Genomic DNA, 503,837 nt, shown 5'->3' on the forward strand with positions numbered 1-503,837 from the left:
AAAATATTAGTTCACTGTTATGCAGATCTTGCCAATGTTAACACAATTCATTATACAATATTAAACAATCAAAATCATTAATAGTACCACTGATTTCATCAAAAATGTACCAGGAAACTGTCAAGCTTATAGTGATCTATACAAGTATTCCAAAATTCTAATTTTCACTTAAAAAATAGAATTTTATCATTAGCGACAAATACAGTCAGTTTTCCTTGAAGTGTCAGGCTCACTTCATTATTTTTGAGATAATGTTGGATAAATACCCAAGTCTAAATAACCATAGTTTGTCAGCATTTCTTGTCATGTAAGCTATGGAGTTCCATAGAAAAAGCAGCTAGTTCAGCTTGCAACTCAAACAATTGCCTTTTCCCTGAGGCAATAATCATAACTTCGGTTTGAGACAGAAGTTCTTCAGGCGAATGTCCCATTTCATCATACAGAATATTAAAAAGATGGGTACTCAAGAGTTGAGATTTAATAAAATTACTAATTTTATTGCGTCAACAAGGACATTCTTAAATGAAACTAGCACTAGTTTTGTGTGGTTTTAGTTTGTTTGTTTGTTTCTTTGTTTTTTAATGCAAGTGCCTGACCATGAAGCAATGAAGGATGACTCTTAATCCAGTTTGGGGTCACTGACCCAATTTGTGCTAAGTCACCAGCAGTTTTACCCACCCCTACTTTTGTACCATCAGTGTAAATGTCAATACAGTGAAAAAGTCAAGTCTTAGTGTTACTAGTAAAAGAATTTTGACCTCACCTGCCCCTGAAATAGTCTAGGAGACTCTTCGGGGTCTGTGGATCTCCTTTGAGAACTGCTGCACTGGGTTTCTCTGCCTCATTCTGTTTCAGTGGTGACGGGTCAGGTCTTACAAATTTCACTGAGTAGGACATTGAGGCCCAGTGGAACCCTACATCTGTCCTCATGTCTCATTCTGGCACCAAGGGGAGAATTTTTTCCTGGGAGGGACTGGGGAGGCTTCTCAGAGGAAGTGCTGGGATTTTGATGGGTGGGCAGGATGCCAAACATGGGGGAGAGGGGCTGAGAGTGCCTTCTTGATGGAGAAAGAGCACAGGTAACAGGATGGGGTCAGAGAGCTGAGGGCCTCGAGTGCCAGTCCCAGGGCAGTGGGTGCCACGGAGCAGTGCCGGCAGATGGGAAGTGACCAGTGCGATGTGCCCAGAGAGAAGGGCCTCTCATGAGCCACCTCGGGCTGCGTCCTCAGGGTAGGGTTGACATGTGGCCCCTCAGATGGACCCATCCTTCATGACCATGACTGGCCTGTGTATGGTCTGCTGCCCAGAACCCTCTGCTGAAAATGTTTCCAGAGGTTTCCACACTGACCATCAGCTTCTCTTTTCCTTTGTCTTGGCTTCTAAGGTGACAGAGACTAGCTTGCACCTTGTTTCTTGTGCCGTTCTCACATGTGGGTGTGGGGGCGAGTGCGGGTTGAGAGGGGGTGTGGTGGCCTGTCTGTGCGTGATGAGGGATCAGCCGGGTTCCCGCCTGCCTTAGCACAGGAGAACTGCTTGTTCCAAGCATGGATGCCTGGGTCCAAGGCCTGTGGCCATGGGGGTTGCAGGTCTGATCCTAGTCAGGGCCCCCACCCCAGGCCTGGCCTGCCCTCCTTCTCCAACAGCCCCCTGTCCCTGTCCCAACCTGTCCCCCGTACTGCTGGGGCTCAGCTCCTGGCCAGGTCCTGTATGAGGAGGCAGGCCTCCAACCTCCAGTCGTGTGCACTTGTGTTCCCATGCAGTGGGTACCTGGGCCTGTGTGGGTTACGCCGCACTTGTGTTCATGGCCAGACTCTGTGACTGTGTGACTGTGTGCTTATATCCTGTGCCACGTGTGTTTCTGACTGTGTCACCCGATGTGCTCTGCAAAATATACATATGTGCGCTTGCATACCCTGCTATGCACATTGAGGGGTGTGCATGTGTGTGTGTGTGTGTGTGCACCTTTAGTTGAGTGGTATATATTTGCATATATATTTTGTGTATGTCTTTTTGGGGTATTAGTGTCACCGTGGGGGGTGCCTGTGTTTGTGTGACAGTTTGTCAGTGTGTATCCTGGCCCAGCCCCAGAAATTGTTCAGCTCAGACCTGGGGGTGTGAGGGCTGGGCTGGAGTTGGGGGCCCACAGCCAGGAGGTCTGACGGGAAATAGACATGTTCTCACCTGCCCAGAAGGCATCCCAAGCCCTCAAAGGGCCCCTGTACAGCTTTACCACCCCTGGCCAGTCAGAGTGGGGGGCTGGAGGAGGGGCACAAGGGAACGGAAACCATCTCAGCCCGCCTCCCACACCTTGCTGGCACCTGAACCTGTGGTGTTGGCCAGGTGCCCCGAGCCCACCCCCTCAGGGCTCCAAGCACCCTGTATTGTGGGAGTTGGGAAGAGGCCCAGGGACGCTGCTCAGTTTGGCTCTTGTGGGCAACTTCAGCTCTTTGTGGGCCACCAAGGCAGAGTTGGCTCAGGCCTTGAAGGTGCTGGGACCACAGGGAGAACCAGCCCCCCAGGCCAGTTCTGATGCTAAGCTCATTACGGGCGTCATCCATTTGACAAATATTTACTGAGCATGTGCTGTGTTCCAGGCCCTGCTTTAGGTGCTGGGAATATAGCAGATACCTCATGGAATTAGGGATGGGGGAAGGGGTTACTGCTTTTGTGCATTTTACAGAAGAAACTGATGCTGAGGAGTTAAGTAATTTGCCTAAAGTCACAGCAAAGCTGAGATTTGAAACCAGGCCTGTCTCATGCCAGAGTCCCAAGACCCCAGCACTTCTGCCCCCTGCCCCTGATGCTCACAGTTACAGCCTCCATGCCCACAGAGGAGGACCAGTGGGGAGGGGGGACAGGCAAACATCGCATGGCTAGCCTTGAACCCCAAGCTGTTGGCTGATGCAAGTGAGTGGGTACAGCAACTAAATAGCATGCTCCTAGGAGCTCTGCAGGGAAGGTGAGTTGCCTGGGGTGGTCCTCAAAGGCTGTGCAAAGAGGTGGAAAGGCTGAGATGGAGGTGTACGGAGGGAGTGGAGAGGGCGCCTGTGTCTCCAGGGGCCACGTGGGGTGGGCCCCTGCTTCACTCTGAGCCTCGGCTCCCTCGTCTGTGAAGTGGGCACAATAATTGCCCCCTGCCAGTGCTGCAGTGCTCGTGGCATGGTGCCTGGCACACAGGAGGGCAGGTGGGGGGTAGGGCAGGGCTGGAGGTGAGCAGGGCCTCCCTAGGGCTCCATTTGGCCCCAGGAAATGGGTAGGGGGCGGGGAGGAGGAGGCGCAGATGTGCCCGCGTCTCACACGAGAAGCCGCATTTAGCCACTGAGTGGGGACTGAAATATTCCTGAGGGAGAAGAACCCTGAGGCTTCAGGGCGGCAACGGCTCGTCAGTGGGGAGCGGCGACGGGATGTTGTCACCATCTGCCTCGTGTCTGTCTGCGACTAAAATAATACTGGGGTGAGACTCGCCGCAGGCATGGGCCCAGCCGCAAGGTTCCCCGGAAGAGGGAGGGGCCAGGGGGTGCTGGAAGGCTTGGGGGAGCAGAGGCAGAGTGGGGGTTCTGCTGGGGGCAGCTCCTGGCCAAGGCTGGGCCCTGATCCTGCGCCCTACCTCCCACCCCCAAGAGGCCGCAGGAACCCATGGGAGGTGCATGGACACCTTCCTGGGGGATCACCTTCATGAGAGCAGAGCTGGGAGACCCCAGACCCAGTCGGGTACTGCTTCCTGGATTCCCCAGAAGGCAGACCAGGCAGGTGGTGAGACCCCAGTAAAGCAGGGGCAACAACAGAAAAAAACAGGAGAGGCAAATTGCCTGATTCAGCTTCCATGAGCTTACCCAGAATATTGAAACCAGAAAACAAAGCAAGAAGCTATTTTAATTTCAGCCGATGTATAAGGTTTGGGTCTCTGGTTTTCTGTGGATTTTATTTTGAATTGAATGTGGAGAATGTTCCATAATCTCCTCAGGGCTCAGGGCTCTGGGGAGCGTGCCTGCCTCTCCCCACTGGGCACTGTAGTCATGCGCCACCTGCCTCTAAGTGTCGGCACCCCCGGGCCCAGGCAGGTGCCCCTTCAGATCAGGGGCGTGGCCGGGAGCCTGACACTTGGTCTCAGGCTGAAGCAGCCGCCTCTGGTCTTTTGCTGTGGGTCTCGCCGGACACGACCGGTGGGTATTTTTGTTTTTGCAGAGAGAACAGACCCACAACCTCAGCAGTTTATTTTACCTGCACATGTGCCCTGACTGCTGGTTGCTGTGTACTGACACAGTACAGATTGTCAGGTCAGCAGGCAGCACTGGAGCACCTACTGTGCTGGGGCAGGCTGTCCCACCCTCCGAGTGCAAGGTAGGGAAGGTGGCAAGGCCCCCAGGAGACCAGCCAGCTGGGTGTGGGGTGGCTGGCGGGGAGGTCAACGAGGGGTGTTGGGTGTGGAGGAGAACAGGTAGTCCTCCTGGAGGAGGTGTCAGATGTGTTCTGCCTTGAAGAGGAGACACTTGGCAACGGTGAAGGAGAGAGGGAACCGTGTGTGCACAGGCCAACACTTTGTGGCATCTCTCAGCAAAGCTGTCTACATTGGGATCTTAGTTGCATTATGGAGCCCTTCCTGCAGGCCAGAACCCAAGCTTACTGCTTTACATGTGTTTTCCCAGTCAGTCCTCACCAGCACCCTATGAGTACACTGAGGAAACTGAGGCTCAGAGCAGTCTAGTCACTTGTGTAGGTGGTGGAGGCATGGCTTCGGGTTGCTGGGTGCTGCCCCTGCACAGTGGCCTCATTCAGCCAGCAGCAACAAACATTTACCATGTGCAGGCCCCAAGCCAGGGCGTGCCCTGGATTTGGACCCCAGTGTCTATAGTTGGCCGATGTCTCTCATCATCATCTGGGCACAATGATCAAAGGAACATCTCTCCAGAGTGTGTGAGTGTGTGCACATGGGAGGGGAGGCGATGCAGGAGACCCCTGCTCTACAACCTTGAGCAAGTCTTTTCCTCCTCTGAGCCTTAGTTTCCTCATCTATAAAGTGGGACTACAATTCCTGCTGTGCAGGCTCGTGGTGAGGATTAAAATGAAGGCATGTGTGAGAAGTGCCCTGTGAGCTCGATGAGTCCCCAGCAGGGCTGACTCTCCTCAAAGCACTGGGAGTGATCTTCCCGACAGTCCAGCCACCAGGCTTTCCCTGCAGCTGACTGGCTGCCACTGCCACCACAGCTGCCACCACCCTGAATAATTCAGGACCTTGCAGGCCTCTGTGGCAGCCCCTCCCCTCTCCCTGCCCACCAGGCTGTAAACATCGGCCTCTGAGCCTCTGCTGACCTTGGAGCCCCAGAACCTCAGCCTGTTCATGCAGGGCCGTGAGTGTGATGGGGTGAGAGTGTGTGAGTGTGACTGTGAGAGTGACGGTAAGTGTGTGAGCATTAGAGTGTGACAGTGTGACTGTGTGAGAGTGTGACTGTATAAGAAAGTGTGTATATGCATGCAACAGTGTTGCAGTGTGAGTGTGTGCAAGAGTGAATGTGTGAGTATAAAAGCATGTGAGTGTGTGACAGCATGAATGTGATAATGTGGGTGTATGCAAGAGTGTAAATGTGTGTGTATGTGAGAATGTGAATGTGTGATTGTGTGACAGTGTTGTGTGTGTGACTGAGAATGTTTGCAAGTGTGTGTGAATGTGTGAGTATATGTGAGGATGAGAGTGTGAGTGTATGTGTAAGTGTGATGTAGTGTGTGTGTGAGTATGAGAATGTATCAGAAGCCTGGTTCCTCTTTAGATGTGGGGAAGCCAGGCTCAAGGGGTGGGGAGGGTCTGTCTAAAGAGCACACAGTGAACTGGGGGCCACAGTCCAGCCTAGAGAGGGAGGCTGTCAACTTGCCTTCACTTCCAGGGTCCCTTAAGGGCTGGGTGGAGGGGACAAGGCAGGGGGAGGCAGAGGTTTGGGAAGAAGGATGTATAGTGGTTGGATCATGGACAGAACTTGGTGTCCATGGCCTGAGGGGGCTCAGAACACAGTCAGTCAGATTATTCCTGGGCTGTGTCACTTCCTGATGAGTTATGAAGAGGAGCGGCAGTTCCTTCCAATCGGTCCCTTTTCCCCTTCTGGACCTGGGAGAGCTGAGGACCCCTGTGGGTGAGAGGTGGGGACTCTTCTAGGATCTGTGGCCAGGTGGCAGCCTCTCAGGTCCTGGGGTGGGGCTGGGGGCTGGAGAGGGGTTAACCAATTCTCTTTCCGGAGGGGCCTCACCCACAGGCAGGAAGGACCGAGCAAACCTGTGTCTACTTGACGGCAACTCCCCCATTCCCACATACACCTAGGCCCTGCCAGGAGGGTTACTGTACCAGTGTGTGTGAAATGGAGTTCCAGGGGGGTGTGGGTGGGATGGGGTTTAGGAACCGGGAGCCTGCTGTGTGTGAAGGTTGGGGGGTGGACTGTGTGAGCGTTTGTTTGAGTGTTGAGGTGTATATCGGTGTGAGGATGCAGGAGGCTGAGTTTGTATTTGTATCTGGAAGTTTGTGTACAAGCACTCTTTGTGTGACTTTGTGTGTTTACCTGAATGTTTGTGTGTGAGTACATTTGTGTGGCCGTGTGAGCATGTGTGATAATGTATTTGATGGTGCCTGTATTTGGAAGCACAGTGTTTGTGCCAGAGGGGTGAGATGACTGACAGGGAGAGGGGTGGGTGCTTGGGTCCACACTCAGCCACATGGCTTCCTTCCTCCTTAGATCCTGCTTGGGCTGACCTGACATCCTCTCTGGCTATCAAGACCACGCTGCTGGGGTAGAACCTCAGAGCCCCATGCAGGGAGGGCTATAGGTAGGGGAGGCGAGAGAGACAAGGGCTTCTGGAACCTGATACCTGGCTTTAAGTCCCAGCTGCCTGGGTTCAAGTCCCAGCTGCCTGGGTTCAAGTCCCAGCTCCTCCACTCACTGGGTGAGCTAGGACCAATCATTTTCCACCCTAAGCCTCAGTTTCCTCATCAGACAATGGGGATGATGGTGGTCATGAGGTACTGGGGTGCAGGGACTAAGCATTACTGTGAGCCTGCCTTTTCCTCCTGGCTCTGGGGAGTTGGCTGGTTGGAGGTCTGGACATTGGCCTGCCAGAGGCAAGAGAAAGGTGAGATGACTCCATCCCCCATGCCCTCCCCAGAAGCCCGGACTTGTCCTGACCCCACTCTGGCCTCACTTTCTGCCTTTGTAGAGCCAGGCAGGCAGGAGCGCTCTGTGGCAAGAGAATCGAGTCTCTGCTGCCTGGTCCTGAGGGCTGCCTAGTTCTCCCAGTGCCCCTTACTCCCCCGTACCCGCCCGCCCGCAGAGCCTGTGGCCCGGGCAGCTGTCCGGCTGAGCGGGTTAGCAACACAAGACAGATGGCGGGGGGATTATCTCAGCTTCTCAGAGTGAGATGGTGGCAGTGGTGGGGTGGGGGGAGTCACAAACACACACGCATGCACACGCAGCTCCTAACGCCTGTTCCAGAAACTTGCCCAGCCTCCTGCTCTTATGAGGTGGGCAGGGAGGAAGGTGGAGAGATGAGATTCTGGGAATTGGTGAGAACCATGGGACTTGGCAGTCTCATCCCTGCCACACTTGGCTCCCAGGACCACAGGTTGAACCAGCTGGGTCTCTGAGAAGGCCCTCCCAATCCCCTCTTGGACCTGCCCCTGCCTCTAGGATTTCTCTGCAGCTGCCTCCATGGTAATGGTGTGTCCAGGAGAGCATGGCTTTACAGAGAAGGCTGAGATGCAGAGAGGTGCAGGCTGTGCCCAAAGTCACACAGCAAGTTTGGCTCATCAGCAGGCTGAGCTCTGGGGATTGGCAGGTGGAAGATGTCTGGGCAGTGGCTGTGGAGTCGTTGCCCCTTCTGCAAACAAGATGTATTTGCCCCAGCTCTTGATGCTAGCTTTCCATCAGGTCCCACAGGGGTGAGTGCACAGTCCATCACGGGCAGCTGCACCCACACAAGGACACATAGGCACAACCTCTCCTTCACACAGTCAGACTCTAGGTGAACCCTGTTTGGAGCTGGATGACAGGGCGGGGTCTCCAGGCTATGTCACTGGGAAAGAGTTGGGGCAGGGTTAGAACCCCACTAAAGTGAATTTTCCCACCTGTTTCCCAATTTGCCACAGGCAGATGGTGGAGTCTTCAGCTTCAGTCAGAGATTCAGTACCCACCCTCCTTCCACCCCTAGACACTCTCCCCCCACCCCAGGCCTGAGTCATCTGTGCTGGGCCCCAGGAGGGGTGTGGGCCGGGAAGCTGGGCCGGATTTTCAGAGTTTCGAATGGAAACCCCAGGGGACCCCTTTCCCAGCATGGGTGGGAGGCGCCAGCTCAGCGGGGCAGGGCAGGGCGGAGGCCTCATGACAGAAACTGGTTCTCTGCTCCTAGCTGCCAATATCCAGACCCCTCCCCCACCCCCAAGAGTGACTCAGGCCCTGCTGGACCCAGGATTGTGGATGAGGGGCAGTGTGAGGCTGCTGGGGTGGCCTGGCCCCCACTGGCTGCACAGAGCAAATGCACCCTTCTATGCCCCTGAGACCTCCGCCTGATACTGGGGCTCCATACATACGTTCATGTGTGCCAGCCGGTTGTCAAGGGAAACTAATCTCAAGGTCAGGTTGGCATGGGGTCAGCCGGGTAACCAGTTGGACCCACCTCTGAAGCCTCATTATTTGCAGGCTTGCAGAACTTGGGGTGCAGAACCAGCCCCACTTTTCCTGCCACAGACAAGACTCTGAGACCTCCCCTAGGGTAGACCGGCCCCTCTCTTGGCATTGGATGTCTCTTTGCAGTCTGCCTAGACTAAGTACCGTCTCCCTAGTCTGAAATGACCCCTGACCATAGCATCTGGGCATTGGGAGGTGAGCACATTAGGTCACTGGGCCGAACCTGGCGCCTGGGTTCAGGCCAAACTCCATCTCTGTCTCGCAGGCCTCAGGTTGGTCATCTGTATCAGGAGGATTGGGAGACACCAAGTCTTAAGCTCCCCATCTCCCTTCAGATCTTAGTTTGGGGAGCCCTACAGGAACCTTTAGTCTGAGCCTCCCTGCTCCCTCTCTGGTGGGATTTTTCTCTCGGTTTTCTTAATGTTTCAAAGTAACATTCTAAAGAGCCACCGCGAGAGCCAATCAGAGTGCCCATGTAAATGTGGGCCCGCCGATTGGCTGTCTTCTTCACTCCCTTTATGAAACTTCAACTTCATCAACTAAGGGAAGATTTTCCCTCTGGCCTCGCGCGCCCTGCAGGAGGCGGGGCCGGGGGGGTCACCCGGGCGATCCCCCGGCTGCAGGCGGCCTGGCTTGCCAAGTAGGGGCCGCACAAGGACAGGCGGGGGCGAGTACGCAGCTCCGGCCCCAGGCCTCGGGGGGTTGTTTTGGCACAGAATCTCCGCCGGGGCGGCCCGGGGAGTCTTCTCTCCTCCCCCTTTCCGGACCGCTGCAGAGCTGGCTGCAGGCCGCGGGTATCGAGCTTGGCTGGGTCGGATCGATATCTGCCCGCTGGACTGATACGCGGGGGAGGCTGCTCGACAGGGCCTGCTCTGCGGCAGAGTGATGGACATGCAGCCCCCCCACCCCGCCAACCCCTCCACACTCCTCACATCGGGGGAAACAGAGGCAGGGAAGTGGCGTAGGGGTCAAGCTCTCAGCCAGGAGCAACGACCCTCCCTCGGTCTGGGCCGCAGCCCTCACCGTGGAGGAGGGAGTCTTCCAGGGCCGCTCCCTGGCCTCCAACCTCCTCTTTGTCCCCAGCTCCCCCAGTCGCTCGCAGCCGATTATCTCGGCTGTATCTCTGTTGGTAGCTGGTCCCCTTGCCCTATGCTTCGCCTTCCTCCCACTCTCATTGTGTGTCTCCTCTCTGCAGTCGCCTCCCCGCTTCTCCTCTCTCTGTGGGTATCTCTGTCTCTATCTCTACATCTTCGTCTCCATTTCTTTCTCTGCCTGTCTCTGACCTCGGTCTCTGCTTAGGTCTCTCCTCGCCTCTTGCTCATTTTCGTTCTCTCTCTTTGTCTATCTGTCTCTCTCTTCTCTCCCTCCTTGCAACCCCCTCCCCCCCTTCTCTCCACACCTCACAGCCCTGTTTACGACATCCCCAGGGCTGGCAGGTGGGCGGGGCTGCAGCAGAGACCGGGTGAGGGAGGGAGACGCAGCCTCCCCCCAGCTGTTAACCTTCACGCTTCAGGCCTCTGCGGATGGCAGAGGAGGGGGAAAGCCCAGCTGCCAGCTTGGCGGAGGTGACCAGGCGGGGCCTGGGGCCTACTCCTCCCTCTGAGCTCATCTCCGGGGAGATATGGGGCCTGAAGGAGCTGATGAAGGGCGCCTTCGGAAGCGGGAGGCTACTGGCGGATGGGTGGCCTCCCAAAGGCTTTCGCTGGCCAGACAGGTGCCAAAGGGGGCTCTGAATGGCGCCGGCCCTGCCCACGGCCGGGCCGGACGTGGGGGCCGGCGTGAGAATCCCTCCCATCTGTGCGTCGGCCTCACGCCGTCAGACCCAATTTATCTCGCCGCCAAAGTTTCACAGCCATCTGCTCGAGTGGAACGGCTTCCAGCGCTGGCCCCACCGGGCCCCCCAGCCAGCGCGGGGATGTTTTCCAATACGACAGCATCGCGTCCTCCCCCACCCCGGGCAAAGAGGGGGTGGGGGAAGGCGGCGGAGCGCGGTGCGCGGGGCTGGCAGGCAGCCCTCTCCGGCAAGCGAGCCGACCCTGAATTTTAAGCGATTGATCAGGAAGCGCAGGCCGTTCCCATCACTTAGAGCAGCCAAACGCGACGGCTCAGGGATTTCAAGGGGCCTTTGCCGAGGCTGTAATGAGGTCACCGTCACCGCGGCAGTCCGTGGGTAGGAGGGGGACGAAGGCCTGCGGGCACACTTATGTACACACGCCTGTGAACACAACCACACCTGTATCCTCGTGATCTCTGGAGTCCCAGCACTGACTCAGGAGGACTTGGCATTGGGTATAGGCTGATCACCCCTCTCCACCCCACTCCCACCCCCACGGCCAGAGAGACCAAGCTAGTGCAAAACCGTGATCACCGTGGTCACCCCAGACAGCTTTCAGCACAGGAGCCCCAACCTTCCTCCCCACTAGATGCCTAAAATACACTATTTGGCACTATTTGGGCACCTGGCCATTGCACTTGCGAACAAGCCTGCCGAGACAGATGTTCCTCCGGTAATCACATAGGTTCCCACATTCTGATTACACCCCTGACCGCAATGCTCATGCGTTGGTACACGCCACCCCTACCCCTCACGCACACAAGTACACTACCACTCTAAGCCCGGCACCCAGGAGCACCCAAAACGCTAAACCCCCTTCTCCGACGCACGCGTGTGCTCACTCTCTCCCTAGACCCGGAGCTTGCTGCTGTGTCCACGCGGGCGGACGCCCCCACTGCCCGGCCGGCAGCGCGGGTGCAGACCTCCAAGAGAACAAAGGCCGGGCGGGTTGGAGGGAGGGGGGCTGAGCCCCCGGCCTCGTCCTCTTTGGCGATGCTCGTCTGTCTCAGCTCCGCGGCCACAGCATCGAGCGGCTCTGATTGCGGAGTAAATCACCGCGATGATCTGAATAATTATCGTCTCTAGAAAAGGGAATGGGGGGAAAAAACAGGGAAATAAATAAAGAGAGGAGAGAGCGGTCACCTGATTTCTTGGAGCCCTGGGTAGAGGGAACAGATCTGGGTGGGCGCCAGTGGTCTGCTGCAGAGACACTCATGCAGTGCAGTAAGGCCTCAGGGCAGAGCCCTTCCAGAGAGGTGGCTGTTAGGAACTGGGGTCTCCCCTTCATTCCCCTCCCCATGGTCGGTCAGGCCAGCTCACCCACCCACCTTACCCCAGCCTGCCGCTCTCTGCTCTTCATACAGGTGCTTCTGACCTGTAGAAAGGTCTTTCTCCTGCTTCTGCGCTTTGCTCAACCTCCTCTGTGCAACCTCCTCTGTGCAACCTCCCCATCTCCCCCCTTCCTCTACCACTCTGCCTTGCCCAACTCTTCCATCTCTAAAGTTCGTCCTCAGGCTACTTTCTCTGGGAAGTTCTTCTTCACTGCCCATCCCTCTGGGATCTTCCCCTCCCAATGTTCTGTGGCCAATTCCACACTCCCTGACTGTTTTGAGTGTGTTCACCTGTCTCAGGTGGATGGTAAGCTGTGGTGGAAAACAGATGTTTTAAATGAAATAATGCTATAATAACAACAGAAGCAGCAGCCTCTGCCTGTCCTGAGCATTGTTGATTTGCTAGCCCTGTGCTAACACTTTCTGTCACCTTGAATCCTCCCCAGAATCCCGTGTGGGAAACAGCGTCCTCATTTCATCAATGGGGAAACTGAGGCTTAGTAAGAGTGAAGCTTTGGCCTGCTCTTTCCTGCAGAACTAAAATACTGTTCATCCTCCAGTACTGAGATCCTTTCTAGAGTCCTCCCATCCCACAGGTTGGAGCAGCTGCTCCTCCTCGGGGTCCTTGCGCCATGAAACAAGTACCTCAATGCCATCCTGACCCTATCAGCCCCACCCTTCCTGCTCTTCCCTCCTCCCATTTTTCTAGCCTCAGGAGGATTGTCATCCATGCATTGTGACCCCTGACCTCCCAAAGGGCACGACCCTTCCCCAGCATCAAAGGAGGGGCAGCTTAGTCCTGTTTCTCCTGCCTGAAATGGTTCCAGATGCGGGGCCTACAGAGGCCTGCACATGTGGCAGGGTGAAGGTTTGGCATATGGCTAGGTTTCCTCCTGGGGGCTGCCCTGGGGAAGGCCAAGCCCCCTGTTACCCCTGGCACCTGGGCAGTGGTGGTAGCAGAATATGGTCACTAATGAGATGGTGGCTCAGGGAGGGGATCCCACAGGGGGCTGAGGAAGCTGGACCCCTGCAGGGTTGAGGTATCAAGGTCAGGAGAGGAGCTGAAACCCATTCTGGATTTGCATTCCATCCTCCATGGGGGGGCAGTCTGCTGGATACAGGGCCTGGGGACCATATTAGTGCCTGGGTTCTGTAGGCTGTACAAGGGGAACCTGGTACTGAGGGATTTACATCTCCCATACCACTCAGTGAAGTTTTAGTGTAGATAGGGGAAACTGAGTCAGGGGCTCCAAACTTGTTCCTGATGGTGCCTTCAGGCCTCTCCCCATGGGGCTCCTGATTCAGGTTTCCAAGTATGTTTGGAGGAATGAGATGATCTGGAAGACTTTGTCTGTGGGCTTATGTAGAAGAGGGACAGGTGGGTCACTGGTGCTGGTCTAGAGACACATCCAGGCAGCTCCCCCCACCCCCGCCACTGGGTGTGGGTGAAGGCTTGAGGTAGGGCCCAGCTTGGCTCTCAGAAACCCTAAGCCTCCATCCTCGGCTCTCCCTAAGGGTCCAGGGCAGCACTTCCTACCTGGAAGGGAGGTAGAGGTGGGCAGTAACCATGGAGGGGCCCACAGGCACACCCCACCCCCACCCCCCACCCCACTCCATGCTTCTCCTTCTCCCAGCTTCTCTTAGCCTAAGGGCAGGACAGGGTGACTTGGCTCCCCTTACTCCATACAACCAACAGGTATTTCTTTGGCATCTCCTATGTGCTGGACATTGGGAGCACAGCAGGCTGAAGTTAGAGAGCATTCTGGTAGGTGGAGAGGCATACCCACACACACACAGATCCACTGCCCTCCACCTCCACCTGCTGGGAACCCAGGGGAGGTAGCAATGAGTGTGGTAAGACCTTTGGAATTAGACAAATCAGGTTCAGACTCAGGCTCTACTGCTTGTTAGATGTGGACAAGTCAGTGAGCCTCAGTTTCCATATCTGCAAAGTGGGAACTAAACTAGTAGATATTTCATAGTGTGCCTCTGAGCTATCAGTGAGATAATCCAGCTGTAGGATATAGCCCAGAGCCAAGCTTGTAACGGATCATCACCATTATAAATTACATTATAAATTACTAGTGAGGAAGGAATGAACTCCAGGTTTGCTCCAGGGTCACCCTAGGGCAGCCATGACTGGTGCCTAGCCTCTCCCAGAGGTGAAGGTAGTGAGTCTTGGCAGGCCTCTGAACTTGGTTCCCCTACTTGTCACAGCCTCTCCCTGCTGGCCAGTACTGGCTCTCACTTTCTCTCTGCCTGTCCTTAATTCCATCCATCTGTATCTGTTTTTGCCTTCCCCTAAGTACATGGCGCTCTCCCCACATACAAGAACACATTGCCCTACCCCCACATTCAGCTCAACCCATCACCAGGCAGAGGCAGACCTGGGCCCATGCACACAACAGTTACAAACATGCACTCTTACACCCAGGTGCACACAGGCAAGGAGACATACCCAGAGACAAAGCAGGGCAGAGATATAATCACACACATTCACACTCAAGTGCATGCAGGTATGAGGCCACTCACACCAACACACATGCACACACAGCACATATACAAACAGGTACATAGAGACACACCCAGGGACAAACACACAAGGATAGGTAAGCATACACAAGAATACACAGGTGGAAACACTCTTCCCAACCCTAACAAGCACACAGAACAGAGAGACACAAACAGGTACATACAGACACACAGAGACCCACAAAAGCACATTTTCACAGTAAGGCACACAGACACAAACATGCATATGTACACACACACACATAGATGCACACCAGCTCTCTAGCCCCTACCCCCCACAGGGAGCTGGCCGCCCGCCAAGCACAGCGCTTTCTGCTGGGTGTGCACAACCTTTCACAGGCTCTAATTGAGTCGAGGGTGATTTATAACGCGGCAGCGCCCCTGCCTGCGCGGGCTGCCCCCTCCTGCTGCAGCCCTGGCCAGAGCCCTTGGCTGCCCTCCCCTCCCCGCCCTGACATAAGGTCACACACATAGGCCCCTTTGAGGGAGATGGAGGCCTTTCCCTCCTTGCCACCAGCTCTTTTCTTTATTCTTGCTTTTCTCCCGGACCAGATGCTGGGCTCTGAGAGGTTTATGCCTCAATCCACTCATCCTACTGGCAAACCCAGTGTAACATAGCCCAGCAGGGGAGGCCAATCACAGCCTCACTACCTGCCGGGCTAGGGATGGCCAGAATTCTGACTGCAGAGCTCCTGAACTGCAGCAGGAGAAACTTGATTTACAGGAGAAGGGACTTCCCCAGTGAGCTCTGGTCAGCTGGGGCTGGGAGAGCCTCAGGTTCAGTGCTATGGGAGAGGGGGAAACCACTGAGAATATTATTTCCTGCCTCTCTATCCTTTTGAGTAACTGAACTGACTGTGACTCTCCTTCCCAGATGTCCTCATGGTCAGTGTGGCTGGGCCCATGATTAGTTGCATTAATTAGGTCCTCAGGTTTGGTTCATAAAGTCCTCTTGTCCACCTAAAAAGGAGCTGCAGGGAGGGCGTTTGGCTTGGTGGTGGTGGTGGTGGTGGGATATGAACCCTGAGCTCAGCTTGAGCGCAATTTCATCTTCCCAGCAGTCGCTGGTGGTGACTGTGATGCTGTTAACCTATCTGACAGTGAAGGCAACCAAGGCCCAGAGAGGCCAAGTCCTCTCCCAAGGACATACAGCTGGTTCAAGGTGGAGCCGGGCATGAACCCAGACAGCAGGGCAAGGCATACCTAACCTGACCCCAGACAGAGCCTCACCCAGCCCCCAGGACTCCTGGTGTTCTGGGGGCTGCCTGCTGGAGTGGAAGATGCTCCCTGGGTGGGCTAGCCCACCCCATTCCCAGATTTGGGTTTAGATTACAGCAAGAGGGACTCAGATTAGAATCAAGAGACCTTCCTGGCAGTAAAGAGTTGAGAGCCAAGAGAGGTGGCCAGGAGGAAGTGCATGTGGATTGGGTGCATGAGGACTGCCCCCAAGGGAGTGCACATGATAATGTCAGTCAACATTTAGTACTTGTCTATTGAGCCTCAGACAATCCCATGGAGGGGGGGGGGTGTTGAATCCTATTTTAGACATGAATAAAACCGAGATTCTGACAACTTGAAGCCATCTGCCCAGCCAAGTGGATTCAAGACAGCTACATGCCACCTCCCTCTACCCTCACTACCATATCCTCTCCTCTATGCCCTGTAGCCCAGTGACCCCACCTCATCTCTGCCGTGGGTCAACCCAGCCCTTTGCCCCCCTGAACTCACTGAATGAGGGTGTGAAAGGGGTGGCCTTGGGGGTATAGGGCTTGTCCCAGAGACTCTGTTGGGGTGGGGATTTATGCTTGGATGTGTGTGTCACTGTGTGCTTCTATGACCCAGGCCTGGGTGTCGGTCTTTGGGATGGTGTGTGAGTTTGTGTTTGTCTCTGTGTATCTCTGCATGTTTATGTGTGACTGTCTGTAGATCTCATGGTTTATCACACTGTGTACCCCTCTCTGCATGGCCTGGGTCTGTCTCTGTGAGGTTCCTTCCCCTTTGGCTCACTGTATGTATCTCTGTCCTTGCTCCTGGGTGTGTCTCTGTGTGAGCATCTCTGCAGGCTCTTCCGGGTGTGTGTGTATCCGTGTGGCTCCGTATCCATCTCTGCAAGTGCTTGTAGGTGAGGCAGTGTTTGTGTGTGTGTGTGTGTGTGTGTGTGAGACTGAATGATGCTGTCCTGATGACTGTGTGTCAGGGCCAGGAGTAGGGTGGGCACAAAATTTAAGGGGGCTCCAAACTACAACAAGAAAACACCAAACTCAGTAAATCAAGAGAAATATTTTTAAAACTGACAACTAATGTAAAAAGAAATCCACGATGAAAAAAAATCAAAATATTAAATAAAGACAGGCTCAATATGTGCACACCTGGGTGATGTCTGTGTGACTGTGTGTCCGCGTTTCCGAGGGTCTCTGTGATTGCGCGCGCTCCCTCCCGCGCCCCGCCAGGTGAGCCTCCCCCTTTTCCAGTCACGCTGCGCTGGGCTGAGCCGCGGTAATTTCCGAGTCGGCGGCGGCTTTGTGTGCACCGGTCGCTGTCTTGGGGGCGGGGATGGAAGGGGGGGTCTTTCTCCCCCCTCTTCCTTTTTATTGGGTCATTAACAACGGCCCGGACTGCCGCTGCCCCCCCCCCCCCCCCCCCGCCTTTCATGTCTGCCGCGCCTCCCGCCATTATCTCCCTCCGCCGCGCGGCGTAATTCGATGCCAATCAGGTTTGGGGCGCTGAGGCAGCCGGATCAAAGACTGGGCCGCGGCGCTGGCGGGAGTGGGGTGGGAGAGCCGACTGCGCTCCCCCAGGGTAGGGGACCCTCCGCGTGGCCCAGGGTCAGACCGGAGAGGCCGCGCCCAGGCCGTGAGCGGGGTCGGAGAGCACCTGGGGGGACCGGACTGCGTTGTTAGGCGGACCCGGGCCCCGTGTGGGCTGAAGCTGGGGGAGGCTTCCTGGAGGGCGTGGCCTTTCAGCGGAGCCTGTAAAGATTTAGGTACAAACCTGAGGCTAGACGAGAACTGGCATTCTAGGCGGAGGGAATAGCTTGGGCAAGGCTGGGAGGCAGGAGCCAGCAGTGTTTTAGGAATAGGAAAGAATCTGGCCTGGCAGTGTTCCTCCGGCTAGGCGTTTGGGCAGTGGACGACGCAGGGTTCTTGGGAGGGGAGTGACAGAGTCTCGGTTGGTCTTCGGGATGATTTATCTGGTGATGTTTCTGCTTGCTACAAGGCGCCTTCTGACTCAGTTTCCTCCTCTGGGAAATGGGGAAGCCATCAGTGCCTCCCCTCTCCCCAAGAGGTGAGTGAGATGGCGAACACGAGAAAATGCAAAAACAGGCGTAGCTCACACCTACTGGACACTTAACCGTTTGCCAGGCCCCTGCCTCATTTTAGCCTCACAACAGGCCCCCAAGGTTGGAACTCATTTTACAGATGAGGAAACAGAGGCACAGAGCGGTAAAATGACCTGCCCAAGTTTCCATGGCTAGTGGGGGCATGGCTGGAATTTGAACCAGGCCTGAAGTCCCAGAGCCCACAGGAAGTAGGCCCTTCCCTGGAGGGTCTCTGCCAGAGCCATCTGCCTTCTTCATCCCACCCCAGCACCCTCCCCCCGCCCCGGGCTCTGGGGTGAAGGCTCCTTCTGGAGTTTCACAGATTCCACTGGGTGGGGAGGGGGATCAGAGTCTTCCTCCCCAGACTCACAGCCACCTCCACTGCCTATAGCAGGTGGCCTTGGGCAAGTCACCAACGCCACCCACCCACCCACCTGTTCTGCTTCTTCATCTGTAAAATGGGGTTAACAATAGTCTTGCCTCGGCTTGTCTTGGAAGAGTGGGTGAGTGAATGCAGCGAGGGGCGTTTAGAATGTAAGATGCGGTATAAATGGGAGTTTTTATTATCACTCTCAGCCAAAGACTAGAGGGATGGTGGTGGTGGTGTCTGCTGAGCAGTTCCAGCAGAGGATAGACGCCCCCTCCCTCCCCAGAAAATGCCAGTGTTTAGTCCCAAGGATTTGGGAGCAAGTTGTTCCCCCACCCCCAACTCCTACGAGGGAGAGAAATACATTTTCTCTCCCAAATAGTGCTGGGTCTTCACAACTCTAAATATCTCAGACCCAAGACTGTTCTGAATAAACCACGGTATACATAATACATGCTTCTGTTCCCATCTAAAAACAGCCAAGCAAGGGGCCCCTCCTCTGTCCGCTAGCCCCCCTCCCTCCCACCGGGTCTGGACTCTAGCAAGCAGGGGTTGGGGGAATGGGGGGAGTGGAGAGTGGAGCGTCCGTCCAAGCCCTTGGCATCTTGCAAATGGTTTCCTGAGTACCTACTCCCTACTGGGGCTGGGGCTGCACTGGCACCTGGGAAACAGATGTAGGAGGCCCACAAAGAGTGCCCAGTCGGGTAGGGGAGGCCAAGGAGAGCACAGTTCCCGCACAGGGTGATCATGCTTGCATGGGTGGGGCTCCCAGTGGACCTGGGAGCACCTCTTCTTGGAGGAACAAATGAGCTGGATTGAGAAGAATGAATAGAAGTTCACGGGATGGGGGTGGGGGGCAGGAAGTACATTTCAGGAATGTGTGAAGCCTGGAGGCCTGAAAGAACAGTGCACAGTGAGTGTGTCTGTGGGACTGGAGGTGGGGGCCGGGGTGGGGGGAGGGAGAGCACAAGGACTGGGCTGGAAAGGGCTGCTGGACCCCAAAAGGGCAGAGGCTTGAAGGAACTCTGAGGCAATCTTGAGGGTGTTGGGGAGGCAGGGGCAACATCACCACCCAGCCTCAGCTTCCTTTGTACTATGGCCACAAGATATCTCCCCTGCAGGGCTGGAGGGAGGGTAAATAAGATAGTGAGAGGAGGCACTTATTCCTTTACCCTCTTTCCCCTCACTCAGGAAACAAGGGATGGGCAGAGTCTGGGGTGAGGAGGCAGGGTTGGGGGACTCTGAACCCACTGTTTTCCATGCACAGGAATAGGATCCCAAACCCCCCTCCCAGACCTGGTCTGGGCTGCTAGACAGAGGTGGCTGTGATTAGCAGCCCCAGGTGACGTGGGCATGTGGCATTGGCAGTGTCTCCTGCTGCGGAAATGGGATCTTGGTTCTGGCTCTCAGGTCAAGAAAGCTGTTCTTGCCAGGGGCCCCTTCTTGCCACTGGGGGGCTCTGCAGTGCCAGCCTCAGGTCTGAGCAGATTCTTTTTGCCCAACTGATGGGGACCGCCTTGGTCATGTCTCCCCCTGACTCCATGCTCAAGATGGTACTGAAGGGGAGAGTTAGGGATCCGAACTCCGCCCCGCCCCCCTGCCCCAGGTCTGGTTCCACAGCCCCCATCAGCCCATTGTGCCCCAATCCTCCACTGTTTCCTGGGGAGTCCCTGCCTGGCTGGAACTGGGTGCTTGTGTGGGTTGGGGGAAGGGGGAAGTGGTTGCACCGCACACGGCAGATCCCAGCAGCCTTTGACGCTGAAAAATCCAATTTCCTTTCTAATTGCCACTGCCAGTGTGCTCGCTCTCCCCTCACAGCCTACTTCTGCTTGGCGGCGGTGCCGTGGTCCCCGCTCCACGCTTCCTCTGCTCCTGCCCCCCGCTGCCCACCCCATGGTGAATGCTCACCCCCCTCGCGGTCACCCGTGTCGGGATGCACCATACATCATGTCCACAGCCGGGAGGGGCTGGGGGAGTGGGCCGGCCCCCGCCCTGGGCTCCCTGACGAAATCGTCCTTTCTGCGGCGGATGACAGGTTGTGGGAACAACAGCTTGAATTACGGAAAGAAGTTTCCCCACTGAGTTAATCTGCAGTGGCTGGAGGTGACCTTCTGGAGACGGCGATTAATCACGGGCCGTGGCGGGCGCCGCGCCACGCCGGGCCCTTTGGGGGAATACTAATTCCACTACAAGATAAATCATAATTTGACAATAATCATCTGCCCTAATCACTCCAATTCTTCCGTTTAATTATTTGTATACACCGGGTTTCTTCAACGACGACCCTGTGTGCCCATGGTTGGGGAGGGGGCTGCCGCTTGGGTGCAGACCCCTCTCTGGCCCCTCAGTTGCTTGGCCCTGCTGGGATGCATAGGGAGGCCTGGCTCAGAGGTAATAGGGAGAACATGGAAGCTCAGAGTTGTGATAGCATGACTGGGGAAACTGAGGCCCAAAGGGAGGCTGGGATTTGCCCAAGGACACACAGGTGGGCTCTGATGGTCAGTCCCAGGCTGTGTCCCATCGCTCCACCTTGCTGAAGAATTTGACTAGAATGCATCACTTCCACTGCCCTGCTCCCTGACCTTCTGTCCCCAACCTCCTGCAAGGCCTGGCCCCACCCTCCATCTGCCAGCATAGACACCGTTTGCTGACTGCTTCGATGCCCTCTACCCAAGCCCTGGGCCTGGCTGCACACTTGGTCATGAGGGTCAGGAATTGTGGACATCAGAGCAGGCATTGGTTGGCCTTTGGCAGTTGAGGGACCTCTCTGAGTCTGTACCTGTAAATTGGGTGGGGCTCCCTCCCTCCCAGGATGGTGGAGATGCACAGGGGTGCTCACAGGTGTACCTACAGAGGCCTTCACAGCTGCCTCCTACCACCCCTTCCTATTCTGCGAGGGTCCAGCCCCAGCTGCTCCATGTTGTTCACTCCCTCCCAAACCCACCCCCTAATCTGGCTCCTGGGGCCACCATGCTCAGTCCCTGAGTTGAGCTGCCAGGAAAGTCTGAGGTCCTGGCACTATCTCTGACATCCCCCTCAAATGAGATAGCTGGGCTGCTGCTGCCCTGGCTCCCTGAAGCAGGAGTAAAAATGACTGTCTTTCTTCTTCCAGGCTGTCTCCTGGCACCCCATGGTGGAGGGTAGTGGACAGGGGGTACAATGGGGGACTGTTGGACCCAGGTTGTCTCCCCCAATGTGGCTTTTGGGGGACATGTGGTTCACCTTTGTGGCAGTATGGAGGGGGATGGCCCCCCAAACAAGAACCCAAATCCCGGGTGTGTGATGGGGCGGCAGCCAAGAAGGTGATAACTGAAGATAAGGTAGATGATAACAGCAGCTGCCCCCCGGGATCTGGTCCCAAGGACGGCTGATGTGAGGCTGATGGTGGAAACACCGTCTCAGGGAAGAGATGTGGCCCCTTTGCTCGGATTGGAGCAAAAAGAAAGAAGCAGGGGAAATAAACAAACCACAGGCTTAACTGCCAACGTTTACGAAGCACCTGCCACAGGCCAGGCCTGGTGCTCAGGACCCTGCCTGCTTCCCGTCACGGTCCTCAGGGCCACCTGCGAGTTCGGTGTGACGTCAGCCCAGCTCTACAGAGGGGGAATCGAATCTCAGAGAGGTGAAGTCGTTCTCTCAAGGTCACCAAGCTTGTGAGGACAAGGACAGCCGCCTCCTGTCTCCAAGACTGTGCCGAAGCCACTGCCCCCAGTATTGTAGAATTGCTGGGCAGAGGGTCTGGGCAATGCTGAGCCAGTTTCTTCTCCTCTCAGGGTCTCAGTCTTCCCAGTGTAGAAAGGACCCTCAGACAGTTGTGAGACTGGATGTGAAAGGGCAGCTGGTCCCTGCCCCCAGCTGTTCAAGCCTATAAGTCCTTCATGGTGTCCTATTTTCCACCCTTCTGCTGCAGTTTCTCTTCACTCATTCTTGGTGAAGACAGGGCTCTCCCCTTCTTCTCTGTCCTCCGCCAGAGGTGCACTTCCACCCCCCTCTCCATGCACCAGTCCTCAGTAACCCTTGCCTGAAGGAGGAGAGATGTGTGTGACCCAGTGGCCTCCACTCAATGCCATTCCTTGCCAACTCCTTGATAGATCAGCCATGGCTTGTGGCTGGTAGGGACACTGCTGACTTTTTGAGATGTGCTTTGGTCAGACATCCTCTGGCTACCCCACAGCCCTCAGCACCCCCAGGCCTGACTGTCTGGCCCATGTTGCCACACATCAGGGCAGGGCTCCAGAGGTGGCTGTGCAGGAGACCCCACCCCAGCTATGAAGACCTAGGTCATTTGGCCTTTCTGAGCCTCAGTTTCCTTATCTGCAAACCAAGGGGTAATAAAAATACCTGGTTCATGGAAAGCCTGGTTACCTATTGTTAGCATAGGCATCAGCCTGCGTGGTGTGGTCACAGAAGGGTCAGCCAATTGGGGTGCCCAAGAGGGGAGGGGGCATTCTCCTTGCAGACAACACTCCACTCCGAAGGCCACTGCGTCAGCTCCTGCCCAGCCAGAGCCAGCCCCCCTTCCTGAGAGGGGAAGGAAATTGCGTGGCAGGGGTTGTGGGTGGGGTGGGGGGCTGCAGGAGTGGGGGAGTGGGGAGGGCTGTGGCAGCATAAAAGGGAGGCAAAGGTTGGCCAAATGGGGGAGAGAAATGGCCTGGGGGGAGAGCAGCTGAGCCGAGTCGCTGGGGAGGGAGGCTGTGGTGCTATAAATACTTCCCAGGTAACAGGACCCACAAATGAAGGGAGGGAATTAGTCACATTCCGCGGCGCCTTGGAGAGAGGACAGGGAGCAATGACCTGAATCTGTGCAAGGGAAAAAATTAGGCTAACCTTGGTGGGGGGTGGTTAGGGGCTGGATGCCGAGCCTCCTCGGAGGGGTGCCCTGGACAGGCTTTGCAGGGCAGTGGCCAGCGAGGAATAACCCTGGCAGGAGGGGTCTGGAAGGGACATCTTGTTTACACCCCTGCCCAGATGTGTGAGCTATGTGAGGGGCTCTTTTCTTCTCCAGGATTCCCTGGCCTCTCTCAGTACCTCAAGCCCATTTGTCTCGAAAGTCCTTCCAGGAGTCTAGCCTGGTCTTTCCTCATGTCACTCTGAAGCATGTCCCTCCTTAGGCCCTAGCCCTCCCTGGGGCCTCCACCTTGTCATGCATCTGGCTTCCTGAGTCTCCTGATTCAGGCAGGGAGGCTCTTTGCTTGGGAAGGTGAGAAGGTTGAGTCCTGCTCTCTCTGGACCCCAGTGCCAGGGCTGGGCTCACTTGTTCCTCACTGGGACAATGACTAGAGCCCCTTCTCCAGTCCTTCAGCCTGAGCTTCACCCCCTCCAGGCTGGCCCACTCACACTTGGTGCCAAAACAGTTCACAACCTCCCTTGCTTTGTGAATGGTGTCCAGTCCCCTTGGCCTGGCATACTGGGCCCTCCAAGGCTGGCCTACAAGCAGCTTTCCAAGCGCATCTTCTGCCTCCCTCTGCCTCACACCTTGCCTGCCACTTGAAATTCTCTAGGCCTTTGCACAGTCTGTTTTTTCAGCGGAGGATGCCTGCTCCTTCCTCTGCCTGACAGAGTTGCATCTCTCCCAAGACACAGCTCTAGTCTGAAATCCTGCCTGCTGCTGCCTCACCTGCTGAGTTGGGACCTGCCTGATCTATGCTCTTGGAGAATTCCCCCCAAGGATAGAGCAGAGAAGAGGTTAAGATCCGAGTTAGAAGGCTAGCTCTGACTTATACTATGTGGCCACAAGTGAATAACTGCTCTCTTGTGCCCCAGTTTTCTCATCTATAAAATGGGGTTTTCACAGCACCTGCCCTTGCTTTTGTACAGTTTAGTTGAGACCCTGCTTGAGAAGGGCTTAGCATGCAGTCAGTGGATGGCTGTTGTTGGGGCCACAGTACTGATCTCAGTTTCTGTGTCTGCCTCTGCCGCTGGCTGTGAGATTGGGGATGGAGGGGAGGCGGTGGTGCTGCGTCCCCGTGTGACTCCATGCCGCAGCCGCAGTGGCCAGCTCGCGCCTGGCACTGAGACCGTCGGCAAATGTTTGCTGAATTAATGAGTGGGGGCTGCAGGGCGAGATCGGGCTGCAGTTCAGCCCGGGCTGCTGCAGCTGGGGTGCGTGGGTACCTGTGTGTGCTCATGGGAGTGTGAGTGAGTGGTGTCAGTGGGTGGGGGAGCCGTGTCCGTATCCCGGGGGTCTAGCGGCGCCGTGGGCAGCCTGGCGCGCCCGCTCCCTGGGGTCCCCGCCGAGCGCCTGCCTGGCTGCGGGACCCCGTTGCCAGGAGCAGTCAGGATGCGGCAGCGTCTCCATGGCAACGCGGCATCTCGAGCCGCGCGCCGCCCTCCCCCGGCGCCCCGCAGTGGGCAGGAGGCCGAGCCTGGCAGCCCCTCCCGGCCCAGCAGCCAGCAAGCTGGGCCAGGAGGCAGAGGCCTGGAGGGAGGAACTGAGGAGGGGGCTCCTTAGGCCTGGGGTCCGGGGATGGGGTGGGAAAAACTCCAGCCTTCTTACCCAGGGTCGAGCGGCTGAACTGTCTTTACTTGCCTCCCCATCTGCAGGAGGTAGACAATATGAGGGTGCTGTCCTTTGCCTATGTGCACCCCCCTCCTCCCCTCCTTGCCCTCTAGCCAGGAAATTGAGCCCTGGTTAGGGCAGGAGACCCTGACTGGCCAAAGGACATCTGTGATCTAAGTCCTGGCTGTGAAAATGGCACAGTGATTCAGCCTGGAGGAGCTGTGGTGAGGAGCCCTGAGGTGCTGCCTGGGAAGTGCCACACTGATCCAGGGTGTGAATGCAAGCCCAGTGCCTTCCAGTGCTCACCCAATCTCCACCCAGTGTCTCCCACTTCTCATCAGTCCTGCTGAGGTCTCCAGTACCTGCCATGAATCCTCTGAATAGCTCTCTACTTTCTCAGTCATGCCATATCTCCAAAACCCACCCAGTGCTTCTTCCTCCCCCAGTCCCACCCGGTGCCCCTGGTGCTCACCCACTGTCTTCCCAGTGCCTGTCAGTACTTCCCTATACTCACTTGGTATTGCCAGTTGTTATCCCGTATCCCTCTAGTACCTACTCATTACTTTCAAGTACCCATTCAGGGCCTCCCAGTAATCACCCAGAAAACACCGGTGCTCTCCCCCTAGTTTAGGCCGGGTGCCCCTTAATATCCCCCAGGGACCACCCACTGCCCTCAGTGCCTGCCCAGTGACTCCCAGAACCCTCCTATTATCTGCTCGGTGTCCTGCTCGTTTCCCCAGTACATCCAATGTGGTTCCCAGTACTCCTGTGCTAACCATTCCAGTGTTAACCACTGCAAGCCCTTTCTGCCCACCACACTTTCTGTCTACCTCGCCACCCTCACTTCCTCCTACTCCCGGTAAATCTCCGCCCCTCTGCCCCGCTCCGCCCCACCCCACCTGAGCTCAGCCAGGCCGCAAGGCGTGCGGCGGCCAGGAGGGGGCGCACGAGCTGTGAGCCCCAGGCCGAAGCGGGGGCTGCGGCCGGGGCGGGAGTGGGGGTCGAGGGGTTGCATCGGAGGCTAGCGTCTTCCCAAGCCTGATTCCACGCCAAGGGTGGGACTGCGTTCCTGAGGAGACCCGCCTGGAGTAACAGCAGTTCTACCCCGCATCCTTCCCAAGCCCCGCCGGGCCAGAATCCTGCCGCCACCGCCGTGGTGGCTTTGGCTCTGGGAAGGGGCGCGCGCCCTCTGGTGGCCGCGGAGTAGCGCAGCAACCTGGGTGCTGGGGTAGGGGCGCCGCGCGGGACGCGGGCCGGTGCGTTCCTTACCTCTCTCCTCCCACCCCCCAGTGCATTTTTATTGGGTCCGTCCTCGAGCTGGCGGGGGGAGGGATGATGGGCGATCCAGAAAGAAGGAAACCCGGCTAGGCAGAGGAACTGGGGTGGGTGGGGGGCTAAGCAACTGAGGTCTGGGATGAAGGGAGAGCATTGGCTAGGGAGCTTGGGACCTAAAGCTCAGGGGAAGGGTTGTGGGAGCAGAAGCGAGGGCGGGGCGCGGTGCTGTAGCGCTGAGTCTGCCAAGAAATGAACTCACAAATGAATCTCTACTCAAGGACCCACCAATTTGGGCTTTCATCTGGGTGTACTATGGGCAGAAGGTGAGGGTAGGGTACGGTAATGCATTTCTGTCCCAGGCAGCTTCTGCCTGACCCTAAACTCTTAGGAATGGGCTCCCCATCAATTGACCCCTTAAAAATTTCCTTACTGCCTCTTCTCACCTGCTAGCTTCCAGTCCTCTTTTCCCAGCATCTTCTTGGGCCTGTTCTCCAATCATTATCAGTCTTAGAGAATGGGGGCACCCTATCCCCCTCCCACTCTGGGGGGTTTCCTTTCCTCTGTGTATAGGGGAAATGGATGGAGCTACAGCAAGAGGGATCTAGGTTAGACTCTGGTAGCCTATCCTTGGCCAGGGTGGGATCTGTGATCTTGTGTGCAGCTGTGGCCTGACGTCAGGCAGCACTCAGTAAGCCTCCACTCAATGGATTAGCAAGTGAGTCTCCTTAGACGTATAGGCCCTTATGTCCCCTCTACCCCCCATGTCATGACTGGGGAAACTGAGACACCTAACATGGAAAGAATTTTTCTGGGATCACCAAGAGTAGATGAATGGCAGCAGAAGAGTGCAGCGATGGGGAGCACTGGTCTGATCTGGGATTGAGCCCCAGTTCTGACACTCACTGAAGGAGCTTGGGCAAGTCACTTCCTTCTCTCTATAAAATGGGGATAAAACACTGGACCCAGTCCCCAGGGTAGTTGTGAGGATTCAGTCGGAGGATAATGATCTTGGGAAGAATAATAACAATAATCGCCACTGTTAACTGAGTGCTCACTTTGTGCCAGGTGCTGTGCAAACAACACATGAGCCTCGAGAGGCTGGCTGCTATTCTGGGTTGACAGAGGTAAAGGTCCTGGCTCAGGGCCTGCCCTGAAGAAGCCCTCACTAAAGGTGGGCTCACAAGCAGAGTGACAAAGGTCCTACCAGGCCTGGTCCCCGGGACCGCAACTCCAGGCCTCCAGGATAAGCTCCAGAGTGTCTCTGCCTATGCTAAGGCCAGTGGCCGAGGAAAGGACAAGATGACCTTGGGCTGCCCCCTGTGCAGGGCCCCCATGTGCCCTGGACTGGATCTGATTTCTGGCCCCGGGGAGGGCAGAGGGGGCTGGTTGATGGAGGAAGCATGTGTCCTGGCCTGGACAGTGGGACCAGAAGGGGCCTTGCCCCGGAACCTGGGGCCTTTCCTGCAAAGAAAATATCCAAGAGCAGGGAGGAAGGAAGTGGGGAGGGAGCGGAAGAGGGAGGGAGAAGAGACGGGAAAGGCCCCAGCTGGAACTGTGTTCTCTCAGGGATTGGCCAAGAGAAGAGGACATCTGCTCAGGCCTGGTGGAGAGGCTGCTGGGCCGGTCACCCTGGCTGGCCTTGGATGTGTGTGTGTGTGTGGGAGTGGAGGGCAAGTAAAGAGGACATGAGTCCCACCTTTTGTCTGCTCATCTGTGTTATGGGGACAAGAATCCTTCCTTCCTGGGTTGGATGGGAGTAGAAAGTGAGGTCAGGAATGGCAAACGCCATGCCTGTTAGTCCCTCGTCCCTGGGCTGAGTGCCTGACCTGTGAGAGAGTAGCTCATGCAGAATCCAGGGCTCCCACTGCCCGTGAACTCATCTAGTCACTCAACGACTGTGATTAAGGGCTCAGTAGGTGTTGGGGGCTGGGGCTGGGGCTGGGGCCAGTCCCTGCCCTCACACAGGCCCTCTGCAGAGATGGGGGAAGATGAGTTATCAGACAGTGATAGAGGAAGCAGCACAGGGCCTGTGAGGGTCCAGAGGAGATGCCTGACCCAGCCTGGGAGTCAGAAGGAGGGCTTCTTGGAGGAGGTGATATTCATGTCAGGACTCAAAGAACGAGTACATTAGCCAGAAGAAGGGGTGGGGTGGGGAAGAGGTTCTAGGTAGAGGTAAGGGCAGGTCCAAGGTCTAGGGTCCAGGGAGAGCAGGGCTGTGGCTGGAGCAGGTGGGTGGCAATGAGCAGGCATGACATGATTAGAATGGGATAAAGCCCAATGGAGGGTAGTCAAGGCCTCTGTGCTGTGACTGTCACCTCCCAGTCCTCCTCTGTGGGGAGCAGCCAGACTGGAGTACTCACAGCCCGAGCTAACCCCTCAGGTTTTCCCACTCCTTTTTCTTTGTAAAGCCCATTTTCCTGCCTGGACTGACCTCCCGGCTTTGAACCTTTCCCATGGACAGAAGACTGTGGTGGCTTAAGTCCTCATCTGTCCAGCACTAATCAGTCCCCTGGTGGGGCTGTCAGTCACCAATGCCCTACCCTGTGGCTCAGTCAGTGCACTTCGATTGGAGACACCAGCTGGGTTGGGGAAATCGTGGGACCCGAGTTGGGCCAATCAAAATCCTCCCTGGGAGTTTTCTGTCTGACCTGGGTGGGGATGGCAGCAGGGCAGGCTTTGTGGGCATTCAACCTGGGTGGCACAGGGCGCCAGGCTCTGAGTTTCATGCTCTGCCATCTGTCAAAATTTTAAATAATTCTATCTTTGAACTTGTGTTCTGTTGAGTGAAGTCTGGTGGTACAGTGGAGCAGACGTGTGAGCAGAGGAGATACGCATGCAGGGGTGTCCCGGGGGCAGTGGTTCTTGCTGCCCCAAGTGCACACAGCATTTGTGAAGCCCCATGAGTGCAGAATTCTAGGTGGACCCACGATGGGTGGGAGTGCAGCAAGACCCAAAGAGAGTTCAGGCGTACCTCGGGAATATGGCAGGCTCGGTTCCAGACCACCGCAAATATTGCAATAAAGCGAGTCATACAAGTTTTTTTGGTTTCCCGGTGCCTATGAAAGCTGTATTTATACTGTAGTCTCTTCAGTGTGCAATAGCATGTCTCAAAAAGCCAGGGACATACCTTAATTAGAATGTGACACACAGACATGAAGTGAGCACGTGCTGTGGGAAAATGGCACTACTAGACTTGCTCGTCGCAGAGTAGCCACAAACCTTCAAGTTGTAAAAAACGTAATATCTGCGAAGCACAATAAAGTGAAGTACATAATACGGGATATGCCTGTGTAAGGTGAGTATGTTAGGTCTATAGCTAAGTAAACAGGCACACTCTCAGCCCCAGGAGGCCAGGCTTTCCATTCCAACCAGAACTTGCTTCAGATGCACAAAGAAGCAATGGCCTTCGAAGAAACAGATGACCAAGGAGCCCCATCACAGCCTTTCTTACTTGTATCACTTCCCTGTACTAGCCAAATACTTATGCTGACACAGAAAGACAAGGAAAGATAGGGCAACCTGTAGTTTCTTTCCTTCCAGGAAGGGAAAGGGTGTTGGTAGAATGTGCATGTATCGAAAAGTAAAATAAAAACAGTTAAGATGGTTTTGTGCAGTTTTCCCACTGTTCTGGTAAGAATGAAATACATATGCATGTACAAGCTACGAGATACGAGTTGTATAATTTCAGTGATTCTGCATATGAGTTAAATGCCCTTTTATTTGCATTTAAAACTGGCATTGCACAATGTAAAGATGAATGGTAAAACCCATGCTAATAATTTAAATTTTTAGTTTTTCTTTACTTAGAATGACATTCAATACCAAATTAGGAAACATCATGATAAGTTGAGAGAGACCACAGAAGAATGGAAAGAACTTTATATACCTACATATTTTACAGTTTTATATTTTAGTGCCTTTAATGGCAATTTTCCCCTGCTTTTCTTTTTTATTAGAGAAGTTGTGGGTTTTTAGGAGAAACATGCATAAAATACAGGGTTCCCCTATAACACCCTATTATTTTCTCTGTTTTTTGAACAAAGGGCCCCCCATTTACATTTTGTGCTGGACTCTGCAAATTATGTAGCCTGTCCTGGGTGGAAGATTCTCCCATCTCTCTTTTAGGGTGGGGAGATGTGAGGGTGGGGTCCTGGGGCTGCCCCAACCCTGGACGTTCCCTTTGTGGTGTGGCCATGGCGGTGGGTGAGGCCCTCAATTCCCTGAGCTCCGGAGTGCAGACAGGAGACAGAAGTGCCTCCTTTTCTACAGCACACCTCCCAGCTGGTGGAAGGTGGGTCCTCAGCTCTTCCTGGGGTCCGCTCTCTCCCAGGTGTGCCATAGTCCACGGCATCTGGGGGAAGCCAGCCCCTTCAGGTCTGAAGATGTGGCTGCCTCTGTCCTGGTGGGGGGCACTGTTCTGGTTTGCTAATGCTGCCGGAATGCAAGACACCAGAAATGGATTGGCTTTTATAAAAGGGGTTTACTTAGTAACAAAGTTATAGTCTTAAGGCCATAAAATGTCCAAGGTAAGTCATCAGCAATCAGATACCTTCACTGGAGGATGGCCAATGGAGTCCGGAAAACTTCTGTTAGCTGGGAAGGCACGTGGCTGGCGTCTGCTCCAGAGTTCTGGTTTCAAAATGACTTTCTCCCAGGATGTTCCTCTTTAGGCTGCATTTCCTCAAAAATGTCACTCTTAGTTGCTCTTGGGGGTGTTTGTCCCCTCTTAGCTTCTCCAGAGCAAGAGTCTTCTTTCAATGGCCATCTTCAAATGTCTCTCATCTGCAGCTCCTCTCTCAGCTCCTGTGCATTCTTCAAAGTGTCCTTCTTGGCTGTAACAAGCTTGCTCCTTCTGTCTGCACTTATATAGTGCTCCAGTAATTTAATTCAGACCCATCCTGAATGGGTGGGGCAACACCTCCATGGAAATTATCCAACCAAAGGTCTTGTCCACAGTTGATTGAGTCACATCTCCATGGAAACACCCAAAGGATTCCAAAATCTAATCAACACTAATGTCCGCCCACATGGACATTAGAGACATTAGAGAAGTTGTGGGTTTTTAGGAGAAACATGCATAAAATACAGGGTTCCCCTATACCACCCTATTATTTTCTCTGTTTTTTGAACAAAGGACCCCTTTTGATTGCATCAAAGATAATGGCGTTTTGGGGGACATAATACATCAAACTGGCATGGGCACCTTTACTGATGACGAGGCTGTCATCTTGCCTGGCAAGGCCCGTGGGTTTCCTCCCCCTAAGACTAGGGTCTCCTGAAGGACAGGGCCAGTGGATGGGCTTCAAAAACTGGCTGTTGTCAAGCCAGAGTCAGGCTTCTGCCTCCTCTATCCCAGTGCCCATCCCTGTCTGGGTAAGGGAGCAATGTGTTTTCTCCTTGTCTTGCTTTTGGGGGGCAGTGAAAGGAGAAATGGAACCCCTCGGTAGTGGTCAGCCAGCAACTAGGCTGCCTGCAGGAGACCCTCCAGCTCAAGGCAGAGGGAGTGGGAGTGGCAGGGCAGCCAGGGGGAGGACAGCACCTCCTCAGATTGGATCTCTGAGGGGGGATGGAGGGTGACAAGGGAAAAGCAGGCAGCAAGGGGGCTTAAGGCTAGCCCCCCTCACCCAATCCTGCCGTCAGACCTGGGGCTCTAGTCTCAGCCCCAAGCTCTCGGAGTCTTCCTTTCTTCCTTTATTCCATAGGATGACTGTACCTGCCCCAAGGACTGTAGTGAGCATTCACTGAGTTAATCCACAAAATGCATTTAGTGCAGACCTGGGGACCTGGAGGCCTGCCATGCAAGAAGCGCATCCCGTGTGAAAGAAGAGGTCGGTGGCCTGATGGGGCATTCCTCCTCTGTCACCAGGAATGCCTTCCATCCCCCCTCCCTCTTAGGTCCTCCTTCCTCCTTTCCTTTCTGTGGGGCTTCCCCCTTCCTTTCTCTGTTTTTCTTCCAGCCTACCAGGCCCATCCCCCCTCAGGGCCTTTGCACTTGTTTTCCATCTGCAACTCTGGCCTTCCAGATGCTTGGTGACTCTCATTCCTTGCATTTCGACGTAAATGTCACCTCCTCCGGGATGGTGTCCTTGACTGCTCCAGCTGACATCCCCCCTTGTTCAGCCACTCTCATATTTCACTCTTCTAGTTTTCTGCACAGCACAAAACAGGTTTCTTGTTTACGTGTTTGTTCAGTGTCTTTCTCCCCCTTCCCCCCAGGCCGTGAGCCCCAGGTGGGTGGCCCCTTGTCTGTGCGCCCTGTGTCCTCAGCGACTGGCAGCACATAGCGGATGCACAGGGCAGACATGACCCCAGCGGACACAGTTTAGTGAGTGATGCAGGGCTGAACGATCAAACAAATGTTTTTATTTGAATTTCGAGACAATGAAGGGTGGGGGGAGCCTCTTAGCTCTGGTGGTTTGGGAAGGTCTCTCTGAGGAAGTGGCATTTAAGCTGAGGCAGCCAGTGGGAGATCGGAAGGAAGGATGTTGCACGTTGTTTTGAGAAGTGGCAAATAACGGGCAAGGCGATGGTGATGGGAGAGGTGGTCTGAGAGGTGGTCAGAGCTGGGTGATGCAGGGCTTTAGGCCACGGAAGGTATTTGCATTTGAATTTTATGGTAAGCACTGGTTTCCTGGTCAGTGATGGGGAGGAGGGAGATGCAGGGGACAGAAGGATGGATTGACAGACAGGGATTGACTGGGTGGTGATGTGGCTGTGTGTGTGCGTGTGTGCATGGGGGAGTGTGTGCACGGCATGTGGTGCTGGTGGGTGTGGGCCCATGTGTGCCTGGGAGCGTGGTGGTGCATGTGGGTGCACACGTGTGTGTTGTGGACACTCCTGACAGCCACAGCTCCATGCGTGATCTCCCCTCTCAAGCACGTGGAGTGCCCACCTCCCTGCTGTCCACGCTGGCTTCCCCCTCTGCCCCAGCCAGGAGGGTGCAGTCTTGTTTCCCTTTCTCCTTACCGCTGCCCTGGGACCAGCAAGAAGGATCCCAGCCCATACCTAGGGGTCGAGCCTAGACCCCTGCAAGGACGACCAGACTTTGAAGTTTGGAGACATGGGCTTGCCCGCCTGAGCCCAGAAAATGACTCCACGCCTCCAGTTTGCAAGGCAGCGGGGGACGCGGGGGCCACTGGCTGTGTGAGCTGAGGCGGCTGCAGCAATACCGAGAAGGGCCGCACGGGGGCAGCCGGGGACTCCGAGCCGCGGAGAGAAGGAGGGAGGGAGGAGTGGGAAGGCGAGGGCGGGGCGGTCAGAGGGGCGAGGCGGTCTGGGGGCGCGTATCTGCGGGGCTCTGAGGTCTGGCTGGGTTTCTGCCTCCAAGGGGTTGTATGTGTAAGAGTAAAAGGAGGTCATGAGCTCATGCCCATCCCGGTGACATCTCATTTCATCCCCATGCGACATCCTCACAGGCCCAGAGAGGTGAAGCCACTTGCCTAAGGTCACTCAGCTGGGAGATTTAGACTAGGCCTGCCTGACCTCACACTGACTACTGCCCCACCCTGAATGAGTCCATCTCCAGGGGAATGCCACTTTGTCCATCTGTCTTCTGGCCTCATCTCACTCCCACCACTCCACACTCCACTTCCTACCCCCCCATCAGAAGCTGGGCTAGAGCCCCCTCCCCTTCCTTGGGCAGGACTAGGATATCTGGGCAGGAAAGCTGGGACTTGAGACCCCTCCCTGAGACCCCTGGAGAGGAGGGGTTCAGGGGCCCTGGGATTAGCTTCCATATATGCCTCCATTACTATGGTAACAGCACCCCACAGAAATGCCTTTGGGGATGTCTGGCTCCTGCTTCCTTTTTGACCTCCCCCAAAGCCCCTGTGGACAGCTAAGAGCTGGGGAGGGGGATCTCTGGAGCTGATGAATACACGCTGAGTTTCAGGCCTGTAAGCTGGTATACAACCAGGACACCACCTCCCTCAGACCCCTGCAAACAAACACAAAAAAACAAACACACACACACAAAACACACAACAAAACCCCAAAGCCAACTCCCTCTTGGGCAGACTTGGAGGCAAAAGTAAGGATGATTTCAGCTGAGACCATTGAACAGAGGGGTAGACTGAGTCCCAGAGAAGAACATGGAGTCATCCAGGGTTAGGCAGATAGTAGGGGCTGATGCCCTGTTTGTTTTACTCCAGAAACGGCTGGAGGACACCAGACAAGGGAGTCAGTAAGATCTGTACTCACCAGTTAAGTATTGGGGGTGGGGTGGGGTGGGGTGGGGATGAAGGACAGTCATCTGGTCTCCAGAGAGTCCACTCTGACCATCTCCTCCCCTACCAATGTCAGAAATGGTTCTTGCCTTAGAACTCCCTTGACACTTTCTCTCTGGTCAAGGAACCAAAAAAATCACTCTGAGTTGCTTTAAGAGGCCTCAGAACCTCCAGTCTACCCTTCTGGTCAGCCCAGAAATCCTTTCTCTACCTCTCTTAACAGTGAAGTGTCCCTCTTGCTTGCACACCTCCTGTGACGGGGAGCTCACTGTCCTATAAGACAGCCTGTTCCATTGTAGGGCAGATCTGTCTGTTAGAAAGAACTTCCTTCTAGTGAGACCAAACTGGCCTTCTTGTGATGCCCAATTGTTGGAACTACTTCCCCCAGTGAAGCACAGAACAAGTGGCTCTGTCATTTCCTCCCCTGCCTCGCCCCCAAAGCCAGCCTTTTCTCCAGCTTAAATGGTCCCAGTTAACCATAAACAACCTCTCCAGCCCTTCATCTCCTGGGCAGCTCTCCACTGAGTGCCCTTGGGGTGGGAATAGCTCCTTCTCTGGTGACTATTATTTTTCCTCAATACACAAGCAAATGTGTTCACTATCGGGAAATTAGAAAATAAACACAAGAGAAAAATATCCACAATCCCACCACCTAAAGACAAACTCTTTTATCCCCTCAGGGCCTTTCCTCCCAGTCTGTTGCCAATGTGTTAATAAAGTGGATGGCAAAAGCAAAGTTATTTCAAAGCTGGCAGTAGGAGGCCTCTTACCAGAGAAAGGCAATTTTTGTTTAACTTAACATCTTGAAGGGTCATTTGGTTGTGACAAGACAGGCCTGCTCTGGAAGACCGAGGAATGGGACAAAAAGAACTAAAGGACTTTGATAAGAAAGGAGGAAGAATTTGAGTTTCTGCAGGCGCTGCGCTAGAGATGTAGGAGAAATTTTTCCAGAGCACTGCCTTCTCCATTGGCTCTCCACAAACTGTAGCTGTCACCCACCACTACGTTCCTCCTTCTAGAGCCCGGGGCAGGTGGTGTGGGAGCAAGGTGAGTCCGGGTTCCATGTGGCAGGGGCCTCCTTCGGAACTGGGGGAGAGAAGGCTGCACTCCTGAGTCCCCTGGGAAAGCTCAGGCCACATCCCATTATGTTGTGAATGCCCGCCTCAGCCCTGCCTTGCCCCATCAGTCAAGTCATGTGCACAGGCAGAGCTCCAACTGGTGGCACTTGGGGTGTGAAGGAATAAGTATGGCCCCCAGGGGATAATGCAGGGGAAATGGGACAGTGCATACAGGAGGCGAGAGGCCAAGGGGAAATGGAGAATTTCATGGAAATAGGAAAAAGAGTCATCATGATAAGGAGAAATTCAGGCCTCCAAGAACCCCAGGGATTGGGGTGAGGGTGGGGGTGCGTTGTGTATTCTACGTAGTGAGATTGGGGTCTCTAGTCAAGGGAAGGGGGACCCCAGAGACCTGCAATTTACTCCCGTGTATATTTACTTTCCATGTAAGTAAATATTTGTATTGCACCGTTTTCACAGCTACATAATACTCCAGTGCATAGAGACCACAATTTCTTTAACCAGTATCCTATTTAGGACATTTAGGTTGTTTACAACTTTTGCCATTACAATCAGTGTGACAATGGGCAGCCTTGTAGCTGTATCTTTGCACTCATCCATCTTTATTTCTTTAGGATAAATCCCTAGCAATGGGACTGCTGGGTTGAGGGGCAGGCACATTTCTAAGGCTTTTGAAACATGGTGACAAATTGCTTCCCAAGAAGTAGCACGTCTTTTTGCTGCCACCAGTCATGTGAACATGCCATTTCATTACACCTTAACCATCAGTCGTCTTCTTTTCCCAACACTTTATTATTAAAGGTTCAAACATACAAAAAGGTTGAATAAATTTTACAACGAGCGCCCATACAGTCACCACCTGGATATCTACAATTTACATTATACTACATTTGCTTTAATACTATCTATGCATCCCTCCACCCATCAATTCATCTTTTTTTGAAGTATTTCAAAGTAAATTGTAAACCTCAGACATCAGTACACTTTTCCTCCCTCCCCTAAACACTTCAGCCTGCAGATCATTGTCAATAACTGGCATTCAATATTTTTTTATGGTTCATTGTATTTGAAGCACATTTTATATAAAATGAAATGCACAAATCTCAAGTATACTATTTGTTGAATTTTGAAAAATGCATATTCTTGTATAACCCAAACCCTTGTCAAGATATAGAATATTTCCATCACTCCAGAAAGTTTCCTAGTTACTCCTCTCAACCATTGTTCTGACTTCTTTCCACCATCGCTTAGTTTTGCCTGTTCCAGAACTTGATAAAAAATGGAAGCATGCCATATGTACTCCTTTGTAGCTGTTTTCTGTCCTTCAGCTTAATGTTTTGGAGATTCATCCATTGTCACTGGGTGGATCAGTAGTTTGTTCCTTTTTATTGCTGAATAGAATTCCATTGTCTGGATGGACCACAGTTTGTTAATCCATTCACCTCTTGATGGACACCTGGACAGTTTCCAATTTGGCGCCATTATAAATAAAGCTGTTACGAACATTCTTGTACAAGTCTTTGTGTGAGCATGTTTTCATTTCCGTTGGGTAAAATCTAGGTGTGGAATTGCCGTCACAGGGTAGGTGTATGTTTAATTTTATGGGAAATTGCTTGACCTTTTTACAAACTGGTTGTACAGTTTTACACCCCACCCACAAGGTATGATCCCTGCCCCTGAATCTGGAAACACCATGGGGTTTTCTCTCCTTGGTTTCAGATGCTGCACCCTGGTGAATACCACTGAATGTCCTACTAACAGCCTTCGCTGCACTTGTCCGGGAAGTCAACTGGATGCCTCAGGCTGTTTCTCATGGACAGGTGGCTGGCTGGATGTCCGGCCAGATCTCCCTCACCCTGAGCTTGTATAGTTGCTTTGTTGGAACCTGAATGGTGGCCTTTCCATTTGCCTTCATTGAATTTCATCTTGTTAGTTTGAGTTTTGACTTAACCCTGCAGCAGGCTCTGATGATGATGACAGTAGCAAACTCACATTCATGTGCCATGCACCAGGCTCTGAGCTAACTCATTCAGACTTCAGGACAGCCCTGTGAGGAAGCTGCTGCTATCGCCATGGTAGAGATGAATTTGAAGCACAGAGAGATGATGTAATTTGTCCAAGCTGACTCAGTTATCAATGGCAGAGCTTGGATTTGAACCCAGGTAGTTTGAATTTGGACAGCATGGTCTTAATCACCTATCCTGTTGCCTCTTTCTGGCTTTTGATGTTCTCTCCCTCTATTTTCCAGCCATCTACAAATACAAAGAGCATGCCTCTAGGTCTTCATCCAAATTAATGGTTACAAAAATAAAAATAAAAACAAAACCCATGAACCAGACAAGTCCAGGGCCAAGCAAAGAGCCCAGTGGCATGTGTCTAAAGATCTCCTTTTAGATGAGCCTTATTCTATCTGTTGATGATCTTTGATGTGATTACTTGATCAGCTACAAAGCCATGGAACTGGGATCCAGCAATGGCTCTCCACTGTGTTCTCAGGATATTTATCAAATATCTCCCTGAAATCTCCACCCTACCAGCATTTCATGTCCATCCTCAGCTCTACCAGCCCAGAAGCCTGAGAAACAAAGGGAACAGAAGAGGGGGCTAGGAGAGCATGTAGTCTAGTATGTGGTAGGTGTTCAAGAAATGCTTGTTGATTATTATTTCGTAATCTGTCTCCAATTGTGTTCTACCCCCTTTCCACAAAAATGACTCTCTTGTCAAAGTCTGTGGTGATCTCCATGTTTCCAGATCCAATGGCCAGTTCTTGGCCCTCATCTTACTTGATCCATCAGCAGCATTTCATGGTCAATCTCCCCCCTCCTTGCTATGGTTTCTTTATTTGGCATCTTGGGACCCCACATTCTCCTGCCTTTCCTCCACCTCTCTGGATGCTCCTTCTCAGTCCCTCTTCCTGTGGCTCCCCACCCCCCTTCCCCACCTCTTGAGGCGGGGGGGTGGGGGTGGCCCTCGGGGCCCTGTCCTTGGCTCTCCCCACTCCTGTGACCACCCCACCCACTCGTGCTGATGACTCCTGAATGTATATGCCCACCCCAGACTTTCCCCACCTGCTGCCTGTCTGACATCTCCACTTGGCGGCCAATTGACATCTCAAACTTGACCTGTCTAAAACTGGGCACGGATCTTCCTCCTCAAACCCCACCCCACTGCCCACCTCAGTTCTTGGCTACTCTATCCTTTCTGTTGTTCAGGCCCCAAACTTTACCTTTATCCTTGACTCCTCTCTCTCTCACAGCCCACTCCCAATCCCTCAAAGTATCCTATTGGCCTTACATTTAAAGTACATCCCTGGATAACTGCAGTAGCCTCCTAACTGCTCTCCCGGCTTCAGCTCTGCCTCCTCCAATTTATTCCTTTAAAAATATGTCAGATCAGGTCAGTTTTCAGTCCCAAACCCTTTGCTGGCTCTTCATGTCACTCAGAGTCAAAACTAAACTCTTTATAACAGCCGCTGAGGCCCCACATGATCTGGCCCTGCTGCCTCTCTGCCCTTGTCTCCTATGCTCTGCCTTGGTCCCTTGGCTCCAGCCACACGGGCCTTCTTGCTGTTTCCCCAATATACCAGCAGGTGTGCGTCCACCTTAGGGTCTCTGCCCCGGCTGGGCTTCCTCCCTGCAACGCTCTTCCCACAGATATCTACATGACAAATTCCCTCACCTCTTTCTTGTCTTCATCCAAATTTGCCTTTTCCAAATGTCTGCTAGTAACCCTCTACTTAAAGTTGCAATGCTCCTTACCCTCCCTGTCTGCCCCGCTGATCCCCTTAAGCTGCCCTATTTCTTTCCCTGCAGTCCTATAATATTATAAGCTTTACTTATTTATTATGCATATTGTTTCTTCTCTCCTCCCACCCCCACTGGAAGGCATGATTCAAGGAGTTTTGTTTCTTATTCACTGATATGGGTCACCTAGAATAGATGGTACGTGTAGGGTCTCAATAAATATTTGTGGAAGGAGGGAGAGAGGGAGGGAGGGAGGAAAGAAGGAAGCAAAAATAATAATTTGAGAAGGGGCCTCCAATTTAAAATGGGTTGGAGCCAAGCAAAGGTGGGTTGTGGCATGGCCAGGTGTGTGGGCATTAGTGCTGTTTGCTGTGCACCAGCCACCCTCCTCTTGGTAATTCTCCTCCATTTTCCTTTGGGATGCAAACCCTCCTACCGTTAGTCAATGTGGCTCGCCTGGGACTGACTCCACTCCCCACTCCAGGAGGGCAGTGACTGTGGTTTGGCCAAGTGGTGGACTGCATTCTTCAGGCCACTGCAATTGGGTCAGGGCTGGGCACATCTTACTGGCACATCTCACCAGGAGACTGAATCCTGAGACTTAGGCTTGTGCTGCTGGGATGGGGCAGGCTGGAAGTAACCTCAGAGCTGCCTTGGCCATCTTGCCACTTTGTTGAAAGAACCTGCCTGGGAATGAAGCCAAAACTGAGGACTACTGGGCTACAGATATGGAGGAGGACCCCACCAGAGAGCCTAGATCCAGCCTGGCCTGCAGCTGGACTTCTGGACCTGGCATTCACATGAGCCCCTTTTCACTGAAGCCAGTATGAGTCAGATTTCTGTCACTTGCAGCAATTTCCACTGTATCTCCTTGAGCTCCTGCATTGGAGAGTGAGGAGGGGATGGAGAGGGCCCACGGAGGTGTATGGGGTGGGCAGCCCCAGGGACAGTCCCATGTGAGAGGAGCTGAGCACTCAGTTATCAGTGCCGAATGGAGGGGCATGGAAACAGATTTGCCTTGGCCCTGTCCTAGAGGAGCTCTCGAGTTGTCAGGGGAGAAGGACATGGGCGCTAACAGGGTCAAGACAGACTGAAGGGTCTGCTACACCACAGCTGCAAGCTAAGCTGAGATGGATTCCACTCAGACGTCAGGAGGGAACTCACGTTTGCAGACAGGAGGGCCCAGCAGTTAACACACCAGGAGGTGGAGTGTGGGCTCCCCACTTACCAGAACCAGAGGTGTGTTCTGGGGTAAGTCACTTAACCATCTAAGCCTCAGTGTTTTCATAGGTAAAATGCGGTGAATAATGTCCACCTTGTAGGACTGATGTGAGGATGAAATGGGATACTGTGTGCCAAACTTAGTGTGAGCCTAGCCCCCAGAAAGTTCTTACTAAAAGTCAGCGGCACGGATTGTATGGTGTGTGAATATATCTCAATAAAATTACATTTAAAAAAAAGCGGCTACTGTTACAGTTACTGCCTTCTGTGGCAGCCAGGAGTTCTACATAGTGGTCCAGGTGCAGTTCCTATTGAAGCCAGCAGATGGAGCCCTGACTCCAAAAGAGCCCTAGTCCTGGAATTCTTTCGGAAGGGCGCCGGGAGCGGTTGGGAGGGGCTGCCTTTCCGACCTCGGCCAGTTACACCCCTACCTTCCCCTCTGTGGTGGGAGAGGGACCCGCACTCCCCTCAATTCTGTGGTCAGTCTCTGGCTCAGGGAAGAGGAGGCTTGGGTCAATAGAGTTTCAGTGGAGGCTCACTTTTCCATCCGTTTTGCAGACGAGTGTGGGCTTCGGAGACAGTGTGGGCAAAAGTTGAGGAAATACTCAGGTTGGACCACACAAAAGACTTCCAGGACGAGCAAGCGTCCCGATATGGAGGTTGGTTACAGAGGGCATGCCGCTGGACCTCGGGGCGCAGCTGGGCCCGGTGCTGAGGCAGGGGAATAACCCGTATGATCTCGATTTGCTTCCTCCTGGATGTGAGCCGGCGGGAGTGCCCATCGCGGAGAACCCAGGTCGCTCTGGTAATTCTGAGTCTGACCAGCAGAGGGAGGCAGAGAGCCTCCCGGCCTGACACCCGCGCACCTTCCAGCCTCAAACTGGCGCTGGCAAGAACCTTCACGGCTTGGCCACGCCTCTTTAGGCAGGACCTGTCCCGTGTCCCTTCGCTTTTGAAAAAGTCTTGCTCCCCTTTCCCCCACTGGGCTTCTCGGGGAGGCTCCATCTCAACCCTTTCTCTGGATTTCAATTTCCTGGTCTTAAATGAGAGGGGACCTGCTGACTAAGCCAATCCTAGCAGCTCACCCCAGACTTCTGGGGTGGGGAGGCTTTATCTCCCCAGGAGTGAGGAACTGGGGAATAGAAGGGGATACTTCCCCCCACCCCATCAACCCAGACCTGTATGTCTGGCTGGACCTTCTGGAGCAAGGGAATGCCCTCCCCATTCCACCCTGGCCAGTTCCCGTCATTCTCCTGGACAGGCTCCCAGAGGTCCACAAAGGCCTGCAGACAAACTTCTGAGCCAGGCTTTGCCTGTGCTTTGGGCCTGTGGCCACCTGGCTCTGGGCACTGAGAGTCCCTGGCACTTCCTATGGGACTTTGGTCACTAGCCCTGAACCAGTGTTGGCAGGGGCTATCTTTGCTGGGGGAGGGGAGGCAGAGGCAGCTCTCAGTGCTGGAGTAGTCTCCCTCCCTCCTGTCTGTGGCCTTGCTCTTCTCTGGGTGACCCCTCCACTCCATGCTCAGGCCGTGCCCGCTCCCCTCTTGCCCTTCCCCTCTTGTCTGCATGTCCAAATCCTCACCATCTTCAGGGTCCTGCTCATTTATTCATTCATGCGTTCAACAAAGGTTTATTGAGCCCTACTATGTACTAGGCCCTGTGCTAGATGCTTGGCATCTACAGCAATAACAAGATACACAGTTTTTCTGCTCTTTTTGGAGTTCACAGTCCAGGGAGGTAGTAGGCAGAAGAACAGTAAAAATCCATGCATAAAATTTCATTTCATCTTGTGATAAATGGGGTGGAGCTGATAAGATGCTTGGTCCAGGAAGCTTTACCCACAGGGATATTTCCCCTGGGAAATCATCACCCACTTTGTTCAGGCCCTGTCACCCCCCAGCCCCCACACAGGGGCTGGGACTTAGTAGGTGCTTGGTAAATGTTTGTTGAATGAATGAATGAATCACCCTACTCATGGCCAGGGACCATCCAATAATAATCTGTTTTCCTCCTCCCACTCCCCTCCCATTTAACACAGGATAGTTGGTAACATCCCCATTGTCCAGACAAGATCTGGAGGCTCCAAGGATTCCACCTCAGGCCCGCCTGGCTCCCTGCCTGGGCTCCTGACTGCACAGCTTCATACACCAGGCCCCTTCAGAGCTGCATGACCTGTGCACAGATCTATCCAAGGTCTCTCCATCTGTCATTTGGCTCATCACCTCTTGGTGCCTACTGCGTGCTGGCCCTGGGAACAGGAGGAGCTGGGGACCCAGAGAAGAGTGAGAAAGGTCCTTGTTCTTATGGCACACCCTGTCCAGACAGTCACGACACAGTGGGATATGTGCTGTGATGGGGGAAGTCCCTGGCACTGTGTGAGCCAAAAGGGTGTGTGCCCAGCCCGGGGGGCACCTCCTTGGGAGGCCTTCCCTTCCTACCTTGCTTGAGTTGCCCCCACCCCTGCAGCCAGGTGCCATCATACCTCATTTTATTTGTTTCAAAGCACTTTTTTAGCATTTGCAGTTATTCTTTTTTTTTAATCTGTTGATATGTTCATAATCTGAGTGTCTTGCTGAGAGCTCACTGTGTGCCAGGCACTGTCCTAGGCCCTGGATATACAGAAGTGAAAGTTCAAAATTCTCTGCCCTCATGGAGCTCATGGTCCAGTGATGGTAATGGTGGTGAAGAGATCGACAATAAACAGAATAAGCAAGTAAACATATAGTATAGAAATAAGTGCTATGGAGGAAAAGTAGAGGAAAAGGGAAGATGTGGGGGAGGGAGGGGTAAGATTCTGGATAGGGTGGTCAGGGAGGGTGATGCTTGAGCAGAGAGCTGAAGGAGGGGAGGGGTGAGCCATGCAGACACCTGGGGGAGGAGCAGTTCAGGCAGAGGAAACTGCAAGTGCAAAGGCCCTGAGGTGGGAGCGTGTCCCGCGTGTTTGACGAACAGCGAGGAGGTCAGTGCAGTTGGAGGGAAGTGAGGTCAGAGAGGTGGTGGGGGCCAGATCACATGGGACTTTGTAGCCATTGTAAAGACTTGGTTTGACTCTGAGTGACAAGGGAGCCATTAGGGGGTTTTGAGCAGAGGAGTGACATGATCTGATTTACATTTAACAGGATTGGTGGTAGTGGGTGGGGGTGGAAGCTGGAAGGCCCCTTAGGGAGGCTTTGGTGGTGGTGCCAGTGGAGCCGATGATGAGTGGTCAATTTTGGAGACAATTTGAAAGTAAATCCAACCAGATTTGTTCAGGGGTTGGATGTGGAGTGTAAGAAAAAGAGGGGAGTCAAAGATGACTTCCAGGTTTTCGGCCTGAGCTGCTAGAAGGATGGTGGTGACATTTACTGCCACAAGGCAGATCAGGAGGTCCATGTTGGTCGGGTCAAGTTTGAGCGGCCTTTGATGTCCCGGTGGAGACTTTGAGGCCAGGAGCTGGATATCTGGGTCTGACCTCAGGGAACAGACAAGTCTGGGCTGGAGAACTGAGAGTCATCAGTGTTTCGATGGGTTCTGAAGCCCAGGTGGGGTCACGGTGGGAGCGAGTGAGATGGAGAAGAGGGCCAAGGACTGAGCCCCGGGCACTTCAGCATTGAGAGGTCAGGGAGAGGAAGAAGCAGCAAAGGAGGATGAAAAGGCACAGCCAGGGAGGGAGGGGGAGACCAGGTCAGTGAGGAGTCCTGGAAGAAGAGAGTGTTTCCAGAAGGAGGGAGTGATCAACTGTGTCAAATGCTGCCAGAGAGTTAAGATGAGGCCTGCGAATTGACTTTGAGATTCGACATCATGGCAGTCACTGGGGACCAGTCCACAGTCATTCTACTAGCACCTTGCTACAGATATTAGAAAGAGGCTGCCCTCCCAGGTCAACCGGGCTGTGTAGGCATAAAGGTGAGCAGCAGGCGGGCACCTCTGTGTAAAGGAAAAGGTATCTTTCCCTCTGGCAGATGCAGCCCTGCTCCAGGGCATACAGCACAGCAGGAGTGCAGGCTGGATTTCAGTTCCCTCTCCACCCCTTGTGCACCCCAGGCACCCTTGTGCAGTGCACAACCTGCACATCTGTGCTCAGCAGCTGTGTTGGTGACCTTGATGAGTGGTGTGAGTAGAGTGTATATGGGTTGGGGGAGGGGATGCATGACAGGTAGAGTGGGCTCCAGAGAGAATGGGAGAGGAATTGGAGACAGTGAGCACACTTGAAAAAGACACCACTTTTTCAAGGAGCTTTGCTGTAATGGAAAAAGAGAAGTGGAACAGTAGCTGGAGAGGGCTTTAGAGTGGAGAGGAATTAGCCAAGTGAGGGTGGGTCAAGGGGAAGGCATCCTAGGCAGGGAACCAGCATAAGCAAAGGTGACGCAATGAGAAATGGCTGAGGATGTTTAAGAGTGGGAGGGGTCCTAGAACACTGAATTTGAGGTGGGACATACACTGGACAGGTAGGCTGGGGGACTTTATCCTGCGGGTGCTGGGGGTAAGGGCTGTGTTGGAGCAAGGCTGGGCACACAGCAGGTCCTACTCGAATTTTTTGGGATTGGCCTAGGAAATCCCTTCCTAGCCTCCCCACCCCGGGCCTCTGTCTTCCAGCCAAGATATGGGAGAATTGAGTGTTTTAGGTGCTCTGAATCAAACCTCCCCTGGGCCAAGGGTTGGACCCAAATGACTTGCTCCAGTTGGTGGGTTCAGGTTCCGGCCTCTTCTCTTCCCTGGGATACCCCTGCCCTGCTCAGGCTGAGGAAGAGCAGGAGGGCCTTCCCAGGCTTGGGGAGGTAGGAGATCAGGTGGAGGCCTCACTGTGGCAGAGTGGACCAAGAGCTGCATCCCCTGCCTGAGGGTGTGAGCCTCCCCAATGCTGCTGGGCCCTCTCCTACCTGGTCTTGGGTGGCAAATCTTGGGGATTTGTAGGTGGGGCCGTTGATCCAGTCTCCAGCACCTGTCTTCCTGAGACCCACCCTCAGATGAGGAGGCAGGGCTGAGGGGAAAGGAAAAGGAAGGGAGAAGCACATCCCTCTCTGCCAGGATGCTGGGGGAACAAAGAAATTTTGGCTGCTGGGTGGGAGATGTTGACCCATTCTCTTTCAAGAGGCAAAAGTAGCGATGAGGAAGTAATAGCTACTCTCCCTCCCATCTCTGTAGCCCCCAAAGTACTTTCACACAAAGAACCCACCTGGGGCCTTGCAACAGCCCTTGGAGTCAGTTCCACTTGACAAATGGGAAAAGTTGAGGTTCAGGGAGGGGCTACAGCTGCCCCGGGCCACACAGCCAGGTGGCTGCAGAGGTGACCCAGGTGTCGGGCTCCTGCCAGCTCAGGCCCCCTGCACCAGGCTCCCACAGCTACCAAGGATGGGGAGAGACCCACGGCAGAGACCAGATCCTGTCCATCAGCCCAGCCTAGAATTAGCAGAGAGAGGATTCTACCTTTCTCCCTCCCTCGCCCCCTTCTTTCCTTCCACATACTGGTTAAGCTATTGATTAAGCCATATCGCCTGTCAGGTGCCAAGGAAACAGCGGGAACAGGGCAGACGGGCCTTGCCTTCAGGGGGCTCACAGTCCATCGGGGTGGACAGAGATGAAATAATCCACTCCAGAAGTCAGAACAATTGGAATAGTGCTCCTACCACGCAGGAGCGCCCACTGTCGAGTGGTCTGGGAGCCGCGAGGGGAGGGGCGACCTACGAACAGACCGCGGGCGGAGGGCAAGGACCCGGCGCCCCTGTTCTTTCCCTCATCTAGAGGAGGGCCGAGGGGGACGTGAGGGCGCAGGGGCTGAGGCCGGAGGGACCTGCCCAGGGGCCGGTGGTTGGGTCAGGCCCCGGGTTCGAGGACGGCGGGACCCGGCCGGGCTCACAGGGGGGCGGAACCTCCCGGCGCTCCCCTCCCCCTCTTTCTTAAAGGGCCCGACGCGGGGCAGGAGGCGCGGGGGTTGGCCGCACCTTCGCGGGCGGGGTCAGGGCGCACCGTCCCGCGCTGGGTGCGGAGCTCAGCGGGCCGGCCCCGCGGTGTGGCCGCTGTCGCCTCCCGGCTCTGCTCCCGCCTCCCGCCCGCCCGCAGTCCCCCCGCCCTTCCCCGCCCTTCCCGCTCCTCCCTCCCTCCTTCTCTCCTCCTTTCCCTCCCTCCTGCCGTTCGTCCCCCCATCCCTGCTCAGCTTCTCTCCAGCCGCGGCTCCGACACCTGAAGGCACCGGAGCCGGCGCAGGGAGCCCCGACAGGCGGCGGCGGAGCGGGACGGGCAGTCCGGCGGCGGCCCCCGCATGGCCCCGCCGTGAGAGGCTGGACCCAGCAACTGGGACCAGGAGAGGTGAGTGGGGCCGCGGGGCCACATTGTCCCGAGGGCCGGCGTGCTCCGGGACCCCGCCCCTCCCGGAACCGGGCTCGGGGCGAGGGCAGAGGGTGTGCTGGGTGGGGTGGGGGGCTCATGCCGGGTGGCGGGCGCCGCCCTCCGCCATCCGCGCCCGCCCCGGGTCTGCTAACAAAGCTACATTTCGAGATCAATTCCGCGGCGGCTGGAGCATCCTAAGGATACGGTTGTCATGGAGATGTGGCCGAGTGAGGAAGCCCGGGGATGGCCCGGTCTGGGCTGCGGAGTGGGGGCGCCGCTAGAGCCCCAGCCCGGCCTGCAGGGAGGGTCAGGGCCGGTGGGTTCAGCATTCCCCTGGGCTCTGCCTCCCGATCCCCCCTTTTGTATAATCTGAGTGTACATGTGTGCATTGATGGGGAGCCAGCGTTGTATATGCGTGCATGTGTGCATTGGCCGGGGACCCCGGGTGTCGGGTGCCAGGGCCTGCCGGCAGCCACCTTCTCGATGGAGCAGCTTTGAGGATTTATTTCTGTTTCCAGTTTCCCAACTTTGACAGCCTGGCTTGGCGGCCAGGCCTCCCCGGCTCTGCCAGCAGAGCAGGGTCTTGCATGGGGGCGTGGCAGGCAGCAGGCAAGGCTGAGCAGGCACATAATGGCCGTGGCAGCAGGAGGTGGGGTAGAAGGGGTCCTTGGAGCTGACTGCTGGGGCTGGGGCTGGGGTGGGGTAGGGAGTCCAGATGTGGGGACCACCCCACCCAGCTAGAAGGTCTTCCAACTCCTGCTGTCCTCAGAGCGTCTGGAGGCTTCCCAAATCAGAGCTGGGGGCATTGTCTCTGTACAGGCCCAGGGGGCCCCTGTCCCATGCCCACCCCTTTGTCTTGGGGCCACCTTCGTGGAGGGGGGTGGGGCTTTGGTAGGGAACTTGGGGCAGAAGCACTGGCCACAATGGAATGGGGTCTGAGATCCCTGATGGGCTCAGGATAAGCTAAGCTGAGCTTGATGGGTGGGTAGCTAGGAGGCAGGGAGAGGCTCAGGGTTTGACCAGCTTGGACAGGTTATCTGGGTCTGAGGGGAGCATTTGGACTTTTCTGGGTTCTCCAGCCCCTTCTTCCAGATCCTGGGAACAGGATATGCTTGATGGGAATACCCAGGCAGTCTGAGGGATCATAGGTGAGGAACACTGGGCCAGCTCCAAGCCCTACCTCTGGCCCTGGGCAGCTGTGGTCACTCTTCCCTCGCCTTCCCTGGGAAATGAGGCACCTGGCCTCCCAGGGAAGCTCCAAGTTCTGTGACTTGGGATTCCTGAATCAATAAAATGGGTCAGCTGCTCTCCCCTGCCCACCTCACATCTCTGGACAAGGGACTTACTTACCCTCCCAGGACAGGGTGAGAGGGAGTGGCTTTGGAGTGAGGCTATTGCAAAGTTTGGTCCTGGTGGAAACACAGCAAGCCACCAGGGTGTGACCTGGACCCTGAGAGGGTTCTCACATATTGGGGTGAGTAGGTGGGTGGTGGCCCAACTAAAGGTAGAGGCATAGCTGGGATGTCCTTGGAAGGCCTTTCCCTTCTTGAGGAGGCTGAAGTCTCAATGCGTGAGTGATTTGCACCCCGCCACCCCAAAGGCCTTGTGCCAGACTAGAGGTCTCTCTTTCTCCTGCCACTTGCTCTGGTCTGACAGCTGTGGGTTATGCACTTCCCAAGCAGACCAGACCTGCAGTGCTCCCTGGAGCCTTTCCTGAAGGCAGGGAGCAAAGCTAGCTGGAAAGTATGTCCTGCTCTTGACAGAACTGAGAGAGCTGCTAGGGGATGTTCCTTGGCCCAGCTCCAGCACCACTGTGCTAAACACTCTCATATGCACAACAGCCTTAAGAGGGAGGCACTGCCATATTCCTATTTTGTAGAGGAGGATACTGAGGCTCAGGGAGGAGAAGGTGATGGTTCAAAATCACCTGGTCAGTAAGTGGCAAAATCAGGATGTGCACTGGGGCAGAACTGTCTGATGCCTGGACTATGTGTCCAACCTCCTCCACTCCTTCCCTGGAGATGCAAGTTAGCAAGGAGGTGGGATTGACTGCTTCTCCATCTGGGACGACGGGGTATCTTAGGGGAAACTGAGGCACTAAATTGAGGTCTCCTAGAAGGGTGATATTTGAGGCATTCCCATTCCAGACTTGGGCTTGCAGGAGAGCCACACTGCCTCTTGTGGCAGACAATGCTGTAGACCTCCTTTGCCAGATGGTCTTTTCCAGGAAAATCTGTTTTGAGCGGCATCTTATGTCTGGGGCTCATATTTAGCCTGGCTCCTCACATAGAAGGATTACACTCAGGCTGTCACCCCTTGAGAGTGTTTGGGGGAATGGGCCTGGGGCCAGACACTGGCTCCTTGCCACAGCCCAGGCAGAGGTGGGGCATGACTCACCTTCCTGCCAGCTTGGCCCGGGCTGAGGGCTACCTGTGGTCTCCCGTGGTCTGGACATTGCCTTCCAAGCCCTTATCCCCCTGAGCAGCTCTGCTCATGGGTAAGTCTGCTTTGGAGTTCTGGCCCTCTTTAGGTGGTGAGCTGCTCCAGGGCCTGGCCCTTGGGGTGACTCCAGCATCCAGCCCAGGGCAGGCCCCCAGTCCAGCCTGCTGCGTGTTTGTGGACTGCACTAGTGGGAGTATCCTGTCCCCTGACTCCTGCCTGGCAAGCCCACCCTAGGCCTTTTTTGCAGAGTCTTGCTCCTCTTCAGTCCTCCCCCCATAATTAACTTTTTATCTTCTCAAATCTAATAGTACAACAAACACCCACCTATATACCCTCACCTCAGATGCCTAGATTTGCCAATTATGAAATTTTGCCACATTTGTTTCTCTCTCTCTCTCTCTGAATCTTTTGAAACTAAGTTGAAGACATTGCAACACTTCATCCCCCAAATACTTCAGCATGAATTTTCTGAGACAAGGACATTTTTCTACATAATGCCAATACCATTATCATACCCCAGAGATTTAACATAGATGCAATTTAACTTAATATGTAGTCCATATTCAAATTTCTCTGGTTGTAACCAGTAATGTCCTTTATAGAATTAAAAAAATTTGTTTAAAGTTTACATGTTGCATTTAGTTATTATGTTTATTTAGTCTCCTTTAGTCTGGAACAATCCCTTGCCTTTTTTTTTTTTAAACATATTTTATGGGATTGTTGATTTTGAAGAGCCCAGGTCATTCCTCTTGCAGAATGTCTCACATCTGGAATTTGTCTCTTTGCTTCCTCACATTAGATTCAGGTTGAACTTTTGTTTTGCAAGAATATCACATAGGTGACATATTAGATCACTTGGCCAAGGAGTCCCCTTGTTTCCATCCCATTTCTTCCCCTTCCCTACCTCCAGAAGCTCCATCTATCTGGTTGTCCACACATTGGGTCAGCAAGTCTGACTGAACCCTGACTTCAGATCAAATGTGGAGAATGGAGATCGAGGGGACACGGGTGGGCCTGCAAAGAGCTCAGGACCTCAGGGATGGGGTGGGGGTGAGCCCCAACTCAGGGCAGGTGCTGTCAGAGGGGTGTGAGAGGCCAGAGAGAGGGGCACAGCAAGGGGTGGAGGGGATGTGCAGGTGGGCGGTGAGACTGAAAGGTGGGCCCAGGCCACAGCCGGCCTGGGAGGTGGGCTGAGGAGTTGGCCTTTTCCCCAGGGGTGCTGGGAGCCACTGAAGGTTTTTAAAGAGAGGAGTGAAGGGCAGGTTTGAGTGCTGGAAAAGGTGCTTTGAGGAGGGTGGAGTGAGATTGGCAGGGCCAGCATGGCTGAAAAGAAACCAGTCAGGAGGCCGTGACATCGTCCAGGCCCGAGGTGCAGGGCAACTGGACTCAGGGCTGCTGTGTATGGCTTCTGGGGCGGCAGTGGGAATGGAGGCCCTGGGAGTTGGGCACTTTGGTGGCCCTGCTAGGACTGGGTGTGGCCACTGGGGAGAGGAGAGGAAGAAATGGAGTAAAGAGAGATTTAGGAGGCAGAATGGGAGGCGCCCCAGTGTCCGACCAGGGTGGGGAGCTGCAATGAAATGGTTTGGAAGGATGACGGAGGATGCAGTTTTGGATGTGTGAGGTCTGAGCTACTTTCCAGGTGAGAGGAATGGGTGTATGGGAAGCTCATTTCCCCAGAGGTTGGTGGCCACAGGTGGCCATCCTCTCAGAAGCTCATTTTGAGATGATGACCCAGGCCAGGAGTGGATGGTGGGCTTTCAGGTACCACCAGGGGAGGGGATTTTGAGCAGAGGCTGGGGCCAGCTTGGAGTCAGCTGCCCCCATTCAAGTCAGGCTAATCCCTTCCTTGCAGACCCCAAACTCTCTTACCTTATTTTGCTTCTTCTACTTGCTTGGCAAGACCTCAACTCTGATGAAATCTAACTGCCAGGCTACTCCATACCTGCACAGCTGAATGGAATTGGGAAAAATCACCACCCAACTGGTTTCACTTTAAGCTCCCCAGTATTGCCCAGCAGTGACACCACACGTCCTGAGTCCATTCCCTGTCCCCCATACTAGATGAGTATTTCACACGTTCTCTTCTAACCTCAACCCCTGATCCCTTCTCCCCCATCTCGCCTGTCAGCTGATGACCTTGCTGCATACTTTGAGAAAATAGAAGCAACCTGAAAAGAACTTCCTTCGGGTCCCAGCACTACATGCACCCACCTACCAGATCTGCACCCGCTGCCCTGCCTTCCCCCTGTCCCTGTGGGCAGTGCCCCTGCTCCTGGGAGGAACACCCCTCTGCTTGTGCATGAATCCCATCCCCTCTTGCCGGCTCGAGGACCTTGCTCCAGCAAGTGCCCCCTCTTGCACGATCAGTTCTTGCCTCTACTGGATCATCCCGTCAGTGGATATCTTGCTGCTATTTCTCCTATCTTAAAAGATCCTTCCCTCCCTTGACCCCACTTCTCCCACCAGCTCCTAGTGCATTTTCCTCCTCCCCTTTACAGGGAAACTCCCCAGAAGGCTGGTCTACAGTCCTTGTCTTCACCTCATATCCTCTCACTCTTTCTTAATCCACTCTGGGCTTCCACCCTCTCGACTCCACTGAAACCTCTCAAGGCCACCAATGACTTCCATGTGGCTACTCCCAATGACCAGTTCTCAGTCCTCATCAGTGGCAACCTAGACATTCAGGTTCAAAGTCTTCCTCGAAGTACTTTCTCTTCTTGGCTTTCAGGACACCCTCTCTCCATAAAGAGCTTGGAAAGAAGGATGAGGAGGAAAGACAGGGGAGGAGGCAGAGGGAAGGGATTTTCTGGGGGGCTGGATAAAGAATTTGAGTCTCTGGAGAGTATGGGGTATGTGAAAATTGGGGCAGGGAGAAGGTTCATCTCTCTTGGCTGTTGACTATTGGGGGAGACTGCTCCTCATTTGAACCCCTCACACTGCCTCCCTCGGGTCCATCCCCATCCAGATGTTCTAGCCGAGGCAGGGCTGGTTGGGAGGACTTCAGCTTAGTCAGTTCATTGTTGTTCTCTGGATTCCACTTGCAACCTACCAGGTCAAATGAGGGTTCGAATGTGGGCTCAAAAAAGAGGGTGAACTCCAGATGTGATCCCAAGCCACTGGAGGGTAGAGCTGTGGTCAGTCCTTAACCAGAACAGCCTTGACCTTAGTGTGGTTCCAGACAACTGAGGGGTGGCCCTGTAGGGAAGTCAGTTGGGCGTACTCACCAGCTGCAAAAATGATTTGGGGTTTGATAGCAGACCTGGTGGATTTCATTAGTGTTAAGGGCTCTCCAAACCAGTATGTAGATATATGCAAATGTTAAGCAAATAAGGGTGCTGTGAATTGACTAGGGGATGCAGAGAGAAGTAAGCTGTGAGATGTCAAAGAATGACCTTTGCAGAGCTGGGCCCAGGGGGCCCTGAGAGTCCCAGCAGGCTGCAGGGCATATGCAGATTTCATGCAAATGTGCGTTCTGCCCTGGGGACCTCTGGCTGCCTGACCGGGAGGAGCAGGAGGCCTTCCAGAACCCCACAATCCAAAGCAAAGGCTGATTTCCCATGGGCCTAAATGAGAGGAGGAAAGCAGGTAGGCACTGGGCTCATTAATACCCCTAAACTGGCCCCACCTGATGGGGATGGAAGCCTTTTAGGAGCGTCCCAGGCCCCCGCCCCTTGCCCCATACCTGGCCTGGGCTGGGAGTGTAGGATTTTCACCTGCCCCAGGAAAGGGTGGGGCACCCTCTCTCCTGGCTACACGGTTTTCCTCCCGCCACCACCCTCAGCTGGCCCCCTGAAGTCCCGGCCTCACAACCCACACCCGCAGGCTGCCAAGGACCTCTCCTGAAGGCCCTGTGCTGCTCTCCCGTGCACTGTACCCCTGCGTGGGCAGCCAGCAGGCTCCCCTGTGGACCGAGGGAAGGGTTCTGGGAAGCAGGAGCAGCTGCTCTTCCCCGAGCAGGTACTGTGTGCCCAGCCCCGGGGGAGCGAGGCACACACACCATCCCCTCTGTCCTCACAGCAGCCCTGTGGGGCAGGCGATGTTAGCAGCCCCATTTCACGGAGGAGGACACCGAAGCTCAGCGAGGTGGGACAGTTTTCCCGAGGTCACACAGGTTGTGGGTAGCAGAGCTGGGATTTGAAGCCAGGTCCTTCTGACTGTGCAGTTAGGGCACTGACCCTCTGTCGTGAACTGCCCCCGTCTGAGGCACTTGTTGCTGTACCAGGTGGTCCAAGCCAGGAAGACCAAGCAGATTAGGAGAGTTTAGGGTCACTTTGGGGGAGTGGCAGGGAATTTCCTGAGGCAGTCTGGGTGGACTTCCCTCATGTTATCCTGGGCACTCCCTTGCCCTGGGCACTGGGACACGGAGGAGGTGCATGGCCAGGCTGACCTGGGCCCAGGGAGGGTGTCTGGAGCTCCGGGGCGATAGGCTTGTCCTGACCTCCAGGCCCCTTGGCTGGCAGAGGCGGGGGTGGAGGGCGGTGAGTGTGACGAGCTGTGTGCTCTGAGAACCCAACGAAGGGTCTTCCCATCCACTCCCTGCTGCCCAGCAGTTTCCTGTGGAGCCCTGGGCACCGTGAGTGGAGTGGGGGGTTCAGGGTCTGGTCTGGGCGCTTACAACACACTGGGCCATTTTCACTGATACCTTTTTCACCTGTCCATGGGTGTGTACTTGTGTGGGTGTGATGATCCCAGGCCTATGTGCTAAAATCTGGGTGAGCTGGGCAGCTAGTTAGTGCAGGAGAAATTTTGGGGAAGGGCAGTAGGGCCAATGGGGGTGTTCAGGGTGGGTCCCCAAAGGGTAGAGAATAGGCCTGAGAGCGAAAGGTTTCCGGCTTTCTTTTCCAAGTAGTCCCTTGATCATCACTCTAAAGGGCACGGACACAGACAGGTGGAGGGAGGGAGGCGCTGGGGCTGTGGGGTCAGCATCTTGGGGAGCTGTGGTTTGAACAGAAGTCAAGTGTGTTTCCTTCTAGGGTCCCTTTTGGGTCAGATTCTGAATTCCTTCCTGGGAGGGGTTTGGTGAGTGCTGTGGGTGGGTGGGGGCAGGCTCTTCGGTGTCTGGGTTCCAGGCAGCCCTGACCAGGGGCCTGTGGCTGGGTGTGTCCCATGTCCCCCAAACACACAGATTATGGGGAGACATGTGCCCCCCTTGGACTTCGTAGCCTTCCTTTTGGTGTCTCATTCAGACGATGTTGATATACATCTACTAAGCACCTACTGGGTGCAGGCCCTGTGGGGTCTGGTCCCTCACAGCGCTCTCTCTGTGTCTGCTGTCAGAGGTGGAAGGTCCTTGAGGATTGTCCAACTTGGGGCTCATGCCCAGGGCCTAAGGATGAGCTTTAGGGGTCCATGAACCTCTGAAATTATACTCAAAATGTTGTGAGCATCTGTGAGTGGTGGGGTCCCCAGCTCCATGACATTCTCAAAGAGGTTGAAGGCCTGGCAATGGTTAGAAACCTCTGAAGCACCTGGAGAAAATGAGGACAAAGGGGCTTCATTTCCCCAAGGCCCCCTAGCACACTGCAGGAAAACCGAGTGTTCTGATTCTCAGCCATGGCCTCAACCTTGTTCCTCGCTGACATTCCAGAACAGTTTCCTCTGATCCCAGCCCCCTCCATATACCCTGCCTGGGCTCCAAACACCCTGAAACCTCACAGTTCCCTAGTGTCTGCCTGCCCTGGAGAGTGCTCGGCACCTTGGACCCCCACCCCAGCCCTGCCTTTTGTGCTCCTGTTTCGACCAGGTGGGCCTGTGCTCCCCCGTCTCTACCCACACCCACCCAGCCCCCTGAGGTTACTGTGTATGTGGCTGTGGTCAGTGTGGGTGCCTGTCTTCCTCACTGCCCCCCCAGCCTGAAGCACTGGGTTGTTTTTTTCTCTGCCCCCAGCTTCTCCAAAGCAGGATGGTTTTGAGCCCCGCTGCCCTGTGATGGAGTTCTGGCTGCCCTGAACCTTTCCCTCACAGCCTGCATGCTCCTTTCCCCCACCTCGCCACTCAGGTGTGGCTGCCCAGCTTGCTCGATGTGTGTTTGTGTCTGAGTGTGTGAATATGTGTGTGAGTCCACAAATGCCCGCCTCGCATGCTTGCTCCCAGATGTGCACTCTGGTGCCTGCACCCATGCACCTTGCCCTCTGTCTTACAGAGCGTGCTGAGCCCTGAAGCCCTCCCTGCTGGCCCCCCAGGCCCAGCCCTTTCCTTAGGCTTCCCACAGTCCCTAGCTTGGATCCCAGCATGGAAGGGACCCTAAGACAGTCTAGCATCGCTCCAAGCATAATCCCAGCCTTGCCATTTACCAGCTGTGTGACACTGAGCATATTCAACTCCTCCAAGCTTCTGCTCCTAATTGGTAAAATGGGGATGATTAAAGAACCTACTCTGTGCCAGGCACTGCACTAGGTGCTGGGAAGGCAGCAGTGAACACGGCGGACATGGTCCCAACCTCACTGAACTTATGTCCTAGTGGTGAAGGGGGCAGTAAGTAAGTAAACAAATAGAAAAGGGAGTTTTGGTCCATGTGGGGAATGTGATGGAGAGAGTGCCTCTCTGAGGAGGCAGCATGGGAGCTGAGCCCTGAGTGACAGAGGAGGCAGTCATTTAAAGAGAAGAGTGTTCTAGGCCAAGGGTACAGCTGGTGCAAAGGCCCTGAGGTGGGAATGAGCTCAGGGAGCAGAAAGAAGGCCAGTGTGGCTGCTGGGGGTGGGGATGGGAGAGGTCAGCAGAACCAGCTCAGGCAAGGCGTTTTGAGGACACACTGGGGAGATGGGATTCTATTCTAAGGGCAATGGGAGAGATGTGATGTAATTTGTGTATTCACAGCTCGCTCCAGCTGCCGTGGGGATGTGGGGAGAGTGGGGAGGGGGACAGGGGCTGTCTCAGGAGCAGCTGAGACCAGAAAGGGCCTGACTCGGGGCTTAGCCCTGACTGAATCAGGGTTCTGCTATCACTATGATCCCCATCTTGGCTGGGGCTGACAAAGAGGCTGCTGAGCCCAAGGTCATGCCAAGGGCAATGGGTAGTGGGAGCCCTTGTCTGGAGAGGAGAGTGGCTCAGGCCACGAGCGGCCATGGGGCATCTTGGCCACCATGAGCCTGTCATTTGCTGGTGTTTCCTTGGGGTGGGTGCTCCTGCTCTTGCCTCCTGGGCTGGAGGTGGGCAGGCCACTGCTTTGGGCAGACTCTCCTGGTTGAGGACTTGAGGCATCAACCTCATGAGAGGGTGTGGCATGGGGCCTGGGAGTCTGGGGCTTGTCCTGTATCTCCAGCCTATCCAGCTGCAGAGGGAGGCCACTCCTGGGTTCCAGAGGCAGTTACTCACTAGGTGACCTCGGGCAAAGCCTTTCCTGCTTCTGAGCCTCAGTCTTCCCATTTGTGAAATGTGAGGTAGAAAGAGTGGACCATAGCTGCCCTTCATCCTTGACATCTGTGCTGAATTTGTTCTTTGGATCTGAGGTCTCCAAGCATCCACAGCTTTCAGTTCTCCAACAGCCTGGGGGTGGACAGCAGAGGTGACGACCTCATTCTGCAGATGGGTTCACAAAGGCCAGAGGGTAGTGATGAGTCTCAGGGCACATAGTGATTCAGAGGGAGCACTTGGGGTGTGTATTACCCCAAGGCAGAGGCTCTCCCTGCTGGGCTCAGAAAGAGGGGGGTGGTTCCTGGCTTGGCTCTTTCTGGGCTCAGTTGGCCCTCAGCCGGGGCAGGGACTCTGGGCCCCCTGCCCAGAGCAAAGCTCAATACTACCCCTTGTCTGGCCACCCCAGGCCCTGGCTGTCTTGGCCTGCCCCCGGACACTGAGGACACGGCCCAGTGCCCAGTGTTGGCAGCACCTCCATCCTGCTCCCAGCTCCAAGAGGACATGGTAGGGAAGGTAGGGCTGGAGCCAGCCCAAGGCAGCTGTTGGAAGTTGAGGGGTATGCAGGGGTCCCCTGAGAGGTTCTTGTTTGTCCAAGGCCCTGACTTTGGGGCCGGTGTAGACTGAGCATTGGGTGAAGCCATGTAGGCTCCCAAATCTCAGGCCTCAAGCAGAGTCCCCCATCCTCCTAAGGGGGAGGCCCTGCACCCTGCCAGGCTTAGCCTCTGTGCGTGGGTGTGGGAACTTGAGGCATTCCTGTAGAGTTGGGTTGAAACCCTGTACCCCAGATCTAGTGGTCAGCCAGGCTCCTGGGCTAGAAAGCAGGCCAGAGGACTAGAACTCAGGCAGCGGGCCCAAAGGCCCCACTCTCCTTCCTTTTTCTTTTCTAAATGCTCCCCCCACCCCCAAGGAGTCTCAGTTGAGGAGGTGACCTCCTGTTCTCCCTCCTCCGAGTACACAACTGGAGGGAACAGATTGAAATAGCAACTACAGCAGCAGGGATTTAGGGCAGACCAGAAAGAATCTCTCAGTGCTGAACCCCATGGGGGTCCCCAGTGTCCTAGGTTCAGGGCCCAGATAGTCTGGAGCCTAGTTCTTCAGGTTCTTTTTTTTGATCTGTGGAATTTTTGCTTTCTTTTACGTAAAATCTTACTCTCAGTATTCAAAACTCTAGAAGGTGATGCTCAGGGTAGGGGGGCTGGGCCCAGAGCCCAGGCTGTCCTGCCCTCTTCTCAGGCAGGTAGAGCTCCCTTCAAGGGCCCAAAGGTCCCCAGAGAAAGAGACCCCTGTTCCTCTCCAGGCTCATCTGCCTTAAGTGGGAAGTGTTGTCCAAACTTGCCGTGCTATAAGAATGACAGATTTCCATATCCCTTCCCTGTAGATTCTAGTCCAGGAGGTCTGGGATGAAGCCTAGTAATGTGCATTTTGACAAACCCCTTAAGTAATACCTGTGACCAAGCAAGTATAGGAAGTACGGGGCTCACTTAAATCCTTGTAGCTTATTCTGCTGAGGTGGCCCAGGAAGGCTGACCAGTCCCCCCTCCTCCAGTCTCTCCTGAGCACCCAGGACCTCCCTTATTCCTCAGAGAGAGGCAGAGGAGGGAGGGGGTGCTGGGGGCATCCAAAGAGGGGAGAAAGTAAGAGGCCCAGCCAGAACCAGGAGAAATGCCCCAGATTTGTGCTTCTCTGCAGCTCTCCAGTGTGTTTGGGGAGCTGGTCTGTGTCTCTGCTGGCAGAGGTCACTTGAGGGGGGAGGGCAACTTAGACTGGGTTGGCCTGGGGCAGAGGAGGATGAGGGAAGAGCTCATTACATCTACCCTCCCATCTGGGATTGGGTTGGGCAGAAAGCCTCTGAGAAATGTGGGCTGGTTCTGCTCCATTTTAAATGGGAGCAGGGGTGGAGATGGCCGATAAAATAGGTCTCCTCATTTCACAGAGAAACAGGTCCAGAGTGGGACAGAGGGGAGAGGGGCTGGCCTGGGCTGGGCAATGAGTAGGCTTGACTAGACCCACCTGAGGTCACGCCGTGAGCTGGTCAGAGCAGAGCCTGACTCCCTTCCAGTGCTCTCCCCAGAGTGTCCTGCATAGCCTTCTCATGAGTCTGAAGTGTGGCACTCGCTTGGGTGGGAGTCTGGGCTTGTGGGGGAAACCCAAGCCCCTCCTCCTTCCTCTTCACAGCCAGGGTTGTGGACCCTGGATGGGCGGAGGCAGCCTCTCCCCTCCGTAAGGCTCCCGCCCGTCTCCGCACCCTCCCAGCACCCTGGACAGCGCCTCACGCTGGGTCGCCTGGTGGCTGCCGCCTCCTTGCTTTGGCTAGGGGGTGGGGGGCTCCTGTGATAAAGCTGAACCTCTGTTGACTTTCTTGCCTCCTCTCTAAAGTCCCCCCCACTAAAGGCAGCGTCCATCCAGTTCCCTCCAGTAACCACAAAGATTCGCTCCTTTCCTGCTCCGGGAGCCAGGCTGGGAGAACCAGGGACGGCCAGCGGGTGGGTTGCTCTCTGCCTGGGATTCATCTCCATTGCTCACAGTGGAAAAGGTCTGGGAGGGGGGACACCGGACCCTTCCCCAGCTCTTCCCAACCTGGATCTTCCTCAGAGGGCTTTGGTGAATTCTGGAGGGTGCAACAGAGACACCCAAGAGGTAACAGGGAAGGTAGGGTCTGGGGCACTTGGGGGTGGCCAGGGTTCAGGGGAGAGGGGAGTGGGGCTGTCTGGGTGGGGCAGTGAGAAGGCCCCAACCTGGACTCAGACTCCAGCCGGAGAGTCCTGAGGAGAGCACCTCAGCCATTCTCTGCTCCCAGTTACCTGCCCTGGTGCTGGTTCCACTGGGCTTCAGCACCTCCAGCCCCTGCCCTGGGTGATCAACCCCTTCATCTCTCCACCTGCCACCAGGTCTAGTGGAGTTCCAGAGCAGCTGGGACGAAGTGAAGCAGCAGCCGCCATGGATGAGCAGACGCTCCTATCTGCACTGCCTGGGGAAGGTGGTGCTGCCTGGGACCCCAGCCTGGGACCTGAGGCCACAGCGTCTTCTGAGGAGGAGCCTGGAGTCCAGAATGGAACAGCTGTCAGTGAGGGCCCCAGCAGCAGCCACAGCAGCCCAGGACCTGAGACAAGGGGCACCCCAGCGGGCACTGAGGAGCCCAGAAAGGGCCTGGACATGGCCCTCCACGGCCTCAACCTTGGCCTGTCCCTTGCCAAAGGCCTAGCCCTGGGGCGAGACTCGAACATTCTGGAAGACTCAGCAGAGGCCGGACCCTGGAGGGCTGGCGGGCTGGCAGAGGGGGATGATGCCCCCAGGAGCCTCTGTGCAGACACTGAGGACCCTCAGCTAGGGTAAGTGGGTGTCTTGGGATGGGGCTTGCCACATTCAGCTGCTCCACTCCTGTGTGGCCTGGGCCTGATCACTTAGCCTCCCTCTTCCTTGATTTTCTCATATGTGAAACGGGGACTGCATGCCCCTGCTGTGTCCAGCCTGTGAGGATAGAGCTTTCAGAGGCCAGTAGGCCTGTCATGCCCTCCTGCCCCCAAATAGTTACCATCAAGGGTTTGTCTCTATGTGGGGTGGAAGGGCTGCCTGCACCGCCTCCATCCCAGGCTGGACATTTAGGGTTCCAAGTCCCTTTAAAATGCCTTGATGTGAAAGGTCATTTGGTCTTTCCCTCTGCCTCCTGGAGATCAGAATCTCCCACATCCTGCAGCTGACCCCACACAGGCTTTCTAAGGTAATCTCTCTCCTATCCCTCACCTGAGGTTCTACCAGGTGAAGTTCTGCCATCAAGAAGTTCTACCAGGAATCTCACCTTAGTCTTTCTTGCTGGAGTTACAGCCTCATTTCTGTTATCTTCAGCAGGAGATGGAGATGCCTGGGTTCTTCGGGGTACCAGAAGAACAGTAAGGGCAGTAGAGCTGGGACAGGGGGATGTGTAAAAGACCCCAGGGTGGGCTGAGGAAAGAAAGTGTACTGAGGTCTCATATACAGATGATCAGGCAAGTGTGTGGGAGGACATGTGTGAGTGTGTGTGTGCCTAGCAGGGTCTGGGGGTGCTGAAGCCCGATGGAACCATTTCCTGGTTGTACAGTTGTGGGTGCACATCTGGGTTCGTACGTGGGTGTGTAGGGATACATTTTGCCTAGGTCTCTAGGTAAGAATGTGAGTACATGGGCTGTGCATACTGTGTGTGCCAGGTGTGCTGTGGTCCTAAGAGAGTTTCCATCCAGGCCTAGGGCAGTCATCTGGCTGGCAGGGGTGGGGGGCCAAGGGCCTGGGGCTTCTTGGAGCACACTCTGTTTAGACAGTGTATTTATTTGGGATGGCCGAAGGTGGAGGCAGATGGAGGTTTGGGGATTGGGCTGATGCCAGGGCCCCCCAGTGTCAGAACAGTCCCAGCAGTGACCCTTCTCTCCTTCCCTTCCCCCAGGAAGTCAGCAGCAGAAGCAGCTGCCACCCCAGCCCCCTGTCAGGGGGGCTCCTTTTAATTTTCTGCCCTCCTCCCCACTTCCCATCCCCAGCAGGAGAGGGCCTCAGGGGGACACATCTCCCCTCCTGCTGGGGGTGGGTGGGAAGTGGGTGCGGCTTCAGCCTTTTCTCTTAGAGGCCAGTGAGTTTCTCCTGGAAGGACCCCCCTGCCCCTTTCTTTCCATGTCTTTTCCTGCTGCCTCTACGTTTCTGTCTCTCTTGCTCTGTCTGTCTCTGTTCCTCTCTGTTTCTTGTGCTCTCTGTGTCTCTTTTTTCTCTCTGTCTTGTATTTCTTTCATTGCTCTGCTCTCTCCCTCCTCTTTCTTGTCTCTATTTCTGTCTTTCTCTCATCTCTGTCTTGGTCTCTCAATCTCTCTCTCCCTTTCCTCCACTGCCTTTCCTGCATCGTTCCTGTACATAAGAGTCCTCCCAGGACACCTCGGGCCACCCACATGTGGCACACACTCTAGATGGTAGGGATCCATCGGTGGACAAAGCAGACAAACATTCCTGCTCTCATGGAGCTTATGGTCTTGTGGGGAGACAGAAATAAACAATAAAAATAATGAATGAATTATATTGTATGCTGGAAGGGGATAAGTGCTTTGGAAAAAATAAAGCAGGAGAAAGGGGATCAAGTGGTTGGGGGCATAAATAGGGCAGTCAGGAAAGACCTCACGGAGAAGGTGACGAGGACAGAGGGCCTTGGCCATATAGGTGTCTGAGGAAGAGCACCCTGGCCGAGGGAACAGCCAGTGTTAAGGCCTCTTTGGGGGGCAGCATGGCCCCCCTGTTCATCCAGCCAGTGAATAGCAAGAACTACTGAGCACTGCTGGGTGCTGGGTGCTCCCTGGCCTTGAGGAGATTTTGTTCTGTGAGGTGGGGGGGTCGGGAGTTGGGAACATTTGTCAAACAGGTGAACAAACATTCTGATAAGGGTTGGGGAGGAAACAGAGAGAGCTGGAGGACAGAGAATAACGAGGAGTGCGACCCCACCTCTCTGTCTCTCTGAGGACACGAAGGCAAACCCGAGAGCTGGGACGTGGTGGGCTGAGCTCAGAACCTCAGGCTGTGGGGAGAGTGACATTATGACCCAGCGTGACACTAGTTGTGACAGGGAGATGCTCACACTGCCGTGGGGGCCCAGAGGCTGGGCTGGAGGTAGGGGCCCCATGTTCATTCATTTAGACAAATGCCCGCTGTGGGCCAGGCCCAGGCTGGCACTGAGGGGCAGGGACCATAGCTGTCTTTTCCACTGCTATATCCCTAGCACCCAGCCCAGTATCTGGCACTCAGCTCAGTAAGTACTGGCTGAAAGAACAGATAAACAGGACTCAACCCATGCCTGCTTCTCACCCCCGGGACACAGAGGTGCTCCCAGACATGGATTGGTGCAACCACCAGTACATATAATGGGGGACACCTGGCAGGGTGGTGATGGGGTGCCCCTGCATCCCACAGGCCGGACGGCCCTGAGGAGCCAGATGTTCGGGATGGCTTCAGCGCCACATTCGAGAAGATCGTGGAGTCGGAGCTGCTGCGGGGCACCCAGTACAGCAGCCTCGACTCCCTGGACGTGCTGAGCCTCACGGATGAGAGCGACAGCTGCGTCAGCTTCGAGGCCCCCCTCACGCCCCTCATCCAGCAGCGGGCCCGGGATAGCCCCGAGCCAGGGGCTGGGTTGGGCACTGGGGACATGGGGTCTGAGGGGGACATGGGGATGGCTTGTGGTGATGGGGAGCTGGGCAGCCCCCTGCGGTGCTCCATCTCCTGCAGCCGCTCAGAGAATGTCCTGAGCTGCCTGTCTCTCACGGCTGTGCCCAATGGCTTCCACGAGGATGGGCCCCAGGGCCCAGGTGGGGACGAGGATGATGATGAGGAAGATACGGACAAGTTGCTGAACTCAGTCAGGTAAGGTGGGGCCCAGGCTGGGAGCTGGGAGGACCACCGAGCAGATGGGGAAACGGAGGCCCAGAGGAGGCAGAGCAGGTTAGGGCAGCGTTAACAATCTCTCTCCCAGGTCATTTTGCCCATCCCTCTGTTCCCAGACCCTCCATCCCCAGTCCTGAGGTTCCTTCCACCTTGCCCCTCCAGGTCTCCGCAGCCCAGATTGGGTCAGGGAGCTGGGTTATGGGCATGTGCAGCCTGGAATGAGCTCACTTAAAAGGCTCTTCTAGAAGCATGCCTTGATTTCCTCTTACTGCAGTGGAGCTTCTTTCCCTGCGCTGACCCCCTTGTAGGTTTTCAGAGGCCTGGGGGAGATCTTCTAGCCCCCACTCAGGGCTTCTGACCCTGTGCCTTTGATTCCCCTCCTCTCCATTCCCCTGTCCCTCTGTAGTGACCCCAGCCTGAAGGATGGCCTGTCGGACTCGGACTCGGAGCTGAGCAGTTCAGAGGGGCTGGAGTCGGGCAGCATGGACCCCCTGGCCAACGGGTGCCAGGGGGTCAGCGAAGCTGCTCGCCGGCTGGCACGCCGCCTCTACCACCTTGAGGGCTTCCAGCGCTGTGACGTGGCCCGGCAGCTGGGCAAGAAGTGAGAGCTGCCTCCTGCCTGCCCTCCTCCCCCAGGCCACCTGAAGGGGGTGTGGGTGACTTCTGTCAGGGGTATCTGGTGCTGGGTGGGTGGCAGGGCTCCTAACAGTCCCAAAGATGCCCCCTCCTGCCTCTGTCCTCATTCCTGGCCTCGCCCTAAATCTGTTTCCTTTCTGGGCTGCTTGGGTGAGGGCTGACACCCTCAGGAAGGAGACGGAGGTGGGGCTGGGGATGGTGGTGGTAGATGTGGGATGTGGTTATGGGGCCACAGTGGGCCAGGGAGAGGGGAGAACTGGGGCCTGTGGTGGGAACTGCTGGGACCCAGGAGCTTGGGAAGGGGTTCCTGGCTCTCACTAAGCCTTACTGTCTATTGGGACCAGCTGAAGGGGCTGAAGTTCCCAAAGAACAAACCCTGGCCTTTGGAAGGGGGATTATCCAGATGAGAGTCCTGAAGGGGAGTTGAGGACAGGCAGGGATTGTGAGACTGAGGACGATTGCCAGCTTCTCCTGAGCACGTCTGACCACCTGCGCGTCCACCCACCTTTGGACCCTTCCACCCAGAGTGCCTCCCGACTCCCATGTTGAGGTTTCGAGATTTGCAGCAGGCCTGGCTGCCGGAGAGCTGCTCACAGCGCGGAGGGAAGCGGCGCGGACCCTTGGCCACAAGGGGGCGCTGACCCGGGGCTTCAGTGTGCACGGAGGCGCCGGGAGCCCCTCGGCGCCGCTCAGCCCCGGGATCCCGGCCTCCCCTTCTCCCTCCCACCTCTTCCACCCCGGCAGCCGGCCCCCCAGAATTGCTCCAGCCTGGAAATCACCACTCAGCCATCCCCCGTTCCCGCTGGGGCTGTAACGCACGAACCTGACACCCTCTGGGGAGCCCTCACTGGGGCTTATCCCTCCCTCTCCCCCAGGAGCCTTCCCATCACCATTTAACTGTGCTGAAGTCGGCTTCAGCTTAAAAACAAAAATCCTTCCTCAATTCCACTTCCTCCTCCAGCCTCCGGCCAAAATCCTTGCGTTTTCTGCGGGGGTAGAGGGCGTCTCCCTTAGCCGCTGGGTCAGGCTTGCTTCCACCCTCCCAGCCCCTTCAAACCTGTCTTGCCAAGGTCGCTATGGCCGGTGTGTTCGAATCCAGGCCTCACCTTACCCGCTTCCGCCACTCCTTACTTTTCCTTTAATTGAAGGTCTAATTGTAAGAATTTCAAACACACACCAAAAGCAGAGAAAATAATATATTAACCTTCTACGTGCCCATTACCCAGCTTCAACATTATCAAAATTTTTCCATTCTTGTTTAATATATTACATCTATAGCTTTTAGAACATTTTTTTCTGGAATATTTTAAAGCATATTTCAGGCACTCTATCATTTGATCCATAAATAATTCAGAATGTATCTCAGACTTTTTTTATATAATCATAATTCCATTATAATTTTTGACAAAGTTAACAAAAATTACTTAATATCTTCAATATTCCATCTGTGCTTAGTTTTCTCTCAAAAGTGTCTTTCTGCTGTCAGTTTGCTCAAATCAGGATCCAGACAAGTTCTACATGTTGCATTTGGCTGATGTTTCTTAAATCTCTTTTAATTAGCAAGTCCCCCTCTGTTTTTTCATGCTATATATTTGTTGAAGAAACAGCCATTTGTCTTTAAGAACTTCCCACGTTTTGGGTTTGGCCACTGTAGCCCATGGTGTTATTTAACACATTCTTCTATTTTCCCGTGCCTCCTGTTAACGGGAGGGAGAGTTCCAGATTTGATCAAATTCAGGTGGAAATTTGTTTTCTTTTGTGGCAAGAATTCTTCACTCGTTTTCTTGAAATACTTTCTTTGTTGGCCTCCAGGACACCACACCCCTACCTCTTGTCCTGCTATTTCTGTCTCCTTCACTGGCTCCCTCTCCTCAGTCCCCCCTCTGTCCTGTGAGCCCTCCCCACGTGGGCGCTCCCCGCCTCCAGCAGGTTGTTAGTAACCATCTAGTTGCTGACAATTCTCACGTGTGTGCATCTGCCCCATCCACTGTCTTGAACGCTGGAAGATTTTCCCAGGGGGCTCCCTGCTTGGACATGCCTGACCCCTCCCTGGGGATTCTGCCTTTCTGCCTCCTAAATATCTCTCCTTCGCATCTCCCAGACAATGACTCCAGCCTCCCAGTGGGTCTCCACTCAGCAGTTAGAGAGAATGTACCGGTATACAGTTCTGACCATTTCACTCATCCTCGTCAGTGCTTCAACCCCCTCAGAATCAAGCCCAGATCATCCCTCTGGTGCATAGGCTCTGTTTCCTGCCTCGTCTCTTGCCATCCCATTCCTGCTCCCCAGGCCCTGACCACACTGACCCTACAGGAAGCTTCTTGGACATGTCAAGCAGTTTCCTCTGCTGGCGATTATCTGTGTCTCCCCACCCCCTACCCCTTCATCAGGCTGGTTCTTACTCTCCTGCAGGTGTGGGCTGAGACATCACCTCCTCCAGGAAGACTTCCTGACCCCCCAGGTCCAGGTGGAACTGTCAGATGCTGACTGGCCAGCAGGGGTTGGGCAGGTCTGGGTGGATGGGTCAGTGTGCCTTGGGCCCATTGTTCTTTCATCCTTGGGTTGTGCTTCTGATGGGTCACTCCATGCTCTCTTGACAGCAATGAGTTCAGCAGGCTGGTGGCCGGGGAGTACCTCAGTTTCTTCGACTTCTCGGGCCTGTCTCTGGACCGGGCGCTCAGGTGAGTGGGGCTGGGACGGGGCAGTGCCTGCAGGTGGTACTGGCAGCCCATCTGGATTCTCCTGCCAGCTCTATCATAAACTTGCTGGGCAACCTTGGGCAGGGCCCTTGACCCTTCTGGTAAGGCTTTGGGAAAGGGGTCATGAGAGCAGCAGCTGTCCATCAGTGAGTGCCAGCTGTGTGGCAGGCACCAAGGATATAAAGATGCAAACGGAGTCTTGACTGTCCTGTGTAGAGCACATCCTGTGTGCCGGACGCTGTGGGTCTTTGCTCATCTGCTTACTTCCTGCTCAGGACACCTGTAAAGCAGGCATTGTCATTCCCGTTTTTCACAGGGAGAGACTGTGGGCCAGAGAGGTAAGAGACTTCCCTGCAGTTATTGAGTTAGGAGGTGGTAAGAGAGGGATTTGATCTCAGATCATATTGGCATTTGGACCGAGGGAGTAGACAGTCACCTTGCCCCTTAGGAGGGCCAGGTGTAGACCCCAGGAAGCAGGGGGGCATGGAATGGGTGGATGTAGCCCAGTGTCTGGCAGCAGGGTCACCGGGGAGACTCAAAGGCAGGGGCCTGGATGGGGCAGGCCGGCGGTGTCTGAGCTAGGGGGTGGGTGGTCCATGTATGTCAGACCTTTTTACTGTATCCCATGTGTCTCTTTTATGTATTTTCCATCCATTTTTCTCTGCTCCCAGTTGGGATATTTTCTGTTGACTTGCTTTCATTTCTCTCACCCTGTTTTCTGTCTAATATACTGTTAAACCCATTTATTGACTTTTTTTTTCAGGTCTAGAATTTCCGTTTTATTTTTTAAAAGATTCTAATTCTCTAGGGATTTCTCCAGGTTTTTCACTTATTTTGTCCATTTTTCCCTATATTTTCTTGAAGGTACTAATCATAGTTATTTTTAAATCCTTGTTTGCTAACTCTGCTATCTGAACCGTCTGTATCTGTTTTTGTTGTCTTTCTTTCCTCTTGGTTTTCCATCATGCATCCTGTCCCTTTGCACGCTTAGTAAATTTCTAATTAAAGGCTATGCCTTTTGGATAGAGTTGTAGCGGCTCTGGAGATGTTCCTGCGACAGGGTTTACCCTGCCCTTGGCAGCTAAAAGGGGCACAGCCACCCTGATCCAATCAGGGCTGCACTGAAGGTTTTGTAAGGCTCAGGGTTCACCCCTCACAGGGTGAAGGTCCTCAGGGCTTTCCACTGGGAACCCGGTGAGTGCACTGGGGCCTCTCCCCTTGGTGGGTTAGAACGTCAATCTTTGTCTCCTCTGTACAGTAAGACTGTCAAAAAAAAATCCCTCTACTCAAAGGATTTTTGCTTAGCTCTTTAGCCTCCTGCCCCTCATAGCTTCAAAATTGGGCAAGTATCCCAAGGGGTAAACTGACGAAGTGTTTATAGCCTCTTCATTCTCCAGATTTGTCTCTCCAGACCATGAGACCATCAAAAGCACTGCTCGCTTCTCTGACCCTCACCCACTTCTCAGGCAGCCTCTTACCTTGCCTGTGGTCAGCAATGGCCCGAGGGAAAAAGTGGCTGCAGAGGTCAGTGCACCTGCCTTCGGTTCTCTCCTCTCCAGGACCTCGGCTGTCTGGTCCTTGCTGAGTCAGCTTTAGAGAGATGTACTTTGTCTGGCTTTTCTAGTTGTTCTCCGTGGAAGTGTTGGCCTGCCGTAAGCTGCTCTGTGCTGAGCTAAGTCTTGAAGTTTGCACTGGAATGAGGTGTTAGAAGGGGCATGGGTGCTGTCCTGGAGGACCTTGTGGGACAGCCCAATAGTCTGAGGTGCAAATGTGTGGGTCCTGGAGCGCCCCAGAAGGTGCTGGATGTAAAGCAGTGTTTGGGGAGGCAGCGCTGGCAGCAGGGTGCTGGTGACCTTTGAGTTGGAAGCTCAAGGGTCAGGTGGAAGAGGACAAGGCTGAGGCCAGGCAGTGGGGTGAGAGGGGAAAGATCACGTGTGAAAGGCTGCACAGAGGATGGAGTTGAGTAGAAGGGCTTGTGGCACTGGGATGCAAAGAAGAGGGCAGGAGGTGGTAGGAGTGTCTCTGGGAAGCTAGAGAGATAGGTGGTGGCTGTGCTGGGTGTGGGGCTCAGTGAAGACCCTGGGAAGGGGAGTTTGGTTTGGGGAGTAGGTGCAAGGTTAGCTCATAGGACAGGCTGAGGCTGGGATGGGGGATGGATCTTTGAAAGTCCTAGTGGACTGTGAGAAGAGGGAGGGTCCAGAGCTGGGGGGCAGATGGGGAGAGGAGGAAAATCAGGTGTCAGATAGGAGAATTTGTTTTTATTCAGCAGTTGAATGATTGGGGTTGAATTGCAAGAGGTAGTCTGCAATGTGGATGCCTTGGGAAGTTGTAGAGGGTAAGGGCTGGCCAGGATGTGGCTTGTAGGTTCCAGGGTGCCTTGGGCCAGAAATAGAATGAACCACAGCAAAATTAGGAAGAGACCAGCCTTGTATTTGCTGAACCCAGAAAAACAGGGCCTCAGAGTGACTTCTCAAGGGAAGAGGTGCCTCCAGGTTGCAGGTGAAGGACTCGGCCGGCCCCCTCTCCCAGCCCTGTCTGATTTGGGGATCAGCGGTCAGGGGCCCTGGAGAGGCAGTGGCCTTTGAATTGGGCCTTGAGGGGGAGGCAGAGCCATCCAGCAGAGGAGGGAAGGGCCTTTGAGGTGGGGGCCCAGACTATGCAGAGGCCCTGAGGCGTGAGGGTGTTTTTCCTGTGGAGGGTGTGAAGACTGGGATGGGAGCGATGGTGCATGTTTAGGGGGCAGGAGGGCAGGAAGCAGGAACCATGAGGTGAGGGGCTTGGATGCTATTCTGAAGGTTCTGGGAGCCAGGGACAGTTTTTAGCAGGGGTGAGTCTCGACCTCATGAATGTTTGGAGGGACCCCTGGGTGTCTGTGAGGTGCAGGGCAGGGGCCTGTGAGGAGGCAGTTGCAGCCCCCTGGGCATGTGATGAGGGCAGAGGAGGAGGAGGAGAGATCGAGACGGAGGGCACAGAACGAACCTTTGGGGCTTGGTGGCTGCTCAGATGTGGGGGTGGGGGAAGGGCTCGGGGCCAGGCAGGGGCACGCCGAGGAGGGGGGACCACTGAGGAAGAGCAGTTTGAGGGGCAGCAGTGCGGGTCCAGCCGGAGAGAAAGGAGTGAGGAGAGGGCGTGCACCCTGAGAAGAGGCAAGGCGGTCTCTGAGGCGCCCATCTGTTTGCTTGCCACAGTCTGCCCCCTGCCTACTTCCAGAAGGCCCTGAGGGGAGAGGAGGGCTGAAGCTCTGAAGCTGCCCAGGGACCCCTGGCCTCTGCACTTGAGATGCCACCCTGGGGGCCCGGGTGTCCCCCTGGGCCCGGAGAGGGTGTCCAGGTCCCCAGGTGCTGGAGCTTCTGCCCCCTGGGGTGGGTGTGTTGGGAGAAGGGGGCTGGGTGAGGACCTAGGCTGAGTCAGGGCTCTGGGAGGCCCTCAGCAGCCTCACACTGCCTTCCAGGACCTTCCTGAAGGCCTTCCCGCTGATGGGGGAGACGCAGGAGCGCGAGCGGGTCCTCACGCACTTCTCCCGCCGGTACTGCCAGTGCAACCCGGATGACAGCACCTCAGAAGGTATGGCCACCCACCCCCTCTGCCGACCCACCTAGCCACCCCCCAGGTAGGCCCTGTGCCTGCCCACCCCTTCCTGCTGCCACCTTGGTCTGCTGCCGATAGGCTGTCCTCTCTGGCATACAGCAGGTGCTAAATAAATGTTAAAAGATTAAGCGATGGCATGTGGAATGGGACTGCCTCTGGGGCAGGACACCTCCCAGTGTCTCACCCATGGTCCTTCCCAGTGCCTGGAGTTCTTCATCCTCGAGATTCTGTCCTTGGGTTTCCATCCCCCTGCCCCCTGTTACCAGGCTGATCTGGTGTGGAGGTTGGGTTCAGAACCCTCGTGGGGACGGGCTGGCCCTACAGACAGATCTCAGGCCCAGAAACTGGGGGCCCAGCCCGTTATTGGAGGAGACACAGGCCATGGCAGGAACTGGTGTGTCCCAGGACCCAGAGCCGTTCCTGGGTCTGAGGCTAAAGCAGGGTTTGACCACGGGAGGCCAGAGTCTGTGCTGGAGCAGGCCCCGGGGTCAGTCCCTCTGAGGGAGGGCTTGGCCCGCAGCCGGGGCAGGTGAGTGACTCCAATGCTGCAGTGGTGAGTTTGGCAGGTGGCCAGCCTCTTCCTGCCTCCAAGGCCTCCAGGGGTGACAGGGGTGTGGCTGGGGTGGGGCGAGCTGGGGCCTCACACTGAGGGCACTGCCGTCTCTGGTTTAGATGGGATCCACACGCTCACCTGTGCCCTGATGCTGCTCAACACAGACCTGCACGGACACGTGAGTGGGGGTGGGAGGGTGCGGGCAGGACCCTCCCGGAGCTGTCCCTGAGGTCCACCCTTTGCAGCCCCCTTCCTGAACCCACACCCAGTGGCCACGTTCCTTTCAGCAGACCCAGGAATTGGCAACTTGGCTTCTAGACGTGGCCCTGCCCACAGTTTTATCCATCTGAGACCCACCCGTGTCCCTGCCCTCGAGCGGGGCAGTGAGAAGGGTTGAGGTGCATGGGAAGTGCTGGACACTGCTAAAGGATCATCTGCTCTTCCAGCCCTCATCTCGCAAACCCAAAGGCAGCCCCCTTTCAATACCGGGTCCCAGACACCCCCAGGCAAACGAGAGGTGACCAGGTGACCGGCCTGGGGTGCCCTGGGCTGTGGGGGCGGAGACTGGGGTAGGCCCTTGGCACGGCTCAATCACTCCTTCTTCTTTCCTCTCTCTGCTCCGGGGACCCCCACTCTGGGCTCTCTTGCCCCCTCAGGTGGTAAGTGCAGCTGGTGGTGTGCACGCTCCTGTGTGCCTGGACCCTCCATCTCCATGCTTCCCTTCTGTGTCCCCCCATCATGCCATCGGGCCCCACCCAATCCCTGCCCTGCCATTGCTCACCCAGTGTGGCCACAGCCCCCTGTTGGGTTGGGGATATTTCAGTGACTCATGGGGACAACAGGCCAGCATGTCTGGTTTTGGGGTTAGCCAGGAAAGCCCAGGGGATATAGGGTGGAAGGGAGATCTGGGACAGACCTGACCTCAGATCCTGCTCCTACCTCCACGTGGCAGCTGTGTGACCCTGGGCAAGTCACTCCGAGTCTCAGGTGCCACATCTGTGCAAGGAGAATAATGGTTTTCCCCACAGTGTCATGGGAGGAGTGAGAGAGGTGATAGACAAGACCTGAGTGTCAGGGTCTGGCGCCCAGAAAGGATTTTATTATGAGTAATAGTATTCATTAATAAAATTAAAATTAAAATTAAAATGATAGAGAGCTGAAGGTCCAGCATGAGGGCCCTGGGAGGGTCTGGAATGGGAGGGCTGAGGTCTGGTGGCTGCCTCAGTGAGCGTCGGACGGGGAGGAGCAGCCCGTGAGCCGGAGACTCGGCTGGGCTTGTGGGCACACCGGGGCACCTGGGCTGGGAAGGGCAGGAGCCTTGGCACCCTCGTCATTGGGAAAAGCAAACGTGTGACAATGCTGTGAGTGTTGGGGTGAGGGAGGGAGAGCCGTCAAGGATGAGGCAATTAGAGATGGGAGGGGGCGGGTGGGAGAAGTCGTTGCAGGAGAGGTCCAACCTGAAGCAAAGATGAGCTGTTTTTCAGGAGCAGCTTAATTTCTCCCATATCTTCTGTTGCTTGAAGAGCAGCAGCGGGAGCCGCTGGTGAGAGGGTTGGGGCTGGACAGTGTTGGGCGTGAGGACCAAGGCAAGGGCAGGGGCCAGGCAGAAGGAGGGGTCTGTCCGTTCTCAGGTGACGACAGTGCCTCTTACGAGAAGCTTAAGAAAGTACCAAGTATAACTAAGGTTTAATCTCAGCTTGCAAATAGTGGCAAAGGTTTGCCTGCCCACAGGGCTTTTGATCTGCCCCTCCCCTTGCCCTGAAGTTTGACTCTGCTTTCTTTCTGCTTGGCCTGCCCCATCCAGCTTTTAGGGCGAGCCCCAAAGACAGGCTGGGGTTGTTTTGGCTTCAGGGCTGCACAGGGAGGTCCTGCCAGTCCTGTGGCAAAAGGCGGAGTCAGAGGCAGCGAGGAGGGTTCCCCACCTGGACAAATCCTTGGGCAGCCCCCGCACCCCATCCAGCCTCCACTCTGGGAAGGACAGAGGCTTGGGGAGATGGTCACCTTGTCCTCAGAGAGCCGGGATGGGCTGCGGTCAGGTCGGCCGTGACTTGTTTCTGCTGGGAGCAGAGGCTTTGGGAACAGGTCTGAGTGCCAAGGGTCAGCTGTCCATCCAGATGGGGACGGGAGGGAGAGGTGGAGCTGGGAGCTTGGACGTCCTAAATCACCCATGTCTCTTGGACTTTGGAATGATCTGGGTATGTATCTATTTTTGTTTTTCCCCGCTCTGGGTTCCTGTCTTTTTGTCTTATTATTATATTTAAAATTAGATAACTTACCAAGTATGCTTTGACATCTTTGCAATTTGTTGAGTCTTGCTTTTCGGCCCAGTGTAAGATCAATTAATAAATGTTTCATGCAGACCTGAAAAGAATGTGTATTCTGAGGTTGCTGGATATAATGTTCCTTATGTGTCAGTAAAGTCAAACCTTTTAATTGTGCTGTAAAAATCTTGTATACTCTTACCAATTTTAAAAATTTAAAATACATGAACATAATTTACCATTTTAACCATTTTAAAGTGTACAATTCAGTGGCATTCACAATATTGTGCATCATCATTATCTTGTGCATCATCACTATCTTATTCCAGAACTTTTTAATGACCCCAGAAAGAAACCCTGCACCTTTTAAGCAGTCACTCCCTCTTCCTCCCAGCCCTGGTAACCTCTAATCTGTTTTCTGTCTTTATGGATTCATCTGTTCTAGGTATTGATACAAATGGAATCAAACAATGTGTGGCCTTTTGTGCCTGGCTTCTTTCACTTAGCACCATGTTTTCAAAGCTCACTCGTGTTGTGGCGTGTATCACAATGTCATTGCTTTTTCATGGCTGTGTAATATTCCACCAGATGTATATACCACATTTAGTTTATTCATTCATAGGCTGATGGACACTTGGGTTGTTTCCACCTTTTGGATATCGTGAATAGTGCTGCTATGAACATTCATGTACAAGTTTTTGTTTAATACCTATTTTAAATATTCTTTTATATATACCTAGAAGTGGAATTTCTGGGTCATATGGTAATTCTATGTTTAACTTTTTGAGGAACTGCCAAACTGTTTTCCGCAGTGGCTGCACCATTTTACATTCCCACAAGCAATGCATGAGAGTTCCAATTTCTCCAGGTCCTCACCAACACTTTTTTTTTTTTTAGTTATAGGCATCCGATGGGTGTAAAGTGGTATATCATTGTAGTTTGGATTTGCGTTTCCCTAACGACTAATGATGTTGAGCATCTTTTCATGTGCTTATTGGCCACTTGTATACCTTCTTTGGAGATACATCTAATCAAGTCCTTGGACCATTTTTAAATTGGGTTATTTGTCTTTTTGTGGTTGAGTTGTAAGAGTTCTTTATATATTCTGGATATTAAACCCTTATCAGATACATGGTTTGTAAATATTTTCTCCCATTCTGTGCATTGCCTTTTCACTCTCTTGATAATGTCCTTTAGTTACAAAAGTTTTAAATTTTGGTGAAGTTCAAATTATCTATTTTCTTCTTTTGTTGCTTGGGCCTTTGGTGTCATATCTAAGAATCCATTTCCTAATACAAGATCATGATGATATACCCCAATATTTTCTTCTAAGAGTTTTATGGTTTTTACTCTTATGTTTAGATCTGTGATCCATTTTGAGTTAATTTTTGTATATGGTGTGAAGTAAGGGTCCATCTTCATTCTTTTGCATATGGATATCCAGTTTTTCCAGCACAATTTGTTTAAAGACTATTCTTTTACTTTGTGCTCTTTTTAAAAATCAATTCACTATAGACATTTGGGTTATTTCTGGACTAACAATTCTATGCCATTGATCTATATGCCTCCCCTTATGTCAGCACCACATTGTTTTGAGTATCATAGTCTTACAGTAAGTTTTGAATTTGGGAAGTGAAATGTGAGTGCTCCAATATTGTTCTTCTTTTTCATGCTTATTTTGATTGTTCAGAATCCCTTGATATTTTGTATGAATTTTAGGATCAGCTTTTTTTTTTTTTTTTTTTGCTTTTTAAACTTGTTATTCTGGTAATGTATATACAACCAAAATATCCCCCTTTAACCACATTCAAGCATGCAACTCAGTGGCATTGAGTACATTCACAATGTTGTGCTACCATCACCACCATCCAAAATTTTTATCATACCCTCCAAAATATATGTCTCTTCAAGAGTGGTTTCATCTGTGAATTATTTAGGACATTTTATATTAATTAACATGGGATTTGTGAGTACTTTATAATTTAATAATATATGGATACCTTTCCTAATAAATGGATATTATTAAGTAGGTGCAAAGGATAAATTAATTTCGTGGGAAAGCCTCCAGGCAGATATAGTAAAAGAAATTTAAGAAGTTTTAGAAGTTTTAGAATTGGCAGTGGCAAGCCATCACGTTGGTAGTTTGAAATTGTCCATGGTGGGAGTAGTTACACCACAGAAATTAGCAAACACTACAAATCAGGCTTTCCTCCTAACCTCCAAAGAGTTGGCTGTTAAACATTTACTAGCACACTACTGGTACCAGTTCAGGCTTTCCCATGGGCTTCACAGTGAGGGCCCAGGGTCATAGGATTAACATTCCCAGTGTTTTATCTGATTAGTCATGTATGTAAGCATATTCCTAAATTGGAGTTCAAGATCCATTTTCAAGACATGTATTTATAGACAGATTTTTTTAACTTTATTTCTCAAAAAATTAAAAGAAACATTTCCAACAAAACAAAACAAAGGAATAAGAAAAACAAGTATCCTAAAATAACTATATTGCTTTCAGTATGCTCCTACCATACCCCAAGAAAATTAATGAACCATAGTCATTCCTGAGTATTCCCGTAACGTTAAGATTACCCTCAATATCTTACCTGCTCTTATTAGATTATCGTTCCCCCCTTCACTAGTTGCTGTCTATCTTTAGGTCCCCGATATTCTACAATACAAGACACTAGTTTTACATTTTTTACAGAGCTCACATTAGTGGTATCATACAATAGCTCTCCTTTTGTATCTGACTTATTTCACTCAACATTATGTCCTCGAGGTTCGTCCATGTTGTCATATGCTTCACGACCTCGTTCTTTCTCACTGCTGTGTAGTATTCCATTATGTGTATGTACCACAGTTTATTTATCCACTCATCTGATGTAGGACATTTAGGTTGCTTCTATCTCTTGGCAATTGTGAACAATGCTGCTATGAACATCAGTGTGCAAATATCAGTTTGTATCACTGCTTTCAAGTCCTCTGGGTAAATACTGAGAGTGAAATTGCTGGATTGTAGGGTAACTCAATACCTGATTTTCTGATGAACCACCAAACTGTCTTCTAGAGTGGCTGAACCATTATACAGCTTTTCTATTTCTGCAACAAAGGCCATTGGAATTTTGATAGGGATTGCCCTGAATCTGTAGATCACTTTGGAGAGTATCACCTTCTTGGTTAAATTTATTTTTAAGTATTTTATTCATTTTGATGCTATTGTACATGGAGTTGTATTTTTAATTAAATTTTTGGATTGTTCATTGCTACTGTATAGAAATAAAACTGATTTTTGCATGTTGATCTTTTACCCTGCAACTTTGCTGAATTCATTTAACTCGAATAGTTTTGTTTGTTTTTGTATGTGTGGATTCTTTAAGATTTTCTATGTATAATATCATATCATCTGTGACTAGAGATACTTTTACTTCTTCATTTCTAGTTTGGGTGGCTTTTATTTCTTTTTCCTGCCTAAATGCTCTGGCTAGAGCTTCCGATACAATGTTGAATAAAAGTGGTGAAAGTGGGCATCCTTGCCTTGTTTTTGATCTTTAGAGGGAAAGCTTTCAGTCTTTGACATTGAGTATGATGACAGCTGTGGGTTTATCATGTTGAGGAAATTCCCTTCCCTTCCCAGTGTTTTGAGTATTTGTATCATGAAAAGGTGTTGGATTTTGCCAAATGCTTTTTTCTGCATCAATTGAGATGATTGTGTGCTTCCCCCCACCTTCATTCTATTGATATGGTATATTATATTGATTGGTTTCTTATGTTGAACCAGCCTTGCATTCCTGGGATAAATCCTACTTGGGGTTGTCTCATTGTTTTATGCTGTGCAATTCAGTTTGCTTATATTTTGTTGAGGAGTTTTGCATTTATATTCATAACAACATTGCTCTCTAGTTTTCTTTTCTTGTAATGTCTTTGCCTGGCTTTGGTATCAGGGCAATGCTGGCCTTCTAGAGTGAGTTAGGAAGTGTTTCCTCCTATTATATTTTTTGGAAGAGTTTGAGAAGGCTTGGTGTGAATTCTTCTTTAAATGTTTTGTGGAATTCAACAATGAAGCCATTAGGTCCTAGGCTTTTCTTTGTTGGAGGTTTTTGATTACTGATCCAATCTCTACTTCCCATGGGTCTGTTCAGATTTTCTGGGTTTTTTTCCCCCCTTTTGAGCCAGTTTTGGCAGTTTGTGTGTTTCTAGGAATTTGTCCATTTCATCTAGGTTAGCTAGTCTGTTTGAACTGTTCATGGTATTTTTACTGATTTTTTTTTTGTTTGTTTGCTTGTCCTTCCTGTTACTGAGAGAGCAATGTTAAAATCTCCAACCAAGTTTGTGAATATGCCTTTGTCCTTTTGGTTCTGTCAAATTTTGTCTTGTATATTTTGACGCTTTGTTGTGAGGTTGTATACAAATTTAGGATGATTAAATCTTCTGCTGGATTTACCCTTTTATCATTATGAAAATGCCCTTCTTTATCTCTACCAATGCTTCTTGTCTTCAAGTCTGTTTTATCAGATATTAATTTAGCTATACTGGTGTTCTTTTGTTAGTATTTGCATAGCGTATCCTTTGTTAGTATTTGCATAGTGTATCCTTTTCTGTCTTTTTGCTTCTTAGATTTTTTTACCATTATACTTAAGGGATGTCTCTTTTATCTTATATTTAAAAATTGTCTGATAATCTTTGTTTTCTAATTTGAGTGCTTGGTGAATTACTGATGTATTTGAGTTTAAATATACCAGTGTACTATTTGCTTTTTCTTTGACTCATCTCTTCTATGTTTCTTTTTCTCTCTCCTTTCTTGGCTTTCTCTCCTTTTTTTCTCTCCATTCTTTGGCTTATGTAAGAATTTTTAAGAATTCTGTTTTTCCCTTCCGCTAGCTTGTTCATTGTGCATCCTTTTAGAATTCTTTTTGGGTTAGCAATACGCATCCTTGAATTATTACAGTACTTCCTGGGCATTGAAAAAATGTTAAAACACTTTAACTCCACTTACTGGCCTCTCAACTTATATGCTACTGTTGTCATGCTTTTAAATATTATGCTTGTATATATATTATTCCCAGAAAACTTTTTTAGTGCTTTATACAATCAATATTCGTTTAGATTAACCTCCCCTTTCCATTGCTCTTTGTCCCTTTCTGCTTCTCCATGCTTCCGTCTGGATAATTTTCCTTCTGTCTGAAGAGCTCCGATATTTTCTTTCTTAATTTCACCTTCAGTTGTGTATTTATATATAGATATATTTTAGTAAACTTTTTGTTGAAGTATGACACTACAGAGAAGTGCACAAATCATAAATGTACAGCTTCATAAAGTCTCACAAAGTGTTCTAGTTTGCTAATGCTGCTGGGATGCAAAACACCAGAAATGGATTGGCTTTTATAAGAGGGGGTTTATTTGGTTACACAGTTACATTAAGTGTCCAAGGTAATGCAACAACAATTGGGTACCTTCACTGGAGGATGGCCAATGGGGTCCGGAAAACCTCTGTTAGCTAGGAAGGCACGTGGCTGGCATCTGCTCCAAAGTTTTGGTTTCAAAATGACTTTCTCCCAGGAAGTTCCTCTCAAGGCTGCAGTTCCTCAAAAATGTCACTAAGTTGCCCTTGGGGTGTTTGTCCTCTCTTAGGTTTTCCAGAGCAAGAGTCTGCTTTCAACGGCCGTCTTCAAACTGTGTCTCATCTGCAGCTGCTCTCTCAGCTTCTATGCATTCTTCAAAGTGTCCCTCTTGGCTGTAGCAAGCTCACTCCTTCTGTCTGAGCTTACATAGTGCTCCAGTAAACTAATCAAGGCCCATGCTGAATGAGCGGGGCCACACCTCCATGGAAATTGTCCAATCAGAGTTAATCACCCACAGTTGGGTGGGGCACATTTCCATGGAAACAACCTAATCCAAACGTTCCAACTTAATCCCCACTAATATGTCTGCCCCCACAAGATTGCATCAAAGAACATGGTTTTTTCTGGGGAACATAATATGTACAAACCAGTACACAAAGTAACCACACTCAGTTCAAGAAATAGAATATTACCAGCCCCTTCTTATTCTTGCCCCTTCCTATTCATTTTCTCTCCCCCAAGTGCAATCACTGTCCTAACTTCAGTTCCACAGATTATTTAAACATTGTGTTAATGGAATCACATAATATCTACTCTTTTATATTTTGCTTCTTTCACTCATCTTTATTGTTGCATATAGTTGAAATTTGTTCATTATAAGAACACACCACAATTTTCATTTATTTATTTATTTATTTATGCATTTTACATTTTTAAGACTTTTTTTTCCCCAATTTTGGGCTAATTTTAATAATGCCTCTGTGAACATTCTTGTTCATGTCTTTTGGTGAGTGTATTCATACATTTCTGTTCATATAAATCTGAGTGGAACTGCTGGGTCATAGAGTATGTTTATGTTCAGCTTTAGTGGATACCACCAAGGAGTTTTCCAAAGTTGTAACAACTTACAGTCCCACCAGCAGTGAATGCGAGTTCCATCTATTTCACTTCCTCACCAACACTTGGTATTATTTTATTTTTTCACTTTATCTGTTCTAATGGTGCATAATGGCTTTGCATTGTGGTTTTAATTTGCATTTCCCTGATTGATGAAACTCAGAATTTTTTCAAGTTTGTTGGGCATTTGGAGAATCTCTTTTGCAGAGTGCTTGCTCGAGTTTTTTCCCCGTTTTTCTATTGGATTGTCTACTTTTTTATTGATTTATAAAAGTTCTTTTATGTTCTGGATAGGAGTTCTTTGTTGAATATATGCATTGCAAATCTCTTTTCTTATTTTGGGGCTTGACATCTTTATTTTTGAGAAAACTTTTTTTCTGGGTGTAAAATTTTTGTAGGTTATTTTCTTTCAGCACTTCGAAGATGTCATTCCATTATCTTTTGGCTTCCACTGTTTTGTTGAGAAATCATATGTCAGTCTTATTGTTGCTTCTTTGAAGGAAGTATGTCTCTCCCCACCCCCTCTGGCTGCTTTTATGATTTTCTTTGTGTCTTTGCTATTATTCAGTTTTACTATGATGTACTTAGGTATAGTTTTCTTTGCATTTTTTTCCTGCAGTACTTCTTGACTCTGTGACTTGGTGTCTTTCATCAGTTTTGGAAAATTATTATGCAGTATCATTCTATATTGCTTCTGCCTCATTCTCTTTCTCCACCTGGGATACTAATTACAGGTATGTTAGACCTAAGCTCCGTAGGTCTCTTAGGCTTTTTTTTTCTATATTTTCCTTATTTTTTTCTTTAGCCTGGATATTTTCTTCTAATCTATTTGTAGTTTACTAATCCTCTCTCCTGCTATACTATGTCTAATCTGTTGTTAAGCCCACTTATTGGGTTTTAAATTTCAGTCATTATATTTTTCATTTTAGAATTTCCATTTGATTCTTCTTTTAGTAGTTTCAAGTTATCTGCTGAAATTCTCCATTTTGTCATTGAATTTCTTGAGCATATTGGTCATGATTATTTTAAAGACCATGTCTGCATAGTCTCCTGTGGGTCTCCTGTGGGTTCATGCCTATTGCCTGGTTTTTCTCTTTGTTATTTTCTGATGTGCCTGGTAATTTTGGATGGATGCTAGAAATTGTGTGTGAAAAATTATAGAGGTAATATGGTGCACTCATCGATGTTATCTTCCTCCAAGGAAGATTTACTTTGGTGTCTGGTAGACAGTTAAGGTAAGGGAAGATTTCCTTCATCCAACCATGGGTTGAGTGATTTGTATCTGGACTTTGGCCTTTGTATAAGGCTAAGTATTTCCTATCCACCCTCCTCTCAGAATGTAGCCCTTTTGGGGTCCTGACAGAAAAGCCTGGGGTATTTCCCAGGGCCCCTTATCCTTGGTCCACCTGGAACTCCGATTTTTGTTCTCCCAGTTCCTGCCACTCAGTTGCTCATCTTTTGGCTACTGCTTAAAAATTGGCAAATGCTGAAGGGAGGAAAGCTGTTCCCTGTTGGGCTCACTGCCCCATACTTCCCTTCTTTCTTTTCAGAATCTTCATCCTTGAAGTCCTCATTGCTTTGACAGCTCTCCAATACCTTCACACGGAAGTTTTATTAATATTTTTCTCAACAATTGTTTCTGCTGGAAAGGTGCATCTGCAACAAGATAGTCTGTCATTACTAGGATTGGAAATCTTGCCATTAAAAAAAATTGTTTTTTTCCATTCTTGACTGATGGCTGGAGAATGTTCAGTGTGTGGAACTCAAAGACAATATTATCAATATTACCCTCATATTTCTCTATTACAAATGCATACACACATGGCTATATACTCATATATACATACACACATGTATGTGTATGTGAAAATATACATATAACCTTTTGAAACACACTTATATCGAGACATGCATGGGATCTTTTCTATTAACCCTGTGGAAAACATGTAGAAAATTCTTGCTTGTTGGCTAGTTATAAAATAGTCTTCTATTATCATTATTTCCTGAATTATGTTCTGTGGTATGTGAATGTCCCATATAACGTTAATAGATTCTCTTTGCTAAAATGGCGCAAAGGTCAATAACACCCTTGGGAAACTACATTGAATCCTCTGCTTGGATGTTCCTAACACACATAAGTGTGTTAAAGACTCTGAAAAGTGTAACTAAACTTATCTAATTACAAAATCCTTTTCGAGGGCACTATCTCTTCCTATCTCTATCAGGGTTTTGTAGGTAAATCTTGGGACACACTGCCTTAAAGCAAATTCAAATTCACTAAGTCCTATACCAGTAAGTATTTGGTGTTCAAGAGTCTGCGTTCTCAGAAAGATGAAGTGCCACCAAGTGTTTCCTCAAATCTGGATAATCCTCAGGAGAGTCTAAAAGTGTGAACACCAGTTCTTGGGTTCGGAGGGTCAGAGCCTCTCTGCTACTCAGTGGTTGGAAAAAGAACCCAGAACTTGGGAGTAGTCATTCCCAGCTCTATGTCTGTTTGTGACTCCTGAAGTGAAACCCTCTGCTTGGGTTTCCTTAGTCCCGGTCCAGCTCAGCATGGGGTACCCATGAGTGTTTGTGATTTTTGATTCTCATGAGACCAAACTCTCCCTCATTTCACCTACTTCTTGGAGCTCTTGCTGCCCCTCTGTGCAGGTGAGAGGGTGAGACAGTTATGGCGGAATACACAGAGCTTCTGCTCAGGAGCCAAGAGGCCTGGGTTCAAGTCCTGGTGCTGTGTGACCTTGGGAGACTTAACCTTGGAGTAGCGGGTGAGAGCACAAGTCTTGGTGTCAGACCTACCCAGCCCTTCCACTTCCTTGCTGTGTGATCATGGCCACATCACTTCATCTTCCTGCACCTCAATTTCCTTACCTGTCCAAGGGGATAATAATAACACTCACTTCATGTTCTCCTTTTTTGGGAAGGAAATAAGATAATTCATGCCAAGTACAATACTTGGAGCATAGTAGGCACCCAGGAAATGTCAGCTATTACAATGCTTCATTCAAACTTGACTCCTTCATCTGGGTTTAAGGAGAACCCTACTTCTTATGATGCTTGAGGAACAAATAGAATCTTGAATGTGAAAATGTTTTATAACCTCTTGAAGACAAAGGGAAATCCAGGCACTTTTATGTATTTTCATCACTGCCCTTCATGCTACTTTGGCCTGGCTGGACAGGGTAGGGTGTGGGAACCACCCCAGCCTCCATCCCTACCCTCAGGAAGAACCCTTTCTCTATTTCAGAACATTGGCAAGAAAATGTCCTGCCAGCAATTCATTGCCAACTTGGACCGACTTAATGATGGCCAAGACTTTGCCAAAGACCTGCTGAAGGTATTGCCTGTTAAGATTTTCCATGCTCCCAGCTGTGCCCTGGTGGGTGGAGAGGAGAAATGTCTCTGCCTCACCAAAACCTGACTTGCCAAATTCTTAGTACTGGGGTTAGGGCTGCTATGACTTCAGGATCAAGTTAAAGAGAGACCATTCAGCTTGACATTTGACTGTTATTATGTTTCCTGAGTTAGGCAGAGGGGTAGGGTTTGTGAGTTGTTTTTAATGCTCCATCATGACCATTGATGTCACCATGTCACCAGCTGGCACAGCTGCCACTGCCATCACCACCACTGTTATGCCCAAAACCACCATCCATGCCACCACCACAACCGTCACCTGTAACTTTACCACCCCCATCACTACCTTCACCACAACCATCATCACCATCACCACAGAGAAAAGCCCGCTCATTTCTCCAACATCATCAGGAATTAAGGGAATCTAGCTTTCTTTTGAGGCTGAGGCCCAAGGTAGAACTGTGACCTTTTAAGCCTGGTCAGTTTCTCCACCACGGAGGAAACGGAGCAAGTTTTGAAGGGTTAGATTATGAATTCAGTTTTTAGATAATGAATTTGAAGGACCTGGTGATATGAAATATGCAGTTGGATAGTTTTTTTGGAGATCAAAACAGAATATTGTCTCCGTTATTTGTATGACAATTATCTTCTTTATCATCAAGAAGCACTTGTTAAGGACATATGTGTAAGCGAGATCAAACAATCCAAGTCCTACCACCCAACTGTCCACATCTTTCCATCTACTCATCCATCCATCTACTACTCATGTCTCCATCCAGCCACTCATCCACCCCTTCATCCTCTTATTTACTCAATCATTCACCTACCCATATACCCATCTTTTACCCATCACTTCCGCCACAACCATACACTCCAAACACTCTACCATATACTCCCCATATACCCACCCATACTCACATTCACCCACCCACTCCTCCACCCACCGCCCCACCATCCCTCCACCCATGCATCTACCCACCAACCCACCTCCACCTAGCCACCCTCACACCCTGCCAAATCATCTACTCAATCATCCATCCAACCACTTACTCATCCTTTTTAACACTTACTGTATGCTAAGCATTGGGTTATGCCCTGGAGATTTGATGATGAACAAGACAGACAACTCCTGACTTTGTAAAGATTACCATCTCCTGAGGGAACAGACATTAAACAATTTCATAGTTAAATACTACCCAATCGTACCTCTACCCATCCACTCATTTATCCATCCAAGAAACAAGCATGGACCAAGAACTTACTTTGCCTCATTGGCTGGGATAGGTGGGAATTTCTTTGACTCTTTACATGGACTTCTCTCTCTCTCTTCCTCCCTATACCAGACCCTTTACAACTCTATCAAGAATGAAAAGCTGGAATGGGCCATGTGAGTAGTGCCCGTGTGCAGGGAAAATGAATCATTGGGAGGGAAAGTGATTGAGGGGTGCAGGGACGGTCACACCTGCCACTCTCCGTGGTGCTGATTTTTCCAAACCCAAGGGCCCTGGTGGCCCCTGTCCCGCTGACTAGGACCCAGTGCTGAATTCCCCTTTGCGTTCATTTTCTATCTTGATGAAAAGTGGGCAGTATTTACACAGCTATGGAATAGATTGAACTATGATGTTCCATAATGTCTACAGCTCACTCTCTGTACTGGAGATTTTGCTATAATTCCCAGTGATGACAACTCTTTCCCCCCTGGGAATTTAGCAAGCAGGAGGCATGGACCCCCACTATGATCTGAGGATCTGACCATGTTTAGGGTGGCGACTGCTCTTGGAGGTGTTGGGAGGGAATAACTGCCCCCAAACTTCTTCCTCTGTGAAGGCAGTGGGGTCTAGAAGTACCTAGCTATCTGGAAAAAGGTGTGGGAACCCTGCTGGTTGGTGAGACTGTGAGAAGTCCCTGGGAGGAAGTGGTCACCCTCTCTCCTGTGCTCTTGTGGGTAGCCTGGGCCTTCTGGTCCATGTAGAAGTCCAGGCAGGGATTGTTGGGGACCCAGCCCAACTGGGAAGAGATGAAACTGTTCCACCAAAACTATCACAGGAGTCCAGACTTTAGGGGCCTCACTTATTAGTACCCCCTGCCCCAGCATGCCCATGGGGTTTGGGCAGCAACTTCAGTTTGGCCATGGGTCTCTGCTCCCTTGGGCTGGGCTCCCAGGGCAGGGTTGGAGAGAAGAGAAGGAAGACTGGGGAGGAGGTCTGGATATAGTAAGGTTCCCAGTTTTGTGATCAAAGGTGAGCATTGGAGCTTGGAGGCCAAAGACCAAGAATCAGAGGTCAGGTGTCAGAATTGAAGACAGAGGGGAGGGGTCAAAGACCTGGACCCATGACCTAGATTTAAACCTCCTCATCTCTGCCTCTCATGGCTGTTGTTCATCCTCGACTCTGGCTCCCAGAGGGGTGGTTGGTGGGAGAGACACGTGATGTGGGGCTGAGGCCTCCCTGGAGGCTGTGCTCAGGCCGAGTACTTCCCTAGTGATGAGGACGAGCTGAGGAAATCACTGTCTGAGCTGGTGGATGACAAGTTTGGGACAGGCACAAAGAAGGTGACACGGATCCTGGATGGTGGCAACCCCTTTCTGGATGTCCCACAGGCTCTCAGCGCTACCACCTACAAGCATGGTGTGCTCACCCGGAAGAGTCACGCCGACATGGATGGCAAGAGGAGTGGGTGTCAGGCTGGGGGGAAGGGGCATGGGGAGGGATCCTAGTCCAGAAGGGGGTCCCCCCTTGGCCACGTCCCTGGGATGCACACACAGGTGGACATGTCGGGGGAGGCAGGGTGGGAGATGTTGGAATGGGTGGTTGTGGCCACACTACCCGTGCCCACCTCCCCAGCACCCCGTGGGAGGCGTGGCTGGAAGAAATTCTACGCGGTGCTCAAAGGGACCATCTTATATCTGCAGAAGGTGAGAGGCTCCTCCAGAGCTCCCTGCCCAGGAAGGGCCCACTCAGTGCCTCATCCAGCCCTGCTTTGTGGCACTCAGGGGGTCTTGGGAGGACCTGGGGCTTAGGCAGACGTGGGCCCTTCCCGCATCAGGGGCCTCACTGGGGCTCACCCAGGGCCTTGGTGGTTTCAGGGAAGGGTGTTCGGGATGCCCAGCAGCTAAGTGGATACCCAGTATTTGGCTTCCTAGGCAGATGAGGCAACAGGGGAGGAGTGCCTGGGGTGATTTGTGTTGCCATGAGGTGGCTTCATAGCAGCAGGGACTGAATAATGGAGGGAGATATAGGGTCAGAGAGAGGAGAGGCAGGGAGGGACGGTGAGGGTGGAGAAATGTGGGTCAGGGAACAGGAGCTTGGAGAGGACAGAGGCTTGCCCACCCTCCCCTGCCCATCCAGGATGAGTACAGGCCTGACAGGGCCCTGTCGGAGGGTGACCTGAAGAATGCCATCCGCGTGCAGCATGCTCTGGCCACTAGGGCCTCCGACTACAGCAAGAAGTCCAACGTGCTCAAGCTGAAGACGGCCGACTGGAGGGTCTTCCTCTTTCAGGCACCGTAAGTAGGAGCTGGGACCTCCTGGCTCCCCTCCTGGGCTCAGCTTCCCGTGTGCATCAGCCCCAAGAGTAAGTGTGTCCACTTGACACAAGTCAACAGCTGGGATTCCCTAGAGCAGTGGTTCTCAAGGTGTGTTTCCCGCAGCATCACCTCGGTGCTCGTTAGAAATGCAATTTCTCCGGCCCCACCTGAGACCTCCTGAATCAGAAACTCGGGATGGGGCCTGGCAATCTGTTTTAAAAGAAACTCTAGATGATTCAGGTGCATGCTTCGCTCTTTAAAGGATGGGGAAGAAGTGATCTTTATGACTCTCCCTTCACTTTAAATTTGGAGTTGGGGGGGAAAGACTCACTCTGCAGTTTACCTGTAAGGCCTTCCTTCCAGTGCCCTGAACTCCATTCTCCTGTGACCTGAGAGTCAGGTGTCACATGTGCTTAAAAGGAGGGAGACTAGTAGGTGAGGTCAGGATCAGAGTGTAGGTGATGGGCCTGGCTGTGGGGACAGGAATGGGGGGAGCTCCGGGTGGGCCGTGGAGGAGACGACCAGTGCCCAGCTGCCTCCACTGATCTCCTGGGCTCTAGGGCCTTTTGGCTCCAGGACCCATTTTTTCCAGGACCCACTATCTCTGGAGCTGGGAAGTTTAATTTTCCCATGAAAATCCAGGTCCTGCCCAGGGATAGAAAGGAAGCCCCTTACATAGTTCTGACCAGGTCCATCCTTCCTCTTTCACTTCTTCACCTTCCTACAAAGAGATGCTCGTGCCTTCTCTGTGCTGGGCCTAAAGCTGGGTACTGAGTGCTGGGTGGGGAATAGGGGGCCCTATTGTGAGAAGCTGTTGCCCTCTCCCTCCCTCCCTGCGCTGTCCTCAGGAGCAAAGAAGAAATGCTGTCCTGGATCCTTCGGATCAACCTGGTGGCCGCCATCTTCTCGGCCCCAGCCTTCCCAGCTGCTGTCAGCTCCATGAAGAAGTTTTGTCGGCCCTTGCTGCCCTCCTGCACCACTCGCCTCTGCCAGGTACAGGCTCCCCACCTCCCCAGGCTGCCTCCCCCATCCCACACATCTCAGCTTCTTCTATAGGATGCCTGGTCCTGGGCTACGGGACATGGGAGAAGGGGCAGATATTTTCCTCCACCTCCACCCCCCATTTGCAGATGGAAAGACTGAGGCCCCCACACTGCACACCACCCGGAGGCCTGGCTGTGCTGGGGTGGGTGGCCTGTGTGTGCTTCTCTCACCATGAGGGTGTGGATGTGACTGTGGGTCCATAGTATCACATCTGCCCGGTCATGAAACGAGAGAAAGTGTGTGTGTGAGGGAGCTAGGAACAAAGATGAGGCTAGGCTGACTCTTCACCCAGTGCTCTTTGCTGCCCTCACCTGTCTGTAAATGTTTTATTTATAATCCTGAAGAAACCTCATCAGTACTCCAGTTTTTTCAGTTTTGTCCTGGAGAAGAAAGGATAGATGGAAGACTGCTGATTGAGAGCTGGAGGGTGGGGGGAGCTCAGTCCTCCGGCATTTGTCAGCAGCCCACCCTTTCCCTGCTGGGCTTGGGTCCTGGGTCTCTCCACAGAGCTCCTGGGGCTTCTGCTTCTGCCCAGTGCCTGGCTGCATGCACACACAAGCACACACATGTGCACACGTGTCTGCACACATGCCATGCACTCTTGCACATGCAACCACAGACACACTACACATGTGTGTCCACAAATACACAACAAGGCCTGGTTGCACTGTGACAGGTGGGATGTGTGTGTGCTTGTCTGCCAGGGAGAGAGCCTCTGCCTCTCTCTGGGTGGGATGGGGGAGGGCTGTGGTCACCGTGTGTGTCTGGCTGGGAATGTGAGAGAACGTGTGTGTCACTGGGAGCTGGGGATCGCTGAGGCCAGGCTGACGCCTGAGCCAGTGTGTTTGGCTGTGCCTGTGAGAGTACCCATGAGCTAGGAGTGTGTCCGGGTGAAGGTGTGTGTGCCACGATGTGTCTGTTTTGGGGAGGGGACACACACACACACTGCATGAGGGTCTCCTGAGCCTGCTGGGGAACTGCTGCTGCTGATAGCGGGGGTGGGGAGGGAGCGGGAGAAGCAAGGAGGGAGGGGCACCTGGGTCCAGAGCAGGCTCTACCCCCACCCTGGTGACCCTGGCCAGGCCACAGTTTCCCTTTGCTAAAGCAGGTCCAGGGTTGCCAGGCTTAGACCATCCCCCTTCCCCATCCTGAGCGAGGGCCTCACAGTCAGGACTTGCCTTTGCAGGAGGAGCAGCTGCGGTCTCATGAGAATAAGTTGAGGCAGGTGACTGCGGAGCTGGCCGAGCATAGGTGTCACCCAGTGGAGAGGGGCCTCAAGTCCAAGGAGGCCGAGGAGTACCGGCTGAAGGAGCACTATCTCACGTTTGAGGTGGGCCCTCCGGTGGGCTGCGGTGGGATTGCGAAAGCCCAGGCCAGCCCCTGCCCGCGTCTCCACCGCCAACATCACGCTGAACACGCCACAGCCTGGGGCTCTAGTTTGTGGGTTCCCCACATTGGGGGCTCCCGATTATGAACCATGGCCTCCCAGGGCCAGGCTCTGCACAGAGCAGTACAGTCCAGCTGCCTGATGGCAATCGGACAATCCCCCCCTCACTGTGTCCCTTTTAGAGCTCCAGAGGGGCTCCACGGGAACCCAGCCCCCCTTCTCCCAAGTTCGTCCTCACCATCCGTTTCCTTCTGGAGGGAGCTTCTCCGGAAGCTTTTACAATCCATCCACAAAGCTCTCAAGCCCTGTCCACATGCCTTTTCCCCGTCGCCTCACTTTCCTCTTTCACAGATGGGTTTATCATGCACAGCATATCTTTCTCCAGGCTCCCTTCTTTTCATCTTGTCTGTCTCTGCCCGCCACCCTGATTCTGCTTCATGATGATCTGCAAATGGGGCTGACAAGGAATACCCTTCACTGGGTGAAGGATGGGGATTTGGATGGGGAGAGGATGGTGGGAACCACTCGCCTGTTTATAAGTGCCCCCTAGGGCTTTTCTGGTCTGCCTCACTTTTCCCTACCCCTCTCCAGACTCTAATGGGGTTGCCTGGGAAGGTAGTGTGTGGTTCATTTTTTGCAAGATAAACTAGGACCCTCGATGAGCCTCCCCCTTTTGTCACTAACATTGTCTGGGAAGACCATGGTCTCGAGGGAGGCCCTGGGGGAGTGGGAGGGTCAGGAGGCCCAAGCTTGCCCAAGGCTTGACTCTTGATTGGACTCTGGGCTTGTCTGTCACCTCCGCTGTGCTGTGAGGCCCAAACACTCCCTGGCCTGGAATAATAGGCCTCTCAGGTGGTAGCGGATCCAACTAGGTGGGTCAGCGTGGGACACTCAGGGTCAGAGCTCCAGGGCTCCCCTTGGGGAAGGAGACCACTGTGAGCCTGGTGAAGACAACGGTGGCCAGCAGGGCATTTGGGGCTGCTTTGCAGGGAGCAACAGGGGCGAGGGGCCTCAGAGGCCCTTTGGCCCAGCCTGGCCGAGTCTGAGATAGAGGAGGAACCTGTGCTCTGGGCTTTTTCCCGACTCTAGGTTTCTTCCTTCCCTAGTCCCTTTGGCCTGACCTGCAGCTGAGAGAGCACAGAGAGGCTGAGACACAGTCAGGAAGAGCAGGAAGGCCAAGAGGCCACCGATCTCAGTCTCTAGATTTCCACACTGATTTTCTGTTGAAGGCATGTGGGAAGAGAGTTCCCAGGATAGATCCTGACCTTTGGAAAAACACAAAGCTTTATAGCTTTTGGAAGTCGTCTTAGATACACTTTCCCTGCAGTATAAAAATAGCAATGGCAAAAGCTACAGTGGACTGATCTTTTACTACGTGCCAGGTGTGGTTCTCTTCACCTCCCTTGCATTGACTAATTTAATCCTCATATCAATTCTGTGAAATGGTTTCTGTCATTACCCTCATTTTACAATAGGGAAACTAAGGCTTGGAGAGGTAAGATCACTTCCCTGAGGTGACACAAGAAGCACAGGAGCCCGGATCTGAACACAGGCAACTGATGGCAGTTCCAGCACCCTAGACTTTCTGCCTCCCTGCGCAGCCTGGTGAGGGTGACTGAGGCCTAGTGCTGCAGGGTCTTGCTCATGTGACAGAACTAGAAGAGAACAGCCTCCCCTGACCCTTAGTCCTTTTTTCTTCCAGGACCCCAGCCTTCCCCAACTGAGTTGAGGACCTGAAGCTCAAAGTCAGGCACCTCAGATACTGCCAAAGCTCCCTCCAAAATGTTTTTATGGTCCCTGTAATAGTTTATGAATGTACCACTTTCTCCATGCTCTCACCAGCACTGGGCATTGTCAAATGTTTTAACCTTCACTAATCCTATAGGTTTAAAAATTGGTATCTTATTACTGTTTTAATTTTCATTTTAAAAATTATATGTGAAATTCTTGGGTATGTTTTTTCTTGTTTTTCTATTGGGTTATCTCCTTATTGATTTGTGAGAGCTCTTTGCATCTTAAGGAAATTATTCTTTTGTCATATAAGGAGCAAATATTTTTGTCCCATTTTGTTGTTCGTCTTTTGATTTTGTTTCTGGCCTTTCTCTGCCCTTTCCCCAGAAAAGCCGCTATGAGACCTATATCCATCTACTGGTTGTGAAAATCAAAGTGGACTCAGATGACCTGGAGCGGATTGAGGCCCGGCTAGCCACCCTGGAAGGGGATGACCCTTCTCTCCGGAAGACACACTCTAGCCCTGCCCTCAGTCAGGGCCATGGACCTGTGACTGGCAACAAAGCCATGAAGGATGCCACTGGGCCTGACACTTAGCTGGTGTGGATGGGCAGGCCCCAGAGGCAGGCAGATGCCCCCATAGGGGTCAGTGAGCACAATTCCAGTCAGGAGCCACTTGAATTAAGCTCCAGGCAGTTGGTGGGCAGCCAGAGGGGTATGGCCAAGAAGATGGAGATGAGATGTTATTCATGGCGTTGACCTTCTTCCATCTTGGGGCATCTCTGGGCCTCAGACTCTTTCCCCAGCCCTCACTTTCCTCTTCACTACAGGGCCTCATTTTTCAGGCCAGTTGTGTGCATGCTCTAGATGCCGTCTCCTAGAGAAGCCGGAAGGGCCATTGGCTTCCAGGCCCTCCTCTTCTCATCAAGCTCCTCCCCCTATCTCCTTGTTTCTGAGAGCAGGTCTTGGCTCCAGGTCCAAGCTTGGACTCCCACCCTTTCTGTTCTCCTCCCTCTGAGATGACCAGCAGCGGGTCTGCAGACCACCAGCACCATCCTCTCCTCCCACCCCAACAACCACCACAACCATGTCCAGCTGCTGCCTCACTTTGCAATAATCTAGGACCTGGGCCCACCCCTCTCAGCCTCAAGCTGTCTCTGCTTATGCGTGTGTCCGTCCATTCTCCTTCCATCCATTGAGGCCTCTACTGCTTTCTTTTTATACAGACACAAATGTATATATATAAGAATTATGTATATATATATATATATATATATATATGAAAGGAACTCCTTTAAACATGGTTTTAGGACTGACATCAAAGAGGATGAAATAAGATGAAGGCAAAGCCTACTTCTGAGCTCCACCTGTTGGCAAGTAGGGCTGACATCTGGCCCCCATGACCCTAACACTCTAGGAGGGAAGGTGGAGGCAGTCCTGACCTCCCCCCACCCCATTTCCCCCCACTGCCGGCTGACCTGTGACTTACATTGCTCTTACAGTTGATGCTTTGGGAATAAATAGAGTGTGTGTGTGCTGTCCTGTCCCATGGGGGTCCTGGGCTGTGAGTGTGATGGAGCCAAGGGCCTGTTTATATTTTGGTCTTTCTGTTGGTGCTGCCAGGTCTCTGAGCATCAGAGGTGGCATCTTGTACAGACGTTCTGCAATCTGCCTTGCAAATAGCCACAAGCCCAAAGATACCTGGTGGATAAAGATTATGAAAGTCATTAATTCTTGGTCTTGGGAAAAGGTGGAATGACAGTTTGCTCATTGCTTTAGATTATTTCTTTCACTCTTCTAGTGAATCAGAAATGCTTAGCGAAGGGTATGTTTGGAAAAGATAGAGAAATTTGCCATGTGACGATGGCCAGATTAGCATCCTTAAACCCTGCATTTCTTGGACGGATGAGTGGTTGAGGGTGACGGCACACTCAATACAGCTATGGTGGGCAAATCCTATTTCTAAAACAGGTTTTCTGTAGTTTGGCCAGGAATTTGACCTCAGTGGTAACATATTTAGTTAGTAAGATAAGCCAAACTTGCACCTAAGTATCCTACATTTAGACACCCACTCAAATTTGATGCAAGGAATGTGTGAGTCTGGAGAGACTTAGTGATTGAAATCCAGATTATTTAATTTGGATCAGCTGAAATGTGTTTTAAACGCAAACCATCTGGCCTCTTCATTTTTGCTCAGAGGAAGAAAAGTTTCATTTAAACGAAATTGAAATTGCAAATGTGTACTTTCTTCATGCTGTCTCAAAGGTCCCTGACATTCTGAGGGCAGTGTCCCACCATGCACTTCACAAGGGTGGGTGAGTGAAGGCAGAGGTGCCAGTTCCGTCAACTGCAGACAGATGTGCTTCCCTGAGCACTATTGTGCCTCTCATGAGTTAAAAAAAAAAAAAAAAAAGTCACATCCTTAATGTGTGTAATTATTTATTTGTAAATTATATACATCTACTACTGTACTAAAATATATGTACATTATAAAACATACACAAAAATAGAAATTTAAAAAGGGTAAGATGAAAATAAATCTAAATCAAAGTTCTAATATTTTCTTCCTGTATTCTAATGGATCATTATGTTTCCCCCACGATCTCTGCCCCTAACATGCCCATTCTTGAGGACTGTGGAAACCCACAGGCCTGAGGGCCGCAGGTGACATGCCCCCTGGTGGTCCTGAGAAGTGGGTGCAGGTTCAGGGACTCCTGGGGGGGGGAGGGCTGACCCTGACAGGGACTCTTGAGCCTTCGTCCTCACATTCAGTGAGGGTCAACATTGTGCCACCCACTATGCTGGGTGCAGGGAACACTGGTGATTAAAAGACTGACAAGGTGCCTGTCTGCATGGGGCTCACAGTCTAGTGGGGAGGGGGACAGGCAGTCACCACTATCATTTGGGACTCTGGGAGTGGCTAGGGAAAGAAACCAAAAATGACCTGGCAGAGAGAAGAAAGAACTTGGGCAGTGGGGAAGAAGACTGACTCAGAAGCTGTCCCAATGCCTAAGGTTCTCCTGGGGGTCAGGGTGGTGGTAGGGAAGTTGCTTAACAGCGCTGCAGCTCTTCCTGAAAAGACCTACTACAGGTTCCCCAGACAGAAATCTGAGAGGGTGGGGAATAAGGGGCCGAACCTGCTCCCAGCTCTCATCCGTACCTGTGAAATGAAGGCGTGGGATGAGAAAAGAGCCAAGGAACCACATCAGGGCTTGGCCTGAGACTCTCAGCAGGTATCTTAGGATCCAGAGTAGATAATGAAGGTATCAAATGGGATCATGTAAAGGTCAGTGGGTTCACCAAGAGGTCATTCAGAGTTCATTGGGGTCACACAGAGATCAGTGGGTTCATTTGAGTCATGAAGTGGTTTCTAATAGAACATTTCAAAAGCAACAGCAACTAAGAGCCCTCGGAGGGGCCAAATGAGGACACTAAGTTGGGTCATGGAAAGGTCAATAGGCTCACCAGGAGGTCATTCAGAATTCATTGGGGTTCACATGGAGGTCAGAGGTCACATAGAGGAATTACTGGCTCTGGGAAAAATTTAAAGCCAACAGCAGACTCAGCCAGCAGAGGGGTCTGGATGAGATCATCAGGGGCTAGGAGAGATCAATGATTTGCAAGTCTATGTAGGATTTAGTCCATTATTTTGTTTCTTTTTAAAGGGTACTTTTCCTCAGCACCCCAACAACGATTATGACTTTAACTCTTTTTTTTACTTTTCTCCATCATCTCCCTGTCATCCAATTTTTGCTAGTTTCTGTGTGATTCAAGAATGCAAAGCACATGATAGTGTCATCACCTTCATCAAATTAGCCATTCGATAGGGATCTCTCATGTGCCAGAAGCAGTGCTTTGTATATATATATATATATAATCTCCACAGCAACACTTTGAGGTAGGTATTAGCATCATCGTTTCACAGCCAAGGAAACTGCGGCCTAGAAAAGTCACACAGCTAGTGAGGGGCAGAGCTGGTATTTGAACTCAGGCCTTGTTGATGCCTAAGCCACCTCAACTCTAAGCTTCTCTGTCCCTCCTTGGGTAGGTTTCCAAAATGACCACATATGTCCGGGGACATTCACACCCACCCACCACCTGAGGTCTTTGGATAGAACATAGACTCCCTTGTGTCTGGTTGGAACCTAATGGTGCTGTTTTAATAAATTAGTCAGTGATGGGAAAGCTTCTTAATCCTGGACCTCAATCTGCCTTCTCCATGCCTGAAATCACATACTCTTCATCAGGAGCTGCAGGTCTGGACAGGCTCTGGCTCTGAGGGAGGCATCAAGTTGGGGAAAGAGCAACACCCTGTGGGCTTACCAGCTGCAGCTGTGGTCCTCCTGGCAGTGGAGGGTATCCATTGTGCCACCTGGCATGTCCAGACCATGCCCATGTCATGTCTAAGGCCCCAGGTGTCTTCTTGCCTCAGCTGCCCAAGTGCCAACCCCACAACTCTTCTCTCCTCACCCACCTGGGGCCAGAAACTGTTGCTTCAGGCCAGGGATCTGAGGCCGAGTTTGAAGAGAGTAATTTGCGTCAGTCCCTTGGCCAGGTTCTTCAGCAGCCAGGGGGACATCTTGTAAATATTCTTCTTGGAAGGGGTGGGAGTTAGAGCCTGTCCTGCCACCTGGGGCCAGGGAGATTGGAGGGTCACTTTTTCCCAAGGAGTGCCCTGGCCCTCTCCACCTTCCCCACCAACATCTATCCATTTCCACCCCAGCCACCCATCCCTGTCTCTCCTCCTCACCTGGGGGCTAGGCACACACGGTCAAACTTGTTACTTCTGATTTTATTTATAATATAAAAATGTTCAAGTGTCAACAGTCAGGTGTTTGGACATTTCAAGGCAGGGTTCTCATTTGTTTGGATTGCTTTTTTTAAACAATTACCTTTTTGACAGATCAGCAGAGATTCTGTGGACCCAGTTTTGGTGGGTTGGGGGGTTGCAAGAAGAGAGAGGTGGAAGTCCTCGGTGGGTTGGGGGCTGAGGAGTGGGCTGTGAGAAGGAATGGCATTACTTTATTGCTAAAAGGGGTATCACATACACTGTTGAGTGGCTCTTCTCGGTCCCAGCGTGACCATGCATCCAATCTAAAGAATCTGAAATGCAAAGGACATGCAGGCGTAAAATAGAAAGGACGACTTGTAAACAAAGGTGCTGCAGAGGATGGAGGGGCCTCCTGGAGGCCATGGGGGAGGAGGAGCCACAAACACGGGGCCCCTGGCAGAGCTGCCCCCACTCTGGGGCTGGGGTGTGGAGAAGACCTTTGTCTCAGCCCCCCTCCCTTGGCAGCTGTGAAGAGTGGGGTAGTCCCCTCCCCATTCTGGTTGCTGTCTCTGGGCCCTTATCTCTCCCTGGACTTCATGGACCCCATCTCTAGCTCTGAGCCTAGGATCCCTGCCCTCTCCTCTCAGGGGGGCCCAGGGCTCAAGATCATGCTGGGGGGGCAGAGCTACTTCTGTCCTCATTTCCTTTCCAAGGGACAATCCCTCACATCCCTTTCTTCTCCCCATCAGAACCCCACAGCTTCTCCTTGCCCTACTTTCTCTCACCCCCACCCACTCAGGATCCCACAAGCCCCCCCATCTCACCCCACAGTCCAGACTTCTCTCCAGGAGCTCCAGATTAGCATACAGCAAAAGGCACCACAATATAGGTTTCTATTAAAGAGTCAAAAAATTGGCCCATCTCTCTCTTTTTTTTGTTGTTTCTTTTTTTTTCCGAAGCTGTAAATCAGGATGTTACATATAAATAGTTTCCCTATAAAAACGTCTTTGACGTTAGCTAGTATTATAAGACAATTTTTGCTAAAATGAAAATAAAACATTTTGTTATACTTTTTTTCCTTTTATAGAAAATAAAAATATTTTTATTTCTTTTTTTCTCCCTCCTTTCTCTCTCCAGTTGGCGGTCTCTGTTCTCCTTAAAGACAGTGGGGCGGGCGAGCGGAGGGGGCGGCGGGCGGGCGGGGGCCCTTAGAGGGGCGCGGAGTCCTGCTTGGCCCGCGGGGGCGGCCCGCGGCTGTGTCTGCTGCTGGCCCGCGTGCTGTGGCTGTCCAGGGAGTAGTAAGTCCTGCTGTCGGCCGCCGGACAGAGCGGCGGCGAGTCCGAGCGCAGCATGTCGTGCGCCGCGCGCAGGCCGAGGAAGGGCGTGCTCTCGGCCGCCAGCGCCCCGTCCGCGTCGTCCGCTTCGTCGTCCGAGCCCGAGGCCGAACCGCCGCCCGAGCCGCTGCTCAGCGACAGCGAGTCCCGCGCCGCGCGTGCGCGCTGCGCCGCCAGCCCGTTGAGGCGCGAGCGGCGCCAGCGCCGGGGCCCCGCCGACGTCCTGCGGGACGTGCCGCGCGTGCGCGACCGCGGCGGCGGCGGGGGCGCGCACTCCTGCGTGGTTTCGTACTCGTCGTCCTCCGGGATGCGGTACGGGCTGGCGGGCAGGCTGCCCAGACTGCCGCCCAGCGCGCAGGCCCCGCGCCGCGGTCCCGGCCCCGGCCCCGCCGCCGGGTAGTAGTAGCTGTCGTAGCTGCGCTGCATGTCCACGCCGGGCCCAGGCCCCGGGCCGGGCCCGGGGGGCGCTGGGTGGCGCAGTAGCGGCTGCTGCTCCGCCAGGCGGTAGCTGATCGGCGCGGCTGGCGGCAGCGACACGGCGTGCGCCGAGTTGGGGGACGTGATCTCGAAAGTCGGCACCTGCGTGGCCAGAGAGTAGTGGAAGTCCACGGGCGAGAGGCGCGCGGGAGTGGTCAGGGCCGACACGTACCTGCGGGAGAGGCAGAGGCGTGGGCTTGCGAGCGGGACGGGTGGACCCCGACGGAAAGCAGCGTTCTTGCCCAGAATCCCGCCGCCTGCGAGAATGAGGGCTGTACGGCTCAGTGACCTTAGGCAGTTTCCTTAACCTCTCCGAGCCGCAGTTTCCTCATCTATTAAATGGATAACCACAGCACTCATTCCATAGCGTTGTTGGGATGAGTCAATAAATGTGTCAGTGTCTTAGCCCAGTGCCTGACCGGTGGTAGGCCTTGCTGAATGGTCATTTGCTGTGGCGTACCATTCCTGAATGCTTACTTTGTGTCACCTCAGACTGGAGCATTTTACACGCATGATCTCATCTAATACAGTAATTTCATAATGTAAGACCTTTACGTTATTCGCATACTATGGGAGGAAACCAAGACTCTGAACATTTAAGTGGCTTATTCAAGGTTCACACAGTGAGGAAGTGGTAGAGCAGAGATCTGAACTACTCCCAGGCAGGAACCAAGACTTACACTAAGAATCTACTAGTCCTCACTTAGATACTCCTGTGACCTGGACTCACTGCCTCTGCAGGGATAACTCATCCCACGACCTGACAGCTTCAGTGGGGGAGATATTCCTTCTTATATTGAAGCCAAAAGCTGCATCAGGGAAGTGACTGCTCACAGCCCCAGGCAGGGTCTTCAGCCCAGGACTGATAGTCACAAGGCCCCACTGAGGCATCTCTGCTTGGGGCTAAAGATCCCCAGTTCCTTAAATAGTGTGCCCTTGCTAATATCTCCCAATCTGGGCCCTGGGCACTTGTCCCTTTTCTTTCTCCACACCCCCTCTTGTGAGGCCCTTGGCCTGCTACCCAGGGTCTGGGACCACCTGCTTCCATGCCTTGCTTCCAAATTGCAAGGCAGGCACCTCACTGCTCTCTGGAACCAGCCCAGAGTCCCCATTACTTTCTCTCTGAAGCACCCAATTCCTTGCTCTTCCCTCTTCCACACGTACATCCAGTAGCCACCAACTCCTACCCATTCTCTTTCCTTGCACTCCCCCCACCCCACCCCATCCCATCCCAAGCTCAGCTGCCTCACTCTGGTCATACCCCCCAACCCCACGGTCTCTCCTCCTTTAGGCCATTCCCCAGGTAGTTCCCTAAGCAGTCTTTCTAAGTCACTGCTCTTCTTGAAGCGGACCTTCCAGCTTATCCACTCAGGACAAAGCCCATCTATCTGGCCCTAGCCTGCCTGTTCAAGGCCAGCTCCACTGCTCCCCACAGCCCACCCTGCTCCAGCCACTTCACTTCACTGGCTATTTCTTGAGTGCCTCAGTTGGGACAGCTCAAGCTGTAGCCCTTGCCTGGAATGCTTTTCGTCTCCATCTCTCTACCTCTCACTTTATTACCCACCCATTAAGAAGCTTTATGGCTGTTGTTATTGATCATAACAGCTACACCTAGGGAGCACCACCTCCATGCCGGGTACTAGGCTGGGAGCATTATGTACACTACCTCAGGTGGCCTTCACCATAACCAGGCATGACAGGTATTGTTATCCCTGTTCACAGCTGAAGGTATAAAGGCACAGAGGGGATCAGCCTGCCCAGGATCACACAGCTAGAAGGTGGTAAAGCTGGTGGGTCTTGGAAAACTGGGCTGCTTCCCAGAATCTGCAGCCAGACTGGGTGTCTCTCCCCTGGTGTGATGTTCTGTGCTTAATTAACACTTCATAGAAAGCTGGGAGCTTCAGTGGTTTATGTCCCTGGTTAGGAGCTCCTCCAGAGCAAGAACCAGGTGGACTATCTCTGGCTCCCCAGGGAGGCCTGCCTAGCACTGGGCATGGCATGGACTAGGCAGAGTGGAGAGTAGGAGAACATCTGCTCCTCACCCCTCCTCTGCTCTCTTCCCACAGGAGGGCGACTAATTGCTGAGGGCTACTCTAGGGCTGAGTAAGGGAGGGAGCTGCCCCACCTCATCCCTGTGACCACTCTCTCCATCTGGCTTGGAGTCAGGGAAGAAGGGAGGTTTCCTGGTTCTCACTGCACCCATTGAGACAGCACCTAGAACTATGGAGAATTTTGGCTGACATTCCCAGCATTCCTGCCCCATGCCCACCCGGCACTGGTCAGCCTCCCCGCATACAACCCCCCCCCCCCCCAATCTGTGTGATCTTTCTGTTCCTGCTGGGGCCTCTAGGTGGCATCAGGACAGGGCAAACTTAAGTTCTGGTTTGTCTGTTCCTGATGTTCCACTGCAATGATTAATAATGTCCCCTGTACTCTGAAAAGAATCCCAGTAGGACAATTAAGTTATATGGTCACTTCATACCAGGGTCCACTGGCTGGTCATTAATCCTGGTCATCCCTAACAGGCTGATGGCCCCGAGTAGATCGTTTAACCTCTCTGGGACCTCATTTGTCCATCTGAAAAATGGGCATGAGGCTCTTTGAAGTGTCTCCAAGGTTTCCTAGGGGTCAGCCCTGAACCAGTGGTGCCAGTTTTCGGGTCAAGGTGGGGACATCATGGGAGAAGAACTGACCTCTCGCTGTGTGGGGAGTCGCGCAGGGAGTCTATGGAGTCATGGTAGGGGGGCACAGCAGCCCTGTGTCGCTCCTCCAGGCTGTAGGCTGCTGCCCGCCGTGCCCGGGCCTCCACGCATGCTGGGCTGTTGCACTTGCTGGTGCCCACCGATGACAGCATGTTGCCCGACTGGGAGTCGGAGGTCAGGCTTTCGGAACGCTCCAGGCTCCACGTGTGGCTCTCGTGTCTGGGGAAGCCGGGTGGGGGCAAAGTGAGGGCTCAGCAAGGGGCAGGGTAGCCCAGCAGTCTGGATCCCAAGGTCACCCCTCCCTGGATCATCTTTCTATCTCAGGCTCCCTCAGCTCCTTGCCCTTCTCCACTCTGGGCTGACCTGTAGCATTACAAATGCCCAACCTCAATCTTGGGAGGAGGGCTGGGGTCTCATGGTTTGGGGAGCTGTGACATGCAGAGGCCTCTTCCTGTCCTCCCTCCAACCAACCTCCCGTTAGCCTTGGCCCAGGACCCCCTGTCCGGGGCCCTCGTACTCCACGGTTCTCAACCATCTATCTCAAGTGGTCCAGCCCCAGTGACCAATCTGTGGGGGCCCTGCCTATTCCTGGGGTAGCCTGGGGAAGAAAGGACCATCCATGTTATTTCTTGAGCTATGTAAACCTTTGTGCTTATGTGGAAGGCCTCCCAAACTCTAGAGAGAAGAAGGCTAAAGGGGACTATGATTCATGTGGGCAAACTCAGGAGAGGGAATCAAACACTCTGGTACTCGATGTTTGAATGAGGAGGTACTTTATGCCAGAAAAAGGGAAGTCAAAATAAAACTAAATGGAAATGTGGCAGGTAAGCGATGCAGTTATTCCTTCGGGGCTGGTTTGTACTGGAAGAGGGAATCAATTCCCGTCCATCCTCCCACGGCCCCTCAGAGCCCAGCCTGGCTGGGGATTTGTGTGTGAACACAGGCAGGTACATGAGTGTGTGTGCATGCTCATGAGCAGTTGTGCATACAGGAATCTGCAAGCATTGTATGGGCCTTGGTGGATGCCCACCTGTGGCTGGAGGTGGGTGTGGCTGTGGAGCAGTGGTGAGAAGGAGAACAGGAGTGGCTTCCGGAGAAGGTAGTCTCATTTTCCCTCCGGATGACGTGGTCTGTAGCTGGCACGTTCTTGGAGATATACTGGGACAGACAGAGAGGGAGTTAGTGATCGACAACTGAGCTGGCCCTTCTTCCTGTGGGGACAGGGAAGTGATGAGCACTGAGCTCCAGGTGGGGAAGTGGGCAAAGCAAGGCCAGTTATCCTGCCCAGGGAAGGCTGATCATTGGATGGGCAGGCTGCTGCCATGAGCCATCCTTGCAGGAGGCACAAGAAGGCTGGCTGCCCAGCGAGTTGCTCAGAGGAGGGTCCAGGAATGCCACTCACATCTGCCATCTGGATCTCCTCGGGGTCCAGCCGGGGGTGGCTGGGCCCATTGGCCAAGCTCCGGTTCTGGTGTGCTGGGCACATGTTCTGTCGGAGATGGTTGTGCATCTGCTTCCGCTGTTTTCTGTGCAGGGAGGGTGGGTTAGCCTTTTGCATGTCCCCCGCCCCCCACAATGTATGACTTTCCCTAGCTGTCCCCCCAATGAAACCACCCTTCTCTCTGCCGTGGCAGTTACTGCTACTGCCCTTCCCTGTGTTCAAGCTTCCCTCAGCCAGGACACCTCCCATCTGCCCCCTCCACTACCACTGCAGGACCTGGGTGCAGTGGAAGGAGCTTTGGTTCTGCCAGGAGAGGAGAACTCCACTACTTTCTATCTGTGTAACCTTGAACAAACTCCTTAACTGTAAAATGGATTCAGGATTAAAAGTATATGAAATATTGAAGCATAGTGCTGGCTCACTCATTCATTTACTTGGTAGTTATTGAGCTTTTACTGTGTGCCAGACACTGTTTTGGACATTGGGTATAGAGCATGGAAGAAGACAGACAAGGTCTGTCTCTGCCCTCTTGGAGCTTGCAGGCCAGTAATGGAGCCAGATGATAAACACATAAATAGATCTATGAACAAGATACTTACAGTAAAGTTCTATGAAGAAAATAAAACAGGGTGCTGTGGTTAGGGAGTTATAGCTTGTGGGACTACTTTGTATGGGCACATATTAAATGCTCAATAAATTTCTTTTATAATAAATATAATCATGTCACTCCCTGTTTAAAACCCTTCTTTGGCTCTCAGCATCCCCCTTTCTCTTTCCAGCCCTCTCTCTCACTGCCCTCCCCCCACTCTGGTTTGCTCCATCCATGAAGGGCTTGTTTCCAATCCCACTATACCCTGCCCTCTCTGCCCTCTCTGGCCTTCCATTTACTTGGAATACTCCTTCTCCTCCTCTTTACCTGCTAACTCCTGCTTGTCTCTCAGGCCTCAGCCTGAACGCTGCTTCCTCAGGGAAACCCTTCCTGCCCCACTGGAACTGAGGTGCCCCTGCAAGGTGCCGTGTGACACTGGACCTCTTGCTCAGAGCACTGTACATACTGGGGGCACCTGATCATGTGCCTGGCAGGGCCTGGTGTTCAGCAGGCAACAAATGGATGATTGTTGAAGAAATGCATACATTCAGTGGGGGTCAGGACAGGGGGCTTGCTTTTTCCCCTATTCTTAGGCTCAATTTTCCCACATGGGCCCAGTTCCTCCTCTGGACTCTCTGAGTCCCAACTCCCTCCACGCCCCTCTCCTAGCCTTTCTGGTCTTGGACTCATCCAAGATCTACCAAGGCTAATGGGGTCCTAGATCCCACAGAGAGGGGTAGTAGAAATCCAACCCAGAGGCTTAGCCCCCTAAGTGGCAGCTATGCCGGCTCCTTGCTCCCAGAACAGATGTGAAAGACCTGCACTGCATCACTCTATAATCTTCACTGGCTCCCTACTGTCTGCAGGATGACACCAGGCCACCTAGCCTGGCATTCAAGGCCCTATGGTGCCTTCTGGGCCCCAGCTGTCCTTTTAGACTCATGCCTCTTTTTTTTCTCCAACTAGTGGGGCTCATGCTCAGGGAACAAAGCTGACTCTTTCTTGTGTTTTTCTGTTAGCTTGCACTATTCTTCCTGAACGATCCAGCCAGCTCCCCTTCCTGTCCATTTACTCTCCTTGCCCCAACATTCTTCCCCCACCTTTCCTCTTCTAGAGGTGGCCCAGCCTCACCTTCTCTGGGCTCTTGCCTGGACTGTTCCCAGGGTGGGGTCAGGCAGTGCCTTTTAAGGTCTCTTTACTTCCCTGGGAATGCAACCTTCTTTCCTGGTCCCAGTGCCTTGACAGCGCAGAAGCTTCAGGAGCCTCTGGGTCAGCTGCATACTCCTGCTCAGGCTCTCATGATATCCTCTGAGGTGCAAACTAGGACCATTCCCATTTTACAGATGAGGACACTGACCTCAGCGAGGTTCATCAACTTGCTCAGGGTCACGTGGGAAATGGCAGCACTGGATTTGAACTCAGAACTACTTCTTCCAAAGCCTGTGCTCATGGCCATTTTTTGTTCAGTCCTCTTGGGCTGATTCCTCTACCCTCTGCTCCTGCTTCTTGGCCTAGGCCCTTGGCCTCAAACCCAACTGCAGAAGCCCCTTGAAGGGGCAATTAGTACACAGGAGAGTGCAGTGGGCTGAGGTCAGGCACAGTGGGGTGGGGGAGGAAAGCCCGTCTTCACACAAATGGTCTTGGAGGCCCATTCCCGTGCTTGGCCTGTCCTGGCCTGCGTGTCTGACACTCACTTGGTCTTGCAGTAGGCCACCACACAGACGATGCCCACGACCAGCAGAGCCACACAGATGCCAGTGATCGTCAGGACCCTCTTCTGGTACAGCTCTTCGGCTTCTGCAGAAGCAGCATGAACGTGAGGGGGCAGGGCAGGAGGCAGACCCCTGGGGACAACAGAGATCCAACCCCCCAAAACCTTGGGCTCCCTCAAGCTCAGGTGCTGCCCACCTCCAGCCCACTCCTGGACTGACTTTTGCTTCCCCCTACCCAACTCCCACCCACCCATTGATCTGGTCACATGCAGCTACCCCTGAGTTCACCTTCCTGAACCCCACGTCCTGGCCAGAATGCATGAGTGGAAGATGTAGGGGCTTGGGGGGGGACAGGATGGAGGTGAAGCTCCCAAGGCCATTGTGCAGGGGAGGGCAACCTGGCTTGGCCAGCAACCCTGCCTTGTTCCTCTATAGCTTGGTAGCTGCAAAAAGCCTTGGGGGGCTGGGGCAGTTGCTCCTCCTGGTGGTAAACATGTAGACCCTGAGTCAAGGCCTGGCTCAGCCACCTCAGCTTCCCCAAGGTGGAGAATGGCTTGTTCTGGGCTGGTGGCAGGACAATCAGACCCAGAGGCTGGACTCAGGAGGGATGCCAGGGCCATGAGCAGGGACAGGAGACCAGGCCCATGATGGGTGGTGGGGAGAAAGGCCTTTGTTTGCACCTGCAGCCTGGTCAGGGTTGTGGGCCCAGCCCAGGCCAGCCCTTGCTGTCTCTGCTTAGGAGAAGCTGAGTGGCAGCACAGCAGTCCTTGTGTGCAGGGAGCAGCCTCCAATCCTTTCTGAGGAACTGATAGTCTGAGCCTCAGAGCCCTCAGAAAGGCCAGCCTACTCCTTCCACCCTCTACTGCTTGGTGGGGCCACCCTTCCCCTTCAAGAACAAAGAAAGCCAGAGAAAGAAAAGGAAAGAAGTGATAACACTAGCCAGTTAAGGCCTACAGCCCAGAAACTCCATCCCTGTCCCATTCACACCTGCTGACTGGCCTCTCCATACTGTCCCCTCCCCCAGCTCAGGGGTAACTGGAAGCTGCTTCCCTCTGGAGCCCTGGGAAATGTCACTGACCTCTTAGGCTTGCAGCATCTCCTGTGGCAAAGGTATACACACAACCACACACCCAGGTACAACCCCTCAGACATGCAGACATTTATAACTATATCTGATACACAAGGTGACAAACCCCTTCACAAAGAGCCACTTGCACACATGCCCAGAGAAGTACACATGTACACGCACACACAGAGTTAACCACACACTCCAGTAACAGGCACATATGCAATGATCTTGTCCACTGACACACGATTATGTGGAATGTTAAACAAACAAAGCCCCATCCCAGATCCCCACCTCTCAGCCATGTGGTCTGCAGTCCTGCTCCAGTTCCTCCTTCCCAGTTGCCCCTCTGTCCTTTCCAGTCTAGCCTTTGTCCCCTCCCTACTCTGGTCATGCCCCGTGTCCAAGTCCCGTGGTTATCTTCCTTCCCTCTCAGCCGACTCCCTCCTTCTGGGGCCACATGCCCCCCTGGGCTTTTGAATGCCCACTCTCTCCTGGGTTTCCTCCTACTTCAGTGGCTGATCTTTCTCTTAGTTGTTGCTTCTTCCTCTTCTACCTGTGCTGGAAATAGTAGGACTCAGGGCTCTCAGCCTTCTTTCTTTTCGCTAAGTGCCCTCTTTCTCTCAGTGATCTCATCCATCTGTAAGCCATTGACTCTCAAATTTTCTATTTCCTGCTCTTACTTCTCCCTGAGCTCCAGACTCATGAATCCAAGGGCCATGGCCAACAGAGGCCCTGATTTCCCACCCTCTTTCCAAATCCGCTCCCCTAGTCTTCCCATGTCTTTTGTGGCAGCACCACCATTCCTGTTGCTCAGGCCCAAATCTTTGCAATCACTCTCCATCACTCTTCTTCTTCCACCTACCCTGAGAACCAATCCATCAGTAAGGCCCCTCACTCTGCTTCCAAACAGATCTCAAATCTGAGCACTTCTTACCATCCCCACCTTAGTCCAAGAGGATATTATCTCTAACCTGACTGACTGTGGCAGCTTTCTAACTGGTCTCTCTGCTTCCACTCCTGCCACCGCCTCCAGTTTCTTCTTCATTCAAAAGCTAAATTTATTTACAACCATAAATCAGATCATTTTACTTCCTTGCTTAAAAACTCACAAATGACTTCCTGTTGCAATTAGAATAAAATCCAAAGCCTTACCATGGTCAAGGAGGCCCTAAATAACCTGGTCCTGCCTGCTGTTTGGATCTCATCTTGTACTTTTCTCCCCCAGATTCACGGTGCTCCAGTTCACTGGCAGTCTTTACATCACTGAACACAGCAAGCATGCTCCAACCACGTGATCGTTTTACCAGCTGTACTCTCTGCTTCTTTCCCCAGTTGTTTGCATGGCTGGCTACTTTTCATCAGGTTTCAGCCAAATGCCACCTCATCAGAAAAGCTTTCCCTGACCACTTAGCTAAAGTAGCTCCCCACCCCAGCCAGGCACTAGCCCTCTACCCTCTTTTGTTTTACTACCTGGTGTCTTTCCTGTTTGTTTGGTGTGTCTCACCCCTGTAGAATGTGAGCTCCATGTGGGCAGGGACTCTGTGTGCTGGTCTCTGGTGAATTCTGGTGTTCAGTAGATATTGAGTTGATGAGTAAGTGAATATATAGACACCCTTATAGACATAGACATATAACCACATATACTCCCAGACTCACCTCTGCACACTTACAGATCCAACTGCACACATACTTGGTCTTTAACAGAATATTCCACTGCCCCCTCCATGCATGCATACCCTGCACTGAGAGACCTAACACCATGTACACACTTTCACTTCCTCCCACTACAAACATCTAACTACACACCACACAACCCGTACCACATACCTACAGATTCACTCCTGCATGCCCACCGTCATACAGATGACATATAGACTCAAACCCCTGCATCCCGTTGCAGTTATCAGATATAGGCAAACATACTCTCTTACATAGACTTTAGATATATTTTTTGTATCTTCTACTGAGAACCCCTGATAGGGGCTAAGTGGTGGGGAACTAGGGCCTCCCCAAACCTGCCATAAGAACAGCCTTTTCATAGCTGCAGCCTTCTCACCATGTCTGCAGTCCAACCCCACAGAAGCCTCAACTCCTCTGAGCCCCTGCATCTCCTGCTGCAATACATCTGGACCCTTGAGCATAAAGCCAGAAAGCTTAAAGACAGACCCCTCAAAGTCCCTTCTGGCCCAAGCTGTCTTCCAGGGGCCAGAGGGCAATAGGGTGAGGGATGGAAGGTTCTGAGCTTGGTGGCAGGGGTGCAGGTACCAGAGGCCAGCCCTGCCCAGCCCTTTGCTGGCCTTGCCCACAACACACACAAGAGCAATTGTGGGGACAGATCATGGGAGTGGGGAGATCGTGACAGCCTCAAGCAGTGACAAAGCCTGGCAGACATAGGGCAGGGGGCAGAGACAAACAGGGAGTTATCAGCCACCAGCCTCGTGCAAAATGAAAAGCAATGGAAAGGGAAATGGGGAAAGGAAAGAAGATTAAAATCAAATCGAAAGGGATGCCTCTCTGCACAACTCTCCAAACCCAGCTTCTGTGGCTTCCAGATCTGGCTCTTAGAGTGTCTTGTCTGGCCAGCTCTCCTGCACACAGCTCAGGAGGGGTCCTCCCCTCTGAGGCCTCATAGCTATCATTTCCCCTATGCAAGGGGGTGCTATTGTACACTGGGGGGGGGGTGGTGGCATAGTCTGTTCATGAACTTCTCTTGTCTCCCCCAGAACAACAGTTTATAATAGGACAAGTTGATGGGGCCAGGAGAGATTTTCGGAATCATCCCTTTTACACTTTTTTGAAAGGAAACAAAACATTCAGCACACATGGTGTCAGAGGCTGAGGGGGGCTGTGGGGATGGTTCTGAGTGATAGAGGTTCCGTACCCTTTAATTCAAATCCAAGGTGTTCTGGCAGAGCAGAAGAGAGGAGGGTCAGAGAGGGAAGGGGTGGAGGGAGAGAGACAGATAGAGAGAGATGAGGGAGGGGGAGGGGGAGCGGGTGGGAGAGAGAGGGAGAGAGAGAGAGAGAGAAACGTTGGTCAGGATTCCTCAGACACGGGGCAGCCAGCCTGTGAGGTGAAAGCAGGTTAGTGGTGTCCCCTCCCAGCCTCCTGAGCTCCCTCCCCTGGCACCCCCTCCCCAAGAGCCCCTGAGAGGGTGGAGAGAGGAAATGTTAAAATCAGGAGGCAGGGCAGGTTTTTAGAGATGAGCTGTGAGGGTTAGTACCTGGTGGGGAGGCAGAGGCGCAAGAGTCAGTTGGCAAAGGCCCCCAGGGAGGAAAGGGTGAGTGCGGGTGGGGTCCAAGGACTCCTCGTTCTCCTCCCAGCGCCAGTGCTGGCACCTGTAGCACCCTCAAGCCTCACCTGGAGACAGGTTGCCCAGGCCCTCGCTCATTCATGGAGCCCTATTTGCCTGTCCCCTCCCTGCCAGCATCCTTGCTGGGGCCTCTTTTCTTCCCAGGACATGCACTTCCTCTGTTCAGAACGAGGGTGTGGGCCTCCCAGCCTGGCCCCTGTAGCTGTGAGGTATGGGGGAAGTGCTCTGGGGTGAAGCAGGGGTGGGGAGGGGGTGCTTCTCCACTTGACACCTCCAACACCCTAGGTACTGACAGGGGCTAGACCATGGGGTCCCTGCCTGATTTCACTGCTTGGGAAACCAAACTGCAAATCAGAAAGAGTCAAGTGGTTTCACTTATGGAAGACCTGAGCTCCTCAAATGGGGGACAAAGCACACTCTCTGAAGTGGAATCATGTTGTCAAGGTGCAATTTCAGGTCCTCTGAGGTAGACACCTGTGCCACTGAGGCACAGATAAAAGGGCCTGCCCCCCGGAGTCGGGTCTGCCACCAATCTGCTGTGCGACCCTGAGTGACATGCAACCTGTCTTGACCTTGGTCTCTTCATCTCTTAAATGGGGATCAGACTTGGCCATGGGATCTTTGAGAGGCTGTGCTCCAGAGTCATCCAGACCAATGGGATCAGAATCTCCAGGGTGGGAGTCCAGAACTCTCAGCCATGTTTTTAAAAAGCTCACCTACCATTCTAACATAGCAGCCAGCACCTGTCTGCAGGCCTTGAGTCTCAATTTTATCCCTAATTTGCTGTGTGGATGTGGACAAGTCATAGTCTCTGTTTCCTCATCTTTCAAAAGCGCCTGAACACAGTTAGAGAAAGAAGTGAGCAGATCTAGGAAGCACTGGTGCAAAGGCCAGGGTCTGGCCTGCCTGGATTTGTCCACTCTATGGCCTCCCCATCTGCACAGTAAGCTCTGGCTATATCCATGGAGGGGATGAAATTATGTTCTAATGTTCTCATCTCCTGCAGAGGAAGGAGAGGATGGGAGGAAATCAGCAAGAAGTCCTGTGCATCATCCATTCTTGGATCTCTCCTCTGCTTCCTGATGGGGATCCCAGTGGGTTCTAAATTTGTAAAATGGCAGGAGAGTAGATGGCTCTGACTGAAAGAGCCTTAAGACTCCTTAGGCTTAAATCCCACAGTTCCACGCAGATACTACACTACTTCTGTGCACTCCCGAGGTTGGGGAGTAATCTTGAATCTCTGTGGCTCCAGAGACCCTCCAGGCAGCTCTAGGGAGCTCACACTGGATATCCAGTCATGCTCCCCCGAGAGAACACGGACAGCCCAGCTTGACCACAGCATTTGTGATACTCTAAGACCTGTGGCTCATAGAGCTGGTCTGGGCCCCACTTCTGGACAAGGCAGTTGTGTCAGAAGGAGCAGCTGGGGTCCAGTAGTGCTAGGACACTTTCTCAAGGTCACATAGCAACTTAAGTGACAGAAGGGAGACAGCGGCCAGGTCTCCAGTCTCTTGGTGCTAAGCCTGGGCTATTCCTGCCCATTGATCAAGTGTCTGGGAAGGCCTGACTGGCTATTCCTGAGGACACTGATCATCTGGAGAAGTGTGCAGGGCCCCTGAAGTCTCTTAAGAGTTTTCTACTATGTTACTTCTCTGTGAACCAAGTGGTAGCAGCAGCAGCTTCTAGGGCTCCTGATTGCTCTTCCCTTTGAGTTGAAGGCCAGTGCTCCTTACGGGGGACTGGTAATGGCTGGGGTGACTGGTCATCAGGAAGGCAGTCTCCTTTCCTCTCACTGGGAAAGAGGGAGCTGGATTCTGAGGGGTCTGCAGCTATGTCTGCCCCAGCAAAGAAAACCCTCTCCTACTCATCATGCTCACTGGCTGTCACTCATGGTGGGGGTGGCACCACTGAGTCACTAGTAGGTCCTCTTGGGCAGAAATTTTCATGCTGACCATCAATCATGGCACCCTGATGCTGGACTCCCAACAGGGCCAGGCTTACCAGACAATATATGAATTCCTCATCCTGAACATGCGCCGTGACAAACAGTCACAGGGTGTCTGGACAAGGATGGAGTGATGTGGGCCCCAGAGCACAAGCTTGCATGTTCAGGTATGTGTGTGTGTGTGCGGGTGTGTGTGCACTTTTGCGTGGGAGTACAGAGATGGACAAGTTTGGAGTCTTGGGAAGAGGAGGAGTTTGGTTGTCAGTGGAAGAAGGAGAGGCTTCAAGTGTTATTCTGGCTACAAGCTGTGTTTTCTTGGCTTCTGCAAAAGGTAACCTGGTCAAGATGCTGTCTGGGCAGGGCAGGAAGGTCAGAAACTTTGCTCAGACATCTTTAGAGGACTGATGCCATCCCTCCTACTTCCACCCATGCCAGAGGCACCAGACACCATTCCAACAATGGCAGGCTCTCTGCTAAGTCCTTCATAAGCATCAATATGTTTCATCCTAACAGCAATTCTATAGGCATGAATGTTAATTATCCCCATTTCACAGAAGAGGAAACAAACTCAGAGTAGTTAAATGAGGTCCTGGAACTAGTAATCTCAGCAGCTGGCATTTTTATTCAGGTTTATCTGAATCCAAAGCCTGAACTTTTAAGCCACCACTTTACCCTTTTCAATAATGATCTGACGGAGAAGTACATGAAGTGCTCTCTGTGAAAGGGCTTGAAGACTATAAATTCTCTACAAAATGTTAACGGTAATAATAATGATCATGCTAGGCCACAAGGCCTGGTGCTTTTCCAGGGTTTCTGGGGTTTTCCAGCTCTTCTCTGGAGTGTGGTGGCCCAGCTGACACTGCCAGCAGATCTGAGCAGAAAGCTGAAGCAGCCCAGCTGACAGAGGGGCCTTGGACTGTGGCTCGTGTTTGGGAGGCCGCTCTGATTCATAACAGGCTGGGACTCTCTGTCCAGAACAGTCCCATGAGCCAGGGAGGCTCTGGGCCCAAGAGTAGAGAGGAACATGCCTTCCATTGCCTCTTTCCAGGCATTGCCTCTGCCCAGCTGTCCTGCCCCCTTTCTAGGCCCCTCTTGCTCTACAGTCCTTCACATGTGGCTGGATCTAACCCGGCGATTCTTCACTGAGACTAGACTGGAAAATTTGGTGGGGCCACATACCTATCCACAGGCTCCACCCTTACCTGCACAGCCTTCCTCCCTGGCCAGGTTGCTTTCACTGGCCTCTGACGGAAGGGCTGGGGAAGAGCACTGCTTTCCACACACTATCAAGATAGTTAGCAATCTGGGCTGACCAGCTCCTACCTCCCTGGGGCCTCTACTCCCTTTCTAAGTCTTGACTCCCAGGCTCCTGTGTGGAGGGAAAATTTCTGGGCCTTTGTGCTGTGGTCTGAGGAGAACTGGGAAGGCTCATTTCCCTACCCTGAGACCCAAATCCTTTAACCCTTTTTTCCCAAGGGTCATCTGAATGACCGAGCCCCTGGCTCCGCCCTCAGCATCTTCTTGAGCTCCACCTCTGCCCAGGCACCACTGCACTCTGGTTCCTAACTCCTCATGGGACCCCACTGTCCTCCCTAAACAGGCGGAAGTTGGGGGTGGGCAGGCAGGGGTCTAGTCTGCTCTGTGGGATGGGGTGGGGCAACCAGGGACCAGCCCTGCAGGCCTGTACACTACTGGGCCCCGAATGGAGTCCAGGGCCGCCAGTGGTTTTTTGCTCTGCTCCACCTCCACCTGGTGGTGCTTGAGGAAACTGCCTCCAGGCCCCAAATAAATGCCCTCCACAATTAAGGCCTCATCCTTGGGCCACAGGGCTTATATTTTTTCAACCAACTGGCCAAACCTCAGAAGGCTCTAACCTCTGAAGAGGAGGAAAGGAAAGAAACGAAGTCCTTTATGGGGATTTATACCAGACAGGTCCTGGAGTGAATCATCCATTATCCCTTGATTCTTCATTCTCTGTCTTTTAGCATCCCCAGCAACTCCCGACCCTCACCCCATCCTGTAGTCATATAAATAATTGCCTTAAGTCTCTGGTACCCATGGAAACTATTGCCTTGGGTCCTGCTCTCCCTCAAAACATCCCCACTCCCAAAAGAAAACAAACTCCAGCCAGATCGGAAGACAGGCTTCCCAAGAACTTTTTTCTCTCCCGCTCAAACACACCAACCAGCACACACATGCATACACTCACTGCCTGGCAGCCTAACACCCTCAAACAGGCCTTTGGAAGCAGGCAAGGGGTCTGCAAATGCTTCTTCTCATTCTGGCCAGGCTGCCTGACCGTGGAAGTGGTGAAAAGGCCTGAGTGTTGCTCTGGAAGTCTGCAGAGAGAATTCAGCATCACTGTGCCCAGGCGGTAGGACCAATGTGTAGAGGGGGAGGTGGCAGGGGGTGTGTCAGTCTCCTCTGCAGACTTCTGGTGAGCACTGAGGACTGAGAGGAGCCCAGGACACCCCTGCATCCCTCCCCCGAGTCTTGCGCCTAAGCAAGGCCCCATCCCTCCCACAGGGGAAGACTGTCAGTCACCAGGGAAGAGAAGAAATAGAAGAAAGAGACATACTGGAGAAGTTGACCATTGCGAACTGCTGACACCTGTCCCCGGTGTATCCCACAGGACACCTACCAAAAGAAAGAAAACCAGAAAGAGAGAGCCAGGATAGCAAGACACAGGCATTGCAACACCCCGGCATGGGCTCCTGCCAATGCCAGCTGGGTTCCTTGCCACCGTTACCATTTGTACTGGCCTTGCCACTTTGCCCCTTACCTGCAGCCCTGAACTTTAAACCCAAGGATTAGGCCAAAAATGAAAAACAAAGCAAAACAAAACAAAACAAAAGAACTAACAAACCAAAATACAAAAAAGAAAAAGAGAAACAAAACAGCCAAAGATCAAAACAACCAACACCCCTGGCCCTATGCCCTACATTGGGGGGACTGCACCCGGAAGCTTTCTAAGGAGCAGGGACTTGTGTTTGTATCTTCAAACATACTTTGCTTAGGATCTGGCATGTACAATCGCAAAGGCAGTTTCTCCAAACATCTCTGTCCGAAGAATCCGTTTGGACATCTGGAGAAGGAAAAGGGGAAAAATCACAGAACAAACTGGCATCATCCACGAGGCTAAGGTTAGAAATCAAAGTGCATAGTGATGAATGAGAAAACTCAAGTCAGGCATTTGGGGGTCATACTTGTAGCTGAAGGGGCTGGAGTCGGGGCTGGGTGGAGGGCTCTGAAATCTCATTTAAAAATCTCTCGAATAGATGTGGCTCCATGGGCGGTGGGGAAGGTAGGGATGGGGCAGGGAGGAGGATGATTTAGGGCAGTGGGGTTGGGGGAGATGGGATGTTATTGACTAATTGTCCTAATGATCATTGAGACTTTCCTTCTTACCTGCCTGGTGCCCCATGAAGCCAGAACTCTAGCCCTTTGTGCCAGGCAATCAGCCAACAGGGTGCTGGGAGGCCCAAAGAATACCAGGTTATTGGGAGCCACTCCTTTAGTCCCTACAAAATGATTCTCTCCAGGGCCCTTGGCAGGTGCTTTCACCCATGAAACAGCCCCCCAGAGAGCTCAAAGGAGAACTCTGGAATGCTGTTCCCAGACTGTGTGCCCATGACAAAAGTGACCCTGGAGATGTTTGATCTCTTCTCTCAAAGAGGGTTCTGTGGCCAAAAAAAGTATGGAAAAGCCATTCCCAGGGCTCAAAATGTACACATGAAAGGCTATGAAAAGTTTTGCAGAAGGAGGTAGTCAAGCTTTCCAGCATTTCCGAACTCATTTGACCACAGAAGTAGTTTTCTGAGGAACTCTTGTAGAACTCACTTTGGGGAAGGCTGTCCTAGAGCAATACATATGGGAAAACCTTAATGAGGAAAAAGAGAGGCTATAGAGGAGCCAGAATTACCAGTCTCCCAAAGTTGGTCTTCCTGAGGCCAAGTGCACAGTATCTGACCTCAGGTAGCATGAACCACAGTGGGTGCTGGAGTAGGCCCACTGGGGGACACTGGAAGCCTGTCCCATGTCAGGGGCCTACTGGCTGCCTGTCCTCATGACCTGCTCCTCCCTCACGGCCTCTCTCTGACCTGGATCTCATTCTCCCATCTTGCCTTTCTTATAGTTCCAAAGTACCACCCACTCCCAGCTCCCTGACCTTGTCCTTATCCCCAAAGTACACTTTCTTCTGATCTCTGGCTGACACCCCTCCCCTCAAAAGAATCTCAGTCTTGCAGATTTCTGGGAGAAATGTCCAGCTCAGCACTCTCCTCTGAACCCCAGTGAGGCCAGATACCTAAGGAGAAACTTAGAGACAGCGTCAGACTGACCCACTCCCTCTACTGACATCTTCCCACTCAGAGATGGGTCTGTGTTGCCTCTGCTTCTTCTTCCTTAGGAAATTGGGTAAGCCCATCATCTCTTTAGGGTTCTGCCAATGTTCCCCTCAACAATAGGTTACTGTTCAACAGTAATCAATCTAAACTTCCCAAGAGGCGAGTGTAGTCTACCTCTTAGCATTCTAGTGTACACCAACCATCAGCAAGCCCCTTGGGCTTATAGTGAGTGGTAGCCATTGGCAATGATAGATATTCATGAAAATCCTGTGGTCCTAAATCCTGCTGAGAGGAGTAGGGAGTGGGAGTGGTGGGTAGGGAGTGAGCTGGAGTTTCTCTGGGCCTTGTAGTGGTGGGAGTGTGTCTGGCCCATGGGGGTTGTGGTGGTGGTGGTGGTGGAGGGCTGGGAAGTGTGCCTAGGGCAAGTGGAGGGGTTTACTGCAAACCAGGTTGGTGCACTTGTCCCGGCAGGCAGGGAGGCTTGGAAGAGTAGCCCCTTGTCAACACAGCTTTCTCTGATCCCTGGCCCAGGTCCCTGATCATCCAAGTCCAGAAAAATGGAGGTAGTGACTAAAGCGTCCCAACCAATTCCAGCCAGGCTCAGCTGTCTTTCCTCAGCTCTCAGAAAATCATGTCCACTTAGGATGGGGACTAGAGGGGGGAGAAGTTGTTTTTCAAGCAGAAGCACCTTTGGAATAGAGGATAAAGACTCAGGAAGCAGCCAAAATGACTCCTGGAGTCCATGAATGAACAAGAAAGAGAGAATTTGGACTGTGCCCAATGTCTGAGATCAGCCCAATTCTTGGAGGCAGGGAAAATCTGTGAATGTATATGTATGAATATGTATGTGCATGTGTGTATGTGCGTGTGTAAGAGAGTGAGAGTGTGCAGGGGACAGGAGAAAACGAGGGGAGAATTTATTCCCACTGCTGACAGCAGGGCTTTGGCTGTCCCATGTGTCTTGGAGACCAATGATAACTAAACATACCCCTTAAGTCCCTGCTCCCACATCTAGTCTGGACTACCCCGACTATATCCTCTTATCTTTCATGGCCTTTGAGTTGCACAACTCTAGGTGGTGCCACTGACAAGGCATGCGATACAAATGATGCTCCCACGAGTTGTGCAACATTATGGTCCTAACCTTCCTGCCTTGGGAAAGTGTGTTCCCCACCAGCTGAACCGAGGAAAGGGCACTGGGAGGTGGGTACAGTGCAGGAAGGAGCTGATACTCAAGGCTTTTGTCTTTGGGGCACTGACTCCTTCCACTGGGCTCCTGGACTCTCCTGTCTCTCTCCTTAGCCCTGTTTGTTGAGGATGAGCTATGTCCAGGAGGCTGGGGTTTCCCTAGAGAAGCTTAGAGCCTCCCTAACCTACACCCAAGACTAGGGTCAGAGGGTACAGGGTACATTTAGCCTCTAAACCAGGACGGGAGTCTGAATTCAGTGTGAGTGGATGGCTGGTAGTTGGCAGGTTCCCACTCAAACAGGGATTGGCCTATGAGTTTCAGGGGCACAAAGAACAGATTAGAAGGAGCAGCGGTTAACAGCCTTCCCAGCCCTTCCCACCAAGTCATCAGCTATGATATGGGAAGGTCTGTCCCCAGGGCTGGAGAAGAGCAGGGGTGAGAGAGGGGCAGAGAGGAGAGCCCATGGGCTGCATCTGGGGTGACAGAGATGTCAGGACCTCTGCCTCCCTGTTTCCCCACCTCACCTCCCGGGCCTCAGTTTCTCCTTTTTTTGGTAGCCTGGGGATAATGCCATGTGTGCTGCCCTCACCCGGGGGGAGGGGGAGGATGAAGGATGAGGGTGTGCCCCCGGGCACTGGAGGGGTGAAAGGTCTCTGACCTCATGAGGAGGGGAGTGGGCATGTGGTGAGGATGAGCAGGCAGATGGACATAGGGTGGGGGGAGCACCTAGACATGGGGGTGGGGCAGACGAAGGGGTGGGGAGGATGGGCTGACGGGAAGGGAGGCATGCTGCTGGTATGTGCACAGGGCTGGAAAGAGAGTCTTGTTCTGTCATCATCCCCTGAACCAGTCCCCAAGAGTCACGCACCAACCGTGCTCCAGAAAAACACGGAGAGAAGAGGAGAAAGCAGCAAGAGGAAATGCAGAGACCCCTGTCTGGCCCAGACAGGAGACAGTCACCTTGATTTGGACCCCCATTTTCAAATCCCCCCCCCTTTTTAAAAAAAAAAAAAAACAACAAAATTCAGTGTCAGTGACACTGTTTCTTTTGGCTCTGAATTCCAGAAAAACAGGAGTGCTTTCCAACACTCCCTGCAGGGCTCTGAACCAATACACAACAACAAGTGTAAGAAAACCAGGAAGGAAAACTGATTTTTATAGAAACTGGAATGAAACTGACCAGTCTAGTTTCATTATCCAAGCTAAGCGGAAATGCAAAAAAATCAAAATAAAAAGTAAACAAACAGCACAAATGGTAAGACGTGAGTTCCGTTTCCTGAATTCTTTCCTTTTTATTCCATTCAGGTGTCATCAGGATCCCCAAGAGGCCTGCCCCCCTTCCCTCCCAGCTCACCCGCCCCCAGAATGGCCTCTGGGCTCTGCCCCACCCCCCCTCCCACCCTGCCCTTCTCCAGCACAGCACTGAGGATCTGCCCACCTGCATGTCTTACTGACTGCCGTCCCTTCTCCCTCAGGGACATTCTGGCTGGGCCTGACCCAGATGGGGTTGGGGGTGGGAGTAGGGGGGTCTGGGCACCAAGCTCTAATTCTAAGCGGTGAATCCCAGGTGCCCTGGTGGGAAGGGGAAACAGAATACCATCTCCACACTGGCTCAGGCTCCTGCCCTCTGCTCCTCTCACATATAGCCGGGCAGGACCTCGATGTGCAGCTTTGCTGGCAGGGTCCTGTCGGGGCCCACGAAGCTCATCATTCTCTTTCCCGCACTAACTCTACCACTGGAATCCCAGGCCCCTGTGGCCCTCTTCAGCCCTGGCACCTGTCCTGGATGGCCAAAACCTTCCCTGCCTGGAACCAGGGACGACTGCAGTGACAGTGCTGGAGCCCTTCAATATCCAGGTTCCGAGGGGCTAGGGTAGAGGAGAGGCCTGGGGTGGGCGGTGAGTAGTGGAAGGGGTTGGGCCCAAGGGGAAGGGGCTGTAGGCCTGGGTCGTCCCTGTGAGGTGCTCCAGGACCCTTGTGAGTTTCTCGTAGGTTATTCTGAAGAGCTCAGAGCATGGTCAAGGCTGGAATGATCCCCAGGGTCTGCTGAACTGATGCTGCACCTCCTACAGGTGGCAGGAGGGGAAGAAGGAGAGGCTAAGTCTGGCTGAGAACTCCCTGGAGGACCTGTTGTTGCTGTTGGGACTATCCCCTGAGATTTGGGATGGGGCGGCGGGGAAAGAGGATGGCAGCAGGTGAAGGCAGGGCCAGGGAGGAGCCAGGGAGGAGCCAGCAAAGGAGGCCAGCTAGGGCCGCGGTTCTGCCTGGCAGCACAGGCCTGCCAACCCCAGCACTGAGAAGTGAGTGTGAAGGGGACAGGGCCCGGCGGTATCAAGTGATAGGTGGAGGGGACTTTAAAGGACCTGGTCTTCTCACCAGGCTCCCATATTCCTGGGAAAGGCGGTAGCCCGGGAGGGAGGTGCAGATCTGCCTGGAGCCAGTGGCCAGAGGCAACGGTTCTCGCCTGCTTGGTGCAGGAGAGCGAAGTGCAGAATCCAACCTTGTCTGTGGGGAGTTAAGTTGATTCTGGTGGCCTCAGCCCAGATGCCATGGGAATGGGGCAGCTTTGGCATCTCCAGGGCCCTAGGCTTGGGCTGCTTTGAGAAACTGCAGTTGTTAACTAACCCCTCTCTCCCCAAAATCTGTCCAGAGCCTGTGTTGCCCTCACACAGCAATCCCTCCCCTTCTTGGGAAACTACCAGAGAACGTGTCAAGAGGCACTGTGGGCCCAGCCCCCAGAAGATCTGGCTGGGCCTGAACAAGCCCTCCTTGATTGCCAAGCTCCAAACTGCCTGATTTGCTAAGGGGAGGAGGTGGGAGCAGGTGGTTCTGAGCTTGATGGGGTGGCCCCACATGGCTGAAGGGCAGGTCCTAGCCCTTGGGGAGGCAGAGAAGCCCAGAGGTGAACCTCTTCTCAACCCAATCGCACCCACTGGGCCACACCCATAGTGGTGCCCTTGCTGGTGTCCAGGCAGCCCCCTCTTTGTGCTGTCCCTTCATCCCTTAGAGAGGGGGCTAAGGAATGAAGGGGCATAGGCAGCACCCAGGGCATATCTGGACAGCCAGATCCTGAGACAAGCGCTGGATTCTGGGCAGACCCCTCTTTTCAAGAGCAGGAACCTCAGCAACAAGATCCTGGAACCTGTGCTGTGCCTGGCCCTGCTGGGCCCCTCATGCTGGGGAACAAGCCCTGGGAAATGTTCATCAAGAACAAAGTTTGGAGAGTTGCTGAGAGTTGGGGAGGGAAAAAGACAGAGAGAGAGAGAGACTGAGAGAGTGAGAAAGAAAGAGCTAGAGAGAGAAACAGAGGGAAAGAGGGAGAGATGAGAGAAACAGACTACCCAGTGCCGCCATAGAACATAGACTAGCACCCTCATCTCCCTAAAGAGTAGTGGTGAGCAGGTGGACGTTAGGAGATGGGGTAGGTTGGGGCCGGGAAACTGGGACTGCAGAAGCCCTGAGCCCCTTAAAGTTTATACCTCCCTGTATTCCAGGTAAGGGCTAGGAAGGAGGGCAAACTTCCCTGTCTATACCCCTTGGGGACCCCTTGTCAGTGGCTTGAGGCCCACTTTTCCTTGAGCCCTCCACTTCTGCCCCAGCCTCTCCCACCCTACTCTTGCCCCCATGCCTGCCCCCACTGGCCACTTACTTGCAGGAGAGCTGGTTGATGCCCTCGATGTAGTAGCAGACACCTCCATTGACACAATAGGACTTGGCTGTCTCGTTGCACTTCCGGGCGTGTCCTGACCAGGATGACAGAGTGGTGCTCACTGGGGGCATGAGAGACACATGCCAGTGACCCACTGGGATCACCTCCTTCATGGTCCTCCATGCCCCATTTCAAAGCTGAAGGATCATTGGCGACTGCAGAAATGACTCTTCCAGTCACCAACAGGTAAAAGGGTGGCCGCTATGAACTCCAACCATCTGCCCAGAGAGGTCCTGCACCACGCTCTGGGGCAAACCTCCAAAAGCCAGGAAGATGTTCTTTTTTTGGAGGAGACGAGAGGACAGCAGAAACCACATCCTTTTCTGGGATAAGGGCTCATCTCTGTCCCCACCCCCTACCCCCCTATCTTTCTGGGGCTCCACTGCAGGTGAGTGAGACACCAATGTCTAATGTGGAGGGAACAAAGCCATGGGGTTAGTGCTGGAGGGGGCTGGGGTAGGGAGCTGGGCCTTGGGGAGAATGGTGCCTGTTGGGTACTGTGATTCTCTAAGGTCTGGGAGATGTGGGGGGAATCCATAGCTTCCACTTTCTTTCCTGTATCTCCCGAGGCCGAGCCAGCTCTAAGCATCCTAGAAAGGCTACAAAAGCCAATACACCTCACTTCCATAAGCATCCCTGGTTCTCTCCATGTCCCCCCATAACAGGCAGCCCCCCACCTAGTCAGCCATAGCCACTGGAGGGAGCCGTCAGGCCTTGGACTGCGCAAGCCATAAATCAGGAGCTTCAGGTTGCTCAGGAGGAGATGGGGCTGGGAGAGGGATGGAGAGGGATGGGGGAAGGCAGCTAGGATGTGAAAACTGGGTGACAGCAAGACTGGGTTTTAGGGCTATTAATCCAGACTACACATCTACTTTATCGGATTCATTTGATAACTGAAAATACCTAAAGCTTTGCTCCTCCATCAGAGGACGGAGTCCAGAAAGCTGGTTTCAAATTAAAATTCTTGAAATGTCAGTTTTTATGTATAAGATAATTCCCCCCCCCCCCAAGCTGCGTATCCAGGTTGGGCAGCTAGAAATGGGTTTCTGCTGCCCCCTCAGCTCTCTGGGGCTCGGACAGCTTCTCACTCCCACCCAGCAGTGGCCTCCTGATCGAGGGGGCTCATCCTACCTTGACTGGCCCGACTCCTCAGGGGTCTTAGGTCTTTGCCACCCTCCATAGTAGTTGTGTGTGTGTGTGGAGGAGACGGGAGCTGAGAGGAGGAGGACGAGGGCAGGCACTTGACGCCCTCAGTGTTTAGACATGTGGGGAGACAGATGGAGCGCGGGGAACTGGGAGTATATACACAGCTCTGCCTCTGTATATGTCTGAGGAGCTCGCTGATAAAACCCAGCGGGTAGGGCTAGCTCCACCTTCCCCCCCACATCATGCCTACTGCTGAGCTGGCATCCTTGAGCTCACCCCTGCTGAGGTCTCCCTCCGAAGCTCAACCCCAAACCTGGCTGGAGCCTACACACTGGCTGGGGGGAGGAGGCCTCCTGCTGGTGTCCCTGCCCCACTTCTGGGTCAGTGAGACCCAGGGAATCAAGAAAGGGACAGAGAAGAGAAACAACGGAGGTGACCACGCCTGCAAATTATAAAATCCCATTTACTGGGAAGACCCGAGAGGTTGTCCTGCCCTTTGGTTACACTGCAGAGGAAGAGTGAGGAACGATAGCAGTGAAATGCCTGTCCAGAGTCACAGTGTGTTTTGTGACAAGGCCTCTCATCAGTCACCCAATCCCTTGTGGAAAAGCACATCAGCACGAAGGCTTACCGTAACTGGACAGATGCAAACACTATGTGGACTGCAGGCCTGGGTTCTCATGCGGGCCTTGGCTAAGACACAGAGAAATCTTGGCCCAGACTTGCCAGGCCTGGCCAGGCACCCTTTGCAGTCCTGGGTAGCAGAGGCTGCCCGTTGCTGTGCCCTTGTTGTTTGTTCCGCACAAGATGAGTGAGCAGTAAATAGAAGAGTGGGGATGCTGGGGTGGCGGGGACCACAGCTGCATACCTGGGCTTGTCACAAGTACATGCCTGCTCATTGAGGCCTTGGGAGGCAGAGGGGAACTCCTGGGGAAGTCAGGCCCAAATTGGGGTGCATCAAGCCTGGGTGGCCAGAACCATGTTGTCATGGGGACCAGGCTGGAACTGTGGCAAAGGCAAAAAGGGAGGGCAGTTGGGGAGCTCGCCACAGAGGGCATGGGGAAATAGTGACTACAGTCCTTTCTACCTCAAAAAGAAGTACCTTGAGGACACTGCTCTGCGATGGCAGGGATTTCCGAAGTCACCACAGCCCAAATCTGGCTGATGGTGAAGCCGCACTCCATGAAGATTTCTCCACTGAAGAGGTGCATTCACACAGTGTTCTAGCACATGTGACTTCCCAAGACAACATGTCTACATTCCCTTGTCAGTGTATCTGCATTTCTTCCCTGTGGACTCCCATGTGTGGAGAACTGAAGGACTCTAAGTTGGAGAGTCTGGCTGCTTAACACCTCCACTTGGATGGCTCACAGCCAACCCAAACTCAACATGTCTAACACTGAGCCTCCAGTCATCCACCCCAACCACTTGCTTCTCCAGCCTTCCCTATTTCACTGACTGAGTGGCATCTCTATCCCCCGAATGGCACAAACCAAAGACCTACAGGGCATCTTGTTTTTCTGTTCTCCCTGATTATTTACAGCCATCTATTACCAAGGGCTGCCATTTCAACCTCCTGAAGAGTTCTTGATTCCAGCCATGTGTCACTATTTCCTTCCCTAGTTCAGGGTACCATCATCTATTTTTGGATGTCCACAATACTCTCCTCACCAGTCTTTCTGTGCTCACTCTTGCCTTTATCTCTAAGCTTTTTGCTTGACAGCAGCCAAAGTGGTCTTTAAAAAATGTAAGTTGGATCAATCACTTCCACTATTAAAACCCTCCAATGGCTCCTCTTTGCACTCAGAATAAACCACCCAAATCCTCCCTAGGTCTAAGCTGGGTCTCACCACCTCTCCCGTTTCATCTCCTATTCTTTTCTTTCGCTATATTCAAACTATGCTGACCTTAGTCCAGCTCCTCTAACAAGCCAGTTACCTTCTGCCCAGGACTTTCAAAATATCAGTGTCTCAAAGAGGCCTCCCCTGACCTCTTGAGCAGGTCAGGCTCCTCCCTATTCCTTCTCTTAGTTTTGTACACTTCTACTTGTAGCGCTTATTCTAACATAATTAGATGACTAGTTGTGCATTTATTACTTGTTTAATGAGTAGCTCCTCCACTAGAATGTAAGTGCCATTTGGGCAGGAGACATGTCTTGTCATGTTTACCATTGAATCCTAATGTTTCACATAGTGCCTCGCATGTAACAGGTGCTTAACAAATATTTACTGAATGAATGAATGAGTGAATGAGCAAATGAACATGTGATTCTTCAGAGAAAAGTGTCTTCTGCTACCACCTCAGGGACTAGTCTGGCCTTCTGGGCTGATACTGATATTTGACAGTCCCTTAATTTCTCTTTTCTGTAGATTAAAGCATTGTCTTTTATTAAATGCAACCCCCCCGCCTCCCCAGAGGTCATTAGGGAAATGTAACTCAAAACTACAATATGTTACTACATTACACCCACTAGGATGGCTATAATAAAAAAGATAGATAACAACAAGTGTTGGTGAAGATATGTAGAAATTAGAACCCTGAAACTTTGATGGTGGGAATGTAAATGGTGTGGCAGTTTTGGAAACAGTGTGTTAGTTCCTCAAAAAAGTTAACATAGAATTATATATGACCCAACAATTCCACTCCTAGGTATATACCCAAGAGAACAGAACACATGTCTGCACAAAAAGTATTGTACACAAATATTCATGGCAGCATTATTCACAGTAGTTAAAATGCAGAAACAATCCAAATGACCCAACAACCCAAACTAATGAATGGATAAACAAACGTGGTATATCCATACAACAGAATATTATTCAGCCATAAGAAAAAAGAATTGATACATACTACAACATGGATGAATCATGAAAACTGGAAGAAGTCAGTCACAAAAGGCCACATATTATATGATTCCACTTATATGAAATTTCCAGAATAGGTAAATCCATAGAGATAAAAAGTAGATTAGTGATTTCCAGGGGTGGGCAGCAGGAGAAATGGGGAGCGACTGCTAATGGGTATGGGGTTTCTTTTAGGGGTACTGAAAATGTTCCGGACTTAGACAGTGGTGCTTAGTGGTTGTACAACTTTGTGAATATACTAAAAACCACTTGAATTTGTATATTTTTAAAGGGTGAATTTTATGGTACAAAAATTACCTCTTTAAAAAATTAATTTAAAAAATGCCTGGGAGGGGTAAACCCAGGAAGGCTTTATCAGTCATTAGTGTCTTAGTCTGAATGAGTTTATCAGGCCCTTGAAGAGTAGAATGGCCCTGGATGGGAGTTGGTGCTCCATTCTCTGCAACTGCTTTTCTCCTTCACTCACTGAAAAAACTTCTGCTTATCTTTTCAGGTCCAGATCAAGTGTTTTTTCATCCTTCAAGGTTCCCCTCCCACCTGTCCAGTATGTCCCCTTTGGTAAAGGTGTCTATCCTTCCTCTTTGGTCTGTTAGAACAGGCAGATATTTTTGAGTTCAGGTTGTTGGAGGCTAAGACTGTGACTTTCCAGAGTTCAGAACAGGGAAACAGGGCTCTGCTGAAAAGTATTTCTAGAACATGAATGCAAATGTGTGTGTGTGTGTGTGTGTGTGTTTAAACAGCTAGCCTTTTTAAGCCCCCATGTAAGGGACAGGCCCAGGTGGCCTTTCCAGGGATTCTGGGGTCCTGTGATACCCCAGGTCAAACTTGCCTGCCCTCTGGGGTGAAGCCAGGACAAGTCCAATATTCTGGGACTGGTACAGCCCCCCCCGGGACAGCCCCAAGTTCCCTTTCACCTGGGGATGAGGCAGCTGATTTCTCTAACTCTGAAGTGGGTTGGACCGAGCTGACTGTTTTGTTTAAAGCACCTCAAACTTTCTGCCGATGACTCCTCCTCCCAGCCAGCTCAGGAAAGCAGGAAGGCTCATGTGAACTGGCAGAGCTGCAACTGCAAGGAGGGCATACTCTGGTTTGGGGAAGGAGCACTGGGGCTCCACCTGAACACAGCAGTAGCCAGCGAAGAGTCCAAGTGATGCCTCCTCGAGCAACCCACTCCCCTCGCTGGCCCTCCATGTCCTTTTCTGGCTGTCCCAGTCCTGTAGCCCTGGTTTCCCTGGGGCCTGGGCGGGGCAAGCCAACCCACCTTGGGATGAGTCAGAGCAGGGCAGGCACAGTTGCCCACTGTCCGCCCTCCGCCCCCTTCCCAGGGTGCAGTTGCTACAGGTCTCCTGGGTTCCATGGGTAAACAAGGAGCCTGAGCATCTCTGCCCGGGAAAAGGTCTCCAGCAGGAGCCTCCTGGTCCCCTGCAGCGGCCCCTTCCACCTCCCCACATCAAGGGTAGGTTCCTGCCTGCCACGGACTATAATTGCAGTGGGGCAGCAGAAGAACCGTGCATTGTACATGTGAGTGTGTGTGTGAGTGGGTGGAGGCTAGGTGCACAGAATGTCAGCCTCAATGTCAAACTCACAATCCCAGAATTTTAGGGGGAAGGGGCTTTGAGATCATCTAGCTCAGCCCCATGATTTGCAGATGGGAACAACAAAGACCAAGAAGGTGGAGTAACTCACTCAGGGGTGCGTGACATAGCTGGGACTGGACCAAATCCCTGAAATCTTCCGACTGCTCTGCCCTGCTGCTCTCCTGCCAGGCTGGAGGGACAAGGGGCAGGAACCTCTGCTGGGAGCCTAAGATTCCAGGTCTGACCTTAGTTGTCAGTCCAAAAACCCCAGTGTCTGATTCCCAAACTGATCAGAGCATGGCCTGCTGAGGGCTGACATGTACCCATGTAGGCTGGGGCTGAGGTTTATTTGGGGAAAACCCCCAGCCTCAGGCCCCAAGCTGCATGTAGGGGAGAGCACACTACTGTGGTTTTCTACAGAGCAGCCCTTCCCTCTTCCTCTGCTAATAGAACCCTTTTTGCGGAAGGCAGGACCATCACTCACAGCACTCACTCTGTCTCTCAGTAGCCCCTCTGCACACACACAGAGGTGGGTGTGCGGCCCAAGTCAGTGGCCAAGCAGGCCACATGACCTAAGCAGGGGTGATCAGAATTCATCCCTGTGATTGTTATACAGTCATAGAGCAAAGCTGGCTCTTTTTCTCTGGGTGGCAGGCTAGGATGATGTAAACCTGAAGCTGTTTGAGGCTGCAGCCTCCTCTTCCCACTCCATGCCCCCAATATGGCATGGAGTGGGAAGTCCATTTTTACAGGAGAGCATGAGGCCAACACGCAGTGGGAGAGAGCGTCCGGATCCACGATCTGAATTCTTGGACCTTGTTATGTCTGGGGCCAGTTCTACCTCTGAACTTTCCAGTTTTATAAGCCAATAAATAAATTCCTTAAGGTAGTTTTAAGTTGGGTCTTGTCAGTTGTAACCAATAAAGTCTTGACTTACAAAACAGGAAAACCCCAGATCTAAAGTGGCTCTGGGTGTGTCTGCTCACTACGGCTTGGGGTGGCAGATGCTAGACCCCAGGCATGGCCCACAATCCCAGGCCCCTTTGGGAGGAGCAGGGGCTCAGGTACCCCTCTGTTACCATGCCCAGCTGGGGATGTGTGGGTCAGTCAAGGCCTTGGAGCAGGTTATAAATTTTCTAGTATAATATTTCCTAGGTACCTCATATAAGCCCAGCACTGTGCTAGGCCAGAGGTTAGAGTGGTAAAAAAGCTGCACATAACCCCAGGGAGCTCACCATCCAAGTGATGCCAACCACTGTCACACTATAGCTCTATCATTGATTAGCTGTTCAACTTTGGGCAAAATATTTAACCTCTCTGAGCTTCAGTTTCATGATTTATAAAATATATCATAGGCTTGAGTAAGGGTTCGTGAGATAGCTCTAGAGCCTGGCACAGTGCAAACTCTCAATATTTAGTAGTTATTATTGTTATTCCTGGGAGAAGGCATCAGTCCTGCTTTCCCAACTCCTGAAGTTTATGGGGAGGTCCCACCCACAGAGTAAGTTCAATGACAGCATGGTAGTTGAAGAATGATCGAAGTCTAGAATTTAGGAGTTGCCACAAGACAGTCTGTTGTTGGCCAAGAAGTAGCTCAGGAGTGAGGCCAGGGCTGGGAGTGGCACTACTGAGGGTTGGCGTGGTCAGGGGAGGAAGGCTGGCTGCAGCTAGGTTGGAAAGATCATTTGGGTCGCACTTTTGAGAGCTGGGTTGTGGACCATAGTCCTTGCTCTGTGGCTCTGCAAGGGGGGGTGGGGCATGGCAAGATGAGGCATCTTAAGGGGCTATTGCTATGGGGCAGGCACTGCCCTTTGAGGTGAAGATGGAATGGATGGGCCAGAGAGAAGAATGACCAGGACTCAGGGACTCCAACTTATTAGACATGAATGGCAAGGGAGACCAAGGAACCCTAAAAGGCTGGGAGAACTGGGGTATCCCTCACAGGATCTGAGCCAGCTTTTTGTCTAGGGATCTAGGGCAGGAGATGGCACAAGTTCTCTTTTCAGACAATGTTGGGTTTAGGGAGTGTTGGAAGGCTATCTGGTGGAAATGCAGCAGGTGACCATGGAGACAGGACTGGACTCTGTGACAGGGCAGGACTGGAAGTGAACCTCAATAAACTGGGACCCAAATGGTGTGCTCAGTCTGTGAGTGTTGGGAGGAGGAAAGTGATCTAAGGGATTTGGGAGAACTTGGGTGTGCTTCCTGGGAAAGAAACAGGCAGCTATGGCAGAGGCGATGTGGCTTTCCAGTCAAGGGAAAGAACCAGGACCTGAGACAACGGCCCAGCAGGATGGTGGTGCCCTCCACTCATGGAGCTAGAACTGACACTGGGGAGAGGGGAAGCTGAGGGGGTGTGGAGAGGTCCTGACCTTGCAAGTCTTCAAGGAGAGAGGATTACCCCTGGGAGGGAGAGCTTGCCATCCCTGAACAGAACCTGCCAGCAGGGGCCCAGGGCATCCAAGCCTCCCACCCCAGGGCCCAGTGGAGCTGGCTGTCTGCACCGGGTCCCCAGCAAAGCAACAGGCAGCAAGCAGGCAGCTCGCACACGCCCCGGGCCTGCCTCTCCCCCCAGCCCTGCTCCTGGCAGCCCAGCCTCCCATAATTGCCTTCTAAAAATATCCCCCCCCCACCCCCAACCTCTTGATTTCAAAATATTTAGTTTTCAGAGTATTTAATATGAGAGCTGGCAGCTCTTCCAGGCCCAGATAGCAAAGCTAAACATTTATGCTTCGACTGCATTTCTCTGAATCGGCTGAGATCTTGGGGCTTGATATGGCAGCAGCAGGAGGGAGGGGGGTCGAGGGCAAGATGGATCATGTGCAGGCCTCCCAAGGGCTAGGGGGGCAATGGTCCGCCCAGCTGGCCCCTCTTGGGGCCCTCCCTTCCTTGGGGACCACCTACCGCTGTTGACGTACAGCCGGCCCCGCACCGCGTCCTTCCCCAGGACGTTCTCAGCCTCGCAGACGTACTCTCCAGCGTCCTCCACCTTCACCTTGTTGAACTGTAGTCGTGAGTTCTTTCTGGTTAGTGACGGGATAAGAAGGGGAGAGGTGTGTTCGGGGCCCAGGCCTGCTTGGCTCCCTACTGCCCCCCACCAGTCACCAATCTCGGCAGAGCCACATGGGTGTGCAGGTTGCATGGGAAGCAGACGTCCTCAGACCAGTCCTTTCTGGGGTGAGACCCTGAGTCCCTGGAACTGAAGGGAGACCTGGACCCTCAGGAGAACACAGGGTGGGGCTAATGGCTACACACTGTTCTAAATCTACGAATCCTCTTATTTACTTTTCTAGGGCTGAACTTTCTTTATCACAATTTTTTCAGGGGGAGGAAACCCCAGACCCTGCAGGAAGTTGCATGGCCATCCACTTGCTCTTCTTCTTTCAGTGCCACTCCCATTCCCAGTGTCCCCACCTCCCTCCCTTCCCTTCCACTGGCTCCCCAGCTGCCTCAGCCTTCCTTTAGAAGTGGCAGCCTGTCACCTCTAGATACGCAGGCAGTGGGTGAATTTCTCAGGGGCTGTGAGGCTGCGGCTAGGCCTATTCCCAGGTTCCTGGGAGAGCCACTGTTTCCGTGGCAACTGTGCCCAGACTCTTTAGTCCAAATGTGGATTTCCCCTGCCTTCACATCAGTGCTGCGACTAAGGGGCACTTTCCAAGGGACTTTCGCTTCATCTGTTCAATCAACAAATGTTCCCTCAGTGCCCTCTGTGGACAAAAAGATCCTGGTCTTCACAGTCTGACTCAATCCTCAAGGCCAATCTGGAGATGTGCAGGGTAGTACATTTGCCCCTTTCTGACAGACAGGAAAACTGAGTCCTAGAGGGGCTTCCAGACTTGCACAAGGGCACACAGTAAGGCAAAGGCAGAGGGGGCCGAGGAGCTGGAGTTGGTAGGAATGGGCCCCTCAGCAGACCATGGGTTCTCTTGGGGAGCCTGAAACTGGGGTTAGACCCCCCTGTGAGAGTTGTGGGACTGGGCCTGGGCAGGGTCCCCAGCCCGTGACTCCAGGGCTCCAGGTCTTCCTGTTCTTTCTGAAGCCCCTGCGAAATTCTTCTTCTGTTCCACTAAGTTTCCCTGCACCTGCCCTATCAAAATAAAGGCTCTGTAGGGTTTGTTCACAGGCCCGCCCACTCCCCTTACCCCAGTGCTCTCTGGGCCAGCCTGGATACTGGATAAAAGCCTGGGACCCCAGCCTGGCCCCCAGGGGTAAACAAGAAGCAGCATGAAAATTTCTTTACATGATGTAACATCTTCCTCTTTTTAGTCCTGAGGGGCTTCCTGATTTGCACAAGGGGACACAGTAAGGCAAAGGCAAAGGTGGACCAGGAATACGTGTTGCAGGTTGTAGTGTGGTGAAACTTGAGGTAGGGTAGCACATCTGCCACTGCCCTGAGTCCAGGGATGTAAAACACAGGGGGAAGGGGAGGTGAGCAGAGAGGCTGGACCAGGGGTCAAGGAGACGGCAAATGGGCCCATGACCCCTCCCTGGGCCTGTGCTTTGGAGCCCTCTCTCCTGGGCTCTGGCTTTGCCTCTGTGGGTGGGCCTCTTCCCAGACCTCCTCACATCAAGAGCCCCCAAACAGAGTTGCTGCGAGACTGTCTTGTCAATAAGCCCTGCTGCTGTGTGACATTCTCACCGATGTTACAGTGACAGAGGCCCGACTACTCCATAGCCTTCCCGGCTCAAGCTGGTCTTGTTTCCTTGGCCTGGTGCCTGCCCACAACCATCTTCTGTCAATTAAAGTTTGTTGCCTTCATTAAACAGAGATGTGGAGGCCCCTCTGGCCAAGACAACATCTCCTGCCTGGCTCCAGCCTAATTAGATGCCATCAAGCCTGCTTCCCCAGGACACGGCTCCTGTCACTCTCCTGCTACCAGCTCTTCCCTGCACACAGGAAAAGCAGGGCAGGGAGTCATCTGAGGGTTGTAGGGTCAATGTATAGAGGACACAAAGCCCGAGCCTCCTTGTCGCCCACACCTGAATTCAAAAGACTTTCCCTTCCATGACATCATATGTAGTGAGACAATGTGGAGCAAGGCTTACAGGATATCTGAAGGGATAAAAGCTAGAACTTTAAGGAAGGCCTTCCTAACATGAAGGTGTGGGACCTGCTCTTTAAAGAGCAAGAAAGAGGCAAGGAGACAGAAAAAAATGACCCCTAGATTTTCTGGCTGCAGGCGTCCTGGATTACCAGCTGTTTTTATGATCTTGGCAGGTCGAGGGAGGTGCACCCCAGAGAGGCATAAGAGACTCTGGGGTCAGAGTTGGCAGGATGGGGGCTCTGTGGGGCTCTCAGGCCCCGAAGGAGCTGGGGCCACTATATTCTCTTCTCCTCACTCCCAGCTCGAGTCAGGAGCCCCCAGGAGCCAGGATGTCCTCCAGCCTTCCCCCAATGCCTGCGCTCCAGGTGCCCCATCACCAGGCTCACCCAGGCCTGTCCCCTGCCATGGACGCCCCTCCCCTGCTTCCCCAGCCAGTTCTCTGGGCAGCCTGTCCTCTACCTGTCCCCACCTTTTCCTCAGCTCCTACCTCCTGCTGCCTGCCGGAGGGGCCTGTTCCAGCCTGCCCCTCATAAATAAGGGAACATGCGGTTTTGCAGGGGAGGGACCTGCGCCCAGGACCGAAGGGGTGGTGGCAGTTTTCTCCTGCACAGGGAGGCTTGGGTAAGATACCTCAGTGTGGCAGGCACAGAGACAGACAGCAGCCTGCTGGGGAGGGGGTTCTCTGCAGGCCCATGGAGATGTTAGACAGAGCGTGGCCTGGGCAGCTGGAGTGTAAGCTCCAGTGTGGGCAGGAAGGAAAGGGAAGGTTTTGCCAAAAGGGAGACTTCTGCCCCTGCTCCTGGTCCCCATGCCTGGGAAGTATGTGTACGAAGGTGGTAGTGTGTGGAGTTGGCAGGTCTTTCAACTCACTCTGAGGGGACCTTGGTCAAGGGAATCAGAAGTTCTCTACCATGGCCCACTCCTCCACCGCTAACAACTCAGTGCTGCAAGCCCAGGGACAGGAGAGGTGGAACCAGGAAGTTTCAGAAATGCAGCAAATGGGACAGCGCCCTGATAGAGAGCAGGGGCACACATCAGGCTCTTAGGGGGCCCCCATACCACCATACCCATACTGTTTCTTTACTGGGTGACCCACTTGCCAGATGAAACTGAGGCTTGACCAGGACAGGGACTTGCTCAAAGGCCAGGACAACCCAAAGGGCCTCCTGCCCAGCTGCCGTGGGACCCTGCAACCAGGAGAGGAGAAGTAGTCCTGCAAGATTCTCATTAATTCAACATTTCTTGTAGATCTCCTCTGTGCCAGGCCCTAAGGGGCACAGGGGTGTGTATGGGGGCCTAGTCTTTGAGGTTCTCTCATGCTAGCAGGAGAGAGAGATCCAATCAGCCCCCCAACAATGCAATGGAACCACGTCTAAGGCACTGTGGGAGGAGACAACAAGAGCTGCCTGAAAGGCTCAGGGAGGTGTCCCAGAAGATATGGCATTTACCTTGGGCCTCAGAGAACTTTGCCAGGGATGAGAGGGGTAGGGGAGCTGCCAGCACAGAGAACAGCTTGGCCAAGGCCCAGGGACATGAAAGGAAACGATGCATTTGACCAAGGGTCTGGTGCAGAGGTGTTTGGGAACAGAGGAGGCAGCAACTTGACAGCAGGAAGGGGAGAAGTGGAAGGGTGCCAAAAGCTGGGCTGGAGCTGGCATACAGTAGGCACTCAACATGTGTCAAGTAAATAAACGAATGATCAGGTATATGTCCATGTTAGAAAGATTGTTTGATGTCAGGCATTCATTCACTGGGGTCAGTGCAGTGGCTCTGTGGACCTCAAGAATTGCAAGCCAAACTGAGTGTATAAGGCACATTTTTCTGAAGAGTCCAGGCTTTCTATTCTAGAAGCTAGACTAGAAACTCTATGAAGGTAGGGACCTTGTTTTTTTCATTGGTGTGTTCCTAGCCTCTAGCACAGTGGCTGGCACATAGTTGATGCTCGGTATGTATGTACTGAATGCAGAAATGAATTCACTAAGGGACCTGTGGCCCAGAAAGGGTGGGGAGTGGCCAAGAGTGGGGCAGAGTAAAGAGTCTAGAGGCAGGGAGACCAGGTGAGAAATGGACAGGTGGGGAGACGGAGGCCTCCTTCCAGGGATGTAGTATCCAAGTGGAGCTGATGGCAAGGAGTGGGGAGGGGTTGTTGGGCAGCAGGGAATCTGGTTCTGTCACATCTGACAGGGGACATGGGAGGGAGAGGCGGGGCTAAAGAGGACAAGGGAAGGAAGGGGTGAGTTTGGGGCATTCTGAGTTAGAAATGTAGGAATGAGGGAGGACATGTTTGGGCATAATGAAGAGGGAAAGGGGTATCTCAGGGGTGGTGTCTAGTAGGCAGCTGACAGCACAGTTCTGGATTGTGGGTAAAAAAATCATAAAGACCAGAGATGGAGTGGGGTCATCAGATCTTTAAACTAACCAAAAAAGAGTGAAATGATCCACAGGTGGGGAGGGACGGAGGTGTGAAGTCAAAAACACAAGAAAGCTTCCACCTTGATAGAGACTGAGGGAGAGCAGCCAGGTGCAGGAGAACCAGGAGAAGCACCACAGGGCAGAGGGCACAGGGGGAGCCTAGGTCAGCAAGTGCCGGGAAACTGGAGGCAGGGGACAGGCAGGCTCGGGGGTCACCAGGGTCTTTCAAGAGCCACATCCATTGAATCTGTTGGAGCACATTATAAAATTACAAAGGCAGATGCAGCAGGGCAAAGAAGGGGAAAGGATGAGAGTGTGTGTGCCTACAACTAACTCTCACAGCTTACCCCACGTGGTGGTGGAGGGAAAAAAGGAGAGGGGGCAACAGCTGGAGGTAGAAGATGAAACAGTAATGTGGGAAGAAGCATTTTAGAAGAGAAAGACTGACATTACCAGAGAAAGGAGCTGGTACAAGTGCCTGAGGGGGTGTGTTTATGTGTATGCGAGGGTGTGGGGGGTAGGGGAGTGTGGGCGAGTGGGGTCTGAGGTTGCGGGGGAGGAGGGAATGAGGGTCTGGGGTGTGGAAAGCGTGTAGGGATGTAGGGGCAGGGGTGTGGGGAATGGGGGACATGGGAGGTGTGTGGAGTGGGTGGTATGTGGGGTGTGAAAGGTGTGGGGTGTGGGAGGTGTGTGGTGTGTCAAAGGAGTAGGGTATGGTGTGTGGGAGGTGGGGGGTGTGGGAAGTATCTGGGGTGTGCGAGGTGAGGGGTGTGGGGGGTGTGGGGTTGTGGAAGGTGGGGGATATGGGAAGTATTTGGGGTGTGGGAGGTAAAGGGTGTGGGAGGTGGGGTATGTGGGGAGGTGGGGTATGTGGAAAGTACTAGGGATGTGGGAGGTGTGGGAAGTATTTGGGATGTGGGAGGTGTTGTGGGAGTATGAGTGGGAGGTGTGGGATGTGGGGGGTAGGAATGGAGGGAGGACACATATGGACATATTGAGGAGGGAAAGGGAGAGCACACTCTCCTGACTTGTGTTGTTTCACCACTCCTCCTGGTCCCTTTCCCAATTCCATTCAACAAGGGGGAGAAGTCATCTCCCAGAAAGCGGATTGGAGGAAGACAGCGGTCCCTATAGCTCCAGGGAGCTGGTCCATTCTTCTCTCCAGCTTGGAGCCAGTCTTGGCATGACAGTGGGAACAGGTGGGGTGGGCTCAGCAGGTGAGCCAGAATCTTGCCAACGCTGTAGACTGGGGACACTCTGGTAAATGCCTCCCTCCCCTCGATCGCCCCATCCCAAATTCCTTAGGAAGCATCATTCTTTCAGCTACAACCTCTGCCCTAACCAAATGCTTCTTTAAATTTCTTTTTGTTTTCTGCCTGGATTACTTTCTGGGGTGACCAGTTCTCTCTTTCCTCCCCATTCTTGGAAGGAGAGTCAGAGAACTGGAAGGATCTCACAGACCACTGACTCTCACACCCAGTTTTCACAATGTCTGGAGACTAAGGGACAAGGTCAGGCTATACACAGCCAGGACCACATGTCAAAGCCTGGCCTTCTTTCCATCACTTTCTGTGGTGGGGCAGGCTGGGGGTTCTCTAAAATTATCTGCGTTTGCATTTTGTGGGGGGAGGAGGGAGGAGAAAATGACAGGCAGGGAGAGGGTGGTTATAAGCTGCTCTGGAGGGGGCAGAAAAGACAGGTGTGCTCCTCAGCCAGAGAGGGAAGCCCACCTGGCCCTGGTGCTGACAGGGCAGAGTCAGGCAGAGCTGCTGTTTAGCTGGCAGATGGGGGCTTTCCCCTTGTTTGTCCTGCCTTCCAACAGCAACTCGGGGGCTGTGGGAAGCAAGAGATGGATGAAGGGCTGCCCTTGGGTTCCTGGCTTCTCTGGTGCCTGAAGCCCTTCCCTACTAACCCAATAGGGAAGACAGGCCATCTTCCACAGTTTGGGGACTCAGTGAGCTTTTGACTTACTTCCCTGGAGCACTGATTCAAAGATTAAAGACAATTCCCATTTCATATGGGCAAACCATCTGAGATACCGACCACTCAAAGCACTCAGATACCACCACTCAAAGCAGTGTATCCTTTTCCCTTACCTAACTCTCTGCTAAGTAACAGCTTGCTAAACTGAGAAACCACCCCAACATCATGTGTGACCTTCCAGAGACATTTTGGAATCAGGGACTTTCAGCAAAGATTGCTTAATGGTGGGGCTTTCTTAGACTATGGCAGTTCCCTTGAGAAAAAATTTTAGGGACAAGAGGGGCCTTCCAGATCCTCAATCCACAGGTGATGCTGGCCTTAACAGTCAAATTGCCTTCAGCAATCCAGAGACATTTATTAAATATCTACAGTTTGTAAGACACTGGGCCAACATAACCAGAGGGGCCCCGACCTGCAGGAGAAGGTTGGGTGTGGTAAGGAAGTTGGGTGGAGAAGGGCTGGGGCGGATCCTGACTGGGTCTGAGGAACAGTTCTGGGCTCTGTCTAGCTCAGAGCGCTCTTTCTCAGGGAGAAGGGTGGGCAGCTGGATGGATGGAGGGAGGGATGGATATTGCTCACCTGCCGTTGCCATACTTGATGCGAATGTCACGACTGCGGTTGAGCTCCTTGCCGTCCTTGAACCAGCGGTAGGAAGGCTGGGGGTTACCAGCTGCTGCCTCACACTTCAGTGATTGCTTTTCACCCACCTGTCCTGTCTGGCTTTTCATCTTCTTCAGCTTGGGCTGGGTGGCTGTGGGGGTACAAGGCACGGAGGTGAGCATGGTGGTGATGGTGCCAGGTTTGAGCAGTGAAGGGTAAGGGCCAGGAGGCCACTGTCCTTGGGCTGGGTCTGGTGAGGTGGAGGGGTGAGCCTGGGGGAGCCAGCCCTCCTGGTGCCCTTTCCTAATTCAATTTAACAAGTATTTACAGAGAGTCTGCAGTGATATCAATGTGGCTACTTCTTATGGAGAGGTTTCCTTTATGCCTGAAAAGGTACTAGATGCTTTACATTACATCAGCTTATAAACTCTTGACAATAACCCTAGGAGTTCACTGCAATGATTAGCCACATGTACATATGGGGAAACTGTGGCTCAGAGTAATGAAGTCATTTCCCCAAGGTGATAGAGCTGGGATGCAACCCCAAGTCTCCGTGACTTCAGTGTTCATCATCTAACTCCTGTCCCAGACCCCTAGGCCTGAGCTGGGCCCAGAGGAGACAGGGGCCAAGATGACAGACACAGCTCCTGCCCTCAGGAAGTGCAGTCTAGCAGGGGAGCTGTAACATGGCAATGACATCACCACATAGTCCATGGAGGTCTGGGGTGTGGGATGTGGAGCCCAGAGGAGCGACCCCAATCCAGGCTAGGGGAGAAGCTAACTTAGCTAAGGATGAAAGGATGAGGGCTAGAAGGGGAAGGGAAAGAGGTAAGGCAGACAGAGGGAGTACTGTGACTTTGGAGAATCACATGTGGTCCATCCAGGCTGGGCTGACTTGAATGGGTAGAGTGGAGAGGCTGTGTTGAGGGAGCAAGGCATGGACTACACTGATAGGCACAGGCCAAACCATGGATGGAGGGCTGCAAATGCAAAGCTAAGGGCTTGCCCATTTTTCTTAATCACCATTCTATTTCCACATGCCCTTACCTCCTATGATTCACCTCCTTGCTCCTGTCCCCCCACTTTAAACAGAGTTAAACAAAACTCTGTTCTCAGGAAGGTGAGGGCAAGCCAATGCTCCCTGCTGGAGTGTGTAGTAATTTCCACTGGTCCGGCCCTTTGCAGGATGTGCAGTACTTTCATGCACGCTCTCATTTTGTCCCTGAGCTCTGTGAGGCAAGTGTCCTTACTGACATAGATGGTGATGCTGAGATGCACAGGAGTTAAGAGATGTGGTGGAGGTCACATAGGCCACAGAGCTGGCAGCAAAGTCCAGGTATCTGGATTTGCAGTGAGCCAGGTGGGTACCTGGCTGGTGTTGTCTGCTTTTGCAGCCTCATCTCTATTTGTGGAATGGAGACCCTGGTTAAGGGCCCCCCAAAAGCAAAAGGGAGGGTTGGTTGGGACCAGGGAGTTGCCTGGGGACTGAGCAGCCCCACTTGGGCCACTGGTCCTTTCTCGGGGCCCAGAGCTCTAACATTGGGCCTAACTGGTTCTGGAGAGAGGAAGGCAGGAGAACCTGGCTAGAGAGAGTGTCCCCTCACTGACCCCAACCCTGAGCTGCTGCTTGTGGTAAGCACGAGTGGGGTGTGCAGGGCCAGAGGGAACGTGAAGAAAAGGGATTCCCAAAACCTTAAAAACCATACTATATAGGCTTAAAAAATGTTTTTTTTGTTGTGAAATAACTTTGTTCATTATAGAAAATTTAAAACAGATAAAAAGAAGAAAACATATATTATCTTCGGACTTAGAAACACACACACACACACACACACACACACACACACACACACAGTCAAACAAAATGGGATTGCTGCCAGCAACATGTTTCTTTCATTTAGTGAAACAATGTAACCTTTTACCCTTGGCATTAAATATTATTCTGTAATAGCTTTTCCCAAACTGCATTCTATAGGATATGAGTATCTGGAGAGATAATAATAGATATTATTTGAAAAAGGATTTCATGAACAAATCAGTTTACCCCCATGTAAACTGGGGGTAAACACAGTTAAAGAAGTATCTGTAGTGACTTCTTTTTTGATAACCAAGCAAGGGTTTTGCTTGGAGGCCTTAGTAATATTTCAAGACGATAAAGTTATGTAGAGCAAATTCTCTAACATTATATATACACACACACATATTTATAGATGTATATATTTTAATAGATAACATATTCACATGATTCAAAATTCAAGAAGTACAAAAGGGTACCTGGCTTTAAAAAAAAGTCTCCCCTTTGCTCCTGATCATGGCTACCCAGTGTCCTTTCTAGGAGGCAATCAATTTTATCAGTTCCTTGTATACCCTTTCAGAGATTTTTTATGCATTTACAAACAAATACCACAAATATTCATATGTATTCACACACATTTTTTCTATAGCATCACTTTTCTTAATTGCATAATATTCCATTGGGTATATCATAATTTGTGCAACCAATTCCATTGGACATTTAGCATATTTTCTTCCTCCCTTCCCAATTACAAACGGCCGTGGAGGAATATCCTTGCAACTCTGTATCTTTGCACACATCCAGGGTATCCCACTGTAAAAGAAGTATAGCTCTAGATTCAGTTTGTCTGTGTTCAAATCCTGGTTTTGCTACTTGTTAGCTGGGTGTTGTCCTTAGGTCATTTACATAATCCTTTTGCACCTTGGTTTCCTCATCTGTAAAATACAGGTAATAATAATATCTCTGACCTCGTGAGGTGATGGCTGTGAGGAGTATATGAGATAATGCTTGTAGAGTCTGGCACATAGAGAGCATTTAATAAAGGTTAGGTATTATTGTTACTATTATCACAATTATTTCCTTAGGCGATATTCCTAAAAGTGGAATTGCTACGTCAAAGACTATGTAATCTTCCTTAGCTCTGCATGCACATTGCCAAATTGCTCTCTGGAAAGGTTGAACCAATTTGCACTCCCACCAGCAGTGAATGACAGTGCTTGTTTTTTCCACAACCTCACCAACACCAGGTATTATCATGTATTTAATCTTTGCCAATTAGCTAGGCAAAAGATAACATCTCTTTGTTGTTTTAATTTGCATTTATTTGATTGCTGGTGAGGCTGAACATTTTTCATAGTGTATTGGTCCATTGTATTTCTTCTCTTTGAATTGCCTGTTCAAGTTCCTAGTCTGTTTTTCTATCGGATGCTCATCTTCTTACTGATTTGTAAGAGATCTTTATAGTTATTAAGGCTATTAACCTCTTGCTACAATGTTTTTTTTCCTTCCTACCAGTTACCTGCTTCTCAAATGTTTTAAATGCTCGTTCCTTTTTTTTTTTTTTTTTTTCCTTGTTTTGGACACCCAGGTTTACCAATCTGCTGGATTTTCTAGAGCTTTATTATTCTAAGTGTGATAGAAGCCCTGCCTTAGCATCCTTCCCCCTTCCCCACAGTGCCTACCCTCCTGCATCTGCTCTGGGGGTCCCCAGTCATTCCTTATCAATAGTTCTTAGCACTAGCTGCAAACGAGAATCACATGGGGAGCTTTAAAAATTATACAGGTGCCTGGGACATATCCTAGACACTCTAGAGCAGAACCTGAGAGAGTGAGTCCAGGCATATGTGATTTAAAGAGCACCTCAGGTACTTTTCTAAATGTTTCTGGAAATATAACAATCAGACAGACAAGTGTACATATTGTAAATGAATAGCTCAGTGACTGGTTACAAACTGAACGCATCTTCACAAGTGGTTTTACCCTAAAGTTGGGGTTGGCACCCGATGTCCTAACCTCTTGGTCAACTGGTGACCTCCAGCGAGTCCCCTCTTCTGTGTGAACTGGGGACACAGAGAGCTCTTCTCAGGTTTTAAGGAGCACCATCCCCCTCTTGGAAAATGTTGGCCTTTCTTGCAGTTCTGAGACAAGAATCCCTGTGCCCCACCTCCAGGGCCACTGCCCTCCCAACAAGCTGGCACCTGGTGGAGGGAGGCAGTGGTCACTCTACTACCTTGTTTCCATACCTGAGTCCTGGTGCAACTCTATTCACTGTGCCTATGGTCACTGCTTAATGGTGGTAGTAATGATGGAGGAGGTGGTTGCATAGAGACTGACCCCAGAATCAGCAGGTATGACTCCAATTTGGAGGGCTTAAGGAACTCAAATTTTTTCCTGCTGCCAATGGAACATGCAGGACCACATCTCAGATCACAAGGATCCCACCCCATCTAGTGAGAATCCCGTGCGACCCAACAGCCATTTTTTGAGAGAGCCTATTCACTTCATTTGTTCCCCATTCCATCCAATGTATGACTCGAGCACCTACCACATGCCAAAACATTCTGGGCCCTGGGTACATAGTGGTAAACAAGACAGATAAGCTTCCTGCTCTTAGGGAATTTGAATTTTGGTAAGGGGGATAGACAATAGACAAATAATCAGCAAGAAATATGAGATAGTAATAAGCCTTTTGATAAAGGCCCTAAGGTGGGAATGAGCTTGGTGAATTAAAGGGACTAAAAGAGTCTCACTCATGTGGCTGGAGCACAGTGGGAAACAGTGGTGCTGTGAGGGGAACTTGGAGGGGTAGGTGGGGTCCAGGTGATGTGGCTGAGTGAGCTAGGATGAGAAGTCTGGATTTGTTTGCTCTGGCCCCCAGCATAAGTACCTTCTCCGATCTGGGTCCAGTGTTATCTGTCCTCTTCTACAGCCCAGAACCCAGAATGCAATGCTAGTGCGCAGGTATGGAGACCATCATACGGTGTCCCCAAAGGGTCTAGGGCCAGAACTGAACCAAGCAAAAGACCAGGCTCCCTGGGAGGGATGGGACCCTGTCAGGGCAAGAGCTGAAGCAGCACAGCGGGCAGTCACTCATCCCCGTGCTGTTGATATGTTTTTGCTAAGAGCCTACCACATGCCAGGTTCTGTGCTTTGCCTAGCCATAAATGGAGTATTCACCCCTTCCTCCCCAAGGACTTTAGCTTTCCCCCATCTGTTATTTATTTATCATTCAAAAAACACATTTTTGTTGTAGAAAAATTGAACAGTACAAATAAGGAAAAAAATCATTTAAAAATTCAATTACTATCAGAGAGAAAACCACTGTCAACATTTACAATTATCTCCTGAAAGACTTTTTTATCTAAACATGTTTTTATATCCTCACTTTTTTTTTTCAGTCAACATTTTGTAAAAATATTTTTCCAAATCTAGAAATACAGATATAAGTCATTTTATTGGCTGCATAGTATTCCATTGTTCAGACAAATCTGTTAGGTTGTCCCCAATGTTCTACACTTATTAACGATACTGGTGTAAACTTCTCTATAGATTCAGCCTGGGGTCCCAGGGAAGAACGACAGTCCTGAGGGCTGGGGGTCCTTCTCACTCAGAGGCCCAGAGCATAAGAGAGGGACAGATGAGTGATGTCAGGCAGAAGCAAGGGGAAGATTTGTGTGCACAAGAAATGGGTGGAATTCCCAACACCCTGCCCCATGACCACTGCTGACACCCTGATTCCCTGAGGCGGCTCCCTCCCCACAGATGGAGGTTGTGGGTGGCAAGTTGATGACCTGGGTGGGCCCTTAGGTCCAGGCAGCAATCCCCTCAATTTCCCTATTGTCTCTTTCCTCACACGAGGCCTCCAATGCTGAGCTCCCATACTCCTTGGGTTGGGGGAAGGCCAGGGGTCACTTTGTCCTGCCTCTTTGAAAAATGCCCACCTAAGGACTAGGACTTGGGTTCTCTAAAGGAGGGATTTCCTTTGGCAAGATATCTCAAGGATGACCTAGGTCTCCAAAAAAAGATGGCCCTTGAGGACGGGTTCCATATAATCTTAAGACTCATCTCCACAGCGGCCCTGCGTAGGGCCATGGGGTCTCGGGTGACTTCTGCTTCCCCATCACCTGGTGCCAAGCCAGGGCATCTGGCCTGTGTCTGTTTGACTGGCTATCCCCCAAAAGCTCCTCATTAAAGATCCCAGCAACAACAGAAACAACAGCCAAGGCTGCTCTTTTCCCACATCCCAGCCCCGAGGCCAAGAGGTGCTGCTGCTGCCAGCAACCTGACCTCATTCCTCTCAACAGTGGGCGGTGGGCGCGGAGCCTGCAGAGATCTGAGGGCAAGACAGACGCCCAGGGCATGGCCAGGCAACCCAGCCAGGGAGGACCTGGCCCCATCTCCCTCCCAGCAACTAGGGGGCAGGGGCAGTGGACTCTTAAAAGGGTTAATGATCCTCACCTCATGACTAAGGCTGAGCAGTCCCCTTTGCTGGGCAACACCTGGAGACAATGTGGCCAGCTGGCCTGGCATCAAAGTCTCCCACCGTCCTGCTGCTGGCGGGCTGTAGGTCAGCCCCCTCCCCACCCCTCTCCAACCCACAAAGTGTCTGCAACCTATTGGAGGTTAATTACAGACTCCAAGTTCAAATGGGAAAAGAAAAGAAAAAAACAACTAAAAACACAGCTGGCTTAAGTGGGCTTGGAGGGCATACTCTGTGAAATGGGCAGCTGGGTATCCTCCCCTTGGCCTGCAGAAAAGCCATTTGATACAGGACAGGCCTCCCAAAGGGAGTGTGTGCCCAGCTGGGCCTCTTGGATTTTCCTAAGCCACAGTTCTTGGTGAACCTGGTCAAGCCCAGTGCCTGGTTTGGCCTGGCCTTCCTACATCCATCCAACAAATATCCACATCTGACAGTTACAAAGCACTGGGTGATGTACAAGGCACCAGGGTATGGGGCTGAACAAGGGCTCCCACTGAGACGGGAAGGGGAGCACAGCCTCACAAATATCACTTTCCCTGCACCAAGAAAAGCCAGAAAGACTTGATGGGCTTTCAGCTCAGCAGCCAGGTGCTTGGCATCTCAGCTATGACATAAAGAAGAGATGAGATGGTTAGCTGGGCAAGAGAGCGAAAGAGTGGAGGCAGACGTTGTACCAAGAGGGCAAGTAAAGAAGTAAGGGTAGAGAAGGAGGAGGAGGAGGAGACAAACCTGGCAATACCATTACCAATAGTTATGGTTCCTGCCTTAAAGCTTCGCCTGCCCATCCAGAAGCATTCATCCACTGACACCGAGTCCTACAATTTGAAGGCAGAGCACGCACAGGGCCTGGTCTGACCACCAGAGCCAACAACCTGCCCACCCCAACGTCCTGTGCTAGGAGCCGGGCATGCTGGCAGAAATGCTGGCCTCCTTGGGATTCTCGCAAGGCCAGGGCAGAGATGCCCAGTCCCGGGAAACAGGCAGGTACACACTGCAGTTCCCACTTAAGTTCAGTACTGAGTCATGGGCACGTGAGCAGCAGAGGGCGGAAGTGGAAGGGATGTTACCTATGTCTGCAGGAGATGGCAGTTTCACCTACCAGAGGCCCTGTACCTGGAGCAGGCATTGGCAGTTCCGCATAGACAGTGCAGTTTTCCTAGGTTCTTACCAGTTTGCGGGACACAGGCCACAGACATCCAGAGTAAACACAGAAGACTGACAGAGGAGAGAGGCAGTTGAGGACAGCAATTCTGGTCTTTGTCCATCTCCAAAATTACCTTAGGTAAGTGCCTCCCTGGGCCTCAGTTGACTCATCTGTAAAGTATACTCTGTCTATTTTAGAGGAATAGAGTAAGAGAAAGCTCTCTATGGAAGGATAGAAGGCTTCTGGCCATCATTATCTCTTCAGCTGCCAAAGGTAGAGGTCAGGGACAAAGTGGAGATGACAGTTCTGGGAGGCCATTACCATATTTTCCCAAACTCCCTTGTATCTCCCCACTGGGGAAGGCTGGGCTCTAGTCCAAAGTCCTGGGCCCTGGCCTGGAAGAACCCTCTGTGGAGAAGAGCCGCTGCTGGACTAGGTTCCCCATTGCTTGGGGTGGGGGGGGGAGGATAGCCTATTTCAGGGATGGGTCCACACTTCCCTGTTCCTCAGCCTGTCTGGGGAGAGTTGTTTCTGAAGCCCTGAGTCATGGGGACATGTAGTGGGAATGGGGAAAATGGGGGAGGGAGGCACCTTGTACACGCAGACAAGACCAGCTTCTCAATCTGGGCCTCTTTCTGGAGGATCTGCCAAGCTCATTAGTAAGGCAAAGCAGCACCTTTGCATTAAGACAAACAGACATATGATGGAGTAGAATGTCAAGTTCACATGGGTTTTTAAGACAAAAAGTAGAAGACTTCAAGAAAATGCTGAGTTTCAGATAGGGGCCTGATGTGTTCAACAAATGCTGGTGGGTGCAGGAGGCCCAGGCTGCCAGAGGCCCTGCCTCCTCCCTTAAGTCCCACCACAAGCAGACAGCCCTGGCCTAGGCACTCTGAGGGTCTGGGAGGGCTGAGATGTGGTCCTTGTGTTCAAGACTAGTGAGGGAGAGGGGCCTGGAAAGAACTCACCACAAAATGAATCACTGCCTCCCTCCCTGGGTATTTAGTCACTAGCTCGAAAATAACATGTGGAAAACCAGTCTCCCCATCTTCCCTCCCAGGCCTGCACTTTCTCCTGGGTTCCCTCTTTCAGTCATCTTTCACCTATGACAACTCTCTGTCTCTCTTGACTCCCTCCAAAGATTAAGCCATTCAACCTTGAGCCTCTCACCTTCCTAACCCCCCTTCCATCATCTGCAATGGCCTTGGTTCAGGCCATACTTCTGCCCACCCACCAGCACCAGTACACTAGCCTCCCTATCTTGAGTACCTCCTCCATCTTTCCGGCCTTTGGCAGATTCACTTCCTTATGCCTCTCCATCATTCAAAAAACCCTGACTGGCTCCATGATGCTGTAGAAGAAAGGCCACCAGGGCCGTCAGAGAAAGCTCGCTGGGTCAGTGAATAGGTCCCTTCACAAACACACCTGTCTACTTTTCTTCCCCTTCAGGAATTGTATGCTCCAGGCAAACCAAATCACTGGCTGCTCCCCAAACATACCCATTCTGTCCTACCGCCATGCCCTCTGCTTGTGCTTTTCCTCCCACCCCAAATGTCATTCCCCAAAGAAGCAGCAGAGTAGGGAAGGGTCAGACACACAGGCTGGGGATCAGGAAGGTCTTGGTTTGAATCCTGGCTCTGCCCAGTGTCCTGAATAACCAGGCAAGTTGCTTAACTCTCTGAGCCTTTATTTCCTTGTCTGTAAAACAGGAAAAATCTTATCTACCTTTTAAGATTGTGGTGAGAATTAAATGGGGGGTAATGTATGTCAAGAGATTAGCACAGTGCCTGGAACAGAGAGATAGCTCAATAAATGGCAGCTCTTACTAATCTAAATCCCTCGAGAACTCTCAGATGCCACCACCTTCTGTAATTCACCCAGCAGAAGCTAATCTCTGCCTCACACAGACTCCCCAAGCATTTTACCTGCCCTTTTTGGGGCTTGAGCCACTTCCCACCTTTGAGTAAAGCAGGCTTATCTCTTTCTAGACTGTGGGAACCTTGGGGAGAGGATGTATCTGAGCAATGCTCTATTCCTGGGGCCTGGCACAGAATAGATGCTGCATGAGTACTGGCTGATTGAATGAATTAATGATATAAGGCTGGACTGTGATGGAAAGGTGCCTCTAAGTGGCCCAGTTCAAGCCTGCTACAAGCACTCAGGGGAGAGTGGGACCTCTTTATGGCTAATCCCAGAGCCCTTTCCCACCTATCACTCCTTTCCAACTCGTCCTTCTCCCTTCCCATTGGCTAAAACAGGCATGTGCCCCAGAATAGCTGAGCAGATAATGAAATCAGGGGCTCCCCTGAAAGACTACTCTTGCTTGGCCTATCAGACTGCCCAACCACTAAGGGGTCCCAGGACATGGGCAGGTGGCTCAGCCAGAGCACTCTCTTCCCATGAGCTTACCTTTCCTCAAACAGGCCAGCTAGGTTTCCATGTACCTGGGTGAAATTGCTTGAGGACATCCTCCTTTGTTTGTTCAAGTATATACTGAGCACTCAGCACACGTCAGGTGCTGAGGGTCAAACTGACATGGTCCAGCCCTCATGAGATTCTAGCTGAGTGGGGTGATGCCCATACAGTGGGATCAGTACATTGAGGGGGCACAAAGGATGCACCAACCCTCCTCCTCCCCAGGGCACTAGGGAAGGCTTTGTGGAGAAAGAGAAGCCTACACTTCCTATCCCACTTTGGGGTGGACCCACACTTGAATGCCACAGTGCATTCAAGGAAACAGGAGGAATTGCATTTGACTGCTCACTATGTCCAAGGGGTGAGACATGAGGCTGCAGCAGTCAGGGGAGGCAGGAGTGTTTCAGGGAGCTGTTACCCATTTCTTGCCCTTTAGCTGCCAAGCCCTTTGCCTTGTATGGTATGTGGACTGTTCTCACCGGGCCTCAGTTTCTCCATCTGTAGACTGAAGGGATGGGACCATGAGCCCAGATCCAGCCCTGCCTGCCAGCCATGAGAGAAGTCAAGGACCCTGACGAGTTCCAAACCTACAGAATCCTTCCAAAGGGCTTCCAGCGAGTGAGCTATCCTGAGGCAAAGCCCATCCGCCTCTACACACACATCCTGACTATTCAGCTGGGACTACTTCAGGAGCTCCAGACTGTACCTTCCCCTTGCCTATCCTTCCACAAACTGGTGGTGCCTGGTGGTACCTAAAGAACAGCTTTGACTGGATTGCCCCCCTTCTCAGCACCCTTCACTCTCTGCTGTTTAAGATGAAGTCTGAACTCACTAGCCCTACATTCAGAAATTCCATTTGGCCCCATTGGTCTCTCCTTCCTGCATACTCTCCTTCCTACACCTTCAAGATTGCACTTTATTTCCCAAATACCCTCTGTTCCCCAGCCTCCACTTTCACCCAAGTGTTTTCCTCAACCTATATTCATAGCCCCTTTAGCTCTATCTACTACAGTGCTTCCCATTCTCCAAAGTCCAGCTCAGCCCATCTCCTCCTCCATAAAGCTTCCTTCAACTCTCCTGACTGGATTTAGTCTGTCCTTCAATCCATTCTGTGTCAGCACTTGCTAGCACCAGCCTTGTAACTGCTCTGTCCGTGTCTCTCTTGTCTCACAAGGTGGTGAGCCCATTCCTCAACAACAGTACCTCAATCAGCACTGCAGCCTTCGAAGCATTGTGCCTGACACAGAGGAGCTGGGTAAACCCCTGTAGGACTGACTGGCCTTCTACAGTAATCTGCTCTGGAGGACTGGGCCACCCAGCTAAACCAGCGGTCTGAAAATTTCAGTATGCATCATGATCACCTGGAGGGCTTCCTAAAACACGCATTACCGGCCCCCATCCCTATAGTTTCTGATTCAGTAGGTCTTGGGCAGGGCTCAAGAATTTGCATATCTAACAAGTTCCCAGGTTATAATTTAAATCAAGTTCCTGCTGGTTTAAACATTCATTTTTTTGCACAAGGGGCTCCATAGGACCAAATATCTTCCCACCCTTGGGCCCTGGTGCTAGATCTATCTGACTCCCTGGATTCCCAGCTCAGGTCCTAGCTAGACTGCTTGACAATAGTCACCTCAAACTTCCCAGGAACCCTCTCAAGCTTCCTGTCTGTTGGTTCAGGCTCAGGGTCTTGGAGCTGCCTCCCTGGGTAGTGCTCCATGGTTCCTGTTCACATCTTACTGTCACAGTCACAACATGAGCTCCTTGAGGGAGTGCTACCCTCTGAGCTTTATGATTAACAAAAGCCGAGGACATAAATATCTGATCTGCCATTCTGATGGGGAGGACCTGCTCTGACCAGTGGACCAACAGAGCATCCTCTGACCTTTGCTTGTTTTTCTTGAGGAGTTCAGAAAGTGGAAGAGCCAGGAGCCAGGGACTGTGCATGGCTGAGGCAGCTCTGAGCTTAAGATCACCTCCTGCCACTAATTCATTGCCAGGTCTTGGTCAAGTCATTGACAATCCCTGCCTCATTTCTCATTTGTAAAATGAGGATGATAAAATACCTATCCTCATAGAATCAGTACCGGCATGTAAATGATAGCTGCTCTTGTCATTATTACCACCTGCCTCCCACCTCCACCCCCTGTGCAAGGTGGACAGGGACATGTTCCTGCTGCTTGGAAGGCCCCTTCTCTCCCTGGTGAGTTCCTACTCACCATCCAGGCTCAGCTCAAATGTCACCTCCTCTGTGAAGCCTGTCTTCCACCCTCCCAGGAGAACAAATCATTCCTCTCTTCACCATACACTGCATACATCGCTGGCCTCACATTTGGTTCCAGTAATAGGTAGTTGGGCAAGGATCTGTCTACCAGAGCTTCCTGTGATTTATCTGACTTATTCATATGGTAGGAGATCAGTTAATGTTTGCAGAATTGGGTACACAAAATTGAGTTAATGCACATGTAGTTCCAGGGCCTGGAAGGCTGATAAATGATGGTTAGACCAGGCTGGGCTGGAGGAAGACAAGCTGTCCCTCTCTCCTGCTAAGTTATGAAGGGTGTGCTACAGGCTCAGAAAGGGTGGGGAAACACAACAGAACATGGTTCTAATGGGGCCCAGGTCTCAAGTTTTGGCAACACTATGCCAGAGTTAAAAAAAAAAAAAAAAAAAAGAAAAAGAAAAGCCTCTCTTCCCAATGCCAACTGTCCCTGAAGTCTACCTTGTGGGTCAGTGAGCAGAGGAGGCTAGAGGAGCAAGTGGGGCTGACCAGGCATGGCTATCCACGCTGGGGAAGCCAATCCTGAGGCCAGGGCTAGGACTGCTGGGGCTGGACCAGCACTCCAGCACTGCCCTAGGTCACGGCTACCCTGCCTTGTTGCCCTGAAGCTCCTGGCGCCAAGGACAGAGGACAGTAACAGGGCTCACCTTGGGATTCCCGACAATATCTAAGTCTAAGGGCTGTACTTACTATGAAGCTGCTTCTTCCTCCTCCAACAGCCCCGGTTCACAGAGCCCACCCAGGTGAGAGCGGACCTGGGTCTCCATTTGGGGGAAAGAAGGGCCCAGCTCATATCTTTTAAGGGAGAATGTCTCCTCTAGTTGCAGCCTGAAGTCCACAGTTGGATTTTAGCTCTATCCCAGACCTTCTGGCCACCTGAGTCTCAGGGTCTTGGAGCTGCCTCCCTGGGTCAGTGCTCCATGGTTCCAGGTGACTCATTGTTCTACCTCTACCCCACTTCTGTGCCCATCTGGAAGTAATAGAGCTCTCTTCTTCACCCCAATGAATGCCTGGGCTGAGGACCAATGAGTCCTGGTCTGTAAATTGCTTTGAGCTCTCAGGATAAAAGACGGCTAGGAAGAACAAAGTCACCCTCTGCTTGTTGTTATTGTCCTAATGAACCCCAAGGTGCCAGGGAGCCGAAGCGGAGCATAAGGCACAGGGGGAGCCCCAGAGCAGTGGAAGGACCACTCCAGGTGCTCAGCTCAGCAGGGTCAGACAAGGGCCAAGGCCAGAGGTGGAGGTTGCCAAGAGTAATCCCCAGATGATGCTCAGACACATGCACATGGGCACATTCCCACTTCTGATCTGGCCTGGGACAGCCTACAGACGCAGTTTGTTCTAAAAGTCTGGGCACAATCTTTACCAGAGGCAGAGGGATGGGAAAGACAGGAAAGACCTTGCAAAGATTTCTTTGGGCCCAAGTGTCTAAGAGCAGTGTGCCCAGGGAATTAAAATGAGATGTGTCCAGAGCCCTCAGATAGTGATGCTAATCCACCTTCATACTCTAGGACACGCTGGTGAAGACCAAAGCCTGCCTCCTGCTCTCCAGTGGCCAGACACAGATTCCCAATTCACAGGGAAGCTTGAGCAGAGGGGACATTTCCATCAAACCTCAGTCTTTCAGGGGGCACAAAGAAGAGTCCAGTAACTTAGAACACAATTTCAAAGTCACTCCTCAAACCAATACAACACCTCCAAGGGAGCACACACAGGGTTATCACCCCCCTCTACCTCCCCCTACCTCCAATCTCACAGCTCCCTCTTCTGGGTTCTCAGAGACCTTGGGCCCGAGGACAGAGACTCTGGTTCTGCTTCTGCCATGCAGAAGGTGAACCCTGAGGGCAGAGCCCATTCCTGAGGCCCAGAGAGAAGGAGGGCAGTGTCCAAGGTCACACTGAGGTAGGGCAGGGCTGAATCCCAGGCACCTGACTTCCGTGCCTTTTCACTACACCATGAGTGGGCTTATTACCCACCAACCCTGCAAAACTGCTGCCAAAGCTGGCAATGCTGTACCAGCCACCTCCCTCCCCCAATCCCCTGGGATAAGGTAGAGATACCAGGCATCTGCCCCACGAACTCTCAGTGAGTCATGGAGCAGAGCTCACACCTGCACTTCAGCCCCACCCGGAACTCCTGCTGCCGAGGCAGGGGAAAGCCCATTTCTCCACACTGGCCTGGGTGTGTTTACGGGTATCCCCTTCTGCAAGGGTATTGCCAATGAGGAGATGGGGGGACTCCTAGGTGTGTGCTGGGGAGGGCCAATTAATTAATGCTCCCTTCTCTCTTTGTTCTTTCTCCCTCCCATTTTCCAGATTCCTTCCTCCCACCTATGCTGAAGGTTTCAGTGAATAACTTGCTCACACTCTCCTATGTCTGCACCTCCCAATCTTTTCAACCAAATGTGGCCCAGCCCTGGCTGAGACCCTTCTCCAGCTGCCCAGTGTCCATGTTCTCCCTCCTCAATAAGAGACCCTGGCTGGCTCAGAGGGAAGTGGGGAGAGGAGATCTCCAGCCCTGTAGGCCATCATGAGTTTAATCACCCATCCTATCAGACTTGAAATCAGACCACTCTGGTCACATACCAGGGATTAAAGACCATTGGTTCTCATTGACACGATGCTTTCTCCTGATATCTTGTTTTGCAGCATGACCTTCCTTCATGCCCTCCCTATTTTAGAGTGTCCCAGGTCTCCAAAGCTCCTCTAGCCCAGGCCTTGGGTCTGTTTGGTATCTGTTCACCAGCCAGTTCACTGAAAGAAGGAACTTGGAAGAGCAGCTGCCCGTTGGGAAACAGGGAACAAGAGGAAGCAGAGAAGAGAAAGACAACTGGGAAGATTACAGTTAGATATCAAGAAGGACTTCCTCACAGGGGTGAAAGATACTGGACCAGATAACAGAGCCCTGTGGAATCTCCTTCTCAGTGTTCCCTCACCTCTGTCCCTGCCCCAGTGTGTATTCTACCCTTGGAAGCAGGCATGCTCATTTCCCTGGCACTAGTGATTCCCACAAGCTGAAGTTCACCATGTGGTCTGCTACCAGCCTTGCTTCTGCATCCTTGATATTGGGAGGATGCCCTTACAGAGCCAGCCATATAAAATGTGTGTGTGTCTCACTGAGCCAACGCCACAAATTGTGATCCTGAAAAGAGGTACCCTACATTCCTTCAGGCTCCAATTAGGAGCCCATTCCACTGTATGAGCCTAGCTTGAGCTGACCCACATACGACTCAAGGCAGATCAATAGTGTCTGCTTCCTTAGGGAGGACTCCTAGTCATACTTGCCCAGCAGAAAGAAGCAAAGAGGCTTTCTTTAAAGAGAAGAGAACACAGCGTTAGCCTTTAAATTTCCTTAGCTGCTTCTATCAGGTTGAAGACCATGTCTAAATCCTAGGCTCTTCCCAGGAAGAGATTTTGGAAGCTACCTTGCTTTCCCCTCCCCTGCTCATTATACCGAAACAGAAAAGAGAAGGGATTTGGCCAAATTCTCAACCACAATTGAGGCCTCTCAACTCCTAGTTGGTGCTGTTTTGAAGCCATTTTTATATTACAGCTCTGGCGGGAACTCCCTTGAGGGGATAGAGACCCAGCAAGATAGCATCATTGTCCAGAAAATGCTAATTTGAAGCCCCAAGACTTATCTCTGGAACTTACTCTGTGACACTAACCTCAGTTACTCCCTCTGTAAAATGGGGATAGGACCACCTACTCTCAGGTCTGTTTTGAGGATTAAATGGAGAGCACTTGAAGGTGCCTAGCCTGTTGACTAATACAAAATGGCATTAATAAAATACTTGCCAGAAGAAGAAACAAGAAGTGACCACCTAGGGTTTCTCCAACTGTGCTCCACTGCAAATGAGGAGAAGATGTGCATGCCTCAGACCTACCCTGGAGAGTCCAAGTGTACCAGGAGGGGCCACATCCTCCCTCAGTTTGCAGCTGCCCCAGGAGGGCGCCAAAGCTGGTCTCAGCCCACCACTAGGCTCACCCAGAGGTTCTTCTCACCTCCCTCCCTGGGAACAGGACACAAGGGCCCAAGGGAGTCACTCCTGAAGAGCAGAGGGGGTCACCTGTCCACGGGTCACCGCATGGTCCAGTTCTGAGGGAAATAGCTGCCATAGAAGCTCAGCGCCCTACTCCCTGGGGTTCACAGGCCTGGCCGGGCATCCCCTTGGAGTCTCGGGGGGCCGCGGGTGCTGTTGCCCCTGCTCCAATGCCGGACAGAACTCCTGAAGGTGTGGCACAAGGCTGGGGGGAGCCTGGAGCACACCGGGCTACGAATCCCTCTGAGGAAGGGAAGGCAGTGACAGCTCCCGGAGCGCTCGGCGGCCAGACCCCGCGTCTGCTGGTCCGCTGTCTTTCTGTCGGTCCCACCCGGGCTCCATTCTGCCACTCGCTCAGGGCTCCTCGCCTGCAGGTCGATACCGGCGGGCCGTCCGGCAGGCAGCGCCTCTTTCCAACCCCCTCGGTCGCTTCCGAGGGACAGGCGCGCACAGCCATCAACGGGCTCCAGGAGCGCAGCCCCCTGTCCACTCGGGCACGCACGCTCCTCGGTGCCTGTCACCTCGGTGGCTGCACGCATGGCCCAAAACTCATTCGCGCGGCGCTGGGGGCGGATGAGTGGGCGGCAGGTTTCTTCCAGCGAAACGGGGTTTCTGGGTGCGCCGAGGTGCCCTACCTTTCTCCCCGGGTTCCGGCTCCCGCTCCCGCTCCCGCTTCCTCCCTTCTCGGTGCTTGTTGCCTCGGCCTCGGCCCCTCCTCCTGGTCTCTGACATTCTGCCCAGGGTCCCAAGCGGTGGGAACGACGCGAGGAGCGGGAGGCAGGGATGGCCTCCGCTCTCTGCTGCGGCGCTGCGCCCCCGCCGCCTGCAGCCCTAGTGCTCGAGCGCGGCGCCTTTCTTATAAGCAGTCACACCCTCCGGGGGAGGGGAGCAGCGAGCCTTAACTCTTCCCCTCCCGCGCCCGCCGCCCTCGGCGGCCCCCCTCCCGGAGCAGCTCAGACTCCGAAGGCTGCAGGCGACCCGGCTGTGGGCCCCGGGTCCCCTTCCCGGGCCGACCGAGATAGGCAGGATGAGCGCCCAGACAGAGCGCCACAGATCTCCCCGCGAAGAGGATCATAACTGGGGAGGGGAGAGTGGAGATCCCCCAGCGAGGGCCAGGCTAAGGACAGAACGGGGGTGGGGAGACAGCGAGAGATGGGCCCAGGAAGGTTCCAAAATGAAGCCCACTGGCCAGCCCAGAAGGGTTGGAACCCTGCCCCATGCCCCCAACCCCCTCCCTCCCTAGGACCTTGGAGGCAGTTTTTGTTGCATCCTCATCCCTGCAGATCTGGTCTCAACCCCATGGGACGCCACCATCTGGGGAACACCTTTTATGCAACCACCATTTGTGTCTGGCGGCAGGGGTATGTGGCCTAGGAGCCCCTCCCTGCCTGGGCAAGCTGCAGCCTGAGGGAACCCAGGTGCCCCAGGCGACTTAACAACCCCCCCATTCCCCCCCACCCCACATACACATACCACCATCATACACACTCTGCCAGCCCCAGCTGCTAGCACCAGCTGGCTCCCCTCTTCGAGGCCTGCTGAGGTGAACTCAGACACTGACACCGCTTGCTTGCTCCTTGCCCGTTCCACAAGCCACTGGGCAGGGACTGCGGGAAAGGACAGCGTCCTGCCTCCTGCTTGGGTGTGGTGCTGAAAGGGTTACATAGCAAAGGCTCTCCCTCTTCTGGCTCCCAGAAAGCCTGAGCCTGCGATTTGCCTGCCTCACTCTGCCTGAGGTGTCCCCTTACAGCTATCCCAACTGGAATCCAAGTCAAAGATCATCCCAGCCAGTCCTCTGCCTCCTCAGGATAGGATCCCAAGGCTTTTTTGGACTGTGTCCTCCTTAGGAGAGCCTGGAGCAGGCCAGGACACTGGGTAAAGGGCAGAGTCTCTGGGGTCTCCAGGGCTACCTGGGGCCTGGCCAGACCTGGAGACCAAACCTGGGGAGTTGGGCACAGAAAGAGAGGAGGTGGAAGTGATGCCCATGCAGAGGGCTGATCTCTGTGCTCTTGAGCCTAAATCGGGGTTTAGGAGTTAAACCTAAACTCCTCACCAGTGTCCAAAGTCCTGTTTCACTGTAGCCCAGCTCATGTCCTTCTAGCCCTCAATCCTATGCTTCAGCCACATTTATCTACAAGCTACACACACTATACTCTGTCTCTTCTCCATATCTTTGCACATACTAATTTCTCTGCTCAGGATGGCCTTTATCCCTCTTTATTCATTCATTTAGCATATATGTATGCTAAATGTTTAGGACTGTATATTTTAGGCACAGTCCTAGGTGTTGGGGATATGACAGTAAGCAAGATAGACATGGTCCCTACTTGCATTCAGGTTGCAGTCTTGGTTGGAATGGACAAATGACTAATTACACATATAATCAATTAATTAAAATTTGTGTTAAATATTAAGAAGGAGATATTCATTTGGCAAACAATTATATATGTTGACATACAGGTGTAGAGAGGAAACAGTCTGTAGTGAGGGAAAGTTTCCTCTAGGAACTGACATTTAAACTGGGGCTTGAAGAATGAGTAGGAGTAGAACAGACAGAAGGGGAGCTGGAGAAGAGTAGTCCTGGCAGAACCAAAGACCCTGAGGCAGAAAGGAGCCTTTGCAAAACTGAAAGGTCAGTATGCAGAGGTGTGTGTGTGTATGGGGTATGTGTGTATGACATGATTATTATCTTATTACTTTTTATGTATCCTTCTGAGAACATATCACTTTGGATTGTTTTTAGTTTCCACCTCTGTCTCCCTTACTAGAGCCCTTTTAGGGCTGTGACCCCAGCACCTGGCACTTTGTGAGTGGCCAGAACTTCCCTGTGGGACACCTGTGAAGAACGGCCAAGGGCAGCAGCAAGACAAAATGGCCCAAAGTGAGAGCCTGCTGGCCTGCCAGAGAAAACTTCTCTTGGGTGCAGTTTTTACCTGACAGTCCAAGGCAGCTCATTGTTTGGTATCAAATGAATGAACAGGGACTCGCCATGGGCTGGAGTATCCAGAGACAGTGATGAGGGATGGGGGCTTGAAGAAGTTCTTGAAGGATGGGGTGTAGGAGAGGGGTTCCAGGTAGGTGGAATAAGGGAAAGACCTAGTGGAAGCATTCCCTGGCCACTTGCTCAAGAGACAGTGAGCAGACCAAGTTTATGTTAGAGAAATATGGGAGCTACTCATAAGTAATAGAGCAAACACTAATTTGGTGCTTACTGTATGCCAGAGTTTACAATGCTAAGCACTTCATACATTTTATCTCTTTTAATCTTCACAAAAATCTTATGAGGTAGGTTCAATAATTAGTCCCATTTTACAGAGGAGGGAACAAAGGTTAGGAATGTTGAGATCTCATTCAAAGTCACATAACTGGTAAGCTGCAAAGCAAGGACTCAAACCTTAGCCATCTTTCACTAGGGCCCCGTTCCTCACCATTAAAGTAGGTTACACTGCTTGTCCTCAAGTTGGAGAAACACTTTGTCAGATGAGGCTTTTGGAATTTATTTAGTAAGTTATGGAAATTCACTGATGATTTTTTGAGGAAGAGAGTGACTTATGCATCAGAAAAATTAAACTGACTAAATCATGTGGATGGATGGAAAGGGGAAGAGAGCAGAGGCAAGGAAACCATTTAAGCTGTCAATCATCAAATATTTATTTAGCGCCTACTTTGTGTGCCAGGCCTTGAACACTTTGAGGGTCAGGTAAGAAGGGCCTGAACCAAGGAGTAAATGCAGTGAAAATAGCAGCAGTAATGGCAGCTAACATAGAATTAACTCACTTAATTCTTCACAGCAACACTCTGAAGTAGGTCTACTATTATCCCAATTTTGCAGATGAGAAAACTGAGGCACAGAGAGGTGAAGTCATTTTTATTTGTCCACATCAAACAGCTAGTAAGTGACAGAGCAGGGTTAGGAACCCATGCAGTCAGGTACCCAATGTCTGTACCAGTTAAGCACAGCCCTAGGGTGCTGCTCAAGGAAGTATGGAAAAGGGAGAGAGAGTAGAGAAAGGGCCCCTCCCAGCCCAGTCACTGGCCTCAGGACCTGTACAGTTCCCACACCCTATAGCCGATGGTCAGTGCCTAGGTCACGGGCTGGGCACATGGCACCAAGGCAGGCTTGGTGGGGCTCCCACTAGTGGGGAAGGATAGCCTGGCCTTTGGAGCACCCCTCAAGCTGGACCATGGCTCCCAGCAGAAGCCTGAGAATGACCCTGTGGGCCAGGCCTGTTGTCATGGGAACTCCTTTCTCTTACCACAAGTTGTGCAATGCCCTGGTCAACCTCACACAGGAGGGAATAGGGCCTGGGGAAGGTCCCAGACACCACATCACCCAGAAAAGAAGCCTTCCCCCACTCTGCTTTCACAATGGAGCACTAATAGTAACACAACAAGTTAATTCAGTTCCTTTGAGGAGCAAAAACACAATGTTTAACTGGCTTATGAATTTTTTTTTTTTCCTTTTTAACATGTTCCCCTCCACTTTGAGGCTGTGCCATAGGCAAACTTTGAAGTTTAGGAAAGTTTAGACTTGTTTGAGTCATTTGCAAAATGCCTTTGAGTGAAAAGGGGGAACCCCCCCCCCCCCCATATTACACCTCCTCCACTTGAGACTTTGGGGCTTAAGAGGATTATTTATAAAATTCTCCTATCAAGGGGTCTCAGGGACCAAGCTGGGGTTTGCCCCCACTCCTTGCACTTGCTGTTTGGTGGGAATCTTGGGGTCCCTGAGACCACCCCACCCACAGGAAAAGGCATCCTCAAGCCATCGCTAAGCCATCATAGAGCCAAGATTTTGTTTGTGAGTCAAAAGTCCTTGGAGAAGATGAAGCTACCCTTACTCTCAGTTATCCCCATTTTAGTGCCTCTAAGTCATGAGGTTCCTCTCCCTTACTGCCCACCCAATGAGGCTACCAGAGGAAGAAATACATCAATACGCCACTCTCCTACAGGACCAGAGAAATTCCCAATCACCAGGAGGATTATGCGAAGCCTGGTAGGCCCATTACCAAGTTGCAGATCCAAGACTCTATGATGCAGTAAGATCCTGGCTGGAGCCAGTAATGTCCGAAGGAGAGCACGGGGGCCAGTCCCAGTTCACCAGGATGATGGACTTTAGCTTGTCCACCGACTTGGGGCCCCCCTCAGAGCTGGGGGATAGTTCTCTTGCCAAATTGGCACAATTGGCTGTAGCTCAAGCATCTCTGTAAACCACAATGGACTTTTTCACTCTCACACAAGTTCACTCATGCCTCTAGCTCCCTCGGAGTGCTTGTAGCCACTGAATTAAGGGGCTTTGTGGTCTGGATAAAAGGGGCTGAGTTGGATATTAGGACTCCTGGACTTGGGCCCCTGAGATGAGAATAATCTTGACAAATCAGTTTCCACAACAGATCTCAGGCTAAAAATGGAGAGAAGTGCCTCCAGATCCCTCTGCCCACCAGCCATCCCTGGAAATCTACAAGAAGCTGGGTGGTTGAAGAAATAGGGGGCTCAAGATAACTGCAGAATAGCACTTGATTGGCTGGGCGGGAGTCTTCTGGAGCCACACACAGAATTATACATCCTGGCTATCCCCTCAGAGTTGTGCCTACCAACTCAACACATACACACAGACACACATTAAGTGTATTAACTTTACCAGGGGCCCTGGAATAGCAAAGAGATTGAAATCAGTCAACCTACCCATGCTGCAAACCCAGTCCTCTATAGACTGTAATGTTCTGAACAAGATTTGGTTTCCCTTTCAAAAAAATGTGCCCAGAGGCCTTTCTCACAGAGATTTCGCTGAATGGATGGGGAAATTCATTTTTGCTCTCCAAAAAATGGGTACAGTTGAAAAGGGCCTAGTCCTGGGTGGCCACCTAGGCTCTGGGGCCCATGCCAAATATTAAGCTACTGAGCCACTCCTCCCTGTCATGCCCTTTTGACCCCATCACCTTTTTTTTTTTGCTTTCATGGGATACAAGGCCATATATTCTAGTCCCTTAGCTGGGCCCCTGGTTGTGGGGGCTACTGTGGGTGGTCACCTCTGTGCCCACCCCCCTGTATAGGAGACTCCTCCTGCACCAGCCTACTTAATCCCACCCCCCAAAGAGAACTGTCTCTTTCCTTCATTTCAATGCAGACCCTTTTGGGAAAGAGGTGGAAGGGAAGGGGCAGGCCCATCCCCGGAGGAGCTCCAGGAGCAAGCTGGGAGGGACCAGGAGAGAGAAGAAAGCATTGGCCAAAGAAGGGTGGGGAGCCTCCCCTGGCTCCAGGGGCTGGGAGAAGACAGCCAAGGCAGCAATGGGAGAGCAAATGAGGGGAGAGGTGAGGCGACAGGCAGGCCTGGGCAGGGCTGGAGGCAGGATGGGGAGAGAAAGTGAGAAACTGGAGCAGCCCCAGCGATCAGGGAGCGAAGTTGGGAGGGCGGGAGTGTAAGCAAGATGAAAAAGGAGGGAAGCAGAAGAGAGGCTGGAAGCAGAAGGGCCAGGTTCTACTTCCAGTGTCCTTAAAGACCCGCTCTGTGTCCTTGGGCAAGTCCCTTTCGGGCCTTCTGGCCTGCTTTCCCATCCAGAAAATGTGAAGTTGGACTAGATGATTCTGAGAATTCCCTTCATCTGAGGAATCTAAGGGTTCTGAACTTATGGGCAAGAGAGGAGAGGGCTGGGAGTGGACAAGTGAGTGATCCCCAGTCTCACAGATAAGGAGGAGATATTATTGGTCCACAAGGCCCTTCTCCCAGGCCCTGCTCTCCCTCAGCCTCTTCCTCCTGCAGCTTCTTGGCCTGACAGAAGCCCTTAGGTGTCTGTGAGCCCCTCTAGGGAGAGGGGTAGGCAGAAGCCTGAGGCATGGGTGTCAGGCCCTGTGGCAGGTGAGGAAGCCACCTGGGTTCCTGCTGCCAGCCTCTTCCAGGGCACAGCCTCTGGGTAAATTGTCCCATCCGCACGGAGATACTTAGAGGACTCCAGCACTTTACCTTATGTGAGGCAGACCCATAGTTTTTCACTGGGCTGAGAGGGGTAGGCTGCCTACCTTTCCCAGGATGGGGGATGATTCAACCCTTCAGTCTGCCTCCCTCTTGAAGATAACTTTATAATTACATAGCAATAATAATAACTGACATACACTAAGTTCTGTATAAGTGCATAATTTATTTATATAATGATATAATGACTTGTTTGCTGGCCTGGGGGCTATAGGGACCAAGCACAAAAGCTTAGCTACTATCTGCACCACCCTGGGGACACACTGTGTTTGTGTGGATCAGCAACTGATGGCACCCCTGGTTCCCAGAAGCAGCTGTCCCTGCTCTGTGGACCCCATCCGGGTCTAGCAGCTGTAATGAGGGCCTGGCTCTCTTAGATGGAATTTGCTTACATATATCCTTCCACTATGGGAGCTCAGGCTGGAGGGGCCAGATGCCATCCCTACCACTCCCCTTTCCTTCCATCCTTTTGAGGACCTAGGGGATCCTCTGGAAGGGTGCTCCCTTTTTAGGCAGAGGAAGACAATTCAAGCTAAGCAGGAAAATTTAGAGAGACTCTTGGTCACCACCCAAGGAAACAAGAGGCCTTGCCCAATATAGGCATCTATGAACCTGGAGGCAAAAAATTCTCTTCTCTCTCAGCCCTGCCCAGCCTAGCCCTACCCAGCCAAGCCTTGCCATCCCAGGCTTGGCTGCTCCTGGGACCAAATCCCAGACTCCGTGGCCTGGCCTGATGCTGGTTCCCATGCCATTTCATCGTGGCTGTGTCAGGCCCCAGTGACTCTGGAGATGCAGCCTTGGCCCTGTCCTCTTTTTTTCTTACTACCCCAAATCACCCCTTCCTTTCTCCTCCTCAGAGTGCTGTTCACTGCTTATGGAAGTCCCAGCACTAACCACAAAGCAAGAACCTCCAGAACTTCTATGCTACTGGCTCAGAGTACCCTGGAGCTGTGAATACCATAATTCACCCTAAAGGAAGATACACAAATTCCAAGTAGAAACAATATTGAAATAGGGTTAGGAAACCTAGTTTTTTAATTGCAGTTCCTAGGAAAGTCATATCCTCATTTCGGGCCTCATCGTCTTACCTGTGAACAATGTGGACCCAAAATGCTATCTGAGGGCCATACTAGCAATAAACCTTCATGGAAAAGCTCTGAGTCTCCAAACGTGTTCCTAACTCTGGGGACTTTGTCCTTTGCCATCAGCTGCCTTGTAAGCTAACCCTCTACATTTTTGGAGGCCTTCCTCCTACTGTTGGAAGGCCAACCACTGGTTCTTTGGAGACTTCTACTCTTCTAAACCTAGCCTGTGCATGTATATGGGTATGTCCATGAAAATCAGCAGGTACACACATGTCCCTAGGAGTACCTGCACCAGGTCACTGGATACTTTGGAATTCCTCACAGCCTTCCTAGGACTGCAGGCAATAGGCTCTAACAGAATCAACCCTCCCTCATTGTAACACAGGCAATGATGATGACAAAGACAATGTTGACCTTGATGGCCCTCCCAGACCCATACTCACTCCTAAATCTGTTTCCAACACCCTGCCTTAGCTACCCAGGCTTCTGGTGATTCTGGCTCCCTCTCCCCATCCACTCTGAAGCTGTGGGTTCTGCAAACTGTTGTCAGTTTAGTGCTACCACAGGCCTCAGTCCAATTCCCTTCACTGTTCTGGGTTTCTGACTGATATCCAGCTGAATACTTCCTTTATGTAAATTTGATACACAATTTCCAGCCCCCTCCCCCTAAATCAGTCTGCAGCTCCAACACCATCGATCCACTCCCTTTTCCTAGAGGCTCCCATGACCAGTGGCTACAGCAGTTCAGCTGCCTGAAGGCATACCCCAAACAGCTTTTGGGCTCTCCTCTCCTGCCTTGTCTTTGCCTGTTCCTTGGGTATGTGGGCCCAGTGACAAACATTGCTTACTCAGCACCTGCATTATGTTAGGCACAGTGCTGGGCACCACAGGGTACAAAGGCCCTGTCCTCAAGTAGCTTACAGTCTAGAGGGAAGACAATATTGAACTAGAGATGGACAGAAATCACAATAGTAGCAATGTATGAGCAATTTCCTATGAGAGGTTCAGACTAAGTAAATAATCTGGAAATTCCTGGGAGGAGAGTTAAGTGTGACCTGGGTCATCAGTCAAAGCCTGTAAAAGGAAGGGGAAGATTCCACTTAGCAGAAAAGGCTGGAGGAGGGATGTGAGCTGGGGATGGGAGAATGGAGGTCAGAGGGAGGCTCACTGACTTTCAGGGGAAACTGGTGCTTCAAATCCCACACCAGTGCCCTCTGGCCATCTCCCTGTCTTTACCACCTCAGGACCAGGGAGCCCACACTTTTGGAGTGGCCTTAAGGCCACCCCAGACATGGAGCTCAGCCTTACTCAGAGTTACCCTACCCTAGATGCTTTCCAGGGTTCCACACACAAAAATATACACCCCCTCCCCCCAGTATGCACATCCACACATGCACATCCACCCTAAAGACAATAGCTTCCTGAGCGTCTCTGCCAAATTCGCCAGGATCCTCCCACTCCATTTTCTCACCCCCAGTCTCCCTCTCCTCTCTCACTCATTCACTCATACCCGCACATACCTTGCAGCCTCATCCCTCCTATCAAATCCCGCCCACCATTACATAACTCTGTTTGGGATTATTTTTGCCCAGAGGTACGAGCTGCATTCCTGCATATTTAAGCTGCCCTTGATTCATTCCTGCCTGTTTCTTAGTTCTGTTTGCCCAGGTGCCCGCCCCACCCGCTGGCTCTGAGGCCCCTGGGAACATGCCCACGTTGGGCTCAGCTTGCCTCACAGCTACCAGCTATTCCACTCCAGGTCCAAAATGGTGGACAGAGTCACCCAGGGGGACCCACTCAGGTGGCCCCTAGGTCATGGGAGGTCCAGGGACTGGCTACCTTGGGGCCACAAAAAACCTGATACCTTCCTCTGCCCTCTCTGTTCTTCCCTCACAGAGAACCTTGGCCCTGCATCTCCTAGTCTTTTCCACTTCCCTGGTTGTACTCCTGCCCTCTTGGTTCCAAGGTGTGGCTCCATTCAAGAGAGAAAGGCCTTGGGGAAAGTGGGAGGAAAGACAGAATGCTAATTAATGGTTTGTTTCCTATTAGCTTCTTACAAATAGAATGGTTTAATGTAATTACTGAAAGGGTTGCAAGGGGGCTCTTGTTGCATTGTAAAATAATTATCTTACAATCATATTTTATTTTCAAGAGGTCTTTAACAAATAAGCTGTAAATCACTTTCCAACCATCTTTCCTACTGCAGAGACAGGGTGATTCGGTGGACAGAGGACAATGGGGTGGGGATCCTTTCCACACAAGGTCACCAGTTGAAATGAGGATTCAAGCTCATTTCCACCTCCTGTAAGGAGCCAGCATCAGCTGCTCTGCCCAGGCATGTCAGACTTGGTGGGCCAGGGCCCCCAGGTCCTGCCCCCATTAATGTGGTGTCTGATGCAGGCCTCTGATCCCTGGGTCACCAGGAAGGACACTGAACTCCTCCGGAGAGACTGCCACTAAAATTTTGCTCCTGGCATGCCAGCACTACCACCTCCACACCCACATCCTATCCACTGAAGGCCCCGCTCAAGTGCTACCTCCTCAGTTACTGTATTCCTACTAGGTGCCGGGCTGTTCCACCTGAGCTACACAGGTTCTCTTGTAACAACGCTGAGTATTGTTATCTGATTTATAAACAGCAGAATTACAAAGCTTAAAAGATTATGAAAGGCTATGTAGTAAATTCTAGGTGGTTATCCAGTTAAAATGAAAGGATCACAGTGACATTCGTATTGCAATAGATGAGATAGGAGTATGGGAAATGCTTTCTTGGAATAAGACACAGCCTGGACAAAGGCACAAAGTAAGAACCCACAAAGTAGGTCTGAGAACAATGAATATTCCAGTTTGGCTGACATAAAAGACACATGCAAGGAGCCATGGGAGATAAGGCTGGAAAAAGTGGGTGGGAACCAGGCTGCTTAGAACTCTTGGAGCTCATGTGAAGGAAATGAGACACATTAAAGATTTCTGAGCAAGGAAGTGATCCAACTCAAGCTCTACTCTTGGAGGCTCATCTGGCATCAATGTGCAGGGCAGAACGGAGCAACAGGAGCCTGAAGGCAGCAAGATTGATCAGTGCAGCATTTCTCTCAATGGGCGGTAGCCACCTGCTGTGGCCTTACTGAGGGGCTTGCTACAACTGTGAAATACTGACACCATCCAAAACATTCTGAATCACAATCTCTGGGATGGGGCCAGGACCTGATATTTGTAACTCCTCTGATACAGGCGGTATATGAAACATACTTTGAGAAAATTGGTGTGGCGAAATTCAGTCCCCATTGCTTAGCTTGGCATTTTAAAGCTCTCTGTAACCTGTCCCCACTGACAGTTTTGCTCTTACAACTGTATTGTTTTCAGTTACAGTTTTATTGAGATGTAATTCACGTAGCATACAAGTCACCCATTTAAAGCATACAATTCAATGTTTTTTAGTGTATTCACAGTGTTGTGCAACCATCACTACAATTAATTTGGGAACATTTCATCACCGCCCAAAGAAACCCCATACCCATTGGCACTTGCTTGCTATTTCCTCCTAGTACCAACCCACCCTAAGCAGCCGCCAATCTACTTTCTGTATGTATAGATTTGCCTACTCTGGATATTTCATATAAATGGAATCATATAATATGTGGTCTTTCATTCCTTTTTATTGCCAGTAATATCCCATTGTACGGATATACCACATTGCATTTACCCACACATCAGTTGACAGACATTTGGGTTGTTTGCACTTTGGGGTTCTTATGAATAAAGCTGCTGTGAACATTAATGTACAAATTTCTGTGTTTTCATTTCTCTTGGTTATATACCTAGGAATGGGATTGCTGGTCATATGGTGTGCTGGTTTGAAGTTGTTATGTACCCCAGAAAAGGCCGTGTTCTTTTAATCCATTCCTATGGGGGCAGACCTACTGTGGGTGGGATCTTTAGATTAGGTTGTTTTAACTGAGATGTGACCCACCGAATTCAAGCTGGGTCTTACTCCTTTACTGGAGTCCTTTAGGAAGATAAAAGACAGAAAAAGCCCAGAGAGCTCCGAGAGAGAAACACCCAGAGAAGTGTGGAGAGAGTTTACACAGAAAAGCCCCCATAGGAGCTGAGAGAGCCACTGAAGCCAGAAAGCTGAAAGCAATGGAACTCAGAGAGAAGGACCAATGGACAACAGCCATGTGTCTTGCTATCTGATAGAGGAACCCCGGGTGCCAGTGGCCTTTCTTCAGAGAAGGTATTGTCCTATTGATGCCCTAATTGGGATATTTTCATGGCCTTAGAACTGTAGATCTGTAAACAAATAAATCCCCATTGTAAAAGCCAACCGATTTCTGGTATATTGCATTCTAGCTGCTTTAGCAAACTGAAACATATGGTAACTTTCTTTAACCTTTTGAGGAACTGACAAACTGTTTTCCGAAGTGACTGCCCATTTTACATTCCCACCAGCAGTATATAAGGATCTCAGTTTCTCTACATCTTTCCTAAAATTTTTTATGTTTTTTTGAAGATAACCATCCTACTGAATGTGAAATGGTATCTCACTGTGGTTTTGATTTGCGTTTGCCTGATGACTGATAATATTGAGCATCTTTTCATGTGCTTTTTAGCCATTTCTATATCTTCTTTGGGAAATAACTATTCTGATCTTTTGCCCAGGTTTTAATGTGGTCATTTGTCTTCATTATTGAGTTTTAAGAGTACTTTATATATTCTAGATACAAGTCTCTTATCATATATATAATTTGCAAAATTTTCTTCCACACAGTGGGTTGTCTTTTCACTTTCTTGATGGTGTCCTTTGAAGCACAATTTTTTTTTAAATTTTGATAAAGTCAAATATCTATTTTTAAAATATCACTTGTATTTTTGTGTCATATCTGAGAAACCATTGCCTAATCACGAAGATTTATGCCTATGTTTTCCTCTAAGACTTTTATATTTTAGTTTCACACTTAGGTCTTTGATCTATTTTGAGCTAATTTTTGTATATGGTGTGAGGTAGGGGTACAATATCATTCTTTTGCAAGTGTATATCCAATTGTCCCAGCACCGTTTGTTAAAAAGGCTACAACTACATTTTTCATAAGTTCCTCACTGTGATTCTAAGATGAACTGTAGTCTGAGAACCACTGAATTAGAGGATACAGAGCCAGGCTAAGCAATGCATGAAAGAGTTTAAACCCTTGTGTTCATATCAAGAATTAAGATAAAAAGATGGACAAAGGAAATGGTGATGGAGTGGATGTAGTGACTCATAAAAGGCCAAAGATGATATACAATATACCTTTTCTTTACTTACTGTTTTACAGCTTAAAACATGCTTCCATATTCCTTGTTTCATTCAGTACTCTTAGTGAGAAGACATTACTATATAACAGATGAGGAAACTGAGGCTCCAATATGTGGTAAGCAGTCCAGATGAACCCCAAGATTCTGAACAACAGTGCCTAAAACACTAATAGAAATTGGGAAAACAGGAGGAGGAGCTGTTTGAGGGAAGCAGATGGGCAATTTAGACAAGTTGGATTGTGGGATGCCAGCAGGACATGTCTAGCAGACATCTGAAAATGTATTGCTAGAGTCTATTCAAGAGGTCAAGGCTAAAAATAGGAATTTGGGGGGTCACTGTTGAAGGGCATCATTAAAGTCACTGGAGCAGAGAAGACTGTCAGGGATTGGGTATAGACAGAAAAGAGGAGGGATGAAAGCAGAGACTCCTGGGGAGATATATATACTTAGAGACCAGGAAGATAAACTAGTGGAAGAGGCCAGGAAGGATCAAGTCAATGGATGGGAAAAAAAAAGTAAGGAGAAGAATCTTCTGAGAAGAATAGGGGTGGGCCTATTAGTAGCAAACACCGAATAAATAGCCAAGAGAGTAAAAACTTCTAAAAGGTGGGGTAGAGGTGGAAGGTGATAGGGTGAAAGGGGAAGGGGTCTGTGACAGATCATTGCTATGAAGAGTTGACCACGGGATCCTACTTCAGTGCTTGATGAGACTGTGTTACTTGAAGGAAGTCCTTCCTGAATCATTTTGTAAATCAAATAATCACTCTTTAATCCATGTCTCTCTCTCTCTCTCTCTCTCTCTCTCTCTCTCTCTCGAATTTTCACATGAAAGCCTTGCTTAATCTAGCTATACCCGCATGTGGAAGGCAGTGTGATGTGCTTCTGAGATGGTAACCCTCCCTAGGGCAGAGGGGCTATGCCAGGTTTCTGTAGTCTGAGTACAGATTAAGGAGGCAATGCAGTGAGTTCTGAGTTTATCATTCAAAGCCAGGGAAATGGCAGGCATGGGGTCACTAACTCTCCCCATGATGCCACTGGGCCCCATAAGACCCTGAGTTGCTGAAAGCAGGAAGCATTTGCCAGGGGCCTGGGCTTTAGGTTTAGCTTTCAATATCCCTTTGCACTAGTTGCTTGAGAAAGTGATCTTTAAGGTTCCCTGAATCCCTGTAGCTAAGTGATAACTCCAGGGAGAAGGGGCCATGGGGAATGACAAGATGAGACATGCAGTGGTCGATGGGTGAAGCCTCTGGGGAAGGGTTCTGGGTCCTCTCTTGTACCACATCTTAGCCCTTGTGGGTTTAGCTTTTATCAGGGTAGAGGTGGAGGGCAGGCCACATGGCTACATGCCTATCTTTGTGATGGTCTGATTAGACTGAGCAGGGTTCTCTGAGCATCTAGTACATGCAAGCTAAGCACGGAGGGGATATGGCAATGTTGAAGACAGTACAACCTCCTTGGAGATACCAGAGTAACAGACAAGAGAGATGATCTCTTTCTCTCTTTCTCTTTCTTTTTTTTAAAACCAAAATACAGAAGTTTATTCAGCTAAGTAGCATGCATGCTGGTGCAGCACCAAAAAAAGAGGTTACTACTCAAAAGGGCTGGGAACAAGGAGGCAGCTTATATGGCTGTTTGGGACAAAGGGAGGATGTGGAGGAATGGAGAGGGGTGAGGGAGAAGTAAATTGTGAGGGAAGCGTGAGCTACATGAACTGTAAGGGGGACATGAGTTATCAGGAGCAGGATGACTTTAGGTCATGGTCCATTAATTAGCAACCCACACAAGCAGTACTGTTTATGCAAGATTGTGGCTATCTGGTAAAGATTAGCAGACTTGCTGGCATCGGTTTGACTTGTTTCATTACAGCAAGGGCAGGGGTCTCTACCAGCACCACAAGGGATCTTTGGCATGTCAGCCTGCCTCAGTGGCCCTCTGTTTCTTCTTTGCAATTTCCTCTTTGTTGATGTAGCCAGCCAGCAGGAAGGAGCCTATGATAATGAGAAAGGCGCCAATCAAAAACAGCACTGTGGCAAGTGCAATGGCCTTATAAGGAATCTTAGGAGGGCTTCTCTTAAACTGAAGGTCAGTGTAGCCATTGTCTCTGCTGGAGAGCCTTGAGTACTTCACTTTACTACTGGGGATTCCAGTAGCTAGGTTGGTATGACAAGGCATCACATCAAGCTGACACAGCTACAGTTGGAGTCCTGCAACAGGCCGCCCGTACACGGAGAGGTCGCCCAAGGTTGGCAGCCAAGGCCTTCAAGGCTGCATGGCATGCCCCACCTTGAGATGTGATCTCTTGCACAGATTTGGCACGTACATATGTGTGAAAACAAAATTGAATTAGAATATACAATGCAGGGCTCTAAACGCAAAGAGAAGAATCTACACCATGGAATGACAAATATGTTTGCTATGTTGATATATGGAGATTGTGAATAAAATACAGCAATTGAACAAGATGGAGATCACACCAAGGCCAGCTCTGCAAAGTTCTCAACCAACATCAGTCTGTGGAGGCAGTAAGGATTTACTTACTGGTGCTCTGGTTTTTACCTGGCTTTACCTGGTTGGTGCTCTGCAGGCTATCTTCCTGTAAACTTGTTTAGGTTCATCATAAAAATGAGTGGTTGGGAAAACAAGTGCTATGGAACTTTGGAGAATGGAGAGGTCATGGAGGAATGACGGCTGGGCCTTGATGAAGGGAAGAATTCACCCAAGCCAAAGTGGAGAGTAGCATGTGCAGGTGTTCAGGGGTAGGAATGCATTAGACTATAACAAGGGATAATTAGTAAACCAGGTTAGCTTAGAAAAGTAGATTTTGGAACCTGATGTGAAGGCATATATGCCAGTTTTAGGTGTCTAGATTCTATCTTAAAGGCTGAGGAGAGGTCCTGAGGGTTTGGGGCAGCAATTCTCTTTAATCTTCACATTTGTGAGGATTAAATGAATTAATCCAGGTAAAGTTCTTAGACTAGAACTAAGCATTCGTTTATTACTATTATCGCCTTTGTGGCTTGTCTCCCAAACAAACCATAAGTTTCTTGAGGGCAGCGATTACATCTTCCAAAGAAGAAGGGATGAGGGTGGCCAGCCAATCCAGACTCACAGGGTCAGAGAAAGCTTCCCAGTGTCAAAAATGGCTTCTCTGAGACCCTGAAGACAGTAATAAGTTGTGAGGAAGGGAGAACCTGGGGTGGAGATCAAAGGGAGGGAAGGGAGAATGTTCCAGACAGAGGAAATAGCATACAGGAAAACGCAGAGAGGAGAGAAAGTGTGTGGAACTGAAGAAATGTTTAGCTTTCATCCTGAGGAGATTTCTGGTTTAAAAGCAAATTACAATTATGGAGCAATGTGTGTCTTGTCTTCTCCAGGGGTCTCCTAGGCCTGTCTGAGGTACACAGCCCTGAAAGAGAGGGACAGAGCATGAAGAGCACAGAGCAGAAGTAGGTTAGCAGGGCTCGCTAAGGGACCTTTGTTCTTGTCCTGCTCAGCCACTCATTAGCTCTGTGGCCTCAGACAGATCTCAGATTCTCTCTCTCCATGGGGCCTGGTTTTTTCCTATGTGAAAAAAAGGTTTAAGTGGACTATACCCACAGCAAGGCCTCCTCCAGGACTCATGTCCTATGCTCAAGTCCTTGGAGGTCAACCTCCAAGGGCTCAGCCAAACTTAGAGCCTCAAGTGTAATTCATTAGGCCTGAGAATAGAGACACCAGTAAAATCCTGCTGGCTAATGGGACCCATTTGGCCTGCTGAGAATTGCTAAGCTTAGAATGGCTAAGATCACTGAAGGAGGGAGCAGCTCAGATCTATGAGCTCTACCAAAACAAGTGGATTCCAGGCCCCTATAACCAGATGGCTTGGTGCTGCAACAGCAGGCCTGTTGGCCACTTCCCTCTTGTGCTGGTTGCCAATAGGCTACCTGGAAGGATGGACTCAGCCCCAGGGAGCGTCTTTTGCCAAGGAGTTCCCAGCTTTAGGAGGCAAGAAGAAGTACGGAATAGAAGATGGCAAGCAATCCGGCATGATCCAGCCCTCCCCGGGATCATTAGGAAAGGGGATGGGTAAGTGAAGTCTTGCTCTACTTTCCATGTACCACTTCCCATATCCCCACAGCCTAGTGGATTTCCATCCCTTCAGATCAGAATTGAACTCTTTCTAACAAAATATTCTGGTGCTAAATCGATTAGTTTTGACAAGAATAAATCTTTTTGGTTTGTGAGACAATATCAGAAGTGCAGAATTTCTGGTAAATGAGAAAAAGAAAAAACCCCGAGTATTTTTCTTAAGGGTGATGAATTATGCCTTTCTTGTGTTCTACAGACGGAATTACTCAACCAGCTTGTTCTGTTTTAATTAACCCAGCTAATAACTTCCCTGCTGGATTCCCTTGTTCATAACTTCTTGGTTTCACATAATAACGTGTTTGTTTCTCCCTTTGTGTTGTAATGAAATGATAATAACCTTCCCTGGCATTCATTTCATCCTTAATATCCGGAGATTTCATTAATATAAACCCTCTTTCCATCTGCTCTTACTCCCTTTTAAAGGAAATATTTCTGTGTTCTCTTTACTCATCTTCTTTGGGGAGGCTCAGCTAATCTCTTTCCTCCAGAAAGAATCTTTCTCTAAAGCTTCCCTGGGCTGATGGAGCTTGGCACAGGCTCCTTCGGTCACCTCCCCTTCCAGGGCCTCACTGATGTCCCTTTGCTGCAGCTTCTGGGACAAGACCATTGCCTGCTCAAAGCCTACCTCTCTGAGAAATGCAAGGGCACTAACTGCTAATACATTTTGGAGGCAGAGTCAAGGTAGAAGAGTGAAAATGACATTTGTGTGGGAATCCTGAGAAGAGATGGCAACTGCTGCCCTGAGTCTTGCCCAAGTCTTAAGACAGCAGGACATGTTGAGACCATGAGGAGCCCATAGGGAGGGCACTGAGAGGCAGGGACAAGCAGAGAGCTCAGGGGTCAAGGAAGACATAAGGCTAACAAAGATATTTGGATAAAGTGGGGAAGGTGTAGTCTCAGTTCATCAATAATTTCCACTCTCTGGTTTTCTTCTTTCTTATTTTCTTGGTCTGGATCAAAATCCTAACTGCCAAGCAGTGTCAAGGGAGAAAAATTACTATGGAGTGGATGTTCAGTGTTAAAAATGCTGCACTACAGAATCTATTGGGTGACCATCTGCACCACACAAATCTAGCACAGTCTTGTATGCTGTCTTCTACTGTTCTTTGGCTTGATCATTGTTTACTGGACACTCATTAGGCCTGAGGCATTGTGCTGGGCAGGGAACCCACCTCCATGCTCAAGGAGTTTCTACCTTGGTGGGAAACAGAGCTGATGCTTCCCAGAGAACTAACACCCCAGATCTCCAGGGCTGAAGCACACCGAATGCACATTCACTGAAGGTCACAGGAAGAGAAATTTGTGGCCAAGTGCCAGGGAAAGGCATCAGCTCTTTCCTGGCATATATTTTCTTTAATTTCTACTACCATACAGTCTAGGAGCCTCTCTGAGGGTCCTTTATTCCATAGATAGTTTAGCCCCTTGGAGTGGGGGCGGGGGGAGGTGCTGGAAATAGGCAGTTTCGCCCCTGAGCCAATTGAGTGAGGGGAAAAGAAGGGGTCCTGAAGCCAAACCAAACCAAGGGAAGTACAACTGCAGCACAGGCTTCTGGGTATTTTAGAAGCCTTCTGCAGGGATTGAGAACTTGAGACGGATGAACAACAGTACACTCTGCAGTTATATTTTCCCTCAACTGCCTGGTTAGTGCAACCCAACAGACCCTGCCACTTACGGCCTCCACATGGTCTTCCAAGCAGTTCATCCATGGATGCAGGAAGGCTGATCCTGCCTGCTGCCTAGGCCACCTCTGTCTTGTTTCTTCCCCTCTCAGTCCCCTGCCACAGGCAACCAGCAGGTGAAGCAAATATGGCCATTGCAGCCTCTTCAGATGCCCCACTGTCCCTAGCATGGCAGCAGGGTATGGGGGAGCCTGGGACTTTCCTCTGACACAGGAAGACAGCAGGACCCTAAAAGGTAATATGCCATGCGACATATGCTCTGGCTGCTCTACCAGGGTCAGTATGGCAGGGTATGGGCATCTTGCTCCTGGCCATGACATTTGACTCTGTGCTTTCTGAGCCTGGTATGGGTACCAGCCAAGGAATATGGTGTTGCCAAGGCTGGGGAGGAAGCACTAGTGCACAAGCCCTCTGCAGAGAATGGTGCACACAGGGCAGGCATGGTCCTACTTAGTCACATATGACCCTATATGCCTGGCTCTCAGTGGATCTCCCAAGTAGCTACCTCTTCCTGATTCTTCCTGCTTTCCAGAGCCCAGACTAGCTTCAGTGAGTGATGGTGCTGTGCTTACGACCACAGTTTCCTGGCTCCCAGCTCCATGGTCTGTCCACAGAGGACATACCCATGGCTTTCACTAAGTGTGCTGCCAAGCAAGACTGAGCAGGGCCCCTGTGCAGTGACCTCTGGGCAGGAAAACAGACAGACTGTGATGTTCCTACTTCTGTACTTCATTAGGCTAGACAGGAGACCCAGAATGCTCAGCCTCCAGGATCCAGACTCTAGGCTCCAGACAAGTCTACCTCTACACAGTAGATAAATGCTCAGGATGGAACCCTTGCACCATCTCCTTTTGGAAGTTTGATGTTACCACTTATAATTCACTTTCTATTCCAAAGTGGATGCTATGGACCCCATCCATGAGGTGTATCACCTGAGCTCACCTTTCATGCCCATTCCAAATGGACCTACCAGGAAGTTGGACACAGCAGCGTCTGTGACCATGGAAGAACAGCTGCCTTGCTCCTGAGGGGATGGAGCCCAGGTGCCAACCACCCACCATCAGGACACCACCACTAAGGATGCCCCTATCATAGCGTAACCTTAGTTTCTTCTGCAGAGTCAAGATTCTCATACATTCTTGTTCTAAGCGGCCAAGAAGAAACTAATAAAAGGATGTAGTACCTGGCAAGAGTCACAGCTGCCTCTCTGGGAGACCATACTGTGTGTGTGTGTGTGTGTGTGTGTGTGTGTGCGTGTGTGTGTGTGTGAGTGTGTGGGGGTGGGAGCAGCAGTCTCTCCTTCCTCCCCTCTCCTGTTATGGTTATTCTTGGCTCACTCTGGCCCACATGCCTCACATGCTTCACCCCTGCCATATTCCCCATCTTATTTGGAACCTTTATGGCAGAGAGTTCCAGGCAGCTCTTCTCCCACCTCTAGCTCACCTTTAATCTCTCTTCTTTACCTGAAGACTTCTAGGTCCCTGCTCAGAGGCTGTGGGATAGCTCCTTGAAGAAAATTTCAGACAGGAAAATGAAAAGTATAAAGAAGAAATCTGGCAAAGCCCAAAGGGTAAGTTTTGAGCATTCTCTGGGCCTGCTCTCCCCTCATCTCATTTCCAAAGACTACCACCCATAAAATTACTTCACTGGTCCAGGATGGGATGGCTACCAGCTCCCTTTCTCTGGGAGGCCAGGCTGTGGTATTTACAGAGAGGGGTGGTATGGCCCTCCTCTGCCCTTTACCCTCAGGAAAAGCCCCTCTGTCTTAGAAAATATGGACCATCTCAATCCTCACACTATCACGGCACACCCTGCTGTTCTCAACCACTGGCCAAAGGCAAGAGACAAAAAGGAGCTCCACAGCTATTGGTCAGCCTTGTCTGACTGACACTCATGACCAGAGCAGCCATCATGACAAAGCAGGAAAGATAACAAGATGAGCACAAATGCTTGGGGCCCGAAGTCCCATCACTGGCAAACTATGCAACTCTGCCCAATTCAGAGCGAGGAAGCCAGGCATACTAATAGCCTTCCCAGGAACTCCATTTTTCTGCAGAAATGAACATTGTGGGCCACATCCTTCCTGAAATTCTTCCCTCCCTTGTCCTCTCCATCCAGGACTACTCTCCTGATTCTCCTAGCTTTCCCAAGGCTGTTTCTCTCTCTTCTTCACTGGAGGACTCTTCCGTTCTCTCTTCCTATGTACATGTAAGTGCTTCTTAGAATCCTTCCCCTGCCTCATTCGCCCATTAATTCATTTCTCCCATCCATAAGCCACTTATTTCTCACCTCTCCTCAATAACTTCCACAACTCCCACAGCAACAACCATACTTCTCCTAAGACAACCTCATGGGTGTCTCCAACCCTAGCTTTTCCTAACATTAACCATTCAGCTGGTTAGTAACTGACAGCTGGATAGGTGACACTGGAAGTTGAACCTCTGACACTACAAATGGAACTTACCATCTTCTCCTTGAATCTCTTCCTTCTGATTCTTGACCCTCTGACTTTTGTTACCTGCCTCAACATTTTCTTGATCACTTGATCTGAAAATCAAGAATCATCTCTGACTGGCAGCTTGGTGTAATATCCAGTCATTGGTTGTGCCTGGTTAATTCTGCCTGCATAATGGTTATCTAACACATATGACCCTTTCTTTCCACTCATTCCCATCACTACCACCATAATCAAGCCTTCTAGACACTCCCAACTTTGTTCCTTCATCCATTACCCCCAAAAAAGTCCCACACAGAGTTGTTGGATTAATCTTCTCAAGATAGCTTTTCTCTTATTCCTCTCTTCAAAAGCTTTTTTGAGCTCTCCATAGACTCTCAAATAGTGTGCACATTCCACAGTCTGCCATTCAAGGCATCCATATTGTGTCCTTTTTTATTCCTGCATCTCACATGGCCCATCCTCCAGCCACATGGTTCCTAAACACACCTTACTCCTTCCCAGCATTGCTTATTCTGGCCCCTAGAATGTTTATGCTATCTCTGCTATTTCTAAACCTATCCATCCCTAACAAATAGAATAAGATGCTGTTTCTCTACAATGAAAGCTTAATTAAGCATATCATGCTTTATACTATAATGATTCCTGTGGGCTCATCACCTTGACTGAGCCATAATCTTTAACTTATAGGGACCTTTCTCATTCCTCATTGTTCTTCTAGTACCTAGCGCAGTTGATGTTCATAGTATTAGTCAGATGAATGAAAATATAACTCCTGCCTCCTGGGGAAGGCAAAAGAATAAAAGAGATCAGGTGTGGGCTATGAGTTCCTCGGGAGGAAGGTATGAAGAAGTCGTATGGAAGTTGTGTGCCAAGGAGAGAAGCCATGCTTCCACCTGCGTGTCAAGGAAAAGGTACCCCCAGGAGACTATTTGTAGTCTTTTCTCTACATGTTTTTAACCACAGGATCAATCTTTGTCAAAAGATTAGATACCATAACTTCTCAAGACCTTTCCCAACAGTCAGACTCCTTCCTCTTTCCAGGGTTTAGCACCCCAGAAGTCCCTCACACCACAACCTGCCTATCAACTGCTAAGTCACTCTATCAGTGAGAAGAATCACCTGTGTATTCCAATCTACTACGACTATCTTGGAAACAAAGGAAAAAATAAATCACCAAAAAGGACAGCATCCCTCAAAGTGAGACAGTTACTTCTCATCTGTATGAATAAATCATGGCACTTTGGATGAGCCATTTCAACACGATACTAACTCAAGACAACCGCTCGGCTTCAGAAGGGCTTCAGTACCAACATTTTAACATGGTTGCTTGTGGGACAAACTAGGATTAGAATGATTTTTCCATAGCACCCTATGCTTTTCCTAAATTTCTCCCACTCCAAGTCAGGATTAGATTTATGCCCTCTCAGGCCTAAGCAAAAATCTGACCTAAAACAGAAGTGGCCTCTTTCTACCAACTTGCTCTTTTCATACTTTTCGGGGCGGGGGGTGGGGGGTGGGGATTGGAGGTAAGTGAGTTAAAAAAAAAAAAGAGGTTTTCTCTTCCAGTCTGCTGATGCTGTGTAAACCAAAGGGCTTGGCTATGCCATAAGGTTATCATGTCTATAAGGCACTAAAAGTTTCCTCATATATAAAATTGGGATAATGATACTTACCTTACAAGACTATTGTGAAGACAAGATGAAACAAGAGATATAAAGTTCCCTTCTGGTACACAGAAGGAATTTGGTAGCTGATATTCTAGAGAAAAAAGACATGATGCCAGTCTTGAAGGAGTTTATAGTCTAATTAAGAATACAAATTATATTAACATTATCAAACAAACATGACATTATCAGTGCAGGATATGATCAAGCACTGGGTTGTGGGGCATGACCTTAATGTAGCAGTTCAGAGATGAACAAGGGTTACAGTTAATGGATAAGTCAACCTGGAGAAGGTGGGATGAGAAGAGGACCCTGAGAGAAGGATATAAAGAGAAGTAGAAAAGAGGCTCTTCCCCTGTTCCCAGGCCACGGGAAAATGCTTGGGCCATGTTTAAAGAGTGAAACCCAAAGGCCAATTATAGTTAAATTGATTTTGAAGAAGGACAAGGTAGGGGAAACAAAGTTTGTAGGCCTTGTGCCAGATGCCGGGAGTACAGTGATGAACAATAAGTCTAGTGGATGAAGCAAGCCATGTAATAGGTGCTATGTTAGCTCTCACACTTGCTAATGGGATGTAAATTGGTATGCAGAGAAATTTGGTAATAGCTATCAAAATTTTAAATGTACATATCTTTTGACCAAGCAATTTTCACTTCTAGGAATTAACCCTCCAGGTGTATTCACATATGTGTAAAATGATGTTCATTCCTAAATTTAATATTAAAAGATTGGAAATAGCTGTATGTAAGAACAAAACCTGAATAATACTCAGAAGAATGACAGAATCAAATCACTACAAGTTATTATCTATGACATCAAGTTTTCAACTAAAAATTATAGACATACAAAGAAATGGAAAAGACCCATATGTAGGAAAAAAGGCACAAAAGAAACTGACTCCATGTGAATCCAGATGCAGGAGTTAGACAAAGAATTCCAAGGACTTATAAATATTTTCAAAGGATTAAAGGAAAGTGTGCTACAAGGGAATGAACGGATAGGGAATTGCAACAGAGAAATAGAAACTATTTTAAAAAATTGATTTTGGAGCTAAAAGTATAACAATTGGATTTTAAAAGTCATTATATGGGCTCAATGGAAGACTGGAGATGGCAGGAGAAATCATCAGTTAACTTGAAGATAGAACAATAGATTGAAACTACCCAATCTGAAGAACAAAGGGAAAAAGTGAATAAAAATGAACATAACCTCAGAGACCTAAGGAACATTATAAAGCAGTATATCATATATGTAGTTAGAATCACTGAAAGAGGGAAAAAATAAAAAGAGGAAGAAATATATTTGAAGAAACAATGTCTGAAAACCCCCCAAATTTGGTGGGAAACATTAATTTACAGATCTAAAAAGTTCAACAATACCAAACAGCATAAACACGAAGAAAATCACTCTTAGTCAAGACACATCATAGCCAAACTGCTAAAAGCCAAAGAGAAAGAGAACATCTTTAAAGCAAGCAGACAGAGAAAAACAACATGTTACATACAGGGGAACAACAATAAGGTCAATGGTTGTTGACATCTCATTAGATGCTGTGGAAGCCTGACCATATTGAAACAAGATATTCAAGGTGCTGAAGGAAAAAACTCTCAGCCAAGACTTCTATATCCAATGAAGTTATCCTTCCCTACCAAAGGCAAAATATTTTCAGAAAAAAATTTCAGAAAAGAAAAAAAGAGAATTTGTTGCCAGCAGACCCATACTATAAGAAGACTAAGTTCTTCAGTCTAAAAGGATATGGCAGTAGATAGTAACTTGGATTTAAAGAAGGAATGAAGAACATGGGAAATGGTAAATATGTGGGTAAACATAATGGAAAGAATATATATACTTTATATATATATATTCTCCTGATTTCTTTAAACAACATATGAATGTTTAAAGCAAAAATTATAATATTGTATTGATGGGTTTATAACGCATATGACGTAATGTATATGGAACACAATGGCACTAAGAATTGGGGAGAGGCAGCAGTAAATGGATACTTTTGCAAGGTTTCCATATTTTACTGAAATAATTCAATATTAACACTAAGTAAATGGGTTAAGTTTAAGATGTATATTGTAATCACTAAAACATAATGCACATCATGAACAAGGTTATGTCAATAACTTAGATGAAATGGAAAAGTTCCTTGAAAGATAGAAACTACCAAAACTTACTCAAGAAGAAGTGGGCAACCTAACTAGCCCTATTATCTATTAAAGTAATTGAGCTTGTATTAGAGTCCTTCCTACAGAGAAAATTCTAGGCCCAGATGGCTTCATGGTGAATTCTACCAAAAGGTGAGGAAACACTTCCCAACTCATTCTATGAGGCTGGAATTGCCTTTACACCAAAACCAGACAAAGACATCACACGGAAAAGAAAACTACAGACCAATGTCTCATGAACTAGACACAACATTTATTAACTAAATTTTAGAAAATAAAATCCAATAATATTTTGAAGAATAATAAATTTGACCACGTGGAGTTTATTTCAGGATTGCAAGATTGGTTTAACATTCAAAAATCAATCAATGTAATTCATCTCCTTAACAAACTAAAATATATATATCATCACTGCAATAGATGCAGAAAAGCCTTTGACAAACTTCAACATCAGATTCAGGAACAAAAGGAAACTTCCTCAACCTGGTAAAGGCATCTATGAAAAACCTAGAGCGAACATCATACTTAATGGTTAAAGAATAAATGCTTTCTATCTAAGATCAGGAATAAGGAAAGGATATCTTACTCACAGATGACATAATAGTCTATGTAGAAAATCCTAAGGAATGTACAAAAAAAGCTAGCAGACCTAATAAGTGAGTTTAGAAAAGTTGTAGGATACAGATCATTATTAAAAATCATATATATTTCTTCATACTAACAGTGATTACCCAGAGCATGAGGAACTTTATGAGGTAATGAAATATTCTATAAAATTATTGAAATGTAAACAACAATACCATTTACAATAGCATCAAAAATATGAAAACCTTGGGGATAAAATTGAAAAAAAGTGTGTAAAATTATACACTGAAAACCACAAAACATTACTGAGGAAAAAAGATCTAAATAAATGGAGAGATATGTCATGTTTATAGATCAGAGGGCTCAACGTTGTTAAGATGTGCAATTTCTAGGGGAAGGAAACAAACAAAGGTACCCAGTGTTCTTTTTTACTTCAATTGCTCTTTTTCACTCTAATTATTATTCTTGTTATTTTTGTGTGTGTGCTAATGAAGGTGTCAGGGATTGATTTGGGTGATGAATGTACCACTATGTAATGGTACTGTAAACAATCGAAAGTACGATTTGTTTTGTATGACTGTGTGGTATGTGAATATATCTCAATAAAATGAAGATAAAAAAAAAAAAGATGTGCAATTTCTAAATTCGTCTATCAATTTCTTGAAATCCTAATTAAAATCCCAGCTGATTCCATAACGTATATGGACAGAGAATAGCCAAAGCCATTTTGAGAATTTATACTACCTGATTTCAAGACTTTTAATAAAGCTATGATAATCTAGACAAAGTGGTATTGGCATAAAATAGACCAACTGAAAAGCATAGAGTATACAGAAATAAACCCAAATATATAGGGTCTATAGATTTACAACAAGTGTTCCAAGACAATTTAAGGGGATTCTGTGGGAAAATGACAATCTTTTCAACAAATGGTGCTGGGACAACTGGATAGCCATATACCAAAAATGAACTTCAACCCTTACCTCATACAATATATGAAAATGTACTCAAATGGATCATATTCCTAAATGTAATAGCTAAAATTGCAAAATGTCTAAGAAGTAAACATGAAAATTCTTAGTGATCTTGGGTTTGGCAAAGATCTCTTAAAAAGGACTCAAAAAGTATGAAAATAGAGAAAAAAATAAATAAATTGGACTTCAAAATTAAAAACTTCTGCTCTTCAAATGACAGTATTATGAAAATGAAACGGCAAACCACAGATTGGAAAAAAAATCTGTAAAACATATCTTACAAATGATTTATATCTAAAATATATAAAGAACTCTTAAAACTAAGCAATATAAAGATAACCCAATTAAAAATGGGCAAACTATTTGAACAGACATTTCAACAAAAAAGACATACTAATGGCAAATAACACAAAGGGAAAGAAATTTAACATCATTTGTCATCAGGGAAACTTGAATTAAAACCACAATGAAGTACCACCATAAACCCATTTAAATGGCCACAATTAGAAAGAATGCTCATAGCAGAGATTGGTACATACGTGGAACAACTGGAACTCTCATGAACTGCTGCTAGGAACATAAAGTGGTACAGTTTGGTAGCTTCTTAAAAGTTAAACATACACCTACCATACCACCCTGCCATTGCACTCCTAGATATTTATCCAAGAAAAGCAAAAACATGTCCATGCAAGGACTTGTCCACAAATGCCCATAGCAGTTTTAATTTTATTTACAAAAACTGGGAAAAACACAAATGTCCATCAACAGGTGGATAGATCAATTCATTATGGTAGGTCCATACAATGGAATACTGTTTAGCAATAAAGAGGAAGGAACTACTGGTACATGCAACAACATGGATGAATCTCAGAAGCATTATGCTGAGTGAAAGAACCTAGACACAAAACAGTACATACTGTGTTATTCCATTTAAACAAAATTCTAGAAAGACATATTAAATCTGTAGTGACAGAAAGTAAATCAGTGATTGTCTGGGGTGTGAGGGAAATTTTTGGGGCAATGGAAATGTTCTATAACTTGATTGTAGTGGTGTTTACATGACTGTACACATTTGTCAAAATTTATCAAACTGTTCCCTTAAAATTGGTGAAATTAATTTATGTAAATTCTATCTCAATTTTAAAAAAAGATGAAGCAGCTCTATATGATACATATGGAATAACCCCCAAAGTTTACGGTTAAGTGAAAAAAACTAGGTGCAGAACTATGTATATAGGATGCTACCATTTGTGGAAAAAATTTAACACACACACATGCATGCACACAAACACACACATATGTGCCTGTATAGGCAGAGATAATCTCTAGAAGGATGCCCAAGGAATTTTAATGGTGGGAACCTCTAGGAAAAGGAATTCAGTGTCTGGAGTCTGAAATTGGCAGGAGACTAAAGTTTCCATCATGCATTTTTCGATTTTCTGCTATGTACATTTAAAAGAATTCCTTTATAGGGGAGGTACAGGATGCTGTGAAAGTTTACAGGAGGAATTCCCATTTCACACTGAGTGGTGGGAGGCATCAGTAAATAATTCCTTGAAGAAGTTGTATCTAAGCTTAGCTGTGAAGGACAGACAAGAAGGAGTCGGCCAATGGAAGTCAGAGAGAATAGGAAGATCATTCTAGGCAGAGGGAACAGCATGTGCAAAGATCCCAAAGAAAGGAAATATGACATTAGGCAACATCAGGGTAGTTCTGTGGAGCTGGAACACTGAAAGGCACAGATGAGGTTGGAAAAATAGATGGGGTCTAGGTTTACATCTTACAAGCAAAACTTTTCTGTAAAGGGCCAGATGGTAAATATATTTGACTGTGTGGGCCAAGAGGCAAACTCAAAGATACTATATAGGTACTTATATCGCAAGAGAAAAAAGTAAATTTCTAAAGTTTTTATTGATGAAATTTAAATACAATAATTGAGTACATTTAGTAATGTAGGTCTACTAATGAGAATAAAGGAATTCTTTTTTTGGAGGGAAAACATTTCACTTATTTGGGATGCAAAGTTAGTGTTTCATATAATCAAATTTGATTGAAAATATTTACCTAATGCTGATCTGTAAAGAGATTTTATGTATTTCATTTTTAAAAATGTCTTTTCATGCAGATACATATGGATATCAATCCATGGACATATGATTTTAATTGAACAGATTTATCGCTTGGAAGCCATTTATAGAATTCTAATAGATTCTTCTCTTGATATGTGGTTTTTAGCATGTCATTATATTGCACATTAATCACTTTCAATTGAAGGTTAGGTAGAAGCTCCTCAATTACACAGCTAAATGAATTTTGAAATATGGAAATTTCCTTTGCACTTGCATCAAGGTTGGAAAATGTGCTGGAACCATAGTTTGAGCTCAGAAAATATACCCACTGCAAATTTGTGTGGAAATGGACATCTTGCTTCTTGTTTCAACTTCTGACAGCATGAAAAGTATATAAAGTAGCTTGACATTACTTGTGATTCCAACAGCATTAGCTGTAGTTGAAATAACTTTACCACAATATAAATTTCACAAATAAGAATTGTCTTGCCTTGTAAGTTTAGGCTGAATTAATTAGTAAATATTATCAAGTCTGTAGCAAAAGCTATTTTCCAAAGGCATTCATTGTCTGATAATAGTGGTTGAGGGCAGTTTTTCTCATTCAGAGAAATTTTAATCTTAGCTCTGAGCTCAAAAAAAATCACAATAAAACTTGTCTACTGTGAAGTTATCAAAGTTCTGTGTGGTAGGGCAAATTAAGATATTCAGTTTCTTATATCTGACAAAAATTCACAGAACTGACACCGATTAAGTTGCCAAAAATGAATGAAGTTCACTGTCAATATTACTGGTTCAATAACACATGATAGATTAAAATATTTTGTGCAAGAAACCTGCTGATGAATAACATAATGAATAATCATAGGCTTTAAACACCTTACATTTTCACAAGTTTTATAAATTTGTCCAACTATGCCTTTGCCTGCTCCACACATATTTTGGCCATCAGCAGTCATAATACATCTTAGCAGATTCCACTTCAGTTTGTACTGAAATAGTGTTTTCTCAATTTCTTTGAAAATATTCTTACCTGTGGTTGTTCTATGCAGACTATCCTTAGAGGCTAATTCTTTGGTCACTTCAAACCTGGCACTGATTCCTTGATCAAATAATAGTAAGTGAGCAGTATCCTTAACATCTGTCAACTCATCTAGAGCCAAGGAAAATCACTGAAACCATTTGCCTTGTCCTTCAATTGACTATACTGCTACCAAGGTCCTCAACTTTTTCAATAACTATTCTTGCTAAAGGCTAATGGTTTTGAGTGAGTTTATTTTCTCTGGATACATTCTTTGGCTTCAACAAAGACAATTTAATTAACCCACCATTGGTAAACAGCTTTCCTTGCTTTGTCAGCAAATGAGCTACTTGGAAACTTACTTTGGTTGCAGTTAGATTCTCAGTTTTCTGACTGTTGCTTTCCTGTGAATTGGAAGCATTGTTGAGAATGTTTAGTCTGGTAATGCCAACATATATTTTGTTCTTTTAGCATAGCTATAGTGTCAATGCATAATAAAACCTAAATCTTTGTCAGGTAATTAAAAAACAAAATAATCCACAGTCACACTGCCTTTAAAGCAAGCCATTTGAAGTCCATTTTTATTTTCTTTCTTGTATTGACACAATGGATGTGCACTGGTAATAAAAAATAAAATGCTGCAGTATAGCAATACACATGACATGTGAAACACTGTCAAGTTATAACTGTGTTACTGCAATTTATAGTGCACAAAGCAGTAGTGTGAAGTGATGAGAGGGTCACATATGGTCTTTATCACAACTTTTCATCTCTGCTCTCATAGTGCGAAAACAGCAATAGACAATATATACACAAATGAGCATGGCTAGGTGTTCCAATAAAACTATTTATGGACACTGAAATCTGGATTTCATAAAATTTTCATGGACCACAAATTTTGTTCTTTTGATTTTTTCCAACCGTCAAAAAATATAGGCAATAAAATTAAATATGAGGCATCCAGATTGGAAAGGAAGAAGTAAAACTGCTTCCATTCACAGATGGCATGATTACGTATTCAGAAAATCCTAAGGAATCCACTAAAATACTATTAGAGCTAACAAATGAGGTCAGCAAGATTATAGGACACAAGAGCAATATATAAAAGTCAATTATATTTCTACATACTTGCAATGAATAATCAGAAAATGAAATTAATAAATTAAATTATAATAACTGTGAAAGAATAAAATACCTAGGAATAAACCGAACAAAAGGAATGCAAAACTTAAACTCTGAAAACTACAAAACACATTGTTGAAATAGTTAAAGAAGATTTAAATAAGTGGAAAGACATCACATCTTCAAGGATTAGAAAACAATATCATTAAAATGGCAATAATTCCCAAATTGAGCAACAGATTTAATGCAATCCCTATTAAACTCCCAGCTGTTTTCTTTGCAGAAATTGACAAACTGATCCTAAAATTCAATTTGACAAGGGACCCATGATAGACAAAACTATCTTGAAAAAGAAGAATAAAGTCAGAGGACTCACGCTTTCAGATTTCAAAACAGCATAAAGCTACTGTAATCAAAACAGTGTGATTCTGGCATAAGGACAGACATATAGATCAAAGCAAAAGAAATGAGAATCCGGAAATAAACCTTTGCATTTTGGTCAACTGATTTTTGACAAAGGTGCCAAAATAATTCAATGGGGAAAGAATAATTTTTAACAAATGGTTCTAAGACAACTGGAAAGCCACATACAAAAAATGACATTGAATCCTTACCTCACATCATATATAAAAATGAACTCAAAATGGGTAAAAAACTTAAATGTAAGAGCTAAAACTAAAATTCTTAGAAAAGATAAAGGGGTAAATTTTGTGATCTTTAACTTGGCAATGGTTTCTTAGATATGACACCAAAAGTACAAGCAACCAAACAAAATAGATCATTTGGACTTGATCAAAATTAAAAACTTTTGTGCTTTTAAACTACTCCATCAAGAAAGTGAAAAGACAACCCATAAAATGGGAGAAAATTTTTGCAAATTTATATCTGATAAGAGATGTGTATACAGAATATATAAAGAACATTTACAACTCAATAAAAAGATAAATAACCCAATTTAAAAATCGACAAAGGATATACATAGACATTACTCCAAAGAAGATATACAAATGGTCAATAAGCACATGAAAAATGCTCAACATTGTTAGTTCTCAGGGAAATGCAAATCAAAACCACAATGAGATACCACTTCACACCCACTACGATGGCTATAATCATAAAGACAGACAATACCAAGTGTTGGTAAAGATGTGGAAAATTAGAATCCTCACACACTGCTGATCGGAATGTAAAATGGTATAGCCACTCTGGAAAATAGCCTGGCAATTCCTCAAAAAGTTAAACATAAAGTCAGCATGTGACCCAGCAATCCTACTGCTAGGCATATATTCAAGAGAAATGAAAACAGATGTTCACACAAAAACTGATACATGAATATTCATTGCAACATTATTCATAGTAGCCCCAAAGTAGAAATAACCTAACTGGTGGATGGATAAACAAAATGTGGTATATCTGTATGATGAAATATTATTTGGCAATAAAAAGGAATGAAGTACTGATGATACATACTACAAAATAAATCTCAAAAACATTATGCTAAGTGAAAGAAGCCAGTCACAAAAGACCACACATTATATAATTATATTTATATTAAATGCCCAGAATAGGCAAAGCTAGAGAGTCAGAAAGTTGACTAATGGGTTACCTAGGGCTGGCTGAGAGGGGCTAAAAAGTTCAGGGTTTGGGGGTAATGGAAATGTTAGAAAATTGTAGTGATGGTTGCATAACTAGGTAAATAAACTAAAAACCACTGAATCAGACAATTAAAATGGGTGAATTGTATGGCATATAAATTATATCTCAATATAATGTAAAAGCATAGCTCCACTGGACCATATTAAAACAGGCAGCAGATCAGATTTGGCCCACAGCTCACAGTTTGCCAACCTCTGTTGTAAGCTATACCAAGGAGTCTGGACTTCCCTGAGTGCTATGAGAAGCTACTGAATGGTTTTCATCCATATAATGATAAGGTCATATTTGCCTATTAAAAGAATTACTCTGACTTGAGTGTGAAGAATAGAAGTAAGGACTGGAGTTGGAGTGACTGGTTAGGCTTTGCAGGAATTCCAGATGAGAAAGGGATGACAGTGAGAATAAAGAGAACTGGTAGAATTTGAGAGACATTTATGACATGGAATTTACAGGACTTGATTTCAGATTGGACATGGGGGATACAACTAGTGTCAAGGTTCGCTAGCACAGCAAGTTCAGCGACAAAGAACAGCCATCTCCCATTAACTCACAAGGTCTCTGAATCTTGATGATCCCGAGGCACCCAAGACTAGATCACTAAAATCCCTATCAATAGGGTTCCCCAATGATCCATAATGTAGGCATTCAGTGTGGGGCAAAAATGATAGGATGAATTTGAGCATCACAGAAATGGTCTCCTCTCATCCCTCTCCCTTTAAGAAAAAAAGAAGCTCTTCACTCTGTATATCAAAGATCTCCAAGAGGCTCCTGTCTTTCCTCTACCAAATTTCTATTATTTCTACCTCTCCATCCACCTTTAAAATCAATCAGTCAATGAATTCCACAGACATTTAATGGTCCTGCTGTGTACCAGGTATTATATAACTATATTAGGTTTAAGGATTCAAAGATGATCCTCCTCCCTCTAACAAATTCTGCTCTTAGGAAAAGACCCAGAACTAATTTTTCCTGAAGCACAAATGAGTGATTAGTCTTGATGTGATCTTCCTTGAAGAGAAATTTGAATTATTTTTTCTCATTTCAAAAATAATTCAGAGATAAGGGCAAATAAGACACTAGATCCTCCACCACCTAGAGATAAAATCATTATGAACATTTTGGTCTATGTCTTGCCAACCTTTCTACTGTATGTCTTTTAACTAGGGAATCTACATTTTACTTAAGAAGAACATCTTAGGCTAAGGAATGACTCCAGTCTGGCTGCTATTTGGTGCAGGGAGCATTCCTGAAGCCTGCAAAATTCACATCCCTTAGGTTTACACATAGGTTATTGCTTCTAAATAAGGCCCTGCTTTATATCTAGCCATGGCTGGATGTTCTTATTTACCAGTTTCCTTACACAAGCTCTGACCATCTCAATTTTGGAGTATAAGAAAAAGGAGGCCACAGACACTCCCAAAGCCAGCAAAAGACATGGGGTGAGGTCTCCCAAAGGACAGCTGGAATTGCTATGTTCTTTGCATGGCTCCCACCTCTGTCTAAATAGCAAAGAGTTGCTGGGACTGGCACATCCATGACAAAGACATGAAAATTTGTTGACAGTGGTAGTATCTCAGACTCTTCCTAGGGGAAATCCAAAAGGATTATTTCAAAGGATCATAAATAGGAAAAGACTTTCAGGCTCCCTGAGGTAGAGCTATCTTTGAGCCAAGCTCTATTTCAACACTTCTAATATGTCTCCCCCAAAGGTCAAATTCCTCATGCCAGAAGTCAAACTCCCCATGCCAGGGACACAAATGGCCAAAGCTGGTCCCCTCCCTGACTGGCAGAAATATCCTGACCCACCCCAGGGGAGAGCTGCCCATCTCTTGGGAACTGAAACCCAGGGCTGAAGGATCAAATACTTCCCTCACACCTAGGGGTAGGATATGCTTTCTGCAGAACATTTAGCTTCTTTCAAAGTAGAAAATTCCATGATGCTGAGAGAGCTAATATCTCTTCTTTCACTGAAACCTAAGAGCATCTTCCCATTCCCACTTCTTTAGGAGGGTGCTGGTCCCAAAGCTGTGTTGTGACCTTCTCTTTCCTGGGGAATCAAAGTGGGAGGGTTGTCTAGGACATCCCCAAACTGACCATTCTTCCTGCAGATACCTGCAATTACAGCTGCCTTATTTTCTGGGGCAAATACTCTCCACACTCCACAATTAAACCAAGTCTACACATAACCTGGTTTAATTCAGATTGCACCTGAAATCTGGTCACATCCAACCTTAGGATTCCCACATCTCATGTGGTAGGAAAGAATCAGTGCTGGACTCCCTGAGAGACCTTACGTGAATGGACTACTCTTGTCCCCCAAATAGGAGCACTTCATAAATAATGGTTACAATCACTTCGATTATCACTGCCACCATCCCTACCCACCATCTTGGTCCCTATCCTGGCCACCACCTAGCCACATCATGACTACTAGCCCCATCAATTTCCTGACCACTGCTGCCATTTATCAAGTACCTGCCATGTTGTCTCTAAATCGTCACTGCAAATCTGCAAATTCACTGAACCAAGACTCCAAGATGTTAAGTCACACTGCAGGAAAGAGGTAGAACTGGAATTTCAGTCGAAGTTTGTATGACTCCCAAACCTCATGCTGACTCCCTGTAGTGGGCTAAGCTCTGGATGCTAAGAAGCATAAAATACAAATTTGCTGGCTATGTGACCTGGGACAAGTCACTTGTGTTTCACTTGTGGGCTTCAGCTTCATCTCTAAAGTGACAATTTTGTTGGAGGCAGAGAGGTACAGAACAGTTTTTGTGCTTTTGTCTGTGGGTCAGGAAGAAGTTTGCATGTGTGTGTATCTGTGTATGCCTGTGACTTTGTATTGGGATGGGGGAGAGGGAGGCAGGGCTGAGGTCATCCATTGTTCCTCCTCTCCAAATCCAGCCAATTGCTGAAGCTGCCATGGGGATCTAGTCAGTCATGGCCAGGCTGAAGAGTGACTGTCCACCTCCTGCTGCACCTCTGGGGTAGTGCATTGTGTGGTCAGGAAAAGGGGCTCTAGGAGGGTCCTTGGAATGTTCTATCTGCTGGAAGCCTTTTGGAGGGCTGATGGAATGATAAGGCAACCATAGCAGCCTGGGCTCTGTGGCTCCCCTTCTTTCCCCCTAATGAGTTCATTCTGCCCCACAGCCATAGAAAGCTCCCAAGTTCCCCACAGATGCCTCCTTGGCCCATCTGCCTGCCTTTCATCCTACACCATCCAGCTTTCTCAACTCCTAATTGTGTTTTTGAGACCTCAGTCCCCAGGCCCTTGACCAACCATGCAGAAAACCCAACTGGTTACAACATAGCAATCTCAGCCCAGCACCCCCTTGCTATACACCCTCCCACTGGTGTACCCTAGCAACCCTGCCTAGACTGGCAGGAAGGCCAAAGCCTGCTGCCTCAGGGTCTCAGCCCTAGAAAGTCCTGGAAATACAATGGCCAGGAAGGGACGACCTGCAGATGTGTAGAGGCATTTACCAGCTAAGCTCTCAAGGAGATAGCATAGCATAAGGGCATATAATTTGTAGTTAAACAGACTGGGCTTGGAATTCTGTCTCTGCTTCTTCCTGGCCATGTGACCTTGGACAAGAGAGTTGACCTCTCTGAGCCATACTTTTCTCATGTGTAAAACAAAGATAATAATATCTACCTTGTGGAGTAGTTGCAAGGATTAACCAACGTAATATAGCTAAAGTACCTAACTCTGCCTGACACATAGTTGGCACCCAATAAATGCTGGTTTCCTTTCCCTCTCCTGCTCTCCCTGCCCAGCCTCTGCCAATAATGGGCAAACAAATCTGGCAGATCACCTCTCAATTATTTGAAAGTCCAGGGCCCAGTCTCTGTACCTTTTGTCTTTTAAACTGCATAAGCTTTGGTCTATAAAAGGGGTGAGGGGAGGGAAGGGAGGAAAATGAGACATGGGTGGGAAGAAGGTGAGTGGGTGTAGAAGGGCGCAAAGAGGAATCTCAACATGAGATGGGAGAGCTTGTGTGGCTAAGGATCCCAGAGCACCCAAAACAAGTACACAAGAAACATGCTAAGAGCAGCTGGTCCCGGAGAGGTGGGGGTAGGCTCCAGATTTAGAACCTGGTTTCAAACAGGTCCTTCGTATCAGCCTGTCTGGGCTGGAAGCAGGGAACCTGATATTTACATACCTCCACTGATGTGTCCCAACAGCCACAGTGGAGGAGGAGTAATAATTGGACCAAGGCCAAACTCCTTCCTCTTTTCCCCTGGAGAGCTGATGACCTCAGTGCTTCATTGCTGTAAATGGAGCAGGGGGGTGGGGGTAGGGGGTGCATGCAGCTACAGCCCTTAGCAGAGGAGGCTGCAGGCCTGGGTTCAGAGGGATGTAACATCTGGCCAGCTGTGAGTCTGAGCCAGATGTGTACCGACCAGATGTAGGGCAAGCCTCCTGGGTGGGGGCTGCACAGGAGAGAGTTATAACCTCATTGTGGGCCTAATCCTGAATATATTACTCTGGAATATGTGCACCACCAACAGCATTGCCATAAAAAAGTCTCAATAAAGACAGAAGAAAGGCCAAGGCCCTGAGAGTTGTCTGTGGGCCTCTGACACACTTTCTGGGATAGGGGGCAAGCTGGGAAGGGAGTCTGGGCCAGCACTTAACCCTGGGACCTCCTGGCAGCCCATGTGCTTGTGTGTGTGTATAGGTGGGGGGTCTGTGGGCCAGTGGTGCTGGATGAGGCAGGAGGTATGTTTTCTACCCTGCAGAGAGGGCTACTGAAAGCTCAAAGTCATGGACACAGCCAAAGAGAGCCTTTGTGACTGAGGTTTAAGGGTTAATGGAGCTGGGGGAAAGGGGTGCCTGACTCTGGGAAGAGCTGGAGGAGGTAAGCCAGGGAACAACTCTGGGCCTCTTTCCTCTGCCTTCAAGAAACCAGGAATTCTGGATGCTTCCAGTAGAGAAAGCCCTAGAGTGTTTATCTACTCCTCCCCTCTCCACTGTCCCCCTTCCACTTCCACCCAATCCCCCCATCCTGAAAGAACCAGCCAGACAAGCCACAAAGATGTGAAGCAAGGATATCAAGCTGGGCTGCCTTACTAGCTGGGGGCATTGGGCTAGAGCCCAGCCAGCTTTTTCTGGAACAGTGACAAGGTGGGGTGGTCAGAAAAGGCTCCCTGGAGGATATGGGGTCTCAAAAGATAAGAGGGATTTGGCTAGCTCCTGTTCAGCTAAGGAGAGTGTCAGGCCCCTGGAAAACTGAGGTGAAGGTCAGAGTGAAGAGGGAAAAACAGGAAGAATGAAAGAGAAAAATCACAAGAACCAGAAGGACCTCAGAGCCCGTGCAGTCCAAGCTCTTTAGCTAACAATAGGGAGAAAGGGAAGAAAGATGTGTATAAAGGAGGAAGAAGCTGTGAAAGGTAGCCCCAAGAAAGGGCTCACAGTCACTCTGGGAACTCCATGCCCACTCCCAGCAGCTTCTCTGTACTGGAAACCCAAAGAAAGCCAGAAAGAAGGGCCAACTTGAGGGCAGGTAGACTGTACAGAAGGAGGGAACTGGGCAGGGGGTGGGGGGATCAGAAGCTGAAAAAGAATGGAACGAAAACAGACAAGGGAGGGAGACATGCAGGAGAAGCAAGCAGGGAGCTAGGCTAGTGGTTCTTTCCTTCTGCCTCCTGCATGTTCGCGGTAAGCGCAACTGCTTCTCATTAGCAAAAGTGACCGTGTAGGAGAAATCCAGCCCAGCTCAGGTCACGGTCACAGCCCTGAGCAGCCAGCCTTGGCCAAGCCAGAGAGGAGCAGGCTGGGGCCCCAGGAGTCCTACAGCTGACTGTCCAGCCCTGTGGTCCCAAGGCTACCCATGTCAGCACCCTACCTTGGGCAGCGGTGAAAGAGGAAAAATTTAAGTGGCTGGAGGAACAGAGAGGGATGAAGTTATGCCAACACCCTCCTTCTGGCCATTTGGTTCTCCTTCCTAATTCACCCATCACCCTATGGCCAGAGCCTACCCACCAATCTCCTGCTAAAGAAATAGCAATGACTTCCCAATGCCTAAATCAAGACAAACTCCTGAGCCCAAATTTAAAGATATTCTGTAATTTAGAACTGATCTCATCAGCTCTCATTCACATGCTTCTCTAAAGCAAGCCCTCCACCAAGCTATTCTCCCCAGTGATGCCCACACAGATCATATCAAGTCTGTCCATATCATTGTTCACCCTGTTTTCTCATCTTGAAAACCCTTTTTTTCTCTTTTGCATTCCTCTTACCTATAAAACTGAAAGAGTAATAATGTCTACCTCATAGGGGTCTTGTAAGGATAAAATTAGAAGGTCTTGGAACAGAGCCTGCCACAGAGTGAATGTTAGCTATTTGTGTTGTTATTAAGGTTATGTTTATTCCCTTTCCAGTCTGAGCCCAAGTTCCATCTTCTTTCCAGAGCAATATCTCCCTGACCTGCCCACCCATGATTGTCACCAACCACCTTGTTGAATGTATCAGCTCAATTCACTCTGTTCAAACAATATTTGTAAGGCCCTCCACACTCTGCTAGGCACCATGCTAGGCAGTGGGGAAAAAATGGGGAGCAAGACAGTCAGTGTCCTGCCCTTAAAGAGCTTACAATCCAGAGGGAACCAAGCAAGTAAAAGGCAGTTACAAGACAATGTGAGAGGGCAGGCTTAGAGTACACAGGCACCGAGTACCATGGGAGCAAGGAGTAAGGGCAGCACTGAGGGGCAGGGAGGGCTTCTCGGAAGAGGTGATGAACAGGTGGGAATTTGAAAGTTTAATAGGGTTTATCAGGTGGAGGGAGGGAGTTGTGTTGCAAACAGGAGGCCAAGAGTGGAGAGTGAGGGTGATGGATTTGGTGACTGCAACTAGCTCTGTAGGGTCCCCCAGTGGACTTCAAGGGAAGAAGGGTGAAAACTGAAGCTAGAGAGGTATGGCAGTAGCAAGATGCAGAAAGGCTATGTGAGCTGGCTAGGGCACTGGGGCCTGGTCCTGTGGGCAATGGGGAATCATGGGAGGGACGTGATCCTCATGTTGGCCCTTAACAGGTAGGGCCTTGAATGTTATGAACTGCTTCATGTCTGTTAGACATGACTTAAGGAGATTACAGCCTAGTGCCTTCTCACATCTCTTTTTGCAATGAGGTAGACTATAAATAAGAGATATTTATTAGATGCTCCTTGAGGGCACCCATAGACTGCACTGTGGTGTGCACAGAGCAGAAGCTCAGTGAATGTCTGACGAGTTGAGAGAGGAGAAGAAACACGACAAAGCCAGAGGGGCCATGAAGTTGTAACAGGGAGCGTCTGCACTCAGGGGAGGGGGATACTTGGGTCAGTATCCACGTAGGGACAAGCCACTCAAAAGCCCTAAATCATGCCACCTGTACCATGCCACCTGGAAATGCAAGTGAAAGACCTGCAAAGGTGAGCTCTTAATAAAGGAAGAAGCAGATGCTTCAACAGGAAGAGAAAGGCTGGACCCCTCTGTAGGGAGCCCAAACCAAGAAGAAAAAGAAGCAAAAGTGTGCTGCCTCTCAGCTCTCCCACCCCATCATATGCCCTCTCTGTGAATTTCTCTGTCTCTCTAGCTTGTGGGAATCACTATCAATAATCAGTGGCTTTCAGTCCTCCTTCCCCAACACACATTGCAGTAATGTGGGCACTGAGGAAGTCAGATTTGGAGGTTCCAGGCTGTCCCTGCCTCACTAGTTAGTACTAGTTTTACTCCTCCAGGAAACCTTCCCTAACTCCCAATTTACAGTGCCCTGACTTATTGCACTTCCAGCCAGCACCATTCAAGAAGTACATAACCTTGACTTCCCTCTAAGGGCTCTCAGACCACAGAGGACCCCTCTATCCTCAAGACTATGAGCTTCTTGAGACAGGGCCAGGTTATTGTCTCTCTGGCATCATCCATGGTCCTCAGCACAGGCTTCCCAAAGGCTCTGGGTTGGTGGTTCCTGCTTCTTTTCCTTGAAGGTGTTAGAAGAGGACCTGAGGATCTAGATGGGCCACAGCTGAGTCTCAGGGATGGCAAGGGAGAAAAGAGTGGCCTCTCCTGACTGTGGCTCAATTACTACACCAACTCAGCTTTCACCAGGCCAGGGCCATAGCTGGGAGCACTGTCCATGTGGCCATCAGATGGAAACACTAAATAAAGCAGTTGGGCAGCAGGTGCTGAAATCTCAATGGGCAAGATATGGAAGTTCAGGGAAGCAAGGTGGGGAGGCAATCAGCTGCCCAGAAAGAAATTTAAGTGTTCTGCAGGTTTTAGTGCCTGGCAGAGGGTCTGAGACAAGGCCTTACCTCATGCAGTTGTCCTCAACCCCATCCCAGCTTCATGGTACAGTGGGTGTGCCCAGAGAAGCAAAGCTGCAAAAGGGGCTACCATCTGGAAATGTCAGAGTCCAGGAGACAGTGTCACCAAATGGCCTTCTCCCTGAAGCAATCAGGGCAGGCCTCATCATCACTTTAAAATGAGCATCTGGCTGGTTCCAGATGTGAGACCAGATGTAAGAAAATAACATCCTGCATTGGCTGGTAGGAAAGTTCAGGGTTCATCCTCAACCCTCTCAGTGGGAAGGGCCTTCTCAAGGTCATTCTGTCCGTGCTCTGCCTGTACCCCTCCATCGGTTACATATCCCCAGGCTGCAGGACTCTTGTGGTTGGCCAAGCAATTTCTCTTGTCTGACCTTGGTCCAAGCAAGAGTCCATTTATTCTCTTGTTCACTGGGGATGGGAACTAGCTGATCACTATCCCCTAGTCAAATCTCTGGTGTGTGTGTATGTATGTACATACATGCACTCTCACATAAAGAATCCTGAGAACAAGAGACCAAATCCAATCTTTAGCCCTGAAAGGAGAGGATGCAGCCTCATCCACTTACTAAACAGGTAAGGAAGCCAAGAAGGGGAGGGGAAGAGGTCTGCCAAAGGCATCAAGGAAGTAAGTAGTGGATCTAATAGACCTAGATCTCAGACATCAGGCTTCTAGTGTTCTTTCCACACTGCCACTCTTCTCCCACCCCAAACCATCTTTAAAAACACTGAGGTCCAGTCTCTGCCTTGATAAGCAGAATGAAGAGACCCTTTCCTGGAGCTGAGGCTCTCATTGTCAAGAGCTGCAGGTGTTGATGCGCAGGTGTCAGAGTGAGGAGTTGCAACTGAAAGATGACAGGTTTTCTTCCAAGTTGGCCATAGCATTCTTCTGGAGTAAGCAGGATTTAAAAAAAGTGTTTGAAGAAGAAGCCAAGAAGGATTTAGGGGAGTGGGCAGATGACAGAAGAGAGGCCCCAAACACTAGTCTCTGAGGAATGTAGCCCAGAGATGTAGCCCAGATCGGGGGAGGTTCTCTTGCTAACCCAAGGCAGAGGACCCCACTTCCGATGGGCACTTCAGCCATCACCAATTTGTTCCTAAGGGGACAGTTCTGAAATCTTATCCAAGTACGCCAGAACCAGTGACAGGTCTGGAATCATGGGCTAGAATGTATGTTGCCTCCTGGAAGTTTCCTGGGACAGGGACCTCAAATGTAAGCCTTTAAAAGCTGGTCTGCTTCATCTTACAAAGCAGTGGCAAGATCTGACTCCAGCTTTGCCCAGCCTCAGTCTCTGGGTCTGTGAAATAGGTGAAGACCACTTGGAATAGGAAAGGCAGCAGCTAGCATCTTCAAGCAGAAAGTCTAGCTGCCTCACTCTGGAATCACTCTCACATGAGGTACAGTTTGGGGCTTGTGGATCTACTTGGGATTTGCTAGGAAGGGGTTGCTGTTTAGGGGCTAGGGCTAGCAAGCAGGAAAAGAATGCAGAGGTTTTTCAAGCATCAATACTTTCCTGAATTTGAAACTTCTCTTTTCCAAACTTTGCAGAGCACACACTGTACAGTCCCCTTCATTAAGGATTAATTACTAGCCAAGTTTGAGCTGAAAAGGAAAACATAACTATGTTGTTGTTTCTTCTAATTGGAAAAAGGATATTTTTTGTGGGTGTTTGCAATGCTCACAAACAGCTGAAGGGGTTTTTCCTCTATATTTCCAAAACCACTGCTCCCAGGCAATGACCAAATATGGAAAAAATGACCAAAAAATAAAAAATAAAAATCCCCAAACCATGAACTTTTCAGAAAGTTACAAAAAGCTGGAGTAGACGCACATAATAAAAATAGTCCGTGACTTTGCCTTGCACAATTTCCCACTATTTTCTGCCACCCCTGCCCCACAACTCATGTGTGATGTACCCAGGCATCTTTCAGAAGATTCTTCTCTCTTCTAGGCATCCAGGAACCACGGAGCCAAGCACAGGATCCAAGTGCTAGGGGAGACCTCAGTACTGGATTAACATCCTCATTTCATTGGTAAGAAAGGTGAGGCCCCTTGGTGACAGAAGCAACTTGCCCCACACCCGACAGCAAGCCATGGCAGAGTCACAGTCTCCCAGCCCAGCTTTTACCAGGGCTGTTACCCTAGAAGTACTGCAGGACAGACTGGAGCAGGGTCTCTGGGCCTCTTGGGGAAACCAGGACAAGTAGCCATCCCTGGCTGGGCTTTGACCATGCCTGTCTCTGAAAACAAGGTGGACATTTTAGAGGAGAGGGTGTGAAGATGGAGACAGAAAGACATCTTTCCTGTCTTGGAAGGTGAGGGCTGCAGGCTCCCATCAAAAATCACACTTGCTGAGATGGCCACTGCCCCAGCTAGCTGAGGGACATTGCTATTTGGCTCTTCTTCCTCTGTCCCAAGCTCTTGGACAGCTGGCATTGAAGAAAAAATGAGTAGGGGTTGGTGATGCTTACGCCATTCCCTGAATGAGGCTCTCATTCATCAGAAACAATGTCAACTCAGGAATCCCTTCCACAGCATACAACCAAAGATCAGGCCAAGGTTCCTGTGACCTAACTCCTCAGGCCAATTTTCCCCAAAGGCAAATTCCCCAAGGAAAGAGGGGACAGGGGCTTTCCTCTCCTCAGGGCTGAGGTTGGAGTTCTGCCTTGCCACAAGGGTATGCTCTAGATATGGTCCAGAATAGTAATATAATATTGTGGTTAAAACTCTGGCACCAGACTTCCTGGGTTCGAATCCTGATGCTATCACTTACTAGTTGTATGATCTTGGGAAAGTTACTTAGCTTTCCTGGGACTCAGTTTTCTTGTAAAGTAGAGATCATACTAGTACCTAAATCTTAGAGTTGTTGCAAGGATTAAATGGATTAATATACATATGAAATACTTAAAAGAGTGTCTGCTTCACAATAAATGCCAAGTAAGTTATAGCTGTTGCTGCTATTGTTTTTTTCTCAAGATTGGCAACTTCTGGAAAAAAGAGTAAACAAGAGGATACCTAAGAACCCAGATTCTACTTCTGAGTTGGACAGAAACTCCTGACACTGGTTCAGGAGAGGGCGAGTTGTCCCCTACAGCCTTCTGGCCCATGTCAGTGTTGTCAGGGGATGCAGGAGGGGAAGCTAGCAAGAGCCGGAGACCTGCCTGTTCCCAGCCTCCTGTCAGCTCTTCCATGAATCCCAAAAAAGTTGCCAGGCTTGTCTGGGCCTTGGTTTCTCCATCAGTAATATGGGGATAATAGAACCCTTTGCTGTTCTGTCAAGTTCTTTGAGAGGCTCTGATGAAAGGCACTAGCAGAGGGGTAAGATGCTGCTGTTACAGCTAATGACAGAACTAACACACTCATAAGCTGCTGCTCAGCTCTGACTCAGGTTGTTTACGGTTCTAGGCCTTGATAGTGGAGGGTAGGGGGCTGAGTGGGTTTGTGGTCAAGGGAAAAGGGAGAGCCCCAGCTGGGCTCACCTGCCTTACTACCACACATGAGTGCATCTACCATGACCTAGGTTTCTGCAGGGCTTCTTCTCCCTTGGTTGAGCCCCTACTGCCCTGTTTCCCTGAGAATTCCAGCATCCCTCGTCCCCTTGCCCGTCCTCTCTCCTCCCCTCCTGCCAGGGCTCAGGGCTCGGGCTCCAGCCCCGCGTGTGACACATCACCCCAGCAGACAATCAAGCCTGTTTAGAAACATGTGGAAGCCATGGTCTTAGGCTGTTGCTGCCAGAAGAACAAAACATCCCCCAAGGCCAGGCTGTCCCTCTTGCACCAGCCCAGGGACAGCAACCCAGAAGGGGCTGATCACATGGGGTTGGACTCCCTCTGTGACCTCCACATCTGGTCAGATCTGCGGGTCCCTCCCACCCACTGGGGAGCTTCCAATGGGAGGCTGGCCAGGGAGGGAGGCTTTCATAAGTAAGCCCTACCCCAGAAAGCCCTGCAGGGTCATTCCAGTTATGTATCACCAGATCAGTTTCTAGATTGTGGTTGGCCCCCTGGTCTCCTCTGGAAAGTGGAAGGGGTGCTGCAGAAGGCAAAGAGCAGCTGATGTCAGACTTCCCCCAGCTAACTAAAAGAAGAGCTCTTTCCTTGGCAGCTCAGTCCAGTTCCTGGAAGCCTCTGCAATAGCTTCTGTCCTGAACTCAGCAAAGGCCCGGGGACATGCAGACTCATCCAGTTGAGATCCAAGCATGACTTGGGGCCCAGGCACCCCAAGAAAATGCCCCTTAGCCTCCCAAAGTGTCTCTTTTCCACCAGGGCTCTTGCTTTCTTGATCAATACAAAGAGCAACAGGTCATTAGAGGGATGGATGCCCAGAGGGCAGGAGGTGGTGGAGTGAGGGTCACCTTCAATCTTCTTTCAATCTGTCTCTCTGACCCAAGAACTAGCCCTGATTCCCTAGCATCCTTTCCTCCTCTCTACCCTCCCTCAAGCTCCCCCTATGCCTACATCCAGCCCTCAATTATTCTTCCTTTCATCAATTTTGCTAAGCTCCTAAAGCAGATCATGTAGCAGATGAGAGCCAGAAATGGGATACCCAAAGCAAACACAGAAAGGGGAAAGCTATGCTATAGGCTTGATGAAGGGGCAGAGGAGGAAACTGAGTCTCCAATGGGAGATGGGCTGGCCAGAAATCAGGATGGATTAAATGGTCAGGACAAAATGGTACACACTTGGAGAAGAGTGGGGAGAGCATTCTAGGCAGGGGTAACAGCACAAACAAGAGGAGGGAAGGAGCTTAGCATCTTCAGGAGAATCTGCTCCTACAGGGCACACAAAGCTAGGGGGAAATGGGGAGCAGCCTCATATTGTGCTTTGGGAATCCTGGGCACTGAAGGAAGCACATAGGTCAGGGTAGGGGCGCGGGTGTAGCCAGGGTAGTCATCTCAGACTTTCTTCACAAGAACTCCCCAGAGTTAAATGATAGGGGCCTTTTCTTCAGAAATTGAAGCAAACTTACAGGGGTTGGATCCTTTATCCTTCTTAAGCCCTGGTAGGGAGGAAGGAACTGAAAGGAAACACTCTCATCCTTATTTAACAGAGAGGGAAAATGAGGCTCATCAGTGCTTAGTCATCTGACCAAGGTCTTAGAGTAAGCCAGCATCCAAGTCTAGATGCCTGGGTGTGGAGGGGGCCTCAAGAGGTCCCCTGCTCTACCTCTTGCCCTAATCCAGCCAGATCCCAAGGAATGGGGCTTCTGCCTAGACTTAACCATGTTAGGAAGCTTTTCTTTTACAACTAGTGTCAAATATTTGTTGAATTCAGGTCTAGCCTGAATAATTCCCACTGCAGTTTAAACATAAAACTTCTCTGATTCATAGGCAATATGGAGAATGGCTAGCTGCCTTCCTCCATGTAAAAACCCTCTCTAGACCTGAAGGTCATTTTTGGGCTCCCCCTCAGCTTTCTCTTCTCCAGGTTCAATCTCTACAGTTTCTTTCTCTAGAGGCTCAAGCCTCCCATGATTGACAAGACACATGTACTAGGTGTTCCCTAACTATCAAATGAATGAATGAATGATGAATGAATGAACAAATGGTTTCCAGACAAGCACAGCACTTTGACCTCCATGATAGATCTCAAATAACAATCTACCAACATCCCTAAATTTGCTTAACAACCTGACAATAAATGTCTAGCCCTTCCCAGGGTGATCTGGAGGAGTTCTTAGGTCATATTCTTACTTTTAAAACATGGGTATCTTCCCTCCATATCCAGCCTAGGGCTTTTCCATCTTCAAAGCCCCCCAACACACACACACACACACACCACACACACACACACACACACACACACACACACACACACTGTACTTTACAAAGTATAGGCATCATCTTGTGTGGGAAAACACATCACCATCTTAACTAATTCGGCATCTCCGTTGGGGTCTTTGAATAAAGAAGTTTACTTCTGTAGACAGCTAAGATCTATCTCCCTGAAATTCTTGCTCTTTACCCCTATGGTCCTGATATAGGGAAATAACTGAGCCCCACCCATACAGGTATCATTTATGCACACCATGTGCCTGGCACCATATCAAACACTTGCCATGCATTTTCTCATTTTGTCCTCACAACCAACCGGTAAGTTACAGGGGAGGAAACAGACTTGGAGAGGTAAAGTCTGGCCAGCAAATAAAAGAGGCAGGCTTGGACCCTTTTCAGCTTCACTCCAAAGCCTACCCTCTTACCTGTTCTGCTGCCTTCTACCTAGGTATGGTAGAGAAGGAAAACTGGAATGTCCCCTCTGCTCCCTGCCTAACCCTCCCCCTTCAGCGTGCACAACCACATCTAGGTAAGAACACTCGGTTGCAACAGGGTGGGGGTGGAGGTTGCTCATGTCCAGCAACTTGTCTTTGTTCAAACTAGTTCCTTTTCTGGTTGTTTCCTTTTCTCCTAGTATCAGATTGAAGACCTATTATTTCCAAGCCAGGAAAAAAAGAACAAGGGAAAAAAAAAGGGGGAGCTCTGTTCCAGGAATGGTAATATCGCTCTCTGTGCAGCCCAGTTTCTCACTTCTTTGACATTTGGACAAGCCCAGCCATGCCTGGCCCCCAAATTTGGCAGGACCATTGGTCACAAAGCCCTTTTAGGGTCTTCTCTTCCTCCATGTACCTCCAGGCCTAGGGTATGGGGTGAGGGAACAAGGAAGGAGGGGAAGGAAAGCAGATCAAGGAAAGCACTAGAAATGATGAAAAATTCTATTCCCAACCTGGCCCTCCAACATGTACCCTACTCTCTTGGGATTCTACTATGTATATTCTTCTTGGCCTAGAGAAGTAGCCCTAGAGGGAATATGTGGTTAGTCATTCACAGAAACACAGAAAGCACACACACACAAGCCTATACACCAGAATCACACTGTCATAAACACACATCCCATCCTGGTCTTATTCACAGAGGCACACAGAGTCTTAAAGGACACAAAATCCCTGAAGCTAAGATGCACATAATCATGACCACATACCCTTACAATCACATGCTTCCAAACCCTGCCATAAACATGCCCTTTTTCATAGGTGCAAACACTGTCACATGTGCACTCAAGGAGTGTGTACCAGTTCTCTAGGCATAGGCATCCGTGGACAGACCCTAGGAATGAAGGTGGCTGAAGCAAAAACCCCAAAGCTCATAGGGCCCTTACTTCTTAGCTCCCCCTCCCACCCCCTCTCTGAAGTTAAATTGACTGGGTCCCATGAGACTCAGTGCCTCATTTCTAGTGCCAGTCCAGGGAGAGGGTAGGGCCCTTCCCAACTCTCCCCATGGTCCATGCTCCAAAGCACACCCTCTCCATCCCTGAGCCAATAGAGGCCAAGCTTATGCCAGGAGGGATAGTTTGTGTCTGACTATCAGGAGACATCACTGTGTCTCCCTGGAAGACAGTGCAATTTGTGGCCTCAGGTCGGCAGCAGCCTCTAACCTGGGGCTGGCATCTACTCTCCCAAGCTAAGGGAAAACAAAGGTGCCTTGATGCAAGGGCACTAAGATTGTTGGTAGCAGGAGACACATCAGCACTACCCCAGGGCAGGAACCTTGACACCACCCTGTTAACCCCACATGGTCAGGCTGGCTCTACAGCCTCCCCACCTGGCTCCACAATGACAATCTTCCCTTGCCCTGGGCAAAAGTTGGCACATGCTGTTTCTTAGACCTCTAAGAGCCTGCAAGAGTGGTCCAGAGGGGAACTAGGTGTGGGGGAGAGGGGAGAAGCCAGACAGCTCACTATGTTCCCATTGGGTCAGGGGAGAGCACCCCAGAGGGACACCCCAACTCCCTCAACACGAATTCTACCCAAACCAAAGTCACAGGTTTTCCAAGCAGATAAACAGCTGCTCAGAGAAGGAAGCAACCTGTACCAGCACAGCTGCCAACAGAGCTGGAAGCACTGCATTCCCCAGCCCCAGACCAGGTTAAAGAGCAAGAGTGACACAGTCCCCCTGGACAGTGACAGCAGCAGCTCAGCTCCAGGCCCAGCAGGAGGCTATAGCTTTCATACACCCCAAACCAGTCCTGTTCCTGCTGATACCACAAAATATTATCAGGGACTGAGCATTTCACCCAACAAGGCCCCTGGATAGAAGGGCTCTGCCAGTTCTGCTGATGAATCCTGGCTCTCCTGAAGGCCTCTAAAGCTGCAGCATAGTACGAAACTAGGCTTTCTGTCCAGGCACATCCCTTTCTCACCTTGTGTGCCGGTTTGAATGTGTTGTGTCCCCCAAATGCCATTGTCTTTGTAGTCCTGTGGGGTAGACGTTTTTGGTGAAGGTTGGATTTGCTTGGAATGTGCCCCACTCAGCTGTGGGAGATGATTCTGATGAGATGTTCCCATGGAGGTGTGGCCCTGCCCATTCAGGGTGGGCCTTCATCAGTGGAGCTATATAAATGAGCTGACTCAGAGAGAGGGAAGGGAGTGCAGCTGGGAGTGATGTTTCGAAGAGGAGCAAGCTTGCTAGAGAGGAGTGTCCTGGGAGAAAGCTGTTTTGAGGCCGGAGCTTTGGAGCAGACGCCGGCTGCCTTCCCAGCTAGCAGAGGTTTTCCGGACGCCATTGGCCATCCTCCGGTGAAGGTGCCCGGTTGCTGATGTGTTGCCTTGGACGCTTTGTGGCCTTAAGACTGTAACTGTGTAGTGAAATAAACCCCCGTTTTATAAACGCCAATCCATCTCTGGTGTTTTGCATTCTGCAGCATTAGCAAACTAAGACACCTTGGTAGAGTCCTGCACCCCAGACACAGTCAGTGCCAAAAAGAAAAGCTCTCAGGAGGGGTCACTGGTTATACTCTTGCCAAGGTCAGAATGTGAAGCTGAGTTAAACCCAGCAGAGGTGTGGATATGGGGGCTCAAGGCCTTTGCAGAGGAAGAGGCCTGCTAGCCACATGGAACAAGGGTTTGTGGACAAGGACTCTCCTACTATTCTCTGTCATATCACAGTAGATCAGCCTATTCATTTTCTTTCTAGGCCTTAACACAATCTGTAATCATTTTGTTTTCATATTTGTTTACTTATTATTTTTTTCCTCCACCAGGATATAACCTCCATGATGTTAGGGATCATGTCTGTCTTATTTACTCTTGCATCTCCAGAGTCAGCACAGTACTTGGTACATAGGAGGGACCTAGTAATATTTGTTGAATGAATGAATGAATGGTCTGTGTCCACAGGACCTTGGCACACTGTGCTTCACTGCCCCAGAAACAAAGGAATGAAGTATCTGAAGACCCAGCAAATCCAGGTTGGAAATGGCAGGAAGTTCTCCAAGGAAGGCCCCCTTACTCTCTCATTCACCCACGCACTCATGCCACACTCCACAAATCTATCCTGAGCATCTATTATGTGACAGGGACAGCAGGGAAGGATGCCTCCAGGAAATAAAACAAAACAGGCTGTTTCTCTCAAGGCACTGCCACTTTGGCAAGGAATGCAGATCAGGAAACAAATAACTACAACCCAGCCTGACAAGTGCCATCAGAGGGGTGAGAACAGGGGACCTACCCAAGTCTTAGGGAACTGGGAAGATTTCCCAGAGGAGGGACATCTAAGAAGAGCTCTAATGAGTGGTATGACATAGGCAGCAAAAGTAGGAGGAGGAGAAGGAGAGCTAAAGAGGATTTCACAAAAAAGGATCAGTTTATGCAAGAGTCTAGAAGTGAGAGAGAGTGTGGCTTAAATAAGGAGAGAAGGCAAGTTCAGTGCGACCAGTGATGGTGAGGAAAATGCTGAGAGAGGGGTTTGAAAAGGCAGGCAGGAGGAACTGGAGGGCCAGGAAAACTGTACTGAGAACTACTGAAGGGCTGTAAGCAGAAAGGTTAGAGAACTGAAGCTTGCGATTTAGAAAACTCCCTAATTACTTAGAGAAGGAAGCTCAGAGCACACCCACTCAGGCAGAGGCCATGTGGCCCTTTCTCCATCTCTAATGGATTGTTAGGAGAATATGGGACCTGCTCAGAGAGAGGCCTTGGAGGAGACAAAGATTGACAAGGATTGATCAGATCAACAGATATTGATCGCTGCTTGCTCCCAGAGATAACACCCAGGTGATGGCAGGAGTCCGGAGAGGCCAGCCATGAGGGAACAATACTGCACAACCCATGGGGTACGGTTAGTGGGAGTGCCTGGAGGGGAAGGGATATTGGGACCAAGAATTATGGAATTCATAAAAACTATTGAGAGTCAACCCGATCTCCAGATTCCAAGCACCTTGAGTCCAGGGACCATTATCACTGACCTCTTAAATCCTACTCTGCGTTGGACAAAAAGTAGAAACCCAAAAAGTAGACATACTCCTGTGCAGAGGCATAGAAAACCCATTCACGCACTCTCAGGACACTCAGACCATGCCCCACCACCTCTACCCCCTGCCAAAAGAGTCTCCCTACTAAAGAGCAAACCCTCTTCCCCTCTTTCCGGATCCTGCAGCCTGCACAGGCCATCAGAGTTACAGGTTGCCAAATGTACCCACCCTCCCATCAGGTCAGACAACAAGCTGATGAAGATGCTGCTGCCTTGCATGAGGTGGGCTCAGAAGAGAGAAGTGGTGGCCAGGTGGGAAGGGAAGCAAATATGCTTCTAAGGAGAGGCTGGTAACTTAAGGCCCTTCAGAAGCAAGGCCTCACCTGAGATTTAGAAGGCGTGAGGTCTAGTCAGAGCTCTGCCACCAACCTATTGTGTAACTTTGGTAATTCCTTCAACCCTGAGCCTCAATTTTCTTACCTATAAAATGAGACCAGCACTACATGATCACTCATGTCCCTTCCAGTGCTTTATTCCAAGGAGGAAGCGGCCGTATTGACCCCTAAGGCCTCTGAGAGAAATGCTTCTGCTTCCCTTGTAGGCACTGGCAGTCTGCCATCAGGCCTTCACACTCTCTGATAGTCAGAGCCTGATGAACTACCAAGGTTGGGCCCAGAATCACCAAGTGTATCAGACTGTCTGAGAAGGGGTTAGAAGGGATGATGTGGAAGCAAGAAGCTGGAAACAAGAGGCAGTTAAAATCTGTGTTGACTCAGAATATACAAGAAAGGAACTAAGAAAGGGACTCAGGAGGTCTGGGCCCTGAAATAAGAGGCCCTGGGTGAGGGTGGAGCCCAGAAGGCCAGGGCCTGGAGCCCCAAAACAGGCTGGTTTAGAAGCAGCCCAGGATTTCAACAACCTCTCCACAGAGAAGAGGCCCAAAGAATGAGTCTTTTGTCAGACTCTGCAAACAAGCCCTGTGACAGGTCTTTATTCCAGTTTTCTGAGGGAAGGAACCTGGTAGATCAGGGCTGAAATGGGGAGGGCCAGAAAACAGCAGCAGCTTCCCTCGAAGGACTGCAGGGGTTTGGAAGGAGAGAGAAAGGCTGGGAAGGGGGTGGGGTGCAGGCTAGCTCCCAAGCTGGAGCATCAGTCACCATCCACATTGAGAGACCTCCATCAACATTCACCGAGGGCATGCTCCAGTCAGGCTCTATTCTAGACACCATTCTGCTGAGCAATGTGGTAAATTCTCTGAGAGGCCACACAGGACTCAGACAGCAAGCCCACCAAGGTTCCAGTTACATTGCCCCCACAGGGAAGCAGAGCCATCAGCTTGCTGGCCCTAAGAGGGAAGGGAAGCAAGAGACCTCTAAAACGACCTGCAGGCTCCAGACAAGAGAAGAGGCCCAGGGAAGTCTGGGTAGAAAACTATCCTGGTTAGGTTTTCCTTCTTGCCTAGGCTCTGGAAGAGGGGGCTCCCTTCCAGAGGCCAGTGCTGGATCTGATATGCAGGCTGCCCTGCCACCTGCTGGAGAGAGGAGGAAGGTGCTAGAGATGGCACTCAGACAGGTGGAAAACTGGGCGGAGGATTCTGGAACAGAACAGTCAACCCCAGCAGCTGACCAGCTGGCCAGTCAATACCACCTGGACTCACTCAGCCTCTCAGCAGCCTCTTAAAGTGGCGGGGTGGGTGGTGGGGTGGGGGTGCTGGGGGTGGGGGTGGGAGTATAGAGCTCTGATCCTTAAGGACTCACCGTCGTTTGTGGGGAAACATAGTACATTTACATGAATGATTAGACAACACAATTGCATATGCTAAGTCATTCGATTCAGTTCATCTCCCCATCCAACCACTCATTCATTCATCCAACCAATCAAATCCTTACAAACACTATTTGAAAGGTACTGTGGAAGTTATGAGGGGGAGTTAGTCACAAGACTTGATCCCAGCCCTTAGGGAGCTTTAACTTTATTATCCTTGACTAAGACTTTATTTTTTTTTAAATTTCTGCCAATGACATTCACATATTCTATCTCTCATAATCTTCACAAAACCCATAAGGGTATGTATTATTATTCCCACCTTACAGAGGAAAACATTCAGTCTCTGAGAAGTTAAATGACTTGTCCAAAGTCTCACAGCTGCTAAATGGCTGAGCCCAAATACAAACCTAGGGCTTTCATTCATTAAACAAACATTTCTCTAGTGCCTGATATATGCCAGGCACTGTGGTAACAAAAACAAATGAGAAATGACCTTCCTTTATGGATGATCACAGTCTGGTGAATGACAAACAAGAAACTAATAATTACATGAGGGATGCTGGGCAAGGCAAGGCAGAATTTTATACAAAATTCTCTCTATAGCATGAGCAAGAAAAGCCGCAATTTTAATAACAGTTAACATTTATAGAGTGTTTACTATACGCAAGGCACTATGCTAAGTGCTTTATATGAACCAATTTGAGCACCTATGAGGTAAGGAGTATTAACCCCATTTTACAAATGAGGAAACTAAGACACAGAAAGTTACAATAACTAGCAGGGTCAAGATTCAGATCCAGGGGGTTGAGCCTGCACTCTTGACCACTATGAGACACTGCCTTGCGGTACCAGCAGATGATTAGCACGTGCTGTAAACTATAAAGGAACTTGGAGGTGGATATTGATGGACTAATTTGGGGTAGAGAGAGGGGAAATAGCTGGCCCACGGGCTCAGAGGCCATACCTTATTCTTCTGACCCAGGGAGTAGACTCTGGCCCTGAAGCAGTGCTGGGAAAGGACCATCCTAATTTATCCCTCAAAGATTAGAGCCAACATATCTGGCTTCTTTTGTTGTTTTGTTATGTTTTTATGTTACCTATTATGACTCTGACATCCACAAAGTTTCCTACAACTTTTCTGAAGCAGTTTCTAGATTTGGCAGAAGGAAGTAAGGAATGAGACCTACTTCAAATATCTGTAGAGCTGTCATCTTATAAGGAAGACTAAATTTATTCAGAGCAGTTCAAAAGGACAGACTTAAGACTAATAGGTGGAAGTTAAGGGGAAGCAGATTCTGCTTCAATGGAAGGAACATTTTTCTACTAATTAGAGTTGACCCCACTGGCAGCCCTCAAAAGGAATGAGCTACCAGGCAATCAGTACATTTAAGCAAGGTGGGATCACTAGTTGGCAGAGATGCTAGAGGGGTAATTGCTGTGCAGGGATCCTAGTGTTCCTTCCAACATTGAGACACCACACTAGCTTATCCCTCTCTCCATATCTTTCTTTACAAACTTTTAGTGAAATGGCCCCCATGCTAGGCACTGGCAATTTCAGAAGTGAGTAAGATACAACTCTAGCCATCAAAGATTTTAGTCTAATGAGTTAGTAAGCCTCTAGTCTCCCCCAATCCCAAATAATATATAATGACCTTTGGATTATACTATATTACCTCTCAAACAAGAAGGGCAAGGGAAATATTATGTGCCTTTCTTATCCTTATTGGAATAATTTTATATCTGCAGTTATCATACGAATTTAAATAGTATCGTAGACTGGATGTGCTACTGTGACCCACGAATAATACTATAAATAATAACATTAACAACCAACATCATCTTACTATGTGCTCCTCACTTTGCAAGTATTATTTTTAGTTAATTGTGCTGACAAAAGTTCAAAGGCAAACTTAATAACCTTTCAAATCTCTAATGGGCTATACAAAAAAAAAAAAGAGTGTCTGTTCTCCACATTCTCTAATCATGCCACAGGATAGTGATTTTATATTGAAGAAGACTAGGCTAGCTGTAAAACAGAACATTCTAGGAACAAAAGGGCCTAAAACATTAGAGTGAAATACCAATCAGGGCTGTGGCATTTCCTTCTTGGGAAGATTTGGGAAGCAACAAGGATTTCCATTTGGTTCTAGCAATAAAGGGAAGGGGATAGAGGAAATGATCTCGTTTGGGTACCGGATCAAGTCTGGGCACATGGCCAGACCTTTGAAACCAGGTTGACAATACTCCATTTAATAAGGAAGTGGCCTTCATGGTACCACCAGGTCTGGAGCAATGTCTTCACTTCCACTGAGGAGCTCTCAGTGAGGCACCAGAAAAAGCAGGCAAGACTTATTTGGGCCCTTCTTTGGATAAGGCTGACCAAAGGGTTCTAAGTTCAATACCCCTCTCCAACCCTCCATGTCCAGGTATGTGGGCCCCCCTACTTTCCTTATTCATCCAGGTCTCCCCCTAATTATTCTAACCCTGTTCCCCCTGCTGAGATGATCTCTTTCTCTATGATACCTCTGGAACCATCTTTTTCTCCTCTAGTGTAAAACCAGTGTATGAATGATCACAGACCAGAGAGTAAGGAAGAGAGGAGGTGGCTGTGGTAGGGGGCAATGGGAAGGTAAGAGGCTTGAGAGGGTGTTCATTAGTGGGAAATAATCCCAAGTGCTGAAAATAAGATAGAAATGGCAGTTCTCATCTTTTCATTGGTGGAATGTGTAGAACCTGTTGGGAATCCTTAGTCAGCACTATCCACTATGACTTTTCAAACATGTGCTAGTTTCAGACTGAGTGATGACCCAGTTTTTTTTGTTGTTGTTGTTTTCCCCTCTGAATTTTGAAAGTTAGTGACTCTCCATTCTTCTTAGAAGAACACAACTGCAATATCACCATCCTGGATTCTGTTCTTTTTGCATGACTTCAGTTGCTCTAACATGTGGAGAAAAAAGTTGATCTAGCATTGTCTCTGGGCCATAGTCAGAGATATAAAGCACCACCTTAGATGTTGTCAGTCACGGTAAAGGCCAAGATGCTGATACTTATAGGCCCTTAAGTGTTCCCTGAGAGTACCCAGGGTTTGGCACCAAATTTCACCATACCTCCTCTGTGATGACTCTGCCTACCTCAGCTTTGATGTGTGCACCTATTTCTCACTAGATAGTAAACTACTTCCCTGGCATCCAAATGGCTGGTGTTGGTGTAGGGGAAGAACTAGGCTGGGCATCTGTTCCACAACATGTCTGTCCTTGGGGACAGATGATGAGCAGCTAACTGCCATTCTATACCCCAATCCCATGTTATGACTACAGGGAACGACAAGGAGGAGCTATGGACCAGACCCAGAGGAAATGAAATGACTTCAAATTAGGTCAAACATGCCTTTGGCACAATCCCACAAAGGAAAAACTAGAAGATAGCATGTTTGCCTACTAGTTACAAAATCAACATATAAAAATCAAAAGCACTCATGTACATGAGCACTGTACAATTAGAAAGTATAATTAAAAAAAAAACATTCCATTAACAATGGCAATAAAACATAAAATGATAGGAATAAAGTTAGTAACAAATGTGCAGGATCTATCAATAGAATACCATGTTCTAGCTCTACTAAAGGAAACAAAGAAGCAAAAAAGACGTAAATGAATAGAAAAAGGTAGTACTTTACAATGTAAATTCTCCCTAAATTAATTTCTAAATTTACCCCCTTTCCTATCAAAATCCCAAGGGTAGAACTGATTCTCAAATTTATTGGAAAGAATAAATTTATGAGAATAGCAAAGAAAAATATTGATAAAAAAGGAAAAAAAGGGTACTTACATAGACAGATATTAAAATGTATTATAGAGCTACAATGTTGTTCAGGCACCAGAATGAATTGATGAATGGAACATATGTAAAGCCAAGAAACCATTGCAAATGTTCAATAAATATTTATTCAGCATCTATTTGGTGCCAGTGCTTATATAAAATGTAATATTATAGATACATGTAGGTTATAAGTAACAATTCATATTAAGAGAGAAAGGCTGGCTTGTCCAATAATGGTGCTGGGATAACAAGTTAATGAATTTTTTTAATGCCATACCCAAAATACACAAAAACAAATTGTGATTGGTTAAAAGATTTAGATGTCAAATAAAACACTAAAATATGTAGGTGGATGTTTATGTAACGTAGGACTAGAAAAGTCTTTCTAAACATAGATAAAAAGTTGGACCAAAAAGAAATATTGATGTTTTATTATGTTCAAAAACATAAATCTTCTTTCAAAGAACGTCACAAAATTAAAGGCAAACAAAAAACTGGAAAAACTATATACTATATTTGTTACAATAAAAGTTAATAGGTTAATACCCTTGATATATAAAGAGCCTGACAAAACAAAAAGAAAAAGATAAATACCTCAGCAGAAAAATGAGCAAAGACTTGAAAGAAATACAAAATGCTAACAAACATATAAACATGTTCAAACTAATTAGTAATCAAAGTAAATTAAAATGAAGTAATATTTTTGCCTATCAAATTTGTAAAAGTGGAAAAGAATGTGAGTTAGGGTATGCAGAAATAGGCATTCCCACAGTAGTGAAGAAGTGTAAATTGACAATTTTCTGTATGTAATTTAGCAATATGTACCAAAATACTTAAAATGTGCATATCTTTAGTCCCTGTAGTACCATCTGGTAATAAGACTATGTTTAAGGAAACAAGACTATGCAAAAACTTTATCTAGAAGCACAACTGGCATAACAAAAAAATTGAAACAGCCTAAATTTCTAACAATAAAGGATTGATAAATTATGATGTATTCACACAATGAAATACCATACAACCATTTAAGACGACAGCGTTAAAATACAGCTATTGGAACAACCAGCAAGAACTGGCAGAAACATCTTTCTCAAAGCTCCAGAAAACAGTTAAAGGGCTGCAATAACAGGGTGAGCACCCAATGAAGAAAAAAGCAGTAGCATCTGGTGGTGCCCTGGCTGGCCCCTCCCTCACCCCTTACTGGCTCAGCCAGACCATGCTTCCGGTGCAGATCTCTGGTCCTGGTTCCTGAGGGGGCAGATAACCCTTGTGCACACACTGTGAGCAAGTAGTGTCTGGCCCAAATTGTGTGGTGGTGCCCTGAGGGACTCCACCTGCATGCAAAGGCAGCTCACAGAACTCTCCTACAGAATGCTGTGGGAGACCAGTGTGGTTGTGCCATCTGTGGCAAGGGATTGCTGGCTGTGGGAATACAGTGCAGTGTCTAAGTACAAGAGGAAAATGTTTCCTAGGAAAAGGTGACATTCAGAACCCTGTAAACTGGGAATTCCTAGGGCCACACACATACACACACACACAAAACAATGCCTTGGCCTGGAGCTATTCTCGAAACTCATTGTATGGCTAAGCTTTGAAGTCTAGTGCTTGCGCAGGTCAGTCTGCAAAGACTGGGTAATTTCTTTCTTTTTTTTTTTTTTTTTAGTTAGCCTCTGGCATTCCAGGAAAGCTATGTCATAACACTACTAGCTGGATAGAAGTGTAAGGAATAGATGACTCAGGGTCCAAATTCCAGTGATAACACATTAAAATATCAAAATGTCCAGGTTTCAACAAAACATTAAAAAAAAATACAAAGAAACAAGAAGAACTTTGCCCAGGCAAAGTGGAAGATTAAAGCATTAGAAACCATCAGTGAGAAGGACCAGACTTGGAATATACTAAAGTATTTTTTAAAATGGTCCTAAATATGCTCAAAGAGCTAAAAGGAAACATGGACAAAGAAATAAAGGAAATTAATAAAACAATAGAGGAACACAAAGAAAATATTAATAGAGAGATGGAGATCATGAAGAGAAACCAAATGGAGCTGAAGACCACAGTAACAGAAATTTAAAATTCCCTAGATGGGTTCAGTAAAAGATAGCAGCTGACAGAAGAAAGACACAGAGAACTTGAAGATAAGACAATTCAAATAATTCAATCTGAGAAGCAGAATGAAGAAAGAATGAAGAAAAGTGAACAGAGCCTGAGGAAGCTGTGGGACACCATCGACCATACAAATAAGTGCACTGTGGGAATCCCAGAAGGAGAAGGAAGAGAGAAAGGGGCAGAGAGAATATTCAAAGAAATTGTGGCTGGAAACTTTCCAGTTTTAACTAAAGACATGAACATACACATCCAAGATGCTAATGAACTCCAAGCAGGATAAACCCAAATTAGACCCACACAACGCCATGTTATTATAATCAAACTGTCAAGTGCCTAAGATAAAAAGGAAATTCTGAAAGCCACAAAAGAGAAGCAACATGTCCCATACAAGGGAGCTTCAATAAGATTAAAAGTCAATTTCTCATCAGAAACCATGAGAAGGCAGTGGGATGACATATTTAAAGTCCTGAAAGCAAAAAATTGCCAACCAAGAATTCTATATCCAGAAAAACTGTCCTTCAGAACTGAAGGGGAGACTAAGACATTCCCAGATGAACAAAAACTGAGGGAGTTCGTCATCACTAGAGACGAAATGCTAAAGAGAGTTCTGCAAGTTGAAAGGAAAGGACAACAGACAATAGATTGAAGCCACATGAATAAATAAAGAGAAAAATACAAATGCCAGTGTTAATGTATTTTTGGTTTGTAACTCTACTTTTTCCTTCCTACAGGATCTAAAAGGCAAATGCATAAAATGTAATGATAAATCAGTGGGTTTGGGCTCATAATGTATAAACATGTCATTTGTGACAAGAACTGTATAAAGGTAGGAGGACAGAGGGATATAGGAAAAATTTACATATACTATTGAAGTTAAGTTTGTATCAAAGCAAACAAGATTGATATGGATTTAAAGTGTTAAACTGAAGTCCAATGGTAACTATAATGAAAATATAGGAGAATATGCAAGCTCACAGAGACATAAATTAGAGTACAGGTTGGCAGGGGCATGGGGTAGGAGGAATGGGGAGTTAGTGCATAATGAGTACAGGGTTTCTGTTGGGGAGATGGGAAAGTTTTAGAAATGGAAGGTGGTGAGGGTACATCAGGATTGTGAATATGATTAATCACATTGAACAATATGCTTGGAAGGGATTGAAATGGAAAAATTCATATCGTATATATGTTCCGACAATTTTTTTAAAGAAGAAAGCAACCAAAGAAACAATGAAAATTAAATGAAATACATGATCCTGGATGGGATACAGCAAGGGAGGATAAAAGGCTCAAAGAGACATAAGAAAAATTGGAATATAGACTGTCAACATTATATCAATGTTAAATTTCTTGAACTTGATAACTACACTTAAGGTGGTCACATGTGACTATCCTTGTTCTTAGGAAATGTACATGGCAGTATTAAGTGTTCAAGGAATATGATGTATGTAACCTACACTCAAGTGTTCAGAAATGGATTGATGGATGGATGGATGGATAGATGACTGACACATGGATAGAAGGAAGGAAGGGAAGGGAGGAGGGAGGGAGGGCAGGCAAATGTAGGTAGCAAAATGTTAAAATTGGTGGATCTGGGTATCTGGGGTGGGGGGTAGCAGTACATTGGAGTTCTCTGTATGGGGTTTGTATTATTTTTGTGACTGTCCTGTAAGTTTGAAAGTATTGAAAAAAAAAAGTTTTTTTAAAAATTAGTTATTGTCATGGAATGATGTTCCTATTATACATTTAAATGAAAAAAGGGGCAGGTTATGAGACAGTAGGTACAGTATGATCCCATTTTTAAAACAGTTTTTATACACAGCAAAAGGTCTGGAAGAATTTACTCTAAAATGTTTACAGTTTTGATGCTGGGTGGCAAGATAATGAGTGTTCTGGCTTTCTTCTTTCTGACCATCTGTATTTTCTAATTTTGCTATATTAAGCACTTCTTGTGTGAATTAAAAAAAATTTTTTTAAGGAAAAACTAGGACTAGATATCCAGTCCTCTGTGGCCCTCTTGGCCTGAAGGATAAAAGGGCTTCATTAAGGAGAAATAATCCGAAGGCTGAGAAATTCATCCCCCCATCCCCAACCCCCCACTGAGTAGTTTCATTCCAATATCATCTCACCAAAAAAACTGCCATAAAAGGCTGTAACATGACAAGACATTTCCAGCAAGTTTCTCCAAAAGGCATAAACTTTGAGTCTAGGGTGGGCGGCACGGGGGCGGGGGGAGTGGGAGGAGAAAACCCTGGGTCAACAAAGAAGGGAGTTTGGAGTAAGTTGGCAACACATGACCCTTGAGTATGGTGAGCTACCACCTAGACCAGAAGATGGCAAAGGGTGGGGTAATCAAGATTAGGGTTCCCTGAAAGGCCGGAGGCAGAAACCAGGCAGTCAATCGCACATTCAACTAGGGTCACAATGATGTATACTAATATAACAATTTAATAGTTTTTACTGCCAGTCAGAGCCTAAATTATTAAAAATTTAAAAATCCAACCTCCTCTTCCTCCCAGTGTTACCACCTCCCACTTCTCCATGTTGGATGCAGGCTTCAGAAATGGCCTAATACTCCACCCCGACCTCAGGACAAACTGGTCTCAGCACCAAGGTTAGAGAAAGCGGCGCTCCAAACCAGCACTCCCTGGGACTCCTACCCTTAGGGGGCTTCTACTGCCAGTACCCAAATCCAAGCTACTTCCTTCCTAAGCCCAGAGGAGTTCAGGCCTGGGGAACTACTCCTTAGATGTGGGCAAGTTTCCCTGGATGTGGAAAACCCATTTCCTGGAATGTATGTGGGCCATGGGCCTCCCATGTGGGCTAGCAGCCAAACTGCCTCTGGAAAAGAGGTTTCTTCACTCCTGATGCACAAGTGTCTCATATGTGTGTTACAAATGTCTGCTTGTCATGTGTGATACATGTGTATATTACCTCCAGTAATACAGTGATGTATCTATACCTCCTCATTCTTAAATATCTTAGAATCACTCCGTCAATTCTAACTCTAGGCAGCAATGGACTTGGAATTAAAATCAAGTCCAGCCTCTCCGATGCTATGAATTCTAGTGAAAAGAAGAAGAAGAAAAGATCTGATCTGAACACCTTTCCCAGCACTGTAAGGACTCACAAATACCTCTGTCCCTATTCTGCTAGCCCCAAGGGCATGGGAGGCATAGATGGGAACTTCCTGATGGAGGGAGTCAGCTCAGCTGTGTGGCCCAGACAGACCTAGTTCTCCACTCCCACTCTGGCCCTATCTTCATGTAGGGGTTGGCCTCATTATCCCTCCCTGAGCTTGGTATCCAGGACCCCACCATGGCCAATATGCGTCCATCGTACCTCTCTGTGGAGAGCCAGAGAGGGCTGACATTAAGCCAGGTGCCAGGATCAGGAGATGACCTGCTGGAAGAATCCTGTGGCTAGATCTGCTCACCTCATTAGATAGGGGAAGTGGTCTTCCAGAGCCCAAGGGCCATCTAGGGAATACCAAGCAACATGAAGGTGAGCCAGCTGGGGCAGCTAGAGCTGAGCTGGGACTGTCTTGTCAAGGCTACGGGCTCCCTTGCAGCTGGTGGAGGCAGAGATAGCTGGTGAGACTCAACAGACCCTCATGCCCACCTAAGACGTGAGAATAAAGCCCTCTCTCTGTATCCTAAGGAAGAACATGCTTCTCAGCACTTGGTGTTTTCTAGCTACTTGGGAATCCAGTAGGGCAAGGGACCTCAGAGCCAAAGAAAGCATACCTTTTAAAGCTGGAATTATAACTGGTCAACTATTTGAAGCAAATCCTAAAAATAACTACCATTATTAAGCATTTGTTACGGGCTATGTTAAGCATTTTATAGAAATTATTACACTGAATCCTAAGAACTCCATGAGGTAGCTATCCATATATTTTCCTTATATTACAGCTGTGGAAATGAAGACATAGAGGTTGAGAGACTTGTCTAAGGTCACCAGCTGGTTAGAGGCAGACTGGGTCTAGATGACTCAAGTCCATGCTCTTCACCACTCCGGTGCGCTGCATTCCTGACACGTCCAGGTCCTCAGAGCCTCCCCACCACTTTATATAAACAAATTATGTGACTAGTGCTTGTGCTCAAGAAAGAGGGGGTTTATTTATGTTTCAGAATAAAAAATTGCTCAGAGTGGCTGCCCCAGAGGCCTTATTTCTGAAGGTTCTTGAACCAATTAAAGGCAATAACCTCAAACCACAGAGCCAGCAACCCTGGGATCTTAACTTGATGAAGCAGCCAAGCCATGCAATACTATACAATGATATATTACACCCATTTGCAGATGAAACAAGCGAGGTGAAAACACGCAAGCCAATGATTCTGCTTAGGGAAGCCAAACTCACCTTCTCCCCTATTTTCCCACCTCTAACCCCAAAATCCTCTGGACAAAGGCTCTGGGATAGATTTACCAGATTGCAGAAAGTCAGAGCCAGAAGAGAGAGAGAACCAGGGTCATTAATCTAACCCTATCATTTCATGGATGAGAAAGCTGAGGCTGCAGGAGGAAGTCACTAAAACACAGTCCTTTCCTGGCATGCTCTTATCTTTTCCATTAGCTTAGGCCTAGGGGAAGGCTAGACGTTAGTTTTTATGTGCATAACTCCCTCTATCTAAGCAGGAGTGGGAGGCTGTGAGAGAGGAAGAGGAGCATATATTGTTAAGAACACACCATTCGCAACACATCCCAAAGTATTGGACAGAGAATAAAAATATATATGCAGGGCCCTCCTGAGGAGCTGGGGGAAAATGTGGAGGTGTTGGACTTCCTCACCTGGATTGTTGCTGATGTTCTCACAAACATTGAGGACTAACAGTTTAGTATGCCAAGCCCTCTATCTTGGGGCTTGCCCTTATGAAGCTCATTACTACTTATAATTGTGCCTAAGAGTCTCCCCTGAGTACCTCTTCATTGCTCAGATGTGGCCCTCTCTCTCTCTAGCTAAGCCAACTCAACAGGTGAACTCACTGCCCTCCCCCCATGTGGGACCTAACTCCCAGGGGTGTAAATCTCCCTGGCAATGCTGGATATGACTCCCAGGGATGAATCTGGACCCAACATCGTGGGATTGAGAACATCTTCTTGACCAAAAGGGGGATGCAAGATGAAACGAAATAAAGTTTCACTGGCTGAGAGATTTCAAATGGAGTAGAGAGGTCATTCTGGTGGACATTCTTATGCACTATATAGATAACCCTTTTTTAGGATTTAATGTATTGGTATAGCTAGAAGTAAATACCTGAAGCTATCAAACTCCAATCCAGTAGCCTTAACTCTTGAAGATGACTGTATAACAATGTAGCTTACAGTGGGTGACAGTGTGATTGTGAAAACCTTGTGGATTGCACTCCCTTTATCCAGTGTATGGATGGATGAGTAGAAAAATGGGGACAAAAACTAAATGAAAAATAGGATGGGATGGGGGGATGATTTGGGTATTCTTTTTTACTTTTGTTTTTTCTTATTCTTTCTGGTATAAGGAAAATGTTCAAAAATAGATTGGGGTGATGAATGCATAACTATATGATGGTACTATGAACAGTTGATTGTACACCATAGATGACTGTATGGTATTTGAATATATCTCAATAAAACTGAATTTAATTTAAAAAAAAAAAAAAGAACACACCATTCATGAGAGTAGGAGAGACCATAGTTCAAATCCTCACTTTGCTTCTGCAACCCTCTGTGATCTTGCTAAGTTAATTAACCTCTTTGTGCCTCACTTTCCTCTTCTGTAAAATAGATAATAATTAGTGCCAACCTCACAGGATCATTCTAAGAATTAATCAAAATGTATAGCCCAGCCCCCAACTCAGTTAAAAAGGAGTAGTGAGGAAATCTCACTTTAGTTAACAATGATGTATCAACATTAGTTCATTCATTGTAACAAATGTACCATACAAAAGTAAGATGTTAATAATAGAAAAAACTAGGTATGTGGTATATGGGAACTTCTTGTACTATTTCTGCAATTTTTTTTTTGTAAATCAAAAACTTCTAAAAGGGAGGAGGCGGGGCAAGATGGCAGACTGGTGAGCTGTATGTTTTAGTTACTCCTCCAGGAAAGTAGGTAGAAAGCCAGGAACTGCGTGGACTGGACACCACAGAGCAATCTGACTTTGGGCATACTTCATACAACACTCATGAACACGTCGAACTGCTGAGATCAGCGAAATCTGTAAGTTTTTGCGGCCAGGGGACCCGTGCCCCTCCCTGCCAGGCTCAGTCCCGGGGGAGGAGGGGCTGTCAGCTCCGGGAAGGAGAAGGGAGAACTGCAGTGGCAGCCCTTATCGGAAACTCATTCTACTGACCCAAACTCCAACCATAGATAGACTGAGACTAGACACCACAGAATCTGAGAGCAGCCAGCCCAGCAGAGAGGAGACAGACATAGAAAAAAAACAGCACGAAAAACTCCAAAATAAAAGCGGAGGATTTTTGGAGTTCTGGTGAACATAGAAAGGGGAAAGGCAGAGCTCAGGCCCTCAGGCTCATATGCAAATCCCGAAGAAAAAAAGCTGATCTCTCTGCCCTGTGGAACTTTCCTTAATGGCCCTAATTGCTTTGTCTCTTAGCATTTCAATAACCCATTAGATCTGCCAGGAGGGCCCCCCCCCTTTTTTTTTTTTTTAATCCTTTTTTCTTTTTCTAAAACAATTACTCTAAGAAGCCCAATACAGAAAGCTTCAAAGACTTGCAATTTGGGCAGGTCAAGACAAGAGCAGAACTAAGAGAGCTCTGAGACAAAAGGCAATAATCCAGTGGCTGAGAAATTTCACTAAACACCACAACTTCCCAAGAAAAGGGGGGTGTCCGCTCAAAGCCATCATCCTGGTGGACAGGAAACACTCCTGCCCATCGCCAGCCCCATAGCCCAGAGCTGCCCCACACAACCCAGTGTGACGGAAGTGCTTCAAATAACAGGCACACTCCACAAAACTGGGCGTGGACATTAGCCTTCCCTGCAACCTCAGCTGATTGTCCCAGAATTGGGAAGGCGGAGCAGTGTGAATTAACAAAGCCCCATTCAGTCATCATTTCAGCAGACTGGGAGCCTCCCTACACAGCCCAGCAGTCCCCTGGGGGGACGGCACTCACCTGTGACATAGCACAGTCATCCCTCAACAGAGGACCAGGGGGTGCACGGCCTGGAAGAGGGACCCACTAGCAAGTCTCAGGAGCCATACGCCAATACCAAGGACTTGTGGGTCAGTGGCAGAGACAAACTGTGGCAGGACTGAACTGAAGGATTAGACTATTGCAGCAGCTTTAAAACTCCAGGATCACCAGGGAGATTTGATTGTTAGAGCCACCCCCCATCCCTGACTGCCCAGAAACACGCCCCATATACAGGGCAGGCAACACCAACTACACACGCAAGCTTGGTACACCAATTGGACCCCACAAGACTCACTCCCCCACTCACCACAAAGGCAAAGCAGGGGAGAACTGGCTTGTGGAGAACAGGTGGGTCGTGGACGCCACCTGCTGGTTAGTTAGAGAAAGTGTACTCCACGAAGCTGTAGATCTGATAAATCAGAGATAAGGACTTCAATTGGTCTACAAATCCTAAAAGAACCCTATCAAGTTCAGCAAATGCCAAGAGGCCAAAAACAACAGAAAATTATAAAGCATATGAAAAAACCAGACGATATGGATAACCCAAGCCCAAGCACCCAAATCAAAAGATCAGAAGAGACACAGCACCTAGAGCAGCTACTCAAAGAACTAAAGATGAACAATGAGACCATAGTACAGAATACAAAGGATATCAAGAACACCCTAGAAGAGCATAAAGAAGACATTGCAAGACTAAATAAAAAAATAGATGATCTTATGGAAATTAAAGAAACTGTTGACCACATTAAAAAGATTCTGGACACCCACAGTATAAGACTAGAGGAAGTTGAACAACGAATCAGTGACCTGGAAGATGACAGAATGGAAAATGAAAGCATAAAAGAAAGAATGGGGAAAAAAATTGAAAAAATCAAAACGGACCTCAGGGATATGATAGTGTGCTGGTTTGAATGTATTATGTCCCCCAGAAAGAGCCATATTCTTTGATGCAATCTTGTGGGGCAGACAGAATAGTGGGTATTAAGTTGGAATGTTTCGATTAGGTTGTTTGCATGGAGATGTGCCCCACCCAGCTGTGGGTGTTGACTCTGGTGGGATACTCCCATGGAGGTGTGGCCCCACCCATTTGGGGTGGGCCTTGATCGGTGGAGCTATATAAACGTGCTGACTCAAAGAGACTGAACGGAGTGCAGCTGTGAGTGACGTTTTGAAGAGAAGCAAGCTTGCTAGAGAGGAACGTCCTGGGAGAAAGCCATTCTAAAACCAGAACTTTGGAGCAGACGCCAGCCACGTGCCTTCCCAGCTAACAGAGGTTTTCCGGACTCCACTGGCCATCCTCCAGAGAAGGTACCCGATTACTGATGTGTTACTTTGGATACTTTATGGCCTTAAGACTGTAACTGTATAGCCAAATAAACCCTCTTTTTATAAAAGCCAATCCATCTCTGGTGTTTTGCATTGCGCAGCATTAGCAAACTAGAACAAGCCATTTTGAAACCAGAACTTTGGAGCAGATGCCAGCCATGTGCCTTCCCAGCTAACAGAGGTTTTCCGGATGCCATTGGCCATCCTCCAGAGAAGGTACCCGATTACTGATGTGTTACTTTGGATACTTTATGGCCTTAAGACTGTAACTGTATAGCCAAATAAACCCCCTTTTTATAAAAGCCAATCCATCTCTGGTGTTTTGCATTGTGCAGCATTAGCAAACTAGAACAGATAGATAATATAAAACATCCGAATATAAGACTCATTGGTGTTCCAGAAGCGGAAGAAAAGGGTAAAGGTCTAGGAACAGTATTCAAAGAAATTGTTGGGGAAAACTTCCCAAATCTTCTAAACAACATAAATACACAAATCATAAATGCTCAGCGAACTCCAAATAGAATAAATACAAATAAACCCACTCCGAGACATATTCTGATCACACTGTGAAACACAGAAGAGAAGGAGCAAATTCTGAAAGCAGCAAGAGAAAAGCAATTCACCACATACAAAGGAAACAGCATAAGATTAAGTAGTGACTACTCAGCAGCCACCATGGAGGCGAGAAGGCAGTGGCATGATATATTTAAAATTCTGAGTGAGAAAAATTTCCAACCAAGAATACTTTATCCAGCAAAGCTCTCCTTCAAATTTGAGGGAGAGCTTAAATTTTTCACAGACAAACAAATGCTGAGAGAATTTGCTAACAAGAGACCTGCCCTACTGGAGATACTAAAGGGAGCCCTACAGACAGAGAAACAAAGAAAGGACAGAGAGACTTGGAGAAAGGTTCAGTACTAAAGAGATTCGGTATGGGTACAATAAAGGATATTAATAGAGAGAGGGGGAAAAATATATATGACAAACATAAACGAAAGGATAAGACGGCTGATTCAAGAGATGCCTTCACATTTATAACATTGAATGTAAATGGATTAAACTCTCCAATTAAAAGATATAGATTCGCAGAGTGGATCAAAAAAAATGAACCATCAATATGTTGCATACAAGAGACTCATTTTAGACACAGGGACACAAAGAAATTGAAAGTGAAAGGATGGAAAAAAATATTTCATGCAAGCTACAGCCAAAAGAAAGCAGGTGTAGCAATATTAATCTCAGATAAAATAGACTTCAAATGCAGGGATGTTTTGAGAGACAAAGAAGGCCACTACATACTAATAAAAGGGGCAATTCAACAAGAAGAAATAACAATCATAAATGTCTATGTACCCAATCAAGGTGCCACAAAATACATAAGAGAAACACTGGCAAAACTAAAGGAAGCAATTGATGTTTCCACAATAATTGTGGGAGACTTCAACACATCACTCTCTCCTATATATAAATCAACCAGACAGAGGACCAATAAGGAAATTGAAAACCTAAACAATCTGATAAATGAATTAGATTTAACAGACATATACAGGACATTACATCCCAAATCACCAGGATACACATTTCTAGTGCTCACGGAACTTTCTCCAGAATAGATCATATGCTGGGACATAAAACAAGCCTCAATAAATTTAAAAAGATTGAAATTATTCAAAGCACATTCTCTGACCACAATGGAATACAATTAGAAGTCAATAACCATCAGAGACTTAGAAAATTCACAAATACCTGGAGGTTAAACAACACACTCCTAAACAATCAGTGGGTTAAAGAAGAAATAGCAAGAGAAATTGCTAAATATATAGAGACGAATGAAAATGAGAACACAACATACCAAAACCTATGGGATGCAGCAAAAGCAGTGCTAAGGGGGAAATTTATAGCACTAAACGCATATATTAAAAAGGAAGAAAGAGCCAAAATCAAAGAACTAATGGATCAACCGAAGAAGCTAGAAAATGAACAGCAAACCAATCCTAAACCAAGTACAAGAAAAGAAATAACAAGGATTAAAGCAGAAATAAATGACATAGAGAACAAAAAAACAATAGAGAGGATAAATATCACCAAAAGTTGGTTCTTTGAGAAGATCAACAAGATTGACAAGCCCCTAGCTAGACTGACAAAATCAAAAAGAGAGAAGACCCATATAAACAAAATAATGAATGAAAAAGGTGACATAACTGCAGATCCTGAAGAAATTAAAAAAATTATAAGACGATACTATGAACAACTGTATGGCAACAAACTGGATAATGTAGAGGAAACGGACAATTTCCTGGAAACATATGAACAACCTAGACTGACCAGAGAAGAAATAGAAGACCTCAATCAACCCATCACAAGCGAAGAGATCCAATCAGTCATCAAAAATCTTCCCACAAATAAATGCCCAGGGCCAGATGGCTTCACAGGGGAATTCTACCAAACTTTCCAGAAAGAACTGACACCAATCTTACTCAAACTCTTTCAAAACATTGAAGAAAATGGAACACTACCTAACTCATTTTATGAACCTAACATCAATCTAATACCAAAACCAGGCAAAGATGCTACAAAAAAGGAAAACTAACGGCCAATCTCCCTAATGAATATAGATGCAAAAATCTTCAACAAAATACTTGCAAATCGAATCCAAAGACACATTAAAAAAATCATACACCATGACCAAGTGGGGTTCATTCCAGGCATGCAAGGATGGTTCAACATAAGAAAATCAATCAATGTATTACAACACATTAAAAATTCAAAAGGGAAAAATCAAATGATCATCTCAATAGATGCTGAAAAAGCATTTGACAAAATCCAACATCCGTTTTTGATAAAAACACTTCAAAAGGTAGGAATTGAAGGAAACTTCCTCAATATGATAAAGAGCATATATGAAAAACCCACAGCCAGCATAGTACTCAATGGTGAGAGACTGAAAGCCTTCCCTCTAAGATCAGGAACAAGACAAGGATGCCCGCTGTCACCACTGTTATTCAACATTGTGCTGGAAGTGCTAGCCAGGGCAATCCGGCAAGACAAAGAAATAAAAGGCATCCAAATTGGAAAAGAAGAAGTAAAACTGTCATTGTTTGCAGATGATATGATCTTATATCTAGAAAACCCTGAGAAATCGACGATACAGCTACTAGAGCTAATAAACAAATTTAGCAAAGTAGCAGGATACAAGATTAATGCACATAAGTCAGTAATGTTTCTATATGCTGGAAATGAACAAACTGAAGAGACAGTCAAGAAAAAGATACCATTTTCAATAGCAACTAAAAAAATCAAGTACCTAGGAATAAACTTAACCAAAGATGTAAAAGACCTGTACAAAGAAAACTACAAAACTCTACTAAAAGAAATAGAAGGGGACCTTAAAAGATGGAAAAATATTCCATGTTCATGGATAGGAAGGCTTAATGTCATTAAGATGTCAATTCTACCCAAACTCATCTACAGATTCAATGCAATCCCAATCAAAATTCCAACAACCTACTTTGCAGACTTGGAAAAGCTAGTTATCAAATTTATTTGGAAAGGGAAGATGCCTCGAATTGCTAAAGACACTCTAAAAAAGAAAAACGAAGTGGGAGGACTTACACTCCCTGACTTTGAAGCTTATTATAAAGCCACAGTTGTCAAAACAGCATGGTACTGGCACAAAGATAGACATATAGATCAATGGAATCGAATTGAGAATTCAGAGATAGACCCTCAGATCTATGGCCGACTGATCTTTGATAAGGCCCCCAAAGTCACTGAACTGAGTCATAATGGTCTATTCAACAAATGGGGCTGGGAGAGTTGGATATCCATATCCAAAAGAATGAAAGAGGACCCCTACCTCACACCCTACGCAAAAATTAACTCAAAATGGACGAAAGATCTCAATATAAAAGAAAGTACCATAAAACTCCTAGAAGATAATGTAGGAAAACATCTTCAAGACCTTGTATTAGGCGGCCACTTCCTAGACTTTATACCCAAAGCACAAGCAACAAAAGAAAAAATAGATAAATAGGAATTCCTCAAGCTTAGAAGTTTCTGCACCTCAAAGGAATTTCTCAAAAAGGTAAAGAGGCAGCCAACTCAATGGGAAAAAAAATTTGGAAACCATGTATCTGACAAAAGACTGATATCCTGTATATATAAAGAAATCCTACAACTCAATGACAATAGTACAGACAGCCCAATTATAAAATGGGCAAAAGATATGAAAAGACAGTTCTCTGAAGAGGAAATACAAATGGCCAAGAAACACATGAAAAAATGTTCAGCTTCACTAGCTATTAGAGAGATGCAAATTAAGACCACAATGAGATACCATCTAATACCTATTAGAGTGGCTGCCATTAAACAAACAGGAAACTAGAAATGCTGGAGGGGATGTGGAGAAATTGGAACTCTTATTCATTGTTGGTGGGACTGTATAATGGTTCAGCCACTCTGGAAGTCAGTCTGGAAGTTCCTTAGAAAACTAGAAATAGAGTTACCATTCGATCCAGCAATTGCACTTCTCGGCATATACCCGGAAGATCGGAAAGCAGTGACACGAACAGATATCTGCACGCCCATGTTCATAGCAGCATTGTTCACAATTGCCAAGAGATGGAAACAACCCAAATGTCCTTCAACAGATGAGTGGATAAATAAAATGTGGTATATACACACGATGGAATACTACATGGCAATAAGAAGGAACAACCTCGTGAAACATATGACAACATGGATGAACCTTGAAGACATAATGCTGAGCGAAATAAGCCAGGCACAGAAAGAGAAATATTATATGCTACCACTAATGTGAACTTTGAAAAATGTAAAACAAATGGTTTATAATGTAGAATGTAGGGGAACTAGCAATAGAGAGCAATTAAGGAAGGGGGAACAGTAATCCAAGAAGAACAGATAAGCTATTTAACGTTCTGGGGATGCCCAGGAATGACTATGGTCTGTTAATTTCTGATGGATATAGTAGGAGCAAGTTCACAGAAATGTTGCTATATTATGTAACTTTCTTGGGGTAAAGTAGGAACAGGTGGGAAGTAAAGCAGTTATCTTAGGTTAGTTGTCTTTTTCCTACTCCCTTGTTATGGTCTCTTTGAAATGTTCTTTTATTGTATGTTTCTCTTTTTTTTTTTTTTTTTTTTTTTTTTTAATTTTTGTTTTTCCATACAGTTGATTTAAAAAGGAAAAAAAGGTTAAAAAAAAAAAAAACAAGGAAAAAAATATGTAGTGCCCCTTTGAGGAGCCTGTGGAGAATGCAGGGGTATTGGCCTACCCCACCTCAGTGGTTGCTAACATGACCACAGACATAGGGAACTGGTGGTTTGATGGGTTGAGCCCTCTACCGTAGATTTTACCCTTGGGAAGACAGTTGCTGCAAAAGAGAGGCTTGGCCTCCTTATAATTGTGCCTAAGATCCTCCTTCCGAATGCCTCTTTGTTGCTCAGATGTGGCCCTCTCTCTTTAGCTAAGCCAACTTGAAAGGTGAAATCATTGCCCTCCCCTCTACATGGGATCAGACACCCAGGGAGTGAATCTCCCTGGCAACATGGAATATGACTCCTGGGGAGGAATGTAGACCTGGCATCGTGGGATGGAGAACATCTTCTTGACCAAAAGGGGGATGTGAAAGGAAATGAAATGAGCTTCAGTAGCAGAGAGATTCCAAAAGGAGCCGAGAGGTCACTCTGGTGGGCACTCTTACGCACAATTTAGACAACCCTTTTTAGGTTCTAAAGAATTGGGGTAGCTGGTGGTGGATACCTGAACTATCAAACTACAACCCAGAACCCATGAATCTCGAAGACAATTGTATAAAAATGTAGCTTATGAGGGGTGACAATGGGATTGGGAAAGCCATAAGGACCACACTCCACTTTGTCTAGTTTATGGATGGATGAGTAGAAAAATAGGGGAAGGAAACAAACAAACAAACAGACAAGGTACCCAGTGTTCTTTTTACTTCAATTGCTCTTTTTCACTTTAATTATTATTCTTATTATTTTTGTGTGTGTGCTAATGAAGGTGTCAGGGATTGATTTAGGTGATGAATGTACAACTATGTAATGGTACTGTGAACAATCGAATGTACGATTTGTTTTGTATGACTGCGTGGTAAGTGAATATATCTCAATAAAATGAAGATAAAAAAAAAACTTCTAAAAGGAAAATTTTATTTTATAAAATAAAAAGGAGTAGTAGAAGTTATCCTTGTTAGAGAAGGGAATGATTATGAGCCCTGTCCTTAAGAATCCGGAAACAGACAGAAAGAATCAAGCAGCAAGTCAGCCAGCATCAAAACCCCTAATGCTCAGTCAGATGAAATCTGCTCTAACTCCCAAGCAGGAATATCAATAGGCAATGGGTCTGACAGGCAACAAGACATCAGAGAAAGATCATCAAGTGAGAAGTCAACAGAGACCCAGATTCAAATTCTAAATCTACCACTTTGCAGCTCTGTGATCCTAAGCAGGACCCTTCACTTCTCTAGAGCTCCTTTTCTCCTTGCCTGTGGATCATTAAAGCATAAGGTGTAAGCTGAAATAGCTTTCAATAACCCCCACCTCCCAGTATTCATGCCTTTCTGTAATCTTCTCCCTTGGGTGTGGACTAGACTTATTGACTTGCTTATAATTAATAGAATATGGCAAAAGTGATAGGATGTCATGTCCAAATAGGTTACAAAAAGTTGGTGGCTTCCATCTTGGATCTCTCCACGATTGTTATTCTGGGGGAAGCCAGCTACCTTGTAGTGAGGCCTGCCAACAGCATGTGAATTAGCTTGGATGTAGATCCTTCAGCCCCATTCAAACCTTGAGATGACTTCAGTTCTTGTGACAGCTTGACTGCAACCTTATGAGATCTTGAGCCAGAAGCACCCAGCCAAATTATTCCTTGATTTCTGATATAAAGAAACTTTCAGGTAATAAACTGGTTTAAGCCACAAAGTTTTGGGATCATTTTAATGGAGTAATATATAACTAATACAAAAGACTATCTGTGAAGATAGTTCATTAGAAACTAAGAGTTTTGGTAAAGCTAGAAAAAACAACAATAAAACAAACTTAAGGCTCATCAGATTCCATGGGACTCCCCTCCACATCTTCACTTGCCATGGCATTTCTGCTTGTCATTACATCTTCCTTCCTCTTACTCCTTGAACATCTGGAAGCAGATTGGTCTGGTGTTGATAGGCTGTGAGGTTCTCTCCTCATACTGGGAAGAACTCAGGAGTCTTGGGGGCCAGGGACTCTCAGGCGAGCAGTCCAGTTCTCTGCTTCAGATCAAGCTAAATACTTGTCCCAAAGATTCAGCCCCCAGCATTTTGGGGGATTTGTTTCTCTGTAATTTATGGAATGTTTACTGCATCTGCTAAAAAACAATTCTACCTTCCTTATAACTTGTTTTGCTCCTTTGGAGGCTATTCTCAAGAAAAAGAGAACTTCTTGAAATTAAAGTCTAACCTTTAGACTCAAAGGACAATCCAGGCAAACAAGCTCTGTTCCCAGCACAAGTCTGGTTCCAGTGTGTCCCCTTCCAGGACAGACACCCTACCCTCCAAGACCCACTAGTCCCCAGACAGGTATCCTTGAAGGGTGGGGGACAGGAAGATAATCTACCTTTCAGCTGCCATTCAACCCAACTGAGCTCTGTGGGGAAAGAATGGCCTCAGAAGGGCGGGGCCGTTGTGGAGACAGAATTGTCTGTTCAGACAAGATGGCTCTGCCTGAACATCAACATTAATCTATACAATCAGTTGGCTCTAACAGACTCCACCTAGTTTCTGTCCCTGTCCTTTCTGCCGCCTTCTCCTACAAATCCTCCCCTAAAACTTTCCTGAGCTCCTCAGGCAGCTTTTTCCCTGAGTAATCTCTCTCCTACATTTCTTTCCCAAATGGCTGAAATCTATGCATCTCTTGACTTGATTACCCCCTACAAGGAGTCTGGTTGTGCACAGAAGGAGTTTCTGTAAATGATTCTCAGAGGGATGGAGTCACTTAGCCTCAGCACCTGGGGTGTGAAGAGTTGGCGAAAGCATCAACAGTGGCAGCATCTCCCCCAGGAAGGGGTTCCTGTGGTGTAACTGATCCAGAAATGAAGGCCCAGAATAAAGCCAGTGGGATTCAGGCTAGGTTCTCTGTACATGCTCTAAGGCCTTAAGTAGCTCTCTACTGCTGAGCACATAGCAACTGTTCACACCTAGCATCAGCCTGAGAGGGCTACTGGGCCCTGCTTCTTTGCCATCCCTGCTTCTCCAACATCCCCTTTTCTCAAAAGTGGCTTGAAGTGTTCTTCCCACTCCTAGGGCTGGAGTTCACAGGTAGGAGATACAGCTGACTCACCCTACACTGCCATAGGGCAAGGGGCTGGTCCTCCTAGCAGCATTTCCCTCCCTGCCCTGGATCTCCCTCTTCTGGGGCTTTCTCAGACACTTAACCCACCAAGCTGGGAAGAATCAGGGCATGCCTCTGAAAGGCCTCCCAAGGCATACCCTGGGGCCTTTCTCCTTGTGTTAAGGCAGGGATGCTAACTCTGAGAGAGTCCAGGCTTTGGTGGCTGGTTCTATCTCAGGTATTGAAACACAAGGGATTCCCTCAGGAATAAGGAAGTGATCAAGGGATAGGTTCCAGAACTCCCAGAACTCCATCCAGGGCTCCACAGTTTCAGGGTGCTGTGAGGAAGGCCCAATACAGCACTGGAAACTCCAGGCTACCAGGAAGGGAGACACCTGTTATGCTTTGTGTGCGCACTTAATGCGACTCTACTGGGCTGTAAGCTCCAGGGACTGCGGCTGGGTTCTTTTCCCCTCTGTCCTCCCAGCAAGAAGCCTAGCCCAGAGCAGGCTCCTGATAGGTGTCAGCCTCCACAGAACCCATCCTCCCAACCCCTGGTACTGACAAGAAGCTTGAGTTTGCCAACCTAGAAGAGACACCAGTGGGAGAGAAGAATGAAGGATGAAAGTGGTATACAGAGGTGGTGCCGGGGAAGCAAGGGCATGACAGCAATCCCCGAGGCTTGTGGCAGTACAGTTCAGCTCTCAGCAGATGCCTTATAAAGCTCAGTGGTTTAGGAGGCCTCACCGAGGGCAAAGGGAATTAATTAAGTGGGAATAATCAGTAAGGCATGGCTTCCCACACTTCCTCACACTAGGGGTTCTTTCCATCCTCTATTCACAAGAGAGTCAAGCCTAAACTCCTCTGCCTGGAATTCAAAGCAATCTACAATCTGGCTGCCTCTCCCCTCTCCCTTTCCCTCTGCTCTCGTCTGCCCCCTTCCCAGCCTCTCACCCCTCAGTCCCCCTTCCAGCACCACCTCCCAACAATCCTGTTGCTCTTGTTGGACTGGCCTCATCAGTATCTGGGCATATTCCCATCTTTATGAAGGCTGCTCCCTTCCACCTCCCTCCCCTCTTTACAATAGAGTCAAACCTTCAGGGAAGGGCTCCCGGCCCCCACTCTCCGGGAAGTCTGTTCTAATCACTTCAGCCCACACCAATCTCTGCCTTTTCTGAACTCCTACAGCACTCTTAGTCTGTACCACAAGACCTGGCACTTACATAGCATCTCATATTATTACTTTTCTTCAAGTTGTAGACTCCTAGAAGAGAAGAGCTGCAAGAGAAGTAGCAGAGTAATTGTCACACCTCCCCAGGGAGTTCAGGTTCTTTGAGAGTTGGGACCATGTTGGAATTGTTCTTCTGTGTCTCCTGGTTTGGAGTAGGCTGAGGAAATATTGGTAATTATTTCTTTACAATTTTCAGGTCCTCTTCTCCTCCCATCCTACTGCAGGGTGCCTTGGTTATCTCCGGTAAAGTGAGCTGGGAGACAGGCTCTGAAGCCCAGATCCTCTGTGCAGCACTGTTATCCTCTTATTATTCACCTCAGTCAGAAACTGCCTTAACAAGGCTACATATCACCATCTCTGTAGTTCCTCTTTCTTTGCTGCTCCCCTTTATCAGGGTTTATCAGCCCAGCTCCCATCTCTACCAGGCCAGGCCCTGACATCTGGGGGATTAACTCTCCCCTGACTGCTCAGTACACAGCGTCTGTTTATTACACTAGGTCTCTGGCCACTGGGGGCTGGGGAGTGTCACACATTCCTGTGGGCAAGGAGGAGCCATTTCATACAGGATATTCCTTTTTGGTTCTCACAGCTGCTCTGCTGGAGGTAAGCAGATGGCTTGGAGTGGCCTCCTCCCTTCCCTACCCCCATCCCCACAGGCCAGGAGCCAGCCTATCTTAAGATTTGAAAGAGAAGGTGGCTGTGAGTTTAACCAGGCGAGCCACTAAAACTGCTTTCCATGGCATTCTATCTCAAGGTAGCCAGTGCCAGGTGAGAAAGTTGTCTGCATCTTGGGAGGCATCAGTGCCCTGTGTTTGGCAGTGGTCCCCAGGCCAGAACAGGCCCAAGGCACAGCCTAACCTAAAGGGTTGGCTGGTGATGCTGAGTCTGCTCAAGGACTATCCCATGCCAGACCTATAATAAACTCTTAGCAATATTCCCCAGCCTCACTTCTCTCTCCGTCCCTCAGACACCTTTCTTTGCTGCCTCTATTTCTCTGCTGCTTCCTCCCACTCCCATCATTCCTCAAGCTTATTATTCAGAGAAGGCAAAAGAACAACCTTTACTTATATTATTATACTTTCAATGAGTTCACACACACAGGCTCTCCTTAGATCTTGACAATATTCCTTCATTTCCCCATTTTGTAGGTAAGGCTATTGAGGCCTGGAAATAATGTGACCTGCTCATGCTATTAATGTTATATAGCCTATTGACTGGAAGCCAGAGTTTCAAACACTTAGGCAGGAGCTTTTGTTCAATGTTTTTTTTTCTTTTTTTAATGATACCTTGCCTAAATTCCCTCTCCTCTCATACTGAAAACTTTCTTACCATAAATGCTTTGTTTTCCTCGCATAAGACAATTCTGAAAGAGAGGAATAGGCACTAATTTTATCGCAGAATTTCCCACCAGGATCTTGGAGACATCCACCTCACACACACACAAATGCTATGCTTACAAATGAATATCAGAAGATATATATACATAATGACAGAGATTCATCATCCTTATCAATGCCTTGCACTTTTCTAACTACATATATATAATGTTTAATTATATCAGAGCTTTAACCTTTGACCCAGTAATCTCAGTTCCAGGAATTTATTATAAGGAAAAGAGATGAGTGCAAAGATTCATATACACGGCTGTTGAACATAGTATTATTTATAAAAATTAGATATTTGGAAGAAACTTTATAAATGTGCTACACTAAGGGATTTGTTAAACAAATTTTGGTACCTTCAAGGGATGGAACACCAGCCACTATAAACCAGCTTTCTGATGTGGGTAAATGCTCATATATAATATTAAGTGAGAAAAGCAATTTACAAAATTCCAGTAATGTTAAAGTCTAGTAAGAAGAAAAAAACACATGAATGGGAAAATGATTTGGAAGTAAAATAACCAAGACTTTCTGAGGATGTGTTTCAGAATAGTGAAATTGTGAATGATTTTTCTTTTTTTCATTATGCTTCTGGGTTTTCCATATTTCCTACAATGAGTATTTATTATCTTTAAAATAAGAAAACATAACAGATGCTAATTTTTGTTAAATTTCTTTTTCTTTTTCACAACAGCACTGTCAGTATTGAGGGGAGAGGACAGGCATAAAAGTACAGAGAAGCTAAGCAACCACAAGGTCACAAAGTGATTTAGGGTTAACATCAGAATTAGAACCCAGGAGTCCTCAGACCCAGCCTAAGATCCCTTTCACTTCCCCATATGCCTCTACAGATGACTCTCTCCTATCAGTCATACCTTTACTTTCAGCCTGGAGACGTATAATTCACCATACCCAGGCACATGGACTCGACCTTATTTTCTGGAGTATAGACACACAGATCCCAACCTCCCATAGGGCCAAACATCTCAGGCCCACAGAGGAACTCAGGGGTAGGGGATAGGAGATGTAGATGAGTCAAAAAGCATTTCAACTCCATCTTACAGTTCAACTCCTCCTGACACAGTGCTAGGCAACTGGAAGGGCTTCATTAAGTACTTACTGGCCAGGCCCTTCTGCATGGGTTGTTCTAAGAGCTCTACTGAGAACATCTGCCTTCTGACTTCCTGGGGATGCCTGGTTCTCACTGCCAGTTCCCCAAGCAAGAACAGCATCTCCTCTCCTCAGCACTCAACAGGGCCAAGGAATCAAACCTCTTAAGGCAGTGGTACTGAACCTTTTTGGTATCATTTAACAGTCCGAAAATTTGAGGAACGCTATAGAGCCTCCCCAGAAAAAGTCATGCAAGCTTAAACCCACATACCCTTGTTCATAATTCAGGGAGGTTACAGACTTTCTGAGGCTAACCATAGATCACAGGCTTTCAGAGCTCAACTGACAGCCAGCCCAGAGGGCATGAAAGCCAGATCCCTCCTAACAGTCCTATCTAGATTTGCTCCTTCCTTTGCCCTTTCAGCTGCCACCTTTCTGCCTCAGTGAGCCCTAATTAGCTACTCTCTGGGAGGTGACTCAGGGCCATTATCCTTTCCCCACACCCAAAGACCCATTGGGAAGAGAAGGGAAGTGACTTATATAGAGTCATACCATGAGTCACTACATAAGCCAATACTAGAATGTGGCATTTGGGGCTCCCAAGGCTATATTTAGGCCACTGGGAAGAGCTGCTTCTCACAGCAGTGTGTGGACATAGGCAGGCTATGGACACAGATGTTGATCACAGCTTCAGGAATAGAGAAAGGGTACAGAATCTGGAGCTTCATCACTCCCAAACACTCCCTTCTTGCATCCCCAAAGTGCTTAGGAAAAGCTCCATCCTTATTCTGCACAAGGCAACAGGAAGGGAGGAAGAGCTCTGAATTTCTGGCTCCAGTCTAATGTTCTTCCTTAGGGCCACCACAAACCCAGGCAAAACCTCAGTCTCCCTGCATGTCAGGTGTGGCCCCTTGGATCCACCCCCTACGCCCCCAGGACTTTGCTTAGGAGATAAAGAACTCTGGCCTAGGTCTGTCAATGACATGAACTAATGTATCAGATTTCTCTTATAAAAACATACATCCATATAGTTCTTAAGAAGTAACTGTCACAGAACTTGCTCAAGGCCAGGGAGGAAGAGGTAAAAGAAATCTAGATATGATGATGATTAATTCAGGATCAGCAAGGAGAAATTTAGGTCATATATTGATACCAGTACCTTCCACTCACCCTCCCTAATCCTCCCAAACCCACACCTAAAAGGACCCCAGGGAATATTTGCTGATATTGGACAACCTCTGCAGTGCTGTCCAATAGAACTTCTGTGATGATGGAGATGTTCCATATCTGTGCTGTCCACATGTGGCTACTGAGCACTTGAAATGTGGTTAATGCAATTGTGGAACTGAATTTTTAATTTTATTTAATTTTTATTAATATAGATTCAAATTTTAAATGCCACCTATGGCTAGTTGCTACAATTTGGACAACACAGCTCTAGAGGCTTTGAGGGGACATAAACATGAATAATTAATTGTTTAATTCTTTTATATACCTGCTTGACCTTTACCTAGCTGACTCAGAAAAACTCCCAGGTTCATTAAAAATCCCCAAGGCTCTTTGGGAATTGGGGAAGAACAGAGTCTGAGTGGAAGACCCTGGGTGGGAAGAAAAGAGATTTCTTTTATGCAGGTATTAAAGACTCTCCTCAAGAAGTTGGAGATTGTACCGTTTCATGTCCTGAGCTGCATGCTCTAGGGAAGGACCCAATGCAGGAGTCCAAAATTCTAAGGATGCCTACTGCAGGAAGCAAGGAAATACTCTCTGGGTATTATAGATCCTGGCCAGAGGGAGACTGTACAACCTCAAACAGATCATTCCAGGAGAAATCTACTAGAGAGATAAATGTGCCCTCAAGTGCCAGTGAAACTACTCATGAGCTATCCCTGAGTATCTCTGGATAGAGAAAAGAAGGAAAGAACAAGCTTCCCTTGTGGGTACTGCCTCATACAGCTAGTAGGAGACAAAGTGGTACAACCTTTCAGAAAGATAATTTGGTAATATGTATTGAAAGCCTTATTAAATGTACATATTCTTTGGTATAACAATTTCTCTTCTGGAAGTTGAATTTAAGAAATGAATTCAAGATGTATAAAGATTAACCTACAAAGAGGTTCATTTTAGAGATTCTCATGTAGCAAAAAATATTGTAAACAATCTAAATGTACAATAAGGGCAGTTTGTTACATAAATTATGGTAGTTCCATATAACAGAATATTATCCCTTATCCACCACATCTAATCCATCAGAGCAAGTCTTGTCAGAATTACTCCAAAATATATTCTGCTTGCATCCATTATGCTCCATATGGCCACCACCTGATTACAAAACACCACCATCTCTCACCTGGACTAATAAGCAGCCTCCTAACTGGTCACCTGCTTCTGCGGTTACTCCCTTCAAACCGTTCTCCACATAGGAGCCAGAGCTGGCTAGCCTGCTGACTTCATTTTAAATGTAGTAAGTACCTATAAACCCACCACCAAAGTAAAATCTAGGATCTTAACAATAATTTAAGTCTAACCATTTGACCCCCCACCCATCCAATCTTATCTTCTCCTGTGCCAAGAAACCATTATCATGAATCTCATTACCTTGCTTTTTTATATAGTGTTACTGCACCTATAAGAATTCCTACATATCCTATTAAAGTTGTTTTTAATTTAACAAAGATTATCATGTGCTATGCAATTTTTCACTTAATAGTATATTGTTAAGATTTATGCATATTGTTGCATGTCACAGTAGTTCATTTAAACTACTGCCTAATATTCCATTATGTTTATAGACCTCATTTATCCAATCTCTTGATGATGGGCATTTAGGATTTCTTTCTAGGTTTTTGTTATTGAGAACAATGTTGTCATGAACATTCTTGCCCACGTACTTTATTGCATATGTGTAAGAGTTTCTTTTGGATATATATCTAGGAGTGGAACTGTTGGGTTTTAGGGTATGTAAATGTTTAATTTTGTTTTCTAAATTGCTCACTAATTCACACTCTCACTAGCAATTCTGAAGAGCCCCTGTGACTACACCTCCTTTCCAACATTTGGTATTATCAAACTTTTAAATTTTTGCCAGTCATATGGGTTCTAAGATTTATCTAATTGTAGTCTTAATTTGCATCTTCCTGATCAGTTATGATGAACAGTCCTTCATATTTTTATTGACCTTACTTAAGTGTTTCCTGTCCTGTGAAATGTTTGTTCATATAATTTGCCCATTTTTTTTCAATTGGTTGGTTGTGGCTTTTCTTATTAATTTGTAGGACTTGTTTTTTATGTATTCCTAATACTAATCCTTTACTCATCGTATGTATTGCAAATATCTTTCCCAGTTTGTAAACTGTCATTTCACTTTATTTAAAGTGTTTTTGATATATATAAAATTCTTAATATTCATATAGTCAAATTTATCAATTTTTCTTTTGTAGTCAATATTTTGTGTCATATAAAATTTTTTTCTCTACCCAAATTCTGAAAGATAATCACCTATATTTTATTCTGAGGGTTTTAAAGTTGTGGGTTTTTCTTACATTGAAATCCTTAATCCATCTGGAGCTGATTTTTTGAATATGGTAAGAGACAGGGATCCCATTTCATCCTTTCACATACGGATTTCTTTTTCAATTTCCATTTATTATGTAGTTCTTTACTTCCCTACTGACTTGACCTGCTACTTGGGTCAGATACCAAAGTTCCATATCTTTGTGAGTCTGCTTCTGAGCCCTTCAATCTATTTTATTGGTCAGTTTGTTTATCCCTGTGCCAGTACCACACTGTCATCGTTATCTTAACTTCATAATAAGTGCTGATATCTGGTAAGGCCAGTCTTTCCTCCCTACTTTTCTTTTTTAGAAATGCTGCATAAAGTTTAAAATCCCTATCAAGTAACATGAAAAAAAGAACCTGTTGGGATTTTAATTGGAATCTGCAGGTCAAATAGGGGAGAATTGACATCTTTATGACATTAAATTTGCCTGTGAATGTGGTATTGCTCTCTATTTATTTAGGTCTTCTTTAACACCTCTTTTTTTCCCTTTGTTTCTTTTCCTTTTTAATGCAATTTTGTTGAGATATATTCACATATCAGATACTCATCCGAAGTGTGTAATCAATGGTTCACGGTATCATATAGTTGTGCATTCATCACCACAATCAATTTTTGAACATTTTCATTACTCCAAAATAAAAATAAGAATAAAAATAAAAAAAGAACATCCAAAATATCCCATACCCCTTTATCCCTCCCTATTATTTATTTATTTATTTTGTCTTTGATTTCTTATTCATCTGTCCACACACTGTATACAGGGAGTGTCAGTAGCAACGTTTTCACAATTACACAGTCACACCTTGAAAGCTATATAGTTATACAATCAAGGTCTTCTTTAATATCTCTTAATGAAGTTATATACTTTATTCTGTAGAAGCCTTGTCTACCTTTTGTTAGATTTACTCTTCCTTACTTTTTTTCTATTTTCAAATTTGAAAAAATAGTTTACAGCAATCGAACTTTTTTAATTAAAATTTTTTTATTAGAGAAGTTGTAGGCTTACAGAAAAATCATGCAGAAAATATAGAGTTCCCACATACTAGTCTCCCTATTATTAACACTTTGCCTTAGTGTGGTGTATGTATTACAATTGACGAGAGAATATTGTTATAATTGTACCAGATTTATTCTTAAGAATTTGATTTTCTCTGGTAGTATTTGTAAATGGTGTCTTCTCTTTAACTGTGTTTTCTAGTTGCTGTTGGTGTATAGAAATGCAAATTATTTTTACATATTATTCTCATCTCCAGCTACCTGGCTAAATTCTCCTATTATTTCTAATAAATTGTCTTTATACTACTTTGAGTTTTCTATGTAAATAATGACAAATAAAGCAAATGATAAAAGTTTTATTTCCTCCTTTCTAACTCTTTTGCATCTTCTTTTGCTTTTAAAGGGAGTACATTTAATATTTCCCCATTTTGGAAGATTTTTGCTCCAGTATTTTTATAGTCACTCTTATCTGGTAAGGAAGTTCCCTTTTATTCCAATTTATCATGAATAGTTGTTGATTTTTATAAAGTTTTTATTACTAAAATAACAAATACAGAAAACAGCAAGCAAATACTGTATACAGCTAAATCAATGATTATAAATCAAACACTTTTACAACCATCACTATGAAAGGAAACAAAACCAGTCACCCCCAGACCCTCCATGTGTCCCTTCCCAATTACAAGGCCTCCCTTAGGCCATCCAAAAGCAACTGCTCCTTGACTTTTTGGCAATCATCTCCTCACTTTTCTTGGTAGTCTTATCACCCAAACATGAAACTTTAAACACTACAATTAGTTTTGCCTAATTTTTAAATAAGTCTTTGAGGTCACTTCTTTTTCCTCTTGCAAAGTATTTCCTCATCAGATCATTTGTTGTGTGGTGTTTTCCTCTGTTGGGTGTTGATTTTTATCAACGGTTGTCTTTGAATCTAATGAGATGATTATACAGGTTTTTTTTTCTCTTTTAATATGTTAATTAGGCAAATTACACTTATGAAGAGCAATCACCCGAAAACAAATCAGATCATGTCACTTCCCTCCCATGGCTTCTCACTGACCTTAGAAAACAATCAGTCTTAACCACGGTTTACAAGGTCCAACAGGGCCCTACTGGAGTCCCATGTACCTGTACCTCTCTGACTTAATCTTACATAATTTCCCTCTTCCTCACTCTCTTTTAGCCACACCACTTTCTTGTGGTTCCTCAAACACGCCAAATTCATTCCCAAGCTTTGGTCTTTGTATTAGCTGTTAACACTTCCTGGAGTGCTTTTCCCCCTCATCTCTACCTAGCAGTTCCTTAGAATCATTAAGGCCTCGGTTTAAGAATTCTTTCCTCATAGAGGCTTTCCTGTAGAAAATTCTGTAGAATTTTAGACCATCCAATCTAAAGTAGTACCCAGTCAACCTCGCATTACTTTAAAAAGAAAAAAGAAAACCTTTATCAGTATCTGAAATTATCCTGTTCATTTATTTGATTATCATCCTTTTACCCCAAACCACAATGGAAGTTCTATGCAGATCTTGTTCATTGCTTTATTCCTAATACTTAAATTGACTGGTGCCTGGTACAGTGTAGATCCTCAATAAATATTTGTTGAATGAATGGCTGCATCAAAATTACGTTAAAGGAATTTATCGATGGACAGGTGAAGATGCTCAAATCATATTATGCTGATAAAGGAGTATGATATGATTTTATTTTTATTAATTTTTTTTGTTTTTTTGTTTTTTTTGTTAAATTTTTGTGTCTTATGTAGCTTCATATCCCTCTAGAACCTACCAAGGACTTTTTGTCTGGTACACTGGTACTCACTGAATGCTAGATGAATTTTAATTAGGGCTTATGGGTAATCCTTGGGAATGAGGAACTAGACAGCAAAGCCAACCTGTCCTTTACCATCCAAAGGAACTACTAATGCACAGCACTCCCCCTTCGACCCCACCTCACCTCCTTGGCCCTAAACAAAGTTCTGACTACAATTCTAAGAGTGAAAGAATACATGGAATGATCTTTTAAAGACCATCTGACACATGCTATGTGAATACTGCTCTAAGGGATGAGGCAATAAGCTGCCTCTATTCCAAACAGCACTTTTTCATGCTCTTTAGTGAAGGAGGGAGGAAGAAGTTGGTGATACATGATCAACGAACAGCCCTATCTCCCAAAGGTTAAGGGGAGACACCAATGACTAATCCCAGGGGAAGGAAAGACATAGCAGAGCTGACTTTGCCATGTGGAGTGTCATAAGCCAAAGAGCAGAAATAGATGGAAACCAGCCCCCAGAGCCAAGGGCTCAGTAATCAGTGAAAATACCCTCATTTAGCCCTCCACACATCCTGGAATGAAGCAAATTCCCAGGAAGTACTAGCAGGTAAATCCTGCCTATCGAGAAGGTAGAACTTCCAAGCCTGTTGCCCACAGGCTGAGGTCTATCACACATGTACATGGTCTCCTCCTAAATGGGCCTGGGATTAAGGGACTGCCATGGACTAGGGCCTTACCAGGGGAGAAGTCAAAATTAGTCTTTCTTCCTGGCTCTCAGTTGCTCTGAGGGTGTCCCTTCAGGTAAATCAGGAGACCTTTTTAAAATACCTACTTTGTCTAGACATGGGTTGAGAATAATGAGATATATGGGAAATAAAACATTGACCCTCTCTTCATAAAGTTATAATCTGGGTAGAGGTCTGAAGTTATAAATAGAACAAAAAACAAAAAACGTTCTTTTTTCTGTGTTGGTGTGCAGGGACGAGGATGGGGAGTCAAGAGTCAAGAATGCTAGATTGGGAAGTCAGGAGGCCTAGGTTCTAGCTCTATTTGTTATCAGTGAAAAATGAAACACTAATTCCAATGCTGCCCACAAAAAAGATAACAGGCCATAATATGGTTCTGAAAAAAAACAAAAACAAAAACAAGAAACCCAGAGGACTGAAGAAATGGCTATACTGTGGTCAACATTTGTATATTTAGAAGTCAAGAAAGCCCTAGAGAGTCAGTCATCCCTCCAGCTCAGGAACACTCAGGTACACCTGGGTGAGGGTCTCCTGGGAGACCAACCCCAGACCACAGCCACATATAGTGTGTTCCATATCCAAACTTGTTTCCTACCTTGTCAAGGGAATGTGGCTCAAGCAAGCCTGCTCCACCCTTTCTACCCTTCTCATCCCTTCTAATTCTTCAAGTCTGGTTTCTATGGGAGATGCAGCAAGAAGTGCAGAACTCCAAGTCACGTGAGGCAGAGAATCTCAATTCACAGGCTTAATGCTTGCTCCCGACAGGGCTGGATGAAGAAGAATTATGAGCTAATGATGTTAGAATTTTGGAGCTGGATGAAAACAAACACCATCCATCACCTGGAGTCAAAGAGACATATTGTCACTTGAAATGTGGGGTAAGACCAGAGAATTACAGGAGTAGGGGGAAATAGGAAGAGAAGTGAAGACAGGGGAAAGAACTTGTTCAAATCACTGAAATCAAGAGGGATTCTAAATTTTCTAAGTGAACTATAGCAGAAGCCTCTGGTACCCCATATCACATCCCCCTGGCCCAACTCCAATTTTAGCCCAGCTATTCTGTGTGAGCTCAGACCCACCTCCTGTTGACGGGGACCCACCTCCTGTTGATAGGGTTCCACCTCAAACACGCAAGCTCCTGGGGCCTTCTCTGACACTTAAGGACAATGCTTGGCCAGTGCGGGATATAGGAACAAGTCAATAAATGACTCCAGCCTCTCATCCTTCAAGCAGACAATTCCATGGGGCATTCTGTACAATTATCAGGAAGTCCTGATGGGATTGAGTCCCCATTGCACACAGTAGGAACCTTAATAATACATCCTAATATGGCTTCTCCCCCTTACCTGTCTCATTCCCACTCTGGCTGTTCCCTCATTCCTGCTTTCTGGTATCACTTTCCAAACAAACTATCAGCATCCATGTTCTTGCCTCAGGTTCTGCTTTCAGGTGAACTGGAACTAAAACATAAATAGGGAACCTGGTGCTTACAAGCTAGTTAGAGAGTTACACAGTGACTTGGCGTCTTCTTTTAAGGGATGAATGCTGCTCTAAAAAGCTTCCTCTATACTGCCCATGGCTCTAAACTGCCCATGGCTCTACGCTCATCCACCAGGTCCAGTTACTCAAATCAATAGCAAATCTTGCCTGCCATTGCTGTATCTTGCAAGTCCCATGGAAAGTGGGGAGGGACCTAAAATCCTCTATTAGTGCTCTGTAGCTCTTTGGAATCATTTTTCAGAAGGCAAGATTATTATTCAACCTCAGTCTCTTCTTCCCCACTGCATACTGGCCCATGCTGAGCTCCCCCAAGTATCATTCCCTCCTAGGAGAACAACAGTCATTACAATGAGCATGATTTCATTTTTGGAAAAGAAGATTTGTCAGTAGGAAAATCACCCAAATGACATGGGAATTCTACCTAAGTGAGAACACAGTTTCACTTTGGTGCTGAGGAGAAGTGCTCCAATCTATATCATCTAGGAGTCTAGGGAAAGATGGAATACATGTGTGCTAGCTACACCCAGACATGCCCAGAAAAAAACATGAGCAAAATAAGATAAAAATATTGGCCATAGTTCTCTTTGAGTAATGGGATTATGGATCATTTTTATTCTTTTCTTTATACACTCAAGTATTTTCTTACTTTTTCACAATGAATATGTAATACTTGAAGGTTTTTAATTGTAAAAGAATGCATTTGCCCCTTCTATGCCATGATATCTGCAGAGTCCTAAACATGTCCTATAAATTCCCACAGACTTGGAAAATGGGGTAATTCAGGGCAAAAGCAGAATCCAGATCTTGTGCCTGGAGGTGCTTAGACAAGAGACATGAAAACATAAAATATTATCATCATCAAGCATTTGGTTAACTCAGTAACTTGGTGTTTCAGAGGAAGTGAAGCACAGAAATACAAGTCAATTGCCTACACACCTCTGGGCCTGAACTCTGACGTTTACCATCTCCACCCTCTTTGCTTCTAGCTTCTGTATCACTCTTTCAGCTTACCCTGCCTAAGAGCCCCAGGACCCCAAGCTTAGCATTCTGGCCACCCCAGGGACGTAGACATCCTGTGAACAGTAAGGGGACTGAAGGACAGCAGTCAGTGAATCCAGGAGTACCTGAACCAAGCCAGATGTTAAGCAGGCGTGAGAACCCATCAGCTGGAAACACCGAAGGCGGGCAGGCAGGCGGAATGATTCTGGGTGAAGGAACATTGTAAATGTTGTCACCCAAAATAGAGCTGAGATGAACTTGGCTCCCAGGCACTGCAAGCCTCCTTCCTGCTCTCACCTAGATGTACCGACTCTCCCTTCAAACTCTCTCCAACCCATTACCTTTTTCATCTTCACAGCCTGTTTTGGTTTGCTAAAGCTGCTAAAATGCAATATACCAGAAACGGACTGGCTTTTATCAATGGGGATTTATTAGTTTACAAGCTACAATTCTAAGGCCATGAAAATGTCCAAATTAAGGCATCAACTGGAGAACTTCTCTGAAGAAAGGCTGCTGGCATATGGCAGACCTCTGTCACATAGGAAGGCACATGGCTGGCATCTGCTGGTTCTTCTCTCCCAGGTTTCCTTGCTTTCAGCTTCTGGCTTCAGTGGCTCTCTCAGCAATTCTGGGGGCTTTTTCTCCATCTGTGCTTCCTTGGTTTCATCTCTCTTATCCTCTCATAAAGGACTCCGGTAAAAGGATTAAGACCCACCTTGAATGGGCTGGGTCACATCTCAATTGAAATCACCTAACCAAAAGGTCCCACCCATAATAGGTCTGTACCCACAGAATGGCTTAAAAGAACATGACCTTTTCTGGGATACATAACAGCTCCAAACTAACACACAGCCTCTGCTGTAATTCAGGACTTCATCATCTTTCCCCTAGATTACTATAGTAACATCCTAACTATAGTCTCTCTACCTTCAGTCCTTTCTAATCTATCACCACCAACCTCAGATGTGATCACTTAAATGCCCTCTTCAAAAACTTTTCAGTGGCTTTTCATCACCTACAGAATGAATTCCAAACTCATTAACATAGGACTCAGGGTCCTTCACAATCTCCCTGTTACCTACTTTGTTAGCCTTATCTTCTGCCTTTTCTCCACCATTACAACCCATGTTCTAGCCACATCAGATCTCTCAGAATTTCCTGGACCTTCCAGACCCAATTTAAGTGAGACCTTTTGCATGAAGCCTGCTACTGCAGGCCCCGCTGCTGAGCTCCTCCCCCTCTGACCTCCAGTTGGTCTCCATGCATTTATCTGGCACTTGGCTCATCCAGTTGGGTAGAGTTTCTATGATTTACTGTCACCACAATTAGCCTAGAAGAGCTTAAAAGAAGAGACTGTGTCATACATATTTGTTTGTCCCTAGTACCTATCACTGTACTAAGAGCCCCAGGACCCCAAGTTTAGCATTCTGGCCACCCCAGGGACATATAGTATCTAATATACACTTATATATAAGATATAGTATATATCTATATATAATATATATATATAGATATAATATATATATATTATATCTATATATAATATATATAGATATAATATACACTTATATATAAGATATATATAATATATATTAGATATAGTATCTAATATACACTTATAACTTATCAGGATGATGCCATTAGTTATCATTTCACACAAGGGTATCTTGTTACCCCAACTAGATTATAAGCAACTGGAAGATATAGGCCATGTCTCAAGTTTCTTTTTATCTGCCCAAACATATAGCGTAGTGCCTTATCTCCTCAGAAAGCCCTTGATAAATACATAGCCCAATTACAAAAACAGGTTTTTATTCATTAAAATCTATTTTTGAGTGTTTTTATTTTTTTATTTTTTGTGTTTTTAATGCAATTTTATTGATATATACTCACACACCATATAATCCATCCAAAGTATACAATCAGTGGCTCACAGTATTATCATGTAATTGTTCATTCATTGCCAAAATTTTCAGACATTTTCATTACTCCAAAATGAAGAAAAATACATTAAAAAATAAATTAAAAAGAACACCCAAAGCATCCCATACCCCTTATCTGCCTCCTATTATTTACATATTTTTGTCATTATTTGATTACTCATCTGCCCATACACTGGTTAAAGGAAGCATCAGTCACCAGGTTTTCACTATCACACGGTCACATGATAAAAGAATCAAGTTTTTTGGATTACCATTCAACAAATTCAGGTATTTCTTTCTAGCTATTTTAATACACTAGAAACTAAAAAGGTATATCTACATAATGTGTAAGAATAGCCTCTAGAATGACCTCTCAACTCTAAGATCCCTCAGCCACTGAAGCTTTATTTCGTTTCATTTCTTTTTTCCCCTTTCGGTCAAGAAGACATTCTTGATCTCTCAAAGAATAATATTTCTCACTAAGATAAGGTCTCTAGCTCTACAGTACTGTGGAATCCCAATTAATAAATGTAGATGGAAAGAGGGAAATAGAATATCACCATCTGTGCCGGTTTGAGTGTATTGTGTCCCCCAAATGCCATTATCTTTGTGGTCTTGTGTGGGGCAGAAGTTTTGGTGCTGGTTAGATTTGCTTGGAGTGTGCCCCACCCAGCTGTGGGAGATAATTTTGATGAGATGTTCCCATGGAGGTGTGGTCCCACCCATTTGGGGTGGGCCTTGATCGGTGGAGCTATATAAATGAGCTGACTCAAAGAGAGGAAATAGAGTGCAGCCGTGAGTGACGTTTTGCAGAGAAGCAAGCTTGCTAGAGAGGAACGTCCTGGGAGAAAGCCATTTTGAAACCAGAACTTTGGAGCAGACGCCAGCCACGTGCCTTCCCAGCTAACAGAGGTTTTCTGGACGCCATTGGCCATCCTCCAGTGAAGGTACCCGATTACTGATGTGTTACCTTGGACACTTTATGGCCTTAAGACTGTAACTGTGTAGCCAAATAAACCCCTTTTTTATAAAAGCCAATCCATCTCTGGTGTTTTGCATTCTGCAGCATTAGCAAACTAGGATACCATCAGACAGACAACACAAAACACTGTGGCAAACAAGTCACCAAAAGACGCTAAAATTAGTGGGCAAAAGTTTGAGGAGAAAAACGATTTGCATAGCCTCAAAGTATCTTCTCCCAGATATTTATTAAATACAAGGGGAAACTTTACAGTGGAGAAATTCTGCAGATACTGCCTTAAGGCTGTATCTCAGCACGATGCACTGAGAAGGACACAACATCTTTTCTGTGGTAATCTTGCTGAAAATTCATAACCTCATTTCAATAATGACAAAACATCAGACAAACCCAAATTGAGATGCAGTCTTCAAAACAACTGATCAGCACTCTTCAAAAGTGTCAAGATCATGAAAGACAAGGAAAGACTAAAGATCTGTTACAGATTAGAGGAGACTAAGGAAGAATAACTGCTAAATGAAATGTGGAATCCTAGATAGGATCCTGGAACAGAAACAGGATATGAGTGGAAAAACTGGTGAAATTCAAATGAGGTTTATAGTTTAGTTAATAGTATATTACCAATGTTAATTTTCTAGTTTTGATCATTGTATAAGCTGTTAATATTAGGGGAATTTGGGTGAGGAGTGTATTGAGCTCTCTGTTACCACTTTTGCCACTTTCCTGTGAGTTTAAAATTAGCTCAAAATAAAAAGTTAAAAGAGATTGTCTCTAGATATACAATTGATTAAACACCACCATGAAACTTCAGACATCATTCTCTCAGTATTACCTGTAAAACTGATAAAACTGATATCCTCTCAGGAGGTACAGCGTTTAGTGGATTCCCCCCAAAACATGTCTGTTAGGCCTTGAGTTCCCTCGGCCAGAAGTGAAGATATGAAAGGGAAGGCCCCAAAGCTTTAAATACCTCTCTCCACTTATGCTACTTCCCATGTGAACTCAAAGGTAAACCAGAAGTTCAAAAGACCTAATGATAGGTCTGAAATTGTCATTAATGAGCAACAGTTAATAGTTCAGCAGAGACCTCCACCATCAATTCTACTGGCCAGGAAAAGGTGGTCAGGGGCTAGAAGCAAAGCTGGGGCTCACCCAGACACTGTCATCCCAGCAGCATGGCAGGACCAACACTGATCTTATTCCCCAGGACTGTCATGCATCTATTTGTGGAGCTATGCTTATGTCTGACAAGTATCTACCTACTTAAGAAAGGAGTAAGCTCAAAATATGTCTCTCAAACTGTGTCACTGCCTGCCTCTGTTTACCATCTAGTCCCCGAGAGTGACTACATTCATGGACAGAGACAGCCATGGCAGGGGTGCTTCTGGTCACCAAACTCTCTGCAGGGCCATCAAGGCCATGTCCACAGCTGCATGAAGCTAACACCTCAGGTACCCAGTCCACCCCAGCTTCTCAGGCATCTTAGGCTCATGTCAAGATGAGCAGTTATATCTTCAGATGGTTATTTTACCAAGAAAGACTAGAATGCATTCAGGGGCTTGGTGGCGGGGGTGAGGGGTAGGTATTGGAGTGGGTAGGGTACAGAGGAGGCAGCAGAGGGGGAAGCACTGTCACTAGTAATAACTCCTTTTAGCCAACTCCACCTCAGATGTGACTCTCTAAGCTTTCCACATAGGCCACTGAACTCCCACTATATAAAAACAGATAGCAAAGATGTCTGGAGTCAAAGGCTCTGAAAATCAGTGGTCATTTCAGAATACCAGTTAGAAAACAGCCATTATCACCCATTGCCTCATTCCTGAGGCCAGGCCAAATAGAAAGGGTTATCATGTGGCATGACTTGCTGAAGGCCCTCTAGTCTTGTGTGCTAGTTATGCCAATAATTCTAAAAGTACCATCTGCGACTCATCCTGGTCAGCACATTTTCTGTCCAACTATACCATGATAGCAGACCACCACTTTGCTTTTAGGGTTCTTGTGCAGTATTACAATCAAAATGGGGGATTGTACAGCTTCAGCAGAAGCCTGAGGTGCTGAAGAAAGCTTTCAAGTAAAGATTGCCCCCATCGGGCTCTTTCATACACAGGTGGTGTGAAATAGTACAACTCTTTTGGAAGGCAACTTGATAAGACGTAGCAAAAGCCTTAAAAATGTCCTACCCTTTGATCCAGCAAATTCCACTTCTAGGAATTATCCTAAGGATATCAGACTTGCACATAAAGATTAATGCACAAGGTGTCATCCCAGTATTATCTTTAATAATAAGTAAACTGGTTACAATAAATCAACAGAAAGTTGATTGAATAAAGTATAGGACATTCATAAGATGGTCTACAATGAGCACATTAAAAATCACATTTTCCAAGAATGGTCTGCCAGATTTTAGAATATGGTGGATGAGAGATAAGCAGATTAAAAATGAAGGAAGAAAATCAGCTTTATAATGATTATCTCTAGATGGTTGAGATGCTACCAGATCCTTTTTAATTTGCTTCCTTACACTTTTCTGTTGTTTCTAAAATTTCTCCAACAAACACATATTACTTTACTAATAACCCCTGTTTCATGGGTGAATAAACAGAGTTATAGAGTCTCATAACCTTGCCCTGGAAACTTCAGTGATTCAGAAGTAATACCATAAAACAAAACAAAACAAAACAAACCCCAGGCAGACCCTGAGTTTCAGATGCCCATTTCCTCTCACAAGCTGCCAATGAATGTGCAGTGGTCAGTTTAGGACAGTGGTACTCGAGTAGGACCACTTTGCCCCCCACAGAACATTTGGCATGTCTAGAGATATATTTGGTTGTTACAAATGGGGAGAGGATACCACTGGGAAGAGGCCAGGGATGATTTTAAACATCTTACAATGCACAGGACAGCCCCTCACCTCACAACAAAAAATTACCTGGCCCATTATGTCAATAGTGCCACTATCAAGAAACCCTGCTCTAGGAGAAAGGAACCACAAATTTATACCCAGTCACTGGACCTTGAAAAAGCTCAGGTGGCTCAAAGGTACATCAGGAATGTCCAACCTGCTTCACCACCTGTGCAAGCTGTAGTATCTTGTGTTTCAAACAGGTCTTGACAGTTAACTGGTCCCAGGGTGTAGGGCACCAAAAGCTTCATTACTTATATTGAGCAATCTTCCACTTCCAACTGGAGAAAAATAAATTACTCATTTCACTCCTGGGCCATAACAAACTCAAACAGAATACAGCCTAGGATCAAGAGCTCAAAAGAAAGGGGATGAGCCAATGGGGTGGCAGGAGAAGTGGCTTGCAGGCAGGGCAATGCCATGCCAACTGAGGAGCAGAAGGACTGTTTGCATGTCCTTCCTCTGCATCTACACTTACAGAACCTCCAGAGTCCTGGGTGGTGGCTATGCTACATCAAGCTTCCTAATATCTTTAGGGTAGGAGAAAAAGCAAAGGGCCCAACCCAAACTCTGAGAAGATTCTTTTCCCCCTCTGAAACTCTCTTTTCCTTAAAAGAGGCCACCTGACAGGACTTATCCATGGGTTTCAAAGGGGAGACAAATATGATACCAACTCTTCCTTCTCCCTGTGACTTTGGGCCCAGCTTAGCAATTCACAGGACTCAAGAGCTTGAAAGAACCTTGACTTCATCCCTCTTCCTTTACAGATCAGATAACTAAGAGAAGCTCATGTTTGCCTGAACTAGCTTGAGAGAATCTAACTTTGGCTTATAACCAAAAGAGCAAAACTAAAACTGAATGAATTGTAAATGTATAGCAATAAATTCTAGATGGGTCAGCGTTAAATGCCAACTTAAAACCCAGAAGAAAGGAAATTAGCCTATTTATCCCAGCAGTGGAAGGAAAATGATCTTCTAACAATTGATATTGTCAGAGAGACAAGACTGATGGATTCAAAAAAATAAAAGCATGAAGACAGGGCAGGTATTATATTATGGTTAGAAGATGGGCTCTGACATAAGACAGGCCTACTTCTGCCACTTATTGTGTGGCCTTAGGCAAGTTATTTAACCTCTCTGATCTCAGTTCCTCATATGAAAAATGGGATAATACCAATAGTGCCACCTGCTAGAGTTGCCATGAAGACTGAATGAGATAACGTGACGTGTGCAAAACAATTATATAGCACTGGTACATATTCAATAGCCATTATTTCTGGCACTTAGGAGCCACTCAGCACTCATCTTCCAATCTGATCCTCTCTTTTCCTCCAGAAAATTCCAGCAAAATGGCACCACTAACTTCCCTAGGCTGTATAGTTCATTGTACTATGGACTAATGTCATGTGTCTCTCCATCCTCTCAGCCACAAGGAAACTTGCCCTAGCAAAATGGCAGCTTGGAGCCCAGAATCATTTTGGAGTGACATTAAATGACCCAGAAATCCTGGAGGCTGGTCTGGAATGTGGTAAGGGGAAGAAGGAAACCCCTTGCCTAACCAACAGAAATAGGAGCTCAGCAGTCCTATCACACCATGAGGATTCTCTACTTGTCAAAGACCCATGGAGAATTGGTAGCAAGTCAGACTGCTGCTGCTACTGCTACAGGTCCAGGGCACATAGGATCTTGTACTGGCCCTGCTTCAAAGCAAAGGTGAAAGTTTCCCAAATCTAAAAACCAGATTGCTTCGTTCTCAGAACTAAGCTAGCTGAATGATCTTCAAGAGTAGGCCTTGTGTTCTATATTCCATCATAACACTCTGATATTCTACAAACAACAAAGCACTTAAAAAATGCTTTGAGCCAAATACTTCTTTACTGTCAGCAAACAGAACTAAGAATGTGTACCTCAGTTCACAGGTGAAGGCCAAGTATGCCAGGACTGATTCCCCTCCCTATCCACAAGGGATAGAAGTCTTACTCCTGCCGGAATAGCTACCTTCAGCACCAGTCAGAACTCTTAGCGGTCTATGTGTAGAACTTCCAAGCATCTGATATTACAGCACAGTGCTCTCACAGAAGGCTCTCCAAGTCTTATAATTATCATCCAAGCATCCTTTGAATCTGGTCCCTCTTCACAATGCCCATGACAATTGCCTTAAGTCTGCCCCTCCTCATCCTTCAATTGATCTTTTTTAGATTCCTGCCTCTGGTATGTTCTCCCTGTCACCAGTCCCTCCCTACTCCCATTTGACCCCGCCCCCCCACCCCCAACAAAGCCATCAGAGACCAAAAACCAATCAGATCACTTTCCTATATGAAAGTTTCAAAGTATCTCCTCTTGGTGCAAAAGGTAAAGACCAAACTTTTCAGTATAGCATATAAGAAAGACCCTTTACAATCCAGCCACAACCTACCTTAGTTTGTGCATCTTCTACCACTTTGAATACCAAGTACGTTCTCATGCCTTCATATCATTGCCTATGTTATTTCCTCATCCTGGAGCTTCTTCTTTAAAATCCTTCCTGCCATCTTTGCCTAATTCTTCCTCACCTCTCTTTGGCAAACTCCTTAGCCTTATTTAAGGACTGTGGTAGGTAGCCTCCGAGATGATCCCAATGATCTCATCTCCTAGTATTCACGGCCCTGTGTGATATCCTCCCCTTGAGTGAAGAACCTAGTTACTTCCTTCTAATAGAAGACAGCAAAAGTGATGTGTTGTCACTTCTGAGATTAGGTTACAAAAAGCCTCTCTCTCTCTCTCTCTCTTTGTCTCTCTCTCTCTCTCCCTCTCTTGCTTGCCCTGAGGGAAGTCTCAGCTGCAGTGTCATGAACTGCCCTATGGAAAGACCAACATGGCAGGGAACTTATGTCTCTGGCCAACAGCCAACAAGACTTTGAGATCTGTCAACAGCCAGGGAAGTGAGCTAGAAAGCCCCCAGCTGAAACTTGAGATGACTGCACCTCCAGCAGATACCTTAATTGCAGCTTTGTGATATTTCCTAGACCAGAGGAGTTAAGTTGCACTCCAACTTTTGACCCACAGAAACTGTGAGAAAAGGAGTGTTATTTTGAGCCAACAAATTTCAGGGCAATTTGTTATGCAGCCATTAATAAGCAATATGAGGACCCAGCTCAAGTATCACTCATCTTTTAAGCACTTCCCAACACCCTCTGTTCTCCCCTAGTTCAACTAAACCTATCCCGTTGCTAATGGAGTAAATCCAAACTGCTTAATATAGGTCCCAAGGCCCTACATGATGGTCAAATTCAGCTCATCTTCTCCAGCTCATCTGTCACCACTGTCCATGCGACTTAGTAGAACTGACCTTCTTCAGTTACTCTAATGTGCCCCACGCTCACCTTTATCCCCTTTGTACATGGTGTTCCTAATTTCCAGAATACTTATCTCCCCTCTCTTTACCTAGTTAACTTCCCATTTGTTCTTCAAAATTCCAACTCCCTACGGGAAGACTCCCCAATATCCAAGGCTGGGTTTAGATGTCCTCCATGTGCGCTTCTCCTTACCCTGTACCTTCCCAATCACAGAAACTATCAGAATTATATGGTAAATGCATTTAACTTGAGTATCTCCTGGGCTGGACTGAAAGCTCTTTGAGGGTAGTCTGCATGCCTGTCATTCATACATATATACTACTCCTGTCTTAATTTTTAGAAGTTTTAAATACTCATAAATGGTCCTTCCAACATCTTGGCTTCTCAATTCCTTGAACTCTTCTTCTCCCATGATCTTGTGCTCCACCCTACCCTAGCCATTGACTCTCAGTCATCACCAAGAACTACAACCCCTTCATGATCTCAATTTCATTCATCTCACTCTCCAACAACCACATTCTACCTTTCTGGTTTACTAATATTTAGATTCCAACAATTTCTTTATCTTACCAAGATCTCCAATCCTTTGACAATACCATCTTTTCAATGTTCCTCACAGTAAATATGATATCCTCTCTTCCCTTCTTACCTAGCTGACATTCATGATCAATCTTTATAATAATTCTCTTTCTTCACTTAGCAAAACCACCATCTTAGTAAAACACAATCTGGAAATTGCACCCATGCAATTGAATGTAGCTGGAAAGAAGCACACAATCTCCTAGGCTAGTCTCACTTTAAATTCATGACCATGAACCAAAAATGGGCCCTTAATAGTGCCTGATGGTTATACTATATCTCCTTAGTTTATTATGTTCACTCTTCTATTCTCCTACATGACTATTTCACATTCTCTTTCTCCTCAAATCTCTAACAACTCCTCCCCCTTACTCTAAGCTGATGACCTTGTTCCTACTTCACTGAAAAGTTGAAACAATCAGAAAAGAACTTCCACAGATTCCCACCACAACATTTATGCACCCATCAGCATCCATACACATCCCTGCTTTCCCTCCTGTTACTACAGATGAATTATCCTACTCCTAGAATCAATCTCTCTGCTTGTACACTAGAACTCATCCACTCTCATCTACTCTAGGAAATCATGGCAACAATTTTTCCTCACTTTCCTACATCATTAATTTCCTCATCTCAACTGGATCATTCTCACTAGCATACTGTCCTTATGCTATTGCTTCTCCCTTCTTAAAACAATAATAATGATAATAAAAGCTCTCCTGATCCAGCCCCCTACCAGCTACAACCTCACTTCTCTGTTCCCCTTTGCTGAAAACTTGCAATAAATTCCTTCTCTTCCATTTGCCTTTAAATCCACCCAAATAAGGTCAACCCATACCACTCCATTGAAACTGCCCATGTCAAGATTTTCAACGACATTGTCTTAGTTTGCTAATGCTGGAGAATGCAAAACACCAGAGATGGATAGGCTTTTATAAAACAGGGGTTTATTTCACTAAACAATTACAGTCTTAAGGCCACAGAGCATCCAAAGTAACACCTCAGCAATTCGGTACCTTCACCGGAGGACGGCCAGCGGTGTCCGGAAAACCTCTGTTAGCTAGGAAGGCAGCTGGCGTCTGCTGCAAAGCTCCGGCCTCAAAACTTCTTTCTCCCAGGACGTTCCTTTCTAGCAAGCTTGCTTCTCTTCAAAACATTACTCCCAGCTGCACTCTCTTTCTTCCCCCCGGAGTCAGCTCATTTATATAGCTCCACCGATAAGGGCCCACCCTGAATGGGCGGGGCCACACCTCCATGAGAACATCTCATCAGAATCATTGCCCACAGCTGGGTGGGGCACATTCCAAGCAAATCCAACCATCACCAAAACTTCTGCCCCACACAAGACTACAAAGATAATGGCATTTGGGGGACACAATACACTCAAACCGGCACAGACATGTACATTGCCAAATTCAGTGGTTAATTCTCAGTTCTCATCTTACTTACTTGTCTTGTTGAGGACAGCATTTAAACTAGTCAATCTTTCCCTCCTATTTGGTACAATTTCTTCATTTGGCTTCCAGGTCACCACACTCTCTTGGTTTTCTTACTACCTCACTGGTCATTTCTTCTCAGTTTTCTTTGCTGTTTCCTCCTCTTCCCTCTAACCTCTTAACATTATAGTATCCAGGGCTCAAGTTCTTGCTTTTCTTTTCTTCTTTATTTACATGCACTCCTTTGGGGATCTCATCTACTTTCATGGCTTTTAATACCACCTATGTGCTGATGGGTCCCATACTTACATCTCCAGCCTATATCTAACTCTAAACTCATATTCAACTGCCAACATAAATCTCCCTTTAACATGCCCAACTTAAGATGTCAAAAACCAACCTTATCTTTCCCCCAAATTTGATCCACCCACAATCTTCCCCATATCAATGGCAATATCATCCTTCCAATCACTCAGGTCAGAAAACTTGGAGTTACTTTTGACTCCTCTTTTTCTCTCCCACTCCATATCCTATCTATCAGGGAATCCTTTGGCCTCTGTCTTTTAAAAATATCTAGAATCATTCTCCTTTGCGACCGCAATACACCAAGCTACCATCGTCTCTAGCCTAGATTTCTCTAATGGTCTCCTAATTGGTTTCCCTGTTTTAGCCATGCCTCCAAAATTCAGTTCTCAATGTAGCAATCTTTGTGATCCCTTTAAAACACAAGTCAGATCACATCATTCTTCTACTCAAAACCCACCAGTGGATCCTTTTCTCACTAAAAGAAAAAGCCAAAGAAGGCCCTATATAATCTAGTACTCATTGCCTCGCTCACTTCAGCTCACTCTATTCCAGCTATACAGGTTTTTGCATTTTTTCCCCAAACATGCCAGACATGCTTCCATCTTAGGGCTTTTGAATTTTCTATTCCTTGTGCCTGGAATTCCTTTACCAAGATCCACATGTCTAACTTTTTCAAGTCTACACTCTAATGTCACTTTGCAAATAAGGTCTACCTCAACTACCCTATTTAATATTGTAACACACAACCCTGCACTCTCATTCCCTGTTCTTCACTCTATTTTTTTCTTTCCATTATTTACCACCTTCTAAATGCTATTTAATTTGCTTATTGACTATGTTCATCCTATATTGTTGGTCTCTCCCCACTAGAAAGTAAATTCCTTGAGGGCAGAGATTTTTGTCTGTTCAATATTCCAAACACCTGGAAGAAGTCCTGATACATAGAATGACTGAATAAACCCAGAATAATGCCTAGCACATAACAGATGCTTACCATATATTTCATAAGTGAGTGAATGAATAAATGACTCACAGTCATTTATTTAGACTGAGAGTTTTCCAAGGACAGGGATGTGACTTCTTCACCTTTGTGTCCTCAGTATCCAGAACAGTGATGGGTAGTATCAAAGTGCTAACGTACATTGGTTAAATAAAAGGCAAAAAATGAAAATTAAAAAACTTGAGAGTGAGATGAGACTGGAAATGTGAGATACACATTCAAAGTGTTCCTATTCTCTCCATGGCCACTTCCACCCTAGAGCATTCCATTTCTGGATCTTTCAGGATGTAATTCTCAACCATTAGAATGAAATGTCAAGTAAACATAATGGAAAAAGTGACATCTTACTGAACAAAGGTCTCCCTGCAGGCTTTAACTAATGCGTCATCATCAGACTGCACAGGTAAGGTTTCCAGGTGGGTACAGAGGTCCCACAGGAAACAGACGCAAAACAGAAGGTCCCAGAAGCTTTAGCTTCAATGTCAGGCTCCCAGCTCCCAAATTATGATAACCCAGAAACTGGAAAATCAAGTTACTTTAACAAACACACCCCTTGTATTTCTTCTTCCAGAGCTCCACATCTCAATAGATGAGCCTGGCATTGGCTCAGATACCTTTTCAGCACATCATTCATTTCTAACATTTGGGTGTGGGGAGTGGAATGACTCCATATACTGTAGTTGTGGCTCCTACCTGCTATACCTTCAAATCAGGGAGGAAGCAGCTGGCCATCTGGACTCTAGAGCCCTGCTTCAACTGGAGAATGTAAGAGAGGCAGGAAATGGGGGTGGGTACAGAAGGAGAGCTAGTGTGAACCTGGAAGTCAGGAAAGAGGAGTTATGACTCTGCTACTATCTCATTTTATGCTCTTGGGCAAGTGATTTCATTCTCTAGCCCTTAGTTTCCTCATATTCAAAACTAAAATGTGGACAAGAAAATCTAACTATATGATTCTATAAAGTTGAACTATTATTGACCTCTCTGAATTGACAGTTGGGAGAAGAGCATTGTCTGCTTACAACTCCCTGCAAATTCATCTTATCTCCCTCCTCCCCAGCTCAGCCTTCATTCATTCATAAAAATAAACATATCCTGGTGCCAACTATGTGCCATGCACTGTGCTAGGGCAGGGCATATAGCAGTAAATATGACAGATAAAGTCTCTGCCATCAGGAGCTTATGGTTTAGCAGGGAGATAGACACCAGTCATCAAACAATGGATTGTTTAGTTACTACCATGAATAAATGCTAGAGACCAGTGGAAGGGATAGTGATACTACTGTGAGAGTAAATGTAGCATATATATAGAGTCATCTGTGATCTCAGAAACCCTTCCTTAAGGAAGTAACATCTGAACTTAGCTCAGAAGGACAGATAGGAACTAACTAGGTAAGGAAAAGGAAAGGCATTCCAGAGAAAGGAAAGAGCACACACAAATGCCCTCAGAAGGGGTGTATGTGTCATGTCCAAGGCCTATGCGGCCAAAGGGCAAAGTGAAGAGCACAGGGGCAGAGAGGATGCTGGTGAAGTCTGCACAGGTGAGATCACTTAGGACCTAAAATGTCATGACAAGGATTTGGTCTTACTATAAAGCCAGAGTAGTCAAAACAGCATGGTATTGGCACAAAGACAGACATATTGATCAATGGAACTGAATTGAGAATTTGGAAATAGACCCCCAGATCTACAGTCAACTGATGTTTGATAAGGCCCCCAAATCCACTGAACTGGGACATAACAGTCTCTTCAACAACTGGGGCTGGGAGAACTGGATAGCCATATCTAAAAGAATGAAAGAGGACCCCTACTGTTCTAGTTTGCTAATGCTGCCAAAATGCAAAACACCAGAGATGGATCGGCCTTTATAAAAGGGGGCTCATTTGATTACACAGTTACAGTCTTAAGGCCATAAAATGTCCAAGGTAAGGCATCAACAATCGGGTACTTTCACTGGAGGATGGCCGATGGCATCCGGAAAACCTCTGTTAGCTGGGAAGGTGTGCCAGTTTGAATGTATTATGTCCCCCAAACACCATTATCTTTGATGTAATCTTGTATGGGTAGATGTTATCAGGGTTGATCAGATTGTAATTCTTTGAGTGCTTCTAGGGAATGCGCCCCACCCAGCTGTGGGTGATGACTCTGATTGGATAATTTCCATGGAGGTGTTGCTCCACCCATCCAGGGTGGGTTTAAGTTGATCAGTGGAGCCGTATAAATTAGCTGACTCAAAGAAAAGGAACTCAGTGCAGCTGTGAGTGATGTTTGAAGAGGTGCTACAACCAAGAGGGACCCTTTGAAGAATGCACTGGAACTGAGAGAGGAGCTTCAGCTTACAGAGACATTTTGGAGACGGCCTTTGAAAGCAGACTTTTGCTCTGGAAAAGCTAAGAGAGGACAAATGCCCCAAGAGCAACTGAGAGTGACATTTTGGAGAGAAGCTAAAGCCTAGAGAGGAACGTCCTGGGAGAAAGGCATTTTGAAACCAGAACTTTGGAGCAGACGCCAGCCATGTGCCTTCCCAGTTAACAGAGGTTTTCCGGGCGCCATTGGCCATCCTCCAGTGAAGGTACCTGATTACTGATGTGTTACCTTGGACATTTTATGGCCTTAAGACTGTAACTGTGTAGCCAAATAAACCCCCTTTTTATAAAAGCCAATCCAACTCTGGTGTTTTGCATTCTGCAGCATTAGCAAACTAGAACAGAAGGCATGTGGCCAGTGTCTGCTCCAAGTTCTGGTTTCAAAATGGATTTCTCCCAGGATGTTCCTCTCTAGGCCTCAGCTCCTCAGAAATGTCACTCTTAGTTGCTCTTGGGGCATCTGTCCTCTCTTAGCTTCTCTGGAGCAGCAGTCTGCTTTCAAAGGCCATCTCCAAAATGTCTCTGTAAGCTGAAGCCCCTCTCTCAGTTCCAGTGCATTCTTCAAAGTGTCCCTCTTGGCTGTGGCAGTTTGCTCTTTCTGTTTGATCTTATATAATGCTCCAGGAATTTAATTCAGACCCACCCTAAATGGGGGGGCCAACATCTCCATGGAAATTATCCAATCAGAGACATTACCCACAGTTGGATGGGGTACATCTCCATGGAAACACTCAAAGAATTACAATCTAATTAACACTGATAGGTCTGCCCACACAAGATTACATCAAAGATAATGGCGTTTGGGGGGATATAATACATTTAAACTGGCACACCTACCTCACACCTTATACAAAAATTAACTCAGAGTGGATCAAAGACCTCAATATAAGAGACAATACCATAAAACTCCTAGAAGATAATGTAGGGAAACATCTTCAAGACCTAATATTAGAAGGCTACTTCTTAGACCTTATACCCAAAGCACAAGCAACCAAAGAAAAAACAGATAAATGGGAACTCCTCAAAATTAAAAGCTTCTGTACCTCAAAGGAATTTGTCAAAAAAGGTGAAGAGGCAGCCAACTCAATGGGAGAAAATATTTGGAAACCATGTGTCTGATAAGACTGATATCTTGCATACACAAAGAAATCCTACAACTCAACGTCAATAGTACAAACAGCCCAATTATAAAATGGGCAAAAGATACAAGAAGACATTTCTCTGAAGAGGAAGTACAAATGGCTAAAAAACACATGAAAAAATGTTCATCTTCACCAGCTATTAGAAAAATGCAAATCAAGACCACAATGAGATATCATCTCACACCAATAAGAATGGCTGCCATTAAACAAACAGGAAACTACAAATGCTGGAGAGGATGTGGAGAAATCTGAACTCTTATTCATTGCTGGTGGGGCAGTATAATGGTTTAGCCCACTCTGGAAGACAATTTGGCAGTTCCTCAGAAAACTAGATATTGAGTTACCCTACGATCCAGCAATTTCACTTCTCGGTATATACCCGGAAGATCTGAAAGCAGTGAGAAGCACAGATATTTGCACACCAATGTCCATAGCGGCATTGTTCACAATTGCCAAGAGATGGACACAATCCAAATGTCCTTCAACAGATAAGTGGATAAACAAAATGTGGTATATAAACATGATGTGAATACTCTGCAGCAGTAAGAAGGAATGAGGTCGTGAAACATATGACAATATGGATGAACCTTGAAAACATAATGCTGAGTGAAATAAGCCAGGCACAAAAGGAGAGATATTGTATGTTACCACTAATGTGAACTCTGTGAAAAATGTAAAATAAGTGTCTTATAATGTAGAATACAGGGGACCTAGAGATAATTAGAAGCTAGTGAAGGGGGAACAATAATCTAATATGTACAGATATGATAATGAGGGGATCTTAATGGTATGGGAATGGTCAGGAGCAACTATGGTTTGTTAATGGATTTATAAGTATCAGTGACACATTGAAGGCGAACATGTTTGCAAATGATTGTTTAAAGTTATGTAACCCACACAGTAGCACCATAAACCTAAGTAAGTGTTAGCATGATATACTTATAAGATATGACACTGGGGCAGAGGGTTAACAACAGAGTGGTATGGAAAAACTACCCATTATGTATTCAAGACTGTATTTAATAGAAGTATCTTACTAACTCTACACTAATACTACGGATGAATACTTAGCAGCTGATAAAAGCTCTGGGATGTATTATGTTATAATAATTGTTTAAAGTTGGGAGTGATGATGTTGTACAACTAAGTGAAGATAATGCAAGAAACTGACCATTAATCTTGGGATAGAATACATATTAAGTGAAGTTAGGAACCCACTACTTAATAAATCAAGCCCTGGACCAGAGGCCTGCTCTTGTGAAATTCAAGGTTGTAAATAGGAGGCTGATCCCTCCTATAATTATGCCTAAGAGGCACCTCCAGGGAACCTCTTTTGTTGCTCAGATGTGGTCTTTCTCTTTCTAAGCCCAACTTAGTAAATAAATTCATTAACCCATTAACCATCCCCCCCCCACACACACACATGAGGGACATGATTCCCAGGAGAATGAATCTCCCTGGTGACATGGGACATAATTCCCAGGAATAAGCATGGCCCTGGCAGCAAGGGATTGAAAATGCCTACTTGCTCAAAAGGTGTGTGTGTGTGGGGGGGGTGTCAGGGAAGAAAGGTAAAAAGCTGAGGTCTCAGTGGCTGAGAGATCCCAAATAGAGTCGAGAGGCTATCATGGAGGTTTCTCTTATGCAAGCTCCAGCTAGACATCCAAATGGCCACAGTATGCCATGCCCTTACCAATAGTAGACCCCAAATACCTAGGTCCCTACCTGAGATTCTATAAAAGATTGACTAAGTTTTATCTTTCAGAAACAAATCCAACAAAGTATTCCTACACCAGACAAGTCCTAAAACCCAGAGGTAACAGCCTCTTTAAGATCAACAATCAGATGCAGCCCCCTTCCCCATATTGTCAACACCCCCTTTCAATATGAGCAAGTTAGGGTGCTAACTGCCTAGACACCCCTAAAGATGGAGAAAGAGATTAATTGACAGGAAGAGGTCGCAACAAACAAGATAAGGTTTAACAAAGGTCTATGAATACTGAAGCTTTATATAATTATATATATATTTTTGGATGCTGGGGTGTTGGAAGGGCTGGAAGGAGGCAAATGATACAGTGGAACTGTAGCCTATGGCATCCTTTGGGATCTGCTCTATGACTGCTTTTTGAATTGTGCCTTGAAGGTCTTCACTTTTCTGTATATACCTTGTATTGCATAATAGGCAAGGGATTGAAACTGTGGAACTATATTCCATAACAATTTTTGAAATTACCTATATAATTGCTTGTTGAGCCCTTTCTGTATGTATGTTATATTTTATAATAATGCAAATGGTGAAGTTGTGGAACTGTGACCCATGACATTCTTTGAGATTTGCTCTCTAACTACTTATAAAATCATACTTTGAAAGTTATCACTGTTATGTAGATATGTTAAAGTTCACACAAAAAAAGTTATGGGAAAAAAGTCACAATTGGCAAACAGTATCAAAGTCCTAATGTAAATGAAACACGTACATTAAGTTCAGGAATTTGGAGTTCACTTCGAGCAGTTTTGATGAAGGGGAGTTAGGGTAGAAGACAGATGGGAATGCGAGGACAGATCACGAATTAGAGACAAAGTGTATAAACTGTTCTTTCAAGAAGTTTGGCTATAAAAGAAAAGAGATAGGTAGTAACTTAAGATGGGAGAGACTTGAGTATATTGAAAAGTGGAAGAGATTCAGTAGGGATGGAGAGAGAGAAAAGGGAGGTGGAGAAAGAAAAGTTGACCGCATAAGGCTTCTGAGAAGATAGGAAGAGTTGTACTACAGAGCACAGCTGGGAGGACTGGCCTCAGACCATAAGGGACAGCTCCTCTGTTGCATCAGAGGGGAAAAGAGGATGGGTGAGGACCAAGGTCAGTTTATATTCATGTCTCCTAACATACAATTTTATAAAAGTCAGTTCTGCTAATGTTTTCAGAGAAAACCTAAAAATCTACAGGCCCACATCTTAGGAAACAAACAATTGCTATGGGCCTCATCTTGACAGCGGGTAGAAAACTAGACAACCTTCTCTGCACGGCTCCTGAGTTAGAACAAGGTAAAAATAGGAGCTGCATAAAGCAGAGCTGTCCACAGGTGATGTAATATGATCTGTGGGAGATGACCCAGGGGTAACAAGGTCAAACCTGGGGAAGTGATTGAAAACATCAATGAAGTAGAAGAGAAGTCACAAGGGACAACATGCAGAGGGAAGAATGAGTATGTTAATAGGGAAAAACAGTCCCACTCCTTCACATGGTAACTTTGAAGAAGAGAATCAGGGGTAGAGGCTGTATAGATGCCGAAAGATTAAGATCTTATTTTACACCCTAGTCCGTAGTGAAACACCTCCATTGTCATTGACCAGGCACCAAATGTGTAGCTCCCCCAAACCTGGACTCTGGGGCAGTTTCTCCAAGTCACTGTCTCTTAACCATGGCTCTGACTCTAGGACCAGAATTCTATCAGAATCTCTTAGCCTGAAGTACAAAAACAACACCAGGATATAAAAACTTACGAGGACAAAGTGCTTGCCAAAGACACAAAAAAGCAGAAGACCAAGTTCCAGAGTCTGCCAAATCTCAGGTCTGCACTTTATCTGCAGATCCAAACCAACACCAACCCCCCAAATTCAGGCTGTGCTGCCCCAATTTGCTCTCTTTTCAACCCTTTGAAGCATCCCTTCCTTGGACCAGAAGAGGGGAGACTCATTTACAGTGCCAATGTCTATAACAAAAGCTCATCCTCAAGGGAAATTTGGCATAAAAGCTTAATTCCAAATGAAGCAATGTAGAAGGAGCCTCTTTAGAATGCTGCCACCTAAGTCCCCGTTATCCAGCATCCCCAAAGCATTGGGCAGACAGGAGAATAAAAGACAGGGAATCACCAGGAAGTGAAAACTGACACTTAGCAGGCTGTCTATAATAAGCAAGTGACATAATAGAAATAAACACAGCTTTGGAGAGAGGTGCTGCAAGTGCTGCCCTAGCAGGCCCAGGGGCTCAAGGGAGTCATGCTGGGCTAGAAACCCGGTTATTTCTAGGGCACCAAGCAGCATCTGACCTGAATCAGGAGCCACAAGAAGCAGAGGGCCAGAGGAAGGCCAATCAGAGGCTGAGAAACACAGCATAGCTTCAAACAGGAGGCCTTGGTCACCGCCCCATCCCCAGAATTGGGCAGGGAGAAAACACATCACTCTTCAAAGAACCAAGTGCAGTCATCTCTTGAGTCTCCACATTAGTCCATGAGGAAATGACAGGGTAATCTGTAAAAGCAAATAATGCCCTTATTATTTCTCTTTGATTTTAGACTGGCTCTGTCAGGAGAGTATGGGTTCAAATTAGATCCATCACTTACAACTTGTATGACCAGCTTGGAACTTACCGAATTTTTTTAAGCCTCAGGTTCCTTGATGTAAAATAGGGAAGGGAAGGTCTACCTCCCTAGGTTGTTGTTAGAATCATATGAAGTAATGTTTGTAAACATAAATGCTTAATAAATGTTAGTGCCTCGTTCTTTCTCTGCTTTATCTGAGGACTTACATTCTCAATTACAAGTTCTTAGGGGCATTCCCTGAACATACGACAGGGCAAGAGAGGAAGTGGATTAGAAGTCTCCTTACCATTTGTACCGGTTTGTATTTATTATGTCCCCCAGAAAAAGCCATGTTCTTTGATGCAATCTTGTGGGGGCAGATATATTAGTGTTGATTAAGTTGGAACGTTTGGATTAGGTTGTTTCCATGGAGAAGTGCCCCACCCAACTGTGGGTGATAATTCTGATTAGATTATTTCCATGGAGGTGTGACCCCACCCATTCAGCATGGGCCATGATTAGTTTACTGGAGCACTATATAAGCGCAGACAGAAGGGGCAAGCTTGCTACAGCCAAGAAGGATACTTTGAAGAATGCACAGGAGCTGAGAGATGAGCTGCAGATGAGAGTTTGAAGACGGCCTTTGAAAGCAGACTTCTGCTCTGGAGAAGCTAAGAGAGGAAAAATGCCTCAAGAGCAACTAAGAGTGACATTTTTGAGGAACTGCAACCTAGAGAGGAATGTCCTGGGAGAAAGCCATTTTGAAACCAGAGCTACGGAGCAGATACCAGCCACATGCCTTCAGCTAAACAGAGGTTTTCTGGACACCACTGGCCATCCTCCAGTGAAGGTACCTGATTGTTGATGATTTATCTTGGACACTTTATGGCCTTAAGTCTAACTTTGTAACCAAATAAACCCCCTTTATAAAAGCCGGTCCATTTCTGGTGTTTTGCATTCTGGCAGCATTAGCAAACTAGAACACCATTCAATATCTTTTGTTCTTAACTCAAAAGATAAAAATCCACACTCACATAATAAATAGGAGACTGAAACCACAAGAATTGGTACTAAGAAGCTCTGAATTTGCAGTCAAATCTGAAGAGCTTTCAAAAGGTAAAAAAACAAACAAACACAAGAACAGAATGTATCCTGAAAAGAAGCTTCATGGAGAGTTGATTGGTAGTCCTGTCACAGGAAGGGTTTATGCTTGGAGTGTACAAGACAGGGATAGGAGACCCAGCTTCTCACCTTCAAAACCTCAAAACCCAAGACAGTCAAATCCGAAGTAATATAAACTCTCTGTTAAACAAAATGCATCTCACCTTTTGCTTTTAGAAGAAAGCAGGAAATGACAACAAAATTATCATTGGAGTTTCTTTTTTTAATCAACAGGCAGGATATGTCCCAAGATCAGAAAATATATGTTCAGCCAACCTTCTGATTCCATAGCTCTGTACAGTAAGAAAGGATGAACATGTGTTCTGTTTTGCTAATGCTGCCATTATGCAAAATACCAGAAATGGATTGGCTTTTATAAAGGGGGTTTATTTGGTTACAAAAGTTACAGTCTTAAGGGCATAAAGTGTCCAAGGCAAGGCACAACAATAGGGTACCTTCACTGAAGGATGGCCATTGGCGTCCGGAAAACTTCTGTTAGCTCGGAAGGCACGTGGCTGGCGTACACTTTCTCCCAGGCTGCGTTTCCAAATGGCATTCTCCAAAATGTTGCTCTTGGGACATTTTGTCCTCTCTTAGCTGTAGCTCCTCTTCAAAATACCACTCTCAATTGCTCTGAGTCTGGGCCTGTGTGGCTCTTTTTTAAAGTACTCAAGTGATCCAATAAAGACCCACCCTGAATGGGTGGGGCAACACTTCCATAGAAATAATCCAATGAAAGGTCTTGCCCACAGTTGATGGAGTCACATCTCCATGGAAACACTCAAAGATTCCAACTAATAGGTCTGCCCCACAAAATTGCATCACAGATAACTGTGTTTGGGGAGACAAAATACATCCAAACTGGCACACCATGAGACACTGCAAGATGCTCAAAGACAGAATGAATTCTATGCTTACTGAGGCTGTAAAATGCTGCAATACACTTTAGCAACATTTTCTCTAACAAAGGTTGAGATAAAATAGCTTTTCAGGTAGAAAAAAAAGGTAGAAAGTTTGCATCTGTGGCACCTTCTCTTACTTCATCATATCTACTATGCCATCAATTGTGACACACCCCAATTTAAGAGATGTTAATGTCTGGGGAGAAATATACATCTTAGAATCAATGAAGCAGGGTATGCCTGGCTGAGGAGATATTCTATTGTGTTTCTCAAACTCCCACTCTGTTTTCTTGCCCTTTATTTATTTAAGTCCTTGGCAGAAGGACTGTAAATAGGTTATGCAAAAGCCCCTCTCAGATCACCTCTTTGTTGCTCAGATGTGGCCCTCTCTCTCTAGCTAAGCCAACTAGACTGGTGAACTCACTGCCCTCTCCCCTACATGGGACCTGACTCCCAGGGCTGTAGATCTCCCAGGCAAAGCAGGATATGACTCCCGGGGATGAAACTGGACCTGGCATCATGGGATTGAGAACATCTTCTTGACCAGAAAGGGGAAGCAAAATGAAAAAAAATGAAGTTTCAGTGGCTGAGAGATTTCAAATGGAGTCGAGAAGTCACTCTGGTGGGCATTCTTATGTACTATATAGATATCCCTTTTTGGGTTTTAGTGTATTGGAATAGCTAAAAGTAAATACCTGAAACTATCAAACTCCAACCCAGTAGACTTGATTCTTGAAGACAATTGTATAACTATGTAGCTTACAAGGCGTGACAGTGTGATTGTGAAAACTTGTGGATCACACTCCCTTTATCCAGTGTATGGACAGATGAGTAGAAAAATGGGGACAAAAACTAAATGAAAAATAGGGTGGGATGGGGGGATGATTTGGGTGTTCATTTTTACTTATATTTTTTATTCTTATTTTTATTCTTTCTGGTGTAAGGAAAATGTTCAAAAATAGATTGCGTGATGAATGTACAACTATATGATGGTACTGTGAACAGCTGATTGTACACCATGGCTGATGGTATGGTATGTGAATATATCTCAGTAAAACTGAATTTTTAAAAAAGTCACTCTCAGAGCATTAATCTTTAAGAGTGAGCAACCTGGTTAGCCGTTGTAATAATAATACCACATTTGGATACAGCACTTTGCAATCTCAAAGCACTTTCTCAAGCATTACCTCCTTTGATCCTCACTATATCCCTGTTAGGTAAGAAAAGTAAATATTACTGACCATATTTTATAGTTAAGAAAATGGGCTCAAAAAGGTCAGTTGTTTCAAGGTCACATAGCTAGTAAGTGGTAAATTGGAGTTGAAAGTGACATCTCTCTCCTAGGGCTGTCCTTTCTGTTTTCTGAGACAAAGTCTGAGATTAGGACCGTTTCAGCATCTCCCATGAGGAATTCCAAGAGTAATGCCCGACCTCTGTATTTTTAAGTTCTGTCTTGACCCACCTAAGGGGGTATGGAGTACCGGAAATGGACCTTGCTTTGTGTATCCTCTGGAAGTCACTACCCATGACCTAAGAGAGAGCAATCTTACCACTTAAGTTTCATACCACACAAGGAACTCATGATTAACTGAAATATTACCTCTGTACCAATAACATGAGCATGGCCTAGTATTTTTTTTTAATTAGAGAAGTTCTGGGTTTACAAAACAATCATGCATAAAATACAGGATTTCCATATACCACACCACCCCCAACACCTTGCATTGGCGTGGAACATTTGTTACAATTCATGATAGCATTTTTAAAAATAATTGTACTAATTTTCTAACAGTATTTACCTTTGTTACAATTGATCAAAAATTATTAAAATCATACTATTATCTATTATCCATAGTTTACATTGGGTGTATTTTCCCCATATACTACCCTATTATTAACATCTTATATTAGTATCATACGTTAGTTATAATTCATGAAAGAACATTCTTATATGGGTACTATTAACTATAGTCCATTGTCTACAATATGGTTCATTGTGTTGTACAGTCCTTTGTTTTAACTTTTAATTTTTATTCTAGTAATATATACATCCTAAAGTTTCCCCTTTTAACCACATTCACCTTTATAGTTCAGTGTTGTTGATTACACTAACAATAATGTGCTACCTTCACTACTGTCCATTTCCAAACATTTACAATCAACTTAATAGAAGTTCTGTACAAGTTAAGCATCAACTCCCCATTCTTCAACTCCAGTCTATCTCCTAGTAACCTATAGTCTAGGTTTTAACTCTGTGAAATTGCTTATTATAAATAGTTCATAACAGTAAGATCATACAATCTTTGCCCCTTTTTATATGGCTTATTTCACTCAACATTAATGTCCTCAAGGTTCATTCATGTTGTCACATGCATCAGGACTTCATTCTTTGTTACAGCTGAATAATATTCCATCATATGTATATACCACATTTTGTTCTTCCATGCATCAGTTGATGGATACTTGAGTTGCTTCCATCTTTTGGCAACTGTGAATAATGCTGTTATGAACATCAGTGTGCAAATGTCTATTTGAGTCCCTGTTTTCAGTTCTCCTGGGTATATACCTAGCAGTGAGATTGCTGGATCATATGGAAATTCTATACTTAACTTTCTGAGGAACTGCCAAATTGTCTTCCACAGCAGCTGCACCATTTTACATTCCAACCAGCAGTGAATGAGTGTTCCTAATCCTCCACATCCTCTCTGAAACTTGTGATTTTCTATTTGTTTAATAGTGCCATTTTAGTAGGTGTAAGATGGTATCTCATTGTGGTTTTGATTTGCATTACCCTAATAACTAGTGATGTTGAGCATCTTTTCATGTGCTTTTTATTCAAGACTTTTGCCCATTTTTTAAATTGGGTTGTTTGTCTTTTTATTGTTGAGCTATAGAAATTCTTTATATATTCTGGATATTAAACTCTTTTCAGATAAGTGGTTTCAAAATACTTTCTCCCATTGAGTAGGCTGTCTTTTTACTTTCGTGACAAATTTCTTTAATGCACAAAAGAAGTCCCATTTATTTTTTCTTTTGTTGCTTGTGCTTTGGATGTGAAGTCTAAGAAACCACTGCCTACTACAAGATCTTGAAGATGCTTCCCTACATTTTCTTCTAGGAGTTTTATGGTCCTGGTTTTTATATTTAGGTCTTTGATCCATTTTGATTTAATTTTTGTATAAGGTGTGAGATGGGTGTCCTTTTTCATTCTTTTGCATATAGATATCCAGATCTCCCAGCACCACCTATTGAAGAGACTATTCTTATCCAGTTGAGTGGCCTTGGCAGATGGCCTGGTAATTTATTAATTCCTTCCTGAGTCTTGGCAGAAAGGTCCTGGGATTCCTGTCTAGATATGTGTAGGGAACAAGGATAATGAGAACTTCATTCACTCCAAGGGTGGGAGAACCATGAAAACGAAGAAAGAGAGCCAGAAACGATCTCCCAGTATAGGAAATGAACTGCCGGCATCACACAAGTCAACAGACCTTATTTTAGGAAATATTTAGATTCATCCCCAAATAAGACTAGCCTAGCTATCAGTAAATAAATAATAAATAATAATAATAAATAGCATAAAACAAGAAGGCTCCACTCTCAACCCTCAGCTCTTTTTCTCCTACATTCATCCCTCCAGAAGCCCTCTTTTCTTACAGCATTAACCATCACCTCCTCATTTTTATGCATGGACTTTCAATTTTATATCTCCAGTCTGATATTCTCACTTAGGCTCCAGCTTTCTATCAAGGGAGCCCTGGTTTCTCTCCTATTGTTTCTCCAATTTATGTTTTATGCTGCAGCATAACTAAACTACCTGCCATCCTAGTTCAGGTCAAACATCTATTGAGTCAAGTGCTGTTTAGTGTGCTGGTTCCAAAATATGCTTTGAACTTTCTTCCAAGATTTTATCCAAGTGTTATTTCTCCCAGGAATGATCTTCCCTCACTAACAATTACCAAAATCCAAGTCAACCTTTCAAGGTTTATCCATAATTCCATCTCTTTTTCCTTCGAGTCTTTTCTGATATTCCTAACTAGATACGTATTTGTCCTCCCTTTCTTCTTCCTTATGTGCTACCCTCTCTTGTAGCACATAACTTAGTACCACTTGTTTGGCCATTTGCCATACTCTAACTAGGAATTTACAAGCTTCTTGATAGTATATCCATGTCACACTCATTTTAACATTCCCTGCAAGCCTCTGCACATAGGAGGCACCCAACAAATATTTGTTTGATCTTCTACTACCCACTGTGTTTTCTACTTGGGTCTTCTATCAACAAGAGGAAGTTTAGTATAGACAGCGTGGATTCAGAATCCTGGCTCTGCCATTTATAGCTTTGTGACCTTGGGCAAATTATTTAACCTCTCTATGCTTGAGTTTTCCACCCTGTAGAAAAAAGGGATAATACAGTACTTATCTCATATGGGTATTGTGAGGACTAAATGAGTTAGTATTGACAAAGTGGTAATAACAGTGGCAAGTACATAATAAATGCTGCATAATTATTTGTTAATAAAATCATTGTCAAACTCATTATTTTCCCCCTTAAAATTACTTTTCCTTATGACATCTCAATTTTTGTTAATGGCACTATTCTTCCCAGCTTTCCAAGATCAGCTTGGTTTCCAAGATCAAAACCAAACCCTAAAACAAACAAATAAATGAACAAACCAAAAGACACTTTCTCTCCTTCATGCCTGCTGCCTAGCTCATAACCAGGTCTTACAGATTCTGGGAAAGAATGGTCTAGTTTACCTGCTCTTCTTGCCCCAGTTTCCATGGCTTTTAGGATAATTCCTTTTTAGGTCTCCCAAACATGCTCTAGTTCACTCTAAATTGTGTGCACAAAATAACTGCAAACATTCCTTTCTTCATATCATATCTCTGCTCCAATAACTACAGTGGTTCCCTATCACCTCCAGAACAAGTTCAAACTCCTTGCCTGCTTCTGGAGACCCTCTTTTACTCTGGTCCTGTTTCACTTTCTCAACCTTGTATATTTCTATCCCATTTACATTTATCTCCTCATGGTCCTGTAAAGATACCTTGCTTGTCTTTATCTCTGTTCATATTGTTCTTTTGGCCTAGAAGCCTCTCCCCTTATTCCCTAGATCCCCAGAATATCTATTCATTCTTCAAGGCTACCCTCTAGTTTCAACTCTGTCCTGGAAACTTTTCAGCCCTAATTGATCTTTCCCTTCTCTGTATTCTATAGTCTATTTTACCTTTTGCAATTATTGTATATCTTTTGCTTTATGTCACTAACTATTGAATCATGTTACTCTTATATTCCTATCTTTACTCTAAACTTCTCAAGAACAAGGTACACAATTTATAGACCTCTTTAGTATCCTTCAAAAAAAGGCAGAATAAAGCACCTAAAAATACATCTATTAATCAGCAGTTGGTGATGAACTTACCTTTTCCTTTCCAAGGGAGGTGGGAGCTGTGAGGAGTGGAAGATAATGGGACTGTATGCCCACCTTCTTGATTGTATATTCTGGTGTTCACAGATGGTGTGGCTGCCCCACCTGGGGGATTTTCTATGGCCTAAAAGCCTGCTCTTTCTGTTGACAAATGTCAACAGTCACTGCAATCTAGATTGTCATATGGTTCACCTAGTTCTGTAGCAAAATCAGTTTCTCAGAGATATCAAAGAGTCCAAGCAGGTCAACTCTCCTGTCTATGGAGTAGAGGGAGGTCACCTTGAGCTGACTTTACCAAAAACAGAAAGGCCCAGAGCCTCCAAGGACAAGCCAAGGGCCAAGCAGATGCAAAACCCACAACCCCAGCGAAGCTGCCAACTGAATCTACCCCTGCCCTGGAAATTTAGTGACTTGGGCCCAACAAGCCCCCTTCCTCAAGATACTTGAGGCTTCCTTAGAGGAATTCTCAGATGGACAAGGACAGAGAGAAGTTACACTGCCCTCCCTGCACGAAGAAAGCTCCCCAAAGTAATAGTTTAATTTCTGTTTTCATAGCATCTGGTACTGAGGGCCATTAACAGAGTAAAACAATTTTATCACTGAGCCAGCTGTCCTAATTTAGAAGGGACACTCCCCATTTTTTGATCAACTATTCATCATTTTCCCCATTCCCCCTCCTTTGTGGATTTCAAAAACAGGAGGAGGTCAGGACCCCATCATCTTCCTAAATTGCCCCAACCCCTCCCATCCAATTATCACAATCACAGACTCATGGACGCTGCTCGGGTTTGATACTCAGAATGGAATATAGGGAAATTCTAGCTTCAAGAAACAAATCCAGCAACCCAGATATCCAGATTGTCCCTCAGCCCAGAATTTTACCAAAATTTCCAAAATTTTACAAACTCATGGTGGCTCTATTTTGATGTCATGCCTCTTATCTAATTGGCTTAAAAACATGCTCTCCATTCCAGTTCTCATAGTTGAAGAAGAGACCATCATTTGTCAGCTGAAAACAAAAATCCAGAGTATAAATAAAACCTGAACAAGGTCATACAGAAAACAGGGGCCTGAAACTGAACCCAGGGAGGCTGATCTCCAAGAAGAGCTCTCAACTTTTAAACATAACACAAAACAACAGAAAACTGACAAGTCCTGATTACTCTCCTCTTCCTCAACTAAGGACATATAGCCCAGACCCTCCTCCTGACCACCTAAAAGAAGTTATCACTTCTGACTGCCTGATTCCGATTATTATTCTGCCATTCATTTGTCACCAATCACCATGTCCATCCCCTAAGGCCTTGATACTTCCCACAAAGCAGAAAACTGTATAAAGATGACCCTTGATAAATCACTTGTAATGAATAAGCCTTCTTTTAACTTTAGTTGACTTTCAACCAGCTCTCCTGGCTATGCTCCCTGGGTATGGCACATGTGGATATCCTACCGTGTCACATAGGGGAAGAAATCATTTCTTCACTCTTTTTCCCCTCAACTAATGTCTAGTGAACTCCTGTTAATGCAAAGTACCACGAAGGTGGTAGGGATACAGCATTGTACAAGGCAGCCAAATTCTCCTATCCCTGCATAATCTTTTCAAGGTGCTTTCCATAGAAACTAATAAAAGACAAGACTCCATTCCACATATCAGAGTTGGTTTTTATTAATATTATAAATGGCAGCAACAATGATAGTAAAGAGGTCAATGTGGGTACTTTGTGATTAAACCAACCCACTTTCATCTTTACCAACATATTACATACCTTTGAGACATTATGCTGATTCTCAAGTGCCAGTTCTAATCCTAAAGAAAATTTCATTCTCTCTTCAAGTCACCTAACAACTGCTAGTCATTTAACTTATGTAAGGCACAAAAAGATAAGTAAGACACATCTTTTGCCACAGTTCCACCTTGCACTCAATAAGCTCAGAGTCTGGAGGTCCACATATATGTAACACCCTCAGCAACCTAACCATACTAAATGATAGAATAGAATTTTATGTCTACAGAAGAGCTATGAACTGCTACAGAAACACAAAGGAGTCGATTCATTCTGAATGGGGGAGGGGGGTCAGAAAAAGCTTTGAGGAGGAGGTGGGGTCTGAGCTGAGCCTTGAAGGCTAGGGAGACTAGCAACTGACTGAGAAGGAAGGGAAAGGCATACTAAGTTAAGGAAGCTGAATCAGTCAAAACACTGTGGAAGAAAAATGTAAAACTTCTTTGAAACTTTCAAGCAAGAAAATTTTGGCTATAGCAAAGAGTCTAACTGTGGAAGAGTGGGCAAAGGCTTAAATGCAGAAAGTGGCTAAATTGTGGAAGGCATGCCACTGAAGGAGTTTTCACTTTATTCTCTAGAAAATAAGAAGCTATTGAAGATTGCTAGATTGAGGAGAGATAATTATTTTAGAAAGCTAATTCTAGCAATAGAAGATAGACAAAAGAGAGCAAAGACTCTGAAACTAGGGAATTCCATTTAGCATCTACTACAACAGTCCAGGTGTGATATAAGTACCCAACTAGAATGAAAAGAACTGGACTGAAAAGATTGCAGAGGTTGAAACTATCATGGCTTGACAATGCTCTGTGTATGAGGAATGAGGGTGAAAAAGGAGCCAAAGATGATTCTGTGATTTCTATTTGCTTGAAGGACTAGACAGATGTTGTTATCAAAGATGGAGCTTCCTAGACAGAATAGGATATGGTAAGGAGAGGATATTGTGCTCAGTTTGAGGCTGTTTGAATTTTATACATTGTTAAGGTCTTAGAAAGATCAAAGACAATGTTTCAAGAACCTTTCAGACAGACAATAGGACCTCTAAGGAACTTAAGGGTGTGCCTCAAAGAGCCCCTGAGTTAAAGAATAGGGATTCTACTAATCTTAAGGGTGTTGTTCCATAGCACTGAGAGCTCAAGGTGGAGAAGCACTTATCTTGATAAGATTTGTGAGTGAGGCTTTTGTCTAATTTAGTGAACCTCACTAAAATTCTTAGGAAAACCACAAAGTTTTAGGGAGAACTGAACTTGTGGAAATACTGTCAGCTTGGGCTTAAAAAGGACCTAGATAGTACAAAATGAGAAGAAACCTTTAGACCCCCAAACACCTTTGAGTAAAAAGCAGGCTGAGAAAACTATTCAATGACAAACACAGGATACATTTTATGAAAAAGGAAGGATAATTCAGAGGAGAGAATCAGGAGCCCATAGCGTAGAGCCAAAAACAGTGGAGAATCATGCCTAGGCAGTAGGACTGAGACCTAATAAAGGAACTGGAAACATGTGCCAGGTTGGATTTCAACACTGTTATGGACTAGTGACTGTTATTTCCCCCCTTTCTAAATGGGAATGTCTACCCCAGATCAGAGACTAAGGAGACATGACAATTAAATGTGATGTATCCTAGATTGAATCCTGGACCAGGAAAAAGCCAATAATGAGACAACTGACAAAATGTGAATACAGCCTGTTGATTAGTCAATAGTATTATATCACTGTTAATTTTATGGTTTTGATCATTGTACATGATTGTATAAGATGTTAACATTTGGAGAAGCTGGGTAAAGGGTTTTCGGGAACTCTGTACTATGTTTGCAACTTTTTTGTAAGTCTGAAATTATTTCAAAACTTAAAGTAAAAAATATAAATAAAGTAGTTTTAAAATGTAAGTATTGCCAATTTTTTTTTTAAAGGGAGCATCTGTAGGACTTATTTTTTATGTCTATCCCAGCACTGTATTTGAGTGTGGAGGGAGGGGGCAGATAATTTGTCTCTTTAGTTCACAGTGTTCAGATCAAGAGGAATGGTACTCAAGTTGCTGTACCCAAGGAACCATATTGGAAGAGTCTCATCTGCACCTAGATCTGATTTAGATGATGAGATCCTGAACCCTGTGCCTGATACCATTATGGGTGAGACTTTGGCAGAGGGATTGGTTGGGTGGAGATGAGGAATTGAAATAATTGTGGCCAGGGGCTACTGTAATGTTTTTCAAACATGTCCACAAATTCTTTGAAAATTCCCCCTTCAAGAGGCAGAGTCTAACTCCCCGCCCCTTGAATCTGGTCTGACCGTAGTGACTCTCTTCTAACAAATAGAATGCAATGGAAATCATGTTATATGTCTTGAGGCCATAAAAGACAATACAGCTTTTCCCTGGCCCCTTCTTGGGATGCTCACTCCTGGACCTAGACATCATACTATGAGGAAACCCAGCCCTCAGCCCTGTCTAAACCTCCAGGTGAGAGTCAGCCAGCATCAATTCCTAGACATAACAGTGAAGAAACTTTGAAATGACCCTGCATCAGCAACTATCTGACTACTCAGCCACAATCTAATTAAAACTATATCAAAGACTTCCAGGAAGATGGATGGCAGAGTGGGTGAGGTGGAGCAGGTTTCCCCTCCATGGAAGAAACTATAGGGGAATTGGAGGACACTGGGGACTGTAGTTTTGGGGTATAACTGGACACAGAGGGACCCCTATAGTATGTGGTGGGGATGTGGACAAAAATGCGGAGAGACAGGGCCACAAGGGACAGGGTAAGTTTTTTTGGCTGGAACTACCTCCTGGGGCTGGGAGCAGTGAGACAGCCACCAGACAAGGGAGTGAGCAGTGGCTCCCACTCCCATGAACTCACCTTGGCAGTTAGCTGGAGAAGTAATCCACCACAGCCATATGGCCAGGAGTTCCCAGGAGGCAACCCAGGAGGCAGCATTTACCATCCCCCAATGGAAGAATGGGATGTGCACCCAAAAGAGGTGGGAATAGGAGAGGGCACCATACCGATGCACCAGGAGCCCCTCTCACACTGCAGAGGCTCACAGATGTTTGGTAGGCAGGGACTGGGGCACATTTGATCTGAAGGGTGCCCTTGAGTGGACTCCCTGCTGAACTGCAAAGGGCCCACATCGCATTCCCCAGGGCAGGCAGTCCCCAGTGCACATGGAGAACTGGTGCATTGATTGGTTCCACACCTGACTAGGACTCTGCCCAGTGCATAGAAGATGTTTAGGGAAGGCTGGCTTGAGAGCAAAAAGGTGGCTCAATAGCACCACCTGCTGGTAGGATAGGAAAATTGTACTACAGCAACTCTAGCTCTGCCAAATTATATAAAAATGCTCAAATAATCCTACATTTCCCAAAATAACCTTATCAAGGCAAGCAAATGCCCTGAAGCCAACAGAAAATCATAAAGCACTTGAAGAATCTAGAAGACATGGCTAAGTAAAATGAACAAATTAAAAAGCTGGAAGAGTCACAAAATTTGAGCAATTAAAGAAGTACACACAAATCTCCAAAACAACTTCAACAAGATGGCTAAAGACATAAATGACATCAAGAAGACTTTACATGAGCATAAAGAAGAATTTCAAGACTAAATTTTAAAATAGCATATCTTATGGAAATAAAAGGTACTGTTGATCAAATTAAAAATGTACTAGAGACACACAATAGCAGATTTGAAGAGGCAGAAGAAAGGATAAGTGAACTTGAGGGCACAGCAATTGAATACGAACATGCAAAAGAAAAAATGGTGAAAAAATAGAAAATTTTGAAATGGATCTCAAGTAAATGATGGACAACATGAAGTGCAAAATATAAGAATCATCGGTGTCTGAGAAGGAGAAACGTAAAGGGCTAGGAAGAGTGTTTCAAGACATAGTTGGGAAAACTTCTCAACCCTTCTAAATGACATCAATATGCAAATAAAAGATGCCCAATGAACTCCAAGTAGAATAAATCCAAACAAACCCACTCTGAGACATATAGTGATCACATTGTCAAATGTTGAAGAGGAGAAAGTTCTGAAAGCAACAAGAGAGAAGTGATTCACCAGGAACAAGGGAAACAACATAACACCAAGCACTGATCACTCAGCAGGCACCATGGAGGAGAGAAGGCAGAGGTGTGACATATGAAAGAGAAAAACTGCCAGCCAAGAATTCTTTATCCAGCAAAGCTCTCCTTCAAAATTGAAGGAGACTTTAAAATATTCACAGACAAGCAAATGCTGAGAGAATTTGTTAATGAGAGACCTGCCCTGCAAAAAATACTAAAGGGAACTCTACCAGCTGAGAAAAAAAGAAAGGAGAGAGAGCTCTGGAGAAGGGCACAGAACTGAAGAGTACTAATAAGGATAACTTAAAGGAAAAAAAAGATGGAGAGGGAAAAATAGATCTCACAAATAAAAGCCAAAGGATAAGATGGCTGGTTCAAGAACTCCCTTCACAGTAATAACCTCGAATGTGAATGGATTAAACTCTCCAATTAAAAGATACATACTGGCAGAATGGATTAAAAACTATGACCCATCGATTTGTTGGTTACAAGAGACTCATCTAAGACCTTGCAACACAAAAAGACTGAAAGTGAAAGGATGGAAAAAATATTCCACAAAAGCTACAATCAAAAGAAAACAAGGGTAGCTACAGTAATATCAGACAAAATAGATTTTAAATGCAAAGATGTCATAAGAAACAAAAAAGGACACTATATATATTAATAAAAGGGACAATTCACCAAGAAGAAACAACAATCATAAATCAAGGAGCTCCACAGAACATGAGAAAAAAATTGGCTAAACTGAAGAGACCAATAGACATGTTTACAATAGTAGTGGGAGACATCAATGAACCACTCTCTTCTACAGATAGAACAACTAGACAGAGGACCAATAAGGAAATTGAGAACATAAACAACATGATAAATGAGTTAGACTGAACAGGCATATACAGATGGTTACATCCCAAATTACCAGGATATACATTCTTCTCTAGAGCCCATGGAACATTCTTCAGGATAGATCATAAGCTAAGGCAGAAAACAAGTCTTAATAAATCTAAAAAGATTGAAATTATTCAAAGCACATTCTCTGACCATAATGGAATGCAACTAGAAATCAATAACCATCAAAGAATCAGATCTTTCACAAATATATAGGAGGTTAAAACAACACACTCCTAAACAACCAGTGGGTCAAAGAAGAAACTGCAAGAGAAATAGGTAAATATCCAGAGATGAATGAAAATAATATATCAAAACCTAAGGGAAGCAGAAAAGGCAGTGCTGAGAGGGAAATTTATAACTCTAAATACATACATCAAAAAGCAAGAAAGCTAAAACCAAAGACCTAACTGAACAACTGAAGAGGCTAGAGAATGATCAGCAAACTAACACTAAAGCAAGTAGAAGAAAAGAAATAAAGTATTAAAGCAGAAATAAATGAGCTGGAGAACAAAAAACAACAGAGAGAATAAATAAAGACAAAAGTTGGTTCTTTGAGAAGATCAACAAGATTGACAGATCCTTAGCTAGAATGATAAAGTCAAAAAGAGAGAAGACTCCAATAAGCAGAATCAGAAATGAGAGCCAGCAAATTACTATGGATCCCAAAGAAAAAAAAAATCATAAGGGGATACTAGGAACAACTATGCCAACAAACTAGACAATTTAGAGGAAATGGATAATTTCCTGGAAACACATGAACAACCTAGACTGACCTGAAAAGAAACAGAAGACCTCAAAAACAAACCAAACACAAGTAAAGAGATCCAATCGGTCATCAAAAATCTTCCTAAAAAGAAAAGCCCAGGGCCAGATGGCTTCACAGAGGAATTTTACCAAACTTTCCAAAAAGAATTAATGCCATTCCTGCTCAAACTCTTTCAAAAAATTGCAGAAAAAGAAACACTACCTAACTCATTTTATGTAGCTAATATCACTCTGATACCAAAACCAGATAAAGATATACAAAAAAGGAAAACCATTGGACAATCTTTCCCTAATGAATATAGATGCAAAAATTCTCAACAAAATACTTGCAAATAGAATTCAAAGGCACATTAACAGAATTATACACCACGACTAACTGGGGTGCATTCCTAGAATGCAAGGGTGGTTGAACATAAGGAAATCTATCAACATAATAAAACACATTAACAAATCAAAAGGGAAAAATCAACTGATCATCTCAATAGATGCTGAAAAAACATTTGACAAAATTCAACATCCATTTTCGATAAAAACACTTCAAAAGATAGGAATTGAAGGAAACTTCCTCAATATGATAAAGGGCGTATATGAAAAACCTACAGCCAGCATAGTTAGTACTCAATGGTGAGTGGCTGAAAGCCTTCCCTCTAAGATTGGGAACGAGAAAAGGATGCCCACTGTTGCCACTAGTATTCAACATTGTGCTAGAGGTCTAGCCAGAGCAATTCAGCAAGACAAAGAAACAAAAGGTATCCAGATTGGAAAGGAAGAAGTAAAACTGTCATTATTTGCAGATGATATGATGTAAAATTTGAAAAGTATACAAAAACTATGACAAAGCTACTTGAGCTAATAAACAAAGAGTGGTGGGATATAAGATTAATGCACATAAGTCAGTAATGTTCCTATACACTAGTAATGACCTAACTGAAGAGGAAATAAAAAAAATTCCATTCACATTAGCAGCTAAAAAAATCAAGTGCCTAAGAATAAATTTAACCAAGGACATAAAAGACCTCTACAAAGAAAATTACAAAACTTTACAAAAAGAAAAAAAAAGGACCTAAATAGGTGGAAAGAGATTCCATGCTCATGAATAGGAAGGCTAAACGTCAATAAGATGTCAATTCTACCAAAACTGACTACAGATTCAATGCAATTCCATTCAAAATTCCAACAACCTACTTTGGAGACTTGGAAAAGCTAGTTATGAAATTTATTCAGAAGGGAAAGGGGCCTCCAATTGCCAAAAACAGTCTAAAAAACAAGAATGAAGTGGAAGGACTTATACTTCCAGACTTTGAAGCCTACTATAAAGCCACAGTGGTCAAAACAGCGTGGTAAGACATATTAATCAATGGAATTGAATTGAGAGTTTGGAAATAGACCCCTAGATCTGTGGTTGACTGATTATTGATAAGGCTCCCAAATTCACTGAACTGGGACAGAAGAGTCTTTTCAACAACTTGGGCTGGGAGAACTGGATATCCATAACCAAAAGAATGAAAGAGGACCTCTACCTCACATCCTATAAAAAAATTAACTCAAAGTGGGTCAAAGACCTCAATATAAGAGACAGCACAATGAAACTCTTAGAAGATAATACAGGGAAACATCTTCAAGCTGGAGGAAGCTTCTTAGACCTTACACCCAAAGCACAAGCAACAAAAGAAAAAACAGATAAATGGGAACTCCTCAAAATTAAAAGCTGCCTCAAAAGACTTTGTCAAAAAGGGGAAGAGGCAACCAGCTCAATGGGAGGAAATATTTGGAAACCATATATTTGATAAGAGATTGATATCCTGCACATATAAAGAAATCCTACAACTCAACAACAATAGTACAGACAATCCAATTATAAAATGGGTAAAAGATATTAAAAGGCATATTTTCCAGAGAGGAAAAAGAAATGGCTAAAAAACACATGAAAAAATGTTCATATTCATTAGCTATTAGGGAAATGCAAATCAAAATCACAATGAGACATCATCTTATACCAGTAAGAATGGCTGCCATTAAACAAACAGGAAACAATAAATGCTGGAGAGGATGTGGAGAAATTGGAACTCTTATTCATTACTAGTGGGAATGTATGATAGTATAGCCACTGTGGAAGGTAGTTTGGCGGTTTCTCAGAAAATAGATATCAAATTACCCTACAATCCAGCAATTCCACTTCTTGGTATATACCCAGAAGATTTGAAAGCACTGACATGAACATACATTTGTACACCAATGTTCATAGCGGCATTATTCACAATTGACAAAAGATGGAAGCAACCCTACTGTCTATGAATGGAAAAACAAAATGTGGTCTATACACATGATGGAATATTATTCAGCTGTAAGAAGGAATGAAGTCCTGATGTGTGCAACAACGTGGATGAACTTGAGGACATTATGTTGAGTGAAATAAGTCAGACAAAAAGGACAAATATTGTATGATCTCACTGTTATGAACTAACGATAATAAGCAAACTCATAGAGTTAGAATCTAGAATAGGTTACCAGGGGATAGATGGGGGTGGGGAATGGGGAGTTGTTTAATTTGTGCTAATCTCTATTTAAGTTGATCATATATGTTTGGAAATGGAGAGTAGTGAAGGTAGCACATTATTGTGAGTATAATTAACAGCACTGAATTATGTTTGCAAATATAGTTGAAAGGGGAAGTCTGGGGTCATGTGTGTTACTAGACGGCAAGTTAGAAGATAAAATATGGGACTATGTAACACAGTGAACCCTGTTGTGGATGATGGACTGTGGTTAATAGTACACATATAAGAATGTTCTTTCATGAATTATAACAAATTTATAATAATAATACAAGGTGTTAATAATAGGGTGGGGTATAGGAAAAATGCACCTAATGTAAACTATGGACTATAGTTAATGGTAATATTTTAATATTCTTTTATCAATTGTAACAAATGTACCATACTAATGCAAAGTGTCAACCATAGGAGGGTACATGGGAACGCTGGATTTTTTACATGACTTTTCTGTAAACCTACAACTTCTCTAATTAAAAAAAAATAATAATTTTTTTAAAAACATTACACTGGGTGAAAGAAACCAGACACAAAGTACTATATATTGCATGACTCCGTTTATATAAAATGTAAATATAAATAAATTTATAGAGACAGAATTAGATTAGTGATTATGTAGGGCTGGGGAAGGATAGAGGGATTGAGAGAGGACTGCTAAGGGTTATAGGGCTTTTCTTTTTGGAGTAATGAAAATGTTCTAAAATTGATTGTGGTGATGAATGCATAATTCTGCGATTATACTAAAAGCCACTGATCATACACTTTGGATGGATTGTATGGTATGTGGATACACCTCAATAAAATTGCTTTTAAAGACACACACTCACATACATATGAAAGGTACTGAGTAATAACCTCCTACCTGAGCCCAGTCAATCCCCAGAAATCTGAGAGATAATAAGAACAAATAATGGTTGCTGTCTTAAGCCACTACATTGGAGGGGGTGGAGGTGGGACAGTTGCAATGCAGCAATAGGTAACTAGAACAGTGTCCCATAGGCAGACAGAAACTGGGACTCCATTGAGGGACTTTTCCCAAGTTCATATAGCTAATAGGAAGAGACTCAGAATTTGAAAGTCATGCTATTTCCACTAACAACAGATATAACAATAACAGTAATTGCAGATAGCATGCATTGAGTGCTTTCTATAAACAGGCACTGTTTTAAGCACGGTTACATGTAGTAACTCACTGAATCCTTACTACAGTGCTATGGGGTCAGTATTATTATCATTCCCATTTTACAAATGGGGTGTCTGAGGCATGGAGAGGTTAATTAATTTGCCCAAAATTATACAATTAGTAAGTCACAGAGCCATGATTCACTCTTAAACATTGGCTCCAAAGCATGTAGCCTAAACCACCATGAGATGTGTAATTGAAAGCTTCAAATAGTATACATATAAGAATGTTCTTTCATGTATTATAACAAACGTATGATAATAATACAAGGTGTAATAATAGGGTGGGGTATGGGAAAAAGAAGTCAATGAAAGTGGTGTTGAGAAGAGAACCAAAGACAGCCCCTTGGGAGTTGTACCTTTTATAAGGTGGTCAAAGAAAGAAGAGCCAGTGATGGCATGACTTGATAAGGAAGGGAAAGGGGAAAGAAGCATGTGAGAAGAGTATCAGAAAAGCCAAACACTATATCCACAGCATTGCTAGAGAACCCCGTGGCAGGATCCACAGATTACCTTCAATCTTTGAGTGACTGGGTCAGCTGCAGCTCAGATATGAGACACTCTCCCCAAACTCACAGTTGTTACAAACTCTTCCAAATAAAATCATCTTTGAACGAAGAGTAATGACCATTGGATTAATCCCCTGAGTCATGTGGACAGAGTGGCACCATTGTCCCTTTCTATTCTTCATCTTACAATGACAACATACCACCCCCACTCTGGAACGATGTGACAGAGTTTTTTTTTTGTTTTTTTTTTCATTTTTATTGAGATTGTTCAGATACCATACAATTATCCAAAGATCCAAAGTGTACAATCACTTGCCCCTGGGTACCCTCATACAGCTGTGCATCCATCACCACACTTAATTTTTGTTCAATTTTTAGAAACTTTTCATTACTCCAGACAAGAAATAAAGTGAAAGACGAAAAAAGAAAAAAAGAAAAGGAAACTCTAAACCTCCCCTATCCCTAACCAACCCCCCTTAATTGTTGACTCCTGGTATTGATATAGTACGTTTGTTACTGTTTATGAAAAAATGTTGAAATACTGTAGTATAAACTGTAGTATATAGTTTGTAATAGGTATATAGTTCTTCCCTATATGCCCCTCTATTATTAACTTCTAATTGTATTGTCATACATTTGTTCTGGTTCATGAAGTGATTTCTAGTATTTGTACAGTTGATCATGGACATTGCCCACCATAGGATTCAGTTTTATACATTTCCATCTTTTGACCTCCAACTTTCCTTCTGGTGACATATATGACTCTGAGCTTCCCCTTTCCACCTCATTCACACACCATTCGGCGCTGTTAGTTATTCTCACATCTTGCTACCAACACCCCTGTTCATTTCCAAACATTTAAGTTCATCCTAATTGAACATTCTGCTCATACTAAGCAAGAGCATCTACATTTCTTCCACAAGGCAGGAGGGAGAGTCAAAGAAGGTAGAGAGGCTAAAGAAAGAGGAAACAAAAAAAAAAATGACAGCTAGGAAGCAGCAAAAGGAAAAATAACCTTAAATCAAAGTAGAATAAAGAATCAGACAATACCACCAATGTCAAGTGTCTAACATGCCTCCCCTATCCCCCCTCTTATCTGCATTCACCTTGGTATATCACCTTTGTTACATTAAAGGAAGCATAATACAATGATTCTATTAGTTACAGTCTCTAGTTTATGCTGATTGCATCCCTCCCCCAATGCCTCCCCATTTTTAACACCTTGCAAGGTTGACATTTGCTTGTTCTCCCTCGTAAAAGAACACATTTGTACATTTTATCACAATTGTTGAATACTCTAGATTTCACCAAGTTACACAGTCCCAGTCATTATCTTTCCTCCTTTCTTGTGGTGTCTCACATGCTCCCCATCTTTCTCTCTCAACCGTATTCATAGTTACCTTTGTTCAGTGTACTTCCATTGTTGTGCTACCATCTCCCAAAATTGTGTTCCAAACCACGCACTCCTGTCTTCTATCACCCTGTAGTGCTCCCTTTAGTATTTCCTGTAGGGCAGGTGTCTTGTTCACAAAGTCTCTCATTGTCTGTTTGTCAGAAAATATTTTGAGCTCTCCCTCGTATTTGAAGGACAGCTTTGCTGGATACAGGATTCTTGGTTGGTGGTTTTTCTCTTTCAGTATCTTAAATATATCACACCACTTCCTTCTTGCCTCCATGGTTTCTGCTGAGAGATCCGCACATAGTCTTATGAAGCTTCCTTTGTATGTAATGGATCGCTTTTCTCTTGCTGCTTTCAGGATTCTCTCTTTGTCTTTGACATTTGATAATCTGATGATTAAGTGTCTTGGCGTAGGCCTATTCATATCTCTTCTGTTTGGAGTACGCTGCGCTTCTTGGATCTGTAATTTTATGTCTTTCATAAGAGATGGGAAATTTTCATTGATTATTTCCTCTATTATTGCTTCTGCCCCCTTTCCCTTCTCTTCTCCTTCTGGGACACCAATGATACGTACATTATTGTACTTTGTTTCATCCTTGAGTTCCCGGAGACGTTGCTCATATTTTTTCATTCTTTTCTCCATCTGCTCCTTTGCATGTAGGCTTTCAGGTGTTTTGTTCTCCAGTTCCTGGGTGTTTTCTTCTGCCTCTTGAGATCTGCTGTTGTATGTTTCCATTGTGTCTTTCATCTCTTGTGTTGTGCCTTTCATTTCCATAGATTCTACTAGTAGGTTTTTTGAACTTTTGATTTCTGCCGTATACATGTCCAGTGCTTCCTTTACAGCCTCTATCTCTTTTGCGATATCTTCTCTAAACTTTTTGAATTGATTTAGCATTAGTTGTTTAAATTCCTGTTTCTCAGTTGAAGTGTATGTTTGTTCCTTTGACTGGGCCATAACTTTGTTTTTCTTAGTGTAGGTTGCAATTTTCTGTTGTCTAGGCATGGTTTCCTTGGTTATTCAAATCAGGTTTTCCCAGACCAGAACAGGCTCAGGTCCCAGAGGGAAGAAATATTCAGTATCTGGTTTCCCTGCGGGTGTGTCTTAGAAAATTGCTCCACCCTTTGATGCCTCGGGTCACTGTGCTTTTCTGCCCAGCAGGTGACGCCTGTTAGCCTGTAATTCTTGACTGGTGTGAGGAGGTATGGCCGTGTTCCCCCAGGCTCTGGGGTCTGGTTCTGAATCGATGTGACAGAGTTTTAATTTAAGAGCTGAGAAAAGTAAATGCTTGTGCTTAGTTTAAAAAAAAAATATGTTTCAAGACCTTGGCTCAATGAAGACCATCAAACCCATTGAGCCCCTTTACCACTTGGTCGTTTTCTTTTAACATAGTTCCCTAGGGTGTATTTAAATTTCAAGTAAACCCTTCAGAGAACTAAAACCCAATGACTTTAAATCTTACTTCCATGCTAGAAGCTCTGGGCCTAAGGCAGACCATTCGCCAGAGGCCCTGAGGCTGTGACACCACACAGAAGAAGCTCAAAGCCCACACTGTGTGGGGGCAAAGGTAAAACCAGCAGAGGTGAACACAGTATTCCTAAGAGAACCAGGCTCTGCTCCAGCTCCCACTTGCTCTCTCAGTTAGCTGAGTGCCTACCATGCACTATGGAAACCTACTCAAATAATTTACATAATAATAAACAAAGACAGTAAGCTTCCTCTCAGTCTGGGGGCCATTCATGTGCCTCCCTTCAACCTACAAATTAGATTCCTTCCCAGCAGCATGGAGCTTCTCTCAGAGGTGGTGATATCTTACTCTTTCTAGAGTATAACATGGCCCCACATCTTAGTATATCCTCTCAGTATTGGCCTGAATTCTCCCGGGCTAAGCCCCAGAGGAGCCACCTGAAAGGGAAGACTGTGAGAACTTGGCCAAGACAACTTAAGTGGGTGTTACAAAGAGTCCAGAGATATTACTACACTTTTTGTGGATAAAGCATTCTCTCCGTGATTAAGACCCGGAGGTATGGGAGATGCCTTCTTGGGAAAAGCCCAGGTTTTGTCCAAAAGAATCCAAAAGAGAGAAATTCAGCCTGATTAATTGGCATGTGGCTCCACCCTCAAAGGTGCCTATTTCAGGCCTCGCTTACTCTTTTCACACTAGGTCTTTCAGTTCTAAAGTCAAAGGAAGAGTTGGGAACTCTGTATCAGAAATTTCTGTAAACTTCTCTAACCACTAGGAATGAGGACTGAGGAATGGCTGTTAAATTTACGACAAATGCAAGTATGGCAGAGGCCTGGGAAGGTGAGGAACAAGGTAGGGTGGGTTAGAGGGGTGGAACCTCAGGTAAGATGGTCTCAGAAGTAAAACCCAAATGAATAACTATGAAAAAGAAAGCAACTAAGAGCAGACAGGCTGCCCTTGGAAGCCCCAGTGTCCTTTGAAAGAAACTCTTTACTTATGGGCCTTGGTTTTATACTGGGGCAATTCTATCATGTCATAATCTGAAACTCCTTTCTTCCTCTTTTTCTTCTTATTCTTATTAATATTTTTTCCCTGAAATCTAATCAACCAATGGCAATGGCAATGATGGGAAAGTTGCAATGGATGCAGCCCTGCTGTTTTTTCTCATCCAGGGACAGGGATTCATACAAGACAGATCGTCTGCTTAAATCTGCCTGTTCCATCCTGACTCTCTTCTCTAAAGCTATAAAAGTTACCCCAGAAGAGAGTTATCAATTGGGCAGTAATTGTGAAATTCATTATTAGCCAAAGCAAGTATGGTAAGGTACTGTATTGAGATTATACTTATGGTCACAGGCACCAGTGGAAGGGACTCTGCCTCCAGGAGGCTGAATGCCAGAGCCTTCGGCAAGGTGATGACTAATAGTCTTTAGGAATTCTGAACTAGAAGAAAACTCCCTTTGAAGGGGGCCCCCCACAACCCTCACCCAATTCTTTAGCCAAGCAGACATGGCAGAGAGTGCCTCATTTCAAGGAAATGGCAAAAGAATGAACACGACAAAGGAGAGACATTATGAAGAAATGTTGGGATTCTCGCTGGGCACTCCAGTGAGAGACCAGAATGGGGAATATCCAAAAATCTCTGTGGCAAGTGAAATTGGAAAATTCTGCAGAATACCAACTAACCAAAAGACAGAAGGTAAATTATTGATGTATGTGGGGGAACCACCTGGAGATAATTCTAAAACTCCAGAAAATAGGAATTACTTGCAATAAAATGAAGAAACTATGGACTATCAAGAAAAACAAAACTGAACTGAAACATGACTGAGAAGCAAAATTCTGTCATTTCTCAAAATGTCTGAAGACACTCTCCATGGTTGGTTTGGGCCCTTAGCTGTCATTTGAAGAGTCTTGAAATTTGGTTAGGACAAAAGTGGCCAGTAGGGAAAGCAAAAGGAATGATTGCTACCTTATTACTTGACAGTAGCCAGCAATCAAATATTTACTTGACCATATTTCAAGTAACTTCCCCAAAGATCTTACAATCAGATGAAGACAATTTGATACAGACCCATAAAAAGATAGTTAACAATGCATGGCATTAGTTGGTAAGTGTTATATAAGTGATACAAGCCATAAATATTAATACTGTAAGAATAAGAAAAAAAGTAGAGACAGGAGATGTGTGGCCAGCCCAGGACTGAGGGGTAACAAATATCTGGCAAATATTTAGAGGAAGAACCCAAATCAAGTAGTATTTGAAAACTTCCTACAAGCACTTAAGGACCAAAGTTTCATACTTTCATTGGTTTTTACACACCAGTAAGTTAATTAGTTAATTCATTAAAACTTTAAAACCCACAAACTCCCAAAGTGCCACCTGCCACCTGTTACATGACCACACATATATTTCTCTAACCCTGGGTGCCAGATCCATCCAAATTTAGTAGAGAAACAAGGCAAGAGAGAGTATGAATGATTCAGTGTAAGCCTATCCCCAACTCTGGAAAAACTCAAATCAAAGCAGGATGAGTCAGGGACCCTACTTGGAAGCTTTCAGCCATTTTCCAGGGACTTCTGCCAATAGTACAATGTAAGATAAGACCTGCCCAAGTCCAAGAGCAGGCCTGGCAGGACTCCAGGACTTGGACCCCTAGTTTACCTCACCAGCATGGTGAGATTTTGAAAGGGACATTTTGGAGTACGGGACTTAGTCCTACCATTTGTGAAACTGAGATAAGAAATATCTATCTGCTGGGCCTTTCAAAAAAAATTGGCCAACACACGGACAGATACTCATGGGCATACCAAGATTTGTAGCCCATCTGGGACCTCCACAGAACCAGCATTCATTTCCTGGGACTGCTCACACAGGCTTCCTGCAATGAGACCAGGCAGATACCCATTCTCTTCTCATCATTGCCTCTACCAACTTAGTCCATTGAGTTTCAAATTGAGATGAATAGGAATCTCTGGGTGAAAAATTATAGTTGTTGGTGAAAACTTCTCTCCATTCCTACCACCAACCACGTCTAAAACTTAAAATTTTCACTTACCAAGTCTTCCTGCTCATATTGGTCCAATTTAATAAGATTTTGTTAATAATTAACATTTATCGAGCAGGTGCTGGTGTTAATCATTTTATATGCAATATCTCACTTATACTCATAGTAATCCTATGAAGTGCTATCAATACCCACATTTTATAGGAAACTAAGGCACAGAAAGTAACTTGCCCAACATAACCTGCTGAAAAATGGAGACAATGGCTTCCAAATTTGGGTCCATCTTACTCCAGAGCCCAAGCTCTTAACCATTATGCTATACTTAGTAGACTCTTTTTATTATTTAAAGTAAGGGCATCTATGAAAAACCTTCAACTAACATCATACTGAATGGTGAAAGTCTGGACACTTTCCGCTGGAATAAGACAAGGATGTCCGCTCTAACCACTTCTGTTCAATATTGTACTTGGCAGTACTAGCCAGTACAATAAGGCAAGAAAAAGAAATAAACAGTAAACGGATTAGAAAGGAAGAAGTAAAACTGTCTTTTTTCACTGATAACACAATCATGTACATATAAAATCCTGAAGAATCTACAAAAAACAGTTACTAGAACTAATAAGTGAATTTATTAAGGTTACAGGATTCAAAGTCAATATTAAAAAAATTATCTTTCTATATACTAGTAATTAGTAACTGGAAAATTAAATTAAATTAATAATGCAATTTAAAATGGCATCCAAAACACATGAAATACTTTGGGATAAATTTAACAAAATATGTGCAAGTCTCGTTCACTGATAATTACAAAACATTACCGAGTTGCTTTTAATCTAAGGTTTTATATACTACTTACATAATTAAGTACAAACTCATCAGCCTCACATTCAGGAATAGTGAAAGTATCATCCTTATTTACCTCTCCAGGCTCCTCACTCATTTCTCCCTTTCATACCGGTTATTTTGTATACTGCAAACATGACCCTCTGCTACTGAGTATACTGCTCTCTCTACATGGAATCAATTCAATCTATTTATTAATTTCTATCACCAAGCTACCGCTACTGCCTCTATCTCTTACTGTTGGAATAACATCTCAGACTACCTTCTCTAAGAAACTTTCTTTACTCCTCTAACCAGATAGGATCTTTCCTTCCTTTATGACTCTTCCCCTCTTCCTAATTTATGTTGGTATATCTTACGGCATTTATTATATTCTGGATTGAGTTCCTGTTCTATCTTCGTACTTCTAGATCATAAGTTCCTTGATGACAGGGGCTGTGTCTGATGCAAATCCCCTAAAGTACCTAGTTCCTTATGCAAAGCACACATTCAAATATTTGTTGAAGCAAACATTTGAAAAACAGAATTAAAAGAAAGCTAGAACCTTTGCTAATAGAACCTTAGTAACAGAATAATTACCTTTAGTAATAGAACCTAATAGATACCAAATCACATCACAGTCACAATAGAATTGGTGACTTTCACATGAGCTGCACCAGATATTTAGCCATGTGGTGACCTTCCTCTCATTCAATTCTGAGGAATGTTAGTTCAGCTTGGCTTCTGTTAGTTGGACCAGTATCAAGATCCACTCCAAATAAAATATCCCAGCCTAAAGGACAAAGACAGATCCCCAGTCTTTATAAAACAGATCAAGGAGGGAAAGAGGAGGGTGAAGTAAATGTCCTCAGTGCAGGGCACAAAAATCTGTGAAGGATAAAGAGAACCATAAGGAATTCTGTTTCTGAAAAGAGAATAAAAAGCAACCTGAGCATCACTTCTTGGGGGACTGTGTTGTTAGTAGGATACAGAAACTCTATAGGGTATCTGTGCCTCTGCCACTCTTGTATGTTAACCATTCCAGTCCCAGCCCCTGGAGGCAAGCAGCACAATCAGGTTCTGAGCAGAGAATAGCTAACAGGCTCTGGCAACCCTAGGTCTCTGTCCCAGAAAAGGTTCTTGGAGAGGTTTCTGGATCTCACTGCATGTATAAACTGGGTAGGGAATGGTACTGTAGAATGGAACTCATATGCCACTCTCTTCTCAACAACAATTAGCCAGAGAAAGAAGGCTCCTTAACTTAACCTCATTTCATAATTGTCAAAAACATCACAGCTGATTAGCAGCAACTGATCTCTATCACTATGAACATCTATCTCTTGACCCCAGGTTGGCAAAAGCTTCCCAGGCTCATTGCCTCGGTACAGCATGTCCTCTTTCATGTCATCCTAATGCCTTTTAATCTTCTTCCAAGTTTGCTTCAGTTCTTACATCCTTACATGGAGCTCTAGCTCAGCAAAATTTGTCTGTGTGTATTGTTGTTTTTAAAGGAACTTATTTTGATTTCACAATATAACAGTCATTTTTCCAAACTTGTCATAATTTAGCACTTTCACCAGCCAATTCATCTACTTTTCTCAGTTTTCTAAAGAGTTCCTCTTATCATCTCTTGAAATGCATAAATTTTATCTATTTCTACATACAAATTCCAATAAGTGAGTGGGAAAGGAGGGTTAATTCACTAGAAACAAGAAAGACTAAAAGTCCACATTTACATATGTCCATCCAAATTAGAAATTTAGGGGGAAATTTCTTCTACTTTTGCTGCAAATTATGCTAACAACACTTCAGGCCTTGAAAACAAAAAAACCCCAAAACAAGTTGTTGAAGACTGCACAGGGGAAACTTTACTGATATTGACATGGTCATTCCTTTTCCAAATCATTGTTCAAAATTGCCTAATGACACTAAGCCAAGAGGATTTAGAGCATTAGGACTTCCCACTATTTAGATATTTGCACATTTACTTTTTTCCTACATATCCAAATATCAACTTCCTGATCCTCTGAAATTTTAGCACTGTATTCAAATCAGTTACCTTAACTGTACTTCAAAACGGTATTCAGGTGGCTAATTCCCCCTGGAATTGTACCAGCTGTACATGAATATGGTCGAACTCAAACTCTTCATTCGCAACTGGTGTCTTTGGCTTCTAAATGAAAATCAAAGCAATCAAGCACTGGGGAGTTTTCTCTGTCCAGGTATCCAGATACTCTCTTTACAGGCATCATGTGATTTCCCATATAGATTCTACTGTGAGATTACCAAGAGTATGAAACAGTAGAAACTGCTGTGTAGGCCCTAGAGCTACATCCCTAAAGTTCAGTAAGCTTTGGATCTCCCTTTTGAGCATCCCAATTAAGACACAAAATTCACTGTCATGGAAAAGCTTCTTAATGGCAAAGTTTCTAAAAATGAGTTCCTGAGCCTGGGGTTATATTTGTGAGGCAGGGTATTAGTTAAGGCCAAAAGAGGACTCATTGAATAGGTAGATACTCAAGAGAGAAAAGAACTCAGAGATAATAGGAACTAGATAGTTAAGATCTTGGAATAGGTTTTAAAAAATGTTATTACCTGAGTAAGAATTTACCATAAAGTTGACTGCATGGCAAAATTCACATTCTCTATTTGTTAAAAGAAAAATATAAGACTACTTTGTAAAACAGTTTGCTTTTAGGGAAACACACTTTGAGAACATTTTATCTTACAATTGCTTTAGAGCTGGGTATCAAGGACAGAGGTGAAAGGAAAACTTTTCACCTAGTTCCTTATATACTTTCTGAATTTTGAGCCATATAAATCTGTTACATATTCAAAAACATAAATACAATTTTATATTAAAAACAACAATGTAATTGCTATTAGGATATAAAATTGAAATGTCCTAAGTAATAGAAGATGGAAAAGAAGTACACTTGCATTCCTTGAGGCCAAGAGGAAGTTAGTCACCTAGACTGTTAATATATTACTCTCCCTAGTTTCCAAATCATTTGTTAATTCAAAGTGATAGTTGTTTTATTTTTGTTTAAACATGGGGGTGGGGAAGTGGTAACCTACCCTCCAAAATAGGAGGGTCTTCTCCAAGAAGACCTTCATTCTCCACCGCTCGAATCTCATTAACACTAATCAGCACAATGATAACCTTGTGGTTAAGTACTCTAATCGATAACGGCCTCCACTGGAAAACAAGGTTCCCATAGAGGCAGGTAAGGGCTCTCATCAAACTCAGCTTTTCAGTACAAGACTTGGTGTCACAGATCAGAGAGTTAAGATTGTTTCGGTATTAATCTGGGGGCTTTCTTTTTTAACTTCACTTGACTTCATCCATTCAAAAGACACTGTATGGAGAGCCCCTCTATAAACCATATACTGTACCAAATGCTGGGGTGGGGTGAGGGTGGGGGCTGGGGGGTTGCAGGGGAGCTAGGAGAAAGAAGACTTCAAAAATAAAATATGGTCCCTGAACCCCAGAATCACACAATCTGCTGAGGAAGCAGCCACTAAAAGAAATAACAACATTATGATGGTAATTCAACCCCTAAATCTATAATCAAGCCTTGTCCTCACCACTAGGACTGGTCAGTTTCTAATCTAGTTTCACTTTCCCATCTTCAAGCTGCAGCACAGCTGGGTTTCCAGCTGGCTGGGGAAGAAAAGATTCTTTAAATAAACAGCATTTTAAAAATATGCAGTCTCTTTTGCTATACTGAATTTTGTGAACCACCTTCCTCTATTATGTGAATCTGGGTGTCAAGTTAACTAAAAACTATCCTAAAGAATGTAAAGTCCCCCAGGAATACACTTTTTCCACTTTTAACAGCAAAGTACACTACACATTGGGAAAATGAAAAGTCCCAAGGGAAGAAAATATCTTTCTTTTTTAATGCTATCTACTGAACCTATTCAAAGAAAACAGCTTAAAAACATGTATATAAGAAAGCAACAAGATAGGGTATAATTATACCAAAATATATGCAACCTTCTTAAAAAGTGCAGGACTATATGCAGAACAGGATGTTTTTATAATACAGTGCAGAGTTGCTAATCCCTAAATGGCCTTTCTAACTCTTTTTCCTCTCTTCTGCACCAAAGGTATAGAAAACAGCTCACTCTATGTAATCTTTCTAGAAATGCAAAGATTTTACTGAACTCTTTACCAAAAGAATATTTTTGGATGAATAATACACACTAGATATGTAAAAATGGCAGGTATTGCTATTCCAGCAAGAATCCCATCTACTATTTTGCACCTTAGATCACAGCCTTCAGGTCAACATTTCATAGTTACATTGAAATTAGCCATTTGAGAGGACCTTTTAGGAGGCGTCCAATATGGCCCCTACATTGAGGCTACTGAGGCATGTGCCAACCTTAGGCACACTATCTCCCTCCATTTAGTCCTCCGAAACACAACTTTCTAGATGATCTCCCTAGGAACCACACCTCTCAGAACCCAGACACTCAAAGAGCTGAAAGTGGCTAAACAAAGTAACAATTCAACTTCAGTTGCTCAACATAATCGCCATGATGACAGCTTTCAAGTGCCAGTTTCCCTATTTTGCAATGGGCAGATCCGCTCCAAGGAGAAAATGTTCCCAATGACCCTGTAGCCCAGAGGGCTTTTTTTTTTTAGAGATAGAAAACTGAAAATGAATTTGTTAGTTATTTCCTGCTAAGCATAAGGAATGTGTTGTGGTTAGTTAGGATGATTTTGTTTCCATATTTAATATACCATTACGATTGCCTGGTTTTTTTTAACCAATAGCAGAAAATAAGTGAGTGGAGTTTATACTCTTCTTCATCACCAATTCTACAAATTCCTCTCTCAAATAGGTCCTTGAATTTCTAAACTCCAGTTTCTTATAAAAGCCCCCAAGCTGACACACTATCAGTTCAAAGCAAAAAAAATTTTGCATTCTAAAATGTTTACTTCCATACATATTATCTTCTCTTTGATAATTTGTGATGTATAAAGACCTCTCTTTACCAGTGATTGCAGTCCTAAATTTATCATTTTGAGAGCTCAATTTCACATGCTATTTTAATAATAAGAGATAATCTTAACCTAAAAGCAGACTTGTATTTCTGACCTCCAAATCTTTCATGATCTCCATATTCAACTATAGAATGCTCACTAAAACAAACAAGGCATAACTGATAAGGCATACTGTATTGCGGGGAGAGGGCAAGTAGAAGGATGAGGACGGGGGAGCAAAGAACCCATTACCTGCTGGGGTTATCTGACAATGATCGTCAGTGGACCAGATTAGGCATTGATGAGGTGGGGCTGTGCTCTGTGCATATTCAGGACCTACTCACCAAAACAGAAGCTGTCCTTGGATAAGGTTCAATAAATGTCTGTACTATCTATTTTCCATTGCACTCCCCAAGGAATCTCAAATAAAATACTTAGAATAAAAAATTAGAAATTCTTAACAGTCTCAACTTGTCATCATAAAACATTTCATATCATAAAACCAACTTTAAAGAGCAGCCAACAACATTCCCTAGAACAGTGGCAGATTGATGAACTATTATCCCCAAAGTTCTTTTTTCTCCTCATTAAGGTACTCTCGAGATTCTTCTGATTAAAGTGAAGTGATCACAATTTAACATGGTGTCTAGATATACTCCCACTAGTAAACTCCTGAAATTTGCCTCTTGAAGTACATGGAAGGAAAGCTTCCAAAAGTCAAAGGCACTGATCTTGAAACATGAGGGCAGAAAACTTCCTGAGTTATTACATGTTCTTTGCTATTCAGAGCCTGTCTACACTACCCAGAATCAGTTGGTAAACTGGTAAAAATACCAACCTCTATGAGAGTTCAGGATATCTGTCATAATTCAGAGTCACACTGCATGCAACAAATTCAGCTTAGCTGGGACAAAATACACCAATCTGAATAAGCACAGGATAGGCTAACATCAAATATTCCAATGTGGGCACAACTGGTTTGAAATATACTACTGAGAAGTATTGGATTCAGGGACAAGAAGTAAAAGTTCTTAAACTGGCATTCTTTTAACTTCTGACCTGGGAAACTCCATTCCTAGCTGCACAGATCTACAGACTTCAGTGTTTTGTTTCTAATCATCTGCATTCCTGTGATCACCTAATACCATGAAGAAGAGAAATACATGAAGATGAGAAATACCATGAAGATGAGAAATATCATGAAGATGAGAAATCCCGCCAGCAAGATGTCAGAGCTGAACTTACAGCGTTCAGCAGAAATAAGTTACTCTATTTCACTATCATTACAATCAACAGACCTCCTAAAATCTCCCAGAAACAGCCAAAAAAGATGTTTGTTTGCTAGTCCTGCAGGTTAAGAGAAGGCTCTCTTATGCCCTCAGCAAAGATAAACAATTATCATAGGGAAAGAAAAGGGGGATAAAACAACAAACAAACAGTAACAACAACAAAAACAAACAAACAAAAAAACCGGGCCACATGGAGGCCAGAAAACAGTAGCAGAAAAAGTCTAACTCTGTCTGCGCCAGCGGTGTCGATGTGCAGAGCAGCGAGCCCAGGAAAGGAAGGAGGGGGCGGGGCGATCATTCCCTAGGAGAACTTGTAAGCGAGGCCTCCACAGCCTGGGAGTCCGCCCGGCTGCTTCTGCAGACCCTGCCAGCCGGGGCAAGGCAGGCCCGTGGGAGCAGAGCGGGCAACTCCGAGGGTCACTCCTGACTCACTGAGCCTCAGGCCAGCACCGCCCGGACCTCTCCATTTTTCCTGCCGCTACTGGGCTATGATGGCAGCTTTCCAGCCCCACATGCCATACATCAGCCGCAGATCCCTGTTGGCACAAGCAGGCGCCTATCGCCGCCCCCCACCCCTTGCACACTTTGTGCCTGATCTCCTTCGCCCCAACCCCAACGCCCTCACCCACCCGTGCCAGGAACCCTCCCCAGGGGCAGCCCCACCCCCAGCGGCTGGACACTGCCAGGCCTGGGCACCTGCAGCACCTCCCCGCCCCACCCCCACTCTCCACCACCTCGCCCTTCCCCCCTTTCCTTAGCGGTGGGAGGGGGCTACTCACCGCAGTCAGTGCACAGGATCTTGCCCACCTCTTTCTTGAGGTTTTTGCCGTTGGTGTCGAGGGGGGCGAAGGCCGTCTTAAAGACTAAGGGTTGCTGGGTGGGCTCCAAGAAAAAGATGTAGCGCTGGTTCCTCTCGAGCGGCGCACAGGAGCCCACGCTGATCACCTGCTCGCGCTGGAGCCCCCCACTCCGGAGAGGCCACTTGTCCAGCACCTTCACCAGCGCCACCCGACCTGAGGCGGGTGGCTCGCGGGTGCTGTTGGAGCTGGTGCCGCCGGCCGGGGCCAGCCCCTGTACCTTGCCCTCCACCACCACGGGTGCCTTGTACGCCTGGTCCTGCACCGACTTGAGGCTGGGCGAGTAGCAGGCGAGCGATACACCGAAAAGCAGCATAGAGAAGCCGGGGGCCGGGTCGCGCCTCATGCCGCCGGCGGCTGCGGCTCCCGAGCGAGCGGCGGCTCTTGGGGTTGCGGGGCTGCTGGGCTGCGGCTGTGGTGGCGGCCGCGGCTCTAAGGGCGCAGTGGGACTGGAGATGCTGTTGCTGCTGCTGCTGCTGCTGCTGCTGCTGCTCCTCCTGCTGCCGCTCTCGCTGCTGCTGCTTCTGTCGCTGTCGCTGCTGCACCGAGCCTTCTCCAGTGGCGGCGGCGGCAGCGCTGAGCAGCAAACCTGCCGCATCTGGCCAGGCCATTTGGGGGGCTCCGCCGCTCCGCCGCCGCCGCCTTGGGAGGGGAAACAGAGCCCGCTGAAAAACCGGAAACCGCGTAACGTTAGCGCTTCGTAGCCCTCCACCGGCAGCCCAGGGAGGTGGCCCAGCTAGGGCAGGGGGCAGGCGGCAAGCGGGCCGCTATGCGCAGCGCGACGCCGCGCAGCGCTCCCACCCTGAGCGCAAGGACCTGGAGGAGGATGCGGAGGATGGGACGCCCGCCTACTTGCTCTCTCGCGCCCCCTCTATCCCTGGACCGAGTGAGGAGCGCGGCTTCTGCAGGGGAAGCTTAGGACTGCACAGTTTTAATGTCCCGCTTCAGGGTCGCACTAAAATTTGCTCTTGGGATTTATCGGCGTGACAGTGGGGTCGTGCGTGAGAAGAGAGCGGAGTAGAGCTAACGGATCCTGACACCATCCTCTGAACGAGGGATACAGGGCGTGCCCCTGCCTTTGGCCATCAGCTGTAAGAGCCAGGGAGGTTGCAACGGCAGGGGCTGGGGGGAGGAGGGTAAGCAACTATCCTGCCGCCCCCAAGACTCTCTCCTTCCCCGGATGGACCCTGGAGGCCAACCCCTAATCTAGCCCACGTGCTCGGCCCTGACACCACTTGGAGAGCGCTGAAAATTCGAGTTGAGGAGGAGAGAATCCCAGCCCCAGGTTATTTTGGAAAGAGTTGGGAGGTCAGGGAATCTTTTTCTCAACATTAAGGACACCTAGCTAAGTGGTGGTTGGGAAAAGGTCCTGCCTGTCACAAGGACTCCTTGTTTTTCTTAGCAGCCAGTCAGGACAAGACTGTGTGCTTATACAACCTTATCTTCTTTTAAAAAGCCTCCCCGTAAGGAAGGTGGGGGCTGCTTCTTGGGAGCCAACCTGAGAACCAGAGTCTGGGGGGTCAGAGGCTGCTCCAGAGGAAATGGTTTCTTTTTAAAAGTCGTGCTTGTAGAAAGCAAGAGAGTTTGCTTCACTGGAGCCAGAATCTAATTTTAGAAAACAGGTCCATGAGCCATATTCCTCCTTTCAGTGAGGGTCCAGGGAGTTTTCATTTCTCTGTCCTTTATCTTTGACGGGTTTTGGGCTCAGAAATTCCAGAGGTTTCTGAGAATTTTATCCCTGACTGCCCCCTCCTCCATTTTACAGAAAACTGGCCCTAGGATCTCTGACTAAGGCTAGGAATGCTATTGTGGAAAGGAAGCAGGAAGCTAGACCTTTCCTCCTGGCTGTCTAAGAGTAACCTCAAACTCAATATATCCAAAGCCAACCTCATAATTTCTCTCACCTCACTCCAAATTCCCTATAATTATTAATTACATTGTTTTCTACTTGGCCACCCAAATATTCCAATACATCCCTTAGTCTCATCTTATTTGCCCCCTCAATCAGTCAACAAGTCCTTTGGCTCTAACCTTTTCAAAATCTCTGACTTACCTAGTTCTTCTCCAACCCCTCTGCAAATAGCTTCTGTCCAGGTCCTCACCATCTCTCATCTGGACTACTGCAAAGCCTCCTAATTGGTCTCCACACCTTTAACCTCATCATCCTCCCTCAGCCCTACCACTGCCAGAGTGATCTTTCCAAAAATAATTTGTAAATATGATTTGGTCACACCACTGCTTTCAGGAGTCAAATTCAAACTCTTCAGCATGGTATGCAAATCTCTTCATGGGTCACCTCTACCTTGCCAGCCCCATACCCTGGGAGCCAACCCCCTACCCTAGCAATCCTCAGCACATTGTGCTGTTTATTGGTGTGCTTCTGCACATGATGTGGCTTGTGATTGGGAAACCTCATCTGGAACACTACTTTTTCCCTGAGGCCCAGCTCAAGTACTACACCTCATCTCCTCTTCCTACATGTCTACCACCATCCCTGCCACCATACACATATATGATGGAATTAACCTTTTCCTCTTCTGCATTACTATGTGCGTCATACATAGTACTATCATGACACTGACCAATACAGTACTTCAAGCAGCTGTTAATGGGTCTGCATCCCCCAAAGGAACCAGGTACCTTTATGGCTCCTATGTCCTAGTAGTCTTTGCATTCCTTTCTTTGTATGCACAGTCCCTGGCATAGGAGAAAGATAAGCAAACATGCAGTGAAGGAAAGAGGGAAGGAAGAAAAGAAATGAAAATCACTCTCTTAAAGGCATCAAACCAACTTTGTTGTTGGCCCTTTCAATATCCCTTCCCTCTTTGATTCTCATAGATCACAGTTCTAATAAATCACAAAACACTACTAGAAGAATGATCATGTAACTTCACCTCTCATTTTTCAGTGGAGGAAACTGAGGTCCACAGAGGAAAAATGACTTATTCAAGATCATATATAGCCAGGCCTGCACTCAGGCTTCTGTTTCTGAAACCAGAGTAGTGTTGAAGAACCTGGACTCTAGAGTCAAAAAGAGCTGGGTTTCAACCCAATTTTATAACTTACTTTCTTTGGGATTTACTCATTATGCACTTACTCAATAAATATTTAATTGAAAATCTCCCCTATGCCAAGCACTAGGACACTGTATGGACACTGGGTCTATTGTGGTGAACCAAACTGATACTACCCGGGCTCTCAAAGCACATACTTTGGTTGAGAAGACAACAGTAAGCAAGTAGACAAATAAGTAACTAATTACTTAAAGTGATGAGTTGTCTTGAAGGAAATAAACAGAATGAAATGTTAGAGAATAATGGAAAGGGGAGAGGGTAGGTCTACTTTGATAAGGGAAGGTTTCTCTGAGAAGATAACATTTAAACTGAGAGTAGATGGATGAGAAGGATGTGGATTACTTGAGATAATATGTGCTAACTTCTTAGAACAATGCCTGGTACAGAATAATGACCAAAATTAACATTGGGTATTATTGATATTTTACCTATACCAGGGATTCCCAATCTAAGGGCTGAGAATTTCTAAGTGGTATATAGTTGTTGTACACTATAATTTTCTATATATTAAAATGCAATGCAATTTTCAATAATAGATGCCACTGTGATTAATAAAAACACAGTCTTTCTCTTTTTTAACATATCCTTTTTGAGTATAATAAGGCATTAAGTGAAAAGAAAAGCAGGGGTGAAAAAGAGTGGTAAAATATGCTACATTTGTCTTTTAGAAAAAGATATATATATAATGTTTGTAGTGCATAGATTACCTCTGAAAGGACACAGAAGAAATTGAAACAGTTGACTCTGGAGAAGGGCACTGGGTGACTGATGGACAGAGATATGAGAGGGATATTTTTTATGCTATTCCTTTTTGTACCTTGTGAATTTTCTATCGAATTCATGTACTAGCTAAATTCAAATAAGTTTGTTAAGAATGGGACTCTAATTTTTTTTTTTACTGTTGCTGAATTTTTGTCATATATTTTCTCAAAGGCTACTTAAAGTAGAGCTATTATTATGTGAAATTTTTTGACCTTAAAATGAGATTCTCATGCTGAAAATGGTTGGAAGCCATTGCACTATAATTTTATCCTCTTCAGGGAGCCAGTGGTAAGTTTTGAGATCCCAGCTGTCTGCTAGAATTCCTGAAGTCACAGAAGGTGGGGACTTAGGCAGAGACTCCTAAAGGGTAGAAAGGGACCTGTCCAGATTTCCTCAAAGTGTGCTCTCTGTGAGGATCAGCTTCCAGAATAAGCCTCAGCCATTTAGTATAGAAGAGCCGGGTATATAGTTTTTGGTTTTTATTATTTGGTTTTGGTATTTTAAGTTTCCTAGAAGGATAGCCCAATTCTATATAGGATTTTTTTCCTGGGGATCAAAGTGAATTACTATGTTCATCTTAAAAAATAAGTCCTCGTATTCTGAACCTGCTAACTCTTCATCCTAATTCAGTAATTGATAATAATATCCATCATTTGTTAGCCTATTATGTGCAAAGAACATATTTATTATTTCTATGCCTTGACACCTGTGCATTTTACAACTTGGAAAGACCATAAAATGTTTAATAACTTGCCCAAATGACAGGCAGAGTTGAGATTCCAGTTCAGACTTGCCTGAGGCCTAGACACTTGCTTTTTTTTTTTTTTAATTAGAAAAGTTGTGGGTTTACAGAAAATTATGCATAAAATACAATGTTCCCATATACTACCCTATTATTAACACCTTGCATTGGTGTGGTACATTGGTTACAATTGATGTTAGCAAATTTTTATAATTGTACTATTAACTATAGTCCATGGTTTAACTTAGGGCTTACTGTTTGTGTTGTGCAATTCCGTGGATTTTTTTTTTTAATTTTTATTCTAGTATCATGTACAACCTAAAAATATCCCCCCTTTTAACCACATTCAAATATATAATTCAGTGCTGTTGATCATGTTCACAACCAAACACTTGCTTTTTCTACACCATTACCACGTCTTTCTGAGAGGGATTTTCTCAGCCTCAGTTTCACTGCCATTGGAAAGGTTCTAATCGTTCCAAACTACTTCTACAAGTATCATTCTGTTTGAAATTCATGACTCTAGTTAACAAGTAGTTTAAGCATGTCGCAGCTCATGAGGGCTTTGCCAGTCAAGAAGCCAAAGAAGACACTGGACATTGTCTGATACATGAACCTTTATTCAGGACTTACTTATGGGGGTGTGTAGAGATCATAACGGCTCTTTCTCGCCCAGTGGGTGCAGCATTCAGCAGGCAGGCAAACTACGCAATTAAAAGACGCTGGTCTAGCCAATTATAAGGGTTTGAGACAAAGATATCCCTAAGGGTATGAGAGCATAAGCAATTCCTAAGGGTATGAGAGCATAAGCATGGGGACAAGGTCTTGTGACATAAGGAGTGGTGATCAATTATGTTGTGCTGGAAGGAGAGAAGGATTATAGTGTGGGGGCTTTGTAGATAACCACAAGAGTGATAACAATTTAGGGATTCAGGAAGGAGGTAAACTATAGATTAACACTTGACACTGGGGGTCTGGCAGTTCTATAAGTAGAGTCCAGTGGCACATTCCTGCTCTACTGGTTTACAAAGATGATAGGTTAAACATTAGCTGTCCTAGGTCATGCAGGCTGCTGTGCGCCAAGCTCTGCAGGCCTGTTTTGCTCAGGCCAAGGCTCCTTCTACAAAGCATCATTCTACAGATGAGGAAAATGAGACACAGAGAATTTAAGTGATTTTCCCAAGATCACAAAGCTACTCATTGATAGGGCCAAAATGTAATCACAAACTCAAGCTCATGCTTTTGAACAGAACCACAAGGAGAAATGGAAGCCAGACCTGTTCACTACAACATCCCTCACTACAGGGTTGTGAAAAAACTGGTTCATGGTAGCAGTGGGCTGTGTCACTATATAATAATCACTGAGAACAAAAACAGAAGTAGAATGGTATAGACATTGTGAATTCAAGTTAGAACACCCACATGAAAAGCTTGGCTTCTTCTCTCAGATCCCTCCCACACAAGATGGGCTTCTTCCAGTTTTTGCCAGTTTAGCAAGCCAGAAAGGGCCACTGAACCAGGTCATATGACTTACTACATCCAGGAGTACTAGTTAGTTAAGGAGATACATAAGGCCTTTATCTGGTCACTGAGTTCCACAAATCAAGCCAAACATTTTGCAGGACAGTCTCGCTTTCTAATTAAAGACATTTTGAAAACTTTTTTTTTCTTCTTTTGAGATGTTTTCTAAATTTGGCTTCTAGAATCACTCTCGGGTTCTGTGTGGTTAATTTCTTTTCCTGCAAGGATTTTTAAACAAGGGACTAAATAGAAACAGATATTGAATATCTGAGAATTTTAGCACTGGGAAGGACTTTAATGTCAATGTAGTCCAATGCCCTCTTTATACAAATGAAGACATAGAGACCACAGAGACTTTTTTATGTGCTCAAGGTCACACATCCTAATTAATGGCAGAAACAGCATGCCTAGTGCTTTGTTTTCTACTTTTTAAAATCCTGGCTGGATCCCTACTGGCATGAGAGCTTGGGCAAGTCACTTAAGCCTTAGTTTCCTCCCCAATGAGATTGGGATAATAATATATCTACCCCCTTGGCGTTTTGTGAAGATTAAGTAAAATAATTCATGCAAAATGCGTCACAGAGTACCTTGTACATAGTAACTAGCTAAGAGTGTGGGCAACAGAGTCAGACTGCCTAAGTTTGAATTCCTGCTCTGCCACTTTCCTAACTGATGTTTTGGCCTAATGACTTTGCTTCTCTGTGTCTTGGTTTCTTCAAAGTAAAATGGGTATAATAACAATAGTTCCTACCTCATTAAAATTAATGTGTCTTAAATAAAATAATATATGTAACCCACTTAGAATAATGCTTGACACATGTTAGCTGTTATTAGTCTGACTATAATAACCACTTTTCTTATTTTAAGTTAGCCATACTTTGTCCCAAATTAAGTAGTTTTAAAATCATCCCTTTTCATATGTTTTGGACACATGCTAAAAACATCAGGCTTTTTCTAATGTTCTGCTTTATAACAGTCATCACTGGTAGTCCTAGCTCCCAATCAAGAGAAGCCATGATTCAACAGTTTACAGCCTAGGGCTGTGTCAGGAGTCCAGGCAGTTCCTCTCCCCACTATCCCAATTTGCTGAACAGGCAGCAGCCTCTCTGTCTGAGTTGCTTCATCTGGGATAATAATACCTCTTTCTTTGTAAAGTGCTTTGAGACCTTTGGATGAAAAGCACTATATGAGCACAAATTATTATCTCTTTTCCAGATATCACTTTTAGATTCAAATCCAGAAACTCCTTAAAATAGACTATAGCAGAAGTACAAGCTTGACACAGATGTATCCATCCTGTATTATTGCAACCAGATAATATGTTCATGCTTGACACCATCCTTAGCCTTCTTTTAAGTGTCACCAGAGATCTAATTTGGATTGGGGGAAAAAAATAAGATGTTCTCTAGCCTTTTTTTTTTTTTTTTTTGCTGTTTAATGTTCAAAGCCCCCTCCACCCCCACCCCACCACCACTCCACCCCCACCGTTTTCCTGATTTGTGTATTTGGAATCATCTCCTGAGGTCAACAGGAACTCTGAGGTTGATTCAACTCTGGGGGCGTGAGGCAGGATGTGAAGAAGAAATTATTCTCTTACTCCCAAATCCTTAGGCTAGAGTACCATTGAGAATCTGATTTGACCTTATTTCTACCTCATAATTTTCAATTCATGTGCATTCTTTTTCATTTGGTTCCTAGACACTTGTAATACCATCTGAGATCAGTCATTTTTAAGATTTACTTTTCCTGAGCCTTCTTTACAATTCCTATATTTATTTATTCATTCTACCAAAAAGCATTTATTGAAAACCTACTATGCACAGCACTGACCCAGATGCTAAAGAAATTAGTTGTCGTTCCTGCTAGGTCTAAAATCTAGGCAAAATTAGAATCAGACAAGCTGTTATCTGTTGAGCTAGTACCTGCCTTGACCCCTCTCCCACAAACACTTTCTTCTTTTCATGTCATCCCTCCCTTCTGCCTCTCAGAGACTCAGTGACCCACTGCTCTCTCAGCCTGATTGTGATGGCAGAGAAGGTATGTTCTGCAAATGCTGGGTCCTCATTCTTTGTTGAATGTGATAAGCTCAATCACACTGCTGCCCTGTTCAGCAAATTGGGATAGTGTGGGGAATGAAAGCACCTAGACTCTGGACACAGCCCTATGTATAATTAATATCTGTTAAGGCCTAATGTATAACTCCTCTAAGGGTCACTGACTTATCTAATCCAAAAATATTTTCAGTGCATACTCTGTGCCAGGCTTTATACCAAGTGCTGAGAGTGGAGGCATAATTAAGACCTACAAGAGGTCACATGCTCCTGAAGAGCAGGCACTGAGGTAAGGGGAGACAGGTCATAAAAAGGAAACAAATAAATAGAAAAATTTCACTAGAGAAAGAAAAGAGGGAAAAAGAAAGAATGTATACACATGATTGGATTTAAAGTGATGAGGATAGAAGGCTACTTGCAAGGATGGCCTCTCTCAGAAGGCAATATTTGAGCCAAAATGTGAAAGAGGAAGAGGAGTCAGCCGTACAAAAATCTGGGAGCAGAGCATATGAGGAAGAGGGAAAAATACCAAGCGAAGGGCCTGAGGCAATAAGCTAAACATAATCAAAGTACAGAAGAAAGGCCAGTGAGGTTGGAGATTGTTATAACAAGGAGGAAGAGTGGCATGGGATGAGATTAGGGAGATAAGTAGGGACCAGACTCATTCTGGGCCTTGTAAATTATGATAGTTTTGGATTGTATTCTAATTTATAAATTTACACTTATTTTAAGTACAATGGGAAGTCACTGAAGGGTTTAAGTAGAGGAGTGATGTGATCTGATTTATGTTTTAAAAAGATCACTCAGATATATGGAGTAGAGACTGTAATGGTGCAAGAGCGAAAGCAAAGAGACCAGTTAAGAAACTGTTGCAGTAGCCTAGGTGGAAGGTGACAGTGGTTTAGCATGAGGTAGTGGTAGTGGAGATGAAGAAAAATGGATGGAATTCAAGATATAATTTGAAGGTCAAGCCAACAAGACTTGTAGCAGATTAGATGAAGGGAGTAAGGAAAATGGAGTAATAAAAAATAACTCAAGTTTTGGCTTGAGCAACTGAGCAGATGATGGCACCATTTATTGAGATGAGAAACTCATCAAATCACATAATAGGGCTGGGGAGAAATTAAAAATGCCATATTTTACAAATTAATCCTGAGATACCTGTTAGACATTAAAGGAGAAATTCAAGTATTAACTGGGTATGTAAGTCTGAACCTTAAATGAGAGGAAGAGTTAAAAGTCTAAATTTGGGGGTCAACATATAGATGGCATTTAAAGCTATGGAACTAGATAAGATGATGAAAGGAGAAAGTTGATAGGGAAGAGGCTCTAGAACAGCACTGTCCAATAAAAATATGTGAGCCGCACATATGAGCTATACATGTTATTTAAAATTTTCTAGCAGCCACATTAAAAACAGGTAAAATTAATGTTACTAACTCAATATACCCAAAACATTATTATTTCAACATGTACTCATATAAAACAAATTATTAATGAGAATATTTTTACATTCTTTTTGTTGTTGTTGTTCTAAGTCTTTGAAATCCTGAGTTTATTTTATGCTTACAGTATATCTTAGTTTACACTAGCCACATTTCAGGTACTCAATAGCCATGTGTGGATAGGGCAAGTCTAGAAACTTAGTCATGGGGCAATACATTTTTAGGTTGAGTTGAGAAGAAGGGCCAGGAAAGGAGACTGAGAGAATGGAGTCATGGAAGCGAAGAAAAGAAAGTAATTTTAAAAGGGACTGGTCAAAAAAAAAAAAAAAAAAAAAAAAAAAAAGGGACTGGTCAATTGTGTCCAATGCTTTTAAGGGGCTGAAAAAAAATAAGAAGTAGCAGTTGAATTCAGCAACATGGAGGTCACCGATGACCTTGACTAAAGCTGTTTGCGTAGACTGATGGCTTCCTGGAAGGAAGCCAAAATGGAGTCAATGAAAGGTAAGGAAGTGGTGAAAGCCAGTGTAAACAACTTTTTCAAAAAGTTTTGCTGTGCAGAGGAGCAGAGAAATGAAACACTAGTTGGAAGATGTGGAGTCAAGGGAGATTTTTTTTAGTTCTAAAAGAGGAGATGCTAGAACACGCCTGTATGTGAATAGGAATATTACAATAAAAAGGGAAATGTTAGATTGTATATATAGTACTAGGATAAAAATTACCAAAAAGTCCATGGAACTGCACAACACAAACCGTGTGTCTAGTTTAAACCCTAAGTTAAACCATAGACTATAGTTAATAGTATAATTATAAAAATGTACTTTCACCAATTGTAACAAATGTATCACACACCAATGCAGGGTGTTAATAATAGGGTGGGTGATACATGGGAATCCTGTATTTTATTCATGATTTTTCTGTAAACCCACAACTCCTCTAATTATTAAAAAAAAAAAGAGAAGAAGGAAGAAAATGTTGGGGGAGAAAGGGAATAACTGAAGAAGGAAGTCCTTCAAAATACAAGAAGGCACGGCCATAAGAAGAGCACAAATGGAGGAACTGGTCTTTGAGAGGAAAAGGGATTCTTCTATTATAACATGAAGGGAGACAGAATATGGATATAGATTATTTTCTAGATCTGGGTGACATGAATCTGCATTTTAACACAAAACTGAAGCCATAAGGAAAAAAAAGATACGTAATTCAGAAATTATTAGCAAGCTAGAAATTGAAAAGGTAGTATGCATGTAGAAAGGAGAAATGGTAAACTAAATTCTTTTCTTTTCTTTCCTTAGAAAACCTATCTGTGTAGCCTATCTGGAGGACAGTGTGGTGGTTTCACAAGAAGCTAAGCATGCGGTTGCCATAAAGTCCTGCAACGTCATTACCAGGTATATACTTGGAAGATTGGAGAGCACGGACACAAATGGACATTTGCATACCGGTGCTTCTGTTTATGGCAGCAGTATTCATAATTTGCAATGGATGGAGGTGGCCTAAGGGTACGTCGACTGATGAACAGAATGGTGAACTGTGGGTGTATGCATACAATAGAATATGGAGCAGCTGCAAGAAGGAGTGAAGCTGTGAGACACACAACTAGATGAATGGATCTTGAGTACAGTATTTTGAGTGAAGTTCATCAGAAACAAAAAGACAAACATTATAATGCCTCACTAACATGAACTAACTATAATGTGTAAACTCTGAGAATTGAATCTTAGAGCATGGCTTATCAGGGGAACGCTTATTGTAATGATCCCTAGATCGTAAGCTCTTACAGCAGTCACATCTATTCCTGAGTTGTAATGCTTATCTCCAAATTCTGAGATGCTGAGATCCATGTGTATAACCTGGTTGGTCTCTGGAAATTTGGGTATCTGTGTGACACCTGCAACTCAGAGCTAGAGCTTGGCAGCTATGAATGTCAGTATTACGTCATATAGCAACTGTTTAAAAAGCTGAAAAAGAGTTCCGACTTCAATTAGAGATATGAATGAAGTGGATCTGGTTAGGACTAAGACAAAGCAGGCAAAAGAGTAAAGGACATTATTGACTGTGCTTTAAAACTTCAACTTCTGTGTGAGACCAAGGGAAGAGACGTTTAATTGGTACAGGATCTACATTTTCTGTAGCACACTAAATAATTTAACTTGTACGGTCAGTTTATTCAAAAACCATAATTACATGGAACTTTGAATAGGAAGTGAGATCTGGTGGTTTTTTTTGGGTTAATGCAAAACCCTGATACATCCCAAAGTAATTTAGGCAGAGAATAAAAATGTATTTGCAGGGCCACCCTGAGGAACTGAGGGAAAATGCAAAAATATTAAACTTCCCCACCTGGGTACTTACTGATATTCTCACAAACATCGAGGACTAACAATTTAGTAGGTCAAGCCCTCAATCTTGGGGCTTGCCCTTATGAAGTATGTTACTGCAAAGAAGAGGCTAAGCCTACTTATTATTGTGCCTAAGAGTCTCCCCCAGATAACCTCTTTGTTGCTCAGATGTGGCCTCTCTCTCTAAGCCCACATGGCCGGTGAACTCACTGCCCTCCCCTCTACATGGGGCATGACTCCCAGGGGAGTAAATCTCCCTGGAAATGTGGGACGTGACTCTCGGGGATGAGACTGGACCCAGTATCGTGGGATTGAGAAAATCTTCTTGACCAAAAGGAGGAAGTGAAATGAAATAAAATAAAGTTTCAATGGCTGAAAGTTTTCAAATGGAGTTGAGAGGTCACTCTGGAGGACATTCTTATGTGCTATATAGATATCCCTTTTTAGTTTTTAGTGTAATGGAATAGCTAGAAGGAAATACCTGAAACTGTGGAAATGCAACCCAGTAGCCTTGATTCTTGAAGACAATTGCATAACTATGTAGCTTACATAATGTGACTGTGTGATTGTGAAAACCTTGTAGCTCACACTCCCTTTATCCAGTGTATGGACAGATGAGAAGAAAAATGGGAACAAAAACTAAATGAAAAATAGCATGGGATGGAGAGGATGTAATTCTTTGGGTGTTCTTTTATTTTTTTTTAATTTTATTTTTATTTTTATTCTCTTATTTTTATTTATTTTTTATTTTACCTTTATTTTTATTCTTATTCTTTTTGGAGTAAGGAAAATGTTAAAAATTGTTTGGGGTGATAAATGCACAACTATATGATGGTACTGTGAACAGCTGATTGTACACTGTGGATGATAGCATGGTATGTGAATGTATCTCAATAAAACTGAATTTAAAAAAAAATAAAAAAAAAACCCCATATCTGATTAATACATACTGAAAACTATACTTCTCCAGGGTCTGGAATGTTGATGCCCACTCTACAAGTTACCCCTTTATTTGAATCAAATTCCCTAGGAAACCAATTTTGTAATCACAAGTTTGATTGATGACCAGAGTCTCAGAGCAAAGGGAATGAATAATCTTGAGGTCATTTCATTCAAGCTATAAAAAAGCGTGATGAACTATCTTTATACATAACAGAGTACAAGTCTGTCTCCCCTGAACAGTGTTGGAAACAAAGAGATAAAATCACATGATCCAATTGTGTGACAATCTACTTGAGGCCCATTTAATCTTACATCTATGTGAAAGTCTCTCTTCCATGTCTTTAAGAAATTTGAAAGACCACTAAAGGGAAAATATATAAATCTGCATCCCAATCAGGACAAAGTATTTCTACTCAAAACAGTTTACTGAAAATAATTTATTAAAGGGGCTATATTTACAAGGCCCATTTTCTGATTCTGAAGTATTATGCAACCATCTCTATTTCTCTTTAATAACCAGGCTGTGGTCTCCTCCCCACATCTTTAGACTCTCCCTAGAAGTCAACCAAGCTCTCTTCTCTCTCTGTCTCACACACACACACACACACACACACACACACACATACACACACACAAACATTCACATACTGTAGTTGTGAGTCCTCACGTACAGCAAAGGTATATGGTACTCTTTCATTCATTCATTCATGTATTTATTGAATGCCTATTATGTTCCAGATACCGATCTAAAGGTGAGTACAAACACAGCCCTTGCCCTTAAGGAGTCTGTGATCCACTGAGAATATAGATATTAAGCAAATTAACACAAATAAAAACTGTATGATAGGATGATGCCCATTAGTAAATCGTGATGTTACAGATCAATTCATTTCATACATTCTAGAGAAAAGGAGGTGAGCAGAATTCTGTGAACTACAAGTGAGGCTGGGCTGTCCGATATGATAGCCACTAGCAACATGTAGCTATTTAATTTTTAATTGCAAGTAAATAAGACTAAATAAAATTTTAAATTCTGATCCTCATTCACACTAGCTATATTTCAAGTGCTCAACAGCCATATATGGCTAGTGTCTACTGTATTTGACAAGGAAAATATAGAACATTCCATCATTTTAGAAAGTTTTATTGAACAGCCTTGCAGTGGAGCCTCAGATTTGAAAGAAATTCTCATGATCTGTAAAGGGGAAGCTGTGGTCAAAAGTAGAGAAAATGCTTTAAAACACATAAAGCATAGCAAAGCTAAAGTTGGCTAACTGGAAACCCTAATTTCTGGTGGACATATGGCTACTAGCATGATGCAATGTTTACAATAGCACATTGACTGGTTCCTCATTAACCACTTCTTCACCAAAACTACATTTTTCCAGTGGTACTTTATATTCAATTTCAGGTATTTTTTAGTTTGCAATTTTGTGACATAATTCCAAGAGAAAAGAGAATTTACTTTTTAATGGATTAAAATGCTTACAATCCAACATTTTTGAAATGGAAAACTGTATAGGCCAAGTGATGTTACCCAGAAGCCACAGAGTATAAAGCTTTGAATGTAATTTCATATTTACTGTGTTTATATCCATGGAGTCAGAAGCAAGAGCTCTTCATTTGCCCTGTGTGCAATCATTCTTTCAGTACTCCTTTCTTTGGTATTTGACAGTGCCTCAGAAAAATGCTACACCTAGTAAGGGGGGAAATGGGACTTTTAAATTTTGCACCCAGGAAAAACTGTCATGTTCACAGAAAAATAATCTAGAGAAATCTCGGTGACAGGTGGCAGTTTTCCACCTGGGAAAAGAAATTCAAGATACCAAAGGGGAAATAAAGCTTTGCTTATTCTCTAGGTCTAAGAAAAATCACAGCTTTTCTTCATGTTGTTGTTAAGAATTCTTATCAGATAGTTTCCACTAGCAAGACAAAGTATGGAGATGGCTTCCCAGCTATAGATTGCGTGGGTAGATAAATTTTTAAAATGTGGTTCCCAAAGCCAAATCTACCCTATTTTACTGAATCCCTTCCAAACAACCTAGCTGACCAACATGTGAGAAGTCCTTCTTCCCTGAGAGCAACATGCTGTGAGGAAGCCCAAGCATCCAGGTGGAAATGCCTACATGGAAGGAATCCAAGACCCCTGGCTAATGGCCTGAGCTGAGCTGAGCTTAAAGCTGGTAGCCAATACCAACTGCCAACCATGAGATTGGGGCCATTATGGACCTTCCACCATTCTCAGCATCCCAGCTGACACCATGTGAAGCAGAAGAGCCACCTGGTTAATTGACAGAATGATGAGAAATAATAACTTCTTTTAAGCTACTAAATTTTGAGGTAGTCTGTTAAATAGCAAGAGATATGGAAACAGTGCCTTAGGGAAGACTATCTAGAGCCTATCTAGCACTTTATACATAATGGTAGACATATGTTTCAATGGACTCAACTACATGTGGTGAGGGAAAGAAATAAAAAATCAGACAAACACTCCCTCTTCTTCCCACCACTAAATATATTTACCTTTCCACAGCTGTACTCCCACTCTCTGCCTATCCTATTATATTGAATGAAATGTCCCTATTCCTATCAAAAGCTAACACTTCCGTCAACAGGACTGATTGTGTAGATCCAGAAATGGAAGTGCAGGGTTGTGTGATGGTAGCACAGTATTGTAGGTACACTGAACAGAGTTCTGTGAGTAAAACTGAAAGCGGAGGGCTGGGGGCATGTATGATACTAGAGAGAAGGATGTACAATAAAGACTGGGACTGTGTAACTTAGTGAAACCTAGAGTGGTCGGCAATGAGGGGGGTGTAGGGAAAGGGTACAGGATTCTTGGTAGTGGTGTTATTGACTGACCTTAATGTTGTATTTTACCTTATTTTTACTTTTCCTTTTATCCTTTTTATTATTCTTTTGTTTCAACTACTTTTTTGAGTAATGAGTATATGTAAGTGTTAATTGTGGTGATGAATGCACAACTATATGATGGCATTGTAAACGATTGTATGCTATGGATGATTGTATGGTATTTGAATACATCCCTATAAAACTGCAGGGAAAAAAAAATAAACAGAGGGACACAAGTGCTGGAGAGAACTTGGAGATAGAGATGTATGTATTCACTGTTGATGGAGAAGTAGAATGGTGTCGCCTATCTGGAGGACAGTGTGGTGGTTCCACAAGAAGCTAAGTATGTGGGTGGCACAAGGTCCTGCAACCTCACTATGGGATATATACTTGAAAGATTGGAGAGCAGGGACATGAATGGACATTTATGCACTGGTGTATATGGTGGCAGTATTCACTATTTGTAATGGATGGAGTCATCTAAGGGTACATTGACGGGTGAACAGAATGGTGACCTGTGGTGTATGCATACAATAGAATATTGAGCAGCTGCAAGAAGGAATGAAGCTGTGAGACATGCAACTAGGTGAATGTATCTTGAGTACAGCATTTTGAGTGAAGCACGCCAGAAACAAGAGGACAAACATTATAACGCCTCATTAATATGAACTAACTATAATGTGTAAACTCTGAGAACTGAATCTTAGGGCACAGCTTATCAGGGGAATACTTATTATAATGATACCTAGATTGTAAGTTTTTACAGCATTCACATCTTTTCCTAAGTTGTAATGGTTATCTCTGAATCCTGAGAGGTTGAGCTCCTTGTGTATAACTTGATCAGTCTCTGGAACTTTGGGTATCTGTGTGACACCCAAGACTTGGAGCTAGAGCTTGGCAGCTATAAATGTCAGTATTATCTCTATGTCAACTGTTGAAAGAACTGAAAAAGAGTTCAGACTTCCATTAGAGATATGAACAAAGTGGATATGGTTAAGACTAAGGCAAATCAGGCCCAAGGACAAAGGATGATACCAACTGGGTTTTAAAGCTACAACTTTTGTGCGAGACCAAGAGAGGAGATGTTTCTTTGGTGCAGGATCTATATTTTCTGTAGCATACTAGATAATTTAACCTGTATGATCTGTTTGTTTGAACACCATAGGTGCATGGAGCTGTGAAAGGGAAATTGGATTTGGTGAGTTTGTACAGGATTGGGTGAAATCCCGATACATCCCAGAGTGATATGTGCAGAGAGTAAAAGTGTATTTGCGGGGCCCCCCGAGGAACTGGGGAGAAATGTGGAACTGTTGGACTTCCCCACCTGGGTTATTGCTGATTTTCCCACAAACATTGAGGACTGCCAATTTACTGGGCCAAGCCCTCGATCTGGGGACTTTCCCCTGTGAGGCTAGTTACTACAAGGGAGAGGCTAAGCCCACTTATAATTGTACCTAGGAGTCCCCCCCCCCACAAGAGAGCATCTTTATTGCTCAGATGTGGCCCCCTCTCTCTCTAAGCTCACTCAACAGGTGAACTCACTACCCTCCCCGCTACATGGGACGTGACACCCAAGGGTTTGAATCCCTCTGGCAATGAGGGAAACGATTCCTGGGGATGAGCCTGGAACCATCACTGTGGGATTGAGAGGATCTTCTTGACCAAAAGGGGGAAGAGAGATGAAACAAAATAAGGTTCCAGTGACTGACAGATTTCAAATGGAGTCAAGAGATCACTATGGAGGGTATTCCTATTTGCTATATAGATATCACCTTTTGGTTTTTAGCGTGTTGGAATGGCTAGAGGGAAATACCTGAAGCTGTCAACCAGTGACCTTGATTCTTGAAGACAACTGTATAACTATGTAGCTTGCACAGTGTGACTGTGTGATTGTGAAAACCTTGTGGCTTGCACTCCCTTTATCGAGGGTATGGACAGATGAATGGAAAACTGGGGACAAAAATTCGATGAAGAATAGGGTGGGATGGAAGGGATGGAAAGATTTAAGTGTTCTTTATTGCTTTTATTTTTATTTTGGAGTAAAGAAAAGTTTCAAAAATTGATTCTGGTGATGAATGCACAAATGTATGATGGTGCTGTGAATAACTGTACACTGTGGATGACTGTAGGATGTGTGACTATGTCTCAATAAAACTGTATTGGGAGGCAAGATGGTGGCATAGAGAGGAGTGGAATTTAGTTAGTCCCCTGGAACTAATAAACAACTAATAAACAACTAGGAACAGCTAGTAAATAATTTGGAGTAACTGCTGGGGGATAACCGTGACTGTCCACCCATCGTACACCAACCTGGATTGGAAGAATGCCTGAGATCACAGCATAAAATCTGTAAGTAAAAACTGCAGAACTGCACTGGGAGCCCTGTCCCCCCATGGCAGGCTGAGCTTCAAAACTTCACTGTGGTAGAAAGTAGCACTCTCTGAGTAAGCAAATATAGCTCAGCCCAGCTCCAACTGGGGTTTTAATAACAAATGTGGACCGCTGGATACAAGCTACAAACCTCTGACAAGCAGACAGGGGCTTTTAGTGACAACTGAAGAACCAGAAGACTCATCTGTCCTGGGAGGGGGAGCCCAGAAGACCAAGTGTAACCTCTGGTTGATTAGTGAAAATGGGGGGCCATGTACTGGCTCTAAAAGGGGGCTTTATGTCCCTTTTGCTCTCTCTCAACCTGAGGGGCTCAGAGGAGAGAGCCTCAGCTATATTCAGTTCACAGTCCTCTGACCCAGACAGAGGTGGGGATAACAGAGTCAAAGAGACAACAATTCAAATGCAGGTGATAACTCCCTAGAGAGTGTATCTTCCCTAAGAGGAAGGAGGTGGGGCCCAGCTCTACTACTGTTCTTCCCTTCAGAACCAGACCCCAGCACCTGGGGGAAAACTGCCAAAACAGAAACTAAAGGGACCACACCTGTTTACACCAGTTGGGAGTGACAGGCTGGCAGGCGCCACCTGCTGGCTAGGTTAGGAAAAGCACAGTGGGTAGAGACCTAACGGGAAAGTCTGTCAATCTCTAAAACACATCTGCAGGGACACTTGGAACTGAATATAACCCCATTCTGAGACCTGAACCTGTCCTGGTCTGGGAAAATCTGATTGGGTAACCAAGGAAACCAGAAGCCTAGACAACAGAAAACTACAATCTACACTAGGAAAAATGAAGATATGGGCCAGTCAAAGGAAAAAACTCAAACCTCAATCAAGATACAGTTGAGATACTGTTTCACCTTAATGAAATAGTCTATTAAAGATTTTCAAAGAAATATGCTAAATGAAATTAAAAAAAAAAACCAAGTCAACAAGTTCATGGAAGATATGGCAAAAGAGATGAAGGCTATAAAGAAAACACTGGGTGAACATACGGTAGAAATCAAAAGTTTGAAATAACAACTGGCAGAATCTATGGAAATGAAAGGCACAACACAAGAGATGAAAAACACAATGGAGACATACAACAGCAGATCTCAAGAGGCAGAAGAAAACACTCAGGAGCTGCAGAGCAAGACACCCGAAATCCTACACACAAAAGAACAGATCAGGAAAAGAATGGAAAAATATGAGCAACTTATCAGGGAATTGAATGACAACATGAAGTGCATGAATGTATGAGTCATGGGTGTCCCAGAAGGAGAAGAAAAGGGAAAAGGGGCAGAGGCAATAACAGAGGAAATAATCAATGAAAATCTCCCATCTCTTATGAAAGACATAAAATTACAGATCCAAGAAGCGCAGTGTACGCCGGACAGAATAGATCTGAATAGACCTATGCCAAGACACTTAATAATCAGATTATCAAATATCAAAGACAAAGAGAGAATCCTGAAAGCAGCAAAAGAAAAGCAATCCATCACATACAAAGGGAGCTTGATAAGACTATGTGCGGATTTCTCAATAGAAACCATGGAGGCAAGAAGGAAGTGGTGTGATATATTTAAGATACTGAAAGAGAAAACTGCCAACCAAGAATCCTATATCTGACAAAACTGTCCTTCAAATATAAGGGAGAGTTTAAAATATTCTCTTGACAAACAGACAATGAGAGAGTGTGAACAAGATAGCTGTGGTAGAGGAGTGTGGCAGCCTGTGGCCTGAGCAAAACAGGCCTGCAGATCTTTGGTGCACAGCAGTCTGCATGACCTAGGCAGCTAAATGGTTAACCTATTGTCATTCTAAGCCAGTAAAGAGAAAAAGGGTAAATTGACCTTAAAATGCAATTTTATGCAAGCAGGCAGGAAGAGAGAGGCTCTTAGTCTCACAAAAAGAGCAAAATGTAATTGTTCAAGTGCTATTCTAGTCCTTCCGGCACCACCCCCCAGGTCAAAGTAACCTGTTCCTGCATCTATGCTCCCCCACCCTTAGGAGGGCCTTTGTCTTAAACCCTTATAAAAGGCTTTCTGCCCTTTTTGCATTGCTCAGTCGTCTTCCCAGTGAACACGATGCCTGCTCGGCCTGAGAGAGCTATCATGATCTCTCCACGACTTCTCACCCTGTAAGTAAGCCCTGAATAAAAGTTCACGTATCAGAAAATGCGCATTGTCTTCTTTCATCTTTGGACTGGCATGGCCCTCTTGGGCTGCGACAAGGAGATACTAAAGGGAGCACTATAGACAGATAGGAAAAGACAGGAGTGAGAGGTCTGGAACACAATTTGGGTGATGGTTGCACAGCAATGTAAATACACTGAACAAAGATGACTGTGAGTATGGTTGAAAGAGGAAGGTTAGGAGCATGTGGGACACCAGAAGGAAAGAGAAAAGATAAAGACTGGTACTGTATAACTCAGTGAAACTTAGAGTGTTCAACAATTGTAACAAAATGTACAAATATGTTTTTGCATGAGGGAGAACAAATGAATGTCAACCTTGCAAGGTGTAAAAATAGGGTGGTATTGGGGAAAAAATAAATCAATGCAAACTAGAGACTATAGTTAACAGAAACATTATATTATGCTTCCTTTAATGTTACAAAGCAATATACCAAAGTTAAATGCCTTTAAGAGGGGGACATAAGGGAGGGGTATGGGACTCTTGGCATTGGTGATGTTGTCTGACTCTTTTATTCTACTTTAGGTTAACTCTATCTTTCCTTTTGTTGCTTTTTAGATGTCATTTTTTCCTTTCTTTTTCTCTTTCTTTTGTCTCTCTACCTTCTTTGACTCTTCCTCCTTCTTTGTGGAAGAAATGGAGATGTCCTTACCTTATATAGATGGTGGTGAATACATAAACATGTGACTATACAGGGAACCATTGATTGTTCACTTAGGACAGAAAGTATGGTGGGTGTGCCGGTCTGAATGTATTGTGTCCCCCAAATGCCATTATCTTTGTGGTCTTGTGTGGGGCAGAAGTTTTGGTGCTGGTTAGATTTGCTTGGAGTGTGCCCCACCCACCTGTGGGAGATAATTTTGATGAGATGTTCCCATGGAGGCTTGGCCCCACCCATTCGGGTGGGCCTTGATCCGTGGAGCTATATAAATGAGCTGACTCAGAGAGAAAAGGGAGTACAGCTGTGAGTGACGTTTTGAAGAAGAGCAAGCTTGCTAGAGAGGAATGTCCTGGGAGAAAGCCATTTTGAAACCAGAACTTTGGAGCAGACGCCAGCCACGTGCCTTCCCAGCTAACAGAGGTTTTCCAGACGCCATTTGCCATCCTCCAGTGAAGGTACCCGATTACTGATGTGTTGCTTTGGATACTTTATGGCCTTAAGACTGTAACTGTATAGCCAAATAAACCCCCTTTTTATAAAAGCCAGTCCATCTCTGGTGTTTTGCATTCTGCAGCATTAGCAAACTAGAACAGATTTTGGTACCAGAGAAGTGGGGTGCTTTTGCTGCTGAGTTTGCAAATACCAAACATGTTGGAATGGCTTTTTAAATGGATAATGGGGAGTTTCTGGAAGAGTTGTGAGGAGCTTGATAGAAAAGGGCAAAACTGCTTTAAAGAGACTGTTTGTGGAAATATGGACTCTAAAGACACTTCTGATGAGGCCTTGAACAGAAATGATGAATGTGTTGTTGCAAACTGGAAGAAAGGTGATCCTTGCTTTAAAGTGGCAGAGAATTTGGCAAAATTGAGTCCTGGTGTCAGATGGAGGGAAGAATTTAAAAGTGGCAACCTGGAATACTTAGCTGAGGAGATCTCCAGACTACGTGTGGAGGATGTATCCTGGCTTCTCCTTGCAGCTTATAGTAAAATGCGAGCAGAGAGAGATAAACTTAGAACTGAACTCTTGGGTTCAAAGAAACCAGAAGCTGATGGCTTGGAAAATTCCAGGCTTCCAAGGGGTGGAATCCCAGAAGCAACAGCCCAACGTGAGGATGTTACCAAACATAGAACCCAGCTGCAATTTCAGTACAAGCCAAGATTGGAGATGGAATTATCCAGAAAGGATTTGTGGAAACTCTTATTGTCTGATGGCTTTGACCCCTGCATGCTTCATGCAAAGCCAACAGAATTTTTGCGAGATCTTTATAGACAGAGCCATTGCCGGTCTGGACTGGAGGAGACAGACAAGGAAAAAATTAAAGGAAAAATCTCTTCAAAGACAGAGCCATGGAGGTTGAGGTCTGGAGTCAGGAGGTCTAGGGCTGGGAGAGCGGAGCAGCCCACACACAGGGAAAGGGTGAGTTTGCCCTGGAGGTCGAGGGCGGGCCTTCCGCCTCGTTGCTCAGGAAATGTCCTGCCACCCCAAGCCCCAAAGAGGGTGGAGCACATTCCCAGGGAATTGGGGAGAGCCTGGCTGCCACCACGCTGTTCTGAAGGGGTTGAGCGTGTGCCCCGGAGATGGAAGGGAATTCGGGAGCTGCCCCAAGGTTTGAGGAGGGTGGGGCCGAGAAGGTGGTCTCCCCAATGTGTGGAAATGTTGGAGCACTCACCTAAGCATTTGGAGAGGAAAGGGCTGCCAGAGAGGCCCTTAGGAAGGGTTAGACTACTGCTCTCTCAAGCCCCAAGGATGCAATGTTGTTCTGTAAATGACTCTCAGACTTTGAAATCTAATGGAGTTTGTCCTGCAGGTTTTAGGAACTGTTCTGGTCCTGTTAACCCTGTTTTCCTTACTGTTTCTCCATATGGCAATGGAAATGTTTATCCTATGAATGTCCCTCCTTTGTATATTGGAAGCATATAACTTGTTCTAAGCCCACAGATCCAAAGCTAAAGGAGACTTATGCCTTAAGACCCACCATGCCTTTATTTGATTTTGATGGGATTTTGTACTTAACTTTTGTTACTGAAATGGTTTAAGTTTTTGTGATATTGTGATGGAATGAATGTATTTTGTATTTGGAAAGATATTGTCATTTTGGGGTCCAGGGGGTGGAATGTGCCGGTCTGAATGTATTGTGTCCCCCAAATGCCATTATCTTTGTGGTCTTGTGTGGGGCAGAAGTTTTGGTGCTGGTTAGATTTGCTTGGAGTGTGCCCCACCCACCTGTGGGAGATAATTTTGATGAGATGTTCCCATGGAGGCTTGGCCCCACCCATTCGGGTGGGCCTTGATCCGTGGAGCTATATAAATGAGCTGACTCAGAGAGAAAAGGGAGTACAGCTGTGAGTGACGTTTTGAAGAAGAGCAAGCTTGCTAGAGAGGAATGTCCTGGGAGAAAGCCATTTTGAAACCAGAACTTTGGAGCAGACGCCAGCCACGTGCCTTCCCAGCTAACAGAGGTTTTCCAGACGCCATTTGCCATCCTCCAGTGAAGGTACCCGATTACTGATGTGTTGCTTTGGATACTTTATGGCCTTAAGACTGTAACTGTATAGCCAAATAAACCCCCTTTTTATAAAAGCCAGTCCATCTCTGGTGTTTTGCATTCTGCAGCATTAGCAAACTAAAACAGTGGGTGAACAAAACTGTCTTAAAAAAAAACATGTTGATGAAGAAACCTTGAGGGCACTATATTGAATGAAATAAGTCAGACACATAAGGACAAATATTGCATGGTCTCACTGATATGAACTAATTATAATATGTAAACTCATAGACATGAAATATAAATTACCAGGATATAGAATGAGGCTAAAGAATAGGGAGCAGTTGCTTATCATGAGCAGAATGTTCAACTAGGTTGAACTTAAGTGTTTGGAAATGGACAGACGTGATGGTAGCACGTTATTGTAAGAATAACTAACAGTGCTGAATGGTCTGTGAATGTGGTGGAAACGGGAAGCTTAGAGTCACGTATGTCACCAGAAGGAAAGTTGGAAGTTAAAAGATGGGAATGCTCCCCACTATGTGGGCTCTGACTCCCAGGGGTGTAAAGCTCCCTGGCAACGCAGGATACGACTCCTGGGTATGAATCTGGACCCAAAATCATTGGATTGAGAACATCTTCTTGACCAAAAGGAGGATGCGAAATGAAAAGTTTCAGTGGCTGAGAGAATCCAAATAGAGTCAAGGTCACTCTAGTGGGCATTCTTATGCACTATATGGATAACCCTTTTTAGGTTTTAATGTATTGGACTAGCTAGAAGTAGATACCTGAAACTATCAAACTGCAACCCAGTAGCTCTGACTCTTGAAGATGATTATATAGCAATGTAACTTACAAGGGGTGACAATGTGATTGTGAAAGCCTTGTGGATCACACTCCCTTTATCCAGTGAATGGATGGATGAGTAGAAAAATGGGGACAAAAAAACTAAATGAAAAATAGGGTGGGAGGGATGATTTGGGTGTTCCTTTTACTTTTATATTTTATTCTTATTTTCACTTTTTCTGGTACAAGGAAAATGTTCAAAAAATAAATTGGGGTGATGAATGCAAAACTATTTGATGGTACTGTGAACAACTGATTGTACACTTTGGGTGGCTGTATGGTATGTGAATATATCTCAATAAAATTGAATTACAAAAAAGATGGGAAGGTATAAAACAGTGAATCTTGTGGTGGACAATGTCTGTGATTAACTGTACAAATATTAGAAATCTCTTTCGTGAACTAGAACAAATGTATGACTATAACTAGAAGTTAATACTAGAGGGGCATATAGGAAAAAAATATATACCTATATACCTATTGCAAACTATGTACTACAGTTAGTAGTATTTTAACATTCTTTCATCAACAGTAACAAATGTACTATACCAATACTATGAGTCAATAATGGAAGGGGGTGGTTAAGGGTATGGGAGGATTTGTGTTTTGTTTTTTTGTCTTTATTTCTTTTCTGGAGCAATGAAAATGTTCTAAAACTTGAAAAAAAATTAATTGTAGTGATGGATGCACAGCTGTATGATAGTACCGTGGGCAACTGATTGTGTACTTTGGATCTTTGGTAATTGTATGGTATGTAATCAATCTCAATAAAATTAAATTTTAAAAAGTGTATTAAAAAAAGTAAGTTAACAATAGGCAGGATGGAGGGGAATGGGATGTTTTGGATGTTCTTTTTTATTTTAATTTTTATTTTATCTTTTGGAGCAATGAAAATGTTCAAAGATCGATTGTGGTGATGAATGTACAACTATATGATGATACTGTGAACAACTGATTGTACACTTTGAATGTCTGAATGTTATGTGAATATATCTCAATAAAATTGCATTAAAAAGAAAAAGCTAACACTTCAAATTGTATTTCAGATCCCATCCTTTCTTGCCTTCTCAAGGACTCACTCAATTAACTCTTGCTTCTGCTGCATTATCAATTTTTCCCTTTTGATTCATTTCCCTCAGTAAGTAAACATGCCTTAATCTCAGCCATTAAAAAAAAAAAAAACTCCCTTGATCCCATATGCCTCCACCTATTGTCCCATTTTCCTGTTCCCATTCAGAGCAAAACTTTCTAACTAAGTTGTCTAAGATCCCAGTTTCCACTTTCTCACCCACTATTCTCTCACCCACTCCCACTGGACTTCTAGCCAAACAATTGCAATTAAATTGCTCTAGTCAAGGTCACCAATGGCTTCCATATTGCCAGATTCAATAATCACTCTTCTGTCCTCATCTTCTTCCATCTCTCAAGTGTATCCAACACAGTTCATTACTCCTTCCTTGAAACACTTCCTTCTTGGTTTCTGTTACATCTCACAAACCAATTTTTATCCTAACTCACTGGCCATTTTTTAAAAGTCTTCTTTTCTGGTTCCTTCTCCTCTGATTAACCTCAAATTGTTAGTATTCTCCAGGGATCAGTACAGGGACTCCTTCTTTTCTCCATCTACTGTCACTCCCTAAGTAGTCTCATCCACTCCCATGGCTTTTAATATAGCTAAGAGCTGAAAAAACTCCATCCTTATGTATCTACACCAGACCTCCTCTCTGAACTCCAGAATCACATATCCAATTGCCTGACAGCTAGCTACACTTGGAAGTTTAACAGCCATCTTAAATTTAACATTCTGAAAATAGAACCTGGATTTCCAGTCTCTTCTCTAAATCTATTCCTCCCCATGTCAGTAAAACTGCATTGCCCTCTCTCCCTGGCTGCTTAAGCCAAATCACAATACACTGAATCCTTTCTTTTCCTCACTACCCACATCTAATCAATCAAAAAGTCCTATCAACTCTACATCTAAAATATATCACAAACCCTTCCACTCCTTCCTATCTCCACTACTACCACCTTAGTCTAAGTTCCCATCATCTCTACCCTGGACTATTGAAAGCATCCCTTAACCACCACAATCTCTAATCCGTTTTCTACACGAGATTTTAAAAATTTAGATCAGATGTCATTCTCCTGCTCAAATTCTCCAAGATAATGCCATTGCATTTAGAATAAAATTGAATTCTTTACCCTGACATATAAGCTCCTATATTATCTGGCCTCTGCCTTCTTTTCCAACCCTGTCTGCTACCACTTTCTTACTAATTCAGTCCAGTTCCAGCCACACTTACCTGCTTACTGTTCTTCAAACACACCAGGCTTGCACCAGCTTCAGGGCCATATGCAAATGCAAAAAGTGAAAGAAAAGAAAAAAACACACACACATACACACACATACTTTTTCCCAGACCTTTGCATGACTGGTGTCATTTTGGATGTCACTTTCTCGGAGAAACCTTAAATGTTTACCCACCTAAGGAATAGCCCCCCAATCACTCCCTATAACATCACCCCATGTTACTTTCATTATAGCAATTATCACTCACTGATAACAGTTTTTCTTATTTATTGTCTGTTTCTCCCTTCTAGAATACAAGCGCCACGTGAAAAAAGACCTTGTTGGTCATGTTCAATACTGTATTCCCAGAGACTAGAAGGGAGCCTGGCACCTAATAGGCATTCAAAAATGTTTGTTGAATGGACAAATGTTAAATAGGAATAATAATTATAATAATGTAATTTCTTAATCTCAAGTCTGTTCAAGAACTTTATATGGATAGTAATATAAATATTTTCTAGGCAACTAAAATCAATCTCTATGAATAGTTTCATATACTGAATACATGATATTTTAGCTATGCCTCTGTTAAATTATGATTTTCAGAAAGCCTGAGACTATACCTTACTCAAGTTTGTACACTCACAGGCTAATAAAATGTCTGAAATATAATAGGACTCAAAAATACTTTGGTGGCTTGAATAATATCAGACAAGTATCTGAATACTTACTTTGAGCTTAACATAAGTAGTAGAGATGATATAAAAAATGTATGAGCGGTCCCTCTCTACAAGGGAATTAAAACCTAAAATCAGTAAGGGGTATAAAATTAAACAATAAAATACTATATTTATAGAAGGAATACGACAGTTTAAGGATACTACCTCCAAGAACAGAGAAAAATGAAAACAGTTTGATAACTGTTGGCATTGCAGATAATTTTTTTTCATTTAAATTCCCTCCTTGTTGTTATAAAGTTGTTTATGTATAGAATACAATTTGAAAGAATTCTAGGGTCAACATATATCCATACTTTCTCCCTTTAGAACTTTCTCAGAATAGGAAGAAGACTTGAAGAACTCCTTTTTTCAGAGAGCCATAATAATTTAGTGAAACTCCCTCCATACTTCCCAGGCTGATACCCCTGGAAGGCCACCCATATTAACTCTATCACTACCAAGTCAGTTTAGTAAACACGTACTGAACTCATGGCTCTACCCTCAAGAAGCTAACAGGCTAGAGGAGGAAACATACCTGTAAATATATAAATGCAATGTGGTATGATAAATACAGCAACAGAAGAATGTATGGGGCACAGATGCGTTAACAAGAAGGACTAATTATTCCTGTCAAGAACCTTATCACAAAGGAGGTGATGATGAAATTGGGTTTCTAAAGGATAAATTGGAATTCTCTAGGAGGACAAGGAGGAGAAGGGCACATCAGGCAAAGAAAACCACAATGACATTCCTGAAGGAGAGTAGGAAACTGGATAAATCACACCATGTGTCCTCCTCCCTAAAATTTTTTATGGGTAATATCACCTTAGAAAAAATAGCAACAAAAGTTTTGGCAAAAAAGGATAAATAAAACAAATTTCAAGTTAAGTTTGTAGAAGAGGCAGATCATCTTGTCTTGGTGATAGGAGTAAATGCTTTATTTATGAAATGTTTCTACATACAAGTTTGAGCTTTTAAAAGTGAATAGATGTTTACCTCATATAGCAATTGTTTAAAAAAAAAGCTGAAAAAGAGTTCAGAATTTAATTAGTGATATGAATGAAGTGGATCTGGTTAGGACTAAGGCAAATCAGGCCAAAGGGTAAAGGACGATATTGACTGTGTTATAAAACTCTAACTTCTGTGTAAGACCAAGGGAAGACATGTTTATTTGGTGCAGGATCTATATTTTCTGTAGCACACGAAATAATTTAACTTGTATGATCAGTTTATTCAAACACCATTATTACATGGAACTTTGAATAGGAAGTAAGATCTAGTTGGTTTGTACAGGTTAGTGTGAAATCCTGATACATCCCAAAGTAATTTGGGCAGAGAATAAAAACGTATTTGCTGGCCCCCTTGAGAAACTGGAGAAAAATGTGAAAATATTGAAGTTCCCCACCTAGGTTATTACTGATGTTCTGGCAAGCATTGATGACTACCATTTTGGTAGGCTGAGCCCTCAGTCTTGGGGCTTGACCTTATGAAGCATGTTCCTGCAAAGGAGAGGCTAAGCCTACTTATAATTGTGCCTGAGTCTCCCACTAGAGAACCTCTTTGTTGCTCAGATGTGGCCTCTCTCTCTCTAATCCCACTTGGCAGATAAACTCACCGCCCTCCCCACTAGGTGGGGCATGACTTGCAGGAGTGTAAATCTCCCTGGCAACGTGGGACATAACTCCCAGGGATGAGTCTGGATCCGGCAATCATGGGATTGAGAAAATTTTCTGGAACAAAAGGGGGAAGCAAACTGAAACAAAATAAAGTTTCAGTGGCTAAGAAACTTTAAATGAAGTTGAGAGGTCACTCTGGAGGGTATTCTCATGCACTATATAGATATCCCTTTCTAGTCTTTAGTATATTAGAATAGCTAGAAGGAAATTCCTGAAACTATTGAACTGCAACTCAGTAAACTTGATTCTTGAAGACAACTGTATAACTATGTAGCTTACACAGTGTGACTGTGATTGCGAAAACCTTGTGGTCCACACTCCCTTTATCCAATGTATGGACAGATGAGTAGAAAAATGGGGACAAAAATTAAACAAAAAATATGGTGGAATGGGGGGAATGGAATGTTTTGGGTGTTCTTTTATTTATTTTTATTATTTTTTTAAATCTTTTTTAGAGCAATGAAAATGTTTAGAAATTGATTGTGGTGATGAATGCACAGCTATATGATGGTACTGTGAACAATTGATTGTATACTGTGGATGACTGTATGGTATGTGAATATATTTCAATAAAACTGAATTTTTTAAAAAAAGTGATAGATGTATGTGTATCTTTACTGATCTCCAATCAGCCAATATTGAAATCATGATACAGTTAATCTTTTAAAACTACTCAGAACTTTTCTAGAAGGCGTTCTAGAATAAGCAAAGTACAATAAATGAAATGTTTTAATTTCTTTTGGAGCAAGATAGGCTCACATAAAAAAAACATTAAACTATTTCCTCCCTTTCTAAGACTCTGTACTCATCTATAAAAGCAGGTTAATTATATGTGCAATCTCCCTATTAAGACATACAGATATGAAGATAAAGAAATAGAATTAAACCTATCACTACTTTCTCTGGCCCAGGTTGGAATACCTAAGTCAACTAGTAAGTATTCACTGTGCAGTCACCATTTATATAGCACTGCTAGAAACAATGACATATTCGAGGATATGTAAAAATAGTTACAGTATATTTTTAATAAAAAATCAGAAAACATCAACTATCAAGTATATGTGCATGTATGTGACATATGGTGACTGTAAGTTTTACTTCTAGAAATTGACAATCTAATTGAGGAGAGAACACATTTATGAAAGAGCCAGTAATAACACAAGCAAGAATAAATGAAGTCCTAAATGTGCAACAGACATTGTAGGTTCTGAGTGTTCTGAGGATGGCAGCAATATTAATGGGTCTCATGACCTCCAGAATGCCAATGCCCTTGTCACAGTTGTCTAAGTTAGTTTGTAAACCTTTTGCTCCATAGAGGGGAAAAAAAGCATGTTCATCAAGAGAAACTTGGAAAGTAGAGAAAAAGAGAAGGAATTAAAACTAAGTCACCTATGGTTTAAGCATTAAAGTCAATCACCATTATCATTTCAGAGAATTATCCACCAGGCTCCTGTTTTCAAAACATGAGAGTCATTTGGAAAAAGATCAAATTAGACCCATTCTTTACCCCATACACAAGAATAAACTCCAAATGGATCAGAGATTTAAATGCAAAAAAAAACTTACACAAGTTCCAGAAGAAAACATGGGTGAATCCCCTTTTTAGCCTCTGTGTAGCGAAAGCCAAGAAAATAAAAGATTGATAAATTTAACTACATAAAAATTAAGTGGAAAATTACAGAACAATATCTCTTATGAATACAGATGTGAAAATCCTCAACAAATTCTATCAAACTGAATCCAATAACACATTAAAAGAATTATATACCATGATCAAGTGGGATTTATCCCAGGTATGCAAGAGTGACTCAACATGAGAAAATCAATTAATGTAATATTTCACTTTAACAGAATGAAGGAAAAAACCCACACGATCATCTCAATTGATGCAGAAAAGGCACTTGACAAAATCCAGCATACCTTCTCAATAAAAACAGTTAGAAAACTAGGAATAGAAGGAAACTTCCACAACATGATAAAGGGCATATATGAAAAACCCATAGCTAACATACTTAATGGTGAAACACTGAAAGGTTTCCCTCTATGATCAGGAACAAGGCAAGGATGCCCACTGTCACCACAGTTATTCAACATTGTACTGGGAGTTCTAGCTGAGCAATTAATCAAGACAAAGAAACGGCATCCAAATTGGAAAGGAAGTAGTGAAACCTTCCCTATTTTCAAATGACATGATTCTATATACAGAAAATCCGGGAGGCGGGGCAAGATGGCGGACTGGTGAGCTGTATGTTTTAGTTACTCCTCCAGGAAAGTAGGTAGAAAGCCAGGAACTGCGTGGACTGGACACCACAAAGCAATCTGACTTTGGGCATACTTCATACAACACTCATGAAAACATGGAACTGCTGAAATCAGCGAAATCTGTAAGTTTTTGCGGCCAGGGGACCTGCGCCCCTCCCTGCCAGGCTCAGTCCCGTGGGAGGAGGGGCTGTCAGCTCCGGGAAGGAGAAGGGAGAACTGCAGTGGCAGCCCTTATCGGAAATTCATTCTACTGATCCAAACTCCAACCATAGATAGACTGAGACCAGACACCAGAGAATCTGAGAGCAGCCAGCCCAGCAGAGAGGAGACAGCCATAGAAAAAAAAAACAACACGAAAAACTCCAAAATAAAAGCGGAGGATTTTTGGAGTTCTGGTGAACATAGAAAGGGGAAGGGCAGAGCTCAGGCCCTGAGGCGCATATGCAAATCCCGAAGAAAAGCTGATCTCTCTGCCCTGTGGAACTTTCCTTAATGGCCCTGGTTTCTTTGTCTCTTAGCATTTCAATAACCCATTAGATCTCTGAGGAGGGCCCTTTTTTTTTTTTTTTTAATCCTTTTTTCTTTTTCTAAAACAATTACTCTAAGAAGCCCAGTAAAGAAAGCTTCAAAGACTTGCAATTTGGGCAGGTCAAGTCAAGAGCAGAACTAAGAGAGCTCTGAGACAAAAGGCAATAATCCAGTGGCTGAGAAAATTCACCAAACAGCACAACTTCCCAAGAAAAGGGGGGTATCCGCTCACAGCCATCATCCTGGTGGACAGGAAACACTCCTGCCCATCGCCAGCCCAATAGCCCAGAGCTGCCCCAGACAACCTAGTGTGACGGAAGTGCTTCAAATAACAGGCACACACCACAAAACTGGGCGTGGACATTAGCCTTCCCTGCAACCTCAGCTGATTGTCCCAGAGTTGGGAAGGTGGAGCAGTGTGAATTAACAAAGCCCCATTCAGCCATCATTTGAGCAGACTGGGAGCCTCCCTACACAGCCCAGCAGCCCAGAACTGCCCTGGGGGGACGGCACTCACCTGTGACATAGCACAGTCATCCCTCAACAGAGGACCCGGGGGGCACAGCCTGGAAGAGGGGCCCACTTGCAAGTCTCAGGAGCCATACGCCAATACCAAGGACTTGTGGGTCAGTGGCAGAGACAAACTGTGGCAGGACTGAACTGAAGGATTAGACTATTGCAGCAGCTTTAAGACTCTAGGATCACCAGGGAGATTTGATTGTTAGGGCCACCCCCCCTCCCTGACTGCCCAGAAACACGCCCCATATACAGAGCAGGCAACACCAACTACACACGCAAGCTTGGTACACCAATTGGACCCCACAAGACTCACTCCCCCACTCACGAAAAAGGCTAAGCAGGGGAGAACTGGCTTGTGGAGAACAGGTGGCTCATGGACGCCACCTGCTGGTTAGTTAGAGAAAGTGTACTCCACGAAGCTGTAGATCTGATAAATTAGAGATAAGGACTTCAATTGGTCTACAAATCCTAAAAGAACCCTATCAAGTTCAGCAAATGCCACGAGGCCAAAAACAACAGAAAATTATAAAGCATATGAAAAAAACAGATGATATGGATAACCCAAGCCCAAGCACCCAAATCAAAAGATCAGAAGAGATACAGCACCTAGAGCAGCTACTCAAAGAACTAAAGATGAACAATGAGACCATAGTACGGGATACAAAGGAAATCAAGAAGACCCTAGAAGAGCATAAAGAAGACATTGCAAGACTAAATAAAAAAATGGATGATCTTATGGAAATTAAAGAAACTGTTGACCAAATTAAAAAGATTCTGGACACTCATAGTACAAGACTAGAGGAAGTTGAACAACGAATCAGTGACCTGGAAGATGACAGAATGGAAAATGAAAGCATAAAAGAAAGAATGGGGAAAAAAATTGAAAAAATCGAAATGGACCTCAGGGATATGATAGATAATATGAAACGTCCGAATATAAGACTCATTGGTGTCCCAGAAGGGGAAGAAAAGGGTAAAGGTCTAGGAAGAGTATTCAAAGAAATTGTTGGGGAAAACTTCCCAAATCTTCTAAACAACATAAATACACAAATCATAAATGCTCAGCGAACTCCAAATAGAATAAATCCAAATAAACCCACTCCGAGACATATACTGATCACACTGTCAAACACAGAAGAGAAGGAGCAAGTTCTGAAAGCAGCAAGAGAAAAGCAATTCACCACATACAAAGGAAACAGCATAAGACTAAGTAGTGACTACTCAGCAGCCACCATGGAGGCAAGAAGGCAGTGGCACGATATATTTAAAATTCTGAGTGAGAAAAATTTCCAGCCAAGAATACTTTATCCAACAAAGCTCTCCTTCAAATTTGAGGGAGAGCTTAAATTTTTCACAGACAAACAAATGCTGAGAGAATTTGCTAACAAGACACCTGCCCTACTGGAGATACTAAAGGGAGCCCTACAGACAGAGAAACAAAGAAAGGACAGAGAGACTTGGAGAAAGGTTCAGTACTAAAGAGATTCGGTATGGGTACAATAAAGGATATTAATAGAGAGAGGGGAAAAATAAAACAAACATAAACCAAAGGATAAGATGGCTGATTCACGAAATGCCTTCACGGTTATAACGTTGAATGTAAATGGATTAAACTCCCCAATTAAAAGATATAGATTTGCAGAATGGATCAAAAAAAATGAACCATCAATATGTTGCATACAAGAGACTCATCTTAGACACAGGGACACAAAGAAACTGAAAGTGAAAGGATGGAAAAAAATATTTCATGCAAGCTACAGCCAAAAGAAACCAGGTGTAGCAATATTAATCTCAGATAAAATAGACTTCAAATGCAGGGATGTTTTGAGAGACAAAGAAGGCCACTACATACTAATAAAAGGGGCAATTCAGCAAGAAGAAATAACAATCGTAAATGTCTATGCACCCCATCAAGGTGCCACAAAATACATGAGAGAAACACTGGCAAAACTAAAGGAAGCGATTGATGTTTCCACAATAATTGTGGGAGACTTCAACACATCACTCTCTCCTATAGATAGATCAACCAGACAGAAGACCAATAAGGAAATTGAAAACCTAAACAATCTGATAAATGAATTAGATTTAACAGACATATACAGGACATTAGATCCCAAATCACCAGGATACACATACTTTTCTAGTGCTCACGGAACTTTCTCCAGAATAGATCATATGCTGGGACATAAAATAAGCCTCAATAAATTTAAAAAGATTGAAATTATTCAAAGCTCATTCTCTGACCACCATGGAATACAATTAGAAGTCAATAACCGTCAGAGACTTAGAAAATTCACAAATACCTGGAGGTTAAACAACACACTCCTAAACAATCAGTGGGTTAAAGAAGAAATAGCAAGAGAAATTGCTAAATATATAGAGACGAATGAAAATGAGAACACAACATACCAAAACCTATGGGATGCAGCAAAAGCAGTGCTAAGGGGGAAATTTATAGCACTAAACGCATATATTAAAAAGGAAGAAAGAGCCAAAATCAAAGAACTAATGGATCAACTGAAGAAGCTAGAAAATGAAGAGCAAACCAATCCTAAACCAAGTACAAGAAAAGAAATAACAAGGATTAAAGCAGAAATAAATGACATAGAGAACAAAAAAACAATAGAGAGGATAAATATCACCAAAAGTTGGTTCTTTGAGAAGATCAACAAGATTGACAAGCCCCTAGCTAGACTGACAAAATCAAAAAGAGAGAAGACCCATATGAACAAAATAATGAATGAAAAAGGTGACATAACTGCAGATCCTGAAGAAATTAAAAAAATTATAAGAGGATATTATGAACAACTGTATGGCAACAAACTGGATAATGTAGAAGAAATGGACAATTTCCTGGAAACATATGAACAACCTAGACTGACCAGAGAAGAAATAGAAGACCTCAACCAACCCATCACAAGCAAAGAGATCCAATCAGTCATCAAAAATCTTCCCACAAATAAATGCCCAGGGCCAGATGGCTTCACAGGGGAATTCTACCAAACTTTCCAGAAAGAACTGACACCAATCTTACTCAAACTCTTTCAAAACATTGAAGAAAATGGAACACTACCTAACTCATTTTATGAAGCTAACATCAATCTAATACCAAAACCAGGCAAAGATGCTACAAAAAAGGAAAACTACTGGCCAATCTCCCTAATGAATATAGATGCAAAAATCCTCAACAAAATACTTCCAAATTGAATCCAAAGACACATTAAAAAAATCATACACCATGACCAAGTGGGGTTCATTCCAGGCATGCAAGGATGGTTCAACATAAGAAAAACAATCAATGTATTACAACACATTAACAAGTCAAAAGGGAAAAATCATTGATCATCTCAATAGATGCTGAAAAAGCATTTGACAAAATCCAACATCCCTTTTTGATAAAAACACTTCAAAAGGTAGGAATTGAAGGAAACTTCCTCAACATGATAAAGAGCATATATGAAAAACCCACAGCCAGCATAGTACTCAATGGTGAGAGACTGAAAGCCTTCCCTCTAAGATCAGGAACAAGACAAGGATGCCCGCTGTCACCACTGTTATTCAACATTGTGCTGGAAGTGCTAGCCAGGGCAATCCAGCAAGACAAAGAAATAAAAGGCATCCAAATTGGAAAAGAAGAAGCAAAACTGTTATTGTTTGCAGATGATATGAACTTATATCTAGAAAACCCTGAGAAATCGACGATACAGCTACTAGAGCTAATAAACAAATTTAGCAAAGTAGCGGGATACAAGATTAATGCACATAAGTCAGTAATGTTTCTATATGCTAGAAATGAACAAACTGAAGAGACACTCAAGAAAAAGATACCATTTTCATTAGCAGCTAAAAAAATCAAGTACCTAGGAATAAACTTAACCAAAGATGTAAAAGACCTATACAAAGAAAACTACATAACTCTACTAAAAGAAATAGAAGGGGACCTTAAAAGATGGAAAAATATTCCATGTTCATGGATAGGAAGGCTAAATGTCGTTAAGATGTCAATTCTACCCAAACTCATCTACAGATTCAATGCAATCCCAATCAAAATTCCAACAACCTACTTTGCAGACTTGGAAAAGCTAGTTATCAAATTTATTTGGAAAGGGAAGATGCCTCGAATTGCTAAAGACACTCTAAAAAAGAAAAACGAAGTGGGAGGACTTACACTCCCTGACTTTGAAGCTTATTATAAAGCCACAGTTGCCAAAACAGCATGGTACTGGCACAAAGATAGACATATAGATCAATGGAATCGAATTGAGAATTCAGAGATAGACCCTCAGATCTATGGCCGACTGATCTTTGATAAGGCCCCCAAAGTCACTGAACTAAGTCATAATGGTCTTTTCAACAAATGGGGCTGGGAGAGTTGGATATCCATATCCAAAAGAATGAAAGAGGACCCCTACCTCACCCCCTACACAAAAATTAACTCAAAATGGACCAAAGATCTCAATATAAAAGAAAGTACCATAAAACTCCTAGAAGATAATGTAGGAAAACATCTTCAAGACCTTGTATTAGGCGGCCACTTCCTAGACTTTACACCCAAAGCACAAGCAACAAAAGAGAAAATAGATAAATGGGAACTCCTCAAGCTTAGAAGTTTCTGCACCTCAAAGGAATTTCTCAAAAAGGTAAAGAGGCAGCCAACTCAATGGGAAAAAAATTTTGGAAACCATGTATCTGACAAAAGACTGATATCTTGCATATATAAAGAAATCCTACAACTCAATGACAATAGTACAGACAGCCCAATTATAAAATGGGCAAAAGATATGAAAAGACAGTTCTCTGAAGAGGAAATACAAATGGCCAAGAAACACATGAAAAAATGTTCAGCTTCACTAGCTATTAGAGAGATGCAAATTAAGACCACAATGAGATACCATCTAACACAGGTTAGAATGGCTGCCATTAAACAAACAGGAAACTATAAATGCTGGAGGGGATGTGGAGAAATTGGAACTCTTATTCATTGTTGGTGGGACTGTATAATGGTTCAGCCACTCTGGAAGTCAGTCTGGCAGTTCCTTAGAAAACTAGATATAGAGTTACCATTCGATCCAGCGATTGCACTTCTCGGTATATACCCGGAAGATCGGAAAGCAGTGACACGAACAGATATCTGCACGCCAATGTTCATAGCAGCATTATTCACAATTGCCAAGAGATGGAAACAACCCAGATGTCCTTCAACAGATGAGTGGATAAATAAAATGTGGTATATACACACGATGGAATACTACGCGGCAGTAAGAAGGAACGATCTCGTGAAACATATGACAACATGGATGAACCTTGAAGACATAATGCTGAGCGAAATAAGCCAGGCACAAAAAGAGAAATATTATATGCTACCACTAATGTGAACTTTGAAAAATGTAAAACAAATGGTTTATAATGTAGAATGTAGGGGAACTAGCAATAGAGAGCAATTAAGGAAGGGGGAACAATAATCCAAGAAGAACAGATAAGCTATTTAACGTTCTGGGGATGCCCAGGAATGACTATGGTCTGTTAATTTCTGATGGATATAGTAGGAACAAGTTCACAGAAATGTTGCTATATTAGGTAACTTTCTTGGGGTAAAGTAGGAACATGTTGGAAGTTAAGCAGTTATCTTAGGTTAGTTGTCTTTTTCTTACTCCCTTGTTATGGTCTCTTTGAAATGTTCTTTTATTGTATGTTTGTTTTCTTTTTAACTTTTTTTTCATACAGTTGATTTAAAAAAGAAGGGAAAGTTAAAAAAAAAAAGAAAAAGAAAAACAAGGAAAAAAAAAGATGTAGTGCCCCCTTGAGGAGCCTGTGGAGAATGCAGGGGTATTCGCCTACTCCACCTCCATGGTTGCTAACATGACCACAGACATAGGGGACTGGTGGTTTGATGGGTTGAGCCCTCTACCACAGGTTTTACCCTTGGGAAGACGGTTGCTGCAAAGCTGAGGCTAGGCCTCCCCATGGTTGTGCCTAAGAGCCTCCTCCCGAATGCCTCTTTGTTGCTCAGATGTGGCCCTCTCTCTCTAGCTAAGCCAACTTGAAAGGTGAAATCACTGCCCTCCCCACTACGTGGGATCAGACACCCAGGGGAGTGAATCTCCCTGGCAACGTGGAATATGACTCCCGGGGAGGAATGTAGACCTGGCATCATGGGACGGAGAACATCTTCTTGACCAAAAGGGGGATGTGAAAGGAAATGAAATAAGATTCAGTGGCAGAGAGATTCCAAAAGGAGCCGAGAGGTCACTCTGGTGGGCACTCTTACGCACACTTTAGACAACCCTTTTTAGGTTCTAAAGAATTGGGGTAGCTGGTGGTGGATACCTGAAACTATCAAACTACAACCCAGAACCCATGAATCTCGAAGACAGTTTTATAAAAATGTAGCTTATGAGGGGTGACAATGGGATTGGGAAAGCCATAAGGACCACATTCCACTTTGTCTAGTTTATGGATGGATGAGTAGAAAAATAGGGGAAGGAAACAAACAGACAAAGGTACCCAGTGTTCTTTTTTACTTCAATTGCTCTTTTTCACTCTAATTATTATTCTTGTTATTTTTGTGTGTGTGCTAATGAAGGTGTCAGGGATTGATTTGGGTGATGAATGTACCACTATGTAATGGTACTGTAAACAATCGAAGGTACGATTTGTTTTGTATGACTGTGTGGTATGTGAATATATCTCAATAAAATGAAGATTAAAAATAAATAAATAAATAAATAAATAAATATCAAAAAAAAAAAAAAAGAAAGGAAAGTTAAAAAAAAGGAAAACAAGGGAAAAAAAAGATGTAGTGCCCCCTTGAGGAGCCTGTGGAGAATGCAGGGGTATTCCCCTACCCCACCTCCATGGTTGCTAACATGACCACAGACATAGGGGACTGGTGGTTTGGTGGGTTGAGCCCTATACCATAGGTTTTACCCTTGGGAAGACGGTTGCTGCAAAGGAGAGGCTAGGCCTCCCTATGGTTGTGCCTAAGAGCCTCCTCCCGAATGCCTCTTTGTTGCTCAGATGTGGCCCTCTCTCTCTGGCTATGCCAACTTGAAAGGTGAAATCACTGCCCTCCCCCCTACGTGGGATCAGACACCCAGGGGAGTGAATCTCCCTGGCAACGTGGAATATGACTCCCGGGGAGGAATGTAGACCCGGCATCATGGGACGGAGAACATCTTCTTGACCAAAAGGGGGATGTGAAAGGAAATGAAATAAGCTTCAGTGGCAGAGAGATTCCAAAAGGAGCCGAGAGGTCACTCTGGTGGGCACTCTTACGCACACTTTAGACAACCCTTTTTAGGTTCTAAAGAATTGGGGTAGCTGGTGGTGGATACCTGAAACTATCAAACTACAACCCAGAACCCATGAATCTCGAAGACAGTTATATAAAAATGTAGCTTATGAGGGGTGACAATGGGATTGGGAAAGCCATAAGGACCACACTCCACTTTGTCTAGTTTATGGATGGATGAGTAGAAAAATAGGGGAAGGAAACAAACAGACAAAGGTACCCAGTGTTCTTTTTTACTTCAACTGCTCTTTTTCACTCTAATTATTATTCTTGTTATTTTTGTGTGTGTGCTAATGAAGGTGTCAGGGATTGATTTAGGTGATGAATGTACAACTATGTAATGGTACTGTAAACAATCGAAAATACGATTTGTTTTGTATGACTGCATGGTATGTGAATATATCTCAATAAAATGAAGATAAAAAAAAAAAAAGAAAATCCAGAAATATTCACAACAAGGCTTCTAGAGCTAATAAATGAATTCAGCAAAGTGACAGGGTACAAAATCAACACCCCAAAACCAGTGTTTCTATAACTAGCAATGAACAATCAGAAGAAATCAAGAAAAAAATTCCGTTTACAATAGCAACTAAAAGAATCAAGTACCTAGGAATAAATCTAACCAAGGATGTAAAGGACTTGTATACAGAAAACTACAAAGCATTTTTAAAAGAATCAAAGAAGACCTAAATAAATGGAAAAGCATTCCATGTTCCTGGATTGGAAGACAAAATATTGTTAAGATGTCAATACTACCCAAAGCAATTTTCAGATTCAATGCAATCCCCAAATTGCAACAACCCTCTTTGCAGAAATGGAAAAACCAATCACCCATTTTTTATAGAAGGGTAAGGGTCCCCAAATATCCAAAGTCATCTTGAAAAAGAGAAATGAAGTTAAAGGACACACACTTCCTGATTTTAAAACTTACTACAGAAAGGCAGGGCAAGATGGTGGTATAGAGAAGTGTGGAATTGTTAGTCCTCTAGAGCAACTAGTAAATAGCCAGGAACAACTAGCAAATAGTTGGAACAACTATTGGGGGACATCCATGACTGGACACACATTGTACACCAACCTGGAATGGGTGGAATGGCTGAGGTCACAGCATAGAACTTTAAGTAAAGCTCCCCAAACTGCAGAGCTGGTGCCCCTCCCCCACCGGCATGGCAGGCTGAGTTGGAACACTTCCCTGTGGGAAAAAGAAGCAGGCTACCTACAGTGAGGGACAGTAGCTCAACCAAGCCCCAATTGTGGTTTTAATTAACAAATTTGGACTACTAAATACAAACTACAAGCACAGATAAACCCAGAGCAAGCAAGAAAGTACCCTGAAGTCACTCCTGGCAGAGAGGAGGTGGGGCTGACAGAAAAATAAATAAATAAATAAACAAACAAACAAACAAAAACAGAGGCTTTTGGAGACAGCTGAGCTCAGAATACTGGAAAATCACTGTATCCCAAGAAAAGGGGCATAGAGAACTGGGTATCAACACTGGTCAAATGCCACAACTGGGGGGCCGAGGACTGGCTCTGCAAAGGGGCTTTCTCTCTTTTTCTTTTTTTTCCTCCCATTCCAAGTAGTTCATTAGAGAAAGCCTCAGGCATTTTCAGTTGTCAGTACTGACCCAGGCAAGGATAGAGTTAAGAGAGTCAGAGAGACAAAGGAGGAATTTAAGTGTATGAAATAACTCCCTAAAGGGTGAAGAAAATGGGGGCAGGACCCAGATCAAGTGGCTACCTTCCCTCAGAGAATTCAGACCCCAGGGCTTGGGGTGAGGGGGAACAGAAACAACTTGAGGTTGGCTTCTGACACCCTCAGGCCCCTGACCAGGACAGGGTCTGCTGAGAATTAAAGAGGCTGCACTTCTTTACACCAGTGGAGCTGTGGGCTGATAAGCACCACCTGCTGGGCAGCATAGGAAAAGCACAGAGTCTAGAGGCCTCACAGGAAAATCTGACAATCTTCTGGGTCTCACCCTCAGGAAAACCTGATACCGAATACAACCTCCTCCTGAGACCTGGGCACATCTGGTCTGGGAAAAAGAAACCCTTCAACTCAACAACAAAAAAGACAAAAAACCCAATTTAAAAATGGGCCAAAGACCTCTCTCTCTCTAACTGAGCCATCTCGACAGGTGAACTCGCTGCCCTCCCCCCTATGTGGGACCCGACTCCCAGGGTTGTAAATCTCCCTGGCAACGCAGAATATGACTCCTGGGGATGAATGTGGACCCGGCATCGTGGGACTGAGAGTATCTTCTTGACCAAAAGGGGGATGCAAAATGAGACAAAATAGTTTCAGTGGCTGAGAGATTTCAAATGGAGTCGAGAGGTCACTCTGGTGGACACTCTTATGCACTATATAGAAAACACGTCTTAGGTTTTAATGTATTGGAATAGCTAGAAGTAAATACCTGAAACTACCAAACTCCAACCCAGCAGTCTGGACTCCTGAAGACAATTATATAATAATGTAGATTACAAGGGGTGACAGTGTGATTGTGAAGACCTTGTGGATCACACCCCCTTTATCTAGTGTATGGATGAGTAGAAAAATGGGGATAAAAACTAAAGGACAAATGGGGTGGGATGGGGGGATGATTTGGGTGTTCTTTTTTCACTTTTATTTTTTATTCTTGTTCTGGTTCTTTCTGATGTAAGGAAAATGTTCAGAGATAGATTGTGGTGATGAACGCATAACTATGTTATCATACTGTGGACAGTGGATTGTATACCATGGATGATTGTATGGTGTGCGAATGTATTTCAGTAAAACTGAATTAAAAAAAAAATGGTCCAAAGAGAGAGTAAAAGTGTATTTGCAGGATCCCCCAAGGAGCTGGGAGACATGCAGAAATGTTGCACTTCCCTGCCTGGGTTGTTGCTGATTTTCCCACAAACATTTAGGACTGCCAATTTAGTGGGCTGAGCCCTCAATCTGGGGGCCCACCCCCATGATGCTAGTTGCTGCAAAGGAGAGGCTAAGCCCACTTATAATTGTGCCTAGGAGTTCCCCTCAGAGAGCCTCTTTCTTGCTCAGATGTGGCCCCCTCTCTCTAAGCCCACTGAGCAAGTGAACTCACTACCCTCCCTCCTGTGTGGGACATGACACCCTGGGGTGTGAATCCCCCTGGCAACATGGGAAACAACTCCTGGAGATGAGCCTGGACCCATCACTGGGATTGAGAGGATCTTCTTGACCAAAAGGGGAAGAGAGATGAAACAAAATAAGGTTCCAGTGGCTGAGAGATTTCAAATGGAGTTGAGAGGTCACTCTGGACGGTATTCCTATGCGCTATACAGATATCAACTTTTAGTCTTTAGTGTGTTGGAGTGGCTAGAGGGAAACACCTGAAGCTGTAAAACTGCAACCCAGTGACCTTGATTCTTGAAGACGATTGTATAAGTATGTAGACTGCTAGTGTGACTGTGTGACTGTGAAAACCTTGTGGCTCATACTCCCTTTATCCAGTGTATGGACAGATGAGTGGAAAAATGGGGACAAAAATTAGATGAAGAATAGTGTGGGATGGAAAGACGTAGGTGTTCATTTTTGATTCTATTTTTATTTTGGAGTAAGGAAAAGGTTCAAAAATTGATTCTGGTGATGAACACACAAATGTATGATAGTGCTGTGAATAACTGTACACTGTGGGTGACTGTAGGGTTTGTAAATATATCTCAATTAAACTGTATTTAAAAAAAGTAAAAGAACAGTGGGGGAGGAGGGGAATGGGATGTTTTGGATATTCTTTTTAATTTTAATTTTATTCTTTGGAATAATTAAAATGTTCAAAGTTTGATTGTGGTGATGAAAGCACAACTATATGATGATACTGTGAACAACTGATTATACACTTTGAATGATTGTATGTTATGTGATTACATCTCAGTAAAATTGCATTAAAAAAAGTTGACACATGAAAAGCATGATACATTCTGTGTGACCTCAACCACATAAAAATATATGTTCAGTTGTATGTATACACATAAAGGACTTTGAAGGATATGTCAAACTGTAAACTGCTTGTGATTCTGGATGACTTTTGTGTTCTTCACTTCTTGTGCTTTTCAGTTTTCTATATTGCACAATTAACTTAAAAGTTTGAAAAAAAACAAATGTTATTTTTAAAAAAAAATGGGCCAAAGAAGATATGTGAATGGACAAAAAGCATGTAAAAAGCTATTAGGGAAATGCAAATCAAAACCATGTGATACCATTTCACACCCATACAAATGGGCTACTATTAAAAAAAAAAAACACAGAAAATTACAAGTGTTGGAAAGGATGTGGAGAAAAAGAAAACTCATTCATTGCTAGTGGAATGTAAAATGGTGCAGCCACTGTGGAAGACATTTTGGCAATTCCTCAGAAAGTTAAGTATAGAATTACCATATATCTCGGTAATCCCCTTCCTAGGTATGTACCCAAAAGAATTGAAAGTAGGGACTCGAACAGATAGTTGCATACCAATGTTCACAGAGACATTATTCACAATTGCCAAAAGATGGAAGCAACCCAAGTGTCCATCAACCAATAAAGGGATAAACAAAACATGGTATATACACACAACGGAATATTATTCAACAGTAAAAAGGAATGGAGTTCTGATACATGTGACAACATGGATGAACTTTGACAAAATCATAGTGAATGAAATAAGCAATATTCTGAACAATGAAACCAATGGTCTTAATAATCCTTGCTTTCTTTTATTTAAAAAAAAGTGTACAGGAATACATCTAGTTAGGAAAAATACATGTTCTGCTAATCTAAAACCTACCACTAGGTGGCAGCATGGCCAATTAATTGACATTATTCTAATCAGTGATTTTCAAACTCAAATTGTAAAAATCCCAAATTATCTCCAATAAAAAGAAGGTTCCTTGAAAGAAATGGGGTCACAGCAGACAGATGAAGCCTATGGCTGGTAAACTGATCAAGATACGTATATCCTAATACCTCACTAGGTGTTAGGTTCGACAAAGCATCTCTGCTGAATTCCTGATTCACCTTTCCTCTGACCCCATTTCCACTCAACTTAAAACCTCTTATTCTTTCAGTCTTTCCCATCTCATTAAATGATAATACTACCATCTACCTAAATGATTAAGCCTGAAACTAAAAAGTCACTCTATTATGAGGTGTGGGGTTTTTTGTTATTGATTTATAACTTTTATTATGGTTAAAATTGTGTTCTGTATGATATCAATTCTTTTGGTATTTGTTGAGATTGGTTTTGTAATCAAATTTTATAAGTTTTCCATATGTACTTAAGAAGAATACATCTCTGTTAGGTGAAGGATTCTAGATACGTACATTAAATCAAATTTGTTAATTGTGCTATTCATATCTTCAATATCTTTATTAATTTTTTATTAGCCTAATTTATCTGTTTTTAAAAGAAATTTGTTCAAAAACATTTCCCAATGTTTTTGTGGATTTAATAATTTCTTTCAATTTTGTCAATGACATTTTTTTCTTTACATATATTAAGGATATGTTTTTAGTTACATATAGAATCCGAATTGCTGTATCTCCCTGACAAATTCCTTGTTTATTATTTTGGAAATCTTTATACCTAAAACACTTTCCACCTTAAAGTATATTTTATCTGACATTAATACTACCACATTGTAAGTCTTTCGGTAATATTTGCTCATCATATATTTTTCCATTCATTTAATTTCAATCTTTTTATGTGTTTATGTTTTAGCTATGTTTATGGTAAACAGTATATAGCTAAATTTTTTTTCTTTTGATCTATCAGCTCTGATTTTTAACTGAGTTTAATCTATTTGTACATTGGAATTACTAACATATTTGGATTTAGTTTAATCTGTTTATATATTGAAATTACTAACATATTTGGATTTATTTCTACCATCCTATGCTATATTTTTTATTTGAAATGCTAATTCTTCATATCTTTTTTTTTAAATCTCCTTGTATGCCTTTTATTGGATTAATCTGGTTCATTTTACTTATTTCTTTCCCTTTACTGGTTTATTTTGTTTCTATTTCTTTGGTGATTACCCTTATATTTTTAATGCATTTTTTAATGGTGAAGTTTAACATATATGCAAACAGTGATAACTTTCAAAGTATGATTTAACAACTAGAGAGCAAATTTTTAAAAATGTCATGGGTCACAGTTCCACAACTTCAGCTATTTCCATTATGTATACAAATTATACATACATATATACAGAAAGGTGTTAACTTTTGATGTACAGCTCAACAAGCAATTATATAGGTAATTTCAAAAATTGTTATGGATTACAGTTCCACAGTTTCAGTTCTTTCCTTCTTATGCAATATAGGGTATATACAGAAAGGTGATGACTTTCAAAGCACAATTCAATGAGTAACTATAAAGCAAATTTCAAAGGATGTTATAGGTTACAGTTCCACCATGACATAACCTCCTTCCAGCTATTCCAACACCCCAGAATCTAAAATAATATACATATTTATATAAAGTTTCAGTATTCATAGGCCTTTGTTTAATCTTATCTTGTTTGTTGCTACCACTTCCTCTCGCTTAATCTCTTTCTCCATCTTCAGGGTGTCTAGACAGTGAGTACCCTAACTTGTTCATATTGAAAAGGGATGTCGATAGTATGGAGAAGGGCTGCATCTGATTGTTGTTCTTAAAGAGGCTGTTGCATCTGGGTTTTAGGACTTGTCTGGTGTAGGAACACTCCGGTGGATTTAAGTTTCTAAAAGATAAAACTTAGTGAGTGCATCTTTTATAGAATATCAGGTAGGGACCTAGGTATTCGGGGACTACTTTTGGTAATGGCATGGCATACTGTGGCATATTGTGGAGAGGCCTCCAGGATAGCCTCTCAACTCTATTTGGGATCTCTCAGCCACTGAGACCTCAGCTTGTTACCTTTCTTTTTTCTCCATTTGGGTCAAATAGGCATTTTTAATCCCTCACTGCCAGGGCCAGGAACATTCCAGGGAGTCATGTCCCATGTCGCCAGGGAGATTCATTCTCCTGCAAGTCATGTCCCTCATGGAGAGTGGGGGGAGGTTAAGGAATTTATTTGCTGATTTGGGCTTAGAGAGAGAAAGGCCACATCTGAGCAACAGAAGAGGTTCCCTGGAAGGCCTCTTAGGCATAATTATAGAAGGGCTCAGCCTCCCATTTACAACCCTAAATTTCACAAGAGCAAGCCTTAAGTCTAGGGCTTGATTTATTAAGTAGTGGGTTCCTAATTTCACTTAACATATGTTCTAGCCAAAGATAAAGGGTCAGTTTCTTACATTATCTTCACTTAATTGTACAATCATCATCACTTTCAACTTTAAACAATTATCATAGCATAATACATCCCAGAGCTCTTATCAGCTGCTAATTATTCATCCATAGTACTAGCGTAGTGTTGGTAAGATATTCCTATTAAATATAGTCTTTAACATGTAATTGGTAGTTTTTCCATATACCCCTATGTTGTTATCCCTCTGCAACAGTGTCATACCTTATAAGTATGTCATGCTAACACTTATTTAGGTTTGTGGTGCTACTCTGTGGGTTACATGCCTTTAAACAACACTTACGAACATGTTTGCCTTCAATGTGCAACTGATACTTATAATCCCATTAATGAACCATAGTCACACCTGCCATTCCCATACCATTAAGTTCACCCTAATTATCATATCTGTACATATAACATTGTCATTCCCCCTTCACTTATTTTACGTTTTTCACACTTATTTTACATTTTCCACAGAGTTCACATTAGTCATAACATACAATATCTCTCCTTTTCTGTCTGATTTATTTCACTCAGCATTATATCCTCAAGGTTCATCCATGTTGTCATATATTTCATGACCTTGTTCCTTCTTACTGCTGTGTAGTATTCCATTGTATGTATATATCACATTTTGTTTATACACTCATCTGTTGAAGGACATTTGGATTGTTTCCATTTCTTGGCAATTGTGAACAATGCCTCTATTAACATCAGTGTGCAAATATCTTTTCTGGTCACAGCTTTCAGATCTGGGTATATACCAAGAAGTGAAGTTGCTGGATTATAGGGTAACTTGATATCTAGTTTTCTGATGAACCGCCAAACTGTCTTCCACAGTGGCTGTACCATAATACAGTCCCACCAGCAATGAATAAGAGTTCAGATTTCTCCACATCCTCTCCAGCATTTGTACTTTCCTGTTTGTTTAAAGGCAGCCATTCTTATTGGTGTGAGATGATATCTCTATTGTGGTCTTATTTGCTTCTCTCTAATAGCTAGTGAAGATGAATGTTTTTTCATGTGTTTTTAACCATTTGTGCTTCCTCTTTGGAAAAGTGTTTTTTCATGTCTTTTGCCCTTTTTATAATTGGGTTGTTTGTACTATTGTCATTGAGTTGTAGGATTTCTTTATATATGCAAGATATCAGTCTCTTATTAGATACATAGTTTCCAAATATTTTCTCCCATTGCGTTGGCTGCCTCTTCACCTTTTCAATAAATTCCTTTGAGGTACGGAAGCTTTTATGTTTGAGGAGTTCCCATTTATCCATTTTTTCTTTCATTGCTTGTGCTTTGCGTGTAAGGTCTAAGAAGCAGCCTCCTAATCCTAGGTCTTGAAGATGTTTCCCTACAGTATTTTCTAGGAGTTTTATGGTACTGTCTCTTATATTGAGGTCTTTGATCCACTTTGAGTTAATTTTTGTACACGGTGTGAGGTAGGGGTCCTGTTTCATTCTTTTGGGTATGGATATCCAGTTCTCCCTGCCCCATTTTTTAAAGAGACTATCTCCCAGTACAGTGGATTTGGGGGCCTTATCAGAAATCAGTCAACTGTAGACCTGAATTCTCAATAAGATTTCATTGATGAATATGTCTATCTTTGTGCCAATACCATGCTGTTTTGACTGCTGTGGCTTTACAGTAAGCTTCAAAGTCAGGAAGTGTAAGTATTCCCACTTTGTTTTTCTTTTTTAGAATTTTTTAGCAATTCAAGGCATCCTTTCCTTTCCAAATAAATTTGAAAACTAGCTTTTCCAAGTCTGCAAAGTAGGTTGTTGGAATTTTGATTGGAATTGCATTGAATCTGTAGATCAGTTTGGGTAGGATTTACATCTTAATGACATTTAGCCTTCTTATACCTCAAAACTGAGTATCTTTCCATCTCTTTAGGTTCCCTTTTATTTCTTTTAGTAAAGTTATGTAATTCTCTTTGTAGAGGTCTTTTACATCCTTGTTTAAGTTTAAGTTTATTCCTAGGCACTTGATTTTTTTAGTTGCTATTGTGAATGGAATCTTTTTCTTGAGTGTCTCTTCAGTTAGGTGATTACTAGTGTATAGGTGCATTACCAAGTTCTGTGCATTAATCTTGTATCCCACCACTTTGCTGAATTTGTTTATTAGCTCAAGTAGCTGTGTCATCGATTTCTCTGGGTTTTCCAAATATAAGATCATATCATCTGCAAATAATGACAGTTTTAATTCTTCCTTTCCCATTTGGACACCTTTTATTTCTTTGTCTTGCCAGATTGCTCAGGCTAGAACTTCTAGCACAATGTTGAATAATAATGGTGACAGTGGGCATCCTTGTCTCATTCCTGATCTTAGAGGGAAGGCTTACAGTCTCTCACCATTGAGTACTATGCTGGTTGTGGGTTTTTCACATATGCCCTTTATCATATTGAGGAAGGTTCCTTCAATTCCTACTGTTTGAAGTGCTTTTATCAAAAAAGGATGCTGAACTTTTTAACACTTTTTCAGTATTTATTGAGATGATCATTTGATTTTTCCCTTTTGATTTGTTAATGTATTGTATTGCATTGATTGATTTTCTTATGTTGAGTCACCCTTGCATGCCTAGGATGAACTCCACTTGGTCATTGTGTATGATTTTTTAAATGTGTCTTTGGATTCAATCTGCAAGTATTACGTTGAGAATTTTTGCATCTATATTCATTAGGTAGATTGGCTTGTAGTTTTCCTTTCTTGTAGCATTTTTATCTGGTTTTGGTATAAGAGCGATGCTGGCTTCATAAAATGAATTAAGTTGTGTTCCATTTTCTTCAATTTTTTGAAAGAGTTTGAGGAGGTATGGTGTCAGTTCTTTTTGGAAAGTTTGGTCAGATTCCCCTGTGAAGCCAGCTGGCCCTGTGCTTTTATTTGTAGGAAGCTTTCTGATAACTGATTGGATATCTTTGCTTATGGTTGGTTTGTTGAGGTCTTCTATTTCTTTTCTGGTCTAGGTTGTTCATGTGTTTCCAGGAAATTACCCTTTTTCTCTAAATTGTCTACTTTGTTGGCATACAATTGCTCATAGTATCCTCTTATGATTTTTTAAATTTCTTTGGGATTAGCAGTAATGTCCCCCACCCCAATTACTATTTTGTTTATTTGGTTCTTCACTCTTCTTGACTTTGTCATTCCAGCTAAGGGTCTGTCAATCTTGTTAATCTTTTCAAAGAACCAACTTTTGGTTTTATTTATTCTCTCTATTTTTTGTTTTGTTTTGTTTTGTTTATTCTCCATAACATTTATTTCTGCTTTAATCCTTGTTATTCCTTTTCTTCTACTTGCTTTAGGATTAGTTCATTGATCATTTTCTAGCTTCTTCAGTTGTTCCTTTAGTTCTTTGATTATAACTCTTTCTTCATTTTTAATGTGTGCATTTAGAGCTACAAATTTCTCCCTCAATACTGCCTTTGCAGCATCCCATAAGTTTTGATATGTTGTGTTCTCATTTTCATTCTTCTCTAGATATTTAGCAATTTCTCTTGCAATTTCTTCTTGACCCACTGGTTGTTTAGGACTGTATTGTTTAACCTGCAGATATTTGTGAATGTTCTAGGTTTTTGATGGTTATTGACTTCTAGTTGCATTCCATTGTGGTCAGAGAATGTGCTTTGAATAATTTCAATCTTTTTAAATTTATTGTGGCTTGTTTTATGCCCCAGCATATGATCTATCCTGGAGAAAGTTCCATGAGCACTAGAGATGAATGTATTTCAGATGTAATGCTCTATATATATCTGTTAAGTCTAATTCATTTATCACTTTGTTTAGGTTCTCAGTTTCCGTATTGGTCCTCTGTCTGGCTGATCTATCTATATGACAGAGTGGTGTACTGAAGTCTTCGGAAACATCTATTGCTTTCTTCAGTTTTGCCAATGTTTGTCTCATGTACTTTGGAGCACTTTGATTGGCTGCATAAACATTTATGACTGTTATTGTGAATTGTCCCTTTTATTAGTATATAGTGTCCTTCTTTGTCTCTTATGACATCCTTGCATTTACAGTCTGTTTTATCTGATATTAGTATTGCTACCCCTGCTTTCTTTTGGCTGTAGCTTGCATGGAATATTTTTTTCCACCCTTTCACTTTCAATCTCTTTGCGTTGCTGGGTCTAAGATGAGTCTCTTGTAAACAGTATATTTTTTAAATACTTTATTTATCACAAAAATTTAAAAAAACAAAAATAAAATAATTCAAAAAAAATAAAGCAAAAGAATAATAAAAACAAATAATCTAAAATACTACATTGCTGCCAACACATTCCTACCATACTCCAAGAAAATTAAAAAACCAAAGTCATTCCTGAGCATTCCCATATCATTAAGATTACTCTCAATATCTATCTGTTCTTATTAGACTATCATTTCCCTTTCACTAGTTGCTGTCTATCTCTAGGTCCCCTGTATTCTATAATATAATTATTTTACATTTTTCATGGAGTTCACATTAGTGTAGACAGCATACTGATGGTTCATATTTTTTAATCCATTCTGTCAATCTGTATCTTTTAATTGGTGAGTTTAATCCATTCACATTCAATGCTATTACTGTGAAGACAGCTCTTCAATCAGCCATCTTATCCTTTGGTTTTTATTTGTGAGATCCATTTTTCCATCTCTCTCTTTATTTCCTTTAAGTTGCCCTTCCCCAAGCCTCTCTCTCCTGTCTTTTTTCTTAGTCAGTAGAGCTCCCTTTAGTATTTCTTGTAGGGCAGGCCTCTTGTTAACAAATTCTCTCAGCATTTTTTTTTTTTAATTTTAAACTTTGCTGGATAAAGAATTCTTGGCTAGCAATTTTTCTCTTTCAGAATTTTAAGTATGTCATATCACTGCCTTCTCGCCTCAATGGTGCCCGCTGAGCAGTCAGTACTTAGTCTTCTGTTGTTTCCCTTGTATAGGGTCAATAGCTTCTCCCTTGCTGCTTTCAGAACTTTCTTCTTCTGTTTAGCATTTGATAATCTGATCAAAATATGTCTCAGAGTGGGTTGATTTGGATTTATTCTATTTGGAGTTCATTGGGCATCTTTGATTTGCATATTTATGTCATTTAGAAGGGTTGGGAAGTTTTTCCCAACAATGTCTTCAAATACTCTTCCTAGCCCTTTACCCTTCTTTTCCTCTTCTGGGACACCAATGATTCCTATATTTGTGCACTTCATGTTGTCCATCATTTCCCTGAGATCCATTTCAAATTTTTCTATTTTTTTCACCATTCATTCTTCTGTGCTTTCACTTTCCATCATCCTGTCCTCATGTTCACTAATTTGTTCCTCTGCCTCTTCAAATCTGCTGTTATGTGTCTCAGGAATATTTTTAATTTGATCAACAGTATCTTTTACTTCCATAAGATCCACTATTTTATTACTCTTGGAAATTCTTCTTTATGCTCTTCTAGGGTCTTCTTCATGTCCTTCATATCCTGAGCCATGACATTGACGTTTGTGTGTACTTCTTTTATTAATTGCTCCAAGTTCTATGTCTCCTCTAGCTTTTTAATTTGGACATTTGGGTTATCCAAATGCTTCTGGTTTCTTCATATGCTTTATAATTTTCTGTTGTTTTTGACCTCTTGGTATTTGCTCATCTTGATAGGATTCTTTTAGGATATGCCAGATTACTTTTTTTTTTAATGGCTTCTATAAATGGGGTTTATTTGATTACAAATTTACAGTCCAAAGGCCATAAAAGTGTCCAAACTAAGGCGTCAACAAGAGGATACCTTCACTGCAGAAAGGCTGATGGTGTCCGGAACACCTCTGTCAACTGGGAAGGCATGTGGCTGGCGTCTGCTGATCCCAAGTTGTGTTTCAGCTCCTCTCTCTCAGATCTTGTGCATCCTTGCTTCTTTATCCCAGGACATTTCTCTCTAGGTGTCTGGGGGTCTTCTCTCAGCTTCTCCAGGGCAAACTCTGGACTTCACCTCTTAGCTTACCATCTCCAAACATCCTTCTGTCTGCATCTCCAAGGGTCTCCAAGTGTGAGCTGCCAAATTACTTTTACATTTATCTATAATTTGGCAGAGCTATAGCTTGGTGGAGTGCTCTTTCCCTGACCTACCAGCAGATGGCACTCTTGAGCCACCCCTTACCCTCAGGCCAGTTCTCCCCAACTTCTTTTGTGCACTGAATGGAGGTCCAAACTATGTGGAAGTCCATCAGTGCACCTGTTTACCCTGTGCACTGGGGACTGCCAGCACTGTGGGTGGGGGGCATGCCCTGCACAGTTTGGCAGGAAGTCCGTTCTAGGACACAGTGGTCCTGACCATTCCAGGGGTGGAGGGTGGAGTAGTCTGGGGCTGCAGAGCTGTGCGTCTCACCTTCCAGCTCAAATGCCCCACAGTCCCTGTCTGCCATTCGCCTGTGAGTCCTTGGGATTGGGGGGAGGGCTCCTGGCACTTCCAGGTGGTGCCCTTGCATCTAGGCTGTGCACAAAGCAGGCTTCTATGGAGGAAGTGTGGATGCTGTCACAAGCCTACTGAATCCTGAATTCCCTCAAGGGAGCCCTCAGTTGTGGGACTGTGGGCTATCTCCCCAGCCAATTGCAAAGATGGCTGCACAGGGCATGGAAAGCTGCCCCCTTCCACGTTCATCTGCTTGCTCCAACCACCAGTTCCTGGTACAGGGGCTTTGGGCTGTGGGTCTGTGAAGGATTATCACCTGAGCCAAGTGCTGAGGAGGTTGCCTGGGGCATGGAAGGCTGCTCCCCTCTGCACTCATCAGCCTGCTCCAACTGCCCATTCCCCAGCAGCGTTCTGAGCTGAACACTCACCAGTCTTAAATGCAGTCTCTTGGCTTCTTCAAGTACATAGTCACTATGTAGTATAGAAGTCCCTGCCCAGCCACTGGAACACTGGAACTGCTGTTCTGGAGTGCTTTCTATCCTTTATCTAGTGTTTTTCATGGAGGAGAATTTTGCTCTGTCTCTCCTAATCCGCCATCTTCCCTTACCCTTACATTTTTAATATGTATGCTAGAAAATCTAGTTAATCAATTTATGTTATCTTCCTGAATGATCAATGGTCTTAGAAAGTTTATCTCCAAACCGTCTCCTTCCCACCTTGCTCAGTATTGCCATCTAGTATATTAGTTTTAACATCTTCCAAATTTAGACATTAATATCATTGTTGATATTGTTTACAGTCAATGCTTATTTAGATATGTTCACATGCTTAGCAATTTTCTTCCTTGCCATTACTTCTTCCATTATCTTATTCCCTTGATTAAAATCCATCAGCAGCTTCCCATTAGAAACTATAATATCCAAACCCTTTACCATAATATACAACACTGAGCATGATCTGGCCCCTGCCTGCTTATCCAATCTCTTCTCATGCCACTCTTCCCCGTTTCTCACTGCCCTTCAGCTACAAGTCTTCTTTCAGTTCCTTGAACAGCCTATAATTGAACACCAAATCCATTTCTATCTCAAAATCCTTGCTTGTTCTTTTCCTTCAATTCAATATGTCTTCCTTCTATTACTCCCATTGCTGGCTCCCTCTCATTCTTCAGGTCTCACAAAGAAGTTTTCCTTACCACCCTATCTAGATTAGGTCTTCCCCCATCCCATAGTTCTTTATAACAGCCCTCCATTTATTTCCTCCATAGTATTTATCACAAGTCATAGTTACATATGAGATGTATGGTTCCTTTTTTGGTGTCTGCCTCTCTGACCAGACTTAGCTCTAAGAACATCAATGGGAATGGAAAAGCAAATGTGAATGAGAAGCATTTTAAAAAGAAGAATCTACAAATTTTGATATCAAATTAGATAATAGAGAAAGTAGAAGGAAAAGTTAAATGTGATTCTAGGGTTTCTCCTTCAGAAAACTATAAAGAACAGAGGTACCACTTGACAGAAATAGAACAACTGGGAAAAGAAGACAATTTGAATGAAATTGAGGAGGGAGAAATAATTACTTCTGTTTAGTAATATTAAAGCTAACATAAAAGTAGGACATCCATTTGAAAATACCAACCAGACAATCAGAATTATGATGGTAGAACATAGGTTAGAGATCAGAACTGGAGACGCAGTTTTGGGAATTATTTACAAATATTTTTATTCCCTATCTATTTAATATTCAATTCTTCATTGAGCCATTCCAAATTTTTTTCTTTCTCCCCATCCATTCAACAAATATTCTTCCAGACTCTGTGTTAAATGAAGGATACACAAGGTAACAAAGACATGCTATTCCTGCCCTTAAGGAGCTCACAGAATAAGGGGGGGGGGGCAGGTAATTAAACAAGCATTTACAATATAGTATGATATACCCCATAGTAGGGAGAATAAAAGTATGAGAGCACACAGAAGGAAAACTTAGTCTAAAGGGCAAGGGAAAGCTTTCTGGAGAGAAATAATGCTTCACTGAAACCCAAAGGAGGAGTTATTCAGGGAAATGGGGGGACATGTAAGCAAAAGCTTTAAGGCCAGAAAAAGCAAGCATGCTAAAGTAGTACTCCTGTTTGCCAAGGAAATATTCCCTAACCAGCCCTTACAATTGTTTTCGTATTTATTGAGGTAAAATTTACGTATCTAAAAATTCACCCTTTTAAGATGCAAAGTTCTAAGAATTTTGACAAACTTCAGCAGTTGTGTAGCCATTACAATAATCAAGATAAAGACTATTTCCATCACCCTAAAATGTTTCCTTGTGCCTCTTGCAGTCAATCTCCTCCACCCCCAGACCCTGGCATCTGATAATTTGATTACTGACCCTATAGCTTTGCCTATTCCAGAATGTCATACAAATGGAGTAATACAGTATCTAGTTTTCTGAATCTGGCTTCTTTTGCAGAGCATAATGCTTTTGAAAATAATTTATTTTGTTGCATATATCAGTACTTTGTTCCTTTTTATTGCTGAACAGTATTCCATTGTATATGTTTGCCACAATTTGTTTATCTATTTATGAATTGATCGATATTTGGGTTGTTTCTAGTTTGGGGAAAATATGAGTAAAGCTACTATAAATATCTCCAAAGAATTTTTTGTGTAGGCCTGTGTCTCTATTTCTCTTGGATAAATATCTAGAAGTGGGATTGCTGGATCATATCATAAATGTATGTTTAACTTTATAGGAAATTGCCAAATTGTTGTCCAAAGTAATTGTACTATTTGGCCCTCCCACCAGCAATGCATGAGAGTTCTAGCTACTTTGCATCCTTGCCAGCATTTGATATTGTCAGATTTTTTTTATTGAGCCATTCTAATAGGGGGGTAATGGTACTCCATTATAGTTATAATTTGCATTTTCCTAATGACTAATGATGTTGAACATCTTTTCATGTGCTTATCTGCCATCTGTTTATCTTCTTTTGTGGAGTGTCTGTTCAATTGTTTTGAGAGTCTTTTCTTTATAGTCTTTTATTTATTAAGGTTACCTGTACTTAATCAGATATGAGCTTTGCAAATGTTTCTTTCCAGTCTGTGACTTCTCTCTTCATTTTCTTAGCAGTATCTTCAAAGAGCAGACACTTTTATTTTGATCTAGTCCGATGTACTAATTTTTTTCTTTTCTATCCAGTCCTTTAATCGTATTCTTTCCCATCCCTCTCTAGCACAGTCTTCTTTCTCTGCCTTCAAACATGCAGAAACCTCTCACTTTTTGCAAAAATCTTCCCTTGTACTTATTGCTTTCCCTCCATTGCTACTGTAATGTTTTCTCCTTTCCCTGCCAAATTTTTTGAATAAATGATCTCTAGAAGCCTCCATTTCCTTACTACTTCATCAATCCTTAAATCCCTAAAATTCTGCTTCCATTCACACCACACTACCCAAACTAACCTCTTGATGTCACCAAAAAACCTCTTATGTACTAATTCCAATAATATTTTCTAGAGTTTAATTCTCTTCTACTTCCCATTTGAGATGGCTTCTAAAAAATTATTTTTTAACCTTTCATTTCAACTTCCCCCAAAAAAGTTGATCTAAGGCTGTGTAATATTCCCTTAGGGATTGATGCAATTGTTATTTAATGTCATGTAAACAAGAGTTTCCCTACTGAATAAGTTCAACTCTTTTTTTTTTTTTCCTGAATTCTGACTGAAACAGTGAATATGAAATGTTAAATTGCTTACCAGGAACTAATTCCCTTAAAATAAGGTAAATATCACTATTCTGTTTTTTTCAATGACTTCATTGCTTTTTTTAAATCTATATTCTCAATAACACAACAAATTTCAGCCCAACCTATGGCTGATTTTTATTTAAATTCTGAATTACTGGAGTCCAAACTAATGAAATTTTACTTCAATTTTTTTTTATTATAATATACATTTGAGTCTTAGAAAGAAATGCAATCCAGAAACAATCCCTTGGGACAGGAGAAGCAGTAGTTATTACAACCACAAAGTTTGTTTCTAATATTCAGTAGAGAAACTGAAATAAAGTAAAAGAGATTTTTCCCTAAAGTCAAATCATAAGAAGCAAAGCAAAGAAGTTTCAGTTTTAATTTTACCTAATTGGAACCATAAATAGCAAATAGTTTTATACTTCTCAGGTGTTTGCCCCCACCTCCACCCTTTTCCTTTCCCATTTGCCTTCTCTTTCTTTTCTCCCTTTTTATTTCCAATAATTAGTAGAGTGACCACAGAAAATGACTAAATTTAATCATTTCATTTCTTTCAACTCTAGGTCAAGATAATTACTTCTTGCTATCCCATCTCTTCTGCTAGCTTCACTTTACCTGCTAGAGTTTGCTTTCAGATGGACCAGTCCTGCCTCTTCTTTGACAGAGCAAAACAGAACAGTGGCTGAAATTTTCCTGAAATTTACTAGCATCTCAGGCTAGGCAAGGGAAATCAGTGCTTTAGAGTCTTCTACGTCTCTTTCTTGAGGATATTAATGCATTCTGAGCACACCGGGAAGCAGTGTAACACGGTAGAAAGAGCATTGGAGTAGAAAGACCCAGGTTCAAATCAATCCTGACTGCCATTTACTAGATCACCATTTACTATATGACCAGAAAGGCAATAAATATTCTGGGAATGTTTCCTCATCTAGTTTAAGAGGAAATCATTATTAAATGATCTATTCAATCATGATCTAATATCTACTTTAAGAGGGAACAAGAATAAAGAATCTGATACATAGTAAGTACTTAATACATTTTAGTCTCTTCCTTTCCTCCCTTCTGCCACTCCAACAATTCTTTTCATTAAGAATGACTCTTTAAAATGTCATACTTTCTTGGTGCACTGATGCAAGGCCAATTCCTTGGCACTTTCCATAGGATACACTGACATGACAGTGAGGTAAGGGAGTAAATTGCCTCCTGAATATGTTTGTGTTTTAACAAGGATTTCAGGATAGGAATTTTTGATGTGTCAGGGGTGGTGCTACTGGTGGTTTCTGTATTTTGCTCTGAAGAATCTAAAGGTTCTATGAAGCGTCTCAAGAAGTGTCTGAAATCATGGTGATGGGAGACATATTTCATTTCCGTCTGTTCTATGACCTCCAGACCCCACGTTGATAATAAGTACACTGGTCATCAGCATTCAATTGTACTTGTTCTTTGTGTAGAAAGACCATACAGGGTTCTATGAAGATAACTCAGGAAACACAAGTCTATAAACAAAGTTCAAGGCACTTTAATTCCTTTTTTGTCCTGAAATATTATACATAAGTAAAATAAATTTAACAACTTTAATTTGTAACTTTTTTTGTCAGATTAAGTGCGCATATAACCTTTGACCATACACTTATACTTCTAGGAATCTTTCCTGGAATATACCATATATGTGCACAAAGATGTATGTAGAAGCATATTTATTACAGCTTCTGCTAACAGAAGACCAGAATTCATTCAACGAAATACTATGAAGCCATTAAATAAGAAGTAAGTATTAATTGAATAGCATCTACATGCCCAGAACTTTATTAAATGCTAAAAAAGAATAAAGAGAATAAAAAGAACCTGAAGGAGCTTACAACCTGGTTAAGTGGGGTCAAAGATGCACATTATATCTCTAGCCTTAAACTATGAGTCTACTTTTTCATTTGTGTTCTTGAAAAAAGGATTTTAGACCAGGGTTGGCAAATTACAGCCCATGGACCAAATCCAAACTGCCTACTTTTGTTAGTAAAGTTTTATTGGAAAACAGCCACGCCCATTCATTTGTCTATAACAGTTTTCCTACTACAACAGCAGAGTTGAGTAGTTGCAAAAGACCAAATGGCCTGCAAAGCCAAGAATATTTATTTACTGGCTCTTATCAGATAAAATTTACCAACTCCTGTTCTAGGCCTTTTTAAAAACACTTTCTATTGTTTGACTTAAGCTTTGTGATTTAAAAATATGTCCACAAATTCTTTGATACACTTTCCTTTAAAAGGTGACAATTAATTCCTCTCTGAGTGTGGACTGGACTTAGTAACTTCCTTCTAACAAACAGAGTATGGCAGAAAAAATGGCGTGTGACTTCTGAGACCAGGTCATAAAAAGCTGTTGCAGCTTTCTCCTTGCTCTCTCACAGATCCCTTGCTCTGGGGGAAGCCAACTTCTATGCTGTGAGGATACTCATGGAGGCCTGTGGAGAGGTCCAGGTGACAAGGAACTGAGATTCCTGCCAACACCCAGCAAGGAACTAATGCCTTCTGCTAATGATCAGGTAAGTGAGCCATCTTGGGAGTGGATTTTTCAGCCCCAGTGAAGCCTTCAGATAACTGCACTCTTGTCTAACCTCTTGACTGCAACCTCATGAGAAATCCTGAGATAGAAACATGCAGCTAAACTACTCCCAAATTCTTAATGCACAGAACCATGAGATAATAAATATCTGTTGCTTTAAGCTGAAAAGTTTGGGGGTAACTTTTTACTCAGCTATACTAACTAATGCAAAGCTGAAAGCTGCAGAACAGCTCTTGAGAAGGGGGCTGCAAATTTTTTCTGAGAGAACGAGATAGTAAACATTTCGGGCTGTGGTCTTACAGTCTGTTGCAACTACTCAACTCTGACACTGTAGCAGGAAAGCAGCCATAGACAACAGGTAAGCAAATGGGCATGGCTGTGTTCCAATAAAATTTTATTTACAAAAATAGGCAACTGGCCTGTGGGCCATAGTTTTCTAACTTCTGCTCTAGAGAAACTAATTATAATGATATTAAGCAAATGATTAGAAAGGGGGGGAGGTAAAAGATAGGGCATTTCTCAGCTGAAAGCTGAAAAGCTAACTGCCAGGGAAGCCCCTGATTAGAAAAGGATATGTGCACAATATAGCCACAATTCTCTTTTTATCTTTGTCTAAGTTTTTGCCAAGAGGAGAAGAGAAATAAAATAATTGGAAGAGTAATGGGTCTTTCCCCCTAAGAAATCTGGTACAATGAGGACTAAGCACCAACCAGATAAGAGAGTGAGAAAAATGAAAATAGGAGAAAATTGCTTCTATGGTCTTTTTGCCAAGCTACTAAAACCTTTGAGCACCAGTGCCAGAGCTGGCATTTTATGGGTTATTATTATCCCTTAAAATTTATCTGTTTGTTATCTACAAACAAGAAAAAACTGGGGATAAGAGTGATATTAAGGAACATGTCCAAGGTCCCCAGGCTAACAACTGGTGGAGCTAGGATCTGAACCCAGGCAGTTTACCTCTAGTCCATGGTTTTAATAGTACCGTTTGCAAGCAAATGCTCTGAAGAGAAAAGGTTAAGGGCAACACTTGTGTAAGAGGTATGACCCCACACCTTTTATGAAAGGCCAATTTAGTTGGGTGAAGAGAATTCAAATGCATTAGACAATTGAAAAACCCTATCACAAAATACAATAGCAACAATCATATATTACTATACATGGAGTAGCATTTAATGGAAGGTAGATTCCCACATCAACATGTAAGGAAAAAATGAAATATAGACAAATTACCCTAAAAATTCCTTAAATTGCTTATAAAGTATAGCTTTATGTACATATTTTTGTAAGGAAACAACAGATTCACATCTCTCTTCTTATGCTTACTCTGGGATGTATCCTCATGTAGGAGAATGACTAAGATTTACCTTCATATTTAAATTCTCTTCCCTTTTCTTTCTCTCCTTCCCTCCCTCTCTCTCACTGAGTATACAGAGTTGAATGTATAAAATTCTAAAATGTTTATGATGCTACTACTCTGTAATACAAAATCTGGAAGAGAATATAAATGCTAAGACACCCAAAATAAATAAATCCTCTCTTTTATCAAACACAGCACAGGAATAAGTACCTCAGGGATATTTTAACATGTCTCCAACATGGCGTACACAATGTCCACTCTTCTAAGCCAGCCACCTTAGGTACCTTGTCCATGGACATTATTCAGTCATAAGAAACTCTATCATAAGCCAAGCAAATTTCTCTCTCCTCCTTGTTATCTAAAATCAATGAAGGAATTGAGGCACTTTTTTTTTTTTTTTATCTAAATGTGCTTTTTACTTTTGTTACAAATTGAAATGAAGACAAGAGCCAGACATTCCAGGCAGTTTCCCTTAACCATGATAAACTACACTTTGAAGTTGTGTAATATGTTTTCCCAAATGAACTTAATCCTAAATGACAATTGTTGAGGCACTTTTTGAGATGACAGAAACTTGGATAGCTGGGGTCAAGAAATTTAGAAGAGGCTACTTGGAAAAAGAGTGTTGAAGCAACGAAAATGACACTAAAAGAAAATTGAGAATGTTCTGCCAGGAAATGGTTCCAAAGAAAGAAGGTAGAATGAGCAAAGTTCTCTGCAAAATTCAGTATGTCCTGCATCTTCCCAACTTTCATTATATTAAGCTAAGTTCAGGAGCTATTCACAAACAGACTCGTCATAAGGTTTAAGAAATGGGAGGGGGGAGGGGTAAGGCAAGAGAGGTACTCACCTTGGGTGGAAATGTAAAGGGGTACCAAAAAACTCAGTAATCAAGATCAATTATTTTTTAGGGTAATATTTTTTTAAAAAAAATCAAATTGGCAAGGTATGGCCCGCCACCTGCTTTTAAAACAAAATTTCATTGAGACCAGGTTTAGGTTGAGGTGGGTGAAGCAGAGTCAGGCAAGTGCAAGATACAATCCTTTCTTTATTTAAAATTCTGCAATTTTGTTCATCATAAATTTCTTTAGATTAAGTTTTATTTTTAAAAAATATATTACATTAAAATATTATTTATAGTGATTACTGAGTTTTTTGGCACCCATTAAATTTTGTGCTTCACTTGCCATACCCTAGTCTTGGCCCTGTTTGTAAAATAGGGAAAGGGAGACATAATTAGTGCTTTAGAGATTTATGTGGAATTTGGGGTCAAGAAAAGTTGGAGATTCCATTTTATCCTGCCCTACGCATTCTGTGCTCTGGGCACCCTCATGCCAGTGAAGGCCTTGCTTTCATTGAGCTCCTTCACTTGTTTGGCAGCTGCACTCACTTTTATATGCAGGTTCTGGAATGCTGGGAGCTGTATGGCAGCCAACATCTCTCCTCTCCCTTCTCAAACACGACATTCCCTGTAATTCAGTTACAGACACCTCTTTCCTTAGCCTTCTCACCCAGGGAGCCTGATCAAGGAGTCTAACTAAAAACTAAGCCTCATTTGCCTTCTCTGAGTATGCAAGTGAATTTGCATATATCTTGTGTCCATTTGCATTCCCCTCACATGAGGCATTTAGAATAAAAACAACATTCATGAATCAAAATGAAGCTTGTTCCATTCTTTCTCTGTCAAAGTATAGAGTAAGTAAAAGGATACCACAGTGTGAGAAAAGAGCTGAAATTATATTTGCCAGGGTTGTGTGTAGTTTTTTTTTTTTTTTTAATTGAAATTTTTTTTTATTGAGATATATTCACATACCACGCAGTCATACAAAACAAATCGTACTTTTGATTGTTTACAGTACCATTACATAGTTGTACATTCATCACCTAAATCAATCCCTGACACCTTCATTAGCACACACACAAAAATAACAAGAATAATAATTAGAGTGAAAAAGAGCAATTGAAGTAAAAAAGAACACTGGGTACCTTTGTCTATTTGTTTGTTTGTTTCCTTCCCCTATTTTTCTACTCATCCATCCATAAACTAGACAAAGTGGAGTGTGGTCCTTATGGCTTTCCCAATCCCATTGTCACCCCTCATAAGCTACATTTTTATACAACTGTCTTCGAGATTCATGGGTTTTGGGTTGTAGTTTGATAGTTTCAGGTATCCACCACCAGCTACCCCAATTCTTTAGAACCTAAAAAGGGTTGTCTAAAGTGTGCATAAGAGTGCCCACCAGAGTGACCTCTCGGCTCCTTTTGGAATCTCTCTGACACTGAAGCTTATTTCATTTCCTTTCACATCCCCCTTTTGGTCAAGAAGATGTTCTCCGTCCCACGATGTCAGGTCTACATTCCTCCCCGGGAGTCATATTCCACGTTGCCAGGGAGATTCACTCCCCTGGGTGTCTGATCCCACGTAGCGGGGAGGGCAGTGATTTCACCTTTCAAGTTGGCTTAGCCAGAGAGAGAGGGCCACATCTGAGCAACAAAGAGGCATTCAGGAGGAGACTCTTAGGCACAAATATAAGGAGGCCTAGCCTCTCCTTTGCAGCAACCATCTTCCCAAGGGTAAAACTTATGGTAGAGGGCTCAACCCACCAAACCACCAGTCCCCTATGTCTGTGGTCATGTTAGCAACCATGGAGGTGGGGTAGGCGAATACCCCTGCATTCTCCATAGGCTCCTCAAGGGGGCACTACATCATTTTTTTTCCTTGTTTTCCTTTCTTTCTTTCTTTTTTTTTTTTTTTTAACTTTCCCTTCTTTTTTAAATCAACTGTATGAAAAAAAAAGTTAAAAAGAAAACAAACATACAATAAAAGAACATTTCAAAGAGACCATAACAAGGGAGTAAGAAAAAGACAACTAACCTAAGATAACTGCTTAACTTCCAACATGTTCCTACTTTACCCCAAGAAAGTTACATAATATAGCAACCTTTCTGTGAACTTGCTCCTACTATATCCATCAGAAATTAACAGACCATAGTCATTTCTGGGCATCCCCAGAACGTTAAATAGCTTATCTGTTCTTCTTGGAATATTGTTCCCCCTTCCTTAATTGCTCTCTACTGCTAGTTCCCCTACATTCTACATTATAAACCATTTGTTTTACATTTTTCAAAGTTCACATTAGTGGTAGCATATAATATTTCTCTTTTTGTGCCTGGCTTATTTCACTCAGCATTATGTCTTCAAGGTTCATCCATGTTGTCATATGTTTCACGAGATCGTTCCTTCTTACTGCCGCGTAGTATTCCATCGTGTGTATATACCACATTTTATTTATCCACTCATCTGTTGAAGGACATTTGGGTTGTTTCCATCTCTTGGCAATTGTGAATAATGCTGCTATGAACACTGGCGTGCAGATATCTGTTCGTGTCACTGCTTTCCGATCTTCCGGGTATATACCGAGAAGTGCAATCGCTGGATCGAATGGTAACTCTATATCTAGTTTTCTAAGGAACTGCCAGACTGACTTCCAGAGTGGCTGAACCATTATACAGTCCCACCAACAATGAATAAGAGTTCCAATTTCTCCACATCCCCTCCAGCATTTGTAGTTTCCTGTTTGTTTAATGGCAGCCATTCTAACCGGTGTTAGATGGTATCTCATTGTGGTTTTAATTTGCATCTCTCTAATAGCTAGTGAAGCTGAACATTTTTTCATGTGTTTCTTGGCCATTTGTATTTCCTCTTCAGAGAACTGTCTTTTCATATCTTTTGCCCATTTTATAATTGGGCTGTCTGTACTATTGTCATTGAGTTGTAGGATTTCTTTGTATATGCAAGATATCAGTCTTTTGTCAGATACATGGTTTCCAAAAATTTTTTCCCATTGAGTTGGCTGCCTCTTTACCTTTTTGAGAAATTCCTTTGAGGTGCAGAAACTTCTAAGCTTGAGGAGTTCCCATTTATCTATTTTCTCTTTTGTTGCTTGTGCTTTTGGTGTAAAGTCTAGGAAGTGGCCGCCTAATACAAGGTCTTGAAGATGTTTTCCTACATTATCTTCTAGGAGTTTTATGGTACTTTCTTTTATATTGAGATCTTTGGTCCATTTTGAGTTAATTTTTGTGTAGGGGGTGAGGTAGGGGTCCTCTTTCATTCTTTTGGATATGGATATCCAACTCTCCCAGCCCCATTTGTTGAAAAGACCATTATGACTCAGTTCAGTGACTTTGGGGGCCTTATCAAAGATCAGTCGGCCATAGATCTGAGGGTCTATCTCTGAATTCTCAATTCGATTCCATTGATCTATATGTCTATCTTTGTGCCAGTACCATGCTGTTTTGGCAACTGTGGCTTTATAATAAGCTTCAAAGTCAGGGAGTGTAAGTTCTCCTACTTCGTTTTTCTTTTTTAGAGTGTCTTTAGCAATTCGAGGCATCTTCTCTTTCCAAATAAATTTGATAACTAGCTTTTCCAAGTCTGCAAAGTAGGTTGTTGGAATTTTGATTGGGATTGCATTGAATCTGTAGATGAGTTTGGGTAGAATTGACATCTTAACGACATTTAGCCTTCCTATCCATGAACATGGAATATTTTTCCATCTTTTAAGGTCCCCTTCTATTTCTTTTAGTAGAGTTATGTAGTTTTCTTTGTATAGGTCTTTTACATCTTTGGTTAAGTTTATTCCTAGGTACTTAATTTTTTTAGTTGCTATTGAAAATGGTATCTTTTTCTTGAGTGTCTCTTCAGTTTGTTCATTTCTAGCATATAGAAACATTACTGACTTATGTGCATTAATCTTGTATCCCGCTACTTTGCTAAATTTGTTTATTAACTCTAGTAGCTGTATCGTCGATTTCTCAGGGTTTTCTAGATATAAGATCATATCGTCTGCAAACAATGACAGTTTTACTTCTTCTTTTCCAATTTGGATGCCTTTTATTTCTTTGTCTTGCCGGATTGCCCTGGCTAGCACTTCCAGCACAATGTTGAATAACAGTGGTGACAGCGGGCATCCTTGTCTTGTTCCTGATCTTAGAGGGAAGGCTTTCAGTCTCTCACCATTGAGTACTATGCTGGCTGTGGGTTTTTCATATATGCTCTTTATCATGTTGAGGAAGTTTCCTTCAATTCCTACCTTTTGAAGTGTTTTTATCAAAAAGGGATGTTGGATTTTGTCAAATGCTTTTTCAGCATCTATTGAGATGATCAATTGATTTTTCCCTTTCGAGTTTTTAATGTGTTGTAATACATTGATTGTTTTTCTTATGTTGAACCATCCTTGCATGCCTGGAATGAACCCCACTTGGTCATGGTGTATGATTTTTTTAATGTGTCTTTGGATTCGATTTGCAAGTATTTTGTTGAGGATTTTTGCATCTATATTCATTAGGGAGATTGGCCGGTAGTTTTCCTTTTTTGTAGCATCTTTGCCTGGTTTTGGTATTAGATTGATGTTAGCTTCATAAAATGAGTTAGGTAGTGTTCCATTTTCTTCAATGTTTTGAAAGAGTTTGAGTAAGATTGGTGTCAGTTCTTTCTGGAAAGTTTGGTAGAATTCCCCTGTGAAGCCATCTGGTCCTGGGCATTTATTTGTGGGAAGATTTTTGATGACTGATTGGATCTCTTTGCTTGTGATGGGTTGGTTGAGGTCTTCTATTTCTTCTCTGGTCAGTCTAGGTTGTTCATATGTTTCCAGGAAATTGTCCATTTCTTCTACATTGTCCAGTTTGTTGCCATACAGTTGTTCATAATATCCTCTTATAATTTTTTTAGTTTCTTCAGGATCTGCAGTTATGTCACCTTTTTCATTCATTATTTTGTTTATATGGGTCTTCTCTCTTTTTGATTTTGTCAGTCTGGCTAGGGGCTTGTCAATCTTGTTGATCTTCTCAAAGAACCAACTTTTGGTGATATTTATGCTCTCTACTGTTTTTTTGTTCTCTATGTCATTTATTTCTGCTTTAATCCTTGTTATTTCTTTTCTTCTACTTGGTTTAGGATTGGTTTGCTGTTCATTTTCTAGCTTCTTCAGTTGATCCATTAGTTCTTTGATTTTGGCTCTTTCTTCCTTTTTAATATATGCGTTTAGTGCTATAAATTTCCCCCTTAGCACTGCTTTTGCTGCATCCCATAGGTTTTGGTATGTTGTGTTCTCATTTTCATTCGTCTCTATATATTTAGCAATTTCTCTTGCTATTTCTTCTTTAACCCACTGATTGTTTAGGAGTGTGTTGTTTAACCTCCAGGTATTTGTGAATTTTCTAAGTCTCTGATGGTTATTGACTTCTAATTGTATTCCATTGTGGTCAGAGAATGTGCTTTGAATAATTTCAATCTTTTTAAATTTATTGAGGCTTGTTTTATGTCCCAGCATATGATCTATTCTGGAGAAAGTTCCGTGAGCACTAGAAAAGTATGTGTATCCTGGTGATTTGGGATGTAATGTCCTGTATATGTCTGTTAAATCTAATTCATTTATCAGATTGTTTAGGTTTTCAGTTTCCTTATTGGTCTTCTGTCTGGTTGATCTATCTATAGGAGAGAGTGATGTGTTGAAGTCTCCCACAATTATTGTGGAAACATCAATTGCTTCCTTTAGTTTTGCCAGTGTTTCTCTCATGTATTTTGTGGCACCTTGGTTGGGTGCATAGACATTTACGATTGTTATTTCTTCTTGCTGAATTGCCCCTTTTATTAGTACGTAGTGGCCTTCTTTGTCTCTCAAAACATCCCTGCATTTGAAGTCTATTTTATCTGAGATTAATATTGCTACACCTGCTTTCTTTTGGCTGTAGCTTGCATGAAATATTTTTTTCCATCCTTTCACTTTCAGTTTCTTTGTGTCCCTGTGTCTAAGATGAGTCTCTTGTATGCAACATAGTGATGGTTCATTTTTTTTTATCCATTCTGCGAATCTATATCTTTTAATTGGGGACTTTAATCCATTTACATTCAACGTTATAACCATGAAGGCATTTCTTGAATCGGCCATCTTATCCTTTGGTTTATGTTTGCCATATTTTTCCCCTCTCTCTATTAATATCCTTTATTGTACCCATACCGAACCTCTTTAGTACTGAACCTTTCTCCAAGTCTCTCTGTCCTGTCTTTGTTTCTCTGTCTGTAGGGCTCCCTTTAGTATCTCCAGTAGGGCAGGTCTCTTGTTAGGAAATTCTCTCAGCATTTGTTTGTCTGTGAAAAATTTAAGCTCTCCCTCAAATTTGAAGGAGAGCTTTGCTGGATAAAGTATTCTTGGCTGGAAATTTTTCTCACTCAGAATTTTAAATATATCGTGCCACTGCCTTCTTGCCTCCATGGTGGCTGCTGAGTAGTCACTACTTAGTCTTATGCTGTTTCCTTTGTATGTGGTGAATTGCTTTTCTCTTGCTGCTTTCAGAACTTTCTCCTTCTCTTCTGTGTTTTTTTTTTTTTTTCACGTGGAAAAAAAGAAAAATTTATTCTGTGTCATTCCTAAGAAGAGAACTAGAACCAGTGCATGTAAGTTATAGGGAAACAATGTCAACACAATATAAAAACAGTTTTTTAAAACTTAAAATTGCCTAAATATGGAAGGAATGACTTGGGAAGAAATATGTACCCTCACACAACCTAGCAAGTGTTATGGATTACTTATCAGGGATGCTAAAAAAGCAAATCCTAGATGGAATGCTGGATTGGATGATTTTCAAGATTCTTTCAACTCTATGATGCAATAAGTTTATCAATAAGAAATAGGGCTATCAGAAAATACATATTTTCTAAATATTTTCTCTAAATAACATCAATAATACAGATACAGAAAATGAAATCATATTTCCCTTACCCCTACCAAATTGAGATAAACCCAATGACCACTTATCCACTAGTCTTGTGTAAATTTAAGTTGAAATATCATCTCCCTCCCCACAATATACATCATTTATTAAATCATTTTTGTAAACATTCTTCTCCATGTGTCTAGCTTTATGAAGCCAAGGTAAAATATATTAACTATCAGAGCACACCGAGTGTTATACAACTATTACTCAGATCAAATTAAAGAAAGGCAAATACTATTTTGTTAGGCCACTCAGAAAAATCTCAGATCCTAGCTTCATTCAACATTACATGCAAAACAAGTTAATGTAGATCACATTGAACTTCATTACCTCTGAGTTAGCATATTCTGCTTGCAACTTTTTGCACTCATCTTTTAGTTTTTCAGATTCTTTCTCACGTTCCAAGGTCATGTTGTCCATTAGCGTTTGAACTTGGACCAATTCTTTCTTGAGCACAGCAACATCTTCTATACCAGGTCTCTGAAGCAGTTCAGTCTTTAAATCTTGAATCTTAGCTGTCTCTTTATTTAACTCTTCTGTCAGATGTGTCACTTTTTCTTCAGCAGCTTCTCGAATACTCTTTTCTTCATCATACTTTGACTTTATATCTGCAATTTCAGTTGCCAGTTGGGCTGCTTTCTGCTCAAATAAGTCTTTCATTTGCTTAATATTGAAATTTTCTGTTTGGGCTTCTTCTAACTGTTGTTCTAAAGACTGTAGTTCTGCTGATGAATCAGCCACCAATCCATCAGATTTAGACTCTTGCTGCTGGAGCCCCTGAAATTTTTCTAATTCTTTCTTTAATTCTTCTGAGTACCATTTTTCTTCCTTAAGTGAAGCCTGTAGGTCTTGGACCTCTTGTCTTAGTAGTGTTATATCATCTCGCTTCAGAGCAAGATTAGCCTCTCCGCCATGACTGGAATCATTGCCAGCATCATGAACAGCCTCATAGTGCTTGAAAAGTTCATCAGCAGATCCGAGAGATTTCATACACTGGGGACATATGAAGCCCTCTGAAGAGCTTTCATTATTGACATCCACTGTATTTATAGGAGTTGCTGATGAATCTAAATCAGAACCTTGAGAGCCAACTCTCCCAGGAGTCCTCTGCAAAATCCTTCTTAACATGGTTTAAACAGCACCCAGCGCCGCCGCGGTGACTCTCCGGACCCACCGGCCCCCACGCGGGGCCACTCACTACTCGGGGGTGCGCGGGCGGGAGGGAGTGGACCAGGAAGGGGCTGGGGGGTGGAGGACAAGGCGAGGCGGTGGCGGCTGCCGCTGGGGCAGCCGCTATTTTCCTCTTCTGTGTTTGACAGTGTGATCAGTATATGTCTTGGAGTGGGTTTATTTGGATTTATTCTATTTGGAGTTCGCTGAGCATTTATGATTTGTGTATTTATGTTGTTTAGAAGATTTGGGAAGTTTTCCCCAACAATTTCTTTGAATACTCTTCCTAGACCTTTACCCTTTTCTTCCCCTTCTGGGACACCAATGAGTCTTATATTTGGACATTTTATATTAACTATCATATCCCTGAGGTCCATTTTGATTTTTTCAATTTTTTTCCCCATTCTTTCTTTTATGCTTTCATTTTCCATTCTGTCATCTTCCAGGTCACTGATTCGTTGTTCAACTTCCTCTAGTCTTGTACTATGAGTGTCCAGAATCTTTTTAATTTGGTCAACAGTTTCTTTAATTTCCATAAGATCATCCATTTTTTTATTTAGTCTTGCAATGTCTTCTTTATGCTCTTCTAGAGTCTTCTTGATTTCCTTCATATCCCGTACTATGGTCTCATTGCTCATCTTTAGTTCTTTGAGTAGCTGCTCTAGGTGCTGTGTCTCTTCTGGTCTTTTGATTTGGGTGCTTGGGCTTGGGTTATCCATATCGTCTGGTTTTTTCATATGCTTTATAATTTTCTGTTGTTTTTGGCCTCATGGCATTTGCTGAACTTGATAGGGTTCTTTTAGAGTTTGTAGACCTATTGAAGTCCTTATCTCTAATTTATCAGATCTACAGCTTCGTGGAGTACACTTTCTCTAACTAACCAGCAGGTGGCGTCCACGAGCCACCTGTTCTCCACAAGCCAGTTCTCCCCTGCTTAGCCTTTTTTTTGAGTGGGGGAGTGAGTCTTGTGGGGCCCAATTGGTGTACCAAGCTTGCGTGTGTAGTTGGTGTTGCCTGCCCTGTATGTGGGGCGTGTTTCTGGGCAGTTGGGGAGGGGGGGTGGCGCTAACAATCAAATCTCCCTGGTGATCCTAGAGTTTTAAAGCTGCTGCAATAGTCTAATCCTTCAGTTCAGTCCTGCCACAGTTTGTCTCTGCCACTGACCCACAAGTCCTTGGTATTGGCGTATGGCTCCTGAGACTTTCAAGTGGGCCCCTCTTCCAGGTTGTGCACCCCGGGTCCTCTGTTGAGGGATGACTGTGCTATGTCACAGGTGAATGCCGTCCCCCCAGCGCAGTTCTGGGCTGCTGGGCTGTGTAGGGAGGCTCCCAGTCTGCTGAAATGATGGCTGAATGGGGCTTTGTTAATTCACACTGCTCCACCTTCCCAACTCTGGGACAATTAGCTGAGGTTGCAGGGAAGGCTAATGTCCACGCCCAGTTTTGTGGTGTGTGCCTGTTATTTGAAGCACTTCCGTCACACTGGGTTGTCTGGGGCAGCTCTGGGCTATGGGGCTGGCGATGGGCAGGAGTGTTTCCTGTCCACCAGGATGGTGGCTGTGAGCGGACACCCCCCTTTTCTTGGGAAGTTGTGGTGTTTAGTGAATTTTCTTGTTGGGGACGATTAAGGTAGCATGTATAAAATCCCCCCTCAGCGATGCCGGAGATATGCAACATGACAGCTGGGGCTGATGCAATAGCGGCTTAAGTTGCCCTCAGCCTTCTATGGAAGTGATAGCCGTTTGCGCCTAAGATTCACATCTAGAGTGCTAGCTTTACTACCTGCCTTCTACCCCAGCAACAGTAGCCACCAATCCTGTGCTAGCCTTACATCTGCCATCCGCCCTAGCAACAGCAGCAGCCAATCCTAGGCCGCCACCCATTCGTACTAGCCACTCCCTCTACCTTAGGGTATATATACCCTGCCTCTTCAATAAAGTTTTGCAGCTTGATCAGAAACCTGTCTTGCTGTCGTTCCTCGTGTCTCTTGTCCCATACCATTCCTCCCTCACAGGATTTGGAGCTTCCGTTGAACGTCCCGCCGGCCGGGACAAACTGGCGCCCAACGTGGGGCTCGAAGTTCTGTGAGAGACGGAACGCCGCACTCAAGGAGAGAGGTACCTCACACTCACCGCACCCGGGATCGCCGCAAATAAACTCGGTCGCGAGACAGATCCGTTCAGCAGTCAAAGAAAGAAAGAAAACCACACCAGGGATCACCGCGGGGAAGCGCGCTCGCGCGACAGATCCGTTCACCAGTCGATCAGTGCCGGCGAAAGGAAAGAAGAAGAAGAAAAGAAAGCAACAAAAGGTAAGCCCCCCCACCCTTATCATGGGACAAGGAATTTCCCAACACGAATTATATGTTAGTCAAGTTAAGCAATCACTCAAGGCATGAGGAACACGAGTAAAGAAAAAAGATCTCACGCGCTTTTTTAATTTCCTGTTACAAACCTGCCCTTGGTTCCCTCAAGAAGGTACTATAGATCACCAGTGCTGGCTAAGAGTTGGAGATTGTTTAAAAGATTATTTTCGAACCTTTGGTCCTGAAAAGGTCCCGGTTACTGCCTTTTCTTATTGGAACCTAATTAATGAAATTCTAAAAGTCCACTCTTGGAGAGGGCGGGCAGAGGGCGGGACTTCCGGTCCGCTGTTCGTGAGCTCCCTTTCCCGGGCGTCTCCCCGCAACCTCCTCAACTTCCCTAGTCCGTGACGCGGCGCCGGACAGAAATCCTACGGGGCAGGGGCACCGGCGAGTGTGAGTTGCAGTTAAAGGAAGATGGACACACACAGTTCAGCCAAAGTCAATGCAAGAAAGAGGAGGAAAGAGGCACCTGGACCCAATGGGGCAACACAGGAAGATGGAATTCCTTCAAAAGTGCCACGCTCTGCAGTAGGCTTACGGCAGCCAGCTCCTTTTTCTGATGAAATTAAAGTTGACTCTAGTAAGCCTTATGTCAGGGTAACTATGGAAGAAGCCTGCAGAGGAACTCCTTATGACCGGCCTGTGAGAGTTTATGCAGATGGAATATTTGACTTATTTCACTCTGGTCATGCCCGGGCTCTGATGCAAGCAAAGAACCTTTTCCCTAATACATATCTCATTGTGGGAGTCTGCAGTGATGAGCTGACGCACAACTTCAAAGGCTTCACGGTGATGAATGAAAATGAGCGCTACGATGCAGTGCAGCATTGCCGCTATGTGGATGAAGTGGTGAGGAATGCCCCCTGGACCCTGACACCCGAGTTCCTGGCAGAACACCGGATTGATTTTGTAGCCCATGATGACATCCCTTATTCTTCTGCTGGGAGTGATGATGTTTATAAGCACATCAAGGAAGCAGGCATGTTTGCTCCAACACAGAGGACAGAAGGTATCTCCACATCAGACATCATCACCCGAATTGTCCGGGACTATGATGTGTATGCGAGACGAAACCTACAGAGAGGCTACACAGCTAAGGAGCTCAATGTCAGCTTTATCAATGAGAAGAAATACCATTTGCAGGAGCGGGTTGACAAAGTAAAGAAGAAAGTGAAAGACGTGGAAGAAAGGTCAAAAGAATTTGTTCAGAAGAAACATATGCTGAAAGAAGGAAAAGGCCGGATGCTGCAGGCCATCAGTCCAAAGCAGAGTCCCAGCAGCAGCCCTACTCGTGAACGTTCCCCTTCCCCTTTTCGATGGCCCTTCTCTGGCAAGACTTCCCCACCTTCCTCTCCAGCAAACCTCTCCAGGCACAAGGCTGCAGCCTATGATATCAGTGAGGATGAAGAGGACTAATTTGCCATTCCTCCTTCCCTTTCCCCTTCCTCTGGCCTATCACTTTCAGAGGCTCTCTGTTGAATTCCAAATTGTGATCCCAACACTAAACCCAAGGACAACTACAAAGGAGAGTTTTGGGGCAAGAGGATCTGGGATGGGGGAACCAAACAGCCCATCCTCCAAGAGGTATCAATCGCCCACACCAAGGAGGAGGCTGACTATACCTTAGAAGCCTGTTCTGCATCCCTCTACCCTCTCCAAGGACTTTGCTTTACTGTTTGTATTCATGTGATCTTGACAGGGAAATTGTCATTTTTATTAATTTAAAGAAAATTAGTCTTTCAAATGGAGTAAGTAGAACTAATATTTTGCCCCTGAAGAGTGGGCAGAAGAAGGAAGTGGTGTATCTACCCAGAGGCCTTTTCTTCACACTATAGTGTTTGCCTTCTGTTCTGAAGCAAACTGACTTGCCAAGTCCTTTAAGCAATGGGCCATGTTGATGGGTGATTTGGGGGCCATGGTTGGGAAGGGGGTTATCGTAATTTTGATTTCCTTTAAAAAAAGCTAAAAGCTGAATAATTCAGTCAGACACACCCTAAATGTATTGCTGGCACATGTGCCAATGTGGGAAGAAGGAGCTCTGAGCCTAACTTTTCTTACTCCTTGAGGAGTTTCTTGCTGGACCCAGTGGGATCCATGAAAACACTGATGGGGATGGCACCAGACCACATGGCATCATCTGTAGTCTTTCTGCCATGCTCTTCTCAGAAAACTCTTACCCAGTTATTTGAGAGCCCTTGGCAATCTCTTTACTACAGTGTACCTTTAAAAAAAAGGAGTACTTTGGGGGTTGCTATGATTGAGGAAGGAGGACTATACTCAGTCCAATACAAACTCAGTTTAGATTAATTTCCTGCTGGGAGTAAGTCCCTGGCCCTATTACCCTAATTTCAATGATATTACCTAGCTTTTTACAAAGAATACTTTACAGATGTCTGCAGTTTGAACATGGTCTGTTAATTCATGTTGCTCAGAGCCATATTAAGTATTTAGAGAGGTTTGCACAGAACATAGAGGCAACAGCATAAGGAAACCCCTCCCTTTCTAAAGCAACAGCCTTATCTTGACCTCTTCCCCTCTTAAGAATGCTCTTAACTGGAGCCAGTGCTCCACAGAGTGTTTCTTTCCCTTTGAGATCTGCAGCTGGAAGGGACTTCCTCCCCTGCCCCTCAGCAGGCCACAAAGCATGGGTTCACATTGTAGAAGTAGGTAGCTTCACTTCCTGGCATTTGCTCCCATGTGCCTGGTGGTTATGGTCCCACCACTCCTGTTAGGTTGCTCAGGGGGACTCACCACTTAAACTGTACATCAAAGAATGCTGACACTTCACACTGTGCTGCTGAGCATGAGCTGATTTTTAAACCTGCAGCATCCTGTCTCCTCAGCTACATGACCTAGCAGATCAACCACCAGTAATCGTGTAGCTGGATTCAGGAGAAAATTGCCTATTCCAGGCCCCACCCCCTGTTACTCATAAACACCCCTTCTTAGGGTGGAGTTTTAGTGTTTTCAGCCAAGAAACCCACATTTCATATTTTTCTTGTCCCTCTGCTAATGCTGTGATCCTCCCACAGTCCCTTCCTTGAACACTTTCTGGTGAAACTGGCTCTTCTGCCTGAGAGTCAGAGGCTGGAATCATTGCCTGCCTGCACAGCAGAACTACCTAGGTTCTTAAAACCCAGATCACCCAGAGAGGCAGAGCATGGCAAAGTAAAGGCACAAAGAGGGGGAAACCTCTTGTTATCCTAATGGCCTATGAAAACTGCACTTCAAATTCTTCTCATCAAGTGCTATTTCTACTGTCAAATCTGATTCACACAAGCTTTGGCTTAGGATCTTTTTTTTGAAACAATTGAAGTTAATGTTTTCCCATATTACCCAGCTTCATATGATCACATATTTTAACTTTTCTGCATCAGGTTTCTGTCTTTGGGAATTTTGCCTATTTCTGTCTGGCTTATTCTCTCTGGTACTTGTTCCCTCGAAGCACATTTTACCCAAGGGTATTTGGAAAGGGACATGCTCAGAATGTGGTTTTCCCCCCTGCAGTCATTCCTCTCAGGTATGTTGTCTGGGCCCCAAATGCTTGAGTCTTCCTCCTCCGCTCTTTCAGTGGGCTTCTTTTAGCATTTCCTTTACCTGGAATATGAGCTCCAGGCTAATCACCTGTGAGACTGCTAGGGCCAGCATGTGTACAAGTTCTTGGAAGATTCTCCCACCCCTTTTGGTGAGCTACTGCCTCAGTCTCTAACACTAGAAAATTTTCAAATAATTTTGACTGAAGGCAAAAACTTTTATGGCAGATATAGAGATTAAACCATATTAAATACCTTGGGATAAATGTGATCCAAGGTGCTGGGCAAGGGTGGGTAGATGGAAGAAGCTGTTGGAATTGATGCATTATTTGATCGCTGACCTAATTAAATAAGGTTAGTTTGCATACCACAGACACGCCTGTAATCCATAAGTCTTCAAATATTAATGTTTGAGGCTATGGAGCTATTTCCCTGAGTTCTATACACAAGGAAACAGTCCTATACACAAGAGAACTTTAAAAGTTGGTTGGTCTCAGAGCTTCTGTCTGCAAGATAGAAGGTGGCTGGAGATAAAAGCCCCATAGCCAATCTGAGGATGTGCTATTTCAGCAATTACCTTGTGGTGACCTGGGCAGAAAGTTTGCTCTTTTCATACACTAGACTCAGGAGTACTGCAGTATTGAAGTTGAATCTTTAGAGGAATAGAAATGGATCATTTGTGCTGCTGCAGTTGCCTCTGGGAGCTAGATCCAAAGACCATCATTTTTACGAAGCTTAGGTAAGAAGGTTAGGGATGAGTGGAGGTTAAAACTCCTGAAGAGGAGAAAAAATATTATAACTTTTTTTTACCTTTTCCATTGCTGATGACTTCTGAGGCAGCACCCAAGTTACGTTTTTATTTTACTTGTGACCAGACAGGGTGTAAAGCAATCTCTGGATATTCACTTCACAATGGATCTTCACAGTGCTTTTGATACTCTATTTCTGCATTATCTTGGCTTGTGGATAACTTTTCTGGAGCTTATTGCCTTTTTAATCCTATTCCAGATCTCTTTTCTGAAATCTTTCCAAATCAATTATATTTTGCTGCTTTACTTTAATTCCCTAAAAGCCATAGCTTCTAAATTTTCTGTTAGCATACCTCTCACCAGAAGTTGAACCAGTAATACAGGTAGAAAAAAAATTCCCTTAACAATGTTTTTAACAGTATTTTTTTTAAAGCTTATCAATATAAGTATTTTTTAAGGTAATATTTTTCAAAGTCATAACAATGATTGTTTTTGTTTTCTCTCATACAACATATTGTCATGGGATAAAGAGTGGTCCCTAGCTTCTATTTTTCCAAATAAATAAGTAGAACATGTTCTTGGGATTGTGTTATTAAATATTTCCTTAAAAATAAAAAAGAAAAGATTTTCAAAAAAAATAAAAAAAAAAAATAAAAGTCCACTCTTCAGCTCCAGACGTTCAAAACCTCTGTAAATTAGGAGAGGAAGCTTTGAGAGAGCACTCTCGCCCTGCTTCAGCATGCGGCTCAGTAATTATTAACATGCCTGAATATCCTTTAAACGAAAATTCTAACAGGGATAGGCCAAATACCCCAACCAGTCAAGTCAGTTTGTCGCCCGATCAGTATGAAATCAAACCAAAGGCTAAAATTTCTCCCACTTTGGAGGAACCGGAGGTTAAAATTTCTCCCTCTTTAGAAAGCAACTCCCTTCCTCCGTTTCGGCCACCCCCTTATGCACCCGATTTTTTCAAACCATATTCTCATTTTTATCCAGTCATGCCCTTATCTCAGTTTCATGCTTTAGAAGAAGCCACAGAAAATCTCCGGCTACACGCCGATACTTTTAGAGAAACTTTTAAACAGGAGCGGCAGCATACCGCCGATTTGCTCGCGGACCTCCGGTCGGCAACTCAAAGCATTGCAGCCCTTTCGCTTCCAGAAAATGCCCGCTCATCGTGCCTCCATTGTACTCGCCGCGCCTATGCTTTTCCGGTTACGCGTAGTCAGACTCGAGATTCTCAAAATGGCGTCGCCGGCTCCCAAAATGGCGCTGCCGGTTCTCAACATGGTGTCGCGGGTTCCAAAAATGGCGATTCTGGTAGCGATAGCGAGGAGAGTAATAAATCAGATTCTCCCGACTCTAGCGAAGGAGAGCAGGAGGAATCTAGTTCCACCTCAACTGCTAAATATAAAAAACTTAGTCTAACATATCTAGAGAAATTAAAAAAGGCAGTGAGTGATTATGGCGCTACCGCTCCCTTCACGCTCGCCCTACTGGAGAGCCTTAGTGAAAAGGAACTTATTCCTAATGATTGCTTCCAGCTAGCCAGAGCTGCCTTGTCTGGCGGTGATTTCCTGTTATGGAAATCTGATTATGAGGAGCATTGTAAAAAATATGCCACCCGCAATGCCCGTAAGGCCACTTCTAAAACTTGGACCTTAAATAAATTTTTAGGTCAAAGTCCCTACCATCAGAGTGATAAGCAGGCTCAATTCCCCCCAGGTCTCTTAGTGCAAATACAAACGGCCGCGCTTAGAGCATGGAAAAAACTTCCGCAAAAGGGCGCCACCACTGCCTCTCTTGCTAAATTAAGACAGGGGCCTGATGAGCCGTATACTGATTTCCTTAGCCGCCTGCAAAACATGGCTGAGCGCTTATTTGGGGCTAGCGAAAACGAAAGTGATTTTATTAAACACCTGGCCTATGAAAATGCTAACGCTGCCTGCCAAGCAGCAATCCGTCCCTTTCGTAATACTAATCTTAATAATTATATAAAGCTCTGTTCTGGCATCGGGCCCACTCAAACCCTTGGAATAGCTATTGGCGCCACTCTTCAAAATTGTGCAGCGCAGCACAAAAATTTCGCGGCACAAGCAAAGCCTCCAACATTCTATAATTGTAAGCAACCTGGCCATTTTTCAAGCTAGTTTGCAAACAGGAGAAGCTTCGAAGCATGTTATTTCTCATTTACTACATTGCTTCGCTATTTTAGGCCAACCTAAAATCATTAAAACAGACAATGGGCCTGGATATACTGGAAAAAATTTTCAAACCTTCTGTCAACAATTACAAATTAAGCATATCACGGGAATACCGTATAACCCCCAGGGGCAAGGAATGGTAGAACGAGCACATCGCACCTTAAAAAATGCCCTGTGCCGTTTAGCCGAAAGTACTCTCAATCTCACCAAACAACGACCTCGAGACCTTTTACATCACGCTCTTTTTGTTCTTAACTTCCTAACTCTGGATGATGAAGGACAATCTGCAGCTGACAGACATTGGCATCCCAAAACGCAAACGCAACAAGCCACTGTTATGTGGCGTGACCCCTTAACGTCAGAATGGAATGGGCCTGACCCCGTGATTATTTGGGGACGAGGCTCTGCTTGCATATACGATCAACAGAGGGAAGGTCCTCATTGGCTTCCAGAACGGCTGATAAAACACATTAATTCTTCATTGCCGAAACAAACCCCTGAGACACTTCCTTCCCCTCCTCTTAATGATAACCTTTCCAGGGTAGAAGCCTCTCCCTGAGAAAAATGTCTTTCTTTTCTCTTCCAGGGCATCAATAACTCCTGCTATAACCCATCCGGAGACGACCAGCCCGCACACAACCGGAAGTGGAGAGAAGTCCTGCTTACAGGTTTATTCCATCACTAATCACATGAATTACCACTTAAATTACTATTGGCTTTTCTTAATTGGTCTTCTGGCTTTGCTGTTTGCAGCGGGATTAGCAACTGTTGCCCCAAAAGATTGGAATCCGTTAGAAAGATCCCTGCTTGCTATAGCATATTTGTGCATTGTAGGGTGTATTACTTTGCTAGCTTGTCTCCCTTAACAGGGAAGAACCTATAGCCTCTATTAGTATGGCTTTCTTATGCCTACTGCCATTTAAAGTTGCCGCCTTATATTTTCTCCTGCAAAGTGTGCATGCCACCTTCGGCAACTCCAACCCCCATCAGCCTTGGAAATGGACCTTAGCACGATGGGAAGATTCCACAGTTATACAAACCCAAGTTACAGCAGGATGCCCCTCCTTCCTTGTTTATGCCAGTGATCTAATTAAATGTTCAGACGGCACACCATGCCTTAACAAAGCCCAATATTACATGTGCCCGGCCTCCAACCCCAGAAAACAATATTGCAATACTCCCAACCAGTACTATTGTGCATACTGGGGGTGTGAAACATTAGCTACCAATTGGAAACCTTCCGCCCCTGATCACTACCTAACTTTAAAATGGTCCCCCCTTGGCTGCACACTCGGTAAACGCACCACCTTATCTACATTCGGTGACTCAAATTGTGAAAAATTAAATCTCACCGTACAACTCCCCACTGATAACTCTTGGTTAAACGGTCGGACATGGGACTTTCGAATCTACTTATTTTCATCAACCGACCCAGGAACTCTTATCGTAATAAAGAAGGAAGCAGTACAGCAAAAACCTTCTGCCATTGGACCAAATATAGTGCTCGCGCCTCCAGCTACCCCTCCTGTCCCGAGCACGCCCCGTACAAATCTTTCCAAAATTCACCCCACTACTCCCCCTTTTATTAGCATCCCAATATTGTCGTCCTCAAGCCCGTCCATATCATTTGACAGCCCGCTTTGGCCACTACTCCAAGCCACCTTTCTCTCTCTAAACTCCTCCCAGCCTAATTTTACTCGTAGTTGTTGGCTGTGTTTCTCTGCCAAGCCTCCTTATTATGATGCTATAGCTCTTAATGTTACATTTAATACTTCTAATGAAGACAATCCTTCCCAATGCCCTTGGAATGCAAGAAAAATTGGTCTCACTATGCAATCCGTTCTTCACTCTGGGCATTGTATTGGTAATATTTCTGCCTCCTTAAAAACAGTCTGTGCACAGTCGTCCTCTCCATCGCCTGGTAAATTCTATATCCCCCCAACAGGGGCAAAATGGCTGTGCTCTTCCACGGGGCTTACTTCTTGCGTATCAGCAAAAGCCCTAACTGAAACAGGGGAAATGTGCCTCTTAGTGGCTGTGTTACCCCATGTCCTCTTTCATACAGAGGAAGACCTTTATCACCACTTGGTCGCGCAGTCTCCAGCCATGCTAAGAAAGAAAAGAGAACTTGTTACGGTTGTTACTATTGCTTCTCTTTTAGGTATTACTGGCCTAGGCACCGGAACTGCCTCTATCGTTCTCCAAAACCAAGGCTTCTCCCACCTAAGAGCTGCTATAGACGAAGATTTAGCCTGCATTGAAACCTCCATTACCCATCTTGAAAAATCCCTTACGTCCCTATTGGAGGTTGTTCTCCAAAACAGGAGAGGCTTAGATCTGCTTTTCCTTAAGCAAGGAGGGCTTTGTGCTGTGCTGGGCGAGGAATGCTGCTTTTACGCTGACCATTCTAGCATAGTTAAGGATTCTATGACCAAACTTAGGGAAGGAATTGAAAATCGCAAACGTGAGCGAGAAACCCAAGGGGGTATCTCCTGGGGACTTAATGGAATCCTCCCTTACCTCCTTCCTATACTAGGCCCCTTAGTAACCATAATCCTTATAATATCTTTTGCTCCTTGGGCCATAAAAAGAATAATACAGCTAGTTAAGGATCAAATTGACTCTGCCCTAAGCAAGCCTATTCAAGTGCATTATCACCGGCTTCACCTCGCTGACCAGGGTTTGGATCCAGATCATCTGACTGCTACCCACCCTTACGGGTAAGAAACCCCCTCCTACGGGAGCAGCATATAACTCGAAAATATGCTTCTAGCGTATGCTATGATTGGTACCGCTGGGTGCGAGGCAAAGCACTGCAAAGGAGGGCCAAAGCAACTAAAGGCCATTTTCGAGCTCCTTGAGAAATATGCCTCATTTGCATAGGGGTTTTGCTCTGCCAAAAACTCCCCTCCCCAGAAAAACAGAGCCACAAACAACTTGGGGAATGAGGCCTCTATTTCCCCCAGCAGGTTAATGCCAAAAGAGTGCTCGATCAGCATTCTTCCTCCATCCTTTTGAAAAACAAAGGGAGGAGATGTTGGGGACGATTAAGGTAGCATGTATAAAATCCCCCCTCAGCGATGCCGGAGATATGCAACATGACAGCTGGGGCTGATGCAATAGCGGCTTAAGTTGCCCTCAGCCTTCTATGGAAGTGATAGCCGTTTGCGCCTAAGATTCACATCTAGAGTGCTAGCTTTACTACCTGCCTTCTACCCCAGCAACAGTAGCCACCAATCCTGTGCTAGCCTTACATCTGCCATCCGCCCTAGCAACAGCAGCAGCCAATCCTAGGCCGCCACCCATTCGTACTAGCCACTCCCTCTACCTTAGGGTATATATACCCTGCCTCTTCAATAAAGTTTTGCAGCTTGATCAGAAACCTGTCTTGCTGTCGTTCCTCGTGTCTCTTGTCCCATACCATTCCTCCCTCACAGGATTTGGAGCTTCCGTTGAACGTCCCGCCGGCCGGGACATTTTCTCAGCCACTGAATTATTGCCTTTTGTCCCAGAGCTCTCTTAGTTCTGCTCTTGAATTGACGTGCCCAAATTGAAAGTCTCTGAAGCTTTCTGTATTGGGCTTAGATTTCGCTGATCTCAGCAGTTCGACGTTTTCATGAGTGTTGTATGAAGTATGCCCAAAGTCAGATTGCTCTGTGGTGTCCAGTCCACGCAGTTCCTGGCTTTCTACCTACTTTCCTGGAGGAGTAACTAAAACATACAGCTCACCAGTCTGCCATCTTGCCTGTGTGTAGTTTTAAAAGCAATCCAATTTGGTTGCATTTACCACCACAAAATTGAAATTTAATATGTATAGGTTTAGCCTTGAAGAACTTAATCATTCATGACTGAAATAGCCAGCCTCTTCCTCAACCATTCTAGTAGAAATTTGAGCCAAGAGCCCCTAAAAGCTGAAACTGCCCTTTTTTCTTCCTCCAGGTCACCACTTAAAGGATGGGAAGCCTGATGGTTCCAGATGACTGATTTCTCCATTTGTGATGATGTGGCCAAAGAACCAATTAAAAAGGAGAAAAGGAAGAAGGAGTATTGCTCCTCATGCCTCCCTTAGTCCCCTTGGGAGCTCAAAGAACTAAGGAAAGGAAGAATAGTCTGGTATAAAAACTGCACAGAATTTAATCTAAAGAAGCAAACCAGTGGATAGTGGACTACTGGTTGCTAAATGATGAAAACTGATGTCAAAAATAACAAGTGCAAATTCTTTAAATAGTTCCTTAAAAAAATACTACATAGCAGAATATGTCAACATACCTCCAACACTGTCCAAAAGAGAAGGTATCCTAACCAGAGGATGTGAAGTTTGCAATCTATGTGACAGGTAGGCAGTTCAGTGAAGAAGGGTGATGCAATCCTTCACAGTTCAAAAGAAAAAAAATCTCTTCAGGAACTTAGCTTCCTTATTTTAAAATACCATGTTCTTCGAATGTAACTGTGCTGGTTTGAAGCTGTTATGTACCCCAGAAAATGCCATGTTCTTTTAATCCATTCTTGCTGGGTGCAGACCTATTGTGGGTGGGACCTTTTCATTAGGTTGTTCCAACTGAGATGTGACCCACGCAATTCAAGCTGGGTCTTAATCCTTTACTGGAGTCCTTTATGAGAGGACAGAAGCAGAAAAGGCAAAGAGAGATCAGAGAGAGAAAACACCCAAAGAGCTTGGAGAGAAAGCCCTCAGAGAAGCTGACAGGGGAAGCCACTGAAGTTAGAAACTGAAAGCAATGAAACCTGGGAAAGAAGGACCAGCAGATGCCAGCCACGTGCTTTCCCATGTGACAGGGGTGTCCCAGATGCTGGCGGCCTTTCTTCAGAGTCCAGTTATCTGCCTGTTGATGCCTTGAGTTGGACATTTTCATGGCCTAAGAACTATAATTTGCAAGTTAATAAATCTCCATTGTAAAAGCCAACCCATTTCTGGTATTTTGCATTTCAGCAGCTTTAGTGAACCAAAACAGTAACTTTATGGTTATTGGATAATTTGTAACCAGAAAGAGGTGGCCTGGAAATGGATTCCCATTTTCAAATAAGCAGATAACACCATCTACTATAATTTAATGAAATAGCATCCTGATTTATAATTCAAAGTTTTATAAATTTTGCTAGATGCTCACCTCCCGCGGGGCGAGGTAGAGGCCGGCGCGCCGAGTTGGCGGGGACGGGAGGGAGGGAGGCCGGGGTCGCTCCCGGGTAAACTTGGCTCTGTCTCCTTTCTCCGGAGCCGCTGCACAAGGAGCGCCAGGCCGGGGCGGAGTGCGGGCTCGCGCGGCAAGTGAGCGCCGAGGTCACGAAATGGATTCCAGTGAACAGGAGACCCAGAAAACGGAAACGAAGGGAGAACGAAGAGGTGTTTGAAAAGGCTTGTTTTATGTCCCAGCATATGGTCCCTTCTGGAGAAAGTTCCGTGATCACTAGAGAAAAATGAGTGTCCTGGTGCTTTGGGATGTAAGACTTGTCTCTGAACTGCAATCTCTGATGATCTTGGTTTGAATAATAATCCACAGAAGACTTTTTAAAATAGACCGCTCTGCATCTGGCCTGTGCCAATGGCCATGCAGAAGTGGTAACTCTCCTGGTAGAGAGAAAGTGCCAGCTGAACGTCTATGACAGTGAACAAAGGACAGCTCTGATGAAGGCTATACAATGCAAGGAAGAGGAATGTGCAACCATTCTGCTACAACATGGTGCTGACCCAGATATTATGGATGCCAGTGGCAACACGGCTCTCCACTATGCTGTCTGTGCTCAGCATATACCAATAGCAGCCAAACTGCTTTCATACAATGCAAATATTGAGGCAAGAAACGAGGATGGCTTCACACCACTTTTACTTGCTGTAGATGAAAACAAACAGCAAATGGTGGAATTTTTAGTAAATAAAGAAGCAAATATACATGCAGTTGATAAGACAAAAAGCAGTCACAAACTGATTTCTGAGTATAAAGAAAAAAAGCTACCTGTGAGTTCCTCTCAAAATAATAATCCAGGAGAGGAAGAGCATTCTGAAGAAGACTCTTTAAGCAGGCTTTCCAACAAACCTGGCATTGATGATTCATGTCCTACATCAGATGATAAAGACTTCGATTTTGATCCCAAGACTCTCCCCAAACCAAGCTTAACAAAGCTAATGACTGCTCCTCAGCAATTCAGGAAAAACATAGAAGAATATCGTAGCATTGTGAGACCACAAAATAGAACCTTGTTGGAGGACAGTAGTTCTTATAGTGCACGTGAAGAAGATGTGGTTGAAACTCTCCAAAAGTTGCCAGTCAGAGTCCAGGGCCTCCCTCATGCTGCCTTTCCATCACCTGACCCTCTTCTAAAACCTCCCCTCGAGTCTTCAGCAGTCCCTGGTGCTACAAAGGAAGGAATAACAAAACCAGCAATTATAGAAAAAGGAGCCTGTGTTGGTATTACTGAAAGTGCTCCAAGAGAATGCGGGGACTGAGCTTGTACCTCGGCTTGCCAGGCCTGGGCCAGGGGACCTGATCACCCCCTGGGGAGGGTAGTAGGTACGGGCGTGAGTGCCCTCTGCAGCCCCCCCGAGCCTGAGGAGCGAGGTCAAGGCAGCTCCCTTTTCCTCACCCAAAATGCCACTGGCAGGGGAGGCTTGCCGGAGGAAACCGCCTTTCTCCCAACTGCCCTTTCCCCACTTCCTTATCTTGCCCACTCACTCCCTGGTGCCAAGGCCACTCCTGCCACCGCCAGCGCGCATGCACCGTGGCCAGAACAACCCCCGCCCGCTGCAACGGCTCCTGCGTCCTCTCAGAACCAATCCTAGCCCCTCTTCCTTCAGTATTGCCATTTAAGGCTACTTCACCCCGTTTCCAGCCCTGCCCTTCTTACCAACCTATATAACCTGTAATCACCCCTGAATAAATCTCTTTGGCGCATACTCCTACTGGATGAAGAGTGTTTTTGTCCTTATCGCCGCCCTCCTTGCACGCCTCTCGCCGAGGACTTTGGCCACGTCCTCCGCCTCGCCCTCGCCTCCGGGAAAGAGCCCCCGCCGCCGGTACCCTTTAAGCAGCCCCGAGAGCTGAGGGCTCGGCTACCGGCCGCCACTCCCCCTAGAAGCAGTAACCCCGACCGCAACTGGTGCCCCGTGTGAGGGACGTCTCCACACGACAGTTTGGCAGGTCACTCGCTCGCCCGGACGCCTCTCCAGCTTCCCGTTTCCTCGCCTGCAAGGTAGGGCCGCCTCTCCCTCGCCGCTTCCGGAGCCGTGTGAGGTTCCTTGCTCCGAAGCCGCTCCTCCCTTCCCCCACGCTCTCTTCATCCAGTAGGAACTCCTCCCTTCCCCCACGCTCTCTTCATCCTCTTGTATGCGCACTTCTATGACCCCCGTTCCTCCTAACACTCTCCCTCTTCCCCTCCATTACTTTGCTGTAGTTCTTTGTATCTTTATTTCCTCATTTGGTGCCGTGTGCCTCTTTGCAACCGCCCCCCCTGACTGCTCTCGTTGCCAAAGGGCACTGCTTTCTGCTCTCGCCGTCTCCTTCGGCCTTGCAGCCACAGTTTATCTCATTCTCTCTGCTCGATAAACAACTCCTCCTTCTCCTCCCCGCCAGCCGGCCGGCCCGGCTCGGGAACAACTCCCCCTCCTCTCCCCTCAGCTATGGGTAATCGTATATCTACATGTCAGGCACCTCAAGTTCGTGCTCTGGCCGGTCTCCTAGACACGCATAGCTGTAAAGTGTCTGTCCGGCAGCTGCAGATATACTGGGATCTCCTGCTGCCCTTTAACCCATGGCTCACCACTTGCCATCTTTGGGACCCTGTTACTTATGATCGCCTTATTGATCGAGTCACTAACGCCATGGAACATGAGAGCAAGCGTTTCCCTCCCGGCTTGCTCCCCACCTTGATAACCATCCGCTCCTGCCTTCAAGGCTCCCTCCCCCCTGATAGAGGCCCCGTTAAATCCAAAGAGGCCCTATCAACCCAGCCAACAGACTCGGATAGCGATACTAATTCAAATCATGACTCGGACACGGAGTCCTTAGTCGAGCAGATTAACAACGCGCTCGAGGTGACTCCCAAAAAGCAAAATAACACTGCGCCACGCCAAGATGGCGAACTTCCTCCTTCTTCTTCCATCGAGGGGAGGAAATGCTCCGGCGATGACGTCAGCCCTAAGCTGGGCCGGAAACCACATACGCTTTACCCCGCCCTTCCACAGGGCGGAGCTAGTCCACCATCTTATGCCTTGGACCCCACCCTTTCACAGGGTGGGACTGATCCACCATCTTGTGTCTTAGCCACGCCCACCGCGCCGCCATCTTGCGACGCTTGGGGCCTCCCACTCCCGCCTCTCCCTCCGGCGAGCTCCCCTTCGGAGCCGCTACCGGCAGCTGCCGCCGTTCCTCCCACCCTGCCGACTAACAACCCCTGGCTGCCTTCTGCACCTCAAGGCAACCCTTGGGGCAACGCTCCCCCTACCCCCACTCCCGCGCCAAGCCCTCTGCAAGCGCGTCCTCCTTTCTCTCGTGCCTTTCACTGCTTTCCTCTTAACCTTGCCCCCACCCCACAGAGGCCGCATGACTGGTATCCCATTGACTTAGATACTATCAAGCAGCTTCGCAAGGCCGTCAAGGAGGACGGGTTAGGTAGCCCATATGCTTCCCAAATACTGCAGGATCTCGGCATGGACTTTTGCCTCCCCCAAGACTGGGCCTCGCTTGCCCGTTCAATTTTTAACCCCGGTCAGTTTGTTGACTGGCGTGCTCACTTCCAGGCAGAAGCAGCTAAGCAAAGTGAGCAAGATGCAGCCATTGGAGTCTATCATCCCCCCGAAGCCTATTTGGGCACTGGAGCGTTTCTAAATGCGTCTGCTTATATTAATGCCCCTGCTGCCTTCTGGACTATCCTCAGAGGCATCGCCTTACGCGCGTTTGCCAATTGCTCTGCCTGTCGGCCTAATAAATTCACCAAGCTCTTCCAGGAGCCAAGTAAACCTTTCGCCACCTTTGTCTCCAGAGTCGAAGAAACCTGTGCTCAAAAGCCCTCCAGCCGCACTTCAAGTACAAGCAGCGCATCCGGAGGCCGCACCTCAGCTACAAACAACGCATCGCCAACCCCACCACCCCAGCTTCCTCTGCCCCCTTCTCGTTATTCCTCTCCCCTCCTCAGCCTCATCCAAGCCGCCTTTGCCTCAGTAAACTCCTCCAACCCCAATTTTACCTCCTCCTGCTGGCTCTGCCTCTCCACCTCTTCCTCACTGTACGAGCCCGTTGCCTCCAACCTCTCCTTTTCAGAAAGCACAGAAGACAGCCCCTCGGAATGCAGTTGGAATACCTCTGCCGTCCCCCTAACCTTTCATTCAGTCTCCTATACGGGAAAGTGCGTCCGTCCTCGCTCCAGTAACTCTCCCGACCTCACTGCCTGTGCCAGCTACTCATCTCCCAGCAGCTCGGCAAAATTTCTCATTCCTCATAACTCCTCCCAATGGCTCTGCTCCTCTACAGGACTTACCCCCTGTCTCAGCACGAATATCATCAGTGAATATAAAGAAACTTGCCTCCTAATTGTCCTTATCCCTAGGGTCTTATACCACAGCGAAGAAAAAACTGCAGCTCCTGCCCTTCTGCAAAAGCGAGAGCCCATCACCGTCCTTACAATTGCCTCCCTCCTAGGTCTTGCCGGCGCTGGCACCGGAATCGCTGCGTTAGCCAGTCAAGGCTCCGCCCTAACTCACCTCAGGGCGGCTGTTGACGAGGACATTCGCCACCTACAAAACGCTATTTACCATCTAAAAAATTCTGTCAATTCCCTCTCTGAAGTCGTGCTCCAAAACCGCCGAGGTCTTGACCTTCTCCTCCTCAAAGAAGGAGGCCTCTGCGCCGCCCTAGGAGAAGAGTGCTGTGTATATGCCAATTCCACAGGTCTCGTCGAGGACAGCCTGAAAAGGGTCCGAGAGGGACTGGAAAAGCGTAAAAGAGATCGTGAAGCCACCAATTATTGGTCCAGTTTTTTCACTCCCATCCTCCCATACATCCTTCCTTTTCTTGGCCCCCTATTAATAATTATTCTAGCTCTCATCTTAGGACCCTGCATCATCCGCAAAATTGTCCAGCTTGTAAGAAAACAAACAGATGCCATTTTTTCCTCGTTCGTGCAAATCCAGTATCAGCGACTCGCCACCTCTGACGCCCCCCACTCCAAGATGACAACCAACCCTCCGCGACCTCAACGCCACCGGTCAACCCGCCGACCGCGAGGCCCTTCTCAATCACCTGAACATCGCTCTCGCCTCGAGTTCCAGCTTCTCTGAACCCCTGAACTTTAAACCCCTGAACTTTAAACCCCTGAACTTTAAACCCCTCACCTTCGCCCAGCCCGCTGCAGCGGAGCCATTGTCAAGCGCCCGGGCACCACATCAACACTAAGCTCCAGCCTCGCTGAACCACCGTCAACCCCTTTTTCCCTTCCCTGACCTCCCCCTTCCCTCACCCTTAGCGGACCTCTCCGGTAAAGCCTCTTCCTCTAATTAGAAAAGAAAGGGGAATTGCGGGGACTGAGCTTGTACCTCGGCTTGCCAGGCCTGGGCCAGGGGACCTGATCACCCCCTGGGGAGGGTAGTAGGTACGGGCGTGAGTGCCCTCTGCAGCCCCCCCGAGCCTGAGGAGCGAGGTCAAGGCAGCTCCCTTTTCCTCACCCAAAATGCCACTGGCAGGGGAGGCTTGCCGGAGGAAACCGCCTTTCTCCCAACTGCCCTTTCCCCACTTCCTTATCTTGCCCACTCACTCCCTGGTGCCAAGGCCACTCCTGCCACCGCCAGCGCGCATGCACCGTGGCCAGAACAACCCCCGCCCGCTGCAACGGCTCCTGCGTCCTCTCAGAACCAATCCTAGCCCCTCTTCCTTCAGTATTGCCATTTAAGGCTACTTCACCCCGTTTCCAGCCCTGCCCTTCTTACCAACCTATATAACCTGTAATCACCCCTGAATAAATCTCTTTGGCGCATACCCCTACTGGATGAAGAGTGTCTTGTCCCTATCGCCGCCCTCCTTGCACGCCTCTCGCCGAGGACTCTGGCCACGTCCTCCGCCTCGCCCTCGCCTCCGGGAAAGAGCCCCCGCCGCCGGTAACCTTTAAGCAGCCCCGAGAGCTGAGGGCTCGGCTACCGGCCGCCACTCCCCCTAGAAGCAGTAACCCCGACCGCAAGAGAACAAATGACTAGTGGCAATATGACTTCTGTTGTTGGAGCACACAAAGATGATAGAAGTGTGGAAGAAGTGAGGTTCTGAACTTCCAGTTATTGATCAGCTGCTTTCTTTGTAAAAATAGAGAGGATTCATATGGCAACAGGATGAGGACTATATAATCAACAAGTCCTATTGGGTATCATTTCTTTTTGGAACAGTGTATTCACAAATAGGATTTCTGTCTCTGGGAACTTGCACATCTGTAGAAAACAAATGAAAAATTGGTAAGAAACCATAAAATAAAATAAATACCCTTAATGCTAATTATATCATTCAGATATAATCTATAATTGCATTAAGTATGAGTTTGCACTGGTTCTCTATATATGGTAAAGTAATATACATTACAATATATTTATAAACCCAAATTGTTATCTGGTACATAATTGTGTTTAGATTAGAAATTTCAGGTGTTATAAAAAATACTCATTAAAATACCTTGAGAATGAACTGTAATATTTAATTCAACATACTCCTGGTCCTAGATTGTAAACATGAAATATATTCTTTGAAGAAGTAGATTTTACTTTTTTTGTACTTTGAGGACAGAAAGCATTTTAGTTATGATATAGTTCTTCTATATATGTTACTTTGCTTGTTTGAATTAATAAAGTATCTGAATTTCTTTGCTTACTTCTAAAAAAAAAAAAAAAAAATTTTGCTAGTATGAATTGATGCCTAAGGTCTGGCCACTCTTGGTTGTATTGATAAACTCAAGCTTCTGACCAACCTGCCACCAAGCCTTACCATTTCTTCCTTTAAAATATCATACAATAAAAATGTAGCTTATGAGTGGTGACAATGTGATTGCAAAAGCCATATGGACCACACTCCCCTTTGTCTAGTTTATGGATGGATGAGTAGAAAAATGGGGGAAGGAAACAAACAAACAAAAAAACAAAGGCACCCAGTGTTCTTTTTACTTTAATTGCTCTTTTTCACTTTAATTATTAGTCTTGTTATTTTTGTGTGTGTGGTAATGAAGGTGTCAGGGATTGATTTTGGTGATGAATGCACAACTATGTAATGGTACTATGAACACTCAAATGTACGCTTTGTTTTGTATGACTGCATGGTATGTGAATATATCTCAATAAAATGAATTTAAAAAAATATATCATACAAGTGCTGAGGAAACTGGATCTCTATACAGAAAAGAAAGAATGGGGACCCCCTACCTCACATCATATACAAAAATCAATTCAAAATGGATCAAAGATCTAAATATAAGAACTAGAACTATAAAATTCCTAGAAGAAAACATAGGAAGGAATCTTCAGGACCTTGCCTTCTTAGGCAATGGTTTCTTAGACTTTACATTCAAGGCACAAGCAAAAAAAGAAAAAAAAATAGATAAATGGGATCTCATCAAATTAAAAACTTTTGTGTTTCAAAGGACTTTACCATGAAAGTAAAATGACAACCAAACAACACGAGAAACTATTTGGAAACCACATATCTGAAAAGGGTTTAATATCCAGAATATACGAAGAAAACCTATAACTTAACAAGAAAAAGACAAACAACCCAACTTAAAAAATGGGCAAAAGAGTTGAATAGACATTTCTCCAAAGAAGATATACAGATGGCCAGAAAGCACATGAAAAGATGCTCAACATCTTTAGCCATGAGGGAAAAGCAAATCAAAACCACCAGGAGATACGGCTTCCCACCCACTAGAATAGCTACTATTTTCAAAAAATCAGAAAATTACAAGTGTTGTAAATGATGTGGAGAAATGGAAACACTCATCCATTACTGATGGGAATGTAAAATGGCATGGCCACTGTGGAAGGCAGACTGACACTCCTCAGAAAGTTAAGGATATAATTACCATATGGCCCAGTGATCCCACTTCTAGGTAAATACCCAAAAGAATTGAAAGTAGGGACTCAAACAGATATTAGTACACTGATGTTCATAGAGGCATTATTCACAATTGCCAAAAGATGGAAGCAACCTAAGTGTCCAACCAATGAGTGGATAAACAAAATGCAGTATATAAACACAATGGAATATTATCAACAGTAAAAAGGAATGATGTTCTGATACATGCGACAACATGAATGAACCTTGAAGACATGATGTTGAGTGAAATAAGCCAGACACAAAATGACAAATATTGCCAATATGAAATAATTAAAATAGGCAAACTCACAGAGTCATAATCTAGAATATAAGCTACCAGGGGATGGGGTGGGAGTAGGGAATAGGGTGTTAACTCTTAAATTTTACAGAGTTTCTGTTTGGGATAATGGTATAGTCTTGGTAATAGATGGTGGTGTTGGTAGCACAACATTTTGAACATAACAGCTCTGAATTATATACATGAATTTAATTAAAAGGGAAATTATAGGTAGTATAGCTATTACTAGAATAAATTTTTTTTAATCCATAGGACTAAAAAAAATTTTTTAATTAAAAAAAAATTTTTTTAAGCCCTGGAACTAAAAGCAGAAGATGGCAGCATAGAGAGGAGTGGAAGCTAGTTAGTCCCCCTGGAACAGGTAATAAACAACCAGGAACAACTAGTAAATAATCTGGAATAACTGCTGGGGGACAAATGTGACTGTCCACACATCACACACCAGCTTGGATTGGGAGGAATGCCCGAGATCACAGCATAAAATCTGTAAGTAAAAACTGTGGACCCGAGCCGGGAGCTCCTCAAACTGCAAAGCCTTGTGGTGCTAGAGAGCAGCACTCTCTCAACAAGCGAATATACCTCAGCCCAGCACCAACTGAGGTTTTAATTAACAAATGTTGACTGCTCAATAAAAGCTATGAGTCCCCAACAAGCAGAGGCTTTTGGTGACAACTGACCTTGGAGAGCTGGAGGAATTCTCTGCGAGGGAGGGGGAGCCCAGAGGACTGGATGCTGTCTCTGGCCGACGGGTGAAACTGAGGGTGGCCATGGACTAGCCCTGAAGGGGGGCTTTCTGTCCCTTTTTCAGCTCAGTGGAGAAAGTCTCAACCATTGTCAGTTCCCAGCACTCTGACCTAGATAAGGTGGAGATACCAGAGGCAGAGAGAATATTTGAATGCAAATGATATCTCCCCAGGGGGAGTATTTTCCCTAAGAGGAAAGAGGTGGTGCCTGTCTTCCGTTCAGAACCAGACCCTAAGCCTGGGGGAAAACAGCCATGGGCCACACCTCCTTACACTAGTCTGGAGTGACAGGCTGACAGGTGCCACCTGCTGGGCAGAAAGGCACCATGGCTTGAGGCCTCACAGGGTGTATAAATCTTCTAAGACCTGATACTATTGCCTTCTTCTGGGACCTGAGCCTGTTCTCATCTGGGAAAACCTGATTGGGGTCACCAGGGAAACCAGATTCCTAGACAACAGAAAACTACAACCTACACTAAGAAAAATGAAGTTATGGCTCAAAGGAACAAACTTACACTTCAACTGAGATACAGAAATTGAAACAACTAATGCTAAATCAATTCAAAAATATTAGGGACGATATGGCAAAAGAGATGAACCATATAATGAAAACAGTGGGCGTACATAAGGTAGAAATTGAAAGTTCAAAAAAACAACTGACAGAATCTATGGAAATGAAAGGCACAACACAAGAGATGAAAGACACAATGGAGACATACAACAGCAGATCTCAAGAGGCAGAAGAAAACACTCAGGAACTGCAGCACAAGAAACCTGAAAGCCTACACACAAAAGAACAGATAGAGAAAAGAATGGAAAAATATGAGCAACGTCTCGGGGAATTGAATGACAACAAAAAATGCAGGAATGTACACGTCATGGGTGTCCCAGAAGGAGAAGAGAAGGGAAAAGGGGCAGAAGCAATAATAGAGGAAATAATCAATGAAAATTTCCCATCTCTTATGAAAGACATAAAATTATGGATCCAAGAAGTGCAGCATACCCCAAACAGAATACAGCTGAATAGGCCTACGCCAAGACACTTAATAATCAGATTATCAAACATCAAAGATAAAGAGAGAATCCTGAAAGCAGCAAGAGAGAAGTGATCCATCACATACAAAGGAAGCTTGATAAGACTATGTGCGGATTTCTCAATAGAAACCATGGAGGCAAGAAGGAAGTGGTGTGATATAGTTAAGATACTGAAAGAGAAAACCACCAACCAAGAATCCTATATCCGGCAAAACTGTCCTTCAAATATGAGGGAGAACTTCAAATATTCTCTGACAAACAGACAATGACAAAATTTGTGAATAAGATACCTGCTCTAAAGGAAACACCAAAGGGAGCACTACAGACAGAAAGGAAAAGACAGGAGTGAGAGGTTTGGAACACAATTTTGGGAGATAGAAGCACAGCAATGTAAGTACACAGAACAAAGATGATTGTAAGTTTGGTTGAAAGAGGATGGTTAGGAGCATGTGGGACACCAGGAGGAAAGAGGAAAGATAAAGACTGGGACTTTATAACTCAGTGAAACTGAGGCTGCTCAATGATTGTGGTAAAAAGTACAAATGTTTTTACATGAGGGAGAACAAATGAATGTCAACATTGCAAGGTGTTAAATATAGGGTGGTATTGGGGGGAAAATACAATCAATGCAAACTAGAGACTATAATTAACAGAAACATTGTATTATGCTTCCTTTAATGTAACAAAGGCAATATACCAAAGCCAAATGCATATGGGGGGCATGGGGGAGGGATATGGGAGTCTTGGCATTGGTGATGCCGACTCTTTATTCTTCTTTGGTTTAATGCTATCTTTACTTTTGTTGCTTCCTAGCTGTCACATTTTTTTTCTCTTTCTTTTTTTTAATTTTGTCTCTCTAACTTCTTTGACTCTTCCTCCTTCTTTGTGGAAGAAATGGAGATGTCCTTATATAAATAGTGGTGATGGTGGTTATATCTTTCATAAGAGATGGGAAACTTTCATTGATTATTTCCTCTATTATTGCTTCTGCCCCTTTTCCCTTCTCTTCTCCTTCTGGGACACCCATGAAGCATTCATTCCTGTGTTTTGTTCACCACTGTCACCACTATCTACATAAGGGCATACAGGGAATCATCTCTTGATACAGGGAATCATCGACTGTTTACTTAGGATGGAATGTATGGTGTGTGAACAAAACCATCTTAAAAAAAGGGGGGTTGATGAAGAAGCCTTGAGGGCACTATATTGAGTGAAATAAGACAGACACATAAGAACAAACATTTCAGGGTCTCACTGATATGAACTAGTTATAATATGTAAGAAAATAGAAATGAAATATAAGTTACCAGGATATAGAATGGGACTAAAAAATGAGGAGCAGTTGGTTATTATGAGCAGAATGTTCAACTAGGGTGAACTTAAACATTTGGACGTGGACAGAGGTGATGGTAGCATGTTGTGAGAATGACTAACAGTGCTCAATGGTCTGTGAATGTGGTGGAAAGGGGAAGCTCAGAGCCATGTATGCCACCAGAAGGAAAGCTGGAGGTGAAAAAATGGGAATATATAAAACAGTGAGTCTTGTGGTGGACAATGTCCGTGATTAACTGTACAAATGTTAGAAATCTCTCTCATGAACTAGAACAAATGTATGACACTATAACTAGAAGTTAATAATAAAGGGGCATATAGGAAAAATATATATACCTATTGCAAACTATATACTACAGTTAGTAGTATTGTAACATTCTTTCATCAACAGTAACAAATGGAGGACAGGTGGTTAGGGCTATGTGAGGATTTACATTTCCTTTTTTTGTCTTTATTTCTTTTCTGGAGTAATGAAAATGTTCCAAAAATTGAAAAAAAAATTAATTGTGGTGATGGATGCACAGCTGTATGATGGTACCATGGGCAACTGATTGTACGCTTTGGATCTTTGGATTATTGTATGGTTTGTGGACAATCTTAATTAAAAAAAAGTGAAAAAAAAATCCATACAAACAGTGAACACTAAGTTAAACCATGGACTATAGTTAAAAGTACAATTATAAAAATGTGCTTTCATCCATTGTAACAAATGTACCACACTAATGCAAGGTATTAATAATAGGGTGGTATAAGGAAAAATATATATCACACAAATCTAGAAAAGTCCTATAACAAGCATGCAGAGATATATGAATGTCGGGTAGAGGGGAAGGGTAAGCCATTTACTGTTGTTCTATAACCAAAAATAAAAATCCTGGAAGTGACCTAAATGTTCATCAATGGGAGAATGATTAAATATAGTATAGTAAACTTAAACCATGTAAAATATAGATACTATTAAAAAGAAAAGATAGATATATAATAATACGGAAATATTTCCAAAGTGTATTATTCAATAAATAATGTACATTTCAGAACTGTATAAATAATATGACTCAATTTAGATGAAACTAAATATATACACTTATATCCGTGTATATATAATAAATATATAAGATATTTGTTTATGATTGAAATTTTCTGGAACAATGTCAGTATTAGCTACTTCTTTAGGTTAGTATTGGGGAAAGATTGAGGAAACTGGGGATTTGTAATTTATATACTTATGTAACTACTAACAATTTTACAATGATCATGTAGTCCTTTTATAATACATATAAAGAATACACTATATATTTATGTGTAATCATTAATTTATATATATTAATATATATTATACACATATACAACATATGGAATGAGTGGAAGAATAAACACTAAAACATGAAAAGGGAAACATGCCAAACAATTACACTGTTAAGTAGTGGGATACTAGGTAATTTTTATTTTCTCCTTCAAAATATATTCTTCTAAATTTTTATAATGGTCCTGGATAGTTTTTCTTATTGTAAATAACACACTTTATTCTTTTAAGTTACAAAAATAATTCATTTTCAAAAAATAAAACTTAGAAAATACATACAAGAATAAAGGAATAGTATCAAAATTCACTTATAACCTCAATATCCAAGGAAATTCATTCTAGTTTGCTAATGCTGTCGGAATGCAAAACAACAGAAATGGATTGGCTTTTATAAAAGGGAGTTTATTTGGTTACACAGTTACAGTCTTAAGGCCATAAAGTGTCCAAGGTAATGCATCAACAGTCAGGTACCTTCACTGGAGGATGGCCAATGGCATCTGGAAAACCTCTGTTAGCTGGGAACCACCTAGCTGGCGTCTGCTCCAGAGTTCTGGTTTTAAAATGGCTTTCTCCCAGGACGTTCCTCTCTAGGCTTCAGCTTCTCTCCAAAATGTCACTCTCAGTTGCTCTTGGGGCATTTGTCCTCTCTTAGCTTCTCTGGAGCAAAAGTTGGCTTTCAAAGGCCATCTCCAAAATGCCTCCATAAGCTGAAGCTCCTTTCTCAGTTCCAATGCGTTCTTCAAAGTGTCCCTCTTGGCTGTAGCTTCTCTTCAAAATGTCACTCGCAGCTGCACTGAGCTCCTTCTGTTTGTCAGCTCATTTATATGGCTCCAATGATTTAATTTAGACCCACCCTGAATGGGCAGGCCAACACCTCCATGGAAATTATCTAATCAGAGTTATCACCCACAGTTGGGTGGGGCACATCTCCATGGAAACACTCAAAGAATTACAATCTAATTAACACTGATAGGTCTGCCCACACAAGATTACATCAAAGATAATGGGGTTTGGGGGGACATAATACATTAAAACAGGCACATTAGCATTTTGGTGTATGTCCTTCTGGTCCTTTTGCAATGGATATATCATTTTTCTTGTTTAAAAAAAAAGGTCATTATATACTATTTTGTGGCCTGTATTTTTGTTTGACATATTATCTACAACATTTCCCCATGTCCATAAATTATTCCCCAATATTATTTTTTATCTGCAGATTTTATTGATATAGTCACATACCATATATTCCATCCAAAGTATACAATCACTGCCTCACAGTATCATCATTTAGTTGTGCAATCATCATCACACTCAATTTTAGACCATTTTCATTGCTCCAAAAAGAAAAATATCAGATGGACACAGAAAAATGAAAACCCCAAACACCCCATATCCCTTATCCCCTTCCCTCATTATTGTTCCCTATTATTGGTGTGACACACCTGTTACTGTTGATGAAAGAATATTAAGGTATTACTGTTAACTTTACTCCGTAGCTTGCAATAAGTAATTTCCCCATATACCACTCTATTATTAACTCTTTGTATAAGTATCATACATTTGTAGGAGTTCATGCAAGAACTTATTTATATTTGTATGGTTAATTGGTGACATACGTGATTCTAAATAACCCCTTTCAACCAAATTCACCTACAATACAGCACTATTAGCATCTCAATAACGAGCTACTCTCAACCTCTATCCATTCCTAAACCTTTAAGGTTTATGTTAGGTAACCACTCCCCCTCTAGCTTCTGTCTGTCTCTATGTACCTTATATTCTAAGTTTTAAGACTCTGAGTTTACATATTCTGGTAAGCTCATATTAGTGAAATCATACAATATCTGTCATTTTGTGTCTGACTTAATTCATTCAGTATTATGCCCTCAAAGTTCATCCATCCAACATTACTTTTGAGGATTGCATAGCATTCCATAATATGGAGATATCATAACTTACTAAACCAACCCTTCCCTACTACTGGACATTCCCAAATTTTACCATTCTAAATAATCAATAAGCATCCTTTAACACATATGTTTACATACATCTCATTATTTCCTCTGAAATTTCTGGGTCAAAGGGTAATGTATTACTTTTTTAAATCAGAAAATAAAATCAAAGTAATAAAATAATAACAAATATATAGAGAATGTGGTCCCTCTTTTCTATTACTTCAATTACCTTTGAGCAGGTTCCTTTGCCCTCATACTAAGATTACAACAACAGCCTTCTAACTATCTCTCTCATCACTGATAGAGTAATATCTTCACTACTATGATGGTATTTCCTGGCTCAAGAATAGGCCAGGTTGCTACCATCTAAAGTATTTAATGGTGACTAGACCTCAGAGCATACTGACCCCACTAAGCTACAATATTGTGCCTCTTAGCCTAAAATAATCATCCTGCCTGACTCACTGCTTTGCTATAGATTGGATTAGAAGGAAAGCTGAGTAAAAATCTTCAAGATTGAAAGAGTAAGGAGATACATCCTTTTTAAGATGGGGTAAAAATAACATTTTGATCTCAAAATTGACTTTTATTCTTTCCACAAATACCTACTATGTACCAGAAATATAAGAATGAATAAGACTCAGACTCTGCACTCTAGTTGTTCATAGTTTACAGGAGGAGAGAGTTAAGTAAAAAAATTAAAATTCAACATTGTAAATGCAATAATAAAGGTGTGAATAAAATACTGTGGGAACACCAATGCAGAGCAAGTTTCATAATAGAAAGATTCCTTTTTACCTTAATAGAGGTGTTATATTGTCACTAAAATTATCTAGAACTATCTTTTTTATAGTATTTCTCCATCACTAGTTTAACTTTTAATCCATTCATTTCCAAATATTTATTAATTGCCTATTTAATTCAAAGGAACAAAGAAATTTCTAATATTATTGGGACTGAACCATGACTAAAAATTAATACAGTAAGAGTCAACAGCACAAGAGCTCTGACCCAAGGAAAGAACCCATAGTCTAAATCAGCAGTTCTCAACCATGGGGTCTCAGTACAGTAGTGTATCATTTTAAGTTGTAAATCATGTTGCAGTAATATGTACCCATAACAGTTAAGGTATCAGAATTTGCATATTATTTCCTTTATATGTATATGTACATATATATGGTGAATACATACATATAAATTTTAGGGGATTCAATATTATTCTTATAAAAACAACATTCTCATTTATTTGCACCCTGATAGGCTTAGATTAGTGGTTTAGCTAATGAATTCCCAAGAGGGAAAGGTATGAATCCAAAGACCTCCAGGAAGAACTCACAAAAAGATTTATATGTGAGCCAATAAATTTCCATATTTACTTGAGCCATTTTAAGTTAGATTTTTTGTCACACGCAACAGAAAGAATTCTAATTGATTTGGGTCTTTTGGGGCAGGTTATTGAAGATCCTATGTGACAAGGTTAGAAATTTAGGACTTTATCCTATGAGGAGCAACTAGTTTTTAAAGCAGATGTTGAACACAATAAAAGTTATTTGGTGAATATCATTTTTCCAATGTTCAAGGGAGCAAAGCACCACCAAGATTAATTTGTTTTGCCAGGATAGCATACAGAAGTCAATAGGAGAAATGATATTACATCTCAGACTTCCTGGGCTCTGGACCTAGACCATTTGTCCTTCAGTTAGTCTGTTCTAGCAAGAACTTGGTACTTCTCAAATGTGTGTCCCTACCTTTTACTTAGTCCAGGTTTGACATAGAAATTATTAGGCTTTGAGCAACTGAACTTGCAGTATGATCCATCCTTGTAACATGTTCAAGATAATATGGGTTTTAAGTAACCATTAAAGTAATAATGTTGCCTATTTTAACAGCCAATGAAATGTAGAAGAAAATACAATGCCATGTATACAGGGCATCTAAAACCTATGGATATGATATCAAGATATCATGTGATATCAATTAACTGATTTGTAAAAAAAGTTCAAAAGGGGAAACAAAGAGAACTGGGTCTTATTCAGGGTTCCTTAACTGTTTTGTATGAGTGAATAAATCACTTTTGTTTTCTATAACTCAATTTTCCTAATAGAAAAATGATAATATTGAACTTATACTCATGATACAAAAAGATTAAAATATGACTTTGACCATCCTCATCTATGTTCACCATGTATTTGAAAAACATCATGGAAAGCTACTATAGGAATAAAGTAATAATGATTAAAGTTAAAATTTATTGTTCAAAGCACCATTATAATTGTATTAATATGTATTAACTCATTTGTGCATCACATCAACTTTATGAGGTAAATCATTATCTCCATTTTGGTGAAACTCAGAAAAGTTATAATTCTTGCCCAAAAGCCCAGAGTTAGTCATGATTTAAACCCCAGCAACTATATACTGCCTCTTTACTTACTTATCTATGATAAGTAATCTAGAATGGAATAATAAAAACGAAGGGAACAAAAATAAAAAAAGACACTGTGAACAACCACAAGAATTGTCAAAAGTTTTTAATGTTTTTCACTTTGCCATAAGGAATTTCCTCAGGCTCAAGGCTTATTTTTTTGTTATTTTAGATATAATTTAAATGTGTGTTGATATTTTTCAAACCCATGGAAAAATATAAGTAACAAACTAAAATGCTGGTTTCTAAGAGAAAGATTAAGAATGGGGGACAGAAAATTACAAAGCTGACAAAATAACTCAAAATGTACAGCAAGTCTGGGTCTCTTTAAAGTAATGGCAAGCATGCTTACCTACTGCAATAGCCAACGAGGATATCACTATGTTTCAGAACAATATAACCAATGTTCTTAGTAATTGCCCTGAGTTATCAATTATCAGTTAAATGATAGTCAATGCTGTCTAAGAGAGGGTCAAGGTCCAGACCAGAGGCCCCTCTCCCAAGATCTTATCCCAGAGAAATATTCCAATAAAGGGAAACCTGAATATCCTAGAAAGACTGTTTCTAACCAAGCAGATGCAAAGATCAAAATCCCCCTAGCGAGAGAAACATTTTCTCAGAGAATATTTCACTACCTTTGATGGACACCATCAGCAAAGGGGATATGAGTTGAAAAGAACGCCAACGTCAGACACTAGAGAATATAAGGGCTAAAATAATTCTGATTCTTTAAGTTAGAGCAAACTCTTCTCTCTTCTGCTAGCAAGATAAATCTGTGTTGCCTTGAAGGAAAAAAAAAAAGACGTTCCTTTGTTTCAGTCTAAAACAGATTTAGGAACAAAATTTGATCAAGGTAACATAACAAAAAAAAAAGCTGCTCAGGAATCTTACTTAAGAATTATGATGCACCCACAGCTAACAACATATTTGATGGTGAAAGACTGAAAGTTTTCCTTCTAAGATCAGGAACAGGACAGGATGCCCACTTTCACCATAGCTATTCAACATTATAATAGAAGTTCTAGCCAGAGCAGTTAGAAAAAAAAGCATCTAGATTGAAAAGGAAGAAATAAAACTATCTCTATTCAAAGATGGCATGATCCTATATATAAAAATTTCCAAAGAATTTCCAAGAAAACTACTAGAACTAATAAATTCAGCAAAGTTGCAGGGTACAAAAATAACACTCAAAAATCAGTTGTGTTTCTATATACCAGCAATGAACAACCCAAAATGGAAATTAAGAAAGCAATTCCGTTTTTAAAAGCAACTAAAGGAACTAAATATCTAAGAATAAATTTAACCAAGGAGGTGAAAGCGTTTATATTGAGAACTACAAAATACTGCTGAAGGAAATTAAGAAGACCTAAAAAAATGGAAAGACATCCCATATTCATGCATTGGAAGACTTAACATTGTCAATACTGCCCAAAATGATCCACAGATTCAATGTAATTCCTATCAAAATCCCAATAGCCATTTTTAGTGGAAATGGAAAAACTGATTCTCAAATTTGTATGGAATTCCAAGGGGCCCTGAATAGCCAAAGAAAGCTTAAAAAAGAACAAAGTTGAAAAGCTCACAAGTCCCAATTTTAAAACTTACTACAAAGCTACAGCAATCAAAACAGTGTGGTACTGACAGAAGGATAGACATACAAACCAATGGAATAGAATTGAGACTTCAGAAATAAACCCACATGTCTGTGGCTAATTGATTTTCAACAATGGTGCCAAGTACATTCAATGGGGAAAGAAAAGTCTCTTCAAAAATATGATGCTGGGAAAGCTGAATTTCCACATGCAAAAGTATGAAGTTGGACTCTTACCTTATACCATGTATATGGTACTGGCACAAGGACAGACATTTAGACAATGAAATTGATATGAGAGCTCAGAAATCAGCCCTTACATTTATAGCCAAGTAATTTTTGACAAGAGGGCAAAGACCACTCAATTGGGAAAGAATAGTCTCTTCAACAAATGGTACTAGGAAAACTGGATCTCCATTTGCAAAAAAAGAAAAGAAAAAAAAAAAAAGAAGAAGGTGGACCCCTATCTCACAACATATATACAAATATCAACTCAAAATGGATCAAAGACCTAAATAGAGAGACAGAATGATAAAACTCCTAGAAGAAAACATAGGGAAGCATCTTCAGGACCTTGCCCTGGGTTCTGGATTGGCAATGATGCCATTTTGCAAAACACCAGAAATGAATTGGCATTTACAAAGGGGGTTTATTTGGTTACAAAATTACAGACTTAAGGCCATTAACTGTCCAAGGTAAGGCATCAACAATAGGGTACATTCACTGGAGAGAGGCCATTGGCGTCCAGAAAACCTCTGTTAGCTGGGAAGGCATGTGGCTGGTATCCGCTTGCTCCTAAGTTGCATTTCAAAATGTCATCCTCCACGATTGTATAAAAATGTAGCTTACAAGGGGTGACAGTGTGATTGTGGGGACCTTGTGGATCGCACTCGTTTTAGCCATTGTATGGTTGGATGAGTAAAAGAATGGGGCCAAGACTGAACGAAAAATAGAGTGAGATGGGGGGGATGACTTGGGTGTTCTTTTTTACTTTTATTTTTTGTTCTTATTTTGATTCTTTCTGGTGTAAGGAAAGTGGTCAAAAATTGATTGGGGTGAAGAATGCATAACTGTATGATGGTACTGTGAACAGATGGTTGTATACCATAGATGATTGTATGGTATGTGAATATTTCTCAATAAAACTGAATTTAATTAAAAAAAGTAAATTAACAATGGGGAGAGGTGGGGAATGGAATGTTTGGGATGTTCTTTTTTTATTTTAATTTTTGTTTTATCTTTTGAAGTAATGAAAATGTTCAAAGATTGTGGATGAATGCACAACTATATTATGTTAATGTGAACAACTGATTGTACACTTTGAAGGATTGTATGTTATGTGAATATATCTCAATAAAATTGCATTTTAAAAAACAGGCTGAAAGAGAAAGGTTGGAAAAAGATATTTCACGCAAACAACAACCAGCAAAAAGTGGGAGTAGCTATATTAATATCAGACAAATTAGACTTCAAAAATATTGTTGGGTATGTTGAAAGCAGTGCAGTTATTTTAGGTTATTTGTTTTTCTCATTCCTTTGTTTTGATTTATTTGAATTGATTTTTTTTAATTTTTTGATAAAAAGGTATTTCATTTTTAAAAATTAGCTTCAATGTAGATATTTTAGGTCACTTGTTTTTTCTTTTGCCTTTGATTATGTTTTGTTGATTTTCTTGGGCTATGGTAGGAACATGTTGGAAGCAATGTAGTTATTTTAGGTTATTTGTTTTTCTTATTCCTTTGTTTCCTTATGGTTTGTTAATTCTCTTGGGGTATGGTAGGAACATGTTGGAAGCACAGTAGTTTTCGGTTATTTGTTTTTCTTAATCCTTTGTTTTGTTTGAAATGTGTTGTTTCTGTTGTTTGTTTGTTTTTAAATTTTTTGATAAATAAAGTTAAGAAAAATAAGACCAAAATAATGGGTAAAAGACTTGAATAGACATATCACCAAAGAAGATATGTAAATGGCCAAAAAGCACATGAAAAGATGCTCAACATCATTAGTTATCAGGGACATGCAAATCAACACCATAATGAGATATTATTTCATACCAATTAGAATGGCTGCTATTTAAAAAATGGAAAATAACAAATGCTGAAGAGGATGCAGAGATATAGGAACACTCATTCATTGCTGGTGGTAATGTAAAATGGTGCAGCCACTATAGAAGACAATTTGGCAGTTCCTCAGAAAGTTAAGTATAGAATTACCATATGACCCAGCAATCTCTCTACTAGGTATATACCCAAAAAAATTGAAAGCAGGGACTCGAACAGATATTTGCATACCAATGTTCATAGTGGCAACATTCACAATTGCCAAAAGGTGGAAGCAACCCTAGTGTCCATCAACCAATGAATGTATAAACCAGAAGTGTTATATGCATACAATGCAATATTATTCAGCCATAAAAATGAATAAAGTCCTGATGCATGTGACAACATGGATGAACCCTGAAGACATGATGTTGAGTGAAATAAGCCAGACACAAAATGACTACTATATTATCTCACTGATTTGAAACAATTAAAATGACAAGCTCATAGAGTCATAATCTAGAATATAGGTTACCAGGGGATGGGGTGGGGATAGGGAATGGGAAGTTAAGGCTTAAAATGTACAGGGTTCCTATTTGTAATAATGGAAATATTTTGGTAATGGATGGTGGTGATGGTAGCACAACACTGTGAATGCAATTAACAGCACTGTTTTGGATTGTATATTTGGCAACTGAATAAAAATTAAAAAAAATCAATGGAATTACACTACACAAACAATGAAGCACAAGTTAAACAATGGACTTTAATTAATAATACAATTATAAAACATGCTATCATCAACTATAACAAATGTTCCACACCAATGCAAGGTGTTGGTGATGGGGTGGTATATGGGAATCTTGTATTTTATGCATGACTGTTTTGTAAACCCACAAATAATAAACGAATAAATAAATAATAAAGGAATGAAGTTCCCATATATGCTACAACATGTATGAGCACTGAAAACTTATGCTGAGTGAAATAAGCCAGACAAAAAAAGGATAAATATTGTATGATTCTACTTATGCGAAATATCTAGAATATGCAAATTCATAAGGACAGAAAGTAGATTACAGGTAGGTTACCAGGGGCAGGGAGAGAGAAGAATTGGGAGTTGTTCCTTAATGAGTACAGAGTTTCTGCTTGGGGTGATGAAAAAGTTTTGTTAATGAATGGTGGTGATGGTAGCAAAACATTGTGAATATAATTAATGCTACTGAATTGTACACCTAAAAACAGTTAATATGAATAAGAAAAAAGAATAATGATGCAAAAATCTTAATTAAATTACTGGTAAATAAAATCCAGTAGCACTTTAAAAGAATTAAATACCAGACCAAGTGGGATCACATCAGGAATGCAAGGACAGTTCAATATTAGGAAATGTATTGTAATGATTAAACACATTAACAAATAAAAAGAGAAAAAGTATATCATCCCTTTTGATTGGTTTATTGACTCATTCAGTTAGTCAACAAATACTTATTAAGCACCTACTCTGTGCCAGGTGCTCTACTAGGTGCTGGGTATATGTCAGTGAGCAAAAATGGAAACAGTTTCCGCCCTTAAGAGCTTACATTTTAGTCAACGGATATATACAATGAATAGTTAAGCAAATAAATATCTAATATCTGGTAGTGATAAACAATATGAAGAATATGAAGCAGGTCACAAGTGTACATGAGAGAAAGAGAGAGAGAAACAGAGAGAGAGAGAGAGAGACAGAGAGAGAGAGAGAGACACAGAGAGAGAGGATGCTATTTAATATAGGGTGCCCAGGAAGGCCTCTCAGTTAAAATTACATGTGAGTAAGAGCTGAAGAAGTTGAGGAGACTATCCAAGGGGATATCCGGAGAAGATGGTTCCAAGCAGAGAGAACAAAAATGCAAAGGACCAGAAGTAGGAGAGGATCTAGCATTTTCAAGGACACCAATAAGGCTGGAGTAGAGTGAGCAAAATACAGACTAGAAGAACACAAGTTCAGGAGGTACAGATGGAGGTGGGTGAGTAGGGCAGAGGGGGACAGATCAGGTAGAGCCTTGTAGGCTGTGCCAATTTGAATGTACTATGTCCCCCCAAATGCCATTATCTTTGATGCAATCTTGTGTGGATGGACTTATCAGTGTTGAATAGATTATAATTCTTTGAGTGTGTCTTTGGAATGCACCCTACCCAGCTGTGGGTGATGACTCTGATTGGATAACTTCCATGGAGGTGTTGCTCCGCCCATTTGGGGTGGGTCTAAGTTGACCAGTGGAGCCATACAAATGAGCTGACATAACATAAGGAACTCAGTGCAGCTGAGAGTGACCTTTTGAAGAGGAGCTACAGCCAAGAGGGACACTTTGAAGAAAGCACAGGAGCTGCAGATGAGAGACAGTTTGAAGACGGCCATTGAAAGCAGACTCTTCTCTGGAGAAGCTGAGAGAGGACAAACATCCCAAGTGCAACTAAGAGTGACATTTTTGAGGAACTGCAGCCTAGAGAGGAACATCCTGGGAGAAAGCCATTTTGAAACCAGAACTTCGAAGCAGACGCCAGCCACATGCCTTCCCAGCTAACAGAGGTTTTCTGGACGCCATTGGCCATCCTCCAGTGAAGGTACCCGAATGTTGATGCATTACCTTGGACACTTTATGGCCTCAAGACTGTAACTGTGTAACCAAATAAACCCCCTTTATAAAAGCCAATCCATTTCTTGGCATTTTGCATTATGGCAGCATTAGCAAACTAGGACATAGGCCATAGTAAGAACTTTGGCTTTTATTCTGCTTGAGATCTAGAATCACTAGAAGGTTTCAAATAGAGGATTGACATGATCTGACCTCCATTATGAAAAGACTCCTCTGATTGCTAGTTTGACAATAGACTTTAGAGATAAAGATAGAAACAGATGACCAGATAGAAAAATACTGCAATAGTTCAAGCAAGAAATTATGGTGGCTAGTACCAGGATAGAAACAGTGAAGGTTACGAGAGGTGGTTATATTCTAGATACACTATGAATCTTATTATACCATGAAGCTGGCTCTTTTTAAAATTATGAAACTTCAAATGTCAGTAAATGCAAAACTTTCTCTGGGTCAGTTCAATTTCTCCAGAGAAAGATCCCCCCATCTCCTGCCTGGAGACAGCAAATTTCTGGCTACCAGATTTCTGAAAGTAGGCAGAGGAAGAAGCAGTGGGTTCTATTTAGAATGCAGACTTTCATGTAATCCCCTTGTTTTTAGATCAGTTCCGTAGAGTCTAACATGCTCAAGTCCAGAACTGCTCTAGTTCAATTTCTCCAGAAAAGATACCTCCCATCTCCTGCATAGAGAGTAGGTGAGCTTCTGATTACTTGGAGTGAGAGTATGGGGTAAGGATCAGGGTTCTATCTGCTCCTTATGCAGATTTTTAATTCATTCAATTGATTACAATCCACCTCCCTTTAGCCCCTTCCCTCCTTGCACATATCCTTCATCCCCTCCAAGGTCTGAGGCTTTCTGAGGTTCCAGTGAACAAGTTAGTGTGCTTCTTGCTGATGTCCTCCTGCCTTACAGTACCTAGGTTTGAACTTCCTCTGCCTCACTTAGTAATTTGTCATTTTTCCATCCACTTTTAACCTTCATATAGTGTGCATTTGGGTTAAAGATGTCTCCTAATGTCATTGAATATGGAGGTTATGTTTTTATTTCTTGTTCTTCTCCTATAAATGCCTTGATACATATTAAAATATGCTTAATATCATGCTTAATAGGAAATTAGAAATCAAACTTCAGTAAGATACCATTTCCACCTATCAGATTAGCAAAGATTTTTTTTTAAATTGAAAATACAAAGTATTGGCAAAGATTTGAGGAAACATACTCTCACACATTATTGGTACAGTGTAAAACTGGCTCAACCTCTTTGGGGAGAATTTTGCCAATATATGTTAAAATTTTAAGGGAACATACTCTTTGATCCAACAATCCATTGTTAGATGCACACAAAAATATATGTATAAAGATATTTGCAGCATTGCATGTAATGGCAAAATATCAGAAACAACTCAAAGATTCACTGATTTGAAGACTATTCAATAAATTTAGGTACTAGCATACAGAAAAATACTATATAGTCATTAAACACAGTGGGAAAATCTGTTCAATAACAATCACTAAGTTTATATAGCACTTATTGTTTCAAGTCATTTAATTCTTACAATCATCCTATGAGGTAGAATGAGAAAAGATAAGGAAGCTTGGATATTGAGATTAAGGAACTTGACAAGGATCAGCAACTAGGTAAGTGGTAGAGCCAGAATTTAAACCCATGTGGTTTAACTTTGGACCTTATACTCTTTTTAAAAAATCATATTTATTAAGGAATAAATGACTTACAATAAAATACACTCATTTCCATGAGTTTTAACAAGAGTAGCCACCACCACAAGCAAGATACAGAATATTTATATAACCCCAAAAATGTTCCCTTGGTCCTTTCCCAGACAATCCCCAGCCCCCTAATCACTGTCCCCAGGCAACTACTGATTTGCGTTCTGTCACTAAAGTCTTTTCTAGATTTTCATATAAATGGAACTACCTGGTATGTACCCTTTTGTACCTTGTTTATTTATTTCACTCAACATAATGTTTTTGAGGTTTATCCATGCTGTTGCATCTGTCAGTAGTACCTCTTTCTTGCTGAGTGGTATTCCACTTTATGAATATATCACAATTTGTTTATCCATTCACCTATTGATGCACAGTTGGATGGTTCCAGTTTGGTGCTATTATAAATAAAGCTGCTATGAATAATGATATACAAGTCTTTGCATGGACATGCATTTTCATTTCTCTTGGATAAACACCTAGAAGTAGGATTGCTGGGCCTATAGTAATCTGCCCCTTTTAATTCCACTGTGGAATGACTAGCACTGGACCAAAATACAAATAAATAATTGATTACATTTTTTTAAAATTATGAGTGAATCTGGACTTCTGGGAAGATGGTGAAGTGTGTGAGGCAGAGTGGGCTTCTCCTCCATCAAGGAAACTAGAGAAGGGCTGGAAGATGCCCAGGACTGAAGTTTTGGGGTGTGAGTAGCCATAGAGGGACTCCTATAATACGTGGTGGGGACATGATGGAAAGGCTAAGAGACTGTGTCTTGAGGGACAGACTGAGTTTGTGCAGCCGGACAGCCTCCTGGGGCCAGCAGCAGGGAGATGGCCACCAGGCAAGGGAGTGAGCAGTGGCTGTCCAGTCCCAGGCACCCACCTTAAAAATTAACTGTTGAGATAACTCTCCACAGCCACATGGATGGAAGGCTCATTAAGGAACCCAGGGGGCAGCAAACAAGTATTGATCGCATTTACTCTTCCCCCACAGAAGTCCAGGGGGTGCAAGGGCAAGAAGCAGGGAAAGGAGAGAGAACCACACGGAAGCACCAGGAGCGCCTCCTGCACCCCAAAGGTTCACAGGTGCATGGCAGGCAGGGAGCAGGACATGTTTCAAATGGAGGTTGCCCTTGAGTGGATTCCTTGCCAAACTGCACAGGGCCCACATTAAACTCCAGGCAGGCAGTCTCCAGTACACACAAACTGGTGCAGTCATTTCATTCCCACCCAGTTTGGATGCCACCAAGCACACAGGAGAAGTTGGGGAAAAGCTAGCTTGAGAATAAGAGGTGGACAGGGAATCTGTATGCCAGCAAGCTGTAGCTCTGCCATATTATATGTAAATGCTCAAATAATCCTGCATTTCCCAAAATAATCTTACCAAGATAAGCAAATGCTCCAAAGCTAACAGAAAATCACAAAGTACCTTAAAAAAACAAGTAGATATGGATAAGCCAAATGAACAAATTAAAAAGCTGTAAGAGACACAAATTTTTGGAGCAATTAATTAAAGAAGTACATATAAATCTCCAAAACAACTTCCATGAGATGGCTAAAGAAATAAATGACAGCAAGAAGATTCTAGAAGAGCATAAAAAAGAATTTGAAAGAGTAAATTAAAAAGTAGCAGATCTTATAGAAATAAAAGATACAGCTGATCAAATTAATATTCTAGAGACAGGCAACAGCAAATTTGAAGAGGCAGAAGAAAGGATAAGTGAGCTACAGGACAGACCAATGGAATGTGAACACACAAAAGAAAAAATGGTGGAAAAAAACTGAAAAATTTGAAATGGATCTCAGGTAAATGAAGGACAACATGAAGTGCACAAATATAAGAATCATTGGTGATGCAGAAGGAGAAGGAAAAAGGGGTAGGAAGAGTGTTTCAAGACATAGTTGCAGAAATCTTCCCATCCCTTCTAAATGACATAAATATCCAAAAAAAAGATGCCTAACAAACTCCAAATAGAATAAATCTAAACAAACCCACTCTGAGACATATATTGATCAGATTGTCAAATAATGAAGAGAAGGAGAAAGTTCTGAAAGCAGCAAGAGAAACAACTCAACAAATACAAGGGAAACAACATAAGACTAAGTATTGACTACTCAACAGGCACCATGGAGGTGAGAAGGCAGTGGTATAACATATTTAAGATTCTGAAAGGGAAAAATTGCCAGCCAAGAATTCTTTATACAGCAAAGCTCTCCTCCAAGATTGAGGGAGAGTTTAAAATTTTCACAAACAAACAAATGCTGAGAGAATTTGTTAACAAGAGACCTGCTCTTCAAGAAATACTAAGGAAGTTCTACTGGCTGGAAAAAAAAAAGAAAGAAAGAAAGGAGAGAGAGAGATCAGGAGAAGGGCACAGAACTAGAGTATTAGTAAGCATAAATTAAGGAAAAAAAAGAGAGAGAGGGAAAAAAATCAATCTGACAACTAAAAACCAAAGGATAAGATGGCAAGTTCAAGATCTCCCTTCACAGTAATAACTTCGAATGTGAATGGATTAAACTCTCCAATTAAAAGATACAGATGGTAGAATGGATTAAAAAGTATGACCCATTGATATGCTATTTACAAGAGACTCATCTTAGACCCTGTGACACAAAAAGACTGAAAGTGAAAGGATGGAAAAAAATATTCTACACAAGCTACAACCAAAAGAAAGCAGGGGTAGCTGTACTAATATCAGACAAAATAGACTTTAAATGCAAAGATGTCACAAGACAAAGAAAGATACAATATATTAATAAAAGACAATTCACCAAGAAGAAATAACAATCATAAATGTTTATGCATCCAATCAAGGAGCTCCAAAGTACATGAGAAAAACTTTGGCTAAACTGAAGGGAGCAATAGACATTTTTTACAGGGATAGTGGGAGACTTTAATGCACTATTCTCTTCTATAGACAGGACAACTAGACAGAGGGCCAACAAGGAAACTGAGAACCTAAACAATATGATAAATGAATTAGACTTAACAGACATATATAGATGGTTATATCCTAAAGTACTAGGGTACACATTCTTCTCTAATGCTCATGGAATGTTCTCCAGGATAGATCATATGCTGGGGCACAAAATAAGTCTTAATAAATTTAAAAAGAATGAAATTATTCAAAGCACATTCTCTGACCACAATGGAATGCAACTAGAAATCAAAAACCACCAAAGAACCAGATTGTTCACAATATATGGAGGTTAAAAAACACACTCCTAAACAACTAGTGGGTCAAAGAGGAAATTGCAAGAGAAATAGGTAAATATCTAGAGATGAATGAAAATGAGAACACAACATATCAAAATCTATGGGATGCAGTGAAGGCAGTGTTGAGAGGGAAATTTATAGCTCTAAATGCACACATCAAAAAACAAGAAATAGCTAAAACCAAAGACCTAACTGGACAACTAAAGAGGATAGAGAATGATCAGCAAACAACACTAAAGCAAGCAGAAGAAAAGAAATAACAAAGATTAAAGCAGAAATAAACAAGATAGAGACAAAAAAAAAACAACAAAACCAAAAGTTGATGTTTTTAGAAGATCAACAAGATTGACAGACACTTAGCTAGACTGACAAAGACAAAAAGACAGAAAACCCAAATAAACAGAATCAGAAATGAAAGTGGGGTAATTACTATGGATCCAGAAGAAATTAAAAAAAAAAATAAAAGGATACTATGAACAACTGTATGCCAACAAGCTAGACAATTTAGAGTAAATGGACAATTTCCTGGAAACACATGAACAACCAAGACTGACCAGAGAAGAAGTAGAAGACCTCAACAAACCAATCACAAGCAAAGAGATCCAACCAGTCATCAAAACTCTACCTACAAATAAAAGCCCAGGGCCAGATGGCTTCACAGAGGAATTCTACCAAACTTTCCAAAAAGAATTCACACCATTCCTGCTCAAACTCTTTCAAAAAATTGAAGAAAAAGGAATACTACCTAACTCATTTTATGAAGCCAACATCACTCTGATACCAAAACCAGATAAAGATACTGCAAAAAAGGAAAACTATAGGCCTATCTCCCTAACGAATACAGATGCAAAAATCTTAAACAAAATACTTGCAAATTGAATCCAAAGGCACATTCAAAGAATTATACACCATGACCAAGTGTGGTTCATTCCTGGCATGCAAGGGTGTTTCAACATAAGGAAATCAATCAGTGTACCACAACACATTAATAAATTGAAAGGGAAAAATCAAAGGATCACCTCAATAGATGCTGAAAAAGCATTTGACAAAATTCAGCATCTCTTTTTGATAAAAACACTTCAAAATGTAGGAATCGAAGGAAACTTCCTCAGTATGATAAAGGGCATATATAAAAAACCCACAGCCAACAAAGTACTCAATGAAAGCCTTCCCCCTAAGATTGGGAACACGACAAGGATGCCCACTGTCACCACTATTCAACATTGTGCTAGAAGTTCTAGCCAGAGCAGAGAAATAAAAGATATCCAAATGGGAAAGGAAGAAGTAAGACTGTCATTATTTGCAGATGATGTGATCTCACATTTGTCACATTTGGAAAATCCTGAGAAATCAACAACAAAGCTACTTGAGTTAATAAACAAATTCACCAGTGTGGCCGAATACAAGATTAATGTACATAAGTCTGTAATGTTCCTATACACTAGGAATGACCTAACTAAAGAGGCTATCAAAAAAAAATTCTATTCACAATGGCAACTAAAAAAATCAAGTACCTACAAATAAATTTAACAGAGAATGATCTCTACACAGAAAATTACAAATTGTTAATAAAAGAAATCAAAGGGGTGAAACTAAGATGGCGGCTAGGTGACACAGGGCAAAAAAACACCTCCATGAAAAACACTAGATAAAAACCAGAAAGTGACCCAGAATACCGGCTACAGCAATGCGCCAGCTGGACGAGGTCTCCTAGTTCCACAGGGGCCATATAGTTGGTGAAACCAGGAGTCTGCATTCTGACAACGAGTGAGTAAGCTGGCTGGAAGACCCGCAGCCACGCAGCGGTCTGGGGAAGCCCGGGTTTGGCATTTGGAGACTGACTGGCTCTTTAAAAAAAAAAAAAAAAGGGAAAAACCCAGGAGCGGCTGCAGCTGCGATAGTGGGAACCACGCAGTAAAACACAGCAAGAGGGGGCTAGGCTGGCCTCTTGGTGTCTGGCCTGGAAGATAGCCCACTGCAGATACCCTTGGGGCTGGGGGAATGGAGGGGGGAGCTGGAAGCAGAAGGAAACCCCACGGCTAGCAGCTGGCTCCCCAGAGGGCTGGATAAACTCCTGCCCGGGGCCGTGCCCACAGCCCAGAGCCCCACCAGTTGTCCCGGAGCTGGGAAGGAGGAACTGTGCGAGGATGGGGGTGTGGAGACGCCCCGTTCGGCCATCTTTGCATCAGACTGAAAGCGCCCTGGCACAGCCCAGCAGCCCAGGGCTTCCCTTGACGGACGGTGCACACTGGTGACGCAGCACAGCATTCCCTCAGCAGAGATTCTGGAGGATCGTGGCTGGGCAGGGGGACCCGCTCGGAGAACCCAGGGACTCTACGCCAAATCCGGTGGTTTGTGGGACAGTGAAAGAGAGGGTCTGGGGCTGAAATGAAATGAAGGCTTAGACTCTTGCGGCAGCCTTGAATCTCCGGGAACCTAGGGGATTTGAATATTAAAGCTGTCCTTCCTCCCTGGCCACCCGTACACACGCCCCACATTCAGGGCAGACAGCTCCAGCAACACACCCAAACTGAGTTCTCCAACTGAACCCCACAAGAATCATTTCCCCACACATAACAGGGACAAGGTGGAGAACTGACTTCAGGGGTATAGGTGACTCACAGATGCCATTTGCTGGTTAGTTAGAGAAAGTGTACGCCACCAAACTGTGTTTCTGAAAAATTAGATAGGTATTTTTGTTTTACAACTTGAAAGAACCCTATTAAGCAAAGCAAATGCCAAGAGGCCAAAAACAACAGAAAATCTTAATGCATATGATAAAACCAGATGATATGGAGAATCCAACTCCAAACACACAAATCAAGATATCGGAAGAGACACAGTACCTCGCACAATCAAAGAACTACAATCGAGGAATGAAAACATGGCAAAAGATTTAAAGGATATCAAGAAGACCGTGGCCCAGGATATAAGCAACATAAAGAAGACCCTAGAAGAGCATAAAGAAGACATTGCAAGAGTAAATAAAAAAATAGAAGATCTTATGGAAATAAAAGAAACTGTTGGCCAAATTAAAAAGACTCTGGATATTCACAATACAAGGCTAGAGGAAGCTGAACAACATCTCAATATCCTAGAAGTCCACAGAGCAGAAAATGAGAGAACAAAAGAAATAATGGAGAAAAAATCGAAAAAATCAAAATGGATCTCAGGGATACGATAGATAAAATAAAACATCCAAACTTACGACTCATCAGTGCCCCAGAAGGGGAAGAGAAGGGTAAAGGTCTAGAAAGAGTATTCAAAGAAATTGTTGGGGAAAACTTCCACAACCTTCTACACAATGTAAATACACAAAGCATAAATGCCCGGCAAACTCCAAATAGAATAAATCCAAATAAACCCACTCTGAGACATATTCTGATCAGACTCTCAAATACTGAAGAGAAGGAGCAAGTTCTGAAAGCAGCAAGAGAAAAGAAATTCACCACATACAAAGGAAACAACATAAGACTAAGTTGTGACTACTCAGAGGCCACCATGGAGGCGAGAAGGCAGTGGCATGACATATTTAAAATTCTGAGAGAGAAAAATTTCCAACTAAGAATACTTTATCCAGCAAAACTCTCCTTCAAATTTGAGGGAGAGCTTAAAATTTTCACAGACAAACAAATTCTGAGAGGCTTTGCCAATAAAAGACCTGCCCTACTTCAGATTCTAAAGGGAGCCCTACCAACAGAAAAACAAAGAAAGGAGAAAGAGATATAGAGAATTTTAACAGACATATAAAGTACCTTACATCCCAAATCACCAGGACACTCATTTTTCTCTAGTGATCACAGATCTTTCTCCAGAAGGGACCATAAGCTGGGACATAAAACAAGCCTCAATAAATTAAAAAAAAAATGAATATACTCAAAGCACATTCTCCAACCACAATGGAATACAAATAGAAGTCAATAATTTTTGAACTGTAACTCCACTATTTACTTCCTACATGATATAAAATACACCAACTCCAATGACAAATCAGTGGTTTTGAACTCAATGTAAAATACGTAATTTTAGACAACTATATAAAGGTGGGGGAATGAAGGAGTACAGGAACATAGTTTATGTGTCCTATTGAAGTGAAGGTGGTATCAAAGAAAAACAAGATTGTTATGGATTTAAGAGGTTATTTTTTTTTCTTTTTTTTAAATTAAATTCAGTTTTATTGAAATACATTCACACACCATACAATCATCCATGGTATACAATCCACTGTCCACAGTATGATAACAGTTATACATTCATCACCACAATCTATCTCTGAACATTTTCCTTACATCAGAAAGAACCAGAACAAGAATAAAAAATAAAAGTGAAAAAAGAACACCCAAATCATCCCCCCATCCCACCCCATTTGTCCTTTAGTTTTTATCCCCATTTTTTCTACTCATCCATACACTAGATAAAGGGGGTGTGATCCACAAGGTCTTCACAATCACACTGTCACCCCTTGTAATCTACATTATTATATAATTGTCTTCAGGAGTCCAGACTGCTGGGTTGGAGTTTGGTAGTTTCAGGTATTTACTTCTAGCTATTCCAATACATTAAAACCTAAGACGTGTTTTCTATATAGTGCATAAGAATGTCCACCAGAGTGACCTCTCGACTCCATTTGAAATCTCTCAGCCACTGAAACTATTTTGTCTCATTTTGCATCCCCCTTTTGGTCAAGAAGATACTCTCAGTCCCACGATGCCGGGTCCACATTCATCCCCAGGAGTCATATTCTGCATTGCCAGGGAGATTTACAACCCTGGGAGTCGGATCCCACATAGGGGGGAGGGCAGCGAGTTCACCTGTCGAAATGGCTCAGATAGAGAGAGAGGGCCACATCTAAGCAACAAAGAGGTACTCAGGGGGAGACTCTTAGGCACAATTACATGCAAGTTTAGACTCTCCTTTGTGGTAACAAGCTTCATAAGGGCAAGTCCCATGATTGAGGGCTCAGCACATCAAACTGCCAGTCCCAATGCTTGTGACAACATCAACACCAGTCCAGGTGAGGATGTCCAACACATCCGCACCTTCCCCCAGATCCTAAGAGGTTAATTTTAAGCCCCACAGTAAACACAAAGAAATTATCAGAGAATATAACTATAGAGATGAAAAGCAGCATTTGGGTTAAGAGAAATGGGGTAAGGGGCAATGGGGAGTTAAGAAATGAATGTAGGGTTGCTGTCTGAGTTGAAGGGAAATTTCTAGTAATGGATGGTGGGAAAGAGCATTACAACATTCTAAATGTGATTAATCCCACTAATGGAAGGCTAGGGAGGGGGTGGAATGGGAAGATTTAGGCTGTATATATGTTTCCACAGCTGAAAAAAAAAAAGACAGCCTAAATAGATGCCAATTGAATGCCAAAGATGAACTTGGATGGGATTGGAGGATAGAGGACAGGTGGCTCAAAGGGACACGTTGAGACATAAGGAAAAGGAAATATAGAATGTAAGCCTTGTATCATTGTTGAATCTCTTGTACTTCTTAGCTGCGCTTAATGGGATTGCATAAAAGAATGTTCTTGTTCATGGGAAGTGTATACGTGAATTATAGTGTATGTTGTGTATGTTCCAGGATGTGTGCAGCTAGCTCTCATATGTTCAGAAGACAGAGCAATAGATGATGGATGATAGATAGGGAGGCGAAGAAATAGCGATGTGACAGCATGTTAAAGTTGGTGAATTGAGCTATTGGGGGAGGGGGATCAGGGTATGATGGAATTCTGTGTATGGGGTTAGTATTGTTTTTGCAACTGTTCCTATAACTTTGAATTTATTTCAAAATTAAAAAAAAAGAAATCAAAGGATGTTCATAGCAGCATTGTTCACAACTGCCAAGAGATGGAAACAATCCAAGTGTCCTTCAATAGATGAGTGGATAAACAAAATCATATATACATACGATGGAATACTATGCAGCAGTAAGAAGGAACAAGGTCCTGAAACATATGGCAACATGGATCAACCTTGAAGATATAATGCTGAGTGAAATAAGACACAAAAGGAGAGATATTGTATGTTACCACTACTATGAACTCTTTGAACAATGTAAAAGAAATGTCTTATGATATAGAATATTGAGGACCTAGTGATAGACAGTAGCTAGTGAGGGGGAATGATAAGCTAATATGTTCAGATATGTTAATAATGGTGAATTCAAAGGTGTGGTAATGGATAGGGATGACGATTGTTTGTTAATGGGATTATAAGTATCAGAGCTGTACTGAAGGCGAATAGGTGTCATTTAAAGGTATGTTTCCCACAGATCAGCACCACGATTATAGACAGGGGCTTGGATGATGTACTTCCAAGGTATGATACTAGCACAGAGAGTTGACAATAGAAGAGTATATGGGAAAAATCTACATATTGCATATGCGGAACTATAATTAATTGGAATACCATACTAGTTCCACACAAATAATAGGGACAAATAATTAAGGGCTGAAAAGAGCTACAAGATGTTTTGGTTCACGAGAATTGTTTAAAATGGACAGTGGTGAGGATTGTACAACTAAGTGATGATAATGTGAGATATGGATGGATTATCATGGACATAACATATGCTATTGAACTTAGGAACCCTCTATTTTATAAGTCAAGCTCTCAATCTTGAGGCTTGGTTGGGTGAAACTTATGGTTGTAAAGGGGAGGCTAAGCCTACCTATAATTATGCCTAGGAGTCACCTCTAGAGAACAACTTTTGTTGATCAAATGTGGACTTTCTCTCTCTAAGCCTAACTCTGCAAACAAATTCATCAACCTCACCTTAAAGTGGGACAGGATGCCCCAGATGAACGAGTCTTCCTGGTAATGTGGGACATGGATTCTGCAAATTAGCCTGACCCTGGAATTGAGGAATTAAGAATGCCTTTTTGACCAAAAGGGGGGAAAGAAAGGGAACAAAATAAGGTTTCAGGGGCTGAGAGAATTCAAATAGAGTCAAGAGGCTGTCCTGGAGGTAATTCCTATGCTAGCTTCACCTAGATATGCCATATGACCACAGTATGATAATCCCTAGTCAACATTAATCCTAAAAACCTAAAAGAATACCTGTATTCCTGAGACTCTGTAAATGTTTCACTCATTAAGTTTATTCTTCAGAAATTTAAATCCTTCAGAAAAAAATAAATCAAAGGGGACCTAAAGAGGTAGAAAGATATTCTGTGTTCATGGATAGGAAGGCTAAAAGTCATTTAAGATGTCAATCCTACTCAAACTGATCTACAGATTCAATGCAATTCCAATCAAAATTCCAAAAACCTACCTTGCAGACTTCAAAAAGGTAGTTATCAAATTTATTTGGAAGGGAAAGGGGCCTCAAAATACCAAAGACATTTGTAAAAGAGAAGAACGAAGTGGGAGGACTTACACTTTCAGACTTTGAAGCCTACTATAAAGCCACAGTGGTCAAACAACATGGTACTGGCACAAAGATAAGACATATTGATCAATGGAATCAAATTTAGAGTTCAGAAATAGACCCCCAGATCTATGGTCGACTGGTTATTGATAGGACCCCAAATCCACTGAACAGGGATAGAACAGTGTCTTCAACAACTGGGGCTGGGACAACTGGATATCCATAACCAAAAGAATGAAAGTGGACCCCTACCTCACACCCTATAGAAAAATTAACGCAAAGTGGATCAAAGACCTCAATATAAGAGACAACAAAATAAAACTCTTAGAAGATAATATAGGGAAACATCTTCAAGACCTGGTAATAGGATGTAGTTTCTTAGACCTTACCCAAAGCACAAGCAACAAAAGAAAAAATAGATAAACGGGAACTCCTCAAAATTAAAAACTTCTGTGCCTCAAAAGACTTTGTCAAAAAGTTGAAGAGGCAACCAACTCAATGGGAGAAAATATTTGGAAACCATGTACCTGATAAGAAACTGATATCCTGCATATATAAAGAAATCCTACAACTCAACAATAGTACAAACAGCCCAATTATAAAATGGGCAAAAGATATGAGAAGGCATTTTTCTAAAGAGGAACTACAAATGGCTAAAAAACATGAAAAAATGTTCATCTTCACTAGCTATTACGGAAATGCAAATCAAAACCACAATGACACACCATCTCACACTGATAAGAATGGCTGCCATTAAACAAACAGGAAACAGTAAACGCTGGAGAGGATGTGGAAAAATTGGAACTCTTATCCACTGCCGGTGGGAATGTATAATGGTACAGCCACTGTGGAAGACAGTTTGGCGGTTTCTCAGAAAACTAGATATCGAATTTCCCTATAATCTGGCAATTCCACTTCTCGGTATATACCCAGAAGATCTGAAAGCAGTGACATGAACAGACATTTGTACACCAATGTTCAGAGTGGCATTGTTCACAATTGCCAAGAGATGGAAACAATCCAAGTGTGCTTAAACAGACAACTGGATAAACAAAATATGGTATATACATACGATGGAATACTATGCAGCAGTAAGAAGGAACAAGGTCCTGAAACATACGGCAACATGGATGAACCTTGAAGATATAATGCTGAGTGAAATAAGTCAGAAACAAAAGGAAAGATATTGTATGTTACCACTACTATGAACTCTCTGAACAATGTAAAATCAATATCTTATAATGTATAATATAGGGGATCTATAGATAGACAGAAACTAGTGAACGGAGAATGATAAGCTGATATGTTCAGATATTTTAATAAGGGTGGATTTAAAGGTATGGGACTGGATAGGGGTGATGACTGTTTGTTAATGGGATTATAAATATCAGAGCTGCATTGAAGGTGAACAGGATTGAAATGTGTTGTTTAAAGGCATATATCCCACAGATCAGCACTACAAATATAGATAGGTGCTTTCATGATATACTTCTAAGGTATGACACTGATACAGAGAGTTGACTACAGAGTGGTATATAGGAAAAATCTACTTATTGCATACTAGGGACTATAATTAATAGGAATACTTTACTAGCACCACACAAATACTAGGGACAAATAATTAAGGGCTGTTTTAGTTTGCTAATGCTGCAGAATGCAAAACACCAGAGATGGATAGGCTTTTATAAAATGGGGGTTTATTTCACTACACAGTTACAGTCTTAAGGCCACAAAACGTCCAAGGTAACACATCAGTAATCGGGTACCTTCACTGGAGATGGCCAATGGCGTCCGGAAAACCTCTGTTAGCTGGGAAGGCACATGGCTGGCGTCTGCTCCAAAGTTCTGGTTTCAAAATGGCTTTCTCCTGGGATGTTCCTCTCTAGCAAGCTTGCTCCTCTTAAAAACGTCACTCATAGCTGCACTCCGTCCGGAAAACCTCTTTGAGTCACCACGTTTATATGGCTCCCTAGATCAAGGCCCACCCTGAATGGGTGGGGCCATGCCTCCATGGGAGTATCCCACCAGAGTCACCACCTACAGCTGGGTGGGGCACATTCCAAGCAAATCTAACCAGCACCAAAACGTCTGTCCCAGAAGACCACAAAGATAATGGCATTTGGGGGACACAATACATTCAAACCGGCACATTCCACCCCCTGGACCCCAAAATGACATTATCTTTCCAAATACAAAATACATTCATCCCACAATACCACAGAAACTTAAATCATTTCAGTAACAATAGTTAAGTACAAAATCCCATCAAACTCAAATATAGGCGTGGTCAGTCCTAAGGCAAACTTTTCCTTTAGCTTTGGATCTGTGGACTTAGAACAAGTTATATGCTTCCAATATACAAAGGAGGGACATTCATAGGATAAACATTTCCATTGCCATAAGGAGAAACAGTAAGGAAAACAGGGTTAACAGGAGCAAAACAGTTCCTAAAACCCGCAAGACAAACTCCATTAGATTTCAAAGTCCGAGAGTCATTTACAGAACAATGTTGCATCCTTGGGGCTTGAGAGAGCGGGAGTCTAACCCTTCCCAAGGGCCTTTTCGGCAGCCCTTTCCTCTCCAAACGCTTGGGTGAGTGCTCCAACACTTCCACACATTGGGGAGACCACCTTCTCGGCCCCACCCTCTTCAAACCTCGGGGCAGCTCCCGGATTCCCTTCCATCTCCGGGGCACACGCTCAACCCCTTCAGAACAGTGTGGTGGCAGCCAGGCTCTCCTCAATTCCCTGGAAATGTGCTCCACCCTCTTTGGGACCTGAGGTGGCAAAACTCTTCCCGAGCATCGAGGCGGAAAGCCCGCCCTCGACCTCCAGGGCAAACTCACCCTTTCCATGCATGTGGGCTGCTCCGCTCTCCCAGCCCTAAACCTCTTGACTCCAGACCTCAACCTCCATGGCTCTGTCTTTAAAGAGATTTTTCCTTTAATTTTTTCCTTGTCTGTCTCCTCCAGTGCAGACCGGCAATGGCTCCGTCTATAAAGATCTCGCAAAAATTCTGTTGGCTTTGCATGAAGCATGCAGGGGTCAAAGCCATCAGACAATAGGAGTTTCCACAAATCCTTTCTGCTTAACTCCTTATCCAATCTTGGCTTGTCCTCAGGTTGGGCTGTAGCTTCTGGGATTCCACCCCCTGGAAGCCTGTAATTTTCCAAGCTATCAGTTTCTGATTTCTTGGAACCCAAGAGTTCAGTTCTAAGTTTATCTCTCTCTGCTCGCATTTTACTATAAGCTGCAAGGAGAAGCCAGGATATATCCTCCACAGGTAGTCTGGAGATCTCCTCAGCTAAGTATTCCAGTTTGTCACTTTTAAATTCTTCCTTCCATCTGATACCAGGACTCAATTTTGCCAAATTCTCTGCCACTTTAAAACAAGGTTCGCCTTTCTTCCAGTTCACAACACATTGATCATCTCTGTTCAAGGCCTCATCAGAAGTATCTTTAGAGTCCATATTTCCACAAACAGTCTCTTTAAAGCAGTTTAGGCCTTTTCTATCAAGCTCCTCACAATTCTTCCACAGTCTTCCCCTTATCCATTTAAAAAGCCATTCCAGCATGTTTGGTATTTGCAAACTCAGCAGCAAAAGCACCCCACTTCTCTGGTACCAAAATCTGTTTTCCAAGCTAATGCTGCAGAATGCAAAACACCAGAGATGGATAGGCTTTTATAAAATGGGGGTTTATTTCACTACACAGTTACAGTCTTAAGGCCACAAAACGTCCAAGGTAACACATCAGTAATCGGGTACCTTCACTGGAGATGGCCAATGGCGTCCGGAAAACCTCTGTTAGCTGGGAAGGCACATGGCTGGCGTCTGCTCCAAAGTTCTGGTTTCAAAATGGCTTTCTCCTGGGATGTTCCTCTCTAGCAAGCTTGCTCCTCTTAAAAACGTCACTCATAGCTGCACTCCGTCCGGAAAACCTCTTTGAGTCACCACGTTTATATGGCTCCCTAGATCAAGGCCCACCCTGAATGGGTGGGGCCATGCCTCCATGGGAGTATCCCACCAGAGTCACCACCTACAGCTGGGTGGGGCACATTCCAAGCAAATCTAACCAGCACCAAAACGTCTGTCCCAGAAGACCACAAAGATAATGGCATTTGGGGGACACAATACATTCAAACCGGCACAAGGGCTGAAAAGAGCTATGGAGTGTTTGGGTCATGAGAATTGTTTAAAGTGGATAGTAATGAGGATTGTACAACTAAGTGATGATAATGTGAGATACTGATTGATTACTACAGACAGAACATATGCTATGTGAAATTAAGACCCCCTACTTTATAAGTGAAGCCCTTGGTCTTGAGGCTTGTTCTTGTGAAACTTACAGATGTAAGAGGAGGTGTGCCAATTTGAATGTATTATGTCCCCCCAAACACCATTATCTTTGATGTAATCTTGTGTGGGCAGACCTATCAGTGTTAATTAGATTGTAATTCTTTGAGTGTTTCCATGGAGATGCACCCTACCCAACTGTGGGTGATGGCTCTGATTGGATAATTTCCATGGAGGTGTTGGCCCACCCATTCAGGGTGGGTCTGAATTAAATTACTGGAGCACTATATAAGATCAGACAGAAGGAGCAAGCTGCTACAGCCAAGAGGGACACTTTGAAGGACACACAGGAACTGAGAGAGGAGCTGCAGATGATGGGACAGTTTGAAGACAGCCGTTGAAAGCAGACTTTTGCTCCGGAGAAGCTGAGAGAGGAAAAATGCCCCAAGAGCAACTAAGAGTGACATTTTTGAGGAACTGCAGCCTAGAGAGGAACAGCCTGAGAGAAAGCCATTTTGAAACCAGAACTTTGGAGCAGACACCAGCCACATGCCTTCCCAGCTAACAGAGGTTTTCTGGACACCATTGGCCATCCTCCAGTGAAGGTACCTGATTGCTGATGTGTTACCTTGGACACTTTATGGCCTTAAGACTGTAACTGTATAACCAAATAAACCCCCTTTATAAAAGCCTATCCATTTCTGGTGTTTTGTATTCCGGCAGCATTAGCAAACTAGAATAGGAGGCTAAGCCCACCTATAATTACTCCTAGGAGTTACTTCCAGAGAACTTCTTTTGTTGCTCAAACATGGACTTTCTCTTTCTAAGCCCAACTCTGCAAATAAATTCATCACCCGCCCCCAGACACGGGACAGAACCCCCCAGGTGAGTGAGCTCCTTGGCGATGTGGGAAACAGATTCCAGAAATGAGCCTGACCCTGGCAACAAGGGGTTGAGAATGCCTTTTTGACCAGAAAGGGGAAAATAAAGGCAACAAAATAAGGTTTCAGTGGCTAAGAGATTTCATATAGAGTTGAGAGGCTGTCCTGGAGGTTACTACGATGCAAGCTTCAGCTAGATATCCCAAATGGCCACAGTATGATAAGTCCAAGTCAACAGTAGTCCCCAAAACCATAAAGAATACCTGGGTCCCTATCTGAGACTCTATAAAAGTTTCACTCACTAAGTTTGTTCTTCAGAAACTGAAATCCTCCAGAGAGCTCCTATGCCAGCTAAGTCACAAAACCCAGAGGCAACAGCCTCTTCAAGAACATCAAACTGTTGCATCTCCTTTTCCCATCATGTTGAAACTCCTTTTCAACATGAACAAGTAGGACAGTCACTCTGTAGACATCCCTGAAGATCGAAAGTGATTAAACTAGAGGAAGGCATAGCAAGAGACAAGATAGAATTTAACAAAGGATTATGAATACTGAATCTCTATATAATTTTCTTTTCCTTAGTTGTTAGGATATTAGAACAGCTAGAAGGAAAGAACTGAAATGGTGGAACTATAATCCATAACATTCTTTGAAATTTGCTATATAGCTACTTGTTAAATTGTTATTTGAAAGTTATCACCTTTCTGCATATATATTTCACACTAAGGAAATAACTGAAACTATGATACTGTAACCAATAACATTCTTGGAAATTGCATATATAACTACTTGTTAAATAGTACTTTGAAAGTTATCACCTTTCTGCATATATATTTCACAATAAGGAAATAACTGAAACTTTGGAATTGTAACCCATAACATTCTTTGAAATTTGTTAACTAATTGTAAAACTACACTTTGAAAGTTATCACCTCTAGGTAAATATATTATATTCCACAATAAAAATAAATAAATAAATAAAAGGGTTCCAGCTCACAGGAAGTTCTGAAAAAAAAATATGAGTGAATTCTCATTTTCATCTAATGGTCAATTATTTTATATGGATTATGATCCTACATGAAACTAGACCATACTTATAAGTACATGTTTTCTGGAGCTTAAGTTAGAATCTCAGACATGACAAAAAAAGCCTGGTTGGGAAAGGGTCGGGGTGAGGACTATGGGAAGTGATCAGGGAATGAAGAAAGCCAAACATATGTGCTATGGAATTAACAGCAAGCATGCTCATTTGCATACAAACCAAATCAGTATTTGGCTTAGGCAACAGTATAAATCAGCTCTTTAACCATCCGGAAATGTACCTAAAATTCTTTTAACCAATGTGAATGTATTAGTTATCTATTGATGCATAACAAATTACCCCGAAATTTAGCAGCTTGAAACAAAAATTTTTATTATCAGTTTCTATGGGTCACGAATCTGAGAGCAGCTTAGCTGGCTGGTCTGACTCACAGTCTTTCATAAGGCTGCATTTAAGATACTAGCCAAGGCTGCAGTCATCTGAAAGCTTGACAGTGGTAGATTCTACTTCCAAGCTCATTCACAAGGTTATTGGCAGGCTTCAGTTCCTCACTGGCTTTTGGCTGGAAACCTCAGTTCCTTGCCGCATAAACCTTTTCATAGGTAGGTTGCCTGAGGGTCCTCATGTCATGGCAGCTGGCATCAACCAGAGCAAGTGATCAAGAAAGAGAGAGCCCAAGACAGAAGTCACAGTTTTTTACAACCTAATCTTGCAAGTGATATACCTTTATGTCTTCCATATTCTACTGGTCACACAGACCAAAAACAGTACAATGTAGGAGAAGACTACATAAGAGTGAGAATACAAGACCTAACTTCTAGCTTTGCCCCATCTTTTAGATTACAATTTATAAAATAATAAGAATAAACAAACAAAAAGCTCACTTATACTGTGTGACATGAAGGGGAAGCTTTCACTTAGAGGAAACTTTGGCGGGAGTAGGTCTTGCTTCAGCAACATCTGATGTCCCTAGATCAGTAGAGAAGTAAATATCTGGCATTATGGGAATGAGGAAATGAGGCTTAATGCTTGCCCTTAAAAGAGAACTTTGAAAGAAACCAATGGATGATAGCAACTTGACCAAACACAGTGTTAATTGTATAAATACAGTGAAAACTTTCACTGGCATAAACATATTTACCTTGGTGAATGATTATTTCCAAGAATAGCTATGGTACCAGTAGAGAAGAAAGTAACTTCTTTATTCTGGCTTGGTCATGAATATTCACTCAGTCATTTTGTCAGTCTACAAATATTAACGGTACAGAGGGGACTTTTGTACTCAATTAATATTCTCTTGCCCTTATGGGATATGACACTATACTTATCAATAATAAAGTAACATAAAACAAATACACATTCCCTTCCTTCAAAATCTTTCATCCAAGGCAGGAAATAATAGATACATGACAAACAAGTATTTGCTTGTTTTTAGAGACAATAAAAAGTAGCTACAATAGTTCTTCTAAAATATATATACATTCGTTTCCAAGTGTCTTTCATTCCCTTTTTCTATCTCCATGTGTTTGTTAGTTATTCATGAAAACTGTTTATATACAGAATGGCTTTTCAATCAAAATATACACATACACATCTTAGGGCACAATGTAGCAGCATGACCTGTTTGGACTTATTTTCCTGATTAATGGGGAAGATAAATTGAGTGGATAGCAGTTGTATGAGGAGAATGTGGAGTTTTGAAATTATAATGAGCGAGTAATTTGTATTACATCATGTAACCATGTTAAGAAAGGGTAAGTTGAACCTCTCTGCAAAATTAAAACACAGAGAAATGCACAAAGACATCTTTAATAAACTTGGCTCTGTGGAAATATTTTATATCAACAGATTGAAGAAGACTCGTATTTAAAATAGTTTTGCAGATAGGTATAAACTCAAGACCAGATTAATTTGTGAGGGGCCAATAGTAAACAACGTAATTTTACATATTTCCATTTCTGTAGAGCATTAACAATTTAGAGTGAGCATAATTTGGTATTTATTGGCAGGCTCATTTAAAAAGCAACATATAAACAACCCAGTCAGCATCCTCCACTCCATCTCAGTTTTTATGCCCTTAGCAGAAAAATAAATTACTGTCTCTCAAAGGAACTCTCAGGCACAGTAATGTCAAATGAGGCCGCAAGCTCTTAATTTAGAAAAGAAGAGGAAATTTTAAAAGCTTTAGGTAAAGATGTATACCATTTTACCTCTACTAGACTGGCAAAAATTAAGAAGTGTAACAATACCAAGCATTGAAGAATATATAGAATTCTTATAAACTGTGGGAGAGTGAAAAACTATTTGGCATTAATCATCTCATGAAGGTGAATATTTGCATACTCCACAACCCGGCAACCCTACTCCTAGATATATAAGCAAGAGAAACACTTGCATGTGTGACTAGGAGACACACCTAAGAATGTTCGTAGCAGCAATGTAAGTAGTTTTTAAAAAGTTGAAAATGACCCAACTATGTATCAACAGGACAAAGACAAATAAATTGTGGTATATTCACCCAACAGAATATTAAATGCAAGATGAACAAACTATCATTATACGCAACAGCATGATCAATCTTGGAAACAAAATGGTGAGTGAAAAGGGCAAACCCTAGAAAACTATATGTTGGCTATAGCTTTTTCATAAAGCTCAAAAACATGCAAATTAAACAACATATTGTTTTACCAAATATACATTTGCTAAAGAAACAAGAAATGAAATGACAAGCACAAAATTTAGGATACTGATTACCCCTGAGGGCAGGGGGAAGAGATACAGGAGAAACAAAAAGATAGCTCCTAAGTTACTGGGAAATATTCTAGTTCTTGGGTTTGATGGACACATATGAGTGTTTATTACATTATTAAGCTTTACAACTAATATATATTTTATACATATCTTTGGTACATATTAAATACAGGCATACCTTGAAGATAATGCAGGTTTGGTTCCAGACCACAACAATAAAGCAAATACTGCAATAACGTGAGTCACACTAAAAGTTATGTGTAACTATAGACTTTTAAGTGTGCAATAGTATTATGTCTAAAAAACAATGTACACAGAAATGTGACTCAGAAATGCAAAGGGAGCACATGCTGTTCAAAAAATGATGCAGATAGACCTGCCCAACACAGGGTTGCCACAAACCTTTAATTTGTAAAAAACATAATAACTACAAAATACAATAAAGCAAAGCACAATAAAACAAGGTATGCCTTACTTTATTTTGAAAAATATAAAGAAAATATAAATGGAAAATAAACAACTGAAGTGAGGAGGGCGAGAGGATGTAAACAAGTAATGTGGAGTCTAATTCCTTAAACAGTTGGTTATGAATAGCTTGATAGAGGAGATGCATTGGCTTCTGCCCCTTACTGACTTTACATTCTAATGAAGGAAGTAGACAATTAAATAAGCAAATTGCAAAACAAATATGACAAGTATCAAAATAGGAGTTGTGGTGTTTTGGAACAAAAAAACATGTTCTTAAACTCAAATCCATTCTTGTGAGTGTGAACCCATTGTAAGACCTGTTGACAAGGTTACTTCATTTAAGATGTGGCCCAGAATGGGTCTTAATTACTGCAGTCCTTTATAAGCAGAATGAAACTCAGACAGAGAGACAGCCACAGGAAGCATGAAGTTGAAATTCAGTGGAATCCAGAAGAGAACAGAAAGGCAAGGAGAGGCTACCATGTGCATTGCCATGTGACAGAGGGGCCAAGGACCGAGGCCCAAGGATCGCTAGGTAGCCAGCCCCAGAATGCCAGTCTTCAAGAAGAACACATCACTTTGATGATCCCTTGATTTGGACTTTTTCCTAACCTCAAAACGATGAGCTAATAAATTCCCATTGTTTAAGCCGATCCATTGCATGGTACTTGCTTAAGCAGCCAAGAAAACTAAAACAGGGGTCAAATAGAATGCTACAGGTGTGTATAGCAGAAGCAACTAACCTGGTCTGGTTGTCAAGTAATGCTTCCTAGAGGGAAGAATATTTAAAATGAGACCTAAAGGATAAGTAGGAGTTGGATAGGTGAAGTAGGTTTGGGGAAGAATGTTCTAAGTAGAAAACAGTGCATGTGTAAAGTCTCTGAGGCAAGAAGAGGCATGAGAGAAAGTCAAAGAAAAATGAGGCTGGAGAGATAGGCAGATAACACTTTATGAAGGTCCCTGGAAGCCAAGTAAGAAGTTTACAGATTATTCTGAAATGAATGAAAGTCACTGGAGGGTTTTAAACAGAGGACTGACCTGCCTATTTATGAATTTTTAAAAGATACTCTGGCTGCTCAGGTAGACTTCATCAAACTGATCTCTAGTTACCTTAGAACTTATTGCATCCTTATCCTAAAAGTAAAGAGTATTTCCTGTGTCTTAGGTTTCTAAGCCATGGGACTTTCTAAGCCAAAGATATTCTGCATTCCCTCAAGTTTTAGACATCAGTTTACATAGAAAACAAGCAAAAAGCAAACTAATAGTTGTTTATCTCATACACTCTTTTGCTTTCAACTTATCTTTTTATGTTTTAGCTAAATATCGTTGAACACTTTTGTAGTTGTGGGAAAGGAATGCTATATAATTAGCTACATTTCAAAAGTTTTCATGTAATTAAAAACTAGATTAACTTGAATTCTATTTAATTCAACAATTATTTATCCAAATGATTTTGTTAACATTTATTGTGCCTTGTTAACTATTCACTGGTTTTGAGGAGAGATAAGAATGGTGAATATAAAAATGGCCAAAGCAACTTACTTAATGACATCCCCCTTATGAAGACAGAATCTCACCCCATTGTACAGTATTATATACCCTACAATGCTGACATGCTTACATGTGGATAATGATTTCCTTCAGTTAAAAACTCCTTTTATCTTCACTGGCAGTTATCATGTCAGTATTTGCACTAAGAAACTGAGTTACAAGGACCCTTTCTCAGAAATTATGCAAAGAACACCTTCTTGTAGGGGCTGGTGGTGTTTTAGTGGCTAATTGTTATAGTCGATATAAAGATTGTGCAGCAACAAAGAGTGGTTGCCTCCGGAGTCAAGACTTCGGAGAAAGTAGAGGAAGAACCTACAAAGGTAGAAAGGTAGAGTATTTGAGAGATTAGAAAGATGGTTTCAAAAATATGTTGATCCTTTCCAAGAATTATTGTAAACTGCCTGTTTCCCAAAGGATTCTCAGACCGTCGTTTAGATAAGCAAGCCAATTTGGTCTAAAAGAAGACTGATCTACTTGGCCACTTCTCCCTCTGTGTTAAGATGGACTTTTTGTCTATGTCCTAACTACTCAAGAGCTTCTTAAGCTCTTTTAGCCCTGTGATGTGGGGGTTCTCTTTGTGCTATAATATGGTATCACTAAGAAAGCAAAGAGAAACACTGACTAAAATGGCTGGGACCAATGAAAAGAAATGAGCATTTAACATTTTTGATTGGCCCTAAATTAGCAAGAAAAAAAAGCAAAATTTTAAGAAATCAATCTAATTTACCCTCATCTCCTCAAAGTAAGAAATGAGAGAGTGACTCTTACTCTGCATGTAAAGAAACTGAGGGCATCATGGCCCTTTCCTCAAATCAGGAATGGGACAAAGAGTTCTGCAAAACAGAAACCTTCTCAAAGGTACTGAGAGATTTCAAAGGGAGTAATCAGTCTAGTTGGAGCCAACCTAATGTAAATGAAACTAAATCCAGGTGAATTAAATGGGATTTTTTTTCTAACATGCTAATGGAAAGTGTGGTAAACTAAACCCCTTACCTACCAGTCAGAATTGCAATGATGCAGGATGGGATCTTAGGGTCACCAGATGAAGCTACAATTTCTAGTGATAAAAGGAGTAGGAGAATTGTCAGGAAAACTGGAGGTTCAGAATAGAATACTCAGGAAAAAATAAGCAAAAATATGAAGGCTAAATAAATTACTTTATTCGACAACCCTTCCTTGAGCATGGACTGTGGAACAGGGAGGGGAATATGCATTTGTTCTCCCTCATGCAAAAACATATTTGTACATTTTATCACAATCATTGAGCACCCTAGGTTTTACTGAGTTATACAGTCCCAGTCCTTATCTTTCCTCTTTCCTTCTGGTGTCCCACATGCTCCTAACTTTCCTCTTTCAACCATACTCACAGTCATCTTTGTTCAGTGTATTTACATTGCTGTGCTACCATCACCAAAACTGTGTTCCAAACCTCTCACTCCTGTCATTTCCTATCTGTCTGTAGTGCTCCCTTTAGTATCTCCTCTACCACAAGTATCTTGTTCACAAACTCTCTCATTGTCTGTTTGTCAGAGAATATTTTAAACTCTCCCTCACATTTGAAGGACAATTTTCTCAGATATAGGATTCTTGGTTGGCAGTTTTTCTCTTTCAGTATCTTAAATATATCACCCCACTTCCTTCTTGCCTCCGTGGTTTCTATTGAGAAATCTGCACATAGTCTTATCAAGCTTCCTTTGTATGTGATGGATCGCTTTTCTCTTACTGCTTTCAGGATTCTCTTTGTCTTTGTTTGATAATCTGATTATTAAGTGTCTTGGCGTAGGCCTATTTAGATCTATTCTGTTTGGGGTATGCTATGCTTCCTGGATCTGTAATTTTATGTCTTTCATAAGAGATGGGAAATTTTCATTGATTATTTCCTCTATTATTGCTTCTGCCCCTTTTCCCTTCTCTTCTCCTTCTGGGACACCCATGACATGTACATTCATGCATTTCATGTTATCCTTCAATTCCCTGAGACGTTGCTCATATTTTTCCATTCTTTTCCCGATCTGTTCTTTTGTGTGTAGGATTTCAGGTGTCTTGTTCTTCAGTTCTTGAGTGTTTTCATCTGCCATTTGATATCTGCTGTTGTGTGTCTCCACTGTGTTTTTCATCTCTTGTGTTGTGCCTTTCATATCCATAGATTCTGCCAGTTGTTTTTTCAAGCTTTTGATTTCTACCCTATGTTCACCCAGTGTTTTCTTTATAGCCTTCATCTCTTTTGTTATATCTTCCCTGAACTCACTGATTTGGTTTTTTATTTCATTTAGCATATTTCTTTGAAAATCTCTAATAGATTGTTTCATTAAAGTGAAACAATATCTCAACTGTATCTTGATTGAGGTGTTCCTTTGACTGGGCCATATCTTCATTTTTCCTAGTACAGATTGTAGTTTTCTGTTGTCTAAGCATCTGGTTTCCTTGGTTACCCGAGCCAGATTTTCCCAGACCGGAACAGGTTCAGGTCTCAGAATGGGGCTATATTCAGGGTGTATCTTAGAAGAATGACAGGCTTTCCTGTGGGGTCTCCAGTCACTGTGCTTTTCCTAACCTGCTCAGTGGGTGGTACCTGTCAGCCTGTCGCTCCCGATTGGTGTAAGGAGATGGGCCACTTCAGTTTCTGTTTTGGTTGTCTTCCCCCAGGCTCTGGGGTCTGGTTCTGAAGGGAAAGCTGGGCCCCACCTCCTTACTCTTAGAGAAGATAAACCCCCTCAGGAGTTTTCATCTGCATTTGAATTGTTGTCTCTCTGACTCTTTTATCTCCACCCTGTCTGGGTCAGAGTGCTGGGAAGTGAAAATGGCTGTGGCTCTCTCTCTTCTGAGCTCCTCAGGTTGAGAGAGAGAAAAACAGACAGAAAGCCCCCTTTTGGAGCCAGTACATGCCCCCCCCCCAGATTCACTTATCAGCCAGAGGTAACACCTGGTCTTCTGGGCTCCCCCTCCCAGGTCAGAGGAGTCCTCCAGTTTTCTAAGGTCAGTCATCATTAAAAGCCTCTGCTTGCTTGTTGAGGGTTTGTAGCTTGTATTCAGCAGTCCACATTTGTTAACTAAAACCCCAAGTGGAGCTCAGCTGAGCTATATTCACTCGCTCCACTTGGAGAGTGACGCTAGTTTCTACCACAGAGAGGTTTTGCAGCTCAGACTGCCATCTCGGCGTGGTTCCACAGCTTTTACTTACAGATTCTATGCTGTGATCTCAGGCATTCCTCTCAATCCAGGTCAGTGTATGATGTGTGGACAGTCACAGCTGTCTTCCAGCAGTTATTCCAAATTATTTACTAGTTGTCCCTGGTTGTTTATTCATTGTTCCAGGGGACTAACTAAATTTCACTCCTCTCTATGCTGTCATCTTGCCCCTCTATAAGAGAACACTTTTAAACTTAGACCGAAAGATAATAATTTGGGAACCCAGACAACAAAGTACCTTATCTCCTGAGATCCTGGAATCTGGAGGAAAAAAAAAAGAGAGAGAGAGAAAGAAAGAACTTGGCTTGGGCCTGGAAAGGACAGGAAAGGGTAGTGCCACAGGAAATGGGAGTTCATACTTATTAGTACTTAATATGTGCTAGATACTCTTCTAAATGCTTTTCAAGAATTGACTAATTTAATTCTCATAATATACCTATGTGGTAGTTGCTATTATCCTCATTTTGTAAAGAGGAAACAAAGGCCTGAGAGATTAAGTAATTTGCCCACAGTCACATAGTTAGGAAGTTGAAAGCAGAGTTTTGAAACTACGATATCAGACCACACAGCCCACATTCTTGACCACCATACTGAATAGAAGACAAAACTTCCTAACTAAAAGTTAGGGAAAACAGAAGAGTTAAATATGTTGTTCATCACATGAATTCATTAATGTGTGCTTATATACAGTTGAGGTAAATTGTAAACATTAAATTTCTACCCCCAAGATATTGTTACACCTTGGTAAATATTACTGATGTGCCTGAAAAATGTTGTACTAGACACAATGAAGGTAGAGTATCAGAGAGGAACTAGAGGAGAAAAGCTGGGTCTTTGAGGCACAGTTATAGAAGGGGAAAATCTTATCTTTGTGATCCCTCAGGAGATGGAGGCAGAAAGTTCTCCAAAGTAAGCCTTGGCAATGCCCTCAATTTGTCATATAATAAACTGATGTACTTTACAGCCAATCTCAATGCATATACATATTTATTCAGTCTCTCTTTTTTCCTTCTCAGCAGTTTAATAACTGGCTTATTAGCTCATTTGGTGCAGCATTGTGCTAATGAAGCAAAACTGATGGGTTTAATTCTTTTTTAGCTCTGGTAGCCATGAACTGCACCCCTGAACTTAGCATACATGAGCTGTTGAGTGAACCCAGAGAAATTGTGTTTGGCTCAGAAAGAGTCCATCAGCATCACACAAAAGATAATGTTTTACTGAGAGTGTGAAAAAACCTTCATCTTTGTATTCAAGGACAATACGTTAATTTTCACAAAGAACAACTAAAGTGATTTGTTTAATGTCTTACAATGGATCCCTGAGACAATCAAGAATAGATATTTGGAATGTTCAATATACTATACTTACTCAAATCGACCCTACTTACGATATACAGTAATAATAGAGTCTTTGTCCAACCTCATGATCCAGTATATACTCAATCCATCTTGTTTTTCAGTAGCAAAAAAAAAAAAATCTTTAAAAATAACAGCAGAAACTATCACAGTTGTTGATTGCTTATGGAAGAACTCCTACCTGAGGACAAACTAATGAAAGCAAAATCATTTCCAAATTTAATATATCTATACTAAATGATCAGAAGCAAGTAATGCAATTCATTGAGTGACAGAAACCTACAAAGCAGTAACAGAGCTTTATTTAAATTAAAAAATACTTTAATTTTTCATGTGATCTAACATCTGACAAGTCCGCAACATTAAGGGAGGCACCTCATAACTATCCAAAGATATTCAGAGGAAAGGAAGAGGATAGCAAAAGATAAGATTAACAGGAAAATTTATCAGAGTGAGAATGAGGATAAGTAAATCTCCAATCTCAGTTGAAACCAAAAATGACTGAAATTATAGCAGAAGCAAATAAAATGAAAACAAAATTCCTTAAGAATATTTATCTGTAAAGAATATGTAAAGTTTTGAAGTCAAATATTTCAGAGAAGGAGAAAACCATGCTCTTGAAAAGGGCTGTTATTCAAAACCTCTCTAAAGTCTATTAAATAACAAATACACACACACACACACACACACACACACACACACACACCCCACATACAGAGTTTAGTGGCAAAGAGTGCAAACTATAGAGCAAGACTGTTTGAGTTCAATTCTGCCACTTAGTAGTTGTGTGATTTCGGCAAGCTTCTTAATCTCTCTGTGCTTCAGTTCCCTCATCTGTAAAGGGGGATAACAGAAATTACACACAAAAGGTTGCTGTGAGCATTTTATGCATGTATATATACACTTAAATAGTGCCAGGCAAATAATGAGAGCACTATATAAGTATTATTATATTATACTTTTGAATAAAAAGATATTTAAAGATTAACATCAATGGTGATATTAAATCAGGGAAACAAGAGGAAATATGGCACAGGTCTGCAATCCTTTAAAAACCTTGGGGACGTGAAATAATACAGAAACAAAAGGACAAATAATGTATGGTCTCACTAATATAAACAACCTATAATGAGCAAACTCTGAGAATTGAATTCGAGTGCACAGGTTATCAGGGGATAGGAAGTGGGCAGAGAATGGGCAATCAATGACTAAGAGGTGCAGAATGTTCAAAAAAGGACCATTGTAGAGGTTCCAAGATTGTAAGCTCTTACAGCAGTCACATCTATTTCTGAGTTTTAACTGTTATTTCTAAATTCTGAGATGCTGTACTCTTTGTGTATAACCTGGTAGTTCCCTGGAACACTGGGTATCTGTATGACACCTGAGACTCAGAGTTAGAATTCTGCAGCTCTGAAACTCAGCATTACTCCATACAGCATCTGTTAAAGAAGCTGAATAAGAGAGCAGACCCCTATTAGAGATATGAATGAAACAGACCTGGTTAGGACTAAGGTAAATCAGAATACAGGGTAAAGGAAGATATTGTCTGTATTTTAAAACCTCAATTTCTGTGTGAGACCAAAGGAAGAGATGTTTATTTGGCCCAAAATTTAAATTTTCTGTAGCACAGTATATAATTTAACCTGTCTGGTCAGTTTATTGAAACAACCCAAATACATGGAACCTAGAATAGGTAATGAGATCCTATTATTCTGTACAATTTAATGTATTACCTGGATACATTCCAGGGTATTTGGGGCAGAAACTAAAAAAGTATTTGCAAAGTCTTCTTGAGGGACTGGGGAAAAATGTGGAACTATTAAACTTCCCCACCTGGGGAATTCCTGATATTCTCTCAGGCACTACGGACTCACAATTGATTAAGCCAAGCCCTCAATCTTGAGGTTCACCTTTATGAAACTTATTTCTGCAATGGCTAAGGTAGGCCTGCATGTAATTATACCTAAGAGTCATCCCCAGAGAGCCTCTTTTGTTGCTCAGATGTGGTCTCTCTCTTTAAGCCAACTCTGCAAATAAATTCACTACACTCCCCACTATGTGAGACATGACTCCTAGGGGTGTAAGTCTCCTTGGAAACATGAAACATGACTCCGAGGGTGAGCCTGGCCCTGGCATCATGGGATTGAAAATGCCTTCTGGACCAAAAGGGGGAAAAGAAATGGAACAAAATAAAGTTTCAGTGGCTAGGAGATTTTAAATAGAATCTAGAGGTCATTTTGAAGGTTACTCTTTAGCAAGCTTTAGCCAGATATTGCAAACTACCACAGTATGCCAAGCCCCAACCAACAGTATTCCCTAGGGAACCTTAGGGAGTGCACTGCACTCTAAGACTCTATAAAAGCTTTTCTTAATAAGTTTATTTTTTCAGAAACTTAAGTCCTCCAGACTGATCCTGAAACCAAGAGGTACCAGTTTCTCCAAGAATATCAATGAGTTTCATGCCTCTACCCTATAAGGTCAACACCCACTTCCAGCATGAAGAAGTTAAAATGGTCATTGCCCAGATACCCCTGAAGATTGAGAGAAAGATCAAATGAGAGGGAGGAGGTGTAACTGAGAAACTTGGATTTAACAAATGACTGCCAATACTGACTCATTATATAGATATTTCTTTTTAGTCTCTAGTATTTTAGAATAGTTAGAAGGAAATACCTGAAATTGTTGAACTGTAATCCAGTAGCCTTGGTATTTGATAATGATTGTATAACTACATAGCAAAAAAAAAGTCAGTCACCCATGTTTGTATGGATCTACTTCTGGATGTTTTGTTCTGTTCCACTGATCTATATATCTATCTCTGACAACACAACAGTGTCTTAGTTAACCCACCTCTTTTGTGAGTCTTAAAATTGGGTAGAGTGCAACAGCAGTGATCAATCAAAGGGCAGGGTCTTCCCTCTCTCTTGATGTTTGGGGGTCTTCTTTTATCTTTTATTTCTTTTTCTGGAATAATGCAAATGTTCTAAAAATTGTTATGGTGATGAATACACAAATATGTGATGATACTTTGAAACACTGATTGTATACTTTGAATGGATTGTATGGTGTGTGAATATATCTCAATAAAATCACGTTAATAAAAACAAAAAACCTTGGGGCCAAATGTATTTCTGAATTTAAATTTTTTCAGATTTTAGGAATATAAGACTGCATATTATCTATATTTTACTTAACATGTGGTGTCCTGGGCAACAGTCCTTAATCAAATACATTAATATTTCCACATTGAAATGTATCAATCCTTGCACCAAATGGAATAGATGAAGACTTTAAATAGCCTCATGTCAGTTCAGAACAGATTTTGCCTGAAACAAGAAAAACTTTCTGTATTTTAGAATTGCAGATAATAAACTGTGAACTTGTTTCTTTAGAGCCATAAATGTTACACTATTTGGAAATGGAAGAATAAGCACAAGAAATACAGAGCAATGGTGATATTAGGTACTCATTTGTAAATGAAAAGCTTCTCTAGAAACCTAATGAGTACCCAGAATAACAGTTCCTTTTCTCTTAAGTAAAAAAAAAAAGTATACATAGTTATCACATGGAATGTTACCTGGATTACACCTAGATGACTTTATGTGGCATAAATTGTTCACAACACCTGGCACATTTTCCCAGCTATTTCCATGACTGACCTACTTCAGGTCTCTGCTAAAATGTTACTTCTTCAGAGAGTACTTCTTTAATCATCCCATTTAAAATAACAAGGTGAAGCATGCACACTCACATTCACAATCAATCACACAAAAATCTCTTTCCCCTTCCCTTTTTCTTTTCCTTTTTAGCACTTATCAATTCCTAGCATTATATTACATATTCATTTATTCTCTGTCCTACTAAACTGAAAACTCTATGGGAGCAGGGACTTTTTTTTTTTTGAGCACCTCAAACAATATTTGGCAAAAAGTAATTTGACAGTTATTGTTCAATAAATGATTCACTCAAAGAAAATAGGGCTCCTGAAATACCTAGATTTCTATCTGAGACTCTACAAAAGTTTCACTCACTAAGTTTATTTTTCAGAAATTTAAATTCTCCAGAATGTTCCTATGCCAGCTAAGTCCCAAAACCCAGAGGCAACAACCTCTTCAAGAACATCAACCAGATGTAGCCCCCTTCACCATAATGTCGACACCTCTTTTCAATATAAAGAAGTTAGGGTGGTCATTGCCTTAACATGCCTGAAGATCGAGAAAGTGATTAAATGTGAGGAAGGGGTAGCAACAGACAAGATAGGATTTAACAAAGGATTACAAATACTGAATCTTTACATAAATTTTTTTTTAGATGCTAGGGTATTCGAATAGCTAGAAGGAAATAACTGAAATGATGGAACTGTAACCCATAACATTCTTTGAAATTTGCTCTCTAACTACTTGTTAAATTACTTTGAAAGTTCTTTTTCTGTATATGTGTTATATATTTCACAATAAAAAATGTTTAAAAAAGAAAGAAAATAGGGCTGACTGATAACAGCAATGGGTTTCAAGAACCAGTCCTGATATAGTAGCTCATACCTATTTTTCAGAAGGAAGTTCAAGGCAAAAAAAAAAGCCATCTCAACATCAGCTGTAACATGAAAATTTCTATGTGTCTATTAGTAGGATTCCAAAAAAGTAATATAAGAAACATTTCATCATACACATACTTATCAAGTGAATATTGATTTAACTACCTAAGAAGTGAAAAGTAATCATTAAAGTTATATTTAATAATTAATTTTGTTAGACTATTTAAGTAGACAGTTAAGAAGAAAAAGTATACTTGAAAGACAAAAATAATTACTATAATGCACAAAATATTAAAGAAGGAAATTACTTTGAATTTTTCTCCTAACATATTTTATGTACCATAGAAAGAAATCCAACTGATCTTCACCTGATTGCAGGATGCTACTGCATTAAGGTTGTAAAAAGCAACCTGTATTAGCCTCAGAGGGTAATGGCATCTTATTGTATGTATGTATATATGCCTTTAGTTTTGCTCCAGGTAGTAAAATGGCAACACGCTGATATTCTAGAATAATCAAGTGAATGAGTTTTGGGGTCACCATAAAATGTGCAACAAAGTGCTTTCCAGTCCAGACAGATCCGCACATTGGAAAGGCACAGCTTTCCTATCCATCTCTAACCTCATCCACATTAGTTTCGATTTCTGAATTAATTTTAAAAAGAAGGAAAGAAAAGGAAATGGTGCAAGTAAGAATTTAGACCACATTCTTGGCAAAAGTTATCAAGAATAAGTACCAATTTCAAATTACCAGACTTTTATCTACAAGTTGACATTCCATTGATCATGCTTAGTAAGCATCAGATAATAGTATCATTTCTGTATCTATTACTTTTACTTTTGTACTTTTGTCTTCCCATTCCTTTTAAACCATGGTGGGGGGGTGGGAATGCTCCAACCGCAGTTAACGGCTTTCAAACTGTTGCCCCAAGTTCTGCAAAGATTTTCTATTAAAATTAGTTGGGAAAGATAATAGAAATTGAGATTATTTGTTTATGTTTCCTACAGAAAGACAAATTAACCCTGGGTTAAGACAAATTAGCAAACACATTTGGGCCAGGTGCTGTTAACCAATGACTCCAGGATGCGAGGAGGTAGGCCAAAAAGATGAAGGCAGACAACTGATGACAAAAAGATCAGAGGCTCTGTTACATATAATTTGACAAATGAAATCAAGTTGAAATAATTACTGGCCCTTTGGCTCTCAAGTTGCATATTATTATTTGGTGAGTTTCACCTGGATAAACACATTTTGGTGGTGGTGTATGTAGGGGGATGAAGAGCAGCAGAGTGGGTTCAATATCATGTTAGAATGTAAGGGGTCACAGAATAAACAGTTCACTAAAGGGTCCATTCCAATAATTCCTACACTAACAAAGAATAAGGTATATGTGTTTAAATTAAAGTTCAAGATTACTAGTATAGTCTGTTTCAGTGAACACATGAAATCTACAAGTCTCATGCTTCTGACCCCTGTCTGCAAGTCCCTATACTGGAATAAAACCAGATAAATGCCCGAGGAACCACTTCACATCCTAAACACGTGCAAACTTCGTTCAACAGAATGCTTCACTGCCAAATGGAGTTGGCAGAAGTTTGGAGCAATGGGCCCCCAGGCTGCATGATTTGCTGGCACCAGAGAGCTTCAAAATCGTAACATAATATCGCTGAGTTTGAGTACCATCAATTTGTTTGAGACTCCTCCCCCAAGCTTGACTTAAGATGGAAACTGCCACCAAAAAAAAAATTTAACACTTCATTCTCTACCCAGAAAAAAGTGATTTCCTACTCCTGATTGTCGTTTCTCTGTATTCCTTGATGGTTGTGTTTACACTGTAAATTTAATGCAGTCTCTATTTTGCAATGGATGTAAATGCAATTTTATTGGGTTGATTGGAGAAGGAGTATAGGGATAACTACTGTAAAAGTAAAAACTTAATGGTAACAAAGTTCTGTTTAGAAAACACTTGATTCAAATAACCCCCGAATACCATGATTTATTACTCTTACAAGATGTGGAGGAATTAAAATATAAAATTACCTGTATATTGCTACCATTTTACATCTGGTTCAGCTTGTCTTCTTACTTTGAGTTTGAGTGATGGTGATTTACTTTGTATATGAACAGTTTAGGGAAGCCAAGAAAGAAGCCAAGACGAGTTCTCTTCCACAAAGTTCAACAATTAGGTCCTATGGAGCTCTTCATAAGCTTGATGCTGTTTAATGAGGAAAAACTGCATTTGAATTTTAAAATTGCAGTCAAAGAACTGGAAACTATGCAACTATCAACTATATACTTCTAAATACTTTAAACTTCTAAATGCTTGATAAATATGCATTATTGAGAAACCATGGTTTGCCTTAAATAGAGTAGCTTTTTCTGACGCTCTCTAATATATTCCCTTAATAGTGTCATGTATTTTATTAATTTCTCTGAAAACATTTCTATTTGTCCTCCTCAGGAACCTCTTAAGAATTCTAGTTCTCAGCCATGATCTCAAATTTTCACCAGCTTCTAATTTCCACAGTACAGTTGGAAGCATTTAGGACAAAATACTCATTAGGATCTCAAGTTGCAGAATACTGTAGTTTTAAGGATATTTATATAATAGTGCTGCCACCTAAAGATGAGGTGAGTAAAGAAGCAATTCAAAGGAAATAACCCATCACTTTTAAGCCTGTCACAAAATTTTTCTCACCTCTAACTAGATTAATGGATTAAGCATTTGTTGTTGGTTGTTAGTAAGAAAGCTGAATTATTTCACAATAATTTATTACTGAGCTGTAATTTGCTACGGCAGAAAATTTCAAACTCGAAACTTTTAGAGTCCTCTATGATTTGAGATTCTCCAAGAACACCCCTCAATTTTGTTTCTTCTCGGCCATTAGGCACTGCCTTTAAAACTAAGATGGGACACCAAAAGATACCTGGATAAAAACAAGGCATTTCTCTTTCTTGGTGACACTCCTTGCAACTCTAAACTAACTTACATTTTTGTAACTCAATTTTCTCATCTATGAAATGGGGCTAATTACATCTTCCTCCTACTTGCTCGAAAGCTTAACTAAGCAAGCCTCTTGGAAAAAGTTTCTATAAGTAAGTTTAAACGTCAACTTTTAAACTACTGTCTAATAAAGTAGGGTAAGTTGTGGTGTACTGCAAAGTCACTTCAAAATAAAATATACTCAATATAATACGTTACGGCAGTAACTTGGATTTTTACTAAATCACAAGTTGACTTCTCTAAGAGCTATTTAAATAATAAATGAAAAAGATGGTGCAGTCAGTTTCATATTTATTCTACAGCAGATAATCAACTGAGCCACCCTTCTTCTGTGTATGCAGTGTTGCAGGACCGAGATCTCACAGCATACAAGGCGAGGAAATAGTCCCGTGCACCAAAAATCTCGTCAAACTTGGTAAGACTTAAAAAAACAAAAACAAAAAAAGTCTTAAAGGACATTTGATAGTCCTGCATTTCGCCCTTGCTCCTTGCTTAACACTTTAGGAAAATTAACGCGTACCTTTTACTCTCTCTCTCAGCCCAAGGATGCATAAATAATATTTATCAGGTTTTTGTCCTTAGTCACAGTTCCTCAACGGGGCCAGCTTCACCTATACTGCGTGGGAGGCTGGGCAGCAACCCCACTTTTCCTGTCAAGAATCCCTGGGGCTTAGGGCCGGAAAGCTGTCTACCCTCTTTCTTTTTCATGCTAATTCTGCCCTTCCAGCCCCTCTCAGCGGGCGTCTGAAGGCCAAGGTGAGACCCTCCCGGGAGATGAAAGGCCTCCTGAAAGATGGAGGGGGAGGAAGGGTGACCGGGTAGTAGCGGCGGCGGCGGCAATGACGCCGAGGGCCCTAAGTTGGAGCTGGCGCAGGCCCTACAGTGTTCTATCTCCGCCTGAGTCTGGCCTCAGCCTTCAGATGCCGAACGAGGAATAAGTTATCTTTGGGGCGCTCCCGGCGGGAGGTGGAGGAAGTGTAGGCCGAGAAGCCACTAGCAGCCCCCTCCTCAGATGCGCCTCAAGGCCTCGGCCACCGGCAGTTAACGCTCCAACCGCGGAGAGCGCGCGCGCACGCGCAGAAAGCGGTCGAAGGGCGCGCGCTCCGCGGACACTGCCGCCGCCGCCGCCGCCGCGGCAACTGAAACGGAGGGACGCGAAGGCGGAGGGTGCAAGCCACGGCGCGGAGAGATGAGACGGGGGGGCTGGTGGATGGCGCGGAGCGCGCGCTGACGTCGCCCGGAGTCACGCACGGAGCGCCGGGTTACGCGTCGACGTCTGGCTGCCACGACTTGCCGTCTACGGCGGCGGCGGCGGCGAGCGGATCCCGCAGGGGTAGGAGGAGGAGGAGGAAGAGCTTAGGGGGCTGTGAGTGAGCGGGAGCAGCGGGGTGTGAGCTGGACCTGCCCGCGGGAGGGAGAACGAGCGAGACCCGAGCCAGCCATCCGAGCCGCCTCCTCCTCCTCCCCTCGGCGTCCCGCCCCCGCCTGCCAGCCCGCCCTCCTCCCTCCTCAGCAGGCAGAGCCGGAGTGAGGCGCAGTTGGGTTCGCGCCGCCTTCCAGGACAGGTGTGCGCGCGCGCGCCCTCCTCCCTTCCCCCCTGCCTCGCGCCTGCCTAGCGGCTTCCTCGTGCGCACCCTCCCTCCCTCCAGCCCGCGCCCTACCTCACCTGCGGCAGGACAGCGCCCGCCCGCCCGGGTAAGCCCCTCGCGACCTTTTCTGCCGCCAGTGCTCGAAGTGCCACCCACCCTGTCCTCTCTAATTGCCCTCTCAGTCTCCAGGAATAATTACTGTATCATTGCAGACATGCCCACACCCTCCCTCCCGGGGACTCAAGCAGTGCAGCAACGCCCCCCCACCCCGCGCAGTGCACGCATGAATGGGCCCCTTCTCACCTCCAAAAAGAACAAAATAACCCCCCTTAAAAAACAAAAAAACAAAAAACAAAAAAAAAGACCTACCTTCGCTAACGCTGGAGACCACCAATGGTGCCGTTTGCTTACCAATCCTTGAGCCCTATTTCCCCCGGCCACCTTCGCCCCGGGGCCTGGGACAGTGCGCCAGACTTGGCAGATACTCCTTGCCCAGCAACCCTGGCGGGAGGAGGGCAGAAGAAGGATTTTATAATGTATCCTGCACCACCAACCCTGCCTTTCCTCTGTTCAACCCCCTCCACCCCAAATGCAAACACCAGCTCAGAATGCGTTGTAAAAATAAAAAAAATACTACATTGTGCTGACATCGCGGATGAAGCCAGGCCCCAGGATGGGTGGCCCGAACAGGCCATTTTTGCTGTCCCACGGCGTTCGACAGCTCAACAGCTTTCTCTGCCTTTTTCTGGGGGCAAAAGGAACGGATGTGAGGCTGGAGGGTCTTCCCTTTGAGCGGCAGTGGACCTTTTAGGCGGGCTGAGATGTCTGTAGGTGAAGGGACCCCAAAAATTTATCTGCTACGAGCCTGAACTTGGGCAGAGAGACCCAAAAGATCGCCTGGGGCAACTTTCTAACGGAGCTGTCTACCTTTGAATAAATGCCATCTTCATTTCCGGTGCCTCTGCGGGAACCTCTTTGTGGGTTCTAATTCGTTCTTATCTGGGCCCTTTACGTTTTCTGTGGGGCCCGGTGCTTTTGGACAGCTTTTTTGCTGCGGTGGCTATGCTTGTATCCCGTGTCCTTGGAAGGGAAGTTCCAATGCTTTAAAATAGTTTGGTTTGGTTTGGTTTGACATCTTTTGGTAAACTATCAAAGAGGGAAAGGAATCTTTGAATTACTTCAGGACCCCTACTGCTCCCTGCCCAAACTGACGTTTGCGAATTGCGGCTTTGGAAATTGGAGTGTTGACTAGAATGTAGGGGAAGTTGCGGATTTCATTCCTTTGGGTACTAGTAAAACCATTTACGTATCAGTCGGAAGAGAGAAGTATTGACATTTGCATCGGTTCTGTTTGGATTTGGGGGCACATGAAATGTCCGGTTCTCTGAATCTTCTTTTCGAATTTAGAATTTGTTCTACATATATTTAACTCTTCTGCAAATGCTTAAAATGAAAACGTTTTGTGAAATGCGAGGATTCTAGTACGTGGATTATTCTCTTCAGGTTTTAAATGTTAATTCATGTCTTTAACCCTGAACATTAAAATAGCATTGCAGAGACATAATTTTAAAGAATAGGTTAACTATAGAAAGGGAACATGCTTTTTAAAAATGATCGGCGAAATGCCATTGCTGTTAGTCTTTGTTGTTGTTAAATGTTAATTATTTGAGAGTTTCCCTTAATTTTTCTGGTAGATAGCTACAAAAAGAAATGGGTAGTTCCTCCACTTTGAATACTTGGAGTATAACATTCCTGTTCGTTTTAATGATTTGGGTATTGAAGATAATTGTTTGGTTTAAGACAGGCATTTAACCTAAGTAGCATTTGAAAACACAAGTTCTAATGGTCTTGCTTCTCTTTTATTTTGGAAATTTGTGATTTTGTGAAATGGTAATTAGCATATTGTTTCTGTTGGGAACTGTATAATCAAAGGGGTTTACTACCCAAAGGTAGGTACCTTCTCTTTCCAAGTTTACTTTAGAAATGTGTGTGTTAATTTTTACTTTTAAAAACCAAAGCTGAATTATATTGTTTCAGAATCACCTGTAGTTCAGGCTGAGGAAAAGTGAGGCTTTTTACCCTTCTTGTTCTGCCTTTCTTGCGCACAATTTTTTGTTGATAAGTTTGTTAAAAACATGAAGATAGTAGGATTAAAGTAGTCTCTCTCTGCTTCAAAATGTGTGTGTAGTGTTAATAAAAGAACACTAGAAATCCAAAGATGTTTAAAAGATTTTTTTAATATAAGCAAACTTTAAGAAAAAAGGGAACATTTATTTTTTGAAGTTTTCCATTAACGTGGATATTTTACTGCATATTAATGTATTTCGTTATCCCTTTGCCTTTTCTGTGTTTTAATGAAATTATAAATTCAATCTTACAACTTTTTGTTTTAAAATGACAAATTAAAACAGCCGGACCCTAAAACGATTTTTTTAAGTAATTAACATACGGCTAGAAGTCTTTTTAAATTCACATATTTTCTAATAGATTTTCAAAGTTTGGATGCAAATCTAACTTTGAAATTCTATTTAAAATTCTAAACTTTTAATTTCAAGACTTTTTCTGCGTATCAGTATTAACTCTTGCCAGACTGCCTTTTAAGGCTACTATATACAATAGCCTAAGAAAGCTACTTTTCGCCCCTTAGTATGAGAAAAAGCCCACACTTAGGGGCTTATCCTGTTATTAACTCTCATTTTAGCAGTGAATATATTTTAAATGTCCAGTTTATCATTGAATTATTTTAGAAAGGCATTATTAGTCTTGCTTGCCTTTTAAATATATTTATAAAGTAGGTGAGAAGCTGGTATATAATGGCAGAAATTTTATACATATATAATCAGTAGCATAAAATAAATACATATTTATATGAAGAGATTCGGGTTTCAGTCGTTTTCTGATTTGAGCTTGAAATTCCCGGTTTAAGCATTCAAATGATATTTAACTTGTGTTCCGCCTAAAAACTTCATCAGTTGCCTCTGTGCTGGGGAACTAAGATCTCAGTTCCGGGTGGCATTCACTTTTCCAGGAAATCAGGGCACTCCCAAACTCAACCCCTGGACATAAATGTTTAGGATGGAGGGCAAGAAATTTAAACTCCAAAGTTGGGCCAGGAAGGAGGGCAGTTTCGAGCCCTAGGCTTCTGTCCGAGGAGGCGATCGTTACGGGGACCTGTCGAGCGGGCCCCTCGTAGCAATCTCATTGGCCTTGTTGCTGCCTTGAGCTCTCATAAGGGGGCAAGGGCTTGGTTTAGCGCAAGGTAAACCCGTGAGGAAGAGCAACAGCCCTTCTAGATCAGACCTCTCCATATCTGAGCCTCAGCGCTCACGTAGGAGCATAACCGCCCCGCCCCGTTCTGTGCAGAGACAGAGCATCTCAGCCTTTGCGTCTCTGGAGTGGCCGGGGTCTATCCAGGGTCCTGATTGCTACTGTGCGAAACCAGAGAAGCTGCTGCATATTCATACATGTATTTTTGTGCGGTGGGAAATGCACCAACAGTTCCTACTCCCCTTTCCCACAGACTTGGGGCAGAGGAGGGAGTTCTGAAAAATCAGCACTGAAAGGGCCCTACGCAGTACCCAAGGTTGCCCCCAAACTAATAGGGATGTTCTTTATGGGGCCCACAGCCTGGGTTTCTGCCTCTCAGAGTGGCCTTCCGTTTCAGGGAGCCACTTCAGGGACCACTGGATATGGGTTGGTGCTCAGGGATTGGTTCACAGGATTACCTCATTTGCTTTGTCTTGCCCAGGTCTGAAGTAGCTAATACTGGAAATAGGGACTTTGCTAACAGAAAAGGAACTCATGAATACACAGCAGGCAGGTTTGCCCAGGAGTGCAGTAATTAATATATTAGGTGGCTTTGAGGGCTCAGGCATTGACAACGCGATGCCCTGGACTGCCCTGAGTTACCTGGTCGTTAGTCCTCTCCTTTCCTCTCTCTTTTCCAAGAAGCTGGGCAACCATGCATGTGGGTTCTTTACTTAACTGTCTCTGGAGCTAAGAGTAGGGGAAGCAGGTTTACTTATTTTGGGGGTGGGGATTGTTCAGTGGGAAAGGAACCCACAAATGGGATAGGCATAGCTTTCTCGGGATGGAAGCAGCAATACCCCAGGGATAAGGCTGCGAGGTCTGTATCTTCTGAACACCTGCAGAAGGTGGTGGGGATAGTGTAGGGGCATTGGTAGGGGGTCCCCTGGAGATAGGCCTTAGCTTTCCACAGCTGCCAGGGCTGCATACTGCATTGAGGAAGTATGAGAATTTGTTCTCTATCTGGGAGAAGGATAATAGGCCTAAAACGTATCAGAAACAATTATTTCTGAGTCGCCTCTTTACTCCTGAGCCCAGAGAAGTCCCCTTTCACTGTCACTGTCCAAAAACTCATTGGTTAATTAATGGTCGATAACCTAGCTGTCTACCTTAAAACCAGCTATTATTTAATATTTTACTTTTGGGGGGAGTGGGGGCTCTCTTTGAAACATCTAAATTTCTGAGAGGAAGGGCAAAAGGGGCGAGCGAACCTGCTTTAATGAGTCCCGTAAGGAACTGCGTTTCCCAGGAAATTCCTGACATTTTTAGCTCGTGAATTTCCTAAAGCCTACTTGGTTTTCTCTTCCATTCTGGGTCTTCCCAGAGAGGAAGAAGAGTGGGCTAGGGGGCTGAAGATTCGGCAGGGCCTGGTTCATCTGCAGAGCTGGCCGGCAACCCAGGCTGAGCTCGGCCCTGAGAACAGTGTCCCCCTTCCCCAAATCTCCAACGGAGGAGGGGAACGCAGGCGGGCAGTCGTGGTCCCAAAGGGGGCTGATTTCAGGTTTTGGGGTGAGTGTGGGATTTCTTTTTGATTGTTGTCTGGGGGAAGGGCAGAGCCGACGGGGAGAGGCATTGCGGGCACCCGGGCCGGCCCCGGTGCGGTTGCCGTCCTCCCCTTGGCTCCCCCCGCCGATGAGTGCGTCCGCTCGCCTGCCCGGCTGTGCGGGGCTGCGGTTGGGGGGAGGGGGAGCGGGATCATCTGAGGCCAGAGCCGCTGCTGTGCGCGGGGAGGGGGAGCGGCGGGAGTGAGGGGAGAGACGGGCTAGGTGTCTGCTGCTCCGCACCGCTGCCGCCGGCGCCCGGTCCTCATCCCCGGCAACCCCCTCTGCAACTGAGGGTTACCGCCGCACCGCCTCTCCTTTTTCTCGTCTGCCTCTGCGGCCAGGGCTCTGCGGTAGGAGACAGCCCAGCCGGCGGGCGGGCCTGTCTGGGTCTGGTTGGGGCTCGCAGGAGAGAGGGTAGCGGTGACTTGGTGTCCCCTCTCTGCAGCGGGTTCTTGCGCTGCGCAGGCTCCTCCCCCCACATCCTCTCTTTGGGGTCAGTGGAAAACAGAGCTCGGACCCCCTCCCCGTGGTAGTATGGCAGTCCCCTCCTCACCCCTAGTCCCTCAGCTCCCCGGGCCAAGGCCGCCCGGGGTCTGGCCAACAGCGACAGCTATAGTGGTGGCGGCAACGGCAGCAGCTGCGACGCGGCGCGTCCCACTGTCCCCCCACCCCCTAAGCCAGGGGTGTGGGGTGAGGGCCGGCGGTGGGTGCCACTGGGCAGGCGGACAGGGGGCTGGCAGCGGCGAGGGGGCGCAGGTCACGTGCGGGCAGGCGGGTGGGCGCGTACAGTAGGGCGCCCTGCTACTGTACTGGGGAGTCAGTGCCCTGTTACCGGGTCTCGTCTGTCTCGTCTCTCCCGCAGATCTCGCGAGAGTGGCTGACTGGCTGTGGGGGTTGCGGCGGCAGCAGGCGGAGCCGGGGAGGGAAAGCAGCGGCGGCTGAGGCGACTGAGGCGGCGGCGGGCGGAGCGGCAGGCGGCGGCGCGGCGGCGGAGCGCAGCATCATGGCGGACCGAGACAGCGGCAGCGAGCAGGGTGGTGCGGCGCTGGGCTCGGGCGGCTCCCTGGGGCACCCGGGCTCGGGCTCGGGCTCCGGCGGGGGCGGTGGCGGCGGCGGGGGCGGCGGCGGCAGTGGCGGCGGCGGGGCCCCGGGGGGGCTGCAGCACGAGACGCAGGAGCTGGCCTCCAAGCGGGTGGACATCCAGAACAAGCGCTTTTACCTGGACGTGAAGCAGAACGCCAAGGGCCGCTTCCTGAAGATCGCTGAAGTGGGCGCGGGCGGCAACAAGAGCCGCCTCACTCTCTCCATGTCAGTGGCTGTGGAGTTCCGCGACTACCTGGGCGACTTCATCGAACACTACGCGCAGCTGGGCCCCAGCCAGCCGCCCGACCTGGCCCAGGCGCAGGACGAGCCGCGCCGGGCGCTCAAGAGTGAGTTCCTGGTGCGCGAAAACCGCAAGTACTACATGGATCTCAAGGAGAACCAGCGAGGCCGCTTCCTGCGCATCCGCCAGACGGTCAACCGGGGGCCCGGCCTGGGCTCCACGCAGGGCCAGACCATTGCGTTGCCAGCGCAGGGGCTCATCGAGTTCCGCGATGCTCTGGCCAAGCTCATCGACGACTATGGAGTGGAGGAGGAGCCGGCCGAGCTGCCCGAGGGCACCTCCTTGACTGTGGACAACAAGCGCTTCTTCTTCGATGTGGGCTCCAACAAGTACGGCGTGTTCATGCGAGTGAGCGAGGTGAAGCCCACCTACCGCAACTCCATCACCGTGCCCTACAAGGTGTGGGCCAAGTTCGGACACACCTTCTGCAAGTACTCAGAGGAGATGAAGAAGATTCAAGAGAAGCAGAGGGAGAAGCGGGCTGCCTGTGAGCAGCTCCACCAGCAGCAGCAGCAGCAGCAGGAGGAGACCACCTCTGCCACCCTGCTACTGCAGGGTGAGGAAGAAGGGGAAGAAGATTGATCGAACTGAATGGAAAACACACACACACACACACACACATGCATCTACACGCACACACAACCACAAACAGAAAATATACTGTAAAGAAAGAAAATAAGTAAAAAAAAAAAAAAGTAAAAAAAAAAGAAATAACTGTTAACTCCAAGGGAGCACCACCCACAGAACCTCCACCAACTGACAGTTTCTCTTCTTGACTTGCCACCCATCGCTGGATGTTGTCCACTTTATCCACCATATAAAACAGTAAGCAGCTGCTAAAAACAAAAAACAAAAAAAAAATACAAAAAGTAATAACATTATATGAACTGTGTTTCCTACTTGATTAAAAAATATAAAGAACTGAGTGTTTATTTCCCTAATTAACCAAGAACTTTTGTACACGTTTAAGCTATTATTATTAAAAGTGTTTGCAAAATGGTCAAGATTATAATATTGCTGAATTATATAAAAGTCCTTTTCATGTTGAGCTAACATTTGACTTTAGCACAAAAAAAGAGATATTTTAGAACACGTAAAATAATATTTTTAGTTTTTCTCATTTTGTTACCAAATTTCAAACCTTACATGGAGGTTATTATAGTATATTTGACACCCTATATACCTGTGATTAGAGATGTGTATATATATGAGGGCTAGGCATGCTGTGTGTCTGAGCTTTGTCTAAATGTTATGCAGAAGTTTGTAGAGTTAAAGGTACGTAGGTTTAATTCATGCAAGGTAAACAATAAGTGCTCTCTTTTATACAATATGCATTGCATCTGGACCTTAAACATATAAAAATGGTCAGTGAAACTTCTGTGAACATGAAGAAATTATTAAAAAAGGCATTTAAATGAAATTTGCTAAGTTGTGATTTTTACGGTTTGAACCAAAGTTATTCAAATAGTAAAAGGAAAAAAAGAAAGAAAGAAAAAGGAAATCTCCCATAATATTTTTCTGCATCTGTTTGCTTTGAGTACATGTTTTGTCATTATTATGTATATGAGATGTACTTGTATCGTTCATAATATATTTTTTTTATTCTGTGTAGAAAGATTTTAAAAACTTAACTAACGTGCAGCAATTTCCAGTGAACTTGTACTTGGACATCAGGTAGTGAGTCCATTTGTGGTCACTAGCACTGTCTCCTAAACTCATAAGAGGTCTGAAGCTATCCTTTGATTTTTGCCAGTGCTATTAACTTATGTAGACCTGTTAAGAAGCAGAGCAACACAATTATAGAGTTATCCTACTGAGCCATGGATTCTGAGTTTCATTTAAGAGTGAAAGCCAAGTTGGTATATGTTAAGGATTTCCGTGTAGCTGTGGTGCTAGTTATTACTGGCTACATTATATGCTAAATGTATTTGTGTTCCCCAAGTGTACAAGCCTTCTATTAAAAGTATGTCCTTTAACTCTTACATTCAAGGTATAGGGTATGAAAATGCAAAGCTTAGGGGGAGCACTTTACTAAGCTGGTGTCCTCCAAACTGAAATTGTTTGTAACGATAGTCTTTTACAAGTTTTCATTTAAGGATGTTTGTGTGCTTTTTAATTGACAACTAACTTCTTGCTGCTGTATAGTAAAATATTAATATATTTTTATCATTAAACTGCTGCATGACTATCATCTTTGAGTGAAGAGAAAATGTTATAACAAAAAAGATGCCTTAAACAGTACATTTTGGTTTGGAATTCTGTAGAAAGTATTTTGGTAAAAAACAAAGGATCTTGTCTGACAAAGAGTTCTGGGAGTGGAGTTATATCTTGGCATATCCTGCAATGTAGATCTAACTGCTGTATGTAGAAGATATCATCTGTAGGAGCTGGAAAATATCCGTGCTTCTCACATTGTAAAGCATTGGCCTAGGAAGGTGAAACAGTTGTCTTTTTTTAAGGAGTTGTTTTTGTTTTTTTGTGTGTTTTTTTTGTTTTTTTTCTCTGCTGGTTCTTTGAATTTTGATTTGATGTTTTTAAGCTCCTGGTTGAGTGTGTTGTCTTTGTTTTTGAGATCTACTGTACATGTTGAATAACAAGCTATTTCCATTGTACTGTGCATTTTCCCGTTAAATTGTTTGCTTTTAATAATTCATACTATGTTAAATATGAGGTGACCATACAATAGTTAGGAGTTTCTTTACTTACAAAATCACTGGAAATGGTTAAATTGCTTTTCCCTTTCCCCCAAGGTGCATTTTCTTATTTCCATATAGTAAAGTTGAGCTTTTACAGTGCATAATGTGACATTTGGAATGCTTATCAATTGCATGTAAACATTAATAACCTGCACTTTTTTGTCTTAAGGTTTGTTGAGCTGTTTTGTTCACTGTACTTTTAACTGTGATATGGAAAAGACTGCAATCTCTGTGCTGTTACTAGTTAGGAAAGCGAATTGCTTTGATTTTGTCTCTTGTTTACTATAGCTTCTTAAAGTTAAGCCTTGTACTACAGGTTGTTGGAGTACTCTTAGATCAGTGTTTCATAGTAGCCAGCAATAAGTAGTGCAAGTCAACAAAAACGGAGCAAACTTAGGCAAAGTGTCCTTTCTTTTGAGATTCAAGTTCCTTCATGAGGTTTTTCTTTAGGGACAGTTACCTAAAGTGAAGCCTTTCTTACCTATAGACTTCAGATTCTGCTTGGAACCTACCAGATCAAGAAGCACATGTATTGTGCAAATGTATTTACACTATAACAGTTGAACACAATCTTACTAAGATTTTAAAACCAGTGTCTGATTTGTGGCAGTGGCTTTAAAAAGAAATCCACATGCAGATCTTTTAAGATGCAAGAGGCGATCATAGAAAAGAGGAAATGACTGTAACGATGCTCTTTTTTGCATCTCACTTTACCTCCCCAAGCACCTCCCAACCTTCCCTTCTCCCCTCTCTTGTTTCATCTTTTCCCTACGTTTCTCCCCAGGTGCTCGGTACTTTACCAAGATTCTATATCTCAGTGTTTTATGTTGGAGTTTTTCCTTGTTTTAATTTTACTAATTGGTAAACACTGTTTGTGCTGAAAGAAAAAAGGAAATGGTATATTTGACCATCTGTGTTATTCATAGAAGACAGTATGATCAAATGTGCCAAAAACAAGCAAACAAAACTTAATTCTGGACACGTATGCCTTATTTTTATTGATCTGCTTTGTCTTACAGTTAAGGTCCAAGAGCTTGGTTAAACTATATTACTTGCCTAAGTATTAAAAAACTTGAAATGCATTGCAATATTGACATTCATTAAAATGAGAGACACTGTCAAGTAATTTAATCCAGAGATCAGCCACCAGATTTGAAATGCTCATGCGTGTTTGCTGTTGTTTGTTTTTTTTCTTTTAAATCACCAAATCTTTTTTTAAGCTACTTTTTATTTGTGCCTCCTATTTATCATGCTGATGTTAGAAGCAGCAGTCATCCAGCCACAGAGGGAGCTAAGGTTAACTAACCAGAACTGTAGAAATCATTATACATGCCTTTGACAACAAAGGAAGTCCCTAAGAAAATCCATGTCGGCTTTTCCTCCACTATATACAGATTGGAGGTAGATGAATATTTGCCAAATGGAAAAAAAAGACAATGCTAGTCACGAAAGACAAACTGTTTTCCAGCTTCTCAAAAGCCATGGAGAGTAGAACCCAAAACCAACAGGGAAACAAAAAACCTTGAAAGTGTCACTTTTTAGTTGTCCCATGCAGGGGTTGAAATTTGACTCAAAGTGAAAAGTGTGTATGTTTTTTAAGTCTTCATAACTTAGAGATGGATAACTATTCCAGTTTGATTTTTCAGATAATTGAGAAAGCTGCTAGTAATTTTAGCCCCTGCCTAAAGAAGTCTAATATCATTGGGGAGCAAATACTTATTGCCTTGAAAAATAGCACTGTAATAGTCTATGATGATTAGTCATAGAATAAACTTTATCCCTTTCAAACTATGCAAATTATTAAGTAAGTGTAAATTAGGATTCAATTAAAGATAGTTGGTTATATTGCAATCAGATGGCATTCACAAACTTAACTGGAGCTTATACAAATAAAATATATTAATCTAAGAGTTTTGTATGCTAACAGAAAATATAATTTAGCTACCTATTCTAAAAATGGTGAATATTGCTAATACTGTATAATAGGACTTGGAAGACTGCTTCCTTTTTTGAAGAGAGAGAGAGATTAAGGATTTTTATAATTGTTTTTCATCAAATTTTAATATTTTTGTCAAATTTTTAGGTATTTAATTTGTAAAACAGTTTGCTTTGTACTGGCATACAGAAAATAGGGTATTGATTTTAAACTTTTTGAAGCCAAGTGATCAAGTACATTTGTAATAAAAGTCAATGGATCTATATCAGTTGTACTCACTGTTTTCATTTCTTATTGTTATTAATATGGGGATACTGTACTTTTTTCTGCAGGAAAACTGAACTAAATTTGTGTGGAAGGGAGGGGAAAAGATAAGTATTTTGATAATGAGAATCCAGGTGGGTGCCTTGGCCAAGCACTTTATGTCATCTTTAAGTCAATTAAGATTTGGTAGATTAAAAAAGATGCATCTGTCAGTTTTTTTCTTCTTGTTTTCTTATGGAACTTGATGTTTGTGACAGTTATCTCATTCATTTTTGTTTCTGTGCATTAACATTTTGTGTTTCTGCGTTGTTGAAACTTTCCAAGCTAACACATTTTCTTTTGTGACATTTTGGATTTTCTGCCAGCCATGGTGACCCCACCATGGGCATGACTATTTTTATCTTCCACATGTGGTTCACCCTTTCTTCTACAACATTCCCTCACATTTTTTCATGCTGCTTACACACACACACACAAACACACACACACTTCCAGACAATTTTAGAATGAGGCTATCTGAAATTGTTGCTTTAGTACCTCTCATAGTGTCACAATTCATTTTATTTTATATGTGGACACGCTTTTAAGAATTTTTCTCCGTAAAAAGTGAGATATCAAATCTAGTTGCTTTTTTCCTTTTTCAAAGTCTTCAATATCAGAATGAACTCCTGCTTTCTATGTAAAAGAATGCTAAAACAAGGGAACTTTAGCAAGTTAGATTTGGGACAGTTGGTTGTAACTCTTGAGTATAACATTTGTAGTTGATTATCCCTAAATTTAAATATCTTAATAATTTGTAAATATATACACTTCTCCATGAGAGTGGAATAAATAAAATTTGCTGAAATTGCTTAAGCAGATAAATTCAACAAAGTTATTTCTACAAAACTGCCTGTTAAAGTTTATCAAGTTTTAAATCATATGGTAAAATATAGTGTTTGTTTTCTTAGTTGCATGTTAGCTGAATTAAGCCATTCATAATGAACTGCATTGTAAAACTACAATGATAACTGCTATTAAAAGTACTCTTTTCACCCAGCAGCATTAATTTCTATACAGTTCTTTGCAGAATTTGCAATGTATTTTTGAGATTATCTGATTTTGGTAGTTGAGGATTTGTGTGATCCTAAAACAAGACCTAAGAATTTAAGGCCTGGGCCACTTGACAGGTTCTTTTTGAACAGAAATTTCATTATTATGGGTTAAGTGAAGATCATCTATACTAGCATTAGCATGAGTGAGGTAGAATTTCATGATGCAAGAACAACCAGGTGAAAAATGAAAAATATGATTGGTTCCAGGCCAACAGTTTGTCATCTTTTGTCTACTAAACTACTTAGTTTTGATGTTGAATAGTTTAGCCAAGTTATGTCTTTAGGAAAGTTGAATATGGCAAAGGTCACTTGTTAAAACATTTTTCTTAACAAGAATTTCATACCTACTCATTGTTTTTATTTTGTCCCCACATTTTCTGTTTGGTATTTATTCTTTTACTTTTTTTCCTGATTTGCTTTGCTTTTGTGGAAAGTTGTGTTGTTGATAGATAGAAACATGGTGGTGATCCTCTAAGTAAAATAAAGTTGCTTATTAAAGACAGAAATATTTTACTCATTTTGGAAATGCAAGGTTTTTGCAGTGGTTTCTGAAAACATACTTTTTTGGGTGATTATTAGTAATTTGCTTATTAATTAAATTTTTGTAGCGTTCCATGGGAAAAATTTAAGCTAAAGCATTCAATCTAATTTTCTTGATTTAGGGTCCACTTTAATAATTCAAAAGACCCCCAAGTTCAAGGACCAAGCCATTATATTCTAGAACTGTGGAAAGTATGGAAATACTCTTGTTAACATGTGTTTCAGTCTTAGCTGAATTAGCATAGAAAGATCCTTGGAGGATTTAAGAAAAGATGTCCTTATTATGAAGCGGCAGTTAGAGCTATAGGATGGTTGCCTTACCCACCCAGCTTGACTAGCTCAAACAGTGATGGCCATCAGCTAATGAATTATTAGACCCATTTTGGGATTGGGTCAAACTCTCATTCAGCTGAAGTAGACTGGCAATTTCCAGTGCAGGCCATTGTTGGTGGCACTTGACCTACTTCCCTCCCATATACATCTGGCATTTTCTCTCTTACTCTCCTTTTTCCTTGTTTCTCCTTTTCTTCTTTATTCCTCTCCTTGCTATAGGCCTGATATAGCACTTAAGCTTACCCCCTTCAGAGGGAAGTAAAGAAATTGTGGACTCCTGCCTTAAAACATAGCTAACTGATGATCCAGAAAGATTTCTGTATTATGAGGTTATTGGGTAGTTTTTTTTCTGACTGCTGTTTTCCCAGTAGACTAAAATTGACAATTTGCAGGGCATTGAAAATAATGTTTGTTAAGAAATTTGTGAATTGAAGAGAGTTAGAAGTATGTGTATTTTAGAAAAGTTACTGGGAGCTGAGACTTATGGTTTGGAAATTGAGAGCAAGGAAGGGAAAGCTGTTTAATGTGTTTGCTAATGGGAATGTGAGAGGTATATAAGAGCATGGTTTGGAGGTAAAGTGGGAGTAATTTTTATTGGAGGTAGGAAAGGTACTAAGGTGGAGTTTGAATGAGAGTTGTTTGCTAAGAATTATGAAGTTGATTTTCACTAAGGAAATTTCAGTAATGTCAGAAAATGGGTTCTTCCTTGGTTATGAAAGAGCTGTTGGTCTCTAGCTAGATGTTACGATGATAATGCATTATACAAATCTGTTTTCATGTGTAGGATGTTTGCTTTTCTGGGACAAATTAGCACAATTGTGGAATGGCAACTTTTCTGGTCAAGGCATGTTGGCGCTGGGACTTATTTTGAGGAAAAGAAGACAAGAACATTTCAAACTTTTTCACAGTTATCAATTTTAAACTATAACAATATCTGTAGTACAGAAGATCTTCTTGTGCTCATGTTTCAATGTAGTTTACCTTTACTTTTCAAATGATTCTTAGATTGAATTACTTGATTTTGCAGTCCACAAAGATCCTTATGCCTTGCTTTTATAGACTCTTGAGCCTTTGGTCCACATAAATTTCTTAGAGCAAGATGATAAATCAGGTAAAAATACTAAATTGCAATTTTAGATATCTTTTCAATATCTTTTGCAATCCTAGCTGCCATTTAACATTGAACCATATGGGGCCCTCAATAATTCTGTATTTCTGAAATTAGACAGCATACCCCCCATGGTTCTGTTTGTTTTCCTGCTTTGTCTGTTACTTTAAAAGCACAGAATTCCCAAGAGTTCAGTGGTAGCAGATGTTAATAATATAATATGATTTAGTACATTTTGGAGGTTCTTAGTCCCTTTATAGGGTGAACTGATATTGTTTAGTTTTCTGCTCCCATTATCTCAGTAATATTTTAAATTCTTCAAAATAAAGAATTTCTATAGTATTTGTTTTTAAAGCTATATGATTCAAGTATATTTGGATTAACTTTGTTTTTCAGTTTAGTATAGATTTAGTCCCACTGACTTTTGACCAATTACTTTCAAGTTTCATTTACCAAAACTCTATACTTCAATAATAAAATCTCTTTAAAGACAGCCAAAAGAGAGGTTCTGATTTTGTACTAGGAGGGTAATTTTTTAAAAACAAATATAAAGATAGTTCATTAACAGAATTTTTGTTACAGCTTATTTTGTAGACTTGGCAGTTAGTATGATTTTCAAATTTTACTGTGTATTAGATTTTAAATTATAATATATTGCATATTATATATTGTTTAAGACAGTGCAGAGCCTTCTTAAATAACGCCTCCCTTAGGAATCCTTTAAAAAGAAGTGAATTCCCAAAACTTTATCATGAACCAGTGATTTAAATGACTGTAAGAGTAGTCTTTGAAAGGCTTCCTTGAGTCTAGTCAATGGAGATAAATGATAGCCCATTTCCATGCTGCATACAGTTGTTAGGGTTTATAAAGTTGTCAATGTGTCAAAGTGCAAAAAAGCAGGAAAGACTATGTAAAGTTGCCTATAAATTTTCTAGTTTTAATTATTTGCACTATTTATCTTTGCACTTGATTTTTTGAAAGTTGACTAGTCACTTTCACTTTTGTTTCTAGTCTTCTAATATATTACAGAATTATGTTTTCAATATCCCACCCAAAGCAAAACTTATATGCAATTAAACATACTTTATAAGGCCAAGAAAATATATCTTAGTGTTAGATATGTAAAGCAAAAATGTGTTTTGATAAAATTTTTAATGCGGGCCTTTATTTGCCAACAAAATCCTTTGTAAATGTGAGTTTTATTAAACTGTTTGACTATACAAAGTGAAAGTTTAGGATAGGAAGAAAATATGTATGAAATGCTGTCTTTTTTGCTATCCAAATTCCAGCCTGAGGTGGCCTGGTTTTGGAGTGTTGAATTTTTTTTTTCAGTGAAGTGAATGAGATCTGAGTCTAGCTGGGTGCTTAAAAAGCTGAAAGTGAAGTCGGTGGCATGTGGCAGCTCCCTCTTTAATGTAGTTTTCTGTAATGGTTATATGGTTTTCTCACAGTCTGTGATATAACTGGTATTAAATATTTATATTAGATTCCTTTTTTGGAATTCAGGGTTGACATAATTTTTGAGGGGGGAGGGTGGCAAGGGGTAAAAAGACTTTATTTTAACCAGAGACATTCTTATAACCTCAAAGAAATGCTATAGAAAGAAAAGGAGAACAAAAAGTAAAGTATACCTGTAAACATATTTTTAGTCTTGGTGAGATTGTGCAACACAGTTTGTGTTGAAAATTGCAAAAAAAAAAAAAAAAAAAAAAAAACAAAAAAAAACAAAAAAACCTGACAGTTTGTCAATAAAGCAGATGATTTTGGCTGAATTATTTTTTGTAAGTTATTTAATTATTTCATTTTATATTCCCTTTCCCATAGCTTTTTAGGCATCTCACACTTAAAACCAACAATTGAGAGGCCTCTCTTCAGATCTGGTTTATTTTTGGAATGCCTGAGTGTGTTTCTGAATGGGGGTGGGGGTGGAGGGTTGTTAATTCTTGACATGTTCTTCCCAGCATGTTTTGCTAGTCATTCTGGATGTTTTCAAATTCTGTTGAAAATTCAGTGACGTATTTGAAATGAGAAAGTCATCTATGATATATAGTGTATATGTTTGTGGCTGGACTCTATTGCAGAACCTTGTGGCTCTGTTTTTAATTTGGGTAGAAAAGTTAAACTTCCATTGTTCAGATTTTAGGTTTATCTAGTGGAAATGTGTCAGGTAGTTGTCTAAATATGGCCCAGTTTTGAGAAATGAAGGTTAACAAATGTGTATTTGATTCCAGATAATCCTTTATTCAAAATCATAAATTAAAGCTCAAGTCATTAGAGTTGTGTCTAAGTTTTATATTGTTAAATCTTTAAATGTTGATCATCGTTTTATCTATGAATTTCCTTTAGGAAAACAGAAAAATTCAGTCTCCAAACCTTGTCTTGGGACTAAATTTACCCCATATGGAAAATGAAAAAATTTTAGAAAGGAAACTTTGATTATTTTTTAATGAAGTTTAATCAGTTTAATTATTTTTCCTAGATTGAAGCGCTTATTTCCTGAATGTGAATAAAGGGAAAAGATAGCAATTTGGACCTTTTTTTGAGGCTATTTTTTGGTTTTTGTCCCCATTTCCCAATCCTGGTATTAAATGAATTACGGGTATCCTAAGTCCCCAAAACCCTTTTTATGGGTTACAGATCCATTTGAGAATCTTGATGAAACTGTTGAACCCCCCAACCCCCCCCCCCCCAGAATACACATACACAAATAATTTTGCATACAACTGCAGGGGCATAACACATCTTCCGAAACCCAAGTTAAGGATTTCTGCTCTAAGAAAACTTTTTAGAGAAAATTTTAACACAAATGATGGATAAAATTAGAACTAATTGTTGGTTTAAACATTTTAGATTGGAATTATTGAGAGATGGTGGCCCCTACTAACAAAATGTGACATTGCAATCAGCTTTGTTAGACACTATACCATCCAGACAGAAGGAAAAAAGCAAAGTTCTGAGAGCTATTTATGAGTCAGGGCATCTCTAGACATGGAGCCATTCCTATGGTTCAAGGCAGGGGTCAGGGTGCCTGACAGCTTCTAGCAGGGTAGAGTTTGATAAACCACAATGCTCAGGATGCCAAGGGGTGAGCCATTGTCTTAACCCCTTCCTCACCAAAAGATTTTAATTTTGTCTATTGGGAAACAAGATGTCACTAGGAAAAAAAAGATTTGCCTTACAGCTTTGCTGGAACACGTCAGTTTGGTGATGTATGGGACACCAGTATTATTTTTGAGAAGGTGCATAAAACCAAAGTAAATTATTCTCTATGTAGAATATTATTTACTAGTAACATTTGTTTAGGACTCTTAGCTTTGACAGTTTTTACCAGTAAATATTGGTTTTATTTAAAACTGGGAATCCAGTTTATAAATAGGATAGTTGATATATTTGTTCTTTCCCCCATGTAAAGAATAGTTTAAAGATTTATGCATACATTTTTACTTTTCTTTCTTGATGCCATAGGGTGGGGTGGGTAGGGCGGGAGAGGGGATCTTTGAGTCAACAACCGACAAAATGTCTTCTCCAAATTTAAAAATTGAGAAGCAGCACTTTAAGTTTAACTCTACACCATTTTAGTGCATGTATTAGTTTTAAAAATGATTTTTGGTGCATGCCTTTGGGCTTACTCAAAAATGCACAATAGGAAAGTATATTTCCTTTCCTAGAAAGGAGATGTTTTTCTACTTTGCAACATGTGATTACAAAAATCTTCCTCTGTGGGAAGATTAACCATGTATTGAACTACTGAAAAGTATATATTTTTAGATATACGGAAGGAATTTACGTGGAGCAGCATTCAGACCTATATAGAAGTCATAGCATTCTGTATAGGATGACAAAGGAAGTAACAATAAATACAAACACTTAAACAGACTTTGTTGGGTAGAAATACCTTTAGATCTTGCATTGACTTCCAAAAAGAAAATGCCACAGAAGTTTGCTGAAAACTTTTGTTTGAATTTTCTCTGTCAGTGTATTTAGCCCAAATACAATAGCTTTGGGTTAACACATACGTAAGAATCAAAGACAAAACAAAACAAAAAACAAAACTAACTAAATGGATCAGTCCGATTTGCCAATCCATCTTGACTGAAATAAGTAAATAATCATTTGCAACATGAAAAACTGTCCATCTCCTCTAAGGTTTTGACAAAATTACCTTGGCTGATGTGGGAAAACCTCCCACTTTGATTTCTGATCTGACAGTGAAGATTCATGCTTGACATGATTTCAAACCTGACAGTGTCTGTTTAAGGAGCTATGGTACAGTTTGCTAATTCAATCCTTGTACCTATTGATTACCTGTGAGATCTAGAGTCCAAAGTAGCCAGCAGCTCTATCCCTGAATGCTCTGTGCCCATCAGATCTGTTAAAGTAAGCAGGGTGGGGTCAGGTCACAGCTCAGATGAGTGACCCCAGATGCTGTAGACAGCCCTAGATTCAAAAATTGTATCTGCTTTCTTGGGAGTCTTCACTGAACTAATGTCCCATATGGTGTTCCTTACTATAGATGCTCTGTCTTAGAGGAGGCCTAGAGTGCACATCCTAATCTTTGAGGCACTCAGAGCAGGGGTGCTAACTCTGATGCCCTGGCCAAATTCCAGATTAGGGATGTGGGTCTTCTTGAAATTCTAATTGGAAATGTTCATCATTTTCCATTTGCCCTGTTGATCTCGGTGCAAACTGCACTAGTTTCTTTGCCCAAGTTCAATGTCTCGAAGATGCTGGTGTGTACTATATGGGCCAAGTTCATGCCTTATCCTAATGCACAAGAGTTGAGGAATGAGTGAGCTTGGTGTCACAGTGCTCTGTGGTTGGAAGGTGGACTCTTGCGGCTGCTTTGGGGATGAAATTGGCCCGCTTTTAACATAAGTTGGGGGATGTGCACTGGCTGGAGGCTTCCAGCCAAGAAGTGTGAGCTGAAACCTATTTTCCCTCTTTTCTTATAGCATGTTGAGAAAATCTGTTGGGTTTTCAGCAGTCAGGGAAGGCCGGAGTTCTGCAGCTTTAATCTGTGTAACTGAGGCTGGTTTGAGCAAGATTCTCGTTAATTAACTGGGTTCTCAGATGCCACAGACTCCGTGAGAAGTCACCATTATTTTCAATGGTTGTGATAGAATTTCCCCTAGTAGCCATTATTTTAAGATTATATTGCAGAGTTACTTTATTTTGAGCTTTTCATGTATACACAATCCCAAACTGGAAGAAAAATAAAAAAGGAATCCTGCTGTGAAAGGTATATATTACTCTAGATTTTTCTTACTGTAAATATTGTAAGATTGTAATACTGTCAATATTTTATTAACCAACAAATGTTAATCTATGTGAATTCAGACTTATTTTACATGTGCTTCTTATTTACTGTGTGTGGTCCCTGTTGCTGACAGTATTAAGTTATATTCTGATGTAAGATTAACTTTATTAAAGAATGTAAACATTAATGTTTCCTTTTGGGAAAACAAATAAAGTATAAAGAAGACAATTCTTTTCATTGAAATATACCGTGTATTTACACTTGCTAGACCCAGCACCACTTATAAATTTAGTACACTGTTCAGAATTTTAGTTAACACAGCTGACATGGTTGTGCCGTTTGAAAGTCTAAGAGTAGGTATTACTGAAATATGAAGTTTGTATTTGTCTGCTGTGAATCATCTTGAAATTTCTAAACGAGTTTGTAAAATTTTTATAGTAAAACATTTTAATGACAATTTAAAACTTTATCATCTCTAAAGAATGGTCAAAACACTATCCTTTCAGGAATAGAGTTGTTATTTAATATCTTTCCAAACTGACTTTGGTTACAAATGGACCAGATGTATATTAGTTAAAATTTAGGACAAAGTTGTTGATATTTGTTGAGTTTACAAGTTAGTCCTTATTGGAGATGTGCCAATATACAGTTGAATATCATTAATTTGCACTGTTTGGGGACCCCATTATGAATGCTTAATTCTGCCAATTAAGAAGTAAGCAAATGCAATTTAAAAAGTAAATTTGAGAATTCTGTATTAAATAAGTGCAGTTATTATCACATGAAGAAGCACAGTGTGTCGGGCTGTAATATAACCATACTTGCTGTCATGTTCTCCCATCTCAGTGCTGGGAACTCACCATGTGAAAACCAAGCAAATGTGTTGTGCATCAGCCGGCTTGAGTTTGTTCACTATCAAAGCTGAAACTAGCAAGGTCTGCTGTACTGCTTATTGAAGTATTGTGATTCTTTTAGGCATTGATTCTTACAAAATATATACTGTAACAGTATACTTTGTACAGATTTAAATTTTATTTGAAAAAAAATGAAATAAAGTAGGCAAAAAAATAAAGATGTTTATTTTTCATGTGACTATGTAAACAGATCAGTCTTTTGTTTCAATGCCTTTGGGGGTGTCTGGTTGCTCTTGGATTTTTTTTCTTTTTTTAATAGATGGAAACCATTTTTAGGACTCAGCAAATATACTAACCTGTTAGCTATGATCAGAGATCAACTGCAAGCATTAAGTGTGTTCTCTCACACTGAAAAGTTCTATTTTCTGTTTTATCTTAAAACAAGTTTGTTTTTTGTTTTGTTGTTGTTTGTTTGTTTGTTTTTAAAATTTTATGTGAATAGCTTCCCTATCTGGCTTCTTGGGTCAGTTTTTAAAATTCTCTAATGGTGTGATGGTTTACCTAACCATCATGTTGTAGAGAAGGAAAAAAATTTCCTGTTGATCTTGGTCCTTTCCCATGGAAGGTTTGTTGTTTTCTGTTGTTTTAAATTTGAAGTTGCTTCAAGTAGTGGAAGGGTTACAAAAAAAGTCCATGATAAAAAACGAAGGGAATTCCTGCAGATAATAGAGGTAGTGCTTTAAAATAAGATCCTTTTCAAAGCTGCTTTTCTAGTGAGTGGAACAGCAGACAGTGAATGAAGTTACCAATAAAAATGGACACAGCAGTGGTCCTTCAGGATAGTTTTAATGGGACCTTCTCATAGATTAGATTATTTAATCTGACCAAAAGACCAGAGAACCATCCTGGTTTTGGCCTCTAGCTCAAAAAACAGGATGGGCATCCAAGACCTTAGGTGTTTGATATTTTCCTCAGCCTTTGGAAGTCAAGTTTGGAGCTCTATTTATGGCTTTCTCCTTTCATTTTATCTTTTTTTGATGCTTTCACTTACCTTCAGACTGGATCTGAGGAAGACTTGGAACATAGTTCTCTAGGATTTCTGGCAAAAATCACACTATGGGAAAATTTTCAATGTTAGTTATATGTAAAAGAGAATGCTTATATTCTAAAAACTGATGCATATCATAGAAATATCTCAAGTTCACAGTATCACAGTTCCAGACTTCCCTAGGTAAATCCCAAGAAGATTTTTATGGTGGTGGTGGTTATTTTGTTTGTTTTTTTCTTGCTAAAATGGCCCTCCTTTGTAGAGAACAGCACACTTGGATTCAACTAGCTTCCACATCTGACAACCACCCAACTCCAGTAAAAATGATACGGAAAATTTGCTTTATGAGAACTTAAAGTTGAAGGTGCCACTTTTTGGGGAATGCGAGTGGGATGCCTAAAAAACTCCAGTTTTCACCTTGATTCTGCAGTGCCTCTGATTTGGGGGGGGGGGTGACACACAGAGGACAGGTGTATACTTCCTGAAAAGGAGACCATAACCCCCTCTCTCCTCAAGGTGGAGTCAAATAAACCCCTAGGTCCCTATCCAAGAGGAGGGCTCTCAAGTACAGAAGCTTGTAGTGGAAACTCAAACCATGATTTACTCCTGGTGATTATAAGGGAACAGAAGCCTGGAGCCAGTCCCCTTCCCAACCATCCTCTGGCCTTAATCTTTTAAAGACTCAGCACCACACCCCAAATGGAACCATGATTAAATATGCCCAATGGTCAGTTTGGAGAGCAAGGGGCTCTGAGGAGGTCCTACTGCAGGGCTGTAGGAGGAACATCCCAGGCTTGGGATAGATCTGAGCTACGGGGCCAGGCTGGTAGAACCATAGGAACCACTCAAGAAAGGGGCCCAGTATGCTCAAACAGAACTATTTGTTGTTTTTATTTAGCTCTTTCTTTTCTGAAGTGATGTAATTGGCAATCTTTTCTCATTTCCACTTCCAATAGATGTGAACTTGTATTTAACCATGTGGTATGTAATTTACTTTGGCTGTATTGCATGGTTTTTAGAAATCTCTTTGTTCCTAGTTCCAGTAACAGATTCCTTCTAAGCAGACAGGACTTTTTGATTTGGAGAACTGAGTTTTGGAAGAGGTTCTGCTCATTCAGGATCAGTAAAGAGGAATCTCCCTTTTTCAGTGTTGGACTGCTAGACTCTCCTCAGAGCCAGCACTACCTCCATTCCACTGCTCTCACTTCAGCATCTTCCCACCCCACCCGCTCAATCTGGAACTTCCTGAGGAGGATCCACATTTTTCCCCCTGAAAATGGGGATTCCACCTTAATATTGCAGATCCCCAGAGTGTCTCCAATATCATTCCAGTTTTCCTACCAACTTTAATTTTCATTCCCTTTGATTTGTTCACATCAAGCCCTTTGGCAATTAGGTTGGGGGTGAGCACATTTCACCATACAGTCACTTGGTGTTGCAGGATATCCCCACCTTACAGCCAGCAGGGTTGCCCAGTTAACCCCACCATTGCCAGGCATCCTGGCTCTGCCCACATGCTCAGCCACACCTCAGACCTTCCCCAGAGAGCAGGAGTTTCTCTGTTAGCCTTGTGCAGAAATCGGCAGCACTTCCAACCTAGCTCTGCCCTCTCTGTTTCTGGCGGTGTACTATGGGTGGGCCTGTATTGTCCACTACTTTTTATTTTAACACTGACTACTTAAAGTATGCAAGGGACCAATCTAAGTGTTTTAGCTAGGTTATGTCATTTTATTCTTACTACAACCCTATGAGGTAGGCACTGTTATTACTCCCATTTTACAGAGGAAAATGAGGCACAGAATGATTGAGATGCCTGGGGTCACTATTCACAGCCCTTACAGGCTGATGCCAAAGCATATCTATGGTCTCAATCACTCTAGTATATTGCCTGCCCTGTGAGGTTCTGTCTGTCCTTCCCCAGCTTGTAGGGTCTCCTTGACTTTGGTGTTGCCTCATCTCAGGAATAGGTGTGTAGCTGGATGGCAAAGCCAGTCTTCCCTGTAGCAAAGGAGGATTCCTTTGCATAGCTCAAAAGCCACACTTCCTGGTCTGGAGGTTGATTCATGAATGAATCCGCATTTTCATTTCCCCCTCTTTCATGGGGGAATGACTTAGAGCAGCAGGTCTGAAGTAAGGTGGCAAATGGCTCTTCCAGGCCTCTCTCTACTGCTCTTGCTTAAAGTAAGCACAGCCTTGAGTACTATCCCTGCCTCTTCCTGCCCTCACCACAATAACCTGATCAAAGAATTCTGTGAGTGAGGCTCTTGGGTTCTGTCTGCTTAAGTTGTCAGTTTAGTTGAGTTGTCAGTTTCCTCCTTTTCCCAGATCCTCTGCCCAGCAGACAAAATACCCTTTCTTCTTTATAGCAGACCTCCTATCTGGGCCCAGGTGGCTTCAGGTCGAGGCTCAGCAAGAAGGAGGTCTCGAGGAGAGGGTCTGGGTCTGCTCAGATTCCCCACACCTCACTACTCACCAATAATTGGCCCAGTAATTGGATCAGCCAGGGCCAGCCCTGCAATTTCCAGCTCAGAGTTTTGCTTGGACTTCCACGTTTCTGAAGGCATTTTCCTGTGCCCTCTATAAAATGCTACTTCCCAGATGCTTCTTGACCTCCAAGGGAAGTCTGGAGTCTCACTCTCCAGGGGCTTCTTCCAAAAATAAATTCTCAGATTCCTTGGGATTTGGGGGTGGTTTATATGGCTATGGCATCTGTTAGAACTCGTTTCTGAAAAGGGCTTCATGGTTTTTGTATCTTCTAGAGCAGGGATTCTCAAAGTATGGTCCCTGGATCAACAGCACTAGCATCCCCTTGGAACTTGTTAGAAATACAAAATTCAGTAGGCCTACCCAGGCCTACTGAATCAGAACCTCGAGGAGTGGAGTCCAGCAATCCCTGTTTTAAGGCCTCCAGATGATTGACACACACTGAAGTTTGAGAACCACTGCTCTGTAAAGTGAGGATTCTTTATCTCCTTTGGAGTCTTAGGTTTGAGAATCCAGTGAAAGCAGGTGAAACCCTCTCACCTGCCTCACACACTCGTTAGGGTCCAAGTTAAAAATGCCTACTCTGCAACTTAGAGCTTGTCCAACCCTCTTTGGGCAAAACCTGCTCCCTGCACCACTAGAATATGTACCATGTACTCCCTATTTGTTTTCTCATCTCTGTTCTGTCAGTTGTCACTGAGGGCGTGCATGCCCAGCTCCAGGCAGCACAGGGATGAGAATTTACTGCTCCCTGTCTGTGCTATGACTGTAGCCCATGGACTCTAAATGAAAAACAAATGCTCAGGCATGGGGCATCAGGCGAGGAGTCTGGGACCAATTCCCCCCAAATAGAAAAGTGATTCTTTCTCCTAGAGCTGGGAACTCTGTGTCAGAGCAGAAGTGCTAAAAACTGCTGAACTTCCTATGACAGTCCTGGCTGGGGCATGTTGACTGCAGCTAGAGCTTTGTCAATGGCAAGTCTTGATCTTCCAATAAAGAAACTAGTATAACAAGGTCCAGGCCCTGTTCCCCAGCTAAAAGCGTCAGAACTTGTACTTTCATGAGCTATTTTCCCCTGAGCAGCCAGTGATTTGGAAACTTCCTCAGCCTTTCCTCCACAGTTGTTCTTGGGCCACGACTCAGAGCAACCTTGGGAAAACTCCCTTTCTAAATTCGGAACCTCCTAAGAAGTGGGCTGACTCTGAGAACACAATGTCAGTTGCTGCAGAGCTTGGGATGCCTTGTGAATCTCGCACTCTGGCTGGTAGAGCTGCTGCTTCGCACAGAGAGGTGGCTAAGGGAAAAGAAGTCTGTTTCTGTACTCTGACTTCACACCATCTGAAACAGAAACTTAATTTCCCCCACAGACCCCATTTCTCTGCCCCATCTCAGTTCTCCCCATCTCAGTAAAGGGCACCACCTCAAGTTGCTCAAGGCAAAAACAGAGCTTTCTCCAGATTCTAATTTCCTTCATCCCCCACATCCAAAAATATATCCTATAGCTGGCCATGCCTCACCAGTTTCATGAGCTCTCAAACTTTAGTCTGCATCAGAATAACCAGAGGGACTTGATAAAACACAGACTGCAGGGCCTACCACCAAAATTTCTGATTCAGAAGGACCCAAGAGTGTGCATTTCTAACAAGTTCCCAGGTGATACTGATGCTGTTGGTCCAGGGACTACACTTTGAGAACCACTGCTCTCATCTACCATGTCCAGAGTGTCTGTGTGTCCCACATAGTCTGAGTCAGTCCTGGTTGTGACTCTGGTCCCTGCTTGTTTGTAGAACCCCATTCACTTTCACTGGTATCCCGGTTTGGATGACAAATTATATGGTCACCCATTTTCTCACCTCTTCACTGGTCTTCCTGCTGCCACTTTTGCCTCCCTGCAATCCATTCTCCACCCAGCAGCGAGAGTGATCTTTTTAAGAATGCTAATTGGATGGTATCAACCCCCTGCTTCCCATCGCACTTGAAATAAAATGGTAACTCTTTACTCTGGTTACAAGGCCAGCAGGATCTGGCCCTGGCCTAACTCTCCAGCTTTCTCTCCTTCCTCTCACCCCCTTGTTCATTTCTCCCCAGCCACACTCATTGGCTTTCTTTTTCTCAGACACACTGAGCCAATTTAGGAGGCCTTTCACCTTGATCTTCCCTCTGCCTAGAATGCACTCCCCCCACCCCATCCCCCAGATGCTTGGGTGGCTGTGTCAGCTCTCAGGTTCTTTCTTCAAAGAGGCCTCCCCTGACACCCAAACTGAAGTGGTTCCCTCCAGTCTTCTCACTGCTCTCTCTCAGTTTTTTTCCTAATGTGTATCACTATCCAAAGTTGTCCTGCTCATTTTTTTTCCCCCTGTTGACAGTCTGACACTGAGATCAGGGCTCACCATGTGATCCCTGGGCCCAACCCATTCTGGCACACAGCAGACAGTCATTATATATCTGTGGACTAAATAACTGAACTCCATTGAGTCTGGACCATTTCTGGGAGTCAACATTGGGCTGCCTTCCTCGTCCACTTAGAATGGGGGTACTGTCATTCTGTTTTATATCACCTCTTGCATATAGGAGACACGGCGAGAGTGACCCATAGGACAGTAACCCTGAACATGAGATGGTTTTCTCTGCCTACCATCAACCCTCCTTACCTTCCTATACCTCCCACTTCTGAGAGGGCCCTACTGTCTCCTCTCCCTAGCTATTTCATCCTCAGATGAAGCCCTGAGAAAAGGTAGTAACCCCGACTCAGCAGATACCTTGATGTCCACTCTGTGCCCAACTGCCCTCCACAGCACCACTGGTTGTGGCATCAAGCCATTTGGTGGTCATTTGAGAGCACCTTGGCCATTAAGCCTATGATGGGCAGCATCTTCTGGATTTTTCTCTTGGTGAGCTAGGCACTCACTTTCTCTGGAATCCACTAGCTCAGGGGATGGAAGAGGGATGTCCCCTATTTCCAAATGATGAGGGGTAGGAGGTGTCTAGAGAAACAAGGCCTCCATAGAGCACCAACATCAAGGGTGACATCTCACCAAATCCTGGCTCCTCCACTTTCTTTTCCTCAGTACCTCCTAATCTTTTTTTTTTATTTTAAATTCAGTTTAATTGAGTTATATTTACATACCATACAGTCATCCACAGCATACAATCAACTGTTCACACTACCATCATATAGTTGTGCATTCATCACCCCGATCAATTTTTGAACATTTTCCTTACTCCAAAAAGAATAAAAATAAGAAGAAAAATAAAAGTAAAAAAGAACACCCAAAGCATTCCACTCCCCCGCCCCCCACCCTATTTTTCATTTAGTTTTTGTCCCCATTTTACTACTCATCTGTCCATAAACTGGATAAAGGGAATGTGAGCCACAAGGTTTTCACAATCACACAGTCACACTGTGTAAGCTACATAGTTATGCATTCGTCTTCAAGAATCAAGTCTACTGGGTTGCAGTTCTACAGTTTCAGGTATTTCCTTCTAGCTATTCCAATACACTTAAAAACTAAAAAGGGATATCTGTATAGCACGTAAGAATGCCCTCCAGAGTGACGTCTCAACTCCATTTGAAATCTCTCAGTCACTGAAACTTTGTTTCATTTCGCTTCCCCCTTTTAGTCAAGAAGACTTTCTCAATCCCATGATACCGGGTCCATGCTCATCCCCTTGAGTTGTGTCCCACATTGCCAGGGAGATTTTTACCCCTGGGAGTTATGTCACACGTAGGGGGGAGGGAAGTGAGTTCATCTGCTGCGTGGGCTTAGAGAGAGAGGCCACATCTGAAAAACAAAGAGGTTCTCTGGAGGAGACTCGTAGGCACAATTCTAAGTAGCCTTAGCCTCTCCTTTGCAGTAACAAGCTTCATAAAAGCAAGCCCCAAGATCTTGGGCTCAGCCTACTGAATTGTTAGTCCTCAGTGTTTGTGAGAATATCAATAATAACCCAGGTGAGTACCCCCTAATCTTTAAAATGGAAATGGTGACAACTAACTCCCCATTGTCCCCAACACACATACGTAAATATCCAGGGATGCAGTGGAAAAGAGAGCCGTCTTCTTTGATTCCAAACCTGAGGAGCAAATATGATAAATTTAGGGCTATGGAATATGGACTCAGAGCAAAACCATACAGAGATAGAGTTTGAGGATTTCCAACCAATCTTTATAAAATGAGTCCTGTCTAGCAGGGGATTGTGAAGGGGAGGCAAGGACTTGGGAACTGGATCATCACTGGAGGATTTCCAAGGCCTTTGTCTGAGTCCAGGTCTCCTGGAAAGGAGCGGGGGATGGAGGTTTAAAATATTATGTTTGAAATCAGGCTTCCACGCAAATCCAGTCTCTGCCACTTACTAGCTTTGTGACATTAAGCAACACTACTTAACCTTTCCGAATCTCAATTTCCTCATCTATAAAAGGGATAACAAGAGTGCCTACCTTGTTTGATTGTTGAAAAGACTAAGTGAAATAAGTCATGCCAAGAGCTTATAGCCCAGTACTTGTCACAGAGTAATGTTCAATAAATACTATCATCATCATTATCTGCATGGTTATTATTGGAAAAAAAAAAAAGAGAGGTAAATGTGGGGCTTGAGTGATTGGTAGAGACTGCCTCCAGTAGCCTCTGCATTCCATATATTTGGGTCATGAAAAGAGCAGGTACCTCTCTAGAATGATCAGCTAGTCTGCATTTAGCTGAATGGTGAGGAACCCCTTCTGACCCCCTCCCATCTCAGTTTTGGGCCTTCCCTCATGCCTTTCTTCTTCACCAAATCCAGTGTGGAGCTCTCTCTTCACAGGTCTAGTTGAATACTGAACCAGATTTATTTTTGGTTTATCACTTGTTGTCTGAGTTCTGGGCCTCAGGTATCTGAGGTTTTCTGGTAGGGATAGAGGAGAGTGCTCCTTTGCAAAACAAAATGTGGTCTCAGTCTAGGGGCCCTGCTTCCTTCTGACTATAGGCAGCAGCAGAGATCCTGCCATCTGCCAAGCGTGTGGGATGACTAGAGGTCAATGCTGAATATTAATTCATCTGTTGGACATCTAAGATAGCAGTTAATCAGCCCCGGAAACAGTTCTAACGTAAGAAAAGCAATGATTTGCCTTTGGCAGGAATTCTTGAGCTGGGGCTTTGGGAGGTCTATAAAGCTCCTGAAATTTTATGCAGGATTATATCTGTAAGTGCACATTTTTCTAAGAAGAGGATCCATGTATTTTGTCAAAATTCTCAAGGGAGAACATGGCCCAAATAGATTCAGAATCACTGGTCTTGATCTCCTTTTCCATGGGCTTTCTAAGAGGCTGCATCTTTCAGGCTGACTGATCATCAGGACTGTTAGTGAAAAGGACCTGGAGGCAGGATTGCTTAGGCATCAAGAGAGGAGAGCTACTCTCCTTATTGGACCTGTGTTGGCTGATTGGAGCCTGCTGTATCCATTTGGGAAGTTGGGGGGTTTCGGCTAGCTAAATATCCCCCATTTTTCCCTGAAATTCGGTCACAGTATTAGAAGTCACTATATCTTGTGCCAGAAGGGTGGGCCGCACTGTGTTATCTTGGGGGAGGGGGCTTTCATTTGAATGGTTGGTACTCAGCCATTGTTTATGCACTGATATAGAGAAGTCGTTTCCATTCCTTTTGGAGACATCAAATCTAAGCTCCATAGTCCACTCTTTAGTTTCCCAGAGGCCAGGGACTTCTCCTTTTCTCTTGGGTTCCTTTCATGAGGAGCCAGATGCCTTGACCCTGGCTATGCTTATTTACTCCTTACTCCTTACCCTCCAAATTTTAACCTTATTTCTGGAAGCTGAATTGGGACCTACAAGATTGGTGCTTCTTGGAATATGAATCCAGCATTGATGCTATGCCACAGTTGAGGGAAGTCCTGGTACTGTCTCCTGCTTTTCTGAATTTCCATCATTCTCTGCTGTGGCCCATTGTTCATGTTAGAAAATGGCATCCAACTGCCTTACTGAGAATTTGCCGCATGCTCTCAAACCTCAGGCTCATGTGTTCAACTCGGCTTACTGGATGGCTTCAGAATGCCACAGAGGTTTCCAAAGACTTGGATATGGCTGTCATACTACCTGAAGCGGCAAACGCCCTCTGAGCAACTGGGTACAGTGGTCTCTTGGGCTCCCCCAGGAGCAGAGCCTGATCCCCACAGGATAAGTTGGCTGAAGAAGACTCCATGAAGCAAAAGTTTCACTTCATTTTGAGGACCTTGAGTTGGAGTGTTCTCCAGAAATGAAAGAGTCCAGTCATGGGACATAGGCCTCTGACTTGAAGCCATCAGACCACACAGGCCACCCAAGAACATGGCCAGGTCTCTCGTTGCTACCATTAGGGTCTGTGTGGGGACATCATCCCAGGCTGCCCTGATCCCCTCAGAGCTGAGGGGTCTTCTGGGGGTGACTAAAGCCGACACAGGGCTAAACTTTCTCTGCCTGCTCCACCAAAAGTCTCTGTCTGTAGGCAAAACGAGGTCTTGGGTGGAACTGCCTGAGCCACACCCACCCTGTGAAAGATGAGCTAAGGACTGAAGACCATGATGTCTGAGGGAGGCAGCCCTTCTTCCCTCTCCTCACCTGGGACCCAGCAGAATTGTTTGCAATCCTTCCGTCTTACCTCAGCATCTCTTCTTCTGTGCCCTGCTCCCCCTAACCACTCATTTTGAGCTGGTTCTTAATAACCACAACTTGAGTCAGCTCTTGATTGTAGGGCTCTCGTGATAACAAACAATGAGGAGAAGCCACCCCCTGGTATTTATTTGCTGTCTCATGAACTCTGACTCCTGAGAGGGAATCGTGAGGGAGCAGACAGGCTTCCAAGGCCATCTACTCTCACCATTTGCTCCCTGGCAGAATGAGCCGTCCCTCAGTCCAGGCAGATGGGTTCCTTTAACCTTACAAATTCTGCCTTGGGTTATACAGAAGCTTTTTATTTTGATGTAGTCAAATTTATCAGTCCTCTCATTTATGGCTTTGTATTTTATGATTTGTTTAAGAAGGCCTCCCTATCCCCAGATATTAAACATGTTCTCGTGTATTTTCTTGTATTTTGTGTATAGTTGTGTTTCTGTTAGCTCTTTGATCCATCTGGCATTTATTTTCATAAATGGTGTGAGTTAGGGATCTAACCTTTTTTTTTTTTTTTTTTTTTTTTTTTGGCAGAAGGTCATAGGCTGCCCAGCATTATTTTTTATGTAGGCCATCCTTTCCCCAATAATTTGAAATACTACTCTTTAATATATTCAAAACACATGTGTCATAAATACATGTGGTGTTTCTGGATTCTTTATTGAACTGTTCTCATGTTCCTCTATCACCACTATACCATTTTAATTATTGTACCTTTGGGGTATGTTTTTTTTGGAGGGGTGGGGGATATGTTTTGATACAGTATATTATTATACTTTTTTTGCCCAAAATTGTCTCACTATTCTTGCATATTTTTTCCTTCCAGATGTAGTTTCCAATCAACTTGTCAAGTATCATTTAAAAAAGAAAAAAGAGTCCTTTCAGGGTTTTGGTTGGTTGAGATTTTACTGACTTTATAAATTAAGTTGGAGGAGAGTTGATATCTTTAAAATACTGAGTTTTCTCATCCAGAAAGAGAATATCTTAGCTGTATTCCTAAAGGCCTCCAGTGGAGATAGTCTCTTTTTCTCATGACTTCTGCCATCCCTCAGCTTCCTTAGGCTCGTGCCCGAGTCATCAGATCCTTGTATATTGACATGTCCCATGATCCAAGCTCACTCATTCCCTCTTCCCATCCAGAGATGGATTAAACAGTTGAGCATTTACTTTTGCTCCAGAATTCTGATTTTATCTTTCTAGGACCCAGTAGAACCCAGGGGGATTTTCCTGTCTCTTTTCTCCCCTGCCTTCACATCACAGTCTGTCTTCTCATATTGTTCCCTCAAAAGTGCCAAAATTTCTCATCTAGCGTAGGGCTAGACTTTAGTTCTGGACTTCTCTGAGGATCTGGTTGATTTGAAATGCAGCCTCTCATTCTGACTTCCTCTGTCTTCCCATTGTTCTGTCATTTCTAAGTTTTGTCCAGACAAGATATCATCTTGGAAGGAGAGGAGAGCTCACAAGATATTCAATGTTTGTAATTCTATGCTGCCCACACTAAGGGCAAGAATTTATTACCCCAGATTTGCTAACAAGTACCAGCCTATCACTCTGCTCACCAGCCTGAACTCCAGAGAGCATCTAGGAATCTTGTAGCCTTTTATGATCTTTATCATGCACACGAGCCTCAAGAGGCAGACTCCTAGGTCAGGCTGACTGCCAGTGGTCTAGGGGTGAAGTAAGATGGTACCAGCCTTCTGCTCAGGTCTCTTTCAGGGACAGCAGTATCCAGCTGTTTTGTTGCCTGTGTGAAAGCCCAAAGGGCCAGAACTAAAGTTATGTGGGCTCTCAGGCCAGGCATGGTGGCCAGGGAGTAGGAAAGAGGAGCCTGACATAAGTCCGTGTCCCCACTTCTCCCCCAGAAGAGCAAATATGCTTTAAGTCCAGGTAAATAGCAAAGCAAAGACACAGGCAGTTTGCCTAAAGCCTTTGCATGTACACCTCAGCACCCAGAAAGACCACAGAGTCCCAACACCCAGACATGCTTTGTCCAGCCACACTCCTCTCATGTTTCTACATCCACTGGGCTCTCTGTATCATCTCCTCCTGTTTCCAGGCTACTCTGGGGCCAGATCAGCATAAGTTACCACTAAAATAGCCCATGTGGATTTAATGAATCTTCACCTGCTGCTTATCCAGAGGATAGCATTTCAGGGTAAGAAGTTACAGTGATTGGAAAGTACTCTAACATAAGACTATTACAGGAAATGATTCCTAGACATTTGCGTTTCAAAGGACAGAATGAGCCACTCAGCAAAGTGAACAGATTTCAGGGACAGGAAATCTGCGACAGTGGCTGAAAAGTTATAGTAACACAAACATAGCTGCCGAGTCTGATTCCTCGAGATCCCACTTCCAAACACAACATGCTGCAAAGAATTCTCCTTGGCCAGCCACCACCCCAGCCCCCAAGTTGCTCAAGGCCCAGCCAGCCAGTCAGTTTTACATGTTTAAGTCTGAAATCAAAGTCCCAGGCAGGGAGAAGGATTGTCACAAGTAATTGCAACATCCCACAAGAATTTTTTGAGGAGTTAAAAGGAGTCAAACCTGGGCCTTCTCCAAAGTTTGCAAGTCTGAGCTTTTTGAGAACCACATTTGATCTGTTCTATTGTGTTGAATTTAAATGTTTTTCTTGTGTCTGTTGGCAGCTCTGGGGTACTCTGCAAGGCTCCTGTCAGCTCCCTGTAGTGACAGGTGCATCTTCTCCTAGGAAAAGACAGGGTGGGGAGCTACCTGCTATGATCCACAGGCCCCCAGAGTTGGCCTTTACCTTCTGAGCCATGCTCCGAACACTGGCCCTGGGAAGGAGGAGGGTTGAGGGCTCTGAAGGGGTGAGGAGTCCCAGGTGGCTGCAGTGAGGGACTCGGAGGGGAGGAGAAGGGGCACAGGAATCCTGCCACACCATCACATCCCTTCTCACATGCATCTCTATTCTTGCCCTGTCCTCACCTTATCTCATTTTATTCTTACATGTTTTGAGATATTGTTCTCCCTTTTTACATATAGGAAAATAGCCACCTACAAAGTGACAGTTCAGGATTTAATCACAGTAGCTACTCAGACCATGTCTCAATACTGCCTACCATTATGGGGAGGGGTGGGGAGACAATTGGTTATTGTGAACCAGATACGATCTTCATGATGATGATTATGATGATGATGGTGGTGATGTAGTTACAACTTCCTGGGCCCTTATTTTGTGCATTTTACATTCTTTTTGATTCCTCACAACCACCTTGTGAGATTGACATTGCTATTTCCCCATGTTAGAGAAAAGGGACCAGGCCTGATGAAGTTATATGACTTGCCCCAGGTCTCCCTGTTTTTCAGAGGAGGAGCTGGGCCTCCAGCAGGTCTGGGACATTGCCGCGGCTCACTTACTTTAGGAAGGAGCTGAAAGGAAGCAGAGCCCAACGAGGTACCTGCCAGCCCCAATAGTCCTCGACTGGCAGGGGCTTTCATGCCACATCTTTCCTGTGAGCCCCAGGCCTCCCACAGCTGACCCAGGACCACAGAGACATGAAGCCTCAGGGATGAGATGGAGTTGGGGAAAGGGGAGGCCAGTAGTGCTCCCTTGGTTCCTTAGAAAATCCTCATTCCATTGTGGGCACTTGACACCCAATGGGCATCTGAACCCTGCCTCCTTCCAGTTCTCCAAGGGCTTCAGGCATCAGGCTTTCTCTGAGAAGTGGGGTTATTTCTCATACCCATCACCCTGGTCCAACCTTCTAAGAACTTGAAGAGAGCCAGAACAGGCCAGGGTAGATTTTCTACTTAAGGCCAACCCTTTCCCTCAGCCTTATTTCTTTTTGGCACAGCCTAACTTCTCTATGTCCCCTCTGCTGATTTATTTACATGGCAGGTTTATTTAATTACCCAGAGTTGAGTCAAAGTGCAGCTTGTCCTCAGAATTAATTAACATTTACGGAGCCACCACACATTGAGTGATGCGAAGACTAGAGTGTGTCCTCTCTATCAGCTTAGGGAACAAACTCCAATCCCTGGTGCCTGGGTGGATCTGGGAACCGGTACCGGTCAAGGAGTCAAAATGATGGGCCTCTGAGCTCCTGTGAAGAGTGAATGAGGCCATGCACCTAACATCTTACCACGATGCCTGGCACATAGTAGGGACTTACAGATTGGTAGCTGTGTTAATTTTAAAAAGGGGTGTCAGGGAAAGGTGGCTGAGAGATCCATGTGTCCCTCTGGGGCATGTTCCAAGGAACAGAAGGGTAATAATGGTGGCAGATGCCTTGGGGTCACAAACCTCAAGTACACTCACATAAGCATTCATACATGAAGAAATGAGGCATGCTTCTTCCTGTTGTTACCCAGCCCTCTTGTAGAAAAGGGAGAAGGTGGAAATGGCTAACCCTGGAGAAATTCAAGCAAAGCACAAGTAAACTGAGGCTTTCCTTTAGCTGTGATTTGATTGTAAAGCGAAGGAAACCTGTTCCAGGTAAAGGGACCCTTTCCCTCCTACCCTTGCCCCGGTCACTGTACACAGTAGAACCCCACCCCACTCTTATCCCAGAAGACTGTTTTGACCCTGGCTCTTCTTCTGATGGTGCTTCCTTTGCTCCTGAATCTGTGCTGCTCTCTCCTGTGGAGTGCCCTGATAAAGCCATCACCATGACAGGATTTGGTGACAGTGATCACCCTCCATCATCCACTGGGACTGCCACACCTGACAAGAACTCAAAGCCTACCCCATGTGACTGTTGGATCATAAGGGAGTCTAAATTCTTCTTTGTGGTTGCTGGCTCTGGGCAGCTGGCCCCTGATTCTCCTGGCTCATCTTCTGTGCCACCTCAGTCCTCCCCATAGAAATGCCATCATAGCCAGGGCGTGGGTGTCTGGCTGCCTGAGATTCAGAATGGGAGATTATCATGAAGCAGCTCAGACCCAGGCATGGACAGGCCTCTCTGGAAGCCAAGGCCAAGTTTGGAGACATACCACTGAGACAGGATATGATGGTCGGTCTGTCTCCAGCTTCTCTAAGTTCAAGACTGGGACAAGATGCCAGTGGCCCTAAGACTTTCCCTGGACAGATTTGGGCAGAAGGGGCAAAGAGGCCTGGAAATTTCCTTCTGGGTTTGCTGCATCTTCTGTACAAAGCCAGGAGCTAAGTGGGAAAGGGTCTCCACAGTTACCTGAGATGACTTTGGAAGGGAAAATGAAATGAGAAGTGGGGCAAAACCTGAACGGGCTTTCAGCTCCAGCCAGCTCTGGAGGGCCCGAGGTTCTAAGGCCCCTGCGCCCCCTGCTGGTCCCTCAGACAGGCTCCTCCTTAGGGCTTCCTCCTCCCCAGGAGGCTTCCTGGTCCTTCCTTCATATCCCAGCGCCATGCGCAGCTTCCCCCAGCCTCACTCTTCTTAATCTTTTTGTCTTTGGACCTAGCCTGGAACTGCTCCCTGTCCCCTGCCATGACCTGGACTTTTTCCTTCCTGACAAAAACCTGAGCCTGATCCAACTTTTTGGGTTTGTTTTTTGTTGGTTTTTTTTTTTTTTTTTTTTTTTTTTTTTTCATTAGTATATGACTCAACCTCTTGAAGAAGCCCCAGGTCACTGCTTCCCCACTTGCACACATGCCCCTCAGGACTGTGCCAGTGGCAGCCTCCCTCTTAGGCAGGACCTCAGAGCAGGGTGCTGCTGCTGTTTCCCAAAGGGGCTTCCAGCCTCTAGCTCTCCCTCCTCCTGTCTCTCTCTCCTACTGCAGAAGCAGCCCTTTCCTGGGCCTCCGGGGCTACCCTCACCCAGTTCTCCCATACCAGCCTTACACTTCATTCTAGACTGGACTAGGAATACTCTTTCCAAATCCTGTCCACTTGGCAAGTCCTAATGGTGTCAATGTTCACATGCAAGCCCTCCTCACCATCCCTTCCCTGAGGCTCCTGCTGCTTGCCACTTGCTGTGCCTGAATGTGTTTGTCTTCTGAGATTGGAAGCACCCAAAAGGCAAGGATTTATATGTCCCACAAGGCCTAGGCCAGTGCCAGTCTCCCACAAGGCCCTCGGGATTGAATGTCCATCCTCTCCTAATAGCCTCCTGGCACTGCCTCAAGAGCTCACTGCTTGCTGTAAGGTCTGGGGTGTGGTAGGGCCGGATATGACCACCGCCAAGTCAGGTCACCCTAGGAGAGGAGATAATGGGGACACTTCCCAGAAAGGGTAAGAATGAGAGGGAGACTTATTTTCAGTGACACTAGGGGGTGGGGCAGGGAGGACCAGCCAGAGATGAGGTCCCTGGGTGCCCATCACCACGCTGGTGGAGAGGCCCACGAGGGATTTGGTGCCATGGATTCAGGGGAACCTCACATCAGCTTCATTCCATCGTCCTCCCAATCCTCCCGTGGACGGCCTGCCTCCCGGGTTCCCAGCCCCCGGCCAGATTCTTGTTTGATCACAGGTAGCGGCCACTGCTGCTGTGGACAGTTCATTCCGTCGCGGCGCCCGTGGTGTTCCTGGCACCGCCAGGGAGCGAATGGGGCGCCCGTCCGTTCCACGAACGCTCAGCGCCCGGGCGCTGCGCTGCGGAGAGGTCCGGCCAGGGAAGAAGCGGCGGCCAGAACCGCCTCGGCTTCCCTCAGCCATAGCCCTACCGGGTCACGACTTCCAGCCCCGCCCTCAGGCCGGTTGCGACGCGCTGTGCGCCCCAGGCCTGGGCGGTGGCGCATCCGCTGCGCGCCCGCACAGGTGGCCAGACCTCCAGCGCGCCTCCGCTCAGCGCGCGCAGAGCGCTGTCGGGCGGACTCACCGCGCTTCCTTCCAGCCCCTCCACAGCCCTCTTGGCAGCGCTGGCTGTGCTCTAGCGACTCCCCTATTTCTGAGCCGGTGATTGAGTAGGGCCGCACTTGGGGCGCAGAGAATGGAGGACGCTTGAATTTAAAAAGAGGCGAGGGAAGACGCAGCTCGGTTCCCCGCCTTCCTCCTCCCATCCCTCCGAAATGGTCGCAAGCTGCGCGCAGGCCTGTCCCGGCTCCTTCCAGCTCCCGATCGGGCCCGGTGCTGGGGGAGAGGTCCCGCGCCAGCCGCTGGGGGCTATGCGGCACAAGGCCCGCCGACCACCCCGGCTCGGCACCTGTCTGAGCGGTCCTTCGCCTGCTGGCATCCGACCCCAGGCTCCGCGACACACGCCACCTGGGCGGCGGTCACCCACTGAAGAGAACACATTTGACTTGAGAGTTTAAAAGAAAACAAAACGAAAAAAGAGGGTTTACAGTTGCATGCGTCGGCTCCTCTCTGGATCAGCTCGTGGTGAGAATCGTATTTTGGTAAGACTCCCCCTGCCGCAGCCTGTGTGCGAGTCCGACGATTCAGGAGGGAGGCTTGCCCCGAATCCTCCGCACTACTGGGGATCTCTCCATTTGATGAGACGCTGTTAACATAAAAAAGAGTCGATTCCTTGGAAGCCATGTCAGCTTTTATCAAAATAGGTTGAGTCTGCCAGGGTCGCAAATAAACCTTTTGTGTTTAAAAAAAAAAATCCTATGTCCACACCCTAGCTTGCATTCATACTAGGTAAATATTTCTATCATTGAGTAAAAGGAAGTCAAGTTTATGTTTCCTTTCAAAGAGAATCTTTGAAACTGTATCCCTCCACTTGCCTGCTAGACATTCACCCGCATTTTGGTTTGGTGGGGGGGGGGGGGGGCGAGGCGCGGTTCCAAAGCCACAAAGCAAGAGTTAGAGGTTAAATTATTTCTCAAGTTGCACATAAGCTCTGGTTTCAAATCCTAACATTTAGGGCAGGTTTTAACCCTGGGAGTGCGAGGTCTAACGACATCTGTCTCAGTGCTTATTCTGATTCAGGGCTGGTCAGGCAGATGCTCAGACAAACACTTAGGTCCTGAATGAGGGTGCTCTGCTGCCCACCAGTGTGTCCACAAAGCCCATTTCCCTGGCTAAGACAGGTCGTTTGACAGCCTAAACTGCTTTAAAGCTCTGAGATGCGGGCTTGAGCTGCAAACCTCAGACATCAAATGTGTTTAGCCCTGGGTCCTGGGTTCCAGGAGACTTTCTACCTCTTCCTCAGTTTATCCTGGCATCCCAGACAGTCCCGGTAAGCAGTTGCATGATCAGAGGGCCTGAATGACTCTGCAGCCCCCGAGGGAGCCTCACCACCCAGGACACAGCGCTAACACTCTGCTCACAGAGGGAATCTACTCCAGGCGGGCACAAGACTCCATCGCTGGTCCAATGGCCCTTCAGTGCTCCCTGAACTCTGTATGTGTGTGTGAGAGATACACCCATTCCCCCCGACTGGTCCTCTGTATGTGTGTGTGAGACTTTCTGGTTCTGTGAAGGCAGGGAGGAGCCTAAGGTCCAGAGCATCATATGACCACAAAACCTTCGTGTCTAAATAGTGGCACTTGTGGGAGTAAATCTGATCAGAGTCCCCACCCTCAGGGGGCTTTGGGGGACAGGTGGACAGCCCATGTGACCATGGCCCCCAGCCCTGGCCTAGACTCCTAGTCTGCTGTCCCCTGGAGTTTTCCCAGAGGTGAGAGCCTAGGGCTGGGGTGGGGGTGGGGGTGGGGGTGGGGTCCCACAGATCTTCCCCATTCCCCAAGCACAGCAGCCTGCCTGGAGGAAGGTCCCCAGTTCAGCATGAATCTCATTAATCATCCCCTTTGCCCATCTTTAATCCCAATTTTCTATCCTACACAATTTAGTGGGCACCTGCTTTGTACTAGGCATCCTGCTGAGGATTGGGGATACAAAAAATAAGCAAAAAGCAGCCCCTGCCCTCCACGAGTTCTTGGTGTCTGATGAGGGAATTTATTCTTTAATTAATTAACTCATCAAATGTGTATTGAGCACCTTTTTGTGCCGGGTCCTGTGCCAAGTGCTGGGGAGACAGCCATGAGGACAAGCAGAGCCCTGCCATCCTAACAATACCACCCCATCAACTCACAGTCCACAGGGAGACAGACATTAATCAAACCATCTAGAAAATAAAGAATTATAAGCCATGATAAGGAGAATCACAGGATACTTTGAGCAAATTTAAGTTGAGGGAAAAGGTAAAGAGGGAAAGGGGACCAGTCTGAGTGGGAGGGGTGGGGATGGGGGCGGGACAAGGACATATACAGGCTGAACCTAGTACGGCCCTGGCTCACCACCTATCGCTTACCCCCAACGCCCAGGAAATCCACCAGCCTCTCCAAAAGGCCCCCCTCTATCTGAGGACGCCAGGCGCCTCTCCTTGCCGCCTGTTGGTTGGTGGCAGGAAGCTGCAGTGCCCCGTGTGGTCACTGACTGAAGTTTCCTGGCCGGCAGCGGGGTGGAGTTACAGGCTATGGGGCCACTGTGTCCCCAGCCTCCTGTGCTCCATGGGCCACAGAGGAGGAGCTGGGATTGGAGTGTTTGATAAAAGAACTCCTAGGAGAGGAGCCCTGAGGTTTGGTGCATTGACATTTGTCCCAACCTCCTTACCCACCCACCCCCATCCCTCCCCTGCTCCATTCCACTCTGCCTCTGGCTTTCTCATTATCAGACATTCAAGGCCTGTCCAGCGAAAGTCCCCCAACCTCATCCCTCAGGAGAGTGGCAGAGCTTGGGCAACAGAGCCCTGGGCCTGGGATCCATCCAGAAAAACAGCCATTCCAGATGCCTGGGCCTGCCTGGCTTTGGCCTCCTCCCTACTGTCCACCACCCCATCCCCATCACCACTGTGGCCTTGCTCTGTGTGGGACAGGCTGCCCCACTTCCGGGTAAGGAATGTCCCACCAGGACAACCAGAAGGCCTCCCCTGGGAGCGTTAGCATCCAGGGCAAAAGGCAGCCCACCATGGCCCGGCCCGTCCACCACCCGGGCTAAGAGAAGGCTGAGGAACCCTCTGCTGCCCCTGGTCAGGGGTGCAGGGCACCTAAGCAGAGCCAGCTCCTCCCCAGGCTGGTGGCTGGGAGGCCAGGAGACCTCTGTGCACCGTGGGGAGCTTGACTGAGGCCTCAGCCTTAAGGAGCAACAGTGAGACCAGGGCATAGTCTCTGTCTTATGCCTCTTGTTCTCTCTAGGAGAGATCTCCAGGGTGGCCTGTGTAGGAAGGCCATGGACCTTCAGCTGGCACATGAATGCGCCTGCAGTGCCATGGGTTACCCAGCAGCAGCCCACAGTGACAGAACCTTAGGTACCTGCAGTCTCTGTGTTTTTCTTCCTTTGCTCATTACAAACATGGATGAGACTGACTGGGGGCCGGGGATTAACTTGAGTTACTACATCTCTCCACATCATGAAGCCAGAGCCTGGCCCTTGGGAGAGTGTTCTACACCCCTTCCTGACCTCCTGAGGCCCAGGCCTTTGGGGATTTGTCTCTTCCATCCTCCCCATTCCCCCTGTGTCATTCAGGGTAGCTACAAAGTTGGGTTTGGTTGCCCTTGAGGATCCTGGCACAGAGAAAGGGGGCCCCTCCTGCTACTGGTGTCATTGCCCAGGGGCCATCTCTATGGGGAAAAAGTTTTGGGAATCCTCTTTGGAGAGCTAGAAGCATGGCACAGAGCAATGATATAATCCTTGTTACCACTTTTCCCTCCAGGCATCCATCCCACCCACCCCTCATCTCTTAAATTTTGAGGTGCTGGAGGCCACCTTGGTCTCCAGGCCAGGACACTTGGCCCTGGGGTGGCAGAGCTGCCTGCCTGCCTGAAATCCCCATATGGGGTGGATGCAGCAAGACTTCCCTGAACTTTTGGACATGGAAGAGCTGAGAACAACAGCAGGATCATCTGGAGCCACAGGCAGGGGGCAGAAAGGGAGCACAGCCCCTGCCTCCGAGCCTGGCAGGCACTCTTCTCCTATCATTGGAGCTCATCGAGCTCCTCTTTAAGGTGTTATAAATGTTAATGAAATTCAGACTCTGTTAGGTTGGTCAGCATTAAAATATCCTAGGTAGATGCTAGAAACACATCAGGGGACAGATAATAATAGTAATAGCTACCATTTATTGTTCACTTATTATGGGCACTCTGAACTAAATCCATTACATGCATTTTATTATTTAACCCTTACAACTCCCTGAGATACGTGCTGCTGTTATCCCCATTTTATAGCTTAGGTAACTGAGGCTCAGAAGAAGTGAAGTCACTTGACTAAGGGCACATACAACTGGTAAGTGGCAGGGCTGGGATTAAAACCAAGGGCTGTCTGCCTCCAGGGTTCCTGTCTTCCATTCCCTCCTGCATGCTACCTCCCAGGGCCTCCCTTGAGTCAGGGGCATCTGAGGGAAGGGAGGTTGCCAGCAGCTGGCCAGGCCATGCTGGCCTCCAAGTTCATTGCACACAGATTGTCTTCCTAGCTTTGGGTATGGTGAGGGGGACAGTGAGGCCTCCAGATGTGGACAGGGAGGTGTCAGCTCACCTGCTCTCAGATTCCATGCTCCTGATGGCTGAGCAACCCAGGCTCCTGGTTTGTCTGCCTCTGCTCCCCACCTGGGGCCTCAGTAGTAATCTCCCACACGCCTGGCACTGGGAGGGCAGTTGGTCATAAGACTGAGAACATACATACAAGGCCAGAGGCACCCACTGAGCTTGAAGCCAAAGACAACCATGTGGGCAGAGAACTGCCACTAAAGCCACTCCTGTTCCCTGTGCCCAGGAGCTTCCCCTGCACTCCCCAGCCACATGTCCCAGAGTGCCCCTGCCTTCTGCTTTGTGGAAAGACATGGCTCTAGGGAGGACATGGGGTAAGGGCAAAGGGCAAGAGTTGCTGCAAGTAGAAAGCCCAAGCCAGACCCTAGAGCTGCCCTCCCCTCTCCAGAGATCACAGACCTCTGGGAAAGAGCAAAGCCCCCTTGTTCAGTCTAGTCAGGGGGAGGGAAGGGGCTTGTTATGGGGATTATCACATTCAGTCCTTATAACCACCCTAAGAAGATGCTATTGTCAGTTTCACAGAAGGCAAAACTTGGGTCAAGTTCCCTCAGCTGACGGTGACCTCCCGCTTAACACCTCCCATGGCCCTTATCAGGTTGTGACAGGGACATAGGGGAAAGCATTCAAGGGCACTAAGAACTCTCAGAGCTACGAGGCATGGCCCCTGCTCATTGAGTGGTTCTGATGCACCTACGACAGGCAGGTCTTGTGCTGGGCACCAGAGCCCAGAGAGGACACCATACTTGATCTCAGGCAGTCACCATGGTGAGAGAGACAGACACCTTATGGAGCAAGTACTCTGGAATACTCTGCATAGGGAATACTCTGCATAGGAAGTAAGCAAAGGGCATTCAGAGAATGCAGTGGCCGGGCGGCCAACCCAGCCTGAGCAGGGAGGGCCTGGAGGGCTTCCTGGAGGGGAGTCATTGAGGAAGAGTCAAAGGCTTTCCAGCACAGGGACCCTATGGGCAAGGCTAACTAAGTCCTTCGCAGGCTGCTGAGAGCTGGTGGGCGAGGGAGGCAGAGGCAAGAGGAGAGGCCTATGGATGGTGGGCCGGAAATCACAGACACTGGTGGGCTTCCAAGCCTGAGGCAGCCAGACATCTGACACCCTTTCACAATCTCCCTGCGGACATCTGACATCGCAGTGAACTAGACCAGGACATTCCAGCCTAATCAAAGCTCCAATCAGTGAGCCCCAGGGGTCCCACACACTTGGGCCAACCACATCCCAGGGAGTTCGCTGTGGGGTGAGGGGACAGTGACCCTGCCTGCTCTCTCACTGGGGCGGATTGGAGGTGGGGGGGCGGGGCTTCCAGGTCCCCAAGGAGTCATCCAAAAGGACCCTTGGAAGACTGGAGGCCTGGAGTTTTCCCCTGTGCAGAGATTCTGGGAGAGCTGGGTGGAGGTTGGAGGGGATGGGGGATGGAGATGGAGCCAGGGGCCCCAGGAGCCAAAAGGTCCTGTCTCAGAAACAGGACTTAGGAGTGATCCCGGCTCTCAAGGAGACTATTTTTGGAAAGGGCTGAAGGGCTGGGTTGGAGCCCTAGCCTGAACCCCAGCCTGCACCCCTGCCCTCCACGAGGTCCTGCCCCCGCCTGCTCTCAGCCGAAGGGGAGAATATAGGCCAGCACAGGGGAGCATCAAACCCACAGCCCCAGAAAAGAAGTGGGGGGTGGCCAAATGGACTTCGGACTTTGTTGTCATTGAATAATTTTTATTTATTTGTTAAAGCTCCCATTCTTTTCTTAGGCAAATGGCCTTGTGCCTTTGAGTGCAGATCTTTTCCTAAGGGGGACAGGGGTCTTAAATATATCACCAAGTGTCACAAATTTCAGTCTGAGATTAAAGACACAGAGATGGCCCCTTCCCTCTTCATATATTGGGGAGCCACCTCCATCTCCTCACAACCCACACCCCCTTCCCCAGCTCCCACTCTCTCCCCCTCTCTCTCCCTGCACAGGAAAGAGGGTCTCTGGCACTGGCATAAGTTAAAGGCACAGCAGCAGTGAGAAGAAAGAAGGAGAAAGAGAACTCAGGCTGCCTCAGGTGAAAGGGTCCTATCCTACCACCCAGGCCAGCCAGGGCACCTTGCATGCTGGAGAGGTGGGCGTGGGGTGCTGGGGGTGAGGAGGGGCAGTGTGACTCTCCCTTCCAGGACCTCTGAGCCTCCTCCATCAGGCCCAAGACCTGGTGTCATTATCAGCAGGACCAGGCAGGGAGGAAGCCTCCCCCAGCTGACCTGGTGGATTCCCCCTGGAAGCTGACCCCTAGGGTCTCAAAACTGCACCCAGCACCCTAACTCTGGGCGTGGCCTCATCTCAGAGTGTTCATCAATAACAGTAAGGACTGCAGCAGCAAGGGAGAGCATTTACAGAGGGCTTAATGCATGGCCAGCTCTGTGCTCAGCATTTTTCCTTTGTTATCTTTTTTAATCCCCACAAACTGCATGAGAATTTAGTTAAGCCCATTTTACAGCTGAGGCAACTGAGGCTCAGAGAAACCAAGTGACTTTCCAACGTCACACAGCTTCTAAGTGGCAGAGCCAGGATTCAAACTTGGTCTGACTGACTCAGGAGCCCTGTGCCTGCAGAAGACAGCTGGAGCTTGACAACATCAGCCTTCCCCCAGTGCTCACCCCAAACCCAGAGCCTTCTGGGATGACATCTCCTGCCCACTGCAGCCCATTTGGCCTCTTCCTCCTCAAGCTCAGTTCTGCCCCTGCCCCTGCCAGGGAAGAAGTGGCTCAGGAAGGCTGTACCACTGTTTAAAGCCAGTATTTCAACAATGAAGACCACTTGAGAGTTTCACGGGAGGGCGGGGGAGCAGCGCACCCTGGCACATGGGAAGGGGGCCTGGGGGTTCTTGGCACACTGACTTGCATAGCCTGGCCAGAATCAGCGTCACACACACATCAGAATGGCCCTGGTTGTTTCTGTCACTCAGAGTCACTACTTTCAGGACGGAAGAGGAGGGAAGGAGAGGGTCTCTGTTGGACTGAGGTGGATGAGGGAGGGAGAACCGTAAACTCCTGGGGATGGGGGTGAGCAGAAATGTGCAGATCAGGCTGGTAAGGAAGGGATGCCAGGGCTCTGTGGGTAGCCTCTGGGACTCAGTGCCACCTGTTCTGGTGGTTCTCCCCCCACCTCACCCCCAACTCCTGCCTACTCTGACTTCCCAGGCCCACGACCCTGCCTGACTCTAGCTTTTGGAAAAAGAGGCATATGCCCCACCCTCAAACCCAGAAAGATTTACACCCATCTGTTGAATCCATGAAAACATTTCTTCTCAGACAGCCACCGACTCCAAAGCCTGTAGCTCAGGCTTTGGAGTCAAAGGAACCTGGGTTGTAAACTTGGCTCCTCTGCTCTCTAGCTGTGGGACCCTAAGCAAGTTACTTAACCTCTCTGGACCTCATCTTCCTTACCTCTGAACTGGCAAAGCCCTGTAACAAAGGAGCTAATGAAAGAATGCCTGGTAATGGCACTAACTAATATTTATGAAGTGTCTACTGTATGCCAGTGTGTTTCATGGATTATCTTCACTTTTAATCCTTAAAACCACCGTACAAAGTTGGTACTATCATTGCCCCCATCTTATAAGCAAGGAAAGTGAGGTTTAGCTTAAGTAATTTGCCAAGGCTGATGAGTGCAGAGCTGGGATATATCCCCAGGCAACCTGACTCCAGAGTCAATGCCCTCATCTACCGATGTGCTGGAAGCCAGTGTGTATGGGCATCAGGAACCAGTGGCTCTGCAGAGTGGCTGCGGGATGCCCTGTGGGATCCAGGAATTCTGACCTCGGGGGCTGGCACCCTGCTCAGGGTCCCACCTCCCTGGCTTTTTTGAACCTGCAGCCACCTCCCTGAAAGGCTCTTCCTCCTTCCTCAGGGCTGGGGCAGGGGACTTGACATCATGTGGGCACATCCCCAGGTGACACAGGCAAGGGCACCAGATCCCAGGAGGAGCCTGTGTACTGGGGTGGGTTCATTTTCATTCTTCTTCCATCTGACCACTTGCCTGGCCCAGGAAGAGCCTGAGGTTCCCTAGGTGTGGCTGTTTTAAGGAAGAGGTTTTCTTGGCCAGCAACTCTTCTGTATCCTTCAACTCCCAGGTTGTAATTCACTTCCCCTGGGACTGCCTCTGGCCAGCCTCCATCCTGTGTCCCACCGACCTCTCACAGTTAAAATTCTGCACTTCTTTCTGTGTTGTCCTGATCACCATGCCTCCACCCCCACCCCATCCCCGACTGTGCTGGTTGAAAACAGGGACAAAATGATTTTGCTCATCACTGTCCCCAGGGCCTGGCACAGCACCTACCGTGTGGTTGTTGAGTAAGTGAATGGACTGACCCACAGTGTCCCAAGGAGGCTGAGAGGCCACAGGAGGGTGTCCCCAGAGCAGCAGAAGCAGATCTGACCTTTGCTTGCAGGTTAAGACCTGCCCCATGAGGGAGAAGGACAGTCCACCAGCCTCAGCTTCCCAGACCAAAGCAAGGAAGAAACCAAAGCAGGAGACCTGCCAAGGGGCAGGTACCAACAGGACTGCGCCCTCAGTCCCAGACCCTCCCCTCCGCTGGTCCCTGCCTGAGGGCTCAGGCTGCGGGAGGCCTCCGTGAAAGTTCCTTTTCCTATAAGGGCAGCAGCAGCAGCAACAATAATGGCCAATAGTCATGAGTGCTTATGAGGTCCCAGGCCCTGTGCCCAGCGCCTTCCAGGAATTAACTCTCAGGACCCTCTCAGTGCCCTAGGAGGTAGGTATTATTTGTATCCCCATTTCACAGATGAGGAGACTGATGCTCAGGAAGTGATGTGTGCAAAGCTACCCAGAACATAAGGGGGAAGTGGGGAGGTGAGATTGTGAAGTCAGGTGGCCAGATGTCCCAATTCAAGGCTCTTTTACCCCCGGGGGCCGACATCTCTAACTTGATGGTTTGGGACACATCCAGCCTGCCAAGTGGGCGCAGGCACTCCCTGTATTCACACAGCTGAAAGCTGAGGAACCTGAAGCCAACCCCCCCCCCCACACACACACCTCACACCCCCCCCCACTCCTCAAAAGGCACTCATTCATTGTGTTGGCAAATATTTATTGAACACCTACTATGTGCCAGATACTGTACTAGGCACTAAGGATGCACTGGTGAACAAAAACAGACCCAGTCCCTGCTCTCCTGGAGCCTATGTTTTGGTGGAAAACAACCAACTAAATGTGTGGCTAATTATAAATCATGATACACACGAAGGAATTAAAACACAGCCAGCTCTGAGGGAGAAAAGGGAGGACATAATTTAGATTGGGTGGATCGTGGGGGGTCAGGAGAGGCAGTATGGAGATGACATTTATACACTAACATAACCGATCAACCAGACAATTGATTAATCCAGACCAGAGAGGTTCCACCTGCTGTGATAGTTACAGAATAAAGAGGTTTTTCCCCTTCCCCTCCGTTAACCTCTCCATCAAAGTGCTGCAATCCATGACCATCTGCTGAGTGAAGAGCCCCTGAGATACCAGACGTCGGGGATCTCAAAATAAAGGGTAAAAGAAAGTGTAATCTTACTTGTTTTGTTTGTTTGTTTCTTTTGGATAAAACAGGAATGGCAGGGTCAATGATGGAACAGCCGGCCGCTTGCCGCCCTCCCCGCGCTCGGAAATGCGGTGCTCTGTCGCCACCTGGTGGACAGAATAGACGATGCACGGGGTGGCCCAGCTTCCCCTGCTTCTGGGGCGGGATCCAGAATGCCGCTTCCTTCAGGCAGAGAGTAATAAGGAGGCAGTAGGTTTGGGTGTCTTCCTGGCAAGGGGCGGGGTGGAGAGAAGGAGCGAAGGTGGATGGGGAACTGCTATTTCAACGTCAAGTGACCGGAGACCAACAATGGCCCCATTGTGTCCGGGGCCTTGACCTTAATTTCCTACCATTCTCATCTCCGGGTGTGGCATCACCCGGGTCTGATTGGCCGGGAATCCGCTCGGTGACAGTGGGCGGCCCGCGCTGGGCACCGAGCAATGGTCTCCCCGAAAGCCGAGACGACTGGCCAAGTCATCCAGGAAACCAGAGGAAGGGGAAGGGGTAAGTGCCCGATCCTCTCGGAAGTCATTTCCTCCTTCCTCTCTAGCCTCAAGAGTATGGGGACTGGTAGAGGGCCGCAATCTGGAAGATCCAGGTCCAAATTAGTTATGGGATCCTTTAGCTCCCAATTTTTATTTTTATTTTTTTGAATTTACACACGTGGATTCACATTTCCATTGGGGGAAAAATTAAATAATATAATAAAAAGCTAAAGGCTCTCGGGCAAGATGGTGGCATAGAGAAGACTAGAAGCTAAGTAGTCCCCCTGGAACAACTACAAAAAACCAGAAACAACTAGTAAATAATCCAGAATAACTGCGGGGGGACAAATGAGACCTTCCATTCATCATACACCAACCTGAATTGGGAGGAATGCCCGAGAACACAGCATAAAATCTGTAAGTAAAACCTGTGGAACCAGGTCGGGAGACCCCCTCCCCCATAGCCCCAGCTGCGGAGCCCCGTGGTGTCAGAGAGAAGCTCTCTCCCAGCAAGCAAATACAGCTCAGCTGAGCTCCAACTGGGGTTTTAAGTAGCGAGTGTGAACTGCTCACTACAGGTACGCAGCCCCAAAAAACAGACAGAGGCTTTCGGTGATGACTGACCTGGGAGAGCCAGAGGGTTGCCTTGGACTGGGTCTGAAGGGGACTATCTGTTTCTTTTTTGGCTCAGTGGAGAAAGCCCCAGCCATTTTCAGTTTCCAGTGCTGTGACTCAGGGAAGGGCGGAGACAGCACATGCAGAGAGGGAGACCATTGAAATGCTAATGACCTCCACCTGAGGGGTCTGTCTTCTCTAGGAGGAAAGGGGTGGGGCCCTTTCCATTCAGAACCAGACCCCAGAGCCTGGGGGAACACGGCAGTACCTCCTCACACCAGTCAAGAATTATAGGCTAACAGGTGCCACCTGCTGGGCAGAAAAGCACAGTGACCTGAGGCATCAAAGGGTGGAGCAATTTTCTAAGACACACCCGCAGGGAAACCAGATACTGAATATTTCTTCCCTCTGGGACCTGAGCCTGTTCTGGTCTGGGAAAACCTGATTTGGATAACCAAGGAAACCATGCCTAGACAACAGAAAATTATAACCTACACTAAGAAAAACAAAGTTATGGCCCAGTCAAAGGAACAAACGTACACTTCAACTGAGATACAGGAATTTAAACAACTAATGCTAAATCAATTCAAAAAGTTTAGAGAAGATATTGCAAAAGAGATAGAGGCTGTAAAGGAAGCACTGGACATGTATACGGCAGAAATCAAAAGTTCAAAAAACCTACTAGTAGAATCTGTGGAAATGAAAGGCACAACACAAGAGATGAAAGACACAATGGAAACATACAACAGCAGATCTCAAGAGGCAGAAGAAAACACTCAGGAACTGGAGAACAAAACACCTGAAAGCCTACATGCAAAGGAGCAGATGGAGAAAAGAATGAAAAAATATGAGCAACGTCTCCGGGAACTCAAGGATGAAACAAAATACAATAATGTACGTATCATTGGTGTCCCAGAAGGAGAAGAGAAGGGAAAGGGGGCAGAAGCAATAATAGAGGAAATAATTAATGAAAATTTCCCATCTCTTATGAAAGACATAAAATTACAGATCCAAGAAGCGCAGCGTACTCCAAACACAAGAGATATGAAGAGGCCTACGCCAAGACACTTAATAATCAGATTATCAAATGTCAAAGACAAAGAGAGAATCCTGAAAGCAGCAAGAGAAAAGCAATCCATCACATACAAAGGAAGCTTAATAAGACTATGTGCGGATCTCTCAGCAGAAACCATGGAGGCAAGAAGGAAGTGGTGTGATATATTTAAGATACTGAAAGAGAAAAACCACCAACCAAGAATCCTGTATCCAGCAAAGCTGTCCTTCAAGTATGAGGGAGAGCTCAGAATATTTTCTGACAAACAGACAATGAGAAACTTTGTGAACAAGACACCTGCCCTACAGGAAATACTAAAGGGAGCACTACAGGGTGATAGAAGACAGGAGTGTGTGGTTTGGAACACAATTTTGGGTGATGGTAGCACAACAATGTAAGTACACTGAAGAAAGGTAACTATGAATACGGTTGAGAGAGAAAGATGGGGAGCATGTGAGACACCACAAGAAAGGAGGAAAGATAATGACTGGGACTGTGTAACTTGGTGAAATCTAGAGTATTCAACAATTGTGATAAAATGTACAAATACGTTCTTTTACGAGGGAGAGCAAGCAAATGTCAACCTTGCAAGGTGTTAAAAATTGGGAGGCATTGGGGGAGGGATGCAATCAGCATAAACTAGAGACTGTAACTAATAGAATCACTGTATTATGCTTCCTTTAATGTAACAAAGGTGATATACCAAGGTGAATGCAGATAAGAGGGGGGGATAGGGGAGGCATGTTAGACACTTGACATTGGTGGTATTGTCTGATTCTTTATTCTACTTTGATTTAAGGTTATTTTTCCTTTTGCTGCTTCCTAGCTGTCATTTTTTTTGTTTCCTCTTTCTTTTGCCTCTCTACCTTCTTTGACTCTCCCTCCTGCCTTGTGGAAGAAATGTAGATGCTCTTGCTTAGTATCAGCAGAATGTTCAATTAGGATGAACTTAAATGTTTGGAAATGAACAGGGGTGTTGGTAGCAAGATGTGAGAATAACTAACAGTGCCGAATGATGTGTGAATGAGGTGGAAAGGGGAAGCTCAGAGTCATATATGTCACCAGAAGGAAAGTTGGAGGTCAAAAGATGGAAATGTATAAAACTGAATCCTATGGTGGGCAATGTCCATGATCAACTGTACAAATACTAGAAATCACTTCATGAACCAGAACAAATGTATGACAATACAATTAGAAGTTAATAATAGAGGGGCATATAGGGAAGAACTATATACCTATTGCAAAATATATACTACAGTTAGTAGTATTTCAACATTTTTTCATAAACAGTAACAAACGTACTATATCAATACTAGGAGTCAGCAATTGAGGGGGGTTGGTTAGGGATAGGGGAGGTTTAGAGTTTCCTTTTCTGTTTTTCTTTTTTCATCTTTCACTTTATTTCTTGTCTGGAGTAATGAAAAGTTTCTAAAAATTGAACAAAAATTAAGTGTGATGGATGCACAGCTGTATGAGGGTACCCAGGGGCAAGTGATTGTACACTTTGGATCTTTGGATAATTGTATGGTATCTGAACAATCTCAATAAAAATGAAAAAAAAAAAAAAAAAAAAGCTAAAGCTCCCCAACTTTGCCACATTCACCTCTCCCCCATCCCAAGTAATTTTACTTTATAAGTAAATAACAAGTATTGTTACTTTAACATGTGTCCTCCTGACCTCATTCGATGCATTTAGATATGAGTCTCTACATATGAAAATATATGATCTCATGTACTTAACCTCTCTGCTCAGTTTCCTCATCTGAAAAATGGACATGAGGATAATAGTAGTTAAGTCATGGAGTTACTGAGCAGGTAACCTGAGATCATTCATACGGAGTGTTTCACACAGCATCTGGCACACAGTGTCTGCTATTATTGTTGTCATTGTTGCCATCTTTTTGTCATCATCATTGGGCCCCAGACTCAATTCTGGGTGGAGGTCTAGTAGAGGCCCCCTCCTCCCCCCACAGCCTCTCCCCCTTCTCCCTCCTGACAAAGTGACTGTGATAAAAATCTGTGTTCCCTAATGCCTGTGTTTTTTTAAAAGCTAGAGCGAGCCCCTGGTGTTTTCTGCATGTCATCCTCTCCCTTCAGCTCCCCCCCCTCCCTTCCGCCCTCCCTACCCCTACTCTGCCCTTCCCTCCCACATTTGACCCAGGTGCGACCACTCATCCCACTGCTGAGACAACACTGCCAGTCCATGCTGGAGGAAGAGCCTTCCACAGCCCGGGTGAGATGACCCACCCTAGCTCTACACAAAGCATGTCCCCCAGGGCTGAAGTGGGGGAGACTCTGTGGGAGGCCACTTAACAGAGCAAGTAAGTGCCGGGTCTGTTGTCGGAACACCCCAGGGTGCAGCCAAGGGCTAGTCACTTCACCTCTTTGCCTCCTCACCTGTACAATGGAGCTAACAATAGCTCCTGCATTCAAGCGCTCTGAGGGTGACACTGTAAACCCCTTTGCAGAGGACTGGCACTGAGAAAAACCCTGATAAATAGTAGTTATTATGATGTTGTAAAACAAAGTGTTATGTTTATTCGGCGTTTTAAGTTTGCAAAGGAAATCACCTTTTTTTTTTTTTTTTTTTAAAGGAGCTAGCCTTTGCAGCATGGACGAGGAAGTTTGGTTTTGATTTACAAGCCTCAGCAGAAGGGTAAATGATTTTTTTGAAGCTGTTGCAGGTCCCTAAGGTCATCCATAGAGCTCACTCCACCTGGAAAGGATGTAGGACGTGGAGGGGCCTCACTGATCCAGAGGATGCATCAGGAAGTAGTCAAACCCCAGGTGAGTGAGACCAGGCCCAAACACCTGCCCAACAGATACCTACTGAGCCTGCACCACCCACACAGCCAGGGGTTCCCTGGAATACAGGAGTTTCATGTGGGAACAGCTTACTAAGAATACTAGCTGATATTTATTCAGTGCTTATTAGATGCCACGTGTGCTATAAGCATGGTGAACAAGACTGATTGCCCTCATGGTTTTTGTTTGTTTGTTTAGTGGCTCCTCTGTGAGTGGTACTTTCCTCTGCTTTTTTCTTTCTTTTTTTGTTTAGGTAAAATTTTTTTCAGGACCAGATCAAGTTCGTGCAGAGCACTGGCTGTTGCGGCTGTGAGACCAAAAAACATGCCAGGCACAGAAGCTGACATAGATTAATTGGGACTTATGAACAGGAGAAGTTCTCCAGTGGTGGCTGTCAGGGCGTTTAGTGCTCTACATGGGACAGGGGGAGTACAAGGAGCAATATATAGTTTCAGAACAAAGACATTCCATATAGTATGAGGACATCGGGTCTCTAGAATAATCATTAAAGGGGCCTAAAACCTGATGTTACTGAGATTAGTATTTAAGATACAATCAATGCCATTTTTTACATCCGTGGTTACAGTCTTCTCCCTCCGGGGAAATTGTTAACTTTCTTGAACTTTGTCCTTGGCTAAGGTAAGTTTGTTATGGGCCATTTAGGAGGGGTCCTGGGCCCTGGGCCGCCACAACTTTACACACGTTAAAATTCACCTTTTTTGGTGTACATATGTTGTGTAACTACCATCACAATCAAAATATAGAACATTTGTATCACCCCCAAAATTTAGTAATCAACTCCTTCACCCTATCCCCAGCCACTGGCAACATCTGATTTTTTTTTTTTTTACAATCTTTATAGCTTTGCCTTTTTCTGAATGTCATATAATTGGAATCCTACAGTATGTAGTCATTCATCTTTCTGTACATATGAGCAATGCATTCTTTTTATTTTCCCTTTCAACTTTTTATCATGAAAAAATTTCAAACATACAGAAAGTTAAAAGAATAATACAATAAATACCTACAAACCTACCATCTAGATTTAATCATTGTTTACATTTTTTCATATTTCTAAATGATATCTATTCATAGGCATATATTTGCTGAACCATTTGAAAGTAATTTGTAGACACTGACACATCACCTCTAAAATCTCAGCATACAAGCTAAAAACGACATATAACCATCCCATTATCAAGTGATAATGGAAATTGACAGTGATTCCCAAATATCATCTAAAACCCCATCCATTTGTAAATTTCCCCAGTTTTCCTAAGAAGTCTTTATAGCTTTTCACACACCTATTAGACAATTTATTTTTAAACGTTTCATTTTGCAGTAATTGTAGTCTCACAGGAAGTTGCAAAACTAATAACAGAGTCCCACGTACCCCAAACATGACATCTTCTATATAGTTGTGGTATATTACCAAAAGCAGGAAATTGACATTGACATATTAACTGCAAACTAAACTAGAGACCTTATTCAGTTTTCACCATTTTTTAACCGGCATTCGTATGTATGTGTGTATTTTTCTATTCACTTTTATCCCGTATATAGATTGGTGTAAGCACCAGACAATCAACCTATATAACTATTACATCCCCACAACAGAACTCTCTCATTCTGCCTCTTTGTGTCTGCAGCCACCCCCCTTCGTACCTTTTCCCTCCCCCTGGCAACCACTCATCTCTTCTCCATCTCTATAATTTTGTCATTTTGAGAGTGTTATGTAAATGGAATGACACAGTATATGTAACCTTCTGACGTGGACTTTTTTTACTAAGCCTAATGCCCTTGAGGTCTTTCCAGTTTGTTGCATATAGCAACAGTTCATTCCTTTTGATTGTTGAGTAGTGCTCTTACATAGATACACCAGTTTAGCCATTTACCAGTTGAAGGACATTTGAGTTGTTTCCAGTTTTTGGTGATTATGAAAAGGCTACTATAAACATTTGCATACAGGTGTTTTTGTGTGAACTTGAGTTTCATTTCACTTGAGTAAATACCTAGGCATGGGATTGCTGGGTTGTATGGTTGTGCATGTTTACCTTTATAAGAAACTGCCAAATTCTTTTCCAAGGTGGCCGTACCAGCTTGCGTTGCCACCAGCAATGTGTGAGAGTTCCAGCTGCTCTGTGTCCCTGCCTGCATAAGTACTACCTTTTTTTTTAAATTTAATTTTATCCATTTTAGTACATGTGTAACGGTACCCCGTGCAACCTTGAGGACATAAATAAGACCATGCCACAGCCCTGCTCAAAACTCCCCAGTAGCTTCCCATCACACTCAGAAGAAAATCCAAGCTCCTTTCTGAGGCGTGCCAGGCCGTCTGTCCCGTGATGCTCTGCTCCAGCCACACAGACCTCTTGGTTATTTCTCTAACGCGCTAAGCCTACCCCTCCATCAAGGCTTTTCACCTGCCGTTCCCTCCACCTGGAATGTTCTTGCCTTAGGTGTCCACATGAGTCGTTTCTCTACTTCATGCAGTCTGTATCAGATGTCACCTTCCCTGATGGCTTAACTGAGCCCCCTTCCCTCCACCCATCCGTGCAGTTCCCTTACCCGGTTATCTCTGCCTGATATTATAGTATATTAATTATTAACTTGTTTATTGTCTGTCTTTCCTGTGAGGACAGAGATTGGCTTTTTTCGTGACTGTATCTCTAGTGCTTAAAGGAGTGCTTGGCACACGGGAAGCACGCGATAAATATTTGTCGAATGAAAGTGTATCAGAAACTCTTGTGCCCTTTCCCTTACCTTTCGGCTCCCCTTTTACACAGCTGTCTCTGTGGCAACCAGCCTGGAGCGAGTGGAAGCCCCTTGGCTTGGCTGCGCCAGGCACCTCCTGCCTTCTGCCCACACCTTCTGCCTGGACTCCAAGTCTGAGGAAGTTGACCAGCGGAGGCTGGAGTGGGTGGGTGTCTGCTCCGCTCTCTGACCCTCAGGCGACAGTTCTGAGGCGCACCCCACCCTGCTCCTCAGCAGGTCCCAGCCAGATCAGGTCCCGGTGGGGAACAGTTGTACTGGCTGCCGTCCATTCTGTTTCACGGTCCCCAGTCCTTACTCCTGCTCCCTGAGATCGTGTCTCAGAATAAACGACTAGCAGCAAGCCCTCGCTGTTTTCTCTGCTTGCAAGGAGGAGCCAGGGATGGGGAAGAACCCGGGTCAAATTAGAACTGATATATAAAGCTTGAAGTCTAGTGGGAGAGACAAATACCAATTCAGTAAAAAGAAACTAAATTTAAATAACACAGGCAAAGGGATAGTCTTTTCAACAAAGGGTGCTGTAACAACTGAATATCCATGTGGAAAACAATGAGTCTCAATCCCCACTTCACACTATATTTGAAATGGATCAAAGAAATAATAAAAAAGCAGAAGCTATGAAACTTCTAGAAGAAAGCATGGGAGGGAATCTTCATTACCTTAAGAAGTAGGCAAAGATTTCCTAGCTCATGGAAAGAACTAATCATAAAAGGAAAAAGCTGGTAAATTGGACTTCATCAAAATTAAAAACTTGAGAGACATCATTTTAAAAAATGAGAAGGTAAGTCAAAGTCTAGGAGAAAGTTTTGCCATATATATTTTTGACAAATTATATCTCACAAGGAAATCTTATAAATGATTAATGAGAACACACACACAGAAAAAAAATTTAATGGACAAAAGATTTTAACAAACACTTCAGAAAGAAGATAGAAATATCCAGAAAGCACATAAAAAGTTGTTCAACATCATTAGCCACTATGGAATTGCAAATTAAAACCACAGTGAGATATCATTATGCACCTATTAGAATGGCTAAAACTTAAAAGACTGTTAATACCATGTGTTGATGAGGATATGAAACAACTGGAACTTTCCTTCATTGCTAGTGGGGAGTGTAAAATGGAACAACCATTGTGAAAAACAGTTTAGTGGTTTCTAACAAAATTAAACATGCACTTACCATATGCCCAGCAGTCTCAAAGTGTATGTCCACACAGAGACTTGTACGTGAATTATCAAAGCAGATTTATCCAAAATTGTCAAAAAGTGGAAGTAGCCCAGGTGCCTATCAACAGGTGAATAAATAGATCATTGGATATTTATATAAAAGCTTCCTACTCAATAATAAAAGGAACCAACAAAACAAAAATGGATGAACCTCGAAAGCATTATGCTGAGTGAAAGAAGCCAAGCTGAAGAGTACATACTATATGATTTCATTTAAATGATGTTCTAGAACAAGCAAATCTAAGCTATAGTGACAGAAAGCAGAGCAGTGATGGGCTTGTTGTGGGGAGGGGGAACATTAACTGGAAAGGGAAATCAAGAAAACTGTATGGGTTTGGAAATACTCTATATCTTGAGTGGAATGGTAGAGGCAGGGGTAAATTTATTTTTCAAAACACATAGAATTGTACACCTTAAATGGTGCATTTTATTGTATGCAAATTATACCTCAATGAGGTTGATTTTAAAGTGAATTAACTAAAAAAAATTAAAATAAAGTGAATTAACTACAGCTTGTGATAAGTGCTACAAAGAAGAAAATATGGTGTTATGAAAGAATAATGGGGATAGGGGACAACTTTTGATTGGCTGGCCAGGAAAGGTCTCTTGAAGAGGTAATATTTGAGCAGAGAGATCTCTGAATGTCAAGAAGGAGCCAGCCATGGAATGATCTAGGGGAAGGCGTTCCAGGCCAAGGGCACAAAGACCCAGAATTCAGAAGGTGCTTGGTGATCCTGGGAACCATCAGAAATCCAGTGTGACTGGGTGAATCGGGCAGGCCTGAGAATGGTAAGAGTTGAGGGTGGAGAGGTGGGTGGGAGCCAGATCACACAGGACCTTATCAGCTCTGCAAAGATGTAGAATTTGAAATGAATAGAGTGCAAATCCTTCAGAGTATAGTGGGGCAGAAAAGCACTTCAGGGTCATGGGTGATATAACTGGAAAGTGTACAGGGATAGAAAAGGGTGTAGTCAGGGCTACCAGGGGACATCTGGGATGGCTTCCTAGAGGAGGTGACATTTTAGCTGCGTCTGAAACATAGTAGAGGGGAAAGACATTCAAGTGGAGGGCATTGTGTCTCTAGAAGCCCAAAGACATGCAGGCTCATGGAGCATTCAGATTTGAGCACAGTGTAACTCGAATTGGAGGTTTCCCTGTGAGAGGAGGAGTGTCAGGAGATCTGAGGCTGGAAAGAGAGGCCTTGAATGCCTTGTCAGATTTGATCCTGCAGGGATTTTAAGTCAGGGAGTATTAGGGCCAGGTGTATATTTCAAATCAAGAATTCCAAATTGGGCAGGTGGAGAGCAGGTCCACTGGTTCTGAGAGATAATGGGGAAATTAACAGGGGCAAGCAGGGCAGAGAGAAGGGCCAAACTCAGCAGGTCCTTGTGAGAGATGGGCTAAACGGTGATTGGAGCTATCTAGAACCCGGGGAACTCCCAGGCTTCTGGATTGGGGACCTGGCTCCCCCGGAGAACGATGGTCCACTTAACCAGGACACACAAGGAGGAGCAGGTTGGGGAAAAGATCTGCAGAATTCAAGGCACTGGGGGGCCATAACTGCTAACTTTCCTCCATATCTGATCCCCTGGAGGGCTTGTTACATCTGGAAGTGCCTGAGACCCTTCCCAGTGACTCTGAAGCAGAGGGTACGGGGTAGAGCCCAGCAACCTGCAAACGTAAAAAGTGCCCACTCCCCCGATTCTGACACAGGTGGATTTCACACCTTCCAGGCAGCCAGTCTGGCCTTTCCAGAGACCTAGGGCAGGCATACTCTTATCTGGACTGCAGCTGAGGCAGCCCAGAAATTCAGGCAAAGGTGGAGTTTAAAATGAGGCCCTGGGTGTGGTGGGTGTAAAGGTGTCTCTGTCTTGACTGCTGAGGCTGAAGAACGGCGAGGGAGTGGCCCTAGCCATCACGTGTAACGATGGCTCCAGCTCACCTGTTCAAGGAGCCACTGGAAGCAAGTGGTGGGGCCATGACTGAACCCCCTATCTTTTTGCCTTTCACCTTGTGCCCTCTTCTAGAGTGTGGCTATGGGGACTTGATGGGGGGTTGGGGGTGGGACTGCAGTGGAGAACAAGCTCCGTGCAAAGGGGGCAGCTCCTACATGCAGTATCTCACTGAACTAGCACTCAGAATGGCCCTATGCAGCTAGTCTTCCTATTATTCCCATTTTACAGATGAGGAAATTGAGGCTCAAAAAGGTTCAGTAAATTGTGCTGGGCCTCAATGCAAGGAGGAAAGAAACCAGGGCTGGAACACACCTCTCTGGACGCTCTTAAACAAGCGTTGCCATGCCTCCCCCTAAATGGGAGAAGTAACTGCATATCTTAATCTTAAATGAACGTCCAAGCAAGGGGAAATAAAATACAAGTTTCCTTGTTCTATCCCTTTCAGAATGTATTTCAGTCATTACTGTGTTTTCCAAACAGAAGACTCCCAGGGCCCAGAGGAACTGGGATTTAGAGCTTCATGGTGCAAACTAAATTGTCGAGTCCTAGCCTGGAACATCCACCTGATCTTCTAAGACTCTGATAGCACTGCCACATGCCTCAGTTTTATCCCAGCAACAGAAGGAACTGGTGCAGGCGGTGGCACCAGCAGCAGCAGTGGCGGCAGCAAATCTGTCCCCAGTGCACAAACAGCACGGTTTTGCTGTGATGGAATACACATGGCATATGGCTGCAAAGTTACTATCTTGAGAGTGGGTAGAAATGGGAATTTTCATGTGCCAGATTTCACTTCCCTTTCAGAAACAATTCTCATAGTAAACAGAGGTTTTCTGATCTTGTTAAGCTCTGGAGGATGGGAATTCCTTTACACTTTTTAAAGTAAAGCTGTTTTCTTGCCGTGTTTCAGTCTGTCGTTGGTGCAAATGTTTTTTAAGCATGGAAGCTATTTGGTGCTCCCTCCCTCCCTCCGCCCAAAGCCCAGGACAGGTAGAGGAGCTGCCACCACTAGGGGTCAACTCCATTCCCGTTACAGACCATGTGCTGGTTTGGATGTATTATGTCCCCCAAAACACCATTATCTTTGATGCAGTCTTGTGTGGGCAGGAAACTTATTGGTGTTGGTTGGGTTGGAGACTTTTCCGTGGAGATGTGATCACTCAACTGTGGGCGAGATCTTTTATTGGATAATTTCCATGGAGGTGTGGCCCTGCCCATTCAGCATGGGCCTTGATTAGTTTACTGGAGCACTATATAAGCTCAGACAGAAGGAGGGAGCTTGCTTCAGCCAAGAGGGACACTTTGAAGAATGCACAGAAGTCGAGAGAGGAGCTGCAGATGACAGACAGTTTGAAGACGGCCATTGAAAACAGACTCTTGCTCCAGAGAAGCTAAGAGAGGACAAACACCAAGAGCAACTGAGAGTGACATTTTGAAGAGGAGCTGCGGCCTAGAGAGGAACGTCCTGGGAGAAAGCCATTTTGAAACCAGAACTTGGAGCAGACGCCATCCACGTGCCTTCCCAGCTAACAGAAGTTTTCTGGACGCCAATGGCCATCCTCCAGTGAAGGTACCTGATTGTTAATGACTTACCTTGGACACTTTATGGCCTTAAGACTGTAACTTTGTAACCAAATAAACCCCTTTTATAAAACCAATCCATTTCAGGTGTTTTGCATTCCAGCAGCATTAGGAAACTAGAACAGACCACCCTGGTGATGAACACTCCATAGGTCCCATAGCCATCTTGGCAAATGGGGTGGGGAAGAGGAAAGCCTTGCTAAATGTGGGAGGCCAGCAGGCGGAGGCAGCAAGAAAAGGCCAGGAAGCGGGTAGAATATGACTTTTAGGAGGAAAATTATTTTGAACCATGTCTTGTGCACTGACAGCATAATGATCATTATTAGGGCCTCAGATCTAATGCAGAGCCTGCCCTGAAGTTAAATTTTCCCTTTCAGATACGTGTGGCCTGTCAGCCCAGCAAAAGATAATTCTTTGCCAACCTCCTCGGCGATATGTGGGGTTGGGATGCTCCAGCTGCTCCCTCTCTGTTACCTTTCATTAAGGATTTGCTTTTTTGGTAAACAAGGGCCCCACTTTTCAATGTGTGCTTTTTAAAACCAACCTGAGAAACACTTTGTGTAAGGAGCATGGCTGTATTTGCAGTTTCTATCCACAATGAGTTTTGAGGTTGCTATCTGGATCCCACCTCCACAAGGACCCTTCTGGACATGGTGTTACCTCTAACAGGGGGTGTGGCCTGAAATATCCCCAGTCGGATTTTGTTTGGCTTTCACAGTGTTTTAAAAAATGGACATCTTCACATCTAAATCTTGTTTGCTGACTTCTCTTGAAAAATCAGAAAACCTGGCCACACAGGGCCATACTCCCCTGGAAACATGGCTGGAGCTGAACAATAGTTGCTTGTGTAGAACACAGAGCTTGTTCTACAGTTGCCACAGTTCCCACCACTCCCCACTACCCTCCATCTACACCCTAGAAAAGGGTACAAAATAAAAGGCAGATATGGAGAAATGGATTCCGGTCTTAGGCCCACCACTTACTTCCTGTGGCTCCTTGCATGGCTGCCTGCACCTCTCTGAGGCTTGTTTTTTTATTTTATTTTTTTAAATTAAATTTGGTTTTACTGAGATATATTCATACCATACAATCATCCAAAGCATACAATCAGCTGTTCATAGTACTATCATATAGTTATGCATCCATCACCCCAATCTATTTTTGAACTTTTTTCTTATACCAGAAAGAATCAGAAAAAGAATAAGAAATAAAAGTAAAAAAGAACACCCAAATCATCCCCCCCACCCTAGTTTTCATTTAGTTTTTGTCCCCATTTTTCTGCTCATCCATCCACAGATTGTATAGAGAAAGTGTGTTTCACAAGATTTTCACAATCACACTGTCACCCCTTATAAGCTACATTGTTATACAATCGTCTTCAAGAGTCAAGGCTACTGGGTTGGAGTTTGATAGTTTCAGGTATTTACTTCTAGCTATTCCAATACATTAAAACCTAAAAAGTGTTATCTATATAGTGTAAGAATGTCCACCAGAGTGACCTCTCGACTCCATTTGAAATCTCTCAGCCACTGAAACTTTATTTTGTTTCATTTCACAACCCCCTTTTGGTCAAGAAGATGTTCTCAATCCCACAATGCTGGGTCCAGATTCATCCCCGGGAGTCATATCTTGCATTGCCAGGGAGATTTACACTCCTGGGAGTCAGGTCCTACATAGGGAGGAGGGCAGTGCATTCACCTGCCGAGTTGGCTTAGTTAGTTAGAGAGAGAGAGAGAGAGAGAGAGAGAGAGAGAGAGAGAGAGAGGGCCACACCTGAGCAACAAACAGGCACTCAGGGGGAGACTCTTAGGCACAATTATGAGCAGGTTTAGCCTCTTCTTTGCAGTAACAAGCTTCATAAGGTCAAGCACCAAGACAGAGAGCTCGGCATACAAAGCCATCAGTTCTGAGGCTTGTTTTTAATCCCTACGAAGAAGAGAATGATGAGATAATATATGCAGACCACTGAAAGCATAGCATGGAGGACGCACTCACTGAAGATTTGCCATGTATGCTTGTTGGTGTATGACTGTTTCTTGTCAATGACAAAGGACACAACTACTAAAATATAAGCCTTGCATAGGCAAAAATTTTTTAAAATCTGTTTTGTTTATTCCTGTATACCCAGAGCCTGGTAAAGGCCCTGGTTCATGTGAGGCACTCAGTAAATAGGTTGGATTTAAGGTTTCTCTGAGTTATTACTCTTCATATATCATTTGCTAGATTATTATTGGTCCATTTTATAAATATCAATACAAATACATTTACAGGCCAATTACTTATTTCTAATTTACACATGTTGGTTTTCTTTTCTTAATCTTTTAAAATATCAAAAAGCAGGAAGACTTTTCAGAGCTGATGGGAACTTCATTGCCATACTCAGTTGGGTCACAGCCTGGGAGAAAAATATGTTTTCCTCCATGGCTGGATTTCTAAGATCACTTTCAGAATGCCAGGCCACTTCAGGAATCAGTGCTTCAAAAAGTCACAACTAAAAACACATGCATTTATGTGATGCCTCTTGAAAACTCAAGGTGCTATACAAACACATTGAAAGCATGAAGTGCTCCCAGAAGCAGTACACTTAGCTAGAACCAAAGGCAGGCCCTATGCCATTATCTCACAGCTCAGCCTCTGAGTGCCTGGAGTTTGCTCCTCACTGGATGCAACTTTCCTGGAAATACAAGGGAAGGTGAATTGACTCCCAAGTGAATTCAAGGTTAGCTCATTGGAATGTTACATTGCATAAGCCTAGAGGAGCCTTCCATTGGCTTGTGGTTTCGGTATCGGTGGCCTATAGAGGTCAGCTGTGTTTTTTGTTTGCCCAGAATCCATTCCTCCTAGTTCTGTTAACTAAATCTTGATTTCCTTTGGGAAGCCATTCTTTCTGCACTTTTAACTGTGGGATTTGGGGGAGGTAAATCTCATCCCCCACTCCAGAGGAGATCATGGGACCAACCAGGGTGTCACATACCCTGGCCACAGCTACAAATTCAGAGGAAAGTGAGTTACCCAATCCAATCTGAACTCTAAGATCCTGTTCTGAAGCTTTTCTTACTACTGTTGAGAAGGAGACTTTTTTTCTGCTGTGACTTTTTACTGTAAGAATGCAATTTAGACAGTCTCAGAGAGAATGCCTGAAAATAAAGTCAGGCAGGGGAAAGAGAGCTGAGAGATGGAATAAGAGATGAGATTCCTGATAACAGTGTTCAAGTGCTTGGATCCAGCTCGGCCTGAAGCTCAGACTCACCCCTGCAGTTTTGGCTTCATGAACCAATAAACTTCGTTGAATAAATCTTTCCCTCTCTTTTGAAAACCAATCTGAATAGCATTTCAGATACTTATAATGGAGACAAGACTCTCAAATTGGAATTTGAAAATGTAGGTCAGGAAAAGAGACTTGGGCTCAGACGAAAACCAAAGGTTTGAACCATGGTCAGAAGCAAACTGACTTTGCCTCCTCCTCCTTTGCATGCACCTCAACTTCCATTAGAATTAGGCAGAGCAGTGGGCTAGGAAACTAGGAGAAGCACACATTTTTATAATACCCCTGCATGAAAGAAGAATCTGATCATTCTTTCCTGGTTTTCTTGCATGTGCTGGCCACGTTCACTGGCTTTCCTTTCACATGCGTTCATTTGTCTGCTTCCCAGGGGGGAAGGCACTGAAATATTTCAGAGGCCAGAGTGGGGGATTCTGGGTCTTGGTGGTGCTTTAAAACTGTCTGTATTTGTTATAATTCTGCTAGCATTTGCCACTGGGCCCGTGAGCTCCAAAAAAATCTTGTTCAATTTGTGCAGCATCTAGAGGTGTTCATCTAACAGGGTTACTGAGAGCTTGTTCATGCCAGACTCCACCTTCCACATGCATAAGAGCAAGTGGGGCAGGCTTTCTCGTTTTTAGGAGAGGTTGTTTTCTAGTCCCTGGTCAGCCCTTCTTCACCCTTTGGGGCCATGGCCCTGCTTTTCCTTTTTGATCCAGTCTGAATACCAATGCCAAATGATTCTTCACAAAACACTGCATCCCATTCCCCTGTCCCACTTTCAGGCCCTTCAGTGGTTCCCTATAGTTTTCATACTGAATCCATCCTCTTCTGTTTAGCCCTAATAAAACTAATGCCAGTAATAAAAGCTAACAGTTTGGAGTACTTACTATGTGCCAGGCACTGTGCTTATGTTTTATTTGCATTATCTCAGTTAATCTTCAAAATGACCTTATAAAGCAGATATCAATCTTATCCCTATTTTTCAGATGAGGAACCTAATGCCCAGAGAGGTTAAGTAAATTTCTCAAACTCACACTGCCAATAAGTGATGGAGCCAAAGTTCAACATTTCCGCCATGTTCCTGCTAGAAGATTCTGCTGCATCAAAGCTTTTCCACAGTCTGCTATGTCCCTGTCTTATTTCCCACAACTCTCCAATTTCCACCATTCACTTAGGCTGGTCTTATGGCTGCATCCACTGTCCTCTAACTTGATTGTTGTCTTTGCTTGCTTGTTCATTCATTCATTCATTCATTCATTCATTCAGCAAACCCTGAGGTTACAGCTGTGCCCAATAATTTCATTGTTGTCTTTGCTCCTTCCTTCCTTCCTTTATTCGCTTAGGAAATATTTACTGAGCTCCATGGCCCAGTTACTCATATTGCCATCCCCTAATACCGAATATTCTCTTTTTCCACCACTTCTCCAAATCCTGCCCATCCTTCAAAAGCAGCTCCAGACACTTCCTTTCATGCATCCTACTGTGGGCAGTTCTCAGCCCCCCTTTTCATGAAGGCTGAGGGCACAGAAGGGCACTCAATTTCTCAGGGGCCTTGCAAGGTCTCATACTGTCTCACTTTCCAGATCAGGTATCAGATGCCTGGAGGATTGAGTCAGGACATGTGTTCCTTCTGCATCTATCACAGTGTTGAGTGTACATTAGGCATTCAAGAAATACATTTTCATCCAATTGTTCAGTGAACAAATGGGAGCAATGAAAATACAATGATTATTCAATGACCCTCTTAAAATATTATGAATCTGATTCCTTTTCTTTGCCCTGGAATTTGCCTAATGTTTATGATAGTCTCCTGAGGTAGGTATTATTTTCTCCAATTTACAGATAAGAAAACTGAAACTGAAAGAAGGTAAGTAACTTGCCCAAGTTCACACAATAGGTAAATCTCAGAGCCCAGTCTCCCAGCCACTACACCATTGTCTCCTCAGTCCTGAAAATCCATTGCAGCATCTGTGGCTAATGGCCCTTTGCAGAAAATATGCTTTTCCAGGGCCCTCTACACAAACGTTTTTGTTTCTCTCCAGGAATGGAAACCCACTGCTGTTGTGAAGAAACTTGGTGATACTCTGGCAACTTCCATACCAGGACTACTGCTCAGTCCTGAGACCTGAGGTCAAAATCCTAGAAGAGAGTCATGTGGGATGCACTTCCTGGCCATATCTCTGGTTCTTGGATGCTGTCAGCAATAACATTTCCTGAGGTTTTACCCATGTGGTAGTGATTCTTCCTCAGGGTGGAAGAAGGGTAGGTAATGTTCTGTTTTCCTTGAATGGTTACACTTTCACCCTAGCAACTTCAGTGAAAGAGGAATGGCCAGGGACCTTACAGCAAATGTGTCCTATCATCTCTCCTCCCCCAGTATGGCCTCCACATGTTTCAGCAGTCATATCTAGCTTCCTTCCTTTCCACAGCAGTCACCCTTTACCTTCCACCCCCATCCTTGCCTTGCCCTGCCTGGATTAGAGCCCAGAAGGCATGTGCTTACCCCCAAAGGCCTGGAAAACCCAGCTAAAAAGCCCCTACTGTCTTGAGGGCACTGTCTGATCTGAGTATGGTTATGGTCATGCCTGTTTTTATTCTCTGCATCAATGTCTGCAAAGTGTGGCTCTTGCCTGCCCCTGATGATCCAAGATGGTTTGGGGGCTCCCTCAGAGGCTGACCAGCAATGCCCCTGCTAATCTCTGAGACACCCCTCCTGTCTGAATCCTGAGAAGACATCAGCCAGCACCCAATTCTCTCCAGCTGCTCCTCCTTCCCCTCAACCCCATATTTGTAACCCCTCAGCCTCCCTTCCCTAATGCTTTAGCACCCTTCCTGGGCTTCTCTTCACCTTGCCCTCCCTTTCAGTAAACCCTGCCCAATCTCCTTTCTCTCCCCTCCCCCCTCCCTCCTTTCTGAACCCCAACTCTTTGTCCCTCCGTTCAATCATTCAGACCTCATTCTGGCCATGATTTGTCTCTAAATTTCACAGCTGCCTTTTTTTTTTTCCCCCACATCATATGCTGGTTTTTAATAGTAAATGTATAAAAGTAAAAAAGTGTTACATAAGTTTAAGTAAATAATAAACAGCACAGGTGATAGTTGGATTTGAGACACACTATCCATAAGCTCTTCATCTTCAAGGACCATGTCTCAGTGAGTCTGTTTTTGCCCAGTGCCTGGCATCAAAAGTTGCTCACGGGATGTTGACTATAACTTCCTGGTCTATAATCCCATACTGTGAGAGGGAAAGACAACATTTAGAAAAACTCCGTAGCAGTGCAGGGAGTAGGAGAGTAAATGAAACTCAGTCAACAAGAAGTGAAAGGATGAAATAAGCAGTGATGAACTGGGATCTCTGTGGACGTTAACATTCATTTCCAAGCTGATGGTCTATCTGGGAAGACTGGAGAGTCAGAGGTGATAGCATAGGATTACAGCAGGCAAGGGGAGGAATTTGGAGAGAAAAATCTATTTCTAAAATGAAAATAGAAAAAATCCTTGCAAGTGGGACTTGTAAACTTGTTCTAGGCTTGGCTGGGAGCCGCTTTCACAGATTTCTCTTCCAAGTGGAATAGGAGAAGGAAGGAGACATTCAAGACAGGAGGTAAGGACCTGGGTTCCAGCCCCTCTCCATTCCCCCCCCTGACGCGAAGGAAGTCTTTATTACGTTCTTGGGCATTGGCTGCACTACCTTGCTTTGAGTTTTCTGGGGAAAAGCTACCAGAGAGCAATCCAGTTATCAGCCTCACTCCCGGACCTCTCAGGTACAGCTCAGGGAGCACACTGCCACCCCCGAACCTAGCTGAGTCTATACCGAGAAGACACCACAAGGCAGCAGCCCACAGCGAACGCTGAGTGCCACGCACTGGGCAGGGCACCGCAGGGACACCGGCCCTGCCACC

General features: G+C 44.8%; 7 protein-coding genes and 1 long non-coding RNA gene across 17 annotated transcripts; 6 read left to right on the top strand and 2 right to left on the bottom strand.

Annotated features, from left to right (window-relative positions):
* The first annotated feature begins 46,224 nt into the window (after positions 1 to 46,224).
* PSD2 (pleckstrin and Sec7 domain containing 2) lies at positions 46,225 to 92,217 on the top strand. 5 transcript variants are annotated; one of them, XM_037801933.1, is made up of 17 exons: positions 46,225 to 46,370; positions 59,075 to 59,515; positions 62,100 to 62,549; positions 62,977 to 63,171; positions 65,807 to 65,887; positions 66,222 to 66,243; positions 67,317 to 67,429; positions 69,357 to 69,469; positions 70,166 to 70,224; positions 82,010 to 82,099; positions 83,460 to 83,503; positions 84,598 to 84,788; positions 84,960 to 85,030; positions 85,464 to 85,621; positions 86,491 to 86,635; positions 87,873 to 88,016; positions 90,192 to 92,217. In XM_037801933.1, the coding sequence occupies exons 2-17, from the start codon at positions 59,124 to 59,126 to the stop codon at positions 90,399 to 90,401; spliced, it is 2,478 nt and encodes an 825-aa protein (XP_037657861.1). In that variant the 5' UTR covers positions 46,225 to 46,370; positions 59,075 to 59,123; the 3' UTR covers positions 90,402 to 92,217. The 5 variants fall into 5 exon arrangements, with proteins under 5 accessions (XP_037657861.1, XP_037657863.1, XP_037657864.1 ...); XM_037801935.1 differs by having other exon boundaries at positions 84,598 to 84,779; XM_037801934.1 differs by lacking the exon at positions 46,225 to 46,370 and adding an exon at positions 58,719 to 58,823.
* Positions 92,218 to 95,783: 3,566 nt separating this feature from the next.
* On the bottom strand, positions 95,784 to 436,430 carry NRG2 (neuregulin 2). Of its 5 annotated transcripts, none has more exons than XM_037802313.1 (13): positions 435,690 to 436,430; positions 434,206 to 434,380; positions 292,644 to 293,386; positions 134,008 to 134,179; positions 126,893 to 127,011; positions 118,342 to 118,435; positions 112,166 to 112,242; positions 106,781 to 106,804; positions 102,813 to 102,915; positions 100,491 to 100,614; positions 100,119 to 100,246; positions 99,080 to 99,307; positions 95,784 to 96,558 (listed from the first exon to the last, which is right to left on the bottom strand). In XM_037802313.1, exons 2-13 carry the CDS (start codon positions 434,220 to 434,222, stop codon positions 95,784 to 95,786), a joined length of 2,604 nt encoding a protein of 867 aa, XP_037658241.1. In that variant the 5' UTR covers positions 434,223 to 434,380; positions 435,690 to 436,430. The 5 variants fall into 5 exon arrangements, with proteins under 5 accessions (XP_037658241.1, XP_037658238.1, XP_037658237.1 ...); XM_037802310.1 differs by lacking the exon at positions 112,166 to 112,242 and adding an exon at positions 111,736 to 111,794 and having other exon boundaries at positions 118,342 to 118,462; positions 435,690 to 436,429; XM_037802309.1 differs by having other exon boundaries at positions 118,342 to 118,462; positions 435,690 to 436,429.
* LOC119508595 (early endosome antigen 1-like) lies at positions 361,534 to 362,674 on the bottom strand. Its single transcript, XM_037802318.1, has one exon. It carries the CDS (start codon positions 362,463 to 362,465, stop codon positions 361,623 to 361,625), a length of 843 nt encoding a protein of 280 aa, XP_037658246.1. The 5' UTR covers positions 362,466 to 362,674; the 3' UTR covers positions 361,534 to 361,622.
* On the top strand, positions 365,215 to 368,040 carry LOC119508593 (choline-phosphate cytidylyltransferase A-like). The gene has a single exon (XM_037802315.1). It carries the CDS (start codon positions 365,286 to 365,288, stop codon positions 366,285 to 366,287), a length of 1,002 nt encoding a protein of 333 aa, XP_037658243.1. The 5' UTR covers positions 365,215 to 365,285; the 3' UTR covers positions 366,288 to 368,040.
* Positions 366,787 to 377,817, top strand: LOC119508382 (ankyrin repeat domain-containing protein 26-like). The gene is made up of 3 exons (XM_037802002.1): positions 366,787 to 366,807; positions 376,591 to 376,728; positions 376,891 to 377,817. The coding sequence occupies exons 1-3, from the start codon at positions 366,787 to 366,789 to the stop codon at positions 377,815 to 377,817; spliced, it is 1,086 nt and encodes a 361-aa protein (XP_037657930.1).
* Positions 436,431 to 436,435: 5 nt separating the features above from the next.
* PURA (purine rich element binding protein A) lies at positions 436,436 to 452,678 on the top strand. 2 transcript variants are annotated; one of them, XM_037802316.1, is made up of 2 exons: positions 436,436 to 436,864; positions 442,471 to 452,678. In XM_037802316.1, exon 2 carries the CDS (start codon positions 442,612 to 442,614, stop codon positions 443,572 to 443,574), a length of 963 nt encoding a protein of 320 aa, XP_037658244.1. In that variant the 5' UTR covers positions 436,436 to 436,864; positions 442,471 to 442,611; the 3' UTR covers positions 443,575 to 452,678. The 2 variants fall into 2 exon arrangements, with proteins under 2 accessions (XP_037658244.1, XP_037658245.1); XM_037802317.1 differs by having other exon boundaries at positions 436,436 to 436,734.
* A 4,257-nt stretch (positions 452,679 to 456,935) lies between these two features.
* LOC119507984 (IgA inducing protein) lies at positions 456,936 to 457,312 on the top strand. Its single transcript, XM_037801369.1, has one exon. It carries the CDS (start codon positions 457,002 to 457,004, stop codon positions 457,143 to 457,145), a length of 144 nt encoding a protein of 47 aa, XP_037657297.1. The 5' UTR covers positions 456,936 to 457,001; the 3' UTR covers positions 457,146 to 457,312.
* A 30,612-nt stretch (positions 457,313 to 487,924) lies between these two features.
* On the top strand, positions 487,925 to 489,882 carry LOC119508037. Its single transcript, XR_005211384.1, has 3 exons — positions 487,925 to 488,651; positions 488,925 to 489,117; positions 489,389 to 489,882. It is a non-coding gene; the product is annotated as an uncharacterized LOC119508037 (long non-coding RNA).
* The last annotated feature ends 13,955 nt before the right edge of the window (positions 489,883 to 503,837 follow it).

This window comes from Choloepus didactylus, chromosome 13 (assembly GCF_015220235.1).
Source record: "Choloepus didactylus isolate mChoDid1 chromosome 13, mChoDid1.pri, whole genome shotgun sequence".
Lineage (NCBI taxonomy): Eukaryota > Metazoa > Chordata > Mammalia > Pilosa > Megalonychidae > Choloepus > Choloepus didactylus.

Coding starts and splice junctions, on each gene's coding strand:
- PSD2 (XM_037801933.1), top strand. CDS start 59,124: ATGGATGAGCAGACGCTCCTATCTGCACTGCCTGGGGAAGGTGGTGCT. Junction 66,244..67,316: donor AGAGACTGTGGGCCAGAGAG/GTAAGAGACTTC, acceptor TTGTCTCTCCAG/ACCATGAGACCATCAAAAGC. Junction 83,504..84,597: donor GAAAAGCTGGAATGGGCCAT/GTGAGTAGTGCC, acceptor GTACTTCCCTAG/TGATGAGGACGAGCTGAGGA.
- PURA (XM_037802316.1), top strand. CDS start 442,612: ATGGCGGACCGAGACAGCGGCAGCGAGCAGGGTGGTGCGGCGCTGGGC.
- LOC119508382 (XM_037802002.1), top strand. CDS start 366,787: ATGGTTGGGAAGGGGGTTATC. Junction 366,808..376,590: donor TGGTTGGGAAGGGGGTTATC/GTAATTTTGATT, acceptor CTTTCTCCGGAG/CCGCTGCACAAGGAGCGCCA. Junction 376,729..376,890: donor ACGAAGAGGTGTTTGAAAAG/GCTTGTTTTATG, acceptor TTTTTAAAATAG/ACCGCTCTGCATCTGGCCTG.
- NRG2 (XM_037802309.1), bottom strand. Junction 102,916..106,780: donor CCTTGGATTTGAATTAAAGG/GTACGGAACCTC, acceptor CTGCTTCTGCAG/AAGCCGAAGAGCTGTACCAG. Junction 99,308..100,118: donor ACACCCACCTCCAGCCACAG/GTGGGCATCCAC, acceptor CGGCTTCCCCAG/ACACGAGAGCCACACGTGGA.
- LOC119508593 (XM_037802315.1), top strand. CDS start 365,286: ATGGACACACACAGTTCAGCCAAAGTCAATGCAAGAAAGAGGAGGAAA.
- LOC119508595 (XM_037802318.1), bottom strand. CDS start 362,465: ATGTTAAGAAGGATTTTGCAGAGGACTCCTGGGAGAGTTGGCTCTCAA.
- LOC119507984 (XM_037801369.1), top strand. CDS start 457,002: ATGAAGAAGCACAGTGTGTCGGGCTGTAATATAACCATACTTGCTGTC.